Source organism: Struthio camelus, chromosome Z, assembly GCF_040807025.1.
Source record: "Struthio camelus isolate bStrCam1 chromosome Z, bStrCam1.hap1, whole genome shotgun sequence".
In the NCBI taxonomy this organism is placed as follows: Eukaryota; Metazoa; Chordata; class Aves; order Struthioniformes; family Struthionidae; genus Struthio; species Struthio camelus.
The window spans coordinates 75,308,776-75,835,174 of record NC_090982.1 but is presented as its reverse complement, the minus strand read 5'-3'; the positions used below and the strand labels follow the sequence as shown (position 1 = coordinate 75,835,174).

Sequence of the window (526,399 nt, the reverse complement as noted above, 5' to 3'; positions counted from 1 at the left end):
TTCCCCTTCCTGCCGTGGGTAAGGAATAATTGGCCCACAAAATTACTGTCTACATGCTGAAATTTTGGAGTCAGAAGTAAAAAGCAATGGAGTAGCTGATTCTCCATTCTTGAGCTCCAAATGATCAAATACTCTTATCCAAACAGGCCTGAACTGAATCTAAAATAATACGACATTAAAGTGGCAGTACTTTGAATTTATTTTGTACTGGAACAAAATACTAAGAATGCGCCACACTGAGTGGAGTGAGCTGGAGGTGGATCTCCTAGTGATCTGGAGGTGAGGGAAGGACTGACCCGAAAGGTTTGTTCATGCTTTTAGTTCTGGGTCCAATGTTCATTGCAAGAGTACTGACAAAAGAGAATACAATCTGGCCCCTACTCCCTACCTCACAGCTGTGTGTTTGTACCCCCAGCAATGCCCCTCCAGCCTTTGCCGCCTGAGCAGCAGTAATTACCTGTCTCCTGTTGACATGGTACTTTGGCAGCTCTAAGCTTTTATCTAGTAATCAACAGTTTAAAACTAAGTGAAGCACATGGATCTGTTTGTGTCAGATAATGAGATACCAGCTACAAAGCAATAACTGCTAGATGAAAGCTGCTTTCCATCTTCTCTGCAAGCAAAAACTCTGTTCGGTGAGAAAGGTGAGGCTTGTTATCTTGTTCATATAGACATTGGGAAAGTGGGTTATTAGTGAGGTTATTATGTAAAAGTGCAGGCCACCATTTCAAGAGGTTTATCAGAGTTGCTTTTAAACTTTATTAAAATAAATTAAAAAAAAAAAAAGGCCCGCCCTGGCCCAGGCGGGGATGTATCTGTAATTAAACATTTACTGTTCCTTCTGTTAGAAATAACTCTGTTTACAGTGATAACTCCTTCATACCGCACAGAGAGATAATCTGCACCTGCTATTTCACAAGCAGTCTCCACTGAGCCATGCTGAAGGAGACAAAGGCCATCCAACACGGACATTGCACCTCCCGGAGTGAGTGCAGGAGCGCATGCCCACATCTCAGCAGCCACACTGCCATAAGGCCAGGCCCAGAGAGGTCTGCCACGTTCCTCTAGGCCAGCACTTGGTTTGGAGATGTGGCCCTGTCTCATACCAGCATCACTGGATGCAGTGGCTGTGCCACCTCAATGCACCAGTGCTTGCTCAGTTCCTGGCCCCACCACAGCTTCTGGGGCTCTTGCTTTCCCAAGCGCTCTCCCAGTCAGGCTCTTGCTGGGCCACAGGCTCCCGCTGACCCACTGGCATTTTGGCCAGTCCTGCAGCAATCCAGGGAACAGGATGGCTCCTCTTTCTAGTGCCGGCACGAAATCCCTGGCATGTGCCTCCTTTTGGCTTGAGCCCCGTGCCGCAGCTGGGCAGAGCCCTTGGACCTCGCCGTGGCTGCAGGGAGAAACACAGACAGCCCTTTCACATTTTTTTTCCCTTGAAACGCTAGCAGTGAATTCATCCCTGCATTACTCCTGTGTCACAGGGCCACAACGCAGGTACATTTTCACCGCTCACATTCAAGACCAGTTGCACAGAAGTAGCAGCTTCGACTAGAAGAGAAGGGTGGTCTTGGGTGAAAAGAGGTCTCTGGAAACACATGCAGCAGCCTTTCAAAATGTGCATGGCTGCATAACACACGCTCAAAGGAAAGGGTAAGCCAACCCCTGAGCAGTTTCAGCAAGGTTTGCTCATCTAACCAGCCAGAAGCTCTGGCGCGTGAAAAATTTGCAAGTGTGGTCTCCCAGGAGCAGGGAAGGAAGATGAAGAGCCAACAGACTGTGCAGAGTTGCTTTTCATGTCACAGCTCTGAAGCCTTTTCCCACCTTGGCGTTCACCACTGTGAACCCACAGCAGCAAGTGAGGTATTTTCACTGAAGGCCTCTGTGATCTGCTTTTTATTTCTGCAGGACTTTTGGTCGGTCACTGGAATTCAGGTGAAACCCACCACCCTCCTCCCTGAGGGAGCTTCTGCAGAGGTGGGCTGTCGAGGGCAATGCAGATGCGTGGTGCTTTCCAAAAGCCATGTACTAGAAAGGGCTCACAGTCACAGTCTACCTAACACCCCGCTCCATGGCCAACAGTTTTCCTGCCCTGCAACCCACTGCCCCTGAGCTCTGTGGACCATGACAAGGAACTGGCTGCTTGGGGCAATTTGTTGAGTGACATCCAACTTGTGTGTAGTTTGCACTATTCCACCAATCCCAGCAGATACTTGGCAGTATTTTGTAGGCGTTTTTGGTGGGTGCCATGCTAGCGTGCTCGCAGTTATTGGAGGAGGAGAGTGGGGCAGGTCCAGCAAACGGCTGCCCGGCTCCGCTGCATGGCATCTGCCCTTGTGTGAAGCAGATGAGCCTCCAGGGCAGTCTGCATCCTCCCGAACTGTGGCCTGTCCGCCAGTCAGGAAATCCTCCTGCCTTGACACTGACACTATTTTTTACCCCCCCGCAACGTAATGTGAGCAATTATGGCGGTATTTGGGGCTGAGGTCCTGGCTTTGAGGTCTGCTGCTGGATGCAGAGTTTCACAGCAGCTATCACAGCAGCCTCATCCCAGGGCTTTCTGCAGCTGGCAAAGCAGCTCCCCTCCCTCTGCACACCTTTGTGCGTATAAACGAAGGGGTCAAGGAAAACCTTGGCATCGCTGCTGGGTGTCCTGAAAAACGCAGTGTGTGCGAGAGAGGGCAGTGACTTTCCCAGGACAAAGCGTCCTGGAGGCTCCCGCAGCGAGCGTGCCACATGCCAGCCAAGGAAAGCTTGGGAGGCGCCAGGAGCTTCCCGCGCTCCTGCCTGGCAGCTGGGGATGCGTCGCAGCTCCGTCAGTGCCGTTTTCAAGGGTCCATGACAAACTGTCTGGATCAGATTGTCGACAGTCCCAGACAGGATTGCCAGCTGGTTTATCTGAGTTGCTTTTAAACTTGCAAAAATAGATTTCACAGTGCTGATAGGATCCTGGTGTGGAACAAATAATGCAGTGTGATAAGCTTTTTCCAGTCTGCAATACATCAATTATCCGTCTCTAATTGAAGAGCCAGAGCATAGTGACTTCCAAGAAACCAGGGTGGGGAAAGAGCAGACATGGTGCCAAAAAAAAAAGCCGTGGTCAACATTTTTGTCAGGCTTGAATATCCTGGTTTAGATTAAACAAGATCTAACCTGAATCTTTGGCTACGTTTTAATTCACCTTTTCTCAAGTTTCAAAATGTTTAAATTTATTACTTGAAATATGCTCTTCTCTGCAATTCTCTGTTCTGGCCAGGACCAAAAGGGTAACGGCTAAAATACCACAGCAACAACTGCTCATTATTTTAGCCACCCAACAAGCAATAAAGAACATCTTGTGAGAAATCCTGCGCTGACTACATCTCCGGCTTCAGTTTTGCACATGCAGAAGATGTGGGTAGCTCAGATAAGGTATGCTATTTTTGGATGCGAAGCTGAGACACAGATTCAGGCCCACCATTGCCCAACATTTTTCTTTTGGACTGCGCAATGCAAAGCATAAAAACGAAATGCTGTCAGTATGTCCCAGCATCCAGTACAGGTAAAGAATAAATTGTAAAACATTTGTCTAGGGGCTGTAAGAGTGATTGTAATGGTGACTTCATCTCACATAAATCATTTTTAAGGGCCTGGATTTAGCACAGCACTATTCTGTTGCTCTAACACAGTTTTGCAGATTCGTAAGACGTCTCAAAGACGTTATGCCTTCAGAAAAATGCAACATTGAATGAAAAAACAGGGCTTATATAAGGAATTATGCAAAGAATTCTCCCCAGCCTACTTGGGCATTGGATGAAAATGAACTGTGACTGATCCATAACCCAGTAAGATCTGGTTATTGGGAAAGTTCGTGACTGTTCACATTAGATTAGTCCTTACTTTATGTGTGCGTTGGGATGCCATAGTTCAGGAGCAGGCCGTGTTAACAGCTCTGAATTACAACTTCTTGGTGAGCTCAGCAGAGATCCTCGGGAGACAGAGGCAAGCCCCTTGCCTGCGCACACGCTGTGTTGAGACTCCAGCCAGAATGACGAAACCCATGTCACCAAGCTTGGGACCCAAAGCTCACAAAACAATTAAAATAAATCACACTTGGAAAGAGGAGGGGTGTCTATCACTACGCGATTTTGCTCAGCCACCTGCATCTCCTACCAACACCACGTGCTCTGAACAAGCCAGCCTGCTGGAGCAAGAAGCCAATCCTATGAAGAGGCAAAAAGGCTTATTAGCACAAGCCAGGCCAGATGCCAGCTTGCTATTTAAACCTACCAGCTGTGGTGTGCTGGAGGCCTAGATATTTCCTTCATTTCTTCCTCTTCTGATAAATCCTCCACCCATAGACATCTGTTTACCCTAGAAGAGGCAGAAAATGGCACTGAACAGAACTAGGAGGGATATCTGGCACAGCATGAGATAGAATTTGTTCACTTTCATTCATTGCTTGCCTATTTGAGCTAAAAATATTTTTAAAAGTATATGCTGTAATAATAACTGGGAAAGAGCCACATGTGCTGGAGAGAAGAGTAACCTCTCTTACAGAGCTGGCAGCCCTTGCTGGGTAAAAGCCCAGCCAGCTAGCGCCATTTATAACTGAAAAGAATGAGTTTCCTGCCATGCGAAAGATGTGTTTGTCTTCCTAATTTGGTTTCTAAATTTTCACTTTCACAGAGGAAAAAAAAAGATCGTTTAAAAAGGAAATTATATCATCTTTTTGGTTTTTTTGAATGGCATTTGCAAAAGATTATGCCGTTATAAACTTGAGGAATTCCTTATTTATCCATAAGAAAAGACAGGAACTACCAGAGAAACCTTCTTCTGTATGTTTCCATATACTTACAGACCATTTCTAGACCATTACCAACCTCCTCCAGGCCATTAGTCTTGAGACCATCTGTAATGACTCCTTCCTGTTGCGGTGATGCCTTTTGCAAAACTCCCAGGAGTTTCTCCATTTTTTGGTAAACACATCTATTATCAAACTTTCATCCACTTATAGCAGACCTTGGGCTGATCTGGAGTGAGTGAAGTGGCAATAGAAGGCCAAAATATTCAAGACTCACTGTCTCTGGCAAGCTAGATCTAAATTTTGTGTCAGGACACGTCAGTTCTGTAGCAGCGTCTTTCAATTTACTCCTGCTGTTTCAGATGTGTTTTAATTGAACTTTTCGCTGTAACAAAGACCAGAGGGCAGTCTGCCAGCTCCTGGGCTATTTACTGTACTCTGCCTCCATGTCTGAGACTTCAGGAGGCCACAGATTGTCTTCTCTAGGTGCTCTTGAAGTATGGCAGGCAGTTTGGCACCTCCTCTGCCTCATTTCAGGCTCCCTACAGATGCAGACACCATACATACTGTCCAGGGTATTTGTAACTGGGGACCCAAATTATTGCAGTGTCAAAAAGAAAGAACCTAAGCAACCTCTTTATGGCTATATATCAACACAGAGAGTGGGTAACCTGCCAAATGTATCGGTATAGTCTCATCAGGAGACAGCAGTGGTAGGAGAAGGTGCTGCACTCGGGTGGTTCCAAGGGTCCAAGGGTGGTTCTGAGAGCTGTGATAATTTCTGAGAGTTATAAACATTTTATTAGCCAGGTGATGTGAAGGGAGTCCTGCTGCTCTGGAGAAGCCCCTTCTCCTGCCAGCGTGCGGGGGTCGTGCGCAGTAAGGCAGCCTGCAATGCGTGGGAGGGACCAGTGTGCATCACATGAGTCGATTTTCATAAGCACAACCAAGCACATTTACAAGATGAATAAAATGTTCCCTCAGGGCATGAATCAAACACAGACTGCAGTTCAGCAAAGAGTGTAAAAAAACAAGTGAAGAAACAATACTATCTCAGGTTTTAGCCTTTGGTCCTGCAATCTTTGTAGGATTTCCCCAAATTCTTTCTGCTAGCAGCACCCTACTAGTGTCCTGCCACGTTCTTAGTGAAGATGACGGTCTGGGATAATCCAAAACAGCGTTAGAATGGCCTTTCTGGCAGTGGGCCAGCCCTCGACAGCCTTGTTTCCATCAGAGATGGCCATAGGACTGTAGGATCATGGAATAACTCCTGTGCAGAGCAGAAGTCCTGGCTCTTGCTGTGCTTTCTTAGGTGCAGCTTAGGGGAGGCTGTGAACTCCCTTGAACTAGACAATCTCTGACACTTTGCTATGCTTCCCCCTCTCCTTGTGTATTACTGTTAACAAGGACTGGTTGTTTCTCAAGTTTACAGTGACATGAGACATGTCAGTAAATGTGCTAATTGCTCCTTCTCTGCCACCGAGGATGATGGGATCCTTTGGCTTGCTCTCCCTGTGTCCTAATCCTACAGGATTTTTGTCATCAAATAGCATAGCCAAAAAGCTTTTTTTGTGCAACATAAAACATAAAAGCCACACAAGCAAACTGAGGGACTTCATATAATGTGACTCATCCCTGCAAAGGCGGTGTACACACCATACACCCAACACAGCCATGGGCAGGCCGATGGGAGGCCGTCAGCAGTCCCCACTGCTGGTCTCAGGCGCCACTGATGCTGTCAAAGGTGCAGGCGCAGGTATGTGACCTGATGTTTTTACTTGGGAGACCTACTCCAAATGATAAATAAAAAATATTAGGCTCATTTAACAAGTGCATGGACATGCAAAATGACACCTTCAGCTATCATCTCATGCCAAGATATTTAGTTTCAAAAACACTTTTCCTATCAGCCTCTAATTAATTTGTCACGGCCGCCCACAGCACTGCTATGTCTATTTACTTTGTTAAAAACATGTTATGGAAAGATATGTTGCTTTTCATTTTTATATGTTGCTAGAAAGAAAACATTTCTTCCTACAACCTTTACCAGGGAAAAGTCGACAGAGATAAGAATTGTTTCCTGATCCAATTACCCCTAAAGTGTATAAATGAATTTACTTTTCTGTTGACTTGTTACAAAGCAAGAGTATTACTGTTTCTATTTAGAAGAAAAAATGACTTTAATATAGTTTTTCAGGGAAGTCTTTCACTTGACACCTTTGGCAATTTAAGGTTAACAAATGCAGAAGTCTGGATGCGTTCATAGCAGGTGTAATTTGTCCTTAGAGAGCTCAGATTCACTGGGCCAACACAAGTTGTGGAGTCAAATAAGAGATTGCTCTAACACAACTTTAGAAATGCCTTGGAAGCCTCAGAACACAGAAGCTGCTAAAGCAGACATTAAAATTACTGATCTGATTTTCATGTTACTCATTTACTCATAAGAAAAACAGATGGGACACTGCAAGTATGGCCAGGAGATCTTCTGCAATGGGACAATTTTGCTTGACAAGTCTCATGCCTTCTCTGTAATTTCTGTTACCTTCATCAATACTGTCAAGTTCAGTTTCTGGTGGGAAAGAAACTAGAGTATTATTACAAGAAAGAGAAGATCAGCTGCAGAGTTGGCTCCTGATGCACAGGGCAGCGAGCCCAGCCAACACCTCCAGCTTTAGGCTGAACTATAAGGCTGATTTGCAAGAAGAGCTGCATTGTCTTTATGATCAGCTGGGGCAAATTCAACTGCAAAGCAGGACCAGGCACATGGCCAGCAGCTGGGGCTGTCGTTTAGCCCTTACTAAGTGCTCCCCAAGGCAATGCTTCCTTGCTTTTGCAGACAGGCTCTGCTCCATGGGGGGTTTTGGGCTAGGAAGAGCAAACGGACTCTGGTGGAAGAGGGATATACCCTGCATCAAGCAAATGAGATGTTAGCAAGCACTGGGCTAATTGTAAAGTGTATATCCAGAGGGAAGAAGCCCAACTGAATGAATCCCCCGCTTTGTCTTTGCCTGGGAGTGGCTCTACCCTCTCCTCCATGGGGACTGGGACCTGAGTGGTGCTGGGAAAGGCCCACCCAGGCTTCGTTTACCAACTCTCCCCAGTGCAGCAGTAGTCACCACTTTTAGCTGCTTTTGTGAACTTGATTTTACTTGTCTGCTGATAAGATTGTTCAAGGAGACTAGCCACAGATGCTCTCTCTACATAATCTTTTTCAGAGGACAACTGTGCTTCTTAGGGTGGCTCTAAAAAGAAAACTGAATCCTTTCAAGTGACTTCTGAAACTCTTCAGGGTGATATTATTCCCATGTGCTACTGTTAACTGGATTTTTTGCCTTAAGTCCTTAGCCCCATTTCTCTCCTGCCTGCCTAAAAGTACTGCATTACATAGTTTGCCTGCATCCAAGGCAACAGGCGATCATATTTTCCTCAAGACCAGGAAAAATCAATCCCCATCAGCAGAAGTTTGCCAGGAGGTTTCACAACCACGGCAAAGATGAAACAGCTGAGACAACAGTTAAAGGTGTCAGGCCAGCCCGGTAGGAGACAATCGTCCGTGCAATTCAGAAATGCAGATTTACTGGCCCAGGGCAGTACATATGGCTGGACCTGGAGAGGGTATGATGAAAACTGCTAAAGTTTAAATCTAACTGACCACAAACACTTGCTATCTGTACTTTGCTAGACTCTTAGCTTCTGGTAAATAGCAGTCACACAGCTGTCCCATGCTCTCCAACACAGAAATCGTATGGAAAAGGGACTTATTTGCTCTTTCCTAGTAGTGGACCAGAACCAAAGCCCTTGCTCTAAGCCATATCGACAAGAGACTGACCAGCGCATACCTGAACGACATTTATACATGTTCCTCTGCGTGGCTTTTTCCAGTCTTGCTGTAGATTCATTTCTACATCAAAACTGAGGTTCATGTCCTACAAGAACTTGCAGTGTGACATGGGATCCTGCTACCATGAGCATCACAAAGAGGAAAGATTTGCTTTTGTGGGTGTGGAAACAGCCGAAAGGACCAGAATGTCTAGTGGCCCAATCTTAATTTACTGTCAAAGTAAATAGGGCCCTAATGTGCTAAGTTTGTTGTGAACAGAACAGTCAGAGCTGCCGTGATACACTGCTCACAAGCGCTGTTCAGCTCAGACCCAGAGCTGGAGATACACACTGAGAAAAGCAGAGGGAAGGAAAGGGCAAGAGTAAACCAGGACAACGGAACAGCTCAGCTTAGGCCAGGCTCAGCTTCCTAAAAAACAGGCATTTGGTGTCAGCTGCATCCATAGAGAGAGACCACATCAGGAGGCAACTCAGCTTGTCCGAGAGGAGTCTGTGGTGAGTGGCTGGAGCTAGGTCTCTCCCCACTGATGACAGCTCAGAGCATGTTTCACGTGTATAGTTTGCTGACAGGAGGGATGAACACTGCCCAGTGAGACCATACTTCCATTTCATTTGAGGAAAAACTGGAACTGCACTTGGCATCAGACACGGCAATTAGACATATACGAAGGAAATCTCCAGGAAGCCATCAGTCACTTCCTTCAGCTGAAGCTCACTGCCTGCAAGCAATTCACATAGTCGTGGGGCAGCTCCTTTCCTCGTGCTGGTTCTGCTTTGATTCTTAGTGTTGCATTATGGGTGAGTTATCCATCATTTTCTTCTAATATCTTCCTGATTATCCTTCCTTGCTAACTTGAAAGAAGAAGCTGACCACAGCAAAAGCTAGAACACTGTAAGCCCATTCATGGCAGTGGTAATAGTAATAATGCTTGGGGAGGATCCAATGTATTGATGTTAGGGACAAAACTCATTTTGATTCCACAGGAACAGAATGTCTCCTTCTGTATTAACCACTTCATACTTTGGGAATGCCTTCCAATCACCACACTGCAACTGTTCAAAGGAATGAGACCAGGGAAGCCATAAGTTTACCTGCTAAATTACCCTCATTCCAACCCCAAAGAGCAGAAAAACAGCATTCAGATTCAGAGACCTTAAATGAAGTCTCTATATTTTTAGCTAATCTGTAGGTAAAAACAGATGAGGTCCTGACATCTCCTTACTCAGCACCCCACAAATGTAGCAAGAGCAGTTCTTATGATCCATCCATCCATCCATCCTTCTATCTCTATAGCTCTAGTGCCCTACTTCAGAAATCCATGCTGCAAGCTTTAGGTAAAGTTTGCTTATGGTTCCTACTGTGGTTGTCATGGATTTGAGTTCGGGAATTTTGTGTCTTCTTCCTATTTTGGAGTGAAGAGCAGAATTTACATCGAGGAAGGATGTACGTTTCGTGTGACTGCCTCTGTCGCTCAGTGCTACAGGTCATTACCGTTTCAGTGGAAGCTGAGCAGCATGTGAGTGCTTACAGACCATTGCTGGCATATATGTGGGTCTGAGCCCTGGTGGAACTGTGTGAAATAAATGTGGAAAATCAATGTGCCAAAGCCCCTTGCCTATTTCTGCTGTTATAAGCCACAAGCTCATGATGTAATGGCCGTTCGCAGACTTTCTAAACACAGAGTCTGCACTAAAATATAATTAAGTCATGTATAGCTTTATGATAAAAGATATACAAAGCCCAAGCAGACTCAAGTGCTTAGTCTCTCGCACACAAATGGACACCAGGCCTTCTCCTTTGACCAGGGCAATGCAAATAGCTTTAGACAAAAGAGAGCCCCATGAGTGAGCAGGTAGAGCTGGAATTGGTGAAATAATTTCTACAGCACAACACAGGCAGTAACAGCTGTGGCAGAGCTTCCCTTTGGGTGTTTACACCCTGGTATACTGGGGTTTTGCCACCTTCAACTCCTACAGCCAAAGAAGGCTCCTCCCAGAGAGGGAAAACTTTCTACACTTATGCTCTGACAACTCTGTCCCTTCCCTGGGAAATGACATCACACGCTGCAATACCTCCAACCACTCTACCCACTTGGATGGACAGGGACATTTTAATTATTGATCAATACAGCTAGCACCAGAAAGTGTTTCAACATCAGGATCACTTATGGGAAAGTTGTTTTTTTCTCAGATTTTTTTTAAAGATCAATTTTTGCAAAGCATACCCTACTAACTTAATGGCTGAAGTCTAAAGTACTGAACAAATCCCTGCCGCTCAGCGGTACCACCAAGCTTTCAGTTCTGGTCCCAAGGAAAGAGTCCTTAAACTTGTGTTTTCATTTACCACGACTCAGCAAAGCACTCGTGTTGCTTCGCTTTCCTGGTCTGGGGTTACCTCAGCAGCACTAACTAGGTGTTTAACAGGTAGGATGCTGGGAGGTCCTAGGAACCCGCCCCTGGTACTGCAGGTCAGTGAGAAACAGCTTTTCTCAGGGCCAATCTAGACCTCTCTCTGCTACACATGCTTCTTGGAAATTGTCTATAACTTGCTCTTTGACTCACTCAGAAAATACACTGATGTAGCCTAACTTCTGTCAGGAATTCAGCAATAAGCCACATTCTCAGGGCCGCTTGTGACGGCAATTCAGAAATTGTCTTAGGCCACGAGAAGAGGATATATCTGAGCAACTCTGTTGGTTGAAATATGCTGAGTGTAAGCTTCAGATGAGCCAAACACTGAAGATTTCCATTCACAGGTTTACTATTGAAAATAAGATTTGATTCACATTGGCCTGCACCAGGCTCTGAGATATGCTTAATATGAATAAAAGAGATCTGAACTAAGAAAAAGTGCCTCCATGCCCTGCGGGGGACCTCTCTGACGTTTGCTGCAGCGGTGACCTTTGAGTTGCCAAGCGGTCAAAGGAAGAAAAGTGCATCCACATGATGGCCCCGAGATAATGACCTGTCAGTCTGAGGTGTTACAAGAGACGATATTATAAGTTACACCATGATGTGGAGAGCTAGAAGATAATTTCTTCTGAGAGGGAAACAAAGTTTAGAAAACACGGGAGGACTGAACAGAGAGATAACTAGTCTAGACAACCAAAACCACAGCAGAAGCCTGCGTGAAGCTAACAGAAAGAAAAACGTACAGCTTGTAATTCTCTTTTACACAGGAGATTTCCTTCGAGTTAAGATTACTGGGGCTTTTGCTTGCCAGCCCTGCTGTATTTTGACTCGTCGGAAAAAATGAAGTGTAGGAAATTCATCCTCTGAGAAATACAAGGTGGGAACTTGCTGAGCTCTTTTTATCTGTATTATCCAGACATAATATTCCCCTTTATGTCAATCCATTTCAAAGTAATTCCTGTAGTTACTCTGGATATGCACTCAGGCAACTAAATTATTCTGTTGTTCTTCTTGTGAAACCCACTATGATTTTTAGCCTCCCATGTGCATTAGGTGGTACAACATAGTGAGCAGTGCCATCCCTGAGCAATCATTAGAGTCAAAAAAGGGCTGCAGGCCCATAAATGCTCTTTTATTTTAAAGCAGGTATGTTTCTGAGTGCTTGGCTTACAAAGTATTGATAAAGCGCATCACAAAAAAGCAAGATAAAATGAAGAGAGGAAGTTATAGCAGTCTCTAGTGCCACTGCATAGACTTATTTCTGTAGCTCTCACTCAAACAGAAACAGCACCATCTGTTGCTCTTTGTACTGTAGCTCAGAACAGCTTTTCCTCTGCCCAGAAGATGACTACAGGAAATGAAACATATGCAGCAGAAATTAAATGAGGAGGAAAGTATTTATTTTCAAGGTGGGCTCAGACTGGAATATTTTCCCTAATCCATTAGACTTGTAGGGCTGACCCACAACTGGTTTTTCGTTTTACAAAAACAACGCCCAGTCGATGAGGCTTTTTCAAAAACCCAAGTAAAAGCACTGCCGATTTCACTTTTCTCCAGCAGTCCTGCAGTGTAGGAATGATCCTCATAAATTAAAGCCACTAGGGATGGAAAATAAGGTTTAATCTGGTCCCTGAATGTCAGCTTGAGTATATTTCTCAAGTTGGTCAGTTCAGACGCGTATTTCTCCTGTCTGCTTTCCTGACGCTTTTTTCCAGAAGGACTCAATGACACTTCTGAAAACCCTTATTACCAGCTGGAAGCCGTTTCACAGTAGGGCTCTCATGTTGCTGCAGCTGAACCCTGATAGCAGCGGTGGAAAATTCTCTCTGCTTTCCTCGGTGCGGTGCGAGCCAATATATGAAACAGCGTCTGGGAAGAGCAGCAGACATGGGCAAACCATGGCAGAAATGTGAACAGGAAGCTCTTGGGCTGCTACGTTGGTACCATTCATCATTTTGCAGTTCCTCCTTGGAGGTGAAGGTCCGTGTCGACAGCTTAGCAGACGAACACTGCTGTTTGTCTAGGTCTCTGTCTCTCTCTTAGGAGCGAGCTCGGCTTCCCAGGGGAATCCGGACCCTGCCAGGATCCAAGGCAAGCCCGGCAATCTGTGTGCACTCACATCAACCGGACTTAGGAGAGAGGACTTTTTGATTTAATCGCTCTGCTGTAAAGAGGTTCTCATAGTCCAAGTTATTAAGAAAAACATTTGGCAGTTATACTCTTCAGCTTTCAAAGTTATTTGCATGGCAAGGAACATGCTGTTCTACAAGCAGTGAAATAATGATGTTGTTATCCATATATCGCACAGGGGAAAAGTGATGTATCTCTACTGCACTCACCCAGCACACAGATCTAGGGCTCAGGGATACAGGTGACCACTGAGTCCCCAGAGTCCTGCTGCAAATTGGAGGAGAGCTGCAGTGAGCTTCATCCCCCATCTGCAGCCCTCACCTATTCCCTTCCACAAGCTTGATGTCAATTATTTTCTTCAGACAAATTTTGAAAATGAGGTGGGAAAAACAAACTGCTGTGAGTGACAGAGGGAAGCTGTCGAAAGAGTGAGAAGAGAGTGGCAGCTGCTGTTCTCCTTTACTTCAAAGTTGCATTTGGAAAATTGGACACTGGAGTTATGGTTGAGATACCCTAAGAGTGGCTGATGGAAAATGTGACTTCTTCCCTTCCCCTCCTCACTCCCCACACTCGAGTATTTGGTTTCTTTACATAAATTATCAAACTAAAGCTAACATTTGTTTCACATCAAGTCCTAGCTTTCACTTCAAGTTTTGAAATGTGAGGAAAAAAAGTGGTTTGCTTTTTGCTTTTTTGGAATAGTCACTCTCTTCATCCCACAGCAGGAGTGGGAAGATATTAAAAAAAGAGGGAAAAAGTAGAGACCTAAAAAGGAAGAGACAGAGAAAACTAAAGAGCACAATGAAATGCAAAACTAAAAATTATTTTCTTTGCTCTTCAACTATTTTCCAAAACTGCACTAGATTATTTAATTTGTATTTTCAGTGCCGAGATTTTTATCAAAAATCAAAACTTTTTCACGAAAGATATCAACATCAATTACATTACAAACTTGGATGGAAAAATATTTGGCAAAAATGTTTGAAGAGCTCTGCCCATGCAGACAGAACACGTGGGAGCTGTCTGAAAATGGCAATAGCCTTTCAAAATGTCATGCAACACTTTGATGAACACAGGATGCCCAGGCTAGCATGAGAAGTTGGACATGGGTATATTTTCTAGCCACCTGCATAAAACTCAACAGTAAAGGCTGAGGAATTTATCACGCTCTCTGGTTGCGCTCTCTTTGCCTGATCAGATAACCCATGATTTGTGTTCTGCGGAAAAGCCAGACACAGGCGGGGGATCCCCTTCATGAATCCTGGCCACTGCAGCGCACAGGACAGCACAGGGCACAGCCACAGCTGAACAGCACCCTCCTAACTTATCCCCATCTAGGTCAGGGATGCAACTGCTGCCATAGGAAGAAGTAGTGCAAAGTTAAGAGGTCACTGCACTTCAGTCAGAAGTATATAAGATCGCTGACCTGGTGCTTCCTCTACAATTGCGTGGATTGACATGCCAGTCCCCCAGCCACCTTCTCAATCGTTGAGCAGCAACAAAGCAGAAAGGAGAAGAAACAAATAAATGTAGTTCTTTTGATGTAGGCACCAAAACAAGTAAGTGACCCTGTTCTCTAAAATGGGTAAAACTCCTGCCGTGGAAAAAGTTATCCAGCTGCCTCATGAAGATAATGTTTACTACCACCTTCCACCCTGTAGATAAAGTCAATATGCGCAAAGACGTTCAGCAAGTGCGTTGGCCAAAAGCTTGTCTTGCTTTGTAGAGCTGTCTAGCAGTAGTTTTCAGCCTGTAGAATAAGGGTATTTACTTTCCTTGGGGGATTCCCTGAGAAGATAGACAAAAGCTACAGGTTGTTGGAAAACAGCAAAGTTCCCAGTGAGGTCTGGAAAAATAAGTAAAATGATTCTATACATCGGTGCCTGGCTTTTGTCTATTCTATTTTTACGGTCAAGTAAAACAAGGGGAATAGCTCAGAGAAAGACCAAAACAAAATGTTACAAAGAAACTCTCCAAGTGGTCTGGCATCAGCTCCACAGTATGGGAGGCTACAGCTGAAGATGATCTGCCATAGCAGGAAACACATCCTGATGAACAAATTCAAATGAGACTGATTCACAGAAAAAAGCACCAGACAGAGGCTGTACTGGGCACAGGAAGCTCTGTGTAGGACTCCTGGGTGCAACAGCGTGGTGCAGAAACCAGAATAATTTCTCACCAAAAAGCCCACAAAGGCTAAAGTCCTATGTGTTGAATAAAGCGGAGATTCGATCACAGCTGGGGAGAGCACTCCTGAATGAATATCCTGGCAAAGTTGTCCAGGTAATATTCTATGCCTAGGAAGCAGAAGATTGCAAAATAACTGGGTACAACACTCCCGCCACACAGATTCCTTCAGCTTTGGGCCTCAGGTACCACATGATGTGTCTAACCCAAAAGAAACATGTTATTTTAACTAACTGTGGTACCAGCTGAACTTGAACTTGTTTCAGTCTGAACATAGAAACTTCAAAAGATGCAGTACGTCTGCAGCCTCAACACAGCCAAGACTTGTCCCGCCTAGATACTACAATCTCAGGCTCTAGCTCACTCCTTGGAGCACCTGACTCTCCATCAGCCACCGTCCTTGTTGCCTAGATGTTTTAAGAGATACACTTGTCCATGGTAGCCCAAGCACAACACTTTCCAGTACTTAAATTTCGATGCACACGCTTCACCATGTGTGTCCAGGGCTCACATATATTTTATGACCCTTAAAGAAACAAAAAAAAAAAACTTACAAAACAATAGAAGTGCACACTTAAAGGAAAAAAAACCTGTTCTTGAGTTTCATGTCCAAGTTTTCTCTTGTACTGTGAAATCCAAGCCACAGGCTTGTGAGTTTCTTATATCTAAGTTCAATGTCCTGCGGTGATGAGACCTGCAGCTCAATATCAATGTCAAAGGCCTTCATGCAAATCAAAAGGGACTAACACTCAAACTGCACTGCAGTGCTTGAAGTAGGATAGAAAGGAAATGAGAGCAAAATTTACCTGAAAGGGGAGCTGTCTTCAATTTCTTATCTGCTGTATTTTTTGTCACTTCAATTTTGTATACTTTTTGTGCTGCAACATTCTTTTATCCGCACTCCAGAGGGGAAGATTAATGGTTAACAGGAACCGTTCTTCCTCTCATGTGACACTGTGTAGATGATACATCTCCCGCAGCTGTCATACACAGTCACAGCAGAAAATCATTATCGAAAGATTTTGATGGACAATTCATAAAAAGTTTGAAAAGTCTTGAAAACTGGCTGATGGAAAAAAACATCTCTCTGCCTGCAGTCTGGGCACTGCAAGTAAGCACTGTGGCTCCATCTGCCCTGTTAGGGCATACAAATATTTGTATAAAAATTTGTACAGGGCTATACAAACACCTTTGGGATGCATCTATCTAGGCTCTTACCTTGCCACCACATACTCTCCTGTTGCCAGCCTCCTGTCCTCTATCTCACAGCTCCTCCCACTCTCTCCTCACCTGGGAAGACAGGTCCTCCTACAGCCTCTGCTCCTGCTTTAGGCGCTGCGGGGCAGCTCACACTGCGGCTTCAGCAAGAGCAAGTGCCTATGAGCGCTGCTCTGCGGCGGTTATTCATGTACCACCTCTCACTCGCTGGGACACGCGAGGTAGTTTGGGAGAGGCAGAAGTTGCCTCCCGTGTGCTGTGGGAGAAGAGCCTGCAGCACGAGAGTTACCAAGAGGCAGCAGGTAGATAGCAATTTAATGAGGATGACGAGGAGAGTAAAGTAGGGACAGCCAGACGGGACTGGGCCTGCCAAAGGCCATTCTTGATAGCTGAAATAAATGTCTCCTGTATGTTTTCCCACCCCTTATAACGGATGGAGGGGACCCTGCTGCTGTTTCTGCCTATGCTGAAGAACAAGATGACTTCTTTGCCTCCACCACTCGCCAGTCTGGGAAGAGCCGCAGAGGGCGCCCCATGTTATGTTGCTTAAGCCCTTGCTGCAGCTGAGGCCGACCGCAGTGCCCAGCCTGGGTCCCTCCACTTTGGAATTCACTTCTACAGCGAAAGTAAAAACAGAACAGCTATTTCACTGCCTATTTTTAAAGGCTTCTGGAGAAAGGAGAGGAATGCTGGGAGTGCATTGGTATGGGAAGAGAGCTTTTGGGGAGAAGGCTACGGGGCTGGCTTGTCAGCCCTTTCCCTGACCTGGATTAGTGAAACCTGCTCCAGGCTTCCAGTGTATCAGTTAAGCAGAATGATTAGTACGGTGTATAAAATGAAGTGTAATTGTTGTAAGGACTAGAGGTCTGTTATGAAGAGAACTATGGCAGATGGCAAGGTTTTGCTTGCTTAAATAAAAGTGGCCACTTTGCGCATTTGACAGGAAATTGATTGACCTCAGCAGCACTTAGTCCTGTGCTGTAAAGAATTTAGAAAAATAAATAGGCTTTTCTTTGCAAAACGGAGAGGTTTTCCTCAAGCAACACACATGCACATGCACACAATGAGAGGCAAACGGCTCAGCAGACAGTGTGACACGCTGTTCCCAAAAAGCAGTGTCAGAACGTCGAGGCAAATGGCCAGAAATTCCAGTGTGCATTAGAATAAATAAGGAAATTCAAGAAGAGGCTGGGCCGATCTGGGGAAAGAACCCTCTCGAGGGAATATGTGGGAGTTCATGTAGCAGAGGAGTCTATTGTGTAGATAAGTATGCAGACAATTTCCAAATGCATGGTATTTACTTGATAAATTGAAACAGTTTCTTTGGAGTCAGGCCAGACTATGTATGAACACATACGTTTCAGATGAGATGAGAAATGCATGCAAGGAGCTGCAGAGATTATAGCTGCCACTTTGAAATGTGGTACCAATCTGGAATTTGGAGCCATCTTTTAAAAATGCTCTTCCGGATATTCCAGTTGGTATTTGTCACAGACTCATTTTATTAAAATATTGGAGAATAATGTGCTGTTCATGCACAACAATGTGCAGTATTTCTCTCTTGCTATGGTGAGGACTCTGAGAAATAATTATTCTCTAGATCACAGATGTGTAGATAAAACATACAACTATTGTATTATCAGTAATGAGTTACTTTACTTCAGAAATATTTTCCTGTAGACAGCTCACGCATCACAAGATATGGTGTTCAAGACAAGGATCATTTCAAAATGACAAGAATGCAGCACAAGCTTAATTTTGAATGAAGGCTATAAAAGAGCTTTTGTGCCCTGGAGTTTTGATATTTTAAAGCTTCTTCACAGAGAATCACTAAGTGCAATGATGGTAAATCGTAAGGCCTCCCTAATGAGGAGAGATGGAGCCAAGACTGGGTATTTGCATATGTGTTGAAAATAACAGAAGCAAACCCATGTAAGTATGGGACATGTGATGCGCCCTTCATACAAATTAACTGCTAGCAGAAAGCATCACTTTCAACACCATAGCCCCAGTTTGTATTCTTACCTTATGGGTTTCTAACCTATGGGTTAATCTGTTGATTAATATGATGCTATTGTTGGTGCTGGGTAGGCCTCAAGGGCTGTCAGACTGGGGCGTGACTTTGATTTCTGGCGGGAGAAACAAGCAGAAGAGGCTATGATCCACGAAAACTCTGAAATAGCGTGTGTGTTGGGGCAAAGGGGTAAAGAAGAGGCAAAACACACGGAAGAAAATGGTCTGAGCATGTCATGTTCAGCTGAGAGAAAGGGCTGGAGTTCATGTCAGGTGGGAGTGCTAGGAAGTCAACAAGGGCAAAGCAGATGTGCCAGGGCTTTTGGGGAGCAACCCAGTGCAACTGGTGATCGGGAGGAGCTGGCCGATGACTCATTGCTGCGGCGAGGCTTGCAAGGCCTCAGCCAACAAGCACTGCCATTGCCCGGCACAAGATAGTGCTGTGCTTCAGAGAGGATGTCCAGAAAAGTGTCCTTTGGGGCTTAGTCTAGTACGAAGAGACCGGCCCACATTTCTCTCATATGACTGTAGCGAGTCATAGAATCACAGAATCACAGAACAGTTTAGGTTGGAAGGGACCTCTGGAGATCATCTAGTCCAACCTCCCTGCTCAAGCAGGGACCTCTAGAGCATATTTCCCAGGATCGCGTCCAGATGGGTTTTGAATATCTCCGGCGAAGGAGACTCCACTACCTCTCTGGGCAACCTCTTCCAATGCTCTGTCACCCTCACAGTGAAGAAGTTTTTCCTCAGGTTCAGATGGAACCTCCTGTGGTTCAGTTTCTGCCCGTTGCCTCTTGTCCTGTTGCTGGGCACCACGGAGAAGAGGCTGGCCTCATCCTCTTGACACTCCCCCTTAAGATACTTAATACACGTTGATGAGATCGCCTCTCAATCTTCTCTTCTCCAGGCTGAACAGACCCAGCTCTCTCAGCCTTTCCTCATAGGAGAGATGCTCCAGCCCTCTAATCATCTTTGTAGCCCTCCGCTGGACTCTCTCCAGGAGTGCCATGTCTCTCTTGTCCTGGGGAGCCCAGAACTGGACACAGTACTCCAGGTGAGGCCTCCCCAGGGCTGAGTAGAGGGGGAAGGATCACCTCCCTCCACCTGCTGGCAACACTCTGCCTAATGCACCCCAGGAGACCATTGGCCTTCTTGGCCACAAGGGCACACTGCTGGCTCATGCTTAACCTGTTGTCCACCAGCACTCCCAGGTCCTTCTCTGCAGAGCTACTTTCCAGCAGGTCAACCCCCAGCCGGTACTGCTGCATGGCGTTATTCCTCCCCAGGTGCAGGACCCTGCACTTGCCTTTGTGGAACTTCAGGCCACCCAAGCTCCACATGCTTTGACAAGTATTTCAAGCTGCTCAGCCAGAAATTGCCGAAGGTAGGCAGGATCAGAGAGAAATTTAACTATCGCAAGTCATGCTCTCTACCTTTTAATTTATTTTGCAGGCTGAGCAGAGGTCACTCCCTGCGGGATGAAATTACGCTGTGGCAGACATGAACAGGCTGATGGCAGATTGCTACCTCATAGGTCATGGGAACAGAGCACTTTGGCTGCTGCTATCTATAATGTATGTATTGATCCTGGGTATTTGGGGCCAGATGTGTCCCACGTCCTCCAGTCACCATGGCAATTCCTCTCTTGAAGCAGGTATTTATTTCTTGTTCCCATTTCCCCCCTTGATCGGTCATGTTACAGCCTGCAATTAGCATGATTAGTGATATCTGGCTTCTTGTTCGCATTAAGGGGAAAAAACTGACCATACATTTAAGCTTCCTTTCCAGTGTACTACAATTTATTAGCACATGACGTATCCTCAATGCTGTGTCTCTGCAAGCAGCTGGAACAAGCAGAAGGAGGGCAGGATTTCTAGGCTCACTTTTCCTGAACTGCTCCCCAAAGCGCCTCCTGGCTCTGCTTGGTGCCACTTGCAGTCCTGCAAAATCCTGTCTGCTGTCTGCCCACACTGCACAGACAGTGCTTCAGCCCCAGCGGTTTCCATCCGTCCCAAGGGCCTGACTCCTCCTCAGCCTCAGCTCAACTTTGGCTCAGACCTGATCCCGTGGGCTGTGCAATGGGCTGCAGCTTTGGTTATCTCAACTATGTCGAGAGGAAGGGGCATTTAATGGTCCCGTATTTCAGCCTGAGTAGGTATGGGCCAATGCTTCCACCTCCAAGTGAGGACAGTGTTTGCTTGTGGATAAGAAACGCCCCTGCTGGCATCCGTCATGGTGTTCTGGCAAAACACCACAGTCATATAGCTAGTTGTTAAGGGTCGCTTCAGCAAAAACAAAACAAAATCTGAATGCTATCTGAATTTGGACATGTCTGAAAATGGAGATGGGATCTCAGTTTCACAAACGTGCTGTATCATTCGCTGCTGGATCCCTGGATATGACCATCTTTGAATTTCAGAGAGTTTTAGATCATGAACTAGACAAGATTTCTGTGGCACGTACCTACCCCAGCCTTGACAGACCGGGAATTAAAGGTGGGAAAAGTGCAGGAAAGTATGAGATGGCCCTTGGGCCCACAGCAGAAGAAAAATGCAGCTGGGCACAGCTGGTAAGAGGTGGGAAGGGGAGAACTGGAGTCATAAGAAAAAAGATTGAGGAGCACAAACAGTCCCTAGCACAGGGCAGAGATGGGAATGGGGAGCAGCACAGCCTCTAGCAGAGGACAGCGGTGGCATCAGCAGAGAGTAACATGTCCCCATAGAGGGCCTGACACAAGGCAGGAAATAGAGGGGTCACAGACGTCCTGAAATAGAAGCAGATGAGATCTAAATATTGTCAGGTCTGAATATTTTATGTTGCTCCAAATGTCACAGATCAGCCACAGGTGCTCACAGAAGAAGCAGGACTTGTAGCACAAAGGCCGTATTAACTAGACTACGTGTTTCTCAGGAGTTTTCCATCCAGACTTGGAAAAGACTGAATGAAATGCTATGGTTACATGAATTTGCTTATCTTCATTTTCTTCCTAGAAAAGGCAGAAGGGGAATTGTGGCATTTTCTGAGGGGTTCGCCACAACACCACCAGCTATTTGGAAAACACACACTGGGGTGTCTGCTTCTAATTTCACTTCCTTTTCCTTTCTCCCCAAAGTTCAGTCATGCTTCCTGACACCGTGAGAGAAGCCATAATTTGCTTCTACCTGTATGTGGAGTATAACCACAGGCAGCCTCTACTTAGCTGCCTCAGTTGACGAAGCACATCCACTTCAAAGCACACAGCTTTCCCCCGCTTTCTACTCTCTCAGAATGAGGAAATGCTCTTTTTTTCTGCCTAATGCCCCATTCTAGCAGTTCCACAGCTGCTCATTTGTGCAGAGATATAACGGAGATTGTGATGGAGCTAGCTCAGAAAGGAGGAGAAGCGAGGCAGCACCCAGGCAACACCCGCTGATTGGTGGGGTGTTCAGTGGGCTTGCTGTACCTGGTGCAATGCAGGAGATGCTGGAGGGCTCTGTTCAGTCAGGATGGCTGCGTGACGTGGGAATAAGGCAGGCTTGTCATGCCTTGGAGTTCCTAATGATCTCCAAGAAACCTGGGAAGTGTTTTCTCGCGTCCCTGGGGAGGGAACAATTTCTAACGATGAAAAGATCGGCTTTGCAAAACGAGAGATAACTGACAGCCACACTGCAAGCTCACACAGCCAGGCAGGGCAGGAGTCCAAGCACCACTGAAGGGAGCATTTGTGAAGAGCTTCGTGGAGCCAAAGGGGTAGAAGCAACACTCTCAGAAGAGAGCCTAGGGCTCCAGGAGAGGTCGGCTTCTCTATCCAGGCCAAATAGCATTGTAGCTAAAGGAAGGTCACTCCCTCCTGCTGCTAACAGCTCTGGAGCATCCCAGGTGCCCATGTGCCTTGGAGGAAACCGTGGCTGCTTCCTGGACACTAGCGCTCCTCTTCGTTCTCAGATGCGGCAATGCAGTAAGGAATTTTTTTGCCCAGGGCTGTTATGGCAATATGGGGAGAAACACACACTTTTTGCTGATCTGTCTTTCAGGTACACATTCATAGATGATGCTTATGCAAATTGTTTCTTTCTAATTGTGAGGCACAGTTTATAATAGTACTTTCTGTCCATAGGTCTCCAAGGATTTGATAAGATATGGCATTTGACGAGATACGTAATTGTCATTGTATGACAAACGGATAAATCAAATTTTAAAAAAGGAGACGTGATTTACCTACTGGTCAAAGTTGGCACTATAACTCCGTCCCTAATCCTCAAGAATCTCCCATTTCCAACCCTGGGACTGGCACTTCTTATCTTCTCCCAGAAAAAGTTTGAAGAAAACCCAAGAACAGAGACCCATGCTTCTCAAACTGTATTTGTAGTAATTTTATACCTAAGATAGTGTTACATCAGCAGTGACAGAAATTTAAAAGTATAATGTACCAGAGAAAAATAACTGCTGGAAACAGCATGATGGCTGACTTCATGCTGTTTGCTGTAATCGTCTCGTATAATGTGACATACATATTTCAGAATGCAAACACTCCAAGATTTCATACTTGCCTCTCCTTACATTTGAATTGGTAATACAATCGACGTGACAAAGATGAGGAAATAAATGTTTGAGAGACTCAGGTTCATCTGTTTCTGCAAATCTGTCCAGATGAAAGGCAGGAAGAGGAGGTTAAAATCGTACCGAAATAAAGAAGTAGTAGAAAGCAAAAAGAGAGGACACAAAAATAACCTTTCCAAAAGCCCTTATCTCATCAAGTAGAAAAAAATCAGGGCAAAATTTCCAATACTACTTTATTAACCTTGGAAGCATGCCGTAAAAACATATTTCTGACACAGCCAAAGCAAAATTATAAAGCTATAGGCGAGAAATATCAACTATATGCCATGGAGTTTATCTTGGGGACATCTGGCAGTAACACAGCACAAGAGTCTTGGTGACTCAACAGCTCAACGTAAGTTCCTGGTGTGATGTGACGAAACTGAATTTGTACCCAAGGGAGAAGCATAAATGACCAGGGAGCTCACTTTGATACTGTATGTAGCCGTGATGAAGCACGCAAACCATTCCACTGCTAGTGTGTTTCAAGGATTTCAAAAACACTGGAGAAGGTAAGTCATGAAATTATTCAAAATGCCTTTCAAGAACTTCTTCCTTCATCACTTTACTTTATTAAAAAGAAAAGTGAAAGGAGATTTGAGTATAGTGTCTAAATAAATTCATGGGGAGAAAACACTTCCCAACATAACAAGAATTTGCTACTAGAACCTGAAACCAGGTGAATTCAAATCAGAAAATTAGGCTTGAATGTTTAATGGCTACTATCAGAACAAACTGTGGCAGTAGCACACCGTCTGTTCCTCAATACCTCTGACGACATCCTACAAGAGATGTTTTCTTATGCTTAATGGAGGAGGAACAGGGTGGCGTGGAATGGCCAAAGATACACAGCAGATCGGCTTAAAAATTAGAGTCTGTCCATCCAGTGCAAGCCAACAGACAGGCAGCTCTTCCAGGCGAGGTGTCTTGACTCTTGTACTCAGTTGGGAAAGTAAATCAGGAGAATGAGTCACGCTGTTTATCTCAGACACCAGTTTCGAGAAGAGAGGCATTGCCTTTTGGGGAGGTCTTTCTCTGCCGTTTGTGCTGGGCGATGAGACAGCTTTGTCTAGACACTTAACTTTTAGACTAAGTTATGTGAGGTGAGTGTCACCTCTATCTGATGGTTCCGTTCAGTCTGAAGTGACCAGGCATGAACTGCTGCCGTCACCTGCAGCCCTTACGCTGGCTTTACTCAGCTCTTAGTCACACATGGTTTTAACCCAAGTGCTGGGCTATCTGTTATGTCTGTGCAGAGCAGCTGCTTCTGGATGTTTTTATATAAACATTGCCCAGCGAGAACAGATTTCTTTTTGCGGATCCCACCTTTTTTCTGTGGTTCAGCGATTGTCAGCTCCTTGTGCGTGCTGCACTCACCATGGGTCCTCTTCTGTCACTTACACTCCTGTTCAATGGGACCTGCAGACACTTCCTGCTGCTTTTGATTTACGGTGGCCCAAGTCCTCCACAGCTGACTCTTTATTCTGGTGTCCTGTTACACATTTAATAAAGGCTCTAATATATTCACTACTTTTCAGCTGCTTTACAAACAGGATATCTTCATGTTGGTGCTGTCTGCCATCGCAGTGGGTCAGGTCTGCAGTGTAGGCAGTTCTGTGCTCTAACCCCTCGGGGGTCCCAGCTGGAAGAGTCTGAGGGTCCCGAGAGCTTGACGTACTCCTCAATGCAGTTATTTCCAACATTAATTTCAAACAGAGAGAAAAGGCTTGGAAAATGGGGAAATAAGGAGCTACTTCTGGGCAGTGCCACAACGCAGTGCTCCGTCTCCCTCTAGTGATGCCTGTGAACGGGAAGCTGCCGGTGGCACATTGCAGTTTGGGCGGTGGTTTGCCTGGAGTTTGATTCATGCCTTACGGGAAGGGTGCGCAGATCAAACAAATGGGGGGTCAGCTGGAGGTCTTGAGTTCCTAAATGAGCTCTCTCCTGCCCCTCTCTTACTACTGCAGACCCATTGGCATCCCGCTTTCCTCTCGGTTAAGGTTAAACACATCATTCACCTCCAACTAACTAGCTGGTACAGTACCAATGTAATATGGTGGAAATACATTGTGTGGAAGAGCTGTAGTCTCTCAGGCAGACTAACCTAGCAGAACTTACGTTGTCCCACACCTGCCAGAGAAGAATGGTCGCGTATCCCCTGGAGATGACCTTGAAGGCACACCTGTCCAGGAAAGCAGGAGCTTGCAAAATGGTCTTGTGCCCCAGGGGAGTGTATCTTGCTTCCCTGGTACAGGCATCGGCCCTGCTTTATGCACAGCTCAGAAAATGCCCTGGGTTACGTTCCTTGAATAAGAGACCTCCCAAACCTGCTATCGCTGAGTGTCATGCAGCTGGGGATAAATATGATGTTTTGGTCCATGGGATGGGAGGATACCCTGGTAATGGATCATAGCACAACGGGTGAGCATGCAACCTATGGGGCTCCCCCCAACAGGTCCGTACCTTGCTCTGTGCTGTGCCCAGCACCTCTGTGCTTCTCACTCGCATGTCAGACTCATCTGGTCACAGGCCATGGGGGACAGCAGGGCGGCAGCAACAGCTCTGCTCTGCAGACGCCTATGGCACAGAACAAGACACACAGAAGAGAAGAGAGAAGACAGGAAGATCTACCGCATTCTCCAGCAAAGACAGAAACGTACACAGGGCACAGACATTTCCGGCAACCTTCTCCAAGAGGTTCAGTTTCTCTTAAGTTTGCATGAAAAGCAGAGCCCGCTAGATGGCAATCACAGGTCTAGGATAGCCAAGATGCCTGCAAAGCTCATCCGGTTAAGCTCTCTGGAAATGTAAGTAAAATATATTCTATTTACCGTATCATGAGGATACTGGTATTTGGAGCTGGTAATATGAGTTGCTTAGGGTTAATTGTCCAATAAATATGAAATTGTATTGCAGTATAATGTATGCTTCTTGAATTAGAACTACTGTGCTTTTTCGTTTTTGTATTGTTGCTGCTGTGACGCTATGGCATTGCATTCATCGAATCATAGAAAAATTCAGCCTGGCAGGGATCCTTGGCAGTTGCCCAGCCCAATGCCCTGCTCAGAATAGACTGGGTTAGATCAGGTACTTTCCAGTCGAATGTTGAAGATCTCCAGGTATGAAGATTCCCCACATCCCTAGAACTCTCATGATGAAAACATTTTTCTTTATATCTAATCAAGATTTCTCATGTTCCTGCTTATGTCCATTGCCTCTTGTCCTACCACCATACACTTTTGATAAGACTTGACTGGCTCGGTCTTATCTTCCCATTAGGTAGTTGTAGATAGCAGTAGGATTTTCCCTTTACCTTCTGAAGAATCTACTCCCAAAGCAGAGTACTCCCAAAACACCTACAGTGTTTTAACATCAGATGTCATGATTGCATTTTGTTTAAAACTATATTTTTCAGTTTCTAATAAAAAACACTTTACAAAGCATTGGCCAGTTACATATATCAAACGTGGCTCCAGACGCAAAGCTCTTTATGTTGCTTCAAAAAATCAGCGCCTGTGGTTCCCACCACGTGGTTCACTACACCCATGCAAGGAAATGCAGGTTGCAACACAGGCAATTTACACCCACATTTTCAGTTATGTGTATGATTACCAAAGACTCCAATGGCCTCAGCTGGGTGAGGGCTCTGACTCATAAACTGGGACTTACCACAAGTGACGCTGGGACAGCAGACCTGACCGCTTGCCCCCACTATCTGCCCTGCTCTCTTTTGGAGGTTCACACCCCAGCTGCAGGCACAGCTAAGTGGCTGCTTAAACACCCCTGAACTGACACAAACTATAACCCAGCATATAAATAAACCAGTTTGGGTTTTCTTTCGTGTACCAGACTGTAATTTGTGATTTGTGAGCTACTTCACTTATTGATTATCTGGAACTCAATGGACATCCAAAGTTTTATTTCCAAAAGCATAGAGCTCTGCTAGTCACGAAGCTGAATTGTACAGGCTCTGTTGTGCTCACAGATGCTACGAGCTACAAGGAAAAAGAGAGATTGTCTTTGCACTTAGAGACACTGAACCAACAAAAAGACGTTGGCATGAAGAACTAAAACTCAGGGAGGAAAACAACACAAGTACAAAATCACATGAACTCACCGGCCATGTTCAAAATAAGCCAGACCTGGGAGGTGGGGAATTCTGGATTACTTTGAATTAACTTTGATGGCATATTATTCCTTCAAAAACCAGAGCACAGGAAAAACAGTATCATTGTAACAGCCACTGTTGTTCCAAGTATCTCGTTTAGTGACTCAGATATTCAAGTCTATATATGCAAGTAGGACTAATCTGCAGAAGTCACAATCTAACTTTTAGAGTCTTTATTTCTGATTAATGTAGAACACCCGATGAAATGTAAAGGTTTGACTAACTATAACTTGTACTTAAATATTTACACAGCCGGTTTGCAAAGTAAATATTCCTGCAAACAGGGGAAGAACATGAAAGTTTCCCTTAACTCTTGCTATTTTCTGTAGTTCATACAATGACGTCATGATTCCAGACACTAGCTTTTGCACTCACTGTCACATGCTCCATGAATGCTGCACTGTCTTACTGCCCCTTCCTGATCCTTTTGATAGCGGCAGACAGCAGCTGCAGCAGCTGCTGAGAGATGGCTGCAGGAAGAAAATTCTGTTCTTCCTGCAAAGAAGGAGAAAGGTTTGAACAGATTTAGATTTGGTTAATTTGAAGCTAGAACAGCTTCTGATTTTGTTATAAGGATAAAAACCTTGTCTCAAGCCTATGAAGACTTCATTTGGGCGAAATGGAAGCATTTGCATTTGGTATTGTATTATATAACACACAGTTTAAAACTATTTAAATATTTAAAAACATTGAAGCAAAAGCAGTTTAACATGCAAAGTAGAAATGTATGTTGAAACAGGACTATGTCTTTTGAACTGAAACCTCAGTTTATGTCTTTTGCACTGAAACTTAACTCCGTTTTTCAGAACATTTCAAATGCGGCAGCCGGGCATATCCTAGCAGCTTTTCCCTCTGCAGCTTGTTTCACAACTTCTACTGCTGCTGCCTACATTTATTTCAGAGCTCCCTTGCCTCAATTTGGGATGTACATGAGTCCTATCACTCAGCCTTTTTATACACAGAGTCACATGTGGGGGGAGGGGGCGTTTTGAGCAAAGCTGTGCAAATCTGCATGAAAATGCAACCTGGCACAGGTCCGCTCAGGACAGGGGCCAGCTCTGCCTGGAATGCGGTGAAACACAAATGGGGGTTTTCTTGGCTCTGATAATCACAGCCAGACCTGGCGCTGCTTAATTTAACAGCCAGACTCAGAGGCCAAGATTTTCTGTTAGCAAAGTCACGTGGGAGTTGTAAAGTACTCAGAAAGTCTGAAAATCAGACAGCTTGTTCAGATGGCTAAATAGTGGACTTGGGGCCACCACGTTAGGCAGCCACTTTCAGAAATCTTGGCTCTAGCACCCATAGGAACCAAGGTGGTGAATATTGTTCCTTCATAACACTTAGAGAGATAATGAGATTTAAATAACTGAATCACATTCCTAGCTTTAAAAATCTGGCCTCTAATGTAGTACATAGTATATTATCACCCTTTTATTTTGGTGTTTGCAACCACAGGGTTGTAACCATTACAAATACCATTTTGGTATTTGTAACTATTATGCAAAGGTCAGTCATTCTCAGGAAAACAGAGCAGGCTTACCTTTTGAATTATTTTTTCTTTAGAAATGGAGTAAACATTTTCACTGCTATATTTTTGCTTAGTAAAAACTGGAAAAGATATAATGGGAACCTGCTAGCATGGGAGAACCGGTTCTCCTTCCCACCCTCCGGAGAAACTGAGCTGTCTCCATCAGGCCGACAGAAGCATCGGCAAACAGGCAGCAGTAAGATAGATGGAGACTGCTGGAGGACGGGGAAGGAGCCTCAAGGGAAATGCGGGGCAGCAGATGCTGATATGAGAAGCCAGAGTGCCCACCTTTGGCCACTCCAAAGGTAAATCCCAGAAAAACTCATCCGATGGGGTCTTCCACCACCTTTCCTCAGGACCATTTGCATTCACAGTTATTCTCCCTCAGAAACAGGGTGGCCCTGTCCCTGGCCTAAGGAAAACAGTCCCTGGTTCATGCTACCCACGGAGCCTGGTCTTGTATGGGAAAGTGCGAGGAGTGAGCTCACGATTAAGCAGTGCAGCAAGCCCATGCAAGCCCTTGCTCTGGTCCTTGCAGTTCACACAGACAGACCATGAAACCACAGTCCACCCACACAAAACTCTCTACTGCCCTAAAGTGAGCAGCAAGTTGGCCAGGGGCCGCTTGTGCTGACCCTCTGTACTCTGTGGTGAGAACTGGTGCGCTCAGGTCATTGTGAGCTGCTTTTACTACAGATTTTTTTTCTACTTCCCCTCCAGGCACATTTACCCTTGAATAACGTCTAGGTCTGCACCTTAGAGGTACTCATCTGTCACTTCACCAGATGTCAAATGCCTGTTGAAGCACTAAAACAACAATGTCCCTGCAGAGCTTTCATTTACCTGTTACCAAGTAGATTGAAATTACCAGTTTCATGCCTATCATCGCTATGTGAAGGCCAAGGAGCATTAACTCTTCACTCATTACTAATGAAGGCTGGCAGAAAGTTTGCCTGTTGCCCTCCCTTCTCTCCTCCCTCTTCCCTGTGTAATTGCTTAGCGACCCTTTGGGCCTGGTGAGCAGCTTGTCAGCATGGCGATCAGCTGCGGAACAGAAAGCTGAGTTGGAAGCATGCTAAAGGCATTTATTTCATACTTGTGGGTATTGCCAGTCAATTACAGTGGTTTTGCCATTTGCCTGAGTATCTATGATTGAGAAAAAAAAAAAGAGCTGATGCTGCAAGCACAACTGTGAACGTGAAGGACCTCAGTAGAGCAAGCAGGACTCAAAACACAGCTATGGGAGAAGGAAGCTGCCGAGGGGGAAAGAGGGGATGAGGTGGTGCCATAAGGGGGACACGCTGTGCTTGAGGCACTGGGGCCAGCTCGGGACAACCACCTGAAAGAGGACACAGGGTTTTGCTCTCTCCTGGGTGACAGACCATTCCCACATATGCCCAGAGACCTCCATCCCCTGCAAAGGGAGAGTGTCTCCAAGAAGGAGCGCTTGGAGATCTCTTAAATGTGCACATTTCTGGGGCAAACAAACTGGAGATAGAGATGAACTGTCTCCTTTGCTCTCCTTTGCTTGTCCTGAGCAGAATGACTGGATAAATTGCACATCTCTGGAGGGCAGCTGCAGGCCACCTCTTACCCAGGCCAGTCGCTCAGGTAATCTAGGGTGTGGAATTGCCATCTCCAAGGGGGATCCCACCTGCCCTGCTGGAAATGGGCATTTTTCAACTCCACAGCAAAATCCAGAGCTGCTCAGGACATCAACATTTTTTTGTTTGGTAGAACAGTACAATTTAATTCTCTCTGGGGGAAAAAAGATAGGTTTTCATGATGGAGGGCTGGGGGGAAGCAAACTTTGAAATACTCTCCTGAAAACCAAATCCATATATTTTAAGTGACAAATAGCAGAAGCTGGAATTCAGGTGTTTCCTAAATAGCAGCCTGTCAAATTGTACCTCCCTTTCATGATGTACCACCATCATTCATCATGGTAAAGGGAGACAGTTATATTACGGGAATCGTATCATGGGAGACATAGTTCAACTGAGAAGCCTGGGTGCAGAGAAGCTATAAAGAGAGTTATAAAGAAACCCAACCCACCCTCTCCCAAGGCAACACAAATGGACGTCCAGACTAAATCATTTCAGTACATGGATTAAGGAAAAATCAATGAATCACATTTTTTTCACAAAATTCATGCAGTGAAAACCCACATTTTTCAATGGTAAAACAGTTTAAATAAAACAATCCAATCAGTTCTGCCAAATTATTTTGCTTATAAAAGAATAATGAAAAATAAAAACTGGTTTACACAGCCATTCCCAGGCAGAAATATTCCCAATACAGAGGAAAACAGTCCGAGGACTCTGAGTGGTTTGGTAACACAACCTTAATGACAGTCTTGCATGTGAACCTGGCTGATATCCCCGTTAAAGGGCGGTTCTCTGAGCCATGACATAAACGCTGGCTTCTCAGAGGGAAGCAAACCCCTCTGACTGTGCAGAGCAAACCACTGAGGACCCGTGTCTCCGTAAATATACGGGGCTCGAATAAGTGAACTCAAAGCTCTTCCATACAGATGTGGTATTTGTGCCTCTGCAGTGCCCTCTATAAGCAGGTAGAACCATTTCAGTTCAAACAGGGGCGCTTGCGTTTCCCCCTAATTCCCATTATCCAAATTTGTCTCCTACGTAAGGCTTTCAAAGTTCTGCTGTGGAAAAGGAAGGCCCCCTTTGTAATGCACACAGGACAGGACTATAAGATGTATTCATGCTCATTCATTCTCTTTTGGAGCATGAATATGTCATCCAGGAGCTATGGAAGATTACAAACCTGCCATGTGCCAGCAGTGCCACACTGAGGCAAAAATGTCGTAAATAATACACAGAAAGTAATAATTCGGCTCAAATCGGTACTAGTAAAGCTTCGCCTAGAGAACTGTGTTTTGGGAAAAGGTTCTTTAGAAAAGATGTAGACCAAGTGGAATAAGGCTACCAATAAGAACGATCAGCCATCTAGGAATGGTTATCTCTCAGGAAAAACTGAAGCAATGGAGCAAGGTGCCCTGGGAAGCTCTGGAGGTTTCTAAGAATAGGTTAGAGAAAATTCTGTCAGAAACGGTTAAAAAATATTCATCTTATCTTGTAACAGGGGAAGGGACTAGCTGGCCCTTCAACATCCCTTCCAGGGCTATTTTTGTGTTTCCATGACAACTCTCTCTCTTTCAGATACACTATTTCATCATATCAAGGCACCAGGGTACTCCAAGGTGACTCATGGAAGCAATTTTTGGAGGTTGATACCTAAGACTCATGTGCCAATAGCTAATAACTATTTTTCCCCAGACTGATCCTCCTTATTTGAAGGTGCTTTCATATAAATCTCTCATGAAACCATTTTTATCATGTTGCATCCTCATACTGAAATTCAGCCAAAGATGGGATGACAGCAGCAAGATCACACCCATTTTTGGTAGGACAGAAAGGGAAGAATAACATTTCCTGGAGTCACTACAAAAGGAAGTTCTTTTAAGCAAGATTTTCCAGCTGGAACATGCCCAGGTATCCCAGGGTTCACATCATCACTCTTAAAAACAACATTAGAACAAATGGCCAGAGAAACTTTGAATTTGCGTTGCCTTGCAGAGATGGGACCACCAGCTGTGCAGTGCTGCTTAGGACTACGCAGTTGCAACCTGGGGAGGGGATCTGAGGAGGGCCTTGAAATAGTGCAGAAACGGTACAGATGTTGCTAGTTTGGACACACTGGAAAGGAAGCCAAAGATGACGCAGATCAGCCAGGATTGATAAAGAAATACTAAATAAGCAAATATTCTAGGCCAAGGTATGAATCTTTATAAGCGGTTTCCAAATAGCACTAGCATAAAAGATGAAAACAAAAGGACAGTCAAAAGCTGTCATGTAACAATGAGCTGGAGGTACAAGTGTGGAGGCTGAGGTCAGATGTAGCAGGTAATGGTAATTCACCATTACCCCCAGATGGGGGTAATTCACTTTGCCTTTTAGAGACAGGGCTTAAGTTGTCCTCCTGACTGCTATTCTACTCCTTCCTCTTTATGCAACTGTAGGAAAATGTTAGTTAAACAGACTCTGGGCTGCTCTCCTGAGCGATCTCTTAACTAGCCTGGCAGACGGCTTGGCAATAGCCTAGGACTGAAAAGCCTGCATGGAAAACTCCGAAACAGAAGCTGCTAGCCACGTAGCACATCGGCATCCTGCGGAAAAGACCTTGGCCTGGGACCAGGCACTTCTGAGCAATAAAACCAACCCAGAGGACAAGCTAGCATGGTTACTTTTTAATTATAAGTTGCACACTCCTTTAGCAATTTTTCTGGATGAGGAAGTCACATACAACAGTAAGAGCATGTAAGCACCTACACAGACAAGAGGATAAAGATCACAGAGTGATGTTACGTGTCTGTTAAAAAAACAAACAACTTGCCTCTTCCTCCCTCCAAATTATTTTTCTTTAAATTTTCCTTCTGCAGGACCTCAGCCCACTTCACTTTCACATGAAATTCCCACAGGGCCAAACCAGGCCATGTGCCCACCAGGGCCATCTGCTGGTTCCCTAAGGTATATTCAGCGCCCTCTCCTCTGACTAGAGGTGCAGCCAGCCAGCCACAGTGAAAGCTGGGCCACCTGGGGCCACACTAGGTGTTTCACCCTACCGCCTTTCTGCCCGCCTCAGCAGACACCAGCAACAGTATGAAGAGTTGGGCCTGATTCCCATCATGCTCAGACTGGTATTTAAGTCAGGAATATATTGGTGTGCAGCAAGTGTAAATGAGGTCATAGTGAGCTCTCATGCACAAAAGGAAGTGGAAGAACAGATGCAGCTTTAGGTCAAAGTCATAGGAAAGGCACTGTGATGCTTAATTGCATATATACTTACCATATATATTATATCACATTTTATGCTCTTCCTGCTCCTACTGCAATCAGCCAGCGATCCAGGACTGAGACCCTGAGGAAATGACCTTTAGAAAGTCGCTCTACCTGTCCCTAGCACGGCTTGCTTGTGGTGCCTCTCCATAAGCTCCTGTGGGCCACAGGCTGGCATAGCCGGCATTGCTGCCCTCACGGTGATTCTTCCAAACGGAGAAAAAATTCCTCCGGCATCCGAGGAAGATGCAGCCAGTAAGGTGAAAATGCAACAAGGTAAAAGGAACCGCTTTGTCCCTCATAGCACCGTAGGGAAATGAGATGAAGATGCATCACTTTTATTTTGATTATTATGCACTGTTTTCCCTGCACTACATCCAAGCAGCAGCACCTCCACCTCAGGCTGCTCAAGTCAGCTCCATCTCTCTGATTAAAGACTGTATCCAAGTCTTGTGTGATAGGCCACAGTTATGCAGTTAACACTTATCCAGTTATAAGACAACCTTCTGGAGCACAGGCAGGAGAAAGGGTTCTTCATTGACTGTTTCTCTGTACTACTAAGGATGGGTGATTCCAGCTCCAATTCTAGCTACTTTGGATCAGGTAGCTCTGGTCTAAGGAATTTGTTTTGATTCCCTCTGGAGTCAACAGATAGAAACAGGCAGCTGCAAGGGGGTGATTCACCCCACCCTAAAATAGATGGAATGAGTCATCCCCAGACAGGCTTATCTCCTTCCACTGACTACAGAGAGACACCAGACAAATAGCTTAGCTTAGATGCCATGGCTTTTAGAGGGCTAAAATTAAATGAGCGGTATCCCACTCGGTAATCCCACAAGTCTTCAGGTTTCCTGGCCCAACGATTTTGCTAAGAGATAGAAGTTTCTTTATCTTCCACATGTAATAATTTTGTGGAAACATTTATTTCAATCAACATAGTGGGTGAGAAGATGGGGGAGAAGGGTTCAAGCCAGGGCAGATTTAGCAAGGGAACTGGGCCACAGCAGTGCACGCTCCAGAGCAAGGTAACAGGGCAGCAGCAGCACAAATCCATGGCTACACTCTGCAGAGGTGGAGCCCTTCGGTCATGCTGGCAGATCTGCTGCACCCGCAAGGGTGCAGGGTCCCCCAGCACTGCTCGCTCTCTAGGTTAAACAAATACAGCATGGGACACTTTCTGAACCTTATTGAAATGCTGGAAAATGGTAAGATGCCTAAAATTGGACCTTCATCTGCAGAGATTCTGTGTAGAATCTGCACCTCAGCCCCATTTTCCCCGTTCCCCCTTCCCCTCTCCTCTCCCCCTTTCCTGACATGCTTCCCACTGCAGCTGTAAAGAAATAGCGCACATTTCAGGAAACCTCTGGCCTCCTGATAGGGAAGGGGAGCAAGATGTGCTGTAGCAGCATAGAAGTATAGTTGTATACCTTTGCAAAGCTTTAAGATGTTTTACAGAATTATAAATAATGGATCCCTGCATAGTTCAGAGTGAAGCAGCTGAAAATGAATCAAGTCAGTTTTGCTGGAGAAGGTATGGAACAGGAAGGTTGTGCAGACAAAGTGTCATGGCCCAGAAAAGAAGGGGGTGTTAGAACGGAGGGGAAGAGCACGGCTTCCGTACTGAGTCAGAGAGCAGAGCAACGCCTTCGCACTGCCAGGCACATTTCTTGCAGCATCTGTATTTGCTCTGGTTGCGTTTTCCATGCGACATCCAGTGAGTTTGCTATGCCAAGGTGCAGGAGGATAAAGCCAACAAACAGTAGCAATAACTCTGTGGAGCCTGTGACGGAAGCTGAAATGCTCCAGGGTAAGCAAAAAGCCTGTGATTAATGCTTCAAGGGACACGGTGTGGCTACAGACTTCCTCCATCACCTAAGAAACAATGGTGAGCTGCTGCTTGTGAATGTCTGGAGCACAAACCAAAGCGAGGATCCTTCAGCACAGCTATACTGAAACTGGGGAGATTCTTACAGCTAAAATCTCTAATAGCTCCCAGGGTGTAATTGCTTCTGGAGCAGCTGTATGGATTTAAGGTGTTATGTCCTGTGATGAGGAAGGTCTCCATCATCTCTGAAGAAAGGAAAAGTTAAAAAAAAAAAAAACATCTCACCATCCCTGAGACCTCTGACTTAGGAGGCTTAGACCACCTGGCAGATAGGTATATATGGGAGCAAATCATTGAACTCTGTTCGATTGCTGTAGCAAGGAGTTAAAACTGTTGCTTTCCCTTGGACAAATAAATCTTTTGGTGGTTGCCTGGAGGGAAAAGCAGGCTAGGGTACGTGGACCTTTGAGACACTCAGGTCTCGCTTCCTGGTGGGGTGAGAAACCAACACGGATAGCCTGCTGTGAGCCACCTCTGCCCACTTCACGTCAAGCTGGGAAGCGTTCATTCAGCAGCCTGCTCCCAGGGCAGCTGTGGTGGGACGTGGTGCTCCCAGGCAGTACACAGCAAACTGAGACAGCCTTGTCCACACCAGGTTATTCTGTATGTATTGACCGTGGGGTCTGTGGCCCTCTGAGAGAAAAATTCACAGAAAAACCTCATGAAATAAGAATACAGAACCGCTAAAAAGAGAGGAATAATGAAATCAGCAAGTTAATAGCTCTTGGAGCTCCCCTTCCAGTGATGCTGGGTGTGTCTTCCTATTTGTGTTTGACAGTGTTTTTCTCACACCATAATGGCAAGGGCAGCAGCACAGACTTTCTTGCTACTTGTGAAGGCAGGGGGGAGCCTGGGAGAGTTATACCCTGCTGTGCTGCTCACAGGAGACGGCACTTTCTGTTGGGAGGTCCTTGACTGAGCGGTCTCCCCACACGTCTCCTACTGAGACCCCTGAGGCAAAGCAACAGAAAAACTCCGTGTGTTAACGCTTCTATGCAGAAAGTTGTTTCGGAAACTGTTTTCCCTGCCAAGTGTAAAAAAGGCATTTTACCTAAAGGAAATGACTCCTGCCAGACAACAAGCTATCAGATCCCTTCCAGATGGAATTTGTACTTTGAAGCAACAATATGCCCAGAGGAACCACATTACAGAGCAGGAGGCATTTACCTCAGAGGAAGCGGAAAGGTTAGCATGGCTCCTGTGCACCTTGCACAGTTCGGAGGTGAGGCTTCTTTTAATGGGCACAACGTTTGCATGGACGGGGGCAGTGCAAATACAATGATAGGCATGAAGTGAGGTGTGGTGGCAGGGACTACAGGGCTCAAAGCTTTCAGAGGTCACTTGATATCACACAAGATGAAACAGGGGAAGTTAAATAAGTTATTAGGCACAGGCAGGAGTCCCAGATGCAGTAGTGGGCTGAGGGAGAACATATAACACAATGTATGGTGCATAAAATTGCAGTTCCAAATACAATGAAACCCAGGAAAATCAAAATGATGAGGAGCTGAAATCAGTTCTATGCACAATGCTGTGGCATCACGTGGCCTAACACAGCCATTTTCTGCACAGTCCTGTCCCACTGTGTCGCTTACCTCTACCGCTCCCTTCTCAGGCGTGGAGGAGTGCTCGGCTTCTCCAGAGGCAGAGGGAAGGCCTAGAGGTGGAACACCGTCTCCCCTCTGTTCCTGGATTGGCAGTACCCATCCTTCTTCCTTGTAGAGAGCTGGAGCAAAGCAGGGCTAGCTGGATGCTATGGATCCTCAGAGTGGGTTTATGCCCTGTTTGCAAGAGGGATGCAGGAAGAAAGCCATCTTACTTGATAAGTTCCCCTGTGGAATGATATCCCCAGAGATGTGACCTAGTTTCCCAGGTAAATCAGATCAAGAGGGGAGAAGGCGGCTGGTGATGGTGCAAAAGACGCAGTTGCACAGCCACCCTGGAACTTCAATGTTCCTCTGTCCAGGGTTGTTAGTATCATGACACTAGGGGAATCACAGAGCTTTTTTTCTGTGGTTTTATGAAAGATTTGAGTGGTATTGCCCATGGCTGTTACATGATCTGCTCCCTCTTTACAAGGTTCTTCCAAGAACAACATTCCTTCCCTATTATCTTCTCCTTTCTCTCCTCTCCCCTTCTTCCTAATCTCATCTTCACAGACCAGTCATTTGTCATTGTTTTCTCAGCCTAAATTCCCCGTCCTAACCTCCTCCACCAGTGGTGGAGAAAGGGGCCTGAAAACTTCCTGCATACCGGTCCTCAAGGCTTCGTAATGTCTTGCATAGCCCAGTTACAGCTGCCCCTCCAAAACTTTCCGTAATTCCTCTTTCAAAATACACATCTCACGGTATTAGGAGGGCAATATGGTGACTTGTAAATGCCAAGAAAGCTTAGTGTGGGATGCCTAAGAAGCAGGGAGGAATCTTGCTCTGCTCTGCCCTGCCTTTAGCTTACCCTTTCTTTCCACACACTGAGCAGCTGCTAGCTTTTTAACCAAAACAGCTACCTCACAACTTTGATTTGGTTTTAGTTTTGCAGGACTGAAATTTCCAGCAGGATTCTGTGAATAATCTGAATGTAAATGTTATGTTAGCTATGTGGCCTGCTAATTTTGACAGGCTTGTTGTACATGCAGATTTAACTAAACTGCTTTGCTGCAGGTTTTCATATAGGTGTTTTCAATTAGCTGAAGGCCAAGGGGTCAGGGGAGTCTGATCTACCATGCCAGAGCTTCAGCGCCCACAGCGCAGGTTAGCCTCAGACTAGGGCAATTAGTCAAGGAAAACAGAGCAGGGAGAGGAGAGAAGCCAGACTGAACACAGTCTATTCCTGCTGTGGTTTTGGTCTCTCAGGATTAACTTTATTGAGAGCAGCCAGAAAACAGCTCTAAATTACACTGCCGTTGCAAGCAGTGTAGGCACAGAGCTAGGAAAAAGGATTTGCCACTACTCCTTGAAAGTCACATGCCTGAAACCGGCTGACATTGCTCGTGGCTAAGGTCTGAGCGTATGTTCACTTGCCTTCCTCAGAAGAGCCACCACCAGCGGCTTAAGAAACCTCCTCAGGCAGAATGTGGGGGAAAATACCCCAAAGATTCCTGTTTAAACCACTTCTGCGCTTGTGCTTTGCTTCAGAGCTGTCACCCCAACTATCGCCCACAAACTGGAGAACAAAGTTAGCCCCTCAAGACTTGATCCCATTTCCTGGGAAGTCAGTGAGTAACCTCCCAGGAATGGCTGTGGTAGATGACTTCTGCTGTACGTTCTTACTGCCTGACAGCTCGCCCTCATGGAGGGCTGAACAAGGCTGCTAAGTACAGCTGAGGAGCTCTGCATTGAGCACACTTCTTCGTACAGACCAGTAACAGTGCAAAAATCATCATTTCTCACACTGACCTTTTCCATCCATCCACCTGCCCTCTAGCTAAATTGATTAGTATTAGTGAGATGCTGGAAAGAGAACGGGGAAAAGGATGGGGTGAACTCTCCTGGCAATGATATTTGAAACTTCCCTTACAGGAGAGCCCTAATTCTCTCTCTCCGTCCCGGGGAAGAAGAAGCCATCAGGGGCTGAACACTCTCTTTTTATTGTGGAGAGAGCTGAGACCCAAAGCTGACCTGCTTTAGTGTATGTAAAGTGAAAGCTGCAAGGTAGGAAGACAAAACTCCTTTTTATACACACTCTAAAGGAACTGATTTTATCTAAAACTAGGGATCTAAAGCATTTCACCTCTTAGGGGAGGGTTAGACTAAACCACCCACCCCTTTTAGCCTTCCTTCTGAGTCACTGATAGATCTGCTGTTGGAAAGCCCCTTCTGCTCTAGCAGTGACAGCAAAGGCTGGAAAACTTCCCCATTCCTGGAAATTCCCCATTAACTCGACTAGCCCCAAGTTGAGGAGATGAGCCAGGAACGACCAACATAATTTTTCAGGAAAGCCTAGTCAGGCTGCAGAGGGGCAGGCAGGGGCTGTGGAGGACACTGCAGACACTGGAGCACAGGAGCACACAACATAAAACAGCGGGGCTGCCACGCATGACCGGGAGCTGTGGCAAAGGCAGGATGGCAAAGAACAGTAGATGCCATCAAAGATGGGAGAGAGGAGTCTGGGCTTTTGCAGCGATGAGAAATCAAGACAAATGATGGTGACTGAAGAAAATTTTCCCTCCTCCTACAACCTCCTTTCTGGCTTCTTGCAGCAGCTTACACCAGCTTCCCATCAACTCCCTTCTCAACCAGCCTTCTCAAACCTTCCGCATTCCCAAGTTACCTCCTCACCTCTCTAACCTCACTGCACCCTCCAGCCTCTCTCCCACCCTGCACCCTCACCAGTCCCGTGATCCCTTCCCAAGCTTGCTCAGCTTTGCCATCCCTCCTACTGCTCCTCTATCGTCAGGTGTAAATGCAAGAGCGTGCCTTGCCAGAGCTCCCCCTAGCCCCTTGGGACTTGCAGTAGGTTAGCCGTTACCAGGGGTCAGCTGAGACTCATCAGTTCACTGTTGGGAACCAGCATCTGCTTCTTCTGCCTTTTCACTTGATTTATATATGTAATTACTGTCTGGAAGAAACTTATTCTGTATTCTGAATAGCAGCAATGAAACCCACTCTGTGTGCAGGGAATGTGGATGGTTGGGGTGGTCAGCAAGGTAGGACAGGCTGCCCAAGATGAGACCTTGGCTGCATGCAGGCAGTAGGCCAGTGGTTCCATGTGCTGCCGTACATCCTCACACACAGGCATCAGCTTCCTGCATCCTCCTCCCCCTTGCCTCCCCCTTCCCCTTCCCTTCCTGGCTGCCCAGTTCCTGAGGGAACTGAAGCATGCTTAGGAGGACGCAACTAATCATCTGAGAACTTCCTCAGACTATTCAGAATCTCTTTCTCATTAGGGTTTTTCACATCAAATTGGTTTGATAAACGTTTTGACCTCTGCATACCACTGATAAACTCTGAAGGCTGCTCCCCTCCTCCCTCTACCCGTACTGTAAATGTCTTGCAGATGCTCTGCTCATTTTTAGTCCATTATAGCCAGCTGGCAACTCTGTTGGCATGCCGAGGAATTCCAGTTCTCATAGCAATGCAACCTTTTAGTCCTTAACTTTGGATTTTTTTCACTGATATGCCCATCAATTGGTATTTTTAAGGTTTCTATTTAAATTTACAGTCATTAGACCAGTGGATAGTAAGTGTAATCTGGAATAAGAATGAATAATACTGCATCTTCAGAAAACCCTGCCTATTTGAAAGAGAATATTAAACACTTGTAGCTGAGAAACCTTATGGAAAATTCCAAGCGAATTTCATAGAAAGTCAATGCCTTTGTACAAAATGTTCAAACTAATCTACAGCATTTTAAAGAGGCATAGAATTTTCTATTAAGCTCCTTAGATGGGGCTAAAACTTTGACTGGAAAGAGCTCATTCAGTATTGAATTTTGATTTCAATCAAAAAATTGAAATTTAGAAATTAGAAATTTCCAATTGTGTTTCTATATAATACTATTATTTTCATCCCTACTAAATGCTAAATACTTTTTCCATAGAAGAAAGGAAGAAGCTAGCAAGAGCTGCAAGGAAGTACAGCTTTAGACATTAGCACACACAGACTGTGTGAAATCCATAGGATTGACATCTGAGGAACGCACATAGAATCGCCAGGAAAACGTTTTGGACATCGTTGCTTTGGAGCCCCTGTGGTGCTGTGTGCTGGGAGAGAAAGTGAGCAGGTCAGAGGAGTTCAGTCCTGTCCATGTTAGAGGTAAGAAGGATATCTGAAGTGTAGGGTAGGGCAGTGCCAAGCTGATTCAATAAAACCTATCTTTAATAGAGCTTTTTAGTTTGGGCTCCAGGCCAAACAAACCCAGCTGTGCAGCTTCCTGTCAGCCCTGAGTGCCAGTAAAGCAAGACCATTTCTACTCACCATATACCACACAGACAAATGCCCAGAGTAATATTCTTGACGGAAGGAAACCAAGCTAAGGCTGTGGTTTTCCAGCACTCCCAGCACTCATTTGCGTCCCAGCACTGCCCCCTTGTTACTTCCACGCAGCTGATTGAGAAGCTCTGAAGTAAATTACAACGGAAAATGCCATTTCCTCCTTCTTCAGGTGCCCTTTTAACCTTCAGGAGTTGATCTGCTCCAACATGTAACACCACAAACAGTTGTATTAGCATGAGCAACAGGGAGGCATAAGGATGACACGACCTTGAGTGCGGTGAAGAACTGGTTATGCAGGTGCTATGCTGTTGGTTATGCTGTTAGGGAAAAGCACCCACAAAGTTTGATTCAAAAATGGAGAGGGTGATCTGTAGGTAAGTGGGGAAAAGATAGAATGGGTAATAGTGTGAAGAGAGAAGACCAGCATGATATTGTGCAGAGGGCAAAGAACAGAGCAGAGGGAGACAAGACCTCACAGAACAAGAGTGGAAAATCAGGGTGGAAAATCACGTGTGAGGAGTGGCAGGAGAGAACGGGGCAGTGAAGCTAAGGGAGAAAAACATTTTAAGGAGAGTGTTTGGCAAGGGAGTGTCCATGGCATGGAAAGGGCAGAAGCTAGATTGATGGGATTTCAGACAGTTCTGGAAGAGACAAATCTGAGATGAAGTTATGGGTTCTGCTTTTGAGGCAGAGGTGATTGGTTTGTGCATTACCATTACTTTTATGCAGCCTACAAAATTAATGGTTGATTGATGTCACAGTATTTTTCAAGGGTTTTCAAAATACCAGGTCTGGAAGATACAGGTAAACGTGCCCAACTCACTAGAATGTATGCTCTGGTAAAAACTGCAACATTGGCTCAAAATCTTTAGGGATGCTCAAGTAAAGACTGCTTGCACTTCTCCTTCCTGCTCTCCCCCATATACAACTTTCTTACATTCTCCTTTCTCCTCCAAATCTCCTATTTCCTTTTGACTTAAGAGCAATCACAGCCAGCCAGGGGACCAAGGAAATATACCTATAGGAAATCTGACTGGCCAGCTGGCTGCTTGGCAAGCCAGAGGTTAAACAAGAGGATTCACAGGCCACATGGGCACAGTCAGCTCCAGGCTGAAACACAGCTGAGTTACTTACCTTTCCCCAGCTTAGCAGCACTGCTGAACCACAGCTCAACTCATCAGCTCCTTATAACCCAACACTCCTTAACACTAACCCTGAAGTGAGAGATAATGCTGGCTCTGATGCACTGTCAGTATAGAGCCGCCCTACCTGTCCCTGCTAGCATCAGCCCTAACCTTGCTTTACAGTCGCTTACTTTACAGTCCCAGCCCAGCCCGCCCAACCAGCTTCCATTGATCAAACTTTTCCCTTTCCCTTCACAAACAGTATCAAATCTAATTAAGGTCTGAGAATTTGAATTTCCCAGCTCCACCCTGTTACATACCTCCCTCTGACCTTTGTTCACCAGCCCATCCTAACCTTAATGCAGAGATGACTTCCGCCCCAGTTTAATTAGATGATTCTTGCCTTAGACCTTTTTTACTTTCTTCTTCCAAACCAGTGCTAATGGGGTAATGAACTCTATCAGCCTGAACCTGAGTCCTTCATAGTGGCCTCTTCAGCTGTGCCACAAGGAAGTTCTGCATCTCGCAGCAAGCTGGGACAGAAGCTGCTTAGACAACACAGCGAGCGGCCTCATCTGACTTATGGTTTGCTTGTGTGAGATCAGGAGTAGCATGCCAAAAACACTAAACCTGGTAGAAGTGTTCCATGGTGAATAGGTAGCAGGATGAATACCATGTGAACATGGCAGAGCTGAGAAGAATTTTCCAATGTGTATTATGTTGCCCAGAGATGGAGGAGTTAGAGAAAAATGTAATACAGTGGGCTTTCTAATTGGGAAGGACAGGCAGGAAGGGAATCAAGATCTCTACAGTACTTGGATACTGAAGTCTTGGCTAAGCCGTGGAGCTTCCATGAGCATGAAGGGGCCAGCATAGGTGGTGAGCGGTAACATGGAGGACAGAATGAAGCTGGGTCTCACGGGAACTCCACGTGGCTGTGGAGGCGGGGGATTCCAGGCACGCTTCTGCGCTGCAGGGCAGGCAGGGGGAATTACAGGTAGGGGACAGGACAGCAAAGCAGCAAAAAAGGAGATTTGCTCTTTTGTTTACTCATCGTAACCTTGTTTCCAACCTCGTAATGCAAAGCCAGATCCTTTTTCTTCCTGAGTAAACTCCTACTGTGTTTTTATCCTTACATTCCTCTGCAGCTGGAGGTGGCCCAAGGGGGACTAATAGATTTGGGGGCTTTTTTTCTTCAGAGGTAACTAATGCAAATAAAGTGCTGTGTACCATCCCTCTCCGGGGGGCCTGCACTGTGACATCTGTTTAGGTTCATAAAATACACAGACCCTCTCTTGATTCCTTCAAGCTGAGTGAAATGGGAGATAGACTTCACGGCAAACAAGTTACGGAAAGGTGTGTGTGTGTGTGTGTGTTGGTGTGTGTTTATGCATGCATATTCAATCACAGGCCCTTGTATGTTGGGGACTGGTCCTTGCCACTGCACAGACACATGACCAGGTAGGTATTCAACAAAGGACATGGGCACGTAATTGCAACACCTGCAAAATCATATATTGCTTACATGACTGCGTGAGTTTGCACCTGTTGTTACTGAAAACCTAAATAGTAAATGTAATGTTCCACTTGACATAGATCTACAGTACGTGTATAAAAAAGCTAACAACTTCCAATCTGCATGCGTAGGTAAATGAGGCTCTCAGGCCATATATTTGAGTCTGTAATACACGTGTTAGTACAGGCAGCTTTAAGCTTTCCACACAGACCTCTCTAAACTTCTGACACTTTTCTTCATTACGTTGTGCCCAACAAAGCTCTTTCATTTCCAGAAGAAGGTTCCTCGTGGAGAGCAAAAGTGACATAAATCACTTTGGTGGATGAGAGTTTGCATCTCTCTTCCCTTCCCCTGGCTTTGACCCCCACAGCTCCTGAGAAACTAGTGACAGCTTTAATCTGTATTGGCCAGTAATGATCCCCGTAAAAACGTTTTCAGCTAGTTGTGGACAGCTGATGCTGCTACCACCCAGATGTGCCTATTTATCCCCAGTAAGGCAAAGAGTAATTTAAGTCCTGTAAAAGTTACTCTGTTCCCATTTAGACAACATTCTTCAGTAAGAAATCTGTATCTCTTCCACATCCCTATAACTTAAGAAGGGAAAAAGGAAGCATAAATCAAACATATATTTAAACGACCTGGATATGGGCCTCACCAGAAAAATCTAAAATGCTTCTGTGGTCACAAGAACAATTTTCACTTCATGTTTTTGGACTTCATAACACGCCACCAAAAGCACTCGACATTGGGAAAGCAAGATCTCTTAATGGAAATATTATAGACTTGTAATTTGCTTAGGCAGCAGTTTCTGTAAAAAGATTTCTTACTGTTCCAAGGAAATGAAAAACGTATGTTTTGTGTTCATCTAAAAAGTACAGCCATTAACAGAGAAAGGCCAGTAAACAGCAAGAGCGCTACAGCAAAATCCTGGTGCAGTGCTATTCTAAGGATGGTTAGAAGCAAGTATACACTGATCTGCTGAGAGACTGTGACAGATTTTACGGACAATAAGTCACTTGTCACTTTTAGCTTGAAATGTTATGGACAACATAGCACTAAATAAGTCCTAAAACTGCTTTAACTTTACGATGGACTTCACTTTGGGCTTGGATTCTGTTGCTATTTACACAATTGCTTTGTCATCAGAGTTGTAATTCAGAAGGTGCAAATTAGAACACAATTTGCCCTTGCTCATGTTTAATTGTTCTGGTGCCATTAGGCTAACAAGCTTTGCAGAAAGGGATATTACCTTCGCCTTACTCAGCTGGCCACACGCTCTTACGGGCTAAAGGATGTTTTACTCAAAATGGTAGATGGCTTGTTTTTTCCAGGCCACCCTTTGGATTACAAAGCCAAAAGCTCAGAATATATCCACCTGTGGTGTCAGAATGTGGGGACAGCTTATAGGATTTACTTAGCATGTATTGAAGTTACGAACTAAAAGACATACTGTTGACTTCAGTGGATAAGAGGTCCATCTCTGAGTGCATGATACAGGCTGCGTTGCTGGTAAAGTATGTATAGCAGAAGCATAGAGTTGTATACTTTGAATTAGATTTTCAAATACTTACACCTGTGCCAGATGAGTTAAAATATAGAGAGAGGAATAAATCATCCCTCTATTATTAAATCTGTTACTTATCTGCGAAACAATAAATTCCAAGTAAGTCCTGACGTCTACTAAAAAGTTCTATGGAGAAAAGGACTTTTAAGTAGTGATAAGTGATTTGAGGCACAACTCTCTCTAAAACAATTGTACATTCAAAATATTTCAAGCACTCACATTCAAAAAAATCATGTTCCCTAATTTTACCCAACACCCAAAAATGGACTCACTCAAAGTTACTATTTTGCAATGACAGACTTGGCTTTAACCCTATATGAGCTCAGACTATGTTATTTAGATCTGAAACTGATTCTCCTTGCAAAACTTCAGCACGTCCAGATCAAGGGTTTGGGTTTGGCCTATTCAAGAAAGTGACCTGACTGGCAGATTTCGAAAGCAGTTGAAACACGCCAAGGTCAAAGTGTTGGTGAGGATCCAGGTTTCTGATTCATGCTACTCTCTAATTTAAAACCTCCATTTGATGAATTTACTCAGAATAACAACCTCTTGAAGGCTAAATGGGCCTGCGGTCATGCCTGGAAAGCAAAAGAATTTTTTCTTGCTGTAAAGAACTTACATTCATAGTACTAGGAGTTTAGACTGACTTCTATCATTTTTTAGTATCTGCAGAGAACACTACTGTGTCAAGGAAATGGGACAAGCAGAGAATTGTACTCTAACTCTAATAAAGGATATCTAACAACCGAAAATCAGCTTAAGCAGGGATTATCTAACTGTAATGTTCTCAGTTAATAGTGAGTACATTCATGTTAGACAGCTAATGGTTTAAACACCAACTCACTTGCACACCCACACAGCCCTCATAAGTATTTTGGCACACTTTCTGGCATGTCTGCACTCCTGCCAGGACTGCACACTGACAATGAGTTTCCCAGTTCACAAATGCATGGTGCCTGACTGAAGCGACGTAGGACGAGCTGACCTGCTGTGTGAACTTTTCACGGTTGTTTCTGTGATGTCTGGACTCTCTGGAATGTAAAAGTTTCCTATTTCACCAGTGTACCATGACTTGCATGTCGGGCAGAGAATCATGTAAACATAATTAGATGGCTGGCAGCTAAAACTCCCTTTTAAAATGCAGTCAAGTTCTGCCGCTTTTATTTCTATTTTATTTGGGACAGATTAATCTGATATTGTTTGAGACAAACTTGCCTATTGCCTTAAGAATTTGAGAGTATTCCAGCAGGCCATTTATGGGTTGTGTTTTAGTGTCTGTCCAGAGCAAAGGTGGAGCGGGAATTGTATGGTTTTCACAAGATAAGCGCTTTGGATTGTGAGTGATCATAAAACGCTGTGTATCATGTAGCTTCCTTCCGTTCCTCCTCCCATGAATCAAGACATTCAGCTTGTAAATACCCACTAGCAGCAGGGCCCAGGCACTGGTAACTCAAAGAACATGTATTTTCCAGCTGAGCGTGATGGATTGAAAACAGTTACCATTCTGCTCTGGCAGCTTCCTCCTCGATCGATGCTGCTGTTGTTGATGGCCAGGCTCAGCTGAATCAACGTAACGCCAACGTGTTATTGAGCACCTTCTGCGTAGGCAGGACAAGATGTGGAGCCTCTGGATTCTCCATCTGAGGGGCTGGAGGGAAAGGAAAAGGGTACTGACAAAGTACAAGCTCTGCAGCTGCAGGTTGTGTGGACTGTTTTGCTTCTCCCAGCTGAAGGCCAACAGCTCCCTCTCATAACTAAGCAGACAAATAGCTACTGATTTTGCTAGAAGCTAGAGACAGGTAATTCCTTCTTCATCCACCTCCCCCATGATCAGGTAGGGAATGCAAACTCCTGGTATCATTGAATTTTATGTTTCTTATTCTATGAGGACACTGTAGCTCTTAAGGACTCTAAAAGCAGTTCTTGACAGCAGGCTTCTGGACCAAATTAGGTTTTACTGTGCTCTCTGTGTTGGGGGGAGGAGTATCGCAGACAGATTGATTTTAATGTGTCAGGAATTTCTGTTTATGGAGCCTCTGACTGCACTGAATAGAGAGCTTTTCTAAATTGCTTTTCCAGAATATCAAGGACTTTAAAAAACTAATATGTACAGTGAGGATATATTAATTTATCTTCAGACTCTTACAAAGCACTCACAAACGGGCTCTAGAGCCCTGCCTTTGAGACCTTCACAATTGGTGCCAGTGAGGCGCGAACAATAAACACAGAAGAATGGCTTTCCTTTTTTTCTTCTGGTTTTGTTGCATAATACCTTCCCCTTGTATGGCATTGCATTCACTATGAATGCCATGTCTACTCTGTTTTATTTCATCTTTAAAATCCATTTTCTCCTTCCTTCTGTTTGTAAACTCTGCACGCATTTTATGTCTGCATCCACTTTGTCTTGATCCTGGCTGTAGGTAATAGATCAGCTACAGCTCTCTAGCTAATTGCTCTTTGGGACTCTGTACAGTTACTGGCTGTGGCCAAAGCTGTTTTCTCATGCAATTGTCAAACACTGAGAAACACTCATTGGTGAAACAGCATTAAAATCTTTTGACCTGGTGAAACACACTTTGCAGGATTATGTTTAAGAAAAGAGCAAGAGAAAAAAAGGTAGAAACCACTTGCTGTGAAACTGTGCAATGTGTGAGGCTGTATCAGCTGCAGATTTCCAGCTGGAAGACGGAGAGGTCCCATATGATCTAATTTTGGGGACAGTCTCAAGTGCTCCCATTACACTCTTCTTATACCAGATACAAGGCAACATCAGTCCTGAAAGCAGCAATAGGCACTGATCTACAACTTGGAAACAACTCTCTGAGCCCTTGCGACCAGGTACATCTGTGCTAGTGAAGTAACGCAGGCCACGGCCAGAGCCAAGCACTGGCCCACAGCCCCTCACTACTTTCGCACTCTGCACGGCCTGTGATAACTAGCACCATCGCAGACCATGCTCATCCTTACCCAGGCATCAGCATGGGCCAGCCACCACTCCCAGTGAGCAGTTTGACCGTGAGCACCCTGTTTCGGGAGGGGAGAGGGAGAGAGTTTAGCTGTGTGGACATGACCTGCGCTGGCTTATTTTATTCACTAGCCTTTGAGATCTCTGTGAGCCTAAGCTCACAGGAAGGGAAGACACCTGCATCAGCAGTTGTGTGTCACAGACCCTAGAAGATATACACAGTGGTGGCCCTAGTGTAGTTGGACCAACTTCTATAAAAACATGCAGAGGGAAGGGCAATCCCTATACAAGGTGAGACTGCAATCTAATTTAAGGTCAGATCTGCTGTAGAAGCATTTGACTCAGGGAACGGATGTCATGCAGCAAAACATGTCTAAAGTGGAAAACAGTTATAGCAGAAAAACTGAGTCTTTTCAAGTATGGCTCTCACCAGTCTTACCCTAGTTCTGCCAAAGCTCAGTTTTGCCAAGGTAACTTGCCAAGGTGATGGCAGTATGGGCTTTCCTAGGCATAGCGATAATGTTTGTGGGTTACTTCTGTCACATCATGACTGATGCACATGCAGCAACTAAAGGTTTCTTTTACTCTATGACTGATATGCATGCAGTGACTAAAGGTTGCTCTGTGCATCTGACAGATGCAGGGACTGTGCAAGGCACAGACAGACTAAGGGAATGGAAGAAGAGTGGACTATGTGTAAAAATTATAGGAATATATAAGAATATAGGAATTGTAGGTCATATGGATCTGATTAAACTTTTTTGTGTGATAGTATTATTATTTTAAAACGAACACCTCAAATATTATGGAATGACAGAAATCAGAGGAGGAAATGGAAGAAACTGGAAAGCGTCTAAGAAAAATATACAGAGAATCTTTTATTTGAGGCTGTCCTCTTACATATACTGACCAGAGAACTTTCTCATGCTGCCCCTAGCCAATATTCTACTAGTTCTGAATCGCTCTCTAGGATCAAAATTTTAGGAAATCCTGATTCAAACACCTTGTTCCAAAGGAACTTCTTTCTGTTGACATTAAAAAAAAACAAAAAAACATACATTTGAGTGATGGCTTTATAGTAATGAGAGAGGTTTTCCAGGGTGATCTGTTGCAATTGCTCAGTCACACATTTTTATTACCGCTTTTAAAACATTTACAGAGCATTCAGACCATAATCACTCAGTTATCAAGTATTCCTATTTCCCAGATAACCTCTGCCCAGAGAGAGAAGAAGCAGGGGTGAAGGGTAGAGGCAGATCTCAGCAGAATGGAAAGGAGAGGACTCATACCCCACCGAACTAAGTTAATCAGAGTACATAAATAGCAATGATTTTATCAGCGACCTAGGCATGAACATGGAATTTCTATTCAAAATCTGCTCCAGAAACTTCAGAGATTATAAATGCAAAACAAGGCTGTCACGTTCAGCCAGAGATTCCTTCACACAATTTCTCCTCCTATTAAAAAGTTCTATTCATAATTTTCTATATTAATCCTGTTCAAAGGTCACGAGCAAAGCGTGCAGAGAGCACTACTATACTTTGATAGTCCTACTGTTCCAAAATGCTGTATCTTTTACAGGCGTTTGCAACTCAGAAAGAAAAGATAAAGATCTACAGAAAAAATGTAACGGATGGATTTTAAAGGTTATAAATGACCACTGTGAGTATTCAGTCTCATCATAGGTATAGCCTGTCACAGAAAGTCACTCAGTTAATCTTTTATTGTGTCCAGCAACTTGCAACAGCTACAGCTCATCTCCTAGTAAGACACCCACTCTTGAAAATTCCTTCCTGAATTTGCGCTGAATTCTAGGGGCCCAGCTATCACTCTGCTCTAACACTACATCACATCAGTCTGAGCTATTAATGTAATTTACAGCCGCTCAAAGATCCCTTTGCTTTGACAGAGCAATGTAACGAAGGCTTAGTATAAATTCGACTTAGGTTCCAAACGCAGAAATAACTAAAAATGCAAGTTTATATGAGGTCAGCTAGGAACCGGGTGAGTCGGCTGGGGGAGCCCAGTGACAACCTGTTCAACCTTGGACATCATGCCCACTTTGGCCTGATAGATAGAGGAAATTTACCACCTGCTTTAATTTTTTTCCTCAGTCTTTTGACCCTCAGGGCATGCTCAAGTGCTCTTCTGCTTTCCTAGGTAACTAACAGTGGGGAAGTGAGGAGATGTGGGCCCTGGGAACGGAGTGCATTACAGTAGTGACAGGTTGAATAAATAGTCAGATTAATAGTTTGCATAAGTAGTCAGATTAAATGATAGAAAGATATTTTCTTTCTTCTGTTTGTCTATTCCACAGCATAACGATTGTCTCATTGTATGTGCACACGGGAGTCAGACAGGCATGTGTATAAAGCTAGATATATTAATTAAAATATAGTCTACTAAAAGACTGATTATGGTCAGCAGCCTTAGAAAAACTGAGTCAGGTAGCTCTGGCTGCCCTCTCTGACACAGTACCTGGGAAGGCTCTTGCCACTGCAGGGAAGAAATGATGGTAATCTAAATGGAGAGAGAGAGAAAGGGGGAGGAGAGAGGCAAAGCATTAAAACGTCTTAAGAGTGAGAGGAACAGAGGCAAACAGAGGGATGAGAGTCACGCTGAGAAAAGACAACATACATCATGGAAGAGGGCAAAGGGGTGAAGGGGGGGTGTAAAGGAAAAAATCCAGATAAAAGGAGAGCAAATGAATAGGACGGAGACTGAAAGATAAAAGACGTGGGGGAGGCAGAAGGGAGAGAAGCGACTGAAGAGACCTATTTCATTAATTGTTGTCATTATTAATGGAAAAAGAATTGATCGATGCGCAGTCCTCTCAAAATTTAAACATGTAACATGGAAGGTTTTGAAGGCAGGACATTTCTTTGCATGTATAGCTACAAAACCTAAATTGTCCTCTGGCAAGTGAAGGAAAATGTCAGCGTGTAAGTGACGTTCAGTGGCTGTTCTTACATTGGAAAGATTCCCTGTGCATTTGATTTATAATCCCAAGAGAATAGTCTGTGAAAGAATCTGATATGTTGGATTTCCAATTTAATAGACACTGTCCCAATATTCAGTAAAAGTGTTTCATGTTCTTCATGTATTCTTGTTTTTATGGATCTGATCTCAGAGCAATACAATCTTAAGCTGAGTTCCTACTGATTAAAATTAAAATTAAACGTAAATTGTTCTTATTGATTAGCTGATCTATGGAGCCATGACCTGATACTGCCTGGAGTTTTGATAAGAATTATATGCTCTCTTTTACATATCTTCAGATCATTTTTGTAGCAGGGAAAGGAAAAGCTTAGATTAATACATTTTCCTGAAGGAAAAATGATTGAAGATTACAATTGTGTTTTGGGATCTTATAAGTGGACATCATCTACACAGAGCAACAGGTTTTAACTATTTGTCTGATATTTATGAACTCCGGTCCTTTCTCATATCTGTTAATCCCTTTTATTTTAATAGAACTATTCGCGTGAGAAGACGCTATCTGAGTAAGTAAATGTTTCCAGCATTGGCTCCTAACTGCTTTTAGTATGGTTATCAACACTGGCCATCTGTGTTTTTTCATTTTAATTCCATAAATGAATGCTTGCCCTTAGAGAATTTCAAGGACCAGGAAGTAGCAATAAACCTCTCCTGCAGCTCCAGACTAAATGCTCCAACAATGATTAGTTGATGGCATATGCAATAAAAACAATTCTTTTAGACAGTACAGTTTATAAGTATAATATCCTTTTGCTGACAAGAATTATAACATTTCTGAGCAGAGATGTGGCTTACTTAGCTGTGTGCCTAACCAGTTTTGAGCTGGGTCTCTTGTGATGCAACCTAACCCAAAACAGCAAATGCATAATCAGATAAGTAGCTCTGTGTTAATGGGACATCCTGATTTTAGGTTATTAGGGTTTTCTCTTATTTCTATTTTATTTTAATTTGCTTTTGTGGCTCTAAATCCAAAGCCTGTATCTTGTGGTTAGTAAGTAAGGAGAATTAAAAAATACTCGCGACCAATGAAAACAAGCAGCCCAATCTGCCATCTGTACTGGAATGGCTGGAATGCTGGTAAAGGATACAGTCATGATCTTACAATCCAATGTTTACTCAGCTTTTGTTAACTCTCCCATTATTAGTTTTAATAGTGACATAAAAATTAAGGATCCAAGTTCCATACCAGCCTTAAAGTCACTGGGAGCTGTAATCATGTAAATGAAAGCAGATCTGGCTCCAGGACCGGCTACTTACATATTATTAGCTGAAGGAAAGACTGAAGATTCGGAGCAGGTTCTTATTTACACTAAGGCAAGTCAAGGAGTGAAAGTGTAATTTAAATACACTTTAAAAGTACTTGACATGCAATAAACAGTGTAAGTCAACATTATAAATGTAAATGAGAATGCAACTATTGTATTAAACTGACACAAAACTAAGACTTGTAGAGTAACTTTTCTCAGAGTTCTTGATTAATAAACAGTCTCATGAAATACAAAATTTGATGTTAAAAAATGCAGTTCCCATGTATAGCATGTAGCCTACTAAATAAAATTTTGTGCTAATGTTCTTACCCTAAGAATGAGCAGAAATTGATGATAAACAGAAGGGAAAGGGTATGTTTTAACTGTCCAGAAGAGGGAAAAGTTCAAAAAAAAAAACCCCAAAGCATAATTTCTGTCTTACTGATTTCAGGTATTAATTGCCACATAGTTATAGAGTATTTTTTAAAGAAATTATCTTATTAGCTCAGTTATGCCATTTACAAGGAACATAACATTCTTTGCTGTATCTTCTGGGCTAGTGAAGCATGAAACCATTCATAACTTAGACGAACGCTTCTTTGCACGCTACTTGTATAAGGCAATATGTGTAATTCTGTAGGTTAAGTTCTGCTAAATACTAATGACAAGCTCAGTCCATCATGAATTGAACAGAGATTTGAAGGTCTATAAGCATGGATTCAGTTTAATTTGATATAGCTTTCATACATTGATATGTACCGTGCAATCTAGCCTCTTCAGAAGCAGAGAGGGGATTTGGACAGGCCCTTTCTTTTGTGTAGCAAAATAGAGCGCTGTCCCAGGTCTCGCTCCTAAACCAAGCTAAGTCACACAGCTTTGGCTGAGTTTCCATTAAATTAATATTTTCATTTGGTGTGGTTTGAGAGTAGAATTCCCAGTCATTCCCATTTGCTGCATGTTGGTTGGTTTGAAGAGCAGTTTTGGTGCAGAATTAGATCCTGCTCAGAGGAAGCTCCATTCCAGATGCCCATTAAATATTTGTGCTTCAGGTATCTTCAAAGCACCTGGGTTGGTGATGCCTTGCCAAGGAGACCAGAATGAAAGTTGTCTAAAGGAAGAACTCCTGACTGCATGCAGTGTAAACATGGGGCCTCAGCTCCAACTGCTCTGATCCTCTCCTAATGCACCAAATGACTTGCTAATGCAGACATAGGCCTTTATCATCCTAGCATGTAACATGTCTCTCACTGAGAGAGCCATTCACTTCTATAATATGTTTTCCTTACTGAGGAAAAAGAGTAGGATTTTATATATCCAGGAGGACAGCAGGTGGGAAGATGAGGTTCATGAAAATGTCAGCAGAGCCTTGGGAGGTGACAACGCTGACAAAGCCAGAGGTCAATGGAAGTTCAAGAGCTGCATGAAAGCTGTCAGAAATAAAAATGAAAATGAAATTCAAAGGTAAGGCTCTCATCCCCAAGGGAAATTTTGGTTCTTCCTAATAAAGACTTTCACAGCAAATGGACCTGTTTTCTTTCTTCAGCATTAACTCTTTGTGTAGCAACGACACAGTCCACTATATCAATACAATGCAGTGGATTGCTTTGGAAGTTAACTGACGCAAACAAACGTCTCAAAGCACAGAACATGTTGAAGGATGAGATGGGTACCAGAGACTGTCTTCTTCACCGGTTACCATACAATTGCAATCTTTGAAGAACAATTTTTTCAGATATAATCACTGTGAACATGATCACAATTTCATTCTGCATACTACTTCATATACAAACTGGACTTAACAAGATTCAGAGGAGCAGAGCAAAATATGTGTAGGATTCAACAATAAATACCTAGGAAGACTGAACTTAAGAGTGATGGAATGAAGTTACAAGTGATACATTTCCAGCTGAGTCGAAATTTGTTGGAGATGTAATGAGACAAAAAGATGTTTAGGAAGCTTGTTTCAAAGCCTGGAACAGCAAAGGCTAAGACTTTTGCCCCTGCAGGAATTAAATTATGGAGAGAGATTAGATACAGACCCAACTAAGGACAAAAGAATTCCAATATTTCCAAATGCAAACGTTTACCACCTTCATCTAAAATATTTACCAGAGTAAATTTAATATACCATGTACCAATGTGGTTCGATTTTCGGGCTATCCACAGAGTAATCCCAATGGAGAAAATTAGGTTGCTGTAGAGTACAAGAGCTCACGCTACAGTAAAGGGAAAGGAACTTAGTCCTTGTTGATATAATGACCAAAAAAAATCATTTACAAGCCATTCTGTGAACCCTTATATGCACAAACGTTCTCAAGACTCCTCCTTTCTTTGAAACCTCTAAATGAAAACCTCTTGGTTTCATGAAAGGTTGCAGAAAACAAATGCAGAAAACAAAAGCCAATAAAAATTATTTTAAGGTACTTGCTGTTTACTAAGTTCCAACATGCATTAACTATCTAATGTTAATAGAGAAATTCACCTATTTCCACTCTTCAGGATTCAATTGCAGCTATGTTATTCAACTATGTAAAATGGAATTGACAACACCCTTACTGCTAAAATGAACATACTATTTATTTACAAAATAGGTTAATAAAGTGTATCCATATCTCTCACTACTTGTATTTTTCCTTCCAGAACAACAGAAGGAAATACCTAGAAACCGACTAGAAACAAATGTTCACTTTGTATATTTAGTATGAAAACACGGTTTATTCAACCTGAAAGCTAAAGGAAATGGAAGCAGCACCAGACTGTCAGCCAGGGTCTCGCAGCCACAGCCTGCAAGCGCAGACTCCTGCACCCAGGTCAAAACCTAACAGGTTCCAGAGTCAGGCTCTGTATCCCCTCAGAAGTCGGTGCCACCAGACCCATTAGCAAGATCAGAACTGCCTGCATAAGTTGAAGTTCTTTTAAAGAAGGTGTTGTGTTCTGGTTTCTTGTACGGCAATTCAAATCCAGACAAAGTTTGAAACCGAAAGAACTGGGAGGAGCGAATTAAGAATCTGGACTTTCTGTTTACAAGTAAACAGTACAAGTTTACAAGTCAGTGGTAAGATACTCCAAGACGTTGTTCATCTCAACAAAAGTTGGAGATAGGAGTCTTACTTCTTCACAGGGGCTATGTACACCATCATTTATAACACTCAGCCCGTAGTTGCAAGGTGATTAACTAGTGGATTTGTGCAAGGTTAGGGTGCTTCTCACTACAGACTTGGTATAGATTAAATTTGAGCACATCTAACTCGACATCAAATCAACCCAGCCACTACATGGTGTTTACACTGATGTGCAAGAGGAGTTCCTTGCTGGGAGTACGTTGTGCTCCACCTTCTCCTTAGCTGGCTAATGCACTTTGAAAAGTCTATAAGCTTGTAGCAAATTGCTCTCCCTCTTTTGTGATTATGCCTATTCATTTTGCTGAGTCCTTTCCCATCCTCTCAGCTTCTACATTCTCACCAGCCCTCAGGAAAACAATTGCTCCTTGAGTGCCTTCACTCCCTAGTGCCAGCTCTTTAAACAAGAGAAAGTAAGTTATTCAGGTAGAGACTTCTGAGAGACAAAGTCCTCCTTCTCCTCCCTACTAGAAAGAGTCTATTTTGCAGGATAGTGTTGATGATAGCCAGACATATTTGTATGCCCAAGATCTCCACCTGGAAGGTGAGAAGAGGGAGAGGAACCAGTCATAATGATTCCTAGGAAATAAAGACTTGTGGTATGCTCGGTGTAAGGGGAAAGCAGAAGAAAAGTCTGTGGTGAGAGCACATTGTGACTCCTGGTGCATGTGTTTCTGTAACTGGGAGAAGAGGGTGAGATTCAGCCTAGACTCAGTCATCAGCACATGAATCCACAACTGCTCATGGAGGAAGGATGAATGTGTGGGAAGAAGAAGGGAGGACAGATGATCACCCGGCTGGTGACCACTACAACCTTTTGACACCACCCTCATGCAGGATGATGTGATCCTGTGAGTCCTTCCAGGGCAGAAAAAATATTTCTTCCCTGAAGGCCAGAGGAGCCAGCTAAATTGTTCTTGTTATGGTGTACAAAGTCTAGACTTGTTGGACAGGGACAGAATTCTAGGCAAGTCAGCAGAGAAGCCACTGGCTGGTGACATGTTGGAGATGCTAACTCATGGCCTTCTGGCAAAGTTCATTTTCACAACCTCAAAAAAATTCAGATGCTCAATTCATGATTAGAGGTCACTTTTTGGCAGGGATATGGACCCTGCCTTGCTCTCTTTTACTGCCTGAAATTTTGCTTGTAACAAACAAATCACTGGCTCCATGTCACTGGGGTGATCAGCTAAGCTGCATATATTGGGCAGATGAAGGAGGTGTAGTTCCAGGTATTGGGTATGGGGTTGGGAAAGGATATGATGGGGTGAACTGACCAGCCAGCCTAGGCCAGCAAGGGGAACCAGCAGGGCTGTAGCGCAGGGAGATAAGCCACTGGATGGGCCAGCAAGGCAGGGGAAGACAGGGCCAGTGATGTTCGATCTGCTGTGTCGAGGCTTGGCAGGCTGCCCAGTAAAATGACACGAAATAAAACTCCCTTTCCCCCGAGATGTACCTGAAGATAGCAAATGATCTTGAAATCTTCTTTCCTTACTTGAAGTGGTGGAACCACAGTTTCCAGATCCTTTGTAGCTTTTCTGTCCAAAAAAGCCTGAGATCCCATGACTCTACTTTCCCCCTTTCCCTCAATACCTTTGTATCCCCACAATAAGGAAGCCTTTATCCTCCTTGTCAAAAGAGGCGAATTGTCCTCAAGGGATGTATAGTCCCAGGCACTCCTCAAAGACTCCCATTACAGTCAGGATTTCTGTCTGCAGACAAGTTCCTTGGTTGCTCCAAGGACAGGGCACAACAAAGAACTCCAGAGTAATAGTTATTGTTCTTGGCTTTCTTAGCCATTTAAGAACCTGAGCACCTAGCACTTGCACCGTGCTATGCATGGAGGTGACATGGCAGATGGTATTTTGACTTCCCAGATATTACCTCTAGGTACCTGAGCTGCCTTCATGGTATACCTTGCGTCCAGCTGGGATCATAACAGAAGTGCCTGGACCGTGTACTGACAAGTGTGTGCTCTCCAACCAATGCTGGCTTTAGCATAGGTCCAGGCACTGTCTGATGGGCAGTGCCAGATTAGTGTAAATTGGGCCACTGGTTATTGAGACAGATGGATTGAGGCTATTTTAGTGGCAGGCAAGGAAATGCCTGAGTTCAAGCAAAAAGCAAGTATACAGATTTGATCCCTCTCATAATGGGAGATGGGACAGAAATATCTTGGCATGCAATCTTGAAGCACTGTGAAAGAAAAGGGGGCAAGAAATCAGCAGAAAACAGTGACAATGGAGGGTTTCAACTTCAACATTGTACAGATACACAATATTCCATATGGTAAAAGTCTGCTGGACCAAAAATACTGCTTCAGAAAGGTATGAATGACTTCAGTCCCGTGCAGTGAATTTATACTGGTTCAGCTCTCTGCAGAACATGGCTTTGGCATTTTTAGCTTTGACATGCCAGACTCAGATCTCACCGCCTCATGAAACACTGGCCTTGGACCCATGTTTGTATTCCTCTACATTCAGCTGCACTCATCTATGATGTTTCAGTTTGGCACAGTCTCTAAGCTATGGTACAATATACCAAAGATCTACCCTCACTCGTTTGTTTACTACATATTTGGTGTTAATTAGGTGCTTCATTTGCTGAGATCTTTATGCAAAGCCTCTCTGCTGGAGCAGGGTTACATAAGATTTTTATCTGTCCTTGTGCAAAGTGCAGCAATCTCCAAGGTCTCCATATTAAATTGCAGAGTCTTAACCTTGGATCCCATCCCACTTTCCAACCCTTTGATATTTTTTTCTAATGATGCTGGATGTATGCTATAGCCATCTCTGAGAAGTGAAAAAGAATGCCTGATATTCATTTGCACTGACTCCAGCAGAGACAGGGGGCTTTGGGTGCAAATGTGAATCAGATCCAAACAAACTGTTAGTTTGATTGTAGAGATACAGGGGAAAGAAATCTTTGATTTTTCTCTTTTTTAAAGTTTTGATGTAATCATGCAAAAGAAAGATCCTAAAGCCTCAAAACAGATGAAGAACCATAGAAGAAAAAATACGTCATGAAAGTCTATCAGAGGAAGCATTTCTGAAAACAAAACAGACCACTGACATAGTGAAATTTGGTTCTTCTGGAGACAGTGAGAAACTTACTTTTCCAATGGCTGGAAGAGACAAAAATACAGAATGTATATAAGATTTTGCACCTCCACAGCAATATCAGAAACAGAAATTGTGTCATGGGAATGTAGCGTGGGACAGAATCAAAGGTGAAGATGCCAAGTACATTAAGAAATCTTGTAATGAGCAAAGACAGAAAAAAAAAAAAGCAGTCCCAAATGCTATTTGCAAGGTGCTTGGTTTTTCTGTAATGCAAATAGTCATATAACATATGCAGGAATGTGGATTTCTTTGCTTTGAATGGGAAGAGGAAATTGATTTACAAATCATGAATGGAATAGAAACCTTACAGCAAGAGCAGAGACAAAGCAGCTCTCTGCATGGTGTGGAGTAAATATGGCATGTAACTGCCTCTGCCTGTGGGAACTGCTTTGACTTTTGTACTATTACAACATAATCAAGGTGCACTCCAGCGTAATTGAATACTACAGATTTTGCTCTTTAGTGATCCTCAGATTAGTATAATCTTCTTCTCGGTTATTCTTGGGCAACTGGCCTTTCAGGACTTTCAGTGGTGTCCCTTCAAAGAGCCTTTTATGTTTGTAGAGGGGTTGAAGCCAGCTCTCTGCAAGGTGTGCTCTGCCTGGCCTCTGCTAGTCTGGTAGCTTGCACAGACGTTCCCATCACATATTATAAAAGACTCAACCCTTAACTTGCAGGGAAGCCTCTAGCTTGTGCTGAGGCTGGGAAGCAAGTGATTTCCTCACAAGTGATCCTGGTCCCGGGCTTGTTCCGTGAGTATCTATGGGGCCAAGTAGGTGGAGTTACGCAACTTTTTTCACATGAGACAAAATATTTCTGTTGCTCATGGGAGAATGAGGAGAAATTCAAGCAAATTGAAACTCTCAGAATTCCCATGGCCCTGTGCAGGAATGGCTATGCAGGTGAGAATGAGTCACTCTGTTACAAAGAACAAAGCAGTAGGATGCTACACCAAAATAGTACCTTCACAGCGTACAGAACTGAAATATGCCCTGTTGATTCTGAGACAGATTTTTACAAAGCTTTGTTTTTCACCTCCAAAGGTCTTACTACCTATTCGGACAGTTGCCTTACTGCTTGCAGTGGTTTTCCATAAGAAGAAATGCAGCATTTACTCCTTTTTAAATTAGTCGCACAGATGCACTGCCATTTTAGGCACAATCTGTTCGTGTAAGGAGTGCGTAATCCTCTTTTGCTGTTTCCATGGACTTGTGCTTTGAAAATAATTTAAGAATGAAATATGTTATGGAATAACTCTAAGGATGAGTCTCTGTGGGAAAGCTGCATTAGATCATCAAGGCCACTGCCTCACAGATCCAAGCTGTGTTCCCCACAGGGAAGATGCATAAAATAAACTTACATTACACTGGATGTAGTGGAAAGACCAAGAAATTATTTTTCCCTAGTTAAGTCTATGAAAGTGTATTCATACTGAAGACACTAATATATGAGCATCAATTTCCATAATAATGTGAGAAAGTGAAGAGAAAAAAAGAAGACGATTTTTATTCTTTGTAGTTAAAGAAGAATTGCGTTAATTCCTTTCGTATATTCCAACGGTTACAGGCCATACTGAAAAAATGTATCTAGAGGCAGATAAAGTCCTTCCTCCTACAGGGGCAGAAGAGTAACCTACATTTCTGGAGGTCTGTTCTCTTTCCTGACTGGAACCCACCCGAGCTGTAGTCCATTCAGTCCCACTGAAGGAAAGCTGCTCTTTAAGGCAAGTTCCCCAAGGTCCAGATGATCTCTGCTATGAAATCCCTGAAGGATTTAAGTAAGTGACACAAACAGCCTGGTCTCCTTCTCCTCCTGACTTCTGCTCCTACAGCAGAGGAAGAGTATACAAATTTGCAGAGTCCAGCTGATGGCAGTCCAGCCTCGCAATGCCGTTTGCTGCCATGGCGAAGCAGGATCCTGCAGCACAGGAAGAATCTCAAGGACAGATCAACTAAATTTCTCTGGATCTTTCCTAGGAATGACACCTGGGACAGTAAAGAGGCCAAACAAGTGTCATAGGTTGCTACTCAGTGCAGAAAGGTGTGAAGAGGATTACGTAGATGTAAAAAACACGAGGAAGAAGGAAGATTGACGGAGGCAGACGGAATATCAATCTAGAAACTTAAAGTTGAAATAATCTAGACAATTCCCTGCAACATGTGAGCATTTTACCTTCAGCCTTTAAAGGATCACTTCAAAGCAGAGGAAGTCCCCGGCGAGGCTTCCCTCTCTGTCGAGGTTTTGTCTTGGTTCAAGAACCCTGTCTAAGCAGCTCTAGTTGTGACTTTCTTCCATCTTTTGTATTTTCCTGTGTTGCCTCTGTCCTTCTCACATATCAGAAGGCCCATTGCTGGTGCTACACTATCTACAGCACAGAAGCAGGGAGAGAGATTCCATCCTACGTTTGCTGGAAAATGCCGTGTTGTGAACTGAGACATAAGATACAAAGTAATTCCTTTGTGTCCTAAGAAGTTATTAAAAAAAAAAAAAAACGTGCTCTAGTGGGAGTAGATACAAAATAAACTTTTTAACTCTCTCACTTGTTACCACAGAGATCCCTGCATTTGTGGGGGACATCTGTCACAAAGGGTAAAAAAAGTATTTTACTGTAAGCAAAGAACATCCCAGGAATAAAGCTATGTCTCAAAATCTAAAAACAAACTTTCTTTACATGGTCCTTCAGTGAAAAATAACAGCCCAGATTAGCAAAACAAACTGTATTCAGATTGGAAATAATCAAACCAGAACAAGTCCAACAAGGGGAAAGAGTGTGTGGCACAATTTATGACACAAATTTTAAGGGGCTTGAAAGGTGACAGGGAAGAGAGGAGGCAGTTCAGGAATCTGATTTTCTTTGCAAATAATTTTTAAGTGGAGCCGTGACCTGTACTTTGTGTTCTGCAGCAGGCAATAGCCAGAAGCAGGAAAAAAAATGAACAATGCAAAGTAAGCTCGTTAGCAGATGCTATCAAGACAATGCAAACAGAGCGATAAGGTGCAACTAAAGATATCTCTAAGCTGGTTTCAGGCCTCTTCCTTCTGGAGAAGTAGCTAGGAAGGCATGGGTGGTCATTTCACCCTCATCGTGGTGCACAGCTGCTCTGAGTAATAACTGACTGCAACATCTCCCACAGAGCTTTTCTAGGAGAGGACGAGCAGAAGATGATACTTTCTTCCTCTTCCATCCTCTTCGCATGCCTCTTGTGCAATGGAGTTACAGGGCATGGGAAAGCCACATTACACAGCCAATGTGCTAATATTTAGATTTTGAGAGAAACTGCTTGTGGAGGATGTACTCCTCCAGTTTCTGCCTCTTGCAGATCAGCCTCTGTCCATCTTACTTCAACAGCCGTGGTTAGCTCTTACATAGCATTTATAGCAAGAATAGATCCCAACATGCTTTCAAGAAAATAGTTGTCATCACTCTGCAGAAAGGGAGTAGAAGCACAGGTGACAAAAAAGATTAGCCCAGAGTCCTACAGTATATGAAGGGTAAAGCTAGGAATAGAGACGTGGTCTCTATTCCCAGTTTTGGTCCTCTGTCCCAAGAGGCTTCAGCCACAAAATCACATGGGAGTGTTTTGAATGAGAGGCAATGCCCTGTCCTTGCAGGGAGATCAAAAGGGAACCGCAAGAAGAAAGGACGAAAGAACAGTCTTTCATGAAAGGAGACTCACCTAGATGGCTGTCAAGTTCTGTGAGACAGATTGGGATGGTTTAATAAATTTGAGCTAGCCACAATTACAAAGCCCATAGACCCTTTATCCTGCTTCACAGTTTGTGAGATGATGAACAATAATTCTCTGGGAATTAGTAAACACTGTATTTCCCCATTGTCAAGAAATGAAAATTTTACAATATTGTAGCCAAAATGTATTAACTATTACTAGTGTATCATTATATGTGACCATCCCATGCAAACATACCCAAACCTCATCTCTGTGATATCGTAGAATTGAGAATGCAAGTAAAAATTAAACACGATCAAACTATTCAAAATGTAAGAGATTGTTCTCACTTATTAAACAATTTTCATGTTGGTCACACGTGATTACATGGAAGAAGTAGGCAGTAAGCTTTTTAATCATGGTGTACAGATGTGTTTTACTTAAAAAAATAACTAGAATTAGAAATAATTGCATATATGCAACATGCTTTGTAGCTGAGCTAGCACTGCCAGGGAACTGTAGCATTGCTATTTTTATTGTTTCTGTACAAATTAAATTCTCAGCATTTACTATATCAGACGTGTATTGGTGTGTATATCTTTTGTAAGAAAAAAGAGAGGAAACTGTGATGGCACAATTATTTGGTTGTTCTCAGAGGTGAAACAAATGTGAAACAAATTGACAAAGGTTAGGACTGCCCATGAACAGAGGGAAATATGCTTCTGGTGATAATCAAGTGTATTTGTATAGTAATACTTGCAACTTTTACAATAATGACCTAAAGCTTTGAAGTGGTCACTTCCTCCCAGTACTGTTCTCCCCTTTGGAAGGTGTGGATAAAATGTTTGCAAACGGAGAAGATTAAGACTGATCAGAGCGATTAAATGAGACCTTCTCGGAAGGGGAACATGGCGGCAGTGAGCGGGACTGGACAGATAGGCCTTTCCAACGGGACGTGACAGGAAGGTGGCTAACAGATCTCCTGTAGGACCCTAGATGGTGGGCAGCAGCTCACCCACCTGACAGGAGAATTTGTAAACAAGGTGTCTAGACCTGTGTGTTTTTCACACAGGATCCGGAAGACAATCGTGCTCATTTTGGCAAGATATGGAGGTGGGACAATGGTTTGTCACGGGCTTGCCAGAGGACTCAGGAAAGAGGGTTCGGTTGGTTCAGCGTTGAGAAGGCTTTGGTCTACACAGGAGAGAGTCTCCTGTAGGATATCCAGTGAAGCAGTACCTCGGCTCAGTGATAAAGCCCAATTGTGAATATCAAACCCCTAGGCTCCTTGGTAACCAAACACTACAGTGGTCATTAATTTGGATATTAAACAAAATGTGCCCTGTTCTTTTTTTTTTTTTTTTTCTTTTGGAGCAGTCGCTCCTGCCTAGGGACCAGAGAAAGGGGAAATCGAGGCACGGGGAAGCTTTGGAAGGAAGAGAAGCGCAGGACTTCTCCCGCGTGCTGAAGCACGTGCTGAATTCACGTCCCCAGAAGAACTCAGCGTACATTGTGGCCCTTCTGGTTTCTCCCGAGGAGGCCGGGAGGCATCCAGAGGGAGAAGGGACTGGGAGCTGGCTCCCCACACACCCTCCCCACAGACCCGGCCCCCCAACTCCCCACAGGGAGGGCTGGGCAGGCTGCTTCAAGCCTCTCCCACCCGTGCTCGGTTCCCCCCCTCCCCAGTGACCGGGTTCCCTCTTCCACCCCTCACTGGGGTGACCTGGCGACACCCAAGTGCGCCGCCATCCCGCCTCTTCCCCGCACGGTCCCCCACCCCGCCTCCCGCCGGGGACCTATATCTCCCCCCTCCCCCCTCACAGGGTCCCGCGCGCGCGCAGCAACGGCCGCGGAGGGCGGCGCGGCGCAACGGGCGGGCGGCTCCGCGCGCCGCCACGTGACCCTCCTCCGCGAGCGCGGGGGTCCCCCCGCGGGTGAAGGGTGGGGCGGGGGCGTCCCTCCCGCTCCCCTCCCGGCGGGGGGCCGGAGCCCCGCGGTCACGTGGCCGCGGAGTGATGTCACGGCTTCCCCCCCCCCCCCCCGCCCATCGCACCGCCCTGCCCTGCCCGCGCGGGTCGAACGTGGCGCGCGCGCGGAGCGGCCCGGGGCGCGCGGCGGCGGCGGCGGCGGCGGCGGCGGCGGCGGCGGCGCCCCGCTCCGCTCCGCCCTTCGCAGCGGCGCCCGGCGGCGGCGGCTCCCGGCGCGGAGCGGAGCGGGACGGGACGGGTTGGGACGCGGCGCCTCCATGGGGTGAGTGCGGCCGGGCGCTGTGAATAGGGGCTTTGTGTGCAGGCGCCCACCTGCCCCCGCCCTCGGCGGGGGGCTGCTGCCGGCGGCGGCCGGCGCTTCCCGGCGGAGTCCGTGGGGGAGAAACGCAACAAGAGGAAACTTCTTCCCTCCCGTGCCGGAGAGCTCGGCTTGTCCCGCGTGGGGCAGCGGACGGCCCCGGGGCCGGCGGCGGCGCGGGGTGGGGGGGAGGCTCAGCCAGTGAGTCGCTGCCGCTCGGCGCTTTCATTTTATTTGATTTATTTCTAGTTTTCCGCGGAGGGGGTGACAGCTGCCCGCGGGGGTCGGTGCGGCCGGGCCGGGGCTGCGCCGCCTCCTCCCGCCCCTCTCGGGGGTCATTTCGCTTTCCCCCCCCCCACCCCAAAACGGCGTGGGGGGGGGGAAGACCGGGGTGACCCTTGCGCTGCTTCGCTTGTAGGGAAAGGCGGCCCCGGGGGTGGTTTTGTCTCGGCTGCTCTCGCGTGGGGCGGTTCCCCCGCGGTTTTGGGGGACGGCGGTGGGGGCGCGGGGAGCCGCCGTGCAGCGCGGGGGTGTCGCGGGAGCTCCGGCGGCGGGGGCGCACGCCGCGGCTGAGCAGAGCATAACGTGTGGCGGCAGCGTCCTGAGCCATCAGGATTTCATTTCTGTAGCTAACTGTTTAAAAAAAAAAAACAAACAAAAACCGAGACTGCATGAGGGATCGCATCGAGTTTAACCGGAACGCCGGTGTTTCTAACAAAACACGCGAAGAATTTTGTTTTTATCTCGCACAGCGTTTGGTTGTAACAGCCTGCCTCGGTCTGCCATTGTTGCTCGTGATATCCTGAAGTTTCTCCCTGTGAACAGTCTGGTTAAATTCTGCTTTATCAGCATCTCAGGATCTTAACAAACTCTGCCGTTTCTCTTTGTAACGACTGTGACTGCGTTTACTACAGAACTGCTACAAAGCGCTGTCTGGTTGCAGTGTGTTCTGGGGCAGTAGAAGATCGTCTCTCTCTTTTTTTTTTTTTTTTTTTTTTTTTTTTTGGTATCCCAGTTGGTTTGAGATTAGAGTGTTTGGCATTTTAAGTCCTTTTTTTTTTTTCTTAATAAAAAACATGCATGAATCATTTCAGAAAGGCCTTCTGATGTCCTAGATTAACTAGGAGTAAATGAGTTTTGTAAATATCTGTCAGTGACCTGCTTGGCTCTTGTCTTGGGACACCCATGGAAGGCTGTCAATGAGACTTTATTTACTAAGAAAAGAATTGCATAAGAGCCATATGAACCAGAGTGAAAGAGCGTTTGAGTAGAACAACGCTTAATAGGAGCTCAGGGTTCTCTTGTGTTGAAGCCAAGCTCTGTGCCAATAAGTCACTATGCAGTAGCGGGAGTCATTCCTTCCAATCACTAAAAATATTGGCCTTGTGCTATTCTCTTCCCTCTTCCAAGAGTGCATCTGCTAGCAAAACAGTGAAAAGCTACCTCCTCCCTCTCCTTCTCTGAACCAATGAATTGATGGTATCAAGTGGAGAAGAGTGGACAGGAGGCTGCTGGTCTGATTAAGTAATGCAAGCATTTCACAAGGGGGATTACTTAGTTGCCTCTTCAGTGTTTTTCTGTTGTTTTTTTTTTGTCTTTTTTTTGTTTTTATGTTCCCCACTATGCTACCTTTCTTCTCCTCACCTCTAATAAGGAATGTGTGCCTCTTCTGAGGGAGGAGCAGTGCCTGGAGAATATGAAAGCTGAGTTCTTTTGTGAGTTGCTGGCGATTTCTAAATCCTGCTGTACAGTACCCTAATCACATTCCTTCTGAGAGCTGATTGTGGGCTGGTTCTTTTTGCACAGGGATAATGCTTGCAATAGCTATAGAGGGGAAAACAAGCAAAACTAGAACAAATCAATCCAGAGCTTTAGTGCCTTGCTTACTGGCAGAGATAGCATGCTATTGAAAATAGCGAGTGGCTTTCTTTAGCAGGGTGGTAGGTAGGAGCATAGCAATCCATAACATCTTCTTGGGTTATGGATTCACATAACTGGCTTTCCTGCGGTTTGCAGGCTTCCTGCGTGTCTGAGAAGCCTCTTCCCTCTCACACTTTCCTTGGAGTTGCTGTGTAGGTGCTTGTGGGTGTGTATGTGTGATAGCTGTGCAGGTGAGGTGGCTGGAGCTTGCTTTCGGAGTGCTGCACCTAACACTTTGAGGGTCACCTATTGATGCGCTTTTAGAGCAGAGAGGGTGTAGTACGAATAGCTACAGTTCAGGCAAAACATTATCGTGGAGCTTATCTCTGTCAAACTGCCAGAGGCAAACATGGGTCTGGTGAAGTGCGGAAACAACCTAAGACTTCCACAGGCACTTAGGGTTAAAAGCCTAAGTGCCTGCTGAGGACTGCTGGGAGTAAAAGTGACATAGCAGTGACAGAAAGTATCCTTCCCCCCTGCTGACATACAGAACAGGATGGCTGGTAAGGCTTGGAAATGATAGTGGTGGTTGATGCGCTGAACTTGTGACCAGCTCCGGAGGGGAGGGCCTGCAGGCTGATGGTTAGGGCATTCGCCCGCAAAGTGCGAGATCTCCACTGAGGTCCTTCCTCTGCAGGGCAGGTTGTGCATTTTAGGTGAGTGATGTAATCACTTAAAGGTGTTGTCTAAAGTTGCTGTAGTTTCCCTGTGGTTTTGTGCCTGGAAGCCACTGCTTTTATTCAAAAAATTGTAAAACAAGATGTGGGATCTTTTTTGACCTGAAAGGGGTGGTGAAAGTTTGTTCAGCCCTTATGACAGAAAAAGGGTTTGTATGCTCCTGTGTCTATGGCTCTGTAACTTCAGTAGCTGGACGCTTTCCGCTTCTTGCAACTGCGGAGGGTCAGGGAGGTACAGTTGCCTATTGCAGGTGGGTCCAAGGAAACAACGGCATACATCTGGATTCCCAAATGTATTGGGACAACCTGAAACTTTTTTCTAGGGAATGTGGCACTCAGGTGCTTTCTGAGAATCTTGGTTACCGGGACTTGCCTAAGACCCCAGCAGGAAATCTCTAATGGGAATGTAGAGATTCGGAGATCTCTGAAGCCTGGGAGAAATATCCTAAACAGTAGATCCTGTTCCTCAGTGTTTATGCAACACTTAGTGCTGCTGCTGTTGAATATACATTTCAACAAATCTGAATAAAGTCGAGTAAAAATCACTTATCACTAAGGTAATCAAATTGATCCTTGCTGGTATTATGCTAGTTTATAGCCTTAATAGTCTTCCAGGATAGGAAATATCTGAATTCCTAATACTTTCCTTTTTTAAGGAATGGAGGTACTTAGTTTTTTTGCTTGTGAACACACCCAACTCTCTTTTCATTTTCAGGTAGTTTTTAAAAATGTACTGCATTTTCATGGGCTAAAATATTTCCCCTACCCAAGAACTTGAAAGCTGAATAGGGGAGTTTTCACTGGCGCTGTCTTTGGAAACTTCTCTGGTCCGGAAATACTTATAGTGGGACACCCTTCCAAGGTCCTTCAAAAGTATATGGGTAGAGTTTAGGGGAGTGGGCCTAGGCAGGTGTCTTATATAAATTAAATTGCTGTTCCAGTCTAGTTGTCTTAATTCGTACCCTCGTAGGTGACTGTTGTGCCTTAGGCTATTTCAGAGTATTCTTCCATAAAATAATGCATTTGTCTCCTCTTAGAAGATTTCAGGTTGCATCTGTACAGATTCTTTTGTTTGCTGATTCTGAAGAGCAGTTAATTGAATGGTTGATTAAAAAAAATATATTATGAAGGGAGTAAGTATAGACAAGTATTAGCTGTTTTTATTCATGTGGGCTTCTCATTTAGAAACTGGCATCTCACAAGGGGAACTCTGTCACTTTTCCTCTATTTGTAGCTAGATGCTTCAGTTCCAGTCTAGTCCTGTTGGATTAAGCACAGAACATGGAAAAGTCTTCAGAACGGCAACATAACTTACGTGCAATCAGACCAAAAAATATGGTCTAAGAATTGAAGGGCACACAAGGGAGGGCCTTTTTGTTTTAGAGATGGGAAACTGAAAGCAGAGAAAGGTAGCAGTTTGTCCCAGTTCATGCAGCCAGTCTTGTCTCTTCTACTGTGTTCTCCAGTGAGCTGAACGTGTGTTGACAGACACTTTCAGACAAAAGAGCTGGAGTAAGAACAGAGTATAGTTTAAGTGTAATGAGTGAATGACAGATTTCCTTGGACTTCCCTTGAGCTAGAATTTTGCCTGGAGCGCTGTCTAATATGCCAAGAAAACAAATCGGAGCAATGTCACATTTTGCTTTTTTCCTCTAATCTTCTCCTGTAGTTCACTGTGTGTAAGGCCTTGTTGATACAAGCTTTTTCCTGGTTGTCTAGAACTGTTTTGGAAAACACTATATAACACACTGTATCTATCTCTGCACAGGTTTATGTTAGTTTTGTGATATCCTCAGAGGCTTGTACTGTTGTAGCTGAATCCATTAAAATGAAGATAAACCTTCTGCAAATTTTGAATATCAAGAGGAATTGTAAGAGTTGAGAGTTGATGCACAGCGTACTGGAGGAAAGAGTGATAGGAAGCTGTAGGTTTGTTAGTGATGCTATATCTCTGGAGCTTTAAGCATTTGATCACAAATGTTAGATTTGTACTGTTCAGCACATTGCTTCTAGTGATTTGTGATTTTTGATGTAGAGGTATTGGACTAAGTTACCCAACGTCTCTATCTCTGCTGTCCCATTCTGTTTTGAATGGGATTAGCTGTACGTAAATCACTCCCGTTCTTGTATAGCACTTGGGCTGCCCAGTGCGATTCTTAGTGTCTTTTCATTAGTAACAGTAGATTAACCAAGCCACAAATTATTTGTCTTCATAGGTAGCACTAAGTTTTAAAAACATTGTTTCATTTGACTCTTGCTGTGAGAGGAGGAAGAGTTACTGAAGATGGGAAAACTGAGCTATGCTGATAGAATGGGGAAGTGTTCCCTTTGCTTTTGGTCAGACAATGCGTGCCTCTCTGCCTTGGCCTGAGGGGTAGTGAAAGGAATATGCTCCGCTGGATGGAAATGAGCAGGTAGTCAAACATGAAGTGCTGAGTGGATTTTTCAGGATGGCGTTGGCTTGCTGCGTTCATACGCAGACAGCCAAAGAGCTGGGCAAAGGCTAATGCCTCCAGGTGGTCCAGTGGCTTTGGCAGTGGTGTAAAGGAGAAGCTTGGGTTTGGGCATGCTCTTGGTAGTGGTTAGTAGGTCAGGGGAGCTCAAGCGTGTGAAGCATTTGACAAGTTGGGTACTGAAGGTGAGCAGAACAGCCACTAGTACTGTGGATGCCTCTGCTCTGTATGCAGTGCTAGCTGCCACAAAGGCGTTCGTTCTTGAGTCAGAGCAAGGCTTGTGATTCGGAAGGAAAAAGATCATCCAGAAAATAAGTGATGAGGTAGTACTGTGAGAGAAGAGACCTCTGGGGGCCCTTATTTTCCTCTATGAGAGCAGGTGTATGCATGCAAAAGAGGTGTAAACATACAGTAGCAATGGTGCTCCTCCAACCTTTCCTCTCTCTCCCCCCCCACCCCTCCCACCCCTTGATGTTGCCAGATCTTGTGTTGAGTCTCTAGTTCTTCTTTGTAAGGTCTAAGGTGAAAAAAATTGTTTGCGAGGAGTGGAGGGCACAAGGAAGGAGGAGAAATCAGTTGATGTTACTAATGATGCTTCGCTGCAGAAGAGCATTGTCTGAGAAGGAGGCTTCTCAGTGTGTTCTGAAAGAGATGCAAGACCTTTGTCACCTAAAATTAATCAAAGTCAGTGTACCCTTATCAGCAATGGGTAGCTGTAATTGGCATGAACAGTATGTATAGCATATCCTAAGGCTGTTTTACTGTTGCTTCATTGGATCTTTGGTCATTCAAGGATTTAATTATAATGTTGTCTGAAAGATCTTGCTCTGATTTTGATGTAACTTAATTAAAGGAAAAAACTGTGCCGGTATGGTTGTTTATTGTGGTTTGCACAAATCTTGCTGTAAAGCAATGGGGGAGATTTGTCCTAATCCGCCTCCTCTGTTTAAACCTAAACATTGTGTTGAATATTGAGACACGGTTTCAGTGAAATTATTGAGGCTGAAGATCACCACCATTTCAATGCCTCTTGTCTTAACTAGATAGGTTTACCTAAAGATGCTTTCTGTGGCTTGTATTCCTGAAGCTGTTTCTTAAAAATAAGCTGAAGGGAGATGAGGTGGAGGACTAGATACTTAATTTTGGAGCTAATGCTTAAAAACACGTGATCAGCATTAGCTGTTGAGCATGTCTGGAGTTAAGCCACTGCTAACTTCCTGCTGCTACAAAATGACAATGCTCAGTATATCTTATCACATTTGTTCTGAAAGGAGAGAAATATCACCACTGGTAGACGTTGCTTCTTGTTAGTACCTGTGATTCATCGCAGAAATGCTGTTTTGAAATGTCTGGATTCTCCCTAGTGAATTCCTAGTAGTTGTTTCCTATCTTGTAAAAAGAGGAGTGTATTAATGGTACTTCCTTTTTTCCCCCTCTGGCAAACAAAACGCTTGCCATAAAGCTCTACTGAATCAGGATGCTGACCTCTTTCTGCATCAGTTCCAATAATTATACCCTTTGAGGTGACTTCCTCTTTTCAAAGCAGTGCCAAGAAAAGGCAGCCCTTACTGCTTCACAGGTTTCTATCTCTACTGCTGAAGGATTATGGGCATTATGATATGCAAGCTGTAATCTTAATGTTTGTATTGAGCTGTCTCTTATAGAAAAGATACAGATGTGACCCACACGCTAAACCCAGGAATGCTGTTTTTGTGTGCTCGTGCATGCTTTTTTAATTATGGTGTGGATTTAAGTTTCAAATTTAATATATAAAATGCACTTACGTAAGAGGTGAAGTATCTTGTGGGGGAAAAATAATAAGCTGGCCTCTCCTCTAACAGAAATACAGCTCACCTCCCATATGCCTTTCCAAAAAGGAGAAAAAGATAGTAGTATACTAGAAGTGGTTGCAATACTTTTTAGTTAGACTGTGTTACAGATTCCTCATATTAGACAGTCTAGTTTTTGAACCTCTTCTGTGTGTATATCTGCAAGAAATTGTTACCTCTCACATAAACCTGTAATTCAGTACTTCATCTTCCACAGGAGCGATAACAAATATTTCATTCACAGGAGCCAAAAATACCAGGGGGGAAAGACAACCTGTAGCAGAAAATTCCTTGGCAACCTGTATTTGGGGAAAAATGTCCTGTTCTCAATTCCATGCCCTTCCCCACATGCAAAGATTTGTTTATATTCTTTTTTTAAATGGTCTAATTAAAGTGATTACCTTTTTTTTTTTTTTTTTTTTAAGTGAGATATTATTACCTCTTAAAATAAAGAGTCCTGCTAACTTTTGGGCACTGTGGAATATTGTGCGATATTTCTCAGTTCTTAAATTTCCCTTTAATTCTGTGTTTTTTTGCTTTGTTTTTGTTTTTTGCAAAGGTCTTTAAAACTTTTTTTTTTTTTTTTTTTGCCTTTAGCTGTATTGTGTAAGGCCAGATATGTGTAATGGCATTTGTCTGGTCAATACCCCGGTGTTTCTGGTCTTTCCAATGCTTAGCATCCTTGGTGTTGCTAGAGACCAAGTTAGGAGATTATGGAGCTCTTGCTGAGGTTCATGCTCCTTTTCAGTCAAGGTTAAACAGCTGTTGTGCAGTTTCACACTTTCTCCAAAGTTTGATTAGCTGTAATGCAAATAAAGTGGCTTACTTCTTTGAGAGCAATCAAAAACAATTCCTTCTTTCCAGATGTTCCATAACTTCCATATTTCTTTGGTTGTTTGATGTTGTTATTTTGTAACTGCTCCAATCATTCAGCCAAGGCAAAACCTAAGAGAAATTGCTAGGTAAACCAGGGAATGAAAAGCTTCTGTAGATTTTTTTTTTTTTTCCTTTTGCATGATAGAGAGTTAAAAATAAAAACCCCACAAGCCCATTCTTCTTGTTCCCACACCTTGAGCTGAAAAATGAGAACTTGGAATGAAAACCCTAGTTCGTATACCTGGAAGGAATCAGGAAACTGAGATGACTTCATGATGACTGCTAAACTAGACCTAGAGTCATTAGATTTAGCGTTATTTTAACAGCCAACAGAATTTTCCCATCCAGTACCTATTAGAGGTTTGTAGTCTGTGGGAAATGTATTCCTATGTAGGTAGTGCATGGAGATTTCTGTTTCGTGTGGCTTTTTGTTTGTTTTTACTTTTTGATTTTTTGTTTTGTTTTTGAGAAACCTACTTGTATGTGTCTTTTAAATGGTTGTCATACAAATATAGAATTGAACTAAATGATGTGTTTACTTAGCACTAATTGCTATTCCTGAATGGTGCTCAGTGTTGTATTACTGGAACGTCTATGAAGACGTTACTGTGTAGTAGCATTTTAAATCCTGATTCATAGTAGAGCGATCATGTAGAACAGAGCAGCTTGCTTCATAATAATGTGGCACTTTCTATTATGAAACAATTGAATTTCAGGTTTGCTTATCAAATCTGCTATCTTTGCTTAATCTACTGTTTCTGAAGAGTGATAAGAAATATTAGAGACCCAGTATGACCTATTTGAATTTTATGTCCCAGTCTTCATTTCAGTTACTTATCTGGCTAGACTCATATTATTTCTCTCTTTTCTTCCCTCCGCCTTCAGAAAAACGGTTGAACATCCTTTACTTTAAACTATTTTTGCAGTAGGAACTTGTATAGCATCTAAAATGGCTAAATGAGAAGGGCTAGCTATTCCCGTGAACACAGTGGAAGCTTACTATAAAACTAGAAATTTGGAATATTTCTATATAGATGGCTTTGCTTAGTCCAGAATTATGTTGTTCTTGCTTTTAGTTTTTCCTGCTATACTCTAGGAAGAAACACGTTACTACTTTCGCATTCTGTTCACCGTCACGTTTAGCTTGGGTTGGTAGTACTTTGTATGTGGGGGCTTTCTGTAGGAGGCTTTGCTCTAGGTACTGGCTTATTTCCCTGTGAAAGCTTGCAGCTTGTCTGTAAAGTTTGTTGTATATGTTTGTGCAACTGATGCTTCCCTTCATTTGAAAGGGAGGAAGGAGGAGCATGGCTGTTATTTGTGATAGTGTGTTGTCAAATTAAGAACAGCTATGACTCTGAGAATACCACATATGGTTTCCTATGTGGAAGAGTATAAAACACTCCTTCCGGTGATAACCTCTGTTCTTTCTTGGATCGCCAATCTGCTCCGTTGTGTTAGGCGGTACAAGTATCTGTCTACGCATGCTTTGGAACTTGCTGGTTAGTGGTTACATTTATACATAAAACAGTGGTGGGTACTTCAGCTACCTAGTGCAGACCCACAGTTGTGGGATGGAGCAGTTTTGAATGCGATGGCATACTTTTCCCACCTTGCAAGCAGCTTCCCTAATGCTAATGCTGAAATAGGCTGTGGTTAGAGAAGGGTGCTGCACCATGTGTAAACGTTTTACTGATCTACTTATATGAAGAGATAGCTAGTATAACATGGTACACTTTCACATTTTTGGTAAAGGCTCGATCTGTTCTTCTCTGGTCCTACTTAGGCTTACTTCACCTTGCTTTTAAGTTTGGAGAAAAAAGAAATTTCCCTTAACTTGCTGTTTGTCTTAACCTCTTTCTGAGCCTGAGGGCAAAACCCTCAAAGGGCGATGTAGGTATGCAAATTCAATTCAGACTTCACTTCCAGTGAACTGAATGGTATCAAGTGGAAAATCTTATTTTCCTGTCTTTTTTGTTTAGATATTGAAGAAGGATAAATTCCTCAAAGATTTGGAAGATTGAATGCGATCAACATGAAGAGCTTAAAAGCAAAGTTCAGGAAGAGTGACGTAAGTATCTCTGCTCAGTTTGACTGCTGGTTTGCATACTGGAAACAAGTTATTCACTCCCACCTTGATAAGGTTGTAGGTTAATGAATTACAGAGAAGAAAAACTTTTTCCAAGCACAAAAGCAATGGCTGAGTACAGTACACAGTAGGCTGTTCCTGTTTTGGAATGCATTTCTCTTATGCAAACTATAGTATTTGACCACCTTGCTCCCTTTTTGGAACACTTGAATCATGCCTGTATGTATAGGATCTGCTGAACTTCTGTCTGATTGTGCTCTCGCTGGGACTGAAGCTTTGTTCCAGGTGCAGGGTTAAGTTTAGTAAGGACTTTACTGCCCAATTGTATTTCTGTCCAAGCATAGTACCCTTCTTATCAGTGTGGTGTTTGAGCACTTAACAAAAGCCTCCTCGGACTGTGGCAGAGTTCCTTTGTTAGCAGGACTTTAGGAATGAACTGTGCAATGAAGGCTTATGTGTGGCTTATCCATTCCAGTGTGACAGGAGAGGTGCCAGTCAGGCCTTTGACAGTCTCACAGGAGACTCTTTTAAAACTGTGTTTGGAGAGACGCTATGCTGCACTTCATGTTCTATCTCTTGCTAGTAGTAGTAGTATCAGTGGAGCCTATCAAGGTTGAACTTACATAGTGAGTGTACTTCCCTTGGACTAGTGGAACTGCTACAGGCTTACACAGCTTTTCCTGTTTACCTCACTGCTGCTTGTCATATTTTGCAGGAGGTAGTGGCAGCATTTGGAGGCATGTTAGTGAATATGCGTGTTGCGCACTTAGAAGAAAGTCAGTGTGTGTTGCACCGTAACTAGATAAGGTTATAGGAGGGTGATGTGCTAGCAGCACAGAACTGTGCCTGAAGCTGATGCAAGTCTGGGATGCTGTAGTCCAGTCCTGTCCTTGTCTTTCTCTTCCTACTGCTGTTCGTTCCAGCTTCTTGTCTTGCGCTAATGCTGATGCTCGTTTAATAGTGCCGTGAGCATTTAGTGAAACATGTGACTTTGTGTTTGCTTTGGGGTGTTGAATTGACTTCTGAGATTTTGGGTGGAATTAGTAACAAATCTCTCTCATCCCTGAAGAATGGGCTGTTTCATCCTTCTGCAAATCTGCATACTGCTTTGAAAGAAGTGATGTATTGTTGTTTGTCATGGACAGATTCCCGCAGGAACAGCTGTGTTTGGTGAAGGTGCATTAGGCTTGAAATGAAGGTCCTGGAGAAGTTCTCATGCTTGGGAAAATCATTATACAGTGTGCTCAGTAGCGCAAACTGCACTTTAATATAAAGATGGTCTCATGGCATACCATTAGAGAGGTGTCTTTAGCCAGCTTGTAATGCACTTCAGTAGCTGGGACGTGCTGTTGTGATATGATCTGCAGATGTGCTGATTGCTGCTTAGAATATCTTTTGAGCTGCAGGTTAGCATTTGGTGCAGGCAACTACTGTATTGTCTTCTTTGCAGCAGCACTGGTGGTGGCTCTGTTCCTTCAGCTCAGCAAGAGCTCTTTCTGAAGAGACCTGTTCTTTAACCAAGCTGAATGTCAACCAGGCTTTGAGAGCTGAGTGAAGCATACTGAATGATTTCAACAGTGTTTGGTTTTTGCTAGTCACCAGGCTGAGACAGCGTGTCCATTGTGCTGGAGTCCAAAGAAAAGGATAAAAAAGAGGTGTCATTCAGAAAGTGCACTTCATACTATCCAGCATTTAAAAGTCTTTAGTGCAGCCTTAGAGTGTTTAACTTCACTAGGCTTCCAAAATTTCCTTTTTCTGGGATGGAGAACCAGGCTGGAAATAACAGACTTGAAAGAAAATGATTGTGGAAAATAAATCTACATACACCAAATCCTGTGTAATTCTGGTTTGTACCTTACGCCACTTCACAACAAAAAAAACCCCCAAACACATCACAAGCTTTGGATGGTATCTCACCTGAGTGTGCCACTCAGTTTAGTCCAGAATTGTGTATTTCATTGTCAAAAGTGTTGCTGCTGTTCTTGCAGCAGCAATAGCTATTTCAGTTCAGCCACACCAGTAAAACATTTTATAGGCATCTACTTGAATAAAGAGACAGTCCCTTGGCTAAGGTATAAACACACCTGGTATTATGGAACTTAGGTGTGCCTGTGCGTTAGGATGACTTCATTCACACTTTTGTGCTAGTTGGCTGGGCTGCTGCTGTAGAGCAAAGGTTAAGTGACATGCGTGATGCAACTAGATCTTGCTGTAACTAGTTCACCCACTGTTATAAATTGCACAGGACTGCTTATTCCTTACGTATCCTTGTTAACTCCCTCACACCTCTTTGCAAAACCAAAAGGAGGCTGAAAATAATTGCCATTTTGATACTAGTTCTGCTGTCTACTGGCTGGAGGCAAAGTTGACCACAAAGGATTTTTCGGATACCTAAAATTTAGGTATGTAGCTCTAAGAGCCCAGCAATCTAAATTCATGACAGTCTGCCTTCCCCTGTGTTGAAGCTAAACCTTAAGGGTGTGATTTAAAGCAGCCAACAGGAGCTGTTCTACATTTTGTGCAAGATAAACGAGGAAAATTATCCTTTTCTTTCTTCTCTTTCATTTCCAAAAGCTGCCCTTAGCTGTAATTTGTGAGGAGAAGGAGATGGCTTAAATTGGAATTAGTTGTGTTTGTATCTTGGTGTATAAAATGTTAACTGCTTTTGGGATGGGGATAAGGATAAGGTCAGCAGGGTTGTGGGGACTCTCTTTCTCACCCCCACCACCTCCCCTCTGTTGCTTTCTGCGGGAAAACTTTAATATCTTAATTTGCAGAACTGAAGGTGTCCTGGGGGAGGGAATGTACCCTCCTTTCTAGCCACGCTGTTAACGTGAAAAACATGGGAACGGGGAGAGGAGTGAGAATAAATCTTCAAGGCGTGCGTGGGAAATGGGAATTACTCAAGCATGTCTCTAGCAGCAAGGCTCATAACGTAAAACTATATGCTAAAATAAAGACTAGGTAAGCAACTTCACCCATATGGGCTTTTCTGGAGCAGCTGAATTTGAAGTGGGCTCAACTGCTGATATTCATGCATATATTTGTGTTCCTGCTGCGGGGTTTTAGTTTGGTACTATAGCTACACACCAGTCTTTCAGCTTCCAAAAGGAATGTCTCTGCTCACTCTTCTCTTACCGCCACTGACAATGCAACCATGCAACACTTGGGTTGTGGTGGTATTTGTCTGACCCCACAGTGAATCAGTTCAGAGACATAAAGCAGCAGAGAGTTGTTTTGTGGGGTTAGTTTTAGCTGCTTGACTCCCTACTCTGTCTCACTGTGAGGTCTGCTTTGAGACGCATGGTGAAAGCAGGAGGAGCAGGACTTCCCTTTCTGCAGCTGTTTGCTTGGCTCTGCTGCGTTGTCCAATCGTGCCTTCAGATTATTGGCCTAAGAAGCACAGGGGTGGGCATGCCAGAGAAGGAGTTGCAGGAACACATAAGGCTGCTAAATCTGATATTTAGCAGAACTGGTATAGTCCACAGCTGAGACGGATGGGACCATAACTCTTCCTGTGGCTCTGAGCTGGGTGTAACAAAGGAGAAAGCTTTTGCTGCTCAGCTCCCCTTTACCTTACCTACTTCACTCTGTGTGCGCAGGCAGCCCTGTTAACTGAGAAAATCTCTTTCCCTTGGTGCATTTAATCATTGTGAAATCCTTCCTGGGGGTGACCGTTGCCATGTGAACATGTGTATTTGGAGTGGAGGAGAGAGATGTACTGCTCTGTCATAAGCAGGTATTGTCAAAGCGTGACGTGTAGTTACAAGACGATGTATGTAGTCTAGAAATCCTTCAACAGGATGCCCAGGAGGGAGCAAATGTTGGGATTGGAAGCTCTGTATTGGATATGCACATTTCAAAAATTCTGTAGACAAAACTACAGAAATTGCACTACCTTCTTAACAAAGCATCCAGTCTCCTTTTCTGCCTCCGAAGCATTATTTTCTCCTCTTGTTTCTCACCTCTTGCTCCTAATTATCAAATTTAAAACCTACTCTTGGTAGCACCTAAGAACTAGTGACCTGAAGGGATGACCGTTTTAATTGTTGCTGTAGTGTTACATGTAGCACTTGAAAAAGTTGATGCAATAATATTGCGAACTATCACTTCAGAGCTTCAATTTGTTTATGGGCTGTCTGCAGTTTATTTACATGGTAGAGAATGAACATCTCTAAAACATTAAGACGGATTCTTCACTATCTTAGCTCAAAAAAGTAGAATATGAAATAAATCAATTAAAACCAGTGTTACTGGTGTCTGATTGGGCAGCTTAATAACTATTAACGTTTGAAGACCTGAATGCTTTCTGTAATAACTAATCAGTTTGTGGCCTGACTTCAAGGGCATCTAGGTACTTAGAGGCACATGAGTGTTGGGTGGATTTTCAAATACGTGAAAGTATCAAACCTGTCTAATCATGTTTTATCTGCTTCTTAAATATGACAAGATGCTCACCTACGTTTTCAGGCACCTACACACATTTAAATATCTAGCTCTTTGATGCTAAGATATGGTAGTACCTAGGTGATCTGTGCAGTTAGATTTGTTTTTGACTGTGTCCTTATCCCTCTAGAAAAGGGATATTGTGCGAAGGCTGCGGTGAGTTGGATTGTTTTCTCGCTCTCAGCTCTAGATCTTTGCTCTCGGCCTTAGATATGTGGACTGTAGTGGAAAGAGTAGTTTTGGGACCATTTTCTGATATACTTGAAGATCAGCTGATAAACATATTTCTTGCAGTTTAACAACAGAACAATTTTTTTCCTCTCATTCTTGACTTGTTGACTGGGTAAGGGGAAGATTAGAATTCAGTTTTGTTTCCAAGTATCTTCGATATTAATAATATTGAAGTGGTTTTAAATTTGAAAATTGACTATGCAGTTCAGCATAAGAAGTAGCTTTTGTCAGAAGCAGAGCCAAGGGAGGCTGGGATTTCCCAATGCTAATTGCCAGCTCAAACTTCTGGTATTTCTGGAAATGCCTATTCCTTTGCTAGCAAATGGGGGAGGGGAAACTTGCAATTTTCATGAATTATTTTGCTTTTTGGTCTATGATGTAGTCATTGTTCCATAAATCTCAAAATACGGGGCAGTTAGGAGTGCTGTAGCATAAAATATTTCAGTCTTAATCTAGAGGCTCTCCTAATTAAGGCTTGGCAATTCATTGTAACGCCTGATGTTCTAACTGGTAGGCTCCTATTCAACAGTTTTAAGGAATAAAATGCGATGTGGGGGTCTGGAACTGGGAGGTTGCTGGGATACATTCCACTGAAATAGCTGTGTTCCCATGTGCTCTGGGAGTGAACACGTGGGAGAAAAAACTTGGGTGGGGCAACTTTAAAAATAAGAAAGCCGAATCTCTTTTAAACAGCTCTTAAATTCTTTTATTCACTCCAAGTTACAATTAGCCTAAAAGGGAACATGGGATGCTTAGAAATTACACTATCCACCCTATGTACACATACTACTTTTTTTTCAAGCTAATTGTGTCCAAAAAGCACATACAGAGTTCACTGTGCTTAAAAGTGTGAGAACAATGTTGTTTGACCACTTTGTCCAATTATTTAGAAAGTGGGCTGTTGAAACTTGCTTTTATTTGGGTGTCTTGCTTTTATTGGATGTTGAATTAAATAAACATGAAGTGGATTCTCATTGTCTTAGCCTCTTTTTTCTTTACTGTGTCCTTCAGTAATAACTTTGGGGTTTGCTATACAGTGCGTAGGGAGAGAATTTATCTCTGGAACATACAGAATGTCCTCAACCACCTCCTTTTGGAAAAGGAGGATCTATCTTCTTCCTCTCGGAACAAGTGACACAGCTCCTGCTTCTGCCCCGCTCTGTCGGGAGAGAAGGGAGGGCTCTACTTGCCACCCCATCTTCCGCTCGGGAGCTATTTGGCTTCATGCCTCCAGTTCTGGACAGCGTAACACTCTGCTCTCCTCAGCTTGTTCTCCCAGGCAAAGCTTAAATGCTTTGTGCAGAGAAGCAGTTAAATACGTTCTCTGAGTCCTACAGTGTATAGAGTAGGACCTGCTGCCTGTCGCAGTCAGTTCCATGAGAACCTCTTGCCATCAAATAGTGGTTTTTCTTCATAATTGGCAGTAGGAGCATGCGCAGAGTACTTCTGAAATTCTTATTTGGATGAACTGTAATTCTGGCCCCCTTGACCCTCCGTGAGGGGGCCTATCTCAGCCCACAGGGGATGTAGTATCACTTTTACTGATGGAGGAAAAATGTCATGGATAAGAAAAGCAAAGATGGAGAGATAAAGGAAGGGGAAAATGGTGGGGGGGCAGGAGGGAAGGGTGGCGGGGAGGAGGGTGGGTTGAAGCAGTAGGGTAAGAGTTACCATTTTGCTGCTGGCTGTTGTGGAATGCCTGCTGATCTGCTAGTTCAGGAAGGGGGCGAGTGGAGCCTTGGCAGGTCGTATGAGGCCAAATAACTTCTAGATATTCTAGAAACAAGCTTCAATATCTCCAAATAGTTATGAGAGAAAGGAAGGGGGAGTAGGTCAAATGAGAAGTGTGGTGTAATGTTTGAAATTATAGTAGCTGGTAAAGACAGTTATTTCCTAAAACTGAATTATAGTTTGGGATATAGTAGAGAACATCTTGGTTGGTTCCCAGCCAGACTTTGTCAATGCTGGCTACCGGTTCCTGATTCCTTTGTCTGGAGCTACCCCCCATGTCTGTTTTTTTTGGATGTAGCTGGTCAAGGTGGAAATTTCAGCCTGTTGCTGTACCATAGCTTTGAAGGTATGCCATTAAGTAGTTGAGGACCCAGTTGTAAACAGAAGAGTATGAAGAACACTCCAGTCGAAAGTTGCAGCTCCTTCCTGCTTATCTCAATAGCACTGCTAATAACAAAAACTTGATCTAACTTTTAGAGGGATTGGATTCTGCTGCTGTTGCTTTTTGGGGGACTGTTGAGCTGGAGAACTCATCTGTTTTCTTCCAGTTATCCCTTGGCCTCATAAAAGGTATTGCCTCTTTGTACAAGCCTTTTCTCTTGGGATCTATGACAACACGGTAGTGTAGCTGTATCTTCTTATTTTTTTCCTCCAGTTCTTTTGGAAGAAAGGGAGGAGGACGATGATCTAGTGAGTCGATGCCACACTTAAGACTCCTATTAGGCAGTGGAGAGTAAGATTTCCTGGACAGCAGGAACCCCTTGACAGTTCAGAGGCAGCTGGCAGTGGTTATATTAGACCCAGCTCCCTGAACACAAATAAGCTGCTCAGGTGGTCCTAAAGCCAGTTAAGCACTCTGCCGTGTAGTTGCTGCTGAGGAAATAAATCCTATAGACCCGGTAATGACTGCACATAGGACTATCTCTGTGGTATCTGCCTTGCAGCAGTATTGATCCATATATTGAGCTGATCTTGGACAGTTGCAATCTTGATCAGCCAGCCTGTAGGTAAGTGGTGGTGTGGTGTTGCAAGTGCAGCTCTATTAAAAACCCAGTGCTTGACTGAGCTAGAAGAAGCTTTGGGACTGAATGAGTGCCAGATCAAACCTGCAGGACTGTTCTCAAGCATCCACTCGCAGTTTCTCAGTCCTTTTGCTAGTATGTGCACTCATCTGAGCTCTGCTTTCCACACTTCTGTTTGTCCCAGAGCCCATCATGCCCTAAGGAAATGACACACAGCTCCTGCACTGCTCTAGCTTCCACCTCCAACAATGTTTGTGCCCCAAATTACGAGGAGTAATATCTCCTGTTATCACTGGTCCTGGAGTCCTGTTCTCACCAGCGCAGAATGATACAATTCTCTCATAAATACAGGCTGAGGCAAAGGAAATGGAAAGTTGCCTCCTTTCCCCATGTGTCTGCCCAGGCCTCTCAACTTCGTTACTCCAGTATCCTCCTTGCGTTCCCTCCCATCTAGAGCTGTTAAATGTAATACCTCCTTAAAAGGAAGGAGTACCTGCCAAACCTTTGCAGAGATGATGAGGGACCTTCCCATTACAAATATTTTTTTAAATGGAGTGAAACCCTGTAGGGTTAGGGCAGTAGTTTACAAAACGGTATGAGATAAATGAATGCAAATGAGTTAGAATGTGAAAGTATCTGCTTTGTTGACAATTCGTTGCTCAATAAAGTACCAAGATTAAGTTGCATAAAATGGGGGTGGGTAGGAAGAAGAATGGCAAATTGGCATATTCAAACTGGAAAAAAAGACAGTGTTTTTAAATATATTGGTAATTGTTGTTGTGCAGAAACATGTCTTTTGTGTCCCTTTAAATAGAGCACAAAAGTTCAAAGGCCTGAGTTTGGAAGAGCTGCAAAAAAGCAATTGTAATTTCTGTCATTTATTTGCTTATCTTTAATAAGATTTAAATGTAAAGTAAAATAAATTAAAAATATGATAAATTAGCCGCCTGTGTGTTCTTATTGTGGTACACTATATCCTTGCTCTTCCTTTTTGGCACTACTCATCTTTATCTGATTAAAAAAAAAAATTTTTTTGTCCAGCTTTCAAAGTTGTCAGTTAAAACACACGCAAAGGAAGGGATTTAGTGACTTGTCCAGTCTTTGTGTTTGAAGGGTGTCTGTGAATAGACATTGTTGAATTAACTACAGACTAAAACATTACTTATACATTTTATTTCATTGGAGATTTGCGCCTTTTCATCCCAAGCTTTTATTTTGGGACCGTATGAATGGTACAAGCAGAAGGAAACATGAAAAAGTTTATCAGGCTGAAGTGTATGTAGTATATGTCTTATTCCAGCAACACTTACTCTACTCTTCAAGAAGCTGTTCTGATTGCTCTGATCCAGGCAAATGCCCAGCTGGGCCTAGCATTAGGGAGATATCAGGCCCCTTTCTGCTTCTGCACTTGCCCTGTTTAAATCTCCTCGAGTTTCAGGCTATGCTTGTTCTGAGGGTCCGTGAAACTAAAGCTCAGAGGAGCATGGGGGCGACAGTGGTGGTTCTTCCCAGGAAATACTACAGGAGTAATAAGAGTTTGGACAGTTAGATTTTCAGCGCTGGATTGAAGCTATCTTATTCAAAGGTTTAGTTGCTGAGGCGATGTGTCAGGCAGGCAGAGGGAATGAGGATGAAGAGGGATTCCTATGTTGTGGTTGTATAGGAGTTTTTTCAGCCCAGGTGCAAGGAGAGGCTTTCTGTGGGTGATTTGTTGGCTAAGATGAGGCTGATGGCTGATGTTTTTGCTTGACTGTGTTAGGTGCATCAATTAAGGGAGTGTTTAAAAATTTAAGATCTGTGTAGGGAAAAACACAAAGCTGGAATGAATAAAAGGCTAAAAGCTAATAACAAGCCATATTTTAGCTAGTGAGGAAAAGCTGCAGTGTTTGTCTTACCGTTAGGACGATATATATGTATACATACAGCTCAGTGGTACAGATGTTTTAGGAACAACTGCTCAATGTTTCTTAACAGAGCATCTTATTCCAATAAATTTTGAAATAGTACAGATTTTTAAATGTACTACTTTATTGTAAATTGATGCAAAGCTAATAATTCCCAGCCATTTGCATTTCACTCTGATCTGGTTGTATAAATATTAAAAACTTGACTGGACAAGGTCCTGAGCAGCACGGTTTAGCTGACCCTGCTTTTTTAGCAGGGCAGATGAACGAGACAATCTCCAGAGGTCCCTTCCAAACTCAACCCTTTTGTGATTCTATATAAAGATCAGTATCTAGGAGCTTACCTTCTAGAAAGCTTGTAATTATGTCCATACTCACAAAAGATACAAAATGTTCCTTTAAAAAAAAAAAAAAGTAGAAGCATGTTGTTATATGTGATTCTTAGCTGCCTGAAAAGAACTTGAGGCTTATCCCCAGGAAAAGCTATGTTGTCATTGCCCACCTGTAAGTTGTATAGCTACCTGGACTTGCGTAGTCAACTCTGACATGTGAAGAGCTATATTCAATCAGCTGTTTTCCTAACTCTAGGTCTAGACTCTCTAAAAGTAGCTGCAGACTTCAGCTTTAGAAAATAGCTGTTGATCAGTACCAGCTGAGGAAAGCCACTGTGGCTGAACATCAGCTGCAGGTTATCTTCATTCCTTAGATTTGTAGCTTGTATTCCTGTGTATTCTTATTACAGGTACTCTCCTCTTCCTACCTTTTGTTTGTTACGTGGACTTTATACTTTATCATGAAGTAGAAGTTTTTTGTGTAAGAACCTCCTTCAGTGCTGTTCTTGTGCAGCACCTAACACCAGGGCTGCTTAATCCTGTTTGGACTTTGGGAGGTGATATAATATGGCTAGCAAAACTCAATAGTCAAAAACTCAGGTTACTGCTGGACAACTATCTGAGAAGTCTTAGTCTGTAGGTACACTGCAGGTACATATCTCAGATGGGCTGTACAGTTAACTGTCCAGAGCACTTGCATTGAGTTGAATGATTAGGATGATGACAAAAGCAAAGGTTTTCATAACTTTGCAAATAAAGTGGTTACAATACATATGTATGTATCTGATATACCTGTTTTGCTCTGTTTGCAGGTGCATGCTACTTTTCTTTCATCTTAGCTTCTTTTGCTGTGTGTGGTGGAAACCTCTTAGTTTTGTAAACTTGCTTGTCCAGAGATTGAAACAGTACCCTTTGAAGTCTGAAGAAAGACTTAAAGTCTCCTGGACTGAGCTTTGAATTAAAAAACAAAATAAAATCCTGGCTTCACGGAAGCAAATGGCAGAGCTTTAATGGGACTTAGATTTCACCCAAATCTAGTGTAGAAGTACATGTAGCAATTGGGGATACTCAGATTGGCTGGTTATCCAATAACAGCTTCTTTTTTGGGTCTAGGCTTTTGCGGGGAGGGGGGAAGAGGGGAGCGGTGGTTGCTTGCTGATATGACATGCTTCTGTGCAACAGGAGCAATGGCAATCGTCAGTGACCTTGCACTTCTGACATGAGCTTGTGAGTAATTTCATTGCACGCCCCAACTGTAAACAGGTCACTGCATTTTCAAAGTGGAGGAAGCTGCATCATGCACAAGCACCATATTGATCTTTAGGAAAGCCTATATGGTAGGTCAGTGAGGAGAGGCTGCTGCACTGTAAGATTTACGTCTTCAGTTGCTCTGCCTTGGCTGCTTCTTGCTGACATGCTCTTAACAGGGAGAGACGTTATGAAGTGTAGTAATGAAATCAGATTTGAAATCATAAATCTGTATGCAACCAGTTTAATGAAAGAATAGGGGAATTGGTGGGAGATGGTGATTTGTGAAAACAGGCATAGAAGCAGTTAAATCTGTAAATGTATACTTGATTTGGAGTTAATTCTTAAGGGCCTTCATAGTATGTTGGGTCAACCAAGTTACTTTTGTGCATTTCTCAGGGGAGGAAGCTGGCTTTTTTTCTTTAATTCTTCTGGCTGTGGCTAAAGGGATCTGAAGAGGGTATCATGCGCTTATGCCTTCTGTAGCAGTTTGAGAAGGGCTGCCAGTTCCAGCTCTCTTGGAGCGTGTGTACTGGCTTTATTGGCACAGTATGCTGTCTTAAGCTCCTGGGTGAGATTTCTGTGGACTTTTGGTTTGCCCATCCAGTTATGTTCCTGTCCCACTTCTCTTGGTACAAAAAGCCTTTGGCTCCTTGTTTTGCTGGATTTGTCTCACAACTGTCTTGCGTCACGCATCAGTGTGTGATGACAAGTGGAGTAAGTGATGGGAGCATATCCTTGCAGTTGCATGGGAATAGGTGTTGCAAATGATGCTTATGTGTGCAAAGTGCAGTACAACAAGAAGCTGGTGTTGGGCAGCTCGCTTTCTGAAGTAACAAATACCACTTCTTAATGCCCCTGTTGTTTGCTTGTAAACTTGAAGTTGCGCAGGGTGTTTTGTTTTTGTTGTTTTTAGCGTAGGTTCCTTGTTTGCAAGCCAGGTCTCGCTTCAGCTGTATTGCTGCACTGGTTAGTTAGCATGTCGTGCTCGCAAGAGAGAGGTTGTATTATCCATGTGTTTGTGAGGATTGTCAGCTCAGATTAATGTCAGCAAAATTTCTTGAACCTTTGCTGTTGTGGTACACTTCAGCTATCTCCGTTTACTCAGATGATGGTAAGATGCACAAACTCAGGTAAAGGCTGGATTTTGTCATGTTTGTGAGTAATGTTGCTTTTCTTAGAGGATCGTTTGAGGTGGAAAGTTTATGTAATGCTTGCTATAATATGATGCAGAGAGAAGCATTGCGCGGAGAAACAGTTACAGGTAAGTTTCTTCAGGCCTCTTAAGCCTGACTGTCAGTTTCTGTTATACTGACTAGTGCGTTGGGGGTTGGTCTCTCTTTTTTTTTTTTTTCTTTTTCTTTTTTTTGCTTTATTTTTAAGTGTGGATAGCTGTTATCACCAAACCTGCTTTATTACTGTTATTTTTTAGGCTAGCAGGGAGAACAGAGGATTATCCTGTGGAAATGGAAGTTTGTTTCTAGGCTCCTGTCATTCCCTGACTAACTGCACAGTTTTGGGCAAACAAGCAACTATGGCTGTTGTTTGAGACTGTAAAATAGATAGCATTTACTTTGTTTAGCTGTGCAGTGTTGTTGAACGGGAGGCACAAATCCAGTCTTGGGTTTTCTGATGTGAGATGATTTGGAAGAAGAGTAGGTGAGTGTTCTTCAGGGACCGGGAAGGCAAGTTGTGTGAGTTAACATGTAGCTGAAATGTACTTGGCATCTTTTAGTGTTTTTCTTCTGGTAGCATAAGAATGTAATTGTTCTGCCATGGTGTTTTTTTCCCAATCCATACAAGGGAGTTTCCATGCCTGGAATTTAGATTTATAATCTGCTTTGTTTTTTCTAATGTATCCTGATACTTTTAGATTAAGGTCAAGTCGCTCTATAATTTATTCTTGAAATGTTAAGTTGCCCATTTCCTGTAATGGTGACTGAGGTTGTGTCTGACTATAAGCTAACAGAGAAGAGGTCTGCTACCTAAAAACAATACGTAAATATTATTTAATGATAGATTCCTTCCCGCTCTTCTGCAATAGTAATTGTACTCATTCCCCTTTCTCAACTCTTGGACAACTCTCATAAATTTAATGACCGCATTCAAGGCAAGTTTTTCATCTTCTTTAATTTGCACTTCTGGTTTTTGACACTAATAGCTGTTGTTTTCACTTTTTATCAGACCTCGTCATTGGTCTGTAAATTATCTATACAGCGTTTAGTAGCTCCAGTTTTATGAATGTATTATTGTTTCAGTGGGCTCTCTCTCTACACGCAACAAACACGGTTATGAAATTAAGATCTTTGACATAAGAAAAGCAAATGAACTATTTTAAGTAGGTTGTGCATGCATTGAAGGGGGGTGGAAACAAACTTAGTACAGCCTCCTTAGAAGGAGGGGAATGGGTGCTATAAATTTCACTCTAGGAATTGAACTGAGCTCCTAGGTGAACACCATGAGAACTGCCAAGTTAGTGCAACAAAAGAAGGCAAGGTCAGGAGACTAACCTGGAACCGGAAGAAGGATTCAGCCCCTTGTCTTCCAGTGCAAGTTTCTGTAATCTTGTGCAGGTACTCACTATCCCACTCCCACGTATTTAAAATGGGAAGGGGGTGGGGGGGAAGGATAAGAATATTTTTATGGCATAATTAATGGTGGATAAATCAGTAGTTCTGCAACGCTCACATACTGTGGTAACATGGGCACTGCATAACCCCCTTGAAATAGAGATGGTCAGCTTCCGCTCTGCCCAGCTTTACTTCTATCTCAGCTCTACGTAGGTTGAGCCTCCCCAGGCTGTCTTGTGTGCTGGTCTACATGTTGTGTGTTCTTGGACACTTCTGTCTCTTGAGTTTCCTGCTGTTAAAATCTGTGGGTGGTTAGCTGAGGTGCTGCTGCTGCATGCTGCTGAAGATGACCTTCCTTGCATGGAGCTTTGAGTTTGTCCCAGATATGCCTGATAGGACTGCATGAGGAGGTTTGGAGGGGTACTTCCATCAGCAGGATGCAGAGGGGTGATTTTAAATGCGGAAGCCATAAATGGCCCTGAAGATAGTCCCCTTTAGTGACCTTTTATGTAAGGAGATCTTTGTTTCTGGTGAGAAGATCCTCAGGATCTTGTAGGATCAGCTCTTTTATTAACATATGTTACTAGCTTGGTTGTTTTCAGCAGGTTTGCTCCCAGTTTTCATCAATGCATGATCATAGCCTGGCCTAAAATGTGCCTCATCCTCTCTTTTCAGCGTGTGTGGGATTTTGGAAGAATTGTCCGTTTTCACACACAGCTGAAATGCATCCTTTTTTCAAGTATGTTTGAGTAATCCATAGTGATTAAGCAAAACAAGTAGGAAAGAATGTGATCTTGCTATATGCCATGATTATAATGACCCCCTCTTTGAAATAAATCAGTTGTTTGTCAAAAGACTCATGTCTGCATAAGCACACGGCATTGCTGCAGACAGGAAGTGCCCTAGTCTGTTGACCTCGTCTCCCAGGGAAAATCCAAGCTCTCATTAAATTAAAAAAAAAAAAAGAAAGAAAGAAAGAAAAAAAACCCTAAAACCCAACTTGTCTTAATTGGAGATGAAGGCAATAACATGTATAACCTCTTCTTTTTTTAGTTTGTGCATGTGCAATCTGATATTTAAATTGCATTTAACTTTTTTTTTTTAATGCAGCTGAAAAGAGTGAGGTCAGATATGTTTTCTTAGGGCTATATTACGCTCTACAAGGGTGAACAGGAAATGGTTTAAAGGAATGCCAAGAAGTCCCTATTCCCTGACCGATTCCCTTGTCTTCTTTCAACCAGCTTTATTTCACATTGAATGCTTCAGCTGCTGTTAGCATTTCTGGGCTGAGAACAGGAAAGGTTTTGATATGTTCTTAACTTGCATCGCCCAGGTTCCTTTTGCTACAATTTAAAGAAGAAAACGGAGTGGATTTTAAATATAGCCATATACAGGCCTAGAGTAGGGAAATGGGAATGTTGCTGTGCGCATCTCTGACCTGTTAGAAGTGCTAAGAGTATTACCTTACTAATAGAAGTAGTAGTGATAGTTTAATGAAATGAGTGTATTCTTGGTAATTCCCAATTATTGCCGTTGTTCTTTTTGCACTTTGGATTTATGCAGTGCAAGCCCCATTTTTTCACTTCTCCTTGAATTTCAGTTTTTTCTGCTTCTAGATGGGTTTTCCTCAAAACAGTCTGATCAGTCAATTCTGCTGCAAAAGGAAAAAAGCCTAGCAAATTGAAAAAAGATAACTTAAATGTTGGCAAATCCATGCATTTATGAATTCTGTGTGTGTATACATATATATTTTCTTCATGAAGTGTTTCTCTACAGTATATTCACTGAGATATTTAAGACTACAGTTATATCTCCTTGCTGGCTTTGTTTATTGTTTTGAGTATCCAGTTATGATACGTAAGAAAACATCTCCTTATAGATGAGAGAAATTGGATGTAACCACTCCAAAGAGCTGCAGGGAAACAGCCTCCTTTCTGGAGGTACAGTGACCTATATGCAGCCTAATCTTGGATTCATTGTTGAGGTAAGTCCCTCACTCTGATGGGAAGGTCACTTGCTAGAGCAGTACATCTCTTTCTGAGGCTTTGAACTGGTGTAACGAACACTATCTTAGTACCTGGCTCCTGGTCTAAAAGCTCATAAATCTCTTCATAGCCAATGTGGCTGTTTATTAGTGGTGTACAAATATTTGAAGGGAGGGTGCCAAGAGGATGGGGCCAGACTCTTCTCCATGGTGCCCATTGACAGGACAACAGACAATGGGCACAAACTGAAACAGAGGAAGTTCCATCTGAACATGAGGACAAACTTCTTGCCTCTTCTTGCCCAGAGAGGCTGTGGAGTCTCCTTCCCTGGAGATATTCAAAAGCCACCTGGACATGATCCTGGGCAATGTGCTCTAGAGGACCCTGCTTGAGCAGTGGGGTTAGACTAGATGATCTCCAGAGGTCCCTTCCAACCTCAACTATTCCGTGATTCTGTGATAAGTGATAATTGTACTATTGTTCTGCTTATATAGCAAATCCTGCAGATCTTCAGTGCCTTCCCCAGAAAGTTGCCATGCAGAGCTTGCAAGACTACAATAGTAATGTACTTAGTTCCTTCATAGAGTGAGTGTATATGTGTGTGTATTTTTTATCGTCTTGTCTCTTCATGAGTCATTTCAAACACATACACTTAAATGTAAGTTCCAAAACCAACCTACTGCTTATCTTAAAATATCCTTAAATAGTCACATTATACATTATCCTGCACTTTTCAAACTTGGATATGCACCTAAGCTGTCTGAAGTATGACAAAACTAGATAAGCTGAGTGAGTATTGTTGGGACACTTTCAGGAGTTTAAACTTACTAATATTTGGCTCTTGTCTTATTCAAAAGACACAGTCGTAATTTCTTTTCGCTGAGCACAATGACTTGGTTTTCCAGAGCTCAGCAGCTTTGCTGACTGCCTGCTTAGATGATCTCTTGTAACAGTGTCTACAGAAGTCAGAAATATTTACAGAACAGTAATTATTAAAAAGAATTAGGAGCTCTGGTTATGAAATCCAACACTTATAACAATAATTAACATTGAATGGTTCAGTGGAAGGCATGTAATATACTGAGAATCTACAATTAGGACTGAATGCCTGCTGCATGACATCAAAACCTTGGTCGTTGAATACGGTAACTCATTAGGCCTGTGGGAAGGACCTAATAATGAAATTATAGGATCTTTTCAAGTGTCTCTGATGCTCATTGTAATACTAGACTTAATCAGTTTTCCATGCAATTAATCCTTATCGAATTTTTGTGATTTGATGCAACTTGGAGGGAGATTCTCAAAATTCTATAACTGGTGTGTCATCTCCCCCCTGCCTCTGCGATGCTGTTGTTTTGCTTCTTCCTGGGCTCATTTGGTAGGGGAAGACATTAAGAGAGGAGGCAGCCTACAATTTCTCTCCCCACTTCAGGACTACTCTGGCAAAATCTGCATGAGACCTTAACTGGATCTTTAACATTGCTTTCCTCTTGCAGAGTGGGGAGGTCATTTCAGTTATTTATTTATTTATTTATTTATTCATTTTTGTGTGGGAAGAGGGTTGGGATGTTTGAGACTGCCACTGCTGAGCCCCACTGAAAAGTTCTTGGTTGGAAGCAAAGCAATCAACAGCAAACAACAAAAAAAAGAAAACCCAAAACAAAATACATGTTTACAGTTTTATTTAAAAAGGGGAAACAGGAGTTTGCAATTGACATAAATATCATCCATGTTCTGTTCTTTGTTTGATCTTTAGCTGGTAGTGGATGGAATTCTGAATTATTTTAAGCACAGCTAATTTCTGAAGACACTAACTTGGGGGAGACAACTACCACCAGCCTAGGCCACCATTGTCCTACTGAAGCTTTGAGGATGTTTTTGGCGTTCTTTCATGTGGCTTTCTCACACTGCCCTTGAGGCACTGTGCTTACCAGTAGATTTGAGTTGTTGTTGCTGCTATAATGAAAAGCGTCATTACTAAGCCATGCCTTCTTCCCTGTTTCCATAACCCTTTGCTGTTTCCCGCAAGCTTATTATATGCTTGTACTACAGAAAGCTAGTAGAGGTCCAGGATCCTGCTACACTTAGTGGTGGTGTTTTTATTCCCCCTTCTTGCCCTTGCAGTTTGAAGAGTTATTCTCTTGTAAAGTGTCATTCTACAATGAAAGCCACATTTCTCCCTTATAAAATATAACATACTGCTGATCATATCTACATACTCTTTTTATGGAGTAGGAGGTAAACATAATTTGTATTATGTAGACTTGCCTGGAACACTAATAAATTCCAATCACCCAAGTTGATGAAAGACACATTATCTGTTTCTGGCAAGAATTACGTTGCATCTAGTTAGGCACAACTCTGGAACATTGCATTTCATGAGCAAAGTTAATTACAGTGTTCTCTTTCTTTGTTACAAGAAAGCCTAGTGGTGGTGAAAATCAACAGTTGATATTAATTTGTGTTCTGTTACTTAACACTTAATTGTCTCAGTCTTTTAGTATGTAAGCTTGCCAGACCTGCCATGTACTGCAGTTGCTGGAGAAAACATAATTTCAGCTGGTGAGAATGACAGCAAGATCTCAATTCCAGTAGTTGAAAGCAGTGTGATTAACTGTGTAGTATTCATGGAATTCTCCATCTTCAGTGACTCAAAAGTGTTTTTAAGGGGATAAATCACTGCTTTCATATGCAAGATGATGGGATAGAGTTCCTACTGTAGGTGCTAAAGTGCAAAACACATTCCTGTAGAGATCTCCCTTACCTCTGTCTTTGATCCCCAAGTTAAACCTCCTTTCTCGGTAAAGTGTCTACCTGATTTATGTTGTAAATATAACTACATATTTTGTAAAAGCTGTAAGAAAATAAAGCAGCCTTTTTAAAAACAGCATATGATTTTTGCAGTGTTTCTTGAGATTGGGCAGACTTTTTTTGTTTAAACATTCCTTTGTGAGCCACAGAACTAGTGAAGTCTGCCCTTTCCATATAGCTTGTCTTGTATTCGTTCTCCACTTCATCAGAGTGGATTCATTCACCACCACTACCTGTGGTTTTCCTACTCTGTGATCTTCACTCTTTCTGGTGTGCATGTCGAGACAGTTACCTTACAGGTCCCCTGCATGCCCATTGGGTATCAAGAAGCACCTACTGGGGCTGTTCAGATAGCTAAAAGAGGCAGTGCAGTTTGTTGATTGGCATTTGACAGATCAAACAGAACAGCTAAGCTCACGCTGAAGGTGTTGGAAGCGCTGTGTTATTCTTGTCTATATGACCAATTTTTTTCGTGAAACTTGTCCAACCTTGTTCGTCTTAGAGACTGCTTCCCAGCTTGCAGAAGTTTTGGAGTGAATGTACTGGTGCAGAAGGATATTAGAATGATTGCATAAAACTTTTTATTTTCAGAGGCAGGGAGGGAACAGCACTAGACAAAAAACTGTTTGAAAACAGATAATATATATTTAAATATATAATGTATAATATTTAAAAATAATTTTAGAACAAGAACAGGACCTTCAAACCTGTATTGCTGAGCTGGCTGAAACTAGCTATACCAAGGGTAGTAAGTTTCTTTGAGGTTAGTCATGAACACTGCCATCACTAGCAGAAAGCTTCCAGCTGGGACCAGTTTCTAAAACTGACAATTTATATTCAATAGGGATGTGGTTTCTATCTATGCTAAATACACTTGTAAAGAGATCTGATTTCACTGTAAAATAGGTGGAACTCTAAACAAGTTCAATGCAACACTACTTTTAATAAAGCTACTTAGCGTAGCTGTTCTGGAGACTGTGTTTATTTCTGCAAGGGTCTGGCTGCCCGTAGGATTTGAGAATAGTCAAGGGTAGATTGTTTTTTCTAGTGCTTTGTGCAATGGCATCTTCAGCCACGACTGGGGCCCTAAAACCTTAAGATAATATGAACTCTGGCCTGCATCGAACTGCATAGTTTCTTGTAAAATAAACAAATTCCAATCTTTTGCTATGTTGCAGTATTTTTGTTTCTGGCTGACATCTTACGTGTATATGTTCATAGTGCGCCTTCTACCCAAAGGGTACAATCATATCAAGTCACTGTTGCTGTTTTGAGAACTTAAATGGCACATCTTGCATCCTATTTCTTGAACCTTTTGCACTATTGATGCAGACAAGAAATGAAAGAGTTAAGAGCAGGGTATTTGATCATCCTTGTAATCTTGTTTCATTTTGTTGTGATGTTACTGCTTCACCCTTCAGGGATGGAGACTATTGATTCTCTCATTTCTGAAGCTGTAACTCCTTCACCCCTGTATCAGTCTGAGAGGCTGGCTGCCTGATGTCAGCTTTATCCTCGCTGCTGCTTCTTCCCCTGACTTGTCAAAATAGCAAAAGTGGTGGGAGGGAGGGGAATGGATTAGAAGTGGCTTGTCCCAGGGGATGTTGCTTAACATACAGGCAGTGATTAGATGGCTCACACGTAAAACATGCACATTGTCTATGGAAGATAGACATAACAAGTTGTTGTCTTCCTCGGGAGCTTTTCCCACATGCCTGTTATCTGGACAAGATGCTATGATCTAGTGAATAGCCAAGATATGTTACCCTTTTGGCAAGTCTGTCGGACTGATTCCTACACCTTAGATGAATACAGGTGAGGGATGGACAGATTCGACAACAACTGTGTTGGATAGCTTGGGAGTTGCTCTTTCTATGAGAATGAACCCTTCCTGGTCTTGTTTCCCTTCCTGTGTCTCCCCATCCCTCCTCAGAGGAAACCAGCAAGTGCAATGCTCCACTGCAGGTACATTGACACTAATCTTGCACAGATGTAGTGATTTTCATGATCTTTCTCTCTCAAGCACACTCATGGATCTAAGTGCAAGAAAAGATTGGTTAGAGTAGGCAGAAAACAAAACAATTATGGGACTAGGTGCAAAGGGATTTTGTCCTCTTCTGCAGGCAGGTGTTGCTACTCGTAGCAAAATGCATCAAACCGCAGTCTGCATAGTTTTGAGGAATGGAGTACATAATTGTGTTAATATCTCATTTGAGATGTACTGTTTCTACTTGTGGTGTTTCAAGAGTGCAGTTGTTTTGTGAGAGTGGGATGCTCTCTGGGGTAGTTTACAGCACATGATTGCCCATTGATTCGTTTGTGGCAGTGCAAACACTGGAGCAGGAGAGTATGTTCTAAAGCAAATATCAGAAATTCACATTCCGAGGTAAAAACAGGACTCTGCAATTCTGTATTTTGTAAGATGCTAGAATTCGATGGCTTCTTCAGCAGTACACTTAAAAGCCTGATGCAGTACACCAGAAGGAGCTTACTGCACAGACTTCATTTTCCTTCATTACTGAAAAGCAGAGTTGGGCTTGCAAGAATAAGCTCTGGTTCCCATTTTCTTCTGAAATATGAACTCTGCTTTACATTCCTGACCCGTAACAGTGTTATTCCAAAAACATGCCTTTTCTCCACGAAAGCAGCATGTGTTGAATTATAACGGTCCATCCTGCATGGTACACCTTCTGATTTTCAACAGACGTGAACTTTTACAAAGAGGTGAAAGTTCAAGGGAAGGGAGGGTTAACTCAGAAAATACGAACAGAAATATTTCTCAACCCCTTGTTCTTTAGATTATTCTCAATAAAAGAAATTAAAAGCAGAAAGAATTTTGAAATCATTTTTATCTTGAGAAGGACCTAATGGCAGTTTGAACTTTTGGAATTTAATTCGTAGGTTAGAAGCCATCTCATCTTTGTGTACAACTTACTCACAGTATTCAGATGGAGGGAAAACATGCCTGTGTCTGAGGTCTGAAAATAGATTTGTAATTATGCATAATGGGCAAGGATAACTGACTGTCTTGCTTAGCTTTGACATTTCAATCTAGAGGAAGGGGAACCTTCTTCCACAATCAGTATTTTCCATCGAAAACACTGTGAAGTTCTTTGCGCCTTGTAAAGCCTGTTATCTGCAAGTTGTGTGTATGATGTTGAGCTGGTTAACTTCTGCTTCTGCTGTATCTGTTGCTCGCTACTCAGTTGGCTCTGTTCCAAGCAGAAGCTGAGCAGTTTGCCTAATGGGATATGAAGTTCTGGCTGGTGCCTTCTAGTTTCAGCTTTCTGTAGCTCAGGGACTGAACAGCCTAAGAGGCTGCTGTAGTTGTAAAGGTATAAATTGGGCTATACTGGAAAAACTAGAGGGAGAGGGAGAGTTTGGGGAAAAAGATGGGTAAGGGCTGCTGAAGAAGTTAAATTGTTGTAAGGGATTGGCTTCTTGGAGTGTTAGAAACAACTGCTTGGCTTCCCCCAAGAAGAGGAGCATCCATTTTTTTGCAAAAGCATCTCTGCCTCGATACACAGGTTACTGGAATGATGCCCTCTGCCATCAGGGTAGTAGAGATGGTGCATATTACATTGCCCTCTCGCGCATCCTCAGGCAGTGTTGTGAAACAGGAGGGAATAATGCTGCACGAGCTACTGATGTAAAAGGGGACACATCTCTCCTCAAAGGGTCTAGGAGTTCTTTTTGGGAATGCTGTATACAGAATTAATACAGAGAAGCCAGCTGTTTTCCCAGAGCCTGGCTGCGCTGGAATTCACTTCTGACAGCAATAGAAGTTGGTGGTAAAGATTCCTTTGCTTAAAAAATAGACACCAAAAATGTGCAAGTATCTAGTAAGTTTTGATTTGTGAGTAGGGGAGCTGTGCAGATGCAGTAAGAAAAGGTAGAATTTAAACCTGGATCAGTGTTTGTCCTCCGTTCAGTTCAGCAGACATGCTGAAATAGGAGGAAGCTGTAAAATCAATGCAATGAATTGTAAGCAAATAATTCTATCCTTGTCCTGACCAGCCTGTAGCTTCTGTTGACCTTGTTACTCCAGCTTATTGATTAATAACTCTGAGATGTGCAGGGATCTATGTAGCTTAGTACTGGGTGAAATCTGTGCTCAGTCTCCCTGTGGCAATTTCAGAATGTGTACATGGAAGATTTTAAATTGAGTGGTTATGAAATTTTCTTTCCCCTTATCTGTTTTTATAAAGAAGTAAGTGTTGAGTGAATGTTTTCAAAAAAGAAAAAAAAAAAAGAATCTTTACCTCTCACCTTTTTGAAGACCACCTGTGGCTGGCCCAACTGTAGAGAATACAGGCAAATACAGGTAATACAGTTAAGTCCAGATAAAACCTGACTGTGGCACAGGTTGCATTAATACCAAATTACGTCCGTACATAGCTAATGAAGCTGGTATGCTTTAACTGTGCTAATCAGGTATATCACCTGTTCTCTGGATTGATTTTTTGCCTTTTTCAGCTGTTAGTGCAAGAAATACCCTTCTGTGCTGTCTTCAGGAATAGAAGTATTTTTGAATACCATACATGGTTGTAGATGTGTCAGTCTCCTTTTCATAGCTCTTCTAGGTTCCTGTGTGACCTTGTGTGCATGATGGATAATTTCCTTAAAGTTCGGGGCTCTACAGCATATTCCAAGATACAAATGCTTTCCTTCCAAGCCTTGGTTTAGAAGGGATAATTTCAAGATGAGCCTGCTGTACTGTTCTTTTTAAAATAAACATGAGCATTCATTCCAGCATCTGTCCCTAAATAGATCTTCGTCTCTGTCTCCCTGAGAGATTGTAAGTATTAAACCAAACAGATCATTAGCGTTTTTGCTACGTTTGATGGGGAGGAAACCTTCCTATATGAATGTTTTTAGTATCTACTTATCTGTACAATCCCTAACAAAAAAACATGCCCGTATGGGTTTAGCAGGCTCCGGTTTTGCGCTAAAGTCTTAATATTCCCGTCTATACTAGGATCTGAACACAATTCTTCTTCTTTATCCTTATGTTCAAATTCTAGCTATGCTGGGGGTGGGGGGGGAAGTAGAAGTACTGCTGTGATGGTTGTTATCTTTTGTGTCATTGTGTTCTGCTCAGACACATAGAAGTTGACTGACTCTGTCGGCTTAAAAGAGATACATTTTGATAAAATATATCTTATGAGTTCTACCAGAACAGTTTGGAAGTGGTCTCCAAGGTAACCAGACTTTTCCTGGCATAACTCAGTACCTCTGTCTAAAACAAGCGTTGGTAGTGACTGCGTTGGTGCAGTAGCAAGAAACGCACCGTTTTTGATTAGACATGAATAATTAGCTCTCTGCTCGTGGACCAGTGTTTTATTTAGAGATCGTCTGTGTGAGGCAGGCTCTGTTACCCTTCAGAAAGGGATCAGAGTTCAGTCCCAAGCTCCCTGGGCCGGAAGAGACTGAGTGTTGAAGAGCGCTCAGCTTCTGGGGCTGAGAATAAATCTTTTTGTGCTCGTTTCCCCAGTGATTTCTCCTTCAGCCAAGCAGAAGAACAGCATTGACTTGCTCTGGTGGGAGGTGTATGTGTAGCCAACTGAATGCAAGAAACCTGAAGTCTTGCATGCTCTTTTTTTCCGATTTTTGTGAAACTAAACAGAAATATTTCTTGAACATAGTCATTTTTGATAGCTCACAAATACTTACAATGTGGCACTAGAGTACCTAATTTTTCTAGATCTACAGACATGCAAGGTTTTTTTATTGCCCCTTTCATTGTGTGTTGCAGTCTTATGCAAACAACATATGGATCATTAAACAACACAATATGTTGTTTGTTTTTTGGACTTTACATTAAAATTCTCTAGTTTCTATTTGCAAAATATGACATCTCTTAAAATAGCAGTGGCATGACCGGTTATAGTGCTTGCAGTAATTCAGAGCTTGTACAGTGTGTCAGGATGTATGGAGTGAGTTGATAAAGCTCAGTTGGACTGGCTGTCATCCACTTTCCACTTCAGTTTTCCTGTTTGACATTAAATGTTTGGAAAACTTCTTGCATAGGCGTAGAAGTAAATGAATGACGCATTCTAAAACAAAACAAAGCTAAGGAAGTGGCTAGCTACCCATGAAGCTCAGTATTCATCTAGAGAACTTCTAATTTATTTCCAAATAATGTAATATTCTCAAAATGCTGTTCTTTTGCCAAAATGTTTGTTGCTTTCATTTTGGAAAATTGAACTGGAACAGTGGAGTTCTCTTTTCCCCACATCACATATGTTCTGTGCAGTTTTTTTGTTTTAATTTCCAATGTCAAAAGCTGGTGAATGAAGCTCTCGCTGCTATTTTTTAGTGCACCATGGAGGCTGCAGGTGACCTTCCAGCAGTGGTGAAGCTTCAGCCTGCAGCTTGGTGTCTTGTGCCCTCTCATGCATTGTACACCTGGTTTGTACGCCTGCTTTGCACTGAAAGTGGCAGGGGAGGTAGCCAGCCTGTTGTGAGCATAACAGCCCAGTTTTACAAAGGGAAACAGAGTAAAACCAGTTCAGCGGCCGGGCAGGCGTTCAGCGAGCAGCCTGAAGCAACGTGTTGTGTCAGGGACGGAGTACAAAGCCTTGGACAGCTGCAGCACAGAGGCTTAATTTATAGTGACATTGTGGAGTGTGCGCCAAAACTTTCTTTGCTCCTGAGGAAACAGTTTTCAGTGGATAATTGTGCGGCATCGTAGGGTTGTGTGGAGATGCTGAGGAGCAGTTTGGTTTTTCTCGAGCAGATGGCAATGCTTTGTGGTGAGATTATGGAAGACCTATCTGTTCCCACTTCAATATAATTGTAGTAGTCACTGCAGTAATATTAATCCCATCTTTTGCTAATAGCAACATCTTCATCTTTGCCTATTCTGGTAAAGTAACAGGAGGCTAATTTTGCTTTCCTAGCTTTGTCAGTTTTTTCCCATTCAAACAGCATTACCAGGCCAAAATCTTTGAAAGCTGATTTCCGAGAATTGCAAGACTGCTGTGAAATACACTCTGTGAAGTTTTCAGAATTCAAGTCCTTGATTTCTGAGTGCAATTAAGTTTTTTGAAAGAATAAAACAAAGTTGATATCTTGTGATTGATGTTTCGTCTGTTAAAAGTAATTTTGCAGACTTTCAGGCCAAGTTTGTGAGAGCTTCCTTTTCAAATCCATATTTAAATATATAAATAGTATATTTAACTTTCAAAATGCCTGTGCATCCAACCAATAATTCAGTATTTCTGTACTTGCATGGTATAACTTAATTATAATAGCCACTTTCTGTAAGAGAGGATACTCCACTATGTTGTAAGTTTTTGTAGTCAAGATGTGACCTCAGCCTCTGTCAGAATGACTAGTTTATCCATCCTTAGCTTTTTATTCAGTCCCTGATTTACAAGTGTGGTTGCAGCTTCCTCTGCAGTTTGTACTTGGACTCTTGGCTCACGGTTTTGAGATTTTTTTGTTTGTTTGTTCATTGTTTTCTTTTTCTCCTTGCTTTCCATCTCACTACTCTTGAAGGAGAAAAGCAGTGGCATCATATGTGGTGGTCTTCTTCCCTAGGGCAGTGGGACTAGCATGACTTGGTACTGGTGTCCACCAGGCCATAGAGAGGCCAGCCTGTCTGCTGTTGACTCTCCTTCTCCGGAGCAGGAGAGGGAATAGGAGCTGTGACAGAAGAAACAGCGGGTCTGAGCAGAATTCTGTTAGGAACAGATCAACGATTACTGGTTCAGATCAACGGCCCCTCTAGCCTAGTTTCCCAGCCTAGCGGCTTTGGCAGTGCCTGTCAGTGCGTACCTAGGAAGAGCAAGCATAGAGCAAGTGTGTATGCCATTGAATTGTAATTCTTTCCTAGCTGCTGACTATTTTGAGCTCAAGCAATTTCCTGAGCCTGTTGTGATTTGAACAAAACTTTTCTTCCAAATCTCTAATGAATCTCTTTCCTAATACACGATCAGTCCCTCTTGAAACCTTGTAAACTTCGTGCATGTGCAGTATCCTTTGGCAAGGAGTTCCTCAAGTCCACTATTGACTTTCTTTTGTTTTATTTTGAACCTAGTCCTGCTGCTTTCATTTGATGGTCCCTCATAGTGCTGGAAAAGACATTGAACAGTTGATCCCCAACCTCTTTCCCCATGTTACTGATGATTTTATAGACTTTATATTCCCCTTAACTCGCCTCGCTCTGAGGCTGACACATCCTAGCCTGTTTATCCTTCCTACAGAAGCCGTTTCATTTATCTGATCATCTTACACTTTTCTAAACCTTTTCCAGCCCTAACGTCTTAGAGATGAGAGAGATGAGAGAGATGAGAGAGATGAATACTGTACACAGTATTCAAGCCATCGGTGAGTGGCTGGAACGTACAGCTGGTGCACAGTGTACAGTGATTTGGTTTTGTTCTTCATGCCTAATCTGCTTAATTCCTAACACTGATTTGGCAGGGATTGCACTGGGTGTCAGGACATTGGGATGCTTTTCCTGGCTCTGCTTTTGATCACTTGCATGATCAGATGGCTTCTTAGTTTATGCATCTTCTCTGAACCTTTAAGCTGGTGTCGTTAGGTCTGTATGCCCTTAGAGGAAAGGATTTGTGTATGTTCTTATAGTGGCTGCTGGGGCCCTGTCTCCACTGGGGAGCAAGGTGCTATTACACGGGGATTGGAGGTGGTTTGTAACATGGTGGTTCTGTGAAGGCTGCGGAGTAATGTGTCTATACCCCAGTCCCCAGTAGTTATCCCTGGCTAGTTTTGTCATTGTGAGAAATGAAACTACTGCTGTTTGTCTCTTTTCCATGCTTTTCTTGCTGTATTCAGTCTATTTTTCTGGTAGCCTGACTGGAATTGTGGGTAATTTTAAACTATTTACAATAAAAAGCACAGTTTTTCGTAGAACTCTGTTAGACCTTGCCTGTTTAGTTAAGACATCTGTGCATACCTTCTTAGATGGAGCCCTAAATGTAATGAGGACCGTAGTGATAACTCTATACTGAATGGTTATGTCAAATGCTGTTCATTCCAATGGCTGTAAAACAGTTTTTCTGTTGTGCATATTTGTGTAATTAATGAACTGAAAAGTATTTTACCTGCCAGAGCTGATGGCTCTGATGTCCTTCTCAGCAGTTCTGTTTCACTCAAACTTTTCATAATGCAGAAAATAATATTCTTTGCCACCTAAAGTACTGTTGGTATATAGTCTTTCCCCTTCCCCCACCCCTTTTTTTTTCTTTATTTAAGGGAAGCTTCCTTTGATTTGCAAATAGTCCTTTAAGCTTTTTTTCCCCTCTAGATTTTTCTTGTTCAGTAAGAGTGAAGTAGCAGTAAACCACAGATTGCCTTCAAAGTTTAAGAAGGCAAACTTTTTAAAAGAGGCATTGCTGCAGAAAGGTATTGCAGGGAAGTCGTTTGTTTTGCACATACTTAACTGAGTGGTGTTTATACAATTAATGCATCAACCCTTATTGTTAGTTTTTAAGAGCAATACCGATTTCTTTTCCAAGGAAAGACTTCAGAATATTTATCTTGGAGACTTAAAAAAAAAAATACTTATTTGTGTAATACTTTTTTAAAATAGATAGCCAGATGGATCTGGGGAATGCTTGTGCATGTCACATATGTCTAACGCCTTTCCTTCTCCTGGGACCAAGCTACATTACATCATATTTTATGATTACAAGACAGAATTTTAATGGAACTTGGCCATATGCTTGAGTCATCTGTTCTCTTCAGTTTTGGAAGGATTATACTAGCATCTTCAAAAGACTGTTAAATTTATTGACTTTTTTTAACCCATAAAATTTGGAAAACTTCTGCTGTTTCTGGCAATGAAAACTATCCATTTTCAGCTTATTACATATACAATACCTCACAGTTATTAACTGCATCCTGTAATAGTATCTTTAACAGATACAAAGAGATGCTTGTATCCTATGTTAATTTGGGTTTCATATCTCATAAGATGGAAGGGAACTCCAAAAATATGTAATGCAGATAATTACAAAATACAAGTTCTTTACATTTTTGTCATGACCTACAAAGCTCTTAGGGGTTATCTTTTCTTCCTCTGAGGCTTTATGCCCGTTACAAATCCTTACTCTCCCTTCTCTCCCCCTCTACCCTTCCTCAACATAAATTATTGAAAAGAAAAGCATGTTTTGAAACAGATGAGAATTAACTAGCCACTGACTACTCTTTTACTCCTGGGAATGGTTTTGAATTCAGCAGTTACTCATAGCTGCTGCATTAGATGCAGTCCATCATCCAGCGTAGCCACAACATACAGTCTCGATGTTGGAAAAGTGCGTAGAGTAAACCGGGCCTGGTAGGGAGCAAATATCTAGGGATATTTGTCCAGCCTCTCTGCTTGTAAGCATCAAAGGGAAAGAGTGTCTTTAGATAAAAGTTTTGAAAATTCTACATTATTACTTAGCATTATTACCTCTCATGTTAGCTTCTCCATGGGCTATACCAAAGAGGTTGTGACTATAACAGGGTTATTTTTGATGACAAGAAAGGGGTTAGTAGCACAACAGGACCACTTTACATGGGATTTTGTGCTCTGTGCTCAATCTTTTCATTGTCACTTTTTAATGAGCAATGACTTTGTACTGGGAAGGTGAAAATTGGTTGGTATTGTTTAGCTGCTGAACTCTTTTATTGTAGAAACTGTGCATGGATCTTGTGAAGAAGTCAGAATATAGACCAGGCAACCCTAAGGAGGGTTTCTCAGTGTAGCAGCAACAATATCCCTCATAGACGGAGATCAAGACTAGATGCTGAAGCCACTGGCAGCACTCACCACTGATATGTGAAGAGTAACTTGATGATCCTTGATGATCTTGAGGAGCAATTAATAGGAGGCAAGAGGATTATAAAAAAAGGGCAGAGGGCATGTGTTTATGTCTTCTCTCTTCTTGTGTCAATAATCCTAGCATGTTTGGTAAGATACAGGGGATCTGAGTGAGCAAGAGCACTGCAGTGATAACGCTTAGCACTCTAGCAACTGGCATATGGATAAGGAATATACAGATGAGAACGGAAGAGTTCAGTACATGTAGACTGGTCAGTTAGTACAGAGCTAGGGCAATTGCGCCAGGAGGCAGATAGCTCAATCATTGTTCAAATAGGAAAGGGTTGAACCCCACTACTAGCTTGGGGCAAATAGCTGAGTTTCTACAGGCTGCCTGAAGGACAGTGTACCAGCTGTAGCCCTGATTACGTGAAAGGTGAGGCCATCTGTGCCTGGTAGACGGAAAGTCTACATAATGGGTGTTACTGTTCATCCTCGGAGAGGAACGAAGCTCCTTCTGCAACGGAGGAGGACGTGGGCCCAAGGGAAGGAACCAGGGTGAGTGCTCACTTGCCCTTTCTCTCCTTTTATGTAAAGCCTGCTGTGTCTGGGCAGTTGATCTATCACGTACAGCAAGTCTGACACACGGAAGACTTGTCTGAGTCTCAGCGCACATGATGTGGAGGATAAATAACGTGGGAAGATGTGGTGTTGGGAAATCTCATGCACTCTTCCCTGGCTGCTGAAGGGAACTTTATTTGTGTGCAGAACAACTATTTTTTTCCAAAGTTCTTCAGTCCTACTGGGAATGTATCTTAGGTGTAACTTTCCAGTGATGCCTAGATTATCCTTCATTGTACCAATGGAATTTAAAACAGCAAGCAAAGCTTAGCTGTCATATTTGACATCTAGAGGTTATAATCCATCACACAAACATCCATCAGTGGCCTCACGAAGACCAGACATAGTGGAACTTATTTTGCCTTCTTTTGCAGTCTTGAAGTACTTTTAGAGATTGAGTTGAGCTCTTAAAGACTCCAAACAAAACCATTTCTTGGAATAGGGTTTTGTCTCTTTGTATGCACTGTGTTTTGTTTGGCTGTGTCATGGGTTTCAGAATAGAAGGCTATACCCCAGTAACAGTGGATATGTCCTTTACAAGAATGACAAATTCCACTATAAATAGACTGTTTTCCTACTCTGAATAGTTTTAGGATTTTAATATAGATTTTCTTATTATGAATTTTGAAATTGGATTGCTTCCTACCATGGCTATCTAATAGGTATAAAAAATAATTTGAAGTGGTTTTAAAAATAACTAAGATGCTTTTTGAGTATTTTGGAAAATAATAAGATGATGGAGCTTTGTCAAGTAATCTTCTTCAGTCTCTGCTAGTAGGAATGCCCGCCCCACCCCCCCCAAAAAAAAAAAAAAAACAGCTGTCATTATGTAAGCTGTGGTAGCATGTAGATATTTGTGATAAAAAGATAATGTACTGTGGTGGCTGGTACCTTATCAGTACACCTTGAAGCAGTAGTGATAGTGATCAATTGATCTGATTCAGAACTGTGTGCAGTTCTAATTTTTTTATCTGTAGAATCTGTAATTAGCCTTTGTGTCTTTTTGCCTGTATAGAAAAATGGAGAAAAAAGGGCAGCTACCCCAAAACTAATGAAAAACAGGTTTGCTGTGCAGAAGTGGCAAAATGTGCAATAATGGAAAGGTTCAGCAGGAGCAGAGATGGAGCTATAAGGATAGAAAGTGCCAGTCCGCATAACTGAGCTAATGATGGATGTAAGTGGGTTACTGCAGAAGAGAGTGACATCCTTTCACTCATCTGGAAGCAGGAAGATCCATCGGGCACTGATAAGTCTCTGACTAAATTTGCTAATCAACAGAAACTGGAAGGTGATTAAAGATCTGAGTAGATAGAGTAAGCTCAGATACTCCTAGCAGCAAGTAAGAAAATTCTGCTTGGGAAGTGGTGTGCGTATACCATTGCATGTTAAAGCCGACAGGCTGACCAGGGAGTTTAGACCTGTTCCCTGGTCATTAGGGCACGCTCTGCTCCTCAGAGACTATTGTCTTCAACACAGTATTGCAGAATGCAAGACAATCGACACAGTAGCTGAACAAACAAATTTTGCTTGCCTAGTTGGCAATGTCCCTGTATCTTACAGCCTGTTTATCACTGAAAAATACTTAACAGATAAAAGATGAGATTGGATTGCGTGGCCCATTTCACTTCAGATCTCCTGATTTCTTTTTTTCTGAACTGAACATAAAGCAGCTGTGTACTAGAAATCCTGAAGACTTGAAAGGCCAAATGTCCTTTATGTGAGTAAGTGTTTGACCTTGATGCATAGCTAAAATCTGTTGATTCAGTAGTTCCTCAATCTTAAAACTTTATTAGAAAGCAGTTCTTTTCAGACCTCTAATGTTGAAGATCAGCTTCTTATTTATAATTTTTTTTATAAATTAGAAATAAGTAGTCTAGGTGGTCCTTGGGTCACGATTTGTGAGAGTTTGTTGTTGTTTGCTTCTTTGTAGTGTAAATCTGCATTCTGACATCCCGTGGATTTTTGAAGGAAAGAACTGCCATGTATCCAGTGGTAGACTGTAGTCTATTAGGTGTACTTTGCTTTTGATAGCACTTACTGAGTCATTTTAAGATGAGAGAAGCAATCACCTGAGTGCATATTCACTGTAGTTCAACTCCTTAGAACTACGAGAAAAAGCAGGACAATGGCAGATGATCACTTCAAAGAGGATTGATATGGATTTTTTTTAAGTAAAAAAAAAAATCCCCTGTGTTTTTTTGTCCGTGTTAAGATAAGCATTGTTTCATTTATAAAATATACTCAATTAATTCCTATCTTTAATTTCTTCTGTCTTATTGAGGATGGTCAGCTGCCTATGGTGTGGTTATTGCAACATCCTTTGATATCTTCAAGTAAAGATAAATCTCCAGTTTCTGTATTGGTGATGTGTGGGCTGATAAACAATGGGCGGTGGTTTGATATATTGCCAGTGCTCTGGTTGCATGTTATTAATGATTTGATGTAGTTTTCCTTACTTTGTTCTAAGGCTTAGCATGTGGTGAGCTTTGTGCTCACCACTTTCCTTCATCTCCACCGGAAAGAAACTGGTTACTTGAAAACAGCAGTAATTACTTAAAAGAAAATAGAAGACTGGACGTACCTAGATGCAATACTTCCTGATGTTAACAGGAAATCTTGCTGTTCCTCACATGCAGAGATTGATTTCCTTTGTCTTGAAAAAAGGCTAAAAAGTAGCATCAGAAACAAAAATACATCATGGCCTTTACTGGGAAGTGAAATGAGAAGTGTCTCACAACCTTGGTAGAACTCCACTATGTGCCTCTAAGCCCCCTAGTTGCAGCCTGACCATTTTCATTGGTCCTGGTGGACCTCTTAGCCTTCCTTGCAGACTTTCTGGCCTCAACCTCTTCCCTTATTTCTTATTCCTTTACAGAAATGAAATCTCACAGCTGATTTATGAAGAGGCTACTGATCTCTCCTCTATTAACTGTGCAGATTCCTGACACACTGAACTTATGGCTCCTTTGCATTTGAAGCCCAGATGAGATTGTTAAAGCGAACCTAGGTTTGTCAAGAAAATAACAATTTTCCTTTACTCAAAAGAAACATAAATATCTCAGTGAAACAGCAAGCTCTTAGATGCAGTTCTCTCCATTTTCATTGCCCTCTTGGGTGTTCAGCTCACAGCCTGCCTCAAATTCCAGTCATTATTTAAGCAAAGATCTTTTATTCTGCAGCTTCTTTCTGTTTTCCTCCAATACCTTACTGTCTCAGGTGGCCATTTCAGTCAGGTTGTCCTTCCCCTCTCTGCTGGTGAAAGACCCTTTCTTTTCATAGCTTGCAGTCCCCTTTGTCAGCAGACCTTCCAGGCGGTGTTACTAGCTGGCAGAAGTGCCCTGCTGAGTGACTTGCTGTTCGGTTGTATTCTGGTGTTCAGCAGGAAAAAATTGTTTGTTTGGATAATAATCACTTCTTTATCCACAGAAGCTACCCAATGAACGGGTAATTATCAAGGTTTACCGACAATGTACTGTTAGCCTTTTGTTACCATCCCTTGTCCATTCACTCCAGCACAGGGCATTTCCTGCCTTCTTCATGGTGGTTTTAGCTGCTGTTCATGTGGAATTCATTGTCTGACACAAATACAATCTCTAGTATCAGACAGACCTCACACACTTTGCATAGACAGTTACCCCAACTTGACACAGGTAGCACAAAAAGCAGGAGAAAGACAATGGATTGACATTTTTGGTTGTAAGATGTTCAGGGATAACTTGTTTTCCAACTCTTATTTCCACCTTTAAAGAAATGCTGTGAGCTGTAAATGCTTTGTCTGTTTATGTGAATAGTAAGTATTAGCTGTCATTCACTTAAAAGAAGGAACATCAGCAGCCAGGTGAAGCTGGAAAGGGCATTTCTGGTGTAGCAATTAGACAGCGATTTATAGATAGTATCACTGAATTACTTCCAAAGCTGTTGTCACTCTGCTTTTTTGACAACTTGTTAACTAGAGGTCAGGACCTTACTTGTGGTGAAGTTAATGAACGTAGCACCTTCTGGCATGACGTTCAGGATGCTGCACTAAGTGGTGTGCAGAGTGCAGCAGAGGTCAGCTTGCAATGGCGCTGCTACCATATATGGCCCGGGGACAGATTTTAATGGTAGAGAAAAGGGCTGGAGCCCCAGAAATGGGAAGAGGTCCCAAAGGCAGCAGCTCCTGGCATCCATTAAGCACTGAATGTCCTGGAAGCTGCTGCCATGGACTGGATGTTGCTGATAAGCTCAACAGCATCTTACCCCTCTGCAAGGAAGCTTTCTGCCCCTGCCACTCTGGTTTGCCACTGGCAAAATCAGTCTCTAATTTTGAAGGCAGGGGAGAGTAGGGAAAGGTATAGGCTTATCACTGACTCCTGGGCTGTGATGCTTTCAGATAAGCCATTCTTTTGAGAAAAGTTGTCCTTCATTGTTTTAACTTTGAAGGATGTTTTCTTTAGTAACTGCATTCCCTTCAATAGGACTGTTCTTGTTTTTAAGACTCTCTTGGGAAGTCCAGCACATGCGGACTTTCGTGGATGACCTTGTGATGCAGTGATGACCAGTATCTTTGCCATGCAATTGTTTGAGGCTAGTCTTTAAGTATTCCTTTCCTTTTCCGATAGTGAGCTGCTGAGTTTGAAATTATCAGGAATTTCAGTTTGCTGCTCAGCTTCCCTGCAGCTCTGATTTCAGTGGAGATAACATAATCTGTCTCCAGTAGATTTGCAACAATGCAAGGTCACTTAAATCATCTCCTGTAGGCTGCATGCCAAAGATAAAGAAACATAGTAGTCCAGTTAATGTTTGTTCAGGTCTTTGTGCATGGAAAACACTGTGTGCAAGTGCTAAGTAGAACTATTACCTTCTCCTGTTATAGCTGTCATTTCTTGCATGACATACACAGGTGGTTTCAAGACAACGGGGTTTAACATCCTGATGTGATAATCATGATGATTTAAAAAAAAAAAAAAGTTAGTACCTTAACAGCTTTATAGAAAATCTTTTTCTAATTCTTCAGCTGCTCCTCTGAACAGGAAAATAATTCTGTTTATGACAGAGAAACCTTCATATCAAAGGCTTTTTTCGTAGTTAAAATGTAAATCAACTGTTTTAAGCAATGTTTACTTTGAACTGCAAAACCATTTGTCATCTTCACATGCTGTGTATGATCTTAATGATAAAGCATTTTTCGCTCGGCAGTTTCAGCTGCAAATATAGTAACTATTTTATTAGTATCTCAGAGCCATAGGGTCATCTGTAGGTTTGTGGAGGAAATAACGTGTGTTCAGAGGAACCACTCAGTCAAAAAACTATCAGTGCAGTTGCTGTCAGTAACTACTGCTGAAGGTGTCTCTCTGTGGCTGACGGAGCTGCAATTTTTAAAAGTCCCACCTACCCTGACGGTGAACGTTGAAGGTGTTGCAAACAGGCTGCTTAGGGCTTTAGAGTTGTGCCCTTTTTTATATCTACTCATAAACTGGTAGTGTAGATCAAGTCAGTCAGTTCTCTGCTGTCCTCTGCCTCACTCCAAAACCTCGGTCCGACAGTGCCTCCCGCAGGGATGGCTTTCCACCCACAGCTCTGCGATCTCTTCCCTGCTCCCCTTCTCAGCTTCTTAAATGTTTAAACATGGAAAGCACTTAACAGTTACTGGAGAGATGCTTCTGACCAATGCCATATGGCGCACTTCCTCATCTGAAGAATGAAAATTGAGGCTAAAGACAATATTTCAGAGGGATATTTAGTTTCAGTCAGACTGCATCAGTATTCTGATGAGTGTTACTTTGTCTCCTGATAAGTAATGCCTATTACTTCTAAGTATCATGGCTCAGTTTTACAGGACACTAATTATTGTTTTGTTTTAGGTTTAGAAATTGAAGAAAGACTGTAGAATGCTAGTTCTCTTTTATTAAGCTAAAATATGTGTATCATGAGCTGAGTTTTGCATGTGTTCACAAACTGTTGTCATTGCAGGATGTCAATAGTTTGAATGTCATCTGGTTGGCCTGCGGCCTGCAGAAGTGGAGAGGGACTTGTGTTTTCGAGGGGGGGAGGAAGATAACCCCCCACACGTGCTATCTTTTCCAGGCTCAGATTCTGCCAACTTTCTTATACAAAGGCAGTGGTTGCCTTTACACTGAGCTGTTCCGATGTTTCATGTGTATGTATTTGCATGTAGTGCTATGTCTTGTGCTGTACATATTATTCAATTGGCTAATTTGCATATGAATATGCTTAAAAAATCTTTAGCTTTATTGCTGATGAAAGGTGTCAGCTAAAACACCCTGAGTTTGAAGCTTTTATTGCTGTGGTGCTACACTTGACAGAGATTTTTCTGAAGATACTATCCTACTACTCAGCACTAACCTTGAGCTTGCTGTGCCCTACATGAGTTTGCTCAGAACAATAGGTGTCTAGGTATCTCCAACATAACAGGAAACCTTTATTTATACTACCTGAAAGAGTGGTAGTGGCAGATCTGGAACTTCGCAAGGATGGTTTGGCGGGTGGTGCTGTGCTTTTTGGATGAAATAGGGAAATTGAGTCAGTTGGCATAACTAAGCAAGGGGTCTGTGCTGAGGAGCCTGGTGATAACGGAGGCAGGATGTAGCACCGTGGCAGCTGAAGGAAGGGGCAGAAATATGTGGGCTGCCTGAACGAGCGGGATGGGGTGGTTTGTGGGGTTGCGGCAGAGGAAGATTGCTGCAGAAGGTTTAAGTAATTAATGTCTCCAGCTATCCCCCCTGCTGACCACTTCAGTCCCCCTACTTCTGCAGAATATATCTCAGTGCATGTGCTCCAGGAAAAACAAATGCTGGTGCTGCATGTTAGATGGCAGGTGAAGGTGGCTTTTATGCTAAAAATGGACAGTCATAGCCAGGACTGGGAGCACCTGTGTTTTCTGTCATCACAGCAGAAGCTGACTCTTGAGTCTTCAGCAGATACTTGGTAATAGGTGAGACTTATGTGGTCAAAACCAGGTGAGGTAATATTACAATGAATTCAAAAATTTTACATAATGCGACAGTCACTGCCTTTGTTCAGAGATTTGTGTTTTCTGATCTGCTGTGGGACCAGTGGCTGTGCAGGTTTTAATTACATGAGGAAGTGTGAAAGCCCACTGACTTAAATGCTTCCAACTCCCTTGCCAGGTCCTGGGTACAGTGATTTCCGGGCTGTCATATGGATTCTCTTTTCTTCTAGATCTTTTTCATGAAGAGGATGAGTAACAGGGCAAAAATCCCCTCTTGGAATGGGTGTTTTTGAGAGTCCATGGCATTCCATATTTTTTTTTATTTGCTATATCTTTAACTTCTGGAAGCATTGTATGATGCTGCTGATTTGAACACAGCGGAGGAATACTTCAGCAACAGTTGATGTCTACATAGTTGGGTTTTCTGTGTGGACAAGCTGATTGCAGAGTACAATGTATCCCTCATTGCATTTTGCAAATGAAATATGAGTTTTGTAAATAGATGTATGACACTTGCCTGGTAGTTAAATATGTATAATTTTGAGATAACTTGAATATAAAATTAGCCTTTCATCTAAAATAGTAACATCTTTGCTGCTGCCCTAGAACAGAATTTTCATTGCTTTAATGCAAAGATATGTAATTTTTATGTGAGTAATACAGTATGTTGGCTTCTAAGCCTCTTGCATAGAATACAGCTATTTTAATTTTTAGATGGGAACATCTCTGCTACAGAATGATAAGGGGAAACTGCACATGTCCTTTGTTTTCCATGAACAAAACAAAAGAGCTGGTACAGTAGTGCTAAAAGATTTTATAGCTTCACTAAGAAGGAATCTGAAAACATGCAATTGGAAGAACTAATGTAAGGTGATTAAGTATGTGGCAGTCTCTATGAAATTATTCGTTCCCTTAGCAATTCTGAGTAAGTGCTTAGAAGAAAAGCTGCTAATTAGCTACTAGGACTAGGACCCTGACTGAAAACAAGGTTCTGAAATGATTACCAAATGAAGAGCTTCCTATTCTAGCCTTCAGCCTCCTCAGAGGGAAAAAGTATTACCAACTTTGCATGAGAAATAAGGAAATGCACACTGATAGTCTTTCCTTGACATTGAGATGAATATGATGACACTGAGTATTTTCAGGGCCCGAGTGGGAAGTTGTATAAGTTACAGCTTGTCCAATTTGGTACTGCTAATTCTTAGATATAGGGAGTAAGTGCAGTTGCGCGTATGAATAGGAAGCAATTGCTGAAATGATGCACTGTGAAATCTTAGTTCAGCTGTGTGCATGCGAACCTGTATTTTAGTTATCAGAAAGGTGTGGCTGAAAACTACATTACAGATTAAATGAAGTTTCTCTTCTTTTAAGAGACTAATACCTTATGCCAGAGTCGTTTACTAAATAGCATCATTCTGTAAATAAGAACCACTTTCAGAGCACTTCAGGCTTCCCCCCTTCAATATCTGTAAATCTCCCAGTTGCAGCATCCACCCTAGGTAAATACTGAGGTATAATTTGAGACCCAGCTATTTTGGTTTCTCTTGGGTCGGGGATGTTAATTGTCAATGTAATTATAGACAGAGTGATAGTTATCACAGCAGCCCCTGCAAGGGGAGATTGACTGTTGATCTCAGTTCTTAAATTTGGGGACTGGCATTAGTGTGCTTGTTTGCTTATGTCAGGGTACTGCTAAATGGATTATTGTAATATACACCACTGATTTTTCCATTTAATAGCTGAATATTAAATATCTATGCAACTGCTCCTGGAGGACTCAGCTATGCTTACACTGTAAAGCTGAATGCTCTTATAGCTGTGCTGAAATCCATTCTGCCAAGGTTTTTCAGTAAGCCTTAATCTTAATGCTTTCCTGTAGCTTGTTCTGTTTCATATTTCTGAAGCAGAACTGGTTATTTCAGGTTATGAGAAGATCTTAAATTAGGTGTTCTTGTATTTCTTTTTGGAAGTATAGGTTAGTATTTTGTTAGAAGTGCATGTGTAGATTATCATATTACTTGCAGCCTCCCCATTCCCTTTCCAATACTTAAAAAAAACAGAAGTGCAGGAGGTAGGTACTGCCAATGCTTTGCAGTTAGTTGTCTTGGTGATTAGAGGATAAGGATGATTCATCAAATATCCTATATTTAAATATTTTTTTCTTGCACGAGTGGTGAATACAAACAGGATAAACTCCAAAACAAGAGGCATAATATGCTATCAGAAACTGTGTTAATTTTACAGGATTTTATTTACAAGTAAGATACATTTTTTTTAACATCTGCTTTTAATAATGGGCTTCTTTTAAAAGCACAAAACTCCCCAAACCAAGAATATGCAGCGAGTTTCATTTTAGGTGGAGCCTGCTGCTTGGCAGGGCACTCATTGCCATGGAGTCTAAATATTGCTAAGAGAAACATCATTTTTTGCTGATGTAACTAATGCTCTAGAGTCTGCAGTAGTTTATTCCGCTTTATAAGCATAAAGGATATAACTTGCTAGATGTGCGTTTACCCACCAGTCATGGCACTTGCATAACAGACTGCAATTGTTCTTTCAGTCTTCTGTGTGCCTCTTCCTTTGCCAGAGCTGCCCTCCAGACCTGCTCGTTCCAGGTGGCGTTCCTTTAGCTCCTTTCTCTTCTCATGTTCAGACTGCCCTCTCTCCCTGAGGGCTTTTTGCTTTGGTCTTTAAACTGCCACTAGCCTGTAACACTTTTCTCCTGTTCCTTTTTTCAGGGTGTGCACAGCCCATGGAGTTGATTCATATCGGTGCACACCTCATGCTCTCTTTTCCACAGCAGTCCACAAGGAGAAGCGTCAGATTTTGTGTTCAGCTTGGGGCAAAAGAGTCTCTGTGCAGAGCATCAGGACAAAGAGGTTAAGGGGAACGCTTCTCAAGGAACGTATTAATATGAATTCAATCCTTGCCAAAGTTGTGCGGAAATCCAGTGCTGATAAATAGGCAGTCATGCTGGAGATGAGCTGACCAATGTCAAAAGAGAAAGCCCTGATCTGTTGCAGATACGCTCCTGAGTATAGGAGGATGTAGCACTAGTCCAAATGCAGTTTTTAATTCCATGCAAACCAGATGATCTTCGGAAGATTGCACTCTGCTGTCAGTCCAGACTAGAAGGCATGGATACAACTTTCACTTCTCTTCCAGAGCCGCCCCCCCCCTCCTTTTTTTTTTCCTCCCCTCCTATAGTCTCTTAGGATAGAGAGGGGTAACATTCCTCTCTTTTCCTATTAGATCCAAGTTGGAGGTCTGGTAGGGGGAGTAGGCCAGGTCCCGAAAGTACAGAAGGGAAGGGGGGGAATCATCATATTAGACAAAAGTGTCCTTTCATTGGTCCAGCTGACAAGGATGAGCAAAACAATTTAGTGGATTATGCTGGGAAAAGCTTGAATGTAGGGTGGTCGTCTTGTGCTTTCAGCAGTGCTTGGGATGTGCTGTCTATTGATGGAGTGATTTGTTTGTCCTAAGCATGACCAGGGGATAAAAGCTTAGTAAAATTAGTTAGTCTGGGAGAGGCAATCTCTGAACTTGTTAGTCTCTTGTGAAGTATCAGTTGGGGAAAGCCTTAAACACAGAAAGTTTTGGCCAGCCTGTGATGGTAGGATGGGGTGTGAATCAGCTGAGACAGCTCACTGCCTATGCACATGGTTTATATGATTGTCTCATGGGTTAGGTCCTGGCTTCAGCCATCGAGTCGTTGGGAGCGTGTGCTGTACAGGTTACAAGTTATTTTCGTGGTGCAATTTCTTTGAGTTGGGTTTTTGCTTTAGGTTTCTGTGGTAAGTGTGTATCGAATCATTCAGGGAAGCCTGAGTACGGTGCTGGTACTAATACTTATTTCTTCTTTTTCTTTTACTCCAGACCAATGAGTGGAATAAGAATGATGATCGGCTGCTACAGGCAGTGGAGAATGGCGATCCCGAGAAAGTGGCTTCGTTGCTGGGTAAAAAGGGAGCCAATGCCACCAAACAGGATAGTGAGGGCAAAACTGCGTAAGTCCGTCATTACACTTGTGAATATATGCCCCTTAAAAGAATTAAGAACCAGAAGAGATCAGTGTGAAATGCAATTTTCTTTTCACCTGAAGCACAATACATTCTGGAAGGCTTCTGTCAGATAGTCTGCATTTGTAATCCTTCATTTAAAATTCCATTTCAGAATCATGAACCCACTGAGGTGACTAGAAGTCAGACTGCTGGGCTGATTGGTGCCGTTTTAGGAAAGGGTGTCTGGGGACTTAGAAATTTCATGGCATGCTGTAGGTTGCAGACTCTGAACAAGCATTAATATTTGGAGCTATTTTTTCCTATGGACATCAATTTAATGACATAGAACTGAAGAGAAATTTTCTTTTAAATAGATTAATTTGAACTGAAACTATGGTGACTGGGTTTTAAAATCCTGCAGATGCTAGTGATTCTGGGGACTTTTTTGATTAGGATTTGGCAACGAAAGAGTTTTGGGTGAAAGAGATTCCATTTGCAGTCTGAATATCTCTCAAATATAGCATTTTCCTCTTCTATTCTTCCTTTTCTATTACCCTGTGAACTTTCTGACTTGTGGAGGAAATTAAAGATTCCAGTAAGAAAATCACAGCCAATGAATTCTGTCCTTTTCTTGTTTCTTTCTTATGGAATAGAAAAAAGATTAAATGGTTAAATCAGGCATTCTGTGAGAAAACCAAAGCCTTTATAAAATTATGGATAAATAGGGAGAAAGAAAGGCAGTTCCTATATTGGGAGAGGCAGCACAAGGCAGTTTATACCAAATAACGATTTCTAATGAATTACCCCGGGTTATATTTATTGAGTCACGCTCTGCTTCTTGCTTGATCTGTTTGTTTCCTACATCTGCTCTATTTCTGTTCTGCATCTGAGGAAACGGAATGATGGCAATGACTCATAATGACCTGCAACTTCTTACTGCCAAAGTCCAAGCCCTCTAATTGCTTCAAGTGGGCTTTCTCCACACTTTAATATGGTTTTAATTTTAAAAAGCTGCATATGCATGTTTTCCCTTTGAAATGGAGAATCGGGCATAATTAAAGCATGACTTCCATTGAATCTTCTGAATTACAGCTATGTCTAGCGTCTCACGTTTTTATGCTCAAAATAATTTTAGAACTAGATTCTTAAGCTGTTCTATATCCAGTGTAGCACCTATTTTGCAAGTGTCATATTTAATTTAGTGTTATGAATTTATCTAGGGAATGATTCAAGATTGATATTATCAATAAATATACACAAGCCTTTTGACTCTAAGGAATGAGTTTGTTGTTACTGTAGGGATCTGGTGCAATGTTTTTCAGCTTTGGAGGGGCACACTACAAAGTTTCTTTGTAGCTACAAATAAAAAAAGGATTTGATGATCATATATTAACACAGGTGCAGCTACTTCTTTTTTTCTTTTGCTTGAAACAAATGTGGATTAATGCTATGCAGATCTCTGAGTTTGCCAGTTCAGCATGCTCATTTAATTATCATTTCATTTTAAAATATTTCTGTGTAGTGGCTTCAAAGAAAGCTTTAAAAAGTACCCAGATGAAGAAAAATATTATTTCTGAGATACAGAAAGACAGAGAGTCAACTCTCATTCTGTTTCCAGTGCTTTGTGAGACTTAGCAGGCCTGCTCAGGTTATTTCTTTTCCCGTTTTAGAAGATAGAGACGGACGGGTGTAGAAACCATGACACTGATCTGGAGGAACATACTTACCACGGAGCCTCATGACCCAGAAATGTACTCTAGTATGGTTTATTAACATTAGGCAGCATCTTGTTTGCATTTTTCCCACTTCAGAGTCTTTTATTTTATTTTATTTTATTTTTAGTTTGTGCAGATGTGTATGGTGCCTTTTCGTGTCTGTGTTTATTGACATACGTATACACACACACACACTCATTCACTCTAAAACCAAGGCACTGTTGCACAAGCAATGTTCTCAAACGCAAAATGAAGTACAGCCATCACTTTTGGCATAGGTAGGCTTGTTTCTCCTGCGTTTACAGGGCAATGCCAAGGCTTCGGTCCTGCACAGGGCCTCTGGGCGCCAGACGCCGTTGTTCTGCCAATCTCAGCCAGTCTGCGCCGAGGCGCAGAGCCAGCTGCGGCCCAGCCCTGCGGTGCTTTAGTGTCCCGCAGGACTATGGCAGTAAGCTGTGTCAGCCACCGCATCTGGAACGTGGGGACTCTCATGCTGGGAAAGAGCGATGTGGAGAGGTCTGTTCAGGACAACTGGCCACCATCATGCTCAGACTTCCCTGGCTGCGTTTTAGAAAGAGGTCCACAGTGTCATGTGGGAAGCTCTTTGAACGAGCGGTCTGTTAATCCTTGTGAGTATATATTGATGCATTTGTTTACATAATTAGGCCGAAGGTGACTAACCAGAAGAGCATAAAGGATGCAATTATATAACTACTTGCATAACGTGATTAAATACTTTATTGTAATGGAATGTGCTTGAAGGCACAAAAGCAGAAACAATTAAATATTGCAGTAGAGGTTTGGCCTGTCACTCTCCTTTCCTTTAAGGTGTGATATGTTTCTATTAAGATCTTTATTTTTATTCTTTTTATAGGTAAACCTTTATCAACAGCAGTCGTTCTTGGTACTGCTCAGACCTTTATGTGAAGCAAAGCATTTCATGTAGTGTACTAGTTTAAACAAGAGGTGGAGAGGACTCTAATTTTTCCTGCTCAAGGGAGTGTTGTTAGGTTTTTATTTTGTTTTATAATTAAATCACTTCTTAATGTAAAATATTTGAACTGAGAGGAACGGAGACCAGAAGCCAGGATTTTCTACCTCTCCCTTGTTGAACATGGCATGCATTCAATGCGCTGCAGGTCTGCTTCAGTTTTGGATGTAATTCCCAAATTTTGCCTGTTTCCTCTCTCGTCTCTGTCTTAGATCTATCTCTTTCTGGCTTACCTGCATGGGATGAAATGCAGGTGCTTAAACTAATGAGATCTAGATACTAATAAATTCCTTCGAGGTAGTATTTCCAGCTTTTCATTAGGAGCTGTAAGTCTTCAGTATTTTAAAAAAAAATTGTCAAACTAATGAAGCAAGGTTTTTAAAGACTTGCCTGACTTTCCCCACCACCACTCTGCCTCTGACTCAGTCCTTTTTATAAACAATAAATCAGTTTTAAGGCCGTGGAGCAAATCCACCCTTGGCATAAGTTGACACAGCCCCATTGTTGCTCCCACTTACACTAGACAAACTGCTGCCAAGCACATTTGTAATAGAACCTATCTGGAAATCTGACTCTGCCATTGTAGTCTTATTCTGCCAGATAGTTTTTTTTGTCCAGCTTCCTTAAACAACAAAACAGTGCTTTCCAATTTGGAAGTTGATCATTTAAATCCCACTTAAACTAACAAAAAAAGGCTTTTGAAAGAGAGCCTTTTCAGAAGGGGATAGAATTCATTCATGTACTGCTCTTTCCACAAGAGTAAGTGTTCAAATGGGTTGTTATTTAAAGAAGCTGCAGCTATTACTGAAAAAATTTTGGAAATGATTCACAGTGTATAAATGGCAGCACTTCCTTGTCCTAAAGTTATTTGGTCTGCATGCCAGTGCATCACTGCCATGTTTGCGTGTTGCTACAAGGTACTGAACTAGAATTAAATGCTTATGGCTATTATATGAAACAATAGGTCTCTGTAAATTTTTTAACTGCAATTGCATCAGCTGTTGTTTAATAAAATGAGTCTGACAATGGCACAAAAAAGTTTTAGAAACCTCTACAAATGCACTTTTTCAAGGACTCTTTCACAAAGCTATTGTCAATGACCATCAGCAGGGATGATATATTTTCATTTGAACCAGAATGTTCATGCCTCTGAGGGTAAGCTGAAAATATATTTCGGAGCATATTCCCACCCTATATCTTTTATATATATCTTGTACATAGTATTTTGCCTTTGCCTCACTTTTGGGTTTTATTGTATAAGTGGCGTAAAGGACATCGGTGTTCAAAAAGTAAGTCGGGTTTTAAATACCTTTTGAGAGGGAGTCTTTCCTTTAAAGTAATAATGGTTTACCTTCAAGGGAGCTTTTGAATGAATATAGACTTATTACAGATAGTATACTGTTCTGCTTGAGAAAAGATAACCGTAGGAAGTGGTTTAGATAGACGTGACATGAAAATCAGAGAAATATTTTATCAGGGAGACTGGTGCCTAGGAATGCAAGAATTGCAACATCCTCCCCTTGTCAGTTCTGAATTACTATGAATAAATCCTCTAGGAGACCTTTGAAATTCAGTGCTAAGGACCCCCAGTCTAACACCATGCACTGGAAGATGTTTCTTCTGCACAGACTCTTTGTCATCTCCTAAAATTATCCAAAGAGTTTAGTGGAAAAGCACACTAACTTCTGAAAATTGTATCGGAGTGGGAGCTGCAAGAAAGGTTTGGAACCCTGGATTAGAGGACTGTCATCTCGGCAGGAACGGAGTCCACAGGTGTTCCAGTGACCTGAAATGATCCCTGGTGCAAAACAATTTTTGATTTACTTTTATCATAATTAACTTACGGTAGTCCAGCTGGTTACATCAGTGTCTAGGTTTCAGAGTATGGACAAAATAAAGACCACCACAGTGATCTCTGTTTGTATTTTATCTCTAGTGAAGAGATGGCTGAAATCAGGTTCTTATTCCAAACTTTCTGGTAAAGTTACATTTCTTGGGAGATTTGGATATAAGAGGTTTTGTCTCCCCAAAACTTTACTGAAGTTTTATTCCGTTTCAAATCCTAATTGTCCCTTTTCCCTCCTGTTCCCTGCAGGATTACTATGAATAATTCAATCAAGTTGTTTATATCAAACTTGCTGTAAAATTATTTTCCACTTTAGTCTAACTCTTAGAAATGCTAATTAAGTATCTGGGCAAGGGTGGATAAAAGCATCCTCTGCCAGGATGGCCAATTGGACTAATTAACTGTTCTCTTAAGTTCAGTATGAGCAAATTGTTAATACCTAGCAAGAAGAAATGTTCATATTTTCATGAAAGAGCAATATTTAACTCTCATTTCATAATTTGGCAATACATGAAAAAATCCTCATTTTGTGCAAACAGTACTGTATTGACAATCATACCTTATGCAAGCTTTTAAATGAAATTCATGGGGTGGATTTCATGTAAGTGGTTGTTTGCTGCCTCTCGACTGAAACTGTATATAGGCCATTTTCTCATGGCTGGAGTACATGACCCCTCACTTAGACTTTGAGACACATCATGATACAGATTTTAGTTTTTAGCTTTATTTAAATTGACAACATTTAAGTTCAGTTGTGTATGCCTTTTTTAAAGCAAATTTTTTATAAGACATTTTAATCTTTTTGTACCTTCATGTTAAAAACAAACAAACAAAAAATTAATTGAATAGATTATCTTCCGTAGACAGAGAAACTTTTTAGTTTGATTTCAGTTAGAAAAATCTAAACTGCACTGCTGAGAAACCAAAGCTTTTTACTTTCTCTCTCTAGTGATTTCACATATTGGAAAAAAAATTCCAAGTGTTACTGAAAGGACAAACTCCTTATTTCATATAAACTGTGTGCACTTGCTGAGCACTGAGAAACATCCCATGGGTTTCACATCTTACACGCACAGAACTTCCTGTAGATGATTGTTAGAGTTCAAGGGGAAAACAATCAATCTGTGTTTCTTCTAGGAACCAGCTTGCATCTTAATAGTTGAGGTTTTTTTTCACACAGGCTATAAGAAGATGGCTATTCTTAATATATCTATTCCAATTAATTGTCTACTAGTACGGCTATCATCTCAGAAGAAAGCAATTTGCGTTGTGAAGGGTCTCTATAAGTCTACTTTGATAGCCCGTGTCTGTCCCATTTCTTTTCAAGGGCAGGACTGGCAAAGCCCATCATGCAGTGCCAGGCAGCCGATGGAACCCCTTCTAGAGCAACTCCATTCACCGTCTTGCCAAATATCCAGATTTTACCGGATCTGGCCAAGTTTCGAGAAGTTTGTCAGTTGCTCAAATTAGAGCATAACCTAGATGATTGTAAGTTTGTGTATGCTTGGCTTGAAGGAGCTGCAGTTCAGCTCACGGGGAAGCAGACTGCACCACCCCGCTGCTGCGTTAGCAGCGCTGTACTGCTCCTTGCACTTGTCCTGTGCGAGCTGGCGAGACAGCCCAGAGGGAGCGTGCCTTTGGAGCGGGCCAGAGCCAGGCCCTCCAAGGCTGCCGGGCATAGGGCTGGAGCTGCAGTTGTTTTTACAGGTTTACATCTACATAATGGGCTGCAGTTGTTTTACGTGTTTTTCAAAGGCTTGGGCAACCAAATAAGCTGTATGTGTAGGTTTTAATTATACCAGCTGGCTGCTACTAGCCTAAAAAAAAAAAAGTACTCTAATCTAGGAAGGGAAGAGGAGCAGACAGCCAAAACAGAGCAACATGCAAATGCTGGATTTGGGTTTTAGCTCTAAAATGAAGTCCAAGACAATAGGCTATGCTGGTGGCTGCTTATTTATCTGGCTTATATATCTCAGTCTTTTTTGCTACCTGCTTTGTAGGTGTACTCTTTGTTAGGAAAATAATAAATGGCAAACACTGGAGAGCTCTAAAGTTGGCTCTTTCTTCTTGCACATGTCTATGTCCCAATCCCTACCCCTTTTCAGAAAATTGGAGTCTTCATTTAAAAAGTTTAGTAGTATAGTTTCTCTAAAATGCTAAATAAAAATACTATTGCACTTAGTTTGTAATTCTTCTATGAAGCAAGAGAAATCCATTTTATACAGTTAAAAATATTTGATGGTTCTGTTGCTTCAAATCTGAAACTCTCTGAAGTATTTGAAGTTTAAAAGTCACAGAAAATTCAACATACCCTTAGCACATACCCTTAGCTATCCTTTGTCAGCATCCCTAATGTCAAATAGGGATATCTTGCTTCTCAGTTCTTCGAGTGTTGTATGCAGTTCTTAAGCCTTATTGGATTTTCATGCAACAAAAATATTTTCTTTAGATTAACTTTTACCAAGTTGTTCTCAGCCTTCTCCAGCCTTTTCCTGGCCTCTTGTTAGGTTAACATGCTTTAGGATTTCTTTGCTCTAATTTCATGACTTTTCACGTAGCAGGTTGTTAGCTTTTGCTGGCACATCAGCAGCAATACCAAACAGGTTGCATTGGGGGAGGGAGGTCGAGGTAGATGCTAGGCTTTGCTCTCATTGCGTAGCTTAATTTTAACTCTATTTTTTATTTGTCCTTGCAAGCAACGTCTAAGGGCAGCAGATGGGTTGAGCGTAGCTGGTTTTACCTAACTCAAGGAGAAAATTATGAAAATCATTCCATGGCATCCTCAGGGATTTTGATTTCATCCTATGCTAAGAAGCCATCAGAAAGCATATATATTGAAAAGCTAACCATGCACCCCTTTGGGCTTTAGATGTGGGATGTCTCTTTGAAGAAACAGAAGGAAATTTTCTTACTCTTTTACTTCCATTCATCCCTCTGAGCTTGGCTTTAGAGGCACAGGTGACTTGGCACTGGCATTCTTTAAACTTTTTTGAGTGGTGTTCAGCTTCACTATTTCTTGCACTTTCTCCATCTTCCTACCCTATAACACCCAAAATAAAAGTAGCATTTTAAAACTTCAGACATTCGGTCAGCACCTAGGAGTGCCGTGAAGCTGGTCCTTGGCAGAGTTTGTGTCGCAATTTGCTGATGATAGCTGTTGAGGGTCTTTAAAAATGGACGCTCTGCAGGAAACTTCATATAACAAATTGAAATTGTGAGCACTTACATTTACAGTTAATGGTAGATGGGAGAAAAGGCTGTATGTTTCAGACTTGAAGTGGGAGTTTGTAATGTGATAGTAGAGTTTGCCAAAGAAAACTGCATATGAAAATGGAACTGCTGGAACGCAACCTGAGAATGAAAAATATAAGGCTTCTGGGGATCCCAAAAATCTCTCTGAAGAGTAACTGGGTGGATATTTTTGCTGAGTTTGAAGGCTGAAATCAGGAGTCTTTAGCTTGCCAGCTCCAGTACTGTATGATGCAATTGCCTCCTTCCTATGAAGAAAACAGCCATTCAGCAGTCTTGCCTTTTATTAATGTCCTATACCTCGAGGTGTGTATGATTGAAACAAGATTCTTTGTGCTATGAGGCAAGGCTGGAAACTTTATATGAAAACAGTATTTTCGTGAACGTGGTTCCAGAATATATGCGAATGTAAAAGAGGCAGGTCGGGGTTTGCCAGAGGGTTTTGGGGGCAGATGCAGCCTCCAGTTTATACGGAGGAGGGGAGGACGTAGGATGTATGCATCACTTTGCTTTACAGTGGCTGGTGGTAAGGGTGAGAGAGAGGAAAAAACTCCCACAGCTACAAATAAATTCACAACTGCTTATGTCACCTTCCTTCCTAACATCTTGGCTGCCTGCATTCCAGAAAACGTTAGTAGCAGCCTATTTACAAATCTAGATGGAGACTGATGAGGGGACCAAGAGCTTACATCTGCTGTTCCGAAACTGTATTTGTTCCTTGCACATGTATTTCTATGAGGGGAAATTTCTTTTAACTGTATGTCTTTAGACGCTCGGAGTTCAACCAGCAGACAACGTTTCTGGGTTCCTGATGAGTTAGCTGAGTGGTCAAGAATAGTTTTATAGTCTTCTGTACTGCAGTGCGCTCTCAGCAGCAGCATAAATGGCTGGGAAAGAAGTCAGCTATTTTTTTTTCCAGGTTTGTCCACCTGGAAAAATCTCGTTCCTGTGTAAGGGGTTGGACTGAACTGAAATACTTAGTATTGTCTGCTCTCTGTTCTGGCCTGTATTTCTTGCTTACTAACTAGTGGCCCTCTGTTCTTAGCAAAAATCTCTGAGCACTCTGTAATCTTAAGCAACTGATTATGTGAGTGCAACATGTATTGAAACTCCTATAGAATTATTTTTTAAGGTCTTTTCTGTCAGTAACGCTCTGCTTTTGCCCTGATTCCTAATCCAAAAGACATGCTGTTCTCATGATATCTAAGCAAGTTCACATTCTGAATTGTGAGGTCTGCTCTCTTTTTGTGCATGGGTGCACAGATGATAATGGTATTAGCTGACAACCTTTATCGGTGTTTCTTAGCAAGCTAGTCTTTCTTAAAGTTGATGTTTTTAAAGGAGAGCGTGGAGGGCATTTACATTGCCCAAGATCCCAGTTTATTTTGAGGCTTTTATTTTTGGGGGTCTTTGGATTTGGGAGAGGAAGGAAGCCTAGATGTTTGTCTTGTTTTGAGAAAATAACCACAAGTCATTTTCCAATTTAAGAAATAGTTTCAGTATAATCTAGGTTTACTCTCCTGTGGTGCTTTGTTTTCAGTTCTTTCAATGAGTGCCTCCTACTGTCCGAATTTCCATCCTTAGCAATTCCTTATTGCACAGTCTGTGTTGTGAGGTTGAAGCTGAAGTTATGGACAGAAGGCAGTACCTAAAAGGTACAGATTAGACGTATGCTACCATAGCAGAAGTTACTGTCCTTTTTTTAATGCTTTACCACAGTCGAGCAGGCAGTAAAGGAAGTGTAGAACTCCTTTAAAAACTACTTGGTCACTCTGGGTAATTGAATTTCTTTTAAAACTCTTGACACTTAATTTTCTGTAATGGTGCCAACTCTGGCTTGGAAAAAAACAAAACAAAAACCATATCTTTTCTATAACTGTTCCTCCTATGCTAATTTTTTGCACTCTTTTGGGTGCATGTACGCACGGGACAGGAGCATGATATGGACTGCCTGCATTTAATGAACAGCCCCATTTATAAAATTTATTCCTAGGAGGAGATGAAGTGGCTGCAATGTGAAACTCGGGCCTTTATTTGTTTAACAAAAATAAAAACCTAGTAAATATTGATAGTATTGCCTGCAGATTTTGGACTTGCATGTAAGTTGACCTCTCATATGGAAAGCAAATCTGAGTGGGCTTATTGTGATATCCACTGGTGCTCCGGTCTGTCTCTTAAGTTGTAATATAGAAAAGTCTATAGCAACTGAAATGCATCTTCTTCAGAATTTATCTGGTGATGTCCAGCAGTCTGTTTCTCACTTTCTTTCTCAATTTTGATTTGGTTTTCATGTTGTTGCCGAGTCTACTGTGCCTTTTCACGTGGGAGTGCCAGTTTAAGGAACTTCTGTTCCAGGACCTTTATTCTGACTCAGGTTAAAAAATGCCTTAAGGAATCAGTTCCCAGACACGCTTTGAAACAGAGGGACAGTGCGAGTAGAGGAACGAGGGCAGCAGTGGGATGCAGATAATTTAAGCTGGTATTCCTGAAATCTGCCACTGCCAGTTTCATGTTAAGGTAAAAAGGATGAGAAGGGACTCCATTAATGAAGAGGCAAGACTTTTTTTCCTCCCCCTGGGTGAAAGATGGGTAACATATCTCACGATAGTTGCTACTGACAGGCTTGCCAATATTGAGCTTTGGCCACATTTCCTCTGTAGTTGAATAACTGGCTGTTTCTAAGCCATATATCTTCTGAAATAAGTGGCTGTCTCTTAATGCAGTCAGGGAAAGATAAAGATTCAGTGACCTTCACAGGGAAATGCCTAGGGTTTAATGTTATTTTTCAGTTTTAAGGTGAAATTCCACAGCAGCTAAAGCTGCTCTTGAGCTGAGGTTGTGACAGCCCCGTTCCTTCCCTTGCGCTGGCAGTTTGTGTGATGAAACAAGGGAAAGTTGCTTTGATTTTTCAGCTGGTTTTCTTCCCTGTGCCAGCTCACCAGCTGCACAGGTACCAACTTGGACTGATGCAAGGAAGAGGCAGAACCAGGCAGCTGGATCAGCGTATGCTGACCATGGAAGCATAACCCTTGCTGTAATAGACAGTTGCCGCTCTGCAGAGAGCCCTGTCTGGGTTGGTAGAGGAAGGCAGAAATGCCTCCTGTTTTAGTACCTTTCTGGACCTTTCACCCATCTCTAAATTTGATGGTGGCTATTTTTCTATGAATTAGATACAGGATACGTCAAAAGTTTCTTGTTGAACAGGCTTACTTCTGTCACTGCTTTCCTGTTGATAAAATCCCAAACCATTAAGATAAAAATAAACTATTCCTCTCTAATTACAGATCGTTTTACTGCATGACAGAGGAGACTACCTTGAACTTGCTCTTGAGTGATTGCAGGCACTTTTTATGCACAGAATATGCTGCTCTAGTTGTCCTCATGGTGCTTTCTCATCCATCTCAGCTCTCTGGCACACTCTAGCACTTCTGCCGCTTGCCCTAGGTTGGAAAACAATCAAGAACCAGATACCATCTAATATCTTTATTTTTGCTGGTGTTATTGAAGTGGAAATAGAGGCTTTGACTGACCTAGAGTGTGTAGTTTGAGGGATAATAGTGTCTGTGAAATCATTATAGACACTTTAAACCAGATGCTGCCTCCAAAACGTGTAAAAGTTCAACTCAGTGCAGAAAAGCAGCCAGATTATCAGTGGGTCTCTTCCTGACTGATAGTTTGGCAAATCGCTTGCCTGTCTGGTCTGGTAGCAGAAAAAGTTGAATGTCTTCCACTTCAATTTTTTTTTTTTTAATCAGCGTTACAGAGGCTCCAAGCAGCTCTGTGTCTTTATTTTATCTATCTTGTTTGTTTGTGTGAAGGTATTGGTCAGTCAGGAAACTGTAAATCATCAAGCCGTTGGCAGAAAACTCAGACTTTTTGAAATTCAACAAAGAGTTGACGTACATTAGAAAATTAAGAAGAACGATCTACTTTGGGGAGGGATGTTTTTACTCAAAATAAACTTTGACAATGAGTATATGTGAGTTCATAGTGTATTTCAAACATTCTTGCACTTAAAATATTTTCAGAGCACTCAGGTTAAAATGGCAGAGAACAATAGTGTGTTGCAGTATATGGCTTGTATGCGAGTTTGACTTTGCTTCATGCTTGTTATAACATTGTATTTGCCGTATTCTGTTCATTTAGCATCCATCATTCAACTACGTTCTTTACTTGCTTTAGATTTTGGTAAATGCCGTGTCAGGCTACTTTCAGGCCCTGGCGATACCCTAAAGCTACTCTTGAGCGTGACCCTGCCAAACAGCGGTGGAGCCCCCGATAATCTTTCTCTTTTTTAATTTCATTTTTCTTTTCACAAATAAAAATTTCCTAGTGTTAGAAGGTTAGTGTCTGAAATTAAGACTTCGTATTTATTGATTCTTATTTCATCATATCTCATTCTACTTCTGAGGTATTTTCCCTAGCTGTAAGGACCACCCACTTGTTTTAAGCCAGCTGTCAAAATAATGTTCAGTAAGAGGATTGCAATCAGTCATGCAGGACGTAGCTCTACAAATGGTTAAGCAGAGAACGTAGATTCAGCAGACCTGTATTCTATTGCTATCGCTACGTCCACAAGCTCAGTTAGCCCCATTTTTCCATGACTAACCTTTACGTGTAGAATACTTGTGTTCTTCTACCTGTGACAGAATTATTTGCAAAGCAATGCTTTATACGAGCTAAGCAGTGAAAATTACAATGCTTTTCTGTTTATGAGTTAGACTGTCTGGCATTTGAATAACTTCTAGAAACACTCACTCTCAGCCTCGTGGCAAAGACCAGCTTGATCTGAACTGCTGCGCCCTGTCAGACACTGATTGAGGAAGTCTCCGTTCCCTTGCTAGCTTGACTTCATAACTAATATCCTTTGCCCTGAGAAAGGAGCAAGCTTATTTAGGACAGTCGTTAAGTACTTTGCCATTTGGTATCTCCTATATGTAAGAAATCTGTTGTTTGCAACTAGTTCTGGGATGTCAAATGCCGCTGTCCATTCTATTCAATCACCAAGCGTTCATAAAAGCCATCTCTCTATCAATGCATTTGAAAATGTTATTTGAGTGAGTTTTCTGGGTAGGGAAAATTGTACCTGCCGGGACTCTGCGGTTGACCCCAAATCAAATGAAATTTTGCTGTATGTTTCCTTTTACTCTCACGCCTGTTTTCTCTTTCTGGGCTTTATGCTCTTCCTGAAGAATGACATTTTTCATTGAATCTTGTTGAGGGCTGAGTAGTTCTGAGACCTGTACGTTCCCAGTGGGATAAAAGCAGTATCGACCAACTGATCTTTGTTGGCTGCAGCACAGGTAGGTTTCAAATGCTGATTTGCTTTATATCCAGATCCAGTGGGAAACCACTGGGAAGGGTAGCTGCTACTCTCCTGCATTGAAAGGTCTGGAGACAATAGTAAAAGACCATCTTAATACATGAGAACCCTAGAAATGTTTTACAGCAATGAAATAATCTACCTCAATCAGTTCAGTTCTGCCTGGGTTATCAAGATGTTCAGCTGTAAGTGGTAGCAACAAGCTTCTCTTTTGTGAAGGGAAAATGAACTATGCTGGAATGGGATTTTAGGCTGAGTGAGACTCTAACCTTCATTGTGGCCCTTGCTCCAAATCAAGCCTTGCATGTTTGTTTTTGTTTGCTTAAGTCATTGCACAACCAGGAAGCAGGAGGAAAACTTGTTTGCTTTCATTTAAAAGGAAGTTTATTCATGAAAGATGCAAGTAGAATGCACCACAGCTCAAGGCTTCCAGATGGTGAGAACTCCAGCGTTTGGAAACCTGCAGCTTTTGCCTCAAATATTTTAGGAAAGTTTATTTAGCTTGTAAAGAATTATTCTGTACCGAAATAAATGTCTACAAGCTTTTGTGTTTCAAGAGCCTCCCTTGCTACACAGCAGCCCTCAGTATCCACTACTGAAGTTTTAAAAAAAAAAAAAGGGGGGGGGGAGGAGAAGAAAAGGAAGGGCTATTACCTTTAAAATCAGGTAGCATGAGAGATGTTAGCAGTACAAGGAGGGAGGGAGGGGTTCTTGGCAAGTGATGGGAGGGAGCTGTAGCAGCCCAATACAGTTTGGCTTAGGCTACTGTACAACTGACCAAGTTAAACCTTATTGTCCTTTCTCTTCGCGGGAGTCTCCAGAGAGCCTTCATATTTTTGCTCTCGTTACTTTCTTACATCCTTCCTACATGTTCTGTCATCTTTCACACAGCCCGTGCTGCTTGCAGATGATGTTTCTTTCATCCATCAATTTGAGAGAAGCAATATTTTTATTCAGTCTTTTCTTACTTGCAAAAATGTTGGCAGCATAAAACTGAGCATCTGTGTATGTGATGACTTGTTGAGAATTGCCGTGAGAATCATTTGCATTGGTGAGACTGATGTATTCGTGGGTGCGTAGCCTGAAACGAGTGAAATTTTTTCTCTCTCTTTGATGCTTTCTTTGCAGTCTGGTTTTACCTAAATAAAACTTTTTTGCACTTGCATATTTTTGTTGCGTTTGGCACCATCTTACACAAACAGTCTGAAAAACCTTCATGTCCCAGATTTAGCCAGTTATTATTATTCATGTATTTATTATTCTTAAGAATATTGTCAAATGTAAGCAAGCGTGTGCTTCGTGGCCTTCCTAATCTTTGAGTGACTTTGATTGTACTGCATATCTATACAAAGGTTTCTAAATGGGTTTCAGTATTTGCTGGTATGTTGTGCTGGCTAAATTAGAGGTGTTGGAATTTATCAGAATCCTTTTGCACTACCCCTCAGCTATTTTCCCAGACCCTGAGAAACCTCCTCTTCTAAACAAAAATGTTTATACAACTTTGCATTGGTCACCAAGTACATGAAGTTTTGTTTTTGAATGACTAGAGAGCAGCTGGTAGCAGTGCTTTTTTATGTTCTTAGACGTGTTAACTCTTCAGTTTGTTTATTGCAGGACCAAGGGTGAGGATGAGCACACAGGGTATTTTTATATCTGTGGCGAATGGTTCAGAACTTGAGCGCTGCCTGTCTGCCGTTGCAGGGCTCCTTGGAGCAAGTGAGGTTGTTGCTGTGCTTGAGAGAGGACTCTGTTGCAGCAGATTCAAACTGCATTCTAGGCAAATGCTCTCCTGTTCGCATTAATCCTCTGCCCTCTGCCAGTTCTTGTCTGTAGGTCTTCTCTACTGGGGTTTCAAGAAGGCTGCAAAGAAAAAGTCTACAGGTTCAAGAAACCTAGTATTGCCGTTCATATGCTCCGTGCCAGAAATTCAGCCATGCCTGTTATTCCCAGTTTCACAGGCTGAGTCAGGCTTTTAACGTTTAAAGGAAGCAGTTGTCCAAAATATAAACTCTTAAGGACAGCAGTTGGTGTGTCTGTGATTTGTTACGCTGCCTCTGGATTCTGAGGGAAAGGTCCTATAACACAGCAGTGCATGATGGTGAAAATGAACATCTCTTGCATAAGACTAGAAAACAGCTCCAGAATACTGGCTTTTTTAGTTTTGGGCGTGTTCGTGAAGGTCCAAACTTTTTATACCCAGTTTAATAGTTATTGAAAGTGTTTTGTCTATAATTTGTGTTTTACCTTTCTTCCACTGAGATCAGCTTGATATGCAGAGCTGTTTCCTAGTAGGAAGTAATAAGTCCACCTATACTGTGTCCACCCCTTTAAGCTCACCTGAGTAGACACAATATGCATCATGGGGATATAAACTTTCCCATTTTTAAAAGCTTTTTCTTCATCTTTGTTTCTCATCTTAATACAAGTCAGCAGTATATATATAGGACCGCTTCTGTGAATCTTGAGGTGCCAAAGATTTCAAAGATGAACCTTCAGCTGTAAAAAGGCTTGAATATAGCTTAACTTCATAGCTCTGTTCTGTAATTAAACCTTTAGTAATTGGTGCTGTTTTGTGGGTCTTGCTGTGGTGTGGTTGGTAACCTCTGCAATTTCCTACTGTTCAAACAAGCAGATGTTTGCGGTGAAAAGCAAAACCAAAAGCTGAAAAATGCATCTCTAGCACAGTCTCACAAATATCCAGTAGCTTTGATTCCTCTGGGGATATTCACAAACACCGATTTTTCCGTCTGCAGTAAAGAAGGATCGGCTCTGTAAAGGAGAATTCAGAAGCAGAAATTGATTTAGGTTAGTTGAGGAGTTGAATCACCTTTTAGAGAAACCACGTTTTGTCCACTGAGAGAGGGAGATCAAGCCAAGTAGACTGAAATCAGTCTTTGTGAATGTTTCTCTCAGTAATTCCCCAAGCCCAGATATTCTGTAGGGATATGTTACATCTCTAGGCCCATTAGTTTAGAAATTGGGTGGGACTAGAAGCACATAAGGTGTGCAGGATTGGTTCATGAAACAGCAACTTGTGTAAAAGTATGAATACAAAAGCTTTTTGATGTGCCTTCTCACTCTCAGTGCTATTATCTTCTTGGAGGGCCGTGGAGGGGCCCCAAAAGATCTAAGGAGAGGGAGGAGAGAACTTGTCAGCATTTGGTTTGTGAATGAAGGAGAAGGGATGTCTTAATGAGAGAAAAGTGACGCACAATGTTCTCTTCCAGTTTTCACCTGGCAGCCACTAAAGGGCATGCAGAATGCCTCAGGATCATGGTGACACATGGTGCAGATGTGACAGCGCAAGATGGTGCAGGTACGCCTCTCTAGACCTCTCTACACATTTAACATGATGATACACTAAATTTGCGTTTATATTTCTTGGCTGTGCAGGTAACAGCACTGCGTCTCCCTGGCAATGTAGGAAAAGCAGTTGTACCATTTGCAGGTTCAGACGTACCTGGTTTTCTGAGTAAAGCCTTCAGACCCTAAGCCCTTGGAAACTTTTGCCTTAGTGCTGTAAATGTCAGCATTATGTTGGAGACCAGATGCAAAATAGTTGTGTGATTTTTCTACAGTAAAAATTCTTTTTGTTAATGTCATTTTGAGGCTTTGCATAGATTAAATCAAGATCTTAACGTGTTGCTTTTATGTGTATCCAAGCTGTTAACCCCATTAACTGTACAGGAGTTGCAGTAAGACATTTCCTCAGGATTATGACATAGTGAAAAGAGCTGATACAGGGCAAAGCAGAGCTGAGAGCTATTAAATGTGCTGTTTCAGCCCTCCAAAAGTCCTATGCCTTAATTACTACTCCACTGGGAGAATGATGGAAGCTGGATTTGAAACCGTCAGACTCTTCGTCACAGATGTCGGTTGACGCATCTGTAGAATCTGTGCCCAGCGTTTTCTCCGGCCGGACCAGTCAGCTTAGCAGTGTTCTGACTCTCCAGTAGTGAGCTGTAAACGCTGGGTTCACTGGGTCCGTTTTGACCACCATTGCTGCCTTAGGGAATTTCTTTCACACTGTGAAATGATTTGCCTCCATGCGGAAGTGTTTGGGATACTGGAAGAAGCATTCAGATTATACATATAATGATAAGAGAATATATGCACCTTATGTAGACTGTTATCCAGAATTCATACTTAATTTTGCCTCAGGTTTTATTAGTTATTTGCTTGGATAACAACAGGTTGCCTGCTCTCTCCTGAGAGTGTCAGCCCAGTGTGTGGTTTCTTAGGAAAAGCCTTTTCTGTAACAGTCCCATCATCTTCTGTACAGTTCCACTGTCACGAGTAGCTCTACTGACTGTATCAAGTACTAAATCTTGACTCCTCCTTTGTTCTTTTCATGGATAATTTATTCTTTTGCTGCTCCGTAATTTGAAGTTGCTCTGTAGATGAAACTAGAAGAGATATTGCAATCTTTCATCATAAATCCATCGTCAGTAAATCACTGTATTACGTAGCAAAATATGAGCTCACAGAAGTTGAGTAAATTAGCAGAAAAGGGAGTCTGCAAGATGCAATCCAAAGTAGGTATGTGTTCTAAGTCCTCTTCTGTGTGCAATCCACAGATGATATGAGTTTGTTGTAGTGGTATCTTGCGAATTTGGCTGTTCTTGCTTTTACCGCTGGGTTCGTTTTTTACTGTAAAATGGCAGAAATCATGAAGACACTTGACAGAAATCTCCCTCCAAGGGAGGCTGAGTAATAAAGAAAAATTGTTTTTTTATGAAACAAAATATAACTGCACAGCATCTCTCCACATGCTCATCAGAAACACAGCACAATCTTAGACAGACTTCTGCCAAGGTAGTCTGGCACACTGTTTATGTGGTTCCAGTATACGAATGTAGACATTACGATTGTTCTGTGGTACCTCCCTGAACAGCAGTCTGTCATAATTATATTCTGCTTGATGCAGGACTTTATTTTATTTTATCTATCTTTACTTGTCTGGTGTTGTGATAGGAACAAGACAGACAATTCACAGTCTGGCCTTTGTCATGGAAGAGTTTATTCCTGTCATTTGGAGTGACTGAAGGCTTAATTTGCTTTGTTTTTACTGACTTAGGGCACAGTGCTTTACATCTTGCAGCAAAGAACAGCCACCCTGATTGCATTAAGAGGCTTCTTCAGGTAAAGTAAATATTAAATTCGTGTTGACTTTTGAAGGTTTTCTTTGATTCCTCTTCACTAGATAATGAAACATATATTTCCTGCTAATAATCTGCACAACAATCCTATGTTGGTGTTCTCTTTTAACTTGCAATCAAGAAAGATGCTTGCCTTTAAGACCTTTATTGGCACTATGTGAATGGGTGACAGAGAGCAGTGTGATATCTTTCCTGAGTGGTCAGCAACTTAGGTTTTCTGATCTGACATAGTAGGGTTGGATTCAAGCAGAGTCCAGCTTCTGTCTCATTTCCTGTCTTTTGTCTGTGTGGCTGGATGTTTTGGAAGCAAGTGGGTTAAGAGGTATATGGGGAAAGAATTTTTCATTTGTGGTCGGACTTTGGTATTGATCTACTGGAATGTTTTCTGTCTGTGCAATTTAAAAGGATAAATTGTTGACTATAGAAAAGTCTGTTGAGTGTAGAGTCAAAGAGAGAAGATACTGAATGGTATCAGATGGTAAAATACAGAAAATACTGTACATGCTTGAATCCTCGGTGAAGTGAGGGAAAGGGCAGTGAGGACTTAGAAAGGGGGTAGAAAGGATGGGGAAAGAAAAGAAAAACAAAAAGAGGAGATGGAGAGAAGAGCTCAGTGATATTGAGACTGAAAATGTGTGCTAGCAAATAAGGAGAGACATTGTCCATCTCAGCTGTCTTCCCTATCGGAAAGCCAGGTGAGCTTTGGTGATGGAAGTGATCAGAGCTATGGAACGGATTTTTCAGAGGAGCTTGGAGTTATCAGTGAGACTGTGGCTAAGACTATGGACGAAATAGTGAGTGTATAAAATAGCACTGCTCAAGAGCACAGTGGTACAAAAAGAGAATGGTTCCTCTATCTTAACCTCCATGTTCCTATTCTCCAGTGACCCCAGGGCTCTCCACTGTCTTCTGTGAACTGCATCAATGTCTCTGACCATACGGGGTCCAATATTCCACCTGCAGACTTGATGCAAGCCTCCCTTGGAAAGGGACATCCTTAACCACCAAGACTCCCCTCTTTGGGATTTCTTTATAAAAATGTAGTAGTACTAAATCAAACACATTTACAGCATAAACAGTGACATCAAGCTGTCACTGATTGTATCGCATGCAGCAACATGATCAACTCTTTGTGCAACTGATGTGCATACCGGTGTTTAATGTCAAGTATTTGTTATCCGTTCACTTATCAGCTACAACCACAACATGCTTTCATTGGTATTTTGCTGGTTTCCTTACAATATTTTTAGAAATATTCATGTTGTTGTAAGTGCCAAACAATTGGTAACATTTTCCAATTTATTCATGCCCTTTGGATCACTTTCTCTCTTCTGTGGACTGGCTTTATGTGATGTAAGCTGTTTGTACGTGTGAGGAATGTCTAAGTTTAACATGGTGAAGTTGAATTAAAAAAGGCTAGATAATTATTTTATACAGACAGAATCTTGGCATTTTTGTGTGGAATGTGGTAATGTTCTTGAACCTGTTTACCTAGAAATCTTACAAGTCTAAGTGCTGCTTTTGAAAGCCAAAAACTGTAATGTTTGTCTTTTAGAAAGCATTATTTCAGGATGGTATCTTTTTTTATTTGCTGTAAACTGAGACTAAAATCTTGTTATCAAAGCAAGTCCTGATCAAGATTTATAATTTGGTATTTTTGTATTTGTTATGTCAAATTCTAGATTGGTTAGTAACAGCTGGCTAAAAAAATACTGCAAAATATAACTGAGTTGTAGAGGCATTAGTTTCTACAAATGAAAATGAAGCATTATTTCCTTTGACAAAGACTTGAAATAACTCTGACTAATTGCCTTAGAGCATGGTTGCTTTTATTCTTACTGTAAGGTAAAATATGAAGCTTTTCTGGGGGAGTAGAGAGAGATTCTTTACTTTTTGATTTCCTGATATAATGTGTTCTAAAACTATAACTTTTTTTAGGGATATCTCCCTCTCTATGAGATATTTCCATAACTTCAGTGTAAGCTATTACCAAGACGGGAGAGATCAGACTGGTGGAGAGGAAAGCTGTCCCTTTTATCAATATTTTGTTTCACTTTTATTACATGGACTGGGTTTCCTGAAGTAGCTCATAAAACTATTCTCAATCATATTCAGCACTCTGTCTTTAGCAGCAAACATACGTTTTATTTTCTTGGTAATTCTCTAATTGCTTTTTTTCTTCTCCTTTCTGTACTCTGCAGGGTAAATGCCCAGCAGACAGCACTGACAACTCTGGGAAAACAGCTTTACATTATGCAGGTAATTTCTTTATTGAAAACTTGTGCTATGTATTTTGTTGTGTTTGCTATACGTAGCTCATCAGTGTGTTAGAGCTTTCTAGGTTCTAATTGCATAAATCTGGTAACTCCCCTTCTGCTGATTGGAAAAATAGCTTGGAAAAATAGATGACACAATGGCAAGCTGGGTTAAAGTTGTATTTATTTCTAGTCTGTCACATCTCTTTTTCGTTGACTAATCTTTAATTTTATTTCCAGCTTGGTGTCTCAGATTTGCTGCAACACATCTGTGTTTTTAATGTGACAATGAAAGCTTGTTTACCTTTTCAAATACAAGATATCCTTGGCTAACTGAAGAGTAGCTGAATGAGGCATGTCCATCCTGATGACTAACAGTTTTCAGATGTTGTCTAGATAAGTGTCATGAATAGTGAATTTCAAGATAATGTACAGTTAACAAGTCCGCTCTTGCATGTGCAGAGCGGTTGCTATACTTAAGATTATATTGATTCTGATTTTAGGTCATAAAGATTCGTAGTTCAAAATGACATGAAAGGATATATTATGAGTTTTATTTCTGCATGCAGCTTGCTGTTAATCCTCTCAGTCTGTGTCTCCTTCTTTCTTAAAAACAGAGGAATCCATTTGAATTTGTTTTCCTCATACCCTGCTACAACGCTGAAGTATTGCAAGTTGGAAGTATGCAACAGATTTCAAAAATGGGATTTAATGGACTTTCATGCTTGTATTTCTTTTTTATTTTTTTTTTAGCTGCATGTGGTTGTCTTCAGGTCGTTCAACTTCTGTGTGAACACAAATGTCCAATTAATGTCAAAGATTTGGTACGTACATCTTATCCCATTGCAATTCAAAGTGGTTTTTATCACCCCTCCACTCTATTCGATCTCAGGTGCAGCCCTTCAAAGCAGTGCTCCTCTTACCTTGAATTTCTTTGCCAGGGAAAGTTTCCTTTCGTGGCTTGCCATAGCAGAGGTGGAGAAGCACATCATCCTCTAGTACAGTAAAGGCAGGATTTGCTGTTCATTAAATTGAGGGATTGATATGAGTAGCTAGAATCTATTCTGATACATTCAAAACCAATCATACATTTAGATAAAAGTCTTCCCATTGACCTCACTGGATTCGGAGAAGGCCCATTGTGTGGCCAAGTCCTGTGAAATGTTGACAAAGCTCAGCCAGAATATGATAGACCTAAGGGAAAAAAATAAACGTGATGTAGCCTAAAGGGTCAGAGTCTGGTAAGTCTGGTAAGTCTTTCTGATAAAGATTCTATCACAAAGCTTTGACCTAAAATTTCTGGCAGAAACATTTTAAAGGGAGAAAAGATTTGTTCAGTCCTAAGAAGAGAAGGTCATGGGAATATCTTATTGCTATCCTCAGATGCATCATGGGAGGTTATAGGGAAGATGGAGCCAGACCCCCTTTAGAAGTGCACAGCGAAAGCAACAGTCACAAGTTGGGCAGTGGACCGAATTGGGAAATTCCAGTTCGGTTGTAGGGAAGAAAATTTCTCACCCTGAAGGTGGTCAGACATTGGAACTGGGACCCAAAGAGGTTGTGGTATCTCTGCCCTCGGAGATCCTTAAAACTTGAGTGCACAAGGCCTTGTGCAATGTAAACTAACTTGAAGTTTACCTTGCTTTGGGTTGAGGGCAGAGGGGTACACACCCCAGATGACTTCTAAAGATATCTTCCAACTAAAGTTATTCTGTGATTCTATGAAATGTTGTATTTTTGCCTTGTTCCTAGTTAAAATTCTCAGTTTTGTTGTGAAGCTGTTCAGAGGCATTGCGTAGTTTCAAAATCATCATGTTATAGCATTTAGCAAATAACAAAAGAATTGCAGAGAGTGAAAGGCTTTCCTGTTCCTAATGGTTTGCTATGTAATACCATCCTCAGCATTCAAGCCAGTAAGCCCAGCTACATTTATGCTGCACAAGGAAAATATACTGATAGCGCCTTGCTTATGCTGTATAGAGGGAAAGTTCACAGCTGCACTTTAAATTTTGGAGTGATATTTGTAAGTGGATGGATTATAGTTCATAGTTTCTTTAAATGTATTCCTAGGATGGGAACATACCTCTGCTGCTTGCGGTACAAAATGGTCACACAGAAGTCTGCAAATACCTTGTGGATCACGGAGCAGACATCAACACTAGGGACAAAAACGGAAGGTACAGCAAGCTAACGTCATCATGTTAATTCTTTCCCAAGACTGACTCAAATGAAGCTTTCTTCCTGAATCCTTCCAAAATCGTTGTTGTTATGTGAATTAATGCCTCCTTTGTCAGACAGCATACCTTGATTGTTGAGACGGCTTACAGAATTCTCGCTAAAGGGAAATGTGAAATGGAAACTAGGTAACTATAAAACTGGATGTGTCTATAAGAACGTCATTGGGCTACCAGAGCAGTGTAAATGCCGTTTGTAAATCCTTCCTTCAAGAATCTGGTTGATAGCACTTACATGCACATCACTTTTTAAACGTCCCAGTTTTAAATGCTACTCTGTTCTTGGCTTGAGATAGTTTCTCCAACTTAAATCCTAAAACAGTGTTACTTGTGAGCGACATCCATGGGGGCTCTCTACTATAATGCTGCCACAGATGCAAGGTGCAAGATAGCAGCAGGAGAAAATACAGTGAAACTTTGATAGTGGAGATGCTGCCCTTTCAGAGAGGTGCAATTTAAAGATTTGTTGTGGTAATAGATGTCTAACGCATCAGAATATAATATTTAAGCAGGAACATCCTGTGGTGAAAAATGCACTTCTTTTGATTATAATGATAATGACTAAATTCAACAGTCTGAAAATTCTGGACTTTTTTATAAACAGTTATTGAAACTGCAAAGGTAAAGCAGGTTGCTGAGATGACTTGACACTCATACCTGATTGCAATCTTGATTATTATATAAGATACACTCTCCGTATTATTCTTTGGCAACACCTAGGATGATAAGATTGGGCCTTAACTTGGTTTATATCAATCCAAAGTTTGTTACAGCAGTCTCTCTTTTAAGCTTTCTAGAGTAAGCCCTTTTATCCCCTTGGTTGGTTTGAACTGCCTCATTGGTGCCTTGAGCTTGAAGTGCTGACCGCTCCAGGACCTCTATCATCTTCTCGCTAATTAGTGTTTAATCAACAGTGTTAAGATTTTGTTTCTTGATTGGATAAAAGCATTTCTGTCATAGATAGGATGATGCTTGGATTTTTTTAGAGCGCTGTGTGTAGAAGCAAAGAAAATGATACAACATGGAATATACCATTTTCCCTTTCTGCTGTCCTTCTGCTAAGGAGATTAGTCTTGCATCTCCTGTTTACACAATTGTTCATGTTTTTAATTGGAAAGAAGAAGCTTTAATTGGGAGAATGTTTGAAAATGGCATGTCCAGCTTCCTGTCTTGTCCAGACAAGGCTGATTATTTTGGTCATCTAAAACCATGACTGTGACTGTGGCAGTGTTATCCAAGTTACCACTTGACAATACTTCTTAGCACAGCAGTGCAACAGCCATCACTTCCACAGGCCTCGCTTCTTGGCTATTCTTAGAGTGTGTGTTTAATTTATCAGTGACATGATTGTCATAATATCTAGCAAATATTATTACAGTAGTAGCCTTTCAGTTTTATAACTGCACTGAGGGAATGTGTTTGTCAGTGAACTTGGCCAACCTATTAAGCGTATTTTCAAGCTGAGATGAGACTGTCATGCGCAGGCAGCAAAAGGATGCTAGAGCATGCTTAAAAGGTGGGTTTTTCTGTTTGTTTGCTTGTAATTATTCTTTTCATCTCTGATAATTCCTGCAAGTCACTTAGAAGAACAGAGATAATGTAGCATGTTCCTCCTGTGTGCTGTCCTTATTCTAGGATCTGACACTGACCAGCTGCCCTGTGTTGGGGCTCAGGAACACGTTTTTAAGAGATGTTTGGAGATGAGTGCAAAGCATGACAGGTCTTTGTAGAAGGTCAGGCTGGGAAGTATAGGGAAGGGGAGCAAGGGCAGAGCAGGTGGTTGTAAGGAGAAATGGCAGTTACAGGTATGCGTCAATATATGTGTTGACAAAATCTTGGACTACTTTACTGAGTAACTGTCACACTTTTTCCTGAAAAAAGTGCTGCTGCTTAAAAAGTATGATCTTGACATTTTTACACTGTGTTTGTTTTGTCCAGAACTGCTTTGATGGTGGCTTGTGAAGCTGGAGGCCTTAACATTGCAGAAGCCTTGCTTAGAAAAGGTGCAGATGTCAGTTTAGTAGATGTCTTTGGACAGAATGCCCTGCATTACTCCAAGCTCTCCGAGAATACAGGGATCCAGAATCTCCTGTCATCAAAGATCTCTCAGGATGTGGGTATGTAAGAGATGCTGATCCGTAGTTTGTCATTTTGAATCGTCTAGCTGTATGTTTAGCAATAAACAAATTTACTTCATAAGCCAGCTTTAAAAATTTCAACAGCCGTCTTCAAGACGGTCTTGCTGAGCTTTCCCAAAACAGAAAATTGCGGTCTTCCCCATAAAAAAAAACTTGCGTGGTAATATCTAGCATAAGATGAAGAGCAGAGCAGGGCAGAAGAATGTATTTTGGAGATAGAAAAAGTAAGCTGATGTAGTAGTGTAGCGAAGCCTTGCATGCAATTTGGAATAGATCCTCTGTTGTTACGTGAAGGAATTACTGGAGCATTTTAGCTTCTCAGTTGGAGGTTTAGAGAAGGAAGTAACGCAGAGAGAGGGCTTTATGGTCAAGCTAAAAAGAGTTTCCAAAACAGGAAGCTAATGTGAAAGAATGCTGAGAGACTACAGTAGAAGCAGACATGTCACAGTTTTTGAATTTTATCTCAATATGAAACAAAGAAAAGAACCAGAGAAAGTATGTAGTTCAAACAGGGTTTGAAATTAATGTACATTGCTCAGATTTCAAACAGGAATCCAAAAACCAAACAAAGCATTTATGGTGTGGGAAGCAGAGCTGAGAGTTTGATTAGGAATGGCAAATGACTTTTTCCTTGATAGCTGTTCTTAATGCCGCTTCTTTCCTGCATTACAGATACAAAGTCACCAACTAAAGCAAAGCAGGTATTTGTCCTTTTATTTAAAAATACTTAGGCTATAGGCTTGTAACTTTTTGAGAAGCTGGTAATTGACATGTTTATAAGCACTAGTAAATATCATGGTGAGATGTGCTACCAATAACTGTTTTGTAACGTGAAGGATTTTTGTTGTTCATTTAAGAAAGGAGTTTCAGAAACATCACTTTTAAACTTAACGTGCCTTTGTAATAGTCAGCAGTGACAGCAGCCCTCACTGTGAGAAAAGGATACATTTTGTGTGTGTGTGTGTGCGCGCACATGCATGCGGGGAAGATATGCCACATCTCTCCTGTGTAATTGCAGGAGCTTGGCTCTAGGACTCCCTATCTCTTCAAAGTATAGAGAAGATGATCAAGAAAAGCTCTCTGTGCTTCCAAAAGGGATAACTGAACTTTATCCTTGGTTACGTCTTACTGCAGACCCACGTTTGTGAGAATCTCCACAGGCTTAGGCAGTTAAATAGATAAATACATTTCTTACATGTCTTATTTAGCGTCATGATATCTTGGAGCGCAGGTATCTTGTAGCCCTGCTGGTGGCAGGAAAGTGGATGAGGGTGCAATGCATCGATTCATTCCTTCTCTGAGTTGAGGGGTGGTTTTTTCAGGGAGCCCAAGCAGAAGTTGATGGAGAGGAAAGATAGTAGCTGTTAAGAATGGCATGACTAGGCTATGAATGAGCAGAAGAATTTTAAGATCACTAGTGCTAAACCTATTGTCAGCTTGTGCTTTTTCACTAAATCTTGTTTGTTTTCACTGAAGCATGTATTCCAAGGGGCAGATTCTTGTTGTCAGGCATGTTTAATATCTCTTCTAGTCGAGATGTAGTCTTTACATAGAAAAAAAAGATGGGACACTGCATGAGCTGCTAAAGTTGATATTAATGTGGGATTTTTTTTTTTTATTTTTTTATATATATATAAAACAACTTGCTCGGACTTTACTAACCAAACTAACAAACCTACCTTCTCTGGCTCATGAAACTTCCAGCATGATCAAGGCTCTAAATTAAGTTCAGAAAGAAGTGGAACTCCAAAAAAACGCAAAGCCCCACCTCCTCCTATCAGTCCTGTTCAGGTAAAGAAAAGACCAATTTTGAGATGCTTTTAGAGGGTAAGAAGTACTTTGAGCATTATGCGAATGATGTAGGCTGAATTTGCTATATCATTTTATACACATTTATACATTATTTTATACACCTATCTTACCATGAGTGCTTTCTCTGGCATTGGGATGACACCGTAAAGACACATGTTGGTTAGAGTGATTAAGAAAATTACCTAAAATATGGCATCATCTAAAATACAGCTATATAAATTACTGCATGGATGCTTCTTCCATGGAAGGTTGAAGGTCTCTTGGTTTTGCTGACTTACATAAGTTAATATATATATTTTAAATATGCATATATATACACACACATCATGTGCATGTATATCTAAAAGTGTAAGAATATGAACCACATAAATAGATATAGTATCAAAATGCAGCTTAACAAATAAGTTTAATGTTAAAGAGAAATGTTATCCATATAACAGCTACACTGTATATATACTACTGGCTCTGAAGAGCACTGAATAATTAGACTTGCTCTTTGATACTAACCCAGAGTTGTGACTTATTGCAGCACAGGGAAAAGTACTCTTTAGTATGTATGTGGGCACGTGTCAGCGGTAGTTAAATGTATGCACATGCATACATACATATACTTATTTATATAAAATCTTTTATAGCTTAGTGATTTGTCCTCTCCACACTCATCAACTTCAACTCCCATGACTGGAAAAGGACAGGCTTTCTTTCCTGACCAAGTATGCAAGGTATGAGTTTTCTGTTGTTAGTAATCTTGGGGAAGGAAAGTACAGTACCTTAATCTGTTTTGCTGACTGCAGAGTCACTTGTGAATTTATTAGCTGAATTTTGAGGATTAAAAAGGGATCAGAAGCTATTTCAAAGTAATCTACCCTTGTTTTTTTTACCCTTGTTTTTACGTTTGTAACGTAAATTACGTTTACGTTTAGTAAATATGTAAATAGAATTAGTCATAAACTAATACCTAGGAATATGATTATGAAAGTAAGTATTAATGTTTTGGGAGCTCATTACCTAATGCCAGTGAAGTACGTGGCATTGGGTGATACAAAAAGGAGAGACACTTTCACCAAAAGACGTCAAGAAAACGGTTGAGTGTGTTCTGTCTGATCTTTACCATATGGTATTGAAGATTTCACCTTTTTAAATACATTAGAATATATTGCACTTACTTATCACAATACGGCAGCTTTCCAAGCTTTCTGCAGGATAGTTGCCCCAGTTTCATTGACAGTTAATGAGAATTGCTCAACTGAATGCTTTTAGCAGATTTTAAAGTACTGGCCACTTGCTTCATTCAGCTCTATACTTATCTTTGGTGAACTGTGCAACTTTACATCTGCTTTCTGTGAACATGTTGTCTCCTGGTGTCTCAGCAGGAAGAATTCAGCTCCCTGCATCGAGATAATAAAGACAGACTGAGCGACAGCACAACAGGTGAAGTAAACAATAACCTTAATCCTTATTTTCATATTTGGTGGTATGAAACATGGAAGTCTGGTCAGAAATCTGTTCTATCCTTCCACTTGGAATGTGAGCCGCAACAACTATAGGGAGCAACTTTTGGTAATTTCACTTGCAGCTCTCCACCAAAACCTCCTGCTTGTCTGAGCAAGTTAACACATTTTTGGGGAGAACATATCTAGGAATAGTTCTCTTGTTCACTGTGCTTAGTGATCATGGAAACAAAAGGCTTAATTTGAAAAGGTAGAATATGTAGTGAGCTGTGGGATCGGTTTAGCTTTTCAAGGTTTTTTAATCTTTTTTTCCAACGAAGGTGCTGATAGTTTATTGGATGTAAGTTCTGACACGGACCAGCAAGATCTACTTATGTTGATGCAAGCAAAAATCGCTTCTCTGACATTACACAATAAGGAGCTACAGGACAAATTACAGGTGCTCTATTTTTGTACTGTGCTAGTGATCTGATAGTCTATTAGCAGAATAGATAACTGCTTACAGTTTTAAAGAGATGTACTGCGAAGATAATTTAAAGGGCTTATGTTAGTAAGAAAATCAAGGAAACATTCTGCCCCAAAGGATTAAATTAGTGTTTTGATCTCACTTTTCCCATGAATTACCGAATATCTTTCTTTGTCATGATAACTGCATTTTAAAATATGTTGTTAACAGTTATGTTAGCAGAATTTTAATTTGCATAGCTTTGATTATTAGCTTATGGAGATCAGCCTAGCCTTTCAGAGAGCTTGGCATTTAGTGCCTTCTTTGACTGTAGATGACTAAATGGAAGCAGCTGGGTTCTGAGTTATTCTAAAAATTTATCCCTTGGTGCTTTAATTGCCCATCTCTGTAGGATGTGGCAAGAGTTCCTTGCTTATTCTGTTGTAGCAAATATTATCATACATTTGTTTTTGTCATGCAATTGTTCTGGTTTCTTTTTACACAGGAAAGAACACCTAAAGAAGCAGATTCCACCATAGACTCTTTTCATTCAACCCAAGCAGAGTTTGATCAAACAGCAGATAGACAAAGTGAGTTCTCAGCTCAGGAACGGAAGTCTTCATTAAATGCCACCCAAATTCAAGAAAAGCCAGCAAGCCCCAGTGAAGTAAAAATCAAGTACCTCCAGGAAGATTTGAAGGATATGCAGAGGAAGTTAGAGAATTCTGAAGCCAAAAGAAAGCACTTAGAAGCTCAGGTCCAGTCTAGAGTTCCTGACACAGATCATTTAAATAGCACAGACATTTCAGAAAATGGCTCTGATCTTAACCTAAAGCTCCAAGAAACTCAGAACAGGTATGAGGAAGCAGTGAAAGAGGTTTTGAATGTACAAAGGCAAATGAAACTGGGTCTCATTTCCTCTGAAAGTGAAGAAACCAGTTCTGACCTGAGTACGTTGAAGATTACACGTGAAGAATTTGAAATGCTTAAGCAAGAGTTGAAGAGAGCATTGGAGGAAAACGAAAGACAAAAAGAGAAAGTGAGAGAGCTCCAGAAAAAGTTTGAAGAAAGAGAGCAGAATGTGCCAATGTCTGTAGAAGAACGTGAAGAAATAAAGAATACGTATTGTTCAGTTATTGACAACATTAACCAGGAGAAAGCATTGTTGATTGAGAGATACAAAGAAGGGCAAGAGGAGATTAAAAGGCTACAGGATAAGCTGACAAATCAGACGCAATTGGAATCTAGTGCTGAAGCTGGAGAAAAGAAAGAGGCGATGAGCAGAATGATAGATGAGCTCAACAGACAACTTAGTGAATTGTCCGAGTTGTACAAAGAAGCACAAGCAGAGCTCGAAGATTATAGGAAGAGAAAAACTCTAGATGATATAGCTTTGGACTACATTCCTAGAGATGAGCATGAGAAACTGATGCAGGTAACAAATTCTTTGAAATACAAAGCTGAGAATGAGTTATCAGAAATGAAATCCCAGTACACAAAAGTATTAGATGAAGCAGAAGAACTAAAGCAACTGATAGACACTCAGAAACAAAACTCTGTGCCAATTACTGAACACCATCAGGTGATGAATGCACTCAGAAGTGCTTTAAAGGAAAAGGAGGAAGAAGTAAATGAGCTCAGAGGACTGCTTACCAACAAAGAAACTGAAATAAGAAACCTACAGAAGGAATTACTGGAAGAGAAAGCTGCAGTTAATGAAGCAATGGTACCCAGATCTGCTTACGAAAAGCTCCAGTCTTCATTAGAAGGCGAAGTTAGTATTTTGTCATCCAAACTGAAGGATGTAATCAAAGAGAAGGAAAACGTGTCCTTAGATGTTACTCAACTGAGAAACGAAGTTTTGCATTTGAAAGAAGAGAAAGAAGGTATGCATACTCTGCTTGAAGCAAAGGAGCGGGAGGTAACTGGGCTTCACCAAAAGTACCATCAAGCTCAAGAAGATCTTCTTGAAATGAAAAGATATTCGGAAAGTTCATCAAAACTAGAAGAGGATAAAGATAAAAAGGTTAGTGTTTCACTGCAGAGGAGGGGTACATGAGTTCAGACTGCAAAACATGTTGGATGATGCACAGGTGACCTAATACACCATATTGGCTCAAGTGCCTCAGCGTGAAGTAACTTTTGACTTTGTTTGCACCTCTAACAGTTCAGATGCCACAGTCCTCTCTTTCAGTTCTTAAAGCCAAAGCAGATTTTATCCAACGTTTGACTTTACACTTGCTTTCCTCTCCCAAGGAGTTGTACATGATCTGTCAATTTACCTCTCTTAAAATCAGCTCAAGCTGGGTTCACAGTGTTCAACTGAAGTCAAAGTAGGATTTACAGCAGGAAGAGGTCCATAAGGAGACATGTAAACTTACAAGGATCAGAAAAGAGCAAAAATTTACCATTCTGTGTTTACTAAAGCACCTCAACACCAGCATGACTTGACTCTTTTCCTTTTAAAACTACCAAGTCTGTCACTACAAATTTCTTTTACAAAAGCTGCGTATTCTGCTGGTTGACTTAGGTTTGCTATGTTTCTACCTTGTATTCAAAAGCAGTGTCTGTAAAGTTGGTAAATGCAATCCTTGTACATAAACATAGCTGGCTTTCAGAACATGGAATACGCTTTGGATGACTGGGCTAGGAGCAAAGAGGCAAGTGGGTGGCAGGGACCTGTGCTGAAAGGGAGTGATCAAGGGGTCTTTTGGCTGGGAAGTTTGTTCATTAATGTGTGAGGTGCAGCTTATCTGCAGACATCCTCGTTCTTGTCAGAAGCCAGACCTATGAGCCACTGCTTGGGGGGAAGTGTCACGCCAATCTGCTAGGTTGGGGGAAGGCACTGCAGAGCCAAACCTCCTCCTATGCATTATTGTATGAACAGTGGGTTGCAGCATGGGGAAGAGGAGCACTGTAACCCTTTGCTTACATAATGTCCTTGCTTGGCCTTTGAGTTTGCATCTTTTTTTTCCCAACTCTGAAAGATAAGTCACAAATTCCCCCCAGATGAGACCTGCGAGAATACAGTATGCCTTGCAGATTTTCATGAGAACCCGTTTTTCCCTTCCTCAGATCAATGAGATGTCCAAAGAAGTTAGCAAATTAAAAGAAGCATTGAACAGCCTTTCTCAGCTTTCCTACTCGACCAGTGCCCCCAAAAGACAAAGCCAGCAGCTGGAGGCATTACAACAACAAGTGAAGCAGTTGCAAAGCCAACTGACTGTAAGTGTGATATTTCATAAACCAACCGTTATTCCCCAGTTCTTCCAAGAGGTGCTGGGCTTTCCAGACTGTGGCCAATTTAAACTTGCGCAAAGTCAAATGAGTACAAGAAAAGGAAATTGTATCTAGAAATTCTATAGTGATCTGAAACATTTTTAAGGAACCCACATGATGCACATCCAGAATTGCTGTTAAGAAATAAAGTCTAACTAAAGAAAGCTGCCATCCCCAGTGTATTCCCTCAGATCAATAGTGGAACCAAGCTAATGTAGTGGAGTGTGGTGGCCAGACCTGCTGCTGAGACCCTGGTTTGTGAAAGACACAGCCAGTGTACAGTGGGTTTGTCTGTTTTTCTCAGAAACATGTAGATTTAGTCATCAGCTGAAGTTTTTTATTTTTTTAAACAAAAATAATTTTGACTTCTTGGAAGAAAATAGTCACTGGAGACATGAAATGTCATGGGAGGGAGCACAGTTTATTCTCTGAATTTCTAAACTGCTTAGCGCTTTAAGATTGTACTTGTTTGTACATAAAAGGCCCAGTCTTTTAAGCTGGACTGAGCCATAATAGCTATTTTCAAGAGCTTGCCTGTCCAAAGAAGCATTTTAATCCACTACAGAAAGTGAGAAGGAGGTACTTCCCACCAGAAGCCTTTGTTGAGCACTCTCGAGTTATTCTGAAAGGAAAATTCCCAGCCTAGCATGCTAAATGGCTTTCCTGGTGTCTGCTTTCCTACTCTCCCCAGCAGACAAAGGAGTTAATGGGCATATAGGCCAGAAAAATTCCCCTGCAGTGGGAGGAAAGAAATAAATAGGTAGACAGTTAAACACTAAGCCTGCCAGTGTAAAGGCCCATGGCTTTTTCTTATGCCAATCCACCAACTCCATAAGGAGCCTCCATCTCCTGCTGCTCAAGGACCCGCAAAGTAGTGTGAAATGCGAAGATATGCACGTTAGGAAAGTGGGTAGGATTTACAACAGGACTGTATAGTTGTTTCCTTTCGTTAGGTTAGCTTTCCAAACAGCTTCATGTTTATGTGGAAAGATGGCTTTCAGGATGTGGTAGTCTGTGATCACAGGAAAGGGGTTTGACTTTCCTTGTTTGAATGTGTGGTCAAGGATTTTATGGATTAAGACCTTTGTAAGCACCTCCTCTTCACTGGGAATACATTTGCTGACAGATGGGTCACTGACATCAGGGAGAGCTCATTTGTGGCCAAGGGTTGATTTGTCTGCACGTTGTTTGGCTTCCTTAATTCTGGTTTCTGATATGGCGTAGAGTATATGGGTTCATTCCACGTCTTTGCAGCTAAGCGCTTCCTATAGCCTGCATCAGCTCAGTATCTGTTTTACTGGGATGGGTAGAATTACAGCATTTCTGTGGACTATGCTTCTCAGTAAACTGTATTTTGGATGGCCAGCGGCACAGTACTGTTTCTGAACTGGTTTTCCATACACGCGTAAGAGATTGGTTTATCCCTTGTAATTTCCCCAAGCTTCCTAAATCTAGTGGTAGTGTTTTGAAGTGAACAATTCTGAATGCTCCATGCTTAACTTTTTCTAGGAAACAAAGAAACAACATCAGGAAATTGTCTCAGTTTACAGGATGCATCTTCTCTATGCTGTGCAGGTATGATTGCGTGTTATCAGATATGCAATACTGGTATTTTAGTGAAAGATGTTTCTTCTGCAGATATTAAGAACTTCCCATGACAGTCTAACTATTTAAGCACAAATTTAATGCAACTTTCTCTTGTGAAATTCATGTAGTTAATATACCCTTAGTTTGTAAATCATCTTAAGGAGTAGAGAGATGTTTGAATTTAATTCTTTCCTTCTTTCTCCCCTTGTCTAGGGTCAAATGGATGAAGATGTCCAGAAAGTGCTTAAGCAGATTTTATCAATGTGCAAAAGCCAATCACAGAAAAAGTAAACAAAAAGCAAACAGAACTCTCCATTTTTATTAATCCTGATATGGGTGTTTATCTAGATTTGCCTTAACATAAGATTTAAAATTGGCAATTTGCTGCTTTGTTGTTGTTGTTGTGCTGTTTGGGAGGTAGATTTGTTTATCTGTCTCAACCACTTTCCATGTGCATTCGCATGTGCAATAACAAACACATGCCCACTTTTCTATCCAAAATGCAAGTATGTTCTTCAAACTCGTTACTTAGGCCACTCCATGTCACGTTGATCCTGAAAGTACTTTGCAGCTTCCTCCAGTAGAGGAAGGCTAGTCAGGAGGCAAGCACTCATGTCGCCTGGGTAAAGGTGAAATTCTCCGTAAGGTCTCCTGCACTGTTTATAAGCTGCATCTTGTTGCTGAGGAGTTTAATTGCTCGGTGTTGTGGGACTTGGATTCCTGACATTTTGCCATATTCAGTCTTTGGCAGAGCAGAGTTTGGGAAGCCTTACAGCAGTGAGCAGTAGGTATTTATGGTGAGCCAGAACGGCTACACTTTTTATTATTTAAGATTAGTACACCATAAGGGAGCTGTCCCAATCCATCCAATGCACTGAGCACACAGAAATCATACCATGCTTCATAGTTTCCTTGAACTGCCTGGTAGTAGAATTAAACTATTTCAAAAGGTAAAATCATTAGTTTATTGAAGTTCTGTGCAAAGCAATACAGAAAGGTTTGTATAAACGACCCTTTATGATAGGTTTAGCTATCTATGCAAGTGTTGGCCATGAAGCTCAGGAACAAAAACATAACATACTTCAGACAAGGGACTCTAGAGAACACAGGATGTTTACAGTGAATGTCAATGCCTCAAACTTCCTAACCTCACTTTTGTAAAGATCTTCTCTTCAGTATATTTTTATTGGCCCTCTAATGAATTTTTTTGTAACTAAACCATTTTTTCTACATAATGTTTGCATTAAGCTTATTAACAAATATTTTTAGGTAGCTGTGTTTTAGAGAGTTTCTTTTTATACCCCCAAGTATTTGGTAATAGTGAAGCATAGTGAAGTGTTTTCAGCTTGAAAAATTCTCTACGGAATAATAGACCTGTCTGTCAACACGGCCCAGAGCAGTGAAGTGTAAAATACAATTCAGCCTGCTCTTTCAGCAAATGTAGAAATGATTGGTAGAGAACAGCAAAAGGTGTCCAAAGTTTCTACATGTTGCTTCTAGAGGCCAGGGCATCAATAAAGCCTTTGTCAGCATTTTAAAATTTAGACGTCAAATAAAAATGCCTGATATGGTATAGTATAAATACTATGGAAGAATATTTCAAAGTACGCACTGCACTTGAGGGTACAACCATTCTAACTAGCTTGCAGCTTCACTATGGTATTTGTTTCATTCCTGTTAGCAGATATGTCTCTAATAGAGAAATCTCCAGGGCTGTATAATCTATGAAGTTTATGTAGAGTCATAATATGACAAGAGTCAGCAGTGCCTCAGGCTGACTGGACTCATAGTGCACTTACATCAGATAATTCCTAACTCTGGCAAAACTGAAATGGATTTAAAAAACACAAACAAGAAACACATCTTTGCATCAGTTAGACCTTGGTGTTACTTTTCTTGGGTGGTTTAACTAATGCCTGCTAATTTTGGACAGTATTTTATAGTTAGATGGTTTTGAAAATGCTCCAAAGAAATGTGAAAAGAATTTTGCTGCAGCACTTAAACAACAAAATTTTAAGCATGCTAATGCTGCAAAGTATAAAACTTGATGAACCATTTTGTAGGTTGCCTGATGGATTTAGTCTTCTACTTTGTTTTGGTTTGTATATTTATTACAATTATATTTGTGGAATATTGAAAATTATACACTACAGCATAGCAAGTTTCTTTATATGTAATTTACAAGAAGTTTCCTTATGCAGCAAATAAACTATTTCCAGGTTTTTTCATCTTTATTCTTTTTGTACATTAAACTTCTGTTTCTGTTATGGGAAATTTTGTTACATTGTTTAAATGTAGCTCAAATATGTTCTATATCCCATGTTTAGATAAGTATGTCAAATACAGGAGGTGTTTCTCCCTGAAATTGAAACTTGGTTTTTAACTTTCTTGATCTGATGGCTAGAATAGAAGCACTCTAAATCCTGTGTAACCAGTTTTGCAAATTATGTCTTCTGTCTGATGAGTTCAGAGCCATTTCTCAAGTGGACATTCTGCTACAAATAATGTATTTTTTCCATTCAGCAGTGGATGCATTCCAGCTAAGTTTAAAACCACTATAGACCAGCATCACAGGTGGGTGTGGTCCCACCATTTCTCAAAACTGCAGTTCTTTATTACTTAGCCCTTCACCCCATGCACAGACAACTGCAGTGAAAGTGCGTATACATGTGCACGTGTGTGTGCATATATGCATGTGTGTGTATGTATGTACATATATATACTCCTCTCTAAGCTTTGAATTACTTATATAGTCTGTCCCATTGCCTTTTATCATCTCTCACTCCCCTGAGTTTTATCTGAGAAACTAGTTTTTAGTCACTTGTTTGCTGCTATCTTTCTATTTCAGAGCAGAACACATTAATGGTAGGAATTGCACCTCTTTTGGTTACATCCTGCCAGGCAATAGCTCTTTAGCATCTTGTAAAAAGTTTCTGCTCAGTACAGGGTTTCCTTTGAACAAGGCTGTTGACAAACTGGTGTGTAAAAGCTGTGCCTGATGAAGCGACTCAGTTCTATCCTACCAGGACACCTCAAGTTGTGGATTAAGGATTTTATCGCTAGTAGTTGCTGATGGATTAATAAGACCACAGAATGGCTCTTTTGTGCCATCCCAGGCATGGGCCTGCTGAGCTAGTATCCCACATCTGAATTGCCATTTGTTTCCCATGTGGATGGCTGGGTGCCAGCTCTGTTGCATAACAGGATATTTCAGGGGCAGACCTGTGGTGGTCCTGCCTTTTTGCCTTCAAAGTTTGTTGCTGCCACATTCAAACAGATCTACTTCCTGGGCATCACAAGTCTGGTGGTCATTTATTTGATGCCTGCACATTGACAGCCGCATGGGTCCTCTCCTGAGCAGCATTTTTACAGCTGGGTTTCTTTTTTTCCTAAGCATACAAGTACTGGGGATAAACAATGCTCTCATCATTGAAGTCATTGTCAGCAGTTGACACAAAACAGAGATTATTTGGTCACACTGCTCAGCTTGACCCCATCCCCTTCCCCATGTTACAAAGGTATGTGAGAATAGTGATGAGTGGTGGCAGCAGACGTGAGAGTTGACTGTGAATGTGTTGAAATTCAGAAGAGACGTTATCCATTGAGATCACTGCCAAAGATCACCCTTTTTTTTTTGTTGTTGTGGAGAAAGTGCGAGTCCCTGTAAGCAGGAGTTGCCATCCTTATTTGGGATCTAGCTGTCACAGACTCTCTCTTTTGCCAGCCAGGTAGGCATGAGAAGATGATGGACAACAATGTGATTCAGGAGACTGGAGGGATGCTGCGTTGCCAGCAGGAAAGTGCGTGTGGCCGTAACATGGCTCGTCTGGGGAGGTGCATGAAACCCCCCATGCCTATCGCAGTCAATGAAAAGCTATTCCACTATTTTCAAAGGGGGTTCCTCCTCCATGCCCTGGCTGAGCCCCCATCTGTAGGCAATATACTCTGTCACCAGGACTTTTTTAGCTTTTACTTTTGTTATGTAGTTAGGTAGCTAGTAGCTGCCATGTGTCCATTGAACCTGGTTTGGCTCTCTGAAGGGCAGATGGAGGTCCATCATGGCCAGGCTAGATATCAGTCTGCTATTATCTGTCATCTGAATTCTGCCTGCTGTATCCTGAGCAGTGTCTTTTCAGCAAAAGCAAGAAGATGGCAGCATAATGGGACCAACGCCCTGAGAGGAGACGGGAGTACATATCTGCTAGCTGTCCAAAGCACCGTGCTTATTGCTGTACAGGCCAAACATGGGAAGAAGCTGCAAACACTGGAGGATGGTGCTATGTGCAGATTCATGCAGGCGCCTGCGCAGATCTTGTAGCCCCAGCAGCCTGTGGTGGCACATAGCCAATATGTGAGCTCAAAGGTAGCTGAACCCTCTGGTTGAGCCTGGCTGCCTGGATGTGCCCATAATAGCAGGGCGGCATTACTTTGTTATCTGATCATTTTCTTCCCTTCAGAAACTGTCTCCTCTTGTGCCTTTCCTCACTGTAGCATGTGCATACTCCCCTCTGCTGCTTGTGGCTATTTCCTGCGCTCAGGTCCAAGGTCTTTTATGCAGGAAAATGTTCCTTGATCCCCGTGCAGCTGCTTGTGGTAAGTTTTTACCTGCATAGTCTCATTTCTCGAGGGCTGAGAGCATCAGTAAGTGCCATTCCTCTGGCGTTGGCTTTCCAGGGAAACAGAAGATTGGGGATAAAAGAAGCTGTTGCCAGATAGTTTCTTCATGCATTGAGGTACGGGGTAAGAAACAATATTTCCCCAAGCTGGATGAGCAGAGCAACTCAGTGAAGGCAAAAAGCCCTGCCGGTTTCTGCTTTGATATTCCTCAAGCCATTCAACAAAGTGACCATGTATGCATGTTAGCACAAGACGGCCAAAGTCAAGGGAAGGCCAAGCTGCCATATGCTGCAGTAAACCACAGCACAGTGCCCCAGGAGGAGCAACCAAGAGAGCCAGTGGAAAAGCTGGCTGGAAATCACTTGGCAGATGCTATATTGCTACGTGGAGCTGCAATTTAGTTTTAAAGCCCACATCACATTATGTGAGTTTTCCAGAGCAATGGATGGCTGTCTGGGGAAAGGAGGTAGGTGGTGTGTGATTTCATTGCTGTGAATGTTTCAGAGCTAAATAAATTATTGTTGCTATACATACGCTGTGGAGGCTAAAAGAGCTGCTGGATGGGGTCTTTGGCAGTGTAGAGATGCCAGCCTGGAGTGAGCAGGAGGGAGGAGGATGTGCAAAGAGGCTGCAGACTCGGGCGAGTGTGTGGGGAGAGCTACTATCACGACTGGAGCAAAGTTGTCCACCTGAGCCTTTGCCCATCTGACCTGTCTCCAGGCAGGCCCTGGCTTGCATCAGACCAACCAGAGCATCCTGGGTGCCTGCCATCATATGAGCAAAAGGCAGAAACGAAAAGCTGAGGCAAACTAACCTCACGTGTGGCAGAGACCTGTGTGCTGTGGGAGAGAATCACCTGCTCGAGTGGTATGGTCTGGCTTCCTTGTGGGGGGCAGGACCTGGTTCTGGAGCCAGAGCATCCTCATGTGGTTTTGGGCCTCTTAAGTCAGGCCCCCAGCCTGGTGCTGTGGGAGGTCTGCGAGATCGAGGCTGCGGAGCAGCTCTGCTGTAGGTCACGGGGCTGCACAATGAAGAAACTTGTGGAAAAGCTCCATGAGGAGCTGTGTTACGTGTTGATGGACTATTGGAGCAGCAGCATAGACAGACGTGATGTAACCCGGCATAAATTCTGCAGGCGCAAGCATAACGCAGCAAACTCTTCCAAACAAATTAGAACTGGTGCAAAGCTTTTCTAGGCCAGATTAGTGGTTTAAATTCTCTGTTCACTGGGGGTTTGATCTGCCGCAGGGAGCACTAAAGGTGCTCTTAGTTTAATGTCAAGCCATAGTTCAAAAGTTCGCTTGAGTATCTTGAAACTTTCATTGATAGCAACGCTGTCTAGTTTTCCAGCTTGAGGTCACTGGCTGTATTTGTGGGTGCAAGCCAACTCTCGGTGAAACGTTCCACAGAAGACAAGTTTCCAAATTTTTTTTACATCCTTCCTTTCTTCTCCCCTATTTGGATCACTCACTGATCCTTTTGAAAATAAGTAACAGGGATGCTAAATAGGGAGTAGAACCAATTTTTATTTTGTTTTTATGTCCATTTTCTTCTCAGGGTAGTAACAAGTCTTTTCCTATTAACAGTCATTAACCCCTTTAGCACAGAATTCTGATACAGTGGTAAACTACAGCTGAAATAAATTCAAATTCTTGCTTTAAGAGGTTTCTCCTTGTTTGAGGAGGCCGGAGCTGTAATCTCTAACTATAGAGAACTGCTGCTGCCAGGGAAGTGGAGTGCGTTGCTGCACCTAAATGCAGCGAGTTGGTTCCCAGTTACGGTGGCATATAACAAAATGTTTCATAGGAGGGAATGGCAGCCTCTGCCTCGTGTTGGATCCAGTGATGGGATCACAAGGCAGCGTGTCGCCAACTTAAGGCTTCTCTGATGGAGCTGTTTAACAGTTTTGCCCCTTTACAAAAAGCAGAGGAGGTTTGTGCTTTTAGTCCTGAACATGCCAGTCCCAAATTCCACTGGTGGCTTCAGCAGGGTCTGCTTTGTGATACAGCTTACAGTTCCTGAGGCATTTTAAGGCAACACATCTGTGACTGTTTACAAACCTTTGGCTGCCCTGGCGGACTCTGTTTAATGAGCTTAACACAGGTATTTACACAATCATCAGATTTCAGTCTATTATTTTAAAAGCCTGCTTGAATGCTGGTCTGTCCAGATTCACAGTGTTGGCCCTCCTCATGCATTTTCCAACAGCCTGAAATGCTCAGACGGTTGGTAATGGGGCCTCCTACCAGCAGCTGGAGATTGGAAACAGGCACATCTCGGTGACTTCATCCTCTGCAACGAGCACGGGGCTGGAGCCTGTCTTCCGGCATCCCGGCGGGCGCACATCTGCTCCTGACGGCCTGCACCGGGCCCTCTGTTAACCCTTCCCAAGAGATGTAAAAAAGACAAATACGCTTGTCTGGAAAGCTTTCACTCCAAGTGTGGTCATTCTCCCCCTTGGGGTTAGCTGAAACGCTCCGCAGCGTCTGCTGGGCCCAGACCTGCAGCTCTCTTGCACGCTCTGCAGCCGGCTGCATGCCCAGAAGCCCTGTGAGAAAATGTTTGGGATGCATTTGCTTCTCCGTAAGCGCTTTGCTGCCCACCAGGAGGTATTCCTGAAAGAAGAGCCTGGGGACGAAGAGGGGAGCTGGATTAAGCTGCATTTTCCACTCAGAAAAGAGCAGGGGAGCTAAAAACTGCCTTCGTCCCTCATGAAACCACCCTTGTGGCTGGAAACTGTTTGGGGTGAGTAACGACACAGGAGCACGCAGGTCCAGGCTGCCCTCGTTCCTAGAAATAGCTCCTCTCTTCTCTGCTGCCCTGGGAAGTGTTCAGCGTTAGTGGAGCAGCTCCCGAAAGAGCAGCTGCCCGGCACAGCCGGACAGATGCAGAGCCCGGGTGCTCGGGTGCAAGGTCCTCATGCAGAGGAATTAGCCCGTAGGGAGGGCAGCGTGCTGGGGGGCAGCGCTCCTCCTGCCTCGAGCCCTGCGCCACGCGTGCGGAGGGCTTGCAAGCAGGACTGCCTCGAAGCCCTGCGCTGCCTGACGGCTGCGCGTTATCTGCAAGGTTTTTTAAATTCCTACCCTCGCTGCCGCATGAAGGAATCGCGTCGCTGTCCTGCTCTCGGTGAAGGTGAGGTTGGCAGAGTTTCCTTGGCAGATGCTTTGGCTAACGGGTCTCTGGCAACATGTTCTCCTGCAAATATCTGCGTAATTAAAAGCCCAGTGTGATTGCCCGGCCTGAAGGGCCGTAGCACGGAGGAGGCACGTGTGCAGCTGCGCAGGCTGCTCTTGGGTGGCTCTGCGCTGCCAGCACCTTCTCCTCTTTGGGTCCCTTTTCCCCAGCAGCTTTTCTTGCTGGTTCAGTGCCACTGCTCAGGAGTGCAACTGCAAAGTGCCCTGGTGTTAACGGATTTCCTGGATGCCTCCAATGACCGCAGCTGCACGCAGCGTGCTTAAACTACCAAGGAGGGGGGTGCGAGCAGCGAGCCAGGGCTGGCTCGGGGACGCTGCTGCTGGAGACCAGCCCGGTGCGTACAATAGCTATGGCTACAGCCTGGCACGGGGCATCTCGTTCCCGCAGCCGCAGGTTGGACATAGCCTTGGTTGCAAATCCTCCCCCAAGGGAAAAGCAGCCTCCAAAGGCCGCGGGGAGGTGCCTACTTGTTTCATCGCTGGAAATACATCAGGGCAGCCGGACGGGCCCCAGCCTTTCACGGGGGCAGCGGCAGGCTGCTGTCTTGCGAACAACTGCCAGGCGCAGCTCTGGGTTAGCCCCTTCGCGTGCTCCAGGCGGCCCCGCGTTTCGCAGGGTGAGCGTTCGGCTGGGCAACCCCGGGCCGTGCAGCGCCGTCCGCCTCCGCGCCCCGAGCGGGGCAGGTACGGGCATAGGTGCAGAGCAGGAGCTGCTCTGGGCAGTCAGTGGGGACTCTGGCGGGGTTTGTGGGTACAGCTTTGGACCTAAACACTCACTCCTCCACTTTTTGGACTGAATTGAGCGGTGTATACAATCTAAGAGAAAAAAGTTTGTCTCCTTGGACATCTGTGTGATTTCCAAACAGACGGAGGAACTGTGGTTTGGTGTTGCAGCAGAGATACGGTCTGGTGCAGAAAAACCCTACCGTTGCTGCCTTTCTGAGTGAAATGGCTTGATTCTTCCCTCGATGCTGCAAATCAATCACTGCACTGTACTAGCATTTATGGGGTAAAATCTACATATATGTACAGATATATTTGTCATCCAATTATATACATACAGGATTTACTTTGGCCTTTCTACTGGCTCGGTTGTTTTCGGTCAACTGCACGGTCTGTCTGAACTGGTAGGAATAGGAGACTGCTAAATTTTCAGGGGAGCATTTTAATTGTTCCTTTTGTCTGCCTCGAGACAAGAAACTAGAAAGCCCCAAACCTCCCTCTGGGTTTTTCTGTAAGAGCTGGCAACCAGCAAAACAATTTTAACTTCTGGGGTTTTTTGACAAGTCCTGCAAAACGAACTATGGGGATCCGAGGACTTTCAAAGCGCTGCCATGAACTCGCCAAACACGTGCACGTCATCGCTCCGGAGTTTAGATGAGAGAAATTCCCATGTCCTCACTGCCCTCCTTTGGGCCGATGACAGCTCCATCCTGGAAGGAGGTGAACACCAACTCGGGCAGGAGCTAGCCAATCCCATTTTTAGCTCTCATCCAAAAGTAAGCATGTAAAATAGGCCCGGTGACTGACGCCTTAAGCGGCTCTTTTTCTCACGGGAGCTAGCTGGGCTGCGGGGGTCTGTAGACATCTGCAGTCAGGCGTTTCTCTGTGTCTCGGTGTCCTAGCCCCAGGCAAACACGAAGGAAAAAGCTATTCCCGGGTTACAGAGGTAACAGGCAAAGCGTAAGAGCAGGGGTAGAAAACACGGCTCACTTCAAAGGCACTTGCAAAATGGTTTTAGAGGATGTGGGGGCTTTTCTGGTCTGCTAAGTTGGTGAGGAAAATAACGCGTCTAGCATGTACCTTTGCTTTCGACAGGAGTAACGAAAACCCGGCGGGACCCCCGCTCTTCGGGGCGAGCGCGGAGGAGATGAAAGGCAGCCCGGTGTCTACTCGGACAGGTGCCAGGCGCGGCCCTGCCGCCTCTCGCTTCCACAGCTGGGCTCGCGCCTTTTCTTTCCTAGGGATTTTTATTCTGAACAAGGTTTTGTCAGCTTATCTGTAGCCCCTTCTAGTCACTGCCATAACGGCCTTCCTCTCCGGCGTCACGGCTTAAGAAGCAGATCGCACCGCTGGGCCGGCACAGCTGCCCGTTCGGCCTCTTGGGTCCCCGTTAAGCTGCTCGGGCCGGCGAGAGGCTGGCCGGGGCTGCGGGGGTGGCGTCGCGAGGGTCCCATCCCTCCCGCGACGGGCCGTCAACGACGGCAGCGTTTCGCGGGCCGGCCGGGCGCCCGGAGATGGCCTGCAGGCTCTCCTCACGGAGACGTCGGGGCGCCGTCGCTCGCGGCGGGCCTCGGCCGACCGGGGCGGCACGTCAAGGCGTTGGTGTCCGAGCTGAGGAAAGCGGCACGAGTCCCTCCCCGGCGCGTGGCCGGCCCAAACAACAGCAGAGCTGGAGACGGTGCCGGAGGAGGCAAGAAACGGAGGGCGAAGGGGCGGCCTCCAGGCAGGGCTTGGGCTCCCGCCGGGAAGCTGGAAGGAGCCCAGGAACCCGCTCCTTGGAGCCCAGCGGGTAAGAGGAACCGTCCTTGGCCTCGTAGGTGAGAAGCCACCTTTGAAGCGCTCCGCGCCGGGGGAGGCAGCGGGGGCTGCAGCGCCATCTCCTCGGCATTGCCACCGAGCAGGCGAGGGGGCGGCGGGCGGGGGGTGGGGGGTTCGGTTTTGGACCGTGCACACCTTCCTGCCGGAGGTGGGGACGCACTGCCCGGGCGCTGGGGAAGTCCGGCGCTGCGGCTGAGACAGGAGCTGGAACGGCAAGCTCAGATTGGTGCTTTAGCCTTGTGCCGTTTTTGGCCGGGATGACTTTGCGGGGGACTGCTCCGTTTTGCAGAGACCGCTGATGAGCCTGGAGTCTGCATCGTCCGAGGTTTAGCAGGAACTCAGACCAATCGTCCAGAGCCGGGGCTCCCCGTGGGCTTACAGACCCCTCAGCAGCCGCGTTACAGCAAGCCTCCCCGCACGGCTGGTGCCTGGTGACAGCTGACGTCCCTCTCACAGCCTGTTAAATCCCCCTTTGGCAGGAGATCCCTGACGCCTCAGCTTCTGGAGACAGCGGTGCTAAGGGCAGACCACGGTGTTAGGCAGGAGTGAATAAGAAGGCGTAGCTGACTGCAGGAGCATTGCTTCAAATAGTTTGCAAGCCTCTTGCTGGGTTTCCCCCCATTTCTGTTGCTGGGGACGCTGAAACCAGAGCTACAGACAAGCTCTCAACCTTTAAAAATTATCAGTAAAATGGTTTAAGTCTAATTTTCTCTTTAAACAAAAGTCAATACGAGGAAAGGCAAGAGCAGAGTGGTTCCTGAGGGAGGGATCCACAGCGAAGGGGGCACGGAGGAGGCGAGGGTGGCAGGAAGCCCCAGTGGGAAGCTGTGATTCGAGCGGCTGCCAGGGAGCAGCAGCAGGAGGTAAGGGAGGTGCTGGGCTGCAGAGAGTCCTCCAACAGGGTGGCACAACCCTGGGAAGGACTGGGAGGGCTGAAAAATACGCCAGATAGATAGATACATCTGGGTGATGCGTAGCTCACCACTGTATTGCATGTTGAGTGGGCTGAAGAGAATAAGATCAGAGGCCGGAGGAGAGGACGTTTTGTACAGCAAGGACAGGGGGAGGCTGTATCTGGCAAAGGTTGATTTGAAGTGGGAACTCAAACATCTTTGTTTCCACCTCATCGTGATAACCAACTGACGCCAGATACTGAGTTTTGTTGTCATCTACGTGTAGATCATTTTCTATCTGTTCTGGGAAAAGAGAAACAAAATCTTTAGCACTACATGTTGTGGCTGTTTAAAGGACAGTAATCTTTTCTCCCTGCAGGTTGGCAAAGCCACCCGGGAACTGATCCGACGCCTTGCTCTCACTGGAGTTATCTATGGAGACGGCACTGGAAGCTGGCACCGGCATTTGCCAACCTTGCCCACAGCTATTTAGTACTTTGAGGTCTGTATTTCATGGCTGCAGGGAAAGTGCATGAAAAACATGGGAAAATTCTGAAATTGGCTTTGTGAATTCAGGCTGCTAAAAAGGACTGTAGGATGACAAGGTGAATACAAGTTGCTTGCAGATGTTTGGCAGAAGTCACCATATGATATCCACTCTTTTCTATGTGCAAGCAAGGCTTTAGTCATTGAAGAAATGCTAGACTGTGACTGATTTTTCTTATACAGTAGGTCTTTGAGGGGAGATGTAGACAGTGAAGCTTGGCCATTGCCTTGATCTTTATTTTTGGAGAAAATTCTGTAGTGAGAGTAGTCTCTTGGAAACCAGATATAGGTATGTCTGCCGAGTCATCTGGAAGAGGAGGGTGCCTGTATGCTGCCTTTCTCCCAGGACTGGCATACTTGTACAAATAAGCAAATTATAATTAGAATAAACCGGAATCCATATCTCTCATTCCCTCTCTCCTGGGAAAGATGGCTTGCGAGGCTTTGCAGTTTTCTCAGAGTTAGTCACAGGGATGGTATGAAGACGGCAACACTGATAAAGAAGGAGCCGCACAAAAATTCCATTGTCAGAGTGCACTGTATTTCTTTCTTTTTTTTTTTTTTTTGGTCAACCTTAGACCTCAATATGCTAAATGCATCTTTGTTGTAAGCCTTGCTGTGTCAACATGTGTCTCAGCCCAGTCGTTTGTCAAAATTCTGCAAAAGCAGAATTGTGTTGAGGTCTGAATAGTTAGCGGAAGAGTGATTTATTTATTCTGCATCAGCTGCTTGGATACAGTGTAATGATCACACAAATCTCTGCTGTATTACTCGGACAGAGGCCCAAAACGGAGTGTGGGGGCTGCTGTAGTAGCCTGGCACAGCATGTTGGTTTGGTGATCTCACCCCCTTGCCAGGGATGACATTGCTTCATGCCTGTACTACAGCTCCTTGTGTCCTCGGAGCTTGTCTTGAGCACAAGAGCCGTGGTTACGCACAGAGAGGAGCGTAGTGCCTGGACACAAAGCCACGGGGAAGCCGCAGCGGTCCTGGTACAGGCTGTAGTTTAGCCTCACTTTCCCAAGTAAACAGTGCAAAAAGTGAAAATACGGTAACTTCTAGAAAGTCGTCAGCCTTTTCAGTGACATTTTTCTCTAAAACCATTGATTGCAATGCAGATTTGATTTACAAGCTCAGCTTCCAACTGTTTTTCCTCAAAGTGAAAATCCAGCCCTGCCTGAGTCCTGCACGTGCTCCGCAATGGTTTTGCAGCTCTTGGGCTGCGTCCTGCCATGATGCTGCGCTTACGGCACAGCACGTGCAAAGACTTGGACAGTGCCGCCATCTAGCTTCAGTTTAATGAGTCAGCCGAAACCATTTATTCTCCCGGCGCAAAACTGAGAGAGCCAACAACAACCTGTTCTCTGAGTCTGCTCGTGTCTGAAACGCGCCTGTACCCAGAGCGGAAAAAACTCTCCCAAGGGTCATAACCAGAGAGTCCGAAGTGCGTCAGGATAGTTTCAAAGAACTGTCAGATTCTCGTGATCTCGGACGGTTCTCGCCGTGTTTGCACGGTTCCGAGAGAGAAAGCCGAACGCTTAAAGAGCAGGAGGCCGTACTACGCAGCACATAACCGAACGGGGACAGTGACTTCGCAGCCTGTCGGAGGGAGTCTGTGAATTGCAGCCCACCGGGCGGAAAGCCGGTTGGGTACTCAAACACTGAGCGCAGGCACCGCACTCGGACCGCTGCTGCAGAAGGAGTTCAGAAATGGGAGTAGCGGTGCTGTGCCCTGGTGCCTGGCCACCTGCGGGTGCCTGCCCAAATTGCCTGCTGGCTTGGGCGAGGGTTGCACCCATCCACTCCTGCTTCCCTGAAAGGCTTTTTACCCGGGAGCTATGAAATGTTTGGCCTCGCTTGGTGCATGTTTTCTTAGTGCATCGTGCATCTGCGTAATTGTGTTTTGCTGCTGCTTGTACTGCGTGTTGTCGCGTGTATACGCTACACAGAAGCACAACGCACGCAAGGGTTGCTGTGAGGCATCTTTCTGCTCTCTGCAGGCTAACTGCAGAGCCTTAGTCTTTGTAAGTCTTTCTGCTTACTACAATTGGGACGAGCTCATAGTCTCAATAAAGCTGAACCCAAATCTCTCGTTGATGTTAGTCAAGCCAGGATTTTACTGTACTGCGTGATCTAGGATTATATGCTAGTTTATTCTTTGGTGGATACTTTGGTGGATTTTTGTATGTTCGTGACGCTGTCTGTATTTGTCCTCTCCCAGGTCTGCCCGCACAGGCCCCCCAGCACGCCGAATCCACCAACCGTGCCCTGCTGATGGGCAGAGAGCCTCTGCCCACCTCTCTGGAGGAGAAGAGAGAGCAGTTAGGGACCCTTGTGACCCTCTACTGCACTGCAGGTGCAGCACATCTGACACAGAACAAATATCCTTGCACTTAAAAACACTTTGTTCTTAATGTATCTATTACAAAATGGTTTTTTTTAAATGCCCAGTAAGGATACATAGCTTTTTACCGTGCAGTTCTCCTGTGCAACAGTTAACCACAAGATACAGCATCCTTTTGCAGTATGCAGGCTGCTGTTGCGACTGTGAATGCAAAACAGCCAAAGATGTTGTCCCAAGCTAGGAAGGTATCAAGAGCAGAGCTAAAAACAAGATGTGTGATTTGAAGATATGGGGACTAAGTTTTAGAACAGACTGCAAAGAGGGCCAGGGGGCTGTCCACCACTTGTCTGTAAATCAAGATAGGATGCACTTCCAGAGTACCTTTTACTCAGAGGTCTGATGCAAGAGCAACAAGACGAAAGAGCAGACAGGGTCATCTAATGCCCTCTTCTGGCCAAAAAGCTCCAACGAAACTGCATCACCAGCTCTGCTTTCAGGCACCAGCGCAACACATCAAAGCCTTACTACCTGCCTTCACCCACCCAGTTTCGGCAGCAGGACTGTGCATATTCTGCTATGCGGAGGCGAGCATGCTGATACTTGAGAATGCAATATTTGTGTTTCTTTCAGGGATTTTTTTTTTAAAGAAAGGGAAAAAAAAAAAGGTCATATTTTAAGGTTTCTCCAGTGGTTAAACATTTCTGGAAAGATGTGATCAAGCTAAAGATCCTGCAAGATGAAAAGATAAAAGGCAAGTGCAAAGAACTACATCCCTCTAGCTGTTTCCTGACCCGCTCCATACTCTATGCAGGCTCTCACATCCTCACATCTTCGCTCATCCTTCAGCTGTGAAAGCACAAGCCACGCTCAGCCGGGAGCAGTGAACTGAAGGTTAGCAGCTACTTTTGTGGAATCAGAAACAGTAACGAAAAATGCAAGAAGTTGTTTCTTCTAACTAAAAGCTCTGATCTGATCATTAGAAACACCTAAAATGAGCACTGGGAGTTCAGAAGCAGCTGGCGTCACACTGTAAGACTGCTCTGGAAGCAGGAACCTGCACAAAAACCTCTTTTCTCAGTAGCTTCTGTGCCTATGGCTTTGTGTGCTTTGGCTGCTGATTAAATGTTTCTAGCGAGCGCTCTTCTCCCTTCACTGTTGCACTGGCAGAGCATCTTACCTCTACCTGCGAAAGGCAGAGAGACTCCTGGAAGAACTGCAAGGACTCGACGCAGTTTCTAGCATGAACCTGGGATTAAAAAATCTCTGAGAAGGGTCTAGTCATTGCACTGGGCAGATGAATGCAAAAGGCTACACACGGATGTCATTTGTGTGCCTTTGGGAAAAGAGTATGTGGTGACAGCTCAAAAAAAAGAGTAAATGACACCAGGCACGACACGTCAGTGCTGTCGCTGTAATACCTGCTAACTTTCAATGGGTGTCTGGTTTCCCTCTTTTTCCAGAACATCGCCAACCAAACAAGCTGGAAGCTGCTACACTATGAAAAAGCAGCCGATGCTGTCATTTCATCAGAAGTAAACACAGCACCTGACCTGATACAGCTATATGAGGAAGTTGCCCAAACTGAACAGCTGAAGAAGAACTATGAGAAAGCTGTAAGTAAGTTATTTATTGCAAGTAAGAAAGATCCTGGTAATGTTAACCTGTTAAACCATGTTAAAATAATTAACACATATGCATCAGTCAGTATATAGGAAGATTTAGACTAGTCTAAAACAAATACTTTGGAACTTTTGTGTTCAAAATCTAATTCTTGCCCTTCAGTGTGACAAAAATAGCCTTCAGTTTTCAAGTACCACAAAGTAAAGCTCTTGAGTATAAATAGCTCTAAATTCCAGTGAGGTTAGAAATCTGGCCTGAAAATATTCAGTATAGGTCCGACCCTGAGAATATATTTTTAAAACTAGAATGGCTTGTTTATGCATTTCCTGCCTTAGAGAGGTAAAGCCTGAGAAAAGAGGAGACTGAGTGGTGATAATATCACATGACAGAAGATAAGCTGATTAGTATAGTTGGAATTTCCTGTTACTTCATTGTCTATGAAAATACCCTTGTGCTTGTTTTACGTGGGTAGCCCTTCATCCTTGTGTTTACCAACCCCAAGGCCCTGTCTCTGTTTTAGGCACGTTCCCTTTGTGTGGCGCTCAACAGCAAACTCACAGTGTGGCAGTGGCTCGCACAGGGCTGCTGCTGGGTAGAGCTTAGATTGCAGCTGGAGAGGAGCAGCATGTTGGTGAGTGTCTCCTGAACAGGGAGAAGTGGAGGGCTGGGGGCAGAAAAGGGGAGATCTTTGTTTCTGGAGCAAAACACTGCAGAAGGCAGCAATGCACAGGAAAATTTGGAGACTACAAACACAGAGAATGCAAGAGTATGCACAGAGGTAACTCTACGCTGCCCTTCAGACTGCTGAACGCCCTACGTTCCTTGGATTTCATTACCAAATGTAGCACTTCTTTCTGCCTGCAGTGGCACAACTTCAGTTCTGCCATTAAAAAAACACACTCAAGCCAACAGAGACTGCAAAATTTAACCTTCTAATTTTCTGGGAGATAAAAACCCATCTCTTCATATCCAAAAAGTGCAATCGTTCTTGGGGGCATACATTGTTCCTGTAAGACTGCTCCTAATTGCTATAACAAAGTCAGAACAGGTGAGGAGGAGACTTGTTCAAGGAGAAAAGCAATCAGCTAAAAGTCCTTACTGTACATGTCTTCTAGAGGCAGCTGAAACATACTTTACAGAGAGCCTCAGCGCCTATCAAGCAATGCTGAGCACAGACAATTCCCAGACTCTTAGCACTGTTGAGGAATTCAGCAAGTGGCTTGTCCGACTAGGGAAAAATCAGGTAAGAACAAATATTTGCCTAGAAATTTTGCTGTACACCTGAATGTTGGCAATAGCTGCTCAAAGCTTGTCTGTGCAAGCAACCCAAGCACAACGTGGGAGGAGGGAGAGACACGCAATGCAATGGCAGCATTTTCAGTTGTCGCAATTAATTTTGCTGAAAGGTATGAATTGATGCCAAATATATTTTTAGTAGAGGACAATATCTTCCATAGGTTTTTGGTAGGGCAAGTTCATACTCCAAGTAATTTTATATCTCTATATAAATATTCTTGCATTTGTACTTCATAATCCTTTATGTGTTTATTGTTGAAGCACTGGATATGTCCTATGTAAAGCTGATTGGCACGTGCATATTTGGTGTCAAGTAATTCATTTCCCAACAGGTGACCAGTCTCACACGTGTTCAGATTTTTGACGGCATAAGGAAAGAGGAACTCAGTCTGGAATTCTGCTTGTTGGGCAGTTTGCTAAAAGTTCCTCATGTCTGGGACTGGCTGTGGGTTCCAAGAATACTGAAGTGCATTAAGCATGCACCAATCAAGCCTTTCAAAATACTTTGAAAAATTAATATATTTAATAAAATTAATATGGTTGGCAGTGATCCATGTTGCATCGTGCTCTCTCTCTCTCTCCCTCTAGCAGGCCTACACTCTGCTGAAAGACTTTTTGAACTGTAAGGCAGATGCCCATGAGGACTTCAGTGAGAAAGTTGTTGAACTTTATCATACAATGGGTAGCATTTATCTAGCAGACATAAGGATACAAGAAGCTCATCAGCTGTTCAGCAAGGTAATTATTATACTACATTTTGAGGTTTTTTTACCCTCTTACTTATCACCTGTCTTTGAAAATTTAAATGAATACCGTTACACAGAGCTCTGGGCTGCTGCATCAAAACTAGCTCTTGTTGAAGGCAGTTCAGATCTTTCTGTGCTACTGTCAGGTTTATTTTGCTGTGGAGGCCCATGATAGCTGAAGAGAATCAGAGTCACATTTTTGGTGGATATTCATGCACCTTTCTCACCATGTGTTAACTGCACAAAGCTCAGAGCTTTGTGGACACTTGATTGCGTTTCCCAACAAACAGTCTCACTCCTTTGCAGAGCCCTTTGATTAGATTTTTTTCACTAATATACTGCCATGGTAGTTGCTAAAGCACTACTAGGGGAGAGGGCACGCTAGAAAGACCAAAGCAGCCTCCACTACAGACCTTAGCTTCCATTTCTACCTAAGCAGTCCTGTTCCCCCTCAAAACTAATTTCATATAAACATGAGTTTGTCCGAACAAGGTGTCAAGCTTCTAACTAGCTCTTACCATTCTAACAGCTCCATTAAAAAAAAAAAAAAATCCATATTTGTTCAAATTATTGAACAAACTACTGAACTCAACTATTTATGTTTAAATAGTTAACATTAAGAATGTTCTGTCCATTACAGCACTGTTTAGTACTGCTATTATTCTTTACACAGTTTCTTTATGTATAAAACCCACCTACTGGATTCTTAGGGATTTATAAGTGGCTACAAAACAAAGTTCAAAATAGTCGCTGTAGGTAACTACACACAGCTTCTCATCTCAACTTTTCAAACTACTTTACTAACCTCACCGAAGACCCTTCTAGTCAAGGATGTTGGCATTTCCTTATGAATCCATACATAATTAGATATCAAACAATAATTATTTCCTATGACTGATTTTGAAATGAGGGTATACAAGTTAATTCCTTCTTGGTAATTCGGTGCTGAACAGTCCTCACGGATTCAAATGTTTGTGGATGGACATCAGCATGTGAAAGCCAGAGATGCAATGACTTCTCAGTACGTTATTAGAGGTAAGAGATAACATTAGCACTTGCATCGTTACTGTTTTGTTGCACAACCATTAGCAGGCCTTGGAGCCAAAGGCATTATATATATTTTGGCTTCTAGTATCTTAGCAGATCAATGGGATTAAAAACAAGTTGATGGTTTTCAGGTAGAGAAAAACAGGTGTCTTCCTGAAGACTTGAGGCCACTTATTCTGAAAAGCACAACCCAAAATGAATACAGAAAAAGTGGCTTTTGTTGCCCAGAGGTCCTAACAGCAGTAAATCAGAGCAGCCTGGGAGCACCCACAAGTTGTGGCAATCCTGAGACAAAAGTGCTGGGTTCCAGCTCCCACCTCCAGGGATTGTTTTTAAGTTTATGCTTCCAGTAAATCTGAGTACTTAGCTGTTCTCTATTTTATTGAGAAAGCAGGTGGGCAAATTTTGAGCCCTTCTAGTACTTCTGAGATTGACAGTATTAAAAAAAACCCCATGAACTAAGTGTTTCTGCTACTACAGGTTTCCTATTGTCTGCGAGGTGAATAGACTTGTCAAGTAGAAGAAAGAAAAAGTACTAACAGTACCATTGTCAGCATTCTGGATCTCATGCAAAGTATGATAGGAAATTAGATCTAATGCAGTGGTGGAGGTTTGCAGAATTTAAGCAACTTATCATGTCAAAAAGATGTGCAACAGCCTTCCCTTTGCCCTTCTTAGCAGCTCCTCCTGGAGGTCATCACTAAGCATCTGGAGGATGGGAAGGTGATCAGGAGTAGTCAGCATGGATTCACCAAAGGGAAATCATGCTTGACCAATCTGATAGCCTTCTATGACGGAATGACTGGCTGGGTAGACGAGGGCAGAGCAGTGGATGTTGTCTACCTGGACTTCAGCAAGGCTTTGGACACTGTCTCCCATCACATCCTCCGAGGTAAGCTCAGGAAGTGTGGGCTAGATGAGTGGACGGTGAGGTGGATTGAGAACTGGCTGGATGGCCGAGCTCAGAGGGTTCTGGTGAATGGCGCAGAGTCGAGTTGGAGGCCTGTGGCTAGTGGTGTCCCCCAGGGCTCAGTCCTGGGTCCAGTCTTGTTCAATATATTCATCAATGACCTGGAGGAAGGGACAGAGTGCACCCTCAGCAAGTTTGCTGATGATACTAAACTGGGGGGAGAGGCTGACACACCAGAAGGCTGTGCTGCCATTCAGAGGGACCTGGACAGGCTGGAGAGCTGGGCGGAGAGGAACCTCATGAAGTTCCACAAAGGCAAGTGCAAGGTCCTGCACCTGGGCAGGAATAACGCCATGCAGCAGTACAGGCTGGGGGTTGACCTGCTGGAAAGTAGCTCTGCAGAGAAGGACCTGGGAGTGCTGGTGGACAACAGGTTAAGCATGAGCCAACAGTGTGCCCTTGTGGCCAAGAAGGCCAATGGTCTCCTGGGCTGCATTAGGCAGAGTGTTGCCAGCAGGTCGAGGGAGGTGATCCTGCCCCTCTACTCAGCCCTGGAGAGGCCACATCTGCACTACTGTGTCCAGTTCTGGGCTCCCCAGTACAAGAGAGACATGGCACTGCTGGAGAGAGTCCAGCGGAGGGCTACCAAGATGATGAGGGGCCTGGAGCATCTCTCCTGTGAAGAAAGACTGCAAGAGCTGGGCCTGTTCAGCCTGGAGAAGAGAAGATTGAGAGGCGATCTCATCAACGTGTGTTAAGTATCTGAAGGGGGAGTGTCAAGAGGATGAGGCCAGCCTCTTCTCCGTGGTGCCCAGCAACAGGACAAGAGGCAACGGGCAGAAACTGAACCACAGGAAGTTCCATCTGAACCTGAGAAAAAACTTCTTCCCTGTGAGGGTGACTGAGCATTGGAAGAGGTTGCCCAGAGAGGTGGTGGAGTCTCCTTCGCTGGAGATATTCAAAACCCATCTGGATGTGATCCTGGGCAATATGCTCTAGGTGACCCTGCTTGAACAGGGAGGTTGGACTAGATGATCTCCAGAGGTCCCATCCAACCTAAAAGATTCTGTGATTCTTTACGCTATTTTAAGACAGAGACATAACGTAACTCACCACATTAACAAACTGCATGCATTCTTTACCGTTTAGCACAATTTAGAATGGGAGAGTAACCTTTTTAAAAAGCATGGCTCTATACTTACAGTAGTGAACTTCTAAGGACGTTCCACAGCTATATTCACAAATGATACATAATCTTCTCAAAGAGGGGAAATGCACTTCCTTTTCCCCATAACTGTACCCTGGCCTTTTTCATTGTTTTTTTTTTTTTTTTTTAAAACACACTCAAAGCCCAGCCACATGATCTGAAGTTTAGTCAGCTCTCCGTTTCAGTTCAGATAGACAACTGGATGCTCTCTTTCCATCATTACACTTCTGTTTTCACTATGAAAAAACTTTGTTTAGCAAATACAACGTTTCACAACTTTTCTAACATTCTGATGACTGTAATTGTGAAGTTAATGCTTCAGAAAGGTAACACATTCAGGAACATCTGCGTGACTTCTGGAAACTCAAATCCCATTTTCAAAAATTACTTGGATATCTCAGAAGTGGGTCCTAAACATCTACATCCCATTATTAGGCCACCATGTAAGAGGATGTGTGCATATGCCCCACACACTGATCTTTTCACTCCTTGACCTGTAGCCCTGCTAGTAGTAGCTTTTAACTTGCATCCCCCCAGGCGCACCCCCATACAGAGCTCATCCATAATCGCTGGTGTACTCCAAGGCTGTTCCTTGCCTCACTGCACAGTAACTTCTTTTTGCAGGAAGGCTTTCCGTGTTCTTATCCACCGACAACCGCATTCACAAAGGCACTGGTGGACAATTACGAACCCACATTCGAGAGTCTAGGCCACTATTCGGTCCTACCATGTACAAACGTAAGTCTTGCACAAATCTTGCATGTCTGTAATAATTATTACTTGCGAAATGGAAGAGTTACTATCACTTACTGGTACTGTGAAGATTGTACTAACTTCTTAGGATATTCTTTCTATAAGCAACTGTTGATAGATTATAGAAGAATTTGTTAAAAGTACCATTTTAAGAACTAATATAGTAAATCTGAAGCCAATTATGTAAAAGCACAAATGCTAAACCACAGCAATGTCCTTGAACAAAATATAAGGTAACCTCAATGCTCTAAAATAAATCACATTGAGAAAGTCATGAGTTCAGTTCCATTTTTATCCCGTCATCCAGAGAAGTACCCAATCATTCTTAACACTCAATAGGCAAAGATAATAATTCTCAGTGAGGCGATAACATTAATTTTTTTCACTCAATAAATTGAGATGGTAAGCCTAAGGAAAATTAACACGTACCGAATATTTAAATTCGGTTTGAATTAATTGCTGATGTAAGCAAGAGGTGAACAATGGTCCAACAGAAGCATTTTTAACTCAAAATAAACCTAGAGGATTTGGATACTATTGAATTGTGGAGAAAACAATTTGGTAAAATACAAACATACTGTTTTTCAAGTGTGCAAGGAAGGACCTCATCTTCTGACAAACATCAAAGCTCAGCTACAATCTAAAACTGTAAGAATTACCTATGGATCACTGATTCTCTGGATCACAACTCACAGCAGCAAGCTGGAAGACTTCAGTCTCTCACAGCATCTGCATCTGGTTCAACAGACCCTTTTTACTTTTAGAGCTAATTTTTCTGCATCAAGGCTAAGAAACATTTGCAGGAGAATACAAGAGAAGTCTTCATACTTTTAATTCCATAGTTAAAAAAAATGGCAATATCAAGTCTACCAATCTTTACAAGTTTCATTCAGTTTCATAAAAAAAATACATAATGTTATTTATACATAAATAAAATACAGACTCCAAAACACACAGCTACAGGTCTGCTTCAGTAACATCCTCATCAGGGCAACAATAGTACTCTACAAAACAGATCTGTCCATCTTCATTCCTAATCATATACTGCAGTGAAAGAAATCCTCGAGTATCCGTTCGAATGGACACTTTACAAGATAAAGCTAGTGCCTTTGTGGATGGTTTAAGCAAAGAAATCTTATACCTGCAATGGAGAAAAAAGTAATTTAAAAAACGTATTACACAGAGAAGAGCTGAAACACTGCTCCCAATTAAAGCCATAAAGTTACGGAAAGCCAATTCGCAATATCCTATTTTGATCTTCTCCTGGTAACAACATCAGACAGACAGTTACCACCGAGTTTTTGATCATAGATATAGAATTTTATCAGATGGGATTTCTGCACTAATGAAATAAATATTTCAGTAATGCAAAAGCAGTTGTTTCAACTTTCCATCAAAAATGTATAACCTGCCACAGAGCGCACTGCTCACACACTCACTAACCTGTTTGTCTGGGTTTGGTTACAGTGGAATGCTTCCATCAAATCAGAGTCCTTGGGATAATCGAGATGTGCACTCCCTGCATTTCCAAAAGTGGATAACCTGAAAGACAAAAGGTGCCATCTCAAAATATTTGATAGCAGCTCTACAAAAACTTGTCAGACGTGGTCATCATATATATCTATATATGGCTGTTTTACAAAATGCTATTGTTACCAAGAAAACATTCAGCAAACTACAAGAGAAAGAGTGTTTTATATCTCCCAGAAAGGGAGATACACATTATGGCAGAATGGGATAACTTAGGAAAAGTCTGAAGCAACTCCAAAGCCTAAGATTGCCTTAAGGCATCTGACAATGGTTTCACACAAAGCTTATTTCTTTTAATGAAAGACTGGCTATTGGTCTTTAGTAGCACATTTTAGTCTCTATTTATAAATACTGCAAGTGAAAACATCTCCATTCTGCAGCACTAGCTATGAAAGTAAAAAGAATGTGGAAATCCTAGAAATTCCCTTATTCTCTACACTGACCGAATTATTGATTTCAGGTAGTTGCCAGGGCTCCCAAAACCATTCGGGACCTGGGAGATACTCTCAGCTAACGAAGGTGCTAAAGAAAAATTCTCAATGAATTCAGACTCATGAATTCAGACTCAATTCCTAATGAATTCAGACTCTCTAAAGCGTAGAGAAAACAAACTAACGGACGTTGAATCTTCCTTAAGCCGAAACAAATCCTCAAGACACGTGGTTTCCAGTTGCCAACAGCATGAGGTCAAACATTGACAAAAGTTACCCTGCATCTTGTTTCAGTGACTAATGTTAGAAGAAGCACACTACAGAATAATACAGTAAGCTGAGGTTATTGAAGGTGCAGACTGATAGGATGGAAAACAGACAGTAATAACTAGGGTTTAAAACGGTGTCCATCAGGAAGAGCTTTTTCCAGGTAAAAGCATAATTTTTGCTGCCAAGTTCGATGCTTTGTTCACCCTACTTCACTGACGTGTGCTACATTATCTTCCAAAGAGATGCACTATCATATTCTCATGGTAGACTTGGATGATAACTGGACCATACGACACGTCTTCAGGGTTCCACTATTAGAGACGCCAGAGCAACATGACATACAACACTGAGTTATTAAACGTCTTCCAAACTAGTTCAAATTTGCTTTAAAAGAAATGTTATGGGCTGAATTAGGGATTATCCATCACAGAACCTCTGTCTTTACAGACAAACAGTAAAATACCATGAGCAGAACACACATGTACGCAGTTCTTCATTCTCCTCCTCTGCTTATTTTGAAATACTCTGATTTGAGTCACTACGTGCACAGTTTGGTTGTACACGTTGCAGCAGATGTATTCCCGCAACAAGAAACACATGCTCTTTGGAGTGCACAATCTGTCCCACCCAGAAATGCTGTTGTCTTGTCTGTTTCTATATAAGACACACAGCAAAACAAATTTAAGCTGATATTTGTGTTTGTTTTACTTTAATTAAAAATGCTAAACTGTCCACAACTGTCATCAATACATTAATGATTACATTAATTAGATTACATGTTGTTATTTACTATATTCATTACCATTTTCCTTAAAATAAACCAGTGTTGTAGAACAGCTTCCCCTTGTTCACCCTAAAAACTTCCGGTCCTTTCCCACAGGAGAGCAGAAAGGCCACATAGGAACATTTGAGTTGGATGCATAACTTCTGGTACCTGAAATAGGGCTTGTCTGGAGACATGGTAATCTGCAGAACTTCACTGGTCATATCTAATTCAGCAAATGCTTCTCGTAGCCCCTCTGACTGCAGGATAATTTTATTAACAACATTTGTACTGCAGAAATCAAAGTCTAACAACTCCTCAGGTTCTTGAGTATTAATTTTGCACACTGTCACCACCCCTCCTTCTTCTAAGAACAGTATCAAGGGATAGCCATAACCACGATAACACATCCTAAGGGCTGTTGATGTTCCTGAAAAAGAGAAGGAAACAGTCATTCTTTACAGAGCTAGCTAGCACATCTCATCACTTTAGGAAATTTAGATACTACCTGCATATGGGGCACCAATTAATTTAGAATGCTTGCTCTAGCCTCATATATTAATTCTGCATGCTCAGTCCAGCCTCCTACACACCCTTCAAAGAGTAATGTCTATGCAGCAAAATGAAATTATGTCAATGTAGGCACTAGATTGAATCCAACTAGTGGTATGTATTAAACAGGTAACTCTAGATGTCACACTGCATATGCTACAATAGGTTAGCAGAGTCAGTAAAACTTCCACGGTCCTAGGGCTCACTCTGGCTCATACCGTCACTTTTCACTGCTCTTTTTACTTGTGCAGTCCAAATTAAAATTAACACAACGTAGCTTACATTATGGTAGCAACCCCCTTTTGCTATGCAAGCATAACCTGAACGCTCGGGTCCCCCAAATCATGGTGCAGTTTAGCACAGTTAATTGTCTATCTTTAGGTCAGAGCCAGAACAGAAACAGCAGAGCGACCTAGAGTTCAACATAGCTGCAATGATGGAACTGCCTGAGAAAACTGGCATGGTAACACTCTGCTGCATACAAATACCGAGTACATCCTGTAGCACTCATACAGTTACCCTGAATTTCAGTTATTTTGTCTGAGAAAACATTTTTTGAACAATCTAGCTTAAAAAAAAAAAAAGAATGTAATTTCTAAGAAGTAAAATCTAGCTAAGACTTGGCTTTTTCAATGAATGAATATATGACATTCAATATTTGTATACATAATTATGAAAGCAATTTCCCTCCCTCCATCACCGAAAGCCAGTAATACAGTCTACTTGATTTTTCTAATTCACACACTCGATAAACTATGTCATATGCTTTGCAGCAAAATCTAAAACCCTTTATTCACCTGAGAAGTGTGCGTAGGGAAGACGGTGTGCTTAGGGCACTTGAAGTGGTCTCTAATTCAGCAACAAGCTCCTTGCAAAGCCTTAGGTAAGTAACATGCCTCAGTTCCTTGTTTGCAAGCTAGAGATGATACTCTCAAAATAGATGCAGCTGTAGCTTGAAGAAGGGAAGGAACAGAGCATGCTACACAACAGCTACTGCATTAGGAGTAGGAGCGCAGACAACGAGCAGATGATGCTATCTGGAACAACTGCAGATTCCTACCCCAATAAATTCGCCTCAGAATACTTCCTAATTCAAGCATACACTTGTTAATGTTTCTGAGGCACATGGATGTTTCAGAGCGGCACAGGCCACATAAACATTTGAAAAGAGAACATATGTCTTTACAATTTTGGTTGCTAATAAGACAAATTCCAAACTATGTCTATACTGTCTCTTAGTGCACTGGTTTCTGCTACAGTGCACAACAATTGGCCTGGGTCCCTTGTAAGTCCAATGTGGTGCCCCTGTGGCCCTGTGGCCTTGAAACATACTGATAATTTGGGGGGGGGGAGGTAAGCTCAAAGTGCCAGCTCCAATGAGAGGTTACAGTGCAGCTTGCCCAAGCACTAGTCTTTCAGTCTGATGCCGAGGGTAAGCATAGCCTGCCTCTTTGGCCATTTAAAGGTATGTGACAGAGTTGAGGACTGTCCCTAGAAGAGGGTATCTTGGTACCTATCTATAACCATACTGACTACCTTGAGTGGGCTGCAGAGGGAACTATTCTGTCAGCTGTGCCCAGGTTTTCCCCTTAAGTGAAGGGCGCTCAGGAACAAAGTAGTATTTGTGATGTAGGTGATCTGCGTCCTAGAGTGAAATAACTGCCTAAATCGACAGTAAGGACACTGCATGTGCCAGTCCTGGGGCCCAATATTGGCTCTGACATCAGAATTCCAGCCTAAACATACCACGTGATTTGCTGGAGTTGCCGGCACAGGCTAAAAAAACATGTTAAGAAATTTAAATTATAGAAACTGTTTGAGATCTTCAGGCCCACACCAGAGCAAGGGTACAAGATGGGGCTCGTAAAAGCCACAGAAGGGTTGTCCCCACAAAAAGAGGCCCTTTTGTGCTTTACACAGATCCAAGAAACATTATCTGCGCAGGAAAACTCCTCTGTTTCTTGTTACCCCAACAACGTTACCTAGACATAGGCCTTTACTCCCTCTCCCAAACTGAGTCACCTTCCTCTGGCATCTCCTTCAGCAGCGGTGCCAGGCACGTTGGCTAGGTTAAGATCCAGCACCTCCCTTCTTCAACCCATTCACTGTTACCACAGCTTAAACTTGCATTAGGTTAAGCAAACAGCACGGATCCTGCTCAATAATGATAGCTGCCATTCCCAAAGGACTTATGGTGAGAGAAGACACAAATTTTGCCAAGACTGGAAAGTTCCCTATGGCTAAGCACAGGTTTCACTATGCAATTACAAGGTATACATATGCATGTTAAAAGTAAATATGCATCATACCAGGCAAAGAACTTGCACCAAAAATGGTCAAGCAGTCAAGAAGAACAGCCAAATTGATCCGGAACATCACAGATTCCTCCTGAATGGCAAATTCTTGAAAAATTTCTGCCTAAGAGAAAAAGAAAAGGGATGAGGAGAGGAGAGTTTTTGCAATTATTTTACAGCTTGCATTCATCTCCTTAAGTTCAAAGTTTTCACTTTCAGTGCAATACAAAGTGATTTCTATATGGAACACAATTTCTGTCAAAAAACAATTGGTCTTCATCCTCAAAAATTAGTAAGATAAAATCAGATCAAAGTTTAAACAAAGTAGCATGTCATAAGCATGAAAATCTAAACACTTATCTTTTATAGTTTAAAAATAAGTCATAAATGTGAAGCCACGTGTTTCTGGAGCAGGAAACATTCAGGTAACTATGTGACAAAAATGACACACTTCTCCATCTCTGACACAACCCCATAAACGACTAGACCTAGCTTATTGTAACAGTTACAGTAAACAAATTGTTGAGTATTTTCAGGCTCATGTAGAGACACTCTGTACTCAGTTCCTCTCAGGGAATACACACAAACTTGAAATCCACACTCGAAAACAGTAAGTAGGCTAATGACAACTACCACAGAAGAAAGTAGGAACTGTCTCGAACCTTGTTCTTTTAAAAACATTTCCTGGAAACACAAAAGTAAAAAAAAATCAAATTGCCTCCAATTATATAATTTAACAAACCAAAAATTGTTTTCAACAACAACGATGTGACTTATTTACTTTTATTCTTAAGAGCTTTGCAGCAAAAGTATGAGAAAAACATCCAGAGTAATAAAAATATATAACTGTACTTTCAAAAGTAGCTGAAATCACTCCCCACTTCTTCTGAGATACTCTTTTTCTATTAAAGTAGTCAAAGGCACAGGTCACCACATGTGCTGAACTTAGGGGAAAAAAAAAAAAAAAGCTCAACCTACTCAAAAGTGTGTCTGTGTAAACTCTCAAAACACTCTTTTAGGCCAAAACACTCTTCACGCCAAAGGCACAGGCAGAATCAGAAGGCAAAGGGTGCAGAGCATTGCTCCAATCTTGCAATGACAAGAGCACACACACATTTCTGCCGTGGACTTGAAGGCCTGGTGAAAAGATCTTAGTGTAACCCAGCTGAGATACTCTAGATGAACATCTGTGGCTTCAATTCTCTTTCATAGTTAACGGTAACTTAAACTCATCTTTTTGGCTTTAGAATAAAACATACTAAATGTTTTTAGAGATACTTTGTGAACCACTCACGAATCTAAGAATGCTACTGTCAGAAGAACAACGGGTTTATCAGGTGCCAATATACTAAATGAGGATGCACACTCAAAATGTGAGCAGACATCGAGTTCAGCTTTGTAATCACAGGGCCATAACATAACTGACCGTAGCCTAACCAGAGCAGTGCCCTCATGTCAGCTTCTCCAGCTGTTCCATGGTTTTGCTCAAGTTTCCCCTTTTTCGCAAGTAACCTCCCTGCACACACCTCCTCTGCCAAATAATTCGGGCCTTTCTCAGCTTTCTAGCACTGCTACGTGCTTATCTCGCACCCCGGCGGGGAACGACGGCCGGCTACTACGTGTGAACGCTTTGAAGCTCGATGTAAAACGCAGCGGGCGCGCAGACAAACGGCAACGGAGACCGCTAGAAACCTCTTCTTGCGGCTACCGGCAGCCCCCGCTCCCGCCTGCCGGAGCGCCCCGGCTCCGCCACCGCCCCACGGCCAGCAGCGGCGGCGCCGCGCACCTGGATGAAGGCGTTGGCCTGCAGGCACTTGGCGTCCTCCACCGTCACCTTGAGGCCGTTGGCCGTGGCGAAGCAGGTGGCGTGGTCCTGGAAGTGCACGGCCCGCAGCAGGCTGGAGAGGTTGCGCGCGTTGTCCAGGCAGGCCGTCAGGACGTAGCGCTCGCCGCTGGCGGGCGGCTGCGTGGAGAGCGGCATGGCCGAGGGCGCCCAGGCGGCCCTGCACCGCCGCCCAACGGCCGCCCAACGGCCGCCCGGCGCGCCCAACGGCCGCCCGCCGCAGCACCGACGGGCGAGCGCGCGCCGGCAGCCGCCGCCGCCGCCGCCGCCGCCGCCGCCGCCGCCGCCGCCGCCACCACCACCATAGAGTGCGCAACTACGGCGGCGCAGAGCGGCCACAACCGATTCCGGCGAGGGGCGGAAGTACGAGCAGACGGAAGAGCAAGCGACTTCCGACGCGAGGTGGTGTAGCCAAGATGGCGGCGGCCAAGAGGAAGCGTGGGGCGGCAGCTGCCCGGCCGAAGAAGCGAGCTAAAGGGGACCCGAGCGCCCCCGAGCCGGCTGCCAAGCCGGGCCCGGACGGAGCGAGCCCGGAGGAGTACAGTATCCCGGCGCCGGTCTCCCAGGTACCGCTTGGTCCCTGGGCAGAGCAGGCGGGGCCGCCCGCGCCACGAGAAGTACCGTGTGTCTGTGGGTGCCTGCCTCGGAGGGCACGCTTTGTCCCCAAGAGGAGACCGCAGAAGCGCGAGTGAGGTGTTACCTTGTGTTTCATGCAGCCCCACGTGCATGCGGAGCTCTGTATTGCCTAGCGCAGTGCTTCCATCAGATGTTCGTAACTGATGGATTCTGACTTTTGCTGCTCTTCCTAGTTCTGGGGAGAACTGTTGGAGTAAGATATCGGGGCTCAAGGTGCCTCTGTTTGGTGGTGGGGAACCAGCTGCTATATAAAGCAAAGGAGGGTCGTTCATTATTCTTTATAGCTTTAGCACAAATGAATGTAACGTCTTATGGTATGTTTTTTCTGCGCAGATATGGGAAGAACGTTACTCTGCTCTGTGTAAATGAATTGTGTTGTACTAATCTGGGAAGTATTTTAGGCAGCGAAATAGTCGTGTTATATAAAAAGAACTTGAGGGATATTGTATCTGTTTCATTTAGGAATCGTTCTGAGATGGCTTCAATAACTGTCTTGCAATTTGCTTAAAAGAAAAACGAAAATCAGCATGTTCAAGTCTGAGACTTTGCTGCATGGTAACCTGTAGGAGAAGCTGTGTCGTTTTGCTCTGAGATCAGATCCTTTTGTAGAAAAGGAGGAGTGCCTTTGGGGAATATGTATTGCATATGGATTTCTTACAGTTTAGTTGCTTTGTACTAGAGAAAGGTTTTATGTAGGGATTTAGGGATGCAACATAGATAAGAGTTGTTCATGTAAAAACTTAAGCTACTGTGTTCTGTAGGAATGGCAGCGCTTTCCCTGAGCGGGCAATGCTGTGCTTATGTAGTGGTGATAGTAACGTTAATAACAAATGTTCTTATTATGCTTTTCTGTTATTACTGTTCAAACACATATTTTGGTGTTGTAACAGTTTTAAGGTTAGAAACTTCCTTTCCCTGCTTAACTTTTGTGTCATTTTCATAGGGTAAATGGAAAAACAAGGAGCGGGTGCTTATTTTCTCTTCTCGTGGAATTAATTTCAGAACGAGGCACTTAATGCAAGACTTGAGAACGTTGATGCCTCACTCTAAAGCAGGTAGGGCTAGGCATCGTTCCTGACTTAGTTAAAAAATTAACTGTTTTTAACTAAGTTTTAACTTAGTTAAAAACTAGTTAAAAACAGTTGGTTTAGAACAGCCTGGTTTTTTGTTTTAATGTGGTACCTAACTCTTGACAAAACTATTGCCCTGTATCCTAAACAAAAGCCGCCCTCCCCCAGCCAACAGAACTTGCAGCTGTTGTTGTGTCCTAATATTCTCTAGGAAATGATTGTTACAGCCTCTGTTCTGTAAGTGCCCAAATATTCATATTACCATATTATTTTATTATATAACATGGCTGAAAGTGCTTGATATAGTTAATCTTTCATTTATGGCCAGTAAAGTTTTGCAAAGAACAGATTTCTAAAATAATTCCTGGTGTTAAGTTGGTTTTCAAGCCTTCCCAATGTTGTTTTTGTTTTCCAGATACTAAAATGGACCGTAAAGACAAGTTGTTTATAATTAATGAGGTAATTCAGAATTTAACTAGTACTTCTTTTTTACTTTCTGTGGTAATTCTGTATGTAAGAGAAAGGGTCGACCAATGGACAGCTAGTTCAAAGGAATTCATAGTAGCTATGTGAATTGTGCAGCTTCATAACTGAAAATGATAGATGTTCAAACAATGCTTAGGTTAAAATGGGAAGTTGACTTTTGATTAGTTAAACCAAACCCAAACCTTTAAAAAAATAGGCTTAGGTCATGAGAAAATATAACAAAATGTGCCTTTCTATATAGCTGAAAGATATTTTACAATTTGTATTTGGAGAAGACAAGGAATAAGTGACCAGTCCAAATAATGCAGTAAGGCATTGGTAGAGCTAAAATAAGAACCTTTTGTCACAGTTCCTGCTCTAAACTTTATGTCCTGGAAAGCTCAAAAGATTGCTTGTAGCTTCAGTGAAGTTATTGCTCCTGGTAATAAGAGCTTAAGATCCTTCAATAAATGTTTAAACTAAAGTTGGGGGATGAGTAGGTGTAGTCGGACCTTTTGTTTTTGAACTCTTCTTTCGCTGTGGGGGGAATACATTAGAGATTAACGTGGAAAGACTGTGAAAATGTCTTCGGAATTTTGTAAATAGCTAATTTGTCACGCTTTGTGTAGGTGTGTGAAATAAAAAACTGCAATAAATGCATCTTTTTTGAAGCCAAAAAGAAACAGGATCTGTACATGTGGTAAGTAAATGTTATGGTTTTTTTACCATTCTATATATAACTAGGGATGCTGCTTTTCTAACTGAACTCTGTTACTGTAATAGTGAAGATGCATAACATAGTGTTGCTTAGTTAAATCTGTACTAATCCCACACTTGTATAGGTAATGCAAATTTATGATTGGTTTACTAGACTGTTTAAATTATTTTATAAAATACTTTTGTAAAAAACAAGCATATATAAAATGCATTTATGTTGAGCCTTACAATTAAGGCCTACTAACTGTACCCAAAGCTACTCCTGTTAAAATATTTTAAAGGAATTCAGTACTGCTTTTAAAAGAGGCTGAAATTACTTCAGTACAGAAGTACTTAGTTTGGAGTGCACAACTCCAGCATACCTTTCTGTCTGCCACTAACATTTTTCTCTTCTCTTCTTCCTGCCTCTCCCCTACAGGCTTTCAAATACACCACAGGGACCATCAGCCAAGTTCTTAGTGCAGAACAGTAAGTTGCTGAGGATTATTTGGACTTTTTATTTTCAGGGCTGTACAGTTTTTCTCTAAATACTTAAATGATGTTTTTAATCATTGTAGTTCACACACTGGCTGAATTGAAGATGACTGGGAACTGCTTAAGGGGCTCACGACCCCTTTTGTCTTTTGATCCAGTATGTATAGGTTTTCTTTTTCATGGATTATGCTTTCATTTTCTTTGCTATTGCATTTTGTTTTGTATGTAAAATTACATTTTTCTCTTACAGACATTTGACAAGGAGCCACACTACGCCCTGTTAAAAGAGTTGTTTATTCAGGTTAGTTTGTAGTTCTTTTGTCCAGTGTTTCTTCCTTCTTGGAAATGGCCTTTGGCAACATATTTATTTAAATAGTAATTTTACACTTCTGAACTTGAACCTAATCCTGTGGGGATGTTGTGCATGAAGTCACTGGGGCTACTTGTTTTTAGGTTATTTGTTTAGCCTGGTAGCTGGATCTTAGTAAATTAAGACAAATTAAAGATAAGCTGTATGTCTGATTGACCTCTTACGATTACAGATATTTAGAAAAGATTGCCTTTCATTACAGATATTTAGTACACCTCAGTATTACCCCAAGAGCCAACCCTTTGTAGATCATGTATTCACATTCACCATTACAGACAAAAGGATCTGGTTTCGGAATTATCAGGTTAGTGGTCCTTTTTGGTTCTTCAAATGGTGTTTTGAAATGACTTCATATCAAATTCATTAGTTAAAATAAATTGAGAAGAATCATTATCCAGGTATGCTGACGTTCAGTGCTTGCACAAAGTAACGTCAGTAATTTTGTGATTCTGTAAAGCTTGTCTTTGTGATACAAAGTAGTAGCCAAAGCCCAAGCTTCACTTGTCTTTAAGCTAAAGCACCAAGTAAAGTTAAAAGTGTGGCTTCTTATTTTCCAAAGGAGAAATTTACAAGTATCTAATACTTGTTGTTCACTTGTATCTGAAAGAACTGCTTTGTGTACAGCCTTGTATTTGTACAAATCTAGCTTATCAGCTTCAGTGGTACCAGAGACTGGGTTTGAATTCTGTTGTGGATCACCGTATGTAATGTGTCGTCTACAAGGTTATATATGTAGATTCAATCCATGAGAAGAGTAACATATTCTTTTTATTGCAGATCATAGAAGAGGATGCGTCTCTAGTAGAAATTGGGCCTCGTTTTGTTCTGAATCTCATAAAAATCTTCCAAGGTAGCTTTGGAGGGCCAACTCTCTATGAAAATCCCCATTACCAGTCCCCAAATATGGTAAGCACCTTTGTCTTTGTCTTTTCTTTCATTTAGCAATTCATGTGAAGTCTGGTCTTACAAGCTCTTTGCGCAAGAGAACCATGCGGGTCTTCCCATGGAACCCTTTGTAGGAACCTTGTAGTCACAGTTATGAACAGAATAACCATGCCTAAATAGAAAGGACTCAAAACTCCTGTCAATGAAAAGATAATGCTATATTGAGGAGTTTGACAGTTAGACAGAGAAATCTCCATTTGTTTCCTTAATACCTGAGTTTCTTTCATCTTCCTTATTTAACACCTGACTTGATTTAAATTCTTATTTTTATAGCATCGACGGTTGATAAGATTATCAATGGCTGCTAAATTTAGAGAGAAACAGCAAGTGAAGGAAGTACAAAAGATAAAGAAAAAAGAAACTAAGATGCTTATTGAAGAAGATCCCACTGAAACTGTCTTTGAGACTCCAGCTGAAGAAAAGCCGATGGAAGTACAGCTTGTGAAACCAGAACCAAAGGCAATTGTAAAAGATAAAAGGAAGCCACGCAAAATTCAAAGGAAGAGGCAAAAAAAGCTTTTCAGGATTGAAGCATAAATGTCACAAATGATAAAACTAAGCAGACTCCAAAGTCATCTGTTAGTCTGGTGTATCTATACCTAGCTATATTTCATAGCTGTCTTTACATAATATTGTAAATACTTGTTTTTACAGCCAAAACTAACTTGACTTCAATTTTGAGTAAACAGAATATCAGTTTCTTTATTAGGATTCAGTTTATACTATTTTATTGTCTTCCTTTTTCCGATTACGGGTTTTGGAAAAAAAAAAAAAAAAAAAGTGTCAAGAGGGAAGCTGAAATAAGAAATTCCAAATATTTATGCTTTTGAGAACTGATCTTTTACACCTGAATGGCTCTAGGAAACAACTCACTAACACATACAAGGAATAAAAATAACCAGGTGGTCTTTGGTGCTCATCATTAGCCAGAGTTCAGAATTCAGCTTTCCTAGTGCTTTTCAGCATTAGATAATCCATTTTAAAGTTGCAGCTTTATAGGACTTATCTCTCTTTTTGGGGGCTATTTCTTACTACACTCTGTAATCCCTAGGAAATGGAAAGGGTTACAGCTGGTTGGTTGCCCCCCCCCCTTTTTTTTTTAAGTAATAGTAGAAAAGCTGACACTCTTGTCTGTTTGAGCTCCTAGTCAGGTTCTTGGGACCTGAAACATGCTTATGGGGGAGAAGCAGGCCTTTATTCCAAATTCACTGCATGTTTCCCAAAGGTAAAAGGTACATTGCTGCCTATGATTTGGAGTACTAAAATCATATGCCTACATTAGCTTGAAGTAGAATTCCCTGTCATTCTGTTATAGCAACAGTGCTTAAAGGCACTGATTGTGTATAACAGAATCCGTGCTTTTAGGCACTTAACATGCAGATAACTTCCTTTGCTCTGTTCTTACAAAAACGGTAACCTCTTCTTTCAGTTTGCTATATTTATGTAGTTTAAGTCTTGTTTTTTAGATCAGATGTGCATAAAAGCAAAATCGGGCATTATTGCCACCTTCCTAACAAAGAAGGTAGCATCCCCTTGTTTCTTCTAGACCTACAACCCTGCACAGTAAGAAACTGGAAATTCAGCAGGAGCAGCCAGGTGCTGGAGCTGGCCTGCTAGAGCAGAAGCGTGACGGCGAAGTGACTAGCAGGGCTTTTACATCGCCCTTCCCCACAGTATTACTGCACGTATTTCCTTCCCCTCTGCCGCAGGCTAAAATCCTTTCCTCTGCCCATTTTCTCGTTTAATAAAATCTCACTAACGTAGTCCATCTTCTCGAGAGGGGACAGCACCCGCGTACCTACAGCTCTTCCCTCCCACCTGTACAGAACCGCAGCCCTGCTGGCAGCTCCCTCCCGCCCTGCAACGGCTCCGGCGGGGCCCTCGCGCCCTGCGACGGCTTCAACGGTTCCGGCGGGGCCCTCGCGCCCTGCGACGGCTTCAACGGCTCTCGCGGGAACCTCGCGCCCTGCAGCGGCTCCGGCGGGGCCCTCGCGGCCCACAGCATTACTCCCCGCCGCCGCTTCCCCCCTCACGCGGAGCGCCCCCCCGCCTCCGCCTCCGCCTCCGCTCGCCTGGCTCCGCCCGGCGGGGGGAGGCGGCGGCGGCGGCGGCTCGGGCTCCTTATGGCTGCGCCGCGGCGGCCGGCTCCTCCTCCGGCCGCTGCCCTCGCTGCGTTGCCGGCCGGCGCTGCCCGCACGCGGTGCCGGCGCGCTCCGCTCCGCGCCGTGACCCCGCCGCTGCCGCCATGAGGTGCCACTACGAGGTGCTGGGCGTGAAGCGCGACGCCGCCGACGAGGACCTGAAGCGGGCGTACCGGCGGCTGGCGCTGCGCTGGCACCCGGGTACGGCTGCGCCTTCCGCGCTCCGCAGGCCCGGCCTGGCCGCGGGCCTGAGGGGAGGGGGCCCGGCCTGCTGGCTCCGACCGGGGCGGGGAGGGCCCGCGGGAGGGTGGCAGGGCCCTAGCGGGGTGCTGCGCTGCGCTCCGCGCCGGGCCGGGCGGCCGCCGCCTGCCCTCTGCGCGGCGGGAGGTGTTGGCCCCTCGTCGGCCCCGCGGCCCCCTCGGGGCCGCTCCGTAGCCCGGCCCTGCGGAGGGTCGGAGGAAAACGTGTCCGTAGCTGTCTTCCCGCTCCCTTCTGCAGCGTTACTTTGAGATGGAGAAACTCTCTTTTGACCGGGGAGGGAAAGCACTCTTGAAGCCTCGCAGATTTTGCCAGCCTGGTTTTGTTTTGTTTTTATGCTGTGCTCTTTTAGCTGTTTCCTTGTGCTCTGGGTCTGTTCAAACAGACCTGCCCCGTGAGCAGGGGTCTGGGAGGCAGTTGGGAGAGGGCTCTGTCAGCTGTCCTCTGGTAATTATCTTGGTGTATTATCTTGAGCTGCACTTCTGGCTTGATACTTTTGACGTTTCTTAAACAGTTGTGATAGGTGGTGCTATTATTTTTCTAGATTATTTAAAACTTAATAACTTTTCTTGCAGATAAAAACCTAGAGAATGCTGAAGAAGCAGCAGAACAGTTCAAGTTAATCCAAGCAGCATATGATGTTCTCAGTGACCCACAGGAAAGAGCCTGGTTAGTAATATTTCTCTCATAGTAGACTTAAAAAGACTCCCTCATGTTCTCATTTCTATCTTAACCCGGTCTGTTTTTGAATTCACTTCAGATTTGGTTTGGCTGGTAGTCTGAATAGAGCCTCTATAGCAGGTGTGGTCAGCCTTCCTAGTGCTTTACTCCAGACTTTTAAGCGGTCGAGAGCCGTGCAACATGTACTGCCTGCCTCAGAAACTTGAAGAAGGAGCGACTTGGAGAGTAGCGTCCTGGGGAGACACAGCTATGGGCCCACATCTTTCTCACCGTTCTCTTGTGAGATGGTGTTGGGTGGCCGTCTGGGTGACGTGACAGTGTTGGCCTCAGTTTGTTTCTTCCACAGTGGGAGATAGTTTGCTTACTAGCACGGGTATCCCTCCGTTCGTGTGGTATCACTGCAGTCTGAGCCACCCTGTTCAGGAGCTGCCTTTAGGGGAAAAAGGCAGCACAGCAATGGCTAAATACAAGTGTTTAATATGCTGTTATCTATTGCTGCAGATAACATGCCTTAATAACATATACTCTGCCACGTTGGTAGTCAGGTTTCTGTAACAATTCTAATTTGAAACGTGCACAAATATTTCCTTTTAGGAGATTATGTTACTTTAAATGTTCTGTGCAACTTGTCTTTCAAATATGCTGAAATCATGTACCAGTTATGCCGCTGAGAACACCTGTACCAGCTTTGTCCTTCTTGAAAGGAAAGTACTGTTATTCACTTTTCATATGCTAATTTACAGTTTGGGGTTTGCGTAAGTATTGGATGGTTTGGGTAATGTCGTACCAATTTCTGAAAACTTATTGAAACATCTTGCCCCTGTGGGGTTTTTCTGGTGTGTGTTTGTTTTTTACCTCTCTGAAGATGTTGTACATGAGACATGAATTCCAGACACTGGGATAAGCTATATGCTGAAGTTATACAAGTACTGTGTTAGGTATCTCTTATCCAAAAGGGTATTGGGAATATTCTGTGTCATTTACATCCTTGATGCTTTGAATTTTTGTAGGTATGATAATCATAGGGAAGCTCTGCTGAAAGGAGGAGTTGATGGAGACTATCAAGATGATAGTTTAGATCTGCTGCATTACTTCACTGTTAGCTGTTACTCTGGATTTGGAGATGATGAAAAGGTAATGAACTAATTCATCTTTAATGAATCAGTTTAAATCTCATGAAATATGTCAACGTTCACTTAATGTTGAAAAGCTATTCATAGAAATATTGAACACTGATAGTAATAATGTCTCTCTAAGACAAAACCTACACTGGGTGTTTAATCAAGTTTTAATTCCTGCTTATTGTCGAACACTACTTAGCCATGATTTTCAACTATACTATACAATTACAGAGTATATGTGTATGCTTTTATATAGCGAAGCATTCCCGTAAGTACTATGTGCTTATTCAGCAATATCTTTAAAAAGCTGGAATGCCTCATGCTAAGGAAAAGCAACATAATAGCAGTGCATGGGGCAGGGGGAGGATACGCTTGCTGCAGTCTAATTTCCTGTTGGATTTTAAGATACTGATCGTAACTTTAAAAGCTTCAGGTTGTTAGAAATATCTCTTCCTGAGACTATCCCTATCTGCTATTACGGTAGTAATGAATTAGTAACATTATAATTTAAAACGCAAAGATATAAATAGGGTACTTCATAGTGAATTTCATATTTGGACCTTCCTCAAAACTTGGTCCTATGTAGCCAGAAATGTATCCACATCCTCAGCGTGCTGCAAAAAATACTTTTTTTTGTTTTGAGTTGAATACAGGTGCTTGGTGAGAGACAGGCAGAGGTAATAGACAAAGGAGATGGAAATAAAAGGCACGGGAGAGAACGGAAACTTTATTATAAACAGAAAGGGTCTCATTACCTAGCATAAGTGCTTACAAGGCCTGTACCCTGGTTGAGAGTTGCTGTTGCAAACTGTAGTATTTCTCTAAAATCCGCTGCAGTAACTGAGCAGTTACGCACTTACTATTGAAGCATGCAGAATGAGTCACAGGTTGTTTTTTTATTTTCAGGGATTCTTTACAGTCTATCGACAAGTTTTTGAAAAGATTGCAAAAGAAGAGATGGAATATATGACCCAGGAAGATGCTGAAGAATTCCCTACGTTTGGATATTCCCAAAGTGACTACGATAAGGTAAGAGCAAGCGTTAAAACTAGAAGTAACACAGATGTGTCACACTGAAATCAAAGAAAAGCCTCCTGCTGACCTTAGTTGAATACAAAACCAGATATCTGTCCTATTTTCTACTACTGTAGACCATTACTATTATAAAGGAAGTGTTCAAATTATGATTCATGATATTTAGATGAATCAAAATTGTTATTTCCTGTTGGACTACGTTATTAGCCAGGCTTTTAGTGGTGAGTTGTCAAAACCATGCATTTCACAGGCCTAACCATCAATTATGCCGATGAAATTTAAGTGCTATGCAAAGCCTAAGAAGCAAAAGAACAGATGTTCTCTTGACTTCTCAGTGAGAATAGTTTACCGGTGCTCTAATGCAACATACCTTACAGAAAGGGCTATTGAAACACGGTGGTGTGTGCTTTTTTTTTTTCCCCCCTCCTGTTTAAACAACATGAGTAGTATCTTGCCTCATTTAGGAAAACTAAAATGCATCATTACATAATGCAGACTACGGAACCTGAGAGACATGGTGATTGACCTACAATGGGAGCTCCCACTAAGATATTCTGGAAGTTAAATCTTACTACAGAATAACGTAGGTGACAGGACCATCACGTTCTTTCCTTAGGGAAGTGAGAAAAGAACATGAATGGGACAGACCTGAATTCTTCTCGTCTGGTTTACCAACTATTTGTTGTAGTCTATCAATCTTGCAATTTTTTTTTAGGGTTACCAGTGTTTCTATGTTGAATATAAATAGTCCCAATGAATGACTGAATAGCATCAGCGATCTTAAATATTTCTCCTAGTATACTACTTCTCCATGGCACTTTTAGTATTATTGTATTATATGACTAGTTATTTATGAAATGTAATTGATGTATACCTTAATCTGAGAAACTCCTGTGGTATGAAACTTGGCTGGAGTTTGAAACAAAGTTACAAATCAAGCTGAAATAAATGTCAGAATGGTTCTTTGGATTTCATGTAAAATTTTAGGATGGCTTAACAAGTTAAAATCTTTCCCAGGGAGAAAATATTTAGCGTCTCTGAAAATGCTGACAACTGTTTTTTGATGGAGTGAGCTTGAAACATTTTTTGGGAACTGCTTGTGTAGAGGCCACAGAATGGATATGATTATAGACCAAAAATAGCTTTTATGCTGTCAGCTAATAACTACAAAAATAGCTGAAATTCTAGCACCAACATGATTTAACATCTGCCTTGGTCAGACTGATTGGAGAAGGAAGCAGAACATTCACCATTTTTAGTAGGAGCAGGTGCTTCTTGGGGGTATTTCAAGGGAAATACCCTAATTTAAATTTCAAAGTCATCGTCCCTGTTTGCTTGTATTCAGAAACAGCGATTAAACTGTTGGGAGGTTCCAGCACTCCAGTGTCCACTTCTCTAGTCAGTGGGAGTATTGTGGGGAAGGGGAAAAGAGTTTTAGAAAGGACCTACAAAAATTATCTAGAGGCTTAAATATCTGTGATATGAATAGTCTCCAGTCCGGTCTACTGAGCTTATTCACAAGTTTGAGAGGTGACCTGATTGATCAGTACCAGGCAACCAATGAAAATGTTTTTGAGTCTGTGACTTAACGAGACTTCAGGAGAAGAGAAGACATGTAGGTCAATTAGATGCTGAAACAAAAGCAGTCAGCTCTAACTATAGGTAGTAAGTAAAGCAAAATCCAGCTGGGAGTGCACCAAGAGCTGGTTTACTGTTGTGTGGAAAGGTGACAGAGATGTGCTTGTATTTCAGGCAGTCACTGAGCAGGAGGAAAGTCTCACAGCTCGTAAGAGGGGAGGATGATCCCTGTCATCAGTTCATGGCCATGTGCATCCTCTTGGACAGAAAACATCCCTTTCTGGAGCAGAAATCTGAGGCAATAGAAAGAGAGGCTATCATCAGTGAGATTATTGGGGGCATATACGTAGCTGAGTTTTTGTAATACTAGAGGGAAAAACTGCATAATAACTTGCCTGCCAGAGGCTACAGTCATGAACGTTGGCATATAAGTAGGCCATCAGAAATTAGTGTTGAGAGGCTGATGGTTGTAGCCCATATGAGTACCAATGATGTAAGGAGAAGAGATAGTAAAGGCAAAATGTAACCTCTTTGGTTAAAAACCTGGACGTCTGCTGCTGTGATGTATCCTGAAATGCAAGCGGTAGTGCATGGAGGGGTAAGCTGTGAAAATGCAGCTTAACGAGGAAAACAATATAAGAAAGAGGAGTTTAGAGATATTTTTTCTCTTTCTTATACATACAAAATACAGTTTGCTAAGAGTTACTTGGCAAGGAATAGAGAACAAAACAGAACATGACCATTATGCCGTTTTATTAATCCAGTATTTACTCATGAGCAAAAGGAAGGAGAATTAGGAAAAATTGTTCAGTTTCTTGTAACGTGAGAGCTAGAGGATATCATTTTAACTTGTAGTCTCATAATTTCCTAACAAAACAAAAGTAAGCATGTCTTCACATAACTTGTAGTTAAACTGTGCAAAACATGGCTCAAGGATATTTTAGATGCCAACGATTTATATGGGTTAGAAAAAGAAAAATTAAGGAAAGAAAAATCTATCAAGGGCTGTTAAAAAGTTTTTTCTCTCTTGCTCTGGTAGCAGAGAGAGTATGCTGGGATGAAATAGCATTGTTACTTGCTTTCTGTTTTGTTGCTCTCTTTGTGTTGGTTATTGGCCAATTTTGAAACTGTATGGATGACCTGTGGTGTAACTTGGTATGATGGTTGTTATGTAATGCAGGCAGACACTTGCGTGTGGACAGAATATCTGATTCTGGGTGTGCTTTTCAGTTTGATAGACAGAAGTATAGCAAAGTCAAGTAGCTGGGCACTAGCATTAGCCCAATTCAGTCTTGAGAGGAGATAATTCATGGGAAATTGGAGTTTGGAACAGTTTAGTGGACGAGGTTGTTGACTTGCCATGGTTTGAAACTTTAAGGAAGGTCTAGAGAAACCTCTAGTGATTTATTGGTGCTTTGGAGAAAATTGTGGCCTGTATAGGAGACACAAAACTACTACGAAAGCCCCAAATTATTTGGTACCTTTTTCCCCTCCTCCCTAATAAAATGACTAACTTAAATCTTTTTTTTCAACAGGTAGTCCACCCCTTCTATGCATATTGGCAGAGTTTCTGTACTCAGAAAAACTTTGCTTGGAAAGAAGAGTATGACACACGGCAAGCATCAAACCGCTGGGAGAAAAGAGCTATGGAAAAAGAAAACAAGAAAACGAGAGAGAAAGCAAGGAAGGAGAGGAATGAACTAGTCCGTCAGCTAGTTGCTTTTATTCGTAAAAGGGATAAAAGAGTACAGGCTCATAGAAAACTTGTGGAAGAACAAAATGCAGAAAAAGCTAAGAAAGCAGAGGAGTTTCGGAGGCAGCAGAAACTCAAACAAGCCAAGTATGTACATGCAGAACAAATCTTTTACTTTAAGCTTGGAGAACAATCCATGATGATTATAATAGTTAGATTCTAATAGCAGCTGCACTTGCTTTTTTAATCATCTTGAAAATTGTTTTAACTTTGGTCTTAAGTCTGAGATTTTTGAAGCTGAGTGCATCTGCATTGTACTGATATCTAGAGGTACCTGAGATAACCAGGGTGTAGTTAAGTCTGTGCACTGCAGGTAACTGGTTGCAGTAGCACAGAATTCAGTGCGCCTTTACTTACCTGGGGAAGTAAGATTTAATCGTGGTCCTTATTGGTTCAAAACAAAAAATGGATGTTAGAGAACGAAGGGAAAAAAGAACAGTAACAGCCTGGGCTTAGGTGAGCTTAAGTGGCCTTGGAACCCTACCTGCTAAAAAGTGAAGTAGAAAAAATGAACTCAGTTTTGCTTTTTCTTATGATTGGGCAGAAGGGACCCTCTCATTTGACAAAATGTAGACTTTTGTGCTTTTATTCTTCATTCTCTTCCTCTGCTTAAATTTTGTGGAATTCTCCCAGTGTAGGCACAATTTGGTCTTCAAACGAGGAGAGCTTTGTGTCTGAAAATGGGAGGAAGGAGCTTAAATACTTTACTTGTTTTGCAGATGTACTTTTACTGCATCTTGCATTTAAAAAAAAATCTATTTTACTGAAGGGAATGAAGCAAAGAGGTATGCATTTACTGGCAAATGGCTTCATAATTCTGAGTCCAGGAGCTAGCTGGACTGAAATTCAGCTACCCAGTGCAGGGGCAACTTGGGTCACACGGCGTATGGAAAACTGAGCTGGTACATTCCCATAGCATAGAGTTGAGAGGTAATGTGCTTATGCTTTTATGTTGCTGTGCTGTTTATGATCTCGCTATAGGTAAATGAAGCTGTACTGCTTTTAGGACTGAGCTGATTTTCCTGCTATCGATTTGATATTTGTACCATGCTGCCTAGTATTTCCTGCCTGAAATTCAAGAAGGATCTAGCTACGTTAATACCTCCTCACTTGCAGTGTAGATGTGCCCATTGACATCACAAACTAACTGCTCGAATTTCCAAGCTCTACAAACAATTGTTTGTTCCATCATAACATGTTCAGGAATTTCCTCCTAAAACACCTGAAATGAACAAGTGACCTTTAAATAATACTATTTTTGTAATTCCCATCTCATAAACACAAACGTAGAAGTTACTGCATTATTCTACTTAAAGGCTTGCTGAACAGTATAAAGAGCAGAGCTGGATAACTATGTCAGATTTGGAGAGAGAATTGCAAGAGATGGAGGCACAATATGAAAAGGAATTTGGAGATGGATCAGATGACGAAGATGAGTTAGAAGAACGCGAGATAAAAGAAGGAATAGAAGGTATGTGTGAGACCAACAGTGAGTCGTGGCTAGAGTATCGGCTTACTACATTTAAAGCCTTGAGATCTAGATTCACAGTTCTAAACGTAGTGCCACTCTCCTGCCTTCAGTGGAGGTGTGCCCAGTTAGAGTACTGGCTCTTCTGGATACTTTCCGTTGCACATAAGACATCAAGATACAGCTGCTGATTTATGCTAATACATGGTTTGGTGAAATAATCTTGATCCAGTGCATGGTGGTAATACCAAAGAAGTCGAGTATCAACGTTGTGACTATTTGCTGGGGCTTTAAGAACAGCTAACTTCAAAATCACTCATCTAACTTTCTCTCTCCAGTTCCCATCTCTTCAGACAAGTTGAGTGAGGAGGCTGAAGAAGCAGAATGTGTTGATGATCTCTACTGCCCTGCTTGTGACAAATTGTTAAAAACTGAGAAAGCGTAAGTTTTTTTTTAATTTGTTTTTGTTTTTTGCTTTTTTTTTTTTCCTGGAAATCTTGGGAAAGACCCTTTATCTTCACGTACGGTCAGTGTCTTCCAGTAGAGATGGCATCACTGTCAGGGCAGAATTTTCCGTGTTTGTACTGTTGGATAAAGGGTTTGTTATTAATTTATGTGTAAATATAACAATATTCTCTCAGAGCTACTTGCAGTAACTCCCTGGTGGTCTTCACAGCATGAAGAATCATGAAAAATCAAAGAAGCATCGAGAGATGGTAGCGCTGTTACGGCAGCAACTAGAGGAAGAAGAGGAAGAGTTTTCTGTATCTTTGGATGATGCAAATGGAATAAATACCAAAGAGGAGGAAGAAACAGAAGAGACACCCAAACACAAGTATTTTAAGCTGTTTTAACTTGCATAACATTATTGTGACCAATCACGTAATAAGTCTTGGAACCTCTCAGTGAGGGCTTCTAGTTGGATTTATACTTTTGTTGGAACTCATAATGTGCAATTTAAAATGTTTCTTTGTATTAGAGTTCCAGTGATATGCTGCTTCTAATATGGCTAGATTCAAATGCTGTAGGATAAGTCTCCTGTTTTTTTCCTGCTTTTTAAAGTACATATTAAGGAATATTAATGATGGTTGTTATTTTTCAGCCAGAGGAACTTGTTACAGAAAATGACTGTGATTGAAAATAGATTTGAAGAAAGCAAGTCATTTTCTAGTTGTGGCTACTTCCCCCTAATTTCGTGTTATAATGACTTGCAAAAATATAACTTGCCACCTCTTTAAAAAGTATACTTGTGTGTGTGTTTTTTTTTTTTTTTTAAAAAAAGGTAATCTTAAATTTTTATCTTCACAGGCTCTCCAAGAAGCAGAAAAAGAAACAGAAAACAATGACGGTATGGAGTCAGAAATTACGAAATTCAGGGAACTTTACAACTTGGTTTTGTCGTCTCCTAATTTCTCTTTTTGTGTCCTGAAAAGAGAATTTGAAATTCTACAGAACTTCTAGAAAGTGTTTAGATATTTTTAATTCATCCTTGACTGATGAATGATTTATTATATTATTATCATAATATTTTATGATAATAATCATAGACTTCATTTATGTTAGGATCTGTAGAAACAGAAAAATATGTGGTGCTGGCTCCAAAAAGCTTATGCACAAGGGAAAAGAGAACAGGTGGAAACAGGCAGATGGGGAGAATGCAAAGAATTGATCAGAAAGACAATCAGTGGTCTCAGTGCATGAGCAGCTTAACTGTTTGCTTTTCATTTTCTGTGTTATGGTTGCTTAACTTGGTATCATAATTTATTGTCTGTAAATCACTAACTTAAAAGGTAACATGTTGATACTGTGTAGTTGTTGGAACCAACACATCCATTCCACCCTACCACTTGAATTGTAAACAATGGTAATGCCAGTCTGTTGGGCTCCAGGATCTGAGTTTGTCTGTAATGCGACAGATCTGCGCTGACAGCAGCAGGGAGAGACTCAAGAACTGTGAGCTCTGTTTCAGGCTTTTGAGTGGCAGGAGTGCCCCAGTGAGCAAACTGTTCTGCCTTGTTTCCTTAAGCTTGATCCTATTCAAATCCTCTTCCTTACTTATCACCCACTCCTGGTGTTGTTCCAGGGAACTCCCTTTACCATGTCTTGCATCCTCCATGCTTTCCCAAGGTCTCATGTCTTTCCCCAGCCTATACCGTCTAGTCTCCTATCCTGTGCTCTCTTTCTTTGTCCTCTCCTCCATCAGTATCTCTTGTCCTTGAGATACTCCTCCAAGACTTTCAAGCAAGCAAATTTTTCTTGCTTCCACTTTTCTTGGTTTTGCATAGTTGCTCTACCTGCTTGTTTCCATCCCGCCCGTCAGCTTCCTGTCCAACTCTTGTCCCCTCAGTTACAATCAGAAAGTCTTGTCCTTGCAGTATAGGTTGCGTGTGGGGGACTTGTCTCCCTGCCAACAGTTCTATTACGAGGTCTTCTGCAGCCCAGAACGTGGGTGGCATCTCACATAGCATGAGCTGGAACGTTTTTAGTGTGGAGAGACTCTTGTAGAAACTTAACTTCCATCCTCTACCAAGCTTCTACTGAGCACATGTCAACTCTAGTGTTTTGTTTTTCTCGAGGTTGGTAGCTTAGCCAAATTTTGCCAGACAGTTGTAACGCTGCAAAAGATACTAGAGGAGATACAGTTACATGAAGATAGTGTTATGTCCATCTTGTTATCCTGCCTTTAGGAGCTGAGCTGTTTTGCTTCACACATGCCCGGGGGTTGACTTTTTGCCAAACTTCATGTCCTGAGGCTAACACTCACCATGCTTCAGCCCATGGGAAAGGTTACTGGTGTTTTTTAATACGGGGGAGGAAGAGGGAGAATACAGCATGTTTATGTCGCCTCAGTCAGCTGAGTTATTTTGGCTTCAGTGTCGTAATGCAGATGTGCAGCACAGAAAACTGTAGTCCAAACGACTAACGTTTGGCAAAGTTATAATCAAAACCATTATTTTATAATGTGAAATGGTAGCCAGAACAGTATGAGCCCAGCGTATAATTAAAAGCTACTGTCACTGTCCTCTTCCATAGTCCTAGAGGCTACATGTTAATGGTGTTTCTATACTGATTCTTCCCTTCATCACAGGTGCCCGCACCTTTCAAACGAAGATAATTGAGGTGTCAGTGAAAACACAGCATAAAATTACAGGGTTGATTGATAGCTTTGTGTGTGGTTTTTCCCCCACCTCCTCCTGGGTGAAGTAAATGACTATTATAAACATAATTGCTGATTATCTTAGAGCAGTTAATTTACATTTCTTCTGTTTGGACAGACTTACGAGGACTCTCTTGACAAAAGTGCTGATGAAGAAGCAGCTGAACAAAAGGAGGCGCCCAGTGCAGACAAGGACAATGGCTCAGCAGAGGAGCTAGTAAATGATGGCCAAAGACAAGCTGTATCAGAGGAAACAAGTGCTACAGAGGATGTCAGCCAAGTGAACGAAGCAAAGAGTGAAGTGAAAAGGTAATTCCCTTTGCACTGGCTTGTAATATAACAGTGACTATGTGATTCCATGCCTTGTTTGATACTGTCACACAAGTCTAAGTTTTCTCAACAGAGTGAACTGGAGGCTATTCCGTTAAATCAATAGAGTTGAATAAATATAGTACTAAACAAGGAATGTTAGAGCCTAATTTGCAAATGTCTTGTGACTACCAGTTGCTGCCACATCATTTACTAGTAGTTGATTCATCATCTAGCTAAATCCTGCAATCCACAATTGATAGTCTAAATGAAATTGCTCTGGTTTTGGTGGAAACACTTATGACCTGTTATGTGAAGGAAGGTGGGGGGAAGAAGCAGAGACACTGACTGAAAGCAATCAAAAGCTCTTAAAATATTATCTTGAACGTTCCTGTGCTACACTGATCTTGGTTTCTCTTTGTGTGTCAGCAGTACTAAGCCTAAAGGGAAAAAAGCCAAGGATGCAAAAAAGTCTGCTAAGGCATCTTCAGAGCACCCAACAATGGTATGTCAAATTACTTAAAATCACCGGTTTCTAAATAGCGTAACATTAAAATCAGAGTTGTTGGTTTGATCACCCTCAGTCCACAAATTCTGTGTAAGGTTTTTGGTTTATTTTTTTAATAATAGTTTTAAACAGGTACATTAGAATTTAGGAGACCGGAACATTAGCTTGCATCTTTTCAGGGAAAAGTAGCAGTGCTCTCACTACTGAAATGCAGTCCTAGTGTTCTGCCTCCATGAGTCTCACCAAGGCAGTTCAAAACAATTAAATTAAACACACTGAAGACAGAGCTGTTGTCATCAAGCAGGTGACAGGCAGTACCATTTTGAATCTCTTCCAATATCGATACTTCCTCAAAGGAGCAAAACCCGGTAATACTACAACTAAGACATATTTAATTCGGTAAATCTCACAGCCCAAAGAAGTATGAAGAAATATAGTCTTTAGTCAGGTAAGATCTGAACTATTCTTTATCTTAAAAGGAGTTAGATTTGCAAGGCTTCTGTCTCTGTTCTTGGATCTACTTGGCACTCCTTAATGTTTTAAGAAGTCATATTTGTGGATTGTTAGTTTTTTGTTTTTTATGTGTTAATCAGTAATCTGATATCCATTATAGAAACAGGCAAGAAAATGTGAATACTAAGCTGTTCAAGAGAAGCTGCATACCACAAACTGGTGTATTTATTAGATAGCCTATACTAATGTGAAGCTTTTTTTTTTTTTTCCCCATCCTTGTAGAGTGAAGTTCCCATCCATTGTGTAACCTGCAACTGTGCGTTTCCATCTCGGAATAAACTATTTGAACACCTAAAAGCCACAGGTCATGCAAAAGCAACACAAGCACCAGCTGTAAACGGAGCCGTACCCACCAGAAACAAAAAAGAAAAACGTAAAAACAGATAGAACTTTGTGTTACAGTGACAGTCTTCAGAATTGGATGTGAAAACTCTCTCAGAATTGAAAGGTGTGGATTTCCTGTATTCAGAGTTAAACGGAGAAGGCTACTTCTAATTTTGGGGAAAAAAAGAAGATGCAACAAAAGGAACATTATATTGTGAAGCAACCCGTGCTTTCTTTTGTTTGTACTAGCCTTTCTTCAATGGCTGAATTTGATCTACCATCCCAGCAGCTTTCAAGTTGTGGTGGTGACAGAGGAAACGGGTAAACCCAAAGGCAGTCACCTTGCATGGATACAGTACCCAGTCAGAGGAAATAAATTATTTTAACACTTATGTTGCTTTTTTTTAAACTGGTTTTAAGTTAAAGGATGGACTGTACTGCTTTGATCATATACAAACAAGAAAAGGAAAAAAGGGCTTTTCTACTATCTACAAGCACATCACCTTTCAAATTACTTAGAGAGAAATACTAGCACGATGATAAGGTTGGTTAATCATATTTTTGACGTTCTCCACTGATTTTCTACGAGCACCTGCAGAGAGTTGGGAAAAAAAAATCCTATGGAGGAACATTACTAGACTAAGTGAAGGGGGGAAAAATGAATGACAACTGAAATTCAATGCAATTATTCACAAGTGATTTGCATGCATGAAGAACATCCCTAGGAACATATATGCATAATGCCCAACTCTGAAATAGGTCTTCATCACTTGAGGAGGAAAAAAAAAATGGTGGGAGGTAATAGGTACAAGCTGGCTACTTGTTTTCTTGTCTTCTAATTTCTAATGAAGAACAAAAACAGAGGTACAATTTTAGTTCTGCTTAAGTGTACAGTCTGTTTGATCATAAATGCTGCATACACCTTTAAAAAAAAAAGTGGAAATGGAATTAAAACCAGCTGATTTTGGAATTACAAAATGATTTCACAAAGCGCTCATCAATGCAGTAATAGAAAGCAGCAACATCAATGCAGTAATAGAAAGCAGCACTCAGCTAGGACAGGGGTGTGGTACTTGTGTTAGGAACTCCCTAGAGTAAAACTTTGTAGACCCAACCATCTTAATCTTTTAAGTTCCTCTTAAGTTCCAGCTCATTACACAAAATGGCAGAAACTCCTCTGCAAAGTTAACGTGGTAATTTTATTGGGTTAGGAAATGATTCAGACTTTACAATTGGAATCAAAGTAAAATGACATATGTGCAGTTAACACTTTTTTTTTTTTGGTTGGAGCCTGAAGGAAGTAATGAACCAAAACTTTTTTTAAACAAATATGATTATGTAAGATAGAAATACATGGCATCAGCCATGCTTTATGCCTTGTTAAATGGCTGTACTATGTAATCCCAAAGCAGCTATCTAGTTGGGTATGAGGAAAAGAAAACCACTTTTTGGGGAGGATGTTGATAAGGATTAGTGCCCCATGCTAGAAGTAATTACAGAAATTAGAAACTTTTCCATTTATGTGCATACAGACTTTTTGCTCTAATTACAGTGTATCCTTGCAGTAAGGGTAAACAATTTTAATGTTGTTTGTTTGAAAGCTGCAGTTATGTTCTGCTCAGGGTGATTCACATCCTGGGATTGGTTACTCTTATATAAATGGAGTCTCACATCATGGGGCAAAGGGGATGATTTGCTCTGCAGTATTATCTCTTGGCATTGATTAGTACTTTTTTTTCTTATTTAAGGAAGTAAAAAGACATACTTGTCTGTTTCACAAATGTTTGTACTTTAATCTACACAATTGGAAATGCTTGCTGTTGAGGTCTGTTAAAACTATTTACTATATGCTACTGTAGTCCAAAGAAAGTTTATTAACTAAGGATAGTTTTGCTTTTTCTGTCACTCTGCTTTCTAAAAATTATTGTTGCCTATAAACTTAAGAGATAAATTACACAGTAGTTGTGTCAGTGCTAAAGTCCTAGTGGAGACAGAATCCTATCCTTTATTTTAACAGCCATGTGTGTTTCAGCCAGTTTTGACATGAGTTTTGTAGATGGTACCAGAGTAAGTAGAAGACATCAAGTTAATACAATTCAGTGGGTTTTTTTAATACCAACACTAGAAAAGGTATGTAACTAATACAAAACACTACTGCAGAACACTACTGAACCACATGTTTACAAAACACTTTCTTTCTAGACTGTTGTGTAAAAATGGTCATCTTATACTGAACAAGTATTTCATCTCCAGCCTATGATTTTTCTTGTCCGTTGTAGTTTAATTATAGAATTAGCGCAGAGACTAGATGGCAGATATCAGGGGTTCAATGAGCATCTTGTGTGCAAGGAACCAAATCCAGTCTATTTTTCAGCTGTTCTTTCCATGTGTCTCTCTAATGCAGTACGAAATACTTCCACAGCAAAGTCTGCATCCTTTTTAGTAATGCACATAGGAGGTTTAATTCTAAATGTCTGAGGAGAGAAGGGAGGGGGAAGAAACTCTTAGAATTGTATGGAAAGAATACAGGTTCTAGCAGCCCACTTAGGTCAGCACTCACCTTCTGCCAAAAAAAATCTTAACCAAAAGTGGGAGAAATAATAAATAGGAGAATTGCACAGCTGGGACCAAGGCATCTGATTAATTAATGCACCCTGAAGTGGGGCAATTTTGGACTTCGTTACATCAAACTCCCCGCTCTACTTCTGTGACAGAGTAACTGCTTCCATAAGAGACCTGACAAGATGAGATGATGTGTGTTCAGGTCTGTTGTTCCAGACAGAGCTGGTATAAAACCTTAGGTGGATTTGTACCAAGAAAGAGCTGAGACATAGCAAAACTGCCAGAAAGGAAACTTTGTCTATAGGGAAAAGTATTCTCTGCTGAGAGTGGCAACCTCTTGCGTTGTGCTGATTTGCTGTCAGGTAATTTGCTATTGTTTTATAGCCTTTAATTCTTAGAGAATGTATTACTGAAAGTGAGTATTTAGTGATTGTTTCATGAGGGTAATACAGTTTGAATGCCTGTTGATCAGGAGTGAAGTACATGCAGATTAACATGGCAAGAACTTAAATTCTCAAATCCACATGTTTAGTCAGTAGCTTCCAAAAGTATTGAACCTCTATAAGACTATTAAATGCTTAGTTTAAGTTTCTCTGTCATCAGGCCTTTATGCCTGTATGGACCAGTATGGACTGGTCTTTCCCACTCACAGCCCCAACTAAAGCTGACAGACCTAGATCAATAGCATTCTTAGGAGACAGAATCAGATTTTACTACACTCTAAGCTGCGGGCTGTAACCTGTGTTTTGGTCCACGGTTCGTGGAACAACTGATGAGGTGACAGATGCACACTGGCTGCTTCCCTTTAGCCATCCCACATCTATCTCATATACAAGTTCCTTCCTCTAAGTCAGAGGGTTTAATTGACCTGATCATCCTTAAGGCAGTTCTCTGTTACTAGTTTAAGTGTTTTAAGAAGCTCCTGACACAGTGTCCTGGTACAGCGTGGTATATCTTAGAATGGATTGCCCATGGCAATTTCTTCACGTTTTTGTGCTGCATTGCTGAACTTGCTAGTAAGAGCTCTTTCCCTATTGCTATCCAGGCAGGATGTTACCAGCTGTCCTGAATGAAAGAACTGACAAGAATAAACTTGTTTCTCGTGCCATCGAGTCAAGTGATAACCTGAAAACTAGCAAACAGCTAACAAACCTGAACATTGCTTGTTTCCTCTAACACATAATACGTTATAGTACAATGCTTTTCTTAGGGGAATTGACCCTCTAAAAGTACATTGCAAACTTTGAGCTAGTTCAGCGTAATTGTGAGAAAAAAACAAATAGCTCCTGCCTGATTTGTAAAATAGAAAAATTAAGCTGAGTTAGCTCTTTGGACTATACACATTTTCTAATTTACTTATTAAACTAAAGTTAATTTAGTTTAAGTGAAGTAGGATGCAAACCAGAAGTTCAGTACCTGACGATGGAGTCCTCCTCTGCCAATCAGTACCCCCATGTCTTTACAGTCCTCCCAGATCTGACTGATTTCTTCATCTGGAAGAGGGTGGCAACTTTCCTGTGAAAAGTGAACACTAAATTTCATTTAGCTATTCAAAATTAATTTATGAAAGAGGCGTATATTCTACTGCCTCCAATAAATTCCACCCCCATCTCTGGCTGGGAACATTAGCTGCACAATTTAGCTGCACAATTTAGCTGCTTTTTAGGCTGAGCTTATGCAATTTAAGTATACAAGTCACTGCCTAACCAAAGCTTGTGAAATATTTAAGCTGTTCGAATGTTCTAGCCAATTTTTAGCCAGAACAGCGTTGCTCTTACTCCATTTTTTTTTTAAAAGAGAATGTCCTCCTACTACCATAATCATTCTGTTTCAGCTGAAATAAAACTTTCAGGGGCACTGTAAATTCAAAGGAATAAAGTAAATCACCAACCTTATTTGTCACCATTTCTATCCCAATCATAAGTCCCTTGCCACGGACATCTCCAACAATTTCGAACTTATCCCGTAGTTTTGCGAGCTCTAGTAGCATGTACGTTCCCACCTCCTCACTGTTTTTTTGTAGACCATCTTCCTCAATAGCCTGATTAAAATGATGCAAAACAACAACATTGCAGGAAAAGCTTCAGATGCATCTGGTCAATCTCCAGGAAGACAGATGTCACATCATGTTCATCTCACTTCCTCTTGCAGACTATGCTCCTTCACTACTATAGTACTGACATTTTTTCCTCCCTTCTACCCCACTAATAGCATCAGATTACAACTGACAAATGAACACAATATTTTGACCCTGCTGTGTCCCTTTTCACATTTTACTAATTATTTCATAATCGTATTCCACTAATTAATTCATGCTCATATATTCATGGTCATGCATATAATGTATTTTCAGTATCTCACCAGGAATATTTTAATTCTTTCTCCAATGTCAAACATGAGAAGAATATAATTTGACAAGGCATACCTCTGTATACTAGAACACCTTTCTGGGAAAAAAATTGAGTGTTTTAGGTTCATCAAAGCTATGCTCTTTTAAATGCAGTCTTACTTCTTTCTTACTCTGCTCCCTTTACCACAACTCCCAGCACTGAACGTGCACCACACATTTTATGAACTGATAATCCGTATTAAGAAAATTCACATGATCAAACAAAAATTGCTATTACAATATTTAAAGCTGGTGTTTTTCCCTTTTTTTCTTCAGATTTATTCTTTCTGACTCAAAAAACTTCCTCAGATCTATATCACATCCAGGCTCAAAGTTATTTCAGAGCCAAACAAAAACAAAATATTGGTTTTGACTTTCTTACTTGTAAACCGGCTTTTCAAAATGTTTTAATTTTATCATCCACAATCTACATTTTATGAAACAGCTATGTGAAAAATCTGCCAAGAAAGTAACATGAGCATAAACTTACAGTGTGCTATAATGAAGCTTGAGCGTCAAGGAAGGATGGTCTGTGCACGACCAAGACAAATTAAATAGGGACCTACTGCCCATTGACTGATTTTGTATCAGACGATATGTTGCAAATTTTCCTGCCTCTTTTTCATGAGGGATTTTTTTTTTCAAAAGGGATTCTGACCTTAAACATCTTTAACTATCCAGCTATTAAGCCTCGTTATGCACAAGGTAGAAACTATGGAGTTAAAATAGCTGTGTTACGTGTGCATGCTGGCGAATAAGTTTAGCTTAGCTGAGGATTTGCATAGTCCTAGGAAAGAGTCACTTATGGATGCTGCTTCTGAAAAAGTGCTTTCCTTCATTTTTATAAACAAAGTAAAGAACATAAGGGGAAAAAAGGAAAGATGATTCTGATAATGTAATTATGTAGGACCCTTATTCTTGCTAAAGGTATGAAACTTTTACAATGCAACAAATCAGCAGTTACTGTTTTCCTACACACAGGGCACACTGATCATGTAAAAATAATACATATATAAATGTTCAGACATTTTATACAGTTATTTACAAAATTGCCCATGTCTAACTTTATAATAAGAACAAATTTCAACATTTTTTCATCTGTTGTTACTAGAAAAAGCTTGGAATGGATACATTCATAACATTCTCCCTACATCGAGAACTGCAGCTCCAGCTACACAGGCCACAGGGTTTCCTCCAAACGTGTTAAAGTGAAGAGTCTGAGCCAAGGAACTTGCAATCTCTAAAAGAAAAAGAACATTTTGATTTCTTCTTACAGTTGCCTTCGTAACAGTACTTAACTTCTAAAATAATGCTTACTTAACTTCTAAAATAATGCTGTGTTTCACCCTGATTCTACTGGAGATAAAAAGATAGGAAGATTTTAATTTTTCTGCAACAAGTCGGAGCATATTATGACTATATTCCAAAGTCTATAAAGTCTAGAAATTGCTAAAGGTAGAATTTTTAAAAAGCACTACACTTCTAACAGATCTAGTCAGTTGTCTTTTAAACCTACATCTACACATTTTCTTGCACACTAGATTCAGTGAATCATTCGTATGAATCAAGCAGTTGGCCAACACACTGCTTTATATACACACAGTGCTTTAATGAGAAAAATAGCAAATTCATGGAGAATTTCCAGGGTCTGCTACCCAGCCTACCAGTGTCTCACAAGATCATCTGTGCTGCAGTTACACAGCTAACCCTCTTTAAATAAAACTTTACATGGCTGTAACACAGCAACTGATAAATCAAGTACTACGGGTACCCAATTCTTTTATCTCAAAAGATAGTTTGAGATCAAGACTATTAGTAAAGCTCAGCTGTTGGAACAAGTGCCTCTCCAGTGATTACTGCATAGTTAGTGTACTTTGTATCGGCTTTGTTTTAGACCTTAGTAGAACCGAAGGCTTATACCTTTTGTTGTAACAACAGCTCCCATTGGAAAACCATTACCAATTCCTTTTGCCATAGTAACGATGTCAGGGACTACGTCATGTGTTTGAAATCCCCAGAAATGGCTGCCGGTTCGACCGAATCCTGTCTGTACCTTTCAAGGGAAGCAGCCAGAAACGTCCCCATTACCTTCTCGCATTTTACAATATGGGTTCTCTTTCTTGCCTTTTTGATGTTACTGATTTGCATAAACTGCAGCTATAATATCTGGAGTCATATATAGAGTCAACTATTATAGTAGGATCTTTATTCAAATGGCTTTACACAATAATTTGTAATTTGGTTTTCCTTTTTTTTTTTTCCCCTTCCATACAAAAGAGCTAACATCTCACCATGTCTTAGGCATGGCCCAAAGAAGGGGGGGAGGAGGGCAAAAGGGGGCTCCTACCGGGCCAACCCTGTCTCACGAAGCCCTGAAAAATCGTTCCTCATTCAGAGCTAACGCAAACCACTGCTTATAAGCAGGGTAAAAGAGTCATGAGAATAACTGCTACTGTGACAATACTCGTGTCACAGCTGGTATTTATTAGCTGCATATTTGTGCAAATTTATTACTTCCAAAAGTTAAGAAAGGGCAGCTACTAACCTTAGCTGTTTCTAAAATCAGAATACCACAGAGCAGAATAGAGGCAGTAAGCACCAGGGGGCAGCTATGCTTGGAAAGTTGCACAATGTTAACCTTAGGCAATGAAACGGAAAGAAACTATTTGTATAGTGTTTCATTTAGATTATTTCCAGTCTTGGATTCTTTTAAAAAGACTTCCAGAGGTACCTCAAACTAGAGCTTTGCTAAAACAAACAAACAAACAAACAAACAAACTCACTTCATCTGCAATACAAACGCCTCCTCTTTCCCGTACTAGCTGATAAGCTTCCTTTAAGAAACTTTTTGGGTACTGAACAGTTCCATTAACACCCTGCCGAAACAAAAACACAATGTGTTCATGGACAGACAAAGAAACGGGTTTTACTGCGTGGCTGTCCTACAATAAAAAAAATACCAACAGCCCTCAGGTAATAGCAAGACTGTAGTCTCACAAGTTTCTGGCTTCGCAGTGAAGTTGCTTCAAAAAGTTCCTGCTCAGGTCACTCATTCCCACCCCACAGGGCAGTCTGCTCTTCCATTACTTGTGTTGGTACAAATGTTTGTGAGGCCACACTGTAAACTGGATCACTGGAAGACAGACTGGATTAAAGATAAACTGCCAAAACAAGTACCTTGAAAAGCTTCACACTGAGAAATCCAGAAACTATGTTTGATGACAAAGTTAACCAGAGAAATCAAGTCCATTCTTTGGTAATTTGGTTTAAAACACTGTGTCCTCAGTTTCTGTCCACCTTGCCAGTTTTCTTTTGAATCAGAAATTCCACTCCACACCTGGACTGCGATGACTTCTTGCAGTGAAGTATGTAAAGGTTTAAAAGACAACAGCAATGACAGAGAACAGTTCCAAGCTCCACTCTTCTCTGAGGTCATGGTTCTCAGATTTTTTCACACTCATGGGATATATTCTCTATACTTTCCTGCTATTTAAGAACCAAATACACAGCAGTTCTGACACTTAGGTGAAGTGCCAAGAGGAACGAATTCTGGGGCCATGACTTGCTGGTGAGCTGCTAAAAACACAGTGGAGAATGTGGCTGGGAAGAAGTGGAAGGGGACCGAGATAAAGTTCACAGAAATAATAAATAGAAAAGCAATATTAAACTAGAACGTAACTATTAGAATCTAAACAGTAGTATAAACGTTATCTTGGTTTCATGTGTCATACTTACTGTTTAAATACAGAAAATTTTAAAAATGAGTACATTTAAACATTATTCTCTGTTTAACGTAACTTAATGAACAAAATTCCTGCTCCATTGAAATCGGTGGCAAAAGTTCAAATTCTAATAGAATGCACCCATTCCTTCAAGTATTTAAGGTGTTTAAGACCTAAAACCAGTAGGAGTCTATACATTTAGGATGTAGCTAAAGAGCCTACTATTTAATTTGTGCTATGAAAATTGAGAAATGGCAAACCACCTACTTGAATCGGTTCAGCGATAAATCCAGCTATTGTTTTTGGCACACAGGTATTCAGAGTATCTTTGAATTGTTCAATGTACTGGTCTTTTGCCTGACACACACCTGTTTATATGGAAAACAGTTTAAAAGAGTTTACCTGAAGTGACACAAAAGTAGTTTCAAAACATGAAATTGCACATCTAATCTACAGTGTTCCTAATGGAATTAACGGGAGTACTTTCACAGAAGACTGCTAACTTTCTGCTTCTCAGGAAACATCTTTGACAGTAAATCATTTGTGTGTGTGTGGTTTTTTTTTTAATATTCCAGATCAACAGGAAAAAGTATTTACAATGCAAGCATCATCTAACTATACAGTACATATCACCTTTCAAAAACACAAAAAGGCTAAACATTAGAGGAGAGATTCCCTATTTTCTCTTAAGCCATTTACGCTCTAAGGAATGCCAGTTCCAAAACAGCAAGGCAAAGCTGCCAGACAACAGGATGTTACCCATTACACAGGTCAATAAATTACAGATTAGTGAAAGTGCTTGTGAATTATCTACATCAGAAGAAAGAGCAAGCAAACAGTTTCTCATGGGTTAATAAACATCAGACTAAGACATAACAAATTGTCAGGTTAGTGTGAATACAAAGATTCTGGAGAATGCAGCTGCACTTCAGTTTGCACTGTAACAAAAAACACAGCAACATCCTCCCATTCACTGAAAAGGTGGGGAAAAAAAAAAACTAAGAAGAAAGCATTTTGTTAAACATGTGAAGTAAAATATTAGAGTGCCTGCTGAAACAGTGAACAAAATTAATTGCTGTTTACAGGAGAGCAGAAGAGTAATTTCATTTCCAAACAAAAGCTGGAGAACTATCAAAACTTCAGTAGCAGCAGAAATTACCAGTCAACATTTCTCTTCTTCCAGATGTGTTAAATTTTGAGTTCCACAGCTTTGTGAATATCAGAACTCATCATGACACGCGCTGGAGACCAAGGCTGGGATTTTTCAGGAGAAACCTGAGTACAAAGCGTCCCCTCCCTATTTTTCAGGAGGATATGGGTACCCGAGATTCTCTGCAATATTTTCCTCAGCTGTCTGCAAATCCTAACCGAGAGAGCCTACTGATGAATGTTTATCTTGACTGAGAAGTTAAGTAAATATGCCCTGTGTACTCATTTTGGTTTCCACAGACCCATACTATCTTCTAATCTAAAAAACAAATACTTTATGTCATTGACCAACCTTCAGAACAGCTGCATTTTCGAATGGTTTGCACTGGAGAATCTCTACAACGGCTGCCTCCCCATGGACCACGAAAAACATCTGGCAACATTGTCTGTCAAGCATAAGAGAAATAGCTACAGATTTGATGACATCATCTGTCTAAGAGATGTGTTGATCGTACCTAGGGATGACTCTAATGAAGAAAGCTATAACAGTCTACTAGAGTCAAAGGGTTGACTTAGTTCAAGTGACTTGTCTGAAAAACATTTGTGAAATAATACCAGACTTCCCCTAAGATAAGAACCCTGATGGAAGGCAGAAGAGAGGCAGAAGTGGTGGAGGGGGAGAAATTCCCTGTTTTGACCATTCCAGCAGTAGTCACTCAAACGATGACTTCCTTTGTTTTGTTCTTTGTTAGTCAGCAATTACAGTTACCTAAGAGTAACGGCAACGTGTTTTACAGTTGCCAGTATAGCGTCAATAATCCAGAGTATGATAAAAACCCCAAAATACAGAGAGATAGGCAGATCTAGTAAAGTAATAATGGGCTGGAAACCACAAACTCCTGCCTTCTAATCCTGACTGCTGATGAAACACTACATGACTTTAAGCAGGTTGGGAGCCTGCAACAGAGGAGCCCTCCAAGAGCCTGTGCTGTGGCTGAGCTATCACCGGCACGGTTCAGCGGTGCCAGTGCCAGCCTCTAGCCCACACAAAGCCACTCCTTGCTTCTCAAGGGCACAGAGATAACTTATTGCTATTCATCCCCTATGGACCTTTTCCACAGATATATCTCCTGTCTTGCTGACAGGAAGGACATACGGTATTTTTTCTCTTCATTCTGAGGATGATCTACTGCAGACCAGCAGAAAGCAGATTTGCCAAAACAAGTTTCAGAGAAGGAGCTCTGAGCCATACAGAGGCTTCCAAGCAAGCACCAAGCCAGAGTGAAGTGCTGTAGACCATGACTGCTCATGTTATACTTTCCCCAACTCTAAATTAGCATTAACTCTAAACTAGCACAAGGAGAGGGCAAGGAGAGTCCAGCTCTTGTTTTGCTTACCCACCAGAAATGGCTACACTGCAGTTCAGTTAATAAAGCCCTTTAAGGATAGAAACTTTCTAATGGCTGAAATATTCAAATAAACTGTTAGTTACTCAGATTGTTAAGAAAAAAGATCTCACTGCTGAGGAGCCAAAGCCATTGGCAACGCCATGCTTATAAGGACCAAGAGATGTCACTCCCAGCGTGTAAGGGCTGCCTCCGTGGTATCCTCCTCTGTGCAAACAGACAAAGCACAAGAACAGCACTCATTTCTAAGAGGAGACTGTAGCAGTATTAGTTCTGACAGGGCCTGCTTCTGAGTTACAAATCACTGAGAAAAGTATATACTACTGCCTTCAAAACAAGATTCCTACTGCCATTTTTTGCTCTGATTTTGGAAGATCTGTGATTATCCATCTGTGACATGTTTCCTGCAACTGCAGATGTTACAATAGTGAGCTGACATTCACAAGGGGACAAGAAACAGCCCCGAATCAACAGCAATTCAGACAGGTTTTGTGCAAACCTCTCATGAATTTCTGCGGTAGCACCTGAGCCCTACAGAATAAACATCTCTGTTCCTTGCATCTTGGGAGCTTCAGCTCTCTCAAACAGATGTTGCCAACCATTAAACTACACGGTGGTTTGCTGCTAGTTTTATACATAAATCAGAAGTCACTAATGGGAATACACAAGTTAGGTGGATTCACTTTTTTTTTGCTGAACAGAATGGCAGAAAAATTGCCATTTTCCCTAGAAGCTAACACTTTATAACATCTTTTATTCTAGTTTCTGAGGCCTTGGGTGCACAGTAAAGAAAAGAATTGCTTATGCTGGTGTTTATGTAGTCCCCACCCTTGCACCACTTCTGTAATTGAGATAGAATAGCTTTCTGTGCAGCTGTACAGTGAACTACATCAGGGATCTGGCAAATAAATAAAAAAAAAAAAGCCAGCAAAACAAACAAGAACAAAATGTCCCCAGTCCTTCCACTAGGTCAGTTTTTAGCCTGATCAGGTCCCCACTCTGGATCACGGTGCAGCTGTTCCAGCTGTACCCTTGCACCCCTGCAAAGGGGGGCACTGCAGGGCGGGATGAACAGAGGCAGGTAGTGGCTGCTAAGGCCTGCACTGCCGCTGAACGAAGTAACACCCCGAACAAAAAGATTAGATCCTTTTTTTAAATAAGGAAAGCAGAAATCACAGGTTGTGTTTTGACTAGTCCTAGCTTACTGTATCAAATCTTCAACTCCCAATACTCTTCAGGTTTTACTCTTCTTTGTCTGATAAATTAATTTGAAAGTTTCCTCAGTAGATTTGGAGTTAAAGAGTTCTGCGTTATTTCATGTCTTTTGCATATAGAGAGTGATCACACACAGTGAGTTTCATAAAAATCATATGACCATTACCTGAAACAGATGATGTCAAAGTTATGAGTATATATCCTTGCCAGGAACATCGCCAGATCATTGGCTTCTGACCCACTGTTGGTCAGGTAAACCACCTACAGAGAAATGCTTGTGATCAGTATAGCCAGCAACAACCACCTGCTTATTTGGGATCAGACCGTGTCACCTTATCAACATTATGAGCAATATCCTATCACTGCCACAAAGTGCCTTCACTGCAATAAACCTCACGTTTACATCACAGGTGTACAGACAAGGGTTAAGATCAAGATGATGTTCTACTCGTGCACAGTGCAGAAAAAGCTTCAAGAGTTAGTCTTCAGCTTTTCTATCCCGTATCTAAGATGAAACGGTGATTTAGTGAAAAATGAAATTGGGTCAAACTGGGCGTGACTGACTGAACAGAAACTACCTTCGCACAGGTAAAAATGGCTGTAAAATATCTCTGTAGGTTAGTTACAAAGAGTGGAGCACAGGGACACATCACCGAAGAAGAAGATTTAAGCAGTGTTTGCTTACGGGGAGCCAAAGAGAACTAAGGGGATATCCCAAATATAATATCTGAGATTTGAAACCACCTGAATTCTAATGACTGTCAATGCTTTTAAACTTCCTTTTCAGAAGTGACTGAGATTCTCTACTAGTTAAACTATGCAGACACTTTATGTTTTTGTCTTACTCTCCTTCCTTTCTTAAGTTTGTGAAAGCTTCGCAGTCTTCTGTTAACCTCGTTTCATTTTATAATGCGTTTCTTTTACCTGAAAACAAATATAATATTTTTCTTACCCTGTTTCTGGGCATAGGAAACATGCTGGTTATGTGTATTTAAGTGTCAGTGAAGTTCACTACATAAAGTACTGTCAAATACTTTTCCCTGTTAATTTACCTGAGATCAGGTAAATGTATGGCTAATGTCTCACTGGAGTTCCTTTACTAATTTTTGAGTCGGCAGTGTCCCTTCACAATGACAACTGAAGAGACGGCAGAGACAGAACAGGAGTTTGGGATTTTATCCTTGTGTACATCGAGGTTCAAAGAAAAGGCCTCGAGGGTTACAATGTTTTCTCTTTATTTGGCAGTCTGTAGTCCTGATGCAGGTTTTCTCTCCCAGTTACTGTAGCTCTACGTAAGTACTTTGATCTAATAAATACCCCACTGCCACCATGTCAGAAGTGAAGTACCTTCAGTGGATCTGGGAGAAGTGAAGTTAGCTTCTCGGCATATTCCTGGATTGATGGGTGCATGTAGATATTAGTGGTATGCCAAAGACGAGCAAGTTGTTTCTGGGTAGCCACAGTTACCTTCCTGCACGTACCACAAGACAGTGATTTAATCCAACGCACGTGTGCACACAGTGCACACAAACCTATCTCTATTATTAACTCTTAAAATTCAGACACTGTTCCATTTGCCAGATGGATGAACATATAGACAGAATGAAAGAATTCTTCAAAATATGGTGGGAATTGCTCCCAGTATGAGCGATACATGAGAGCCCAGTGAGCTGAATTCTGTCTTCGGGCTCACACAGCCACAAATTAACACAGAACAAAACCAATGTGAGCCTCTGTTTCTGTATTTGATAGTGTAAATCAAACAACAGCATACTTACGGGTGACAATGACCAACACTGACGGTAACGATTCCAGCAAAGAGGTCAAGATATCTTCGTCCTTCATAATCAAACAACCACTGCATATATCCTTGGTGCAGCAACAACGGCTTCTTGTAATATGTTAGCAGGGAAGGAAAGACGTTTCGTTCACGGATCTTCAGCATATGCTCATATGTGTAGGACTGAGCGGAATAAAGAAGTCAGTAGGCATTTATGCTTTCTAAAGATTCAGACTAAAAATTCACGCATCACGCAGTTGTGGGCACTGGTTGTTCACAGAGAGACTAACATAAATTCTGGCATGCAGAGGGCTCTACAAACATCTGCACTTATCTTTTCCTTAAAGTCTTTCAAATCAACAATTTATCCTTAATGTTATATGTGTGAATCTATAGGTTATATCATGGTTGCAAGATTGTTTTTCCCAAACAAGCAAATTGCTTAAGTCATAAAGGATGCACAGACTATTTACAGCAAACGAGCCCATCATTCAGATCTCTTGGCGCAGTCTTTACTTCAATTCAGTGCAGTAGGTATGACTTACTTGGTATTTTTCCGGTACAAAGTCACAGGGAGGCATTTTTGCTTGTACGGAGACAGAGCTTTTCCATTTCCGCAGGCCAAAGGCAACTACAAAATAGTTAAGATAATTACCAGACATGTATCAAAGTGCACATCTGAAACAGTTTCTCAGTAAGCTTGGTAACACAGAGCAGAAGCAATAGTCTAGGCACACGCTTTTCGTCCGAGAGATTCCCTTTAGGAAAAAACATATTTGAGCACTGCATCTTTGTAAAGGTAAAATATCCACTGAGTGAGAAAAAAAAGCGCGAGTTTCACTTTTATCCTCTAAAACTTAAGTTTTCAAACTGCCCCGGCCACTTTTATTTCGATGGAAACAGAGTGCGAAAATCAGCTTCTGACGTGAACTCTTATCAGGGAGCAAGCGGCGAGAGCAGAGATGCTCGCGCGGGGGCAGGAGCCCGGCGCCTGGGCTGCCGGCAGCCCGAGCAGCGCCCTCACGGACGGGCCAGGCCGCAGTCCCGACCGACCGGAGGCGGGCGGCAGAGCGGGGGCTGGCGCCAGGGCAGGCGAGTCCGGCCCAGGGTCCGGCCAGGAGCAGCAGCGGCTGGGGACGAGGCTACAGCACAGGTCCAAGGTCCGCTCAGGGGTCGGGCGCGAGGACGGGACTGGAGGCAGGGCTGCGCCGAGGGCTCGGGGCTGAGCCGAAACGGGGCTCCCGGGCGGCAGCCCCCGGTCAGGGCCCCGGTCTCTGCTTTCCTTCTCCGCGTCCCGCAAACCTCAAGCCAGCCCCTCTTTCCTTTAACTGGCAACACGGTCAGGGAGACACCCAAAAGCGGTACCGCGTAAATCCGCACCCCTGACACCAACAGCTCAGACCTGCGCGCCGATTTTTCAGTACCGAGCCTTTTAATCGTCTTTTTAATAACTGTAGGTTTTTAAAAGATTTCTTTAGACCCCGTAGAATGGAAAAGGAAGAAAAACGAAGCTTCCTGAAATAAACCACGACATACTGTTACTTCCCCTACTGTCGCTTCGGTCGGGCACTAAGCAATTAATTCTCCATAAGACTCCCGACTCAAAAAAAAAACCTAATTAAAAAACGGGAGCTGGAGAAGCTCCGTCCTGGGATCCCTCTCCAAGGCAGCGAGGGCTGCGCTAGAGCAGCGCCGCGGCTCAGGGCTCCCCCCGCCGCCCGCCGGCCCCGGCCAGGACCCCCCGGCAGCCCCCGCCCGTCCCGCCGCCCCCGCTCCTCACCGCGGCCGAGCGGCCGGCTGCGCCCGCGCAGCAGCGCCCCGAGCCCCCCCGCCATGTCCGGCGGCCGGCGGCGCTGGGCTGTGGCCGGCCGAGAGGGAGGGAGGCTGGATGGCCGAGCTCAGAGGGTTGTGGTCAGCAGTGCGGAGTCTAGTGGGAGACCTGTGGCTAGTGGTGTCCCCCAGGGGTCAGTCCTGGGTCCAGTCTTGTTCAATGTATTCATCAATGACCTGGAGGAAGGGACAGAGTGCACCCTCAGCAAGTTTGCTGATGATACTAAACTGGGGGGAGTGGCTGACACACCAGAAGGCTGTGCTGCCCTTCAGAGGGACCTGGACAGGCTGGAGAGGTGGGCGGAGAGGAACCTCATGAAGTTCCACAAAGGCAAGTGCAGGGTCCTGCACCTGGGGAGGAAGAACTGCATGCAGCAGTACAGGCTGGGGGTTGACCTGCTGGAAAGTAGCTCTGCAGAGAAGGACCTGGGAGTGCTGGTGGACAACAGGTTAAGCATGAGCCAGCAGTGTGCCTTTGTGGCCAAGAAGGCCAATGGGATCCTGGGGTGCATTAGGCAGAGTGTTGCCAGCAGGTGGAGGGAGGTGATCCTGCCCCGTCTCCTCAGCCCTGCTGAGGCCCCACCTGGAGTACTGTGTCCAGTTCTGGGCTCCCCAGGACAAGAGAGACATGGCACTACTGGAGGGAGTCCAGCGGAGGGCTACGAAGATGGTGAGGGGACTGGAGCATCTCTCCTATGAGGAAAGGCTGAGAGAGCTGGGCCTGTTCAGCCTGGAGAAGAGAAGATTGAGAGGCAATCTCATAAATGTGTACAAGTATCTGAAGGGGGAGTGTCAAGAGGATGAGGCCAATCTCTTCTCCGTGGTGCCCAGCAACAGGACAAGAGGCAACGGGCAGAAACTGAAGCACAGGAAGTTCCACCTAAAGCTGAGAAAAAACTTCTTGACTGTGAGGGTGACAGAGCATTGGAAGAGGTTGCCCAGAGAGGTGGTGGAGTCTCCTTCCCTGGAGATATTCAAAACCCATCTGAACACATGATCCTGGGCAACGTGCTCTAGGTGACCCTGCTTGAGCAGGGAGGTTGGACTAGATGATCTCCAGAGGTCCCTTCCAACCTCAACCGTTCTGTGATTCTGTGAGGCGCCTCCCACCCATCCCGCCGCCAGCTGCGGTTGGTGGCAGCAGGAACGGCTGCTCCGGCCTCGTGGCCGGCTGACATGGAGCCTCTCCAGCGCCGGCCCTGCTCAGCCACTCGAGGCGCGGGCAGATGGTGGCCAGTCGGGAGCCGAGGCGGCCGCATCCCCGTCCCGGCCCTGCGTTCATCACTGTCCCTGTCTCATCCCCAGACGCCGAGGGCCCTGGGGCCTCTCTCGTGCCACGTGTCATGGCAGCCCCGGCCTGCACCCGCGCCATCCTGCTGCTGTTTCAGACCTGAACAGGGCTAGCGATACCTGAAAACTTGTTTTTTTTTTTTTCTTAAGTGTATCGGTTAGACTAAAAACCAACAAAACCCACAAAACATAATGTCTCTACAAGCGTTACTGCACTTGGGTGTACCTGATCGGTTTAATTCTGCTCAGGCCCTTTGTAAAGCTGATGGCAGTAAAGTCACGTTACCCCGTTTCAGAAAGTCTGATCAAGGCAATGGCGTAAACATCCGTACCTACATGGTGTTACCGGAAGAAGTGTTTTATTGCCTAGATGCTCGTGTACAAGGGAAAGTGATCATTAATTTATTCTTAATGTAAATAAGCTTAACATCTTGGAGAAAAAGAGCTGATGTCGACCTTTAGTTTTTCCCAGGGCTCTAACTTAGTTCTGACGTAACTGAGTTCTGTCTCATTTTTAGTAATTTTCTGGCAAAGTTTTAATGCATTGTAATTTAAAAAAGGTGGTTGTAAGGGAGTATTTTTACCCTTATAAAGTACAGATAGTTTTTTTAAGCATTTGTCATCTTCACACAGCAGATCTCAAATACTCAGCAAAGAAAAAGTTCGTAGGGTTGAACACAGCCAAATTGTGCTTAGCCTTGGCCAAAAAATGAGCTCCGAGGACAGATTAACAAAACAGAGTCTCATCAAAAAGAAAAATGGAAAGAAATGTTATTTTTAAATAGAGCTTGGCGATAAGGAATGCCAAAAGATGTTGTCAGAAGGAGAGAGATAGGACATATCTTTCCCCTTTTTTTCCACTTTCTCAGCAAAGAGCACCAGCACAACCTCCTGCAAGCGCGGTCACCCTGAGAGAAGATAGAAAGCAGCAACAGGAGGTTCCAAAGTACCCGAATAATACCTTTGATGAGGAAGCTGAGCATAACCCGGTGCAATACGAATCCTTTGAGCTTTTGGAGAGCCTGGGGGGCTCCCCATGTTTTCTTTTGTGGCCACAGCTGTTATTAGCTGTAGCAGATCAGATCTTTTTTTTTTTTTCCAAGCTGTAAAACTCTCATCTTCTAGCAAGCGTAATGACCTTTGCAGGACAGCCCTCTACAGTGACCTTTCCTTTACAACCCCTGCTGTAATTCAGGGGCAACAGCTCAATTTAATAATGACCTCAGAGATACAAAGTTAATTACTTTATTTTACATTCCTGCTATATTTCCACCAGACCCAGGCAGCACCAGCTGTAGCTCATTTTCTAAAGCAAGCAGAAAACTCTTTGTTGCCCTCCCCTGTTAATTTCCCAGTTCCTTACAATACTAAATTAAGAAGAGATTTGTGATGGTATCCCCTAGAATGATAATTAGCATAACAAGACAAAATTGCCAGTGAAAAATATTTCACAGTTATTTTGTTGTCTCTAACTATTCCTAAGGTAGAAGGCTGCCTACTTCACCTACCCTGAAAGGTAGCCTCATTTTCACAGGAAACACCCCTGCTCTTGCTGCAACGAGTCAGGTATTTGTCCTTTCTAATAACCAGTGTGGCACTTACATACCTCAGCATTCCCAGGTTCTTGAGCTTTTCCTGGCAAGTTTTAGTGCCTGAATGTCAGTAATCATTTTCTTCAAAACAAAGAGCCATAAAGAAGCATGAATATAAAAAAGATGAGACCTAGTGAATGAGCTCGTTGCCTTAACTGTGTGCTTTCCATGAAACCTAGAAGACCGGCTGTGGGTAATAGCAGCCCTCTCTCCCCAAATGCTTGGACCATCTGAATATATTGCCTGTTTATGCCCTGTGTCCTAGGAGTGAAATGAGATGTGAGCAGCAGTAAACCAACCTTTCCAACCTCCAAGAAGTTGGGGAGCACAGCGCCTTCCCGTTCACACAAGAGGCTCTCTCATGCCCAGTTTTGTATGCAGAGGGGACTTCAGGTTGTGTTCTCAGTACACCTGCAATATGGAGCCTCCTGCATGTCAGATAAATTGCTCAGTGCATACGAGGTGGGTTAAATGCACCTGGCACTGGGCCTTCCACATGCAGAATAGTGGGAGCCCATCCTATGAACTGTGCTGGATGCTTCACATTTCTTCTTGTTTGTTATACGTTATATATGGGAACTCATAAATTCCATGATGAAAGCTAGAAGATTATTCAAAATTTATTCAAGACCTGTTTTATTAAATTGAAATGCAAACACCATTGCAAAGAGTTTTTACAATCTTTTTACGAAAGATTGAAAAGTCCATTAGAAAGCTACAGGCTTCAGTGACAATATTGACCTTACAAGTGAAATTACTAACAGATTTTATTAAAGCCAGCATTTTCAATATTAAGAACTTAAAAAAAATACATACACTTCAAAGCATTGTCCTTCAAACACACTTAGAAACAATGAAGAATTCCTGAGCAGCTATTTTTATACCAGTATTCTCCAACCAATGTATGTACTGCATACTAAATGACCTACTTCCTATAATTTTTTAAATTTTAGAAATTTACAAAACACTTGGATTAGATCCATAGAACAATTGTGCTTCAAGTCGTTCCGTTGCTACAGTAATGACACTGCAATAACTTGGATGTTCCAAATTGCATACAAGTTCTGAAATTGTAATGGAAAAAATGCCTAGCTTTTATTGCAAGGCTAGGAATGGGGTGGTTTACGCAAGTGGAAAAAATTTTGCTTTAAAAATTGGACCATCTCTTTCTGTCTTGGAAAATACATTGCTTATTGTGCATGCTATTCAGAACACACAATGTAATTCATAAATGCTTCTTGAAGAGACCTGCTGATATTATGCATAAAGCAGGATTCAGGCAAGGAAATCCCAGAGACTTTCCCCTGCACTTATCAGCATGCCAGAAACTTGGACAAATACATACTGTTAACTACTGCTGACATTTTTTCTGGGCAGTGCTTATTCAGACCAGCACTCCTAGTATTGCTGCATTTTACACATCGACTCAAAAAAATACATGAAGCACATATAAAGATTTTAGAAGCCCAGATAGTATTGAGTATCTCTGAGCAATATAATGCATATATGGAACTGACGGTTCTGTGATTTCAGTTGAAGAACGGTACTTGTAATCAGAATGAAAAAATTACTTTCTAAGATGAATAATGAAAAATAGCAAAGCAGCCCAGGAGCTCCCATCTGCGTATATTTGAGCAGTAGTTTCCTCTTCCTTTTGGAATGAAGGACAGGTGGATGAGAATTAAGAGTGGGCTACAGCATTATGAATATTAAAAAATATGGTTTAACATCATTGTAATTCCACATATATTTATTAATTATATAGAAAAATCTGCCTATTCCTAGACATGTACCCTTTCCTGAAATACTTAAGGGATATTTTCTACAAGTGATTTCTACAAAGATTTCCAGCATCCTCTGAACATCTGCTCAGTGTTATATGACTCTAAAACTGATGATTACAGAATCTTTGTTGGAAATTAAGTGAAATCTTTCTATTCTTACTATTTTCAAAATGAGGTGAAGGTACTCAGCAGCTCACAAAAATAGATCCAGAAGCAGCATTGTCCAAAAAAAAAAGTCAAATGTAGACAAAGTCCAAGACAAGCAGTATCACAAAGCAGAACAGGACTTTAATCCTTCCAAAAATAACACAAGGAGATGTGATTCTTCCTTATTTCCAGCTTGTCTATGCACCAGTGTCTTGCCTAGCTTTTTAACATGGGACGAGTTGGGAGAGGCCACACAACTAGTTCAGGTATATTTTGAATGCTTTTAAGAGATATAGTATTTTCTCTTAAAAACTTAGCTTAAATGGGAGAAAATGTATTTTAAGTCTGACTTGGTAACTCTCAAAATTTATCACCAAGACAGGGACTTTCTGATTAAGAAAAATATTAACTGCTGTATTGTCACTGGTACAGACTAAACAATGCCTAGAAATGTCAAGAGGCCGTTTTACTGGAGTCCACAAAGTCCATTGTGTCTTGCAGCTTATAGATTACCTTTCATAAATAGAAGAATGCTTAAGAACAATAGGCAAGAATGATCTGTGAGACAACGCACATGGAGAAAAAAGCCTCATCAGTAAATCTCTTTCTGAAAAATTTAAGGTTGCTTTTAAAAACAGTTTGGCCACACTATTCCTGTTGATTTTTTTCCTTAGGCATGTAGGAAATGCAACAGCAGATCAGATGAGGTGTCTAAGCTCTTCAGGTATTCTGTTTGCCCATGGTCAATATCAGATACTTGGAAGGAAACCTTGCAATTCATAAAAATGGAATGACCAACTCTCATGTATAGGACTTTTTTCCGCTCTTTTTCCGCTGATTTCCAGTAGCTGATTTGAGCATCTTGCTAACTGGTTAGCACTTAATACAGCCTTACTATTTTTGTGGACTACCTCACGTAACTGTGGATACTCCCACTTTTGAGATAAAAGTCTGTTTCTTTCTCTCCCATTTTTTTTGCCCACAATCTCATTTATCACTCCCCTCAGTTTTATTATTTGTCACTCTCTTCCGATCTGCTCTTACATTTGGCTTCTTTTGCCTCCATTTTCTGTTCTTCCTCCCTCGCTTCTCAGCTGCAGTCAATATGCATGCTCGCCCCTTCTGATTTCTCTAATTTTTCTACCTGGGTACCATCCTATAGTGTTCACTGTGACTGTACTCCCCCTCTGTTCTGCCACATGCACCCACCATGTCCTGCTTCCCAACATCAATCTCTTCCTATTCCCATTCATTATGTACTTCTATATTTCATTTATCTTTAATCTCCTGCTTGACATACACAGAAAAGATGAAGACGTTCCCGTAACTGCTTCAAAAGAGTTTTCAAGGCAGGGCCACAAGATTATTCCAGCTCAGTGTAATTCAGTCCATCCTTCCGTGCCCACAACAATTGGAGTTTGAAGGCAGCCAGTGATCTGGTTTTAGTATGAGGGTTTGAGATGGTTGAAAGCTGGGCTAGTTTCCATTTTCACTCATTTAGTTTGAAGATTTACTTCTCAGGAACGCAAAAGAAAACAGATGTTTCTGGATAGCAAATGTTGACAAAAGCTGGGTTTGTCATTGGTCAGATCTAGAGCGAGGACGTATCTGAGAACTCAGCTCATTCACTCCATGTGGGCTGGGCACACCGGCAGCTCCCAAATAACTTGTCAGTCCGGGAAAGGGACCAATGCGTTAGGAAAATTGTGTCTGCCAAGCTGGTCAGTACGGCTTTCCCTACAAGATGGAGATGTCTTTTTTTCTTTCATATATAAACATCTCACCTTGCTACACATCTCTAGTAGCCCATCCTAATAGTACTCGTGCAACACAAGTGATGGTTCCATGACAAACGGTTATTTAACAAAAACAAATTGACCATTACAAATTATAAGTTGTTTTTAATCTTGATATAGTAATTTGACATACAAAGTAAAATGCTTCTGTCTGTCTTTTTAAAGGGGCAAAAAAAAAAATCTGAGGTAGCAATTCTTTAAAAATATGGTGCCTGATCTCATCATACTTTTTTTGTTTCACGTGTGTTTATGGCTTTGTGGAAGATTTATCATATTCACTAACTGGCTTAGGTGACTTTAGTTTCCTTGCACAACATTTTCAAGGTGTTTACAGTTAATGAAAAATTATCAAATACATTTACAGGCTCCATGATGTGAATTCCACATACCCAGTGCTTCAGAGATCACAAATACTGCATATTCATTTTTGATACTTGCTGTTGCTACGTGTGAAATACTTAAATGACATTTAAAGCAACTGTAGATTTTCCAGCCATCTAAACATAAACACATAAAACATACCACAGAATTGATAAATCAATTATCATTACGTATTTGTTTTTCAGTTTGTTCCATAAACAAATACATCCTCTTAATAGTATTGTATCAGGTTGGTTTATTACATTTTTAGTAAATAATGCTTTGTAGTTACATAATATCATTAAGACCATTCTTCAAGCCTGTATTTCATGTGACAATAAGTTTTGGGAGCACATGTCCCAGTTCAACAAATCATATTTATTTAAAAGTCAGGAACATTACACTGAAAATACCAAAACATTCTAGCAAATATGTTTTTGCTAAAGAAAAAAATCTAACGAGAATATTTAAAATAATGAGGAGTTGTATTTCTCAATAAGAAGAAAAGCTGTTAATAATATTTTCTGACTCCAAAGGAAAGATAATTAATTAAAAAAATACTTATTCCATTTTATGAATGTTATAAAATGAATTACTTCTAAAGAGCCTTTATGCCTCCTTGTAGGGCTTTTATGCTACTAAAAGTCAATTTACACTTTAAGTGAAACATATATACATTTGACATTAAAAACATCATACAAACTTTTTGAATAGTTTTTCCAAGTAAGAAATTTATCCAGTGGTCCAAAGGCCTGAGGGCTAATGTCTGCTCTGGGAGTAAATCCTGTGACATAAATCATTATCCTGTGTATGAAGGGAGGTTTCAGGAGCCTGTTATTCCTCACTAGTGTATTGTAACTTTACAACAATCCAGTCTGTACAACTGCTACAAAATCTCACCTATTTCTCAATAAAAAGCAATTCCTTAAAGAGCTGTAAACAAAAATAACGCTGCAAATGAAAAGAAGAAGTATTTGAACATCTAAAGGTCCATACGCTTAGCTGAAGATTATCCTGATTTTACGGAACACTAGTTTATTTTCTTTTTGATGTGCAAAAGTACTGTTCAAATATTAAAGACCAGTTTCAGGTGTTACTTCCACTGATTCTGGAAAATAAAAGCACATCCAAAGGAAAAATAATCACCTGGCACATTTGTTGAAGTATGAAATATGTTTATGAAAAATATGTTCAAATTATATTTATGCAGCAAATCCCTCAACAGGCTTAGCTACTTCCGAGCAACCAGCAAATGTACCTTCTGCACTCTGGCTGAATTTCTCTTTTTTCAAAGAAAGCCACAATGATTTGACATCACGAGACACTCACTTGCAAAGATGGAAGAGCCTTTATCATGCCTGATAAGGTGATTTAGGCTACTGCTCTTTTGTAGCTTCAGTACCAATTTATTGCAAGGCATAGAAACTCTTCTACTCAGTTCTCTTTCTGTGTGGATTACTGGAAGGACCTTCTTTTCAATATCGTGCAATCCTGGCTCTTCTGGCAACGATATCGATTTTTTTCTTGTGGCAACTTGGAGTTTGCATGAGCATATAAACTACAGGTCTTTGGAAACTCTGATCTTTTTTTGTTTTACGAACCCAAGGTTTTAAAGTAAACAATGTTCCTGGGACCCAAAGGCTGAAACACAATTGGACGTACTCCACAATATTAATACAACCCATGTTCTTTCACGTAACCAATGTCAACACAGAAGATGTTTGAGTAAACAAGATTGAAATTCTGATTCTTGGGCTAGAGAGTCAGCCCCTGATTAGAGCAAGCTAGGAGAGACAAACTTTAAATACAGTCAACGGAGACTAGAGTGTGAGTCATCTCTTCTAAAGTAGACGCTTGAATTTAGTCAGATGAATCATGCTCTAGGCTCCACTGTCTACAATAAAAACTTAGAAACCTGGTACACCTATAGATACCTAAAGTTAGGCAGGATAATCGTACATTTCACATCTGCTAAAAATTGTGCCTGGCTGCCTCTGGTCCAAAGTAACCAGTATGACAGCAACAGTCTGCTGCTGACACCTTACCTGGTGCTTTCTTTGGTTTGTAACATCTGTACTAGCTGCCTGTATATTAACCTAAGACATCCACTGCATAAGGAAAATCTTGAGGTTGTAGGTTGGCAAGATTCTACTGCCTCTGTGCATCACCAGAGGGACACGAACGGCCCGCAGCAGCATGTCTTCATGGACATTGTCAGGAGCTGAAAACAACTGCTTGGCTCAGATACGGCTATCTGTGTAATGAAAGGAATGTGTCTGATCCGAACCAGGTCTACCAGATTCAGTCAGAAAACCAAACTGTAAATGAAGTACTGTCAGAAAGAATCAGACAGTATATTATCAGCTTACCACATGTACACACACAAATGGCTGCCCTGCAAAACTTTCCAATTTTGACCGATAACTTGTTAGTTTTCTTTGCAGTATTTTAGCACCTCTAGAAAAATCTAGAAGATATATTACAAATGCTACAATAACATTGTCCTGTTACCTTTAACTAAGCAAAATGTTAAGCTGGGCTTAACATTGGAGAGTAGCCAATTAATGTCTTCAGGTGTTTAAACTGAGTGGCTGAATTAAGAATCTAAGCTCTCTCCCTGTACACTCAGCAGAGCATCCAGACTGCTCTGATTGCCCTCTAGAAGTGGGCAACATATTGCCTGTAGCAAGGCCACAGACTCTTAATTTGATTCCTGAAGTGAATGTTACCATATATATTAACACATATGTTTATATACACGCAGAAAATGAGTTAAATTCTAAAAAGTCCTGCCAGTGAAAGGGCCAGACAGCTGGACTGATCTGTACTTGGCAGTTCCATGGCATGAAGATAAAACGTGAGAAACCTATATAGCAAATTAGATGTGGCCTTCTGGGACTTTCAAAATCTGAGTCTGTTTTGACTGGCTCTGCAGCAGGTTACCTGATATGCAGTAAGGCTGGCTCAGTGCATATAACCATAAAAAGTTGGAGAAATGTGAAGCTGTTTAGGAAGGAAAAGAAAGAGAAGAGAGCTCATCTATGGTAAACACACTTTCCATCACATGCCCAATACAATTTCCCTTCCCTTACGTTTCCAGCTTTCCTTGGATGGTATTGGCAATGTGTCTGGCCCAGTTTTAATGAATCATCACTTGGTCATGCCTTCGTGGAGTTTTCTTTGAAGAAGGAAGGACCACGGAAAACTCACAACCATTGCTAACTATCATTTTGATTCTGCCTTCAGTCACAAGCGGTAAGAGGAATCCTTACTGTTCCCACTGCTGTTCGGGGGCAGCTGTCCAACCCGAGTACATGGGCTCCCTTTTTCATTCCCATCACCATTTTGGCAGAGCACTGACTCTGACTTTATGCCTCATATATCTGACTTTTGAGGCTGCATTCTGATATTCATTTTGGCGAGTTCAGTTTGAAAAATCTGACTTCAAACTTCCCTTTCAGGCTCAAAGAAAAGCCCAGATGTTGTCTTAGGATGCTGGAGAACACCATTCCATTCAGAAGTGGCATCAGGCTACAAGTTCTGTGGGAAAGATCCTGTGCTCTCCAACCCTGGATTCTATTATATTTTTGTACTAACAGCTGGTAAAAAACATGTGGAATAAATAATTTACAATTCAAATAGTAATATATCTGCAATATATTAGAAATATACATTAAAAATTACTTCACATTCTTAATTACTATAAAGTTCAATTTTATGTTTCATATAGAAATGGCAGCCTTACTCATTACTTCTGTCACAGGAGAAGGAAACAGAAGAGTTGTTAAGTAGCTAAATAGCATTGGGAAATTAAAAAAAGTTTTATTTTGCTTTTTTTATAATAGAAAAATAGCCTTTAAAAATACATTGTTAAATCTATGGGCTTGTGCTAAAGTAGAATTGCATATTATATACAGTAAGGCAGTATATCAAATAGTGTCTTGCTTTTTTTAATGTTTGGTTTGATTGGAGTAGGATATGAATGGGATGTAAAGTTATCTGTCACACTGAAACAAAACAAAAATATATTTAGAAGGATTTGTTATTTTACTGCAATTACTTGAATATATTTTCTTTTATATATGATTTTTTCATATAGAAGAGCTCCTTTTTTAGGATTGAGAAAAATATATAAAGAAAACAATCTAGTGTCAGAATCTAGTGAGAAAAAAACATTGTAAATCAGAATGTTATTTTGTAGTGATTTATGTGGTTTTATGAACTGCTCTTGTTAGGAACTGACAACCATGGTATACTGTCTGACCCATAACAATTTTCATCTTTGTTTAATCAGAACTATTCCCCTAGGTTTAATCAAATAACAGAAGATCTCAGAAGTTGAATAATTTGTTTACAATATAGTTTTTCATGGCACATAAAATCCATTTCCTCATTTCCCTCTGTCAGAAACCCGTGTTAATGATCTAAGGTTTACTTCCATGATTATCATTACATCAACCCACAGTTTATTTTATTCACTCTGTAATACACATAGGAGGCTAGGTTTTTTAAAGGAACTCTTTGCTGTGTGTTTTTCTTTTACTGTACACAACTATTAACAAAATCAATATGTAAATCACATACTTGTCAGCTAAGAAAAGGTGTAAGCTACAATTATGATGTAGTAGCATAATCTTAAGCCACAGAGCTTAGCTTTATTATATTGATTATATTTAACTCATTCTGTAACGTTACCTGATGAAGAATAATCAAACTTTCAGCTATTTAAAGGAGGGCATAAAGGAAGATGGGTCCATGTATTCTGATCCACTAGCCTCTCTTTTGCACTCATTTGGAGCTGTCAGACAGTAGCTCATGTTTTTCTCAACTTGACCTTGCTGAAGGTTCTGAGACATTTCCTTTGCAGGTTCTTGAGACACAGGCGTGTGCTGGACTCTTGAATCTGGCATTAAAACTAGAATATTGTGGTCCACAACTGTTGAGACCTTTGTATATTCTTTGCTAGTTCCTGAAACTGTGTATTTTTCAATTTTTCCACTATTTTCTTTATGTTTCAGTAATACTGCTGGCTCCTCATCCTGTCTGACTTTGTGAACTTCTACATAATCCATTAGTTTAGGGTTCAAAAACGATGACTTTTCATTGGGTCTGTTCTGCTTGACCTGTATTGTGCTTTGGTCATTTTTGGAATGCATATTCTCCATCTCTCCTTGCTTGTCCATGTTTTCTTCACAGAGAGTTTCAGTGGTAGAATATCGTGACTGATGCTTTTCTTCATTTCCCACCAAAACTGGTGCAACATTTACATTTGTGGTACTTAGTGTTATCTTATGTGCATCTGCAGTACTGTGATAGGCAAATGTAGAAGGCTGAATATTAGGTAACTGAGTTGGAGGCCATGTGGATGATTTTGTACCTGGAGTGTTACAAGGTAGTACTTTCTCTTCTGAAGAGGCCACACGCTGAGTTTCCCAGCTCTTTTTTCTTGCATTATTTTCATGAACATCTCTTACATCTTGTGTTGGAAGTATTGATGGAAGGGTGCGAGACTCCCTGCGCTTCTCAGAAAGCAGAGAAGGGCTATCACAGCTCCCTCGTCCTGAGTCACTGTCTCTTTCCTTCGATGTCATTTTTGTGTTTTTACTGGGATGACCATTGTCATGACTTGGCATGAGTTGCTGATCCTCGCTGTCCTCCACCTCCAGATATTCTATCAGTAGTTCCTCGCAGTCTGATGTTGGAGGGAAACCATGGCAACCAAGAGCACTCAATAATTCTTCAGACTTCCCTGTCTAAGGGCATAATAAATATGACATTGATATTTTGTTCACTGCTAACCTTAAGGTTCACATATGACTAGAACAACTGTGAACAATCTACACAATTAACATGCAATTACTTAAATACTTATATCATTAGACTTAAACTGAATCTCTACTGCTGGAGAAAATAGTGGAGGAACTTTCCCTGAGTTCTCTCATTGGGGAGACAAAATCCCAGAATTCATGTTTCTGAATGTGAGGACCAGGGAGCTCCAAGGCAGAAAAGGGTCTCATGGGTTTGGCAAGAAGGGCATGGAGGAGAACGATAGGCTAGCCATGTCCTGTCTCCTCAGCACGACACAAGGGACTGTGGAGAGCTTCTCTGTAAGAACTATTAGGAAGATCACATAGGCATTAGCTCTTGTGGTGTCCCAGGGAACAACTGTTGTGCAAAACCCTGTTCTCAACCCCCCTCCTATCAGTAGCGCAAGGCACTAGTTTAAAGACTCTGCCTTGCCTATATGCTCCACAACATCACACTGCAAGTTTTACTTATTTTTAACATTGGTTAAATTAATTAAAGTTACCTTGTACTTAATTATGGTAATTGATTTTGCTAGTACAGAATTTGGAAGAGTATGTAATGGTGAATTCTTTTGTTGTTATCGGGGTACTCACCTCTAACAGATGTGTATCTATGCCTTTTATCTTTGGTCCTGGAACTGGTGGTAGGATAAAAGCTATCATTCTAAAAGAAGCAGAACAAACACACAATGTAAAAGGCAGGCCTTATCTCTCTATTTGTTCTCCCATTTTCCCTGAATGTGACTGAATTTTCAACTACTACTCTGTATCTGATACCTCCCTACTGGACCTCTTTCCTGTCTACCTTCTCAAGCCAGGTAATTTACAGAGCCAGGTATAGTTTGTAAGTTATCCTTACATGTATTTAGAAGAAAGAGAACAGCACAGAAGTCATTATTATTAAACTAGAAAAGTAACACTGCTAATATACTTCTACCGTTCTTTTCCCTTTAACCTCCAATCTTCTGAAACCACTGTAACTTCCTCACTGGTCAGGACATAGCTGTCTAGGGCACAGTGCAGGAGGACTAGCAGGCCTCTACAGACATGCTTGACTGTCAGCTGACCGAAACTAAACCGGATTTATGATGAATGACTTTGGCTGGCTTTTGCTTCAGCAGTTTCTCTCTCTCTCCTTTACTCATCCAGTAATTTTTGCTAAACTTGTGCAAAAGTAATAAACTTTGAGACATCTTCCTCTTTCAGATTTGACTGAAATTAGTCAATGATTTAATAAATTATTTGGGGAATTGACAGACAGGTGGGCAGAAAGACAATCTCATAGTGCGAACCTTGTTTCCCTTAGGAAACCAGGCTAAAAGCAAAAGGTTGTTTTCTAAAGAAGTAGCAATACTCCAGATGATAATGTTTGCTGAGTGCTTACAGGACTAAACAGGATGCTCAGACCTAACAGAGATGTGTCTTTACCAACTGAGAATTTAGCCTTTTGTTTTTATGCTGGTTTCCCAAAAGAACGGAGATAGCTCTTCAGCAGTTGCAAATTTGAAGTCAAATTCCTGTAATTTATAGTTGGTAAAACAACACAAAAACTATAGGAAATTAAATCAAATGTTAAAAGCGTGTTTTAGCAAGTTTGCTGACATTTTCAACTCTATACTATCATGAAATTGCTGACTTACCTGTACCCTTTTAAAAACATTGTCCAGCTCATGATTAAACATATGAGAGATGATAAGACACCCACGATGATCCACACAATCATATCTTTTACTCTAAAGTCTGGGAAACAACCAGAATTATTTAAGGACACATGCCTAATTTACACAGTCAGTATGCAAAAAAGTCTCAATGGCTTTTATTTTAAAAATAGGTCTGAACTGCCAAATTTGGTATTGAATCTAGCAGCCATTCCTAGCATAGATTGATCTCTGTAACCCTAGTAACATCTCATGATTCATATGCTTTTTATTAATGGCATTGTGCAGGAAATAAACTATATCTGGGAAAAATGACATAAAAATGCAGGAAGAGGGAAATTTTGTCTTGGTCAGTTATAGCAATTGGGTTCAAATCTGCTTATGCCAATACTATAGTCTTTTCATTATCAAACACATATCATATGATCAATTAAACAGTAGGTAAAATGATCTACGACTAGATGGTTTTAAGGATTTCTATTGTAACGTCATGCTTTTTACATTCAGGTGTTCATTTTGAATTCCTTCCAGATAGACTGTAATCAAGAGTTGTTAGTCTGAAGGTAACGACTACTTGCTGTCTATGTAGTACTTTTAATGTAGTTGCCAGTATCCTAAGTATTAAAAACTACCATTGTGAGAACAGATGAGGCAATAAAGAGAAAGGACAGGGTTTAAATAGGTAAGGAAATTGATCCACCTTCTTAACTCCTAAAAGTAATGAAGGGGAGAGCTAACTTAGTATGGTTCAAGGAAGCTGAGAATTCAGTTATCTTAGCAATGATGTTCTCACCTGTGCTATGGAAACTATGGGATGTCAATCTTCATGGCTGCTCTGGACAGGTAACAAAAGTACCACATGAACTTCATTGTTACACAGTTATTGAAAGGATGCTTGGCCACTCACCACTGGGGATTTGAATATACTTTTCTGAGCTCCATTCACTCCATGATCCATGGTGGTCTGGTTTGCAGTGAATCTGTATAATGTACTTCTTTCCTGGATTTAAACTAAACATTTTATATTGTGTTTGCTGTCCAACAAAAATAGTCTGGAAATGAATTAAAAATCATAAAATCCATAAACAATTAAGACATTTTGCTAATCATAGCTAATTTAAAGTCTTGATAACCAAGTTGGGAATATAGGATGGATCTGGACAGCTTCATAAGGATTGTTATACGGGCACAGAGTAATGGTACTTCTATTTTATTTCTGTTGGTCAGCATTCTAACATAATGCAGTAGCGAATGATATCTAGCCCTGTTATATTGTGCAAATGACACTAGTATAACAACACATCACGAGCATGCGACAAGTGAGAGGAACTGCAGTAGTGGTGGGAATACAATGGTGAGAGGAGGAGAAGGGGTCCAATGACCAGGGTGCTGGGAATTGCAGTGGCAGTGGGAAGGAAGGAGGAGGTACAGAGATGGCTAGGAATTATTGCAGCAGACAAGAAAGGGATGCAGCCAAATGCCAATAGCTAGAGTCTCTAATTTTGCCACCCAGTTAAAATATTTGAGCTGTACATCCTGGGCATAGACAGCTATTAATATGTGGCCAGGACAACTGTCTTTGGTTCTTTGTACAAATGTCAATCATTTTACATGCTATTATTGAGCTTTCTGTTACCTAAGAAGTGCTTGTAGTTGAGAAAAGATTATCAAAAAAAAACCCCACTGACTAGATGAGAACTAACAAAGTAAACTATATGCCAGTGTGATTAATATAGAATTGTCATAATTAAAAACAAATATTTTAGTGCCTCCTAGTGCCTTCTAGAGGCTTTAGTGCCTCTAACAGCATCTGAGATAGCACAGTCTTCTCAGTAGAAAGCCATAGATCATACAAGCATAGCTTTTGAAAAAGGCTGAACTGTTATATGCGCCTGCCTCAATACATTCAGGCATGGAACCGAGCTGACAAAATCTGACTGATCAGAATACATCATCTAGCAAAAATTTGCAATTTTCTTACCTCCCATTCCTCTCCTTCTTCAGGCTTTAGTCGCAACTCATACTCAAGGGTAAGCCATCCAGATCTGACATCAGCCAGTGGGGGTGGAAACCATGTCAAGACCAGATATGGTTTTCTATTGACTGGCCTTTTTAATTCTAGAGTTACGTTCACAGGAGGATCTGGCTGTACTGTTAAAATAAGAGAATTGACACTAAGAGTCTGCAAGACTTCTCCTTGCACCTTAAGAGGTATAAAATGGTACGAGTGGCAAGTTGCCACCTCCAGGGTGTCTAGTAACATAGAACTGGTGCTGGGATACAGGAATCAAGAATTTCCTGATAAAGTAGCATGGATTTATAAATCTGAAGGGACTGAAGAACAGTAAATAAGTTGAGTCCATTTTGAGATTTGCATTAATTGTTTATAATCAGAAATTATTTTTTCTATCAATATCATTTATTGTTGCTCTTCCCTACAACTAGGTTTCAAAGTTAACAGAAACAAAGTTAACATCTTTACTGCTGTGTTATGAAAGTTGTGTTATATCATAATGTTACCAAAGCTGGCATATACATTTAGGAATGCTGAAAATACAGATTTAGCTGATAAAACCTTTTCCCTCATCTTGTTGGTTCAGAAAATTCACCAACATAATCCCTACATGCATAGGGTATATTTAAAAATAAAATACAACAGCAATATTAAAGCCCCATCTATACTTCAAAAATAAAATAAAACGGAACTCAGCTTTCAGCTACAGTCAGGGCTGCAGCTACCTCAGTTCAGAGTACTAAAGTACCTGGATATAGTGCATGTATTCTTTTCTGCTGTCTTATGTGAAGCTTCAGCAAGTAAGTAGTCACGACATGGAGGTAAAATGTTAAGCCCTTTCTCCAGGAGCACTTTTTCAATTACTAGGCTCCCTGTAGACACACCATTGGTAACAAACTGGTAATCAGTAATAATGTTCCTTTCCCTTAGAAAAAAACTAAATACTTGCCCGGTCACTCTGTGGAAAAAGTATGAGAAAAGAGACTATCAATAGACTGCTCTATAAAGAGCACTGATTCAGTGCCTTTTGGGTCTCAGGGAAAAGCAAATTTCAGGTAAGTACTTTTAGGTAATCAAATTTAAGTATTATTAGTTAAAAGATCAATTTGATTTCAGTTGCTAGTACAGTGGAAAAGGATTTTAGGCAGATGATGTTTCTTGACTGAAAGAAATATGCAAAACCATTATGTGGTTATCTAAATGCAGTTTTGAAGCTTTTAGCTTTTTTAGGCTTCCTTTGAAAATAAAATGCTAAAAGGATAAATATTGATTTATCATTACAGCAGATGAGGTCTTATTTGTTCTTATATGTTTTTAACTTGGATATAATAGTAAATATAAGAAGAGCTGCAATTAAAATTCTGGGTGTCAAAACTCATAAATTTGAATTAGTTGGGTTCCGCTTTAAAAACTTCATTTATCTCTTACCTATGTAAGTCACATCCACATAATGAGGATCAGAGCTGTTACTTCCCATTTTGTTAGTTGCCCTTACAGTAATATTGTATATAGTCCAGAAAGAGGTGTGTTTTTTATCAAAGTAGCAGGAATTGGGGCCTGCAGTTCTGTAATCTGGACATTCATAAATTTGTTCCTCTCTGAAATGAAAGAATCACAGAGATTAGGATACATGTAGTACAACATCTGACTTTGATTACTAGTAGTTCAGCATTACTTAGGGCTGGATCAGATTCTCTGTGCTGGGCAATGTGAAAAACATTAGAAAACTGATTTCAGATTGAAGAGTCACTGGGCAATTCCAGAGATTGTAGTAACCATTATTGCCCCAAAATAAAAACTACAAGGTCCGGAGTGTTTAAGCTGCTGTAGATGCAGCAGTAGGCTAGTGAAATGCAACTCTTACTTTTCCAAATGCTGTTCTCCACTGCATAGTCCTTATGTAGTCCAAAGAGCAAGCAGAAAGTGATTGCCAAGGTCTTCTAACTCATCTATTAAAAACTGAGTATTTCCAGTGCTCATTTCAAGCTTATGGTAATTCTGCCCATATCATAGGCTTGTGGTCTATTTTGGTTTTTCATCATCTTTTCCTCAAAAAAAATCTATTTTCCACCTAATTTGCACCTGTTGAGCATGTTATACTTGTTTCCAGGTTCCTCTGAGAAGCAGAATAACAGAACAGAAAGGTATGGGTGTGGGCCTCACACTCTGCTCCAGCTGGCTGGACCAGTGTCTGTCTTTTTCCACAGACCAGGGTCTACCTTTTCTACAGCTCAGCATCCAGTTAGGTCAGTCCAAGGCAGAGCAGTGCTGGGATGAACCAAAACCAGTTCACTTCATGCGATCCCCCAAAATATTGACTTCTGCTTAAAAATAAGTATTTGGCACTTGACTTAAGTTCGAGGCACTAGATTGCCGCAGAGGCAGTGAAGCCTTCATGGCCTATGAATACCTGTGCAAAAAAGCATTATCAGAAGATGAAAATTTTAACATCTGGTCATTTTGAAAAGCCTTGTCTGGGGCTCTGTAGCCAAGGAGCTACATGACTGTATACTTGTATCGCAAACACTATTACATGGTTGCTGTGTCATGGCAACTTTCAAGGAAGTCTATCCAAACCAGAAGAATTAATGGCAGTTTGAAAAACTTGACAATAAAAAGAGATCCCATTTCAACCTTAAATATGTTGTTGCTATTCCAACAAATGTCGCTTGCACAAAATCCTGAAGCTATTCTCTCTTCTCTGATAATTGTCTGTGATGAAGAAGCAAGTGGAAAAAGGCATCTCCTAAATGCAAAGCCAATTAAGCTTGATTTTCCAGGTCCTCCTGATAAAACATTGAATAATTATGCACATCTTATTACCCTTCTTTGCTGTAGAGCAAAGTATAGTTAGTAGGATGCCCTCCATCTGAACCAGGCTTCCACCAGCAAGTAAAGGTTTCCTTTTCTGGAGAACGACATTTTATTATTGTAGGCTTTTCAGGAGGTGACTGTCCTGCAAGCAATATAGAAATTAAATAATTAGCAAGTTTAAACCCTGAATTTATAAAACATTGTCAACTGGAGCACAGGGAAATAAACAAATGTTCTTCAGTATTAGCATAGGAAAGGAAGGACAGTTCAGTGTTTAGGGCAGCAGCCTCCTACTCTGACCTGGATTCAAAATCCTTTTCCACTGCAACTATGCCGAGGGACTATGTTCCAGCTTCCCATCTGTGGCTCTTTGCCTCACAAAGCTGATATGGGATGCTCACATACTGTCACAGCAGGTTCTATAAAGCAACTTAAAATATACTCTGCTATTCAATCTATCTTCTACATAAACCATTTTTCCTTTAAAAATGTATTTCAAGATGCTTCTCATTATTTCAAAAGTATGCTGTTGCTTGTTTTGACTTTTAAGGAAAAAAATGAAGAGGAAAGTAAGTGTTTGTCCATGTGTTTATGTCCTTGCCAGCAATTGCTTTGGTGGTACCTGATGACGCTGAGCTGACTCCTAAGATACAAAAATGAAGTTCTCATATTTCCTTTCACAGTAACATTACGCTCAGTACCTAGGCTACTTGCCTGATTGCTGTCAAGCAACTTCTTATTACCGATTTGGATTCCTGATGATATTATAGACTCAAGCAAAGCATTTAGAATACGGTAGAGGAAAGAAAGCACTTAAGTTTTGATGAGGATGATGCTGGTCAAAACTCTGATGTGACTGAAACTGTTGCAGATGCGCATTTGTGACAAAATATTGTCTTACTACATTAATAATATATATTTTCCACTATTTAGGAGCACCATTGATTTTTCCAAACTTCTAATTGCCTAAGGCAGATCTGAAAATGGGACATTTAAGTATTTTTTCTGTTAACAGTATGTCAGCAACCTCCATGTCAAATAATGAATAATACAATTAATGATAGAAGAAGAAGATTTGAGAAAGCCTGACGGCAGTATCTGATAACAAGATACAAGGTAACCCTTATTTAACGTGTTCACTCGAAATCAACAGAACACAGATAATTATTCCCATGAGATAGTGGCTGCATGGTATGCCCTGTTTGACATGGTGGTGACTTCAGTTCAGTTGCCAATGAACAAATGAATGACTCTTATACAAGTGCCATTATCTGATATCTTACAGATGAAATCAAGATTTTTAAATGGAGGGACAGGACCAAAAAGCTGTGCAGGCATGTCAGCATCAGAAGTGACTTCCTAGTAAATCCCAGCCTGTTCGTTATAGCCAGTTTCAGCAAAGAGGCCAAGGACTGAGTGGATCAACAGGACTAAATATGCAATTACACCCAAAAAATGGTAAGTTGCCCTGACGCTGTTTCTCCAGCACCATGCAGTATCTGAGTGAGGAATCTGGTTCTAAGGGCTGCCATTTAGGCACCTTTCACAACACTAAACTAGTTAGAATTTATACAAAATTAACAGAACAGCAATCATTCACTCACCACTAGGGATCTGAATTTGCCTTTCTGAGCTCCATTCACTCCATTCTCCACAGTCTGGCATGCAGCGGACCTGAACGCCATACTTCAACCCAGCATTTAACCTCATCACCTTGTACTGTGTCTGGACTCCAACAGATATTGTCTGGAAAAGAAAACAGACTGTAGAAATAATAAAGAATTGGGGCATTTTAATGAATATATCATAGAGGCACATCACAGCCTCCTGTCACTGACTTCTGAAGGGTTTTGGTCAGAGATTTTATAAAGTGCTAATCACGAAGAGGTAAAGGTAGTGTCTGACTTAACGGAAATACTTTATTGACACTGAGATTCTGGTACTTTATAACGCATAATTTATTTTAGACTTCCCATAACCCGTATTCCATCAAGTCCATGATGCAAGGAACACTATAGGTAGTCTAATTCACAGATATTCCCTCTGTGTGATGCTTCCTAGTGGCCGGTTTTAGGGTTTACTATTAAGTTCCGTAAATACTCTTCAGACGTCTAAAACCACATAGCTTTCTCCACTGATTAGGCACCAGCAATTTAGGTAGCATTGAGGCTATGTGAATATGAATGATATTTTATTCTAGTATCTCAGCTGTGAGAGTACTGTGGCTCACTTCTGGCAAAATGACAACAGCTGGGAACATGAATGTAAATAGTCTTCTGACAGGAGGTTTCTGACAGGGGGGGTTTGCCCCAACTGACCATGCAAAAGAGGATGATGAGTATCAGCCCTAGTTAAACAGTAACTAGGGAATGACCGAGAAACTTTTGAAAGAAGAAGAGTCAGCCTGCAAAGCACTATTAAAGAAACATGACAATTTGTAAAAGTGGGAGGAATTTTGGAAAGGGAACAGAAGCAGCTGAAAGCTGGTTTGATGCTACCAGAAGTTGCTCTGTTAGCACCATGACCTCCACCTATGCCAGAGAGAGCAGCCTCCCTGTTCGACGCTGCGCCTAACTGTGCTCCGCATGCCTTAGGTGTGCGTATGTGACCCTGTGGGGTGCTTTCGCACTGGTGTGTGGTTTAGCAAATTGTAGGGAGTGGCAGGGGTTCACATTAAGTTACAGCCGCCGTGTCTCCCACAGAGGAGGGGAACTTGCGCTCCCAGAATAGGGGTTGTTTATGTGAACACATCTCCCCGAGATCAGTTATAGAAAGGTGTTTAGACGCTTGTAGATGTTTATTAACGTTTGGTTAGCGTCTAGTATTGTGGTTAATCTGTTGCATTGCTGATACTGATTGTGACTGTTTAGTTCGCTGTTCATTAATTACCTAGAGCAATATATGGTTTATTAATTACATGCTATTAATGAATCAATAAACTGCTTTAACCCTGATTTGGTTTAAACTATGTGAACTGAGTGGTTTTTCACTGTGACACTCAGCAAGAGACAAACTGATGATAACAATTACAATTACAACTCTATCAGTGAGCTGAACAGGTTTTTCTTTCAGCGTATGACATTCTGAGGACAGTTATGCAAACACCTGGCATTTCACTGTCACTACAAACCACTAAAGCACTCTTCTTTCCTTAAAGAGATTTGGTTCTGTTAATTTTGCTGTCCTCTTAGAAACTCTGATGTGTATAACACCAGTAAACTAAATTCAGACAAGAGAACTAACTTAAAAGAGAATTTATGCAAGAAACATTTTTGTTTCCTTACCTCCCACTCTTCCTCTTCCACAGGTTTTAGTCGTAACTCATAGTGATATACATGCCAATTAGAGCTGACATCAGCTAATGGAGGTGGAGACCATTTTGCGCAAAGGTATGTTACACCGGCAGATGTATTTGTTTCTAGAGAGAGGTCCTCAGGAGAATCTGGCTGAACTGTATAAATGAAAAGTTTACTATTAATATTTTAATTTCTCTTAGAAAAGGTACTTCCTTTATGGCTTTGTAGTTAATCAATCACATTAATTTCAGATCGTTCTGCATTCCTGTAAGGGAACAGTACAATAGCCTTCTTTCCCTTTCTCCTTAGTAGTGTTTAACTGGTACTGATTTACTAGACTATCAGCAAATTTTAGAGTTTACTCTGAGCTTGTCAGTCTAAGGAATACAAGTCACATTTTTATTAGGCCACTTTTAGAAAATGAAGCTGTCAGATGTTTCATAGCTAAAAAGAATGACTACCTTTATCATTACAATGCATAGAATATGTTTATGCAGAAAGCAGAATGGAGTTAGGAATAAGAAACATTATGGAAATAACGCACAGTGCTTTGGCAGTTATTTTTATTCTCCAAAGATTGCAATGCCAGCAGCCAGAAAGATGTTTACGTTTGGAAAATTTTGTCTAGGGTGGTCAGGTAGCTTGACCTAATTTGAAAGTTTTATAATCTGTACTGCTAGGAACCTGCAAAAGTGTCATAATGGAAACACTGGAGATAACTAATAATTGGAGCTTATTTTTCAGCCAAAATTTAAATGACAATAAAATATATAACTGATTAATTTAAAATGTACTTTTCACATAAATTACAGATACATATTTTAAATTATCTGTAGATAATTACTCCTCCATAACAAGTTTCACATAATGAGGAAAGAAATCTTTCACCATTAGTGGTTCTGGGATTGAAAAAACAGATATATCCCCAACTAGTTTGTTTTCCATTTCATTCTTCCTTTTTTACCTATGCAAGTCACATCCACATACTGAGGATCTGAGCTGTTACGTCCAATTTCATTCGTTGCCATTACAGTGATATTATATGTTGTCCGGGGATTGGTGTGTTTTTTATCAAAGAAGCAAGAATTGGGACCTGATGTTCGGTAGTCTGGACATTCATAGATTTTTTCTTCACTGAAATAAAATAATTTTATAAGTTAAAAGTTCAGGAAATGAAGCAAAGCAGATAATTTTTTAGTAATGGCTTAGGCAAAGTACTTTAAAATGTTTAACTTTAAACATGTGTATAATCCCATCTCTGGGAAACATTTCAGTGAGTGTCAAACGGTATTAGCATAAATGCTTTATTGAACCGTAAGCTATTTTTACTGCAATTGTTCAGGTGAAAAGCTGTTTGCTGCTCTTCTGTTAGGAATATGTTAACTGTGTTTTCTATAGGAATATGTTAACAAAAAATAACATATGTTAACAAAAGAATGGAAAGAGAAACTTTCAGATGCAGTACAAGGCAATTTTAAAAAATGTTTAAAAGCAAGTTAAAAGGCAAACTAAGCACATTCACTCTGCCTAAAGAAGGAAGGTTGCTAAATACATTCTTTACTTATTTTCACTGGAAAGTAACTTGATGGCCCTATGGCAGTGGAGTGTTTTTTCAGTGAGATGTTGACTTATCTACTTTTTAATATGATCATCACCACCACAACTGTCTCATCAATTTTTTTTTTTTTGATTAATTCATGGTCTCTTACCTATTACCTTTATATGAGGCTGGGGCTTTTTTAGGAGAGGGATTGTTTTGTACTCAAAAGAAGCTGAACTGAGTGATATACTTGGAGCCTATCATAGGCATAAACCCAAAGCACCAGCTGAGATGGTTCAGGGACATTCGTCCATTTTTATGCTCTGTGCGCCACTAATAACAAGGTCTCTTAGCTACCCTTCTTATTTCATTTCTGTTGGACATAATCCTCATCTGTAGATCTTGTATTTGAGGCTCCTTTGGGGCCTTACTCCCATCTTCGCTTTGTGAACCAGGACAAAACTGTCTGGAAGTTATGGCCCCATATCTGGAATGCCTGGCAATGTCTGGTGTTCAGCAGAATAAATAAAAACTAACAAGCATCTACTCAGAGAGCAGGACTATTTTGGGCTGTGAAAAGTATGACTTAAAATGCTTACAAAAAGTTTTATTCTGATTGAGATTGAAACATTTCAATTTTCATAAAATAAAAGCTCTGCAGATGTGCCTACTATAGATAAGGAAGCATGATCTATGTCAGACCACTGTTGACTGTGGTACCTTCATTACAAGCTGCATCTTTCCCAATCACTTAATACTGAAAAATTCAAAGTTTATTTAATTTAAGCAGGGAAGTCTGAGGCTTTACCTTATCTACCCTGAACCTCACCGGATTTATTCAAAGAAGTGTAATCTCTGAGCTTCCCTGCTGACTTGGCCCTGTTCTGAGACCTCCTTTTTCAAGAAGAAAGGCCAGTTATGCAAAGAAGCACAGATTAAGCACAGTACCTCAACAGATAGAGCTTTTTTCCTTAAACAGGATGAGGGAGTTACAGATCTATGGAAACAGTAACTCTGAGATGCGATACTCACATCTGATCTTACTCCATTTTGCGAACCACTAGGTCAGCTACAAATCTAGGAGGGGAAGCAAAGATTGTTCTGCCTCTAGTTTCTCCAGCCATGGGCTTGCTGTGCGTGGTAATGGAAAAGCTCCCTGGCAGGGCGGTGGGACAGGCCTCGGCTGCAAGGCCCTGTCCTGTGGCCACGGGGAGCTCCCAGGGCACCTGTCTCCCTTCCTATAGGTCGCAGCTGGCCCTTGCTGCACCCTGATCACCCCATGCCACTAGATAAAAACTGTATGCCTCATAAGATGGAGAAACTGCATCTTTCCCAGTATGTGTTTAGAGCAGGGAAATTTTAGCTCAGATAGATAGATACGTTTCATTACGAACAATCTGTTTGAAAGTGTAGTACTTGTAGTAGTCACATTTCTTTCACCAAGGGAAAACCATTCATTTCACACAGCCCTTTTAGGGTATCTGAGGTTTAACATGGGCATCATGGTTTAACATGGCATCATGAGGTTTAACATCCATAAAAATGGATTTCATAAATGAGTGTGATCATTCCCTCGCTCGGTCATACTCATCACTTGATAACTTACAGAATAATTATTCTTTTTACCTGTCCTTGCTGTAGAACAGGGTGTAATTGGTAGGAAGTCCTCCGTCTGAACCAGGCTTCCACCAACAAGAAAAGGTTTCCTTTTCTAGAGAACGACATCTTAGTATCTTAGGTTTTCCAGGATATGATTGACCTAGGGAAGTGCAGAAATCCAGCTAGTTATATTAGAGTTGGACAAAGTTTTTTTTTTTTTTCCCAAATGGTAAATTTGACAAGAAATCTATTTTTGAGGAAAATAAAATTATTTGAAATTATGGACTGAATTTGGTAAATAAATCTGCCTAGAAAATGGTCAGAAATTTCACAGAAGTAAACGTGTTTTATTTCAAGCTTTTAAAATGACTAGTAACATTTTTTTTATTATTATTTTTTGAATGAACTTTCAACTCAGTAGTAAATTCAGTAATCTTTAAATTAAATTAAAAATCTTGTAAGTAAATACATGACTGCTTGTTTTTTCCTTATATTTTCAAAACACTTAACTTCAGGTCATCTTAGAGCTAAATTTCACCTTCAGTTTTTCAGTAGAACGGAAATTCCATTATTTGCACAACTCTGAAAATACCTCATATTTGGGGTAAATTACAAGTAATAAAAATTAGAAGAAGAAAGTTTCAATGGGCTGGATGGAGTATTCTGTGCATCAGCAACCTGAATGTATTCATTTAATTATTTGCATATTGCCTAATAATCCCAGTATACTTAAGACCACTTGTCATTAACTGCTTAGAACACAGACTATAAATTACATACATTTTGACACGAAAGGCACGTGGCTTTTCACCCTAAGCTTAACTTTACTTCAATAAAATTCTGTACCATATCTCTAATAGTGTTACTATTCATATGATGCTAATTCCCAAGAAGGCGACAGGGATGGAGTGAGTGCCTTTCATCAGCACCACCACATTATCATTAAATTAATACTGTGAAAAGAAAAGAGGAGTCAAGCCATTTTCAAAATCTCCATACAGAAGTTTATTTAAAAAAAAATAGTAATTTAAACTTGTACAGGCTGCAGTGATGGTCAGGACACATTGGGTAAAGCCTCAGACTTTCCTAAAGAAAATGTTTTAAGGAAAACAAATGTCTTGTGAAGTATTTTACTTACCAGACAGACACGCTGCGGTCAGAGAAAGTAACAACATAATTTGAACTGATGATATCAATTTCTGCTTCATGTTGTCTGCTTCTCCCCAGGGGGGAACAGTAGAGCAATGGCTCTCTGAAAAATACGCCATCATGAAACAGTTAATGACGATGCTTAACATACAGTATGTATCATTGGCTTGATCAAAGTCTTTTTTGAATTGCAGCAAATTGAGTCTTGTTCTTTCTCAAAAAGGTGGGGCAAGAGCGCTATCCCTGCTTCACAAGTAGCAAAACTTACTCCGAGGGTGGTTAAGCAGGTCTTCCTCAAGGTCCTGTAACCATCTGTTACCTTTGGGGATTAAAGTTTCACAGCATTAACAAATCTTGCAAATTTATGGGGCATCTTGGGACACTGCGTGCTTTTCTTTAAACTCTAACTTCCTAGCTTATGAACCTACTGGAGAAATCAGCCTTTTAATAATAAAAAATGCACTTTTGCGCTGTTGATACAAAGAAGAACATAACGTATGTGAACTCTAAAGCTTCTGGAAGCAGAAGGCAAATAGAAATCCACAATTTATTTAAATATTTATGATTTGTGAGCCACCCTCATGACTTCTGAATACACAGGACCGGAAACGGCGAACGCACATCACCTCAGCTGAAGAGCGCTACTCTCCCCGTGCGTTCAGCGCACGTGCGATCAACGTTTTTAATTTTTGCAGTAAAGCAAGAAAAGCGGAGATCAGAGAAAAGAAACCAGGGAAGACGCAACGTAACTTCACAGTTTAACTAGTCAGGCGAAAACGCCCCATGGGATGCAATTAACGCCCCTTCCTTCATCCCGCGCAGGTCAGAGGCGGTGCTGCCGAGCTCGGCCGAACCACAGCGGCGCCAGGCAGGAGCCGCCAGCGCGGCCGAGCAGCGCCCGCAGCGCTGGGGTCCTCGGGACTCGGGCGGCGGCGCAGGCAGACCGGCGTTCCCCGCTGCTGCTAAAGCTGTCTGCCTGGCCTGGAGAACACGACGACTTAAAGCAAAACCTCCTGCTCGCCCCACCAGTAGGTTTCCTGGTTGGAGGTGGTGACGGGAGTCGACGGTTCGCTTCCTCATAGCCCGTCTCGCTCTTTGGAAGTCAAGAGGAGCAATTTACTATCTGAAAATGAAACTCCTTACCTCAGCTTTCCATTCCCGCCCAGCACATCTGACTGGTGTTTGTCTGCTTGAAACCCGTTCAGTGTAGCACACTGTGGGCACAAGCTGTGTCTTTGCTGAGGAAAATTCAGCAATTTATCAGATGACTCTACTTTCATTTCGCAGTTCATTTTCTATATCAAGAACCTATAACCCATCGGCACATAAATCTTTTTCAAGAGTAAAGGCAAAAGAAATACCAGGTAATTTAACTGGTTCTAGAATGCGTTTACTAGCAACAAATACTGTGCACAATGTATGGAAGAACATCTGGCTACATTTTCATATACTACTTCTGAACATCCAGCCACGTCTCATGCACGCAACTGAGCTCCACGCTGCAGAACTGCATCCCTTAAACTCACACCCAGCTATCTGCATGCAGTCAGTGCAGAGCAGACCATTTACATAGAAACTCCATTTTGTGTAAGCACATGCTAATTTTATGACTGCAAACAAACTGCAGGCACAAATGTTAGTGTTTAACTTAGGAAATGAGCTGAAAACTTGGTGTTACATAATGTGGAACACACAGACCATTGACTTCACGCAAGAAAGAGGTACGTTTCTCTCAACTGAAGGTGAAATAACGAACTACAAACAACCACCATTTCATGTATATATGATACTTCCGACAATATTTTATTATTTCCCAAAACAGAACATTTGCAAAATTGTAAGTAATACAGCTCTTTCAAACTGAGACTCATACTGTGCTTCCCTTATAAAGAACCAACCAGTACCATAATTTTTTTGTTGTTTTACAGATGTATTTAGAGGCATTAGCATGAAAGCGCAGACTTAGAGTACTCTGTAAGAAAAATAGGATAATGTTGTGAACTCAAGAACTGAAGAACCAAATTAATAGGATGAAATTAATGCATTTAAAACTAGATATTTCTTCTTGAGCTTTTTTTTGTTTAAAAATGAGATGAACATGAGCCAATTCTGCGAGGTGGCTGCAAAAAAAGCAAACGCAATTCTAAAACAGAGCAGATACAGGAGAGGAATAAGGACTTACTAGTGCCACAGACTAGCATCTGGGACATGCAAAACTCAAAGTACAATTCTGGTCACCTGTATTCAGGAAAAATTAATTCAGGTTAAGCTACTTAGAACAGAGTTAGAAAACACCTACTGAAATGAGCAGGGAACAAAGGGGCTATCTCCTGATAGAGACTAAAAGAATTGGCTTTTTACTGCAAGCAAGGATGAGGTTGCGTTCTATAAACATAGCAGGGGACTAGCATCAAAGGAAGGGAAATAAGTATGTGTAACCTCTAGCCAATGTTAGGACAAGAATAAATGGCCATAACTATCCCTAAAAAATAGAAAAAACCTGTAAACATCACAGCAGTGAGGTGCTGGAAGAGTTTTCTAAAAGCAATCTAGTTTTCCCATGAAGTGTGATCTATTACGACAGATGACATAATTGTTTCTGAGAGCTGGGGACTGGACTTGATGACCCAGTATAAGCTTTCCAGGCCAATGTTCCTATTCAAGTTAAACATCTTGAATTATTAACACTTAGAAAATAGGGCACAAGTATGAGATGGTTAGATGTCCTATTTTAATTCATGACTTAAAGCTTTCAAAATATTTTCTATTAAAGAATTACCAGAGCCTCTGTTCATTTTAAGATCACAAATATGTGTTGAAAAGCATGTTAGAAAAGCTTTATTCTGATACTTGTGTATTACTTTCTGAAGAAATGTCAGCAGCAGCAGAGCAGTGGTCAGAAGGCTCCAGGCATCTTAACCATATTCCCTTCATTCCAGTGCCTGCATTTCCATGGTTGCCTGATATTTGCTATTTGTAGTTCAAATATTACTTACAGGGCTTCTGGAGAGATCTCTTGTTTTTTAAAAATACTTATTTTAATTGAAAAATTAATGCCCACTTTGTCATAACTATATCAGAAGTGTACCTCCCCTATCTCTGACTTAAGAATCCTTTCATAAAAGGACATTTAGTATTGAAGATGCTAAGAGTGAGAGAAAGCTTCACTTTTAGGACTGAATACGTTCTTTTATAAGGGTTACATTGGTTTGCCAGAACGTCAGGCAAAACCAAGGGCTGAGTAACTGATAATTAAAGAGCATGTGCCTCTTTTTTGAAGTTTTTGATTTAATTCCAGCAAGGTTATCATATTACAGTTCAATTTCTCCCTTTTAACACAGTTATATAGTATTTTACAGCTGCACATTCCACCCCAGAAAACAGTCCACCTTGCTGGAGACTGAAATTACTACTGCGGTTTTAGAGTACACTGAAGCTAGCAGTGCTATATTCCTGCAAAATATCCCTACTCTGTAATTAATAATATGAAACTGTGGAGTTGAAATCTGTGCTTACAATACTACTAGATGAAGCTGAAAGTTAATACCAATACTGAAATCAGGTGCTCTGGAGCAGGGTTGAGAGAAAAAGGTCCTTATCCTACTTCAGTTCTAGTGCTTACACTCTTTTCTATCTCCTTCTTGGCTATGCTGATGGACATATTTCTTGAGATTAACAGAGAAGTGTTTACTCAGTTCTGCACAGATGGAAAAATTTTCTATTTGCAAAGTTTCCAGGATTGCGGGAAGAGGCAACAACTGTATGCTAGAGCATCCACTGTCAATGACATTCTATTCATCATCCATTGCTTTGCTTGTATCGCCAAAGAAACCTAAAGCCAAAAGTACTCTACCAACATGTACTGAGCACGACCTGCATCCCTGCCAGTTATGATAAATGATGTTGAACTCTCAGGCCTGGGGAAATGCAATCTAAGGAATCTCAAAAAACCACAGTTCTGTATCATTTGACTGGCTGATACAGTGGCCTTTGAACTACAGGTGTATCAAGTATAAATAAAGAATAGAACAAAGCAAGACTGTGACAGTTTGCAATCCCATCTAGAATCCCATCTAGAATACAATCTAGAAGTGGTCACACACTCAACTATGCTGTTAGTTTTGCATGAGTCTGCCTTCCCACACTGAGTTCTCATTATGCCAATGCTGATGACATATGTCCATAACCAAGATAACATGGGCATCACAGTCACTAGATGTGTTTCTGAATGGTGGTTGGGATTATACTGAATATTAAAGCTGTGGATGTGCAGTAGATGTGCAGAGCTCTGCTTTCTCTCTTTTTGAATGAGACCTAACCAGAAGTCTCCACATTCTGATTCCCTCAGGCACCAGCACAGCCTTCACAGAGATGTGTAGCTGTAGAGAAGAGTGGGAGTTCAGACATGCCTCTGATCTGAATTTCTTGTGACTAATTCCAGGTGGCCACTTGTGGCATACAGGTTTTGTGGACTGTTTTCCAGGCATACTTAGTTCTTTCTATGGGCTCTTTAAGGGACCCTAGACACCCAGTTCAATATCTTGAGTTAACTTTCTGGGACCAAGCACTTCATATTGATATGTTACGTAAGCTTGAAGCACCTACAAGGTCTTTTGGATTTCACCTAAAAAGCCTGTATCAGGGTTCGTAAACTCTTTTTCCCTGAATTCCTCTCTTAAAGAAACCTTCTCTGAAGGACCCTTCGTGGTCCTTCCTTCAAAAAACAGTCAATATGTGATGATGCACAGAACAACTCCTCTCCCCCATGGAGATGTGTTCCTCAGTCTGGAAGACTTAAATCATTTTTGAAAAAGAAAAATCATGAAAGCCCAGCTTTGTGAAAATATTTAGATGCCCAATCCCCCATCAAAGTATTTATGCACCTAATTCCTATTGATTTTACAGGAGCGAGCCTGAAGCCCTTTTTAAAGCTCTCAAAAACTAAACCAACAAGACAGGCCAAGGCAATAGAAAGAAAGCACCATTATCCCTACTTTACAGATTGTGAACTAAGACACAGAGAGATCACGTGCTTTGTCCAAACTCATAATGGAAATGTATGAAAAGCTAAGAACTGCTCCTTTCCTACTGATTGTTTTCTGAACACCACCACCACTGCCTTTCTTTTCCCAATAAAGAATGATTTAGCTAACAATGACAGTCCTACTCTTCCAGTTTCACAGCTGCTGAAGATTCTCTTTTCTTCCTTGGTGGTCTGTATGATTAGCCATAATTTTTGGATTTTTATTCTTAGAGCAGTCTTTTACAGACAAGAAAAGCATAAGCTGTAAAGGGTAAAGTTGTAGAGTTTGAAAGTGAGAATTTAAATTAAAACTTAAAATTTGCTCTTGAAGTTCAGCTCTACCAACTACCAAGACCAAACCCACAATCTTACTATCATACTATTAACTATTATTTACAGATAGCATATTCATGAAATTTAAGGTCCAGTTTCCTACCTAAATGATTCATGCGTGAAAGATTTTTGTTCCTCTCTCTCATGAATGTCCAATCAGTTGATAATCTGCAAGAAAAAAAAGAAAGAGTAATTCCAGTATCAGTATACTTACTGCACGTATCGTTACTTTGTTCTTAAAACATAAAAAGCAAAAAATCCCTCTTGGTAGTAGCTGATTCAAACACTGACACTTTAATTCAATAAGTTTAAACATCTAGAAAAATAATGACTATGGTAAAATACTATGTTATTGTTCACTTTTTCTATTATCTGTATCAATAAAAGCACACACGCGCGCGCACACACACACACACACACAATTTAGCATGCAGTTTAGATTTACTAGCAGACTGTGCTAGCCTATGTGTTTAAAAGTTAATCTACCATATACACAGAGGCTGGGACAGGATCAGATGAACTGTGATGGGAAGGAGGGAGGAACCCTAGCAACCTAATCAGTGCAAATGGGGCACACTGATTCAGCTAGCCAAGCACTACCAAAGGAGAACAATTAGACCATTGTCCCTAGTGTGGAACCCACCAGGCTGAGTCAACCAAATAAACTGCCTTCCTAGTACACTTTGCAGATTGAAGGAGGTTATTACTTAAAGATGTATAGCACACATTATGGGATCTGGGGGGAGAGAATTCGGGGAATGTGGGAGACTTATCAAGGCATTTTAAGGGGAAGGGCCAAGGAGGGGGAAAGGGAAGGATTAAAGTGGATTGGGGGAAAACAAGCATGGGAAAATAAGGAGAAAAGGGGATAAAAGGAGTCAGCCAAGTGTAAACAGGTAGCTGGTCAGTATGCTTGTCTGACTGGACTGGGTGCTTGATCACCATAGTCTACTCTATATTCTCTTTAAGTCCTATTTCTGACCATAGTCTGTGTGAGTGAGCTCTCTCTTCCGAGTGGGTTCACTTGTATGCTAGTGAACTTCCAGCTGGACTAGTGAGTGAGTAGAAGAGGACTGAGTACCAGCTGCTGGAGTGGGACTACAAACTCCGGAGATCCTATGTCAAGGTGCCAGCAACTGGGGAGACCAGGAGATCTGGGGTCAGCTACTGAGTGGACTGAGTATCTAAGACCAGCTATTGGAGTAATCCATGTTTTGTGTAAATACATATGTAGATGTATATATACCACTAGTAGATTTCAGTCTGTGATGACCGGTGTGGGTGCATGGGTGGGTGGGTGTATGTCCCTGCACTAGACTAAAATGAAATGTTTTACCAAAAAAGCTATTGTGTTTAAGTGTCTCTTCTTTGTCATCCCATCTGGCTAAACTATGCTGTGAAGAAATAATTTAGACAAGCAATGGGCAATTTATCTGCCCGTACAAGAAAAAAATATTTTCATATCAAATTACTAACTTTATCGTCCTGTTTCTTATGAAATCATCTCTCTTTAAATAATTGGAAACAAAGCAGAAGATATTTGCAACTAACACCAAGAACAGTCTGGATAGACTGGAGACCAACTGGGAAGCAGTATTGCTTAGTTACCAGGGTATTCCTTTGTTTACTTATTTTGTTTTCATTTCAATAAAGCCGATGAGAACAATAAAAACACTATGAAATTATTTTGCAGCTAGACATTACATTACCATTAGAGAGGAGCAGATTTAATTGAGAGCAATAAACAGTTTCTTTTTCATGTGCATATATAAAATGGCCTAGGTAACATACAACTGAATATGGCAAAAATATGTTTGCACTGAAGGTACTCAAGTATGTCATAAGGTTAACAGTAGTTTAAAGGTGGAGCTCAACTGAATAGTAAATCTTCCCTGTTTTAGAGAGGATAGAAATCTGATTGTCAATTCCGTGCTGGGAAAAGAGAGTTTCATTCCAGATTGGCCAAATACAAGAATCCCCCCCAAATACAAGCTGTCTTTTAGTTCTAAATCACTTCACAGTGACTTTTAAAAAATTATGCAATTGCTCCACATGTAAAAGGAAGTCTAGTTCTAAGAGGAAATTTATGGTTATGGTTGCTAAATAAAAATGTGTGAAAATCTCTCTTTCCTGCAGTCTGCTATGTTTAGAAAACAGACTTTCATCTGCATTTTCCAATTTCTATTTCCTAATACTACATCAAAAGCATATGGCTCTGTCCTATCACGAAATTTTATTCTTCTCTCTCGGTTGTTTTCATCAGGAAAGGGTATCATGAGCTGGTGTCAGGAACGAACCCTGCATAATATGACTGACATAAAAATGTTGTTTTTATCAACGCTACAGTAGTAGCACTGGAACGTTCATATTTCAATGACTGCAAAGGATCATGACCGTATTGATCTCTTCTCCCGTGTAAAGCAGACCAAAGACTCTCATTCAAGTATTTCTATATCAATTTATCTTTATGCAAATGATATTTATTATAATAGACCTGAGAACAAAGATGAAATCCCATTGTATTAGGTACTGTACAAAAAAGAGTTTCTGTTCTTAAGAACTTAAAATGTAACAGATCAAAACTTGAATATTTTGTTTTGACACTAAAGATTACTTTCATCCCAAAGTATTTTCAAAATATCCCATCAAAATGGAAACTGCCTATGGAGAATCAGTTTTAGAAATCTTTAACTTCAGAATTTAATTTGAGATTGTCACAAAATTCTTTTTTAACCAATGAAAATTCTCATAATTTCAAAACAACCAAACATCATGAAATAAATGTCAATATAAAACATTTTGTTTTGAAATATTTTCTAGTAGAGCATTTTCTGAAATTTAAGTAAATATTCAAATAATTTCAGTTTGATGAGAACTTTTCCTTTGTCCAACAAAAACATGTTGTGACGAAAAATTTCTGTCAATCTTTAATTTCACCAAATCGCAATGAACAATGTAATGGGAACTGGTCTTTTGGTATTTTCACACTTTTGGGGGAAGATGCTGGCATACAGGTGAGTGAGTTTATGGCAGACAGGCTAAAACAAGCCTAAAACTTTATGGAAAGCAAAGGAATAGAGAAATTTGATGAAAAGTAGTAAAGGTAACATGGTAAGGGAAAAAAGTGTGAAGGAGACATTCGTGGAGGGAATCTGAGAGATGAAGGAGGACACAGCAGAGGGAAAGAAAAAATAAACTCTTGATACTGGGCAGTAAAAAATCAGATAAAATTTTAGTTTTCAAATGACTTTCAGGCATCCCAGTTGCTCCTGTCACTGGATACCTTGCCTAAATGGTTTTTTTCTGATCAACACGTGTTGGGTTTGAGTAGAGGAAAAGCCTCTTCACGATCCTAGTGCCTGCATCACCAGGGTAATGCTGAAGAAAGCTGTGACCTTAGCTCTAGCACAGTTTCTTTGTTCCCTGCCACTGAAAAAGCCCATTTTGGCTTAGTCTGTGTCTGGAGTCTCCTTTAAAGCATTATGACTGTAGTAAGACTGTAAGAGAAAGAACCTGGCTGCAGGGGAATAAATGTTCTTGTTAATCACAAATATGTTCAACAATTAACAATAGTAGCAGGAGCAGAGAAAACTATTGGACAAATAATTGTTTTCTGTTTCGGTGTTCTTTTTTTCAGGAGGTCCTCAATATGAGGGCTTAATGGAAGCTGTTTCTTGGCCTTTTTCTGAGTACATGTTCCACATTTAAACTTGTGTTGCTTAAGTGACCGTGGAGTTACTCTGTAAAAACATAACTGCTAAAAATTATTACCCCAATCAAACTGATATAAACACTCAAAGTCCTATTATTTGTGAACATGAGCATTTCTCAAACATATCCCCCAAGTTTCAAACTTGATAAGAGAGCTTTGGGATTGCCTGCTAAAGGCTACTAATGCCATGTGATGATGAAACAGCACACCGTTTAGCTAAAGGAATGACACAATGTTATCCTGGTAATCTAAAACTGAGGGGAAAAAAAAAACCTTTTCTCACAGTTCTTTGAGAGAAACTGCTGACAGTAACGTGGATAAAACAATATATGATCTTCGACCTTCATTTTCCTGAGCTTCAAATAATTAAAATAAATGCTTTGGCATCTCTGACCTAAAGCATTATACTTCCCTTAATAACGAAATACGTGGATACGCATGGAGGATTTACCATAGCTAGCTCTAATCTTGGTGACATTTCACAGATATACTCCTGTACCTAATTCCTAAGTAGTCCAGCATTTAACACATTTTATAAACAAATGATTTTCTTCAGGTGTTCAAACAGATGGTGTTGATCCAGAGCGTGAGCAAAAAATCACACAGCTTCCTTATGAGAAGTGTCTCATTACAAACTTCTCTGAGCTTTCTACGTACCAAACCAGTAACAGTATCAATGCTGCTGTGTCACAGCCCTGTTAAATCCCACCTAGCTGCTCATCTTCTAGCAAAAATGTCTTTATGTAATTACAGGTTTGCAGGTAAAAATCCTGAAGCTCCTAAAAGCTGCAGTCTGCATCTCTGAAGGAAGCAAATTCACCTTAGAGTTCAAATTTCCTTTTTCTTCCTATTTTTTTCATGATGATTATGTAGACTGAATGAAGTATAGCACTAACCTGATCTACCCCCCCCATCTTCAACATGGGCTGCTGTTCCTCAGAGATTCCCCATCATGATGACTTGTGTTTTGGATTTTTCATTTATTTTATAAGTATAAGGAAATGACCCTGAGGTTGTAGACTGTGAGACTTTTATGTACTTGTTTACAGAATTAAGACTTACACTGTAATCTCCAGAGGTTAAAGGTAAATTTATTAATGTACTCATTCATTAACCCACTCATTCATTAACTCAGTCACTCTCTACCTCAGAATTTGCAAGGAAAGTATTGTCTTCTACTGATAAGTGCATTTCTAAAGGGTGATAATTGCATCTCTGACAGTAAATGAAACATATTTCAAGAAACTATTTCAAGAAATCCATGTTTCAAAGATTGGCAAGTCTTCATTGTGCAGCAAATGTAAACAGATGGCTTCATGAATAAAGACTAATTAAATATAGGATATTAGGTTTTGGACTATGGATAGTATTTAATTTTAATAAACTAAGGGCCTAAAAATGCCTCTCCCTTACCTCTGCTATGATACTGAATATATACAGCTAGATTTTTTTTTTTATCATGAATGTGACTCTTTCAGTTTGCCTGACTCTCCTGTGGAGTTTGCATATTCCTTGGTTAAATAATGAAGAAATAACCTCTGAACAGAATTTGAAGAAAAGCTTTCAAGGAATAAAAAATGCATTCCACGTTAGAGCAAAATCTACTTTCGCAGTTTTCTTCAGTAATTTCATGTTACTTGGTGAAAAAAGACTCAGACTGAAAAGGACATTTGATTATAGCACGTATCAATATATCAAGCTATATCTATTTTTGCAATAAAAGTTTCTGATCTACTCTGGTTATTGTATAGCTTCAGTGACTGCGAATTTTGTCCTTTGCACTCACTCCCAGATTGGACCTATGGTCTATACTATAATTGTCAAGTTTTATAAGCTTTATTCTAATGGATAATGATTTCAGCTTGGAATACCCCTGAGTCAAGAGTTCTATCCCGTTAAAATGGCCTAATTGTTCAAGACAATGAAGCCTCCATCCATTTTGTGGGGCGGGGAGAGAAGGTATGGAAGTGGCGTGTTTAGAACTGCTTATAAGCCGAATGATCTGATTTTCAAGTAAAAAAAATTATGGTAGAAATTCAAAAGTTCTGATAACTACAGATAGACAAAGATGACTTTTTATCCCAAAACATCTGAAATGTCAGATCTGCATTTTTTAATTGGACTACGGCTATTTCACAAACATGACATACAAGGCAAATGTGACGGTAATAAATCTGAACTATCATCGATGACATTTCTTTTAGAAGTGTTTGATATTTACAAGGAAACAAAGAAAAGGCATTAGCATCAGAACGTCCATGCTTGCCCTCTGTGCAGTGGACTGCACAGTAACTTGCAGCAAACCAGAAATTTTACTAAGAGTTGAAATAACTTTAAGCATAGTGATTCAGATCACTAGAAGAGCAGATTACAGTCTGCCTCTGTAATTAACATCAGCCCATTTTGTTTCATATCCCGTCACAATCAACTTTAATCAGTCATTTTCTGTAGGCATCCAGAGTTACCCAATCATATTTCAAATAGTAACAACACTCATTTCGTGGTAAATCCGCAATATTTCTTCCACATCCCTTGAAATAAAAACCTTATGCTGACATTTACACACAAAGAAACGACAAGAGAAAAAAAAAGCCTGTGAGTGTGGATATTACCTTAGGTAATAATACAACACAGGCTTTTAAATCCTTGCTTACATAAAGCATGACCTTTTCACTTGATATAAAAGTCATTTTTATTGAAACTTGAATCCACACCTTCACTCTTTATTGTTACCCATATCTTTTCATACTGCCTTTTCAATGATAACTTTTGCAGTTGTATGCTTGCATCTTATTGGCTGCGTGCCTGGGTTAGTAACATATTTTATATAATTTCAACAGAAAAATCTAATAACACAACCATGTTTTAAATTACTCTTTTAATTAAATCCTTGAGTTGCTCCACTGAAACTATGCTGAATATATGATTTGACACTGTTTAATCGATACTGGCACCAGACTTTCAAATCTAATACAGATTGTTTGTTTGACTGGGTACGGTAGAATCCTTAGTCAGAACAGTGAGACCTCTCTCTCCCTTAAAGTCTTCTTCCACTTCAAGGTTTGTGGGCCACTCAAGAGTGCAAGTGGAAAAGGATGGTTACGCCTCTGAGAAGGCTGAACAACTTTAATCCCCATCTAATATCATAGTTTTGCGTGGCTATCACCAGCACACAGAAAAAAAGCAGCTCTGAAGCAGCTCAGGCACACAGACCATATCAAGTCTTTAAGAACCAGCCAAGGAAACAACTAAGAGAGGCAACTTTCCTTCCTCCTCCCTTGAGTTTTGTCCCAAGTGCAGCTCAGAGAGTAGGGGATGGAGCTTTTGAAGTTGCTACCTGGATGAAGAACCTAGCAGATTTTGAGGACTCCCTGGAGATGGTCTTTCAAGTGCAAATAGCAATAGTAGCAATAGGACCTAAAGAGGACAGATCAACTGCAGACAACGTGGATGGACAATTTAGGCATTTAGAGATGCAAACATACACTTTAGAAATAAGTAGACCAAGTGGGTCATAGAAGTCCACTGGAGCTTCTTATTGTATTGTGTTTCTGTTTTTTTTTTTTTTTCCTCGAACAGATTTCTGCAAACTGACTTTTTATCTCACTTTCAGAGCCATAGCCACATTTAAACATTTGCTGCCCTGGTTTTAATTTACATAGATACCTTCTATGAAGCAGGCTGACTGGAACCAAAATGACAAGCTGTTTAATAATACAGAGCAGTTGGTCTTCATAGTTAAATGCTGCTGAATTTTTAAAATACACCAAAGGACACACTTAGTTCAACAGTCATCTCTGCAGCACTCCTAAACTGCTTCAGACTTCTACTGCCAACTGAGAGAACATGCTGATGCAAATCTCTTTTGTCCATTCTGGATTATTTTGTGAGCTACACAGGACAGCTACCAAGAATCACAGACTGAGAGTGACAGGCATACAGAACTGAACACACTTTTAACACCTAATTAATCTCACATGTGTATGGATATGCTACGGTCCTTCAAAAGAAGCTGCAAGTGCAGCCAGAAAGCTATGTTATCCCAGATAGACAAGAGATCAGCAGTGTTTCCAAATGTCAGTTAACTAAATACTGCAACATTTAGTCACTTCTCCAAAGCCAATTTTTTAACTTTGATAGGAAAACTAAATTGCCAGGATAAGTTTTTTTTATTTTTTTAATAGAGATTTCTATCACTTTCCTCCAACAACACTGGTCCTCAAAATTGCTGAGATGTGTTGATGGGCACTGCATTTCAAGGACTATTCCACTATTTCTACTTCCAACTCTACTTAAAGTTGCACAAATAAAATTCATCCTTTGAAGGGTAAAACTGGTACTTGAAAATACTGATGTATGCACAGAAGCATGTGAAAGGAAATGGTCATGGGGTCCTTTTTAGTTCTCAAACAGCTCTCGTTTGGGCAAGAATGCTTACTTTTTATCCTTGCAGTATATACCTAGAATAGTTTCACCTAGTACACACAAATAGAGCATCTCCAAATCAACACATGCACATTAACAATCATGTTGCTATACAAAGTGTGAAGATTCATTCTTATGCTGAACATTTATTTGTTGGCTTAAACTTACTCCTTTTCCTTTTAATACTCAGTCTCAAATCACCTTGTCCTTCAAATGACTTACAACGTTAAAAAGTGTAAACAAATGCTGTGATTCATTTTACAAGATCACATTCTGAGCAGATATATTTGTGACACTAGATGTACGTGTAGGTTTTCTTTGAGCATAATAGTAAAGCTCTGTTAAATGTCAATGACGTATTCACTGGACAATTTTAAGTAGTCAGATGAAAGAAGAAAGCAGTCTAAGGTCTTTTATGGGGTAAAGGCAAGGCACTTCTACTGAAGAAAATGATATTAAAGCCTCCTGTGCTTCAGGAATCAGTTGTGATAGACTTCCGTATGATCATAATATCATTAGCACTGCATTTCCTTTACATGCTCTACGTGTGGTAATTTCACCTGTTAAAACAAGAATTTGACAAGAACATTCTAACAAGAATTCCACAGGCCAAAACACATCTATTTTTGGTGTTATTACAGAATGCAAGTTCTAGGAATTACATGTTCCCACTTTACAAGACTCAGCAATGAAGCATATGGCCTTAGTGCTTTACTAAAGCTGTCTGTATTAAACCTCTACTCCTTTGAGAGTCTTACTGATCAGAATCTACTTTCTGAGTTTTTCTCACTGTTCCCTGTGAGGAACATAATGAAAACTACACCCTGATTTATTTAGATGTTTCTATAACCCTAAGTATCATAGCATCTGAGCATTTTCCATATATTTAGAAAATACTAATTGCTATATGTAAAACACATAATATTAAGTGGAGTCTTAAAGCAGTAGCAAACTAAATGGAGGTGAATTGTTGCAAAACATTATGTAGTCATTCCTGCTTTGCCACAGCCTTGGCTAAAATTCTTCAGGAAGCAAGAATTTCCCTGCAGGAATCTGATGGTTTAATAGCAGCTTCTCAAGGTCAGTTTTGTTATGAAATTAAACTCATTAGTATACATGCTGATATCAAACTGATTTGATTTCACTGAATGCATGCATTTTAGCTCTCACTACATTAAATAATTACATGCAATCAATCCATGACTAGAAACTAAAACCAGTAGGAAACAGTTTGTGTTTTTGGCACAGTGACAGGAGAAAAAGGGTAGCTTGTGGGCTAAATGCATCAACTGGATATTTAAAAGGTCAGCAGGAAGCACTGATAGCATCATTCTTAAAAAAAAAAACACACAGACATACATGGAGCAGCTGTTAAAATCTGAGGCGCTTCTGCAATCTGTCTGCAAGTGGAATCGGTAGAAATCTCTCCATTGGGTCAACCACTTTAAAATCAGGCTCTCAGTTTGAACACTTTCTGCTGCTCCTATAGGAGCTAGAATCATATTTACTTTTCTTAGGGAAAGTATAGATTCTGGAATGCAGTTCTGAAGATAGGAGGAGGAAACAAATTCCAAGGGTGTAGAATCATGGAGGACACCAAGCCTTCCAGATACTATCCAAGAGGTGGCGAAGGCAGAAGTGAATACCAGAGTGCATGCGCATGTTCTGTGGTACAGAGCTCCTGACTTCTGTTCCTGTCTCTGCCAATGGATCCCTTAGCCTGTGATCTTGGATATGTCTTGCCCATCTGCAAAATGGGCAGACGCTAAATCTCACTGAGATGTATAGCTTACGCTAAATCTCACTGAGATGTATAGCTTTTAAACTACAGTTGTAATTACCACGCCCATGGAAATCAAGGTTTCCAAAATACTTCGAGGTCTTTAGATCTGAGGGGTGTATTCATGGGCAGAGTTATTGCTAGAAGCAATTTAGTTAGTTATATATAATTTAAAAAATCCTCCAAGGGGCATCCAGGATTTCTAGTGAACATTTCACAGAATTACAGAACAGTTGAAGTTGGAAGGGACCTCTGCAAATCATTTAGTCCAACATCCCTGCTCCTAGTAGGGTCACTAGAGCAGGTTGCCCAGGGTCATGTCCAGTCAGCTTTTGAATATCTCCAAGGATGGAGACTCCACAACCTCTCTGGGCAACCCATTGCTTTGTTTGACCACCTTCACAGTAAAAAGGATTTTTCTTAGGTTTAAATGAAATTTCCTGTATTTCAGTTTGTGCTCATTGCCCCTTGACCTTCCATTGGGCACCATTAAGAGTCTGCCTCTGTCTTATTTACTCCCCAGGTATTTATACACATTCACAAGATCCCCTCTGAGCCTTCTCTTCTCCAAGCTGAACAATCCCAGCTTTCTTAGCCTTTCCTCATATGACAGATGCTTCAGTCCCTTAATCATCTCAGAGGCCCTTTGCTGGACTCGTTCCAGTATGCCCATGTCTCTCTTATACTGGCTAGCCCAGAACTGGACACAGCATTCCAGATGTTTTAAACTTAAGACTGTCCAACTCTTTCTGACAACACTCCAAAACCAAAGCTAAAATATATGACTAATTCCATTTATGAGAGAGGGAGAGTTTATGAGGCCAGTTCTGAAAGGAACTTTGAGCTAGGGTTCCGCTACGCTCATTTTCCAGTGGTGAATACGTATAAGAACTGGCATGAGGGTTCAGGAAATTCTGGTTCTAATACTGAATTTCTTCTTATTTTCTTTTATAAGATATTTTTCCATTAGTCAAATGTCTGATTCCCTTTTTAGAGGAGCTATGTTCATAACAAAAGCAGCAGCCAATGACTGAATTCCTTTACAAACCACTTTATTTTTGACTTTACAGCCAAACCATTAAAGTAAGTCATATAAATTCTCAACCTGGGAACAAACTGTAATTTTTCAGAAAGTTCATTTGTTTGTGTTTGGATAGCTGCATGGAAAATAACTAGCTTTGTGATTTCTCAATACTTTTTTCTCCCTCCACTAGCATGCAGGTTGATAACCCTTAACAAGAATTATACCTTTGGTATTTCTATTTGAGTGACATTTTCAGTGATTGCACTGAAATTACATCCCAGAACATTTTAATGATTGTTACTTTACAAAAGCTCAGAGTGACAGCACACTTCATATCACAGGAACAGGAGTCTTTGTCCTTTGTAGCATCTACAAAATATGGAGGTCTGTTTTTCCTGCAGCTCTGCTTGTATGACAATGTCTAACATTCACCCAGCAAAACCTCCCACTTATATGATGAAAGTATTACTAGCGGGTGAAGTCCGGATGGAGTACCTGACTAAAGACACGGCGAACTGGGGAGATGGGCTCTGTGCCAGCAATGACTATGGCAGCACAAAGGAAGAGATTTCTCATCCCAGTTTTTGTAATTATTTATGTAGCATCCTTCTTCTCAAGCCAGGAGATGAGGTTTGCATTATAGACAGATCGTGTAAAACAATCATTTTCAAGTAGTTCCATTTTACACAGTGGGATTAATCTAGGCTGATTAGCACCAGGATGCGAAAGACATGAGTGGCTTAGAGACATTTTAACCCTTTGCCGCATTCTCTCACTTGTACTAAACATTTCTTGGCCACAGCTAAGAATTCTTTGTGCCCCTGAACATAGTAAGTTTATAATTTTGAGAGAACAAAAGCTCTTTCAGAAACAGTTTTGCAATACTGAGTTAACAGGAGTTAACTTCTAAAATATGGCAATAATACAGGATTAAAGCAGCAACCAGCCTGGAAAAAAAACATGCTCTTCTATGAGCAGTGGAACTAATAAAGCCTGATATTCTAAGAATTTATTTCACCTTCCCATTATAATACCAAATTCCTTCTTCCTGACATCCTCCGTGATAGCTGGAGCTAAACCTATGCTGTCAAGGTGGCTTCTACAGGAGCTGACTGGCTGACTAGTATGCACATGCTGACCAGCCAAGTGGCTTTTGCCAAAGGAAATGTAACATTAACTAAATTCTGCATGACTTTCCTCCCCTACAATGAGAAGCACTAATTAAGGTCTCTCTTTTCCATTCATTTGACAATTTTCACAAAACCGTAAGTTTCTGTTATCTTTGGGAATTCTACCCTCTTTCACGTGTGGCTTTAAACTGGATGACAGGATAAAATATTACTGGGAGTAGAGAGATAGGGGACCACAGATTGTGAGATGAGTTAGTCTCATTTCCTTAGGATATCAAACTAAAAGCAATTTGACATAGTAAAATCTCCAGTAGTAATTCTATAATTCTAAAGTGATTTTAATTTTATTTTACTGGCAAATCTGCATCTGGCATATTTGGTGTTTTCGTTGACTTTCAGCACGAAGTTCTCCTGTAGGGCTTGCCACCTGAGCAAACAGGGCTTAGGCTTTTACAGAACACGTGGACTAAAAATTATCATCCCCCTTGAATAAAAATAAGCTAGTTCGGTCATTCACCTAAAACCTGGAAACATAAATTTAATTATCATCTTGTCCTAAATAAATTCAAATTGACTTTCCTATTTCTCAGGACGCAGAATAACATGGGTTAGAACTGTTCTGTATCCCTCCTGTTTTAGTTTTGGCTATGTACGCAAGAATTACAGGGATGGAAAAAAAGATAAGCATGGCAGAATGTGAGTATAGGTTAGTATTTAGGGTACTTGGCTGTGAAAGAATGAAGTCTGCTTCCTTCTTGCACAAATTTTCTGTTTATTGTGCAGTAGCTGCATACTGTAAAATGCATAAAGAGTTCTGGTGGGCAGGAAACACCATACTTTAGGATAGCAACGCAAAAAAATTTGCAAGATTTAGCCTGGATGTGAGGTCAGAGCTGAAAAGTGATGTTCTGATTAACGCACAGTGTGGTTCAGTTTTCTATGGTAGTTAAGAAAGAAAGTGAGAAACAAAGGTCTTTGATGACTGATCAAGAACTGTCCCTTAAGCCGTGCTTAGCTTTGTCTGCCGGTGAGAAATTCACAAAGAAATATGAAAGAAACAGATCAATATTTTTTGGGAGTAAAAGGCAAAAGAAAAGGTTTGGAGATGTAGATTTACGGGTAATCACTGTAGAGAAGATAGATGAAATTGTCTTTTCAGATGAGGCTATGCAGAATAAGATGCAGAGAGACAACAAAAGATCCAGAGTACATCCCTGCAGAGCAAGAAGAGAAAAGACGTGCTGAAGTAATCTGGAGAAGTGTAAGAAAGAGAAAAAAGGAAAACTTCTGCCTCCATAACGTGAGAGAGCGTGTATAGGTGTTTGTCCTGAGAAAGAAGAAAGTTGTAGGGGAAAAGGGAGAAATCGACTTGTATTTTGTAAATTTCCTGTAGAGGGAAATCCTTTACTCAGTAATTTAATTGATCTCTCATAAGCTGTGTATTAAATAATGAAGGTTTGTATAGGAGACTGCAACTAGTCAAGTATCCATGTTTCTCAAATTACACATGTAGAAACATATCTTTTAATGACAATTTAATGTATTTAACTTTCCATTCAAAAAAAATGTACAAAAAACAGTGTGGAAAAACAAATAAATGGTATTTGCCTAAACACAGTAAGAAAGCCAGAAAAGGTAGCTGACCTTAACTCTAGACATGCAACAGCTGTTTAAGCTAGGAAAGTGGAAAACCAAACACAGTTATGTTTATTCCATGAAAATGTTGTGAACACTTGGAAGGACCTAGTATGTAGTAAACAAAACTGCAAGGTTTATGGCTGGGAAGTGTGGAATCCTCCATATCCCCTACATGTGCTGATTACATTGAGCTAGATGATAGTGGCAGGTAAATCATATTGCCAAGACTAAAAAGACAATGCAAGTATGAGCTACTGACATTTTAGTTCTCCTTATTAGGGACACTGCTAGTGAAGAACTCCAAAATACAAGGTAACTGTGTGAGACATACACACAGGACTCATTATAAGTATTTGGGAAAGGATGTACACAGAAAGATACAATGTGTGTGCATGGAAGTAGACTGTAAGAAATCCACTAAAAATGAAAACCAGAAGCAATAGAAAGATCAAGCAGGCATGGGACCTGTTAATGTTCAATAGAACAGCACATAATCATTGAATCAAAGAATAATTCAGGACGGAAGGAACCTTGGGAGATCTCTAATCCAACCTCCTGCTCAAAGCAGAGTCACCGATGAGATCAGTTTGGGTTGCTCAGGGCTTTACTCTTTCCTACCCTGAAAACCCCCACAGATGGAGACTGCACAACCTCTCTGGGGCAACTTGTTCCACTGCTAGACTGTCCTCATGGGGAAGATATACCTTCTTACCTGCAGTCAGAATCTCTCCTGTTTCAAAGCATGTCTGTTGTCTTTTGTCCTCCTACCGTGCACCGCTGCAAAGAGGTGCTTCATCTTCTTGATAACCACCTTGTAGGTACTGGAAGGCTGCCATCAGGAAAACACAGGCTCCTATGCTGCATTTTCTTTATACTCCTATTGTTACTCTCCGGTTGTAATCCAAAACTTTTACTTTCTTGGAACACAGGTGTCTGAATTTTATGCTGACCTTCTGATGCAGTATATCCATTCAGGCTACCATGATGTCTGTGGCCCTTTCTCCCTCTTATAACCAAGTGAAAACACCTTAATCCCAAAACTGTAATTCCTTCAGTCACATTGGCTAAGCACCAACAATCAAGGAACAATGAAAAATATACCTGTCCTACATAAAAACGACTATGTTAGCAGCATCTTAATATGACTATGTATATTTTTACAAAAGGAAGTAAAATCCACATAGCCCATAAAAGCAAATGCTAATCACAGTAGTCTCAACCTGAAAAAATAATTCTCATTAATTTTTCTGGAGTAAGTTATATAAACTTGAACAAATTTCATTAGCTCCCACAGAACTGTCAACTGCAACAGCAAAACAGATCCAAAAAATTACCAAAATATTAGAAATAGGTATGTGTGAGATAATTATCATGTCATATTTTGACACTTAGCTGTTAGTCTTGTTATAGTGTGTATTTTGATCTCTCTCTCAAACACTGTTTGTATGGCTGCAGTAGGAAGCCCGCTTTGCTCCAAATAAAGTAGCTGGTCTCAATGCGCAAGCAGTACCAGGAGTTCAACAAAGAACGCAGACCACCCTGTTGGCTATAATACTCTCAGGAGAAACGGCTGATAATAAAACCATCTTGGTGCTTTGCTTTAAATTATGCATTTCATTACAGGCTCAGAAAAGAAGGACTTTACGTTTTGGCTGGTACAGTACTTTCAGCCTTCCCTAGCCAGTTTGGGATGAACACTCCAAAACTTACACAAGAATAAGCGGACACAAAAAATGCCAGTTCGCTGCTAAAACAAAACCTGTTCAAAGTTTGTGTGTGAAATTGTTCAAGAACATTTCATGCTTCCAGAAAAAGTACTTCCTGAAAGTTGGCAAGAATAGAAAGAACTTAGCTGGATGCAGCTGCCTATTGTTTAAGATGAAAGAGATCAGTATAGATGGGAATTAATTTTTCATTGTGTTTTTTGTAAGATCTACACTTTCCTAGGTCTAATTCATTCCTTTTAACACCACTGTCCTTTTCTCCATAGATGCAGATATTCTACAAGCGCTGATCTATCCCTACAGTTACAGAATAAGAGACAATTTACTGGGTAGCATTTACATTTCACTAAACTCTGGCCAGCTTTGGAAGAATGGAGCCTATTACAGCAAAAGTGCCTGTCATATACGATCACCAGACAAAAAAATGTTTAGGTTTAAAATTTTTGAAGCGAATGGAGTTATACCAATAACTAACTGCTCATTCATTATTCTCAGTCCCTAATATCCTGAATTTCAAGATACCATGGCCTTGGGAGTACATATGCTATTCTGTTTACCATGGTAAGAAACTGAAGCTACTTCTTCAAGGGTAGGTGCAATACAGGTGTATGTGTAGAGAAATGGCAGCACCTAGCCTTTACTCAATAACAGAAAATATAATAAAGTTCTGAGATTCTCATATGCATTTCTGATTTTTTTTTTTTTCAATTTGAAGCCCGTGCTTATGGGTTGTAAGCTTTGTAATTTTTGCTGATGGTGATGGATTTTATTTTACTTGCAAGGAAACGGCAATGCCATTTTTCTCGTGCAACAATAAAGGGACTGCAGAATATGATGTAAGTGGCTTGTGAATACTTGAAACAAACTAAACAAGTTGCAGTCTGACTCAAAAGATTTCAGATCACAGGAGACTTAATGTATTCTTTATTTTAAATAAGCCCTTTGCAGTGTACTTTGAAGTAGTCTGGAAATGGGATAAAGAAGAATCTAATGTGATAATGCAGCAGGGTTCCAGTAGTACCTTCAGTTATTAAGTTGATTTGAAGATGAAAACAATCATCTCCCTCTTTGAGCATCTAAACAACAGAGGTGAAAACCCAAATGCAAATTGTTATGCAGTCTTTTCCCACTGTCTTAATAAATAAACTGTTAAGAGCTGCAGAGCTAATTCTAATGAAACTGAAAATTCACCTGAACTACAAATTAGGGAAATTAAAACTTCACTTAAACAAAACATTCCTCTACATTTGACTTTCTCTTTTCTGATTTGTAAGAGACTTAGTTCAATGCAGTGGAAAGATAATCACTAGCATCTGACACACTCATACAGCATTTCCTAGTCACCGATTCAAATTATTCTATACAAAGTAGGTCTCGATGCCAGATAAGTCTTCCCCAGTTCACCTGAACACCGAGCTGGATCCCACTGGACCTGTGTGTTCCTAATTTCTGTGCAGCCTGAACTGATTTAGCTTTGCCTGCCCTGTGACATAGTTCCTTCTTATGGGCTATTGCAGGATTTTGACAAAAGGGAGCCCTTTGGCTTTATCTTCCTGGGAACACTGCTGACCTCCAAGGTATCCCAACAGACTGAATAAACCTTCTCTTTGGACAGACTGACATGCAAAAACACTTCAGCTTTGCATAGGGTATCTAACCACATCTTTTTCACTCAGATAGCATGAAAAGAAGAGAACTAGAAGGAAATATCAAACCCTTTATGTCAAGTCTTGCCTCTTTTTTTTTTTTTAACCACTGCACTGTACATTTAATCCTGAATTTCTGGGATGTTTCAAACCTTTCTAATACAGTTCACTAATCTTCTCAGGACTGCTTCCATGTTAGCTAGCTATGGGGTTAGTCCCACAGTTTCAGAGGCTCAAACTTAATAGAAAGCATTCCTTCTTCTCCTTGCAGGTCCTTGGGACTCCTCTCTTGACACATCTACTTTCTGCATTTTCCAATGCCAGCATCTACATTTTTGTTCTTTGCTTTGCTGGTTAGGCTTGTTACTCTACATTTTCTGTAAAGAATCTCGAAGAACATGTAGCATCAGTCAGTATAATTTTCCAGGTGCTTCCCCTTATTCAGGCAAATAAGTAATTATTTAAGCAATTATTTGCCTACATAAGCAGAGACATTATACGCCTCTTACAGTAAATAGCTAATTCAACTTCACTGAGGTAATTTCAATGCAAAAAATTATTTTAAAAACTTATGATTTTCCCCCAAAATTTCATAATAACTTCATAATTTCTCCTCCATAAACTCCATAAACTTTAGGGAAATTACTGTTAACCTCATTTTATGAAGGCATAGGGAATGAAATACATTGCATATGGCTGAAAACAAAACCTGGAGAGTTCTTTCCCTGTCACATTTTGTATGGCAAATGTTATATATTGCTTCTTCTATGCAAACATAGAGGAAGTAAAAACTTAACCTTTACTTTGATGAAATATTTGCTTTACTACCTTTTTTAAATTTAATTTTTAAGTTGATATATAGTTAAATGTTTTTTAAGAATTTAAATGAAATAATGTAAATTATTTGTTGGACGACATAATAATCTTGAATATGTTACTGATAAAAATAAATTATATATCATTGCAGTCTTGCGTGCTATTTTTCAAATTTCAGGTTCAGCTGCATTCCTATGGCTAATGTCTCACAAGCTACGAAAGATCACGCAGACAATCACAAGCTAGGAAGGAGTTTAAAAGTACTTCAAGAAGAAATAGGTGTAGATGAAAGCGTGCTTGGAAACCAAGAAGTGGGAGAGTGATTCTAGCATAAAAAACTCTGTAAAAGAAGCAAACCTAAGCATCACAAAACGGAAGGTATTAAGTTCAAACCTTCACTGCCCTTCCCAGCCAGATCAAGAATTAACTTGCCTCTCAAATGTCTTTTATACTAAGAAAGGGAAAAGAGAGAAAAAAAAAATGTTTACATTGACCTAAACACGTTTGACAGAAGTAGGCACAGAACAATAACCTGAGACAAAGGGCAGCAGCACAAGAGAGGGAGAGAACACAGCCAGGGGACAGGGAGGGGCTGTCTGAGGAGCCCCAGTGAGACTGCGCAGGCCCTCAGAGGTGAGGACAAGCAGCTTAAATTTTATTTAAGAAAACGCGGGGAAGGAGTGGAATGATTCCAGGAGCAGAGGGTGAAGCAGGAAAAGCAGATTAGTTTAAGCAGATCCTGTGCATGAGCTGCTTTTCAGTAGCTGGCTTTGTCTTTAGGGGGGGGAAAAAAAAGGTTATGTCTATTCTGAACAATTACTGTATGCATAAAATATAAAAATTGCAGATGTCATTGCAGCAGCTAGAAATGAGGTACTGCTGAATTTGAACCTTCACCAATTTTATGCCTTGCCTGAACCACATGCCCTAGACAAAAGTAAGCACTACTTACCTAAAACATAAGCTGACTAATGACCACACATACTGCTCTGTTAATGATTTACACATCCAGGAAAAGAAGCCCTCAGATTTATGTACACCACCAGTGTAAAGCACATTTACAAGAAATTCTGCAGCCGTGAGGTAACAAAGTATTTTCTTTTTACTGCTGGGACTCTACAAAAGCACTGAAACTCTTTACTTGCCAGTCGTAAAACACGCTACTGTCTACTGTCACCAGTCTCAGCTTCTTAGAGTAAAGTAAGCATGTTTGCTCTGTGACAGGTTACTGAAAATAAATAAAGTCAGACCAAGAAGAAACTATCAGGCTGGCTTGGTTGTTCAAATGCCTTATTTCTAAGGGAGACCAATTAAAAACCAAATAAAAAGTTGAAAGAAAGCAGATCAAACAAAGGAGGCTCTGAGGAAAACTGGTGAGAAAATAAGTTAGGAAAGACTTGTGGAAGAAGTAGGTATAGATAAAACTATACTTGAAACCCAGAACTGAGACTCGTTCTAGCCTAAAAACGCCAGGAAAAAGCGAATCTGAACATCAAACCTGTTAAGTGCAGACCTTCACTACCCTTCCCGTAACGGAGAATAACCCTAGTGCCCAAAGCACAGGACTGAGGAAACTTCACTCAGAACAGCAGATTGCATTACTACAGGCAATACAATTTTTTTTAAGTTTCTAAAATATTTCCTTTTTCTGCTACAGTCTGTTACTCAATCACAAAAGCACTGATATATTCAGTTAAATCTATTTTTTCTCAAGCAATCAATAAATAGTAATTTAAGGCAGAGGAATACCGTTTTAATGCAAGAAGTCTGTTTGCTCTAAATCTAGACATTTCCTAAAGAGGTAAATACAATACCACATAAAATAGCTGCAAATGAAGCAGGTCATGATAATGTATTTTTAGATTTATTATCGTGACATACTAACTTTCAGATGATCTTGTTTCCTATAAACAGCTGGCATGGAGAAAAGGAAAACCTCAGCAAACAACATGGGCAAGCAGCCAAGGGCCAAAAAGCTTACTTAAAAATATAAGGAGGCATTATTAGAGACAAAACAATGTAGAGTCATTGGATGCCTCATCTTCCTAAAACACTTGGAAAATCGCTATCAGTATCGTTTTAATCTCGATTTTATTTTAACAAGATTATGAATATGAGATGAACTAGGACCTTCTGATATAAAATATGTAACTGAGCTTCAACAACAACCACTTCTTACACAGCAGTAAAACAAAGAGTTTTTGTTGGCTGACCAAGCGAATCTCACACACTTGTGAAGAGGAAGAGGTATTAGTTAGGTTCAGGCCTGGAGGGTAAATTTCAAACTTCCAAAAGTTTTGTGGAATGTAGCCCCAAGTTTTGATTTGGTTCCACAGCATTACAGATCTAGGCAGAAGAAGAGCTGCAGAAAAGGCAGAGCAAGAAAGAGACTCAGCAGGTGGATACAGATCTGGATCCAGCTCCACTGGCAGCTGTTGCCGTTACTGCTGCCCAGGAAGCCAGCTACAGCGATGGGCTACAACAGCAAGGCAGCTCCGCGTGCCGCACAAACAGCCCAAGTGCTCTGGTACTGTATATATGTATGTTATAATTTGGAAAAGAGGAACTATACTGTTGCTATGAATTAGGCCTGTTTTCAGCATGCTGAATGCAGCCTGTCTTTCTAGCTTCACCAGCAGCATGCATGCAGAAGCCTAAGATTAAATACCTAGGGAACTTTCAAAATCAAAATGCAAGCACCTCATAGATTTCGCAACTGCTGGATGTACATACTTTGATTTTTCCTAAGTGCCGTAATAGGCACCTACAGACCTCTGGAAATTTCACAAGACATGCTTCAAAAGATTCTTCTTATCTGAAGGTAACATACCCTCCCAGACACGTTTAGTCTTTCATCATGCTAGACTTTCCAGCATGACTTCTATCTGCTTCTGTCTGGTAGTTTCCGCAAGCTTGTTTACTTATAGCATATTTACCAATAGCATATTTACTATGAAATCAAATGAAAAACTATTTGGTCCCTGGTAACTTTTTGACTTCCAAACTCTAATTTATATAGTTTGCTTCTTCCATTCTGCTTGACTATTTGTACCTAATAAAGAGATTATCAGTAAAAATATAGATGCTAACTAAAATATTGACAATTAAGATTGGTGTGATGTAAGATCAGAATAACTGATTATAGATGAAGATGAAGATGTGAGGGAGGAAAGGGTAGATATGATATTGCCTGCCTGAAAGCTAGATACCTTTAAAATGTCTTAGACTGAAGCTAACACAATTTCATCCAAGAAAAAATTGCCATTTATTAACAGTACATTTAAACAAAGAGTAATTTTTATTTCCTTGTTCTGTATTAAGAACACAGATTCTCCTTCTTGCCCACTCTTTTCCCCATTTAGCCAAATACTGCATCTGCTCCTGACAAAAAAAGAGGTGGCTTTTATGTATTCTTACAACAGAACTGTGACTGCACAAAGTGAAGCTCAGACATATTGTAATAACGCAAGAAGCCTGAGGTGTCTGTAAGACTACTTTCAAAATCTTCAAAATTAAATGCAGTAATTGCTGCTGTCAAAACCAGTGTTACTGAGAATAAAAAAACCCAGCAACTCAAGATTACATAGGAAAAAAATTTACTAGTGATACAAAGACTAAATACGTATATGTAATTTTTCAGATCCAAGATGAAACTGTATTAATTACAGAATTATCACTTCCATGACATTATCAGCATCTATTTTAATGCTAAACACCAAATTCAGCACTAAAATATTCCATGAAAATTGAAAGGGAATCCCCAGTAAAGAACTCCAGTTTGAATTGGAAAATAAATTCAAAAACAAAAGACTTAGGTGTATTCATTTTTCCCTTTTAGAATGCAAAGCATCATTTAACATCACTTCTGATTTTTAGTTCAAAACTTTCAGTGTCTATGAAAATGAAATCTCATTATTTTTCCATTGGTAGAAATGGAATTGGGAAATGAAACCAGCAGTTGGTAAACACAGGCAAATAAGTCAGTTAAACTTTGTAATTAACTTGTAAACAAACTACATCTGCAATACTGAATCCAAGCACTTATACCGCGTTTTAACCACTCACTTAAAAATAGCAAGTAGAAAAAAAATCAAGTAAAATATTCCCACACTTTTTCTGTTCCTTTTTGTTTAGACAGAAGCCCATCTGGGCCATTATCTTATCTCTAACAATGACCTGTAATAAGAAAATGGCAAGCAGTGCTCTAAATTAAATATTGAGGTATTTAGCCTTGCTATACCAACCCCCCCCCCCCCACACACACTTTAATCTCTTCTTCTTCTTCTTTTGCTCAACAGTGTCTATATTCTGACTAGTATATGCAGAGAAGTTTTCACTGAATTTAACAATAGTGGCAGATGCACATAGTACATCTGACTTCCAGTCAGTATCTTCCTGCTTCTTTGGATAAAATATCAAAAATCCACAAAATTCAAATTAACAGGTTTTCCATTGAGCAGAATGTGTAGAAAACTTGCATGATGAAAGCGAGAAGAAAAAAAAAAAATCAAACTCAGTAAAATTCCCAGTGGAGACTTTGAATAACTGTTTGACAGAAGACCAGGAATATCCCCCTGATCTCACTGCCACTTGCACCAAGTTTAATTGGGATTATTTCAGCACAGTAAGCAGAGATATATCTCCAAATAAGAGAAAAAATAGGCAAGGAGAACAACAACTGATTTGGAGATCAGTGAAGAAAGCTATGTGAAAGTTGCACCCATATCTACATATTCAGCATCACTGTAGAAATATTTACTAGTTATAGTGCAACTTTTTTAGGCTAAGTAAGTTCCTTTCTATTTTATGGTCAAATCATACCTCTGGTTCTCATTCGGATGAACTGTAACTGACAAAAGTTAACTAAAGATGGATTACTGATGTAAAAGTTTCACCAAGTTTACCTTTACAAAGGCTTCAATTCTTTTATTTCAAGAATGGCAATGCTTGTAATATTTCCTATAGCTATCTTGCATTTACTTGATTGGCAAACTGAAACATTCATGTCAGCTCATAGCTTAAATATTTGGTTTTCCAGATTTTGATTTGAGACTTCCCATTTCTTTTATTAGTTATTTTCACAATTTTAGATATTTAAAACCATAGCGCTTTGATATTTGCCATACTATGGTGCAGGATTAAATTACATCTCAAATTCAACTTCCTTTTTCGCGAAAGGTATAACTGTATTATGGACCTGTACCCAGTAAAGACAGTACTGCCAATGTCTGTAATAGGGCACAGGCGTTGTACTGACTCTGCAAGTCCTTAGGACTGGGGCTTGTCAGGCTTACACTGAACTTGTCTTGGCCTGCCTGTGCATTTTGCTTTGGCCTGCCTGTGCATTTTGCTTTAGCTTGTTTAGCTGTAATAACAACTTCTCTGATTTGCTTTACTGTTGCTTATCTTTGAATGATATAACCATTAGTTTTATATAGTGACAAGCAACTATTCTGCATACAATGAAATAATATTCATGACTAACATAATGGTACTCTGTAGAGAAATACAGGCCTGGTATGATAACAGAGACCTTGAAAGTGGGGTCTCAGGATGGACTGCAGAGGAGAACAAGCATGGGTTGGTAAGAAAAGGGGCACAAGCTCACACTGGAGATCCCAGGACTATAAACAACTTACCAATGGTCACCAATTACTCACCAATTACCGAAAACTCACCAATTAAAGAATGTTTACACTGAGCTGAGATAAAAACAATTATAGGGGTAACAATGAAGAACAATTATCCAAAATACGTAAAATGCATCCTGTATAGTAAATTCAGATGTAATGTTGACTAGCAGACCAATGAAGATACAGCAAGATGTAAAGCATTAGCAAACATACACAAATGACTCCAGGCATATCCTGAAGAAGGGGAAGAAGAACCATCAACAGCAACATTATATTCCTCCTAGCAAAGAAGGGTAAGCAACCCCCCAAGCATGAACACTTTACTCCTCCCAGCAAAAAACTTGGAGCACTGATGATTTGCTGCAGTGCAAATCCCCCTTCTTTTCTCCTTGAGGAAGACTGGCGTCATCAACCTTAGGATCCAGACAGGCAGTGGAAAGGTGAGTGTAACAGCAGAGGAGAAATGTAGATATTAGGGATTGTGTGTATAACAGTTCTAACTGTATTTTTTATTTTATTGCAACTTTTTCTGAAACTGTATTCTTTATTTTCTTTTTCTTTTTTCTTCAACAATTAGATATGAACCAATAACAATTCTTTGATCAGAACGTTAAGATTTCAATTATAAGAACAATAAATTAATTGCTTTACATTTTAAGTGTGTTTCCTTTTTGTCTGTAACAAAATTTAAACATAGCACTACCTATTACGTAGGACTTACTTAAACATTCAGATTGTATTTGTAATTTCCTTGCTGGTGCTCCTTAATATCTCATATTATTTTTCATGAAAATGACATTTTGAGAGCTGTTGCTTGGTACAATCTCTCTCTTGGATTTTCCTAAACTCTGTATCATATGGTATACAGAAACAAAAGGATCATAGCAAATATAGCAGCATCATATGACGATATATCACAGTTATAGAACAGATACATAGGTCACCACAAAGAACTTCTAGTTCTCTGCTTTTGCGTATCTTTGAAGCATGTTTTCTCCTCATTGCATGCATTAAAAATAATACGTGTACTTGCATGGGCAAAGAGGACGTGAGGAGAATTTCAGAGATTTACATATGCAGCTTAATTTACAGACCCAGTTCTACAACCAATTAATGTAGTGCTTTGTTATGTACGTTCTTCACCTGGAACTGCTTATATAATCAATTATCTGTTTAAGCATTTGTTTTTAATAGTATTCATAATGTGTAAGCCATGCTGTAGAAATAAGATTGGACCGGACCACTGACTAACGCGTAGTTTAGTGTAATGTTACTGCAGCAACAAAAAAGACAGAATGGCATGTCATAAATCATTTACATGTTACCTGGATCTTACAGCTTTCTGAAATCCATTAACCAAAGCAGAGGTGCTCTAATGTAAGGGAAGAGGATGCCTTAAAGCATTTTAAAATAGCTTCCATTGTTCTGAAGGTGAAGTAAATCAAAGTCATAAACAGCACAAATAGAAACAATAAAAGACCCTTTCTTTTTAAGCATTTGAAATCATCATTTCTCAGGGTCCAGTTGCCAAAAGGTTTGTAAGCATATTTCTAGATCATCAACAACCTAGACCTTTTACTTCAGACTTCTAAGAAATGAATGTATGCAGCCCACATAAAGGCAAGCAGAAATCTTGCAGACACTATGTTTGTGCATAACAAAACAGCAATTGTCTGAATGAAAGCTCTTAAGAGTTGTACAAAATGAGGACTACAAATTTGCTCTAACAGACCTCCTCAGCAAATATATGTACCCTCATTAAAAGTATTCTTGGTCCTCTTGCACAAGCTAACAGTTTCTCCTGTTCCCTGCAGGTGCACAAACCAATATGATACCAGAAACAGTTAGTTGAGGCAGGAAGAGGGGAGAAAAAGAGCACAAACGTAGCAGACAAATTGGTAAAATAAAGGAAAAAAGCTATTTATGCATTTAGTTTGCAAGTAAATTGGAAAACATGCAATTTATAATGGTACCAAGAAAAACAGATGATTGAGTACCCATGATTGAGTTAAAATTTTAGCTTCATCAATAGGTTACACATTCTGGATGAGAAAACAAAACATGTGGGAACAAGTCTGGGGATGTTTTCCAGACCACAGCAGGAAGATTAATGATCGAAGTTTGTCAGGCTAAAATGGAAGCTTACAGGGGGACTGGATAAGGTTTTGATTAAAAAAAAAAAAAAGGGGGGGGAAGAAAAGCAGTAAAACAATCTATACAGTGGATAGGCCTGCTGTTCATTGTCAAAAAGGAAATAATTCTTTGCTTATGTATAAACTCAAGACGGTTTCATAATCTCATGTAAAAAGGGAACATTTTGTACTGCCAGCAAGAGGAAGAAATTCTGCAAGAGATGGAGGATGCCCAGTCTTCTACATCTGAAGTACCAGAGGGTTTCTGGCAGCCATATTCAGAACAGAGACAAGTTTTTGCACGTTCAAGACTCTCCCTGAGAGCACCAAACAGTGAAACCTCACCAGTGCCTAATGCCTATCATGCTTTCCTGAGCATCCTCCCGCATCATTTTGGGGCTGGAGGTGAGGACAATGTAGAGTGTAGCACTTTCCTTACTTAAGAAGTTTGTGTAGGATCACAGTTTAGGAAAAGCTACCTATTACATGGACATCATTGCTTACATGCCACAAATGGATTGGACACCAGTGTAAGACAAAAGTAAAGATACTAGGACTATCACAAGTCTGAGGACAGGGGCAATCAGCTGGAAGAGGAGTGAGGAGGAAGAACTCTGGCTAAGATCCTCAAAATGGAGAGAACTACAGAGTCTGTAGGTGTGCGTATATTCATTAACATAATGTGATGGAGTAGAATAAAGAGGACTTTCAGAATATCCTGTTGATATGTCCTCAGAGGACAACGGCAAAACAGCCAGCATATGCACACAGCTGTAGATCTCCTTTTACCATGGTACACCACCATCCCAACATCTCCTCCAGCCATCAACCCATCTAGGTTTACAACTCAGAAACAATGAGATGTGATGAACAGTTAAAGTCATCCAGCTGGGAAACCCTTTTCTCCTTCTGGCAAGGAATCTCTAAACTACCGAGCTTATCGGCCTCCACCCAGCCTGCTAGCTGGCCCACATACAAAGAGATCCTCTCACCTCTGGAAGGATGCCTCTGACAAAGTTTAGTCAACAAAGAACAGGAACAGAGCTCCAATGAGTCTGTTCCCTTATCATCTAATATAAGGGGACAGGACTCGCTGAAGGATCTGAAAATAGTGCTATAGATCAAGGTTCTGAGACCACTGAGGACTTCACAAAGGATGGGGCACGCTCCTGAACGAGGGCAGCAGCTCAGTGGCATGCCTAGTCATGCTCTTAGAATGAAATCTCCATCGCAACACTTGCTGAATGTGCTTTGGGCCACTAAGGAAAACCACATGTGCGAGCAAGTACACACATGCAAGGCTGACAGAGAAGTGCTGGCCAAATGGAGGAAACTGATTAGATCAACAAGGACTGGCAGGCTTGCCTTGTGCTTTATTCCAAAGAATCATTTACGATGGAGGCCAGGGACCCTGTCAAATCATGCCATCTCTTCCTGTAAGGCATGCCAGGCTGCATGTGTAATCTCTTCACTTAAACACTAGCATCTCATCACCCAGCAAGGGGAGTCCTTACTTTGGGTCAAAGTGCATCATGAGCTGAATTAAAGGCAGGCCTGCAGTATCCTATAGAACAAAAGACAGCTCCACCTATATACTCCAGGAACTTCTCACCAACATCTCTGGCTCAGCTGGCCATGCCCTCTCTCTGGAAGGCAGCAGTGATACCAGGACAGCAACAACCAAAGCAGAGAACAGCTACTGTATGGCCTTGATCATATTTGCTATAGGAATAGGTTCTCTGGAAGAACACTGCCAACACTGAATCATATTTAGGTATCTCACCAGCTACTCTAAGCAATTTGAGCTCAGCTATATGAGATATTTTGTGAAACTCTGAGATTCACACATTTCAGAACTTCAGAGTCTCCCTGTAGACTGAGATGTTAACTTTTTCCCTTGCAATGAGATTTACAGTCAAGATATGAATTTTCTGACCTAGATTCTTACTAGCTATTCTTACCCATGCTGTAGGTAGTACTACAGGACTTACCTAAATGAACAAGTACAGGAACAGAGCTTGCCAACACTAAGATAATTAGCCTCATCTCTTTAAGGAGTATGCTGTGGCCAAATTCCAGAGGGGCCTTCCACATCCTGACATTAGTAACCCATTACTAGTAGTTCAACATCTGAAGGATGATGTGGTCTATCAGCAGATGCGAGTGTGATCCCAGTGTTGCCATTACTCTACAGCTCAGTTGTGCTCTCTCTGAAATGAACAGAAAGCAGTTTTGTGTTTCTGAGTGATACTGTCTCAGAGCCATAGAAATAAGGAAATCAGCTGACTTTGTGGTTAACCAGCCAGCCTCTCGTCCTTTTCCAGTTTCATGGGTATCAGCTTGTTGACAGCAAGCTGGCACAATAAAATCAAATGTGGACATTTAAGGCAGTAAGTAGTACTCGCTATACATGCCTACATGCTGAGATTATGAAGTACATCTGGCACAGGGGATGCAAGTGCTAGGTGGATCTTGCTAGCAGTAATCCAGGATTCCTAGGACAGCTATTGTGCCCAAAGGCTCCCCATCCAGTTTAGACAGAGCTGAGGAACTTTGGAGGAGCCTAAGAGACCTATAAACCGCTTAGATTTCTTATTTTATTGCCAGCCTGGACTATACAACTATGTCACTCTGCCTTGAATCCTAGTAGTACATTAATAGTAGTAGTAATGTAAACATGATCCTCAAATGTTTGGATGGAAGATGTTCATTTCAGAAGACATTGAACCGTCTTCAGGTTTATTCTTCTCACATCTTCTGTTAAGCTCAATCAATGCATACTCAACAATAAATTCTTAAAACCTGATTTATAGTAATTGCACTTCATGGGCTAAAGCATATGAAGTTTTCATAAAATCATGTCATTCTTCTCGTATCATTACGTAGCAGTTCTCTGTATATCACCCTCTTTTGTCTTATATAATAAAACTGGAAACTCAGACACTGCATGCTTACACACAGAAAAGAGAAACATCTGCAGAAATTGCGAGGGCTGCTGCTGCTGATCTCCTGTCAAATCTGATTACAAATTTAGATGATAACAGCAATCAGTAGGTATCAGCAGTTGCTTGAATAGTAAAAAGTCTTCAGAAAAGGCACTTTTCTTGTTATTACTCTAATATAGAACAAATCTTACCTTGATCATGCTATTTCAGATCTTCACAGAGATTATCTTTATCTGAAAGTTTTATAATGATTATGAAATTATGTTCTACACGTTGTAATTTTCTATCGTAACAGACAAAAGCAACATGAAGCACTTTGTACTTTGAAGTTAAAAGGAGTTGTTTCATCACTGTAGACTGGACTGAGTTGAGTTAGACAATGAAAGACAATGAACAGTACCAAAGTTCTGATTGTCACTTACAGGAGAAGGGGTGGGAAAAAAGAAAAGACTGCATAAAAACACTTAGAAATTAGCACACCTCTAATTAGAGGTATTCCTAAGGAAATCAGGATAGACATCTTCACCACACTAAAGAGGTCTCATATCTTAAAGTTTCACATAAACAGGAGTCTTACAAAACTTAGAATATCAAAAACTATCTTTGCCCATATATTCAAAATCTTATGCTAAGGGTCAGCAAATATGAAGGGATAAATACATTTTTGTCTTCAGAGTATAACAGAAAAGTCAGATCTATGTTTTAGATTTCATTTAAATTCCGGATCAGGATAAAGCAACCATTACTAGCCTGTTTTCACTGATCTAATTCTAACACGCGACATAATCTTAAAACAGAAATGAGTGACTAAAGTAACAAAAAACGCCAGCTTACACAGCAAAGTATAGAGAGAAAGAAATTCCTTTGAAATACTTACATTTACATATAATTTATACTTAAATATAATGACAAAAAAGACATACATTTTGATATCTTTCGATCTTTTTCTCTTGTAACAAAAGCATAAGGTGTTTTCTACACCAAATACAGTGAAACAAGATTAGTCACCTATACATTGTAGACTGCTAAGAATGACTCAAGCACAGGTTTTTTTCTTCCATCATAGTCCAATCTAGCCTTGACTGACCTGAACGGTACTGGAATAAAACATATTTCTGGAAACAGTCTTACTGAATACATCATAGCAAGCAGCATCAAGGAAGAATTACAACCAATGATATTCTGTAAGATGAGGTTAAGTTTGCACTCACACGGACAGCCCCATAACTATTTACTAAGTAACAACTGGGGGCAGGTTATAGTTTTTTCCTCGTTTAATGTGGACCAAATACAGTTTTCATATGTTAAAGCGCAAGTCTAAATATAAGAGACTGTTCTCTAAAATTAAGCCAGCAGAGAGCTCTGATCACCCAAAGACATTTCAAGGGACCAAATATATTATTTCAATTTACTTAAGAGAATAATTCCATTATATTACAACTGTGACAAGCACATTCTTCTTAAAAGGCCAGCACATTTGAAAGGCAAGCTGTTTATAGACAAGATTTTTCTTTGAATATCATCATGAATTATTCACCATTCATTAAGCATGTGATTGTCCTGCATATGCTAGTCAGTGCAGGACAGAACCAAAATTTATTAAAAATATATTTTCTTGTTTCATATACATTTTTAAAGCTTCAGGAGTCTAAATTAGAACTACAGTCCCATATGAACTGGTGTAAGTACTGTTATGGATGTATATCTCTGGTTAATGAATATGTGAAAGGGAAGATCTAGTATCCTACGGCTTAGCTTTCCCATTCAGAACTGATATAAAGGAGAGCAGAAGCCTCTCTGTGGTACAAACACAGTGTAGCCCATCTGTGGGAATGCTCTGTATATTGTATACAAAAAGGAGATTCTATCAGTGATGCCATCATCCTTATGCACTGGGTAAATCCCACTGTTAGAAAATGTTTATCCTTGTCCAAACATCTTGTTCCTGCAGAAAGCAAAAAGTGTTTAGAGTTCTAGTAGTGCTATTTGATTCTCCATCTGCATTATGGAGAACACAAAAATCAGACACAGTAGGCACTGGAAGATAGATTTCCCCTGTCTCTCCCACAAATAAAAATGTCAAAACTTACTACTTCCACTGAAGTTCCTGCTCTGAACAAATGCACATTTTGATAAAGCTGTCACGGCTCTGGGCACACTCCCTTCCCTTCTGCCCTGGCTGGCGGTTTGGTTGCCTGGGCTCAGCTTCAACTTACACAATGGTGCCAGTGTCCAGACTAGAAGGCAGCTCTTCCAGAAAGCTCCGCTAAGAAGTCTCAGTGGAGGCTCTCCCCCATTTCACTCCTGAGTGGCTTTTAAGCTAAGGCTCTTGTGCTTGGCCCTCACCTGAGCTATGTTACAGCAGCACTGCAGCCATGCCTGCATCAGGCCATGCACCCCATTGCCCCAGACTCCGGTCTTGGCCATTGAACTTGAATTCTTGGCCTGACTCTGGGCCTTCCTCGTCACTATGGACTTGTCTGGTGATCTGGACTCTTGACTGAATCTGGCTACCATCACCAGGCCTGCCCTGCTTGCCTCTCTCGGGTACTGTGGGCCGGGGCCCTTGCTAGGGAAGCCGCTCCCTCTGCCTGGCTCTACTCCCAGCTGCCCTGGCAGAGCAGCACCAGTCCTTGCTGCTCTCTGACACCAGCAAGTCCCTGCTGCTCCCTGCACACAGCCTGGCTGATGAGCTATAAGAAAGTACATGGGATAACCCTCCTTAATACAACTGCTTACTATTAACTGCTCCTGCAATTTCTCCTAATCTAATTCTTAGCTCTATTCTTCAGATTACTCTTTTAGATTTCCACTTACAATTCTGTTATGAAGAATACCTAACACACCTTCACACTCTTTTATCTCTGCCTAGCCTCTTGTGGGGTAGCGTATCATATCTTTTGAGATTGCAGCTGGGGTTTTCTGACAACAGAGCTGAGCTGATCAAAGGATTAGGAAGGTCAGACTTCCTTCATGCTCCTTGTGACTGTATACATGCTCCCACTTCTCCATGCGGCAGCTCAACTCAGAACTGACAACTATCTTGACAAAAAAATTCTGTGAGGCCAGCAAGACCTTCACACAAGGTCCAGCAAGCCCCAAGGCCAGTGCAAAGGAGGTGGTGCTCACTGGTAGGTAGGAATAAAGGAGGGCAGGGAGGAGCTGGCGAACAGAACCTTTCCTTTTAAGAAGTATTACTTAGTTTAACTCAGCTGCAGTGTCAAACCCAGTCCTAAAATGTTACAGCCAGCTGCATGACTGGCCACTGCAAAATCAAATTGTACTATGCAAAATTACTCCAGAGTTTGGAAAGGGGGATAAAAGTAAGGGAGTGTAGAAAATAGTAAAGATTCTTGAATAGGATGCATAAATGTAAGCGTTCTCACCAGGTTTTCTAAATAGTTAAATAAGCCTGTAGCTTTGGCAGTTGTTAAACTCACCCAGCCCAACCCTTCCTGAATCTCCCAGTGCCAAAAAATGTCAAACTGCACTTTGTCGAACTCGGGCAAGCTGCCTGACCCACCACATGGCAGGATCTTGCTACGTTTTGATGATTAATGCCTATACAGTTTTCTTTATTGAAGAAAATTATTACACTAGGGCTCCAAGAGGTCTGTGGGAAGTGCATAAACACCAGAAGTGTTTATGTAATTACTACTCCCACACGAACGTGAATTGCAGGATTCCAAAACGTCGGACAAGGTCAGGAACATTACTGGACTCCTGATAAAACCTGAGGTAACAAACTAAAGCGAACAATGTTAAAAGCTTATCTCCATTGTACAGAGCTGGGATACAGAAACATATACAGCGTTTCTCTTTCATATTCCTCTATTTAGATTGGCAGTTAAACATTCAAGTTCCCTAAGCAAAGCTCCCATCAGCATCAGCAGGGGTTATATATACGGAAGAAAACCAGTAGAGCATAGAAAAAAAGACATAAGTTCAAGACAATTGCCTCTGAATTACCAGTTTGGTAACCTATACTAATCTAAGAAAGAGGTAAATTAAATGCGGCTTTATAAACTCAGTAACAGTCACCACTAATACGGCCAACAGTGACTTTGAAGAGGTGTCTGAAAGGGGGGTTATACTCCTTTTTCTTTTCCCTTTCCTCTCATTTTTCCAAGGAATCCTTATACCAATACCTATTAGGAAAGACAGTTAGGAAAGCTGAGGTAACACCGGTCAGACCTGTTTTACAGGTGCTGCCCAACAATCTTAGCCACAGCGCTTGAGGGGAATATGGCCTTCCCAACCGGCATAAAGCACTTCCTGCCCACCACAGGAAGAACTTTAGCTTCACAAAGGCATAATTAAGCTTTTCACATTCTTCAACTATATGTCAAAGCTCAAGAGTGAGAAAAACTAATACCCCCGCATACATGAACCAGCTCTAACCAGTGCCTCGACCCGCAATGAAAATGTATGCTGCACGCTACAGAAACAATAGCTAAACCAGATAATTCCAAAGAGCTGATACTAGAATCATGGTTCAGTCTTCAAAAAATTATTTTTGAGTTAAGGTAGATCTGTAGTCTATCAGGGATCAGTCAGAGTAATGCCACAGACTTCTCTGGAGATCCATCCTCAGAGAGGCATCAATCAGGAGCAGAGCCTGGAAGAAACATCCTGATTTATCCAAGCCACCTGCTAGTATAAATAATCATGCTGCATAACCCTGTTAATGAACAAGCCAAGACATACTTTAAAAGTAGCTACTTCTTTGGTGTTCACTGCTCTTACTAGGAAGTCATCCAGACCTTGATTGCTTTAATGGTGAAGAATCCTCTTCCAGCTTCCCACTTAAATTTATTCTCTATTTTACATCTACTTGTTCCTGTGGTTCAGATAGTTCAAATAGTTTTGCATTTTCTCTGTCCTTAGTGTTACAGCCTCCCTTTGCGTTCTTCCTCCACTGTATGATATGTTATAGAAAGATACAATAACCGCTTTCAGACAGAAGCCATACTCCTCCTCAGTCTTTTTCTGCTAGATTTAACAAATTATTTTCGAGGTATCCTCTTGTAAGAAGGCCTACTAGAATGATAAGAAGAATAGGGCCTTTCTTTGCATCTGCTCCAGTTTTAATTAATTTTTCCTGAATATGAATGACTAGAATTACACAAATTATTTTCATGGGTCCACTAGAACTTTCTATAACATCATTAATGCTTCTCTAATTCTGCTTGAAATAATTCAGCTAAGGCAATTCAAAGCTCCTAAGATAGTACTTGCCAAAGTCATTTGTCTGCATTTCCAACTAATGAACTTCTGGCTGTAATGTTTGTTACTAGTCCACTCTCAGGCCTTGCATTCCGTTCCATCCGAATTTGCATTTTGTACTACTGAATTTCATCCTGTTTATGTTACTCTAGTTCTCAAGGTCACCTAGTTCTTCCAGTATAATACCTTGATAGTGACAGTGCACTTTGCAATAAACAGGACATTTCATCAACATATTTCTACCTTTTGTGTCAAAGTGATTAAAATAAGTCCTTTAAACTTTACTGATAAGTCCTTTATTAGTAAAAATCCTTTACTAATTCTCACCTTCTAACAGTTTCCCATGTGTCATCAAAACATACGTTTTACTGAAGCTAGATGAGATTTACTGCATTTTTAGGTAGACAGGTATCAGATTAGTCCAGCCAAATCTACTTCAAGATTTCATTCTACTCCCCCTTTATTTCTGTATTTAATTGTCGTTTCCTTAAAAATCTGCTCTAAAGTTCTGCATGCTTTTAAAATCACTCTGACTAGTGTACAGCTGCGTGCATCTCTTTCTCCTAACCCTCCTCTTTAATATAGATACTATATATACAACATTCTTCAGTTATCCTATAATATCCCAGAATGAACCGACTTTATAATTACATGGTCTGCTTTCTTATACCACTTCCCCAAAGCTATGTCATGCAGATTATTCAGTTTCCCCATCCCTGACCTTGAGTAGCTGACCTAGGTACTCAACAAAATCATTTTTAAAAGGAAATCTTGTGTGAAACCTTGAAAAAACAAAACATACAACATGATTTATAATGGCACAAATCAATACTGGAGAAAAGTTACGTTATCTACTGTAAATCTATACAAGTTTATGAAATGAACAGCAATGCTGAAATTTGACCCTGCGTGTTGCTGTGTGTTAGCAATTTGAGGCACTGTTCTCAGATCCATATGCTGTATGTTTTGTATTAGCATAGCCTGGCTTTCTGTTACTGTGTCCAAAATGCCCTTGTTCTTGTGGTTCTCAGACAGATCTTTAAACTTATTTTCTGGTATTGTTTTACAAAAATTGGCTTTAGCCCAGATGTTTGTCAATTTGCCATTTCGGCTGCTTCAAAAATGCTCTGCAATTTTAGAAGTAAAGATTTTTGTTTTAATTTTTACTGAAATATCTTAATTTCTCACATACACAGTTTCGAGTTCTAAAATCACGACTGTTCCTTTTATTCAAGGAATAAAGTTCTCAATAAAAACGGTTATACACATTCACATCAAAAAGAAAATACCATACACACATAGATGCAAAGACCATACACACAGAGCCCTTTTGAAAGCATATAACTGCTTTTGAAAGGTAACTTTTTTTTTTTGTTTTTCCTGGTGATACTAGTTTCTAAAGAAATGCAAAATTTTCAGAAACCCTTTCAGGGTTTGCTTGTCCAGGTATATGGAATATACTTCAAAAGAAATTACAACATACATAGATGTAGCACTTTATCTTACTGAAAGGAAAAACAAATCGTGGAATAACAGATTCATTCCAAAGCCACAGAGGTGTTTCTTTATATTAATTATAGTTGACTTGCAAATATTCTTTTTAAGTGGATTTGATCCTAAATCTGCTTCTTAACAAAGACTGAAAAGTTTTTGCAAGTTTTCTTCTGAATTCTTTCCTTTCAACTCCGGGTCTCTTTCCAAAACACAAAACTTGATGGGTATTTTATAACGCATATGTTGTTTATTCTGTATCTCTGGGTCAGGTACATTATTTGATTTAAAACATTGGGAATTACTTTTATTGGAGTAATGTTGTATTTAAAACTCAAATTATTCAAAGATTATAGTTACATTATTGCTAATAACATGATACAAAAATATTCTATCATCCCAGCCTAATGTGAATTCTACATCAACAGTAGCTTGCTCACAGCTTAAGTTAAGTTTTTAATGAGATCTTACAGCAGGACTCTAGCCCAGGACTCCATATACCCTACTTCTTATCATTTAAGTAATTCCACAGTTATTCACCAACACAGAGTTTAAGGACAAAAGGAAAGATTAGAACATCTAGTACCGTTTGCTCATCTGAAGCTAGTAAATTTCATGCATTTAACAAAATAATTTGAGATAAAATATATCATCCAGAAAAAAGGGCAGAAATAATAGTGTGGTCTTACCAGGCTCTGTGCTCAAGCAGCCTCCATTGACTTCAGAAACCCTCTTTGGCTCCAGATCTCCTGGCTCAAGTCCAGCGTTGCGGCCTCTCCTCTGTCAATTGACACAAAGGATATGCTGTGTCAACTGTCAACTCATGCAACTCATGCCTTGCATCTCTCTATGGATAGCCCTTGACTATCATAAAGTCTTTATTTAGAGATTATCCCTGATAAATTCTTGCGGGGGAGGGGAGGGGGAATCATGACCAAAATTGAAAGCATATTTTTAATTTTAGGTTTTCTAATTTTAGCCTCCAGTGATCAGTTCTTATGACTTTCTTCCCCAGATTAATAGCTACTTTAATAATTTTTTCTCCTTATAAAATTACCTCAGAATGAATCAAGTCACCTCCTTTTTCTCAATAAATATACCGAACACCTGATCCTCTTCACACTAAGACATCGACTTCAGCTTCCCCGCAAAATCTGCAGCTCTTCTCTGCCCCATTCTATTTTTTCAGCATTCACAGAACATAGAAACATAGCAAACATATGAGAATATGTTTTGTAATGCTGTACACAGAAATTGTATACAAAATTACCTTGCTGAGGAGGCAACCTTGTTGAGATCTCATGTTAGCCTACAGCATCAAACTGACAGTGCACACTGAGTTACTCATCCATTCTAAAGCCTCAGTACTTTGCAGAACTAGTATCAGCCTCCACTCTACGAGACCGACCTTCGTCCTTGCTACTTGATACCTAACATTTTGTACCTAACTATATTTAACACACCGTTTGAATGGCTCTTAGCTATCATGTGACCCGAAGTGCTGTATATGACCACCACCTTCTCTTCCTTATTTACCTCCATGACAATCTTTGGCCAGTTTATCCAGGAGCGATTACATGATTTCTTTCATGACTGAAAATGAAAACAGTCAACCATAAGCATATGTAGCATTGCTCTCTCCAGAGGTCTTTTAGAAACCCCTCTAAAGAAACACTATTATCTTTAGAGATTCACTGTGTATTTGAATCCATTTTCCATGTTTAAGGCACTTCTTACTGCTTTTACAGTAACTGTAACAGAACTGAAGACAAAACAAAGATGTCTCTCAAAGAAAAGATATTTTCCTGAATATGACTTCGTTAATGTAATTCATACCTTCAAGAACCGTTACAAAGAAATCTTGTTTTAGGATTTAAACTGGTTCCTATAGCTCAAGAACAGTTTTTAGAAGCTCTTTGCCATTTTGGATTTGCTGTGGTTAAACAAATTAAACTCAGAACCAACTAATATAATCTAAATTTCAGCTACTCTGATTCAGCAAAGCCTGCTTCTGCCAAAATACACAATTCTGCTTGTCTGTGTTGTCACACTGAACTCAACAGAACTACGTCTACACCTAACACATTCTGCTTGCTAGGTCATTTTCTGTGGGATCCAAGCAGATCACAGGATTTAATTGTGATACAGAAACAATCAGCGTAAATTTAAAACAAAAAAAAACACCACAAGAACGTGCAAAAGACAGAACTGCACTAGTACTGGGCCCTTCAAAAAAGTAAAGCTTGTGATAAGCCCATTGCCTCTAAAAAAATCCATTAATACATCTATGCACAGAAGAAAGGAAGTTTTTCTCTTGCAAAAATATTTGGTGAAAAATTGTAAAATCAAACAGGGATAGAATGACTTCTCATTTTGTTTTTCTAAAGCGCTAATACTATAACCCCAGCCTTCATAGCTGGCCTTTAAGAGTGACCATGATAAAACATGATATATTTTTTAAAGAACAATATAGTTCTACTGGTTTGCAAATGCATGCTTCTGACAGGTCAGCAAACCAAATTCATCATTGCTGACTTCTGGTCAGTTGCAACGGGGTCAGGTTATTTTTAAGTTTTAGAGATCAACTGAAGATTACATTAGTTAATAGTTTTCCAGCAGAAAGCATACCTGTAAATCAGTATTATTTTGGTACGTCTCCAGAGGATCTCTATGTTCAGCTTTAACTGGACTTTTGAACAAACTGCACTTTACGCGCACCTGCAATCCTCATTGTTCGGTGCCATGTTGTAGTTTTTACAGTATCATGTGCCTGGCCTGTGGAATTCTCCAACTTACCAAATAAAAAACAGAGTCTTTGCTTGATTGTAAAACTAACATGGAGTCTTGCCTATGCCTTTTTAACTTCAGGGGTCTGTTTTAGGCAGCACAGAAGACAACTTCAGTGGAAGTAATGTAATTTGTACTAACATGGGTAAGAAAGAAAGGGTACCCAAGCACAAGTGGAAAGTTACATACTTCATTAGTTTCAGTTTTGAAACCAAATTGTGTTTTATATAGTCAGATATGTGCTTTGTAAAATGCTCCAGAATGTTTGCATTAAGGTTCTGTAAAGAAAATATGACTGACTTCTGGAGGTAACTCTCTTCAGCACAGCTGGGGACAAGAGCGCCAGGGAACAAAAGACTGAGAGGGGCACACCCGTCATCTACCACACATGGAACACTGAACTTGGCAGGCCAGAGACTCCATTGACACGCACATTACTGTTATATTCCCGTCCCAAATACTGGGAAATGCTTACGTGGCCTTTGGGCTAGGACAGTAGCCAAGTGGTAGCTCTTAAGCTACTCCATCACTAAGCAGGACTGCACTGCCTGATTAACAACAACCCGTTCTGCAGACAAGGAGTCCTGGACCTGAGGTTCAGGACAGACAGAAAAGAAGCCACTCACCAAGCTAAATATGTTCCCTGTGGGTAAAGCAGCAGAAGAAAGAGTCAAGGAGGCTGGAGATGATAGTTTTTAATCAGCCAGTATTGTATCAAGCCTGACTAAGCTGTTTTTTTAGTATGGCAATGATTTACATAAAGGTTTCTTGCTTCAGCTTAACCCTCACAAGCACCCACACTAACAGGCTATGAACTGGATTAACAAAAGAAAGCAAATACGTTTAATTAACTTTATTAAAATTGTTTGGCTGAAATTAAAATATGAATAAATGGTAACAAATGCAGTAATCATTAACTTAAGGTTTTTAATTTTTCCCATGGGGCAGTTTATATAGGACTTAAAGAGCTGGCAGTCTTCAGTCATTGGAGACTCGCTGCTGAATATTCAAGAGGCTGATTAAACAACATAGGTGCTTATTTCATCCTGACAGCAGAACAGGATGGAGTTTGCTGGTTATAGAAAGACAGGATTTCACACATTTTGGGCAAGGGAGAGGCAATCATTCCAGTTATACCAGTCTGAAGTTATTCTCATAAAACTCACTAAAATATTAGCTGATTCCTTATATGGATTAAGCAGAGAAAAATATCTAAAATACTGTGACATGTTATGATATATAAGCTAAAACAGAGCATAGGATTTTAACATGCAGAGTTACTCCAACTCTAAAAAAGGAAAGGGAGTGGGTATGGGGAAAGGACATCTGTCCTCCAAAGACATTTCTGTATATCCAGAGATCATTAGAACAACCCCAACTGACTTATAAATAATAAAGTTTTCAATATAGCAACAATTTAAAAAGCTCACATTCTGTGTTAGGGGGTAGTTTTTTTCTGGTCTTTTTTGGTGATGCTGAGCTGTTAAGTCAGTTTATATGATATATTTCTATGATAGTTTAGACTAATTTTAGCAGTCCTGCCCATACATTCCTACCTTCTCTCCAGCATCACTTCTAGTACTTGCCTGACCCCGCAATAAGACAGTACAAGGAACTAACACTAGCTGCGCTCTTTTTGTGCTGCTTTTTTTTTTGTTATCCTAGCTACATGAATGTATCAGATGAGCATCAGTCACAGAACAAGGGAAAAGGAGGAGATGGTTTAAACCTTCATGCAATCACACTTAAGGCCCATCTGTTTGAAGTGCCCTTGCTTCAGGCAAGCACTAAAAATAATTTCTGTGAAGTTTTGATTCAAGTATGAGCATGTAGCTAAAAGGTAACACCAATGTGGCAACGTAAAAGCCAATGAAAATTAGCACTTTAACTGACTGATATCAAAGGATTATTAAAATGTTTCTAGCTGTCCTTCGTGGCCAGCAAGGCTGGCCCAGTGTAATCCCTGACCTTTTGAACTTAATAAGCAGACTTTTAACAGCAATTAGCTGAAGAGCAGAACACAAGAGAGAAAATATAGTAAGGGCATTTTTCAGGTACTCACAGATGTTGCTTACTACTTTTAACAAATTTCCTTCATTCCTGTTGAATGTAGACAACTCAAGCTACAAATCCACTGTGACGACATGATCTGATCTTTCACTGAGTAACTAGGTAAGAGTCCTAAAAATAGCCAATCACACAACTGAAGAAGAGTTTCTAAGCCTGGGTCACCTGTGCCTCAGGTACTTGACTCCAGAATCACAGAAAACACCCTCTGCTGTGAACCACACATCTCTCTGTGAACTTGGAAGTTCATTGTTTGTGGGAGCCAAGAAGAGATTTTCCTGAGAGGATTAAAATCAGCTACTCCTACAATTCATCGTGACACCAGTAAGTAAAATAGACACAAACACCAACATTCCTCAGGTATGTTTCTTACAATTAAGTAGCAGTAGGACCAATGGGATAGCGTAAATCTGAGAAGTGAAAGATCTGCGAACATGATATTACCCCTTAAACTGAGGCTATGAGTCTGCCTACAGTCAGAAAAAGAAAGCCTTAAGCTTTGGGGGAAAAATTTGTAGTGGGGGTAGGGAGGAACAAAATCCTGCAGATCCAATGAACAACATCTCTCATTTAAGGAACTCTAGTCCATACACTAGACACTTTGTCTACCCAGCTTTGGACGTGTAGTACGTATAAAGAAAGCTGTGATTTGTCATTTCAAGTTTGTGTCACGCGCAATCCTTTATCAGCGTTCAGAACCTGAACCTGTTCCCTAGCTAGCGGAATCGCAGTCCTCAGCTCAGACGCAGTTCATACAAGGAGCGTAGGCTACACTGACCTCTCTTCCAAATCCTAGGGATATAATTCTACAGCACACTGATGTACCTGAATATAGCTATCTTAAAAAGCTTTCTTATCTACACTTTTTGCCCTTTCCATGCTGCAATTTGCTGCCCATTCAGTTGGGCTGATACAGCTGCTTATGGGACTATAAGGCCATCACAGAAACGGTTTGTATTAAAAAATTACCTTCAAATTTTCTTAAAGCCTGAGTTACCTCAGGGATTTAGTCTACAAAACAGCCAGACAAATAGTTGTATTGGCACAACAGAGTGATGATGAACTGCAGCACAGGGGTAGGACTAAGAGGTTATGGGCGGAATTTCTTAAGCTTTGACATGAAAGGAAATGTATCATGGAAATACCTTTCAGTTGACACGTATTCAAAGTTAATATTCTTTCTTACTTTACACCAAATATCAAGAGGTACACCCTTCAAAGAAAGTGGTGGGTGCCTTAGAGGCACATATCCTAAAATCATTATGGTTTTAACCATACTAGGTCTTAAATCTCTAGTACTAGGCATTGACTCAGAGTCAACTCAGTTCAGACTCTTGCATCCACAAAAAAATGCAGTTTTCAGCTGAAGGGAGACAGTCAGCCCTTCTATTTCAGATCTCTGCCTAACTGCAGAGTAATTCTGTCCTCCACTGTTTCTAGTTTCTGGCACTGGCTCGTAACCCAGTTCAAGCGGGTTGCTGCTACTCAGCTAACCTAGTACTGCAGGAACAGAAAAAGAGAGGAGAAAAATACCTCTTCCTCCTTCTGGAGCATTCCTGAGCTCTGGTCTGAACTTGCTTATTAACTGTTACTGGTGCTGGGGAACAGCAACAGGATGTTCACCACTCCTTTGTTTCCAGGATCTGCTCAGCAGTGACAATTAACAGGCTACATTTTCATTGCACAGAGACCTGCCAGTTTTGTGGACTGCAAATGACCAACAGGTTTCAAGACTTCGGCTCTGCAGCGCTCAGGGTTCGCTTTTGGGATCCTGGGAAATGGAACTCAAACCTAAGTTCTGACAGAGGTTTAACACTGAAAGTAAACTATACTTAGATGTAGAGAAGTGGGAGTCTTTGTCCTTTCTACAGAGGGGTGTGGCTTGAAACAGACACCAGAAACACTCCAGCTGTATTAGCCCAGCGCTTCACCTGAAGTACTAACCCAGCCTTCTCAGCAGAGCAGTTTTACTCCTTCTAGTATCTTTAACAGAATGTCCAGCGCTAGGCTGTGTGTCTGCTCATGCCTGCAAGTCTCAACAGTCTCAATACCTCCAACACCGAAGTCAAAATGTCTTCCTCAATTCCATGTACACCTTGCATTTTTAAAAGAACGAACACTACGTCATAAGAACAAAAAGAACACACGCTAGCAGTAAGCCTGGGCAGAAAAAAGTCTCCTATTCCTCCTCCCTCTGCTCACACACTCACAATTTCTGTTCATCAGGAGAAAAAAACCCAAAGATCTTTAAAAGTTTTCATGTTAAAAAGACACATTTTCCCTAATACCCAAACAGCACAACTGTGGAGTAGATTATAGAAAATCCAGGCACAAGACCTTCTACTACTTGAATGTGAGTCTTCCCTGCTACAATAAGTAAGTGCCCAAATACAGAGCTCCTGACTTTGGTGCAAAAGTTGTCTCCATCTTTTTGTTAGTTATTTCATTATGTTCTGGTGACACCTTCCTTTATCTATATGAAGATTTGAATGGCTCCATGGAATACCATGTCCACGTTTGGGCACAGCCCTGCAACATTTCTCCCTCGATTTCCTTCAACAACCCTGATTCAATCCTTGTGTACTATCCTTTCTACAGCAGAAAGAAAAAGGAAAACATTCATCACTATGCATTAGCACTCTTTTCCTAGAATCTCTAAAAATCTCTCCTGGGAGGCCTTTTAGCTTCCATACTCCAAAACTTACATTGCCCTTTTTCCATCAGACATAATATCTCCCAGCCAGGCCCACTTCTGTGTCTTAGGCTTTCTGGATTGCTTTCTTATGCAGCAATTCCTAAACCCCACTTGCAATTTAAAAAAAAGGGCAATTTTTAAAAAACATAAACAACCAGGAAAAGGAATGTATGGCTCTTAGCATGGGTGTATTCCACTTTTCCTGTTTCTTCTCTGCCCTTCCCAACAGTTCACTATAGTGCTTGCTCTACTTCCATAATATTCCACATAATTTTAATTCATTTCTAGGCCCCATCACTAGCATATCTCATGTCTAGCAGCTTTACACAGGCATCTATCCTGTCTCTTGATGTACACAGTCCATCACATACCATGTTTTCTACAATACAACAGCAGAGGACAAAACATCCTTCACCAGCCTAGTGAAATCTCCAGCCTAGCGAAATCTTTCTCCTGAAAGCTCCATCCTGCCTGCCACAGAGTGTGCCTGCACAAATCATGTCAGATATGTGTCAGACATGTTAACTGTATCCATTCTTCAACTCTTTTTATAGGAACCTGTATCAAGAGCATGCATGATTAAATAAGGTCCAGCCCTTAAAAAGACCAGAAACCCTCTGATAAGCTCTCATATCCCAACCAGTGCTATTATTACTGAGTTATGGACAAGTCTAAATTTCTGTATCGCATCTCCACCTGTAGGAACTATTCCTCTTTCTGTAGTTATTAAGTATGAATTGAACCAGACAGCAAAAGACAAAACATAATTCAGCAGCAAAACCATTAGTGTAGGATGGTGGACGGCGAGGATCCCTGCTCCAGTTAATACTTCATTATTTATGCAGAGTGGGAATACTCACAAAAGAAATTCAACGGTTTCATTTCTCAAAAGTATTAAGAATTAATCTCAGGTAACTACTTGGCTGGAAACATGTTTGTAGCTATTCAGGATTCTTTCAACTGAAAAAAATGATATCCTAATACTTTTCTCCTAGTAGGTAATCAACTGTGCTGTAAAATACTACAGTTAAACGCTCTACCCAAGTTCAAAGAAAGCAAGGACCTGGAGCTGATTCTCTAAAAGCCCATGGGAATGCCCTAGATTCTCAACTACTTTAACTAGAATTTCTGGTTAAAAATCATAATAAAAAACATTTCCATTCCAAATGCAAACTTGGAGTACCTTTTTTTTATATTCCCACAGAATGTTTCTGTTTCAGCATATCAAGATTTCCAGCATTTTAGGCCAATACTTCTTCATATCTGCCATGAATTTATATGTTTCATTATGTATCAAGAGGTTAGAAAGAGGGACTGTAATACTGAAAGAACATAGATAATAATGCTGGAGACAGACAAAGAAACATGTACACACTCTAAGAAAACAGTTTAAAGTCAACTTATTTTTATAATATGTATACAATCATTTTTAAAACTGACTATATAGTTTTTTTAAGAAAATCATGTGCAACTGAGTTCAGAAATTGTTTGGAAAAACATATATTAGAACACACCATTCAACAGCTGCCCTAGCACTCATACTCTTTACAGAGTCAGGCTATGCAGTGCATCAAGAGATTATGTCTTTCTAAAGACTTGATTCTCAGAAAGCACCACTTCACCTCAACAGGCACACTCCTGATTTACACTACAGTTGTGAGAATCAAGTTTCTTGCTTTGCATCTAAAACACAAAATAAAGTTTCTGTCTACATAGCAGCATCAGTGCCATCCACGGAAAATCAAATTAGTTCTCAAGAAGCTAGTTTGGGCGTTTAAATTACCATCATTGCATTAATATAATTAATGTAGCCTCCACAGAGGCTAATATATTCTGCTGTTTGGCATTCTGTAATATAGAATTACCTTGAGATCTAACAACTTTATTTTTTATAAAATAGTGGGTATTAATCCCCACTGTCAGGCTCAAATTCCAATTCAAGAAAATATATTCTTCACCAATTAATTCCCCTTACAATTTTAGTTAACGAAAGACTCTCTTCCACATTTTCTTCCCAAAGTGTTGTGTAAAATCACTGTGTGCTGTAAATTGCTGCTGACTTCTATCTCCTGCCTGATTTCTCTAAACTGGTCCAGTTCGTAAAGTGTTGGTTTTGAAGTTCTTCAGGATAAAGCATTCATTAGACTTTACAGAGTATCATCTCTTACAGACTATAGTTGCAAATAAATACCAGGTAGTGGTATGTAAACGCTAGACTGTTACTATCAATACCTTCTTACTAGTTAAACAATCTAAAAGTATATAAAAAACCTCATTTTAATCAAGACACTTCACAGCATATAAGACATCATGCATTTGAGGGCGTTCCTCTTTATTGAGGGACTGAACAGCAGCACTTTATTGTTATCTTCTACACTTGTTATGATTGTATGGCAATTAGTGATGAATGTAGAAAAAAAGTAAGAAATCCAAGAGCTTCCTGAAGTCAATGGCACATGTTACATTAATCGTGTGATCTGAGTAACTCTCACTTAATGCTTCAGGAGAAAAGAAAACAAACTCCAAAGGCCTCTGCAAATACGATACTGACAACAATTCTTGACTTCAGATTTGGCCATCAGTTCAATGATGCTACCCTAGGTTTATCATCAAAAAACTGTAACACCCAGATGCTGTTGGTAAAAAAAGATCTCTTCTGGCCTTGTAATGCTGCATACCTGTTAATGCAGATAATTCCACAAACAGATTCCACTTTCTCACCTTATTCCAGGGTACTCCACCCTGGAAAAGGACTTCTACCAAAACATGGAAAAGAGAAACAATTTCACTAAGTGCTTTTTCAGGCATTAATTAATCTAACCTGGCATTAGAATGAAGTTCAGGTTAACAGAATCTTGGTATCATTTTGACCACATGCAATGTTATGTAGGGTAAGTCATTTCACTGTTTTTGTGCAAAAATCAAAACCACCTCACTAGAAGGGACAAATGACAATCACAATCTGGAAGGGGTAAGGACTGAGCAGTTAATGTATGGAAGGTGTAAATATAATGTGCTATAAAGTCTACTATGTCAATTGAGCTTTTAACCTTTAAAATAGTGAAAGTGGTGCTGTGACTATGTTGACAAAATTATGTTAAAAAGATAAATTATAGTTATGACTGCTGATATCAAAACATGATTACTCCCTACACCAGTCATTGAGACAGTTCCCAATAAAGTTCAAATTAGCCAACCTTATATGAATAATGCCATGCAATTCTGAAACACGGCTCTTACTGACAGCACGCTGACTCACAGTTTTACAGTTATTTTCCATCGTTACAAAACATAGCATGCTGATTAGATATCATTAGTATAGTACAGTTACTATAATGACTACAGTCTTTAGTCATTGGTTGCTTTGCTATGTCCTATACAAATGCAGAAGACATGGTTCCTGTTTCAAAGAATGTACATCCTAATAACTGCATGCATGGAAGTTTTTCAAAAAACTAGACTAGAAGAGGTCTCAAGAGGTCATCTCAACCGTCTAAGTGCCCCAAGGAGGGATTAACAATACCCGTTTCATTCCTGACTAAAATTTGCTTAATCTGCTCTTAAAAACTTCCAATTACAGAATTTCATAACCTCCTTACGCAATCTAGGCTACTGCTTTATTACCTTTACTAATATAATGTTCTTAATATCTGAGCTGTATCTTCCTTGCTGCAACTTAAGGCAGTTATTTCTTTTGCTGTCTACAAGCAACAAAAACCAGACTATTTCTGTCCCTTTGCAGGAACTAAGGAACACTACTTTAAACACTTCAAATATATCTTCCTTGGCTTCTCTTTTTTAGATTCATCAGTCTTGATTCATTTTCTCATATGCCACATTTTCCAGACCTCCAAATACTCATTACTCTCCTACAGATTCTTTGTATATCGTTTGTGAAGTACAGTGCCCCAAAATGACATGGCATTTCATTTGAGGCCTTGAAAATATTGAGGAGAATAAAAGGACTACTTTGTACACTACAAATCACACTGCTGTTTATAAATCCTTGGCATAGTATTTACTTTCTTCACAGAAGGATGGCACTATTGACTCCTGTTCCTCTTGTGAACCACTACAGCTCCTATTTATACAAAAGATTTTCCTGGCTCATTGTTCCCTCTTTCCTGTATCTGCATGACCGAGCATCCCTTTTTAAGCGCTGCACCTTGCATTTGTCTCTAGTGAATAACTTTCTCTCTATTGAATAACAATATAGCCTATCAAAATTATTTTACGTTCTGTTCCTGTTCTACGGCAAACTACAAGTCTCTCTCACTTTGGTGTTGTCTGATAAATACATATAGCATGCCATTGCCCAAGTCACTAATGAAAATACTGTTCAGTTGCTATACCAAGGAGCTAGCCCTCTGCAGTTTGTTTCAGATTGTCCTTTCGTCCTGACAGTGACCCACTGATAACCGCTTGTATATCGTTTTCCAATGACATGTGCATCCAATGTACAGTAGTTTAATTTATACTGTTTTTCTAGCTAACTTATGAGAATTTCATGAAACTAAATTGAAAGCCTCACCACAGTGAAGCTGTATGACATCACTGCTTCTCTTCTGTCCTCAAGACTTGTTGTCCTGCGTTAGAAGGAAACGGGATTGCTTTGAAAGGTTTGTTTTTCTCCTTCAGGAATCTATGCTGGCTGTTCCTCATCTCTTTGTTTTCTCCTAAGTGATCAACCTACAAAAGGGTAGAGGTCTCTCAAGTTTTAATTGCTTCGGAATGGGTGATGCATTAAGAACAATCATCATATTATTATTGTTCACTCTTTTGCCCCTAAATTAAATCTGTTATAACTAAATTACTTTTGCTATAAAATTTTTTCTTCTTGTGACTAAACAGATCCAACAGTTAAAAATTCAAACCAGAGAGGCGCTAATTGCAAACAGACTGCAGAAATTGCTGACTGAGTAGTCTATTGTCTAAAGGAAAGATTCTCTCTCCTAATTCCCCTTCTCTCTTAGATTCTGAAAAGGGTCAGTCATTCAGCCCAAATTAGGTAGTCACTGAGCCAGACGCTGGCTTCAAGACTGTTTCCACTGCACACTTCTCTAACGGAGAACCCACCCCTGTTCATACAAAGTGGCAGTAAATGCCCGCTTCCCTTGCTTGTCAAACAAGCATGCACCTCTCCCTTTCCTGCTGGTAATTGAAGGACAACGTTCATACAAAGTAAGACATGGCAAGTGCCACACACCCTCACTTCTGCTGAAAGTCCAGCCCACAGCCTCATGAGCCATTTGCCCCAAAAGCACCTCCCATTTTCCAGTCAAATGGCTGGTTTACGCTGTAATTAGGTCAAGTCCCTCAGGACTGGGAAGTCCTCCTCTGCCCATGCCAAGCTGCCATTTTGATATAGCCATACCCCATGTCATCTCAGGTCTTCCTGTGACTGGCTGACAGCTGAAGCCACAGCTCCTTGTTCAACCCAGACGTATATCAAGACCAGAAAGTTCTCCCTTTGCCCGAGAAGGGAACACAATTTATATATATATATATATGTAGATATATATGTATATATAATATATATTATATACTCATGATATATATGACATACGGCTATGTAAATATCTCTATATATAGCAGTGTACAAATATGTATAAATATATATTTTTATACAAATCTAGATACACTTCTTTATATATACCTATATGAGTATATATTTATAACACTTTATGTATAAAAAGCTTAGTAAGAGGTACTAAAATTAACAATGTGTGAATAGGAATAGAAAGAAAAATTAAATAAAAAGAAAATAGAATCTTGGGGCCACCAGTTAACAATATTGCTGAATAATTACTAACATGTTTGGGATGGGGCCTAAAAGGGGGTGGAAGTGCACCAGAGAGTGGGAAATGGGTATGAGGAAACTCAAACATGTCCGTGGGACACGGGGCTAATCTTGCGAGTCTAACCAAGAGGCTTCTCAGCCATCTTCAAACCAGTCAGATCACCATACAGTAATACTGAGGCAGTCTTTTTTGGTGCTGTGCTACAAGATACAGGCAACATTGCCTACTAAAGCTGAAAGCCAGGAAAAAAAGTCAACTCCACAGGAACATGTGTACGGACACTAAGAAAAACCCCCAAAGAGACTTCCTAAGAAGACCATATGCATTGGACAAATGATGATTGGGTTGGGACTTCTGAAACAAAACCAAATTTTGCAGTGTTACAAAGGCAGTGGGTTACACTTACCAAAAGGCCCCTCTAATGTAAATGGTTTTTCTGAACCTGATGCAGCAGTGCGTGTCTCCTGTTAGGACAGAAGATGAACTCCTGGAGGTAACTTCCAGGTCATCTCACTACCTACAGAACAGACTATGCTCCCACAAACTCAGGAGGAGGATGTCTCCCAGGGTAATATCCAACTGGATGAAAATAGATGTCAACTGCTAATTCACCAGACCAACTATTTTCTTTTACAGTTTTGCTGCAAAGATATAGCAGAGTGTTGTTGTTCAGACCTATGCAATCTTCTCCATTCCTACCTGTGAAAAAGTCCAAAGGTGCAGACTCTGTCATAGCTGAAAGTAAGGGTGTCTCAGCGAACAGGCTCTTCTTGATGCTGGTATGCTCTGGGGCCACTTCAAACAAATCCAGCTTGGGTTTAGTACATTCTTCGAAGCAGCTGTGAACAAAACCTACTCCTATTAAAATTTCTCTCTTTTCCCAGTGGTAAAATGGGCTCTCTTTCTCCACACTTTTTGTTTCTTTTCCACTGTTCAGTATGACTCATTATTCTTTTTGTTCTTTTTGTAGTGGCCGGAATGCAGCCTGGCACTACCCATCCTTTCCCTTTTAAGGGTTTGAAGAGGGCCTGCCCTTCAGGGTTGTGTCTTGTCTCTTTTTTAAAGCTCTCTCTCTGAATACGAGACCTCCTGCTTTGTCACTGTTTGCAAGTTGGCCAGAACAGCCTGGGAGATGCATCTGATCACATCTTTGGCAATGTTTTCAGCAGTACTTTTAACGTGAAGCTTAATAATTTCCAAACTCCTTCAGAAAAGTGATACAGCTTTTGAAAAGAAGCTGTGGAATATACTTCCTACTCCAGCCCCATACATGTGTTCTTAAAGTATCAGAGCCTTTCAGGGCTGCAGATGCAACTTCAGTCACCTTACCAAAGTGAAATAAGATGTGCAGTCTTCATTGCAGACTGTATTAGTGTGATGTTGGTTTACTGGCACATACCGCAGCTTATTCTGTAATGATCTCATTGCTATTACTATGGACAAAACACAGCATGATGATGGGACCAAACGTCTCCAACCAGTTGGTGCTCTGCAAGATCTGTTTACAGGTAGATCAAGAAAAACTCTCCAGTGATGTCAGCTGAAAAGGGAAATTTTTACTGGCAACCCCAGAAGAAGCTCCCAAAACATTTGCTAGCTCCCCAGCTGTACAAAAAGTGTCAGGATTTTCATCTGTTTTAAGCTTTGTTTTCCTAATTGCAGGAAAGTAACAGTTAAAGCTCTGTTGCATGAGCTACTAAGTGTTTACATTCTCCAGTAATATGGATATGGAGGGATAATAGACTCGCCACAAAGAATAATGCCATGTCTTACCCAGTAGCACTATTTCCAGCACTATTAATGCTATTCAAACTGTGTGGGCACTGTATTTCTGCAAGCCACATCCCAACCCCACTTGCCTGACAGCTCCCAGGGGCATCAATAGCTGTTTGGTAAAGTTCAAACTGCTGGTTCTTTAGAGAAACTTGGTGCAGGCATTGTTGGTGAGCATGATGGAAAAAATGCAATTTGCCAGCCTTCTTCCTCATCCACTGGCTTCAACTGCTAAACATGGTGGACTGGGGAGGCTTTTATTCAGCTATTAAATTTCTAGGGCCAGCCACGCCACTTCACCAACAGCTGTTTCTTTCTTCCTCCTATTTTTACTAATAGGATCTTTTCAATTTTGTAGACTCTGTCTTCATCAGGGTTCCCTTTCTGAAGTTCCTTAGAGTAAAACATCCCCTCGATAGCTTGGTGACTGTACTTTATTAAGCAGTACAAGGGTATGTGACCCCCTTCCCACAGTTTTAACTACTACAAAAATTTCATCTGTGATCACCTGCTCATAACCTTTCTCACACCTCTCTTTTGTTCTAGATAGCCTCACATGGTCTCCTTTTCTGAGTAAAGATGTATTTTCTCTAATTTTACACAATTCCCAGAAACAGTTATCCAAACCATTGCAGAACCTGAAGGTCTCGCATCCACACGTCTGGCTCTGACAGTTCTGTGGAAGCTGTGATAACAGCTCCAGTAACACATCAGTGCAGCAAACGGTGCTGTGTGATGTAAAATGTCCCCACATCTTGTTTTTAGCACCCTGTTAAAGTAATCTACGTTAGAGGCGGCTTCATTATTAGTAACAAAGTGGTGAAAATTATACTGCTTTAACAGATTATCTAAAGGTTGGATTAAAAATTCCATTCTCTGGTCTGTCTGTAACTTCGGAGGCAGCAAAATGGTTAAAAAGCCTTAGGTATTTCAGAACACATTCTGCTTTTTAGATTCACAACCCCCAGGCATATATGGTAAAATGCCCATCACCACTCACATGTGCTTAACACTGTTATTGTGTTTAGAAAATGTATGCGTTCCACCAAATCTGCCTATCACTGAGCATCCACCTCTGCCACAATCACTTGGCCCCTTTTAAAGTACTTTGTCACTGCCTTACCTATGCTGGAATTTGCAAGCCATGTGGTCACCTGGTTCTGCTCAGATCACAGTTCTCCTTTAGGCTGTTTCAAAAAGGAGATTTACACCCTCAAAGCTTCCCACTTCCCCAGAAGCACAGTAGATGCCTTTTAAGAGATGATGCAGTGTAGATGTGTAGTAACATGCTGCCATTACTACACATAGAAAAAGAACCATCAAATAATCAACTTAAGTTATGCTCAATGAAACTTTATTAATTGGGTAGTGGGGTGATGGTGACCTGTCTGGCATCTTTACTGTTCATTTTCTTTCAAAGCTGTTGTTCTTTCTTGTAAGTGTTTAACTTTTCTTCGAACACTGTGGTCCCAAATAGGAGTGACAACAGTTCACAGAACAATGCTGTCTTCTATCTAATCAGCCAGGATTATATTTTAAAAATGTGCTGTAAAATCCATGTTGATATAAGGACAAGGAAACACATACAGCACAAACCCGTACCCTGCAGTGGTATTACATGCAGCTGTAAGTCTACTCACAGCTGTAGGCAAAGGTAGCCCCACAACCTCTCCATCTGAAACTCACCTCAGTCTTCTGCTTCAAAAATCCAAGCCATCTCTTATCCAACATACGTGGTCTTTTTAGGAAGTCCCTTTGGCAATTTTTCTTAGTGTCCCTACACGCATGTTCCTGTGGAGGTGATTTTTTGTCATGGCTTTTGGTTTTAGTATTGGTTAGTATTTGGTTTTGCCTGTATCTTGTAGCACAGTATTACTGTGCGGTGATCTGGTTGGTCTGAAGGTGAATGAAGGGGCCTCTTGCTCAGCTTCACATGACTGATCTTTGGATGGGCAGGGATTGGATGGTGGCCTCTTGGTTACCTTCACAGGATTTCACTCAACCAACATATTCAAATTTGTTCATATCCCCCACCCTCTCTGATGCACTCCCAACCCCTCCAACTGTACTTTCCTTTTATTTAATTTCATTTCTATTTACATTAAATTATGAATTGTTAATTTCACTAGCTCTTACTAAAAATCCTTTTTATCCACACACTTTTATAAATATATAGTCTTTATATATCATGTATTCATAAAGAAGTGTAATTATGTATAAACATGTATATTTATATACTCGGTACACTCTTACATGTATCTTTCTACACACCCATTCATACACATGCATAAGGGCCTTTTACGTACTACTGAGATAAAGAAGACAAGAGAGTTTCAGCTGCCAGCCAAGTACAGGGAGCTCTGAGATCACATGAGGCATGGCTGTGACAAAACGGCAGGGAGCACTTCTGCTCCTAAGGAACACATACACCTCCCGGGTAAATGGGGCATATGACTAGAAAAGGGGGAGGAGCTTCTAGGGCAAATGGTCATGTGACTTTGAGAGGCAGGATTCCCAGCAGAAGTTGGGGGCAGAGCACCTCGTACCTCGTACGAAAGTTGTTCTTTAAACCATACTATTGCATTTCCCTTGGTGGTGGTAGCTTTTCTTCACCTCTCCTCATTCTTTTGAGTCACAATAGAGAGACGTGTTGCTACTGCTCAAGGAAGGGAATTGAGATATAGTATGTGACTTAAAAGATTTTTATCTAGAAAACAGTATATGATAACCATTAGGGATAGGATGGACATATGAGTAGTATTTTAACGTATATTAGTAAATATTACAGGCAATTTGGGTTACTTTAACATTACTTAGGCTAAGCAGAAGTATAACAATTAGGGTACGGCGATGATGCAAGGCACATGAGATTGGGCTTCTCCTGGAGTAAAGATCAAAAGAAATAGCTTGAATGCCAAATAGCGAATAAACATAGTTTTTAGCCTACTCCATTACCTTATACAGACTAAGACACTTTATGATATCACTTAAAATAAAAAGAGGCCCAGTACACCAGCTGCACTCTCCTGTTCTTGAACTCATTTCCACATGAGGATTCTATCTTCAGATGCCCAAACCGTTCCTGAAATCTTGTCATTGAACCTGGGCAGTTTAGATAAATTTCTTTCTTAATAGGTAATTTCTCTACTAATGTTTTTCAAACTAACCTTTTCTCTTAATTTTAAATATAAACCTTTATTTTTTATAATTTTTATATTTTCACATTCATCATTTACATTACCTCCATATCATCATAGCAGTTGATTTTGCCATATTGTATCTGAATTGCATTATTCTTTATTTACTCCCTGCATTAAGCTTCTAAATACTTTTCTGTAACGCTCATGTGTTGCAAATGCATTTGGAATACTCCACCCCTCCCCAACACCCTCAGTATAAGACGAGAAGCCTGGACTATGGAAATGTTCATAAGTACGTTGAGATTTACACTTACGTGCATCTTTGTGTTGATTTCTTTTTTTAAAATAGATTTCTTTTTCTTATTTGCCAGTTTCCTAATGCTCAATGAAACATGGAAAGATACACTAAATAAAGCAGCCTGGAAACTTTTGAACACTGCACTTCTTTCCCAGACCCTTCAATCTCCTTTTCTGTCAGATGGTCTTGTTAAGAAACTCCATAGTCACCAGAACCGATCAGTCTGATTTCCTATGGATTTATGTCTTTTAGCCAGTTGGAATACTTAATTTAAAAAGTTATCATCATATGCACAGGTATAGAAAACAATATAGACATATATAGATATGCATTACAACTGCCTTCTCCTAAATGTTTTGGTTGTGACAGGCAAGCTGCCACACTGAATTCCTGAAATCATCTGACAGAATCAAGTTCTAGCAAATGTTTCAACTTTTTTTTCTCTTTTACACAGCCACTTACAACTATAAAATTTGCAGGAATTCATTATTTGAAACCTCTCCCATTCTGTCTGATTTCCTTGCAAATAGCCAGGCAATAAAAAAGTGTGAATAAACAGACAGATACATAAATCTTATTTCTATGGGGAGATACACCTTTGGTCTTGCAGGACAAGGTAGCTTTATGCATGAGGACATAATTAAATAATTAATTGGGGAATAATTGAATAATATCCCCAACTAAATGTAAATGTAATCTCTGTTAAGTGTTTGTTTTATCAAATAAATAAGTTCAGATAAAAACATGACTTTGAATTACAGGAAAATAATATTATAATTGCAAATGATTTTGCAGCTCTTAAGAGGATTTTCAAGCTTTGAACTACATCCGATCTCATCTGGAGCTGTTCCCCATGAGTGAGCTGCCTTTGTGAGTAATTTGAGATACAATTGATTATTTTGTCTCTCAACTCTCATCTCTCTTCTCTCCCTTCTTCTAATCTCTTTAATGTATAACCTAAGAAATGCTCTTACAATCAAATTTGACTCAAATGTTTGAGTTTGGTGGAAAAAGGGATATCTATTTTTAATTAAAAGTAAATTTTCTGTATGCTTTCCCAGCTTTAGCTTCCACATACATCTTACAGATAAACCATTCTAATTACAACTAGGCTTCTCAGTTATGAGGTTTGCAGTCAGAAACTGATGCAAATTTCCTCAGGGTTCATTTCTCATTTTAAGAATTCTGATCCAAACTCTTCCAAAATTCAGAAGAGGAGAACATTTCAATTTGCTCTTCTCTATCCTTTCTCTAATAAAAATAAACAGGTTGTAGGCCATTCCATCAGGATTGTTGGCAAAATTACAAAGCCTCTAAATTAGGACCTCAGTAATTTGGTAGCAAATATTATTTCTTTAAAATCGTCTAAAAGCTTTTCATAAAAAAGCCTCAAAGTACCTATACTGTACTACTTAAATATATGGGCAGGTGGATGTTAAAACAATTCCCTGGTATAACATCAAAAGAAGAGCTGCAACTGAACCTTCAGTCCAAACATCCCACATAATTAGTTCACTTTAAAATAAAGATAAACAAAACTTCTGCAAGGTCAATACTGTAACTCAAAATATGAATCTTTTCTACCGCAAGCAAAAATCCCAAAAGAATGTAGCACATACACACATATATAGAAAATATCACTATTAACGCAGAAGTCTGCCAAACATATGCTTCTTGTGGGAACATAATATTAATCTCCTTTGAAAAATACTATGAATTGAATTGTCATTCCTTAAGAAATCCTGCGTTGATCTGCTGTAGAAAACTTTTCTGTGAGTTGACTGAACTCCAAGGAACAGTAAGAGTTTATAATTCCTAAAGCAAAAGTAAATAGGGTGTAATTTCTACATAATAGCACTAAAATTATATTATTTTCTTTCAGATTAGACAGTATTAGCTGAAGGCTTTGTTCAGCCTGAATTCTAGTCCTTTCATTTTGCCAAAATACAGTTTAAAAACAGATATTTGCAATTAGTGACACAGTCTTTTAAAAAGTACTTTTCAGAACTGCCAATGATCCGAAAAATCAGTTATACATAAGTCCAATTATAACGTCCACAAAAATACTCTTACTGCTGTAATTATCTGTGGCTCTACCGGAAACTGCAGTAAGGGGAACTTTAAGGACTAAAACGTGATTGTAAAAAAATGTCCACTGAATACGAAAGTTTCTTAGCAAGTAAATTTACAAGGATTAAAGGTCATGTTAAACACATTACAACCAGTATCTACCAGAACTATGAGATACTGTTCTCTCAGAGTTGGGCTATGACCTCTTCAATACAACCAGGCAATAAAAAAGATGGGAGGGAGGAAGGACAAGAAAGTGAGAAATCTTCCTTCCCTCATTACTCAGCTCATGGAAAATTTTGAATCCTTGATTTCGTAATGTATTATTAAATTGCTCCACAGTGATAATTTGGGGTAAGGGGAGAATTGCAGAACAGGTCCAACTACAGCTGATAGATCAATAAAGGATATTGTAATAACATCAGCTGATTCTTTAAAAGGGTTAAGATCAGTCTCATATGAATCAAGTTTAGCTTAGCTTCCCATGCGGAGGGAATAAGTACAGACTCATGTGACAGGACATTTCTAACTCAGAAGCAGGCCTAAGGGAAACGTGATCGCAATCAGAGCTAAACAAGAAGGGAGACCAAACCAGAGAATGAGGGGGTCCCCCAAAAGTTTAGGGAACCAGTCAGTGAGAAAGTCCTTGCTAGTGAAGAGGAAATTTACTAGCTCATTAGATTAGTCCAACTATTTAAAGTCCTAATTTCAAGAATTTCTGGTACAGGGTGAATTGCCCCTGGATTCTGTCTTGTTAAGTAGTACAGCCTCTCTGAAAGGCAGTTGTAGTGAAGGAACAAAGAATGTCTTTGAAGCTGAAGCCACTGAAGATGCTAAGATTTTTATGGTAGAATAGATCTTTGAAGGCAGAGTATTGCATAGCAAGAATCTAGGACAAAACGCAAACAAAAGCGTGCCTGAAGGATAAGAAGTGTATCGATATGTATATTTGTATATACATGTACATAAATATATAAAAAATGCTATTGAAATTTGTGGATTTGCGTGTCTGGAAGTACTAGAACATTAGCTTCAAATGAGGCAAAACCAAAAGGTAGTAGGAGCAAAGCATTTCTATTGTTTTAGGACTCTCTAATTAACCTGTATGTAATTCTGATGAAGAACATAAGCCTGGGAGACTGAAAGTTTGGACTGAAATCCTGATGGAGCTGAAGGAAATGGTTAAACAGCATTTGCTTTGCTGTGGTAAGGAATGAATTAATGTCAAACTTCCACAAGTTCTAAATGAAGGCAAAAGCTTTCAAAACCCACCTTTGTTCCTGTTTCTGACAGAAGAGCTTAATTCATTAGCGCTGCTAATTCAGCCAGAGCTATGAGAACTCCACACCCTTAAATAGGATCTTTACCTTGGCCATAAAATATGACAATCCGATGGAAATAATTGAAGACCATACAAAGCCCTTCTCAGATTTAGGATGAAGATTCAGAGCCCTGAATTATTCTTCCGAGCGCAGTCCATTAGATAATGTTGCTGTGTCAAAGCATGACATCTTTCACAAGAAAATTAATTCTGGAAGATTTCCAGTCCAATTTTAGCTAAAAAAAAATGCTAGGATTTTTGCTAAAATGAAGATATGTAATGCTAGGATTACATATCAGTTTATGCCCCTCATTGCCTTTATATTAACTGCATTTCTGTAGCTTTTGTTTTCCTTCAGTATATGTAAGCTGCAGGCTAAATGAGAGCAGATATTAATCCTCATGCCAGACCACTTAAATAGGCTGTATTTCATCACAACAGACCGATATGCAATCATGCCACAGCCTTTCTATATCGAGACTTGGTGCCACTAAAAGCACATATGGTAAATGGCTGCATTCGTTACACAGACATTGAAGCATTACTTATTGCTTAAACTTGCTCACTGCATGGGCAATCCACCCACCTGCCTTGGGGAAGGGAGTGCCTAGTTCAGCTCAATAATAGCCATCTATCTCTCAAAAGAAGGAGAAACGAGTAATAGCTGCAGCACAGGATTTCACGGCAGCAGGAAAGTTTTACATTGTCAACAGGGAAACAGAATCCATATATTGTCTTGCAGCCTGCTGCGCTCTCTAGAGGGAATGGATAGCAAAGAAAACTATGTATGGTCTTAACTTCCCCTCCCCTTCCCAGACCATTAATGAATTCCCAGGTGAGTGTTGGTATAGTGAAAATATTACAGCTAATGATGATGCAGTGTTTCAATAGGATGCTAAAAAATAAAAAATGCTAAAAATATGCTCTCAGAATCAAATCACACCTCTTTCTTTACTTCTCTCCAGCTCAGCTACCACTTTTCCTTTTGTATCCCATCTCTCCGACACTCGTGTTTCCCTTCAACCTTCAGATTTCAGTCTATGCCAACAGTGAAGAATTCAGAGGATAACACCACACAACAGGATTCCAAACCATCAGAAAGAATAAAATAATAGCTGGGAAACACTGGATAGTAGAAGCTATGACAGCACTTACTGGAGCTCCAGGAGGTTTATTTTCTCACCCAGCATACCATTATCAGTGAATGATAAAGTACATTTAGTGAACATAAATAATATAAATTAAAGGGATAATAACATGAGATCCGTACTAATGATTGCATTAAATATGCTTTCCAAAAATAAACATGGGCCTAAATGTCCTTTTAAAAAACTGTATACAAGGAGTTGTATCTCTGTGTCCAAATTTCTTTCAGTATTTTAAAAGAAAGACCACTGACTGACAACTAAAAACAGTCACTTTATAGAATGTTAGCTATACGGTATTTAGCATACCATATTAAGTCCAACTGGTTTTTATTTTTTTTGTACATTTTTAATCTCTGCTAATAAAACTACATTCTACATCGTCCTTTATACAATGCCACAGATCCCTTCATACTCAGGTAAACATATGGTAAGAACAGGTTTAACTGCAGTACTTACTTTTGCCTGGTAACGAAAAGTATGTTGACCTATGTCAAGTCATGAATGCTTCCTGAACAAGGATGTGAAAATCCAGCATTTGAAACAGTTTCACATATATTCAAAGAAAAAAAAAATCCAGAAAGACAGAGGGAGACAAAAGACCCCCAAGTAGAAAGATAAACAGAGAGAAAGCCTGTAAGGTTTACAGCTCTGACTGCAAATAATCAGCCTGGCAGCTGTATGAGAAACACAACTCTGTGTACTTGTACATGCTCTCCCCATTAGAGGAGGAGTCAGTTTTGCAACACTCATGTTCCTTGCTTCAGGCAAAACAGTGATTCTCTTCAGTACAAGCAATATTTGGAGCGTGACAGCTCTAAAGGTGAGAGGTATACTCTGGAGCATAGGAATGCATCAGCAAAAAAAAGGGTATTTTTAAGCATCAGCTACATACTCTACAGGTTGCTATGGCTGCTTTTAAATGTTTATTGCCAAAGATATTTATTTTTTAAGGAAATCTAATATCCCTTCAACATAAAGTGCATCCATAAAATCCTTTGTGCACCAACAGCCAATGTTTTCTATTCTAGAATAGCATAGAAGGTAAAATCTGTTTACACAGAATGAAAGTAGTCAGACTTACATCAAGAAGATGCCTAAAGAAATGAAAAAAGTCTTTTTTGTAATTTTGTTAGCTTTTTCCTATGATTTGAAAAGAGTTTCAGATTATGAGACAGGACTCTCAATTTTACCAACATACTCAATTATTCACTAGTCATCCAGCTCTATTTAACTGAAAGCATATTTATATATTCTTATTAATCCTTCCATTGACTTACATTTCTAGCTTCTCTGTGTTTATACAAATTAAGTTGTATTAAAACCACCATGAAAAGAAAAACAAGTAGGCATTTGTAGTGAAAATTATTTTAAGTAAGAAGATTTAGCAAGAACATTCTTCTTCATAATGAAGCAAGATTTCTCTGGTGTGTGGCTGTTAAGTTATTATAGTCAAGTTCAACTGTTCAAGGTCAGAATGATGCACCTCTTGCGATCATCCGGAAATTCTGCAGACTATTTCAATCAGTAATCATATGAACAGTTTCTTGGCAAGAGAGGCAAGCATTTTCAAATAAGGAACACATTTTTATACCTCCCGATCTATCCACAGAGAGAATACTTCATCTTTTTCAGTATGATTTGAACTAAACCAACGGCCAGCTGTTGCTGAGAGCAACAGTTTCAGTCTGTACCTTCACCTGCAGCTTTGCACTCCTTGCCGTCCGTCATGCGTGCTACCCTGTTCATTTGACACCACGGTAAGACAGTTTAGGGAGCTAAACTGGTAAAAGTCAATTCCATTTTTTCTCCTATTCCAACTTGCTAAACAGGCTCACTCTGAGGCTAAACAAACGCTAGCACTGGGAGAAAGGAATGCATAGTGGGTAGTAAAGATTCGACTGGTTGTATCATAAAACTATGCCCTATAGTTGATCACACGATCACAACATTCAGCTAGCTCTAAGCAAATCCCTCCAGTGACTCTTTGTGTAGAAAGAAACTGCTCCTGGTAAACTGATAGTATGTGTTTGAACATATATTATCATCTCAGGAATAAGAAAAGGACCAGAAAGTAGAACCTAAGAGGCGCTTCACCAACAGGAAAAGATGTGGCAGGCTGTGGCTGGTTGTTTTATGTCTGCATCTGCTTGCCTCTACTGCATACAGGGAGATCAACACAGGGTGGGGTGGGGAGGGGAGAAGAGGAGATAACGTCCTGCCTAGGAAAGAGATTTTCAAAATGAAGGTGAATCAAAGAAGTGTTGTCCATATCATCACTCTTAATATCTCTAAGAGGGGTGCATAACCAACATAGGCTTTATACCCTTGGAATCTAGATGAAGGCATGAAGACAGCACAAAAATTAAATCACTAACGCAAAAAAGACAGGATGAGGGGTGACAGCTAAGAAGAACTACCATCACTGAGATCGGCAGCAAGTGTAATTTTAGACATTTATACCTGTGCTAGCTAGTTTGTAGCTAGCTGAGGTAATTCAGACTTGGTAACTGTGGCAGCAGACAGTGCAGAGTTGAGATAGTGTGTAAATGCTTCCGTACATTTGGGCTTTTCTTCCCTCCAGCTTACACATGAGGTAAAGGGTCTCAAGCCTATCTATTAAGAAGAGACTGAGAGAAGTTGGCTGGTTTAGTCTAAAAAAATATAGGTTGAGGTAGAAAATAGAATAGGTGCTTACATGCCGGTATAAAGATAATGTATATCTATAAATACTAAAGGGAGTAAACACTAGAAAAATCAAAGAGCTACAGAACAAAGCTAAAAAACAATGTTGGCCCAAAAAAATCCGGGTAGAAACGGAACACAAAATACAGCTGTAAACTGAAACAACACTAACCACCATAGAAGTAGCCACCATAGCTACTTCTAGAACAGAACTTGGCTAGTTTATGAAAGGGATTATGAATTGGACTCATCCCATCTTGTTTAAATGGTGTATATACTTGAGAAACCTAGTTCAGGTCAGGAGCTTACGCTGTCTTTATAGTCAGCAGAGAAAGATTCTTTTGTGGCCTGTGTTGAAGCATAATAATTTCACTAACAGAGATGGAATTTTTTAGAAAAGTTTGTAGCCTTGGAAATTGTTAAAACAAGCTATTAAATTCCAAATAGCAGTCAGTACAGGCATCCACAGATCAGTTCTGGAGAGGAAGATTTAGTAAATTAAGAGATCAAGGGCCTAACTTTATTTTCAATTTAATGACGTTTGTACCACTATAACCTCACAAACCTCAGGGGAGTCATTCTGTAGAGCTATCTCAGTCTTCTCAAATATGTAGGCAGAAGAGAATTTCACTGCTCTCCAAAAGAGCAAAACTGTTACAAACACAACCACAGGTTCAGGGGAAGGCCAGAGAGAAGGAAGAAGTTGGAGGAACCAAGCAGAAGCAATAAGGCTTCAGGAAGGGGCTCCACAGGTGAGGAAAAGGCTAAAAGGCATGTGGCAGGCAGTGAGGCTGAAAGGCCTGTATATGAGAGGAGACTGCAGTCTGTCTTTCCCTTTCCCGCAGCCCTTATCTACAAAAGCTCCAGCCTTCCTCAGAGAGCAACAGCTTGTATAGGGGTTGTGTCTGTTTGTCCCTGCACCCCCGCTATTCTCCCCCTCCAAAAAAAAGCAGAGGAAAGAGAACAGGGAAACACTGTATTTTTATATGTAGAGGAAGAGACAGAATAGAGAAAGTAGAATAGAGAAAGTAGAAACAAGAATGATGTTAATGACGTTCTCTTTTGCCACTGCCGCCTTCTTCTACAGGACTCTTTTGGACAAAATAAGACATGGCAGGTGCTTCTCCTGCTGCCATTCACTGGCACATGACCTATTTGCCTCAAAAGTCTCACCCCTTTTCTGGTCATATGACAGACATACCCTGGGAGCGCGGCTGGTTCCTTGAACCCAGGATGTCCTGAGCTCATCATGGCTGTCATGTTGGCAGCTCCACACCCCACGTGATCTCAGAGCGCCCTGTGATTGCCTGGCAGCTAAAGGCCTGCCTTCTCCTTTCTTCCAAACAGGCACCAAGGCCAGGGCGCGTGTCCTGCTTTCTTCATACATCCATGTCATCACAAATACGGCCCCTCTCTGTTTATGGATTTTTGATCACGGACATGAAGTGCTGGTGCTGGTTTACGTTTAAGATCTGTTCCCAGCACATATCACATTTCCAGCCTTTACATGTGTGAGTCTTTTCCACGTAGGCTTTGTACCTCTCAACCAAAATCACACACAATCACTTTAATAGCCAGAGCCTTGTGCTGCTGTAATGAATCTCCAGACCTGCACAGCAGTCTGCAGTTAGGGCATCTTATTCTTGCATTCATGTTATCTGCACAGTCACAAAACAGGTACAGCCAGCAATAATATTTACAGCTATGAACACGATCCTACAATGTCTGACAGAATTCACGGAAGTTTCTTGCCCCAAATACCTTCCTGACTTCCTTAACACCATAATGATGTTTCTCATGTAAAAAGAAGAAGGAGGTCTTGGGATATCTGAGATTGTTATTTGACATAAAAATCCTCCAGCCTTTTTTTACCTTCAGACATGCTGATGATTTTTATATTAACATGTTGCAGGCGCTCAAACAATGGGATCTCATTCAGCATGACATTCATGTGCACGGACCACACCAGCAAAAAGTGTGGATTCAGGTGCCAGGCAATCAGAGGGAGTCCTCAGATCACCCAGGTATGCAAAGTAGCAGCTCTCATGGGCAAAGGAAGGACTTCCTGACCCTAAGGAACCTGCAACACTTTTGAGGTAACCTTGTCACGTGACTGTGACAGGTAGGACTTCTGCCAGAAGTGCAATCACTTCTTCCCTTGTATGAAAGTTGTCCTTTAACTACTGACAAAGTAATTAATCTACCACACTTTGTAGCTGGTTATTTGCTCATGACTTGACCAAGTGCCACCCCTTATCTATGCTAGTATAATAGAGAAAACTGGGCTCCTACTAATGTCTACAATGGGAAGACTTATTAGCTCTAACAATGCTGAAGGAAACAGGAAATCTGAATGGACACTAGACTTACAAGGCCTAGCCTACCATTCCCAAGTAAGAGAATAACAGGAATAAAAATCGGCAGATCTCACTTTGCTGGTATTCAAATATCAATGAAAAGAAATAACTATGGTAATTCATACACACAAATCCCTTGTATCTACCTGTATTACTGTAAGAGTTATGCCTTCATCTGAGGCTGATCAACTGATTACTGTCAGACCCTCACAAAACTATTGTCGTCAATAACTAAAGGGCTTAATGAGCCTGATTAGCTGGGAGCTGGCTTAGAAGCATCATTTGTGAATTGCCTCCTAATAGTAATAGAGTACTGCCCAGCATAATTCTAATAACATTTATACCCCTCCTGGAGTCTTTAACAACCGGGTCCTTTTCCCAGTTCTTTTTCTAGGCCCTGTTCCAGCTCAGCTTCTTCAGTATGACAGATTATTCTTGCAGCTCGGTTATTCTTGCAGCTCCAGCTGCCTGATCTTTGCCCGGTTGCTGCCTATATTGTTGCCTTCCTAGCTAGACTAGTTTGGCTCCTAGCTCCTTTACTTCTGCTTGGGGAGACTGCATCTGTGTTCTGAACTACACGTGAGCACCTTCAGCTCATCTTAACTGAGATCTATGCTGAATTCCATACGTTTGTCAGCGCAAGGGGTTGGACCTGAAATGGGTTTTCCCTAGCAAGTTCAAAATGATTAACAGAAGTGGCTAACTAGCACAAAATAGCTTTGTCCAGCTGCAACTTAACTATCTCTTTTTTTTTTTCCCAAAAAAGAATGAGCAGGATTTTGCATCTGAGTATCAGTGTGAAGCTACAAGTAGAGTTTTATGCTGTGTAAACAGACTTTCAGATAAATAAATCTCTGTTTCTGAGCTTACTTCAGATGACCTAGGAGAGAACTTTATTAGGACAGAAAGTAAAGGAGACATGCTCTAAGAAGTAAGCTCAGAAGGCAAACAGAAAAAGCATTTAGCTCTGGAAAGGGCCCAAACAGAGATGCAACCAAGAGTTAACTGGATAAATTAAAAAACCTCTATAGTTAAAACAGAGCAGCCATAAGCAAAGAATTACAGGTGTAGTGTGAAGGCAGGAAGTAAGTATTGGAATGAATGCATATGCAGAGCTTGTAGTGGTAACAATCAAGCTTAGGCATGATGACTATCAGTGAAAACAGTACTGTTCAAGAATGAAGGAGGAAGCTGGCCTAGAGGAGACTGTTTTGCTAGTGGGCCTCTGGTGTGATTGAGGTGACTGTTTTAATTGTATGCAGATGATCACTTCCTAGCTAGGTTTCTCAGTATGGTTATGGTAGGCTTGCTTTGGTCCTCTGAAATTACATGTGTGTACTACTTGTGCTATAATTTATTACAATGTTATGTTAAAAGTGATATTTTTCCAAGTGGCTTTTCTGCATAGTCCAAAAAAATGAGTCCTCAACAAAAATTGAGTCAGTTAAAATTCATCAGAAAATTTTTCATGACTCCTGCAGAGGTATTAACAGGCAGACTCAAACCTTTTCTCCAAGATAAATTAAAAATCCTTATTTTCGTAGAGCTGTCTCAATTCCAAACAGTTCAAAAAATTCAGTTTCAAAAATTCTCTTTGCTCCTCTAGCGCTATGTGTAGTTTGGAAGCATATGGTACTACAGTGACAGCTGAAATACTTCATCTGATTATGGAGATGTAGAACTGTCTGCTACAGTGGGGCTTACGCTACACTGATCTAGAGTGTAGACAGATTTGCTCTGGCACAATGCACTTATGCATTGCACAACTTCAGACAAAATGCAGGTGTCTTTTTAAAGGATAATATAAATTAATCTGCAATGGAGTTGAGGATAATACAAAAGGCTTTCATAAATAGAGCTAAAGAAAAGTATTATAGAATTACATATTACAGAATCTACAGAACACAGAATCTACAGAAATACAATTACAGAATCTGTTTGGTTAGATGCACATTGTAGGAGATGAAAACAATGACTCATGAATGATAGACAAGCTAGGCTTGTTCTTCTGTAATTCCCTTCCCCAAACTTGGTGAAACGTAGCAAAAGCTTCATCAGAGATGCTAAGCCATATCCAAGGATGAGACTAAGTTTTGATCTTAGTACACTAATATGAATATGTACAAATAAATTAAACAGTTATTCTGGTTTTACAGAAGTTGTTTCCATATTTTTATTTTGAAATGATAAGCACATCTGTGGTATTTACATAAATACAATAAATGTTGTTTATCATCACTGAGAGTTGTTATTCAAGAATCACCCCTTTCTCCTGATGTCCAATATATACATATGAAATTTTTTGACACATTTTTAAATACAGACTGAATGTCAAGTTTAACATTATCTAATTCAGCCATGTACCACTTGCCCTATAAATCAGCTGCCAAAGGTTGGTGCATTCAGCTGAGTCTAACTGTTGATCCAGATAAAATAGCTCTCATTTCTGAGATGGGATCACTGGTACAATGTGGCAGTTTCTTACTTTACTAAGGCAGGCTTGATCACTTGACTAACTTCCTAAAGAAATCCTTGAAATTGTGCTCTCTTTTAACTGGGGACTTGTAGCAAATCCATAGTTCTCAGAGGCCTTCACTGAATTAGCTCATTTTCTCACAGTCTGCATATAGTTCAATTAAACTTATTATTAAAAAGGATTGGAACACTATGGAAGGGGTGGATATCAAATCCATTACCTGTATTTCATTATTTCTTGTATTTCTGTGTCAAAAAGCTTCTCCTTCCCTCCAATTTAATCATACAGAGAAGGGGAAAAAAATATAAACTCTGCTTGTTTTCTACAAATATCTTTCTTCTCATGGGAGCATTCACAAAATAAAGATGAAATTCATCCTGACTGAAATTACTTTTTGGTCAAACTGCAAACAAAAATATTTCATATCACAACAGCTTGGTTGATTTGATGTGCGCATATACAAGTAGTGGTGTAACAACATTAGATTTAACCGATAAAACATAATGCCTTGAACAGAAAGTAGCTTTTACACAATAGCTTATCCCCTCTGCACAGGTAGTGACAGACCAGCCCACGCTTTCAGAGTTTATCTGCTTTCATCTCTTTTAATCTCTAACTGATGTCAGGCTGTCATTTAGTCAGTCATGTTTTCCTGCATATTTTTACTGTTACAGAAAGTATACCTCTAAATCCGAATGCATTTCCACAAAACTCTACATCTCAGTAACACAGTATGTCCAACAGAATCTCATGTTCATAAAAGACAAACAGAAAAAGAAGCTGTAATAAAAACAGGCTTTCATAGGATGCCTCCTAGTTATTTTCTCTTAAATTCATTCAGTCTATTAAAATATTCTAAGAAATGATCCCATCCAGTATTCTGCAGCAGATAAAGCTTTTTTAAAGACAATAAACACAAAAACACTTAATTTCTAACTTCTGTGATTCTTTTATTAGCAATAGCTGTAAAAGTTTATTCTATGCATTGCCCTCCCTTGGTTCTTACTTTTTAGCCTCTGTCTTCAAATGTGGAAGCACTGGAACTCTGGCTTGTGTCATTTGCCCCCTAAATCAGTTACAATTTTTTGAAGTAGATAAAAAATTTGTGTAAAATCAAAGTATGTGTTATGTAGGAAGCAGAACTATGTAATGAGGATGAGATTCCTTCTGACTCTGTTAAATCTGTTAAATTATCAGCTTGGGCCTACTGTACTTGTCAGTGCCGTTCTGCTAGTGCTCATCCGTGCCATGGATTGGCACAAAACACATACCATTGCGATGGCCAAGAGCTGCATCTCCTGACTGAGGAAGCAGACTTGACTACAGTAACGTGGAAACTCAAAGATCTTTTCCGACGCGTGCTAGCATGTATTAGTGTTCCTTGCTCCAGTATGACCTCAGGTCTCTGCTCTAATTTCTGGGCCTTACAGTTACACTCTCCAACAAACTTGGAAAATCTTTTGCCTTTTCACATTACAAGTGTCCCAAGTCAAGTTATGTATTATATTACAAGATGTAAGGTTCACTTAATTTTGCTTTTCAAAATCATGTTGTATGATCATTTAGAATCATACTGGTATCTTACTCTTTACTATCTGAAGAATCACTGTGCAAAAAAATGTATTAGAGCAGCAGTATTTTATTGCCTATTGAGTATTCTTTATCTTAACAAGTAAACTGCTACGATCTGTCTTAGCTTGAATGTTTGATGTGCTACTTCATAAATCAGAACTATATGCTTGAGCTTATTCTCCTTCCTGAGTACCATTTATTGGCCACAGTTGGAGATGAGATACAGAACTAGCTGGATCTTTCATCTAATCCAATATGACTGTTTTTCTAACAAGTACTTTGCAGAGTTCAAATGAAGAAATGACAGTAACAGGAGGTATGATGCATCTTTTTCTCCTACGTGGACATTCTCAACCCTCTTCTAGGCAATGAGTTTGAAGGAAATGGTCTTTGCCATTCTAACTCCTTGATCTTCCAGAAGGTAGTGAAAAACCAGCTGCACCCAAAGAGCAAATTTGGAAGTAGTTTCCTCTTCTCAAGACTATCCCATTTTCTGCTTAATTATTCAACTGAAATAATTTCATTGTTATTCAGGATTTATCTTGGGGAACTGATTGACTTTCTGATCAAAATCGTGCTTTTTAGTTAGAAGAAATGGAGAAAGAATATTAGCATACTAAAAGCATTCTAGCTGATCAGTTTAATACTGATATAGTCACCAATAATTATTTATTACTTAGCTCTCTTTTTGGGGGAGTTTAGCTGTTTTTTTTCTTTTTTTTTCACAATATGAGTGATGGGAATAACATAATTGCAAGAAAAATTTACTTGTCAGTAATGATGGTAATTGTCTCCCTCCTTGGTAATTTCTAAGTTTTCCTCCTAAGATTCAATCAAGTTTTGTCTGTGATAATTTGTTATCAGGAAACAAATAGTTACAATATTTAAACCTTTTTTTAACTGCTGCTGTTCTATTGTAGTAGTTCTGAACTGGAAGAATATTTTATTAGCAAGGTATCTCTACTCTGATTCTGAGTTTTTCTGTGTATCACAATATGAGGAGCTAAATTTTGCAGAGGCAATCAGAGCCAGTGACAGCTGAAAACTAGCAAGGAAAATGGCTGTGACAATTTGTTTCAAACCACAGACTAAAAAGATGGAACTTTACAATGATATGACCTAAAAAAAGCCAGATTCTGGACACTGGAAAAACAGTAACTTCACATAGTCTGTTCAAGCCTTGACCAGAAAAGCTTCCATGGAAAGAAAAAAAAAATGCGTGGCAAATAAGCAATACAATGTACATTGGAAGTACTCTGACAAGTATAACTTGGATATGAATTATGTCTGTTTTCTTGGTACTTGAGCTTTAAAATCCCAGTAAGACTGCCTATCTGCAGGGACAGCAGCTGTTTTTTGTATTTTATTGTTTTCTTTAATCTAAAATAAGAATTTTTATTGAAGGTACGTGCTTTGCTCTTTGTGCATAACAATTAAAATTGAATGGCCTTTTCAACAGAACTACATATTTGAAAAAAACTCCATAAATACTTTAAAATTCTGGGCAAAATCACTTAAAACACAAAGCCTTGTATGATTATTTATGAATCACTCTCAGTCAGCAAATAGAAAAAATAATGCTCATTTTCTTTACTCATGCTGTTTCTCACAAAAGTATTCTTAGCAAAGAGTAAGGAACTACCATCGCAAAATTACAGAAAATGTAGTGCACACAAAATTAACTATAAAGGCAACAAAAGCTATTTCTTCAAGCCAAATTATTGCTATACTCCCCTAAGACCAACATGCTCTGCCAAATTTAAGGACACACATAAGGTACTGTTCCTCTAAAATGGACACTCTGACCTTTGGAAGGGAATGATAGAGGAGAAGTCCCTGAATTTCTCACGCATCAGTGGAGAGAGGCACCTTTCAGAATTGCAAAGATGGAGATTCCAACAGCCCCTTCGGGCAATCTGATTGGTTTAACCACTCCTGTTCTGAATACTTTTTCCTCACGTCCAGTACAAATTTCCCTTATTGCAACTTCTAACTAGTGCTTCCTGACACTGTACACCTTTGAGAAGAGTCTGGCTTCATCTTCTCCACAGCCACCTTTTAGGTAGTTGAAGACTATAATTAGGTATCCCATTAGCCTTCTCTTCCCCAGGCTAAACAAACCCAATTTCCTCCGCTTCTCGTACATCAAACGCTCCAGTCCCACAACCTTCTCAGGGGTCCCTGCTGGAATTCTCCAGTTTGTTGCTCTCTCTCTTGTACTGGGGAACACAGCAGTACAGACGCATCCACACTCCTAAAATAGCACAGTGTACAGTCTGTCTGTGCTGCAATGAGAGCGTACTGTGGGCTCATATGCAATCCACTGCAACTCCCAGGTCCTTTTCAACAGGGCTGCTTTCCTGTCTGTTGGTTCCCAGCCTATTGTACAGATGCATGAGATTATTCAATCTTAGGTGCACTTCCACACTTCTTATTGAAGCGTACCAGGATTCTTTTGGCCCACTCCTCCAGCTTATTAAGAGTCACAGAATCGTTTAGGTTGGAAGGGACCTCTGGAGATCATCTAGTCCAACCCCCCCTGCTCAAGCAGGGACCTCTAGAGCATACTGCCCAGGATCACATCCAGACGGGTTCTGAAGATCTCCAGGGAAGGAGACTCCACCACCTCTCTGGGCAACCTCTTCCAATGCTCTGTCACCCTCACAGTCAAGAAGTTTTTTCTCAGCTTTAGGTGGAACTTCCTGTGCTTCAGTTTCTGCCCGTTGCCTCTTGTCCTGTTGCTGGGCACCACGGAGAAGAGGCTGGCCTCATCCTCTTGACACTCCCCCTTCAGATACTTATACACATTTATGAGATTGCCTCTCAATCTTCTCTTCTCCAGGCTGAACAGGCCCAGCTCTCTCAGCCTTTCCTCATAGGAGAGATGCTCCAGTCCCCTCACCATCTTCGTAGCCCTCCGCTGGACTCCCTCCAGTAGGGCCATGTCTCTCTTGTCCTGGGGAGCCCAGAATTGGACACAGTACTCCAGGTGGGGCCTCAGCAGGGCTGAGGAGACGGGGCAGGATCACCTCCCTCCACCTGCTGGCAACACTCTGCCTAATGCACCCCAGGAGACCATTGGCCTTCTTGGCCACAAGGGCACACTGCTGGCTCATGCTTAACCTGTTGTCCACCAGCACTCCCAGGTCCTTCTCGGCAGAGCTACTTTCCAGCAGGTCAACCCCCAGCCTGTACTGCTGCATGCAGTTCTTCCTCCCCAGGTGCAGGACCCTGCACTTGCCTTTGTGGAACTTCACGAGGTTCCTCTCCGCCCACCTCTCCAGCCTGTCCAGGTCCCTCTGAAGGGCAGCACAGCCTTCTGGTGTGTTAGCCTCTCCCCCCAGTTTAGTATCATCAGCAAACTTGCTGAGGGTGCACTCTGTCCCTTCCTCCAGGTCACTGATGAATACATTGAACAAGACTGGACCCAGGACTGACCCCTGGGGGACGCCACTCGCCACAGGCCTCCAACTCGACTCTGTGCCATTCACCACAACCCTCTGAGATCGGCCATCCAGCCAGTTCTCAAGCCACCTCACCGTCCACTCATCTAGCCCACACTTCCTGAGCTTACCTCGGAGGATGTGATGGGAGACAGTGTCAAAAGCCTTGCTGAAGTCCAGGTAGACAACATCCACTGCTCTGCCCTCGTCTACCCAGCCAGTCATCCCGTCATAGAAGGCTATCAGATTGGTCAAGCATGATTTCCTTGAGCATGAGTCCACTGGGTTGAAACTATGCCATGTGTCCTATCAGCCCCATCTCACCCCTCACTTACTACCTTCCATAAATTTGCTGATGTATCATCATCCAAGTCACTGCTGAAGGTATTTTACATTAGATGACCACTAGATGGACAGAAAGCAAAAACAGCTCTAGAAATACAGGCAAGAACACTACACTTTTCTACTAATGTCATCTGAGCTATAGATACTAGGTGTTTATAACAGAACAAAAACTCACCTCTGCAGAACAAACATTCCTAAACGTGTTGACTGTGCACAGCCAAGTGTTGAGTGAACTTCTGGTGAAGAAGGTAAACACCTACGTTGTAAGGATGCTGGAGAGTACATAGCCACAATTCTTGTCTGGATTTAGACGAGCTTCAGGAGCCAACGTCCTAGTTTAGACAACTAACTAGCTGTATTGGACTCAATGTGTATAAGGAGATAAAGAAACAATTCCCAGCTGCTCAGGGATATTAAGTGGCAGTGTACAAGAGCAGTTCAGAAAAACTGAACCAGAGTTCAGGTGCTCAATACCTGACAGAACCTCCACACAAACATTATGGAATTTCTATGGTAATATTTCAGAACAATGTCTTACTATTATGGAAATAGTGTAGTATTTTAGGTTATTGCTACAAAATAACTTTTTTTTTTTTTTTTAAGAATGATCCTTTGCTAGAGAACGTTTCTTGTTTCTGTCTTTTTGGAACTTAGCTTCTTGTTTTCAACCTGTTACTAGCTGAAAAAAAATGTATTTTAAAACTCTCTTTTTATATCTTCTTATTTCAGGATGGTAAAGCTAACAGTGTTAAAGCATGACCTCCATTTCAAAAGAACTGTTACACAGACAAAAGAAGAAACCTTCATCCTATATATGTTAAAATGGCAGAAGAAAATGATTTATAATTATATAGTGATGTATTTTCATTTTTATATACAATTTGTTTGGCAAGTCAGGTTTCACTGTTTGATGTATGTCAACAGTTATGTTCCTTTTTCAGTTCTATATAATCTTTCACTATTTTGCATTGTCAGAAACTTTCTTACACAACTGAGCTAGAGTCCTTGTGAAAAACTTACTTGCTGTAAAAGTTGTTTCAGTTCTGCAGAATTAAAATATTGGTTTTCTACCAAAACCCTTAATCATTATTAGTTTGCTGATATACACAAATAATTAAATGGCAACAAATATATTAATACAGTTTTGCTACAGGTTTGCTCCTTTGTTATAAAATCACAGTTTTCTTTCAAAAATACTGTAAGACTATGACTAGACTTTGCAACGCATTCTGTACTCAGTATCCCTTACACCAAAAGTGCAGTTTTTTACATAAGCACATCACTTCATCAGGAAATGATTAAACGAAAGTTATTGATTTATGAAATTGGCTGCCTTCTCCTCTTACCTGTATACACAAGAAACAGAAAATGCTTTTGAAATGGAAGATCTAAGGTACAGGCTGAGCAACATTGTGGAAGGATTCTAAGAAGCTACCAAGCTTTTGGAGAAGCCTTTTTTTCCTTATTCCTTAAAGAGAAAAGCCAACCTGTGGAACAGGGTAAAGCTTTTGACTTTACACAATCGAGCACAGAGCACGGATAATGTTTTGAGGTCCCTTTGGACCACACTTCAGTCCTAAGACTGAATCAAGTGTACGTAGGTCATTTATAACAAATATTTCCCTAATCTGTTCTCAAAGACATAAAGTAATAGAGATTCTACAGCATTTCCAAGCAACTTTGAACACAGTTTTTCCTGCAGTCCTTGAAAGAGTCTGCCCTTTACTATGATTGTAAGACAGTAGATGCAGACAATTACAGCTGCAATTGTTTATCTTCAATCATTTGCACCCAGTACTTAGATAGGTAGTCTACATATCCGTATACTTGATTCATGGGCATAGCAAAGTATATAGATGTCTAATCAATTTATGTGTCTCCTTTTACAAGTGTAATATGCAAAGGAAAAGCAATCCTCAGAAAACATGTGCCTTTTGTAGTCTACACAACTACTGTTCTCATTCATTCTTTGTGGAGTGAATATAAGAGTTTATCTTCTTTTGTCACGTATTATCTTCTTTTGTCACGTAAAAGCCTCATAGAAATAATGCCTTGGAAAAATTCATTATTATTATTTGATTTTGCTGCTAATATATTAGACTGCAGAATCTGTGAGACAAAGTGGTAGAAGGCACATTGTTCTAGATAATTAGAAAAAAACATATACTTCACTAGTTCTTCTGTCTTCTCTATATGCTTTTTAAACTACTTTAATTCTGCTAGAGTTTCTACTGGAAATTTTGATGAAAGTTAAATTTTCTCCCATAAATTCTGCTTGTTTTTTCATTTTCTGCACAGGATGTCCAAACTCAGCCTTTAATATTCTGGTTTTTAGTCAGTCATTACCTTTGTTCTACCTGGATTCTGATTACACAATCACAGAATCACAGAATCATTTAGGTTGGAAGGGACCTCTGGAGATCATCTAGTCCAACCCCCCCTGCTCAAGCAGGGACCTCTAGAGCATACTGCCCAGGATCACATCCAGACGGGTTCTGAAGATCTCCAGGGAAGGAGACTCCACCACCTCTCTGGGCAACCTCTTCCAATGCTCTGTCACCCTCACAGTCAAGAAGTTTTTTCTCAGCTTTAGGTGGAACTTCCTGTGCTTCAGTTTCTGCCCGTTGCCTCTTGTCCTGTTGCTGGGCACCACGGAGAAGAGATTGGCCTCATCCTCTTGACACTCCCCCTTCAGATACTTGTACACGTTGATGAGATCCCCCCTCAGTCTTCTCTTCTCCAGGCTGAACAGGCCCAGCTCTTGCAGTCTTTCTTCATAGGAGAGATGCTCCAGTCCCCTCATCATCTTCGTAGCCCTCTGCTGGACTCCCTCCAGTAGTGCCATGTCTCTCTTGTCCTGGGGAGCCCAGAATTGGACACAGTACTCCAGGTGGGGCCTCAGCAGGGCTGAGGAGACGGGGCAGGATCACCTCCCTCCACCTGCTGGCAACACTCTGCCTAATGCACCCCAGGAGACCATTGGCCTTCTTGGCCACAAGGGCACACTGCTGGCTCATGCTTAACCTGTTGTCCACCAGCACTCCCAGGTCCTTCTCGGCAGAGCTACTTTCCAGCAGGTCAACCCCCAGCCTGTACTGCTGCATGCAGTTCTTCCTCCCCAGGTGCAGGACCCTGCACTTGCCTTTGTGGAACTTCACGAGGTTCCTCTCCGCCCACCTCTCCAGCCTGTCCAGGTCCCTCTGAAGGGCAGCACAGCCTTCTGGTGTGTTAGCCTCTCCCCCCAGTTTAGTATCATCAGCAAACTTGCTGAGGGTGCACTCTGTCCCTTCCTCCAGGTCACTGATGAATACATTGAACAAGACTGGACCCAGGACTGACCCCTGGGGGACGCCACTCGCCACAGGCCTCCAACTCGACTCTGTGCCATTCACCACAACCCTCTGAGATCGGCCATCCAGCCAGTTCTCAAGCCACCTCACCGTCCACTCATCTAGCCCACACTTCCTGAGCTTACCTCGGAGGATGTGATGGGAGACAGTGTCCAAAGCCTTGCTGAAGTCCAGGCAGACAACATCCACTGCTCTGCCCTCGTCTACCCAGCCAGTCATCCCGTCATAAAAGGCTATCAGATTGGTCAAGCATGATTTCCCTTTGGTGAATCCATGCTGACTACTCCTGATCACCTGCTTGTCCTCCAGATGCTTAGTGATGACCTTCAGGAGGAGCTGTTCCATCACCTTTCCCGGGATGGAGGTGAGGCTGACAGGCCTGTAGTTTCCTGGCTCCTCCTCCTTGCCCTTTTGGAAGGCTGGAGGGACAGTGGCTTTCTTCCAGTCCTCAGGCACCTCTCCTGATCTCCAGGACCTTTCAAAGATGATGGAGAGTGGCCTAGCGATAACATCCGCCAGCTCCCTCAGCACTCGTGGGTGCATCCCATCGGGGACCATGGATTTATGGATGTCCAGTTTGGACAAAAGATCTCTAACCTGATCCTCCTCCACCAAGGGAGAGTCTTCCTTTCTCCAGCCTTCCTCTCTTGTCCCCAGGGTCTGGAATTCCTCAGGACTGGCCTTAGCAGTGAAGACTGAAGCAAAGGCAGCATTCAATAACTCTGCCATCTCCATATCCTTTGTTACCAGGGCACCCGCCCCATTCAGCAGCGGGCCCACGTTTTCCCTAATCTTCCTTTTGCTATTGATGTATTTGAAGAACCCCTTCTTGTTGTCCTTGACATCCCTTGCCAGATTTAATTCCAAATGGGTCTTAGCCTTCCTTGTCGCATCCCTGCACGCTCTGACAACGTCCCTGTATTCCTCCCAAGTGGCCTGTCCCCTTTTCCACATTCTGTACTCTTCCTTCTTCTGCTGGAGTTTTGTCAGGAGTTCCTTGCTCGTCCATGCAGGTCTCCTGCCTGCTTTGCTGGACTTCTTACTCAGAGGGATGCACCGATCTTGAGCCTGGAGTAGGTGATGCTTGAATATTAACCAGCTTTCTTGGACCCCTCTTCCTTCTATGGCCCTACCCCATGAGATTCCCCTAAGTAGGTCCCTGAAATAATACTGCTTAATTAATACTGCTTAATATTTATTAGGACAAAAATACTTCCTTGTGAAACACAAGATCATAATAATTGGCAGTTACTTAAAAAAAAAAATCCAAGGGGAATTATTTTCTCCCTCAGGGCATTAGTCTCACCATTTGACTTTCTTTGAATTATACTAATTGATGATTATTATATAATTAAATTTACCATACAGTCTTCAGGAAAAAAATTTTTTCAAATAATAGCCATGTTAATAGAAATAACTTGGTGAAATAGCACTACCTCTTTAGAAAATGAAGCTGAGAAAATAAAGACTTGTTGTATATCATTCTGCACCTTGATATGTTTGATTTCATTTCTGCATGCATATGATATTCACTTTCTATTCAGCCCTAGTAATCTGGCCTAATTTCAACCTTTTATGTGCCTCTCTATCTCAGGTCATTGAAGAACTCATGATTTAGCCAAGTTCGTCTTTTACTGCATCTTCTTGCTTTCTCTTGCTAGGGAATAATTTGCTTTGGTGCCCTTCACATTGCTCCTTTAAGAAACTGCCAACTTTCTTCAGCTGGAGTTATGAAAGAATGCTTCTGTTTGAATGGAAAAACAAAGTAATAACTCTTCTGGTCCTTCAGCTCTCTGCAGAAAGAAAAATTGGTGGGAGCTCTGATTCAAATATTGGTAGCACTTGCCTATTATACTCCCTTGCCACACTTTGACAGTGTGTTATGTTGGGTGTGAGATGCCCTGCTTGCTTTTGCAGAACTGTGAGCTTGCGTGCCACATTGTGATTAATTTCAGTGAGTGGCCGCTGATGTATATTAGTGGCACATTGCTGGTATTGCCTATGCCTTTGACAAATTCCTAATTAGGGAGTTCTATTTTATTAAGCAATCCTTGTATACTTTTCTACTTTATATATTCAGTGCATAACCCCTGTGTACTTAAAAATGAGCAGTGTTGTTATTAACAGTGATGCACTGCTCACGTTCTTGCTTCGATCAGTATTGAGTAGTTGGCAACTTTTACACACCAATACAGCCATCAGTAAAAAAAATAATACCCTTTTAGAAATTATGAGTGAACCAGTCTGAACACTGAGTATTCAAAGAGGAAAAAAAAAGAGAAATTTTGGAAAGAAACCATTGTAAAGTACTGAAATCCAAACAAATAGTAGAAGATAACAGTGCAAAATATCTCAGTGCAAAAATAAAGACGCAAGGTATCTGTGCCCTTTCATACACGTTATATGGGAACTAAAGTGTCCAAAACATTGCAAGTGGAACTCTCCTCTCATTTCTGCAGACTATAGCATTCTTGGCCGTAAAAATCAGTATTTTACTGTAAAGGTGGGTTTCCTTAATTTTCCACTTCAAGTCATAACATTTCACAGAGTTTACAGGAATTTTTACTGCACAACAAAAGAGAACCACAGTTTATTTCCTGGTCATCTTCTGCAGCTGTGCAAATGCGTACCATTCACATATAAGGCTTGTAACAAGTCTACATTTTAAGTCTTTGCTATAATCACCGTTAAAATAAACGGTCCATTTTAAGATTATAGCCTAAGCACCTAGAATGCATTGATGGATTTAAACTTAGAAATGGATTCTAGAAAATCCTACCCAATTTGTGTTAACGTGTGGACAAAATGGGTGACTAAAATTTCTAGTAAAGATTTCTGTAGGTTGTCATATTTCGCATGCTAACCTAATGGTTAAAGCACTTGCCTATAAAATGGAAGAACTGATTTTGAAGTATTCTTTGGCCTAAGAGAACACATATTCCCTATATCTCAAAAAAGGATATGCCATAAGTATCAGACTGTAGGACCACTTGAATTAGCAGCGCCCTTCCCCTCTCCGAAACAAGAACAAGCAGAAGGAAACCTGGTTCTGTTGCATATTGCCAATAAGCTGGGAAGTAAGGAATCCTGAAGTTTCAAGTCTGCTTATACACTCCACATAAGGCAATGTGGATAAAAAAAGAGAAATGACCAGAGAAACAGGGACCTTAAGTACAGCTATTCTCCTTCATGAAGGAGCATAATTACAGTCCTTTTTGTTTACGTTCCTGCTTTCCCTCTGGTCCTGTGTTACTTCCTGCACAATGGCCCACCTTCAGTAGGAGTAGAGGATGCTACTATACAGAACATCCTATAATCCACTATAACCCACCAGTCCACTAATGCCAAAAAAATTAAATGTGTTGGCTTGAACAAATAGACTTCAGCAAACGGTACGAGTTTAGTTAGGTTATGTGAGAAGAGGCTCACCTTCACCAATAGGAAGCAGCACAGAGGAACAACGGCAGGTGTGGACATCCCAATAACCTAATCAGACAAAGCGGAGCACCCTGGCAAATCTCTTCCCAAGGGTATTATAGCTGGGCAATCAGCCTGTTGTCCGGGTGTGACGCCTATCAAGATGAATCAATGGGAGATGCGCTCTGGATCACTTTACGGACTGAGGGGGGTTACTGTCTAGAAGGTATGGGACTCTTCCTAGGATGCAAGGGAAGAGCATTGTAGGATTATACAAGACTTAATATGGGATGTTTAGGGGAAGAACTAAAGGCAGGGTAGCAGAGGGGCCAAGGTGGCTTGGGGAGGAACAAGCATGGAAAAATAGAGGGATAAGGGGATAAAAGGGACTGGCCACCTGGAGACAGGTTGCTGGTTAGTATGCCTGTCGGGCCCTGCCCTGCACCTGGTCAGCACAGTCTGCCCTGACTTCTGATTAAACTCCATTTCTAACTATTTTCCTGTGTGAGGGAACTCTCTGTTCTTTGTGTATGTATGGAGAACTAAGTGCCAGCCACCTGAGTGGCGACCACAGGTCACCGGGGCTTGTGCATCTGAGGTGCCAGCAACTAGGGAGACCAGAACGTGTGGAGGTCTAAGTGCCAGCCCCTGGACATCAGGCCATGGATCACAGGAGCCCATGAGACTTGGGGTGTCAACCACAAGAGAGATGGGAGTATGTGTATATTGCACGGGTGTGTATGTCAGCATGCCATCACGACCAAACATCAAGCCAGAGTAGCCAGTGCTTACTATGCTCTGATATCTCCTTCTTCTGCAATAATTTTTTTTACCTCTGTTCTCATACTCAATTCTCTATTCCTTTTTATCAGATTGCTTTTTAAGACTCTTCCATCCACTGAACTTTGTATCATTTTCTCCTTCAGTAACGTCCTAAAGATACAGCTCTTCTAGGACCTCTTTCTACCACAAGTCCTGGCTCTCAAACAACACTTAAAAGTTTGATGTTTGGCTATTACTTAGTAAAGTCCTCATCTTCTTTTCTCAAGATCAACCATTTCAAGCCTTTCCATCCTCGTAAATTTCTCTAGATTTCTGATAAAGCTTGTTGCTTTCTCCTAGACGCTCTGAAATTATTCTACTTCTTTCTTGAAACAAAACACCCCCAAAATGAAGGACGTACTCCCACTTAGTCTTTACCATTGTTGGTGAATAGAAGGAAACCTACACACCTTGCAAACTATACTCTTTATATCCAACCTAATACTTGCCTTTTTCACATCACAATGATAGTTTGGCTAGGAAAAGCTATCAACCAGGAAGTAGCTATATGTCTAACTCAGATAAAATATGTTCATCTGCAAAGAATAACTGAAACATATGGCAAAACCAGAGTCTTCCTTTTGAAAACAAAGTATACTTTTAATGTGCAAATAAATTTAATATTCAGATATTTGAAGTGAAACACTCCGAACAATATTCAACAGGCTTAGCTCTTGTTCAGTTTGTGATCTCCTATAATTAAATTTTTCTCCTATAAAGAAATTAGATGAGTTTGTCATAATTTGTTCATGACAAATCTGTTAAGTTATTCATCTCCTTGTTCCCCTCTTGATGCTTGCAGGTAAGTAGTTTGATAATATGTTGTTCTATTTCTCTCACTTAAAATAAAACAGATTCCATTAGCTCTTCCTTTTGGTATTAACTGCATTGGTATTAGCAGCTGATTGAGACTGACCTCTTTAATGAAAGCTGATTAAACACTTCATCAGCCTTTCCATTGTTTAGAGGACTACAGTTCTCCCGTTTTTTCCTCTTGCTATCACTGTGCCAGATAGATATTTTGTGTTTTTCAAATTGCCCCTTGTTAATTGCATATCATTTTGCGTATTGTGCTTAGGAAGGCTAAAATCTTGATCTCTGAGAAAAATCAAACACCTATATTATTAAGCAGTTGAGAAAAATTCATTTCTATTCAAATGCTTTAAAGGGGGACTAACCCCAGGAAGATAAATGTGATGTATAACAAGAGTCCCTTGAGGGAAAGGACAGGCAGGACCTGTGAGGATCTCCCTAAGGAAAAGAAGAACATTCTCCAGTAAAATATGAGCAAAGGACTCACTAGCTACATCTACTCTAGTAAATATAAAAAAGTCAAGGCACAAATTGAAGTACTAGTATGTATCTGTTCATACTGTTTAACAGTTAGCATACTCCTGGTCCAGTCTTACCCTGTGCCAATCAGTGCTCTTCCAGAGAGTGCACAGAAGTGCTCGGAAAGTACCACAGGCCAGCTACTGCTCCCTACAGACAGTATGGACGAAGCACATTGTTTTGAAGGAAAGAGTTCACATGGGATATGTTGTGCCACGTGTCCTCAGGGCTTCAGAATTGTCCCTGGCTCATTTTATATACTGGTATCAACATAGCCACTAACTTTTGTCTAATTAGTCAGTGGTTTCTTTTATTTTGATTGCCCCAAGTGTTCTGGGTTTAGTTTTTCCTTATGTTTTACAGTATTCTATTCGTCTTTTGTCATTTGACCTAGTTTCTGCTTTCTGTGTGATGATTTCTTATATTTGAGGCCAAGAAAACTTATGTTTTATTTGGGCTGTTGTTTTCTGCACTGTATGTCCTCTGCATTGGAGGACTTTGTACTTGTAATATTAGTACACTGTATTTTAGATTATACCTATTCTCCTCGAGTCTTTTTTCTCTTAGACTTTCCTCCTGTGAAATATTACAAACTGATTCTCTGAGCTGAAGTCCACTAATTTGGAATCTGATGGTTTTATTTTGCTGTATTAATTTCACCAAAAGATATCCAAGTAGTCAGAATCGTTCACTACCACCAGTGATGGCAGATGATTCTACTAGTTGCTCATTAGAAGCCTTGTTTTCTTAATCTTACTGAGTTAGCAGCCTTTAGTAGGCCCTCACCATGATAGTTATCTATGTTCTTGTCCCTTTAGTCGCTACCTAGAATTTTCAGCGCGTCTCTCTGCCACCCTGCTACAGACTCCAGACCAAGTGCCCAAGCAAACACCAGGTGGTGCTTGCTTGGACACTGGAAACAATGTACACATCAGCTATAGATATTTGGAGGAAATTATCTGAAGTGGAAGAGGATTCTTAGAAAACAAGATTTTTATACATGAAAAGAAGCGAAACAGGAGCACATTAGTTTGGAATACACCAACAGATATAAACAGGCTTCTGAAGAAACAGAAAGGTAGGCCGCCTCAGCATGCAAAAACTAATGAATTCTGTTCGCTCAAAATCCAACTTACTGAAAGCTTCCAGCAGTTTGTGACAGAAAATTATCATGCCATGAAGCTCACTGTAACAGAGAGCTGTAAAACAGAGAGGTTTCTGCCCCAGATGAAAGAAAAATAAATTCAAATCAAAATGCGGTGGTGTGGGTGCTACAGGGAAGTCATCTAAATGCAAAAGAGAAAGGAAGGTAAGGATCAGAGAGGCCAGGAAATCTCCACTTAGGGTAGTTCTGAGTAATGCAGTAAAATCCAGATTGTTTTCAAATATTTTTAGTATAAAGGAGACGAAAACGCACTTAGTACGTAGAATAACACATATAATTAGAGAAAAAAAATCTCAAAAACATAAGAAACAGCTAGACAAGAAAGAGTTACAAAAAGGAAAGAACTGTGATCCATAGCTCTCAGTTAACCTCTCAATTAACCGTATGTTGCCTGCTTACAGAATAAACTTTAGCACGGAGATCCGTTTCTGCATGTCTAAAAAATTCATAAACTACATCGGTCAGTTACACTCTCACACGTTTAAAGTGGTTGTCAATGCGCTGATGGAATCCTGCAGCACGTAAACTGGAAAAAAAAAGTATTTTTAAAGTTGCAGTTATTTTCCATTACAGATCTGCCAGAACAACTGGCCTACAATTGAATTATTTTACGGGAATGACATATTCCCTGCAAGCTGATGAATATCCATCCTTCACTGCATACTACACTGGTATTAGATATAACATAGCTTAATAATCACTTTGCTAATGTACAAGTCCTCTAAAACCATTACTGCCAAAACTCAGATGTCTCATCTTGCTTCTCAGTCAAGACTCGGAGACTGCAATACAGTTCTCAGCTATTGAGAGTATGATGAAAACAAAACATTTTGTAGAATATTAGTAAATATATTGTAAGGTACCGTGGAGAGATAAAAATCATTCATAGTTATTAAAAAGCAAAAGAACACATAAGTTTTTAGATGCCATATTATTTTCTGGATGTGCCTGTCAAAATAGTCAATCTGACTCATGTTGAAGACAGCAAACTGAATGCATGAAACAATTATTTTCTCAAAACCTGAAGTTATTGTAGAATTTGGCAGATGTGGCAACAGTATTCAAACAGTGCATATTAGTGTGATTTAAAACGGGGTCAGATTGAATTTTATAGTCGAAAACTGATATATACTCGCTGTAATGGATACATCCATGCTTGTAAATCAAATAGTACTAGGAACATTCCTGGGCATTGGAACTTGATTGCAGATAAACTGATGAAATGTTTCCTGGCACAGTTTTTGCCCAAGTCAAATAGTACTCTCCTAAACAATCCTGGGTACAGTTCTGGAGCTTGCACAATCCAGGGACCAGTTGCAGTAGGAGGTCTGCAGGCAACCTCAGTGTTTTGGAAGGCAAAACAGTTTAAAAGTATGGACCTAGAATACTTCATGACAGTTGGCCTCCAAACCAAATACACCTGGGAACATTTAATTTGCTAATACAGATGCAGCAATGACCGCATAACAGAAAAGAACGCAGAAACCTTTTCACATGCACAGGAAGCCTATTGATATTTTAACCACAGTATATCCATATAAATGCTTAAACTACTATTTTACTTTTGTAAGCGTATATTAATAAGCTGTAAGTGGTGTTTATATAACATCCAAGCTGCATATGTTAAGAAAGTATGATAACCTGGAAGACACGTAATACTTTACTGCATATTATTCTACACATTGTAGCAACACAACCTTCCCAGCTGTCCAAACAGTTATTTGGTGAAAATGAGCCGAACAATTAGAGAACAAAGGAGAAGAGAGCTTGAAATTTAAGAGTGCTCATGTTTTGTTTTGTTTTGTTTTTTTCTCCTATAGGCTCAAGCAAAATCTCTTCGATTGAAAAGCTGCAGAGGTCGGGGTAGAGAGGAAGGTACCGAACTGTACTATTCCTTTAGACTAATGTTCATTACTGCTACCTGCCGTATTTTCTGCATACTAAAGGAAATGGGATTTAGGGAATACCCTCAGAATATATAGTCCTCTAATAAGATTGTACTAATAATCCGATTACACAATGAGCTGTGCATGACTCAAGACACACACAGTGAATACAGTATGCATGCAAACATGCATGTGAACACATACAATCTTCTTATAAGAACACTTTGCATCAGAATACTTACCACATACATTTGATATCATAGAGATATAATTTACAATTTAAAGCACATAATCAGCACTACGTTCTTCTTATTACCACCCCAAATTCTTTGAGTTTGGTAAACATACCATTATAGAAAGAAAAGCTAGACCCTGATTAAACCCATTTATGTTTAGTCATGTAACACAGAGATTTACATTATCAACATATATTTTTCAACAATAAAGTATGCAAAATTAGATGAGGTGAATCCCTTCTCAAATGCTGGAAGGAGCTGAGCCATCTTCAGCTTCCCTTAAAATCATTCCAAGCACTAAAACAATGCTCTAGGAAAGACTTGATGATATTTATGTACCTCCAAATGAAAGCCTAACAGTTTTTATCTCAGAATAAACAAATCCTTTCCCAAAGAGCCTAATAGCATTAAGTATGCACCTTGTTAAGGTATTAAATAAAATAACAGGCATTTATCATTTGCTACAGCCTTTCCTAATATACGCAAAAGTGTCGGTCAGCCCATTAACAGCTGCGGTGCTGAGAAAATTCATACTTAGACTTCTCCATCTGCACCATTGTGTCCCTAAGAGCTGAATTCTACCATGTTTTGTAAAGGATAAAATATTTAGTACTGGATTTTGTTTTGGCATTTTATGATTTATAAAGGAATCGAGAAATTCTTTTCTTCCAGCTTAACATTAGAAGGTAATATTAGAAGGTAAAACAGTCTCAAATGACCAGGCATGTGGAAATGATGGTATCACATGAGACAAGCCAATGATAGTCAGGGAACTGAAAGAAATATTACTTGCCTTTTGATATTAGGAGAGCTGGTGCTTATTAGATTATCCCAGTCCCACATATTAGCAGATGTATGCTGGGCAATGTGTCATTTAACATGAATTAACTAATTAAGATTAACATCAGGGTGCTTTGGTTTCAATACGATTACTTAAAAGGTTAAAGGCATATACACCCTTAAATGCCTGTCTTAGTGGAGTCATGACTTTCAAAATAATCAGGTCCAAACCCTTACAAAGAGTCCAAACTCTGTCCAAAGTCAATCCAAATTCTTACAGAATATAAAAATTTGGCTGAGACTGATTTACTGTTTTATTAAAGGCATTTCTTATTCCAGCCAGGACAATGTGGAAATAGAAAAATGCCTTTAAAATTACTAATGCAGAGTCTCCAAACCAGATTGTCTACTAGAATTCTTAACTATTTTAGTATGTTGAAAAAGAAAAACATGCAGCAAAATTCTAAATCCAAGATCTTGAGATATGTTTAATCCAAACACCAAATAAAGAAATAAAAAGGAATCTTTTGATGTTGTTTATTTTACGGTGTTTATTTCTAATCCTTATTTTTATCTTTTTATTTGGGTGTTTAATTTTCTATAAACATAAAGTATCTTAATACAGCCAGTATAAGAATAATAATGTACGTTACATATTTCATGACTTTCTAAAGAAAAAATATCAATAACAAAAACATTAGTTTTATATGAATATGGGAATTCAAGAAATTAGGGGACAGTTTCTGCGAACAACTGGCATTAACAGACAATTAACTATAGCAAAATTTCATTTTGCCATCTGGCCTGTTGTAGGTGAGCAGCTGGCAATTAGTAAAAGTATCCTGGACTGAACCCAAAATGAAGCAAGACAAGGAGACAAGTAGTTGTTACAGTGATTTATGACTTCTTAAACAAGATGCAAGGTGACAAAGAAAATAACACAATAGCTGGGAGAAATGAAACAATCACTGAAGTAAGTGAAAGCACTACAAACAAGGAATTGGAAAAATTACAGAAGGTGACAGAACAAACAACTTGGGAGCACTCGGAACAAACAAAAGCTGACTCTGCTTCCGAACTGTATCATTTCCAAGTTCCGAAGACGCCCAGGACAGCGAGAGAACAGACCCGATGTAAGATCTTGTTAACAGGGATTACACATCCCTGGTTAATTTTGCATAGTTATATACGCAGCCAATGAAGTTTGTCCATTATATTACAGACTTTTCTTAGGTGAATGGCTGCTCAACTACCCAATGCCCAGAGGGATAGTTTGGGCAAAGGATTTGACATGCACAGGTGTGTGCAAAGGTTCAGTGAACCCAAGTAAGCTTTCTGAATTGAAGGAATGCAATCTTCCAGCTCTCAGTGATCTCAAAAACCCTATTTACTAGGGCCTATAGCAACTTATTCCTACAGAATAGCTTTACTTCCTTCAAAAATAATTCTCTTTGCCTAGAGAGGAATGACGAAGAAAGGGAACACCAATTTGCATAAATTCTTATTCCAAAGCTTTCAGTATAACAGTTGACATTCACATTTGATTCTTAGGACCAGAAAAAATGCTCTTTAGAGAAAAAACATTTAGTTATGATCTTGATACTTCAAAAAAAAAAAAGCTACAAGCATCCAACCTTTTGTAAAAATTAACAAGCTATTAGCAGTTATTGATAATATCTCAGACTGTTTACATGCAATCATCTTTTTATCAACATACACAGGAGTGTGGATATCAGGTCCAATAAATCATGAAATTATTTGATTAAAATTAAATTTTGAACCCCTGAATTTTGCTGAATTCTTAAGTTAGTTAGACCCTTATTCAGTTTTCCATACAATGAGCTACTTGGTGATCATCACTTCCCCAAGTCTAACTTTGCTTATAACACCTATACCCTCTGTATGCCAGAGTGTACCCTAAAGATTTCACAAGGTTGCTTTTTCTCCTCTCCTGCTCCTATTGCCCACCTCCTTACAACTTGTGTTACTTCAGTCCACTAGACAATCTGATTCCTTGACAGCAGTAAAAATGGATCCAAATCACAGGAAATCCCACCCAGCATAGCTGCTATGCATGAGACATACTCAGCAGGTGTAACTGATAAGCTCTTCCTGGCATTTTCAATTTTCTATCATGCCAGAAACCAAGATGCAGACAGGTCAGTGTTTTCTGTCAAGCCTGTTTTTGTGCTTTTGTGCAAAGTGCTTTTGCAGGGGAAAGCCTGTGGCAGAGACCCTTGGCCTACAGTACATCAATTTATTTTAACTCTTGACATATTTTTCTGTTTCAGCATTCCATGCAGACAGGTACAGTGGAGCTTCATCACATTTTCTAAAATCTCTGCAGGAACTTTTGCCAAGCTCCTTTCAACTTCTGAGCAGGCAGGCTCAAATGACCTCTGCAGCTAATAAGAGTATAAGAATATGTCTCAGTGATCAACAGCATCATGGGTATGAAGTATGGGACTGTTACAACTATGAGAATAGATGAGAGAACTTGCAATCAGAAACCAGGCCCCGGGATGGAAGAAGTTTCAGGGTTAGAAGAGCCTGGGAGGATGTGACCTCTAAGTTGCAAAGGCTTGACAGCTCTAGGCCGCATAATTAAAGAGGGTTTTTGGTTACCTCCTGGGATCAACACCCTACTTCACCCCCACAAACTTCTGTCTCTGTCCACATGTAGGCATCTCTAGTTGGGACTGTGATTTAGCAGCGGGAATTCACATAAAGTAACACACCGCTCAATTCTCTATCACTTCCAAAAGGTCTGCAGCCTGATCTTCCCCTTCATCACCACAGAGAACTTCTTGGTGTTCAAATACCTGCTGCCACAAATATTCCTTTTAACTGCTGGAAAAACAGCCCTGCAATCCAAGAGGAGTGAAACAGAGAGGAAAATCTCTCCTGTGAATTCATAACTACAGTCTCTGCACAACCACAGTGTGAGATCAGAAAGGCTTCTCAGCAGGCACACAACCTGTCTCAGCAGATTTCAACCAGCTCTTCAATACTCCTGCAAACATTTCTGGTTATGCACATAAATTAACACTGTATCCACATCTCTCTCTAAATGCTTCTTTTCTATATGTTTTTTAATTCCAAAAACAATATAAAGTGTAATTGTCCCGTGAAAAAAAAAATTAATCAAAACAATTTAACTGAAGAAGAGAGAACTGACGCACCTTGGAGTTTCTTTTCACCTCTAGAAAAGAATTATTCTCTTTGCTTTCCTATTTCTTATTTTTTTGGTTCTTGTTAACTGATTCATTATGTTTCTCTCATGAAGAGAGAATGATGAAGATCATAATGAAGATGTGTTTGGTGAATTAAGTAACATGCATCCAGCTTCTGAATAGATAACAAGTGGAATTAATTTGAACCAGCTCTTAACTCTCTAGTACCATTGCAGCCAAATTTCCTTTTTGGGACACAGAGTGACACCACCAGCGAATCAAAGTGCAAAAGGCAACAGCACTGTATGTTTTTTTTTTTTTTTGAACAGCCCAAAGCCTCAGATAGTCTCAAAATTTGTCACAGTAAAACACGCATTGCTTCTGCACAGTTTCTATGACCACCAATAGGATCCAGAGTTAGTAACAGAAAGAAAACACACATATCTCATCTTTAATACCTGAAGATCATTTTGTAGGACTAGACTACATCACTACCAATAATCATTGTTATCTAACTTTACAGTGTTCTCTATTTTGATAACACAGTGGTAAAAACTTGCTCTACCAAAAGCTTCTGCACAGGACCCAAATGCAAATCCTGTATTTTCCACTGGAATTTTTTTTCTGTATTTTTTTCTGTATTTTGCAGAAAAAAATAAGTACTTATTTGCAGTGGAAACAAACATTTCTATCTTATTGTTAACTTCCTGAAGTCACAAGAAAAAAGAAACAGATGGACTGGAAAATATATAAAAGAATCCCTTCACATTGAAAGATACCACTAAGGAATCCTCAGTAGAGGACACTAGTGGAAGACAAGTGGAAAAAGGAAATATAAAATAGAAAAGTAACTTTCCATGCCAATTGGGCAGTGTGTGGGAAGGACCTGTTTTTGTTTTTCCATGCTTGTGATTAGAAATGTTTATTTCTTTGTTGACATTTACAAAGTTTAATATGCAAACATAAAAATCCCCCAGAAAAGTAATGGAACTAGTTTTACAATCAGATCCTTTCAGAAACAAAATGCACTGTCATCATAATCACAGGAAAAATATTTCCACTGAGTTTTCTTATCTTTTACAGTTTTTGTGTTTTTAGTGATCATAACAAATTGCGAACCGGTCATCTTGAAGTCTGAAATCTCCTACTTATCCATAAAATATATACAAAGCAGGCAACACTGAGGAAAGACTTCCTACCTCTGCTTTTTCATTAAGGCATTTGGAAGGAAATACCCAAGAATAAATTAATGTACTCAACAAAATAATATAAGCCTACCTCAGTCATGAATGACTAAGCATACTAAATGGTTCTTTCATGTTTCCTTAATCTTTGTATTTTATAGTATTTCAATAAAGAATTTTGGAGTAATTCAAAAATAGGTTAAGAAGCTCTGGGGAACAGAAAAGCGCAATATTTGTAACTGCAGCAACTTAGACGCAATGATTTTATCTTAGTCTTAATGTTCTATCTGCAGAATAATATCACCCTATTTTATGCTTTATTTAACAGGACAAATTAATATATTCATTGAACTCTTTTCAAACTTACTGAACAAACGATAGTTAGTTTTTTGTATTTAGTTCCACATCTACTTGCTCTTTTCTCCTAACAATCTTTAGGCACCGTACAGCAAAATTTACTGCAAGGTGAACATAAGCAAATGGATGCCATGCATTTCCCCAACCTGCCACACTGCACAGGATCTGACCTTAAGATTAAATATTTAATGAGTTGAATATTTTCTGTTTTTCCCAGGTTAGTTTTCTGATATTTTAAAGAGTTCACTATGCTCACATGATCAAATAAAGGCCAGGTGATGCAAGGTAAGCAACAAACATATGTGGCCAAAACTGGGGAAAAAGCAATAACACTGGGAAGTTCCTATTGCAATGGAGTTCTGTTAATTTGGTTACACCTATTTCATGGAATCATATCTTGCTTAACATATTTTAAAGAGGAAATACACTGTACATTCATTAAACATGTAACTTGTCTCAAATTTTCAGGATCTATTAACATCTGTGGGGAAAGAGGAACAAAGGACAAAGATTTGGAAGAGGTTGCCCAGAGAGGTAGTGGAGTCTCCTTCCCTGGAGATATTCAAAACCCGTCTGGATGTGATCCTGGGCAATATGCTCTAGGTGACCCTGCCTGAGCAGGGAGGTTGGACTAGATGATCTCCAGAGGTCCCTGCCAACCTCAACCATTCTGTGATTCTGTGATTTCTTGCTCAGAAAACATAAGAAAGGTGAATTTTTAGTGAAATCTACAGTGGCAAAAAGCAATACTGAAAGTACTGTAGGCAACAAGAGGTCAGCAAATCACACTCAATTTTGCAAAGTAAAATACAAGCCAGAAAGGTCAGTGTAACTTGCCCATCTTGCAACAAGGAAGTAATGTTCCTTCTTTAATAAGTTTGACTGAGATGAACTTTGAGTAGATTGTGTACTCTAAGGTATAATACTTTCACAAGGACAAACCAGGGTTCACCTCACTTAACCAGATGCTTATAGCTGGCCTTGTACCTGAGCTATCTAGGGTGTCCTATATAATCAAGGAAGAGAAACACACTCTTTTAGAATGTGACTCATTTTACCAGTTTTAGAGATATACTTTGGGACTCATCCTTAACAAATTAACAAACATGTCCAAGAAATGCCTGTTTCTACAACTGACCTAGAAGGGAGCCTAGAGTGAGTAACACAGATACAGAAATCTGTTTTGACAGATGAATCACAATCACATTAATGAGTGGGAAGGAGCTGAGAGGCAAACAACAAAAAATCAGAACAAAGAAAAGTAGTAACTCCACCTCATCATCACAGACAATTACAAACATACTGTAGGGGCATGTCTTCAGAAACTAAAGATTTCAGCCATGTCTTTCTGCATTAGACTCCACTCAGCCACCTGAATGGCAGAAGAATAATAGGAGAATCCTGTTCATCTTGATGAACTTGGGACTTGGATCTAATGTGTAAGTGAGATGTGGGGTGAGAGTTTCTTTTAATAAAATAATAACGAAAGATTGAGGGTGGATGAAAATAGTATATACTGTTGCAGTAGGAAATAAATGCAAGTATTAAGGCAAAGACACTTTTTACGGTACATATGGAAGTCTTCAACCAACACAGAAGCTCAAATAATTAAAGATAATTAAAGAAATCACTGCCAGAGTCAATACTGCCTGATAAAGTCATTAAAATACCCTTCTCTCTTCCTTTTATATTAAATATAACTGTTCATTATACTCACTAGGATGTTAATATGAATATTAATGTCACTAAGATAAGAAAAATATTGTACATTTATTTGTAGAACACAACCTAAATGCTGAATTTGAAAACAATCTTATTTTTGCTGCCAATTGTTATTAATAATTTCTAGCAACTTTCATATTCTGTTCAATTTTTGCCGCTCACAGTGTCATCATTCAGCTTACAATGCATTGATGCCAGTGAAGAGGAAGTAAAGCAGTCAGAGTAAAATAAAATATCCACCTGAATTGTTCTGCAGATTTGAAAGAATTTGGTTTACGGGTTAGGTAACAAAGAAGTCCTCTTTAAACAGGATATACAAAATAAAAAATACTACCAAATGCATGAAAAGACACAAACACAGAAGAATTCAGTAGCAAAACAGGGGAACTAACGTGACTGGTTTTAAATTAGGTTAGTAATATGCATAAAAATTATACATAAAAAACATGGTGGAAGAAAAATAGTAAGTGGAATACTGCAGGTCAGAAAACAAAGCACATGGAGCAAACAGCTCTGTTTTTTCTAACAGAGGAGTAGTGTTAAATGCTAAAAAAGTTGAACTACATCAGATAAACAAGTTCACTGTTATTTATAAAGAAAACAGAATCAGTATGGGTTGAGATTCTGGGCCTAAGTAGGAAAGCATGACTTTTAGGACTATAATACTGACAGTGGGACTACGATGATGATGACTGTGACATACTAAGGGAGACCAGGAAATCTGAGTGCAGAAAGCAAACAATAACAGGAGGCTATTTCCATGAAAAGTGGTTAAATTCCACAGGGGTGCATTTGCTGAGACAAAATTTTAAATACCATGCAGGATTATTTTGGTGAAGCTAGTCAGGAAATCCACAAGAGGAGAAATAACTCTTGACTACAGCCCTTGTACAATGTACAGGATTTGATTCAAAATTATATTATTAAGGAGCTAGTCTGTAAATGTGTCCATTATGCTCTTCTTTTCATGGGCAGCATGAGTAAAAAAAAGAAAAAAATCAGTCTAGATTTAATTTCAAAAAAGAAAATTACATTAAAATGATGGGAGCTTGTTAAAAACAAGTGAAAAGGGAAACCAACATGCTTACCTGCTTGTAAGTGCCATGGAGCTTTTCAGTGGCACCACAAGAGAGTTTCAGAAAAAATTCAAGGAGCTTTGCTTGTAGGAGACTTATTGGAAGATCTGTTTCAAATTTAAGTGATAGTAGGAGGTTTGGAACAGATTAACAAAATGAACTGTAGCAAATTGCCAAAATTAAACGTCGTTCTGAAGGAATACACCTCCAAAGTAATCGAATTATTAATGGAGATGTGCAACCTATGTCAATTCCGCTGTTTTTCCAAGTAGTTTGCTAGTGTACATTCCTGGGTCCCCCTCCTTCTCTCCTGGGTGTAAGCTAAGTACTACTTCTGTTTCCCGCTCGTTGGCAGTCTGCCAACACCGCAAATGAATTCAGAACTGCAGAACAGAACAGCCACAGCAACAAAAATGTGAATACCAAATGCAACAAACAGTTTTATGACAAACATTGATTCTTTTTAATTGAAAAATGATAAATCATATAATAAAAGAAATGCATAAAAAGCAGAGAATCATGAGATTTAGAAGACTCTTTATCCCACCTCACAGCTATTTTTTCTGTTGCTTCAGACTAAATGAGTATCACGCCACTAACTTCACTAAAATCAACGTAACAGTGTTGCAATTCCTCTTTTGCATCAATACCAAGATTTGAATTGTATCACTCAACACTATTTCAGGGAGGGAGCCCACATAACTTCACAAGTATTTTACAGGTAACCCATAGAATGAAACACAAGGAAGTTAACAGAGATAAGGAAGATGAACAAGAGTGAAAGAAGGAAGAAGTGAGATGAGATACAGGTAGGAAACAAGATGAACTGTCAGAAAGAGAAGATCATGTGTGTGGTTACTGGATGTCCATGAAAAGAACAAAAATGGAATGCCAGCTTTCATCACTCCAACTCCAAAACTGCACATTGTGGACAGTATTCCAGGTAATAAAAATGGAGAAGGTCAATATAAAAATAATTTTTTGAGTGAAGTAGTGGGAAAAAATATGATAAATTCACTTTAACAAGAATATAGAATTATTCTTTGGAGAAGCCCACAATTAAAGAAGCAACAATAGTAAATACTAAATCTGTAACAAAAGATTATTTTATTAAACATTCCTGGTTTTCATATCTGAGAAAGGAGAATTTTCATTTAAGTATCTCTTAAAAATAGACAGGCTTTTTGAAAGTTTTCTTTAAACTCGCAAGGAGTTTAGCTCCATTGACTTAAGTGACTTATGTTGACTTAAACCAGCTGAAAATCCAGACTAACAAATTTTAAATATCCTCTGAGTATCCAGTAGGCTTTCTAATGTTTGCATTTACATAGAAATATGATACTTAATTAGGTGTAAGTGTTCTATTAGCATCTCAGAATGAACTTGGGAAGAATGGAGATGTCCAAATCCAAGAAAATAAATGAGAAAGTCAGCAGCATACCTTTGTCTTCTAAAAAGGCTTCTCTCTCTCTCAAAGACTAGAAGAGTGATTCCTAATTTTAGCATCTTAGGCAAATGTCTGAAGTTAGGTCAGATGTCCAACTGTGATGTCCTATGCTAGAAACTAGAAATCTCTTTGTATTAACAGCCTCTGTCCTTCAGGATGGTCATCACAGTGCCTGTGAAGGTAGCCAGTGCTCTCAGGAGACCACCCAACCCCAACTACTTCTGACTGGTGGGAAATCATTGCTGTTGGAGAAATTCACCACTGGAGCAATTATATGATGTGTGAGGCTATTCATCAAGACTATTCCCAAATGGTAAACCTCTCAGATGTCCCTAATATCACCAAGAAATTCATATAACATGGCTCAGCTACAGATGGGCAAAGAATCCTATTAAATACCACAGCAGTAATAATACTCCCAGTTAGATAAAACCAATGAAATTCAATAGAGATGAAGGGATAAAACTTAAACACAACTGCAAATTCTATACTTACTGATCCTGGTATGCTTATTATTCATGTAATAGCAGAAGATCTAATTATATCCTCTCAAAAACCAAGGAGTTATGACATTTAAACAGAAGGTCCACTAGCCAGAAAAGTCTTTCCAATTCCATTTCTTCAGGTAAAATAAAAATTCAATCTGATTTTAAATAATGTTCAGTACAAATTGGTTATGCATTATTAGACTCCATAGGAATTGCAAGTTATCATTAAAGAATCCAAGCACAAAGGGAAACAAATCAATATGATCAATAAACAGTTCACCCTTCAAGAGAAAGAATCACCTAAAACTAATGAAGGGATTTCATGGGACACAGGTACCATCTAAGAGTTATAAGAATAGGAGTCAATTTTGAATACCACAGATTTACTGATCTTGAAAAACAATCTTGATAACACTTCTGTCCATTGATCGGTAAGGACTAGCAGGCCAATATGGGATTAATACCAAAATCTATTCATTAAGGCATCACACAGGATAAAGTTATTGCAGAAATGCCAATAAAAGAAAATTTAGAGACTAACCAAAGTGAATTCTTAGCTGGGATAAAATGCAATCAGAGAGATTAACACACTTGCATGGGCAAGCAGAGTTGAACACTATGGTAAAAAAAAATTGTAAAAACATAATAAAATAGATTATTTATTTTAAAAAATTCTGCAATACCTGTTGCAGAAATGCCACTGAAATTATGGTCTGTTTAAATAGAACTTTGTTAAGAGAACGTGATGCAACAGAGTTATATAGATAGGTCAAGCTGTATTGCAGACTTATGTGAAGCTCATATTGTCAGCAAAACAGGAATTGCAGACCTAACACCAGTCCTAACCAGTGAAAGCTACTGTCTTAGCCAAAAATAAACTCTGATACGTGAAAGAATTTTTAGGAAAAGTACACAGTTAAAATTGCAGAAGTAACAAGTATCGTTTGTGTCTAGTATAGTTTAAAATATATAAATATTGATTTTTTTTTTTCTGGATTCTGCTAAAGCTTACATATAACTATATTTTTAGAAGATTGAAAAGGTAGAGGAAGTTGAAAATTACTGGAAAAAGTTCAAGGGGATATGTAACCAACAGTTAATGAACATGTCCTGCTAAACAGTGGGAGAGCTATAAAACAAGACCCAATACCACAAGCTAAGGAATTCAACATCACTTGAAGAGAACTGCAGTCAAGGAACTCCCAACTCTTGAACGCTCCAGAATAGACTAGCCATCTGACTAAAAGGACTACTGGATGACAGCAGAACTGTTGGCCTGATCATGATTCTGGTTGTCTGGACACCATATCACAATTTTTGCAATATGGTGTTTGCAATCCAGTGTCTCTTAAAAGTTGAAAGATTCTAAGAAAGGAGGTGAAGGGAGAAGAAGAGTACCAGTTCTATCTTATTTCCAGTAGACAGGAAGATACTGGGAGAAACAAAGGACTAAGTGAGCTAACAGCAAGAACCTCCAGTTCCAACCCCACAAATCCCAGCATATGAGATATACAAGCTGTCTGCACTTTGTATCGGAGTTCTGCTCTGCATACAAGAACATGGACAGACTTCATTTCCATTTGAAAAATCACATTAGCAAATAAAACTTTCTTGACAACTACAAAGCCAGTGAATGCATAAAGAAATAAAATGAACTACTAGTACATATACGGAGAATGCAAATGAACTATACCTATCAAAAAAAAAAAAAAAAACAACCCTGATCTCAACAACCAAAGTTGCTCAAAATCTTAAGTAAATGTAATAAGGCATAAGAATTAGAATGAAAGAGGGTATTATCAAATTTCATATGGATTACAGAAAATAAAGACATAAAAATGAAATAAGTATTGCCAGTATAGCTAAGAACTACATATCAAAAAAAAAAAAGAGGACTAGAACAATAGTGGAAGGAAGTTCAAACAAGAATTTCAAACATAATGCTGAAAATACAAGGAAAGTTATAGAAAAAATTACCATATAAAAGGGAGGAAAAGAAATGGATTCTGTAATCTAAAAAGATGACTATGTGGATATCCAAGACAGTGAATGATACAACGAAAATAAACTGGTCTCCTATTACTCAGAAACTGAAAACCATTGAATTTTACATTGAAAAAAGAAACATTTACAAAAACAACAGCATATTAATCTAGTGGTTCTCGTCTTGTTTGCTGTATGTCAGGAAATATAACTAACATCAATCAATATCCCAAGAGCCTTTTGCTTCTCTTTCAGATATATTCAAGGTTCTTACCACACTCACAACAGACACAATCACATCCTCTCCCTGAATCTCTATCCTGAATTTTACCTAGTTTCTCCATTCTTGTTCACACAGTATCCATGAAATATTGACTATTCAGAAGACTCCGCCACCTCTTTGTGTCATTGACCTTCTCCGGGTCTCTGTTTTTCCTCTCCCTACTGTTGGTCATCTAGACTGTTCTCCTTTTATCCAGCAGCACTGAGAAGTCACTTTTACCTTTCCTTCATTTTTCTCCATCCAATTCAACAGAGCAGAGAGTCTTCACATACAAACCAAACCTCACAAGCAGCGAGCAGAAGCAGTGAAGATGAAATTTTCTCTATTAAGCTGATAATTCCCTAAATGAAATATATAGATTCTTGCCTTTTTTCTCTGAAGAACAGGGTGTCAACTACAGCCACAGGCAGACTATCAGATAAATGAACCACCGCTTTGATCCAGTAGATTTCTATGTTCTTGTTTCTGAAAGGACTTAAATACCTCTTAGGGAAGCAAAATAAAGTTCTGTGTTAGCAACCACGTGCCTGAATCTAAATCCTAAGCAACAAGCACCGAAATAATCATCTTCTTGGATGTGGGCCTGGTAATACCCGTAAAAGCAGAACTGGTAATTAAAAGGTTCTCTATGAGTTTTTTCCAGCCAAACTGAAGGTCTCTTAACAAGCTGAACATTACTATTTCCAAAAGAATGTTATATCTCTCAGTGGAAGCGTCACCAACATTTACTTGGGTTTTACCCAGACAGAAGACTGGAAATAGAGACACCAAAGAATATTAGCCAATCAGGTGAACCTTTTTTTCTCAGTTTTTTTTAATTCATAATTTGCTGGATTTGGTTCTATTGCTTCTAAAATGTTAAACAAAGACTGATGTTTTAAATAAAAGTAGGAGTGGAAAATATGCATGTTTTGCTAGGATTATTTCAATGAATAATCTAGAAAATGAGATAACCTCTATCAAGAGATCAAAAAACCCCAAAAGGTATTGAGGCTTCCCTAAACATTCTCTTTCCTAAAGTCCTTGACAACGAAGTGATATAATAAAGCAGAAAGTCCCGCATATTGTTGGCAGGTATTACATGACTGCCACAAGTTATTAAGCCAAATTACCTTGATTCTGGAATGAAAACTTCCTATTTACAGACAGTTTTCAGTTGTGAGAGCCACTCTACACTTTTCTCCAGTGTAACAGCTACAACTTTACACCTCTTTATCTCACCAGCAGCCTTCTGGTTAAGATGTGAGAAGGCATAGGAGAAGGCACTCAGCATTTGCTACTTGAAAGCCATGTGCTCTCTCTTGGAAGAGGCACTGAGCCATATGTGCGCACCCTTAGGACAGTCCAGCTTGAAGGCTGCTTGTTGGATCAGAGTAAGCCTCAGAGCAAAATCATCTTAAATATGATTAAATACTTCTGCTGTCAAAAAATTTGCATTTAGGAAGGCTACAGACTCTAAAACACTGATAACAGTTTTACAATTAAAGTTTTGTTCTGGCTTTTTCATCCAGAAAGTAAACTAGGTTGTAAATTGAAAAGCAATATATAAACTATACACATTGATTTTAAAACAATCAGCAGATCTTTAAGCCTACTGCTGGCTATTTTTCTGTTTGTTTCCTTATTGTTGTTTAGGGAAGAGATGTGTTTTTAAAAGGTAATCATATAAATACCAGAGGAGCAAATAAAAACCATGCGGTTAAGTATGCAGAGGAATATGAAAAATATTGATGTGAACAGTTTGCATAATTTTCTACATAACAAATATCAATTTCAGGACAACAGGGTAAGCAATTTGCAAAAATCTTGAAGTATTTCTGGCTAGCTGTCAGACTAGTACTCTTGACATCTGTTAGGATTATGTATTGCTATCCACTATTGCAGTGATATAAAGATGTCTTTAGACATTTTGCACATGGATGGCTACTGCGGCTGACAGTCTTTGACTTAAAATTCATTGGTGACAGCATATTGCTAAAAAACTGCATATGTTGATTAATACACCCACCAAAAATTCCAGAGTTCATAACCTGAAAAATTCTGCCTAAGTTTGAATGTTTCACTCATCACAAACTTTTCAGAGAACGATTTCTGACTACCCTCCTGAGATGTGTAAATCAGATCAGAAGTCTAAAGCTAAGTTGGAGAGCTAAAAAAGAAAAAAAGAGAAAAAAAGGCATCCGGAGTACAGATTTGTATACCTATTTCTATGAGCAGTGCACCAAATTCAAAACATTACAATGCAGTGCAAGATTCCTATAAATGCACAGTCTCATAACAGCAACGGAATTAATTCACCATAAACTATGGGGATGTAATTTATGTGCAAAAACTTAGAAGAGAACACAGGAATAAGTTAATTTATCTTGCACATATTATACTACCTTACTGATTGCTATTGAAACTATAGGTCTCTGGCCGTTTGGAAACGGCAGCCGAAACACTCAAGGTCTTCCACAGCCTCACTTTTATGGCATTTCTGATGTGAATATCGAACATGTGTGCAACTGTGTAATAAAAAATGCAAGTATTCTAATTTGATAAACTATACTCCAATTTTACAGCACTATAAAGCTACATAAGAAAAAGGAAAAAATGTGAAGAAAGGAAAAAAGTCAAGAAGCTGACAATAAAGTTGGAAAAGTATCCAAAATAAATATTGAGCATATCAGGAACAGAAGTATAAGAAGGTACAATCATGTGATAATATGGGAGTGATATTAGAAGTAGGATAAACCCCCCTGACAATTTAAAATAAAAATTGAATATGGAAAGAAGAAATGGGAATAATTTTTTGGGAAGCACAACACATTCCCTGATCCTTTTATTTTGAATGTTCAGGAATGTTTTTCTAAATGTATTTAGACCATAAGGGACTTTTCTCAAAGGACTTAATCCACCGTTTTTGAAGCTGTTGCATGTATTCTAACATAATCGAAGGTTTAGCATCAGTACACTCTCATCTCCTACTTTCCTATTGTACATTTTATATGGTTAAGAAGATTGACGTCATATTCAGCTCACAGAAACAGCCAAGTCTTTCCTGTTCTCTTTGCTTCATTTCTTCTCCTGATGTTCTGAAATGAAATCTTATCAGGACAGTGACAACTACCTTACAAATGAAGTAATGAAAGAAAATCAATTTCAAGTTTTCTATAATGGCCTTAAACATGCAGCAAAATTTCTGAACCTCTAACTTGAATTGGAAGCATCTTATGCCTAGAATCTTTCTGTAACATAAAGGCAATGGTAAGAAAAAGCAGTTCTGGAAAGAAAAAAAACATTATTTCAAAACAGAAAGAAATGGGGACAGACTTACATTCACTGAAAAATAACGGAAATGCAAGAAAATAAACATCAAAAACATCCAAAATCCACTGGCTTGGGCAGGTCTGGATTGAACCCCTTGTAGGACAAAAGGTAACAAGAAAGAAAATAAATCATAAAATAACCCTAGAAGCACAATCACTATGATAATCAGTTGTATCTTATTTCACAGTGCGCTTCAACCTCTCCCTTCTCTATACAAGTCGCAAGGCAGTTATCAAGATGGTACCACTATTGAAAAAGGTTCACCTGTCATTATCTGCAGATAAATTAACATTGCCATTGTTGAAAAGACAGGAATGTAACAGCACAAGAGATACTGAAAGAAGAAGAGTAAGATGGTTATCATGAATATATCCAGCTGAGCTATGAGCTAGCCCTATTTAAAACACAGGGTTATTACAAAAAGACACTTAATCACCTTTGGTGTTATGTGACTTAACGTAAAAAAGAAAAGCATAATAAACTCCAGAGATTCTGCCAAAGCATATAAAATACAGTAGTTCATTCATTGTTCTTATTATGAAACTTCAACTACAGTGGAACAATCTATTTTGCTTTAGAAACAAAAAAGAAAAATATTTTAAAGTTTAACCAAAAACAATTAACTTCTGACAGCAATTTAAACAACCTTTTCTCCTTAAATTGCCTTCCCCACTGAGGAAAAAAACTACTAAGCAATTTTCTCCCGTTACTAATTCTCAGTTCTGTTTGTATTTTGATTCTTTTAGATTTAAAATACTGGGATGAAGTAACATGTGCATGTCAGGATGTCAGTTGATTTCAGTGACATATGCATTAATTAACTCTTAGTAATGAAGAAGAATATTGTGCTTGAAACTGTTGACAACTATTCTGCATCTCAGCGCTGCATCAACATTATTTCTCATCACTGGGAAATTAATATCATTTTTTACAGAGCGGTACACTCTTATCTGAACTTTATCCTGAATAGCTATAGCTATAACAAAGCTGTATCAGAAATATTTCCAAAGTTCACTATACTTCAATTATCTCATATTGTTTCATAGCTAAAAAAAAAGCAGGTCGTATTACTTTTCTTTTTCAAATATTGAATGTTATTTTACATCAACATTTTACTTACACAAATGGAGTCTTTTAATCCATCTAACTGCGAAATGCATTCACTTGTTTGAATAATCCAGGTCTGACAACGTATGTATGTTTTTGTCTGTGCACATCTCCCTCACTCCCGAGGGACACCTGCACTGTGAAGAACAGACGGATCTTGTTGCTCCTTGATAAGGTCACAGAGGCTTAGCTATAATATAGCTGTGCTTAATCCTCATTGGTTTTGCCTACTGAGCACAAGGCTGTTTCCTTGACAACACAACGGCAGTTGCCACAGCATCCAGGGCCACATGTGATGGCCAGGTTTAGGGTATGGCCCAGCCAAAAATCTATTATTCAATGTTATTTTCTACAAGTCACTGCAGGTTAAAAATAAAATCAGTGAAAATCTCCCATATATTCCATTTCTTAAGTTCATTCAAAGCCCTTTGATATTTGCTATTTTTACTTACAAAGATATCCCCCATATGGGCTGGATACTTCTGAAACAGGAGCCATGACAATTCTTGTTTCGGTGAGCACAGAGTCTAAGGGTATTTTTTATTCAAGGCATGTCATTTGCAGCTGATATGCAAGTAAGAATTAATCATCAACTTGTGACATAGTAAGACAGGCATAAATATGAAATGTATTTACAAATGCAGTAACAAACTTGAAAGTTGAACTATAAGTGATGACAAAGCAAACAGGCAGAGAATATTAGAGAAAATGAAAGGTTCTTTCAAAAAGCGACTGACATGCATTATAATCAGTGAACTACTTTTGAAGTTGAGAATCATGCAAGACCATGCAAAGCATACCAAATTTTTTAAAACTCACCTCATATCTTAACCAAAACAGCTAACAGAAGCATTGTCATCTAACAATATCAATATTAGGATTTGGGATCAAAATCATTTATAGGCTTTCTCTACTGAAGGGGCCAATGCATTAGGTAAAGGGACTTTCTGTTGTTTTATTACCACTGAAATAGAGAGGTTATCTGATCTCTAAGCGCGCACAGTGTGCTTATTAATTACAAGACACATTAATCTTTACTAACGTGTTTTGTAACAGAAATGTAACATTTTGCTTAATGAATTCCAAATTTTCCCAGCGCTCTTACCCACGGCTCTGTAATTCAACCAGATTTAAATATTTCCTGGAAATTTCAGGGATAAGTTGAAACTGCTAGGTATATATGCATACAGCTGCTGATAACCTTCTTGGCAATGCTATGAGAAATAGGTACTTGGCAACAGACGGAGCTTTCAAAATCAAAAGTATTAGAGGATGAAGGCAGAAAAATTCAGACTAGAAATAAAGCACAGAATGTTAACATTATGGGCAATTAGTCATCAAAATAACTGATGAAGGGTTGTGTGGAATATTCCAAGAATTTTGGATGATTTATGAGATGATACTTGCTACTTTAAAGAACAATAAATGCATGGAAACTCTATGGCCCCTACTACACAGCAGAGATGATTAGATGATCACAGCATTATAATCTGTAAGTGATTATTTGGGAAAAGAAATGTTCTAAATGAGTCAAAATATAGTCGCCTATAACACTGGCAATTTTAAAGATGCATATATTGTTGAATTTTGTAGAAATGGAGCAGACTGGCCCAGGAATCAAACATGCAAGGTACCAGTGATCAGCTAATTAGAAATACTTTGTCTCTGTGAAACGCAACAACACCTAAAACCTTTCTCCAACTGAGTTCTGAGCTTAGGAAGACATATAAAACTCGGCACTCAGAGGCTACAGCTACACTCATAAATTGTGTCCTGTACCACGCTCTGGCACTCAGGCTAACTACCATGGAACAGTACAGATGCATATTATTAAACTCTCTTATCTTCCAAAACATATTGTCTGCAAGCAAACTACCAACTGGGAATGACCAGCAGCCCGTTCAAACTGCCAAATATCGTAACTGTTTAGCAATGTGCTTGACAAAACATCTGCTCCCCTGTACGAATAATGAAATAGCACAGGCAACTGAGCTGCAGTGACACAGCAGCATTCCCCAGCACTGTTTAATTTACTAATATACACATAACCAAGAAGGTGAGACCAGGTGTGGCAAAACCATCCAACCCCTTCTGACGCTAGAGTCTGGGGGGTATCATGATCTTGCAGTCGACAATCAAAAAAGCAGTATCTTACCTTTGTGAATGCCAGCATCAACCAACTTCTTCAGAACTTGGAACTAAAATGAAACCTAGCCTCTTGCAGCCATTGGAAATAACAGAAATAGTGGGACTATGGTATCCAGTTCCATTCCAGAAGCCCCAGAATAGAATGAGTCTAACAGTATTTAAACTGAGTTACTAAGAGACAAAACAAAAATTAAAACCAGTAACTCATGATTTGCAGAATTAGAAGGCAGAAATCCTCCATTGTTTCATAAGCCACATGTCTAAATTAGGGCTCTGAGTTATAATTGGTCAGCACAGGCATCTCTAGTGAAACAAGCTAAGAAATCTGAACTAACCTTGAATATTAAGATTTCACAAGATTCCTTATTTTGAAGAGGAGGAACACTGCTAGTGTAAATCAGTTGAGCTACTGAACCTACGACATTTGACCACAAAGTATTTCAGGACAAGCTTGCAGTGAGGGTCAACCACATAGTAGCTGAGATTGTGTGACAGCTAATCTATAAAGCTGTTTGTGTGATGAGCCACAGCTACACAACACTAACTCATCATAAGCCTGAGACGTTGCAAGCTGCAATTTATTATCTACCCATTTCAACAGACTTTATACATTTCGTATCTTCTCTGGGTGCATGTGTTGCTCTGACTGTTTAGAATACTGGGACTAAATTCTAGTTTCAATTAAATCAATTGCAAATCTAAGGTGAAAGACCACCAATGGATATAGACAGGTGGGGAACTGGGAAAGAAGACAACAATCAGTATTAAGGGCAGCAATCTCAGCACAGCCTTGATCTAACCACTATGAATTTTTGTGTAGCAAGCAGAGCAAAAGTGATAGTAAGAAGCCATGGGATATAAGGGGATTACTGAATGTTTGCAGAAGTTCCTATCAAGTGGGGAAATAACATGAGAGAAAGCCCAAAAATTAGCATTTGAAAACTGAACAAGTGGATGGTAAAGGCTGGCATCATGGCTGAATGATGGGTCAAGGGGCAGGAGTTAGACTTTTGATAGAAAGAGAGGGAAGGAAGAAGGGAAGGAGCAGTGGGAGGCTTAAAGTGAAAAGCCTAGGAACTTGTGTAAAGGTGGACACAGAGGTGAGATGGTGTTCTTCACCATCTGTTCTTCAGAAAGTACAGGCAAAAAAATGAGGTGGTAAATCTAGCCAGATAGGTCATCGGACTAAATCAAAAATTATGCAGCATCACAATGCATAAGAACAGATCCTATACAAAATGACTTTGTTGGTTTAAATTTGTTCAGAAATGCTGACAGGGTAACTTTATATTGGCAGGCTTTGTCTGACCAGATGCCCCTGGCCTTCCATAATTAGCATAAAAACATAAAACTGTTGCAATTTCTTTTTCTTGTGCACACTGGCTAATTTTACAGAAACGCACTAGATGACCATATGCCTTCTAATCCAGCTTGTAGTGAGCAAATCCAGTATTAGTGCCTGTGGAATTATAAATGGCTGAAGATGACATCCAGGCTACACTCCGGTGTGATAGACGCAGTGGCAGCATTCTCTACCGGGATGAAGAAAAGAAACAGGAGACACAAGTAGGTGCAGAGGAATAGGAAGAGTTTTGTTTTCTTCTGTGTTGAACTGGAACTCCATGCAAGGTATTCAAGGAGAGATATCTGAGTAATTTTAGCTTAAATAGGACAAGACAGTGGTAAGTAAAGAAGCAGATAATAGCTTGACCTCATCGTTCATGGGTTTTGAGATGCCCAAGCCCGAATAAGGCGAATAAGGCGTTGCAACGTTTTGGTACCTTGTGGTAAAAACACTTAAAAGAGAAGGATTTAATCTATTGCAAATACATCCGTTTGTTTCTTAGCAACACAGGTCACCAAGAATGCATCACTCCACTTACCTAATTGCTTTCCTATTGAATGTAGTTACATTTAAGTTTCCAGTTTTTCCTTTCAAAGATCTCAAGTGTGCAAGCTTGCATTACATAAAAGATCAGCTTAGCGTAACTACGAACACAAGCTCCCATGACAGTAACCTTCCAACAGAGCAATGAAGCTGAAAATTTAAAGGAAGTTGTTAAAAAAAAAAAAAAAGACAAAAAAACATGCAATGGACTGTGCTTTCCAACTGGCTGGGCAATATTTATCAATTTTGCCTTGGTAACTCAGAAAAACTATGAATTCCACTGCTTTCAGAAGAAAATGTAAAACTTATTATCAGAATAATATCTGAGACTTATTATCTGACATATTAAATAAACAAATAATATTTAAAAGTTGGGCCTTTGAAAGAACGCAGTAAGAGAGAGAATATCAATTTTGTAAGATACTAAGACAGTACAGTGATGAGCAGGGTATATTATGCCTAATAAAATAATCACAGTTATTCAAAATAATAGCATTTGGTGAATATCGTTTATGCTTTGGTCTGTTAATGTTTCCTTAGTGAGAAAAAAAACTTTAATGGCTTAATTCAGACTTTCTGTAAACTTGTGAAAACTTATTTTGAATGAAATATTGCTTGTGCGAAATCATTAACAAAGTACATATTTGCTCATTTCAGTTCTGAGAAAGCTTCTATTCATACTGGTGATTGAACCATACAAAATTCACGTTGCATATGTATGACTGAAGACAACTGAAGACAAAATATCTAAGTGTCTTTTGAAAAGGGACAGGCTGTCTAAAATATTGCTTAAAAGAATGTTCAGTCTGTAAAAACAATGAGCAACTTGGATTATCGCTGTTCCATTAAATCAGTAGTATGAAAAATTTTATACAGTTTTTTCAATAATGTTAATACATAAGCATATAGCACTAAGTAGCCATTTTAAACCTCGATGATGCACAAGCAGGGCAGAAAGTTCATGAGACTGATCTAGGAGTGACACTTTTATAAGAAATAACATTACATCCACTCAGAAAGCTAATGTTATTATACAAAAAGAGATCTGTGGGAAAGCCCCAGAGTTATTAATTTGAAATTCTGAAACAGATGACAACTGCTAACACCAATTTACTTGCATTGTGTGTTTTACATCTTCAACAGATGAAAAACTATAGTTAGGAAAGACACTTAGTTTTCATAATTACCTTAAAAAACATCAGCTGAAAAACACAGAAAAAAATTAACTACAAATGCTTAAAAAGGATAATGACTAAACTGACTAATCTAATTTTTAAATTCTCCACAAAAGAATAACAACTAACGAGTAAACAATAAAGACTTCAGGTTTACTCTTTTTTCAGGCTAGCATACCTTAAGCAAGGCAAAAGCAAAAGCACAATTAAATAGATATAAGGCTTTCTGTAACAGACGGAGGAATAACAAAGAAGAAAAGATACTAATTAACTGGAAGAAGCATAAACATTCTCAGGGCTAGTTCATGTTTAAAGACAAGATTCTTCCATGGCCATTTATGTTTATGCCCAGTCTAAAAGAACCCTGATTCCCTAAGTTGTTATAATCATATTCCCTTAAGAATGAAGATACTAATGACATTAAAATATATTAATGTAACAATGCTAAACAACAAGTTACAAATAAAATAACATGTTGATCACAACTGCCACTGCATTACAGTCAGGACCTGGAGTGAATGGCTTTTCTAGCATATAAGATAGTAATATACGTCCTATAAGGATGATTCACACAGAGAATTACTCTTTTTTTCTCTCCTAAGATCTCTCCATTTGATGTTTCCCTATACGCTCTGTATCTTATATGCCAAAAATCATTGGGTTTTTTTTCCCCCCCATGAGATCGCTTCTTTGACAGGGTCCACTAACGAAAAGCATGCCTCCCAAATAACTGGGACTTAAACGCTGAAGTCATAAGTCAAGAGCTCCAAAAAGAATTAAATGATTTAAAACACCATCAAGCACACAAGATTGTAAGACTTCAGCCAGTACCAGCGTTTACTCATCAAACAGGTATATATATTAAATGTTTAAAACATTGTAAAACCATTAACCAATAGTGTAAGAAAAGTGAGTAAGCAATAATAAGCAGTCTCACTTAAGTGAGCTGAAATTATTTGTGAAAGTATGACAAAACTAATAATAAATAGTTTTATCTGAAAGAGTAGTGAAGTGATGCTTCATTTTGTAATTTTTTTCAAAACTACTTTATTAAATTAACTACAGTTTTAAAATAAGATATAATTTTCATCATGACTAATAGGGAATTTAACCTAAAACATCTTTGTTCAAGTGAATCTAAACACTGAGTATACATACAAGCGCAGAAGATAGTAATTTTTTTATCATTTACAAAGAAAAAAAAGATAAAATGATTAAGCAACTTACATCATGTCACACAAAGAGTCAGCAGCTAGGGCAGGAGCAGGACTTCACATTTCCTGTTTTAAAACTAAACTGATTCTTTCAGCTTGCAACGCCTGAACAGAGAGCTAAACACATATTACAAAGAGAGGAGTGATACAAGCACTAAAATCAGAAAGAAAAATTTCCATTCCTTAGAAAGGATGTAGCTTTCATCATTACAGATTATACTTTCAACGTGGTGCTGACAGATTTTCCTTATTGTCATACTTAATGATGTCTTGTCAAGCGTTTTCAGATAATTACCGCAAGTCTAACAGCAAAATGAAAAAGCCCAAATTGCCAGCATCTTCAAGTATACCATACAAGTTTTCAAACACTGCAGCTCCAACTTCAATTTCTGTATCATAATTATCCTTCATTACTACAAAGACAAGATATGAAAGTAATTTCCACTAATCTTAATTGTTTTACAGAAGTAATTCATAGTCAACTACCTGTCAGTCTCTATATTCCTTGTTTATACTTTTCCCATATAATATTTTTTTGGACTGTATAGTTACAAGGATGTTATATAATCTGTTTATTTTCATTGAAAGAATGAATCAAAAGTTTAAGATAAGGCCAGCATGTCTACATGGAAACCTGAACCTCCGTTGTCATCTTTTGATCTCATCTTTCTCCCAATAAAATAAGTCTTCTAAAAATAGTGCTGTCATAGTCTCACACTCTTCAGTGAGGGGATGTGCCATTTATAATTTGCAAACTATTTCAGCATCCTGATAGATGAAAATCTAGAAATAAAGTCTACATGAAGTCTCATTTAGTCTGTAAAGTGTGAGATCAAATAACTATCTCCTGTTTGTATAGAATTCATCACTTTAGAAAACCCTGCTAACTGAATACAATAATTAAACAGATTTAAAACAAAACAGTCTTTGTACATTAAGCATGCCTCAAAACAATGCAGCAAATCTATTAAAATGTCTTAGTAAGAAATGAGAGTTTCTACAGTACTTAATATCTTGTTGCATTTTTTTTCCTTTTGAGAATTAATAGTGCAGTTAAACAGAGAAAATTTATGTGAGAAAATTTATCCTTATAATATTTTTAGTGCTGTTAACTTAAAAGACAAATAGTTTTATCCTGAGATTATTAGTTAAGCAGTATCCAATATTTTGACTGAGGAGGTCGTTATCAGAAAAGCACAGTAATACACTGTCATAGGTATCAACCAACTTGCTTTGCCAGATGCAGCACCTGAATATACTCAAAGAATCATTAGACAAATCATTGCCAAAGTGATCAACGATGAGAGGAAGAAATAAAAGAATATATTTTATTATTCAGAAAAGTGTTTTTTTTCCTCATACTTCCTTCAATTCTAGGAATGTGAATAACTAATAGCTTGATAATTATTTGATAATCGTTAAATGAGTTTGCTGGTCAGAAGCTTTCATATTTGTTATAATGAGAATAACCAGTATCACCACGACTGAAAAATGGCTTAAAAGAATTACATTATATTCATTATATTACATTACATTATATTCCTATACATTATATACGTCCCGCTCATTTTCCAGAATTCTCAGACTCTGCCAAACCAACCTGTTAACTGCACACCACTCTATAAACTTCCCATTTTCAATATGCAATAACAGCTGTTGCGATTCACTAGCCAATCACTTCCCTCTAATAACCAATGTTCCAGTATCTTCTTATCTAGATTTTTTGTACATTTCTGTTTTCCTGTTTATTACTGCCTTCTACGTTCATAATTTTTATGTTCTTATTTCCCTTTCAGATTATTAAAAAAATCGACGTTTTCATTAACAGACTACAGTGCAATGATCTTAATGACATAACAAAACCTCCTAATAAAATGTATGTTCATGTGAGTGAAAATTAAAATAACACTAAAGAAACAGCTTTCTTCTATTTTGCTGAGAGTGTACAACTGGATTTTTCATAATCTTGCTGTTGTTTTTGACTGTAAAATTCAATTAGCCATAGATCAGAAAGACTGGAGCTAATAAATCCTCCTACAGTGCATTTATTTTTAACTTCAGTCTTCTGAACGTTATTAGATAAAAGCAGATCACATCTTCCTAAGACGACCATAAACAGATCTAGGAAGAAGATATTTACAACTGGTCAGTTACTAACTCCCCCTTTAAGAAAAAGGAGTTGGGTGGGTCTAAAGGTGGTACACACAGTGATAAGGTATACAACAAAATGACAAATGATAATACTCTCAAGGTGTGGAGAAAGTAAAGTCTTACAGGTGTTTAATTTGACTCACTCCTGTCTCAAGGATAACACTTAAAAAACAAATCTTATCACTCCCATAAGTTAACTGCAATAGATATCATAAGGAAATACATTATTTTCATGGTGTTTTTGCCTAGATTGCTGTTTCTACCTTCACAACTAATACGAGTCTGTCTCTTATTCCATTTCCTGTGTTTTTCCACTTCTCTTATTGTCTAAATCCTTTTGATCTGTCTACAAATCTCCAGCCCTCTCCTTTCCTCCAGCTTCTGTCACAGGTGGTGGTCTCTAAAATAAACCGACTCTTTAGCTCCCTTGTTGTTTCCTGTCATGGGAGCCTGACTCCCAATCCTGCCCTCCCCGTTCAATGTCTTCTTGACTGCAAAATCATCTTCCTAACTGCAAGAAGCTTTTTGTGGATAGAAGCGCTATGCTTCTAAGGGAAAGTAACTTCCCATTCAGGAGTCAGAATACCTCCCGCTTAGTACATTAATTTTAGTATGTGAAATACACACAATGTACTGCCTCAGTAGAGGTCCTTTTCACATTTTTAATTCTTACTCCTTTAACAGCAAGAAGTGAAGAAGTTCAATTTGCAGATGACCTGAGTCTTGCAAAGGTTTGCAGGAATGTCTAAGCCAACAAACAAAACTGCACTTGTAGAAGAAAGCAAAGAGGTGGCTTCCCTGTCATCAGCAGATCCAGAAGTATAGAAAACTGTGATTGATGGGGATCATTTTGCTGGAATTAGAACTGACTAAAAAAGAATGAGATTTTCAAGAAGGGGTGGATAATGAAACAGAAGAGGACACATTAATGGAAAATCCCAAAGGATAAGAAGGAACAAGCTGCTCACACAGATCGCTTCTTCATTAAGAGTATAAAACAGCATATTAGGCATTCCTAGTTGCTGCAAAGAGGATTCAATAATTTGTCCTATCACCTGAAGACTTGCAAGAACACATCTTGGCGCTTCTCCTATTCCCTTGGGAAAGGAAATTTTGACACAGGCTCCTTCAAGACTGTTCATGTTTGCTAAACCATGTCATTCTGAGGGATATTAGCCAAATTTCTTTCCTGATCACAAACTGGGAAGTCTAATGATGACCCATCTCTGTGTAATTCACCCACAGATTGGCACTATTTGCTCTCCTTTCATGACATAATTATGCAAAACATACCATCTGCAAAGATAAAGACGCACAGCTTCTCCTATTCCTGTCTCAAGGACAATATAAGCTTAAGCAACCCTGAGTTCAAGGGGCAGCAAATATTGAGAGATTTTGTGATTACATGCAAAATTTTGTCTCTCTGGTTGGTGCAGAAAACCTTTGCCGCATCTCAAGATTCACTTGCTAGCAGAGCTAGAGTTCCCTTCTCTGATCCACACATCAGCATCATCAGCCTTCTGGGGAAATGACACAGGGACTTGAAGCACATCCACCTAACCATACTTCATAGTAATTCTACTTTGCAGTCTTATGATATTAAAGGCTTCCAGACAACTTTGTTCAATAACTTGGTATATGAACAACTCATCTATGTTCGTGGCCAAAGAGCAACAAAAAAATTGCAGTTCTGTTTTCAATACCTCCTCCATAAAAGAGAGGAGGTAAATGAAAATTCCATGAAAAGCTTGTTGTTATCTCACCCCAGGTTCCTTCTAAGCTCCCTAAACGTGGGGCAATATTTATAGTTAATTTCAAAAACACTCAAAAGCTTATGTGGAATATTTCAGACAAATATTCTTGCAAAATATTGGCCAGAGAGATTGTATCTTTCAGCAACTGATGGCAAGAGTTTCGATTGCACTCAACTTCATTTAACTCATTTGTTGCAACATTTTTAAGAAAGCTGTTTGCAGATTATACATGTTGTTTTGGTTGAGATGTTGCAATTAATTTCCACTACCTTGAGCCAATATGGGCAAGCCAAATGGGTTGCTGCAAAGAGTGATGAAAAGACTAATGTCATTAACGTGGTTAGATGAAAAGCTTCACCAGATCAACAAAGAGTTCTGGAAAAGCTTATGCCAGGTGCAAAGTAAGATAAAAAGTACAGCCAAGATAAGGCAAGGTAAAAATACTTTGTAGAGATGCATGAAGTTTAATCCTTTCAAACGGCACACTGACAGAGTTGATGGAAAAGGAGCAGCTGTTTGTTTCATAAGAAAAATCTATAATTAAATGCAATTAAGGACTTAGAACTAATACGAATCAGTTCTAATATTAACTGCCACAAAGCTTTAGCCCAATTAATAACTGAAGAGCCATTGGCATCATCTAGAGAACACTACTGATATGATTAGCAAATCAATAATTTGTACTCAAACTGATGGAGAGGATTGGTTAATAACATAACTGTTCTCTGTTCCCTTTTTGGTTCTATTATTATTTCAAAAAGACTTTAAGAACAAAAAAAGAAAGAAGTGGCTTACAGAACCAAAGGGAAGGAGTCAAATCTAGACCAAAGACTATGTTATAAGTAGTAAACTATACATGCATCCTACATACCAAAATCAATGTTGGTTTTACACACACCTATTTGGGCTTTCATTGTTTATGAACTGACTCCTCCCTGGTACATTCAGTTAATCATTCAGATGATATTCCACACAGTTTTGTAATTCTTCCAAGGTAGCTGCTCCAGAGTGCCCATACGCTGAGACGTCTCTTTAAAATTCAGCTCAAATACTTCAGGCACTGGAACTTTCACTGTGACGCTCTCCTGTTTTCCACAATGGGATGAGTCAAAGTGCACCACCATAATTCTTCTCACCAGTCTGTGCTTTATTTACACAGCCAGAACTAGTTGTTAACGCATTATATCAGTCAGAAAAAGCCAGTCTTAATTCTAGCTAGAATTTGCACCTCATCTCACATCAAAGACCACCAAGTGCTCCATAAACAAACTGGCACTTCAGGCCACTTGGACCTGACCACAGAGTATCAGTATCATCAACTACCTTGTTCATATAGGTAAAGAGCAAGGGGTAGAGCTGCAGACACAACAGAGAAGTGATGCGTCCACGTTAGCATGCTTATGGCAGTTTGGAGAGCAGAACATTAATGAATACTGAGATGACCATGCCGCTACTCTGCTCATTTTGTTAACGGTACTGTTCCCCTAACTGGGTTATTCTTGGCAATTTCCATGAATGAAGAGTTCGAAATTGAGAGACCTGTGGCCCTCACTACGCAAACACTGGTATATTCTAAGTAGCATTAATGGATGTAAAACTGTAATGTGTTTTGGACTATCACCTCCTTCCCCCATCCCCATCATGCTTAATTATTTAAATTCTGCTTCATCAGGCTACCAAAATTAATTTTAATAAGACCTCTCCTGGAGGTATTGGTTTTAAAATAGCTTGGATTAACTGTGTTCCAGAAATGCTTATTTCTCACTGCGGAGTTAAATGAGAAGACAATCAGATATTTTGCATTTTAGACACCTAAACATTTATGCAAGATGAATCGCATATTGCTGTTCACTTGTTTAACCTGTCTTGCTGCTAATCAAATTCTTTATATTGACTTATATTGCTGTATCTGGCTATTTATCTCTACGTTCTGGAATTACAGGTAAAAGGAAATTTGACTTCCAATGACTGAAGATAGGTGGTGGTTGGCGGGGGGGGGGGGGGGGGGGATACAAACTTTTTTAGTGTGCAAAAAGTTCTAATTCTTCCTGTTAAGATTACAGGAGGGAAACCTACAGGTATATTATTCCTTAGGAAGTTGGAAAAAGGCTCATTTTTGTATAGCTGCGCCTGTGGTAAGGCTTCTCTTACTTTCAGAATCATCTATCTTCAGTAAAAAACAAATCAACAGACAGCATCAAGTAATATGAACTTGGTTACTTTTCCTCACATAAACAGTATGCAAAATGTATATCTAATTTAGAATTTATGATTTCACAGCTTATTTTCAAAAATGAAATGCTTCACACTTGTTTCTGACTTAAACGGAAAAAATATCTGCAGAGTTTTGTTTTTCCTTTTGTTTTCCACTAGTTTTATGAAAGGATGGCTCAAAGTTATTTACCAAGGAAGCATGGTATGTATGTAACAACATACATTTTTCCTTCATAGCCTAGGTTATCACTGACCATACTCGGAGTTAAAAATGGAAGCAATATGCCCAAACCCATATGTATAGAAAAAGGACCAAAGTGTTTAACCAAGTAATACAAAAAAGAGTGCTATCAATACCATATTAAAAGTATAAAATAGCTGAAGTGTTAAGAACATGGAGCTTCCTTTCTTCATTCAATTTTTACATTTCTGAACTACAGCCAAAAGCAAAAAATTCAGTAAACTGCAAAACCAGAATTCCAAAAGCATTTCAATTCAATCCATCCAGTTCTCTCCATTAATGTAGCTATACCATTACCTCTCTAGCATCATCTTCTTGAATTCCACATATTTTTATTTCTCGTTTGTATAATTATTTAAATTACAGTCCTAAATCACCTATCATACCAGCTTACTGACTTATTGAGTTAAAATATTTGAAAGAGAGTAGAAAATATATTTCTTTCCTAAGATTAATATAGTATTTTTAAAAGACAAACCAGAAAAACAAATAGACTTTTATGCCCATTCAAAATAGCTTTTCTCTCTCCAAAACTCTTGCTCTTTCCTCCTTTGATAGTGACTACTCTTAAAGTGCAGATAAGGTGAAGACATTCTTCCAGGGCAAGAAAAGTAATTGCAAGTTACATCATGTCTATTCCTTTTTCAGTTTTTCAGATGTGTCTTTTTCTCATACATTAAGCAAAAGCCATTCAAGTAGCCTGCTGGTGACACTTCTCATAACTCTAGGGTAACAGATTTATAGAAAGAGTTAGTCTCATATAGAAAGGGTAATAATACAAAGGGCAATATTATAATATGTATATGCATGAGACATACAAGCTTTTTTACATGTGTATAAATATATATAGATATATCTACACATACACACGAAAATAGATTTTATTACTTTTATTCTGAAATATTTAAGACAAATTATACATATAAATAATCAAAACCTCTGAAGAAGTTAAAAATGTATCTATATCTTTCAAAAACAAAAATACAACAATGTAAATACACGTTTGCCCTAATCATCATATCCTCTGTTTCCAAATTTAGTGTTATGTTTGAAAAAGCCCATATTCATGAAGAAACCAGATAATTCACTCATGTGATGGAAAAGTAAAAATATATATATATATATAAATAATACAAAAAATATATCAATTCATAGCAACTTTTAGTTTGGCACTTAGCCTACAACCTTTTAAAGGAAATTCAAAAACTCAAGCTACATATGACCAAGTTGGCATTATAAGAAGAGGCAATGATACGTTAAAGGCTGTACAATATTAAAAAAAAAATATATATATATATATATATATATATCTTTTTGAGACTGCTCTGGGATAAATTCAAGTGAGAAATATAGATGAAATGTAAGTGGGACAGGAAGGGAGAACCTAGACTGGTAATTTCTCTAATAACTTAATTTCTTATAATAAAACATCTTATAATCTAATTTAGAAATACAGAATATTGCTTTAAAAGGCTGTAACAACAGATCCACTTTCAAAAGTGTAAGCCATTTTAATATCAAACATCCAGAAGATACACCTGGATTAAGAACAACTTAGCATTCACTATATCTAGCACAAAGGGCAAAGAAAAAGAACAATTTTGATGAAACTTAAAGATAAGGCCAAAGAAAAGGTGGTTGGGCAACATTAAGACTGGTAGAGCAGCACAGTTTAGTTAGCAAGAGATACAGTAAATGTAACCCAGCTGTGGAGAGCAGGCTGAGAATCAGCCTCAGGTTATATTAACTGACGAGCTACTGCAAATAAAACATGTTAGAGTCAAATGCCAAACTAGGAAATAAAAAATCCCCAAATCAAAGAATACCTAAAACTAGAAATTAGATTTTTAATCGTCGACTGATATATTTGCTCAAATGTCATCAGCTCCTATGTTTAAATCCTAGCATAAATGAAATTCTGAATCACGGCTTGGCAATAAATAATTACTGCCAGTAACTATAAATGAAAATATGCAATTTTCTAATCCACTTAAACATATAATTGGCCTATAAAAGCCATCAAAAGATCACATCTACCACAACTAAGATCCAGTATATTAATCATTATGTTGAATCAGACTAGTTCCTAATGACTTAGCAAGCTGCCATTTGCTCATGAGAACTAGTACTTTCTGTACTAGAATCTGAAATTTTTCCTTTAAAAAATGAGCATAAAATTAATCCACCATAAAGTGGATTAATTCACTAATAGGTCTCAAAATAGAAAAATTTTGGAATTTCATACTATACCCCCCAAATTAGAAAATAATAAAATTGAATAATAACAGAAATAAAATCATTCACAAGTATGTAGAAAATTTCCAGTATTACAATTTTACTGAAAGTAAATCTTCGAACGAACTAAAAAAAAAACCCACCGTAGTCTAGCCAAAAATCAGAAGAAAAGATACAGTATACTCTCCTAAATTCTAGATTGCATTGCATTTCAACAACAAATTATATATACCTTTTCTGGCCAGGAGATAGAACGGTATATACAGAGGCCTTACTGGGGCATGAAAAACATAGCCAAGTTAAGCCTTTAAGTGTATGTGACTGACATATATAAAAGGTAAACTTAAGTCATCTTTCCATCAAATATTACTCGTGATGAAAACCTTTCCTAGACTTTTAGATGAATGAAATGTTAAGGAATGGTCAAGAAAATACAGCAAAATTAGCAAAATTCTCTAGCTGAGCATATAACTCCCACTTTCTTGTCTTCTCTTTTCTACTTCAAAGCACCTTCTCATCTTGCTGCTTATGAACAGATTCTGAATGAAAAGGCCAGGCCTTCTTCCATTTTGTTATTCTACTAATTTGTTCGTTCTACAGCTTCATACATGTGAATCAAGTCAAAATGGTGATTTAAAAAAACAAACAAGAAACCCCCAATTTATCTGACTCTCTTCCTCCAATTCCTTGGCCATAAAATTTTAGTAGTCATCGCTTGTTTTCTTAGGGAAAATGGCATTCTCACTCTGTAAAGTCTGACCCATAAAAACTGCTTTTATGAGAATTGCTTCAATAATGGTTGTGTAATCTCTGTCCAGAACCTGATTATTAATCATTTGATCTTACTGCTTTACATACTTAATAGCTTGAAGGTGCTGGAATATTTCCAGACGGTCAAAGTGCCTGCAATACAACAGGCACATGTTCCACACTATGCAATCAAATAAACAGTGTTTATCATCCACCAGTTGCCTATGAGAACCCTGTGATAAATGCAGATTCAGTAATCCCAACTGTTTGCTAGCAAAATTCTGTTTATCTCAACAGAATTACATGCTAGCAAAGAACGTGGTCCAATGTTATTTCCTTTGTGATACACATACCTTTAAGCTTTACACTGTATCTCTTCAGTAATGACAGCACAGAATCACCTATGGTAAGGATGATATTTCGGGGCCTTAGGTTAACCTCATCGATCACACAATTATACCTAAACATGTTTACACATAAAAGTGTGCAATTTTCTTCTTGCCTGTGTAAATCAGCAGCTTGATAGAGAGCTACTGATGATACTTGCTAGATTTCATAAGGCTAGAACAAAACTCTTTCCCTTAAACTAACACATTCTCTTACTTTTGTGGAGGTATTCTATCCATATAGATTGAGCAGTAACTTGTCAAGACATTGTCAAGATCTAAAGTAATACTCAGTGCCATGTTTCAAATAGCACTATTAAACATTACTGCAAATAATCAAACAGAAAGATTCAGTGCCAAAATAGGCTTATCTATCTTAATTTGATATTTAAATGTAATTTGATATTTAAATGGCTCAGAACGGTACTGTCAGAGAAACCTTACCCAGCTTTTTCCCACGACAACTGCAATATTTAAACTGAAATTTCCAAAACCTCGACAGCATGGTCAATGGTCCTGTTAGCTGAAACTCAAAAAAATGAAAATGATTTGTAATTCAGTAACACTAACACAGAATAAGTGCAAGTGAGGACTAGACTGATTAAAAAAAAGGGGAGGGGGGCAAAAAAAGCACTCGAGGAGGTTAAAAACTTTAAAACTTCTAATACAAAAGATGTACCACAGAGTAAGGAGAGGCCATTATAATATGGGTTTTATACACTGTTTAAAAGAGTATAGAAGTATATTTCTTCAATGAAGAAATAAAGTGATGTAGAAAGAAGGGCAGCAGAAAAAAGCGTGATGGACGGTAAACAGGTCTTGCACAGAAGAAAATAGCAGAGAGAATTTAAGTTGGTACACTCTCTGAGTGGCCACACACACAAACCTACGGCCTTCAATATAAATTACATTAAAACTAGTTGAATAAGGAGGAAGAAATAAGGAATATACCATCAGAGGTTGGAAAAATCTGAATAAGTTTTGGTTAGGGTTTGAAATGAAATTTCGCACAGAAGTACAGCATTTAGGACTGTTTATTCATTTATTTATTTTTAGGAATTTTGCTATTTCATACATTAGAGTTTGAGCTGTAATCACATTTTTTCCCCAAACACTACTCCAGAAAGTTACAGTTACAGCACTAAATGTAAATAGGATGCATATGGAATACACACCACACGAGAATATCCAGAATATTAGGATAGATAAGCTTTCCAACAGTAGTATTGCATTATATAACATAAAGGATAATATCTACAGTACTTTTAAGAAATCCTTTACACATAAAAGGACAATGCATGCTAAAGAAGAAATTAAATACTGCAGAATTTTGCTCAGCCTCAATTATCTTTTTTACGCTTCAGTACCAAATAGGAAGTCAGAAATTGAGATAGCTCTTTCATGAAACTAGTGCAGAGGTGATTATGCAACATAATGCCAGTAAGACAGGTTTGGTATATCATTCTGACAAAGAGGATCACAGCAGCTTTCTCACCCGTGGAATTGTAATAAGATTAATTTGTGAAAAATTCATAGATGAACCACCATTAGAAGTTAGCATAAATTACTCAACGGAATGTGTAAAAGTTATTGCTAGTACACCTAAAACATCCCCTGACTCAGGACACTATGTAGCAAGTTGGTAAGGGAACTGTCAACAGATTTACAGACCAAAAAGAATTCTAAGGGAATTTCTATTAGGCATTACCCTTGCCTCTACTTTCTACTACATATATTTCTTTCTGACATAATTCATACTAGTTTGCCATGTATTTCACTGATGATGACCGAAGAGAGATTTAGTTTTGAATCAAAATGCTCATTTCCCAAGTTTTTTCTTACTTTTAAGTAACATTCATACCACTAAACTTGTTTCTTGCTGAAGTAAATTGAAATAAGCTTTTTATGTAAATTCTGTAAAAAAATTAATTGAACATCTCCATTATTTACTAACTACATCATTCATGCTTCTCTTATTTGTTCTGAATTTCCTGTAACATGTACCTTGTAAAACACGTGAGCTTTTTCTGCTTGTTAAATTTTCACACTATCCGTTTGTCTCATAAGCCACGGCTGAACAACACCTGCATACTTTGAACACTGTAAGGCATCCTGCCTAAAAATGAAAATGCAATAACAAAAATCTTTTCAGTAGGGAGGATACATCTTTATAAATGAAATACAAGCTGTGAAATAAAAATGCATTATCACATTCAGCTCAAAACTGAAGGAAAACAAATTAGCCATATTTGAAAGTGTCTGATGTATAATAAAGATGTAGGTAATAATAAATCACACCACAGAAAAAAAACAAACAGTCACAGCTACTGAAAACCTAAACCTCTGTAGGGACTACTGGTTAAGAAGCTGATACATTACATGGAGGACTGAAGTATCTAATCTTCCAAGTCAGTTGTAAATAGTAGCTTGTAAATACAGCATTTACAGGGACAATAGAAACAAATTCTCTAAATAGCAAGACAAGTCCATAAGGCAACCAATGTTAACTAAATCTATTTCACAAAAGGAAAAACTGAGCTGGAGACATCTTTAAGAAACAGCTATACTCACTCTGTACTGTTTGTACCAATCAGCTGATGGATGATAAATTAGAAAGGTGAATGTTTGAAGTTGTGTTTAATTATTCAAGTTTCAAAAATATTTATTCTTGTAATTGTATCACGAAGGCAAATAATATGATCCATTCAATGAATTACATTTTGTCCTGAATTCTAAAGGTAATGATTTTATTTTCATACAAATAAATAATTTCATGAGAAAGAACTACACTGCAGCAGTAAGAAAGGAATTGGTATTTTTGTTTATTAGCAGTTTGAAATCCTGACCTCCATGCTTGTGAAAGGCCTTTCAAAACTGTAGGACACTTTCTTAAAATATTTAAAGCATATACACGCATGTGCATGCACACCCACACATACTCATATAAATGATTACTCTCCTCTTATGAATCTTACAGTTTTTTGTAAGGTACGTAGTCAGCGGACAGGCAGATAGATCGATAGGGTTTGACTTCCCAAAGCGTCCTTGAATTTTCTCCCTGAGGTAGTCAGGGTTGGTTGCTACTGCTAAGATCCGTTCCCACTAGTACAAGGGCTTCTATGTAAACATATCAAGGCAAGGCAAACTAATTCCTGAGCTTTACATGCATGAAAATTATAATATGATCACATCTTGAAACAACTGAACCAAGATTCTTATGAATTTAACAGCTGTGCAGTTTAATTTTGTTTGCACGAATGCCTGGGTCTGTAAAAAAGTAATTGTAGTGCTGCAATATCACGTATTTGCTTTTGGTTGATGTTTGCCTTTTCCGGGCTTTCCACATCTGATTCTTCTCTCACCATGGAACAGAAACCGTTAAAGACATTCCTAAAAAGGACTGTTGAACAGACTTTCCCAAGGCAGTTAATCACAGGAAGTAGTTGCGTAATTCCAGAAACAGAATTATATGAATCTTAGGTTCCAAATATGATATTACACAGTAAATAATTAATTTTTATTGGTATATATAAGTGAGGGGAAGTTGGTGCAGAGTGAGCTGTAAAATCTGTTAAAATATTGGTACACTTATTTCTTGTTTGGAAATGAAAGCTTTTTTTCAACACTCCATCTGGCCCACTCAAGTAATACTAAGCATTAATCTGTAAGTGAAAATTTCAAACCAAAGTACAGAATTTGCTTGACTTAAAATAACTTAGTGAATAGTACATTGCACTTGCCTGTTACAGGCTTAGGGCCTTTGCTATGGCAAGTATGATAAGAAAGGAATTATACTCTCAAGGAAACCAAAAAAGTATACATAGAACTTAGACACCCCTCACTAAATGGAGGATAAGGACTATTCTGTTTCTATAAGATTCTTCAGATGTGTGCAAAATACATGGATTATGTGTCTGCAGCAGCTATGAACTTTAGGGAAAGAATTTTCTGCAGCCATCCAAAGGGAAACTGAGCAAAAGATGGAATAAGACAAAATTTTATTTACATGTTTTTTTTTTAAATCTAAAAATCTAATCTAATGCAGGAGGAAACTTGTCACATAAAACGTGATCCCTTCCATTTTAGAATGGAAATGTGAGAAGAAATTATGTTACGATGAGCAGCAAAAATTCCATTCAAGGTTATATGAAAGCTTTGAAACCTCTTCTGAGTATAACATCAAAAATGAATGAATTCTACACGGAAACTAGTTCTTGTAATATGTAGGAAAACACTTAATATCACTAACAATATACTCTTACATCTGCTGTTGAAATAGCTGATTTGGACAGCAGAGCCTAAGGATCTACATTCAGCATTATAAACAGAACTAACAGAACAGTGAGAAGTAACATAAGAGAAAGGACAGAACTACCTTTACTATCAGAATTTATCAGTGAGAAGAAGCAAGAGAGAGCGCGGTGTGACATATCATCTCTTTCCCGTCAGTGAAGATGGATCTGTCCAAGTACATACCTAAACAGAATATCACTACTTCAAATCACTACTCCCAGGGGAGTTTTCAGAAGAGACAGGAAGAAAATGGTGCATTGTGGATTTTGTTAATGATTCAGTCTATCCGACAAATGCTCTCAGTATGCTGCTAAAAAGGAACTTGTGATTGGTAATTATTTCTTTGGAAGCATTCTTTCTGCATAAAAGGATAAGCACACAGAGAAGTAGCTGATCCTAGGGGGTGCAAGCAGCTTCTGAAACCCAATGGCAGAAAGGGTGTGCCAGATTTGGAATACAAATTGGGTAAGATAAACCAGAACTTATACCACAGGTTCAGACTAAGGCACAATGTACAATGTGAACACAGGCATAACTAGGCAAATCTTCTGATACTTGATCAAGAGCTTCCCAAGATACAATCCTCTGTCTAACATTACTTTTCTAAAAGGTGGCATATTTACCAGCTGGTTTTGTACATACTTGAGGCTCCAACCATGATTTTACTTGTTTTCCATTTTAAATCTCATTCATGCAACACTTCTCGATGATAGAAGAGGACATCCACCATCCCTTTAGGGAAGGAATTTCAAAACTGTAATTTGCAAAAACACTAAATCGTCTAGATAGGCATACGGCAAACAGCCACACGGGTTACAAACCACTTGTACAAAAGGAACAGCTGAAGGGTTTTTTGGCCTACCACTTTCCACACGACTCAAATGGCCAGAAGGTGCACACTCTTGCCATTGAACCTAAGAAAGAACTGAGACAGTTTCTATTAGCACACGAGAAAATGGGAAGAAAAGAAAATGAGTAGAGCTGATATGGTGGAAAAATGTAAATATCACACATGATTCAGAATGTCCATAAAATATGCTGAAAACAAAATATGCATACGAATGGTGCTAGGAAAGGACAGGGTAGTCGATGAAAAATTAGAAGACACATCATATGTGAAGACTTCAGGATTATGAAGAAGAAAATAAATGGAAATATAGGGGTTAGAAAAATTCTGATTATGGAAGAGAATAAAAATTAGTGGATCAGAAAGAGCTGGACATAGGAATAAACAGCAGGACAGCTGCAGAAAATCAGAGGCAGAGTAGCACAGTATCTTAAATTCTTACGACTGGGATGAATATAGAACATTCTGTGTTGCTATATGATTTGAACTGATTAATTAGTAATTGTAAGGGAGTCCTTCCCTCTCCACACAAGTCCCCAACTGCTCTAACTCCTGCTGTTTCTTTAAAATGCTAATTTGTGCCCACATCTCATAATAAAGAATGAGCAGAGTATCTTGTAAGAAAATTTTGAATTAAGGACTGAAGCATGAACTGTTGGCTGCCTTATCTTCATCTTTCACTAGTGCCTCTGTTCATTCACTCTCTATTAATTTAAGCTTCCTTATGGAATTTCACTTATTTTAAGGCCAAATTCTTATTCCCATTAAAATCTTCTAGTCAGATTTCATGTAGTCAGGAGGGAAATTGTTTATGAATAACATAAAGAAATGCTTAAACAAAACTATATTTCAGTAGTTATTAAACACAAACACAACATTAGCTGTACCATTATGAACAACTCTGTTGTCCAAGAAGAAAAAATTACACATCTATTGGAATCAACCTAAGTACAAACTGATTCTGGCATAAGACCAGAGAAATTTGCCACTTGTGAAAAGAGAAGATAAATGGTATAGCAAAGAATGTTTACATGTATATATTCCTTATAAAATTAAATTATGTATATTAGTATTATAATACCATGAGTCATCATTCATTTACTATTAAAAGGAGCAACTGGGCTCTTTAGCCCATGGTCTCTCTTTTCTCTAGCTACATCAACATGAATTTTTCTTGACTATTTACATCATCGGTTTTACTCTAATTAGCTAACAACTGTGGATTAAAGCACGTTTGTGAAAGCCTAAGAACATTTCCAATATACAGTATGCTTGACCAATGTTCTCATTCAACATAATGAGAAAAAACTAATATCTAAGCCTTCAAGCACTGGCATTAGGTGCAAGGATTCTAGCCAAATTCCACATCACTTAGTTACGTTGTGGATACTTGCATTCCCTCTGCACTCCAAAACAGACACATTATTCTTCATTTTCTACCTTAGAAATAGAATTGAACAGAATTATCAGTGCACAATAGCTGTCCTATTTCTACAAGAAAAAGTAGTTGTATTTCAGTAGCAGCCAAAAGGATCCTAGTTACATTACAAGCATTCTTTAATAATGCTAGACAAAAGCTATAGTGAAGAGATAAGACAAATGGTGCCCACTTAATGAGCACTTATGGAATGATGAAGATGAAATATTAAACGAGGAGGCCTTATGACTCATTTACCAAACACTATTGAAAATACATCAGGCCATTGTATATAAATAATACATCCATAAAATGATAAAGGCACAATTTATAATTGGCTGGAAAATTCTGGTTTCAGTAACTCAATTTCTGTCTCACAGAAACACTACGCCAGAGACTAAATTCAAAAATGCACTAAAATAACCCATCTGAAGCTCCCCCTCTTTTACAACAGACCATAGAGAATTAGAAAAAATAATTCAACAACTTTCATCCACCTACAGCAACTGCATGTCCATTTTGTGCTTGTAAGGGAAATGATTACAAGGAAAAAGCGTGCGTGATTTAAGGTCTGATCATATTAAACTGTGACACTAATACATGTATGTGGATGTCGACAGTTAGCAGGAGTGATTAGAAACATCCTTTTCCAATGTTGTGCATACTGCTTTTGAAGGTAAACAAATGGTGAGTCAGAATCTTGAGGTTCCATTCAAGCTTTGGAACAAAGATGATTTCTGTCCCCTTGATCCCTTCTGGTCTATCCCTCTTCTATAACCCTCCTCTTCTTTGCTAGCTGTCTGTGCTAGCTGCATTCCTTTATGAATATTTACTGAAATTCCAGCCTCTAATTTTCAATCTTTAAGCCCAGGCCTACTGCTTTTCCCACCTACTTCTAGCCTCCCATTCTGAGATCATATTCTACCTCCCAGAATTCTCCCCTTTCTGATGGAATAAGTTTACCAAACAGATATTAAAGGAAAATTTGCCATTAAAACAGAGAAAAAACTATTAAGCTCAATGAGATGCTCAAAAATGGATGCATCAGTTCAGTGGTCTTCAACATAAAAATGCCCTTAATTCTCCATTCCTTTGTGATGCTCTCTTTTATAGACTTGCTGAAGCCTATACCTACATGCTAATCTCTAATTTCCCTAGTAATTTACTGTGTCCTTAAGACACATCCTCATTATTCAGACCAGTTTTAATAACCTTTCCGGTTTCTTTTCTTTTGCTTATGTGAATTTTCATTCTGCTAGGCAGTTTGGTTCTTTACTTCCATCGTTTACATTCCGTTGCTTTTTACTATTTTGATACTTTATATAGAAAGTGTTCCTTTGCTCTTGAAACGGTTCAGTAAAATTTCCTACCCTGAAGCCTCAGAAGCTCTTCAAAGACTTTCAGTAATGTCAGTGCTTGTATACACTTAAAAAAAAAAAAAAAAAAAAGAAAAAAAACCCTGCTTTAGTAAGTCTCAACGCTTGCAAACCAATCCAAACAGCAGCAATATTTCAAACCTTATTCAATAGTAACAGGCCACTATCCACTATAGACAATTCCTAACAAACATGTGACAGTAGAGACACTGAATATCTGGTTTGAAGCTGACAAATTCTTTAGACCTCTGCAAAATAAGGTTTAGATGCCTAAATGCAGTGGTGGTCTAACCTGGCTAAACTGAACCATACTGTCTTAGAGGCAACAAGTGAGTTATGGTTCTGTGGGACTGGTTAAATTATCTTCTTCCTTACGTGTTATCAGCTTGGAAAATAAACAGAACATCAGCCAGCCCTAATAACAGATTTGCTCCTCATATGGGAAGCATTTTGCCCTGTTTTACCTTTATAGACTCAGAACTTCTCTGCTGTTCCCTTGCCTTAATCTTTCCCAGTAGTCTGCTGAGCTTTATTTGAAATGCATCTACATATAGATAATTCACTTTGCAGTACAGAAAAAAAATGCACCCAGCTGCAATATTTTTCCTGAACACTGGGTACCTGGAATTTTCTAGACTCTCATACAGTCTCATCAGTTTTTGAACAGACATGACACATTTGTTTAAAACAGAGAGAGGTTACTTAGCAGTAACTGCAGTTCTTTGACACATGTTGTGTACAGGCACATTAGTATTGCAAGTGTTTGTTCTACAAGCGCTTAAAGTGAGGACTTTCTTGTAGTACTTGCAGGGTACAGTCACATCAGTTAACGCGCACCCTTAACTGGGTACAAAAAGTCCTCGAGTCACAACCACAGGTGGCCAAGAGAATATTCTGGGAGGAGCAGCTCCAACGTTTTAGAGTCTTGAACCTTTAAAGGATTTTGATTGCCTTTTTGTGAAAAAGGCCTAAGTTTACAGATAGCTCTAAAACCTGGGTCCTTGCCCTTTTATTCTTTGTGCATACTACTGTTATGTCCATGGGATTCCAAACTAATATCCACAAAAACTGTAGGCTTGACTATGTCATAGGCTCTTCTTTGTGTTTCATACATGCAGTTTATGTCAGGGGGCTAAAAGGCATTGAAACATAATAGATAATCCATGGCACCTGAATTCTGTCTGCGTTCAGCAGGTTACTGTTTGATGTCTTCTGTTCCTTCAACCAATATAAATACAACCTATTGACTTTCTTTCCTCTCTCAAATCAAGTCCAAAGGACGAGGCAGGAAGATAATAATAAATACAATTTTTGGTGAAAAAGTCAGATGCATTCTAAAGTCCAGTGTTAGTGTCTAAAAGTTACATTATCCAACATATAATCTCCCCTGGGAAATCAGTTTGGAATTTCCATGACTCTCCCACTGGCATCCTTAGCAGTGAAATAAGAAAGGAACAGAACACAGAATGGATAATCATCTTATTAAAAAAAAGTTAGTGTTTGCAGGAAGGGCTGAATTAGGAGAACAGTTACCTTACTTCTTGTCTGCAAGTATCTTCTTTAAAATACTCTGAGGACTCAGCTTTCACAGCACAGAACACAGACATCTTTCCTAAGTTCTTAAATTTGGAGGAAAAAAAAAGAAATAAAAACAGGTTACTACACTATTCTGTCACTAGTCAGAACTGCATAGAACTACATTAACTTGTTAAGAGCTAAGAGATCCTTAAGTGAAAAAGCAAATCACTACTGAATTTAAAACCACATCTCTGACAATTCATGCTCATCTAACCAAGATTTTATTACCCGCATCTCAGCACATAGAACAATCAGTGTTATTTTAAAATAAAATTAACTGTACTAAGTATTTTTCCACTCTTGAACTAACTTTCTGTTACTTGAGTGATTCTTATGCCACTAGTTCTACAATGGCCCTTTTGATACAAATGACTCTTGAGTTATACATTTACTCTTACAAAACTCAGCAATTTATTCGGATTTAAAGCACACCCTCCATGAAGGCACAGCAACTTATTTTGAAGACTTTTAGGGATAGAGAATCTAAAATAGTCAAGCTGTTTGTGTCAACTGTTAACCATTGTCACTTCTGAAAATTACAATTAGTTTATCGCCTGCCTGTGTATTGGAAAGGTACCTGAAAATTAATTAAATCATCTTTAGATCTTTTCTGGAAAAAGAGACTGACAAACTTAGATTTCCATGATATACAGCATATTTTCCAGATGTAATTATTTTCTGTGTAGTCTACATTTTGGTAGCACACTTTTCAAAATGGGAACACCAAAATTATGCACACTATTTCAAATGATTCATGCCAATGCCACATACAACACAACCACTTTCTTTTCCTAACTGTACGTATACACACACACACACAGACTCTGCTGAAATCACTTCCTACGAAACCCAGGGGGGAGGAGGTGGATCATCACTGCTTCACGTTTCATTCAGTAGCAGGACCCACTGGTTCCTACCTCAAAGCTCCTTCCCTCCAACCATACCGTTACGTGTTTATGCAACTAAACGTACACGAAGCTAAAGAAGTACAGAAGACGAAGACGACCTAGTAAAAACAAAAGCAAAGAAAAAACAAAAGTCAATCGATGCTTACTTCAGACCAAGCTCAGACCCCCGAGCTGGCTTATCACACGACACAAGCTGCTACACAGGCACAAGAACACCCCTGAGTCTTCTTACGCGTACACCACTGCTGAAAAACTTACTAGTAAGTGTGTAACGTCCATTTTAACTGAAGAGAGCTTTCTGCAGCAGCTTTTGCTCTCCCTCCCCTTCATACTGTGCCAACCCCGTGATTTTTGCTGTTGTATGGACCGATGCAGAATTGCTCCGGATTAATCTCCCCTTGTGCTTTATCCTGCCGGATTATTGTCCAGCCTCTATCGTTTCCTGCTCTAGCGCATCCACGCCAGCCTTACAGCGAGTTCAGCAACGAGCAGGGCACGGCTGCGATGGGGTAGTAGTGACTTAAACACTTTTTAAACAAGCAGCTAGACACGCGGGGAGGGCAGGCACGGAGAAGGCAGCGGCTGCACCACCAGCCGAAGCCGACAAAAACCGGCAGAAGAACACCTCTCAGGACGTTAAACGAGCGGGGCCGACAACCACCTGTGACTAGAAGGCTCCCGCTGCCGCCACAGCTACAACTCCGCTGTGCCCAGCCCTTCCCGCCTCAGCCCCGGGGAGCCCCCGACGCGCTCAACGCCAAACCGCCCCCTCGCCGAGGCGGATCCGCGCCGCCCCAACGGCTGCGGCCGCGCAGGAAGCCGGGCGGGCACGCGCACCGCAGCGCGCTCACCTTGCTTCGCCTCTCCCCGCCCCGGCCACACCCGCGATCCCGCCCCTTCCAGGGCGCATGCGCCAGCTGCCGGGAGGCTGACAGCGGTAGTGGGCGGGGACGCGCTCTGGCTCACCCCGCGCATGCGCGCGACCGGTCGTCGTGGCAACGGGACGCGGTGCCAGGCGCTCGCGAGGGCCGGGTGGGCCGTTGGCCGCCGCCGCCGCCGCCACCACCACCACCACCACCACCGCCGCCGCCCTCCCACCTTCACCCCCGTCATGTCGGAGATTTTGTGCGAGTGGCTGAACGAGGTGGTGAAGCTCTCCCGGAGCGTGGGTGCGTGGGGGCCCCGCCGCGCCGGGAGCGGGGCGCGGGAGGGCGCAGCGGGCTCGCCTTTCAGCCCGGGGTGGGAAGGCGGGGGCTGCCGCCGGCTCGGGCCACCATCCCGCCGCGGGGGGCTCGGGGCTAATTCCGGCTGGTCTGCAAATGAACTCGCCCGTTTTCTCGCGTCTAGATAGATTTTTCATCTTCAAGTTCAAGATAGTGATTTTCGAGGTGAAGATGGTGATAATTTTCCTCTGGGCGCAAGTGGGCTCAGGAGACGTGAGGAGCTCGGCCTTCACCTGCTAATAAGAGTCCCAGAGAATAAAAATATTTGAGTATGTTTGCAAAGCAGTGCTTTGTTTTGAATGGCAAGCCTAGTTTTGGCTTTGGAGAAGCATTCTTTCATCAAGGAGGGAGTAGCACTTTAGATCTCCTGTGTTTGTTTTGCTTATCTGCATTTTTACAGAAGATTTAGTAATTATGAAATATAGTTGTTCCCACTGTCTTAATGACAATTGTGGTGGTGTTTACTTTATAACACTGAAGGTGAAAATTAAATGACTAACTAAACCTCAGGTCGCAAAATAAGTACACTTAAAGCAAATTTCTTTGCAACTTGAAAACTCATTTCCATTATATTCGCATTCTAAAATTATTTTAAAGTATTTAGCAAAGTTTAGACTTAATTTACAAATGTCATTATAAAAATAATAATGAGTTGTATTAAGATTAATGTATGAATTCTATTAATTATCTTTTTTTTAAAAAAAATCCAAAACCAACTTAGTTCCAGGATCATTATCAGAAGAATTTTCTACTGGCTACCTCCTAGGAGAACTTCTGCATAAGTATGAGCTTCAGGATGACTTTAATCAATTTTCACAGAGCAGGTTAGTGTACATGGATAAGAAGTCTCTTACAGAAATCGGACAAAACGTTTATCGTTCAGTTAGGATTTGTTAATGCAGAGTAGGAAAGGCATCTACAGTTTTTCATGATTTGATGCAGTTACCAAAAGTCAAGTTAGTTGTTTTAAGTGCACTGATTAGCTTCGTGTTTCCAGAGGGTTTGATCATACGATTTCCAGAAAATTACACATTTTGATTGTAGCTAAGAAGACAGCAGCATGCTAGACCAAAGCCCAACAAGCCCTTCAGGATGTCTGCAAGACTGGAGATATTGTCACTGCCCCAATGAGGTACATGGAATGCTGAGGTCTAGTGGGGTGGTGACCATTGCGGCATCTCTAAAATGAAATTGGTGGCAATGCATTGTGAGGCTCTGTATAGGAAGACTATATAAGAATTTTGTAAGTTTACAAATAAAGCTGGTATATCCACAGTGAAGGGGGAAAAACCTGGAGAACTGAAAAATCCTCTACTGATCTGATGACATTGGTACGTTCATGACGCACTTCGCAGCGTTCCCTGACTTATACTCCATTTTGGCAAAAGATAGTCCTTGGTGCACAATATATATCAAGCGTGCCAGGCTGTATGGCCTCTTTTTGATGTTCTCTGCACTTCTCATCTTGTATTTAAACTCCTTCATATCCAAGCCCACCCAGCTTGTAGGAGCTTGAGTACAGCTAATAGAAGCAGCCAACAGACACAGCAGTTTGCACGGTAGTTTCTGGGCTTTACTTCTAGACCTTCTAGATCTCTTGGGAACTTCTGGGATCATTGGTGGACTTCTGGGAACTCTGAGCAAATTCAGAGTTTCTGCTGCTGCTGGGAAAGGATAGCTTTAGGAGGTTTTTACCTCTAACATGCTGTAGCAACTTCTGATGATCTCTGTCAGCTATTCCTGATAAGAAGGCGCTTTGAGCTTTTGTTTCCAGCTGAATCCTGATTAGGTAAGGTCAAGCATCCTTTCAGCAGGTGCAAGGAGAGGCCTATATAACTGTTGGGCCTAGAGTGCATGTTGCTCTGCTTTGCTGGGGCAGAAGAGGATGTTTCTAGCAGTTATGAAACTTATTTCTTTTCTTTCATCCCGCTACGTCTCCAGAGAGCGCTGCAAGGGAGAATCTGCTGGCTTGTTGTTAGGGATGCTGTATTTGTTGTTGATTGTGATCATTTGTTTTTCCTCAGCTCTCTTTCTGCCCCTTCTTCTTGGAAAGTGGGGAGGCTATTGAAAATGTTTTTAGGGAATCTCAGTGAAATCAAAAAGGACAGTGATTAGTGGCAGATGCTTGTGGAAGAATATGTATATAGCGATGCTTCCAAGAGTGCCTTCTCTCCTTCTGGCTATGTACTTCTAAGCCAAAGTTAATATTTTCATATTTAATAGTCCTATTTTTAATTCCAGAACACTGTACTATCTACCATGTATAGTAACCTGCAGAAAAATCTTGTCTCAAGATAATTGAGTCATATGAAATATTATTTTTTTATGCTTTGAATCTGCCACATGATAGTTTGAGTTGATAACCCCTTGCTCTTATGTTATGAGGAACAGCTGAATAACACTTTGCTGTTCATTGTTTCTGTGTCATTCATGATTTATTAAAATTTTCTTGTATCCCTCCTCAAATATCTGAAATACATTTGGACTGTGCATTTGGGAAGGCATAAGGCATTGTTTCTCTTACGGAGGATGTTCTGTGCTTTTCATCATTCCTTGTTGCTTTTCTTCTGGGGGCAGGGAGGGGAGGGTTTTTCTCTTAGACTGCATCTTGTTATGGTGAGAGAGACAGACAGACAGATAGGATATGCTGTTCTTTACTATGCTACACTATGAATTCATAAAGGCATGGTGATGTCTTCTGTTTTCTCAATTATTTCCTTTAGTAATTACTGGTATTGTTTGATCTTTTGGCCACTATTGAGAATTGAGGCAATGTTTCCTCAACTCCAGTATCTTGTTCCTGAATATTAAAAGCAGTTATTGCTGTGTAATAGTCACTATATGGTGTTTTTGGAGTTATTCCTGGAAGAACCTGTGCTTGTCTAATCTTACTTAATGTCTATAAAATAATACTTTAAAATTTGTGATGTGCTATTAAGGAAAAGTATATTATACATGGATCATTTGGTAAACTGATGTCTCTTTAATGTTGCCCAGGGCAAGATCATACCTCTTGGAGTGAGGGGGTAAAATGTAGATTTTCTTTATAGAAAGGGCAGCTGTAATCTGGAAGGCACTAACTGAAAAGGAAGAGGGGATATCCTGAACAGCCGGTCAAGCTCTACCTAAGCATATTAGCTGCTTATGTTTCACAGTCCTTGGACGCATAAACAAGGGAATAATAATCGAGGAAGTGATATTACCTTTTTAAAAAGATTGTTACTAGAAAACTTATTCCTGTTCCACTGTCCATATTTGAAAAATGAAATATTGGTGTTTTGTCTAAACTCTGAGAATGATCTTGAAATGAGATTTAGAACATTATGAGGCAGGTTCAATAAACTCAATCTGATTTGATTGCAGAATAAAAAGTTAAGAGGTGATATCATCACAGCTTCTAAATCTGTGCAAGATGATTTCTGACAACAGGGATCACCTTAAACTTGAATCAAAGGCTGAAAAAATGTTGTGTAAAATGATGTAAGCTGCATTTAAGTAAAATGTAAAAATAAGGCTTGGACTGTTACAGTGAGAATAATGAGCTACTAGAATGTTTCATCTAGGAGTAAAGTGAGTTCTGAGTTACAAGATCTTAAGTTAAAATTGGGCATTTTTTTAGAATTATGCTATAGCTCAGATGATTTCAAAGCTTGTTCATTCCTGTAAAGAAACTATTGTGAAGTCAGATGTTAGAGTATATATGGAAAGCATGATGTTCTGACTCAGCCAGAAGTTATGGATTTGTTGGATGAAATGTAATAATGTGTTAATCATAACGTAAGAATAACTTATTCTTTTGGGGCCTATATATCTACTGACCTAGAGTATTTCCACAGAAAAATCCACATATCAAGTGAAGCATTAATTTACATTGACTATTTCAGTTTTGAATCATAGCCTGCTTTGTTGTCAACATCTACTATGACTGAATTTCTTTTTATTGGGGGGAAAAAATATGATGAGGTTTTGTGAGGGTTAGTATGCTAGATAGTCTCTTTTTAAAATTTCCTATATTTTGGCTGATAAGAGCTCAGTTGGGTTGATTCAGAAACTTTGGTCTGATTCATATTTTTAGTGGATGGTATACTCTTACTTTTAGCTGTATTTGGAGGCTACCTTTTGCTATCAGATGCACTGTTTGTGTGTATGCATCAAGATATATAATATATAATCCAATCTGACCTCTTTTTTTTCTTAAAAGTTTGTCTTAGTAGACAAACCAGTTACATGTACTACTGTATACAACTGAAGTCAAAGGGTGTATCACATCACTTGAAGAAAATCCCTCCCCCCATCACCACTTGTCTTGTTGTGAGATGAATGTCTTGACCATGCTTCTTGCAGAAAATTGGGCTTGAATATGTTTGTTTTGTTTTTTAATCATATAGGGTTGCAAATGCAAAACTTAACAATTTTTCTCGCCTGGAGCCGACACTTCAACTCCTTGGTGTACAATTTAATGAGAATGTGGCCCAAGACATCATGACAGGGCAGCATGGGGCTGCAACAAAGCTTTTATATCAATTGTATATTGCTTTAGAAAAAAAGAGGAAGGCAAAGCTCACTGGAGTAGCCATGGAAGCTATGAGACCTGCAGCACCTGCAAAGCTCAAGTCTATTGAAAGTGTTTTATATAGAGAGGTAATGAAGTGTTTCTATTTTATGTAAATATATATATATAGAAAGAAAGGTGTCTGCTCTTAAGCAGTTTGCATGCCTCCCCTCCACACACTTTTTTTTTTTTAATCTTCTGTTCTAAACACAATACCTATATGGAAAAGATGCAGTCTTTTACTATATGTTGGAGATGAACACAGAGGTTATATGGCTTATCTGTGACGCACGAGGATAATGAGTATCTGTCTTTCGTATTCTTTTGCTTTGGCTCATTCTGTGTTACCTACTCTGTTTGTAAGCTTCCTCCAGCTTTACAATGTGTAGCAAGAACAGCTAGTAGTTGCTCAGCAGCTGCTGTTTTACTCCTTTAATCAGTACAGATTGCAGATTGCATTGCAATCTAGGTAATGAGCTAGGTAAATAAGTTTCCTGTAGGGGAAACAGACTAGTCTGCATTGAGCTTTGTGCCCAGTGGTTTGATTCCCCCAGTGGTTTGATTCCTTCTATTACATATCTCTCCATATCTTTACATTATGCTGCAGCCTGCAACATAGGCATATAAAGCAAAGAGCGGAAAAAAATGAAGATGATATCTATGTATGTTAAGAACATTCTTCTTGTCTTCAATGATAATGTTCAGCATGTATAGATCGTAATTTGTTATCCAGGTGAGCGTTCTTTACAAAGCTATACATCATGAAACAAACTCAGCTAGGTGAAGTTTCTCATTTTTTCTGGCACTCATCCTGGCATATAGTCTACAAACAAAGTTTATTAACACGTGCAGGAGCAGGACGAATCAGTCAAAACAACCCTTTATGCATCTATGGATAGCTTAAAGCAGTTGGAGCAATTGACAATAACTCCTGTCAATAGATGCGTTCCGAATGCCATTTGAATCACAGAATAGCTGAGGTTGGAAGAGACCTCTGGAGCTCATTAGTCCGGCCCCCCTTGTCAAAGCAGGGTAAACTAGGGGAGATTGTTCAGGACCTTGTCCAGTCTGATTTTTGAATATTTTTACAGATGGAGATTGCAGCTGCTCTCCACAAACTGTTTATTCACCCTCACAGTGAAAAAGCTTTTTTCTTATATTCAAGATAAATCTCCTGTATTTGAATTTGACATTGTTTAACTTGAATTCTGCACGTTGATTTCAATAGAACTGATCCTTTTTTCTGAAAATTATTCCACCCTGTTTAGGTGTTATTCTATGTACATTAACACAGAAAAACAATTTCAAATGTCTATTACAAAATTATCTTATTTAAATATAATGTTTCTTAGTGTTTCTGACTCTTGATTGTCTTAACATTTAATTTTAGCGTCTGAAAAATTTAATGCCACGTCAGACTGACTTGCAGCTGCAGCAGGTTTCAGAGCGTTTTGAAATGAAATCTAAGGCAATAGAAAATAAAATAGCTCGTATGCATATTGCAGAACAACAGAAAGCTCAAAAGCTCCAAGAGGAACAGAGGGCCCAAGACATTGAAAAGGTGACCTTTTACTCTCTATAAAGAGACTTCTGAAGAAGTATGTTCTTAAGTTCAGTTACGTAATAACTTACAGCCAGTGTGAGTGCTTGTTAACTCTGTGCTACACAATCACATGTTTATAGAAAAACAAAAAAGAATACTCTTGGCAAGCATTAAGGTATATAGTGTACATAAGACACTTTAAAACAATATTTAAAAATCACATCCTTGACTTTAAGTGTTTGCATATTGTCATGCATGAAAACCCTTGATAGATTTGAAGACAAATTGCACTTTCATAACTGTGTGTGGTTTAGTGTTCTTGTGAAGGAGGTTTGTGACGTTCTTCATTTGTGAAGAAAAGATGAAGCATTGCTCAGACTGAAGAAAAGGGGTACCTACAGTAGCTCTGTGTAGTTGCTCTGATAAAGTTAAAGAGGAACTAATTTCTCAGAATGAGGTAACACACATCCAAAATACAGCCCTGTATTTTTTTATGTACATGAGCTGGCCACTTAGCCAAAGGGTGCTGAATTATGATGAAAATGAAGTTGACCAATTTGAGTAACATTTTGGATAGCTAATTAAGGGGAACGATTTATAGGCTAAAGAATATTGCTGCTGTTAAGCTTTTCTTATAGCCGCTGTAAGAACAAGAATAAATAAAATGTACCTTTGTGTGCCTAGAGAAGAAAATATAAGCAATATCCAAAACACTTTCAAAATATTTTTAAATCTATTCCACAAATTATATATTTATTTATTTTTTAGTTTTCTTTGACTCTTTGTAGAAAAGCCTTTTTTTCTACTCAACTCCACCCTTTAGCTACATATATATATATATCTAGTGCAGTGTCACTTAATGGTGTCATTTAGATGTCTACTACTTCTTAATCATCTGAAACTCAACGTTCAGCAGCAGCATTGCCTAATGTTGTGCCTGTTCCTGAGTTTCTGTGTTGACTTGTGACCTGAAATAGCTACCAGACTAGAGCTAGCATTTAATACAATCCCTTAAATGCATCCTGGGCATAGAGGACAAACTGGTTTTTCACTACAGATCTGATTCTATTGCACTGCACTATTTATTAATGCAGACGTAGCCTATATAGAGGCACCGTTTTCTGATATTGACACTTGAAAAATATGTCTTCATCCTCAAATATTGAGAACATGTGGTAGCATATTGCAGAGCTGTCAAATTACTCAGAACATAGAGTAATAGTTTAATTTAAAATATATTTTACAACTTCAATTCCTTGATATAAAAATATTAATTTATATGTATAGTGACTGAGAATATTCTTAGGATAAGATTTAACTGTGGACAAAACATAAAGGATTCTTTGCTTTCATGGTATTTTAATGATCCACTTTTAAAAAATGTCATTTGCTCATGCCTCAAGTTTGATTTGTTCTTTTACTTTCTTCTTAGAAGGTTTTTTTTTCCTTATCAATTAATTACATTTACTCCTATAGAGAAATTGGTAGTGTATTAGAGTAATATTATTTTGTTTCAACTCAAGTATCTGAACACATGATGTTAAATATTCAGCATCGCATAGGAAGAAGGAGACAAAATGAAATAATGGCTAGAATTCAAGCAGCTGTTATACAGATTCCAAAGCCACCACCAAACCACACAATAAAAGCTATTGAAGCCAAAAAATTGTTAAAGAAGAAAAAAGAAGCAGAGGTAACTGTCATCTGTGTTCTTTTAATGTTAATTATGTGAACTTATGTGAAAACATATAGTGTGCTGGGAGCTTTTACAGTTAAAAATATTGAGCATGCACCAACCGGAAGTGCCTGAAATAACTATTGAAATTATATAGTGGACTCAAGCAGTGAAAACTGGGCAAAATGTCAATAAACTGCAGTGTAATTCTGCATTTATTACATACAGAAAATTTTCTTTGAGGTAAGAGAAAGTTCTTAATAAATAATGTAGGATTGGATACTAATTTAATTGCTGATAATATTTTAGCTTCTAGTCTACTGACTAGAATACATCAGGAATCAAAGCATTAATTTTCCCTTGTCATTTGTGAATGATGTACTTTTGCACAATAATGTATGAGCTCTTCTGCAGCATACTTTAAAAAGGTCTGCTATATCAAAAATATTACTGAGATTTGAAATTGGTCATTGTCCCTGGTCAGATCAAGAGATGGTGGCAATGTATCAATCCGAAAAATATATTCTATGTTATTTAGTGCTGAGGAGTACTTGGAGGATAACCTTACAGATTTTAGATCATGCTGTCATTAGGGCTCCAAATATTACCAGTTTTTAGCACTGTACAACCCAATCAGATGCATTCCACATAGCGTGTAGGATGGTAACTGCCTGAGTAATTATCACTGTAATTATCAAGCTACTAAATCTAAAGCAGAACATGGCCTAGAATATTTTGTTTCAGAATTCCTCAATGATAGGAATTGAATAAACCACTAGAGTCCCATATACAATCAAAATCATCCTGCAGAACAGACACCTGCAAAAAGTTAGGATTTTCTGTCTGGTAAATGTAGTTATAGCTAGAAAAAGGGGGAAATGCAAGGAAATGAAAGGCAAGAGAAGAAAAGAATCTCACCTTTTGTCCTGGTGTATAATATATATTTTAATATATTTTCAGTGCAGCCTTTTCTGTTGCACTAACATGGCATAAAAATCTTTACCTAATACTTACTCTGTAAATAGATAGTTGAACCTGTTTATGATATTTTGTGCAGGGAAAAGAAACATTAAATTTTGTATTATTTCTTCAGGACACATACAAGGAAATTAAAAAGTTTGAGAAGTCTATGACAGAAAATACCACAGCAGTACTCAGGAGCCAAGTCACTGACAGGTAATATTTGGATATTAGATTGTTAAGCTTAGACAGGATCCTATCCCAGCTGCCCACTGTGTATGTACTATATATACTACTTGGAGAAATTGTGATGTCTTGCTGAGCTTAAACTCTGATTCCCCTTTGAGCGATTTTCTGTATGCCCACTTGCACTGCAAGTATTCCAGCTCCAGCAGTGTTACAGTTTCTCTATCTTATCTGTAATTGTAGCAGGGATGGCTAAACCACCTTGCTCTCCTTTTTGCCGCACATGCAGCAATAAAGGAAACAAAGCTCATCTCTTCTTCCCAGTTCATTTCAGACATTGGATTTGTAAGGTCATTTGACCTGCTGAGGGAGGAGAGTGGTTATGGATGTGTATACAGAGTAACACATTTCAGATAGAAGTAAGGGCAACCTGTCTTTCTCCTTTGAGTGATGTTGCCTGTATGTTGATTCATTTGTGGATACTTACAAGTAATAGCCGTTCTGCCCCCTTTAGTGATGTGTTTATCATATTCAGGAGACATGGCACCTGTAGCATACTCTTATGGATACTTCTGCAAGAAAAAACCTCCGATTAATAACTTGGCAAAAGTGTGCTCTGAGAGAATGGGCATTTTGAAGAGTAACGTATCTTTCTTTGATATTCTGCAAGCCATCCTAATTTTCTGCTTCTACAGAGTTCTGTTTCTGTGATATTAAATATTGACAACTGAAATGATTGACAGTTGGCTCCAGGCAGTACTGGGGACCTCCTCAGGACTAAATGGTGATTATGGGGCACACGGACATCAAGAACATAGCCACAGTATCCACAAAGAGTGCTGGCCAATGTAATTCCACTATATATTTGTCAAACTTACATATCATTACATCTGTATGAAAACACCTCTAAGAACTATCATTTCTGTAAAGTGAGTGAGTGTTCTGTTGTTATTTAATCTTTTTGGCCAGTGATATAGAAAAATCATTGCAAACACAGAGGTCGCGTACAACAACCCTAGAAACTACAGCACAGACTACTGAACTGTTAAATATTTATTCAGATGATGAATATATTAGGAAAATCCAAAAACGTTTGGAGGAAGATACATTTGCTAGAGAGCAACGAGAAAAGAGACGGCGAAAAATGCTAATGGAACAGTTAATAGCACATGAAGCACAAGAGGTAAGAAAATGTATGCTGACATACAAAGCCCGTGCACAAGTAGTAATCTAAATATTTACTTACAATGATTAAACAACATGGTTTTTGGAGGGTGGAATACAATTTGAAGGGGGAAAAGGAAAGCATATACACTTTATCTCTGAAAACTGCTTTTATGCTAGCCGTTGTATTTCCTTGAAAAATACGGTTGTCCATTATTTCTTGCCACCTTAGTGTTATACTTCATCCTTATAAATAATAAAGGTTCACTTAAAGGCAGCAGAGCTAACATGTTTAAAATCAGCTGAAGACCTGCCTTCTAATTTTCCCTAAAAGTATAAAAAAAAATTAACTTTAAACTATTGAAATGTATACTTGATCTGAAGAAGGTACTACTTAAATATTATTAAATGTGATATTAAACTGTATTTGCAAATGGGTAACATAGTGTTAGATGTAGATTAGATGAATTCTGAAATGGTTTGTGCAGAGTGGTATGAAGAAGCAAAATCCTTCCTATTGCAGGTGGGAGCTTTGGTTTTTGATGTGTTATGGGATAGAAGATGTATCCTGGGAGCATGGCTCTGTTGTGTCCAAAAATTGATGTTACAAATTATTACATTTCAATTCTGTCTTGTCTTGAAAAGCATAAGGCTTTTGAGATTCCTCCTGAGACACTCCTTATTCACAAGCACTGACTTCACACCTCTTTCTCTCTGTAGTGCTAATGGCATTAAACAGAACCTTTCTTGGTTTCTGTGATTTCTCAGTATCTTTTATCTTAGTGTGACATTGTGGGTCCTTAGCTTAGATCAGATGCACTGATCCCAGTACAGTTGATTGCTGTCTCCCCTGCTGTCCCTGGCACTTAAAATGTGTTGCATCTCTAACAGAAAAGTATAAAATTGAAATTATATAATATATTTTTAAAGCATTGGCATGTGTTGTCCAGAGAGGTTTTTGAAGTTGTTAAGAACAAATTGCAAGTTTGTTGGGGTAGGGCACATAGGAACTAGATCAGTGTTTCTCCCAGACCTGTATTATATGAAAAAGTAAGAACAGCTGTAGTAGCTCAGACCAAGACTCCCATCTATCCAAAACCTCCTTGAGTGAGGGCTTGGAGACAGAGTACCTGGATAATGTGCTTGTTGATATGCACAGACCATGAAGAAGTTCGACCGCCCAGTTGTGTGAAAACCATGCACTTCAGCATTTTCTCTTTCCCTGCCATCAGCTGTTGCAGCCCCAGCAGCCTGGACTGGTAGTTCAGAGAGCCATGGCTATCAGCATCAGCACCCATGGGTGCACCTTTAAGTAAGCCAAGCCAGCCAGTGCTGTCCGGGAGGCAGGCAGCCACTGTGCCTACAGTTGTAGTATGGACCTTGCCGGTTTGAGATGAAGGAGATGCTGGGATGTGCTACCAATGAGACCGGCTCGAGTGAGGCTCCAAAGAAAAGCGAATATAACAACAGGGTCCCTCACCTCCTGTGAAAACTTTCAGCATTGATATAGGGAAAATAAAAGCCACAAGCTGCAGGGACTGGAAGAAAAGACAAGTAATCAGTTGACTGGAACAGTAGCTTGACCAGATCAGAGAATCTATTTGGTGCTAAATGCTTCTGAATTAGCTGGGGAACACATGGCCAGTTGGAATTCTGTGAGAGTTTAGAAACTAGATGTTGCTTGAGTTAGAGAAGTGAGAATTAAATGGAGATGCTTTCTTTTTTCAAAACAGATTAAAAGTACACAAAGTAGCTGAAAATTAGTTTCTCCCTCCATTGAAGCAGAAAAGATTTGTTAGATGAAATTGTGGCTTTCTTGTTAGTCAAGGGACAAACTTTTACCCACACTGTATAAAACTTAGACACAGGCTGTGGAATCATCTACACAGTCAGTTCAGATGGACTCCATCCCTTCAGAGTGCTTTTCTGTGTCTCATGTCCACGCATGGCACACTGCAGACTGTAGTACAAGTCAGGGCCTGAGAGCAAAAATGCTTTAAAATAACGTGCCACTCCTCTCTCCGGAGCATAGGGTGATGCCAGTCAGATTTGCACAGGCAGCAGTTGGAAGCATTTGACAGTAACGCGATTTAATCCTAGCTGAATCTTTGATCTGCACTGTTTTGACAAACTATTTTTAATAAGTACTTGTTATTTTTAAACACTCTGTTTAGATTTTATCTCTTTGAATTTAAGAAGACATGAGGAAGTTACTGTCAGCAGTATACTGTGAAGATAGATATGGGAGGGGAAATTAATTGTTATTACTACGTTATTGCCTGCCACCCAAATAGATTTTTATATGCTAAGCTATAAGTTTTGGTCATACGTCTTATGACTATACAACAGGACAGCATTGCTCCATTGATATTTAAATTAAACAAGGAAATAGAAATCCAGGCATACCTATGATATATGTACATCATGAAACATAAACATGACAATAATGTTTGGCCACTGGATGCCACTGTTGTCTCAGATAGGTAAACTGAAAAAAATGTGTATTGTACTTTCTCAATACTAATTTTTAAATGATTACTAAGATGTCTCATTTATGATGTTTATGACTTCTTCAGGCACTGCACAATCCTTTGAGAAGGAGAAGTTAATGTAAGGTGATACGTCAAAAAATGAAGCTATCATTTTTATCATATCTCTTAGTAGGCCCAGAAGGTTCCAAACTCTAATCAGCCTACAGAAGTTTCAGTACTTTGACCATTTCTGTTTGTATGAAATACTACTACCAATGCTCCCTCCTCCACCCAATAGGCACCCATTTTTAAATGAGGAATTTGCTGTTCTGAATCCTAATTTATCTATTGTGCAGCTCTGAGTTAATTGTCTGTTCAGATATTCCTGTTCCTCAAAAATTTCCTGCTGGCTCTTTTTAGGCCTCCTCAGTATGTCAAAATATTTAATTATCCAGATCCCCTCCCAATCAATCAAAGTAAATATCTCCCTTCAGTGCTCTGAATTGCTTTACAGGACCATCTTCCTATCTCCTTTATAAAGAACGTGTTCACCTAAATGAGGTGCTTTCAATTCTCACTGGGCCATCTACTTTATGCCATACAGTTGATGGTTTAAGTATGACAGATGACCAATTTGTTAAGGAGACTCTTTTGATCCTCTTTAAATTAGAATTTAAAGATCCATCTTCCTCTAGTGGCATATTGCTTGCTGTACTAATCCCTGAATGGGGATGAGCAGGTGAAACTAAGGAAAACAATGAAGGTTATTTACTTATAGTAGGAAGCAAAGTCTGTGCATTTTCTATTCTTCTTTGAAATCTTTATGAAATACTGAGTCCAAAAAGGTGGCAGTAGATAGAACTGAGGCAGCAACAGGCATCATGTCTCCTCCTATTGCCTTGACTTCATGAATGTAAAGGACAAACAGATAGATTAATTCTTCAGTGGGTCCTGCTATTAGAAAATGTTATCGCCTGAACTATATCACATGAATGGCATATAGCAGGAATATCAAAATATAAAGAAGCTCCTAGATTTTACACATTCCTAGCACAGCACCATATCTTGGGTGTGCTTGATCTCCATCATATGCAGCTGATTAGGTAAATGACCAGCTGCATCATGCATCCAGAATCATAGAGTTGGAGGGAGGCACAGAGCAAATATATGGCTTTCAGCAAGGCCCCACATTTAAACGAGCACTGTGGAAAGGTGTAGGTTCCTCAGTGCCATCTTGCACTGTCACAAGATACAGTGTTGGGAAAGAGGAGTGCAAAGCACAGATGCTCACCTTTTGACTAAAAAGAATAAATGAAAATGTGGAGGTATGTTTATACCACTTAGTCTTTTCAGGTCACCAGTATTTATTTGGAATGTACTTTATTCCTAGAAGTTGTAAAGGCAAAAGAACTTAAAAATGTGGAAAGAGTTTTGTGTGAGAGATACTGACTTATCTCCCTAACACCAACATTAAAGATCTAAATTTATTAGAAGCTGTCATTCATATTATGGCAATTAAAATAGCCATATTTTGCTGCTTTGTGTCAGAAGGCTATTACAGATATCTCGGTTGTGTTATTTGGCACTGGCACACAGTTAGAGCTCTTTTTAAGAGTTAATTGTTTCTTTCACAATAATATGTAATAAAGCTTAAGTTTTCACTTATAGGTAAATTTACAAAATATGTTCTGCCCTCTCTCAGTCATAGATAGATGAATGAACCAGATTAAAAGATAATATAAAGAAGTGATGCTTTGTTTTGTTTTGTTTTTTCTTTCAAACTAATACTCACAGTGCTTTACCCTTGTCCGCTGTTCTTAGGAGAAGGAATTTCAACTCTTCAAATTAGTTCCTAATGTAGATATTTAAATTTTATATTTCATAGCGGTTTTTCCATATCTGGAACAAATGTCTAGGGAAGCAGAAATGTCCTTTAAAAATCTGCTGTAGGAATGATGTTTGGCAGTGGGGCTTCAATGGCAAGCTGATGCTTTCACTCAGAAATCAGAAGCAGTTCTGGACCACAAAAGAAATGGAAGAAACCTTAGGTTAAACTTTAAAGTTTACATTAGATAGCCAAGAACAGAGGAAAAGAATAAGGAACGTATGAAAGAGGTAGAGCAATGAGGAGATACTATTATGACTTGTCAAGTACTTTGAAAAGTAACAGTCTACAGCCTTCAAAGTGTCCGTCCGCATTGACCACACTTCAAGCAAATGGTTAAAAATGACTTTCATATCAGGTATGGGGTTCCATATGTCATAGCATATCCCAGTGAGAACACTGAAATGTAAAGCTGCAAGTCTTGTATTTTCCTCTGTTCTGAGTGCTCACCAATATCCCCAGTCTCCAGAATGAAGGAGAAAATTACCTAAATCCCAAGAAAGATGGAAAAAAATCAAATCTGTAGAAGAATAGACTGAACAAGGATCCAACAGAGTACAGCTGAGAATGGGGATTGGCAGAGAGCAGGGATGGGTAAGGGAAAATATGACTGGTTATTGATTCAAGGAAGGGATATGTTTTTACATCCCGATGAGATTATTTGAAATACGGTACAGTTTCTTCGCACATAGGATTTATCAAGTTAAAATCAAGTTAATCTGAACAAATGCATTTTTACTGAGTACGTCAATTAAGACACATAGAATTCACTATAGTTTTACATTTCTTGTATAGTTTACAGAAGTGACAGTCCTCATACATAGAAATGGGTTTTCAGATTAATGGATCAAATATGCAAGTAAATGCTGTTCTCCATTCATATATCTCATATGAGGTAATTATTAGTTTTCTATGAAATAGTTTATAAGCTGTATTTAATACTAATAACTTTTTATCCTTTAGGAGGCTTACCGGGAGGAGCAACTTATTTACAGACTAATGAGACAATCTCAGCAGGAGCGGAGAATTGCTGTTCAACTCATGCATGTTCGACATGAAAAAGAGGTGTTACGGCAAAACAGAATTTTCAGAGAAAAACAATATGAAGAAAGAAGACTGAAAGAGTTCCAGGAAGCTCTTGACAGAGAAGCGGTAAAACATTATTTACTCCCTGAGTTGAGGACTGTTGCAGTACCTACCTGTTATAAAATGCTCTGTGGAATTTATATTGTCAATTGTTAAAACATAGGTTTTTTCCTAGGGACAGAGTGATCTAACAATGAACATATTGCTTTTAACTGTAAGGTTCAAAGTTACAGCTAAGTTAATAAATGATGAAACTGAGCAGCTTAACATCTAATTTTGATCTTTTCTTCCAAATTAATTTAACTTTTTGTGGAAACGTTTCTGTATGCTGAGATTAAAAGGCAAAGTCCTCCTGAGAAAAAATGTCAGGAGAAAATGACAGAATACCTAATCTTAAGAATCATGTCTTTCATTTCCTTTAGATGTAACCTGTTAATATCCATTCTTGACAAATTCTGGTCATAAGGAGTTTCACTCCTGAGTGCTAATTTCTACCTAGGAGCTACGGAGGCTGATTAATAAACTAAAAGAATTCATAATCCTGTGGCAAACTGCCAAGTTCTATACCCACAACAGGCTATACTGCTACGGTGGCTGTCTTTGCTCCTGCCAGATAAAATTAACAGCTCCACATCCTTCAGCCCAGCTGGAGTTCTATGTAATCAGCAGCTATAGCTATTGGTTACAACATATCTTCCAAATATGCTTTCTGGCCAAAAGGAGCACGGCATGACAGATAACTATCTTCCATGCCCAGAAGTCTTTCTCAAAGATCAGATGGCATCAGTCATCTTAAATTATTTGCAGATCAGAATCTGACATGTTAAATTGCTTGTCACGTACTCTAAATGAGGATCCTGTCATAGATATCAATAGAGCCAAGTCTTTACCCAATGCATCCGTATGGCTGTTCCTCAGGAATAGTAAACAGGATCATTTCATGTTTCTCTGTCCTCCAACCACTGAATACATTCTTAATCTGTTTGCCATGAAAGAAGTAATATATTTCTCCTTTATTTCTTTATATAATACCAGTTAGAAAAGAAACTGGAACTTACAGAATGAATAGAAATGTTTAGATTTCTCTGTGTGTTAATCTGTCTGCTGGTTATCTAACTCTGGTGAGATGAAATGTATAACTGTTTTCACTTCTTGACTTAAATGAGCAAATTCATTTTCTTGTCCTGGATTGTACATTTCTACACTTTCATTTTCTTTGCAATCTCAAGTTTACTCTTTGAAAAAATTCTAGGCTCTTGCCAAACAAGAAAAGATTGATTATGAGGAGCAAATTATCCAAGAAAGAGAACGTCATGAGAAAATTGCTGCTGGAAGAGCTCAGGCTCGTTATAAAAAGCATTATTCTATCTGTTGGGAAGTGATCGACCAAATTGTTGATTTGTCAACAAAAGTAGGAGAATATCGAATGCTGACCAACAAGTAAGTTTGGTAGATGTTAGGCGAAACTAAGAGGCAAAGAGAAAGAAAAAAATTTAGAAGTACCTGAAAGAGAAAACGTTGATGTAGAAAACATTTCATTAGGTATTGAAATGTTTTGGATTCTTACTGCTGTCTCATCCTTCATTTGCCTCCTTTATCTCCTTTTTCTCCTTATCTGTCAAAAAACTTTTGAGAAATTATTATAATAATGAGTAAATATACAGTTATTACACCAACCATGTTTGCATGTATTTTCACAAATATCTCTTATAATCAGTATCCCCTCTCGTGCAAATTTTGAACCCAATTTTAACCTAATATGAGCAATAGATACCAGTTTCATACATGCCCAGTTTTGTTCGCATAGGTGGTCAGGCAGAGTTTCTCTGTTAATACCTCCAGTGAAGGAAAATTATGCACATGATTTCATTCCTTAAAAGACATCAAAGAATTCACATGGGAAAAAGCCTTCACATAAACTGCTGTCAGTGGAAAAGATTTATTATTCAGACTATTTTAAGTACCGGTAACATCTCATGTGGATTCTCAGATATCTTACAGGAAAACTTCAATTACTTAGTGTGGAAAAATCATGATATTGCATACCTATGAGGACTCACTGATATGTAATACCATGAACCAAGGCTACTGCCTTAGTATAATTTCTTGATAACTCAGCTAACTTGAGTCTTTAGGAAACCAAGTTTCACTGGTTCTGCTACTTGTGGAACTACTGACTTCCTTTTATGTGAAGAAATTGCTTAGCATAAAAGCTGAAAACTGAGTGGTGCTCATCTCATTCTAGGCTGCTCCACAAGCTGAATGTTTCTGCTGTGTAATATACGCAGCCTGAAAGGATTTCCTAGGAGAGCCCAGACAGGTTAATATATCTTAAGGGTAGCAACTCTGCCTAAAATCCCCAGAGTACAACATGCTGTGATTCCTTCCTCAGACATGCCCCATTGCATCAGAATTTCTGGTCTGAAACGGGCAGCAACCTCTATGCACCTGTGCTGCAGGAGCATTTCCACAACCACAGAGTGGGGCTTTTGGGGTCTCCGTTGCTGCTGTTCTTTCATAAAGTATTCAATGATTAGACTATGGGGTCTTTGTTACCTTTTATTGTAATTGTATGTTAAAAGAATAAAGTTTTAAATTACATAAATTTAGACCTAGTAGCTACCTGATAAAATAGGCTAGACGCTGTTTAGTGGTGATTTCCTTGTTTAACACAGACATGGTTCCAGTATAAGCTAGTGTCACATTTGCTTGCACTGAGTGGTGCGTGATTTATATGCGTGTTTCAAAGATATTTCAAACATTTGTATCAAGATTGTATCAGCATTCACTGCTACTGCAGGTATGCTTTGTCAGTTTTTCCATGCATTTCATTGTGTGAGATGCATACAATGTGTATTTCATATTTTTCAAAACAGCACATGTAGAGCTGATTTCAAGCATAACACTCAACTATCTACGATCATTACTTGAAGAAAGAAAACCCAAATTGATGTAACCTTAAAAAATAGTAGAACTCTTCTCAGTTGTGAACATTTGTCAAATTTAAGCTGCTTGTATTTATCTGGTTTATTTAGCAGCCATAGAATTCTAAGATGTGACATGTCAGTGTCCTGTTTGCCTTTAGCAATAAAAATAATTTAGTTACTGTATGTAGTTTATCGTGTTTCATATGAATACTTTTTCTTTCTAAAAGAAAAAAATGAGCTGAATTATTCATAAAACTGTGAATTAATTTTAGCTTCTAGGAAAAAACTGTACACATTTTTAGTGAGGGAGGCCTTTCCCCACAAAAGAGAATATTTTGGAGCAGGGAAAGATAACTATAGCAAAACTGTTACTGCACAGCTCTGCCAACCAGATGCTGTATGATGACAGATTTGTGAAGATACTGATGCTTACAAGTCTCTACTGCTGCCGTATAAGAAGTCAAGGACACTGACTACCACCGTTTCCCCTCTAAAAAGCTATAATCATTATGGAAAGCATGATAAAATATATTTAGTTTATCATATGCTTATTTCAGGGCTATAACTGTTGTAAATTCAGGTCCAGTATTCTCAGATACTAACTTATTTAATTTTGTTTTCAAACTCATTGTTTGTTTTTTCTTCTGCAGCAAAATTCCTTTCAAACTGATGTGTGATTGGAAAGAATTTTTTTTAAACGGAAAACCAATATATGAACAAGCTTCAGTTCAGCCTATGCCAAATGAACCAAGCCCAGAACAACTTGTAGAGCTGGATAAAATGAATCTGTTAGATGAGAAAGATTATGGTGAATACAAGGTACATCACATTGACATAACATAATGGAAGAAAATACATCTTCATTTTTCATAGTCGTAAACATTTTGTTGTGATGTTACAATACATTTTGTTCTTTTAATAGTTTATGATACCAGGATTTGACATACATTTTCATGTCAGTACATGAGGTTCTATATGAAATACATATGGTTATATTTTCTGTCAGCAGCATTGCAGAGTCTGTGCAATTTTGAAACACGTTTTTAATTTCATGTTTGTATATAAGACTGACTATATTTCTCTCCTGAGTTCGTAGGACTAGCATGTAAATTGCAATGCAAATATTTTTAGATGACTGGAATTTTAAAGTGTAGTTAGTGCTATCACATTTGTAAGTGTAGCAGGAAGTAGCCAGTAAAGGAAAGTAAAAATGAATACGCTATGTATGTGTTACAAATCTGATATTTTTCTTGATTTTCAGCAATTTTGAATTAAAGCTTTCTAATAGAATCTGTCGATTTGGATTATACATTTGTTTTAAGATTATAATACTTTTTGAAAGTTAAGAATGGCTGATATTTTTGTTAACCTTTTGTTAGAATCCAAGTAACTTATTTTCAGTGTGCCTTAATAGTTTTCTGCAACTTTACAATATATTATGTAGTTTTACAAGTGAAAATTGAAGGATGGATGTTCCCTTGTTAGAATAAAAAAATATTCTATATTTTCCAAATTACAGCATTACTGATGGTTTTCTTTGAAAAAAATGTCTATTATGTTTTCAGTGTTTCAGATAATCTGTTTAACTATACTATGGCAAAATCATTGCAAATAATCTGTCTGTCTTTGACTTGTTTGGGAAATGATGACCACAATATATGTGCTTTTACCCACATCCTGAGCCAATTGGTACATTTTCTTTTGCAGTGAGTATAAACTTTTGTTAGGAGTTTCTGTGGTGAATGCCTGACAGCTCAATTGACTTTGGTTTCAGTCTTAACATTTGTTTTTCTCAATAAAGTTAATTACAAGATCTTTATTCAGACCGTATCAACTCATATGATGAATTTCCAGATCACTCTCTTTAGATGAACAAAAGCAAATATGAAAGACAGACAGGGAGAAAACAGTCACTGTGGAACACTAGTGAAAAAATCAAGTTTTTCAGTAATATGATTGTTTATATTATAAAGTCTGCATAGTCTTCTCTAGATGTAAAAGGGCACTAAAGGTGCCAAGCGTTTAACTTATGACACCTTTAAAGCCTCTCTTCCAGTACCAATCTGTGTCAAATGCACAGTCATATAATTAATTTTTTCCAGATGATGTTAGTTTTATCCCTTTCTTAATCAGTATTCATCAAAAGCTGATATGACGTGCAAAACTGTTGACACCAATTTATACCTATGCCACCTGAAAAGCTAAGCGAACAGCTAATGCTTTTAAAGTGTTGCTTCTATATGTAGGTGTACTGGCTGGGCATTCTGATAAAGTTCATGCTGATGTTCTTAACCCTGGAAAACAGAGTTCAGAGCACGCAATTTGGCATCTCTCAAGAACGCTAAGCTTACATGAAGAATACTGACTAAAGGAAACGTATTTAATAAAATACAAGAACAAAATGAAGTGCTATCAGTCTATTGCACATTCCACATTAGACTGAGCATGGAAATATTTGGAAACTACCACATCATCATGTGGTAGCTGTGGCTAATCACTTAATGAATTAATGAAATCACCCAGAGCAAGCATAGCAATAGGCAGTGCACAAAATATGAAGTAATTTCCAGTTGAGATTCGGTGTTGACCAGGAGTTGTATAACTCTAGCCTGGATATCTGAAAACTTGTTTCTGACAGATGAGGTAGCTCAAGAGAGATATAGTAAGCTTCTGATTTAAAAGACCAGAAATTTGAAAGGTGAGTACTCGGAGTGGAGAACCCATCCCGTTTGTAATTCACTTTTACTGCGTTTCTAATAGAATTCAAAACAGCTGGTCTCATATGTTTCTCATATGTCTCTTCTCATATGTTTAAAGAAGGAGGTTTAAATAGGACAAAGATTTAGTTTTTTTAAGTGTATCTTTTCCATTACATATTAAGAAGTACTTCTCTCAGATATATTAGACAGAGGATACTGTGCAGATTGTTTAGTTTATATTGATTAAAGATAGGTAACATTTTCATTTATAGTGGTCATAAGTTACATAGTGTTACTCTGACTAATGCACATATATTCAAAGTAAAGACTGATCACATTCTGTTAGTGGAATGTATGCTATGGCAATATGTCATTTATAATAATGTCAGAAAAAAATTGTATATTCTACCTGGAGTGTAAACTTAAAACATTGTCTTTCAGTCGTACTTAGAAAGGAACTGGATGCTGCTGCTGATAGTAATGAAGTATCTAATTTATAAAATCATAAAAAATATTAGGTTGAAAGGGACAGGAAGGTCACTTAGTTCAGCTTCTTTGCTCAACCTCTTTGCTCAAAGCAGAGATAACTTTGGAGTTGGATCAAGTTGTTCAGAGCCTTGTCTAGTAACTTTTGAATATTTCCAAGGATGGAGACTCCACAGCCTCTCAAGGCAACCTGTTCTCGTGCGTAACCACCCTCATTGTGCACTTTTTTTCCCTCAGATCTAGTTGGAGTTTCCCTTGCTGAAACATTTTAACTTTGCTTCTCATCCCTTCATTGTGCACCTCCAAATGAGGTGACAAGCCAGAGTCTAATCAGGGATATTACTAGCCCATGTGTCTTTCAAACAGCTGTTTACTAGCCTGCCATCAAACAGTGAATAAAACAAAGCTAGTATTATTCTGGCTTACTAAAATATCCTCTTTTAGTTTCTCATAGAAGCAACTGCGCATATACTTTTCCACGCTTTACTGCTATTATGAGATACATTACTGGTATCAGGTAGATTATAGCAGCAAAACCACAATTTTCTGTTTATTTATTCTGACTACATCCTTCTATTCTCGTCTTTCACCTAATGCAATCGTCAGTAAGAGTAATTTTACTAGCAAAACCTCATTAGGTTGTATTCTGGTAACTCACACCACTGAGCAATTTGTGTTGATCTCAGTGTAGATATACATGAGGTTTCCAGACAGAATTTCCCTCCCATGAAAACTCCTGAAATTATATATTTTTTTGGTTATTAAGTGCATATTAAAAAGACATATTTATCTGAAATCTTTATTCACAAAACTTTTAGAAATTTATATGTGATACTAGGAATTAATGTTGTCCAGTTCTTAGAACAGTGGATGTTGGGATAGTGTACTTCTATTCAAAAAATTTGCTCTGATTTGTTCTGTGGTATTGGTGAAATGACTTTTTGTGTTTATGGAATTAAAAAAAGATGCAAGAGTACTTGTCTCCTTCAGGTAGGTATTAGTGAATATTAATTAATGTTTAATGAATATGACATTACTATAGCATTTAACAAAGCTTTAGTATAAAAATATTTTATTATTTTGTTTTAATCAAATTTGGTTGTTGGATATATGTTTATAAATAATTAAATATATCTAAATAGATGAAAGACAAGGCATACTGACAAATTATTTGGTAATTTGTCATTTATACAGAGCATGACAGGGGAATGGTGTCCACCTGAAGAGAATGGTGAAAACAAACCTCCTCTTAATAATAACGTACTGGGTCATGTGCTTCGTAGATTGATGGAGATTTTCTATCCTCCAAAACCTAAACCTTCACCACCTGTGTTTCCTCCATGTCCTGTCAAGGGATGTATTTTGGGAAAACTTTTTAGTGGAAAAACTACCTGTGTAAAGTTTCTTGAAAAAGGTAGAGAATTTTTTTTCCCTAAAATTCTTAAAAATTATTAAAGTTTATTTGCTTTTAAAACCTACATTTACAATGCAAATCACTGCATTACTAATCCTGGAACCTCAGATGCATCAGTATTTTGCAGGGGCTGGTTGCAAGATGTTTTGTTCAGTATCTTCCAAAACAAAAATCAAAAATACCTGAAAGTGATTGTAGTGATAATTCATTGTGCTACCTTGCTTTATTTCTTCTGCATTCCCTGAAAATTTAAGAAATGCTTCTGCCAGACTTCTCTGAGGATATTTGTGGTAGAAAAGACTAGCAAGGTAGCTGTGTGATTATGGATGTATATTGTGCAATGGTTACAGAGAAGAAACAGTGGAAACAATTTATATCAAAATCCCAAACAAAAGGAACTTTGTAATTATGCTATCTTCCCGTCGTTAATTTAGTTGCAGTAATAATGTCACTATATGTTTGCTCTGCTTAAACTTTACAGTTCTCTGATTTTATATTTTTGTGTATTAGTTTGCAATATTCAGGTATTATCTGTTGATATTCTGGTTCAGGAAGCCATCCAAGCTTTTCTTAACTATGAAATGAAAAGTGAAAACAACTTTACTCTACAGGAAGCAGAGTGTTCTGGGAAACAAAATAAGGTAAGCATATTGTTTCCATTTCTTATTCTTTGAGTGAAGTTTTGAAGTAGAAGACTTCAAGGCTCAGCTTGGATTGACAGTTTGTTTGTTTGTTTTTCTTATAACGTGTAGTTTCCTTTCTAATCCATTTCTTTTCTTAATTTATACAAGGTCCAGAGGAACTTCTCATCAATATCATCACAGCAAGTTCTAAAAAGACTCCAAACAACATCCGTTAATGGAACCGAAGGTAGATACGTATTTTTTTCTAATTGGATTTAAATGGCAGTTTCCCTTTCTCTTGTACGTTTGAGATAGTATCCATGATGTCTGAGATTTTACAGTAGTTTCCATTGTGAATTTCCTCTTTCTATACGTTCCTAGTGTCTGGGAGCAGCAAGAGCTGGCTGTTCCACAAAGGAAGGTAGGCTGGAAGGCAAGGTTGATAGAAAGGCAGACAGGAGCACTAACCTTACCAGCAAAGAATAAAGAGGTTGAGTCAAAAAGTCAGGCATAGAATTAGTTCTGGAGACAGTGATCAGGGTGAGCTGTAGTCCAATGATCACCCAACAAGTCTGCTGATGAAACAAGTTGTTAAGCCTGGAAGCCAAGTCTGGAGGAAGTTTGAATCCGGGTCAGAATCAAAAAGGTAGGAGACAGGGTGCAGTCATGACTGCTACACAGTTATGATGTACCACAGGCAGGGCCCAAGAAGAGAGCTTCAGCTTAAAAGCAGCTTGCAAAGGAAGGAGGGGCAGGCCCTCACTTTTGTGCAACAGCTCTTATCAACAAAGGAGCTGGCATTGGGCTCAGACAAATAAACACAGAATCACAGAGTCATTGAGGATGGAAAGCACCTCTGGAGATCATGGAGCCCAACCCTCTTGCACAAAGCAGAGCCAGCTAGAGGAGGTTGCTTAGAATGTTATTGTCAGGTTTTGAATATTTCCGAGGATGCAGACTCCACAACCTCCCTGGGCAACCTGTTCTAATGTACGATCACCACCCTTAGAGTAAAAAAAGTTCCATGTTTAAATGGAATTTCCTGGATTTCAGCTTGTGCCCATTGCCTCTTGACGTTTCACTGGGCACCACTGAGAAAAGTCTGGCTCCATCTTCTTTACTTCTTCCCTTCGAGTATTCATACACAATGATAAGATCCCCCCAGGCCTTCTCTTCTACAGGCTAAGCAATTCCAGCTCTCTCAGCCTCTCCTCCTATACCAGGTGCTCCAAGCCCTTAGTCATCCTTTGCAGGACCTGTTCCAGTATGTCAGTGTCTTTCTCATGCTGGGGAGACAAGAACTGGACACAGCACTTCTGATGTCATCTCACTGAGTAGAAGGGAATTACCACCTCATCCACCTGATATTGAGGCTCTTCTTAGCACAGCCCAGGATGCTGTTGGCCTTCTTTGCCACAAGGGTGCATTGCTACCCAAGTTCAACTTGTTGTCCACCAAAACTTCCAGGTCCTTTTCTGCAAAGCTGCTTTCCAGTCTGTACTGGTGCATGGAGTTATTCCTCCCAAGGTGCAGGACTTTGCATTTCCCTTTGCTGAATTTCGTGAGATTCCTGTTGGCCCTCTTCTCCAGCCTGCCAAGGTTCCTCCAAATGGTAGCACAACCATTTGCTATACCAATTACTCCAGTCCTCCCCATTTTGTATCATCTGCAAACTTACTTGAGGGTGCACTCTGTTGCATCGTCCAGGTCGTAGATCAAGATATTAAACAGTACTGGTCCCAGGATTGCCCGCCAGGGTGCACCACTGGACACTGGCCCTCAGCTGCACTTCATGCTGCTAATCACAACCCTCTGAGCTGAGCAGTTCAGTTAGTTTTCATTCCACCTCGTTGTCTACTTACCTAGTCCGTACTTCATTGGTTTGTCTATGAGGATGCTGTGGGAGGCAGTGTGAAAAGTCAAGGCAAACAGCATCCGCTACTCTCCCATCATCCACTGAACCAGTCATCTCACTGTAGAAGGCTGTCAGGTTGGTGAGGCATGATTTCCCCTATGTGAATCCATGGTGACTACTCCCTATCCTTAATAATCCTGGAAGCCATTTCCAGATATTTTTGCTCCATCACCTTCCCAAGGATTGAGGTGAGGCTGACCAGCCGATACTTTCCTGGATCCTCCTCCTTGCCCTTCCTGAAGAAGTTTACTTTCTTTTCATCCTCAGGGAACCCCCACAGATCACCATGACCTTTCAAAGATAATCAAGAGTGGCCTTGCAATAACATCAGCCAGCTCCTTCAGCTTTTGTGGGTGCATACGGGCTGGGCAGACTGCCTGGGGAACAGCAGTGCTGAAAAGGACCTGGGGATCTTGATGGAGAGCAAACTGAACATGAGCTAGCAGGGTACTCTGGGAGCAAAGAAGACTCAAGGCATCTTGGACCATATTAACTGGAATATAACTAGTAGATTGAGGGAAAGGATTACATCCAGCACTCAACACTCATTACATTGCATCTAGAATATAGTGTACAGTTTTGAGCTTCCCAATACAAGAAAGATATTGACAAACTGAAGTTTCAGTAGAAGCCCACCAAGATGGTCAGGTGCTAGAGCACTTGCCAGGAGACAAGAGGTGAGGCTGAGAGAACTGGGCTTGTTTAGCCTGGAGAGAACAGGCTTCAGGGGGACCTAACAACACTACTGCTTCAAGTTAATACAAGAAGGTTATCAAGAACACAAAGCCAGGCTCTTTACAACAGCACATGGCAGGGGAATGAAAGGTGACAGTCATAAATTGAAAAAGGAGAGGTTCTGACCGGATAAGAGGAGAAGCTTTTTCCCCATGAGACCAGTCAAGCACTGGAACAGGTTGCCCAGAAATGCTGTGCATTCTCCATCCTTGGAGGTTTTCAAAATCACACTGGGTAAACAGCCTGAGCAGCCTGGTCTGACCTCCTAGCTGGTGCTGCTTTGCACAGGAGGTTGGACTACAGACCTTCCAACCCAGCTCCACTCCAGTCTGAATTATTCAATAATCCTATGATTCTAATGAATATAGCTTTCTATTCTAATTTGTTCAGAGAAAAATAATAAGGCATGTACTTCTATTATGTCTCTGTATTAATTAGTGTTACAGTAATAAAAATGTAAAACATTATAATATACCTATTTTAGATAATGGTTCTGTCAAAAAGGATCTATCTGGTCAAGAAATTATATCAGACAATTGTCAGGATGACCAATCCAAGGTATGTAATCTGTTTTTTAACTTCTACTGTATAAATATGCATAAGTTAAAATCATCTCATTAAACTATAGAACAAGGATACCCTTTTATCATTCTGATTTTATTTACTGACCTTACTACAAGCATTTTCTGTATGAAAATGCTATTATAAAAAGCTTCTTTATAAAAAGCTGTTGTGTATGTTGGTTAGTTATAGGTAAACATCTGGTTAAAACTCACATTTATATAAGATCTGCTACTTTCTATGTTGTTTCTGAGTTAACAAACACAAATTTATAATCCTGTTGGTGCTAAACTGCTCTTTCATTCCCATGACAAGGTTTCTTTTCTTTGCATTCAAAAGTGCTTAATTCTACACAGGATCTTGCACTTTATTGATCTTAACTGAAAAATACCTCAAAACCTAGGAAACTACACGATTCTGGTAACATTGATTAAGTTAAATGCTGCCGTAGAACACTTTAATTTTGAATCTTTTCTTAAGCTAGCACACAGCAAAAAGTCAGTTGTGATACAGCAATGAAAATTAGAATGAGCTTAGAACCAGGTGACTTAATTTTTATTTCTTGGCCTTCCTACCCTTTGTTTCTCAAACTCATTTCTGTCTACCATTTTTGTGGGTGTAATAATGTTCAGTTTGAGGCTTCAATTAAATTAGGCCTTCTTTACATCAGCTGAAACTATTGCTCCTTAATATGCAATGCAATAAACATTTATATGTAAATAAATAAATGAATATAAAGTAGAATTATATCTTTTTAACAGTGAGTGCCGTGAACATCCTGAGCATTAGTCTTTCACGTTCTTTTTTTTACACTCTTCCACAGCTATCTGTACGTGCCCAGCTTGGCGCTGCATCACAGAAATTGTTGAAGAAAGGAAAAAGTATTCCTGATGAATTGCTAATTGCCATCCTGTTGGAAGCCATTAAGTATGAAATTGTGTAGCTTTGTTTCTCGGTAATTTAGAATGTCATTATCCAATCTGTAGTTCCAAATTTAGCTATTTCTCTTTATTGATTTCTTTTATTGGAACACTGGGGTATTCTACTGGGAAAGTGAGCTAATCAGCAAAATTGGTTAATACTCATTTTAAAGCAGTAGAGTCTAGCCCTAAATTATACAAACATTATTGTACAACACTGATGGTAAATATAAAGCACACATGACTAGCACATAGTCATTAAGTATAACTGATGTCTTTGTTTTGCCATACTTTCATTAGTAGAAAGCTATTCAGCATGTGCTAATATTTTTCCTCTAAATTTTATGTGAGATACGTAATCCAAACATCTGTACTTTGGCAGTTAGGTTATTTGTTTTTGCCTATTCCTGCATGACAGAAAATTGTCTCAACTGCTGTGATGTGCAATTAGTACTTAAGTTCCCAAATGAATATAACTAAAGTTATACTTTTCCCATTAGTACTTTAAGGTTATGAAGCAGATTTTACTTCAGTGCAAATGTTAGCAGAGGAAAATAGTGAAGTTCATCTATGATCATGGTTTGTAGAGATTGTTTTTGAAAACAGCAAGACAGCAAAAATTGTTCCATGTTGTTCACTTGTAGTTATGTTTCATGTTATCTTCTCATTTGAAATCTGTTGCTTTGCAGTTTTAGTTTTAATGATATCTATCATATTCGTTCTTTGCCAGGATATTTAATATACCAAATTCAGAAGGAAAGACTGCTTGGGCAAGTTCTTCTTTAGGTGTTCTTATTATTATGCTGTGATTTCACTGTATAATTCTGGCTCTTCATTTACATTTAGCCAAACACCGCCAGAGAAGGGCTGGATTGTGGATGGATTCCCAATGACAATAAATCAGGCAAAGCTACTTGAAAAAGCCTTTTCAGGGAGTGATCCAGACAAAGCAGACATAAAAGATGAGAACTGTGGAATACTCTCATTGGTTACAGATCCCAGAGACCCTAACAAGCCATCAGTCCCCTCACCTGCCTTTGATTTTTGTATATTATTGGATATATCGGATACCACAGTACTGAAACGCATGGCTAATTTGAAATGTGAGTTTCTGACTGCCTTTAAAGAACTTAACTGACAAGCAGGTTGTGGTAAAAGGGGAAAGTTAACATTATTATTATAATATTAAAATGACTAAATCTCTCAAAGTTTTTTTTGAGTACTTTGCAACATAGTAGCAAGTTACATGTTTTCACTGAAAATATGGAAAGCATATAATAATACATGTAATATTATATATATTATGCATATTATATCCACAATATGTCATATATTGTATATTATACATTATATATAACAATATATAATGTATATATTATGCAATGTATATATTATATAGTACTCTATCTATAATAGAGTATAATAGATAGAGTATGGTATACTGTATTATATAAATATATATATATTATATATTAATATAATGTGACATAAAAATATATATAATAAACTTGAAATTCTTGCTAATATAAAGAGCTTATGTTGCCAAAACACTTTGAAAGTGTGATAATACATGATATAATCATAGGGATCCAAAGAGAATATATTTCATAAAATGTAATGTGGCGACAGAAAGAGTCGAAAGAACAAAAAAAAAAATCAGAAATATACAAAATTGGGCTAATTCTAGCCGATTTAAGGTTTTTAAAAAAATCTAGAGAAGACTCAGAGAGAGAGGATAGCCAGTCTTCAGATGCAATGGAATATCTGCCCATTGTTGAAGGGAAAAGGAGTAAAGAGCTTGAGTTTCTTCAAGAAAAACTAGATTAGACTGGGAAAACCTCTTCTAATTGTAATAATAGATAAGCTTGAAATAGTCTACCCAGGTGAGCATCTCATCTCTGCCTCTGGAAAATTCTAAGATTGCAAAGCATCCATCAGGAATGTTAGTGCTATAATTGGTTCTGCCAAAGGATGTTTAACCAGGGGATGAGGCAAGACAGTTTCTTCAGGTTCTTCCCAGCTTTGTTTTATATTTCAATGATTTTCTCTGACTCTTCTTTTTGTGGGAAGCTTGGCATCCAATTTTTAGGTGAAGAAATGTAAGATGAAGGAAGGCTGAAATGTTTCTTTTAATTATTTTATCTAAGGCCTATAGTTAAGACTGCATAGTTACCTTTTTCAACATATGCTCACATATACTGTTTCACACAGCAGATAAATCAAAGTCAGCTCAAATTGAACAGGAGGACAGCAATCAAACTTCAAATGCCAGAATCCAAGAAGAGAAGATTGGTTCAGTCAGGGACCAAATGCTACATAGGTATGTTATATGAAGCACGATAAAGTTGCTTCAGCCAAATGTTTAGGCCTATAATTAATCTGAACCTCACATGTGACCTGTGACCTGCCTACTGTTAAGAATGTATTTAAGAGTTTCTCTGACATGGAACTTAAAGAGGTATTTTGATGCTTGGCACAATGTAAACAATCCTTCAAGATAGAACTTTATTTATAGATTATTTATTTGCTGATATATTATTTAAGACTATCATTATTTATTATTATTGAGTTAGTTGTCATAAAAGAAAATAATAGGTTTAACTTGTCACAAGGAAAACTAAGATACACTAGCATAGACTTAGAAGTCTACTTCTAAAAGTAGGATTTGGGAAATTTTCCTATGTTAAAAATGAAAAGGTTGATGTGCATGGAGTACTCTGGAAAAAGAAGGTTGACTGGATTTGTTTTAATATTAGGTTAGATGTTGTGTTCTTACTTTTTTATTGGTTTGGAAAAATGTTTTATTTTCCTGCAGTTATTTCAGTAGCTAGATTTTAAAGTTCTACATTGATATAATTTTTGTAGAATTTCAGGCTTTCTAGACACATGGCCAAAATTAGAGAAATGGTTTTCAATCCATCAGAATATTCTAGTGAAAGTCAATGCAGAAATAGAAGAAAGTCTTCTGTGTAAAACAGTAAAGGAAATCCTTATGGAAGAAATGGCCAAAAGACAGAATAGAAGTAAGTTTTTCAGTTCCTACTTTTTACACTTAGTTAGAAAATTGTTTGTTGTTTATAATTAATGCTAATAATTAATATATAAAACTGCATGAAAACACTGGCCATTTTTACTGGCCCTGAGAGATTTTGCAGATTTGTGAGTCAGTGATATAGTTTTCATTCATTTTGCAAATGTTTATGTATATAAACACAATTATTTTCCACATGCAAAATATTGTCATGTAATTTTGTTTGAATATTTTCTTGGCAAAGACCAGAATACCTTTTCAGAGGCAAATACATTTCCTCTGATAAGTATACTTTTATCATTTTTGACGATGGAAAATTATTTTTAATGGTATAGATGGTAAGATTTTGATTTGGATCAATTAAAAAGTAATGCTTTATATATTAATATGTGAAATTAATATTTTCTGATTTTATTTCACTATTATACATGTAATTAATTATGTATAAGCCATATATATTAGATATAAATTCTTTGAAATTCAGTGGTGTAAAGTTGGAGAAATGTAATGGTGTTACTCCTTTTTCAAACTGCTACAATTTAACATTAAAGAGCACATTTCTCCAGTTTGTCAAATGCAAATGGGCACATTAATTTTATAGTCAGTTTCATTCCAATAAATTTAAATACATTAAAAAAGTACAAAGTAAATATTTGTTATTTTTACAGATATTGTATAATTTACTTCCACTGTTGGTTTGGAAGCTATAGTATGATTCATCTATTAACTTTACTAAATTCTATGTGATTTTTTTTGAAATTATTTTGAAGAGAAAGAACTAGAAAAAATAGAATCTAAAAAGAAAAAGTAATTTTCTAAACCTTTACCACAAGTTAAAATTGTGGCGATTGTAAAAAACAAACAAACGAAGAAATGGAATCACTCCCCCAAGAAAGAAGACTATCCCCACAAAATCTGAAATATTCCGAGGTTGGTCAGTCAGAGTGGTGTTATTTGTGGGAACACTTTTCTTCATGTTTTGCAATAAAGCATTAGAAATAATAATTACAGTAGATGAAATACAAAACGATGATCTTGAAGAAAAAAGAGAGCCTATTTGTTACTGGATAACTGCCCTGGAACGCTAAATTTTTCTATTACCTTTTTACCTTTTCAAAGGAAATGGACCAGTTTCACATAATATCAAAGATTTTGAGAAGAAATTTTAAAATATTTAAAAGAAAGAGTCAACTGGACATATTTATAATCTCTGAAGTAAAGGATTATTAAATCCAGACCTTTTTCTCTGGTTTAAATTTTACAGCTAGCATCTTTACCACATGGGACAGCACAGTAACAGTGTAAGAAAGACCAACCTGCCATTATCAACATATACTAGTTTATCACCAGCAGCTTAAAAACATGGATAACTCAGTGTTACTGATATCTGTTTTGCTGTGTCAATATTGCATTTTTCCTCTTAATGACCCAAAAGGGCAGAATCATCCAAAAATAAAAAGGGAAAAATGATTAGGTGTCCTATGGAAAAGGTGCATCGAATAAACCATGTTAACTAAACATTTGAATCGCCAGGTTTTATGTTGGCGATTGTTCAAAGAAACTCTTGATGTATCGTCCTCTTAAAAAAAACACAGTCAGTATTAATTAATTGGAAATGCTTTCTTAACTGTAAAAATTTAGACTACTATTCCTGCAAAAGGCTGCCATTTTATCAAAATTTCTTTGAAGTATCACATCTGGCAGATAATTGGATGGAGTGTTTTTGGAAGAACTACCTGACTGGAATAGTTTTTTTTATGTGCTTGATATAATTCATGGCCCCATGGGAGTCAGTGGCAAAATTCCTACTGATGCAAATGAAGTCCATATTTTCTGGTTAGATTTCAGATATGTTGGCGAAGTACTGTAAGGACTACTTGCTCTCTGTGGAAAAACAATCTCTCTGGTCAATTAATAATGCCTAGTTTCATATTTGTATTGATAGATTCCATGCTGTCCTTCACTTCTAGGTTAATATGAGCAAAACAGAGGTATAAGAGTATATATTAATGTCAGAAATCAATAGGATTCTGGGATTGATATGGCAAAAGGAAATACAGAGATTAGTTCACAAAATATTTAGCAGAAGTACCCTTAGGATATTTTATTTGGCCAATAGTTTATGTTCTTTTTATTACCCTACATCAGGACTATGATATGCAGTTGTTGTATTGAAGCACTCAGCAAGACAGGGTTTTTCAGATGTAGGTCTGTCAGAGTTAAAAGCAAGTAAACCAAAACATAGCTTTACTTTAAATATTAAACTTCTTTTGACAAAAAGATTAAAACTTAAAACAGTGATTTGATGCAAGGCTATTTATCTTTTTTGAATATATTTAAATTCACACCAAAACTGGCTAGAATTCACGAGCATGCTTCTAAGCAGTTATTTAACTTCATGTTTAACCTGAAAGTCTAGTTGTTGTAGGGTCCTTTTATAGTCACTGAAGAGACATTAATATCTTTCCAGAAGTCAGTTCAGATTCTAAGGCTGAATCACGCTCTGGAGCGGCTAACTACATTCAGTATTATTTTGGTATACTTTAGGTTCCTCTTTAACTGAGTTTAGGACAGATTCTTCTCCCAAAGTAGTATGGATGCAGGTTGCACATAATTGTTCTCGTACGGCTTAAAGTGGAAACAGACCAGAGACAGATGCATGCAGTTTGAACATGTTCACAGAAGCAATTTGACCACCATGTCTTTTACATTTAGGGCTGAAAAGTAGACTTATTTCATTTGACTCAGTTTAGATGCTTCAGGGAAGGCTTCACCTTAATATCTCTTCTTGCTGACAGTTTGCTTGATAGATTTTTCAGATTTTCTTTCGGCCTACCACGGTTAGTTTTTTTGCTTGCTTCTCTGCAAAATGATCTTTTCTCTCTCATTTTCTTTTTGATTAGTTTTTCCTTGCCCTCCTTCCTTTTATCCTATGCATCATATTTTATACATCTCAACTTCTACTCAGAGTAAGGTTTATTTTCCATTTTAGGCCAGATCTAGGTCAATTTATCTGATTGTTTCTTCAGTATTTGATTTTCTTGATGCACTCTTTTCCAACCGTTGGTGCATGGAAATTGTCTGTGCTCATATCTGATCTTTAATTAAGCAGGGAGTCCCTGAAATTATGATAGTTGTAATGAATATCAGAATTATATCAGTACCATTGACCTTGATTTGCCTGGTAAATAATCTGCTTCATATTTATACATAACCATTCATTGTCTTCCTGCTTCTCTTATAGTGATGGCTTTAGAAAAATAACAAACTGCAAAATACAAGCTTAAGTGAGAAGTGATTTTATAACTGTAGCATCACTGATTTGATCAGTATATTTTTTAATGAACAATACACATATAATGAAATGTTGAATCTGTTCGGTTATTTTGAGCTTGTCAGAGGAGCATAGATGTATACTTCTGTTTTTTTACATTTAAAATACATTTGAAGGTACTAATTATACATACATATACAAGGCTCTGCTGAAGAAAAATCACCGGGAAAAATGCCTTCACAGGCTACATCTGAAGATCTACCTCCTCCTATTTCTGCGAGACCACCGCTAATTAAACCAGGATCAGATGAGTGGGAGTATGTAGATGAACCACTTCCCAAGGTACATTCATTCATGATTAGAAATTAGAGTATGAATTTTTCTCAATATTTTATAACATATTCTACCTAAACTTTTTGTGTCATTACAAAATATTTTCTTCAATATTTCCAATAAATAAAAGTTGAAAGAGACACTAGTACTGTATTACAAATATCCAAAAATACAAATAGCAGCTGCTACTAGAATGTTATGCCTCAGACAAGCAAACTCTGTTTAAAATGCTCGCCTTTGGTTTTGGGTAAATTCCTCACCATGATGGTGAAGAATAGTATGTGGATACCAAAATAATAAGACTTTTTAATATTATGAAATATAAACCTAGATTTACTAGGACATAAGCCCATTTACCCTGTTTCCTGTCTCTGACAATGGCCAGTTGTGGATACTTGGGGAAAGAATGTAAGAACAGGGTAAGTGTACATTGGTTTTTGTCCTAGGTTACTCTTCTCTAATATGCTTTCCACAGGACACGTCTCTAGGTTCCAGTAATCTAATCTGAAGTTTAGGTGTTTCCTCAGATGATTTTATATCTGCGTCTTTGTGTTTAGTAGCTCTGCATACACTTTTCTTCCGTGATTTTATCTAGTTGTTTTTTTGAAGGAATTTACATTTTGGTCTCCATGATATGTCCTGTATAATTATACCCTTTCTGAAAAATTACTTTTCTTTCTTTGCTTTAAACTTGTTGTCTGATAGGGTCATTGGATCACTCTAGTTTTTGTATTGTGAGATACAATGAATAGTAATTCTTTATTCACTCTCTGAAGGTACTTAAGATGTTACAGACATTTATCACATCTCCCTTCTTCATGCCCTCTTAGTGTTGCTTTTCCAATCCAGTCATAATCTGGTAAACTGTCCTCATGTGGAAGCAGCTAAATACATTGGATCATGATTGTTGCCTTCTGTCTGTATGTTCTAGTTCTACTATAAATTTTTTGAGATGGGGAGCTGGGACTGCATGCAGTGTTTGAGAGTGGATTTGAAGAGAGCACAATGGTGTTTTGGTTTTTGTTCTGTAATTCCATTCCTAACATTTACCAATTTTGCCTTTATGAGTGCAGTTAACTTGCATGTTCTGTAAGTTCTGAGTAGCTGAAGCTCATAACTCAGTATGTTGGGTTCCCTCTGGCCATAGGCTTTCTTTTGCATTTCATGACATTCAGTCAGTCACTTTTGCAACACTCAACAGTCAGCTTTTATTTTTACCATCTTGAACAATTTTGTACCACCAAACTTTGTTACCTAAATACTCATCCTTCTTCACTTCATTTATATTAAAAAATATAGATATCAACAGAATTCCACTGGGACTTCCCATTCATTGTGAATACTGCCACTCTCTTCTAAAGAAATGCATTATATATTGGTACAGTATACATAATCAGTTGTAAATAGGTCAAAAGAAATAGATAGAGAAAGAAATCAATAAGTAACGTGATTTCCTGAAATAATATTTCTTATATTTGCTAATGATACAGATAATGATTACCAAGAAATACATCAATTAATTTTGGTGTTTTTAAAAATAATTCACAGGAGATACCTGATTTTTTAGTACCTTATTGGGAAATGGTAGAAAATGCATATGTGAATACCATCAAAACTGTACTTAGATGCCTAAGGGATGAACAGCACTCTGTGGTTTATTACTTAGCAGACATTAGGTGAGTAGAAATAGTAGCTTACTACTTTAATATTCATATTTTCAATGTTTCCTCTGACATTCTATATGTCTTTTAACACTAAAATTGTTTTTATCACAATTCACAGAAAAACTTTCCAGGATTATCTGAAGTGTCCAGATCTTAAGCAGGAGTTTGTATCTCAGTGGCAGTCAGATTTTAATTCAATTGCTGATGACCTGCGGGAAGATGAGGAAACAAAAGCAGAACTACACCAAAGAGTTACTGTAAATAAGTGGCAAAAGTTATAATGCATCCTAAATATTATCTGGCTGTATATCAAATTTGTATAATAAGTGATATTATTATTTAAATTTTTTGTTTTTTTACCACTCCTCTGAAACTATTTCAGTTCCCCTTGTACATAAAGAGATAATTCACAATAATTCCTTTGGTTTTTGGCTTTATCTTTATTAAGTTTTGCTTCTTTTTTTAGATTATACTATAGTATTCTAGCATGTCATAGAGTAAATATTTCTCTACCTTCTTTGTCTTTACATTTTATGGTATTCAGAACTTACCTTAGCCTACCTTGGCTCTCTGTATAACAGCTCTCCAGTCTTCCTATCTTGAGACATACAGGTCTGCCATGCCATTTTCACGCAGAGATATTGATGGGGAGCAGAGGGTTTGCATACATGTTGTATGCTTAATAGGTCTCCCGTGCTGTTAGTGAGCTACATAATGTTGCTGTTAGATGTAGTCACTAGTTGAAAAGCCTTAGTTACAAAGAATCCCCCCCCATTAAAGGAAAATGAAAAGGAGCTATGCAAATCAGAAGAATATTTAAAGGCTGGCATAATTTCCTCAGGATTATCATATTGTAAGTCCCCTTAGAGTATTCTTCTTGTAATTGCCTCAGCTAGCAAACCATTCAAGCTGAAAGTTTTTGGTAGTATTGGGAGTGTAGCTGTTTGTATTCTCACTTCTTTGTCTAGCTTAGATAAGTCTCTCTGCTGGGACAAAGCAAGGCAATCTAGTATGGTCTTCTTCCCGCAGATTCATCTCATACGTTTGGATCCTTATGTCTGGTACATTTGTAAAGCTACTTTCTGTAAGGTCTCTATAAGCACATAACACATAACTCTTTGACTAGGCTTTGACTTTTATAGTAATAGGGAAAAAACCCTAAATGGGAAGATTCCTTAACCACAAGCACAAATATAATTTAAAATAATAAATATAAAAAAGATGCTTTTCCATCATAGTTATTTCTCATATGTGATTTTGTGATTTAGGACCTGAGAAATCGTCTCTGGGATATCTGTGATAACAGAAGGGAAGAAGCTGACCAGGAACGTACTGATATCATGAATGATGGCTGGTTACCAGATCATAAGGGGATTGCAATGAACCATTTTTTTTCTCTTATGCAGGTATGGTGTGGAGCTCTACTACTCAGTCTGCAATGGAAGGAGATAAAGAATTAGATTTGGAGGACTATAATCCTCAGAGGAGTTTCATATGGTTGGCTCTGAATAAGTGAGGGATCAAGAATTAGATAAGCAGATGTCCGTGCCTCTTCTCAATTAAACTAGATGGTTAGAGACGAAAAGAAAATAACATTCCATATATTTAACCATTTTGTGACACAAAAGATTAAGAAAAATACCATTGTTATTGTCCAAAACCCTCGAACTTTCAGTCTGTAATAGTGTTACTTTTGGCTAAGAGTTTATCAGTCTAGTGAATCATTCATGTTATTTTCTAACAAAAATGTCAGATCTGTTTATCCTTCTATGATTAGGTTGACATCTGCTCTTAATTTGGTCAAATTATGTAATTCACTGCTGTTGTAGGCCCACTTGCTATTGAGGTTGTTCTGTATTTCCCATAACAAGAAATTATTTCAGTTACAACTTCACTAATGTAGCTCGAAATTTTACTTACAGACTGATCTGAAAATCTGTAAGGAATGGTTTTGAAGAAAGTGAAGTGTTGTGCTTAAGAAAATCTCTTAAAATTTGACACAGCTTTCAGATGTTTAGCTTGAAAGCTTTCAGAAATCTATCTTCACTTAGCTGGTCCTCCCCTTCCCCACATTCAGTCTTTCCTCTCATTCAGCTAGGCCTTGGGTTACTTCAGTTCATGAATTAAAGAAAGATTTTCCTGTGATTGCTTTTCTAGGTGCTTCAGCTGGGATCAATGTCAGGGCTTTGAAATGGAACAGAAAAGCTTTTTTGTGCACTAAATGACTGGTTTGGCAACTCTAAAGAAGATAATGAAAACTGTGCTTTAAAAACGTGAAATGCCATGTTATGCTAACTTGGCTGAAAAATCTGGCCTAAGCAGCTTAATTTGGTCTGCCTGACCCTCATTCTCTGTGTTATTTTACATACTTATTAAATGGGGGAATCACTCTCTAATCTCACATGAATGTTGCAATAATTTAAGCAGTGTTTGTGAAGTATTCAGTTGCTATATTGAGGAAATTATTAATTCTATTTTCAAAGAGTCTAAATAATGCCCTAAATAAAGACTAAGGTCACTGACTAAATAAAGAGGTCTAAATATAAAATAACTGCTGACTAACCAAGCAACATAATGCATAAAGGAGTGAACTTAAAGTAATATTACTGGGCCTAAATTGTTCCTTATGAATCTAGTTTCACCCATCTTTTGTGGATAAAGAGAATAGCTGATTAAAATTACAAACATATGTTAATCATATGTAATGTGTATGCTTTTTCCTTAAAAAAAAAAAAAAGGCAAAGCAATTTTTTTAACTTACTTTAATATATATTCCCCCAAATAAATGAATTATTAATGCTTAAATCTACAAAAATAAAAATATTACTACACCTTCATATTATGGCTTTGTTTAAGACACAGCCAAAAAATAGCTGGTTCTCTGGTCTTAAGCTCTCCTTCTGTGGGTTTTTCTGTGGAAAGTTATGTATGTTCTGCAGGTGCCTCTGTTACTGTATAAACACATATATTTGTGCAGATTCTGTTTAACAAGGTCTTAACCTTAGCAAGGGTATATCAGATTTCTTTCCACCTTTCTTTGTGTACACTGTCATACTAAAAGTTGGTTTCTCCATAACTTATGGGTAAGCGCTGTTTTACACCACACCGTTTTATCCTTTGTTTTGTGAATGTGGTTTTGTGCATTTTCCCATGAATATTTAGTACTGTTTTGTCAGTTAGAAGCTAACACCCTACTGTATCAATAAATCAAAACATGACAGGTGTTAAATGTTTTTTAAATCTTACTTGATTTCTCCTAAGAGGAGTCACACAAATTTAGGTATGTAATGTGTGTTGAATTCTTCGGTCCAGAGAAACTGTATTGCTTTTTAAACTTTTTTCTCCATCAATCACTTAGCATATTTTAATTTGGATTGCAAAAATTTTTTATTTATTTTGAACAAAAAGATTGCTGTAATTTGGGGATAGTGGTAGACTTACTAGTATAGAAAAATATATACATCAAAATATATTGTACTTAAATTGAATGTATCAAACAGTATTTATTGTAAGGCATTTTCCCTGTTTTTACAACTAAGATTTTTATTAACCCTTAGAAATGCCTGATTGAAAATTGAGAATGCAAATTTGAAAGATATTATTAATGCAAGTTGAAGTATGCATTAAATACAGTATAAATACTCAAACAAATGTTTGTTATTCCCTCTCAAAGAGTTTTATGATTTAGAGTTAGTTTTGCTATCACATATTTAAAAATGTAACAGAAAATGTTTTGTTCTGTCCTGTTTTTAATATCAATCTGTCTATCTTTTCTTCTTGAGGTTGAAGTGGATCGTTTCCAGGATACAAAGAGACTCCTTCATGACTATTATAGGGCAATGGAAGGAAAAATCCCAACAGATGGCAGTCATGATTTTACTAGAATTCCATTGTTAGATATTATTGGCTTAGAACAGAAAGAAGATCAAGTTAAATCAAGAAGGTAAAAATGCATTATTAAATTATTAAAATATCAATAAGCATAATGCATTGATAGATTTGTGGGTATAATTCAAAGGACAGGTAAATAAGAATTTTTAACTCCTCATTATAATCAGTGACTAGATGAATCTTAAATCACAGAATCACAGAATCATTTAGGTTGGAAGGGACCTCTGGAGATCATCTAGTCCAACCTCCCTGTTCAAGCAGGGTCACCTAGAGTATATTGCCCAGGATCACATCCAGATGGGTTTTGAATATCTCCAGCGAAGGAGACTCCACCACCTCTCTGGGCAACCTGTTCCAATGCTCTGTCACCCTCTCAGGTTCAGATGGAACTTCCTGTGGTTCAGTTTGTGCCCATTGCCTCTTGTCCTGTTGCTGGGCACCACGGAGAAGAGGCTGGCCTCATCCTCTTGACACTCCCCCTTCAGATACTTGTACACGTTGATGAGATCGCCTCTCAATCTTCTCTTCTCCAGGCTGAACAGGCCCAGCTCTTGCAATCTTTCTTCATAGGAGAGGTGCTCCAGCCCTCTAATCATCTTGGTAGCCCTCCGCTGGACTCTCTCCAGTAGGGCCATGTCTCTCTTGTACTGGGGAGCCCAGAACTGGACACAGTACTCCAGGTGAGGCCTCCCCAGGGCTGAGGAGAGGGGCAGGATCACCTCCCTCCACCTGCTGGCAACACTCTGCCTAATGCACCCCAGGAGACCATTGGCCTTCTTGGCCACAAGGGCACACTGCTGGCTCATGCTTAACTTGTTGTCCACCAGCACTCCCAGGTCCTTCTCTGCAGAGCTACTTTCCAACAGGTCAGTCCCCAGCCTGTACTGGTGCCTGGGATTATTCCTGCCTAGGTGCAGGACCTTGCACTTGCCTTTGTTGAACTTCATGAGGTTCCTCTCCGCCCGCCTCTCCAGCCTGTCCAGGTCCCTCTGAAGGGCAGCACAGCCTTCTGGTGTGTTAGCCTCTCCCCCCAGTTTAGTATCATCAGCAAACTTGCTGAGGGTGCACTCTGTCCCTTCCTCCAGGTCATTGATGAATACATTGAACAAGACTGGACCCAGGACTGAGCCCTGGGGGGCACCACTAGCCACAGGCCTCCAACTCGACTCTGCGCCATTCACCACAACCCTCTGAGCTCGGCCATCCAGCCAGTTCTCAATCCACCTCACCGTCCACTCATCTAGCCCACACTTCCTGAGCTTACCTCGGAGGATGTGATGGGAGACAGTGTCCAAAGCCTTGCTGAAGTCCAGGCAGACAACATCCACTGCTCTGCCCTCGTCTACCCAGCCAGTCATCCCGTCATAAAAGGCTATCAGGTTGGTCAAGCATGATTTCCCTTTGGTGAATCCATGCTGACTACTCCTGATCACCTGCTTGTCCTCCAGATGCTTAGTGATGACCTTCAGGAGGAGCTGTTCCATCACCTTTCCAGGGATGGAGGTGAGGCTGACAGGCCTGTAGTTTCCTGGCTCCTCCTCCTTGCCCTTTTTGAAGGCTGGAGGGACAGTGGCTTTCTTCCAGTCCTCAGGCACCTCTCCTGATCTCCAGGACCTTTCAAAGATGATGGAGAGTGGCCTAGCGATAACATCCGCCAGCTCCCTCAGCACTCGTGGGTGCATCCCATCGGGGACCATGGATTTATGGATGTCCAGTTTGGACAAAAGATCTCTAACCTGATCCTCCTCCACCAAGGGAGAGTCTTCCTTTCTCCAGCCTTCCTCTCTTGTCTCCAAGGTCTGGAATTCCTCAGGACTGGCCTTAGCAGTGAAGACTGAAACAAAGGCAGCATTCAATAACTCTGCCTTCTCTGTATCTTTTGTTACCAGGGCACCCGCCCCATTCAGCAGCGGGCCCACGTTTTCCCTAGTCTTCCTTTTGCTATTGATGTATTTGAAGAAGGCCTTCTTGTTGTCCTTGACATCCCTTGCCAGATTTAATTCCAAATGGGTCTTAGCCTTCCTTGTCGCATCCCTGCACGCTCTGACAATGTCCCTGTATTCCTCCCAAGTGGCCTGTCCCCTTTTCCACATTCTGTACTCTTCCTTCTTCTGCTGGAGTTTTGTCAGGAGTTCCTTGCTCGTCCATGCAGGTCTCCTGCCCGCTTTGCTGGACTTCTTCCTCAGAGGAAAAATCATCTTATAGATTTAATTTATCCCTGATTTTTGACTGATCTACCTACATCATGTTCACTAATACACCTCTAAGTTATCAAACATTTAAAAAGCTTAGAAAGATATCTGCTAGAGAAATGTTCCTACTTCCCCCTGCTTTGCTGACAGTTTCCAGTACAATCCCCACGTAAGTAAGTTAAACGTTTAAAATTAGCACAAAGATAATTAAATGGATTATGGTTTGACTAATATAAATCAAAGCAGCCTAGAAAGATGCACAGCATTGAATGCATTATTCAAGATAAGGGATACTATCAAATAATTTAACAGTATTAAAAATGGTGTCAATAATAACACTTCCAGGTGCATTTTTTAATACTGAAGAGTTCATTTAGAAACCATCTGAGTAATGAGGTTGTGCTTCTCTTCCACATACAGTATTTCAGCAGATCACCCACTCATTTGACCTAGTTAATAACAGATGTATAACATCTATTGTTATTCCTTACCTTCTGTAGTTACACTAGCTAATTTTCTTGTCATCCGCACATTTTACAACTTCTGGCTTTTGAGCAAGTTTTTCCTTTTCCTGTTGCTATGGCTAATTTTGAAAACAGTGTTCTCATTCTATTAATAAATTCTACAATGTTCTTGTAAGCTATCATTTAGGAAAGGTATCATGAACCTTGTATTTTATCTTTAAGGATTCCTCTAGTTTCTCGTAAACCACCTTCGCCGGATATAAGTACTACCAAGCCAAAAAGCAAGGGAACCCCACTGAAGTGTGTTAAGGATGAGAATTCTTCTGAAAATGTATTGGTCACTTTTGGGAAAGATGAAAAACTAATTATTGATACATGGCAAACAGCAGTAACAGCCATAGCAAATATGGTAGGAAATGTTTTATTTACTCAAAGATTTGTAGATCAGACAGTCAAGGCCTCCCATTCTGTACAAAGCCTAAGCACACAGCCTTTTCACTGTGTATCTCAATTTCATACCTGTTACTCCACCACTGGTATTCTCATTGACTATGTTTCCATTTTTATGAAGAAAATGATAGAATTTCTGTAGTAACAGATGCCTAGAACTTCTCTGTTTATTATTGAACCCGTCATTCCATTACTGAGAGAAATATTTTGGACCTTCACCCTATATATATACTTCATCCATGATAAACTGTCTCCTTCTCCCCCAAAAGAAGCATGAGAAGAAGAACAAATTTTGTCCTCTGAAACAAATTTTGCTCAAATCTTTTAAAACTTCAAAAGCTATGGCTACATTCCTTTATATATCTAGCTAGAAGTAAATTAGGTGGGCTTTTCAAATGACTAGTTTCTAGGTAAGCCTTTTCTTTTCTTTTGATTATTTTAAAACAAATGAATGTCTGCACCCTTACAATGTAGTTGTAGTTTTGCTTTGCACACTATAGATTTATACTTTTCTCATTTTCCTAGAGTACATAGATAATGTGTATGAGAATTAAAACAACCATCTTTCTCTGTCTTGCCTTTTTGCTGTAGAATGTTATTTTTGCTAAACAATCAGAATGTAGTCAATTTTAGTTAAAATATCTGCTTTGTTTTATGTATGTATGTATGTATGTATCAGCAAGTATTTGCAGGAAGTACAGGCTATTTAAAACAGTAGTTGTATAGTATTGATAGCATGTGCTTGACTAAGTATGCATATATAATGTCAAGGTAAAAGCTGAAATACAATCTAAAGAAGCAGAGGAAGAAAAAGAACAGCAGCTAGAACTAAAAGAGAGAGAACGTCTAATATCTTCTCAGACAATGCCAGGCAAAACTTCTGGAAAAGATTCCAAAGATACCAAAAAGTTTTCTCCCAAATCAGCTGTTAAAAAGAAAGGTATTTGAAATACAATGTTTTTTAGAGATTTAGACATTTTTTAGAGAAAGTAATGCAAAACATTTAATTCTGTTTTTGAAATGTTAAATGGGATACTTAAGTGTGAAAAGCTGGTAGTGATAAAGGAAGGCAGAGGCCATTGAATATATTGGGAAATCTTGATTGAATAGGCATGCCTCTGTTGGGTATATTAAATCATATATGTATATGTATTCCTAAATAATAATTTAGGAATAAATATTCTAAGTAGAACTGAGAAAGTAAATATTAATTTTTCTCCATGTGCTGTTTTGGAATGGAAGATTTAGAACTAGTTTATCAAATTAAATCAGCTTCCACTAAATTCTACCTACTTTCTGTCCATAATTTCCAGCCATAAGTCAAAATATTTCAAGCATTGCAATAAAATTGTGGATATGGATAAAATAGTCAATATTCTAGTTTATTTCTAAATGAATTCATCAGTCATTACAGGAGCATGGCTCTATCAGGATCCATTTTTTTTAGATGTAGCATAACTTTATAAAATGATGTAAGTAAACAACATAAAATCTAACAGCATATATAGACCTAACCAAGAACAGATTCCCATTGAGGTAGATCTTTTCACAAAGGCCTGGCAGGAATCTGTCCTATCCTACTACTTTTTCACTGTGTAGGTAGGAATACAAAATTTATTGGCCAAAATAAAAAAAAGACCCAAAAGGAACCTGTCTCTACCTAGTCATGCAGGCCCCTTGCTTGGAGGAGTCCTAGCTTGCGATACTGTTTATACATTTTTTTCATAAATATTTCCTTGAGCAGGTAGTGGTTTAAGTAACTTCCATTTCTTTCTGCAAAATGGCATAGCTTCAACAGGAAGTGAGTATAGTAGCCACACCTTATATCTTTTGTAAAAGCGTTGTCCTGCAAAGTGAGAGGTGGATTTGAGCCCTGAATATTTGGTGGTGGCCTAAAATCTAGGTATCCCACTTCCTGTGAGAAAGCTGTAACTGCAGAGTTATGCATAAAGCAGATGACTTTTTTCCTTGGCAGCCATTTTATTTGCACTGTACTCAGTGCTATCCCTCTGGTCTGGTTGTGCTCATAGCACACTGAACAATCATAACACTGAAACGACTTAGCTGCACGGCCACCTAATCTGTGAACCCGAGGGAGCCTTAGGTGTGTGCTCAGCTGCTCATTCCAACCAAGGGAGTAGCAGATTGTCAGATTCCTAAAATGATGAAAAATCAGCAGCTATAAACTATTATGTGGATTGCTTCTTGGGACTAAATCTCGTTTTAGATTTGGTGCTAGATGACTTAACCTGAAATGACAAAGCTATAAAGTGACAGAACTGCAACATAACCTCAGCTGTGCATTCCTCATGATACAAGATGAAGTATTAACTGATGCTTGTTGGATTTCATGCCAAATACAGTGTTACTGTAGTACTGCTGCAACAGAATTCCCTTAGTTACAGCTATAGGCTAGTAACTGAGAGATACAATTTATTACATGTAATTTTAGCACTTCTGGCATTGACCGTTTGCTTTATGTTGACCCGATGTATCATCCAGTTGCCATTATTATTTTTCCGTAACATCTACATCTATCTACTCTTCTTCTAGAATAAGGCAGTTACAAAGATCAGTATTTTTGAATAAGTGTTGTGAATGCAGAAACATTTTCATGCAGCATTCAAAAACAAAATGGTAAAATACCTTTACAATATCTGTTTATAGCTATATAAGTTAAAACAAGTTCAACTCCACAAAGGCAGCTAATAGAGTGGTTTAAAAAGGCATGAAATAACATACATCTGTTTTTCCTCCTTGACATTTTACACTTTTCTTTTCATTTGCAGAATTGTCCTTTTCACTGCTTTGATGGTAGCCAACCGTATTTAATAACATAGCATTCTTACTACAATTTGCTGCACTTGAGTTTCCTCCAAAAGGAATGTTTACCATCCAAAGAGGTTTACTTGTGTGCAGGTTGTCATAAATTGATAGATTTTAAGATCAATGAGGTCAGAATCACAACAGAGGCATGCCTATTCAGTCATGATTTTCCATTGAGAAATACATTTTAGGTTGTTATTTAACTGATTTTGCTACATTTGTATATGCTGGGTAGTTTTGTGTTATGTTAATCTTAGCATGTCATGCAGATGTAAATCAAATGCCTTAAAGAAATCTAAGTATGTTATGTTGACACAGTACACCTGAGTAACCGCATTTGTATTCTCGTAAGCAGTGATACCAAGTAAAGTAGAAAATGCCATTTTTCATTTCAGGAAAATGCACTATATTGTGAGAGTATACGTACAGATACAAACACTTATCTCTAAAGTCCGAAGACTTTTTCAGGGATCTATTTTTTTCCAGGAGCACCTTCTCCTGCACCAGTGGTTGAAATGAGTGCAATTCCTCTAACCGCAGAAGAAGTAAAGAAACAAGAACTGAGACTTAAAATAAAGCAGGAATATTTTGGTGCCCTTGAACATGAAGGTATGTTACCGTTTGGTTATTTAAATTTGGGGGTGATCATTATTCCCAGTCTAGACATTGCAATAGTCAAAACTCTCCACAAACTCTTTTTGGGAAAATGGATGGATAACTAAGAAAAAGGAGAGGAGAGACAGGAGGACTGTCTGTAGAAATTTTTTGAGAAGTAGGCATCAGTGATTTTATGGTAAATATATTCTAAATTGAAGATATGTTTTTCATTCTTTTTGTTTCATTTCTTGTCCTTTTCCATGAGTAAACAATTATTCATCGTGAGGGAGTAAGTTTGACATGAATACTTAGCCACTGTTTGCTATTTGATGAATTGTTTTGATCTGGGGAAGAATTTGGTGATAATTAGATATTTCAGTGATGCTCTTCGCTCTGGTTCCCTCTTCCTTAAGCTGCACAAGATTCAAGTAACAAGGCACAGGTTTTATGTTTATTCTTCTGTTAATCTTTCTGTCTCTTTGTCTTTCCCAGTAACTTCAAACCCACTGGTCAATTTCAGCAAAAAGTAGATGTCTGAAAAGCAGAATAATAGCAGTCTCCAAATTCTTTGAAAGCAGGTTTTGAGTAGAAGAAAAAGACCTCATTCTCACCGAAGGGAAACTAGAACTTATCTCTATTTAACAGCAGTCAGCTAAGCATCAGCATGTAAATAGTTCCTTGGTAGGGCTATTTTTTGGCTAGTAGTTATTGTGAAAAGTAGAGGACAAATAGCAGTTAATGAAGAAAACACAAATTCATAGGGCTTCTTTAGGCCCAGTTCATACCAAATGCTTGTACACTTACCACTTTCAACAAGGTTTAATCCCAAAGCAGTTTAAGAATAAATATTTTAAAAATTTGGGATAATGAAGAAAGGAATGGTAGTTACTTGAAGGATTTTAATAGCACGAAGACAAATTTCAGTGATTCCGTGACATAATTTGTTTTCTGAAGGTTTTTTCATCTTGATTTGTATTTAACAAAAAAGCCAAGATAAGCATATAAGGAAGACTAAACATGCTGAGCTATGTTTCATAATGGCACAGGCACAGAACTTGTTCATTTAAGGATCAGCATTTCACGTGCAGCTATGGTAACTGGATATATGTATAGTTATACAGATACATACTTAAAAGCTTGCAGATTGCCATTAGGTGTGGACAATCGCTAGGTTTTTAATGTTGATTTCATATTCCATTCCTCAGTTGCATCGTAGTGCCTTGCTTTTTATTCTCCTCCTATTAAGAGAGCAGCTTTATCACTAGAATGTAAAGTACTTGCTTCTGAAAATGCAAGGAGATGAAAATCGTCATACATTTATCCTGGTGGCATCCTGAGAGCAACTACTTAGAGAAAATACAGAGAAGCCACAAATAAGGCAGCATTTACTTAAGCAGTCCTAAAGAAGGTGACTAGATAGGCAGAAAGCATCCTCTGAAATACTTCCAGTTCCTTATAACCTTTACTGTATGATAAACTTTAGATCAGTTAGAAGTGTTTTCTTTAAAATTTATCCATAGCAGGATGCTCACGCTTACATCATTAAGTTTCTGTGTCTGTTTGCTGTATGGTGTTAGTTCAATTCTGTGTCACTGTGTACTTAAACATCTCCTGCAACTCTGTGTGAGTTTTATTAAGATATTTGTTACGTCATGAATTCTGATGCTAATAGAAGACCCACTTTGGTAAAATACATGGTGCAATAGGAGTGATTCTGAAAAATAAGTAGTTCAAGAGTATGCTGTCTAAATACAAGTTAATGTGTTAAACTTTAGTGAAGGCTGAGAATTTTCCTCAAATTTTATAAACATTAACTTTTATGAAATTATTGTTTAAATAGAGGGAGCCACAAAATCTCGACTAGAGCTTATAAAAAAGAAAGCTTTAGCATTTGTTGAAGAGCTAACAAGGAAAGTAGAAGAAACGTACAGAGATATGGAAAAGTGGCTTGGAGCCAGATTCCTGGCAGAAATGTCTAGGTAATGTATATCCAATTTTAAATAGGAACTTTTATCTTTTAAAATGGAAGACTATGCTGGTAAAAATAGTTATATAGAAGCAAAGAATTTGGAAAAAGTATATAGAAAATAGTAATTTTATTTTATGAGCTGGAATTTAATTTTACCTTAAGATATCTGCTATTACTCATTTCTTGTATGATTAGAAGGTTCTGCTGGCAGTAGTAGAGGTAATAATCATTCCTACTGTTTTTCTAGACTAGAGATTTCTCTGATTCATGAGCACTGGTAGGCAACAAGATATTCTGTTTCCTAGAAATCTCTATATCAGTTCAGTAGCTTTTGTCATTTTGGAATTATGGCGTTCTTTTCTTTCCTATGCTTCACACAGGCTGGAACTCTTCACCTACTGTTCTTACCACTGTGTATAACATTTATTGAAAATATTTCAAAAATCATTAAATAATAAATGCTTTTTCATTTCCATTTTTCTATCCTAGTAAATAAAATGTGCTTGGGACTGCTATTTGACACTTACACCACCTGGCAAAGAGGTCACATGCAAATTGCCTTTTGGAAATGATCTCTGGCCTGTGCTAACTTTTGAACAATAGTTAGGAATTGTTTGGGACCGTGCTAGTTGGTCTAGGCCAAAAATGTGCTGAGGGATGTTTTACTAATTTAACAGTAATAGATGGTTGACTTCTTTCCCTCTATAAGTCATATTTATTCCACTTGTGACAGGAGTTCATGTGCCTCTTCAAAACGCTACTGCAGAAATTGCTCTGTAGATCTAGGTTTTCAGGGCAGAGCAAAGGACAGGGCATTGAGATTACAGACTGAACATGTATGCTCCACCCCATAAAATTGATGGAATTAAGGAAGTTTCATCCTTCCATGTTCTTCTGTCAGTTCCCTTCTATGGCTCAGATCTGTCTTTATTTGGCATCCTTACAATAGTCACAAAAATTCTTGCTGCCAAAGGCGAATGCACTTGCAAATGATTTATCTGAGTACCGAACTCACATAGAGGATTTGTAATTCTTACCCTAGGGAAGCTACCAGAGTGTAAACACATTAAAATTTCACCATTAGTTATTATCACTGTCTATGAAAAAGTATTCATTGTTTTCTGTATTTACATTTTCAGTATTGAAAAGCTGATTGAGGTTGCACGGCACCATATTGAAAGTTCTAGCAAAATCCAGTATGAAATGATCTTAGAAGAGACAGATTTCTTCATCAGCAATGATATCAAAGTAATTCCCGATCCTATTCCTCCACCACATCTTCCACCTGTGGAGACATCTGGAAATGGTGCTCTAACTATTTCACAACTTACTACACTTCATAAACAGTTTCTTCAGGTGGCACCTAAAGGTAAGAAGAAATCTTTTTGGCACCTTCAAGACTGTTTGTTAGATACCTAATTACAATTTAGGATAACTGCCAGCAGCTACTAAACATTAGTTGCCTATACTGATGAAGATCATGCTACAGTTAAAGATTTTGCTACATATAAAAGCAAAGTCATAATGCAAAATATTGTATGTGTAATAAGAAATACCAGAACAGCAGAAAGCTTTAAGTGTCTTTGCTATGTGCTTTTGTATCCTCAAGACCGTATACTTAACAGGTATCTCTGTATGTTACGTGTTTTTAAGAGCAGTACAGTACATATTATTTTATTTTAAAAGTTTTCAGGATACTTAAGGCAAAGATCAATTCAAATGCAAGTCTTTAACTCATTTACTAATTCAGAGTTCAGTGACGACTGAAGCTGAATTATTTTTAAAATTTTTTTTATGAAACTACTATTTTTATGAACCTATTATACTGGGCCAAAGCAAATTTTTGGTTGTAACCTTAAGTCTTTGGCAGCAGTTGAATTCTTCAAGTCAGCTCGTACCAGTTATTTTGGGTAACTTGCAGGTATTCACTCAGATATGTATTTTTACTTTTGTGCATGTGTTTATCGTTCCCCTACCCTCTAATTATGGGAACGTTAGGGTTAGGACCTTTGAAAATAACTTCTAGCAAAACTTAATATTGCTATATAAATATTATAAAATAATTTAGGTAAAGCAGTTTTGAAGTGAGATGGAAAGCAGTTAAACACATATTTGCTGAGGGTATCTTTACAACTAGTCTTCCAAATTATAATTATAATACATGAATGCCATTGAGATCACAAGATACAATATGTAAACATGTATTTACAATTGGATCCAAGCCTTCCAATATAGTTAGGCCACAGAAGCACACTGAAGTTGAATTTGATCCTTTATTCAGAAATACTTTCCATATGTATTTATAGAGAATTTGCATTTACCTTTTGAACATGAATTCATTTTACTCAGAAACATGTTTACAAATTTTCTTTGGTAAAGAGATGCATATCGTTTTATCTATAGCATGGGTGAACAGGTGTATGTATGTAAGCATTCCAACCTGCTCTACAGAAATGAAATAACAGATAGTATTGCATATATAATGCCACATGAAGCTAAAAATCTTTACTTTTGTAATCACTAGATAGTGCCATAGAAGTAAAACATGCTACACAGATAGGTAAAACTAAAAAAAAATGTCTAATACAAACTCTAATATTCTTGACTTTTTAAGACCAAGAGAACATATTTTTTCATTACATATTTGTGATAACTAGCAAAAAGACAAAAAAAAAAGTCTTTTTGATAATATAACATCCACTAAAATGACCCAAAACCCAAACTTTTTATTTGTGAGCGTAGCTTGGAATTTAAGCAGACTTAGGAATCTTAAGATTAAATGCATAATAAGTTCCAAAATCTGGAGGCTTATATTGTAATTTTATTGCTGGCAGGCCATATCTTTCATACCAAAGAGACTTCTATTAAAAATCCTTCACTGACTTAATGACAGTATGATCTAGGGATGATCTCACAAATAGACAGGACCTAGGTTATCTATTACTATTTTTATTTATATTAAGGTAATGACACATGCCAGGAGACTACAGGGTTGAAATGACTCCTTAGACTCCACACAGAAAACCACAGGGCAGTGGTTCCTGCACAGAAAACATCACAAATGATAACATAGTTATTGCAGTGATATATCTTGCGCAACAAGACAGCTGCTTTCTCCTGAACCTTTATTTCAATATTTTCAACTTCCTGGTCAGGCACATATAGAAGAAATTCATCCTGATTCATTCTGAAACATTTTTTTTTCTAAGTATATAATACATCTAAATGCTCGAATTGAAAATAGATAGGTAAAGTAGGAGACAAATACCCTCTAGCATAAGATCTTCCACTGGATCTTCCACTGGACTTCCCTAACTCCAACTGAGATGTGCAGCGCTCTCAGCATGACAGAGTTGCTTACTAATTTCTCCCTCTCTTGTTGCTTCTTGCTCTCTAGGGCAAAGTGTTATTTAAAATTAGGTCCTCAAGAACATGCAGCGGCATTTTTCTACTGTCTGGTTACTAGTAAATCAAGATATTTACCTTTTTGGACAATCAAATTAGGAAGTGAAGCACAAGCCGTGGAAGTCATCTGTAACATACTTTCTCCCATTCTCTTGCAACTTGTAAAATCACATAAATTACAACCTAGACTTCCTAAGACAAACACTTCTTTTCATTACAGTGTCTCCACACTTAATACACTGGACTGAGGCTCCTAGCTTTTCTGCCAAATACATCCTAATCTTCAAATTCTTACTTGCATGAGCAGTCTTCTGAATATTCATAATAGAAATCTATCAGAAACCTTACCAGTAAAGGTGAAAGATATGGCAAAAATAGGTATCTGCAGACATTACCACTACAAATTTTACTCTTAAACATACCTTCAAATCTGGTATTGAGACAGTGGAAGCCCAAGAGGCACAAACTTTAGGGAAATAAATAAAATGAATCTACCAATTCTGTACTATCTAAATAGCAAAATTCCTAAAGTTATTCTGAAAATTGAATATTAGGCTGATTTGCTAAAGCATTATGGAGATTACATAAAGGAGAAATTTAAAATAATTCAATTTATCTAGAAAACCAAGCAAAAGAGTAACAAAGGAGAGACCACTGGTTTGGAAGAAATAAAATATTTTTTTCAAAGGATGTTTGCCAGATGTCAAAAAGATGTCTTTTCAAGGTATGTTCAACAAATTGCCAAAATGAAAGAAAAAATAGGAATGCCAATTAGTTGGGGACTTACGAAAAATCTTCTAAAAATTCTAAACAGTTTTGTGTTTCCTAGGAATTTAAAGTATTAAAGAACTGCTGATGCATCATAGACAACTTTGTTCTATCCTGCACACTTGGTTCTCCATGGAGACACATTACTCACCATCCTAAGCACCGATGGACAAAAGATATGAACTGTGCTGGATCCTCCTGCCTGTTGACAGTCTTTCATTTGATAAGGAAATCTTTAAATGTTTTTTGATTATTCTGAGTGCCTTTGCCCTAATTGAAGGTGGCTTTGCAGTATTTCTTCATTTCACTAACTCTTTCAATCAATTCCTTAACTTTATTATATAGCCATGAGGCACATGCTCCTTTTTTATAGGAAGAACTGTGTTACGCATGAAATTTATCTACTAACATTCAGTTTTTTTTCTTATCTTTTCTGCATTCTCTTTGGATGTGTTCTGTTCTTATCAACAAAATTAAACTAACCATCTGTTAGATCTTTCCCCCCTCTAATTCCTTTCAGCGCTCCGTTCTTCCTATGACCACATCTATTGTCAACTGAATTAGCATACATCTGGAATTTATCAATTTTATTCTAAAGGTGGGTCAATAATTCCAATTTTGGTAATTCTTTGCACTACCAAACAGACTAAAATAGATTCTATCCCAGATTTCATTCTCCATTGGATGACTAAATTACACAAGGATATTTTAATTGTGTTCTTTTTGTCACAATCGTGACCTTCATGAACCATTCCGGCTTGAAATATAGGAGTGATTATTCATCTGAAATAATCTGCAATCAAGTTGTAAACACTTCTAAATCCAATAGTGAAAAAGTACTTAAAATGCCTGTTTTAAAAAACTAAATTAGTCTGTTAACATACGAGCTGTCCTCAGTAATTCTACCAGACCTTACGATTCCAGATTTGTCGACTATACGGAACAGCCAGTGACTAAATCTTATTACTATTTGTTTTCACATTGTCGACTTGTCAGTTGAGTTTTACTGTATTGTTGGATTTGAAATAGATAAGCTTATCAAAGCGTGCATCTTGTTCCATTAAAATTTTGCCTCTTTGGTAGAAATTTTTGCCGAGTGAGAAAGAATTGCACACTGACCATGAAAATGTCTGTGCGTTCTGCTATCCCTTCCCAAGCACTTTTGTAAAGACGGTTCAAGAGCACTGTAAGCTCATGAACTGAATTTGATGTGAATAAAGAGGGAAGCTCACATGTGAGCATAGAAATAAGTTCTGCATCTCTAGCTTTTATCTTTCCTAAGATTAGATTTGTTTTCAATGTGCTTCTTTTAAAACTTGAAAACAAGAAAGGCTAGGTTTGTAGACCAAAGAAGTGACTTCTACTAGACAAACGATACACAAAGAAAATGCCTAAACCTTTGGGCTCAAAAGCCCAGGATAGATATAGTACCTCTCCCTACAGCTAATGGAAAATATGATAATTCTACTATTATTTTCACTTACCTCTGCTGTTAGGTGTCTTGCTTAATTGTGTACGTTATTTAATTTCAGAACCTCATGACTATTGTTCTTTCTATGCTGCTCAAAAATCTTTGTATCTAATTACTTTTATGAAACATCATTAACATGCTTGTATATGCACCTGTGTATTTGAATGCATACGCATATACACACATATATGTACAAGCATTAAGATCCCAAGCAGCATGACAAAGGAACTCCCTTTTCCCCTCATTGTATTCATACAGAATCAGGCATATCTTACTCTGTATAATTCTAAATGTAACATTCCAACTCTTGGTAATTAGTAAAGACTGTGCATGTAACACCTCAGAATCAGCAGTAGCCCTTAGTAAAGAAATGAAGTAAATATTTACAGTGAGCTTCACCGGTGGGGGATGATTTGTCTCAATAATTAGAGGGAATGAATCATATTCTTGAGATGCCTTATTTTCCCTAATGACAGAAGTATCTCAGATTAGTAGCTTTTAGACTACAAATGTTCAGTGAACATAATCAAGCTGAAGGGTTTATTTCACTCATTCATCCATTATAGCATTGGCACAGATTCTGGTGTATAACTTTTATAGATCTTCATCATACAAACATCCAGTCAGAAATTGCTATGGAAATTCTTTTCTTAGTGAAAATGAAGAGGAACAGGAAACCATTCAAATATTTTAGTGAAATTTGATGGAAAGGGAACAAAATGTTAACATAATTCTCATTGCTAATCTAGATTTACAATCTCTTTGTATTGTGTTGCTTGTATACATTTATAATCTATGTCTTTCTTACAGTGTCCCTAGGTTTGGGCAAATGTTTAATTTAAATTTAAAATCAAAATACTTTACTGCTGTTTCGAGAATCTCTGGGAAATAGACTCCTTTATATCAAATCTATGTCTTGTATCTGCGGCCCTGTGATTGCTTGTCCCTTTAAAATGTCACAGCCCTGGTTCACAGGGTACATATCTAGTGTAAAATTACATTGCTGTCATTCTTAATTCTTTGTTATGGTAGTTTATTTTTCAGTTTTCAGTTTTAGTTGTTTATTTCTTCAAATGAATTAATTTTTTGCATGTCATGTTTATTATGTTGCTGCACTGCTTATTGACACATAGGTAAATGTTTGTGAATATCACCTTTTGTATACTGAATGATACTTTGAAAAAGATTGTAATGAAAACAATTCTACCTCATGTAGTCTTTTCTACATTATTTTTCCCTTTGTCTTCATCGATGACAAACTTTGTGAAAAACGAATTGCTTCATAAGCAGTGAAGGCTGGCTTCCTTTTGTATTCTATGTTCTTTCCAGAGTACCACTGCAGTAAATCCAGCCCTTTCCCTTGTTCCCAAGTTCCTCCTGCTAGTACATCTCCTGTTCCTTTCTATGTCTCTTAGCCTCATTTCATAAAGCTGTTGTTTTTCTTCCATGTTCTCTCACCTACGTTTTTTGCCGGCACAGCTAGGAGCGAGATGCATTGTATGCTGTGTGTGGTCTGGAACTTGAGTGTATGCTGACTGTTGCTTCCTGGCCACAAACACAATGGATAAAAGCTGGGACAGGTCTGAAAGAAATTTATAAGAACTTCCTATCTCTACCCTACTGACAAATTTGGTTGAAATGGGCTATTGGATTCCAAAATTATCTGTGAGGGAGAATTGGCAGGCAGACAAACTGAGGTACAGATATTTAAGCAACATGACTGTATAACCTTCATTTCCTTAGGTAAGCATGGTAAGAATATACTTGAGGATTTTTAATGAGTGAAAGCTGGTTCAGAGAGGTCATCACAGTTTAAATAGGTTATAGATTTGATCTGATAGTTCATGATTCTTAGCTATACATTTACTGCTCTAATATACTCTGGGACATGCTGTCTTTCTAAAGACATATGCAACTAATGACTTGTAAACATATGACGTTCCAAACATGTTTTCCAAGTGTTCTAACCCTTGTGTTTTAAACAAATTCGAACTTGAAAAGTTAGTAAAATTGAAGGTCCACCTCACAGGGATTCTAGTCCCTGACAGTGGTCAGCAGGTGTTGACACAAAGTCTGGGACCTTCTTTGGGTCCGTCCCTATTCCTTTCTCATCTCATCAGCAGCAGATTTTCACTGGTTGCCATATACCTGAAGAAGCAGTAGGCACTGTAGGGGTGGTACAACCATTTTGCCCACTGTGTCCTCTCACTTCCACAGTTGCAGATCCTTTAATCCTCACCCCCATCTCTCTTTTTCACCAATACTTTGAATTTTTCTGGCTGCCTACTGTTGGGGAAGGTTTTTAATCTTTACTATATGTTGAGAATGCTTCTCCTTCTCTCTTTTTGGTTCTGCGTGTGCTTCTTAGGCACTTTTAAGAAACTGCATTTGTGGAGGTCCAGTTGTTTTTGCTCTCCATATGGACCACAGCTGCTAGCTCAAGGCAGAATGTTTTTTAACTCTTCCTTGAGATATCAACAGCTCTTTAAATGATCACTGATAATTGAATAACACTGATAATATTTGAACTGCATGCTCTTAATATTTTTTAATATTGTGGCCTTTCATGATGTTCAGAATAGAATGGAATAGACAAACTGTCATTTTAGATTACGATGGGAACAAACAGCTCTCACAAATTCTATAATTCATATATACATATAAACATGTATCGGAAAATTTGCCCCCGTTTCTAAAATAGAAGAGAATTGGGTACAAGGAGTCTTTTTCCTAAGACCTTTGAAATACCAGAAACAACATTGCTTTCTAAGATTAGCTTAAGGTAATTGTTGATTTTGCCTCTCAAGGTACGTATCACAGCAATGAGGGTGGAGATAGATCGCTCTTAGGCCACATCCTCAATGCTTTAGTTCTGCTGTTTCCCAATGAATAGATTTCAAGTTTTATTGCCTGAGTTTTGCATGGAATTTATCTTAGCTATTTGGATGCTTTCTTTTCAAAGCCATAACATTGTGCAAACTGTGCACTGAGAGAATTATTAAATTATCTGCCAAAAGGAGTAGGTTCATGAGTTCTAGAGGCAGAATTTTCAAAAATGTCAGCTTATGGCATTTGCTTCTACAAAATATGAGAATGACCATCTTGAGAACATCTGAGAGAACAATCTCAACATTCTGAAAATGTTTCCATTTTGAGAACAAAATGTGAAGCTTATACAGTTTTTCTTAAAGCAGTAATGAAATCATTCTGCAGATAAATATATTTTAAGAGGATCAGGTCAGCTAAAGTATACTATAGAACATCTTATTCATTCTGAGAAAGGTACTTTTTATGTATTTATGCATTTGCTCAAAGTAAGCTTTTATGTTAATGTTGGATGTAATGGCCAACATAAAAGGTTCAAGACCTCAGCAGTATCTTCTGGAGACATTTTGCCTGAAAGAGCATTCTGAATTCTATTTCCTGGCTCAGTTTTCTGTTTCACAAAATGATATTGGATAATTGTGCACTTCATTGGTTGCAGATTCTGACAAACCTCTGGTAGTCAAAAGGAACTTGGAGTTAAAACTGGCCATTTCCTACATAGGTCCTGGTTAGCCTTCAAGTGATGTGAGAGGAGATTTTAGTCGTCCTTGTTCCCCTTTTATGGCTGTTTTTTTCCAAGTCAAGATCTAGTCCTAAATTAACCAAAAATGTGGAAGAAAAAAGGAAAATAAAATTAATAATGTAGGAAATAAAAATATTTTATATTTAGTTGTTTCTTTTTAAATTATAGCTATAAGAGCACTGAAGCAATTTAAAGGCAAGAGTAATTCTTCTAGCAAGAGAGAAGTTGGTGACCGAGGGAAAGACGACCAAGTTTTGGAACATCAGAGAACAAAGAGGAATCTCCAATTTTCAAAAATATGGCTAACAAAATACTCCTGGTTAAAATATGATGATGAAAGGGGGATAATGTTCTGTGCATTGTGTCGTAAGCATAATGTAGATTTGGGGGAAAACGTACATAATTTTTATTCTGGCACAGATGACTTCAAGCTTGAGTGTATAAATATACACCAGAGTAGTGAAGCTCATGCTTGGGCTACCTGCATGGAAGCTGCCAGCACTGCTTCACCAGATATAGCTTCTGCTGAGCAGATGTTGAAGGGTATGAATGCCATAACGTTAGGAAGAGTAGAAAACATTTTTAGAACATGCCATGCTATCGCTAAATCTGGACATCCCTTTACAGACCTCGACTGGATGTGCAAACTAGATGATATGAAAGGAGTGGATATTGGTTCTGTATTTAGAAATGACAGGTCAGCAAGAATGTTTATACACTTTATTGCTGAAGTAGAAAGAAGGACTTTAAAAGAGAAATTGGAGAAATGTAAATTCTTCTCTCTCATTAGTGATGGAGTCACAGACAGTATACTCAAAGCAGCTGCAGTTGTGTATGTACGTTTTGCAAATGAAGGAAAAGTCCATTGCCAGATTGTTGGGGTTCAACCTGTTCGCAAAACTGACGCTTCAAGCATAAAAAATGCAATTGAGGAAACATTACAAATAAATCTTCAGGTCAATCTGGCAAGCCAAGACTGGTCAAGAAAATTAGTTGGGTTTGGAAGTGATGGGACAGATGTCATGGTAGGAGAAAACAATGGCGTAGCTAAACTTCTGAGGGGAATTCAGCCTTGTGTACAATCTGTACATTGTTTTGCTCACCGCCTTAAACTGGCTTACAAAGGAGCGCTGAAAAATATTCAGCTATATAATATCTTAAGCAATGTCTTGAAAAATATGTATTATTTTTATCATAACTCACCTCTACATAAGAACAATCTCAAAGCCACATATGAAGCCATTAAGTTACGCCCAGCTATTCCTTCTCGCGTTGGAGGCTCCCAATGGCTTCCTCGTCTACAAACAGCTCTCCAAATTCTCCTTAAAGGTTATCCTGCAATTGTTCTACATCTGACTAAGGTAACTGATATAAAAATTGGATGTACCACTAGAAAAAATTAATTGCTATGGCTAACTTTGGTCCACACACTGGGCACATTCTTTTTTCTCATTATTTCCAGATTGAAAGAGATTCAAGAGCCTCAACTCAGCAAAAAGTCAAAGGCCTTTTACAGCTTCTTCTGAAAATGGAGATAGTCAAGTTCTCCCACTTCTTGTTGGATGTCATTAACGTCCTCAACATTCTGTTACGTGTTGCTCTGGATCCCAGTTCTTCCATTGCAGATATATTTGCAACCGTGCAGTCAATGCTGGAAACACTCCACATGTATCAAACAAGGTCTGTCATTTCTAACAACTAACTCAACTATTTTTTATATATATATAAAATATATATAAAAATATATATTATATATTATATTATATATGTGTGTATTATATATTCTGCATTCTTTATCTTTCAGAGCTGGTCCAAAAGAACGCCTGATAGAGACTATTCCGCACTTTCATGGTTACCAGCTTGTTGGAAATGGAAATATTTTATCAGTACGAACTAAAGTACTAAGTAATTTGATGAAGAGGTTGCGTGATTGTTTTTGCGATGCAAGTCAAGATGTTTTGAGAGCAACTACTATTGGAAGTTTTAAACTATGGCCTGAAAAAATTAAACAAGGTATATAACTATGATAGTGGCTATTTGAAGAAGTGCATGTTCTAAACTTTTTAAAAGTATAAACATATTTTTCTTTTGCCTCTGTTATAGAATTTGGTGAAAAGGAAGTGTCTGTCTTGACTAAACATTATGAAGTCATACTAGAAGCTGCCTCTGTGAAAACTGGTGAAGTTGAAACCGAGTGGAGCATGTTGAAATTAGAGCTATGTAACAGGTAATAAGGATATTGTATTTGTGTCTGTTTTAATGATTTAGAAGTACCTAGAGCATACTGCAGAGGATTATGGAAATGTATATAGCGATACATTAAAATAGATTTTTTTACTGTGCTTTTTAGATTTCAGAACATCCGGACCTTGACGTGGGATTCAGTAAATTCAGATTATTCCAAGAAGTATCCCAATATCTTGAGTTTGGTAGATTTGATCCTAACGCTGCCTGCAAGTTCAGCTGAAACAGAGAGAGGCTTCAGTCAAATGAAATTCACCATGATGCACCTGCACTCTAAACTAATGTCTGAAAGTGTGACAGATCTTATGATAATTCAGATGAACTCTCCAGATATCAAAAAGTTTGACCCCAAGAAAGCTATTCACCTGTGGAATACTACTTGGCAGAGGAATAGAAGACTACAGGCAGATGATACGATAGTTAAAGGAAGATCAGATTGCTCCTCTGAGTTTGATTTGGAGAGTCACTGTGGAAGTGATTAGATGAAAATTCTGGGTTTTAACTTCACAATCATTCTTGTAACATACATAGATATTTTAAAAGAATGTTTTGCAAGATTAGTGAGAGTAAAATTTGTATTTATAATGTTTCAGTTTTAAAATATGGCTTTTTTTTGTGCATATTCACTGCTGAATCTCCATTAGCTGTTTACATTTGCCTTTATATACCCAATTTCTCCAAAAGACACAAATCTGAAGATAATGAACAAAAATAAAGGAGTACATTGTGACCTTGGTGACACTTGAACTGAGGGATGACTCATGGCTTCTAATTGTTTATTGCTCTTATTTGAGTCATAATACATTACATCCACTGGAGCTAGCTGTTATCTTAGTCTCAATCTTTCATTGATTCTGAAAACCTTGATTTTTATTTTTGATAAAAGGGTGGAAAAATCAGTGCATTATTTCTGTCAAATGAATTGCATGACTACTTGACCTCTGTAGCCTATGAATTTTGGGTCATGGCTTCTCTCGATACTTGCTACTTTTTAGTCTTGCTACTTTTTATTCTATTCTGGGCAAGGTATAACATAGCCTTTTATAGATTTTTGTCAGACTTGTCCTTCAGAAGACAGAGGCAGAACAGAAACCATTTTCCATTGCTAATTCTTAATTGCCCAAGTTAATCTTCCTATAGCAAATACTCTAGTAGGTAGGATATGACTACTATACTTCACAGCTTGAATCATCATTTTTCCCTGTAAAGATGTGTTTATGAGGGCTTCAGCAATGCTGTATCTTTATTCTTAACCTAGAAGTTGAGAATGAGAACTTCAGAGAAGTTTCTAATTTCCTAATTTGCCACTTTCTACTTTCTAAATGTTCTAAATGCAACTGTCTACTTTATAATTTCCAATCAAGAAAAAACACGCCAAGAGAGTGTATTTCATTGCCTTCAAGCAAAGGCAACGATTTATATCGAAAGAAAACTAAAGCAAAATCCCTAATGATACTTCTTAGTCCTTCCAACATAAAGATGAACTGGAAATAATTAGGCAGAAAGAAATTTGAGGTCATTCACCTTTTAAATCAACCCTTATCTAAATCAAGATCAACTCTGTACTTTCAATGTAAGATGTGGCATGTCTAGTAATTGTAGAAGGTATATTATATATAACCTTATCATATGTATCTTATATAATTCATGCTAATTCTAGGTCTAAATAGTTGCCCATGTCAGAAATAGAATAGGTTTTGAATGAATGCCTCATTAAGGGATGTTAGTCCAGCCAGATAGAGATAATTTGTTGGGATCAGAACATAAAATCAGTATTGTGCATTAGATGGTAGATTATAAAATATACATATTTGAAATGTCTGTATTTTTGATTTCTCAGGTAACAAAAATGTTTAGTTGTACTTTAGCTAATAAGCAACAGGATATGTATTATAGAGGATGACTTATTAGATTAGCATTGCTGATTTTAAAGATTTTCTCCTGAGTCTCATAATAGTCAATATTTCCCTTTGAGATTTTCAAACAGGAAGATTCCAGCTGTGATAAGATTAGAAAAAGTGTAAGAAAACATATACCAGAAAGTCCAATGGCAGAAGACAAAAAACAAAGTAACAAAAGCATATTGAATCTAATAATACTGAAGTCACTTCCACGACTCTCTAGGGCAGCATCACATTTTTATATTGTGAGGACTGAAGATGCTGGATATATTGCTTTTGGCAAAATACCAGAGAAATCTTAGTATCATAACAAAAAAAAATTTGGAAAGAGACATCAAGAAGTCAGCTTGTCTAAGTCCTGCAATGAAATGGGATCCAGTTTAGTAATGCTATCTATAGCCTATACTTGTTCCTCTTTTTTATAAGCTTGTAAAATAGTCCACTCTAAATTTGTTTTTTTCTTTTTTCCCTAGTGCTTTATTGTCCTTCTGATTATATGGCTATGGAGAGTAATTATGACCATTCTTTTTGTAACATTTTGTTTTAACTGGAAAATTATTGCTGTGTTTTCCCTCTGTCTTCCTTATATAGATGAAATTAGCATAATTCCTTCAACCTTTCCTCTCAGGCCATGTTTTCTAATCCTGTGATTGCTCCCCCCTGGGCCCTCTTTAGTTTGCATACATTTCTCTTGATCTGCAGATGCCAAAACCATGCTCCAGTAGAAGCCTTAACAGATCTGAGAAAAGTGGAAGGATTGTTTCCAGCATCTTCCCACGTACTTTTTGGTGATACCATTTACTCATTTTAGCTTGCAATCATCTATAATCCCTAGAGCCTTTTCTATAGAACTGTTACCTTGGCAGTAAGGTTCCTGCCCTGACATTTAGGTAGTTCATTATTATGTTAGCCCCATGTAGTACTTCACATTTATTCTTATTGACTAATGTCCTGTTTATCTCAGACTATATCTCCAATGTGTAAAGTTCATTTTGAATTCTAATCCTGTTCTCCAGTGTGCTTGATGTCCTTTCTAGATTGTTCTTATCTGCAATATAATAAGCGTATTTATTTATGCATTCTATTTATCAAAGCATATCTCCCATGACATTTACTTAATGATTTTGACCATCTCTCTAGTTTTTCAAAATCTTTGAATTCTGATTCTTCCTCCAAAATGCTTGCTATCCTTTCCAATTAAATGGGTATCTACATGTTTCTTAAGTTCATTCTCTGTTCAGTCACCTAGGTCATGCAGCAAAATATTAACCAGAAGCCGACTCTAGAGAGTGGGACTCCCCTGAGATGTGCTCCCATGCTGATAACTTCTCTTCAAGTATATTATTTTAACCAGTTGTACTTCCAATGTATAATAATTTCATTTACACTGAATTTCCATTATTTGCAGGCATCAGGTAGAGCAGTATCAAAAGTCTTAATAAGAATTGCTAATGGTTCAGAAAGTAATTTAGCTTAATCCTGTGACATAAAGACCCCAGTGAAAGCTGGGGAACAGAGAGCAATTGTTTCAAATGGCATATCCAATACAAGTGTCATGTGATCTTTCTAGGAAGTTGTTACTGCTCCAGAAATGATAAATTGCATAGAATACATGTATTACTAATATCTTAAAATGTGTCTTAGCAATTTTCTCCATCTGTATTTGGTCTCCATAGAGTTAGGGGGGTGATGCAAAATAATTCATATTTACATTTTTGAATAAGTCTGCTCATTTATTTTAAGCTATTAAAGAGCTCTCTGTAACTATCATGGTCCCTTCACTTCTAATTTCTCCTTTGTATGGCACAGCTTGCTGTTTTGCTTATAATGCTATATATGAGAAAAAGGTGTTGAGGATGACTGAAAATATGCTTATAATACAGTATAATTCAGTAAGTGCTAGTTATCCTAAAAACCTTTCTCCCTTCTTTATGTTCCTAAAATGTTTGACTCCCCCATTATATATATTCTTTATACTTTTATTCCTATCTTTCATTTGATTGCCACCATTTAATGGGCCTCTGTCATCCAGAAAATTTTTTAGATTCTCACTCAAGTCTTCCTTATTATCGGGAATACACTCTAGAACAGACACTCCATTGTGTCTTCCTCTTCTTCTGAAGAAAAAATGGTTACTGCCTGACACATTCTGCAAACTTAAAAACTGTCAGTACTCTTTCTCCCTGTTTTACTAGAAAAAGCATATATAATCTGTGTTATCAATGTCACACGTTCTATTCTTTCAATATTTTTGAATTTTTTTTCAGAAATGCCTTATCTCCTGAATCAGAGCATGGCCATGCCAGGGCGCTGTCTTTGTTTTATTTTCCCCTTCTAATTTCACATAAATATTCAACAACTCCCCCCTTATTTTATTTTGAAATTCAAGGTAGTATACATGCTCTTGGATATCCAAGAAGTTTTTCTGTTTCTCCCTAATATTCCTGACATTTTATTTAGGTGTCTCAAATATTTACTTCTAACTCTTATCACTCTTTCTTCTTGCTGTTGCTTCTCCCTGTTGCTTTCTCTGATTTTCCCCCTTTCCTGGTTTGAAACTAGTCTTGTTAGACTGACAAACCAGAATGGAAAGAATGGGAATATTCTTCTTGCCATTCTTTCCCAGAGGATATAATTTCCTCCTACCACGTGCAGAGCCCCGTTTACTGACGCCAGCATTCTTTTCTCAGCACTGTCTGTGCAGCTGCCCGCTCACTTTACAGCATCTCACCATGATTATAAAGCAGTTCTGTGGGGTTAGCATCCCCCAAAGAAAATTGATCACCTTTTGACTTGCAAAATAATCTAACATTCAAATACAGTACGAGCTCTATAGTACAAACAAAAACACTAGACAAAATATCTAAAAATGTTAAAAATAGTTATTTAATATCTCTTTTTGATATTCTTACAAAAGGTTTCCTCTCTCCATCTGAACATTCTTTCTAGACAGGTCATGAAAGGAAGTAGATCACACTATATTTGAAGTCTTTGAGCCTTTGTTAAAAGATATTTGAAAGTTATCCTAGTAGTCAGAGGTTCCAGGATGTAGAAGTAATTTAAGAAGTGACCCCACAGCACATCATTAGCGATTCTGTAATTAGTAGCTAGAAAGTAGCCTAGCTGAAAACAAAAGAGAGAAGAGCTTTCTCACACTTACCACAGAGTAAGAAACGTGAGTAGGCACTGCAGAGCACCTGAGAGTAAATATCCCACAGTAATTCATGTTTGCCATTACTTCAACTGGAGTCAAACCTACCTAGAAGCTGTGTGCCAGCCTGTTCTACAATCTTGTCAAAGTTCCAGAAATAGGGGTTAAAGGCATAGTCTCCGATCCTTTAATCCCATTTGAGACGTTACCTCTTGATTAGAGTTGTTAATTTTCTTTCCTCAAAAACTTCCTAGTTATGTTTCTGAGGCCATATAGCCTCATGAAAAGTGACACCAGGAGATAAGTATCCTTTTGGAATTTTGTGTATAGAAACAAAGCACAGGTTTTAAAAAGCTAGAAACTGACTGGAAATCCAGGAACTAATTATTTACGGTCATATGGGGAAACTACAGCAGAAAGTGAACAAGTTATTTAAAGTTCTTAGCCTAAGAAATGATTAGTAAAATCTGAAATAAAAGTTATGATGGTGGTACCTTTCATGGTAAAGCACTAGTCAATTTGAGGCTGCAAATGAGATGCAAAAACTTGTTCTATCATTTCAATATAAACTTTTTAACTGCTTCCTTAGTGGACTGTAGCCTTTTCTCCCCAAGAACCAGTAAAAATAATGAAGCATTAAGTTACCTAGTTTATTGAATCTTGTATTTCCTGTTAATGATGTTTCTGTGGTGTAGGCTTTATTGTGCCTTACAGAAATCATTTGATTCCTGTGGCTTCATTAAAGTATACATTTCTGGGTACCTCAAAACTATTAAATCAGCAGTCCAAAGTGCTTCAGTAAACGGCCTACCGTACATGATTTTTAAAAGGTGTTCTTCCTCAGAATGTATAATTCAAAATCCTTCAGGCGATCATATCAGAGTGCTGTTATCCGTCTAGCATTCTCCCAGTATTTATTTTCAGCTTTTGCTTTCGTGCTGAAATTCTCCCAGTATTTATTTTCAGCTTTTGCTTTCGTGCTGAAATTTATGGTAGGACATATAAAGCTTCAAGTGCAGGTATTTCTCCCTTACTTCTTACTGCCCCAATAGACTTTAAGCTTCCCAAACCTATTTTTTCTCTTTCCTCCAAACTTTTATGTGTATGCAGGGTCTCTCGCCAGCCCCAGGGTTTCTCTGTGATATTAGGAGGAGCTGAGGGCATTATTCCTCATTTTCCCAATTGGAGGCAAAGAGCAGGGACTGTAGACCTACAAATTCAAATGGGAATTGTATTTTGAATACTTAACATTATGCAATTTCATTCAAGTATATTCTTAATATTCCTACCCCTGAAATTTTTCTTTGCAAATTTAAAAAATCTCCACTCCAGAGAAAAAAGTTTGTCAGAGATATAGGATGTGCATAGCTGCTCCTTTTTCAAAAGCCAAGAACTTTGGCTGTAAAAAGGAAAAAAAAAAATCTTACATTTGTGTCTCTACTGGAAAGATTTTCCATTTTACAGTGAATCCTCACTGAGCTGGCAAAGTCCATTTCTGAATGGACAGACTCATATCTGTCTTACATATTTCAGCATGTATCATTTTATGTTTTAATACTGTAGTTGGTAATGAAATTTGAATTTTCTTTTTGCATAGCAACAAATTCATTCCTCTTTTAAAAAAGAAATTGATTTTGTCATTATTACACACACATTGTCATATATGCATAAACTTATTTTTATTTCTGATTTATTTAAAATAAAATTGATGTGGATGTTCATCATTAACTTCCACAAGCAAACTGTATGAAGCAAGTCAACTTTATTTCAAAGTTTAAGAGATATTTTTCTGTACCTACCATTCTATTCTCTAACATGCACTTGCTTTCAAGGGTAGATATAGATACATGGTTAATCTAAAATCGAGCACAGTGAAAGAACATGCTGATAGCTGTGATAACATTCAGATACACAGAATATGTGTCTGTTTGGTATTTGTGATTTACTCATTCACCACCAGTGTAGAATGTGCGGAGATGGATTAGTGATCACAATAGAGATCAGGGAAAGTATCAAAATAATTGCAGTTTATCCAAATATCGCACATTTTGCTTTTAAATGGGCCCCATATGATTTATTTTAAATGAGAAAACCGAATTTTGGCTTAAAGATGTTATCACTATCAATAGTACATAATGGCAATACAAATCACTTTCCCATACGGCCTTTACAATAAAGAGATTTTCATTAATACAAGACATCTATTTTAAAATTGCAAATCCATTTTCTTTACATTGACTTTTTTTTTTGCTAGGTTTTATACTAAAGAATATACTTATTGACATTTTAATGGACTTGATTACTTTGGATCTTGGAACAGACTACCTTCCTGATGCGTGGATGAACTTAACACATTCCGATGTAAGTTAACACCTTTTTTCATTCAATTGACGTATCGGTATGGGTAGGAAATGTTGTAGCTTTGTCCTTACCATAAGGAAGCCAAGAGAATAAAGATTATAGGGCTAGATCAGTTTTTCCTTATAGTTCTTCAGTTTCACTAGAGAAAAATTCTGGAAGCAACTGTACCAGGAATTAGATGATTATATCTACACTATAGATGTGTATCTACACAGATAGATCTTTATGTGTATCTACACAGATAGATCTTTATTTATGATTGTCAAATTGTATCATTTCCTCAGACACCACTGCAAGTTCACTTTCAGGACTTAAAATAAGAGTGTCATGTTCTTTGTTCCAGGATATGAGAATAAAGATTGGAGCTGTATGACATTAAACTTATCTGGATTTTCAGATTTAGGAACATGAAAAATTTTAATTTAATGTTTCTGAACATTCCGTCACCGAATTCTCTGACTAATTTAAGATTCAGATGTTGCTGATAAGCCTATGGGATGAAAAGGTTTATAGTTTTGGCATATTTTGATAATTCTTTCTGATAGTAAGCCATGGTTCACATTAAAATTTTAACTGAATTTTACATGAGGAAAACAGCTTTATTCAAATATTCTTCACCCAAATGAATTTCATGAGCAAGCAATTTTACAGTTGCTGAGTAATGTATTTCCACTGAATTTAGAAAGACCTCTCCACAGCTGTCATAATCAGTATATAAATATATCATTTTAGCACAGGAGATTAATTATTTGGGGAAAAATATGATTCATTCATTTTTTAAATAGAGCACATGTACATATATCCCATATTTGTTATTCTTTAAGCACCTTTAGTGCTTAAAAGTACTATTTTTTACTTTAATGGTAGGATTTCCTTAAAATGAGTTTCCTTAAAAGTGTCATTTTAAAAGGAAACTTGCAAACAAAAGAAAATGAATGAAGCTAAGGTATAAAATTATCTTGCACAAGCTCTTCCAAGTTATAGCCACCATTTCATCTTTTCTCTGTTTGGCTTAGTAGTATTTCAAACAAATTTGCAAATTGCGGTAAGTGGTACTGGACATGCCTGTGTTAGGGCAGATGGCACCTACAACGTTTTCAAATAGTCCCATTCTGCCACAGGCCCTAATCCCTGTAAACACATTGCTTCATTCTGGAACTTCAGTCTGGAGCAAACCAAACCATTCTCTTGACAAGGAAATCTGGATGTGGAACAGAAGATAGTATAGAGGTACCTAGTAGGCATTCACCCTAGCTACCCTGCCTACCAATAGCTCAGAACTGAACTATGCCAGTTTTGTTCCCTCTCTGCCCAACGCTATATCAGGAGATCTTACACGTATTCTCCCATTTGTGTTCTCATACCGCGCTCTGATATCCACATACTACATCCTCGGTGGTAAAAAGACATGTGACAAACTGCAAAGCAGCTTTTCTATTATTTGTTTTTGTTCACTGAAAATAATGTGGGAGCAGAGAGAAGCCACGTGCTGTACACGTGTAAAAGCAAAATAGGGCCAAGACACAGCCCCTATACTGCTAAATTATCAATTAAATTAATAGTATTCTCCTAGACAATGTCTGAGCATGATGCAGGGTGCCTGTGTAAAAGATTGTATCTCATAGGCAATTTGGATATAGCCATGCTGTTTAGGCAGTATGTGTATTTATTTAGATGGATACCAGCTGTACATGCCATGTACAGTCTCTGGCCTGCTTTATTTACTGGTACAGAGATCACCATGCATTTTGAATGAGAGGAGAGTCCGAATTTTAATTTGTAACAAAGTTACCTTCTCTCAGGACTCAGCCTCCTGGAAGTGAAGGGCTTTCATGTCTACTGTGTAGAGGGGAAGAGGTAAGAGGATTGTTATCTTATGTGTTTATGTTGAGGGAAGCAGTTTCCTCAAGGTTTTTGGGTGGACCACAGATGCTTCTGTCAAAACAACATGGGCACAAACATTTGAGGGCACTGAGAAAAAGATCAGTTTTTCTGCCATATAAAGGCCCTCATTTACTCTGCAGAACTGTGCTTGTGCTAGCATTGGAGACAACTGTAAATTCACTGTAAACTATAAATTTCATAAATTTAATTCTTCATCAGTGTAACTGTGCTATGTGGACGAGGAAGAAATAGGAAGAACTCCCAGTACTTTAGGCACCTTTGAAACCTCACTGCAGAAACCTGTACATCTTAAACGGGAAAAAAGGTTTAAGGTTACATATTAGGTAGAAAGTGTATATTTACCCATGTGCATTTGACAATATTTATTATTTTATTTTTATAGTTACAAAATCTGGCAACTGCATTAGCAGCGAACTCGGAACTTATTGACTGGCGCAGATTCTTGCTAGCAGCAGCACAGCCTTGGCCAGTGCCATCTGTAGCACAGCTTCTCAAAACTCTACATAGCTTCAAGTCTGTTGATGAAACTGGATCAGGCTTTGTTACACAGGAATACTATACACAGGTTATAATGCTTTTTTCAATCATACACTTCTGATAGTCTCTTTGAGTTGAATGATGTATTGTTGTATTTATTCACATTCAGAAACTCAGCCTGGATTTTAAAGGTGTCACTTTTTGAAGATCATTTCTGGTGAAAATTTTCTCCATTTCAGGAAATGGAGGACAGGGCCTAATATCTATCTTATCCATATATATTAGTAACAAAAATCAGGCTACTTAGGCTTACTTTTTGGTTCCATTTCATACTTTGCATGGAAATTTCTTTCTAATGAAAATCCTCCCTGTTCTAAAGAAACTATTCTGTGATCAGTTTGACAGTATATGAGACAAAAAGTGCCCCAAACAGAAACAATTGTTTTAGTTGGTTTTGCCATCTCTACTTTGATTAAATATCCCAAGAATTTTTCCAATAAGTATTTTTGCAAATGAACATTGTTTTTCAGACTTTGGATACATAGAAAATTATAAAATTCCTTGGACCGTTCTTTTCTTTAAAGAAAGCTTATATTTAAACCTTTTCAATGCATAGTCCAGTAGAGTTTTTCAGGAAACAAATTTCATGAAAAAGCAGAAAAAATTTGTTTTTCTTCTAGCAAAATTCTCCTAATTCTGTTCAATAAATTTTCACTTACTTGATTTCTTAATCATTACTTGTATTAATGTTGGTTCACTTTCAAATTGTGTACTAGCCTGTATATACATATAAAATTCTACAGTTCCTTTGGGTGGGATTTGCTTGGTGATACTAAAATAATTTTCAGAATCTTTTAAATAAACTTTATGGAACCTTTTTTGAAGTTGATTTTCAAACGCCCTAGGAGTCAGTTCCTTGAACAGTGGCTGTGTTATTCCAGAGACCTGTCAGTATGAGAACTTATTTGATTAACTAAAGACTTTTAGCAGCCTGGCCCTCCGCCCCAAACTTGCAAAGAAACAAATTCTGCAAAGCCAGAAAACCCACAAAATGCGCAGGTCTACATGCTCCATCTATTTGTTTATTGTTGTGGTATATTTTACTGAAGTGTGAGAGATTAAAAATATACTAACACTTTCAAGATACACAGACTGTGACTGTGAGGTTTTTAACAGATGCTAGTTCAAAAATAATTTTAACTCAGCAATTCAGTTGCAGGCTTCAGGATCACAACTGGCTCACATCCAGGCAACTGAAAGTAAATAACCAACTGAGTATGCTCATTTGTATATAGACCTACCCTCCGACTCCGTGCCATGAGAGTGATATCTCTTTGAACCTAGTCTAATGCAGTTGTTTAAAAACATGGAAAGGACTAAAATGTCCTTTAAGCATCAACATTTTCTTAACTTAAAATCCTCTTGAAAATGCTGTATATCCACTGTGTATAAACTCTAGAGTTCATGATATTGAGAGTGCTATGTTTTGGAATTATGTATATACAGTTATGAGAAGAATAGGAACAGATTTTTTTTTGAGATTTGAGTGAAAGTTAGTTCTCTAATTTCAAAATTATTGATGAGGAACAGCTGAATTGTTTCCAGTCCTTTTAGAGTAACTTATGGCAAATTTCATTAGCTTTTCGTTATTCTGAGTGCTTGCTTCATTTCTTTCTTACTAACGTTTGAGATTTCATGTTCTGTGGAACACGATGCACTAGAGAATTAATGAGTCAGTGCAGTCTGTAAAATTTAAGAAAAGAATAATAGCAGAGAGTTAGTAAGCATTCTGAAATATTTCTTCTGAAGAGGATTGCAAGGAAAATATGAAGTCTACTTTCTTGAAACTAATTTGCTCAATTTTCCCTGCTACCTTGAACAGAATAATAGCAGAAACATTTTTAAGCTAGCTTTAACTAATTATTTTCCATTCTAAAAATCATTTGGAACTTCCTATTTTGTTGTATTTCATTGTTTTGCTTTTTAAAGAAAAAAACAGCTTAATGCTGTATATTGAATATGCACATTATAAAAATGGATATATAATGCTTCCATAAAATGCAGTGTTTTACATAATCAAGAATGTACTAACTTGCCTGAAATGTGGGAGAGGGATATTGTTAATGAAATGCATATAACTGTCATAATAGCATTTTAATTTAATGTCTATCCTGTCTACCCCGAAAGACCCTTACATCTCTCATTAACATCTGTGAAGATATATGAAGATTTCCTGTATTATTCTATTAATGCAATAGAAGGTATACTGAGAATTTTTGAAATGTTAAAATCTATCAATAAAAGTGGAAAGCAGGTTTAAGCTCTCTTATATACTGAAACTTACATGCATTCAAAATGTCCTGAAACTTTCATTCATTTACTTTATTTTATTGTCTTAACAAGGAACAATGACAAACAACATTCAATGAGAATAACAGGAAGAACCCTGTGCTGGAAATGTAAGGTGCCCCAGCTGCCCCCTAGTGGCATCTCTGCTTACAAACTGACCTGTGCAAGGGAGCATCCCCTGGCAATGGGACTCAATTGTCTGTACAGTGCTATTGTTTGCCCGGTTCCTGGCACGGTTTAACACGGGCCAGTTAGACTCTCAAACAACTTTCAGGCAAGTGAGTTTTTCTATAGGCAGTCTGGGTGATGACCACCCTGTTTTAGAAGGTAAGAGGTGACTGATATGGGATATTCACTGCCTGTTGACCTTAGTATTGGAGAATGGTTTGGGTCATGTTTAATTTTCTGGTGTAGATGTAGCTCTGTAGCTATCACACTTAAGTTTTTTGCTAGGAGCAGGCATGGACGTGAAGAGCTATGCCTCTGTCCTTCATTATACTGAAAGAGTGTTTGGATAGGTGCTTCCAAAAGAACATTTAGGACAAAAGGTAGCAAAAAATACCCCTAATAGGAAACAACTAGAAAGCACATAGAAACTGCATTATATTCTGCTTCTTGGGCAGTGAGGTTTACAAAATACCTAGTTCATTTTCTCCTTTTTCAACATAAATTTAAAGTCACTTCTACCCCACTCCATTTTTGATAATTCCTAAAATGGCTGTTAAAATATGCAAGCAGCTATTTAATTATTCTGATGTCATTATGTACTAATAACAAATTCTGAACCTGAATAAATCCAGGAATGAATCTTATAGTAATCTATCTGTTCAGTGATTATAGCCCATAAAGATTAATTTATTTTAAGGTGTGAAAATGAGTGACTTTTCTTTTTTTTTTTTTTGGTCAGGTTGGCTTATGGTTTAAAGGAAACGAAGATCTAAGCGTAACAGAAAGTTGCACAGAACCTTTGCCTTTAGATAGGCTGGGACATCTCATAACGGTACTTTAAAAACAAATTTTTGGAGAGTCCACTCAACTATTTTAAATTGAGAGATGCCATTCAAAAGTTTCTTGGGTCTCCTTCCATAATTGCTGAAAAGTTTCAGGGGCTTTTGCAGTCAGGTGGTGCTTCAGAACATGATTTTCATATATAAGAAACTTAAATTTATGAATAATATGAAGCAGGGACAAGAATCTAGGAATTCAATATTCTAAACCATAGTCTGCACAGAAGGACTTAATTATTCTTGTTCTCCTTTGAACACCATTTATTCTTGTTCTCCTTTGAACACCATTAAACAGCTTTTTAAAGAATGGGAGGCAAATGATCCCTGCATCTAAGCTAATGGTTAGGGAAGAGAGAGATGCAGGTGTGCTCTGAGTTCAAGAAAATAAACTTATATTTAGGTAAAACCTATTGAACTTAATAGCCATAATATAAGATTTTATGAGTTTCTACTCATTCTGTGAAAGTCCTCACTGTAGAACAGAAAATACTACAATGTCTATTTCTCTAAATGACTGGGACTTATTTTTGATTTAAATGAATTTATAAATTCTCAACACATTTTTAAAGTCTATACCACTTTTCAGCAGTCACTACTTTATTTCACCCTGTTATCTACAGCCTTTAATTTGTATTTGAAGAAACAACATTTGCAGAAATTAACTTACATTTTTGTCCTTATAGTTTTTCTACACTTTATTTGCTGATACCAGAAAAGGTCCTGCTCTGCTTGACTATAATGAGATGCTACTTTATTTTGCCTCCCACCCTGATCCTGTTGAAGGTGTCTACAGAGCACTTAGCGTTGCTACTGGAACATATATTCATAGAAAAAAAGAAGCTTTTCCTTTATGTGAGGTAAAATTTTACAGCAAAATGGGATCAATATGTATAGCGGTGGTGCTACTCTTGCTTGCAAGTTATAAATTGGTTAGCTCCAGTCCCCACAGATAGCTCCACTGGCTTTCTAGAGCCTCAGCAGACATTCCCACTGACATCGGTAATAATACTCAGAAGCATGCTTCCAAGACTCTGAAGAGTTTCTTGCTAAGTAATAACAAAAATATACAATATTTCTTGGTAACTATGCCTTGTACAGTTGTATAGATTAACTCAGGACATTCCTTGACCTTATCTCAGACAATTAAATCCAGCTATCAATACCCAGGAACTAGATTGTAGTGTGGTTGTTGATATTGCCATTTAAAGATATAAAAACTAACATTATTACTTTCTCACTATGTTTCTTGAGGTTAGTTTAAAGTATATTCAGCTTTATTACCATTTTCCAGTGTTTTATTTTGCCTGTAAATCGGAAAGATTGATAAATGGAAAATTAGCTTCATGTTTAGCTTCATTTAATTATTTTAGCACTCACTCCTCTAGATAATAAAATGTTTCACTACATTGTCACAACCACAGTGACTTTACCACAGTGACTCAACATTAAAATACTGTTATGCTCTCCGGAAATAGTATAAAAAGGGCATTATTCTACCACAGTCTAATCCCACAAATATTCATAATTACATTTTATCACTTCAGTGACGAAATGTATTGTTGTACTCCCCTGCGTCTGCTTTTATTTGACATCATAGCAAAGTTTTGGAACAGAAAATCAGATGTGAAATTGAGTCAAGCTCCATCAAATAGGAGGGCTTAGATCCCTGAAGACACCCAAGGTGGTGTTCAGCTCCAAATTAAGACACCTAAACAGTTGTTTACCCGTAGTTGTTTACATGTGACCTAAATCTCCAAGTTCCATTACGGATAGCGGAGATCTAATATATATAGTTAGTGGAATCTAACTACATCAAGCTATTCAACTCATCTTAAATGGCTTTTGTAATAGCAGCTTAGATACCTAGCTTACAAGCAGGCACTTACACAGACACCTTAAGTTAGGTGTCTCTCCTCTTTCTTTTGTTCTGTCCTGATACTGTAATGACTCACAATTGCTGGTTGCCTAAGGAAATACTTCTGAAACATTAGTGGTGTTAATGGGAGAAGGTAAGACAAACACATTATAGAGATTTATGTTACTTGTACTAACTTCATAGCTAAGATCTTTTCACTATAACCTCATAACACTTTGTTATGGGTTGTGTAGATCTTACAGTTCTTTTTAAACATAAATGGTACATCAGAGATGGAAAAACATAAATGCTGGTATTTGTGTATTCTCTGTTGTTGAGTGTTAAAAAGACTGGGTCAATGACTCTGGTCCTTCTGTGTTGGAAAAGGCATTGTATAAAGCCTAAGATGTGTAGCACTGGTGTTACTGAATCTCTCTTAATGAGAAGTGGCATGCTGAACTAAAAAGAACTTCCTGTTATTGTTCGTGTATCCTACACCGAGTGGCCTAATGTAGACAAAAGCATTGTTCACCTTTGTGAGGTCCGTTTCATCTTTGTGCTCACAAATCTCTACAGTGAGTTGCTCTTTGGACATCTTTAGCATCACCTCAAAGATTTCTCACCTCTCGTTTATGCCAAACTTGCAAAATACTAAACTTCTAACTTTTCTGCATAAAGCCTTTCTCATCCTTTTCCTGCAGAGAGCTAGTGAACCTGTGTTAACTGTTAGCCAATACAGTAAGCCACGCACTAAATCCTTGAACTGGACTAGAAAATCTGTACTGTTCTTATCATGTGAACATCCAGCATTTGTGGAAAGAGAATTTCTCTCTTTCCTACTATGATTTATTATATTTGCTCTGATTTATTGCCCCCTAATGTGAATTACTGAGTTTATTCTTCATACGAATACCAAGTTCTTGGTAGAGTGCATGATAATTTGTAACTACTTTGTTCTGAAAAATATTAATTTCTCAGTGGAACATTGGCCATGTTCCTGGAAAAAGCTCTACTGACGTCAACATTATGGATATTTCAGGACTCTTACAATCGGTTCCTTCATTATATATTACAGTGGACAATTTTGTATGGGTTAATGATTTTTGTTTTGTGAGAATGAAGCTTTGGAAATATAATCCACTGCTCTTTTATAAATGTCTAACTAACTGAAGTAGATGACTTACTGACAAACTGCTTATCCCTAAGTATTATATCTATGCTCTCTTTCCCTAGCATTTTTCTTATACTGACATACTGATAAATGAGGAACCCTTAATAGAAGAGGAAGATGAAAAAGAATTCTTGAATTACATAGGTGAAGGAATAATTTCTATGGCAACTCTACTCAAAGTGTTTCATAATGGAGGAAGTAAAGATGAAGATAAACATAGATTTAATAGCCTGCAGATGGAGTGCAGCTATGATACGGTAGGCTGGTTGATGCAAAGAAGGTTCTGTACCTTACATTATATGTTATAGAAATATCTGCTGTAAGCTTTGCTTTCCCCAGATTTTTAAGAATATTTCTTTAATGAATTGAATGGGTATTATTTTTTCTTAAAGCATTTCATGAAAATATACAGAGAAATGGGCACTGAAGATCTGACGCCCATTCCAGTTGCACTCCTTTTGAAGCATCCTTTCATTCAAGACTTGATCAACAGCTATCAAGAACATAAACTTCCTGTAAGTATTGCTTTCTGGGATCAAGAACTTTATAAGTACATATGTTTGCTTTATCCCAGGAATGTAAATGCAATTAATTGAAATACTGCAAATTCACAGCGCATAGCAGTGCATCGCAAGCTGCATACCAGGTTGTAGTTGAGCTAATATAGAGTATAGCAGGCTGCAGATCAGTTGTGTTTTATTTTCTATAAGAACTTCATCCAACAAAGAGTGCAGTGCTTTCTGACTGATATTTTTATACCTGTCTCGTTGGCTTACAGCTACCAACAAGTGCTCTACTGTCTTGTCACATGGGACTTTGCCTTTCCCTCCACCCACAGGAATGAGCCTGGCTGACTTATCTTCTCCCCATTAGTAACAGGATGTTACTTCAGGACACTTTGGGACACGTGATAGAACATGTTCCATGCCAGGCCCACCAAACTGCAGAAAAAGACATGCACAGAGGTAGTGCAAGTTCAAACCTTCTCCTCTGCCATACTCAAGAGCTTGCTTGTTGCCTGCACCTATGTTTAAATGTGCATTAAAACAGTTTGCACTTTAAGCAAGTTTGGGCAAATTTTTTAAATCACACACTGCATTTCCTAATTTTGACATTTTTTCCAACCTCACTGAACTCTTCGTAGACCACAGCATTTCTTAAGCTAGCTCTGTATTATATACATGAACTTTTTCAAGGACTATTCCTTACACAAACACCTTACTAACTTCATAACATTCAACATACTGCAAGATCCTCATGAAAGCCGAATATGGTGCAACCAAAAGTAACACTGAGCTAGAGTATAAACTAAAGTAATGCCATGTATATATACTCTACTACGTACAAGGCAGGGGACTTCTTTTGAAAACCTTGTCACACTAACGAATAGCTGAATATCAAGAGCCTAGAATATACTCTTAATCATAATTTCTAATCCCTCAGCTCCCTTTGGAGAGAAGCTCTTTTATGGAGCTGAAAGAGCAGATCGTAGTATACAATCTCTGCTATAGAGAACAAAGCTTGAATGTATAAATCACCTGTGTTATTTGTGGCTGGTGGGTTATGTTCAAGGCAGAACTGTTGTCAAATCGTCAATGTCTGTGGGAAAAGGTGTATATACTATTGTATACGCACCTTGGCAGTAGCTGAGGGTTTCAGAGCACATACTGTAGTCCAAAGCAGTTTCCACAGCTTTTCTACCGAAGATATATAGGTATCTTCACAGTCAATTAATACATTTTTCTACTGATCTGGCAGATTGATTTGATGCCTATATCTCTTGACTTGGCAGTTAGATTATGCATTTCTTCAATTTTTATTTATTATCCTTAGACTTTTTTCCTGAGAAGGTTTATACTGATAGTATCTCAAATATAGCGATTTCTGTACTTAAAAGACAAAAGTTTATATTCCTTGACTGTACTAGTAAATATGGACTAATGTTTTATGCATAGAATGAACACTTCACAGCCTTACTTTAAAATTCTGATTAAGTGGGAAAGAGCTTGGACCATAAGCTCTTATTCAGCTTGGCACCAAATTATTATATTCACCAGCAAACAAGCACAGAAACCCAGTGATCACTGCTTTATGTAGGATTCTGGTCAAAAAAAAAAAAAAACGGTCCAAGAACATAGTTTTCCTCAGACAATTTTTCAAAGAATTGTGTTTGTTGAACAGGCAAACTTTTTTCTTTCAAAAATATTTCCAAATTACATAAACAATACTTTTAGCATCAGTTATTTTTTCTGAAATCCTCCTAGGGATATAAAAATCTCTAAAAAAAATAAATTCAACCAGCGTGCTGTTATTTTGAGATCTTTGAAGAGATAAATATAGCAAGGTAGGGTGTGGTTTCTAAGCTTAAAATGCTTCTACTGCTGCTGCCATAAACAGTGGAAAATAAAATGTTTTGCTGAAAACTATGGACAAAATATTTTCCTTAGAATTTTTAAATTTTAATTTGGGGCACTAGATTTCTTTGGCCTCTTGATGACCTCTTCAAGTCTAATCAATATAATCTATGATAAAGAAATAATTATCTGGTGATGAGATATATGCTGACCTTTTGAAGGGAGCTGGCTTTATCGGGTCATGTAACTAGCGGGCTGGCAACCACCTACATGATAATAACCTTTTTGTGAGCCTCACTACAAATGCCAACAATGAATGAGCATGGAAAATCTATTATTTTTATTTCTGGTCTTTTCTGTCCTAGTTAGAAGTCTTTCCAATCCTAATTGGAACTTGCAATTTGTCTGCCACTATCAACACATTTTTTCACTTATCAGATGAAATTCTCCTTTAGAATAGCTAGACTATACCTGTATGGGAGTGGGTCTTTATATATGCACTTCATTACATTCTGAATGAAATTGTTTTTAAATACATTTAATAGAGACGGTATTTTTATTAGACCAACTGATTCAATTGGAAGAAGCAAGCCAATCTGCTTTTTCCACTGTATCATGTAATCTAACAATAAATATTAAGCCCTTTTTCAGGTTTAGTATTACTTCTTGTCACAAATCCTGCCTTATTTCTATCCTGATGCTGTCACAGATACAGCAATACAGTAACAACAATACATCATAGTAAATCTGTTTTTTGATTCTGATAAATTTAAATAAACAGTCTGCAACATATTCTACAACTCTTAATGCTTGCATTAATTATTTATTTTGAGTAGACTGCATTCTTATAGTTATTGAGGATAACAAGCATAGTTTGATAATTAGCATTCAGTCTGTTGACATCAAAACTGTAATGCCTTTGATGTTATGTTACACTGTTATCCTGCTTTCAAATCCTGAATAGTCTTGTTGCCGTTACTTAGTTCCTTTTTTAAAAATTCTAGTTTAGAAGATAGAATTGTCAAAAAGATCACATTGTATTTCTATATTTTTTTTGAATACATATTATATAGGCTTTTGCTTCAAGCTTGTTCCTTCCAAATTAATCATCAAGTTATTATTGCTGTTATTGTTGCTGGTTTGTTAATCGTTTCAGTAACATTACTCAGATACTCATCGAAATTGGAGTTCTGCTGGGGTAGGACTCCTAATAATGCACAGTGAATGTGTCTGTATCAAAGCATTTACTAGTAAGCTGAGCAATTTCTACAAAATGTGTTTGTATTAACAGCAGCCATTTAATACTACACAACTCAACATACACTCAGAACTCCATGTATCATTTAATGGAGCAAAAAGGCTTTCTGTCATAGAGGGATTCATATAGGTTCTGTTCAGTAAGGGTTATGAGCTGGACCACATAGTTCATAGTCAATACTATATACTTACACTGTACATGCTGCACATTTAATGCCTTGGGAAAAAAGCATTGCTGAATCACTGTCTACTCACAGACAGTAGCTATGATACTTATGAAACTTGAGAAGCCTTTTTCATGTGGTGTTTTAAATGTCCCAGTGTGCAAGGGAAGGAAAATTTAACTCAGTGCTTGAAAGGGCATTTAAATACCTAGTCTAAAAGACAGGCATATGTTTGACTGCTCTTTATCACATATTCCATCAAGAAAAGTATAAGAAATGCAAACATATGTGAAAAGTGCTGTGTTTCTTATACTGAAAATGAAAAATTATTTCTTCATATAGTAGGAAAATTAAGTTTGCTTCATCAGATATAGAAATAGTAAATCTTGAGGGAGACTATTTTTTCAGTATTTGGAGGTTATTTATCATTTTGGTTTCCTTTGAAAAACTGGTAGTTACATAAATTAAATCTGTCCAGAGGAAAATTTATTTTATATGCTTGCCACATTTTTAAAAGTTGTTATGTCACTCTGCTGCATCAGATTATGATTTTAGGTCATACAGTTCTTACTTTTAGACTGATACTTAACATATACCTCTCTAGTATTGTTAGAACATAAATTTTCCACTTCCCACACACATGAACACAATGACACTGTTGGAACTGTCTCTGTTTATCATTTGCTCCAAAATGATCAGCAGTAGTTTCCTTAAAATTCTTATTTTTTAGAAGAACATATACTTGCACTTTATATATAACAGTTTCATAATAAAATTCACATTCTATTATGCCAGAAGCACAGCAGTTTACTGAGATCATCATCTGCCTCGTGCGGTACTGATAAGTACTGATAACGAACTTGCTGAAGGTTCCATTTGCTAACATTTACTTTTGTCGAACCGGAATTGAAACTTCTTTTTCTGACTCAATGTACTGAAATAGGCCTCTTCTTTAAAGTCAAAGATGTTAGCACTACCTCCTAAAACAAAGGACTGCAAAATGAATCTTTTAACCTAAGTCTTCTGTATTCACTGAAATGCTCCTGATATTTTACAAGGCCTGTGAGCCATCATTAAATACAGGTAGCTTATGCTCCTGAGAAAAGGACTGTATCTTTGAAACATGCACAAAATACTTGTGGGAATATGGATTTGAATTTAAATTCATGTATTTTATAAAGTTTCTGAATGTTCCCTAGAATCCGGAGGAAAATTTCTTTTCTAAGGGAAAAATGCGATTACTGGCGATTAATACTAGAAAATGTTGAAAAGTTATATTATTATTTATCTTTATAGTAAATATTCAGCACATTTTTTATTAAAACAAATTCCTTGTTCATCCTATTTGTGTAATGTGTTGAGGAATTTGGAAATAAAGAAGATTGTGTTAATACAAAATAATTGAAAATTTGCAAATCAAGTAGTCTTATAAAGAATGCAGAACTGCAAAGAAATGTAACTATTATGTCTGAATGTCAGTATGTATTATTGCAAATATTGCAGTTGATTATTTTCTTTTACTTTCATTTCTTTGAAGTGTTTTAGTTCAGTCTGAAATGAAATTTATTTTAAAAGGATTCTCTCTTCAAGAATTTGGCTCTGCATGTTCTGAATGATATTTGCTGATTTAAATAACAAAACTGTAATGCCTTTCTGTATTGATAAAGTTAAGCAGATGCTTAAGATCTTTGCTTACTTATAGAAATGCATTTTGATACACTGTAGTTTCATAAATCCACTCAAAAGTAATAAGGTTGCATGGATAACATGAAAACATTATCTCAGTGATATGAATGGAGTATCAGTAACTCTTTTAGAATTTGCCATGAATTTTCTTCCTTTCTTTCTGCAATTGTAACTGCATGTTTTCATCAATGCATTGAGCATATATAGTGCTTTAGCTGAATGTCAGTGCTGGTTGTAATGCTGCTTTGGAAGACATTTTTTTTAACCTAGGAGAAGTGTACTATAGAGTAATATATCTCCACTGAAGTTAAAGTTTTGACCAGACTCTTCTGGCTACAAGTTAGGATGCTTTCCCCATGGGAGGCAGGGATTATTATTAAAAATTTGAAGGTAGATCAAGCTGCTGCATGAAACAATCTTTTAACTGTCTTTTCATTTTCCTTTTCACAGGATTTTAAAATCAGTCTCCAAAGAGCTGAACAAGCACAGTCAATTGATGGAGAAACCACAACATTTAAAGACATCAAAGTATGAGAAATCGTGGTTGGTGAATATTAATAATTTTTTTTTATTTGTAAGAAATGGGTCTTAGATCAACAATCCTTGCTTCCATGGGAAAGAATTTTTCATTTAAGATTGCAAGAGTCAAATCCTGCAGTGATTGCACATCTTCTGTTACTGTAAAATAAAAAAAAAAAAAAAGAAAGAAAGAAAGAATATGGTTGAGATTAAATAGTCTGATATTTCTAAATAAAATGAAACTGGTTTCTGAACTTTAAATAGAGCTGATAGTGTGTTCATTAATAATTTGTATAGGAATAGAGTGTATCCCATTCCTGTAGGTGAACTAAGATATCTGGTCAACTTTTGTTAATGTGCATAGTTTATAATAGAAATGATTTAATATTTTTAACATGTTACAGTTAAACATGTTACAGTTAACATGTTACAGAAGTAAGTAAATGAAAGCACTCTTTTCTCTAAAATAGGGCTAACTACCAAAAGGACATGACATACATGAAAATGTAGTACTTGTTAACAGTAGCAATGATGAATCTTTGCTATCTAACCTTTCAATTTCTAACCTTCTGCTTATAGCTCAATTCTGCTACCACCTACTAAAAATCTGCAATCTCTTTCTCCAGTGCAGCACCACATAGCCCTAATGCATGAGTGGTATTGGGTGCCGCTTCCCAGCAGCCTACCATCACATGGTACTGCATAGAGCAGGCCCCAGATGAAGCGGTAAGGTAGGGGCTACACCACTGGGGATCCCACCAATAAGGCTGCATGTAATTTTGGTGGTCATTAAACCTTACAGTGAGCCTTCACACAGTTCTTTTCAGTAATCTACTAAAAGTCCTTTTTGAATCAAAATAGCATATCAAAGGAAACTGTTTGTTACAAACACAAATTAGGGGGTTTCACATAGAACAGGTATTTGTCTAAAAATCTCTGTGACATATGATGACACCTAGCAGCTGTTGCAGTCTTTGGCAGATTAAGCAGTCTTGGTGAAGCACTCTCCTTTACTTCTGCAGAAGCTGTTGCCTCTTTTTCTCTATCCAGTCTGACTGTTATTGAGTCCTGGCTGTTGTCCTGGAATAGTTTTCATAGTTTTCTTGGAAATAGGAAGTTTGTATCTCCTTGCAGTTGTATTCAAATTTTTCATTCTCTTGTGGCTAATGATGGCTAGCTATGGGGTGATGGGAACTGTATTTTTTCACAGAGCTTTTTAACATAAATTCTAGACCACCATTTTTAACCAATTACTCTGGAATTCACCATGGAGATGTCTAATAACTCCTTATTTTTTAGTGATTCTCAGTCTTCTGAACTACAGTTTCAAGTAGTCTGAAAACTGCACATAGCAAAAAGGTACGTGTGATTATCTGTACGCAATATATCATCTAATTTGCAATCTAGCACGTGCCCAAGTTGCTACCAAGCGTTGTGTTTTCTACATTGTCTTACTAGCTTAGAAGCATACTAATGAGTAAATACTTCCCAGATGTCTACTCATACCTGAACACTACTCTATCATTTGAGGGTACTTTTTCTGCCTTTGGCTGTACCCTGGTAGCAATCACATGATGCTTCTAAAGCTTCCTTTCTCAGGTTTGATTCAGCAAAGTACTCCATTGTATGGTGCTCTCTAAGAATACCAGTAGTCCCATTGAAATCAGTTCACTCATAGGGATCCATAAACCTTTGCCCTTTCTGAAGAAGTGCTCTGTACAGAATACGTTTATATTTTTTAATATATCTTTATTACTTTCTGGCCAAGTATGCTTGACAAAGTGTAATATTTGCATAATGTTTGCTAATGGTAACTATAATATTCCTAATGAGGGTTCTAAATTGCCTGCTTGAGGTGTAAAACAATTATGTATCAAAAAAGTAATAGTGGCACGCCAAAAAAGAGAAACTAGCATAGCTATAGTTAGACAATGAGTAACTGGCCTACTTGTAAAATACATTCCATTTTCTGTCATGGTAAGCTAACAAACATTTTGTCAGATTGTTAGAACTTCCTGCTATCAATAATGACAGTTTTGTTTCTTTGTTGATTTCAGACAACCAAATTTTGGAAAGAAAGTTGGTAGTCTAGAGGTAGCATATCAAAGCATCTCCATGTGATATATGAAGTTTAGAACAGAACCCAGTAAGCTTATCACTTCAGGCAAATAGTGTTGTGTCTCTTCACTCTACATATTTTGTGCTAACCGCACTGGCACATTGTAGCTAAGTACTGTCTTAGAAACAGATGTAACCTTGTTGTGCCCCCGCAAACCATGCTAAAACCTCAACATCCTCATTTTACTTATGACAACAGACTTTATGATGCATACAAATTAAACTGCCTGGTTACCAGAATCATTTCTTCTTGTAGCATGGTACAACTCAGTCAAAATTGCATTTTATTTCATCCAATATTTTTGAAACATTCCATATTATTTACTACAAGACTGTGGCTTTTTTCTCTTCATGTGAAAAATATTACTTTGATTTAAAAGTTCAACAGAGTTCTCTAACTTTTGCATGTTTTGGAGTCTTTAAGTTTTTGCTTTTGTTGCGTATCTTGCTTCTTTCACAAAAGCCAGCTTTAACTACTAAGTATTAAATTTGGATTTTATTTGTAACTTTGCATACTGAAATTCTCCATCTGAAAATAAAATGCTCTTATTTTAAGAAAGGCATGCCTACGCTCTGTAAATGCCAATGAGATAAAAGGGAGCTTCAGCTGTTGGAAATAGTAAGTTGTTATTTCAAGTCAGTTTATTCAAGGGTTACTTCTTTATTATATACTGTTTATATATTTTATCAATGGCCTGGAATAGAACATAAAATTATTACTGATAAAGTTTGAAAATAAGCACAAATTTGGAGGAATGATAGCTAATAAAAAGTGAACTGGATTGCAAGGTGAAGTGTCAAACAGTGTACAGGAAAAACAGTACATATTTCTATATAGCCAAATAAAGGCCTAATTCCCAAAGCAAAGAATGCAGGCCCTGACAATAACAACTTATTTGGGGTAAGAGTTACTACTTTATTGTAGTTGAACATCACAATGGATATTCAATTAATTTTGAATTCCTAGCCTAATGTTGAGGCCAAGAGCACTAAAGAGATCCTTATATTTATGAAAGGAGGAATGCTGAGTAGCTTTGCATTCAGATTTGGAAGTGAAGTTACAGCCATCCGGTGTTCAGTTTTGTCATCTACACTTCCAGCAGGATGCTGAAAACTGAAAAGGGTTCAGAGAAGAACCACAAGAACCTTGGGAAATCATATCTTGTACCAGAAAATTCAAGGGATTCAGTTCTTTTACTTCATCAAAGGTGAAGTTAAAGAGGGTTCAGAATTCAATCTACAAGAATTCATGTAAGGCATCTGCTTTCTAGTAGACAAAGACATAGCAAGATTCAATAGCTGGAACCTCAGGCTTCAAAACAAGATGCATAGAAGGTCATTAACAGTTATTCTATGATCCTATGATCCTCCCATCAAGAGTTTGTGTGTGTCTTTTAGGTTCCATGACAAGAGGAGTGAAAAGCAGAACATACTTTCTTTCATTACTCACATCAACAGGTTTGACTTTAACTATCTCCAGGTAGCACAGCTGTTAAGCAAAAGAAACATTTTCCCATTGACACTTTTAAATATGTGCTAAATGTCACATATGGCTTTGCCATATATGCATTATGCATTTTGGAATTAATTTATACATAGAAGTAGGTTCAATATTGAGAAAATAGAAATAAAATATCACTACTTATGTTTAGTCTGGAAGCATTCATTTTATAAAGGTAAAATAGGTGAAATTTCCAGACTTTTAAATATTCTATTCATAATTTAGAAATTCTCTGAAAGGTTTTGAATTTCATTTCCTTTTTCTTCTGTAGTCACTTTACATTCAAGATTTCTTACTATCTTGACTTCACTAACAATGTCTTCAGGATATCCGTACACTTCACAATAGAAGAGATTCAACTTAACAATTCAAGGCTTGACAGGCTCCTGGGTAGCAGACTTGCTATACTAATAAAAGATGGGTGGTTGTCCATACTTTGAAAAAAACCTTGTACTTATTTTGCACTGTGAAGAGCATTCCTGTTAATTAGAAGTAGCAGCAATATCTGTTATTAACAGAACATGCACATACCCACTTAATGGTTTGACTTGCTTAGGCAAAAATTGTGTTTTTCCTCTCTTTCTTATAACAGTGGTTCATCTTTTCTTTGTTTCTAATATATGTGTGTGTATATATAGATACATATACATATAGCTCACAAATATCTTGCCTAATTATAGATAGGTGTACATTTCCATCTGAAGAAGTTTAATCTACATTCTGGTTAACCATGTGTTGCTACTTTTCCAGCATGTGACATTCTGTGCTCTATTTGATGATATTTTTGCTTATTGCATTGTAATTGTTGAATTCATAATTTTATCCACTGCATAATGTCATGGTTATTATAGCTATCAAGCAGCAGCACACTTAAATTTGGTGAGAACTGAAAGAGGGAAATAGTGGACCCCAAAACAGAGTAAAAAGGACATGGAATGGTGAGGCAGAAAGTTCTTCCCAAGGGAGGCAGAAAGAAGCCGCTAATATAAGAGCAGCAGAATATAAAGTATGTGTAAACACGTAGGCATGGTATGGCATGGTATGGGGACTGGGGATCTACAGAAGCCTGGAAAAAAGGTCCCTGAAGTAGCAGAGGATAGACAGGTAGCACAGCAGGAGCTGGGGAAAGGGAGGGCAATACCAGAACCTCTTTGTGCGCAGCATGGTTGGGGTTTGGGATCCCTGGATGCACGGCACTCTCACCCATACTTCCAACATGCCAGTGATCCAGCATAGCAAAAGGTGCTGGCTCCTGTACAGACATATTTAACAAAGTAGTTGCTCAAAATAGCTTGAATGCACTCAGAATCTGGAGCAAAAGCATCTAAATCAGTAAGGAGGCAATTGTAGCTTTTTCAGGGCCTCTGCAACATTAGATGGAGCTTGACATAAAAGAATCCAGACAGAATCTCATGGGCAAAAAAATGATGTGTTGAAGTAAAAGGTCAAATTCTTTAGAGCTTGTCTGCTCATATAGTACATATATAGTTCATGCAGTACATGTTGCAAGTAGCTTTAGGATCGTGTTTTCCTTTTTAGCCTCATAATGATTAACAGTGGCATGATGGACCTAGCATTTTTTTTTTATTAGGGCAGGTCATTCACATTCTGGGAGGAAGCCTGAAAGGGAAGAAGGATAGTCTTGTGGTTAGGGTTCTGCAATAAGGATACATCTACTTGGCCAAGTAAAATGTAATGTAGAGGTGTGGAAACCGACTGTCAATAGGTTAATAAGCTAGTGCATTGGAAGCAGTCTTGCTGCCCCAAACAAGCGGGTAATTTACGGTAGTGCCATTGCTAAATTTACAGCACCTGAACTTCATACTGCACTCACACAACAAGGACCCATCCTTAGGAGACAAAACTCAGTTTTCTGAAAAATGTCTCTGATCTTTTCTATCCTTCTACTGGCAAAGGGAGCAGGTAATAGAAGTTTTGGCTTAGTTCAGTGTCAAGTGGATCTCAGTGAACCTGGAGAAAACTTTTTCCTCGTTTTCTGAGATAAGCATTCATCTCTCTATTTTCTGCTTAACTTTTTTGGCAGCAATTACCTTTTGCTTTAAAAGAAATATGTTTTCAGTATGTCGGCCTATTTGGCTTTTTTTCTCCCTCACCACTTCCTTTAAAATTTGTTGAATTAGATGAGCCCTCTGAAGCTTAGCCCATGGCTTATTTTCACCTCTCATTATATGAATTACATAGGCTACTTGAGATCAGTACAGCCTTGTCTTTTTCCCAGGCAAACTATTCTAGCTTGAATTGATCTTTCCTCTTCTTGTGCTAAGGAAAAAGAGAAAAATCTTTCTGTCCCTTCATTGTTTCCCTTCCCATGCTCAACTGTAAGGCCAAGAGGTTAAAATGCAGGACACTTTAAAGGATCCAAAGCTTAGCAAAGGAAGGGCTAGGGTGACTTCTCAGAAACAGATGAATTAGAGGCAAGAAACAGGTTTCCTCTTCTCTACCACTACCCACATCTGAACATTCGAACAACAAAAACAATGGTAAGGTAAGGAACAAAATGAGGACAAACTCAAAAAAAGAAAAAAAAAAATTGGTACTCAGATAAAATCAAAGATTATTTCCTACCATCAGTTTGTTTTGGAGCATTTATATTTGTAGAGTGAATTGTTGTTTCTACTAAAATCAATAGACATTTTGTTACTGATTTCAGACTAAGCCAAGTTCTCATCTGTAGATTTTACTTTCTGAATGCCAAAGACTTTCTTTTAAAGTTCCCAACAAAAAGCCCAGTAATTCTGCTTGACAGTTGCTAGAAAAGTGTCTATTTATGATTTCAAGAGATTAGGAGAAAGAGAGCTCAGAACATCACATACCAACTTATTCCAAAGGTTAATGACCCTCATTTTTGAAAATGCGCACCTCTGCTTCAGATTGAATTCTAACTTCAGATTCCAATGCTGGGTTTCATTATGCTTTGTTTTCTAAGTTAAAAAGTCATATTTTTATGGAAAGGTAAACATAATGACCACATATTTTCTTAATCTTTAAGGCAGAGACAAAATAATGCCTCTCCTTGTATGTCTGTATGGGCATTCCTTTAAATTACTGAGCTCAGGTTCTGGGCTCAAGTATTCAAGGTGTTTGATCACACTTAACATCTTACATTAAGCCTTTCTAGAAGTCAGGTATTATTTTAATATTCATAATTCTTCTCCCACCTTCTATCTCCGCAATAAATTGCTAACAAAGCTTTCTGATGTGTTTTTAAAGTAGAAGAGGCCAAATATAAACAAACACATTACAACGTTTTAAAACATATTGACCCATTAGAAAATTAGTGAGCCCATATTACTGCAGAACACGGATGCAGTTTTCTTTTAAAAGTGCTATTGATATCAACTGTGCTCTTCTTGGACTTCAGGTGTATTTTGGGGATGCGCTGTTTTCTAGTAGTTTAATTTTTTGCCTGTGAGAAACAGAACTGGTCTTGAGCATATCAGAGCTCTTGGAGAATTAGTTATGAAACACTGAGTTCAACTCAGTGCTAGAGAGTTTTGCGACCATATAAGTGGTCTGAGCACTCTTGCAGGCAGAGAACAAGCTAAGCTGTTAAGCGGACTTAGGCTTCATAAAGCAGGTTTTCCCATCTACATTATCTATTGGTTCTTTTCAACATCTGCGGATAAGTGTTAATACCAGAACTGGACAAAGTTACTCACCTGATCTATATTTAGAAGTACAAACTCCTTCTCACATGACGTGTGTTTGCAAATTCATACATTAGATTAGATTGTATTACATTGTGTGACAGGAGTTGCACAATATTTTGAAAAATATTTTACCACAGCTTTTCAAAATAATGCTGTTATGGTAGCGTGTTAATGGAGCCGGCTGTGTTAAGGTATTAAGCATTTTAAGGCTTTTAACTTAAATGAGTGTAGCAGTACACAAAACATGGATTTCAGGAAGCCTAGTTAGAAGTTTTATTATTTTCTATTACAGACATAAAAGCTTTCAGACATTAGAGTAAATACATTGCCTTCAAGTAAGGAATGCCCCATGTTTTCTGTAGTGAAGTGCTAAGAATACTGACTCTATGGTGCATGCATATATTTATAAACCAAGAGATTTGCATGAGTCAGCATCAAAAGTCTTTATAAGGAATTAGTGAAGGTAAGCTGCATCTTCAAGATACTGAATTAATCTTATTATTCTGGTAGTACTGTATTATAAGAGAGATCTTAATCAATACAGGAACATATAGTATAACATAAAAATCCAATAAGCGTATCTTACAAAGGCACATAAATGTTTTAGGGAAACAAAAGCATCACGCTTAAGGGCTTAGTCAGGGAAGAAGCTGTATAACAAAGAAAAAAGTTCTGATATATGTTATCATCTTGCTTTTCCATAGCCAAAGAATGTGTGAACATAAAAATTAACACTTAGAAAGACTGGAAGACTTATGTAAAATTTAAGATGAAGAAAGTGACATTTCTATACTGCTGTTTCTGCTATGCAAGCAGAAAATGTGTTGTAGAATACCCTTGATGACTTCCTTGATTAAGCAATTATATTCAGCCAGAACTACAGTGGAAATAAAGGGGTAAATACTTGAGAGAAAGAATTAAAATAATATTGTAGGAGGACATATATAATAATATTGGAGTATGTGATAAGAATAATCTTATATTGTCTTAGAAAAGATAAATTACCAATACATTTTCTCACTTTGATTTATAAGGGCCTTATTGAGATACATTTGTGCAACTTGCATTGATTTGAAACAGAAGGCAGGGTATATCCCATGTAATTCTAGCTTTCTCAGTCAATGTTTTTATAGATTTTGTATCTCCTGTTCTAGAGGCATATTTCAATAAGCAGGACACAGCAGGCTGACCTATTTTGATCTGCGTAGGTTACACTTCTAACGCACTCACAAATACCAACTGACCTAATTTAGATCATGCGTTACTGTGGTTAAATAGTCCTTACATTAAATCAATTGTCATGCTCATGTAAAAGTAAAGGGGTTTGGAAACTTTTCAGAGAGCCAGAACAAATGTTGTAGCAGCAGTGACTCAGATATAATCATTTACATATTTGAATTGAGCACAACATGCTTTAAACACTTTATTTCTCCATTATTTTTAATCAACATTTGAAACACGCTCAGGAGATTCCCTATTAGTTCAGGTTTTTTCCTACTATCTGAGAAGATGGCAAGTACATCCTTTGTCAGATCATTTTAGTGCTGCATGACATCTCTGCCATTTTTTACATGTGGCTTTCAAATGCAGAGTTGACAGCATTAGTTAGGAACTGATTTTTTTCCTGCATAGCTTCTCACTTCTGTGCAGTCAGTGAGTAATTTTTCAGTCATCTCTCTATTTCTTCAGTGGGCCTGTAACTTACTCTGGAGGACAAGAATGAGCCTGAAGTTAGGTCTAGTTTATCTCTTATGTTAAAAAGGTTATTTTAAGAGTGATGTTGTCATCATAAGAGGATGCTGTGATTTTTTCCTTTTCAGTTCTGCTGTTCAGTTGTTTTACTGTTTAACTAGCATGTTGGACAAAATGAATGAGGCGTGTTCCTGAGGGGCAACACTGAGAGAGAAAGGAGGGGAAGGACGGAGGGAGAAGCCAGCAAAACCAAGAGGAGGTGAATGGGAGTGGGGCATTGAGAGACGAATGGAAGGAAGGAGATCACTGGGAGTGTCATTTAAGATGTTTAGTAGGCACTGAGACCTACTCTCGGTCAATAGAAAGACTCTCAGGCTGTTTCTATGTCACTAAATAAAAGATGGTCAAAGACTATCCTCCTGATCTGGTACTAAGCCCAGACTGCCTCATATCCATGCTGTTTAGGATTAACCTCTCAAGAGTGTAGTGGCTGCAAACATGCTACATCGTACTTGGACCTGAGTCTGCTCCAGGATTCGTATGGTGCCCAGGGCCTTACTATTATTTTCTGTGTGTTTTTTCAGTTCAAAGTGGGGACTGTGTGACAGCCCATCAGAACAGTGTTTCTAGAGCATGAATCTGAAGGTATGTGTTGCAGCACTCACAGGTAAGGCCTGAGAGCATGAAGTGGTGTTTGAGGATGCAATAACTACTGAAATAGCATTGGAGGTCTGTAGAGGGTGGACAGAATCAAAACTATTACAATCCCATTCATACTTAAATATCATTGTGGCATTGTCCCTGAGGTGAACCATATACAGACTTTGTGTGAGAGAGAGTTAGAATGGTCCTAAACAGAGCCAGGAGTTAGCTAACAATTCAATAGTTTGACGGGTCTGTGGTACCGTGCTCAAGTTCTCACTCTGAGCTTCTTTCTGGTAGCAGTATAAAAAATCTCCTCTTTGAGTTGAACAGACTAGGATGTGTTCTTTTTAGCTACATGGTATTGATCTCAGTAGCATCAGGAATATTCATTTGGAGCACTGATCTTCAAACAGCTATCTTCTATTTCAGTCAAGCCTCTCTAGGATAGGAGAGAAGAGACATAGGAGCCTGACAATGCAATGATAGATCAGTTTTGAAGGATCCAGAGATCCAGAGAAGATTATTGTTTGTACTTTTAAAGAAAGCACAGGTATATTAGATTTTCCTGGGTTGCACACTTGGAAGAAAAAATATCTATTACCACCTTCAGCTGTAGGCAAACCAAATTAGGTAAATTCATACACTTAGTCTGAGTAACATGTAAACTCAAGCTGCCAATCTGCAGTATTCTTTGGAAGATTTTATGAGATACGAAATCAGGGCTAAGAAAACTGTAAAATAAGATAAGCAATTGAGTGTAATTTGACATCTCAAAACTGAGGTCCATAATCTAGCCATTTTCAAATTCTAGACAAACCAAACCCAACTACGGATTGCAACTGCCGTCATTTCTTAGAAATCTAAAACCAGCCAATTCCATCCTCATGCCAGTCTCCCATTTACAAGCAGCTGCTACCCCCTTCCCTTCTAGACGCTTGTAGAGTTATTATCATTTATTTGGAGACAAATAAAGATACTTGATAACTAAGAAATTTTATAAAATAAGATTATTCTTCTGATAAGGACTGTGGTGTTCTCATCAATTTCAAATCAACTTTTAACAAGAGCCAAAGTTTGTATCCAGAGACTGAAAGTAGAACCCAAGGGTTCCAGGTTAGAAACCTGACAGTTTGCATTTTCGTATGCTTTCTTTCATTTGTATTATATATCTTAGAGATAACAACAAAAGCATATAAACTATTGAAAAACTAAGGATACTGAAGAGAATCCTGTACCTTCCCTTTCTTTTCCTGTCCCTTCCTTCCCTTCCCTTTCCCTTCTTTCTCTTCCCATTCCTGAGACTTTGCATCTTGCCAAGCATCAGCTTTCTCCATTTTCATCTGTGACAAGTGAAACTTCTTCAAAAGACAGAGATTTCTCTTTTTATGCAATTAAGAAACTGTTGAGTGCTGATCTATGAGAAACATACAGACCACAATCATTCATTCCCAATGCGAACAACCAGCAGCAGGTTGCCTGCGTGCTAGTGGCTCATTAGATGAAACAGTTTTAACACATAAACCACAGGCAAAAGTGTCACGTCACACCCACACCTTAGTGAACCACTCGTACATCTTTAGGGTAGCCAAAAATCTGCACTGGTCAATGTTTTTTCAAAAGTGCCTTTGTTTATTTTTACACAGCAAGACAGTCTGTCAGGTGATGAATTTAAAAGAGCTGGAACAAAACATGGTAAGATGAATTTCTGTATCTCTTTGAAGATTGGAAACCCTGTATAAGAGATGTTAAGTTTTAACTGAGGTAATGAACTGGAGCTTGCCACCTGAAGTAACTGTTGTAGACTGTCTTTTCAGATGTAGTAAATTCCTACAGCTTATTTGAAGAGACTAGAGTTTTGTGGTTTTACAGCAGATGAAAGGCTTTCAGAATAAACTGCATGATAAACATCACTACCAAAGCTCTTAAATCCATCAATATAAGTAGTTATTAAAATTATTATTACAAATAAATTATCAAACAAATTTAGCCCCTTTCATGTTTGCCAGTCATGTACAAACTGATGCAACGACCTGGAAATATACTTGTGATTCATAAACTTCATTTAGAACCTGGATTAACAATTTTCAGTTTGTGTGTATCAGTTCTATGCATTTTGAATAATTTTCATGGATAAGTGCAGGAATCAAACCATTCCTGTTTATATGAGACGATAAAATGAGAGGGAGATAAGTAACAGGTATTCTGGTTCATATATTACACACTTCACATGCAAAACCAGATGTTTGTAGCAACTAAACTAAAAAGCAATTTTCAAATTGTTACTCAGATCAGTAATTACTCCTACAACTGTTTTTAATAAAATGTAACAAGAGGCAGAAAGCTAAATGGAACAACTGCTGAAAGCTAGCTTTGCCTCACTGAAGTTTATGACAAATTGCTACCGGTGCAAGAAGCCCCACGGTCACTGCAATATTCAACTAGCTCTAAATATATGAAGCAACGTTTGTGTACCTAATAATCACTAATAATCACTTTGATCACTAATATCAAATCTGCTTCTGTTTCCAAAATCTCTGCTCTGAGGCTTTCTAGCTTAACTGAAAAACTGGTTCAAACCAGTTAAATGGGTTTAACGCTCCATAGTCACAGATACTGATACCGTCTACACTGATAGCTGTAGTTTTAACCCTCTGTTTTATCGGCTGAGTATTCTTATCTTGAAACAGAAAGTTTCAGGTGTGCAGTGCAAATTATGTGTTTATATTTTTTGTATTAGTAAGAATATTTAAATATTATCGAGAACAATAATAAAATTTTCAAGCTATAAGTACTGACTCTGCTGGGTAAACAGGAAAACAGTTTTTTGACAGCTTCCTATCTGAATACCATTTTCTTTTTTGCATGTGCATATGAGTAAATTGTCAGGAAATGTTAAGATTCTGCATGTGTTTGTTAAAATACCACTCTGTGACAGTGTAAACCACTGTTAGATAGCAAACATGCTTGGGATAGAGTCAACATACCTATACAGGACCAAAGTTACATATTTGTGGCAAAAGCAGAAATGTGCACGTCTTGTTGAGATGCACAGTAAGTTTCCTGCAGTACATGCCTTGCTGCTGTGTACAGCTACGTAATTAAAATACAGATTCCACATCATCATTTGACAAGAGTGAAGAATTTTAGAGAAAGCAAAGGGGAGCTGAAATAAGAATGCAAATTAGATTTTCTTGAGATTAAGAAGAAATCATATTTTTGGTACAGGCTTTCTGTGATTTCAACAAGGAACTGAAGTGAAAGGTTTTTTTGTTATTACTAGGTAAAAAATCATGCTTCATGATGTACTAACTGTGGAAGAATAGATAGGCTCTCTCAAACTCAGTTTTACAACTCCCATTTCTTCACTAAAAGTGGGTGTTCATTCATCTAGTGCCTTCAGCTACTAGTTACTGCTAATGAGGTTGCTTTCACTACATCTCCAATGTAGTCTTCCAGAAGTACAAATACTCCAAAACATGCAGTCCTGGTAAATAGTTGGTACTCTTCCCATTCTGTTTTGCTAACCAATGATGTTCAGTGTCAATCAAATCCTCTTGCAAAATTCTGACCCTTTTCAGATTTTCCTAAATTTGATGATTTACTACTACAGTGTAGTGATTTTGTCCACTACAAGGAAGTGGACAAAACAGGAAGCCAAGGGTCAGGATGGTGAGTTCCTGACAGGATTCATAGTTCACACCTCTGAGTGAGTTTCCTCTCTGGGAAATGAAGCTAGTATTTACTTATCCTTAAAATTAAGTTTTGTGGGTTGTATGATCAGTTGCCCAAACTGAGTGTGGTGTAAATGGCGCAACTCCATTTACTTTGCTTATACAAGGTGTGTTTGTGATGGTGTCTACATCTTCTTTGCTATGGGGTTGAAGGTAACTGCAATATGAATAGGGAACCTGTGCAGCCAAACTACACAGGAAAGAGGGATGCTAAGGTGGGACGACCGCAACTTCTTTTCTACCCTACATGCTCCTAAACCCAGATTTAGCTGTGTTAACACTTAAAATGAATGTCCATTTCTATTGCCTATCCCTTCTGACTTCTTTGTAGAACGAAATCAGTACCCCTAAGTCCTGAATGAGGCAGCATAAAAACCACTCCCAATTCTGGGCATTTCTCCAGAATGTTATACGTATACGTACAGTTTCCTGTAACTGCTAAACGACAATCCACATTAATCAATACAACTGCCACATGCAACCCATTAGTTAGGCAAAGGGGCTGTAAAATAGGAGGAACTTCATCCAGAGCAACAGCCTTGTAAATACTATTTTGTGCACGAAACTACGGACAGTCTTTTCCAAAATAGGTCCTCATAGTCAGGGGTAGAAATATATTTTTAGGTACCCAAATATATAGCTAAACATTTAGAAGTGATGACCAGGTGGTCATCTAACAAATCAAGACAGGCTGTTGAACAGCTATGAAAATCAAGCCAATTATTAGGTAACAAAAGGGTTATGATGGAATTTTCAGAAGCTTTCCAGTGACTGAGAAGCACATTGAAATGAGATTTTTCTTCCTCATTTGCTTCAGGATTTTTCAAGATCTTTTCCTAGAGTGGAAGCTAAACTGGATGATTCCATTTTGAAAAATTCTGGTCTACAACAATCTGAAAGCTGAGAAATTTAAACCTTGTAGCTAAGGAAGTGCAAAGGTATGATTCCAGTAGTATTTGTAATACAACTCTCTTGTCCATGAAAGGCTCTCTTCATACCTACGTACAAAAATGCTGAATGGTTTAGCATGTAAGAGAAGATGTTAGTGGGAGAAGCAAATAAGCGAAGCATGGGCAAACGCACACACACAAAGGTATTATAAATGTGATTAAGTTTGCACACAGAATTATAATGCTACACCGTACACATTAACATAATCATCCTAATCCACTAAGCAGTGTATCTGTGATTATGGAGGATCTCGCTGTACGCTCTTGTTTTTCAGTGTTTATAACATGCAGCAGTTAATGTTAGCTGGGTGGAACGGCCTGTTGTCTCTATATCACTGTATCTCACTTCAGTCCCTGACTCTTCCTGTTCTTCAAAAGAGTAGGACCTTGCTATCCTTCAAGTCCTGCAAGATGCAGACTATTTCTCTTGCTGCGCTGGCTCAGCTCATCTTGCTAGTGGTATTGTAGCAAGAGGAGAGTGAGGGTCCCAGACCTTCAAGTCTGCCCAGTTAATCATTGCTGTCTCCTTGAGAAAAGAAGTAGGAGCTTCGTGGATTCTCCTTTCTACCTGGTAATTTCCTGGGGGCAAATCCTTGGACACTACCTAACAGTACCATCACTCCATCCAGATGTACCTGGTAAGAGCTACCCTTTTGTTTTCTCTTGTACTTCCACGTAGATTTTTGCTGCAGACTTTCCTAGCTGAATCTTGGGTTGCAAAAAATATGCATTTCAGCAGCTGGTGTCTGTTGTGGTTTGTTTTTTCTCTTTGGTTGCTCAATTTTTAAATTTTTGTTTCCTTTTCTTTTTTTCTTTTTCTTTTTCTTTTTTTTTTCAAGCTGAGGTGATTCAGTGCAAGTTTACAGAATACTCTGGTTGTGAACGTGAACACTTTGAAGCGAATAGCTCCTGTGGCAGCTGTATCTCAGCCGCACTGAAACCAGGTTTGTAGTATTTGCCTTTAAAAGTGAAACCAGGTGAGGTATGCCTGTTTTCATGTTTTCTTATAAACTCCACCTCAGGCCAAGGTCACTGAAAGCCTGGCCAGTCTCCGTAACCTGTAAGCAATCCTATGCTTATTATTTTTCATGAACATTTCTCCACTTTCATGTGAGCCTTGGCACAGGTTCGTATCACTGAGATTTATTTATGGCTTGGCTTTGATATTTCCCCTTCCCCTTCATTTGGACTTTTAAAGCAACACTCTTTGCATATAACCCCCTGCGGAGCAAAAGCTAAGATAAAAATTGTGCATTACATGGGAAACTCACTGATATCCCAATAGTTCCAGACAGTAGGATGTACCGTTAAACCGCACACATGATAATAAGGGGCAGCATATGCTTAATTTTCCTGCACGTATTTTAGTGAAGAGAAATCAGCTGTGTGTAAGAGCAAAGGACCCTGTGCTAGGGACAGTGCAAGAGGGGAGCTGCTGCAAAAGAGGAAGAGAAGGAAAGTGAACAGCCTTCCCTGCTTGAAGAACTGCAGGTAGTCAGCTCTTCCTGCAGTGGATGCAGCTATGGTGACTGCAAAGAGCTTTTGTAAGTGGAGCTTGTATTGTTCTGTGAGGTGAAGAGCAGCACAAAAGCTCTGTGTTGGCCTCCACTACACCTCCAGGAAGGAAAAAGCCTTGTAATGCTGTTGGTGAAGTCAGTCCCAAAATTACAAGAAGGCATTAAGTGCTTTGTCATACTTACATCCAAAGGTTGCTGAGTCCTTTTGTCTTTTTTTCTGTGGGACATTGGTTCTTGTTTATTTGATGCTAACATTGCACGGAATCTAGCAAATTCCCCAAAAGAACCATGCTGGTCATTCAAGAGGGTGTAAGAAAGGTGAGCCCTCTCTGTGCAGGTTGCCTTGTCCTGCTTGTGCTACCCCTGTAGGCACACAGCTGCCTCTCCCTGTGAACTATGATTCCCCACCTTCCTTTCGCTTTTGCTGTTCTACTTCCTCCACTTAGGCAACATCTCTGTTAAACCATAGTTCTCAAATCAGAAATAAGCCTTCAGCATAAGCCTCCTTGAAGTTCTGTAGAGCAGAATAATGACCCTTACTTCGTTCATCAAAAACACTTTGGTTAATATATTACATAATGACATTTACTTTTTTTTATGTTCGTTCAGCCCAGGGCTCTACTCAGGTAGGCAGACCAGGAACTGGGTAGTTAACTGCAGTTTGTACACAAGTCATGTGAGCAATGTGTTTAACAGCCCTATGACATTAAGCAAATGGAATCTCAGTTGGACATGACCGGAATAGGTGTGCAGCCTTATATTCCCAGAAGTCACCCTTTTTTATATGATCTGGACAATGTTTGTGGTCATCCCATTTATTGGATAAAGGTCTGAGCTCAGGAAAGCAAAGGCTCCAAAATGGCATTAGGATTTAATTCAGCAGGAGATACCGGTAGATGCAGCAGTTAAAGCAACCATTATGATGCAGAGTGTATAAGCATGAGAACATGGAGAACTACACCTGATGATAGTATCTCTGCATATAGAGATTAGTGAGAGTATTATGAGACTGTTGTGTCTGATTTTGAGCACTTCAGAGAAGAAGCTGAAGGAAAACTTGATGTCAGGAAGACCTATCTTACAAGGAGAATTTTAAATCCATAGATTTAGTTTAATTGGTCAAGAACATGACCACCATTTTGTGGTGGACTACAACTATCTGCATGAGAAAGGATTTCTGATAATATTCAGCCCTTCGTTTTTATGAACAAAAGCAGACAAGATCCACTCACTGGAAACTGGATTTTAGAAGTGTATGTCTTGAACAATGAGGACAGCTAGCACTAGAGGTGCAGTAGTTTCTCCATCAGTTCAAGTATTTAGAGGAAAACCGAATGTAATAACTCAGGCATTAAATATAAGCCTGATAAGAAGATTACAGGGTGATGTTCTTTGGACAGTGTTGTGCTGCAGGGCAGACCACATTGTCATAATAGTCTGTTCTGCCTTAAAAAATCTTCAGTTATGTCTACAGTGCACAGTGCAGCACAGGTAGAAAGACCTCAGTAAGATCTAAAAGAGTGAATGTGAACTGCAATCGTGATACAGTTGTGTTGACACATGTGTTGACACAGAGTTCCACCTAACCTCACTTCTCATTACAGTAAATTAGGTAGATCAGGACAATATGCTAAACATGCCAAACAGCTTCTACTTTGTGTAACTACAGCTTGTAGTCCTATTCTACCCTTCACCTGAGGCTTTTTGTTGAATAGACAGTGTGTTCTAGATTTCAGTCCTATGTTGTCTATCTTTTTAGGTTTCTTTCTTTTTTTAACCTTTTTTTATACAGACAGATTTAATCTTCTAGAGAAATAAAGGCTAATCTTACACCGTGGTCCTGATGCACCAGCAGGAAAGACTATATCTTCCCCAGTGCAGCTGAGCATGGCCAAAGGGAAACGTCAGGAACATGAAGTGAGGCAGGGAGTGAGGGACAACAAGAATGAGAGAGTGAGCCAGTGAATTTGCAGCAGGAATATGGGCTAGAAGAACCCCTTAGAGTAAAAATACAGATAGCAGCAGACCGTTATGGGGGCAAAAATAAAGGAACTTCTCCAAGGGACATAGAGGGAATGGTGGAATCCGTGGAAGGAAGCTGGGCTGAAGCAAGCCTGGAGGAAGGGTCTTGTGTTACTCTGGAGGATATTTGATATTTGATGGAGTTTCTCCATTTCAGAATGTGAAAAATGTGAAACTACCTGTAGGTGGTTTTAAAATGCTCACTGTAATGAAAAGAGGCCAACAAATCTGCTTGAAAACTCTGCCAGTTGGGGTCAAATCACAAATCATGTATGTCCCTCTGCAATTAGTGCCTTATCTGCATATTTTTTTATGTCTCTGAGAAGGCGTAATTGTACGAGGAGAAAAAGTGTAATTCTTTTTCCCTGTTACAGAGATTTCCCCACCCCTACCCAAATATTTACTGTGGAGGATAATCTTTCAGGTTAATCACATATATTTTCCTGTGGTTTTCTGACAGGCAGTGTCTAAATTTAATGATACCTCAAACATGACTCCTATTTAAGTTATTGAGATGGCATAGATGTAATTTATTTTGAAGAGATAAACATCTCAGAGCACAGAATTCATGCCAAACCAAATCACCTCTGGGTTACTTGAATCATATTTTTGTCACCTTTCATAATGTGTGTTTCGAATATATTCTGTTCTGTTGCAATTTTATTTTGCTGTCTGTCTTTCTCAGCTTTTCTACTTCTAATTAGGCTTTTCACCAGGAAAGCATTTTTTAAATAAACTTAAATTTCAAAAAATATAAATAAATGTAATTTAAAACTCTCTTTTGTGACCTTTTGTTATCTGTTATCTAGCCCCTGTTTGCTTAAACATTTTAAGTAGTTCTTTTAAATCATTTCTCTAAAAACGTCTTAACGCGTTCAGCTTGATTAAACTGTATTCAGCGATGCTCATTTTAACCAATAAATTCTGTTGTTCCTATGGATAAAAATCAGCATGGCTGCATTTGGCTTTTTAATGCTGTTCATTAATCCACTGGAAGACTGATATGTACTAAGATCTGCAACTGTAAGGAAAAGGAGCATTAATAGTTAAGGTTGCCTTCAGCCTGCTTGATCCTCCTGAGTTGCCACCTGAGTCACCTGAAATGGGTATGCGTCTGAGGCTAATTGCAGGGCTTGTCTTGTAAATGGTAGATAAAGCCTACAAATCTACTTCTGCGAAGGAAGCGAGGCAGACGTAGAGGCAGAGAAAGAGTGCATCAGTCAGGACAGGAATCAGAAAGGCAGAAATCCCCTAGCGTTTCATCTTGTTAAAAGGTTTGTGTTTTGAATGAATGTTCGTCTCTCATCTGCCTCTCATCTGCCTTGTCAGTGACAGGTCTTTGCTCGTAAAGGATAGATATTTAGCCTTTGAATTCTGATTATCCAAGCTGTTTCTCTGGGCCCTGGGTGCCCTGGCCCCTGCCGCACAGTGTTTTTTCAGGACCTACTGTCAACAGTCTTTTTTTTTCTCTGAAGTTTCAGCTTCTACTTTTATCCACTTTCACAATTGCTACAGCTATTAACACAAATAGCAAGTACTGATAGTACTTACACACAGTAATATGTCCAGGCAGACATGGAGTTTGTGTCTGCCTGTTTTGGAGGGAAGTGGAGATGTAAGTGGGATGGTGTTGTCCTTGTGCCCACACAGCCTCCTGTGGTGTCCGCGTTCCCGCTTCACAGCTCGGTAGCATGGCAAAGCCCCACATCCAGGTACAGCTGCATCCAGCCAGGCCAGCCAACATCCAGAATCATTATTAGATATAAGAAATACAAACCTGAAACCACTGTTTCAGATTCCTCACGCTCTTTCCCAGCATGCCAGCCTTAACTCTCAAGATGATCTTTCTATCAGGAGTTTTTCCTTCAAATTTTCATTTTAGAGGGCCAAGTGATGGTATTGTTTTTATTCTCTCCTTCCCTTTTTTCCTATTTGCTAAGGTCTAGTGCTCCCTTTTCATCTGGGACTCAGAAAAGGGACTCAGATGTCAGATATGGAGCCTCCTTCATCCCCTTGGCTTTTACTTTTGGAGTGGAGTCAGCATGGCAGGACTCCAAAAGGAGTCACAGCTGTGATGAACATACAGAGAATTTATTCAACAAAACCAAAGCATTTTTTTGTTAACAGTTTAGATTTTTGAACTTAGAATAAAGGAAATTTTAAAACCAAATTCATTAAAAAGAAAGAACATTCAAACATATTTAATTTTAAAAGTAGCAAATTAAACACTAGTGGAGGAGGTCAAATTAAAGTATTTTTGCAGAATTAAAATGCATTTGCGAAATACCTCATTGTCAGCAAAATGACATTCTTTGGCCCACCATTGTGTTTGAAATATATTGTTGAGAAGTCACAGTGAGATTAAGGTGACTGCATTACTGACTTGTGCTCTCCTGCCAGATCTCACAAGTGAGCAGTGTGTCTTGCAGTAGTGTATATCTTTCTCTAAAACCCAAATAAAGTAATATGAAGAGAATCGAAGCTTTCATTTCTTTAACTATGCTTCAGTTAAGGTTGTCGTGAAGAATAGCTGAATATGTGATCCTGAGCACTCCCTAAAGACTTAGAAACTAGAAGGCAAATAAAAGGAGCCCAAAATTATTAGTATGGCTGTTCTTGGTATTGTTGTTACTGTTGCCTAATTGTTAATTTGAAATAAAATCATTCACCTCTTTTAGCTAGTCCTGTAGTCTTAGGGTGGGTCTCAATATTTGAATGTCTGAGCAAGCTCTACACTAACCCCTCCTGTTTCACCCTTCACCCCAGCAATGTTTTTCTAAGTTTCTTGTTATTCTTTCCTATTGTTAATGTGCTGCCAGTTTATCAGTTCTGGAGGAGGAACTTTAAAGTGATAATTTTAAGTATCAAAACTTCAGAGACCAAGAAAGTTCCAAGAAATGGTCAGAAATTTCTGCTCTCAGATATAGATGGCTCCTGTATCTTTCTTCAGGGCAATGTAGCAATGAACTATGTACCTTTTAGACAATATTGCTCATTGTAATCATCAAACTAATGTACTTTGGTAATGAGGGAAGCAAAATATCTTCCAGAGTAAATCCATTCATATTTGAGTATTTCATTCTTTCCAACATTCTTACCGGAGCTGCTTTCTTGTATGCGTGGCAGCCAGCTCCTATCCTCATATCCCGAAGAGCAATTCTCTCAGTGTAAAAATCCTCCATGTATCAACTGACATTTAACCATCATATATATGTGTTTTAGGAAGTTATAAATATGTTCTTTACAATCAAAAGGCACCAGTGATTCAGCAAGCCCCTGTTCTTGGATGTCCAACTGGGGCCATCTTGGCAGAGGCTGATTTTCAAAAGAGAAGTTTCTCCTCACTTCAGAATATTCCCAGAAGCATACATATACAAAAGCTCAAGCTGAGGTTTCAAGTTATGTATGTTGCCCATGGTGATGCTAACTTAAGGAATTCTAACTCCTGCTTGCTCCTGCTCTGCAGTTCATGCTCCTAGGCTGGCAAAAAACTGTGAAAGAGCAGCCTAAGCATGAACTCCTTCAGCTAATCTTTCCACTAGGGAGAAGATATATGGAATCAAGTTGTCAGAACAGGTCAGAGCAAAAAATGTCAGGAAGCGATGAAAAAAATTCTGAAACCCTTTTTTTTTTTAAACTCCTCCTCTTCAGAGCTGACACTGATTTCTGCTTCCAAGCATATCTGTAAAATAACAATCTAAATATAAATTCTATTTCAGTACATACTCAATATATGGTCTAACAAGATGCTGGTTTATTATATGCCTCAACGTTACCAAGCACTTTTCTAACCAAAAAGAAAAAAAAAATTCTAATCTTACAGTTATCAGCATCTCAATTTCAAGTGTTTATTGAAATTCCTAAATTCTGTTTCACAGCGGCATGGACTCCCCCAATTTTTCTTTCTGTCAACAACCTAAAGAAACATCTACGATAGATTTTTTAAAGAGTTTTAAGGGAATTTTTTCTTGAAGCTTTAATTTAATGGGACTTAGAAGCATGTTTAAGCTGCATACAAATGTAACTTGTTGTGACGGAGGATGGACCTAAATAAGTATCAAAAAGCTGCCTTGAATCAGCACCCATGGCCCATAGAAAGAAAAGGAAATTCTATCATCATCTTCTCCAGTCCCCTACATCTTTGAGGAGCAATGCCATAGGTGTGCAGCCAGAGAATCTCCCCAACCTCCACATTTCACCCCTTACAACAGGCCATGGGATAGTTTGTTGCACCCATCCAAAATGACTATTGAGAGTTAAAAAAAAAAAAAAAGCGAAAGGAAGACAGCAGGCAGGTCAGAAAAGGTCAGGCAGAAGGACCAACACTCTGGCTCTATGACAGAGGAATGCAATTTATTAATAGGCTAAGGAGCAGAGTACCCTCAATGCCACAGAGAAAGACAAGCCCAACAGTTCCTGCCAAATCTCATAAACATGAGAAAAGTTCCCTCACAGTCCAAAACTCAATGACCAGTTTATCCTTAAGTATCTGACTAGGACACACTAAATGAGTTCCTGAAAAAATGAGGACTGCCATGTCCTCCTAGCACCACTCTATGTGAGCTGTCTCTATAGCTTCACAAGGTGATGAGTTTGGAGGACCTGCTTCACTGGGCTCCCACAGAGGCTTTGGGATTGCTCTGAGTGCTCTGAACCAGCATACTTGAAGAGCATAGCAGATAGAAGGGTGGGATCTATCCATTTCATCTTTCTAAACGGGTGCTGATGGCAGAATTAAATCTAGATTATATACAGAAGTCTTTTCCATATTTTGGAGCCAAAACAGAATTGAAACTGACTTTTGTATCCTCAGGGAGATCAGAAACAAGTGGACAAATGAACTGCGTGAGAAGCAAACAGAACTGCTAACTTGTAAATGACTTGCTTGATTAGTCGTTATTAGCAGCTGAAATGTGACTGGTAATCCATGGAGGTGATGGACCCTGTGGAATGGTCAACAGGAAACGCGGAGGAATTGATACACTGCAGGGATTGTGTGCACTTGAGAAACGAGGGCCACATGAAAAAAACTTGCTTTCTCCAGTTGTGGTGTCAGCAGCCTGGACTTCGTTTGTGGCCAAAAATGTAACAGTGGATAGAATAAATGAGAACCTCTAAGCAGAGTTTTGGGACCTGAAGCTAATGAGGGCTAATAGACCAAGGGAGCACTTGTATCTTTTTGCTGGACCTTCTAAACTCTTCTCTGCTTTAACTGTTAGTCTTACAGAGGTGAGAGAATTAATTATGGAATTCTTTGCAGTCATTGCCTTAAACGGCGCTTTTTAAAAACTTGTGTATTTACCTGATCCATTATGTTTTTAGAGTTCCTGAAGCAGCCACAAGTGGCTGGCAAAAGTATCCCTCTGCCCAACTTAAAGCTCAAATTCAGGAAAATTTCTTTTGTGTACTCCTGAATTAGGAGACAGATACAGTGCAAATCTATAATAAACAAAGAGTAATGCAGTCTCCTTTCAACCTCTCCTGGTACTAACACTTCAGCTACCCTAAGATTTGAATTCTCACAGATCTAATTTCCTATATCCAGGACATTAGAGAGAGGCAACCAGGTGAGACTGACAGATCCAAATACCTCTTAGAGATCAAACAGCTTTCAAAGCAGAGCCCCAGAAGTAAAACAAAATGTATTTTTACTTCAGGGTTTATCTTTATACAATTTTTTTCATTTCATTGTGGTCCCTTGTTTCCCCACCCAGACAAAATGCAACTATGACAACATGGAAATCCCCTGAGCAGCACAGTTCTGATAATAAGATTGTTCAATGTTCAACCAAAATATTATGTCTAAAAAGTCTTTTTTTTAAAAGTTTGCTTCAGCTGAAACAGGAAAAAAGAAAAAAAAATCAAAGTCATAGCCCACTCAATTATAAACAAGACAAACTTAAAGTGAGGAGGTGTCATTTCCGGATAGTGATCAGTTTGCTCAGCAGAACCATTATTTTTGATATTTCTAGTAGAAATTAGCTTGAGGGTTTCCAGAATAATATTATATTGAATATTACTAACCTATGTGCTTAAATCCTTAAATAGACTTTTCTAATGTTTATTTAAGGAGGCGGAGAGGATAGGCCTTAGGGACATGAAGTCATGGAATCCCAGTCTATTTGAGTCAAATTTGGCTTCAGTGAGCTTGGGGTCAAGCACAGGAAACTCAGGAGGAAGAGATGAGACTAACTATGTTCCTGAAGTCACACTATCTGACCAACACCTCTGAAAGAGTATATTTCTTGAAGGGATGGCATACAAATGGGTGCTGTGCCCCAAATAATTCTGCAGGTGAAGCCAAGCTGAGGACTGAAGGGGGGCCATGCCAACGCCATGGTCTGTGGTGGAGCGGTGAGGAGAAGCTGCAGGAACAGAGGAGGTCTCGCCCAGAGCTCCCGAGCCGCGGTGCCTTGCCTAACACCTGCTTTCCTTGGTATGGGAGGCTGCTACCGCCTGACAGGGCTTTCCTGCTTTGTGGGTGGGATTTATCCTGGAGGTCTGCAAAGAAGACATCTGTCCCTGACTCACCTCGGACTCATTTTGTGGCCAGTGAAGAGATAGACATATTTAGGGGGGTAAATTTCATCTTTTAAATGTCTATTTCAGGATGGAATGAATCATGTCTTAAAAGAAGTTGCTGCTCTCCACTGGCTGTAAAGGCCAGTGAATGAAGCACAAGAAGCCCTGACATAGGTATGTACACCGTAAATACCTACATTTTGTCAGATAAATCCAACCCCATTTTTCTGTGTCTGCCTAGGCTTAGTGAGTCTTCAGGGATCACTCTCCCTCTGTGGGGACCCTCAAGGTGGGGATCACAAGGAGGCACCTGGCACAGATACGGGGGAGCTACCAGGTCCTAGGTAGCCCCGCTGAGCTGTTACGCAAAGGCAACCACTTCTTCCCATTAAAGGGTGGCAGGTGATGGGATGGAAACATCCCCCCGGTGCCTAGGCAGCTTGGCTGCCTGCTACTCCCTCCCCAGGGCAGGCAGCGACACCAGGAGAGAGTCCGCCCTGGAAGAAGGACACATTCCTAGATGTGAGGGCTGAGCTTTCACCATTTTGGTGCTTGGCTTAAATTCTTTCCTTCCAAGTTAAAAAGCCACTGTGGCTCATGCAATGTGAGTCTCTTTCTTTTCAGTGTCATCGTTTTTTTCTGTTTGCTCAGGCACCATTACCAACTTCACCTTCTGCTTCCTTTACGCCCCCAACACAAAGTTTTTTTAGTGCATCCCATGCTATGTCAGTGCTTGCTCTCTTCCTTTGATTATGTTCACTTGCAGCCAGCCACATCAGTCAGCAATGAGCCTAGCCCTGTATTACCCTCTGGTGTGCATTGGTGTACAGAGCTGCAGAAAGTGTGCAGAGGAAATATTAAACACCTCCTCTTTATCTTCCTCTTTCTGCCTCTGTTTTGTCCAAAGCTCGAAAAACTGCAAGATGCACCACTTTGTTCTTAGGAGTAGGGTTTTGCAGGATTAGTCTTTTCGATAGCAACTTGTCTGGGTCAGCATTGCCGTTTTTGGGACTTCTACAATGCCAAAACTTAAAGAATAAATAGTGGCAATTCATAGCTGGAATTTTTTCTCCCTTGGAACCATGTGGCTACATTGAGAGGAAAGTGGATGCAAGGAACTAAGCAACTGAAACTGAGGGTAGAATTCAGCTCTCTGCTTTGTGGCTATCTTTGGAGTTAAGCCGCCTGACCTAAGGACTGAACAATGCTCTCCGGGAAATCAGCAGCAAAAATCCCACTAGCAAAGCTGGGGGTATGATCCAAGAAATTTGCCCCCAACTCACTGGACTTAACCAGATTCTGCCCAGTGAGTTCAATGGACTTAATGGATCAGGCCCTTAGTTTTGAAGTGGGAAGCATGTTTCAAAATAAAAGCTCTGCTATTATCTTCACACCAGCTTCCTGCTCTTTACCACCAGTCATCCTTGTCGGCATGTTTACGTTTCCCTCTGCCTGTGGTCTCTTTATCAGGCAATGGGTTTGTTCTGTCATCTAGTATAAAGTAACTGAACAAGTGGTTTGTGCACACACGTACTGCACACATGCAGCTAGCTCAGGATGACACAAATGAGTACTGTGTTGAGCATTTTCTTCTTGTTTCTTCATACCACTTTTGGGGAAAGTGGTTGCACCTCAGCAGATGGTGATGGTGAGTCATTTCATGTTCATCTTTCCACTGTGTATGATCTTGAAAACCTGGGTTAAGAGTTCCAAGATGTAACTGCTGGGTAAAACGTGTTTTAGTCTTTGGGCTCTTTCTGTTAGTGCCAGTACCTTAGATGAATGTGGAACTGGAGGATTATCTGTTGAATTCCCAGATCTGCTTTTCTTGTGATGTCCAAATTGTAATAAAATCACAGAGATGATAGCTGTAAACAGAGGGCGTGCAAGATCAGACCTGTTTAGCCTTTCTCATTATATTTAGTTTTTATGAAGAGTTATGCCTGTTGGTAGAGACCCATTTCATTCCTTTGTCCGCTATAATCACTCTGAGCTGCTGTCAGAAAAGGGTGAGGTTCTGACTTTTCTTGCTTTTGGCAGTTTCTTCCAAAGAAAATGTTTTACTATAACACAAACTTAGTCTTTAATATAACACAAACTTAGTCCAACCTATTCCACTTCAAAATCCAAACATTTTTTTTCTTCCAAAGGTTATATGTGAAGGTAGTCCCAGTCTCCGTTATAGTGTGACTAAGGCAGCAGTTCAACCAGCAACTTCTCAGCAGCCCATCATTAGTGAGCATCCATCAGTTGTACACCAAAGAATTATAAATTAATTCAACCATTTAAATTCAGACTTACAGCAGATTTCATTATTTCATTTAGACGGGTGAAAATTATTTAGCAGCAGAATTATCCAAATTAAAAAGCAAAATATAAAGAGCAACAATAAAACCACTCTCTTTCAATCTTCTGTTTCTTTTCTCACAAGAGAGATGGAAAACTGGATTTGCAGATGCAACCCCAAATATTTTAAACTTTTACTTGTCCAGCACTATTCACTCATGTAAACAGCACCGATAGAGTCTGTTGCACTGTGCATGGGGGACATGGACAATCGCTCGGTTAACAGTAATTTTACAGTTCCAGAATTTCATTGTTTAGGAGCAATAGTTCTGGTTTTTAGGAAGGTAATGTGTGTGCACCTATGCCATCTCACAGATCTAATCATGAGGATCTCCTTTTTTTCCCTATCTGTCATGTATTATAACATGTGTGTACATAAACATGTATAGCTATATAGACACTTACATAGGATATGCATGATAAGTTTATCATTTAGAAGAAAACAGAGAACAGCTTAGATCTGCATCTAACAAACTCTTGTTTTTTCTGTTTGCCTTTCGTTTATATGCCTTACAGTTGCTTAGAGCTGGGTTTTTGCAAGCGGTTACTATGGTGAGTGGTCAACACTAATGATTTATAGCTGATGTCACTGAAATCTTCAGGACTTCCTTAGAGCAAATATGACAGGACCTGTCCTTGGTTAGCCTTTTCACCAACTTCCAGTAAATCAGGACTAATCCTTTGCCTGGAAACAAACATTTGGAAAGTCCCCATTGAGCAATAAACATCTTTAATGCTTTCTTTATGAGTTGCGTGGCTTTGGCCAACAAGTTAAACAACCCAGGGTAAATCACTGGTGATGAATGTTTCAGCCTTCCCCGTCGGACTGTCATTCTTGCCCTGCCTCCTGATGAAGTGCCGCCAGCCAAGCTGCAGCAGGATGCAGGCACGATCTCACCCCCTCTCATGAGCAGAGGAGGGAAAAAGTTCATTACTGCTCTTGCCTTCACCTCCTTCTCTTTTATAAGCCACAGACTGTCCCCTCAGCTCCCTCTCCTCTCTTTCTGCCACGCACAGCCAGGCAGAGGTAGGTGGAGATCCCCAAAAGCCACGAGAGGGCTATGAGGCAGCACAAGGAAAGAGTGGCTGCAGTGGGGCGGGAAGGGACAGGCAAGGGAAAGCTGGAGGCAGCATCTTACTAGGTGTTAGTGGGCAGGACAGCTGACTGAAATGGCCCTCCTCCGCAGACTGTGTGGTTTGTCCACCCCACATCAAAACTGTTTTGATTAAAATGATTTCTCCCTGAATCAGATTAATCCTAAATCCAGTCAACATTCAGTCTGTTGCTGTTGGGACTAGAAATTTCACAGGACTGTCTGTGAAAACAGTCATTTCATCTACATGGAAAATTCAGTCACTGATCCTGCATTTACAGGTGCCTTTGGTTTTGTGTGTTGTAGTTAGTCCTGGTGGCTTCAGAGCATAAAGTTTACGCATGCGCACAGGCTCTGCTGGTACTCTTCTCTTAGTATAAGGGTTCACAGGGCTCCTGCTGTGACTGGGACCACTCGGCTGGGTGCTGTCCAAGCTCAAGAGCCAACCACTTCCTGTGAAGGACATGCCATGCTTGTAACTATGAGACTAGTTTTAATCCCGTTAGAATCTCTCCATACTGAGCTCTGCCTTGGTTTCAGCAGACCCAGGCTCAGAGGTGTGGTCTGGTCTTCTCAAGGAAAAAAATTATCATCTCGTGAACTTTTAAGTGCATAAAGAACCCTTACCAGTGTGAGCAGCGTTGGAGTCATCAAAACCATTTGCATAGTGAACACATTTGTGTGCAGTGTTTTTGAGGTTTAGGGAAGCGTAACTGGGGCTACCTAAGTATACATGTCAGCGAAAAGTAAATTTACTGTCAGCTTGTGTAGTATTAGTACCAGAAAAAGCTTTTCAAATTGCATACTTAACACCAGTCATGAGGTTTAATTATCATATATTCTATGGTTAGAATGTGATTTCCACGAATAAGGAACCATATAAACACAATGTGAACGTTCAGGGGCTGACAGGTAAAGTCCTGCACCCAAGGGTGAGCTATGCTAGTTAAAAATTCAATGACTATTTGAACTGCAAGACAAAAACTTTTTCTTTCTTTTGATTTTGCAGCCAATCTTATAGAAAATAATTTAAAACTTCTGTCACTTTTCAGTAAAGCAGTAGCAGACAGCTGAAAGATTTTTCCTGACATGATACTTATTAGTACGATACTTATCAGTTTTGTGTGTTTATACAAAATATGGTGCATGTCATTTTTATACACATAAAGCTCCAAGCAATCTATATCTCATATATAAATGAAGAGAAGTCATCCTAATTCATAAGTATTAATGCTGTCTTGTGGTAACTGTAAATAAACCAAGCTCCCGGTATTTGTATCTAAGGTCTTAGTGATGCTTTGAACGTGACATATCTGTGTATGTAGACTTTGGGTGTATCTACCTGTCTATCTAAAATATTTTTAGTAGGGATTCATTTCAGCTCACTTGTCTTCCCCTGTTTTTTGAATATATGTATATGTACGCATGCACTTTTACCCACACATCAATAATTACATGTAATACACATTTTTGTACATATATATCTGTTCAGATGGCTCAAGGCTGTGGTGATCAAGACTTTCACCTGTGTGAAACTGCTGCTGTGCTTATTCTCGATTTGCACTGTCCTCTGTTTCTCTGTCTTAAATGCTGATGATCAACCAGGTTACTCCACTACTGGCTTTGTATGTGCCTATGCTGCACAGAGTATCCCCACAAACTGGCAGCGTTAGTAAAAGAGGCCACATTTCCTCATCCTTCAAGGAGAGCTTGGAAGAGAGAACATGGGATCTCTTGTGAGAAGAGAAGATATTTCGTAGCTTCTTAGCACCTGTTGCTCGTGGTAGCAAATGGCCACTAAATCTTAGCTCAGAGGTAGCTCTGACCCTTTCAAAGCAGCAGGCTCCAAGTTCTGAATTAATACAGCATCAAATGCTGTATTCCTCGCTCCTGCTGCCCACCACGGATGCTTGTCACAGGCGCCTTCCTCCTAGCCCCAGTCAGCACTGCATTTGCATTTTTCGCTGCAGTTCTGAATTACTTCATGTACCCCACACCAGATGTTTCTCAGCTTTGATGTCAGCAGGAAACATTGGCTGATGAGGACCCTGATGGATGCTGCTCCTTATTTACATTTTAAAGCAATCAAAAAACTAGCCCTTGATTTCTTTCCGTTGTTAAATCGTGACCATTTGGGATCTTCAGTGGTATTCCCATTCAGGGCAAGGTCTCCTTGTATGCTGGCAGCGTTTGCCAGGGATCACGGGACATGCGGTAGCTACAGTAATATAAAGATGTTTCACTGGTATATAACTATGAACCACAGTATTCAAGTAGCCAGTCACCCCTCAGTGATTCGAATTTACCTGTGCAACATCAGCGATAAGGATCATTTTCTCTGAGAGGGATTTTCCAATGGAACTGTTTCCATGGGCATTTCCCCACGTTGTTTGTGCAGATAGCTGAATCTCTCTTCTCACGGGAGCAGCCAGGTTCTTGTTTTCTCTGTGGCAGCACATGGGAATGCCACATCTAAGAGAAGCAGATAGGAAAGAATCAAAGGTGGGGGGTGGATCAGGAATTTGAAGATATTCAGGGAGAGGGTTATATATCATCACAGTGATCCTTAACCGCTGATAAAGGAGCAGAGGTGTTCCTCCCCCTGAGGACCTACTTGAGGGCTCATCACAGTAACCCTTTCATTGATCATTCAGCTATGGTGGGTGAGATTTCATGAAGTCCCACTGAATTGGCAGTTTCTGCCAGAAAGGACTCCTTTCAAAAGCATCAGTTTTTGTTTCACTGGCCTCATGTATACCGAGTGCAGGACATGAGACATATGCTCTTAGTCAAATTGTAATTGTTTTATGAGTCATCGAGGCAAATTTGCAGAAAGCCATGTGTTCTAGCAGAAAGTTTCAGCTTTCCCTCCTGAGCCTGAATTTGTGACATTTCGGAGAAGGCTGCAATACAGTCAGAACATGCTATGGGACTCAATTGCCTCATGACAGCAAAATACTCCTGTTTTTCTAAAACTACCTATATCATGTTCCAGTCTCCTCAGGAATCTGGAAACTGGCTGCACTTTCATAGCATGATCAGGGCAGGGGCAGGAAGATGCTGCACTGATACTCTCAGATGTCTGCAGGGTGGCTCGTCCTTCTGCAGGCACAGCAAAGGATGCTGTTCTTGCATCCTCCAGGGTGGATCTACTGCTTCAGAGTTACAAGATGCTTGATGTGCTGCAGGCTTTCCTGATCTGAAATTCCTGTGCAAAAAACTCCTGTAGAGACTAGCCCTTGCCCTTGAGAAGACACTAGTCTTGTGCATCAGCCCCGCACACTGCTGGCAGTAATCATGCTGAGTATATCTCTCAGTGCACACTTCTGTTCATTTTCAAGAGTGTTTTGGTCCTTGACATAAATGTTCTGCTTTTCAATGGGCCTCATGAGCATGTCTTGCTACCCTTTGCATGACAGGGGCTAGCAGTGTTTTGTAGTTTCTAATTGGAAAACCTGCTTGAGAGAGTTCTGAGGGGATTTTCAAATGCAGTGTGTCCTACTTTTTCTTGGTATGAAGTTAATCTATAACTTTTAAAACTAGAATTGCCCTGTCCTTGGCTAGAATGGCCACATCAAAGTTGTAAGGCACTAAATTGCACAGTGAACAATTTATTTATTTTCCCTGCTTTGCAGCCTATCCTGGGACTTTTTCACATAGAAGGTTTCCGAGATGACTTCAGCACGCTTCCTTGACCATGACTAACAAAAGAACATGTGTCTTGTCTGATTGAGCTATCTGCTACGCAGTGTCATTTTACAGTTCACAAAAAACTGATGATGCGGAGCACACCTTAGTACCTTCTGAGTGGGTGGGTTTCAGTCATGTGCAGGGAGAGCAACCTTGAAAGGTGTAAGTGGCTTTTCATTTCTTTTTGAACAAGCTTTCGTCTTTTACAGAACTGGTAGGTTGATCCTCTTCCTTTTAGGCCACAACTTAAAGAAACAACCTGTTTTACAATGGCTCTGTAAAACAGATAAACTAATTGGTTTACTTCTTCAGTATTCTGTGAATTTCTCCTTAGGGACCTTTGGAGACGATGAACCAGACAATTTGGACATTAACTGTTTCAGTCAGCTGGAATTTAAGGATTCCTATAGCAGCTTGACTTGCAATCTTACAGAGCTGCCTCCTCACAACACTAACTATATCCTGGCTGTGTGGTAAGCGATGTCACTGCCTGTCCTTTGGTAAAACTTCTGGGAAGCCTAAACGCAGAGAACCAGTTAATCACACTGACCTATGCTGGGAAAGAGGATTGGAAAAAATAGACAAAGTTCTGATTTGGAGTGTTGTGCCAAGTTTGAATACTATATTCAGCAAAAAATAAGAGTTTAATGAAACAGAATCTTATCCCCAAATAAGAAAAAGAATTAGATGAAAGGATCTGTAATGTGCATTATAATGTCTGTAATAGTCCTGATCTTACTTCTGTTGTTTTGGACCGTATGTTATCACTGGTGAAGCTGAGCATACACAAAGAGCATTTTCCTTCTAAACTAGATGACAGTCAAATAAAACAATGTAGGAACATTTTTGAAGAGGCAGGTCCTTTCTACACAAAATTCTTTGGTGAGAAGCCCAATTTTCCACTGAGGGGAAAATACCATTATCTCATTCAAGATCAAAATTAAGCAATTGTCTTCTCACACACAAAAATACACACTAGAATGAGTATACAAACACGCAAGCAGCTACCAAACACGTCAGTCATCTCCACTTCTATCTGAGGGCATGAAACTCTTTTCCACCTTGTTTTTGTCACTGATGGACCTAGCTGACGAAATTCAAATTTTGTTTATTTTGCATACTTTTGCTTTTCCCTTTCCTGAAACTGAAAGTATTGCGGCAGTCAGCAAAAGTGGATTTTTTTGTCTTTTGCATCTTGCTGTTCTAATCACTACTTATTTTCAACTAGTTTGTTTGTTAGAATTTTTCTATTTTCTATTTTCATGGCTTTAATTCTGGGGTTTGATTGAAATTTTATGATAGTCCTTTGTCACAGGAGTCACACAGATGAAGGAACACAGATATATTTATACCTGTGAAATTGTGCCACTGATTTCCTTACAGCCTGGCTAAGTGTTGGTCCTGTATTTGCTTCCACTGCAGTCAGTTAGAAATTTCTCATTGCCTTCAGTGAGTATCCAAACATACTGCTCTGTATTTAAAAATGGCAGCAGTAAGATCATGTTCAAAAATACATTTAAACACATATATATCCAATTAAATAATGGCTTTTTTTTTTTTTCTTGGAGAGCTCCAGGACTCTTACTGTGGTTCACATTGCTTGATTAGTATGCTCACAGACTGTGACTAAAAACAGTATCAAACTTTTAATGTCTTCATTTGCATGATATTGTTTCTTATTTCTTATTTATATGGAATCTCACTTCAGTTAATGTGAAATGAACAATCAGAATTGATCCCTAACTGTTTTATAGTAAGACTGAGAGAAAACTAATGTTGTGTCACTTTGGTCCACAGTACCAAGGAAGACAGAAATTATGTATGTTCCAATATGGAGAAACAGGAAGATGCGTATTTCTTGCAATTCACTGATATACTCTCAAACAGAGACGTTTGCATGGACTCTGGGATAAAAAGAAAAATCTGCAGGAGTCTGATTGTAACTGACATTGGTAAGACACCGAACATTTTGCACATAACATATAAACTACTGGGAAAAAAGTAGTCCAGCACAAAAGTTAAGGATTAATCCAAATGAAAAAGAGGTAACATAAAATAGTATCCTAGGAGAGGATCCGTGGTTATAGTGGAGTGTGATGTTCCCCTTCCTTCAAAACCAAGCACGGTTAACCTCCATTCAAAAAGTGCAGCTGAATTCTGGCTTATTATAACACTCTGTTTGCCCAGACCTTGACGTAGATCAAATTGTATGGGTATTCTGGGGCTTGGATGAAATCTCAAGAAGGGACATTTTGTTAATCTTTTACTAGGACTTCTGCAATTTCAGGGCTGACAGCTGAATGTCTAGTGCAGCCACACTCTTAATCCCACACAGGGCTTGTGAGGTTGCACGATTTCCATGCCTTGCTTCTTGGTGGAATCAACGGTCTGAAGTAGATGTTCATGATCCCTGCAGCACAGAAAGGACACTGAGGGCCCACGAATGGGTTTGTCGAAGCCCCAGCGGGGAGCTGCTTGAGCTAAGAAATGGGGAATTCAGAGGGAAGAGGGGTTGCTTAGGACTTAACTCTCTCAGGAGTTTGTCTCATTTGAGGGCTGTAGAGAAGCCCTTATAGGGCGCTATTTTCTGCGCTGAAGTTGCATTGATTTGCCTTCTTTTGGCAGTAGACGCTGTGATGTCCTTTGCTTATAAAGCATGGGCTTTACTGGGCCAGTAGTTTTACAATCATTTTATACCTCATGTCAGTTTGTGGGCCAGCCTGGACCAACTTACTGTGACCAGAAACCACCTAGAAATGCCCCCTAACAGAGCCGCTTTCCAGTTGCTTAGTGATTTGCCACAGTAAATGCATCATAACACTACTGCATAGTCAACACTGGCTTCTTAACAGCTTCCACGGTTGAAGCTGTTCTTCAACACCGGTCCTTAACAGTCACGGTTACAGCTCTTAATGTTGAAGAGACAGCCATGGTGACTGACAGGTTACTCCTTAAAGGGAATTTAATAGACTCTCAGTTGAAGGCAGAAGTCTCAGAGCCCTGGTTAAAGAGAACAAATTTCAGGTCTCCAAGCATAGCTAGTGCAGGGGTGCGGGATGCTTTGGCATTATTTTCCAAGGACTCAGTGTCACAGTCCGGGGGAGTGCTGTTCCTGCCGCGAACGCCGTACCAAGGAGCTCCTCTGCCACAGTAGATGAACACCAAGGCCCACTTGGGACTGGCGTGAAACGAGAAAGTGGAGCTTGTCATTATGCTTGTCCAGATCAGGCCAGACGCACACTATCCCTAGGTCACCGGGAGCGGATCGAACTTGGAATGGACTTTTCTAAACCTGTTTGTTTTGTAGTAGCATTAATCTGCTCCTGTTATATCCTGTTTTGCTATCATTTGCAGTTAAGCCAGAAATACCATTTGATATAAACATCACATATCAAAAGGAGGCAAATGAATATCTTATTCATTATAGTACCCCACACTCATGGAAGAAATACTTAAAGAACAAATTAATACACCAAATAGCCTATCACCAGGAAGAAGGAATTTGGAAGGTAAGTGACAACGTAGGCATGCTTACACTGATTTCTGAAACTAACATGACCAGAAATGCCAATGTCGTGTAAAAAACCCAAATCTGCACTTTTGCAGTTCTCCAGTTGAAAACGTGGAAAGATGTAATGCTTGGCATTGAAACATTTCATTAGTTGAAACAATTCCAGCCTGACAGCAACTTTGTCTAATAGATACTTTTCTGGACTACAGAAGCTTCCTTCATTTGTACTTGTGCCTTGCAGTGAAAATTGAAGAAATAATCAAGAAATAGAGCCATCCTGAATATTATTAGTAATGATGTTTGCTGTGATGGCCTTGTTCTTATTTTCTGTGCCACCAGCACCATTTTTCTGTGCCACCAGCACCATTTTCCAGCCAGCTCTTGGTTGGCATTTATCTCTCTTCTGATTCTGTCCTGACTACCTGGCTATCGAGCCAGGCTGATGCTGTGATGATCACCTTTACAATAAGCAAACACACAAAGCAAACAGTAGAGGCCTGCAAGGACACATCTGAACTCACATCTGTGCATAGCTGAGAGTTTAGAATTTCAAAAAAATATGTATATATATTTCACAGCTTGGAGTCTCTCCTTCAGCTGTAGCTATAGATTATCATGTGTTGGGACCCTCTTCAGAAAATTTCAGGCTATGCAAGACCAGCCAAAGAGTTTCTGCTCTTTGAATGAAACCCACTGTCAGCTGTTTTTCTCTGGTCTTTCTGTGAAATGTTTAGAAAACTTCTTTGCTAAGATGGTTTGCTTCTAAGTAATATGGCTTGGACTTGCATTTTGTTTAACCTGAAAGATGCTTTTTTTGTCTTTTCTAGAAAAATTAATGGATTTTTGTGTGTGTGTGTGTGTGTGTGTGTGTGTGTGTGTGTTTAGACAATAGAGTCTCCATATCTGCAGGTAAAATTACTGGGGAAAAATCTTGAAAAAGATGCATCATATGAGGTAAAAGTCCGTTCAAAGCCCAATGGAGATTATTTTAAGGGCACATGGAGTGACTGGAGCACTTCCAAGAGCTTCAGAACAGCAGGGGAACACTCCACAGAGAAAGGTAAGGGCAGAAAACATTTTTTTCCATTTGTGAGAAAAAGCTCAGCCTGAGCAGGTAGAGTTGGGGCCCTCACGCTGCGATCAGTGACACCCTGACTCCCTGGCTGCCCCAGCAGTGGTGACGGCAAGAGCTAGGGGAGGGGAAGAGCATTGCCATGCCCTGTGGGAACTGAACGCAGCCCCGGGGAGGGGTGTTGGCTGATGTGAGCTGGTCAGATGCAGAGGGTTTTATGCAAACACATCACTTTAATCTCAGACACGATACAGGACAAAAATCTCATCATTTCACTTGTGAGCACAGAAAATCCTTCCAGTCCTTAGAGTTCCTTCAGGCTCCAGGGCCCTCAGGGCTCCTCGGCACACCATATAGTTCAAAATCACATCAGTGCTGCTGTAAAGATACAGCAAGTGACAGCTTCCTCATGCTGGAGGCAATAGCAGACTTTTTGAGCTGCTTTAATTCAACCTGGGAAAGCAGTTTAATGTTCAATCAAATGTTGAAAATCTGAGAGCTTTCCTCTCTCCACCTTCAGGGAGTTTGGAGAAACTGACTACTGCATCAGCCTAACGATAGGAAAATGCAATGTTGGGCATTAATTTCTAATTTAGTGTCTGAAAAGACATTACAGTTACAGTGGCTAACAGTGAGGTATTTATATGCAATAGCAGATGTTCTTTTTTTTTTCTTTAGACACTGACTTGGTCATGATTATACTTTCCATCCTGGGATTCATTTTGTCAGTTGTCATGATTGTCCTGATCCTAACTTTTTGGGAAAACAGGTAATCTAAGACTTTTTGTGTCAGAAAAAGAGATGGAAGCCAATCCTATTCTAACAGTGCCTGTTATACTTGTGAACTGTTCTCTTTCCATCTCTGGGCCTCTATACCAAGCCAAAAGCAGGCAAAGAGTAAAAGAAGTGAGCAATCAAGGATAGAGTGCTGGTAGGCAGAAGACAAGCTGTTATCCTCTACCACTTTAAGAGCGGATTTCAGTGTTGAGCTTGAAACACTGGGACCTTTTGGGATCTGAAGCCAGCACAAAACACTGTGTCAGTGTTTCACTGGAGGCACATTTGACTCATGAACCTCGAGCAAGATTCAGAAAGGACAGCAAAGCATGGCTTTTAGTGAAGTCCCAAGATTTTTGAAAACTGTTTAGTGGAGAGATTGTCTCTTTCTCTTTCATATGCTGAGTCAACAGGATGTTCACACTTTGACCCCTTCAAAAGCAACGTGGCAGCTCTCTCTGGGAAGAGGTCTTGGTGTTGTCAGGCACAAGCCCAGCCTGCTGCAGGTCACATTTGGTGTGATGAAGCCAAGCTCTACCTCCCCCTCCGAGGTGGTCAGGGAGGAGCTGGTACTAAGGCTGTATTTCAGAGGCAGTCTTTTTGCTGTTTTTTTTTTCATTTGTTAGCTACAGTGCAGTAGATAGGTATCTGTAAATATAGTAAATGTATTTTAGAATAATATAGCTTTACGCGTTACATATATTATATATAATACATAGCTAATACATACCCAGAGAGGTAGTGGAGTCTCCTTCCCTGGAGATTTTCAAAACCCGTCTGGATGTGATCCTGGGCAATATGCTCTAGGTGACCCTGCTTGAGCAGGGAGGTTGGACTAGATGATCTCCAGAGGTCCCTTCCAACCTAAACGATTCTGTGATTCTGTAATAGACAAATCTAAGAAAATAAATAAATAAATAATCTGGTGGACCTAGAATCTGAAATGAGAAAGTCTTAAGTCTAGCCATAAGAGATGAACCACTTGCAGGGAAAATGCCCAGGGCTGTACTGTGGTGTTCAGACCAGCCAATGCAAACGGCCACTATCCGTAGCATCCACCTCTGCCAATATCCAGAGATATGGACAAATGCAAGCTGCCTGCTGCGGACGATCCTTGGGCTGTGCTAACTCCTGCGTTACACGTGGGGATTGTCTGGAGATGTGCTAGCTAGGCCTGCTCAAACCATGCCATTGACCATTCTAATAATTAAACAGCATACACATCTGAGTTGTCTGTCAGGGAATGCTCCTTCATGCTGCTTAATTTGCTAGTATAAATGTGACTTGACATTTCTATCCCTCGCTTTTAGTGTTCCTGAGCACCTGTAATTCTCCTGACTTTGCTATAAGTTCTGCATGTATAAAAAATCTCTGAAAAAATCACATTTTAGACAGTGAGACCCTTTGAGCCCAGAGGTCCCCTTTTTAAAAAGCAAGAGGGTTTTCATATATGTATTTGCACAGACAGATATAAATTCAGATTCATCTGTATCTGTATCTATATCTATATTATCTATATCTCTGCAACACTGCGTGTCAATGAGGCTATATTTTTTAGATGCAGCATAGCTGAAGGGTTTGAGTTGCACAGCAAGAGAACTTTCTTAATTAAGGCAATAAGATGACACCTATGGGACAAGGCTACAACATAGATGTCTGAAGCACAGACAGTTGGCCAGGGAGTGGGATAATGTGCAATTAACCACAGCAGCTTGTTCCACTTGCAAAAGTTATTTTTGCCATACAAAACCCAGTTAACATAGCCATATTTAAATGAGACCTTTACTAGCACAATTTGCTGCTTTTCCAGTAGTGGGGAAGTGTCTTACTTTAACCAAGGCAATCTGTGCATTCAAAAGAGCAATGACTATTAGGTGACCTTTATATCTCAACTTCTTTTCCTGCCTTTATTGTATTCTGAGCCTTCTCTTCCGTTTACTCTGAGTAATGTAAGCCACCCCTAAGACTTTGCAAGAATTAGTACAAATGATGCAGTATGAACCTCCTACATCTCAACATATCTCTCTTTGGCTGTTGTTGAGCCCCTTTTTGTCTACCGTTACTGTTTCAGAATCAAGCCCGCTGTGTGGCCAAACCGTTCTGATCATAAAAAAACTCTGGAGCAACTGTGCAAGAAGCCAAAAAACGTATGTACTTCTATTGTTCTTATTACAAGAGTATAGGCTATTGGGAACATAAGTAACATCCGTGACACTGTGCGCATTTGCTGCATGGGCTAGGCCATCTTTCAGAAATGGCTTCTAAGTTTCATTCAAGAGAGGAAGCATTTGCACAGGCAGATGCTGTTGAAGGGTATGAGTATAATAGACAGCTCAATGACCTGCCTGAGCTGAGTTGCATAAAAAAACTATAGCATGTTAGAGAACTTGATATAGGCTGACAGGTTAAAGGAATAGGGTTTGCTCAGTCTAAAAAAGAGAAAATTCAGAGGTGAGCTAATGATAGCCTTCCAATACCTAAAAGGTAGCTGTAGAGAAGCTGGAGGTGCTCTCTTCACAGGGATGCATAGTGACAGGACAAGAGGAAACAGACCCAAGTAGCTTCAGGGGAAATTTCAGCTGGGTGTAAGAAAAAAAAAATCTTCACTGTGAGAACAATTAAACATTGTGTAGGTCACTGAGAAAAGAGTTAGAAACTCTGTCTTTGGAAATATTCAAGACTTGGCTTGACAGAGTCCTGGATAACCTCACCTAAGGTCCTGCTTCTGGCAGAAGGTTGGACCAGATGGAATCCAGAGGTCACTTCTATCCAAGACTTTTCTGTGAAGCTATGATCATGGGGCTGGATGGGGGGACCTCTGCAAATGTAGCTGGCAATGCTCATATCCCCTCATAGACCAACAGAACTACTCATGTCCCATAAAGTACATGAACTGCTTTTTGCCACACAAAGGCCTGATGGATAAATGTTACAAACTGTAAGGTTTGTACCAGTTTTTTAACCAGTTGACTTACAACTACACCTAGTGTATTTTTTCACTGAGAAACTCATCAGTGCTAGTTTGCCAAATGAACAGCAGTCTCCATTTAGTGCATTATTAGCAAGTTATTAATTTTCAGAGGTCTAAAAAGTTTCTTTTGTCTCTTGTACTCTCTAGTGCAGGGATCCCTAGTATGTTTCAGGAAGTCATGATAAACATTTCTTTCCCACAGGAACATAAAACTGAAAGGAACCGTGTGGGTCAACACATGCATTCCTATGAAATGACAGGTGCGCAGTAGATATCTGGCTCAGAACAGTCTGTAAAGCAGTACTATCATGCTGCACAGACCATAAAACCCTCTCTGGCGCCCCTGCCTGGAAGACCCCACTAGATAGATTTGAATTATAATGGGAAAGGATTTTGAGCTAGGTCATAGCTAATTCTCTGCTAACCTGTTGGTCAGTCTGTTCAAGGGTAGTTCTAGAGTTAAAGAAATAAATACCCTTCTAAAATCAGATGGATTATCAAAGCATCTTTTCTATTAAGTCACTGCCCACTGTTAACTGACCACAGTGTTCCTTTTGCCATGCAGAATTTTGATATAAGCTTTAACCCAGAGAGTTTCGGTTATGTTCATATCCATAAAGTGGACGGCATTCAAGCAAAAGCTGAAATGGAAAGTTTTCTACAGCCGCCAGCTGCTCCGCAGGCAAATATTTCAGAAAAATTTTGGAGTGGATCAAACCTGAAGATGAGCTCTGCTGGGATAGACAAAAGCAAACTAAACCTGCCTGTGACTTACGGAGGAATCTGGCCAACTGAAGCTTTGAATGGACTCTTGGGTAAAAGCCAATTTCCGGTCATTGAAGAATTTAGCAGCTCCAGCATGTACGAAGTCTGCCGTAGCAATGAGACGCCCCTGTGTAGTGATGGACCTGGCCTCCATTGCACTCCTCCCTTGGGCCCCCCAGGCCAACCCAGACCAGAGCCCATAAATGCTGACACGGTATCCCATATGCAGCCTAACAGTGAAATTAGGTCAGCAAATAATGAAGACGCATATGTCACAATGTCCAGCTTTTACAATAATCAGTAAACCATAACAAAAACAATGGAATACTGTTTTTCTGTAACAGAAGCAGGATACTTTTCTCTTTTACTCTCCTGCCTCCTGCATCAGAGTAGCATATCTCTGTAATGCACCTTTCTCATTGTGCAATGCTATACTTACAAGGAGGAGGATTTGTCTGCATTTCAGCAATCTATGGCCTAACCTCCATTCTCAGCGTGCCAGTAACAACCTTCACTGCAACAGAAATGAAACGTAATCCACTCTGACTTTAATTTTCAGATTTAATTAATCCACGACAATGATATTGCACTTCTAGCTGAGATTCATACTGTGTCTCATAAATGTTGGTGAACTCTTCTGTTGACCTGTTGGTTGAAGAGTTAAGCTCTTATTAACATCTACACAAGAAATACGGCAACAAATGCAAATTAAATAAAATCTGATCTCTTTTAAGCTGAGGTAGGTCAAGAGTAAGTCACCTTCAGTTGGAGGAACTCTGGGAGTTTGTGAAACCCCAGTAAATGAGAACTACTATCAAGCATTAGTTGTCCAGGGATTCAGGAGCTTAATCACTGTGAAGGGAGCTTGCTGAGTCCCCAGGGAAAATGGCACATGGAATCACTTTACGAAGACATTTTCTCAGAGTTATTTTTTTTGGAGAGATCATGGCAAAGTAAAACCTCACATATAGCCACTTTTTGCTTTTGGTGAAGATCTGCACTGGAGGCGATTTTAGGCTCTTTAGGTACTTGTGCTATATATTAAAGATATTCAGTAGTTCATTACTACCCTTTTTTAGTTAAGAAAATGGAACAAAATCAATGAAAAGTGAAATCCCAGCCCTTCCTGTAAACCGGATTGGACCTGCAAAAAGCATGACATTGTCTTTCTCTGCATCCCTTGTGCAAGCATTAGTGCAGCATGCGAGTAGTTTCCATGACAGAAAGACTGAGCTAGCATGTTTGTTCACTAGCATTATTCCCAGTGCCTGTGGCTGCATGAGAATACGTTGAACTTGCCGATGTAACATCTGACCTAGGAAGGGCAATGGAGCTTCATGGATCCTGCCAGTGACTAGAAGAGCTATATTCAAAAGAAAAGAAGAAAAGAAAAACGCCATTGTACCTTGTAAAGATGATGCAAAAAAAAAAAAATCTCCTTGAGGTTCTTACTGAGGAAGGCACCTGTCCCTGAATCACAGAATCTCAGAATGGTTGAGGTTGGAAGGGACCTCTGGAGATCATCTAGTCCAACCCCCCCTGCTCAAGCAGGGACCTCTAGAGCATATTTCCCAGGATCACATCCAGACGGGTTCTGAAGATCTCCAGCGAAGGAGACTCCACAACCTCTCTGCGCAACCTGTTCCAGTGCTCTGTCACCCTCACAGTGAAGAAGTTTTTTCTCAGCTTTAGGTGGAACTGCCTGTGTTTCGGTTTCTGCCCGTTGCCTCTTGTCCTGTTGCTGGGCACCACGGAGATGAGTCTGGCCCCATCCTCTTGGCACTCCCCCTTCAGATACTTGTACACGTTGATGAGATCCCCCCTCAGTCTTCTCTTCTCCAGGCTGAACAGGCCCAGCTCTCTCAGCCTTTCCTCATAGGAGAGATGCTCCAGTCCCCTAATCATCTTCATAGCCCTTCGCTGGACTCTCTCCAGGAGCTTCATGTCTCTCTTGTATTGGGGGCCCAGAAGTGAACATAATACTCTAGGTGGGGCTTCTCCAGGGCTGAGTAGAGGGGGAGGGTTACCTCCCTTGACCTGCTGACAATACTCTTGCTAATGCACCCCAGGATACCATTGGTCTTCTTGGCCACAAGGCCACATTGCTTGCTCATGGTCCACCAGGACTCCCAGGTCCTTCTCTGCAGAGCTGCTTTCCAGCAGGTCAACCCCCAGCCTGTACTGCTGCATGGGGTTATTCCTCCCCAGGTGCAGGACCCTGCGCTTGCCTTTGTTGAACTTCATGAGGTCTCTCCAGCCTGTCCAGGTCCCTCTGAATGGCAGCACAGCCCTCTGGTATATCAGCCACTCCTCCCAGTTTTGTATTGTCAGCAGCAAACTTGCTGAGGGAGCACTCTGTCCCTTCTTCGAGGTCACTGATGAATAAGTTAAATAATACTGGACCCAGTCTTGACCCCTGGGGGACACCGCTAGATATAGGCCTCCAACTAGACTCTATGCCACTGACCACAACCCTCTGAACCCTGCCATTCAGCCAGGTCGCAATCCACCTCGCTGTCCACTCATCTAACCCACACTTCCTGAGTTTCCCTATGAGGATGTGATGGGAGACAGTATCAAAAGCCTTGCTGAAGTCAAGGTCCTTCCCATCCCCCTTTTCTGGGCTCTGTACCCAGCTCCATGGGGCTTCCCCACATGCTGCCACACAGAAGGCTGTGTCACTTCACAGTCCTTCTGGGATGCTACGCATTGTGAAGCACACACTTGGAGATAAAGCTGCTATAGCCACAGGGTTGCATGACAACCAAAAGGAGTGTGGCCATGGGAAATCCAAGCTGCTTTGGTATGTTCTGGGATTGGGGTTCATCTCCCTGTGACCTATTAGTCCCTCTAGCTGCTTTAAATTCTCCTTTATCAAAACATATTCACATTCCCAGGGTCATACAGGGTAAAAAGAGACCTCTCATCCTCGGAGCTGCTCTAACTTGTTCTGACTGGCAATAACCACTAAGAAGTCATTGATTGCTGCAGGAAAACAGCACTCTCAAGATGGTACTTTACCTTCTCGAGCTCTACTCGATGTTATGGGAACATTCAACCAGGGCCAACTTTATGGTCTCTGTGTGCAAAAGACTCAAGGATTTGGCTCGAGGTAGTCCAGTGATATTTTGCAGAATTGTTTTTATTGCTGTTTCTCACAGAATAGCGCATTGATTAACACAACAGGAAAAGATGAAAGCCCTGGACATTCATTTGCTTTGTAATGCTTTATAATGCTTGTATTTCATTTAAAAATTTTCATTTAAAAATAGCTGCTAATAATGCTTGTACTATGAAGACTTGCACAGTGCAATTGTAGATGCAGACAGATTGTGTTGGAAATATACTCTGTTCTGGTAACTCAATGACAGATAAGAAGGAAATAGAGAAAGAAGCGAAAGTCCATCAGAAAACCCCTGTACAGTATGTACTATGCTTATTTGGAACTCATATATACACTTTACAAGATTAAAAGGGACTTCATAAACATCTATTTGCACTATTTAAACAGTAAGATACCTGTAAGTAATGGTCCTTCTGTTTGTCCAGAAAGGTATGTTGTTCTATAATACGAGAAGAATATTATAAACGTGATGTTTATTTACTTTAATTACTCTGAAATAGCCATATTTTTCCTATGTAGTAGTCATATTTTTGCATAGCTGCTGAGGTTTAAACATTCATTCTATTTCCTATGTCTTATTTAATTAGATAACATGTATCCTTGGTTTTATAACATTTTTACCGTATTAAAAGGACTGGCTATTTGCACCACATATTTATTGCACTCTGATTCAGCCTTATTGTGCTTATGTGTCAGGATAGCCTTACTCTGCTGCCACTGAAATTAGGATAATGCTGTGGGCTTTAGCTAGGTGGCACGAGGCCGTGATGTGCCTGCAGGGAGATTGTACAAAGGACACAAGTTCGGCTGCTTTGGGGGGTGGCAAGGCTGTGACATATTGCAGTCAAACTGCTGTACCCTGGCTGAGAAGGGGCTTCACAAGCACCCCCAAGCTGTGCCCAGGTCTTGGATTATTTTTCTCTCTCCCCCTTCATCACCACCACCCTGAGAGCCGAAGCACAGCTAGATTTCCACTTCTTCCCACTTCTGTCTCACTGACAGTCGGCCAGCATAAAACCATCCCTGCCTGCGTCTGCAGCGCTGTGGCCAGCGCGGGGGGCCCTGGCGCTGGAAGATGGCATGGGGCCGGGTGGGCTCAGCAGTCGCAGCACTGGGCCACATACAGTTGCCAGAGAAAACTGGATCTCTGACCTTGCTTTTCACCACGGAAGCCTCTCTATAGCCTCATTTACTATGTTTTGCACTGTTTGTCCTAACTCCCCTTCCCAATCTACCCCTCATTACCTAGGTAATCGAGTGATAACTGAACTCTGGAACTTGGGCAAGTGAACGTGGTGGTTTGCAGTTGCGGCCTCTTTCCTGTAAATGGCTAATACTTGCGCAGGTGAGCTGGAAACATTGAGCAGGCCTCCACGTGCAGAGATGAATCCACACCAGGAGAACCAGCCAAGGCCATAAGCCCTCAGGCTTGCAAGAGCATAAATATGCATACATTAAAGCAAATTCACATACAGGTTATGTCCTCAGAAATAGTCCTTCATTAATACACTACTGAATGCTGACAAATATGCAACTAATAATAGAAAACGAAGAAGCTTCTTGTTCAATATGTTCACTCCACTGTAGCTTTTCTTAATGAATGGTGTAAGCTAATTCATGCCAGATAATGGGGGTTACTTTCTCCCACGAATGCATCTGAGCATATTATAAAGTCTATCTAGAAGAGTGTATTTTCAGGAGAACAGTGACCAGCATAGACAAAATGAGGCGGGCTAAAGGTTAGCAATAAAATTCCAAAACGAGCCTAGCTCTCAGAAACTGTCACGAAAACGGTTAACTGAATCACATCCAGCTGCTACCAGGTCAATGCCAACAATCTGGTCCTTACAGTGGTTTCAGCCAAGTCCTGTCAGGCTAAAGTTTTACAAGTGCTAAGTTCCTACCAAAATAATTCTGCCTGGGGATTAGATTTTTTTCTGAAGTATGTAAAGACTAGCATGTCTCCTTTTGCTTTGAGAGTCTGACCTGAGCTATGGGAGCTACGTCTTTTGTAAAATTGGTCACTGACTATTTTTCAGGGACTGAGGTAATGATATTTCAGTGGTCCCAATTTCACCATTCCTGAACTTCATATATGATCTTATATACAAAACATATGTGATGGGCATACATAGATACAAAACTGCTTAATGAACAGCTTTCAGTTTCCCTTTAAAAAATAAACATCCAAATATGCACCAAAACAAGCTTTTCTGGGCCAAAACCAAATTTCGGTGCATAATATCTATGTAAAGATACAGCCATGTCTATGTCTTGATAGCACTGCACTTGGTCACACCATCTGAGCAGTTTCCTTAACCTACAAGATAGAATTTCCCCCGCTGCACTTTACAGACTTCAGTCTGACTCAGTATCTGCATCCTGGTCTAGCTCAGCTTTCGTGTACTAGATGCACTTTATTTTCTTTAGTATAACCTTCCTAATTCACACTTTTCACCGCCTGTGCTATGCACTCAGCTATATACGTTAGTTTACGCTTGAAAAAGAGCTTGGTTACCCTGATTTGCATGTAGCTGATTTGTGACACCTCTGTTTGGCAGCTGCCTGCTCTGTTGGTAAGTACCTGTCAGACTCCTGCTGCGGTTTTCGTGCTAATGATACACCAGTCCTTCTCCCTTGTTCATTCCTGTCCTCCTCTATTTGCAAGTCATTTGTCTTATGTAAACAGCCCCTAAGAGCATACAAATACTAATCCATGAATTAAAAAGTCATTCCTCAGTTGTAATACTGAGTCACAGCCTAATTTTAATGATGCTGAAAAATGTTAATGACTTCCCAAGGTGGTATTTGCCCCCTGCTGATATTATTAGTTTGTTTACCAAATCTCTTTCTCGTGCACATGTTCATTTAGAAAGGCTGACAAAATACATTTTTGCCTATATCAGTAGGGTGGCAAAAGGCTGGCTAAGCGTGATCAGATACAGGAACCATTTCTGCTCAAGGGAAAGAAAAGTTTAAATGGCTGCAATGTGGCGTGAAGTCTGGGTCATAAAATAAATGGTGAGTCAAAGACACCCTCAGTTTTCAGCAAGATACGAAAGGCCAAATTTCCTCATGGTGTGGTTTGACACAACCGAGGTAGCTCTGAGACGGCTCTTCTGCCCACAGGGGAAACGCCAGTGCATTCGCCTGCCCGGAGATGCGAGGCCTCACCCTCTCCCTCGGGCTGACGCTAGTGAGCCCGTGGCCAAAAAGTGATGCAGATCACAGCTCTCAGAGCTCACCGATAACGGCATAGGATCTCGGTTTTGCTAACTCAGCTCACCTTGGGGCAGCCCAGCCACCCCACAGCAGGAGCACGGGGCTGCATTCGGTGCAATGGACAGGACAGGTCCTTTCGCCAGCAGGGCTGGTTTAGATAGGCAGAAGCTGACCTCAAAACCATCCTTTCTGGCACTGAGGGATCTGCCAGTGCTGGCAAGGTATTTGTACAGGGTAGAAGTTTAACTCCTTCTAGGCTTCTTGCCAACGTGTTTATTGACTTGAAGGTCTGTATTTATACAGTAATATTGCCATCCTGGGCTGAATAAGGGTAGGTCTTTAGTGAATATGCTCTTGGCTTGTGATACGTATCATTTTGGTTGTGGGTTTCTAAAGCTCTCTTTTAAAATTAGCTGGAATGTAACCTAACAGAGACTTGAACTGTTAAGAATTATTTTAGGGTCAAATAGTCCCTTTATTACTGTGATCACAAAGCACCCCAAATAAGCACTATATAAATCAGACCACTGGCAAAACAAATCTAATGTACAGACACACAAGAAAGCAACTAATGATGGTGGAAACACAATTGCTAGTTTATATAGGCTGTCACATCCCTCTGCTCACTCAGCAACTCTGAATCTCACTAAGGCCGGCGATTTCTTGGCTTTTATGCGCCACCTGTTGAACACGTTAAGCCACATGCAAGTGTCCAGCACTGGAACACTTTGCTGGTGTCATTAAACCACTTGGCTCTGAAAACGTATCTCAGGCAGGAACTTGAAAAAAATCAAACCCATGCTGAGGTTAATAGTATTTCATATCTTTATAGTCTCCGATTCCAAAGAGATCAAGGCAAACAAAAACAAAAGTCAGAGTTTCCAGGATTTCTTCATCATTAAAATGAAGTAGGCATCACTATCCACAGAGGCACTAACTCCAGCGTAGTAATTCAAAAACTCATCTTTTGTAACCTAGGAATGATAAAACCAGAATTAAAAAGTCGCTGTGGCTATATACTGTAGCCCAAAGCAGAATGTTTATGTAACACATTCCCAGATTTTGAAAATAATTCTTTAGAGTCTTTCAGAGAAGTCTGATTTTTATGTCAGATCGTCAGCTAATCTGACATTAGGATCCATTGCTCCAGCTAGCTCTCACATTGCATTTCATCCAATGACACTGAAGTCAATGGAATGAGCTTCTTGCATTTGGAGACAGAGCAACTGTTGTGTCCTGAAAAAATGAATATAAGAAATGTTATTCCAATTATTGCTAAATATTAACAGCACAGCTTAGATGACAGTAGAAAATTAAATTAGTCCAACATCAGCACCATCACCAGAAGAATATAAAAAACCCAAAGGTTATTCAAGCAATAAAAGAGGAGAAATAAAAAAGAAATGCATTTTGGAAATGTCTTAAGAAATAAATCTATAGTATAAAATCAAAGCTACTCTAAAATGATACAGTATTATTTTCAGAAAATCGAGGTAAAACAAAAAAATCAACAAATTTGGAATGCTAACATATCAACTGAAAGTAAAAAAAAAATGCAGGTCTTGGCAAAAATATTACGAGTTTTAAATGAAATGCCTGTGGAAAATAAACATTACTCGCATTTTACCAAAATCTGTTTTTCCACAGAAAGCTAATCTTGAGCTAACTTTCAGAATACATTGCATTTCCTTTCTTTCTCATTTTGTCTTGTTGTCAAGATTTTAAAGAAAGTCAGGATCCCATCACCATTCTTCAGCTGCAGTTCCTGGTGGGTTCAATAGGAGCTCTGAAAGCTGATAGAGAGTCTCAGTCCAGTTTTTGCTGGACATACAGCCTCCCTACCTAGGTTCAGTTGAAAATGACAGTGCTAAAGCCTTTATTTCGTGTGATGCTCTAGTCTCATATTACACCTGTTGGTGTGAGAGCTCCAGATTTAAAATCAGTGCTGAAATCATTGGGACTTAAAAGTGTTCAGAGCAGAACACGAGGCAAATGAGCACAATCTGACGCTGCTTCAAATACTGAGGCAATCAGCCACCCGAGGACTTTTCATTCACTACATTCCACTAGGAAATCTGTTTTTTTTTTTTAGTTTTCCCTCCTCAGATGGATACGAGAAAGGACTTCTAGAGAAATAGGATGGGCTACGGTCATAGATAAAGTCATAGAAAGTTGGCCGTTGCCAAAGGCAGCAGGTTTCTCTCAACATTGTGGCTACCATGGAAAGCTGAGCTTGCTGCTGCTGCTGCTCCACGGCAGAGGACAGGATATGGGAGGAAGAAAAAAATCAGAAATCACCACGCAAACTCCTTCTGTCAGCTGATGACAGCAGATGCAGCAAGCTCAGCTTGCTCAGCTCTGAGATCTGCTCTGCCTACTCTTTTGCAAAATTTTGAGTCAGTACTGCATAAAAGATATTACATAAAAGCAACTTGCTTTCATATACCAGTGTACACACTTGGTTTCATCTGCAAAAACCTCAGCTACTTCCATCTGCCTGTGCTAAAATAGTTTTGTGCCAGGAGACCAACAAAATTAACCAGCTCGATGAATATACCTTGTGGTCTAACTTCAAGAAATATGTGCTGCAGGACAGAATGTGAACCAAACAATAATTTTTGATCATAGGAAGCCAAATGTTTCTCTCCAGGCCAAAAATATGAAGCCAAAGAATACACTGAGACCCAAAAGGCAAAACCAAAATGAAGTGAAAGAGGTTGCAGGAGTGCTGAAAAGTGGTGACTCCAAAAGCATGGCCGTTGGGCAAATTTGGGACCCCGGGTGTACGTCTTGAGGTTCCAGCTGGGAAATGTGTCCCTCCTTACTTGTCCTTATCCAGGATGTCCACACATCTAGCAAGCAAACCATTTAGCTGCCATTACCCCTACTTCTTCACTTGCCCGTTGATCTCTCTGCAGCGGGATGCCGCACACTGCCTGCACACGCGAGAGGCTCCTGTGCTCCCTGCTGAAGGCAGCCAGCTTTCCCTGGGGAATATGCTGAAGGGAGAGGCTGTCCCCTGCCCCTCTCCCTCCCATGTCCTGTGCCTGCTCAGGTGGCAGTGGTCAGAGATGGTTTCTAATAGCTCAGGCAGAAAGAGGTGGGAGAAGAGTTTGGGAAGGCACAAAGAAGACTTTTCCTTCTTTGGGTGACCACAAGTGTCAGCCAGCGTTTTGAGTCAAAGCTCCTGTGCCCTGCCTGGCAGGATGGGCAGAGCTCAGCCCTTACAAATGGCTCTGCTGCAGGGCAGGCTGGAGCTCATGGCACATTAGCAGGCAAAACATTTGCTTCTTGTATTTCCCCACAGCCCTGCAGACTCAAATGTTGCTATGGTTTATGCTATCCTGTTTCACTTCTATTGCACAATCAATCAGAAACAAGAAATAATGTTAGAATATGAAGCATCAACCAAGATCTTATAATCTTGATTCTAGTGCCAGATACGGTGGCATGCATGCCACCTATCTCCGAGTATCTGCCATGTGCACTGTGCAACCATGAACTTGGCGGGACACCCTGTACTGCTGAGTCCGTCTACCGCATCTGCTGGGTCTGTATGCAGCGCCCAGCAACCTGCAGCTTAGTGCAGACTCTTGAACTTCATTTTCAGCTCTTCATGTCCACAATGCAGCACCCCTAGCAGACAAGGATACTGAAGTGCTAAAGGATGGCTCTAAGCACCTGCCTTGGTGCACCTTGATGCCTGGTTCAAAGCCCCTCACTCTAATTTGTCCTTGTCTTCTGCAAAGTGCTTCCTCTGAAGTTCACGCATGGGTGCCCACTGTATGATTATGGCTGCACATGTCTCAGTAAAGATTTTCCTACTTAGCAGTCAATACAATGCCTATGTTTCTTTCATGATTTTGAACACATATTAATCAAATGACATTTCTTATAGCACAGATTCCTATTTGTATTCTACTGCATTTGTTTACAAGTAAAAAATATTACATATTTATCTTTCCTAGACTGTTTCTTTTTCCTGAAAGCAAAATACATCTTTTCTGCAGCTACCAATTTTTCTTCAGATTGCAATTCTGCCCCCACAGAAGTGAAAGGAAACTTTGCCACTGAGTTCAAAGAAACCTGAGGCAAGCCCTTAGAAATGTGCTCTGTGCAAATTTTCAAAATGATATAATTATGAGAAATGGCCTCCTGAATATGCCTAGAAATGTATCCAGCAAGTCATGAGATCTACACTTAGGCAAATCTGAAGAGCTGGGACCTGCTCAGAGAGAATTAAGAAGCTCCTCAGCCACAGTTCATCACAAGGATGAGCCACATCACGAGGATGAGTGTAGAGCCTTCACTCAAGGACAACATGGTCTGAACTCTCCTCATTCACACCTTTCAGCTCGCCTCACAAGACCCCATTAGTCAAGCTCAGTGCAGAACAAAGAGGGACATGCCACCCTGAAGCACTGAGCTTTCATCAGCCGTAACAGGCTTAATCCAAGGTGCACAGAGGCCAGTGACAGAGCTTCTGCTGATTTTAAAAGAGTGTACTTGGGGCCGGTACCACTGTTTGACACAAGTGCTGACCCTCCTTCCACAAAAATCCTTTTGAAAAGGTATATTGCATTTAGGATTATGTAAAATTAGAAAGGGTCAGTACAGAACAGACAAACTTGTTAGGAGTTAGTTATTCAGATTAAAATTTCCACAGTGCTTGAATAAATGTCAGAACAACAGATCACTGTGGAGTCTGAAACATTTAGACAATGTATGTCATCAGGAAATCATTTTCTCATTTTGTGATTCCCACAGTCCATTAACATTGCTTTCTTTTTATTTGAAAGCTACTAAGTAGATAATATGACAGCCTGTTGTGGAGCCAATTAATAACTGAGAAAGAAACAGGTTCTGCACAAGGTGCTAGTATGTGCAAAGCCTCTGATAACAAGTTTTTTTCATATAAGGCACATCATAGATACTTCAGTAGCATCACAGTAGGTAAAGACTCCGCTTATGACTGATGGCAAACATCACAGACAGACTCTTTCCACCAGTTTCCAGTGTTAAACAGCAAGCAAGTTTCTAGAGACTTACGGATCAAAGGAAACATTGATCTTGTATAGCCTTTGCTAAGAAATTGCAGGTACCTGTTGCTTGTACTGAGAGACTGTTTTTGAACGAAACAGAAAGCAGAGTCTGTACAGGAGCAGAATATCAAGCATTCAGAACTTCCCTGGAGTCATAGCTTGGTCATAAGTCAGTATAAATATTAAAAAGTAGTAAGTAACTTTCGTAATAGCAGTGTACGGACAACAGCTACCACACTAGTTCCAGGACCAGTGAGAAGAAAACGCTGTAACACATGTATGCCCTTTTGAAGAAAAATGTTAGCAAGGTAATCTTAGAGTACAGAAAGAAAGGAATCAAAAGAAAAGAAAAGATATAAGAAGGTCCACAGAGATTTGGACCAGGGCATGTGCACAAAATTGCTGGCACAGCTGTAAGCAGTGGAGAAAAAAAGGTTTTATAGAGTCTTCAGCATTTATATTGGTCCCTGTCTCCCCTTCTCCATTTGTTTCCTCCTCCAGCTTCCCAGCACTGAGAACTCGTGTATTCCCAGCACTGAGCTGAACATTTGTGCAGTTGCTCCATCCCACACGTGAGGCACAAGAAGCTGAGAGACACTGTGGTGCTGGGGGAGAGAGGAGTATGTGACCCTCTGTGTCTATTGCTGAGCACTGTAGAGGTTGGTCCCTCATGGGTCGGACTTTCTCATATTTGTAACAGTCTGCCCAAACCATAAGCTTTCCAGAATATTTCCTTCTCTTACATCCTCTATAAAGCACAGCTGTAGCTAACAGTGGAAATGGGGACCTGCTGCAGATGTCTGAGAAGAAATGAAAAGCTTGTCTCAGAGAAGAAAACACAGGTCAGGGATGCAGAGAGAAAAGGTAAAGGTCTGCAGAGTGGCTGGTTGCCCGATCTGCTCTCTAAGGATGCTGCTGACGCTCTGAGGGCGAGCCTACCAAAGCAGTGCTTCTGGCAATTATTTCTACAGCTTGACTGTAATCCGCACAGCGACTGGAAGCTGCTCTTATGCAAAATGAGCATGTTGTTGTGCATACACTTAATTGTGTGGACCTAAAAAAGTGGAAATAAAGTCTTGTTCCTTTAATCGTACAGTTAGAGTTTCCAAGCGTTTTTCATCATGACGATAAAATAGACATCTGTGTCTATGGAAGCGCTGACTCCTGCATAGTAGTTCATGAATTCTTCTGTTGTGACCTGAGGCAGAAGGATTTAAAACAGGAAAATGAACCTTTATTTTCTTCATGTTGTAATAGGTAAAAACTACACATTGAGAAAAACTCTAAATTAAACCTTAACATCTGCTATTTCACATTATTGCTGGTGAAAAGGAACCCAATAGGAAGAATGAAGGCAGTGAAAATTTGCAGAAGTTCACTTCTTTACTAGAAGTAGCATGCCTGTCCTCCAGCTATGCTTAGATAGGAATTGAAGATGCACAATTAAACTAACCTTACCAGGAACTGAAGTTAAAATCAGTGATGCTCAAGAAGAAAAATATTGTTAAGCAATTTTTACAGGGATGCTATCATTTGGTTCTTTGCATTATCATTAATAAAAAGGGATTGGGTTTCTGGTGCAACCCAGATATAGCTAGGAGCTTTATATCCATTCACCAGAGAGAAAATATCATTGTTCCACACAGGTCTCATTTAAAGAAGTGAAAAATCTTTCAAATCCCAAAAAGTTTTGAATATTTTTGATGTACATTTTGGAGCTGAATCTATTTCTAAAAGTAACTAGATTAAATATCAATTTAAAAAAAACAGATTTAACAGGTACTACAAATAGCAGCCTTTTAATACTTGAACCATATAGGTCATTCTTTGAATAAAACGTCACATACAAAAATATTTACCCCCATAGTGTTTAGCATAGTACATTTGAGAGCTAGAAAAAATGTGTGACAGTCAGGAGAACTGACCATTTTAGCCTATCCTGCCATTACAAACCGATTACAAGCATCCCTGACCCTGGCTGTTTCAGAAGCACTCAGCAAGATTACTGTAAAGAGGACCTTTCTGCATTTCTAGCAGCTGCACAGCCATGAGGCGTTTCAGCTAAAACGGCTTTAGGTTTTCTCACTTGGTCAGCTACCTTCTTGTAGCCTTTTGTAGGAATCATTTGAAGCTGTTTGTCAGCAAAACCCAGATCAAGTCTTCAGTGCTGAAGTCAAGGAATGTATTTCCATTTCAGGCAGAAGTTTCATCTGGACAATTAATCTAACATGCCCTTGGTTTTTATCAGTGACATGGCAGATTTAGGCACAGAAAAGCCATGTTCAGTTCTCAGAAGAAACTGTACCTGGCGGGCTAATATCAGGATTGCTAAACAAGAGGTAGAGGAGGTCAAAGTAACTTCTCTATAAGCTCAAAAACTGCAGCATTTACAAAGTATAAGGCATTGTGGAGGCCAATTAGAGATACAGTGGCACTAAGTCTGTCAAGAATCATTTTGGGGACTCATCTTGTTTAATGTTTTCATGTATGACCTCAGCACAAAAAGCAGGAATGTTCTCCTGAAGTTTGCTAGAAGTCACTGCCGCTGCAGACAAGGAAGGGGACAACTCACAGAACTGGGTAATTCTGAGGATGACGTAACAGAAAAAGGGATGAAATTCAGGTCTACCAGGTGTGAAGTCATGCCCAAGGGAAATAAAAACAAACACCTCTCTACAAACTGAGAACTTGCCTGTTGGAAACAGAACAAGTGGAAGATTTGGGTATAGTAGCCAAGCATTAGACAGGTAACAGCGACCAGTGTAATGCAGCCACTAAAAGCCAAGTGCAACCTAAGAAAGACTATTTCAGAAGAGTCACGGAAGCGTAAAGCCATTGTGCAAAGTTCTGATGAAACTTTAAATGGCTCGTTATTATGAATAGCTTGGACTGAGGATATCGATATGGAAATAGCAGACAGATCCAGGCTTGCTCTGAGTTGGTCAGACCCATGCAAGTTTGGATCAAAGACCTTTGCAGACACATATTGAGGGGGAAAAGAAGTCTGAATGGCTTGGAGATTGAGAAGGTTATGAAGTGGATGCAAAAGACATCCACCATAGAGGGTGACCAGGTGTTTGAATTGGAAAACTTTGGCTGAGTGGTAGGCAAGGCCTCCCAGCCCTGCCCCAGACCAGCAGTTCCTCAGGGCACAATTCTCTCGGCAGCCTCAGGTCATTTTGGCAGCCCATTTCCAGCTCCCACTTCAGCTAGAGCTCTGGGACTTCTCTTTTTAATTCTCTTCAATTCTCTTTAGATAAATCTCTCTCTATTATGCAGTGATTTCCAAAGTCAATCTTTTAAGTAATTACACATATTACAGAAGCACCAAACATAAAGTATTTCGGGGAACCTGCTTCTGAACTGGATCCTGGTTTATATTCTCCTGGGATGTGAGAAATCTTCTAATTTACATAGATTTTGAAAATTAGCAATTGTAGTGGCTTAGTTTGAAGATATGCTTAGAGTTACTTATGAAAGTAGGGCCATAAAGGCTACAAGCCTGCAAACGCAATCTCTTGCCTAGCTTTCGCCACTCCTGCAGATTACTTTTGCCTCTGAATGCCTAAGCAAGCTTCACTAATAGTCCTAAGCATTGATTATGCACCTGCCTTACTGTCTTCCATGAATGTGAAATAAATGCCCTGCAGATGCATGTTTGGTACTGGGATCATTCTTACATATAGTAATTTCAGCTGTGAGTCAAACGTTGTTTTCGTGGCTTCACATTAGATGTTTCACTTACCTTCCCATCCTTGTCATAGGGTGAATCAAAATTATCTAGAAAGGCCCTAAACACTTGATCTTCTGTCCAGTCTCCATTCTGGTATTTAGGATGATGCTTTGCATTATAAACCCCCCGTAAGTCTTCAATTGTTATGATACCATCTCCAGTTTTATCTAACTTCCTAAATGCCTGCATGATTATCTCTTTTCTGGCATTCGACATGGGAGGCTGTAAAGAAATATTAACAGATTCATTACATTTCTGCCATCTACTTGCCCAATTCCCAATTCCAGTAGCTGCTGTTGTTAATAGTAAATCTAGTTCAAGCACTTGAAAGAGCAAACTACTGATAGTTTACATTGTCCGTGCAATAGAAAGTACAATATATTATCAAAAAACAGTGTGATGGAGTCTATTCAGTGTCTATTAATAGGCTGATAAGTAGACAAAAAGAGAGAAATGTTTCCCGGAATACTTTTCTATACTATTAATTTCAAATATTTTAACAACAGTAAGCACTAAATATTTTCTCTTTCTTTGCTGTGTAGACATCAGCAGAACAAACGGTCCCCAACCAAAGTTGGTCATGCTGTGTTTAATTAGAGAAAACCTCCACTGGATTAGCTTATGTTATAAGGAGATATATTATAAGGCAAAGGATAGGGAAGCAAGGTTAACAGACAGAACCACATAGGTACCTGAACTGCAGTATAGGTGGAATTTAAGTACCTAAACCAAGGCAGTAATTTGTAAAAAAAAATCACAACCATTTATTTACTAGGAGCCTTAGATTTTGTCAATATATTGCAGAGACATGTTAGGTTCTGTGCTCTCTTATCCACAAAAGGGTCATTTGGGGCAATTTTTCCATTTAGCGCATTCATTAGCATATGGAAATAGAATGTTTTATCTACTCAAGAGTTGCTGACTTTTTAAATACAACTGTAGATTTTGCTAATTACTGATATGAATATCAGTACTGTACTTAGCTAGCACTGATGATGTTCAGCTAAGGATGAAAGAGGGCTTTTTCTCCATTTAATGCAGCAATACCAGAAATTCCCAGACTTACTCTTAGTGTAACAAGAAACTCGTCAAAGTCAATTGTTCCACTGCCATCTTTATCAAATATCCGGAAAATCTCTTGTGCTTCTTCCTTGTCTATCATCATAGCATAATCATTTAATCCTTTCACAAATTCTTTGAAATCAAGGGTCCTGCTGTTGTCATCATCCATAATCCGAAACACTCTGTGGAAAATGTGCAATTTGAAGTTAATATAACAGAAAACTTAGAGAATGCTGCAGCAATTTAGCACAGTGCCAAAGCACAGGGCCACCTGACTGAGATAACGTTTCCCTTTCTACAATCTTCCGAGAAACAAAAAGAAAGAAACAAAATAAAACAACCTTTTGACAGCAGAGATGGCTTAGACGGGGTGTCTGAATTTTACACAGCTGAAGTTAAATGAGGCAGAATTTACCCTAGCTGAAGGAGTCTTCCTATTCACTATATATTACGCCATCTAAAAGCTGGTCATTTGGTTTAAGTTTAAGCTAGTCAGCTAGAATGCCACTGCAGTTAACGGAGCTTGGGGGGAGACTGAGACCACGGTCCAGCTTGCCTTTCGTAGGTGCGGGGTGAATCACACTCTCACGGTGACTGCAGAAGAGGTCTAGCCCCATAAACCAGACAGCTAAGAGACCACTAAACAAGGGTCATCACACCTCAAAGGAAAGAAAGCAGAAAAACCAGAATATGGAGACTTTTAAGCTAATCATAGGAAATAATGAGGAGAGAGATATGTCTAAATTCTCCTTTTCTCTCTGTCAGGAGTTCTTACTCTGGATCTCAGAGAAGCACCTTCCTCTGAGGGATTCACGGTCCTGAGCTCTGTCCTTCAAAAGGCAAGCAGGTGAGTCCTTTCTCCCAAAAAACAGAAGCCCCTGCCCCAGTCTCTGTGGGCTGTGGTATTTGCATCAGAACTGGGAAATACAAGTTTAAGTCCCTGCTTAGCTTGTGATCCCAGTCCACCCGCCTGTTGCCGACAAAAATGAAATGTTTTTATTCAGGCACAGGTCAATAGATGATCAGGGAATATCTGTGGCAAAAGTAAGGATTCTTGTGGATTTCAAAGACCTCCTGGGTGAGGTGGTAGTTGAGTGGGAAGTTCTGACGGCCAGAATTTTGGATATAGGCAGCTGAAGTGGGATGCAGATGCTTAATTTTTTTTCTGGATCTAGTCTGGAGTGTCTCTGGGGCTCATTTTCCCATTTGGAAACATAAGTGAAAGCATGCCCTCAACAGCTGCCCTGTACGGTTACGAACCAAACGCTATGACTGGGTGCTGTGGCCCTTCCATATGTTCATGACCTCTCCTGCGGACGAGAAGAAGGCAGCTCACCCTATCATCCACAAGGACATATCACTGTCACCACCCTCAAATAAGGGATCTTGATTTTCTTACATTATACTCTTTCACTATGACTCTGGCACTACTGATCACTGCAATCCACTGCTCTTCACACTGTCTTCCTTCAGCTAGTTGGTTTTGTATGTTAGTGAAGCAGCACAGAAAGGCCATAGCCTGAAGAAAAGGATAGCTGGGAGGGGTGCTGCACTTTCCAGGTTCAAGCAACCACATAAGATGTTTAAAATAACATGTGTGCTCCTTGGAAGCAGAGGGGATTCCTATTGTGTAATTCAGTATGGGCAAAATTTCAATCAAGAACTGAGAATTTGCATCTTATTTTATATTTTAAAATACAGAATAATTGAGGTTTAAAAGGACCTCTGGAGGTCTCTAGTGCAACCTCTTACTCAAAGCAGGGTTACATTCAATGCTAGGTTAGGCTGCTCGCCAAAGATGGAGATTCTGCAAACTCTTCCACTGCTTAATGATTCTCATGGTGAAACAGGTTTTCCATACAGGCAGCTGGGATTTCCTTTGCAGCAACTTGTGGTCACTGCTTCTCATCATTCCACTATACACCTTAAGAAAAATCTCACTCTCTTTTCCCTTTAACCACCCATTAGCTACTTTTTGCTGGAGCATCCTGTAACTAACACTAGTAGACTGAATACTGAATTTGGCTTCTTAGACTCACCTGCCAAGTCCTTTAATGCCTGCAGACCCCCTTGCTAAACACTGCAGGCGAAGTCTTTCTACTGGGTCTGTGGTTTTAGTCAGGTTTCTTTTGGCCTGGATTGCCATCTCACGGTCATGCCTTGCTGTGCCCGGCATCTGGAAGAATCAAACCTCCCATGTAGCATGAATTCACATAAACAACACAGAATACTGAAAACTGCCTTACTATACTGAGCATCACAAACCCTCAACTTGTAAGGGTACTACCTCTTCTATTCTGAGAAATGCTTGATGCCCCCGTTTTGCAAATATTTAGGTGCTTCCTTACTTTTTCAGAGTTTGGGCTTGAGCTCTGATTTATCAGTGCTTCTTGCTTTGATACCTCACATCAGTTGTAACTGAAATATCAGCCTAGACACTCACTGTTTTGAGTTATGGGAACAACCTGGATCTGTGTAGTCGCATGCTTTCCTAACTCAAGCCATTGACAGGGTCTATTGAGCTCTGCTTTGGACTTGGTAGGATTAAAAAGTTAGTAGAGAAGAGCTCAGAGAAGGCTTCTCTAGCACACCTGCAAGTCTAAAGAAATTTCTGAAAGGAGAGAAGCCAAGCAGCCATCCCTTGCAAAAGGTCATCAGGACAGAGGGGGCAGCTCCCACCCCAAAATTCCTGTGGAGCAGGTAGTCTGGACTGTGCCTAGAGCTGTGGGGAGAGGCCTGGTGATTAAGTCCAACATTCAAATAACCAGGGCATTTGGTGCTGGCAGCTCTCTCCTCAGGATGTGTTTTGACTCTCTTCTATTTCCTTTTACTTATATCGTTTTCTCAAAAGGGGAAATTGTCAGAGGAACTGAACTTTTTCTTTTCGCCGAGTGAAAGTAATTGCTTTGATCTGCGCTACGTGGGTCATCAAACCTGAAAGGAGAGCTAAGAAAAACATACTATGACCTTAGCCCATCGGCAAATAATGAAGTGTAGCTAGGAATTTGTTCTGCCTCCCATGTAAGAACATGCTGAAAGGCAGGTCAGCACAGACAGGAGAGCACTGTTGCCTCTGGAGACTGTACCTGCAACAGCCCTATTGAAACAGTCCTCTGCCATGCCAGATCTGCAATAGCGTTCCCACTCAGGAAGAACTGCGACAGCATAAATTGTAGCCCTGGGTACAATTGTAGCCCCTGGTACTTTTTTCTTATATCTGCTTTTGTTCCTATTTCTTATATTTTGCTCCTATTTTCTTGTATTTACAATGTTCCTATTTAGTTCAAATCCTCCAGAGCAGGGTTTTCTCACTTTATGCACATGAGCAGCTATCACAGTGAGACTTTATCTCACCTAAGGACACTCTGTGCTATTTTAACACAACCAGTGAACAAAATAGTACTTTAGACTTGCACAGCATTTATCACTCCAGGATTTCAGGACTCCACAAACAGCCAAGAGCAGCGCACACAGACTGGCAGTGGGTCATTCCCTCTCACATAAGGATTACTTGTGCCACCTGCTAAGAAAAGCAGCAGGACTGCCGCTGCTCATACTGCCATTTTAGGGCCGCGTCAAATCCTGACCCCCAGGCACATGAAAGCTTTTATGCAACTGCCGGCCACGGAGGGTAGATGCTTCTCTGTAGTTCCCCATACTGACATCTGGACTGAAGTCCGGTCTACTGACATCTTCCCCATTCGAGAGAAGGATCTGAAACCCGTGTGGGCAATGGTGACAAGTATAAACTCAAGTTCCCATCCTTGTCCGGCAGGTTTAGTTCCTTCTGCATCGCAGGCTGGAACTGCAGAGGGAAAGCCTGCTCATGACCAGGACTGCAACTCTAGAGCCTGTCTGCTGAATGTGCAGATCACAAAGGCCCCCCAGATATTTTCCAGCCTCAAAAGCATCACAGGACCAGAATACAGTGTGCAGAGAGCCACGGCGGGGCTGTGCTGAGTTAGTGCAGATCCCTGGCACAGAGGAAGCTCTGTCCTCTTCTTTGTAATGAGGGTGCTCAGGGAAGGAGAGAAGGAAGATGGATGGCTCTGGAAGGCATTATCACCCTGTCAGTGCGCATCACATTTCAGATCTTGGCATCATTCCATGTGCTGCAGTTGAACTGAAATGTTAAGAAAAAACGTCTGAGAAATCTGGAATTATACTGTTTCATCTAAACTACTCCACTCCTCTCCGCAGAGCACTGGCTACAACAGCTTGTAAATGTCACGTGCATTTAACTTTGGCATCCCAGTCACTCAGACCACACCAGCTAGGCTTGGAAAAATATAAAGAGAAAATGTATTTTTTCCTAAATTGGTTTCAGTACTAGCTCATTGCAGAAGTTGAGAGCAGCACAAAAGAGATCATTTCAGCTCTTACTTCACCCAGAGTGAGCAAAGTTCTCAAAGGAACTTATTAATGAATGACCAAAAAAAGCCTTAGCGCTATATTAGATCAGCAGTCAAAAATGTTTCTGCAAACAATGACCTGTCCTTAAGAGGAAATTTTAACCTGGCAAGAATATAAAGTACAGTGAGTTTACAAAAATAATGTGCAAACTATATTTATATCACATAATAATGTGCTATGGTGTTTTATATATATAATGCCTATATATATTTCTATATATAGTGTGCATATAGGACACACAGCATATATATAGTGTGCACAGTACTGTGCAGCATGTCTCTATGCTCCCTATACATTTATATAGATATATACATACTATGCAAACATGATCTGAAAGGATGACATCATTTGTATCCACTGAGCACTGCACAAATCTTCACAAATACATGCCACAGAAAGAATTTAGTCTCCCCTTGCCTTTAGTTCGGTGGAGCCATTTCCAATATGCTGCAGTGAGCATCATGTGATCATTACAGTGAGATTCATGAACTGAGGCTATCTAATATATCTATTATGGTTTCCTGTGCATCAATAAATGCCACTAAAATGTGTCAATCATCAGTTATCTCTGCATTAAGTATACAATTTCCTTCTCTACCTAAAAACATTTCTAGCTGAGAATCCACCATCTCTAGGTTAAGTTGTTCCAGTAGTTAATCATTTTCATTTTAAAATACATGTTTTGTTTCTAGTCTGAATTTTCCCCCTCATTAGATGCTATCATAGTTTCTCCTACTAGATTAGAGAGCTACCCGTTCATAATCTGTCCTCATGGAAACATCTGAAGGCCCCTCTCAACCCTCTTCTAGCTAACTGGAAAGACTGAGTTTATAACTCTTGCTACAGAGTTGGTTTCCAGATGTTAAACAATCCTGCTGTTCCTGAACTTTCCCAAATTTTCTAGTATTCTTTTTAGGATGGGACGGAGCACTCTAATAATCTCACTAATGCCACAGACAGAGATAATATCACAGCTCTTCGCCCACGCATCATAATTAAAAACATTAATACTAAATATTTCTGCTGCTCTTCATGAATATACATCCTCTTAGATATTCCATACCAAAATCGCCAACACCATGTTGCAACAGCAAACATAGCAGCTGAAGCCTACTCATATAGATATTTCACTTAAATGACACATTACCCTAAAGCCTCTTAAACATGACCTGAATTTGTATGCCACAGAACAGCATGTCTTTGAGAAACCTTACTACACATTCAATGAATACAGAAAACCAAACGAAATATAAAACCCAATACGTGTGAGCCTGATCCACAGTAACATGTACATCATCGGAGCGTCCTCTTTTCTGTTGGCTGCTGGTTTAAGCCAAAGATAAAACCGTTCCACAGCTGTTGAAAGACAACACTGTACGTTAAGGAAATAGATTCTGAATCCTAGCAAGAATGGAGCAGTCACAGAGCTTCGTGTGTTCTTTACTCTCCTTTCATTTTGCTTTCTATATATGCTGCTTCTTCCAAGTCTCTACTGACTGAACTATGAAATATGGGGCAAATGAAATACCTAATCCTGTCTGTGCTTAAAATGAGGGGCAAAATTCTGCTGGTATGTGGTGGGAGCAGGATCTGATCTCAGGCTTTGAAAGGACATGAGCTGCAGAGCCAACAGACAATAAAACAAGATGTGACCCTGGAAAAACGATGACGTTTGGTTATTCATGCAGATGTTCCACAGGCCATTTAAATTGAATGGCGTCTGAATTCTTACTAGGACAAACCCTGAGAAGAAAAAATCCTTGGGGCAATATAACAGCAGTACTCTTCAGGGTGACAGACATCTACATCCTAAGAGACCATCCAGCAAGAAATACTGATGCCTTCAACTGGAACCTCTCCAGGAATACGAGAAATTTCCTCTGAGGGATTATTTGGTCTTCTCCTCCCATACGCTGTAAACATGTTCAAGAAGGCACCTTATTGTGCCTGCATCCCACATGCCTCCATACAGTGACAGCGCAGAGCAGAGGTGACTTCCATAGGAGATGTATCGAAAAGAGTTATTGCTTCTTTATACTGTCCTCCTTTACCCTCTAACAAAGGGGAGGTAAAAGAAGCATCCAGCCTTTCATTAACCTTCTCTCAAACCTTCGGAGTACCTGGTCAGAGCTCAAATAGCACTATGTTCTAGCAGGTAAAAAAAATTTCAAAACTAGGGCCCAGATCTACTGTCCTTGGTAGAACTACAGCAGAAACAAAAGTTGGCCAGGAAGCTGTCACAGAAGACCATCAGATTAAAATAACATGATAGATACAGACCTCATAGATAAACACAGTTGCTCAGACCCTGCACCTGCAATAGCATTCGTCAGCTTGGGCCCCTGTGCAGCCTCCGCTCCCTTCCTGTTCTCCAGCGATTGCAGCTCTGTGCTGGCAGAGGAGACTGGAGGAGCAGATGAGACTGGAGATGAGAGTGGCCTTGTACTTTGTTTCGAGGTGTCACTAGAAGGCTGTGATTTCATCACCTCTTTGTGCAGAGGGCATGCTGTTGTGTGAGATGGATTTAAAATATTGCATGAAGTAACTCTTAAGTAATACGAGAACTAAATGCCATGCCTTAGGAGGGACTGATTGCTCTTCTCTGATACTTCTGTGATACTCTTCTCTGGAGAGGAAGAAGGCTTGTCCCGATACCTTGTCCTCTGTTTCTTCTCTATATACTAACTGTAGGCAGCTATTCCTACAGACTGAAGGCTGGTTTTAAAGCATCTGGCCTCCCTACGCACTGAATAAGGGAACGAACGTGCACAGCATAGTATGCGACAGTGAACAGACATCTAAAAGATAATCACTGCAAGATCTAGTTCTTCAGTACCTAAGTCCCTTTTGGGGTCTAACATGAAGCAATGACAGATATAGTCAAGATCTGCTAAATATAACAATTCTGTGTCTACCTTACAGATACGTTATATATGGCCATTAATAAAACAAGAAAAGGTCATAATTATAATTTTGCACATTTTCAATTCTTATTGTTCTTCCAGGGTCATCAGCTGTCTCCCATATGTGAAAAAGGGGCTGGCTGATGTAACAGTTAACACTAGAGAGAGTTTCGTTTTGAGCAACAGCCTGGGCTTTGAGCAATTACAACACCCCAAGTTTTTAGCATTTTTTGTTTCCACTAGCAATGTTGTGTTGTGCAGGCTGAACAGAAATGATCGCATTTCTTCTCGGTAAAAATGAAACCCAACATTTCGTGCTGGGTTTTTCAGAAGAACCTCAAGGTCATAAGTACCCAGATCCCTTTTTAAGCCTAAGGCTTAGACCTGGAAAGAGCAGGTTTAGCCTAGGCCAACTTCCTGCTCAGCACCATCCCTTCATACCCAACCCCCCCAGCAGAGCCCACGTGGGTCTTGTGGAAATCCAGCCCTTATTTTCCTGAGAAGGAGCCCGGTGCGGCAGCTATAAACCCGACTCTTCTCTGGACGATCGCACAGCCCTGCAAGCGCCTGTCCCGGTTGACCTCACCAGTCCCACATCGTTTCTGAGCAAAAGACCTCCGCGTCTGTGAAGAGGTTAAGTGGTGTAAACCAATTACCTGCATTTCTTTCTTTCTTATACCATCACCGAATCACTGCAAGCATGGAAACCGCGTCGAGCGCTTGCCAACCGTCCGGGCACGTCTTTACAGATCTGGCTTTCCAGGCCCGCCAACCCCACGGCCCACGCTCTACTGACCGGTCAAGTCCGCGCAAGCTAGTAAAGGAAAGAGAAAATCCTCTACCTGGAGCGTTTTTCTGTAACTCGTGGCTTCGGGGAGCAGGTGGGAGGCTGGTGCCACCCGGCCGCCCCAGCTCTCGCCCCGCTCGCTCGCTCGGGCAGGCCACCGGCTGTGCCGCCTCGCGCCGCGCCGCTCACTGGAGAGCTTCCTTGTCCATCTCGTTTTACTTGTTTACGCACCCAGCTGCCTCCTGCCCGCCTCTCGGAGGCCTGGAGTTTACCAGCCCGTCTCCAAGGTGACCCTGGCGGCTGCAGCAATTACGCACCTTCCCCGGGCGATGCGCAGCCAGGCTCTTGAGCTTCCCCCCTGTTCCCTTCCTTTTTGCCTGACGCCTCCTTTCTCCTTTCTGCCTGCATCGGCAGATCAGACCTTGTGGGGAAACGCTCTCCCGCGCTCCATCAGCGCTTGCAGGAGGGTACCAAGACACCGGGCGAACGTGTGCATAGCCGTGTTTTGAGAACGTGTTCCTCTCTTCCCTAGCTGGCATGGCTGAAAAGACGTCCTCCTTCACTTCTTTACTCCAGACGCGGTGGGAGAAACTAAGCAAAAGCCTGTCAAACGTGTTTTGCAAGAAGCTAGTTGCGAGCATCGTCTTTTCCTGCTGATTAATTTCCATTTTGCAGGGCTGCCGGTGGAGAAAACCTCTGGGGAGAGGAGAGGCCGAGGTTGTGTTCGTTTGCAGGAAAAAAAAGAAGAAAATTGGAAAGGTGAAACGTTCATACAAGGAAGAAAAATTTCTCTCTGTCTAGACACAGCTATTAACAGCCCTGTCTGCAAAAGGGCACCAACATTATTAGTGACACACGGTAGCATTTGGAGAAGGAATCAGTGTATTGATAGACTACTCAGGGACAAAAAATAGCCTGGGTTATGCTTCCTGGCCCTCTCCTGCAGGAGCAGGCTGAGCGCGCAGCATCGGAGCTGATGGCCACGGCAGGTAGCTAAAGTCAGGGCGAGAGCGTGCGGGAAACGGAGAAAGGGCCCGGGTCTGTGCGTGGCTAAAACAGAGTGAGAGTGAGTAAGTGCGTCATTTTCTGACAAGAGCTGAAAATGATTTTAGGCAATTACTAGAGTAATAACATTTGCGTCCTGGCAGACTGCTTATCTTTCATCGACAGGTACTTCCTGGTACTAAACAGCAGATTGTGCAGAACTTCATACACGCTTTGTTTCCCCCACCTGGCAACTGATTGTACGTTAATGCGCAACCAGCAAATAATGCTTATTTAACCATTCATAGATTCAAAAAATATTGACTTTGAGACAACGTCACGTCCCCCAGCCCCATTAAGTTTATGTTTCATGAACTGATCTCTAGAGGCCCTCTGGGAATATGGAAAGGGCGCTGAAACGAGCGGCGCTGTGGTGCAGGCGGAGCAGCCCCTGCTGTTCGCAGCGTGCACTGCATGTGCGAAGTGGAGACGCTAAGCCTGGAGAAATCATTCTCGTTGAACAGTAATTTGGCCTACGAAATTCAGCATCCTGCCCGAGGAAAGCAATTGTTTAGATGCACAGTTTGCATTCACTTTCAGAAGGGGACATGTAGGTTAGAAGAGCAAGGATAGACTCTAGAAAGCAAAAGAAGCGGTTAATTTAACATCTGGATACTCTGTTCGCTTTTACACCTTTCCTGCCCGCTGAGGGGGAGCCCAGACACATACATCTATATTTGGACGTTCAGCCCACCCTCAGTACAGTCCTCTGAAAAGTGGACTGTGCCATGTCTGTGCTAGTTAATGAGTTATGAATCTGAGCAATTATTAATAATGTGCTTTCAGGTGTCTCAGACTGCATCAGGCTGTGATTAAATTCATCAGATTGTATCTGCTCTGTTACCGCACATGAAGCTCTAAGCAGAGCTTAGTAAATTCAGCAGCTTATCAGAAAGGAGGCAGAGAGTTCATCAAAATCCTGAAATTTTTCCTGCTCATTTTCTATCTCGCTCTGAATACTTACTTGTTTGTTTGATTTCAGTTATTGTTCAGTGGAGTGCACTTCGCTGAATCTACTTAGACAAAAATCTGTGAGATCTAATATAATGTATATGCTCGTGACACACATAGGAGATTGAGATCTTGGTGATGTGCTGCTTCCAAAAATTCAGATTTGTTGTTTAACTTGAGGCAGGAGGGTAGGCATAAGAAATGCACAGTGTTTCAAATAAAAGAGAGAAAAAAATGTTTCAGATAAATATCCCAAGAGCCAACAAGAAGTTACAGCCAGAACAAAGCTCTGGGGTCAAGTTTGCTCACTTCTGCCTAGAACAATTATATTTGAGAGGGGGAGAAACTTTCACTCATGGTACAGACTGGAGCAAGAAGCAAAGCCACTTTGGGTTTTTTTGCCATAACTAATTTACATGCAGTAGTATTTTTTCTTAATGTGTTAGCTGTAAGCATAGCTGAGAGAGGTTCTTCAGAAGAGAGCCAGGACAACACCATTGAAAAGTGTAAGTAGGAACATGTCAAATCTCATTTGGTGTTTAAACTTCAATATAACTGAAGTAGTAGGTTTGAAAAAAAAGCTTGAAGTGTCAGAGCACTATACACTGAAGACGACTAATTTTGTAGGGTAAAACTTTGGTTTTTTTCCTAGTATTGACATTCAGAAAGTTTTACACACACAAAAAAAAACCCAATAAAACAAAAATAAATGGTAAATAATATTGCCGAGGGGAAAGTATTCGTATCTGAGGTCAAGCTATAATTCAATTAAATTCAACTCCCATCCTAATACGATATTTTTACATCCAAAAATATTAGCTCCCTCTGTGCTTCGCATTTATCTAGCTGAAATTAAATGTGCTCATCATCATTCTCTGGAGCTGAGACCGGCTGGCATAGTACAGACCATGCCCAGGCTATCAAACTCCCTTACCCTCCAAAGAGGGGGTAGGTCACATCCAAACTATCTCCTGGGAATGATCCCTAGCCCTTGCTTACTCCTGCATCACACCCCCCAACGTTGGTAAGGAGGGTATTAGTCAGCCTGGACCAAGGAGTCCCAGGGCTCACTCTAGCAACCGAGTTGCACAGACCCAGAGTTCAAGCTCCGGTGCCCAGGGTTGTTCCCTGACACTGTTTGATTTGCTAACAGAGACATAGCCTAGTCTTTTCACGTGGCTCTAACGCCACAGCAGTGGCGTGACCCTCAGTTCATCCCTCCAACCTGGCTCAGCGCGGAGGAGAGATGCTCGCTGCGGAGCTGCTTTCTGCCTGCACGGTGCCAGCAGCACCTGCTGAACAGCTCGCTCTCCCTGCCAAACTGTCTTGAGCATTCCTTACCTTTAGGACCCTCACCGTGGCGAAGCAGGAACAGATTTTTAAGCATTACGTTTGCTGTTAGAAGCGTTTGTTACTTGACAAGCTTCTAAGATGCTTAAGGACATTCCAGAATAGGGGGCAGTTATTTTTAAATAGTTTTGCTTGCAAATCTACTGCAAATCTGCTTTTAGTAAGAGGATGAAAAATGAAGAAAAAAAAAATTCAACTTTTTATGGATTTCAGCAGCATTTATCAAAAATCAAATATTTTTATCCTATGCCTCAACATAGTGAAAGTTTACATTGTTAAGATTTTATCCAAAGTGAACAAACTGTCATGAACTTTTTCATTTTGATTCTCACACATTTTTCAGAAATATTGACAAGCTTTTGTCAACCACAATGAGACAATATAATGAAGGTCTAATGCAAACTTCTGTGTTTGATCCCCCCCCTCCCCCTTTTTGTCCACTGGAGAAGATAACTGCTAAATGACTCTAGTGTTTAGTAGGATTAAACACCTTTTGATGCTGAAAACAGAAAAAGATGTGCTTGGTCTTTTCAGAGGGGAGGAAGTAAGGAAGAATGGGAAGGCAGTCTTCAGCAAGCTACAAAGAAAAACAGAATAATCTATTTTCAGCGAACAAGACAAGGAAAAGTGGGCCAAAATCTCCGGAGGGAATATTTAGGTTAGATGTTCCTCAGAGCAAGCCTCTCTAAAGACTAAGATAACCGAGCGTTGGAATGGACTGGAGGGGAGGACTGGGAAAGGAGAGCAGTTGTGCGGTCCCTCCTATTGGCACAGGTACATGCCAAAGAGTGGAAGCCTTGATTACTTTTCACCAGTACAAGAGGGAGATGGCACTACTGGAGAGAGTCCAGTGAATGGCTACCCAGATGATGAAGGGACTGGAGCATCTCTCCTATGAAGAAAGGCTGAGAGAGCTGGGACTTTTCAGCCCGGAGAAGAGAAGACTGAGGGGGGTTCTGATCAATGTGTGTAAGTAGCTGAAGTAGGTGTCAAGAGAATGGGGCCAGACTCTTCTCTGTGGTGCCCAGCGACAGGACGAGAGGCAACGGGCACAAACTGAAACACAGGAAGTTCGGTCTGAAAATGAGGAAAAACTTCTTGACTGTGAGGGTGACAGAGCATTGGAACAAGTTGCGCAGAGAGGTTGTGGAGTCTCCTTCCCTGGAGATATTCAAAAGCTGTCTGAATGCACGATCAATGTGCTCTAGATGACCCTGCTTGAGCAGGGAGGTTGGACTAGATGATCTCCAGAGGTCCCTTCCAACCTCAAGCATTCTGGGCTTCTCTAAACTTCTCATGTCCCTCCCAGTCCTCTGAAATGTGGATTTCCCCAGACATATGGGATTGTGCAGGCAATATGGCAAGAGGAAAAATGGTGCTAAGGAAGCGATTTCAGCAGTTGTACAGGGGAGGGCAGAGGCTCTTTCGTCTAAGACATGGGCAAAGTAGTGGTTGGAAGGAGTAGCTGGAGCCTGCAGGGAGAGAGAGTTGTTTTCGTTCCCAGTGAAGAGAATGCCTCACCTGTCAGTTAGTGGAGCAAGTGTGACAGCAGCTATTACATCAGTCTGCATGGTTC

General features: G+C 39.8%; 10 protein-coding genes across 28 annotated transcripts; 6 read left to right on the top strand and 4 right to left on the bottom strand.

The window, feature by feature from the left end:
- Positions 1–64,982: 64,982 nt before the first annotated feature.
- LOC138060888 (ankycorbin-like) lies at positions 64,983–151,335 on the top strand. 5 transcript variants are annotated; one of them, XM_068927457.1, is made up of 18 exons: positions 64,983–65,109; positions 74,880–74,968; positions 115,493–115,623; positions 131,969–132,057; positions 133,819–133,883; positions 136,102–136,159; positions 136,909–136,979; positions 138,226–138,332; positions 140,328–140,506; positions 141,200–141,228; positions 142,232–142,318; positions 142,975–143,061; positions 143,713–143,770; positions 144,111–144,229; positions 144,741–146,261; positions 147,311–147,460; positions 149,024–149,089; positions 149,315–151,335. In XM_068927457.1, the coding sequence occupies exons 2-18, from the start codon at positions 74,933–74,935 to the stop codon at positions 149,390–149,392; spliced, it is 2,931 nt and encodes a 976-aa protein (XP_068783558.1). In that variant the 5' UTR covers positions 64,983–65,109; positions 74,880–74,932; the 3' UTR covers positions 149,393–151,335. The 5 variants fall into 5 exon arrangements, with proteins under 5 accessions (XP_068783558.1, XP_068783557.1, XP_068783562.1 ...); XM_068927456.1 differs by having other exon boundaries at positions 143,710–143,770; XM_068927461.1 differs by lacking the exon at positions 142,232–142,318.
- A 19,754-nt stretch (positions 151,336–171,089) lies between these two features.
- On the bottom strand, positions 171,090–178,740 carry LOC104147821 (cell cycle checkpoint protein RAD1). Its single transcript, XM_068929090.1, has 5 exons — positions 178,442–178,740; positions 176,671–176,779; positions 173,981–174,239; positions 172,259–172,357; positions 171,090–171,956 (listed from the first exon to the last, which is right to left on the bottom strand). Exons 1-5 carry the CDS (start codon positions 178,634–178,636, stop codon positions 171,773–171,775), a joined length of 846 nt encoding a protein of 281 aa, XP_068785191.1. The 5' UTR covers positions 178,637–178,740; the 3' UTR covers positions 171,090–171,772.
- Positions 178,728–183,886, top strand: LOC138064858 (ribosome biogenesis protein BRX1 homolog). The gene is made up of 10 exons (XM_068929089.1): positions 178,728–179,064; positions 180,078–180,189; positions 180,620–180,663; positions 181,299–181,369; positions 181,805–181,854; positions 181,944–182,017; positions 182,111–182,161; positions 182,433–182,534; positions 183,008–183,136; positions 183,449–183,886. The coding sequence occupies exons 1-10, from the start codon at positions 178,915–178,917 to the stop codon at positions 183,710–183,712; spliced, it is 1,047 nt and encodes a 348-aa protein (XP_068785190.1). The 5' UTR covers positions 178,728–178,914; the 3' UTR covers positions 183,713–183,886.
- A 1,218-nt stretch (positions 183,887–185,104) lies between these two features.
- LOC138064856 (dnaJ homolog subfamily C member 21-like) lies at positions 185,105–198,413 on the top strand. 2 transcript variants are annotated; one of them, XM_068929084.1, is made up of 12 exons: positions 185,105–185,517; positions 186,150–186,243; positions 187,266–187,389; positions 188,283–188,405; positions 191,525–191,829; positions 193,059–193,213; positions 193,549–193,651; positions 193,887–194,045; positions 194,519–194,558; positions 196,486–196,676; positions 197,106–197,181; positions 197,920–198,413. In XM_068929084.1, the coding sequence occupies exons 1-12, from the start codon at positions 185,421–185,423 to the stop codon at positions 198,082–198,084; spliced, it is 1,632 nt and encodes a 543-aa protein (XP_068785185.1). In that variant the 5' UTR covers positions 185,105–185,420; the 3' UTR covers positions 198,085–198,413. The 2 variants fall into 2 exon arrangements, with proteins under 2 accessions (XP_068785185.1, XP_068785186.1); XM_068929085.1 differs by having other exon boundaries at positions 185,128–185,517; positions 197,109–197,181.
- Positions 198,414–199,199: 786 nt separating this feature from the next.
- LOC138064857 (alanine--glyoxylate aminotransferase 2, mitochondrial-like) lies at positions 199,200–214,313 on the bottom strand. 2 transcript variants are annotated; one of them, XM_068929086.1, is made up of 15 exons: positions 214,025–214,304; positions 212,790–212,875; positions 212,243–212,427; positions 211,812–211,935; positions 210,631–210,725; positions 209,363–209,456; positions 208,196–208,289; positions 206,962–207,062; positions 205,756–205,848; positions 205,518–205,610; positions 204,893–205,025; positions 204,124–204,212; positions 202,475–202,624; positions 202,000–202,098; positions 199,200–200,495 (listed from the first exon to the last, which is right to left on the bottom strand). In XM_068929086.1, exons 1-15 carry the CDS (start codon positions 214,077–214,079, stop codon positions 200,385–200,387), a joined length of 1,602 nt encoding a protein of 533 aa, XP_068785187.1. In that variant the 5' UTR covers positions 214,080–214,304; the 3' UTR covers positions 199,200–200,384. The 2 variants fall into 2 exon arrangements, with proteins under 2 accessions (XP_068785187.1, XP_068785189.1); XM_068929088.1 differs by lacking the exon at positions 205,518–205,610 and having other exon boundaries at positions 214,025–214,313.
- An 11,451-nt stretch (positions 214,314–225,764) lies between these two features.
- LOC104147781 (prolactin receptor) lies at positions 225,765–374,158 on the bottom strand. 4 transcript variants are annotated; one of them, XM_068929082.1, is made up of 18 exons: positions 374,120–374,158; positions 373,278–373,366; positions 372,316–372,401; positions 295,355–295,412; positions 282,288–282,378; positions 246,380–246,444; positions 240,910–241,023; positions 239,799–239,931; positions 237,597–237,766; positions 236,621–236,787; positions 234,941–235,082; positions 233,346–233,478; positions 231,951–232,120; positions 230,490–230,659; positions 229,416–229,560; positions 228,491–228,590; positions 227,445–227,514; positions 225,765–226,796 (listed from the first exon to the last, which is right to left on the bottom strand). In XM_068929082.1, exons 6-18 carry the CDS (start codon positions 246,420–246,422, stop codon positions 225,765–225,767), a joined length of 2,589 nt encoding a protein of 862 aa, XP_068785183.1. In that variant the 5' UTR covers positions 246,423–246,444; positions 282,288–282,378; positions 295,355–295,412; positions 372,316–372,401; positions 373,278–373,366; positions 374,120–374,158. The 4 variants fall into 4 exon arrangements, with proteins under 4 accessions (XP_068785183.1, XP_068785184.1, XP_009678914.2 ...); XM_068929083.1 differs by lacking the exon at positions 295,355–295,412 and having other exon boundaries at positions 373,333–373,366; positions 374,120–374,130; XM_009680619.2 differs by lacking the exons at positions 295,355–295,412; positions 372,316–372,401; positions 373,278–373,366; positions 374,120–374,158 and adding an exon at positions 346,707–346,811.
- Positions 374,159–374,367: 209 nt separating this feature from the next.
- LOC104147824 (sperm flagellar protein 2) lies at positions 374,368–436,403 on the top strand. Its single transcript, XM_068928566.1, has 33 exons — positions 374,368–374,437; positions 375,213–375,315; positions 378,880–379,132; positions 380,434–380,604; positions 382,139–382,279; positions 383,355–383,437; positions 384,377–384,590; positions 389,891–390,079; positions 391,266–391,453; positions 393,591–393,759; positions 397,320–397,539; positions 398,050–398,180; positions 398,331–398,409; positions 401,297–401,370; positions 402,197–402,300; positions 403,140–403,396; positions 404,505–404,613; positions 405,159–405,316; positions 408,801–408,940; positions 410,480–410,607; positions 410,714–410,852; positions 411,864–412,001; positions 414,378–414,538; positions 417,365–417,551; positions 418,364–418,532; positions 420,905–421,027; positions 422,856–422,994; positions 424,124–424,353; positions 432,365–433,557; positions 433,659–433,876; positions 434,001–434,209; positions 434,300–434,423; positions 434,547–436,403. Exons 1-33 carry the CDS (start codon positions 374,380–374,382, stop codon positions 434,920–434,922), a joined length of 6,375 nt encoding a protein of 2,124 aa, XP_068784667.1. The 5' UTR covers positions 374,368–374,379; the 3' UTR covers positions 434,923–436,403.
- Positions 436,404–441,781: 5,378 nt separating this feature from the next.
- LOC138064812 (sperm flagellar protein 2-like) lies at positions 441,782–456,696 on the top strand. Its single transcript, XM_068928788.1, has 7 exons — positions 441,782–441,853; positions 444,141–444,323; positions 447,492–447,584; positions 448,275–448,448; positions 450,680–450,874; positions 451,010–451,132; positions 456,529–456,696. The coding sequence occupies exons 1-7, from the start codon at positions 441,782–441,784 to the stop codon at positions 456,610–456,612; spliced, it is 924 nt and encodes a 307-aa protein (XP_068784889.1). The 3' UTR covers positions 456,613–456,696.
- Positions 456,697–481,072: 24,376 nt separating this feature from the next.
- Positions 481,073–500,966, top strand: LOC138064743 (interleukin-7 receptor subunit alpha-like). 3 transcript variants are annotated; one of them, XM_068928574.1, is made up of 8 exons: positions 481,073–481,140; positions 488,431–488,569; positions 489,894–490,048; positions 491,451–491,605; positions 492,493–492,667; positions 493,358–493,448; positions 495,528–495,603; positions 496,993–500,966. In XM_068928574.1, exons 3-8 carry the CDS (start codon positions 489,928–489,930, stop codon positions 497,494–497,496), a joined length of 1,122 nt encoding a protein of 373 aa, XP_068784675.1. In that variant the 5' UTR covers positions 481,073–481,140; positions 488,431–488,569; positions 489,894–489,927; the 3' UTR covers positions 497,497–500,966. The 3 variants fall into 3 exon arrangements, with proteins under 3 accessions (XP_068784675.1, XP_068784674.1, XP_068784676.1); XM_068928573.1 differs by lacking the exon at positions 481,073–481,140 and adding an exon at positions 482,250–482,614; XM_068928575.1 differs by lacking the exons at positions 481,073–481,140; positions 488,431–488,569 and adding an exon at positions 482,250–482,614.
- Positions 500,967–501,093: 127 nt separating this feature from the next.
- LOC104147784 (calcyphosin-like protein) lies at positions 501,094–523,558 on the bottom strand. 8 transcript variants are annotated; one of them, XR_011137994.1, is made up of 7 exons: positions 521,534–523,558; positions 517,442–517,498; positions 515,415–515,551; positions 513,380–513,557; positions 512,326–512,535; positions 509,520–509,778; positions 501,579–504,512 (listed from the first exon to the last, which is right to left on the bottom strand). XR_011137994.1 is itself a non-coding variant. In XM_068928582.1 (6 exons), the coding sequence occupies exons 2-5, from the start codon at positions 515,549–515,551 to the stop codon at positions 509,677–509,679; spliced, it is 627 nt and encodes a 208-aa protein (XP_068784683.1). In that variant the 5' UTR covers positions 520,069–521,319; the 3' UTR covers positions 501,094–504,512; positions 509,675–509,676. The 8 variants fall into 8 exon arrangements, 7 of the variants coding, with proteins under 7 accessions (XP_068784683.1, XP_009678921.1, XP_068784684.1 ...); XM_068928582.1 differs by lacking the exons at positions 517,442–517,498; positions 521,534–523,558 and adding an exon at positions 520,069–521,319 and having other exon boundaries at positions 501,094–504,512; positions 509,675–509,778; XM_009680626.2 differs by lacking the exons at positions 517,442–517,498; positions 521,534–523,558 and adding an exon at positions 521,348–521,496 and having other exon boundaries at positions 501,579–509,778.
- Positions 523,559–526,399: the final 2,841 nt, after the last annotated feature.

Bases quoted from the DNA above. Each gene is read 5' to 3' on its own strand.
- LOC104147781 (XM_068929082.1), bottom strand. From the start codon at position 246,422: ATGAGAGAGAGGAACAAAAATCTTTCACGCATGAATCATTTAG. The intron at 235,083-236,620 runs GTAAGGAAACAA...TTTCTTTTCCAG, and splicing joins TGGAAGAGGAAGAGTGGGAG to ACAATATCTGTTGGAGTCCA. The intron at 229,561-230,489 runs GTAAGAAAATTG...ATTCATTTCCAG, and splicing joins AAGAAGGAGAGGAATGGGAG to ACTATTTTTGTTGGACAGCA.
- LOC138060888 (XM_068927456.1), top strand. From the start codon at position 74,933: ATGAAGAGCTTAAAAGCAAAGTTCAGGAAGAGTGAC. The intron at 138,333-140,327 runs GTACAGCAAGCT...TGTTTTGTCCAG, and splicing joins ACTAGGGACAAAAACGGAAG to AACTGCTTTGATGGTGGCTT. The intron at 143,771-144,110 runs GTGAAGTAAACA...TTTCCAACGAAG, and splicing joins ACTGAGCGACAGCACAACAG to GTGCTGATAGTTTATTGGAT.
- LOC138064858 (XM_068929089.1), top strand. From the start codon at position 178,915: ATGGCGGCGGCCAAGAGGAAGCGTGGGGCGGCAGCTGCCCGGCCGAAG. The intron at 181,370-181,804 runs GTAAGTAAATGT...TCTCCCCTACAG, and splicing joins AAACAGGATCTGTACATGTG to GCTTTCAAATACACCACAGG. The intron at 182,535-183,007 runs GTTAGTGGTCCT...TTTTTATTGCAG, and splicing joins TCTGGTTTCGGAATTATCAG to ATCATAGAAGAGGATGCGTC.
- LOC138064743 (XM_068928573.1), top strand. From the start codon at position 482,524: ATGACACAAATGAGTACTGTGTTGAGCATTTTCTTCTTGTTTCTTCAT. The intron at 493,449-495,527 runs GTAATCTAAGAC...TTACTGTTTCAG, and splicing joins CTAACTTTTTGGGAAAACAG to AATCAAGCCCGCTGTGTGGC. The intron at 495,604-496,992 runs GTATGTACTTCT...TTTGCCATGCAG, and splicing joins TGTGCAAGAAGCCAAAAAAC to AATTTTGATATAAGCTTTAA.
- LOC104147824 (XM_068928566.1), top strand. From the start codon at position 374,380: ATGTCGGAGATTTTGTGCGAGTGGCTGAACGAGGTGGTGAAGCTCTCC. The intron at 382,280-383,354 runs GTAACTGTCATC...TTATTTCTTCAG, and splicing joins AGAAGAAAAAAGAAGCAGAG to GACACATACAAGGAAATTAA. The intron at 404,614-405,158 runs GTATGTTATATG...TAATTTTTGTAG, and splicing joins AGGGACCAAATGCTACATAG to AATTTCAGGCTTTCTAGACA.
- LOC138064812 (XM_068928788.1), top strand. From the start codon at position 441,782: ATGGACTTGATTACTTTGGATCTTGGAACAGACTACCTTCCTGATGCG. The intron at 450,875-451,009 runs GTAGGCTGGTTG...TTTTTCTTAAAG, and splicing joins TGGAGTGCAGCTATGATACG to CATTTCATGAAAATATACAG. The intron at 451,133-456,528 runs GTAAGTATTGCT...TCCTTTTCACAG, and splicing joins ATCAAGAACATAAACTTCCT to GATTTTAAAATCAGTCTCCA.
- LOC104147821 (XM_068929090.1), bottom strand. From the start codon at position 178,636: ATGCCGCTCTCCACGCAGCCGCCCGCCAGCGGCGAGCGCTACGTCCTG. The intron at 176,780-178,441 runs GTGCGCGGCGCC...TTTTTCTCTTAG, and splicing joins AGGCCAACGCCTTCATCCAG to GCAGAAATTTTTCAAGAATT. The intron at 174,240-176,670 runs GTATGATGCATA...TCTCTTTTTCAG, and splicing joins TGGTGCAAGTTCTTTGCCTG to GAACATCAACAGCCCTTAGG.
- LOC104147784 (XM_068928580.1), bottom strand. The intron at 513,558-515,414 runs GTGAGTCTAAGA...CATTTTCCACAG, and splicing joins GGCATTAAAGGACTTGGCAG to AGTGTTTCGGATTATGGATG. The intron at 512,536-513,379 runs GTAAGTCTGGGA...ATTTCTTTACAG, and splicing joins AGTTTCTTGTTACACTAAGA to CCTCCCATGTCGAATGCCAG.
- LOC138064857 (XM_068929086.1), bottom strand. From the start codon at position 214,079: ATGGCGGGGGGGCTCGGGGCGCTGCTGCGCGGGCGCAGCCGGCCGCTC. The intron at 209,457-210,630 runs GTAATGGTCATA...CTGTTTGCACAG, and splicing joins TTTGACATCATCTGTTTCAG to AGGAGGATACCACGGAGGCA. The intron at 208,290-209,362 runs GTGAGATCTTTT...TATGCTTGACAG, and splicing joins ATGGCTTTGGCTCCTCAGCA to ACAATGTTGCCAGATGTTTT.
- LOC138064856 (XM_068929084.1), top strand. From the start codon at position 185,421: ATGAGGTGCCACTACGAGGTGCTGGGCGTGAAGCGCGACGCCGCCGAC. The intron at 186,244-187,265 runs GTTAGTAATATT...GAATTTTTGTAG, and splicing joins GACCCACAGGAAAGAGCCTG to GTATGATAATCATAGGGAAG. The intron at 191,830-193,058 runs GTATGTACATGC...TTCTACTTAAAG, and splicing joins CAGAAACTCAAACAAGCCAA to GCTTGCTGAACAGTATAAAG.